Consider the following 576,716-nt stretch of genomic DNA (forward strand, 5'->3'; position numbering starts at 1 on the left):
CGAGCAATTGCGGCGCTTTAAAAATATTTGTAACTTCGTTTTGTAAATCATGGATTCAGATTTATTTGTGGAGCCTGATAGGCTCCTCCTTCCCTTTTGCTACTGATCGTGTGTTTTTTTACTTTCAGGAGTAAGAGCCTAAACAATCCTTTCATATGGAGGCCTATTTGAGTGGTGGTATAAGGGAAAGTAGTGTTAGGAGTGACGCGGCCTGCTCCCCTTCTTTGGTTCCAGATATGTTCACATCTCTATTCATTTCTCCATTTGTTCAACTTCTCGTGTCAGCAGTTAGCCATTGGCTACATTTGTCTATGTCTATATCAGTGTTTATCCTGTATTGCACAAGCATGGTATCTTGCTCTTGTTTTCCAGATGCAGGGCCGAGCGATACTGCTTGTGTACTTTGGCCTTAATGCTCGTCCAGTTGGCAGAAAGTTGTTGGAAACACAGATTCTCCACTGAAGTTTTGTTGTTGTTGCACTTTCAATTTCCTTCCAATTCTGTGTAGAATTTTCTCTCTCATTGAACTGCTGGGGTCTCATTTATGAAAAGTGACGCATCGCTGCGTTAAAACAGCGATGCGTCACTTTTCATTGCGCCCTCCTTGCGACACCAATGATGCGTCATATTTACAGTATAACTCATCATTGCGCAAGGAGTTACAGATACGTCAGTATTTCTGACGTATCTGTAAGCGCAAAAGGGACGCATTGCTGGAGTGTGTCACAAAAGTGACGCAACTCCAGCAATGTGTCCTTTCACATGGGGCAAGCCCCATGTGTAAGGGCCTGCGTCAGTCTTACGCCTGCTGTGAGGCAGGCACAAGATTTTGACGCGATGGTGTCCTAGAAGTGACGCAGTGAAATCTCATAGATTTCACTGCGTCACTTCTACGACCCTTTCTTGCGTCAATACGCCCCCCTTGCATACATTATACTTGGCGCAGGTATAATGTGGCGCAGGGGTTTGCAAAGTGATGCATCTATCTAGATGTGTCACTTTATAAATATGGTGCAACAAGGCAATTTTTTTACGCTGCTGGTGCGTCACAAATAGTGACGCACCGGCGGCGTAAAAGTGACGCACGGCCTCATAAATGAGGCCCCTGGTGTTCATGGTTTCCTCTCTGATGTGGCAAGACAATTATGTATTCACTCTTTGTGTGGTTATTGTTTTGACTTTTCAGTGGAATTCCTAGTTCTATGATTGTGGCTGAGAAAACACAGAGGTTGCCTTTCATGTTCACCAAGGATGAGAGACCAGTTTCACAAAGTGTTGGGTGTTTTGGGAGCAGTCCTGATACGTGCTGTTGTTGAAAGAGGTGACACTGCTTTGTGGATAATTACAACATAAGAAGAATTTGAATTGAGTGGTATTGTTCTACTAGGTCACCAGTATTATTTCTAAATTGAATCCTATTCTTCCATGTCTGAATACCAACTTCTCATACTTTTCTGGGGGTTCAACTTTGGACTTTTGAGACAGTCTAGGACCGAAACAGGATTTCCATTTGAGGGTTCAAATATCTATGTCCTCGCCTCATGGCAATTAAAGATACGTTTAATTCTTCAAAGTAATGGGATAGCATAGTTGCCTGTTTCCAGACATGACACCCTCATATTGCAAATAATGTGAAGAGCAGGCATCAGATAAAAGAGGATGACAGCAAAATAATCAGAGCACTTATAACTGTGGAAGCAGAGACTGCTTCATAATCATCACTGGTGTATTCCCTAACATTTAATATACTTCCCCATCGTTCCACAAACCTACCTTTAAGTCATATGTTTTATGAAAATAAAAACATTTTTTTCTTAATATTCCCTTGACCAAGGTGACATGCACTGCTATATAAACCTCCTAAATAAACACATGAATAATTAAATAGCGAATTAATAAAACATATGTATTTCCCAGTGAGAAATAACCTCCCGCAATAGATGGAGCATGTGTTACAATTTTGTTTTCTCTCTCACTTCCCCAACAGTAAGTACGAATCTTCCGGTCCAAGGACCGCCAGACTCACGGACGCGGCTGTGATAATCCCCTTACCTCCTTTTACCTCTACCTCTAACTCTACCTGCTCCTGTACCTTAAACACCCTTGCCTCCCTCTACCTCTACCTGTTGCTGACACCTAAGATCCCCTTAACACCCTTTATCACTAACATCACTAAACTATAAAACCACTTTAAACACATTACTACTGCTATTATTATCCACTCTGAACCCTTAAACTGTGTTAATGTATTGAGGGGGTACCTAAAACCGGGGTAAATAATGCATATCATAGTTAAAGAGGTAGGAAAAGTGTATGGGTGTTAGTGAAAGTGGCCCCCATATGCGAGATACCTACCAATATGTTGTATAATCTCCTTTAGGTGAATTCTTCAAGACATGGTTGTGTGGGCCTCAAAGAAGAGGTTGCACAGTAAGGAGGGATTTGTGCATGGATGAATGGTACTTGAATACAGAAATGCATTCTAGGACTACATGGTTCGTAAGGGGTGAAGGAAGGGGAATGCAGTTAGTAAACATATGTCTGGGTCTGAATTGTTGAGTCCGAGGATCATGACAACACGTGGGTGTATACTGCCCTGATGGGTGTAGTAGGATAGATATTATGGATGAAGAAGAGTAGCAGGTTTAAGAAACAGGCAGGAATGAGTATTCCACTGAGTATGGTTATGTATTATGTGAACTCCGCAGTTGAAATGTCATGACCAAAGTATAACCCTTGGTGAAGGCAAAACTACTGTTTTTCTTTTGAAATCTTAAACCCCTTCTTAGCCAATTCAGTGGGGGTATAGAAAGAATCAACCTTTCAATGAGCTAAAGCAATAAAGGGCAACAATAAATCATCAATGTATTATGCTAAAGTATAGCCCCTTCGAATCACAATCGGTATCAAAACTCCCTGTTTTTGAGGACTGTAATGGCAGGACAAATACCAACCTCTGCCTTAGGTTTAAGAGGGTAATGAGAAATCCGAGGCAGCTGCTTTTGTGGGTTGATATTAAATCCCACAGGCTCTATTGAAGAAAAACAACATACGTTATTGGCCTCTGTGGACAACAATGTGGAAGGTACCTGGGAAAATAAATTGGTCTGGCACCAATTCAATATTATTGCAGTAGGCTGGCAATTCATATTTTCTGAAAGCAGTAACAACACCTAAAGTTATGTTGCAGTACAATCCATCTGGTGTACAGAACAAAGTGCAGTTAAGTTTTCCCAAAATATTGCAGCTAAACACACTGGCTGGTGAGGTCGGATTTGGTAAGAACACTTGCTTATCAGTAATGAGCCCAAGTGTGATGGAAGCAGGGTCTGAAATGTAATGATGATCATGCTGGTTTGAAATGCCAACTGTGTATATGGACAAGCCAGAGAGAGGTAATGATGAGAATTCAGAGGTTTTCAAAGCAGAGCAGCAGGCACTACTATTGATATAAATTTCTTCAGCAACCCAAAGAGGGCACAACATGAATATTTGATCAATATACGTAGTGGTGGTGTCAATAGCGATGTTCCCTATCTGTTGTTTCTTTGGTGACATCGTGGAGGGGTATCATGACTGAAGTCATAGCTTGTTTGTCAATATCTTATCTCCAAGGGAATATTTGGACAGCTGCTCTAATACATATTTTGTTATGCGAAGCACAACAAACTAAGACCAGAGCGATACTTCTTGACTGCGTTTTGTTAGTTCATCAATTGCCCCCAAGGTATATCATTGTTCAATCCTGAGTTATTTGTGTCTAATTTAAACACCATATATTATTCTTTGGTCAGTAACGTGTGTGTTAGAGCATTAACGGTGTCCATCTTCTCTATTATTGTCTATTTCAAATCTGTGTTGGAGTGACCTTTGTCCAAAAAATTTGCTGGCAGTTTTGTGAAAACGTTTTAGCACTGTATGGAGCTCCTGTGTTCATTGATTCTGATTTTGACTTTTCTTGTGGTCATCCCAATATACTATAGATTTCATGGGCAGTAATCATGTATATTACAATATTGCTGTTGCAGTTGCTATGTTATGATCAACACAAGAGAACACAGGGGGTCTGGAAGTCAGCTAATCTAACTAGGCTGGCTTTCAAGACTATCAAAGCCGAGGGTACCTAGGTCACCACAGAACAGCCTCTAAACAGGAAACACCAACCAATTTGGCAACCCATGAACTACTCAACAAACACAGAAAATGTTCAAAACTGGTCGACAAGATCCATACCATCAGATAGTGGATTACCATCAAACAAGACTTAGTGATCAGTCATATCATCTGGCTATCCACTCTGTGAATAGGCTAGTCCCTTGATCATCGAGACTGATTGCCACACAGCCAGTTAATATTATTGGATCCGGTCAACGCACATCTATGAACCGCCTTCTGATAGCTGATATTTGATGGTTGTGAAAATAGTGTAAATTCAGTGCAACAAAAACAAATGTGGTGGATTAAAATAGGATGATGTGTCCTCAAAAAATCAAACTTTATTATATAGCAGGGCACATCCCCTAATTAAAAACCAGAACAGTGCAAACGACAGTATCAACAAATATCTGTCGAAAAAAGGGCCAACATGTTTCTGCCTAACCGGAAATCAATCCCTCGGCTTTCGTCAGGGCCTCTGCTCTCTAAATGTTGCCACTGCTATCGAATAATTGAATAATAATGTGACCAAAACAAAATCACAAACAATAATAAAGGTTGGAAACGATACAACCTGTACCAACCTTAATACACTAATCCTCCGTGTCAATGGAAATTTTATTAATCTATATGAAAAAATATAGAAAATATATTCATTGATATTCATGTGATGTTACAGTGTTCACTAGTTCCCAAAAATAATAAATGCTCCAAAAACATATTATAGATAAATTACTCATTATTGCTCACCCGATTTGACAGGGGAAAGGACCTCACCTCACCTGGACCATGCTCAGGTCTACGAGGCCCCGCTCTATGGATTGAAAAGACACAAACAGAAAGCAGAGACATCATGCGGCTGCTACTTCAACAGATCTTGCTGATGTCAACAAATCCCTTCTGTTGTCTAAGTCATCTTCCTCCACTTAAAGATACAGTCACGGAACACCCACTCAGTCTCAAGGTGTCCCTCATCCGAATAACACACATTTCCTTCATAGTTTTTCTAAATTGTGTCATTTTACCTTCAATTTGTCCCTTAACCGCCCTTTATATTATTCTCAAACTTCAATAGGCTTTCATCTACGTAGGCTTATCATTTACGTTGACCTGAAGATCTCAAGATCAGGCACACTCCACAAATAGGTATGCTCTCTATTATCTCTTCACTCAGATTTAGTCAAGGGCAAGCAACACTTTCATTTCTAAGTCACTATGCCCAGATCACTCCTAAATCACTTTTACTCAGCTCATTTTATAAGTAATTGCTTATGCCCAGTAGCTCCGAGCTTACCTCTCCGTCGGTACCTCAAGCTCTCTCCTGAGACTTGGGGGAGGCACCGAACGGAGAGGACTCGACGTTTTTATCAGTCTGTGTAAAAGGAACTACTTTGCCAAATGCGCGCATGCCGTGTCTCACAGCATGTCCTTCACGTTCAAATACCCCGATCCTACTTCACTCCGGTACATTCTCTGATCAGGGCAAAGATTATTAATGTTCAGCCTACCTGTCAGAAACAATCAATCTTCTTTTGGGGACGGCGCCGCAATACTTCCAGCTCTAGGAAATCGTGGGGCTGGCGATCACGCGCCGGACTACAAAGTGATGTCAGAACGTCATCATTTGTAGTTCAGCGCTTAGCCGTTTCTTAGATATCGAGGTTCGGGAAGACGGCTAAAATTCTTACCCTCCTAAGACCCATGATTGTACCAAAGTGCGGAAATAGACCAAAGATAATGTCCTCAGCCTTCTTTGCTTATACAAATCTAGCCTCAGTTTCTGAATATCCGGAACTACAAGATGACATCACGACGTCTTCAATTGTAGTTCCGACGTGTCTTTTCGTGTATTTCATACCGTATAGAGTAATGCCTAAGCCTCTCAGGCCGATTTTATGCTGTTACTGAAAAAACCTTTGCAGACTGTTTGACAAAAATACATTAAGAAAAACATATTAGGAACAACATGGCCCACAGCTGAACTACTCAAAGGCTTAATAAAGACTTTGCCTGGGCTAAGCTCGATGGTGCTGTTTATACATGCCATGTCCTGACCATTCCTACGCATGCTAAGCTATGTGTAATGTGTTAATGTAAATGTCAAGGTATTTGTAGAGCGCACTGTCACCAAGCGGTTTCCTGGCGCTATTACTCATACCGCTGTGGAACCCTTCCTGGCTTTCCTTGTGAAGTGTCCACTCCTGGGCACCCCCAGGGTGAAGCCAGGCATCCTAGCGCTGTTGGGGCCGGTGTGGAGGTTAAGCAAGCTATTGCCCAGAGTTGCAGCGTGGGGCCCATGATTAGAATAGGCACCGAGGCGAGAATTGTCAGGTTCGAGGAAATTTAGCCCAAGACCCGCCAAGGTGGGAATTGAACCCTGGTCCCAGGCCAGAACTCTGCATCAGGGTCACACTCGTCCTTAATAAAGAACACTGGTCAGTGTTTTACTTAAGCTTAGTTACTGTTTGTGAGATGAATATTAAATTCCAGTATTTACACAAGGTCAATTACAGTAGGCAGAAAACACGCCCCTGGGGAACATTTCCAGCGTCCTGATAATAATCAGGACATTATATCATCTATTCATCAAGGGTCTTAGATCTCAGACTAAATTGGGCCCCTGTTGCTACGTGGTATCCTAATTGGAGGCCCACTTACAATGTGTCATAAAATGCATGTAGCCTAAAAAAATGTGGTACATGTATCTGTGAAATGTTGAATGTTGGCTTACATATACCAGGAGGACAAGCTCTTCTATACAGGGCTTTATTTGATTCATTCGGCCATAATATATATCCTCCTCTCATTCTGATACCCAAACTTCTCAGTCCTGGACAAGGAAGTCCAGGGTATATCATCGTTCAGTCACTCAGTATCTGTATGAACCTTATAAATCCATTTTTGTTATTTCAAAAATAGATATCTAGAGACATTGCTCGTGTGTGAAGGTATAAACGGCTTCTCTAGAACAGTCCATTGAATGTCTGTTTCTCCATGTCGCTTCTCTAGAAAGTGTCTGGTCAGCCTTGTCATAGATTTTTTACAACGAAATGAACTTTTGTGTTCTAACATGTGTATTCGTACCTTGCGGGTAGTCATACCAACGTATCTGATGGAACACGCACATGTTAGCAAATAGATCAAGTTTTCGCTATTACAGTTACTGAAATGTATCTGTGACCAGGGTCTGTCAGTACCTATGTCGATCTGGGTGGAGTTTTTTGTCTGAGCACAAACTGAACAACTACCACAGGGGTGGTGTCCCACAGCCGGTGGGAGGTCCCATAGGGTGCCCAACACTCCCTTAGGGCTATCTTTCAGACGAGTATGTACTAGATGGTCACGAATACTGCTTGCTCTTTTAAAAGCAAAGAGCGGCAAAGCGATCTTATCATTGCTGTGATTGAGAATCCGCCAATGGTTCCTCACTATTTTCTGGATGGTATTGCTCCTGATGTTAAAGGTGCTCACAATAGTGAGTCTACTGGTGGAATCCTTCAGAACCGGGGGTTCCAACAAGGCCTCACGATTATTGTTGTTTGCTCTCTTCCGAGACTTTTTAATGAGTGACCTCGGATAATGTCTCTCTCCCAATTGTTTTGTCAAATTGTCTGCATGGGTTCTGAAATCCTCAGTATTAGAACAGTTCCTCCGGAGCCGGAGGAACTGTCCATACGTTAAATTATTCCGTAAGGACTTGGGGTGGTGGCTGTCATATAAGAGTAAGGAGTTTCTAGCCATGGGTTTCCTATACAGTTCACTCTGCAAGCCTGTAGGTGTAACGTATATGGAAAGATCCAGAAATGCCAGTCTGTCTTTATGTGCCTCCACAGTGAATTTCAGGTATTGGTTCCTGCTGTTTAACCAAAGGTGGAATTCTTTGATGGAGTCTAGACTACCTCTCCACACCACCAACACATCATCAATGTTAGGTTTCCACAATCTTATTGATGTGTGGAAAGGGTTGGTGGGTGTGAGCACATGCTGTTGTTCAAAATAATGCACGTAAAGGTTAGCTAGACTCGGCGCAAAAACGCTCCCCATGCTCGTTCCAGAGTTCTGAAGGTAGACAGTATCTTTAAAACGGAAGAAGTTGTCCTTCATGGCCAACCTAGCTAGGGCCATGATAAAAGATTCTGGTGTTATGGTATCACCGATATAATGCATCCCTTTGACCCCCCTCCCCCCTGTTTGTTGCAGTTGCTATGTTGTCTTTGTTCCCACGGGGTTGGGAGTCCCAGGTCAATTCGCTTAGACCGTTTTGTCAATGCACAAGTCGTGCATGAACTGCCAGTACGAGCCGTACCCCATGTATGATGGGTACACCCATCGTACATGGGGTACGGCTCGTACACCCATCGTTCATGGGGTACGGCTCGTACACCCATCGTACATGGGGTACGGCTCGTATACCCCATGATCGAAGGGGTACGGTTCATACCCCTGTGATCATGGGGAGTACGGACCGTACGGTGTGTATGTGTTTGTGTGCTTTTCCGTACGACTCGCCCTTACCTGACGTGGACCGTACGAATCACGTCCTCATACCCCGGTCCGAATCGTACTCGTCCGGTCGTACGGCATGTGTACGAGTCGTACAGCATGTGTACGAGTCATACGGTTCCCGGTTTCAGCCTTGCAATACGTACGGATCGCGACGATTCGGATGGATTAACGGAATACGGATCGTACTACGCGACTCGGACGGACAGGTACGATTCGTATGGAGAGGGCTCCGGATACAAATCGTATGGACGTTTTTTTTCCCGAATTGGAATCGACCCCATGGTGTATAAAGTAGACACACATAAATCAGGATTGAATGATGATATACCATGGGGGCAACTGATGAACTAACAAAACAACACATCCAAGAAGTATCGCTCTAGTCTGAGTTTTTTGTGCTTCGCATAACAAAACAACATTATATATTAGAGCAGCTGTCCAAATATTCTCCTGGAGATAAGATACTGGCAATCAAGCTTTGACTTCAGTAATGATACCCCAGCAGGTAGGGAACATCGCTATTAACATCACCACTACCTATATTGATCAAACATTCATGTTGTGCACTCTTTGAGTTACTGAAGAAGTTTATTAGAGTAATACAGTCTCTACCCACATCTACAAACGTACTTGATATGTCGGACACAGCAGACCTAGATGGGGGATCAGCCATCATTGATAATAAAACCAGCAGCACCTGACATTTGATATTATGGTCAAGATGACAAAACTAACAATACTTAACACACTGTACACAGTAGTCCTATATGGGCTACATCTTCCATCTAGAACAATACCGTCAGCACTTGACAGTTGACACAATGACCGGTACCAGGGATATACGCAAGAATGACAACATAAATAAACATAATCTCTGACCGGGCATAATCATTGATGCCAGTATTTAATACCTTAATGAACTACATTACACCTACTTCCCTGTGTCTTTGAGTAGTCCAATAATGACATCACTACTGAGGCAACGCAGGGCACGTCACACGCAGCTCACATGGCACGTACTAGCGCGACTAGGGAAGACCTATGATGACAGATTTAAACAAGCGGCTCCCGGCACTTTTCCATCAGAAGCCGGGAGACACTGAACATACTAGGCTCATAGCCTGGGCAGAACCCTTGATGAAGTGAGTCGCTCCACTTCAGGAGCATAATCTGATTACAAGGTATACAATGCATACGAAAGTAGGATGACCGATGGCCTAGTTAACTTCATTCACCCCCTCGATTCCCTGTATGGTACTTATCACAGAATGTGACTACAGGGCACCCCATTACAGCCCGAGGAATAAAACATCAGACGATTGCGGATGAGTGATTTCAGGAATTTTTTCATTATTTCATTTCTTCACTAGAAATATAAAAATGTGAAATTCTAAAGATAGATGTCAGAAAAGATTGATGCTAATTGATTGATTGGGGATGTAAGAACTTTTCTGAAATACACACAATATATACAATTTTGTCTCACGGATAATTAATGCGTGATTTTGAGGTAAATGCGTGCAAACTATTCACAGGAACAACAATATGGATCATTGGTGAACATGAAGAAATGCACCACGCAACAAAATTCCCTGTTTTGATAATTGAAGGGGACGTTCACAGAGGCACTGAGTGAAATAGATGATTTATGTTTCACACGGTATAATAATACTCTGATAATACAGAAGTGACAGTGAGCACTATTAGTCTCACCTAACACAACACGAAATGCATGCAGTGGGAGATGCATGCGAATGTTGATAATTTTGTACAATTCTATGATGAATTTGTGCAATTTTCAGACGAAGTAAGCATACAAAATATATGTATACTAAAAATGTATAGCTGTATGCTTTTGATTTAGGTGAAATTTCACAAAGACCACTTGCGGGCAAGTATTATCACTGCCCCGGTGCACCTAATTTGGCACAAAATAGCCAAGTATTAAGGTTACCACTATCAGAGGGAGGTATCATTGCATTACCCTGACAAAAGGACCGGAGCTATTTGGGCCTTAGAGTAGGGCTGAAACTTGTTGGTATAATACAGGGTCATAGGACCATAAAAGTCCACTTTACCCACAAGATATTGTTGTTAGCTTTCCCCATCTTCTCAGCTAATAAAGGGATACCTTGGAGAAGTTGAGGGAGTTTTAATCTCTTGTTAAGCCCCCTGGACATCCTTCCTGTAAATGCTCCCTGGAAAACAGTCAAGCTCACTCTGTTTTTTGGAGTTAGGGTGAATCCAATGATGAAGCATAACACTACTAGAGTGTTTGAAGGTTATATATAAAAATAATTCATTCCTTCCCTCACTAATTGCACAGAGCTACAGTGGCCAATCCAGGTGACCCCCCCACGTCCCCCTCTTTTCACTCTTCCCTCTTTACTTCTCAGGACCGCAGCCGTGGTCTTAGGTGGGATACTCGTATGTTTAATGTCCTAAATAGCTGTGCCTGTCACAGGCCCTTTCAAGCCATTTGATGCATTTGGCTAAAAATCTAGCAACATTTATTGTTATCCTTGAAGTAAACAACTGGTAAAATGTAACAGAACACATCAAAACAAAACAGTCCAAATAGATCTCTACACGAACTGCAGTAACGCCCTACAACATCACATTGTAATAATGCAGGAAAAACACAGCTTCCAAAAAACAAGAGAACATATCACCACCACAGCAAGACATGACGCAATAAATATGTAGAAACATTCTTACCACCGTCAACGTTTTGTTTTCCTAATACAATGGTAAAAGGTGTTTTGAGCAAGCACTCTCATCACTTACCACAAAGGACATGAACTAGCTCTTAACAAAAATGTTTTGTGATTTTGACCCATATACCTTTCAGTCCCTCTTTGTGCTTTTTCCCACACACAATTATAGCTCTTAGTGTGATCTGACAAATGAAAAGTGCAAACAATTTCTGTGACGGGTACACCGATTTCCTCTGTCTTCAATATTGGAAATGCCACATCTATTGAAACAGCATTTCTGTCTGGCAGGGCACAACCTCTTCACAGTCAGGAAGTTACAGGAATAAGATAAAACTCAACTTTTTTTCTCATATTGTGCTTATGTTTTCATATGAGATGGTTAAAGTCATTTGTGGGGATTAATACTCTGATTAGAGGTGTCGATCCATGCTACTTTTTATTGTATCCTTGCGCAGAAGGAATCAGGGCTGGATTGGGAAGACTAACCAGCCCTTTCAGTTCACTTGGACTGGCCCCAGGGAGGGGGGGCGTGCTAGTGAGCCCCACTGCTGCTGCTTTTATTACAGGTGTGCCCCACCACTCAAAAACCGTCCCCACCCTTCCGGCCCACAAGGAAAACACCCAGTGCCCAACCATGGGCAGTCGGGCCCTGGAAGGAATCGTGCAGCTTCAGTCAATGTTTGATTTGCTTTAAAATACACAGAACATTACGCTGAAGAGGGTGAGTTCCAGAGAGTAGAAACATCACTGGTGATAGCTGCAGTAATAAGGATATTTTCTGACTACAAAGAGCACAGAGTAGAACTAAATCAAGTGATCAGTAAAAAAAAAAAATGATAATTTGATGTAATATTCCCTCAAATGACCAGCACTGTTGTGTGGTTTAAAGTTGAACTCTAGAACTTCACTTTGAAACATGTCAATGTCAGGGAGTCTGAGACAACATTGAGATCCAGGGGCATATTATCTACAAACTGCAATAAATATCGCAAAACACGCTTAGCGCGTTTTTCATTATCGCCCTCTATGGCTGAATTACATTGCCGTGTTAGAGCGTATTAGCAACGCTTTGCTAACAGGCGAAGTGCAATCCAGCGATAGACTGTGATAATCATCATTAGCGTGTGAAATCCTGCGATGTTTTTACAGCTCTAATGAAATGCTTCTTAATAGGGGACTGTGTAACTAACCACACAAACCACCTCCCATAGGCAATACTGCTAAGTCAGGTTTTTTTCAGGTGTTGGAATCATGTGATAACTGGGGCTTAGCGCACGTTTTGTTATCGCTTCGCTGTTCAGGTGCAGCGTTGTTGATACAGCGATGTTGGTTTGGCGAGGATTTCACATGTTGTCTTAGGAGGGAATGCCTACTTTGCATCTCATTAGCGATATCTATCGCTGTCATGAGATGCGCTACGAAATCGGCTGCTAACATGCCGCCTTGTTAATAGGGCAATAAGAATATTGCCGCTTTATCGGCAAAAGGTGCAGCTAAAGTGGCGATACTGCCCTTGATAATATGCCCCCATAGAGTTTAAATAGGTTTACATTGATTCGCTTGTACAGAATGTCATTAAGACGCATTTTTATGCACTTTGTACAGCACAGATAAAACAAAACCTTCATTTCAAGCCCTCCACACATGACTGCTTAAGAGTTAATTAATTTCTTTAAAAATTGATATGGTTCAATATTCTGTTCCTAACCATTTAAAAGTTTATTTATTTGCAGAACTAATTTGAATATTTGCTCAATCCCAGGTGGTAGGCTGAAGTGCTTTGAATAAACAAAATACATCTTTTCTGCTTTCAACTTAGAACTGACTTCATGCACAGTGACATATCTTATCTATTTGCTTTAAATTAATGTAAAACGGAGGAACATTTTCAAAAGTGTCTTGATTTTTTAATGTATCTAACACACCAGTTAATTGTATATTGCATTATGTGTATGACATTTCAAAGTGAAACCTAAACGCAATCTGCAAAACAAATGGGACAGCATAGAGCTTGCATACCCCAATAGAGTTGGTAGAGTAACATAAAAACAACGGTAGGAATCAAATGCAGAGGAAAATAAAAATGTGAAGTATATTTAGGGCTATGATTAAAAAAGCTAGAAAACCAAGCTAGATATTTTGAATTAACAAGTAAATTAATTAGTCGAAGATATATAGATAATTTTGCATGACCTTACCAGCCCAGAGGCTTCAATAACTTCCCGCAAATCAATTCAACAACACAGGGATTTCACGCATTCATAAAAGAAAAAGGTAAAGCTATGTAAAACCAGCGGGAGCAAAAACCTAAAACAATACACTAAGATATCCTTCAACCCAACTATTCACCCTTTCAATGCACCCCATCCCTTATAAGAAGCTGTGGTTGCAAGACATATCCACAAAACATAAACCAAGTCATCATTTAATTAATGGCCCAAAGCATCTATTGATCAGCTCTTCCCTACCCTTCCCAAAGGCATCACAAAGTGAATGAAGGTATTTATAGTCATGAGCAAAGTACCGGACCCATTGAACAGTGCTATAATTGCCCCCCTTTAAAGAACCCTAATGTGCCACGCTGCCAGTAGGTGTAGGAAAATTATGATCCACAGGAGGTCTGTGGGATTTTGGGTTTTCCTGGTATTTCTTGTGGGATTGTTCCACAGAGGTGGCTCCCGATGGGATGCTGGGAGCTGCCTCAGAGTAATAAACTTACATGTGGCTCGAACCCCATCAATTCCTCTTTATCTGACCTCTAGCTCCCATGTCTCTATTCCCCTCATCAAATGTGCACCTCATCTGTGTCTTTTGCAACACCTTTGATCTTGAAGCACCTCGAAATATACTCCATGTTGCTGATGGGTTGCTAGTTACTATCCTGCATGTCATGAATATTAATAGTTTTTTTCTGTGCAAGACAACCTAGGCTTACATCACAGTTTTGGTGGTGACTTAACTTCTGACTGATGGTGGAGCCCTTGAATCTTCCTCCATGGCATCTGTGAAGTTGCACTTCTTGCTAGATGTGAAGAACAGAATCAACAGGATGGCAGACAGCACCTCCTCCTCACAAAGGTCTTTGATGGCTCACTCAAAGGTGAAGAGATCCCTCAAGATCTCAAAGGTGAAGAGATCACTCAAGATCTCAAACCAGCAGCTGTTCAACATTTAGGAACACTACTTTCCTGACATTCATGATGGTAGAGGTAGGTAGTCAAGACATTGAGTCCATTTGCACTTACGAGTTCATTCTTCACTTTTTTAAATACTTTACTTTCAGTTTTTATTTGCCATTTCTCTTTGCTACATTTTACTTAATGTGATCCTTTAAGTAAATATTTTGTGCCACAATTTAAAAATCCTCTCCCATTCCCCAGCCAGACCTGCTTGCTCTTCCATCAGTTTGCTGCCTTGTCCCATCTGGATCCTTTGGTCAATCCACCATTGGTAACATCCATATTTCTAGTGCTTTCCTGCTTCCATTTTACAGATCCCTCATCCTAAACTTACTCAATTTAAAAATATTATTGAAAAAGTAAAGTTATGCCAAAACCCTTTCCAGGGACCAACCGTGGGAGTTGAGACCTTTTACTCCTGATGCCGCGGGCCCGACAAACTAGGTATCCTGAGCTAGTGGGTCAAGTGCCCCCTCAGCACTTGCCACACAGTGATAGCATGGGTCATGCAGCCCAAGGCTTCTCGTGCGAAGGTAGATACAGGGTGTGAATACAGTCTCACTACTCAAAAAGCATTCAATAGGAGCATCACATAAAAGCCAAGTCAAATATTTTCTTTCATGATGAAAGCAATCAATCAATCAGGGGATTATAGGCACACTTGTGAAGGTCTCAAGGCGCTGGGGGGGTCAGCAGATCCGTATCAGTCGAAGAGCCTGGTCTTCAGAGCCTTCCGAAGGTGTTCAGGGAGGGGGCACGTCTGATGTTGGTGGAAAATTCATTTCAGGTCTTGGTCACGATGTAGGAGAAGGATCTTCCCCCTGCTCTGGCCCTGTGGATGCGCTGGGTTTCTGAAAGGAGGAGGATGGCTGATCGAAGGTTTTGTTTGGGTACCTGGAGGGTGTTCTGTTGTTGAGGTATTGGGGTCCGGTGTTGTGTAAGCATTTGTAGGCATAGGTGAGTATCTTGAACGTGACTCTTTACTTTACGGGGAGCCAATGGAGCTTGCGTAGGTGTTGGCTGATTTTGTTAGTGTTGCGGGACCCCGAGGATGAGTCTGGCGGCGGTGTTCTGAATTGTCGGGAGCCTGCATAGTAGAGACTTGTTGATGCCGACGTGGAGGGTGTTTCCATAGTCCAGCCTGCTGGTGATGAGTGAGTGGGTGACTGTCTTCCTTGCCTCCGGGAGATCCATTTTTTGGAGGTATTACGGAGGATGCAGAGTGTGTTGAAGCAGCTGGAGGTGACACGTTAACCTGTCAATTCATGGAGAGGGAGGAGTTGAGTATGATGCCGAGGTTCTTGGCGTGGTCCACGGGGGTAGGAATGCTGTTGAGGTTGGTGGGCCAAAAGATATTGTTCCATGTCAAAGGGGTGCTTCCGAGGACGAGGACTTCTGTCTGCTCCTAGATGAGTTTTAATGCATCCAGGCTGTGACATCCTGCAATCCTCCCTGGAAGTTGAGTCTGGTTCTGGTGGGCTCCTTGGTGAAGGAGAGGATGAGTTGGGTGTCATCAGCGTAGGAGATTAAGCTGAGGCCGTGATGTCCGACAAAGGCAGAGAGGGGAGCCGTGTAGACGTTCAAGAGGGTTGGGCTGAATGATGATATTTGTGGGACTCGGCAGTTGATTTCCGTGGTTTCGGAGAGGAAGGGAGGCAGTCTGATCCTTTGGCTGCTGCTGGTGAGGATCAATCTGATCCAGTCGGGGCGGTGTATTTTATGCCGGGATCATGTAGTCTTGTTGCTAGTGTGTGGCGGGAGACGGTGTCGAAAAATCACGACAGGTCAAGTAGAACAGTCTCGGTGCTGTGGTTGCTTCGGAATCCGAATTGGGAAGGGTCAAGAATGGCGCTGTATTCGATGAACACTGTCAGTTCTGCGTTGATGGTCTTCTCAACGACTTTCACTTCTAAAGGGAGGAGTGAGATAGCCCGGTGGTTCTTGAGGTCCGTCGGGTCTGCAGAGGGATTCTTGAGCAGGGTCTTGACTTGTGCGCATTTCCAGTCATCGGGGAATAAGCTGGTCTCGAAGGCTGGTGTTGATGGTGCGTTGTAATGTGGGTGCAATGGTGGTGGCGGCTCTGTGGTATATGTTGGGTAGGCAAGGGTCTGTGGGGGCCCCAGAGGTGATGCCTTTCAATGTTGTGGATTATTTATATATGAAAACAGGGTGAAATATGCATGCACAAACAATACACACAGCTCCATGAGGTCAGGGATCTAGGGGCATATTTATGAGAGCATTGTGTCACGTTTGCACCACTCGAAGTGGTACATTCATGTTGTAACTCTCGGAGTCAGATTTATGAAGCTACGCAAAGCCACCTTGCATGGCTTTGAGTGGCCTTGTAAATCTTGAGTACTGCAACGCAGCTCAAATGACTGCATCGCATTACTATATGCATAGGAGGCATTCCATGGGCCTTGGGGTGGGTGTACCGAACGCAACTCTCATGGTTTCTGACGTATTTCCAGATTGACAAGGACGTGTATACTTGGAAATGTGTCAAAATATTATACCTCCCAAAGTGAGACTGCATTCTGCAGCACATATAGAAAGAGAAAAATGCCTCTCGGGTTTGTTTCTGTGCAGGAATGTGCCCCTTCCTGCACATAACAAGCCTACTGATAACACAGGCACCTTGCACCATGGTGCAAGGGTGCATGCATTGGCGCTAGGCAGGCGCAAGTGGCTCCAGCGCAGAGGGAAAGGACAGGAGTGCACCCTATTGAATAAATACTGGGCATTCCTGCCCTTTCACTTTGGCAGCAGTGTTGCAAGGTGATTGTCTGCACTGCCCTATTCCAAATCATCATAAATGAGGGCCCTAGTGTTCAAAAGTCATTCCCCTGAGTACCCCACTTCCCTCTCACTAGTGGTAGTGGTTATTCCCCATTCACTACACGTGACATTCAGGTTAGACCTCACCAGAAGACCGTTCTTTCTTCTCCAATTTCCAAATATGCCAGACAGCCAAGACCAGATGCCACTCAGATTGAAATTAAAACAGTTTAGACTTTCATGCAAATTCTTCACACACTTCCTTAAGGTGAGTTATCTGCTTGTGTATGCTAATGGGTGTGCTGCGGAGATGAGTGCAACGTTTAAATTCTATTGTTGCAAAAATCCCCCTGGCCGAAGGGTATGGTGTTGTGAGCATTTAACTGGCCTGATATCAGACCCAAGGAAGTGGTGGTGATATTGGCTTGTTCCTCCATTATTTGCAAATTGTGACTTGTCTCAGCAGCAATGGCCATCTCTATACCATAGTTAGGGAACAAAATGGAGAAAAGGGTGTTTGTTTTGGGACCCTCATGGTACCCTTACTGCTTTTGTAGAGGATCATGACAGAGCCTCTCACACCCTGGCTGATGTAGCCAAGATAACAGTCCGTAGGTCATTATCGAGGCAGTCACGGGTAGGCTTTCTTTCCACAGATGAAATGTGCATAGTTCCTTTGAGAGGAACACCTGTGAAGCGCACCATGCCAGTAGAAGACCTATTCGTGAGGGGTCTCTTTATGGTATTGATGGAGCAAGGACTAGTATAAAAGAGACTTGCTTGGATGCAATCCTCTCATATAATTCCGTAACATTTTATTAATAATGTATTGTGTAACTAATATGCACCACATTACATATATTTTTAGTTAGACGAAGCTTGCATGTGTATTTTACTAACTGGTAGCCAGAGTGTAATTTAAAATGGCTGCTAACACGGGAAACTATTACGCATGCGTCACATGCATCTACGCAGAATTACGTCTTTAAGCTTGGAGGGAAAATTCTGCTTCTGCACAAATGCATCTAAATTGTCACTTGGAAGCTCACATGCTAAGCATCTGCTTTGCTGAAATTAAAATAAGCTATTTATTAGATGCTAATGCAGGGAGAGTATTTATAAGTAAATGGGATTAGAGCAGAGATAGGTGGTATACAGTGAAATCATTTTATTTCGAAATTAATACTTTTTCTTTTGACCTCTCTATTAGTTTGTATTTGGGCCTCTGAATGAGGCTAAAGTCTACACTACATGTGACTCCTCACGCAGGCGCAGTGATGCCAAGCCAGAAGCCATGATGTCAAATCTGGAAACCCGTCCAAGGCCATCCTGGGTACATGTCCTGGAAGCCTGCTGGACATCCTGCAAAATGTAATTGACAACTGTAATATATATACATTGTTGTTGATAAAAATGTGAACACGGGTGGGAAATAAAGCTTGGGGAAACAAATTAATGGGCGGGAACATAAAACAATGAACAAAAGAAACTTATTAAAACTTAGTATGGTGTGATGATTATCCTCTTAGCTTGTCCAATCAGAAGTAGGAGTTTCATTAAGTTGAAACATTTAGGCGTGGTACATGCTTTTGTAAAGGTATAATTGAGGTAGTTTAGTTAGAACAGTGCTCAGTCTCAGCAAGACTAGAACGCTGAGAGACCGGGATGCTGTCCGAGTGCTGATCGAATATTGGAGAAGAAGATCGCAGAAAAATCGAAGAGGTAATCTATTAGAAGAAGATCGCGGCAGAATTGAGGAGGACGTTAGTGTCAGAGAAGGGTGCGACGCAGGCGTCGAATCCCGAAGAGGTCATCTATCTTGTCCCAAATCCTGTCCTGAAGCCTTTGTCACCTGATCCATCCCAGGAGACCCTTCAATTTCTTAGCCAAGGGTTGATTTCCCCATTATCCTAGGTAAATATATTTCTGTGTAGCGTGTCAATGTGCTGTTCTCTCTATCCTTCTTTTCCTGAGGTACTGTTTTTGTGATGAATCTCATTTATTAGACAACTAAATATTGGATAAACTGATCTTACTTTCTCAGAGAGATGGATTTCGTACTGTAATTGTTTGGCTCATAGAACAGTGCGCAGACGCAGCAAGACTACAACGCTGAGAGACCGGGATGCTGTCCGAGTGCTGATCGAATATTGGAGAAGCAGACATAGAATTTTAAGCCACATAATTACAAGATCACAGGAAAATTGAAGAGGTAATCTATTAGAAGAAGATCGCTGAAGAATTGAGGAGGACGTTAGTGTCAGAGAAGGGTGCAACGCAGGCGTCGAATCCAGAAGAGGTCATCTATCCTGTCCTAAATCCTGTCTTGAAGCCTTTGTCACCTGATCTATCCTAGGGGGCCCATCAATTTCTTGGCCAAGGGTTGATTTCCACACCATCCTAGGTAAATATATTTCTGTGTAGTGCGTCAATGTGCTGCTCTCCCTATCCTTCTTTTCCTGATGTACTGTTATTGTGATGAATCTCATTTAATAGATAACTAAATATTGGATAAACTGATCTTACTTCCTCGAAGAGATGGAGTTCGTACTGTAATTTGTTTGGCTCATATGATTTTAACTAGATAAAACATATAGAGCCAGATGTAGGTGGCTCATTACCGGTCGGTAACGGCCGAAATTAACAAATTTCGGCCGTTACCGACCGGTAATGGGCTTTTCTTATGTAGGGGGCCGAAATTAAGGATTCGGTAATTTGCCGAATCGGTAATTTAAGGAATCGGTAAATTACCGATTTCTTAAATACCGATTCGGTAAATTACCGAATTCCTAATGTAGGGAGCACTTAAATGAGTGCTTATCCCATGTTAGGATTCGTTATTTACCACCAACTACAAGTTGGTGGTAAATAACAGAAAAAAACCAAAAAGCAATTTAATGCAAATTGCTTCAGTGCCATGTTGCAGACATACATGCCCTTAGGGCATGTATGTCTGCAACATGTGCACCCATAAACAATTGAGGGGTGCAACAGGGTGTCAAAGTGACACCCTGCCACCCTTCAATGTTTTCCCCCTTTTACCGAATCGGTATTTACCGATTCGGTAATTGACATTCATTCCAATGGGCCTACAGGCCCATAGGAATGAATGGCAATTACCGAATCGGTAAATACAGATTCGATAAATACCAAATCTTAATGATTAGGTAATTTTTACCGATTTTATAGCTACATAGCATTTACCGATTCGTGAATACCGAATCGTTAATATTCGGTATTTACGAATCGGTAAATACTATTTACCTACATGAGGCCCTTACACTTTTCTCGAGTCTGTGGTTACTTAATACATTAGAAGATAAAATAAACCTATGTCATTTCACCATCAACTAGTTCCAACTAATAGGTCCATTGATCAGAGGAAAGAACTTTTTGATCAGTGAAAAGATTAGTTAATGAAATAGGTAACTGATCTTATTAAAGTATTTATAATAATTGACCCCCAGCGGTGACCACCAACCTATGTGGGTGAGTGTGTGTTTATGGGCCCAGATGAATACATGGTGATAGAGCTTCAGAGGTTGGTAACCCATTGGATCAGTATATAGAGACTACAACAATGTCATATTCACTTTGGCAAACAAAGATACCCCAGTTCATTGTTTCTCAATGTTTGGAAAACTTCCACCTTTTAGAGAAGGCCAAATAAGTAATGTTGGGTTATGGTACCCATAGGATTGCTATACTCTTCAAGGCCATGTCAAAACTATGATGAGGTGGTGGTACACTGTGTCAGTCATAGCTTGTAGTAGAACAGATCAAGGCAAGTTTTGGTTTTGTTGAGGGGCACTTTGATCAAAGTATCACCCCTCAGCGGACAAGTGTATGCAGATCCAGAGGAGGAATGTTTAACCATTTGATAAAATTTCACAAAAGCACTAAGGAGGAGTCATTTTTATTCACAGAGCAGCAGCTCCACTCAAGGATAGGAGCATTATAATGCAGCCTCTTGACAACTCATCATTCCACAGTACTGATGTATCCCGCCAAGAGCTAGGGACTGAGGGTGCTGTGGCAAAGAGAGCAGGGCACATATACAGAGAGCATCATCATTCAATCGTAAGTCTAATTTGGCAGCTGAGATGAGAAGGTGTGGGGACAGCATTATATTACATCCCATAACTATTTCATACAGGTCACAGCTTGGTTTTCTGTGTTGATGTGGCCCTAATTGACCACAGAGCTAAAAACAATACATTAGGCAATTCACTTGTGTTTTAGAACATATTTTTGCTATCTTGCTTTTCAGTGTTTTGCTCCACTTTGTCAGCTGACTCAGGTGATAGGCACAGAGATGCTGCTGATCAATCCCAAATGCTCTGCAAATCTCCTGTATCACAGGTAAAATGTAGTAAGTTCCGGTCACTTGGTAGGCAACTCAGGATTCCAAAATGAGGACTGAAGTCCCTAAGTATGAGCTTTGCAACTGTAATGGCATCTGCTCATGCACAAGGATACACTTCTACCTTCCTGAGAATATACAAACAATCACTGACACAAAAGAATGTGAGGCACACCTAGGCATTTGGATAATGTCCAGCCAAAGGTGGACAAAGGGGCCCAAGGAGGTGGGTGAGCAGTGGAGTGGCTTTAATCCCTTTGCAAGCACTATGGGACTGGCATGTGACACAGGAATGACACTGATTTGGGGCCATAAAAGGCAAAAAAAGAAAATAATAATAATAGTTACATTTGTAAAGCGCCTGGTTACACTGAGGTCAGTGTGTCCCGGCGCTACAGTAGCAGTAAAAAACAACAACAATCAGCTAAACAGATCAAAATAGGAGGCAGGAAACAAGTGAGTTTTTAGACCCTTCCGGAAGGTGGATTCAGGACACTCCAGGTGAAGTGCCTGAGGGAGCGAGTTCCACAGCTGGGCTGCCAAATAGCAAAACGAACGTCCACCCATTCTGGCTCTCTTGATTTTTGGAACATGCACCTTCCCTTTTCCGCTTGACCTTAATAGTCTAGTCGGAAGATAGGGTGTTAGGAAATTTTATGGCACGACACGGAGGCCATATTATGCAAATCTCCTTTATTACCACAGCTCAGTAGCAACAATAGAATGTAGAACATCAATGAACATTCTTAGTAGGAATAAAGTCCCTTAGAAACCATCTCCCATCCTTCTTTGTTGCTGCTGCTCAGAAAGATAAGTACTCTCCCATATATCTCTAGACTTATTCTTTATTGATGCCTATATGTGGGTAATGATTTGATTCCTGGGTGGCAACTGTGCTTTACTGTGGAAATTTCTTCCCCCTCTTTATACTCTCGTTAGTTTTAACAACTGCAACGTTATTTTTCTCAACTATTGCCCCCCTTTCTCCCAAGAATGCCTGTGTGTTCACTCTACATGGATGTATCGCGTATGCCTGTGTGTTCACTCTACACGTACGAGCGCGACTCTTAAAGCGCTAATTAAAAGACTGTCTCCGGACCTATTTCGGGCCGGACCACAAGCACTGTTTACTTTCAAATAGTCGGCGCGAGATCCGACTCCTGCTCGCTCTTTGCCCCTAACTTGGCGCCCCTCACCACTGCGCTCACCTGCCATATCGAGTACGCCTCGTACTCGAGCAGCGCCTTTACCGCGTATGCTCTCCCGTCCCTTTTCCGACTTAATATTTCCTCTCCGACATCGCGACGCGGTGGAACAGGGATTAGAGGAACGGGACTAAGGAACGGCCGGCGCACGCCCCCTTCGTGCGTGGCGGCCATCTTAAACACTTGGGATGCTCCCATTAGTTTATATTAGACGGCCACCATTTACAAATGGGTTCCCTCGCTATACTGCCACTCCCTCAACTCGAGTGTCAGTTACATCGATTCCCTCGTCGGACATCGCGTTTCAAGCAGCGTTTCAACCGTTTCTCTCCAGAAATCTCTAGTAATAGATAAAAAATCCCTATATTTTACCAATATCAACCCTAATAATAACAGCACCTTTATGATGTCAGAACCTATCACTAACATGGAGGGCCACTTGGAAAAGATGGTTAATAAGGCCTTTGAGAAGGTCCTTGTCTCCATCGACGAAAACATAAATAAAAGGTTTGAGGCCTTAACATCCCCTCGCCCATCCACTAGCGGAAATCAATCAAGAGCTAATAAGGCTCCCAAAAAAGGGCAACAGGAGGATCAGAGTACAAGGGTTCAAAGAAACCTAAGATTACCTCCGCCCCTTCACGCCCTCGGGGTGGTGACAACAATGGTGCCTCGGGCACCCCTTCCGGGCAAATTGAAGGCCCAGAGCCCCCTACCAATATTGATTCCGAAAACAATTCAGATCAGGAAATAGATCTATCCTACTCATCTGAATTTGACACCGATGAGGATGAGGCACGAAACAGGGGAACAGGGAGCTCTGATGGGACACCTAAGGTCCTAGATAAAAACTCAACCCTACTAGACCCCTTCGGAGACCCTATGTTTGACCCACTCCTAATTAAACACCCTCTATCCCCCGAATGGGCTCCTTCCCAACACGTAGGAGAATACCTCTCATTCTGGCTACGAAAGGAGATCCCTCAAGAGGTCAGAACAAGACTTAGGTCCGAATGTCCCAGACCTTCCCTACCTAACAAAATTACATCTACACCAGAACTTGACCCTAAAGTGGTAGCGTTCATCTCAAAGACGGCTCGCGACCCTAGAAAGGGATTAGATAAAGGCCTTAGGTCCTGCCAAGACCGCCTACTTGACTCCATTGGGCCAATAACAAAAAATGTTGAGATGGCAGAAACAGCGTACCTAGAGGACCGGCAGGTCGACCCTAAAGAACTAAGAGAGTGGGTCCAGAGGGCTATATGTCTAATTGGGAATGCCAACACTGCCCTATCTATCGAAAGAAAGAAAGGGATCTTATTCAAGATCGACCCTAAACTAATAGAATTGGCAAAAAACGACGGGGGCCAAAATACTCAGGGTTTCCTCTTCGGAGAGGAATTCATTAAGGACATGGCAAGGTATGTCGGAGCGTTTAGCTCAATACAAAAATCCCAAAAAGATATAAAAAGAGTCTTCCAAGATCGTGTTTTTACTCGGGCCGGGAGAATGCGGGGTCGCTTTCCCGGCCGAGGAAACTCCAATTCAAGACCCTTCATGTCTCGCGGAGGAGGCAGGTTTAACACCAACAACTCCGGCAACTTCGGACAATTCTACCCCCAAAGACAAAGATCTCGTGGCAGAAACTTCAGAGGGGAGAGAAGACAACGTTCCTTCTCTACAGGTAAGAACCTTGTCAGACCCTTCAGATATCCCTCCAAAGGTGGGAGGGAGACTTCTCCAGTTTGCTGGGAACTGGAACCTAGTGACCAAAGACCCCTGGGTACTCAATACCGTAAAAGGCTACAAAATAGATTTTGTAGACTTTCCCTTTCAGATAAGGACACCAAGACAGATCACCTTCTCTACCAAAGACAAGATGTTAGTTTCTCAAGAAGTCCAAGAACTCTTGAACAAAGGCGCAATAGTAGAGGCCTTTTCTCCGGGTTTCCTAAGCAATATTTTTCTGGTGGAAAAGAAAAACAAAGAACAAAGACCTGTGATAAACTTGAAAGAACTAAACCAATGGGTGGTTTACCACCACTTCAAAATGGAGGGAATCCACCTCCTAAGAGATGTTCTAAGGAAAGGAGACTGGCTAACGAGACTCGACCTAAAAGATGCATATCTGACAATCCCTATCTGGAAACCCCATCAGAGGTTCCTCCAATTTACATGGGAAGGCCATCTGTACCAGTTTTGCAGCCTCCCTTTCGGTCTCTCCTCCTCCCCCTGGTGCTTCACCAAGGTACTTCGACCCGTCGCAGCTTGGCTGAGACAGAGGGGAGTGAGGATCATCATTTACCTAGACGATATCCTTTTAATGGCCCAATCAAAGAAGACTGTCTCGTTCCATACGGATCTTACAATACGCCTCCTACAACACCTGGGTTTTGTTATAAACTTAAAAAAGTCATGTATAATTCCTTCTCAACAAACCCAATTCCTAGGCTTTCTAGTAGACACTGTGAAAACAGAACTCCGTCTTCCGAGCGACAAAATAAGGAAAGTGAGGAAAGAATTGAGGAAAACACTTCGTATGGAAGTCTTCCCCCTAAGGTACCTAGCCAAGATCCTGGGCCTTCTTTCCTCCACGATACAAGCAATATTCCCAGGACCCCTTCACTATCGGGCATTGCAAAGACTCAAGTCCAGACACTTGAGATCCAACGGATCTTATTCCCAACTAATCTCCCTAGACCAGGAGTCCAAAACAGAACTACTTTGGTGGCTCAAAAATCTAGAGGCTTGGAATGGAAGAGCCATCTTCGGAGAGTTACCGGATTTAATAATAGAATCAGATGCGAGTTTAGAAGGCTGGGGTGCCAGATGTGGAAACTCGTCAACAGGGGGCCGTTGGACCCAACAAGAAAAAGAGTTACATATCAACAGCTTAGAATTACTAGCAGGTTCATTTGCAGTTCGTTGTTTCACCCAAGACTCAATGAAATGTTGTGTAACTCTACGAATGGACAACGTGTCAGCAGTTCGCTATGTCAGCAAACTGGGCGGCCCCCATTCCAAAGATCTGTCAGACTTAGCGAAGGGCCTATGGTACTACTGCTTGAACAAAGGTATTTCAGTTGTTGCGGAACATATTCCCGGACTGAAGAACGAAGTTGCAGATTGGTACTCCAGGAATTTCAGGGACTCCAGCAATTGGAGACTGAACAGAGATGTATTCCTATCCATCCAATCAATCTGGGGCCCGTTCACAACGGATCTGTTTGCAGACCGTATAAACACCCACCTGAAAGACTTCTTCAGTTGGAGACCAGACCCTCAGGCCACGAAAGTAGATGCCTTTTTACAAGACTGGACAAACCTAGCACCTTATGCCTTTCCTCCCTTTTCAATGCTCCCTCGGCTTCTCCTCCATGCCCGACGTTACAATCAGAGCATGGTCGTGATAGCCCCTCTTTGGAGATCCCAAGCGTGGTTTCCAATTATTCTGGAAATGAGCATAGATTTCCCGATTTTAATTCCCTCTTTCAAGGAAATCCTTCTAGATCCAGAGGGTCATACTCACCCCCTTGTAGAGCAGGGCCTTCTAACTCTGACGGCATGGAAGATTTCAGGAGACAATGGAGAGTCCCTGGACTTTCGTCAAATGCTTTCAGACTCATTTCTGAATCGTGGGCACCTGGAACAAGAAAGGCATATAGACTGGCATGGAACAAATGGGTTCGCTGGTGCATTCAACGGCGTTACGATCCCGTTTCAACTGATCTAGTAAATGCTATCAATTATCTTTCAGATCTCTTCACTTCAGGGCTCTCTTACAGAACTGTTAATGTTTACAGATCGGCAATCTCAGCCGGTCACTCCTTAATTAATGGTCTTTCTGTTGGACAAAACCTTCTTACTAAAAAGATAATGAGAAGTATGAGGGTTCTAAACCCTCCTGTCCCACAATACACCACTCTGTGGGACGTCACTCTTGTTCTCAGGACTTTAGAGTCATGGGGAGATAACCCTTCTCTATCTCTTAAACGCATTTCCTTCAAGATTACTGTCTTACTGTGTCTGGTGTCTTTTCGTAGAACTTCTGACGTTAAGGCTCTGGGCATTTCAAGTAGGGCTTTCCAACCCGAAGGAGTTTGCTTCTTCCTTAAGAAAAGGACAAAGACCTTGTCTTCCTCAATTTTCTATCCCTTTTTCCCTACGAACGATAGACTCTGTGTGGTCAAATGCTTAAAAGAATATGAAAAAAGAACTAAATATCTTAGAATGAATGAATCACAACTACTGATTTCTTATAGACCTCCTCATAAAGGAGTCTCTTCCCCAACCTTAGCCAGGTGGGTTAAGAACGTTATGCATGAAAGTGGCGTTGACATTTCTGTTTTTGGTGCTCATTCTTTGAGAGGAGCTTCAGCCTCTAAAGCCTTCTGCCTAGGAGGAGGGTTACAAGACATCCTTAGGGCCGCAGACTGGTCCAATGATAGTATGTTTAGAGCATGTTATTTCAAACCAATACCTAATGTGATTGATAAAGTTCTTAATGCACTTTAAACTTGCATATTATGGCCTCCGTGTCGTGCCATAAAATTTAGATTTTTCACAGCCTGCTGGGCAGAAAATCTGGATTTTATTAAGGACACGGAGGCTAATATTATCCCACCTCCTTGTTATACCCTCCCATTTATGATGTTTACTTTTTTCTTTCAGAATAATGGGATTCTGGATTTTAACTATGGAAGTTGGATCTTCAAGTTTTTGGATCCTCCAGTTTGTCTCAAATTGTTCTTTCTTCGCAGTCCTAACAAAGAAGGATGGGAGATGGTTTCTAAGGGACTTTATTCCTACTAAGAATGTTCATTGATGTTCTACATTCTATTGTTGCTACTGAGCTGTGGTAATAAAGGAGATTTGCATAATATTAGCCTCCGTGTCCTTAATAAAATCCAGATTTTCTGCCCAGCAGGCTGTGAAAAATCTAAATTATGCAGGTAACTGGGCCCCTTTCTCTGTAGGATTCTGTGACTCACGCACAAGGCCTTGAACTTTACTCTCTCCCTAATGGGGAGTCAGTGTAGAGAGGCCAGCGCATCAGTGGCAGAGGCCCTCTTTGGAAGCATAAGAACTAGCCTTGCTACTGCATTTTGGATGCACTGCAAGCGTTGCAGACATCTGACAGTTGCAACCAGATACAGCAGGTTGCCATAATCTAGGCGTGATGTTAACAGAGCATGAACAAGGATTTTTTCTGGATGACGTGGGTAGGGTGTCGAGGATTTTCCGTAGTCCCCTCAAAATACCAAAGCAGGTGTTGTCCACCCAAACCCCAAGACTCCTAGCTTGCTTGCACGGAGTAGGAGTAGGGCCCAGTGACTGCGGCCACCATGCCCGGGACCATACTGATGGAGCCTTCCCTATTACCAATACCTCGGTCTTGCTGCCATTCAAATTTAGGCAATTGTTTGCCATCCATACAGCCAGTTCTTGGAGGCAGGATACAAAGCTGGAGGCAGCTCCCGACCGGGCTTGTGTCAGAGAGACCACCAGCTGGGTGTCATCAGCATAGGACAGGGCATTAATCCCAAATTTATCTGAGATCTTAGCCAAGGGGGCGACGTAAATATTGAACAATTTTGGGCTCAAAATAGAGCCCTGTGGCACCCCCTGGGTCAGCTTGATGCTCCTAGAAACTGCGCCCAGATAAAAAGGATTCCATCCACTTTAATGCTCTGTCACCTACACCACCTCTCTCTAAATCATGCAGCAAGGTATGGTGGGCGACAGTGTCGAAAGCGGCACTTAAATCTAAAAGAATTAAGGCCGCTGTCTGCCCCTCGTCCACAAACGTCTGGATGGTCTTGGTGGAGTATAGCAGGGCCGATTCCGTGGACTGAAAAGCCCGGAAGCCAGACTGGGAAGGATGAAGAAGGTTATTGTTCAAAATATGTGCGGTGAGTTGGATATTCACAATCTTTTCCGCCACCATGGCAAAGTACGGGAGCAGAGAGATGAGGCGCGAGTTGTTAAGCTGATCAATGTTAATATGAGGCTTCTTCTGTAAAGGGTGTACCACCGCCTCCTTTCACATTTCCGGGACCACTCCTAAGATAAAAGACAACTCCACAAGATGTCTCATAAAAGGCTCAAGTAAATCAATACTCCCTCTGAGCAGCCTAGGGGTAGCTGGGTCCCTGGGCGAGCCTGATTTGATGCTAATGGCAATCTTTTTAAGAGTGTCCTGGGGGGGCACAGTAAGATCAAACAGACCCTGTATTTTGGGAGCACCCATGGATTCCTTTTCCACTCTTATCTCAACGCGCGCAGAGTCAGGAAAAGAAGAATAAATCTTCTCGACCTTCTCTGCAGAGTACACAGCCACTCGATTGCATGCCTCATCAGAGCCGACGATAGGGTCTGCGACGGATGCCAAGGAGGAGATTTCTTTAAAGACCGTAAACAGCTCTTTTGTAGAATTCTCCGCAGTTTTAATCCTACCATTAAAATAAGCTGCCTTCGCCTTCCTAATAAGCAAATGGTAGCTCTTGAGGCTAATTTTATATTCTGCTTCCAGATGGGCTGAGAAATCTTTCCTCCAGCACCTTTCTAGGTGTTTGCAGGTTGATTTAGCGGTTCAAAGCTTTTCACTAAACCAAGGTGTGGATTTGTGTCTGTTAATAGATGTTTTAGTTGCCCAAGGTGCGGTGCTGTCCAGAGCATCAAATATAAGCCTCTCGAGATCTTTACACACCCCATTTACATCTCGGCCAAAAGAAAGGCCAGATCGAAAGCCCCCTGTGAAAAACCCACCCACTTCCTTCTTTTCATACCGGGCTTAGCTTTCTCCTGTGTTTTGGACCGGGCAGTTTTATTCTAAACATGATCAGAAAATGATCTGACCACAACACCGAAAGTGGAGGCTCTAATTCCAGCGCATCCAAGTTGGGAAAGATAGGGTCAAGTAAATGACCCAGCCTGTGGGTGGGTAGTACGGATTTTAAGAAAAATTGAAGCACTTCCAATTCCTGGCGCAACTTTTGTGCCCCCGGGCTAAGTGCATCATCAAAATGCAAGTTTATATCGCCCAGCACCAGTAGTTTCCCATACCGTAGGGCAGGTTGGACCAGATAGTCAATGAGGCTAGGTATAAACCTCGAAAGGGGTCTTGGGGGTCTATAAACAAATAGTCCCTTCACGACATAGTTAGTGGCAGTACGGATAGTGAAAAAACTTGCCTCAACATCAGCTATGTCAGCAGGTGTGAGAGAGCATTGAATATCATGCTTGTAAATCATTGCGATGACCCCTCCCCTCCCTGACTGCCTATCGACTCTCATGATCCCATAACCATTCAGGAGTGCCTCCAAGATTTCAGGCGCAGAATCAATGTCCAGCCATGTCTCCGTGAGGAATATGACATCTGTTTTACCTTCAGATAGTAGGTCGCATATCTCAAATCTATGCTTCCTCAAGGATCTACTTTAATTAGAGATAACCTGAGTGAGGGATCTCCCTCCCTCATTTCTATTCGTTCATCCGCCCCAAATGAGCAGTGGCTACATTGCCAGCTCTCACCATCCACCTTTATGCTGTGTTTACATTTATCCGCCAGGCTGGGACACAGAGCCTGAAGCCCCTGAGGGCTGTAGTGGCGCCTTAATTTAGATCCAACAGGGGTTCTGGCCCCTAGCCCCGGTCGGCCGCGGACTGGCGCAGACGGGTTTGCCTTTGGCGCGTCTTCGGCGCGCATCCGCTGCGTGGCCGCAGAGGCATGTTGAATTTAAAGGGGAGCCCTCCCAGCAACTAGACTGCTGCCATCCCCAACCGGAAGTACCTGTCTCTGTCTCCCCCGCCCTCCGCGCAATGGTAAACACCGCATCAGACCGAGGCAGGGAGACCAGGTTATTGAGCACAGGTAAGCCTCGCACACCCCTTAAGACTCCACCCCCTTAAGACTCCTCACACAGAGTTAAGTTAACCCCTTGGGCGCGGCTGCAATTCTGCACCTGTGGAGCACTTTTATTGAGTGGGCGGGTTCATGACGGCCCCCAGCCATCATCAGCACACACCCACCGTGGTGCATGATGGCCGGGGGCCGTCATCAGCATGAAAGGGGTTAAAAAAAAACAGTGGCCAAGGCTAAAAATTAGTTTAAAATGATTACTGGATTACTGTGTTTCAAGCTGCCCAGCCAGCGGACTTAGAACACTGCCACTGTGCTGTATCCGCAACGCGGCCGCCGAGTCAAGCCGATTTTAAAGGGGAGCCCTCCCAGCAACTAGACCGCTGCCCTCCCAATCGGAAGTACCTGTCTCTGTCTCCCCCGCACTCCGCGCAACGGTAAACACCGCATCGGACTGAGGCAGGGAGACCAGGTTATTGAGCATAGGTAAGCCTCGCACACCCCCTTAAGACTCCTCACACAGAGTTAAGTTAAAAAAAAAACAGTGGCCAAGGCTAAAAATTAGGTTAAAATGATTACTGGATTACTGTGTTTCAAGCTGCCCCGCCAGCGGACTTAGAACCCTGCCACTGTCCTGCATCCGCAAACCAGTATTCATATCAGTGGGTTGCAGTGACATGAATCATGCCACACATACCAACATGGGCAGCTCCATGTTGCAACTGTGCAAGAATGGAGAGTTGAAATTGTGGTGCAACCAAACACCCTGAGCTGCCTTGCCATACTCCTGTAGGATCCATTTTAAATTCCTGCTTGATTCAATATTTTTTCTTACGCTCAGAGACACACTCCTGCAACAGAAAAAAATCCTTTATGGAGGGTAGGCAAAATAAATCAGTCTGTAGAGCTTACAGATCAGCATCATTTATCAGTGACAAAGCTGCTTATCTAGCAACTGAATCAGCAAAGGAATTTCTTTGAGAAATTTCAGCATGCAGATATTGATGGGCAGTACATTTTTCTACTGTGATAGTTTGTGGTATTATCAAGGCATTCCAAAAAGTCTGCACATACAAGCCGACCAAATACTGTTGCCGACTATAAGAGTCTCTCTTTACTATCTCAACATCTGCTGTCCACTCCCTTTCTGGACTTCTCATTTACCGCCCGCCTGGTGGACTTGGGCAGTTCCTCAGATCCCTGCCTGATGTAGCAGCTACATTTGTAGGTACCTCCCCATATATTACTCTTTTGGGGGACTTCAACCTGCACTTCAATAACCCCAACAAGGCGGATGCCTTAGATCTGACTCAGGACCTACTAGCAATTCAACTCCTCCAAAAAGCCATAGGCCCCACTCATAAAGTGGGTCACACACTTGATCCAGTTTTATCAATAACAATGAACTGTCGTTGGGTGATCCAACCCCCTGGTCTGATCCTTTCCTGATTCCCATCTACATTAACTCCCTACCCCAACACCTAGTTACAAAAAGCACCATCAGGATAGTCCGGCCCTTGGCCAAACTATCAGTAGAAGCTTGGACCACAGCCCTCGAAAACCTTAAACCTGAAGCCAACCTAAAACTTACGTCAGCCTCAGATAACTTCACCACCTGGATCGAGGCATCACTGGACATGGTTGCTCCAGCCAAACCTTGCTAGAAAGTGAGAGAAAAACGATCACCCTGGTACTCCCCCAGACTATGGTCACTTAAACAGGAGTGTAAAAGGTTGGAGAGGAAATAGAGGAAAGACTATAACTACCTGAGCAAACAGAAATATAGAGAATCCATAAAACACTATCAAAATGAAATAAAAATTGCCCAGGCATCGTACTATGAAGAGATAATTCACTTAGCGGCTAACACCCCCTGAGAAATTTTACGCATCGCAAAGGACCTCCCAGAACTTCCGAGATCAGAATCTCGTCTCAAGGCCTCCCCGGAGCAGTGTCATGAACTAGCAGACTTCTTTCTAGGAAAAATCAAAAACGTATACACTGCTTTCCCTGAGTCTCCCTGTCCTAGCGATCTCCTCTTAACGGATAATCCCCTCTTCGCCTAGATTACGTTTTTAAAGAATTTCCCCTCCTGAATCTGGCTAGGCTTTCGGAAATCCTTTCTCAAATAAAATCAGGCTCCCCCCTAGATTCAGCTCTTCCCCATGCTCTATGTAAGGCAGGAAAAGAGATACTTCCCTACACGCTAGAAATGATAAATCTGTCTATTGCTACCGGTTTAGTCCCTGGACCATGGAAACATGCCATGGTGAGGGCTCTACTAAAGAAACCTAGCTTGGACCCGATGACCTGGGTAATTATTGCTCCATATCACTGCTCCCAGTGATCAGGAAGACCCTGGAAAGGCATGTCAACTCGACACTCTCAGACTTTTTGGAAACCCACAACATGTTGCATTCCACCCAAAACGGCTTCCCGCCTCAACATGGAACTGAAACTGCCCTGCTCGCAGTGGTGTAGGAATCCAAGCTGATCCTTGACCAAGGAGTGACAGTGGCCATCATCCTTTTAGACCTGAGTTCAGCCTTCGAAACAGTTCATTTCAACATTCTATTGGAGAGACTCAGGGGGAGAAGTGTGGCAGGTGAGGCAGTCACCTGGATCCAATCCTGCATAGAAAGTAGAACTTTTCAGGTATTCTCAGGGGGAGTCGAATTCGAGAACCCTAGCAATCAGCTACAGAGTCCCACGGGTTCTTCCCTGAGCCCCACATTATTTCATGTGTATATGCAGCCACTGGCGGATATCATCTTGCCATATGGGATAAAAATTGTCACCTACACAGAAGACAAGACGCTGGTAATCACCCTCAATGGCCCAAGAAACTCCCCCTCTGACTTTGAAGTCTGCCTGGGGGTAGTGGCCTTGTGGATGAAGCACTCTTGCCTCAAGCTAAATAGTGGGAAAACAGAGCTAATGCTCTTGGGCAACACCTCTAGCTTAGATCTCAAACGGTTTTGGCCCACCTGCTTGGGCCCTGCTCCAACTCTGAAGACCAAGATAAAAAGCCTGGGCGGCTGGCCTGACAGCTCCCTTAGGTTCGAAGACCAAGCAGTTCGAGTAACAGGGGCCTGTTTTGGCGCTATCAGACTACTCCACAAGGTACTCTCCCTCCTTCTGATGAGCGCATGGAGGACGCTGATACAGGCATTGGTCCTACTGCTTTTGGACTATGGAAACTACCTTTACTTAGGAGCACCCAAAGCAACCTTAAGGAAGCTTCAAGTCGCACAGAATTGTGCTGCTAGATCATTGCTTGGGGTGCCAAAAAATAAGTCGGTCAATCCGGCCTTGAAGGCACTTCTGTGGCTACCTGTCTCCAAAAGAGTTAAATTAAAGGCTCTGTGCATAACCCATAAGGCCCTATGGGGAAACTGCCCTGCTATCAATAGGTCTTTCATTACCACCTACCGCCCCGGAAAATACCTCTGCTCGACCAATCTCCATCTTGGAGTCATACCTAAAATTCGAAGGGTAAGAGCAGGAGGCAGACAATTTTCCTACAATGTTGCTAGGCTCTGGAACACAATGCCCCTACATCTCTTTGCTGAATCCCATCATTTTCCCTTCCGGAAACTTCTCAAGACCTGGCAATTCCAGCAATCCGCTTTATAAAATACATCAGTGCTGGGATGCCGTAGGGTAGCTATGGGCTTTACAAATGTTACATAATAAAAATAATAATTTATAAAGTGGGTATTAACAGATGTCAAATATCCCCTTGCATCCAGAAGAACCCAAAACCATACTTAATTTCAAGAACATACTTTGAGTCCATGTACACGGTCACAATGCCTTCCTTGGACAGGACACAGGAACAAGGGAGTACAATGACATTATATAATTCATGTGAGAGGTATAGAATGACATTTCATATCAAGACAATATGACCGTGAGAAATTGTTGTTTTTAAGTTAAAATAAGAGAAACAACAGTATGTGGAACAGCAACAATTAGGTTAGAGTTTAGTGTAATGTATTTAGAGGGTTCAAAAAATGGGCAAGAGCAGCTTCAGAGCATAGACATGGAGAGCGCCCAGCCTCGATTTGGACCAAAGTGGAAGAATAATAGGCTACAGGCGTTTCTGATTCCCATGATCTTTTACCAGTACCCCAAGGGTAAATCAACTGTGTTTATGAAAATATGGTGTAAAGGATTTTGCATAATCGACTAGCCCTAAAGCTGCAACAAAGGTCAGAGATAGCTTTTGTTTTTTATAAATGTATGTCTTTTTAGACCACTGAAAGGGCTCAGGGGTGTCCTTTCTGACATAATCTTGCAAGAGCTTTTCCACAGTGGTCTAACTAAGGATTCATTGACTAAAGTACTCAACCATACTCAATCAAGAAAGTTTGTACCTGGGAAATGGTCACTGAACGAGGCAACTAATGAATTACTTACATTTGCTTGGATGACAAGTGACACTTGTCAGCTGATAATGTCATCACCAAGACATAGTGCTTGGGGAAGGCAAAACTGCTGTTTCTCCTTTGATGCCTTATGCCCCTTCTAGGTCAATTTGGTGATGATATCCAACAACTCCACTTTTCTGTGATCTAAAGTAACAAATGCTAAATAGAAATCATCAGTGTATGGCACTAATGTATAGTTCAAGGGAAAGGTCACTGTGGCTAAATATTTCGTTAGAGCTTGAGATAGATTGTTGAGGTTTCCCTAAATCCTAGAGAGTTTTTGCCACACGTATTGAGATCCAATTAATGTTCATGCAAAAAGGAACTGACTCTCTTCAAGTATGTGAATGGAGAAGACGGTAGAACAAAGATACACCACAGCAAATCAGTAGATGATTTTGAGGATGTCAGAAAGAATAGTTGTAGGGTTGGAGAGCACAGGGAAACTGGGAATATTCAGAATATTGATAGGATACACGCCCACATCTCTAGGAAGGAGGTGAGCAGCACAAGTCCAATGGGTCTGGCTCTTCCCACTGGGATATTCCCTTCTCCCACCTCACCGGCTCTGTCGATTAATGCTCTTCTCCTCTGGCTGCAGGCAAGAGTGACCGTAATGAGCCCTCACCACTGGGGGGGCGTGGCTGACTTACAAACATGGCGGCTGCCTTCTAGTTGAGCTCCGGACACGGGCTCAAACATCCTGAATTTATGCTACCACACACTGCACCCAGAGGTCCTTTGCATCGTGTCCTGGTAGCACGGAGCAGTACCGATGACCGATCCCGTCCTCTGCCCATATGCCATCCATGATTTGTGACTGCCGTGGCCCGGAGTCTGTCTGCTGACGGGGAGAGCAAAGTGGGCCCAGCGAAGAGAGAGAGAGAGCTGCGCTGATCGGAGGCAAGCCCTGAATGCGGTTACTCTGCGGAAGAGATTCTGCGGGGGGTATCCGTTGACTGCGAGGAGAGGTCCCGGCAGCTGTGCATCCGGTGGAGTGGACCGGGTGAAGACGCCGGACGCAGTCGTGCCTTGGGAATAGCCACGGGGCTGTACCTACGTGAGTTCCGAGGATGAGCTGCGGCCTGCGGCCGATGCCTCAGAACAGAACTAACCCTGGGCAAAGCACTATGCTACGCTCACGTAGTTCACAAAGTTTGTGCAACTTCACACTACGCAAACTGCACGTAGCACAGTGCAAACATGCTTGGCGTAGTGCAGCGGTCATTTTTTGCTTCCTCGCGGTCCTCAATGTCAAGTTGGCGACTGCGAGCAAGCAAAATGACATACTCGCGAGACTTTTTCCTTGTTCGCCATCAGCAATATCAAGTTGCCGATCGCGAGCATGGAAAATAAACCTCCCGGCGAGATTCTCAACGTGGGGAGATCAGGTTTCTCATTGCGAATAGTCGCACCTGCTCGCAACCGCTCACGATGAGAAACTACCAGTCCGCATTGGGAAAGCTGCAGCTCGAGTAAAATCTACTCGAGCGGCAGAAAAGTACAGCTCGCACTGTGCAAGATGCCGTTTTCAATGATTGCACAGTGCCAGATGCTTGTCCACACTGTGCAATCATTGAAAACGACATCTTGCACAGTGCGAACATGCTACTACGCAATTCGCTTAGTGCTATGCGTAGCTTGAGTAGTGCGAAGTGCACTTTGCGTAGCTACGCGTAGCGCTACTTCTCGAACTACGCCCACCCCTAACCAGAACCACTTTGAAAATAACGGCGGATTGAACAGCTGAGTTTCCCACTGACGGGAGTTCACACAGAGAGCCATTGGTGTGGAGGTGAGAATATCTACAGCTGATTCAGAAGGTGCAGATACTGCATCACCGGCCCAGCGTCGGGCCTACACAATAGTCGGAGGGCGGCTCACTGGTGCAGTGACCTGGGAGTCCCTACCAGGACCAAGGAGGAAGAGAACAGCACGCAAGACTCGCAGCAGGTACATGACCCTGGTATCGAGGGCCCAATATATGCCTGGTTAGCCCCCCCTCACGTGATAATTGAGACTTAAAGGACACTAGGAGATAAACAGCCCTGGTAGTGATCCCTGTGGGACTGCTCCAACCAGGCTGTTTACGCTACCGGATGGGGTGTGTTAGAACTGGGGATCTCGGGTTGGCACAGGTATGCACTTGTGACAAACAGGGACCCTCTCCTCTAGTCAGGGCAAGGGAAATACCCTTCCAGAATAACCCCTGCTCACCCTTTAGGTTGCGTGGCGCGAGCAGACAAGGATAATCCTCAGGGTGCTAAGTCAGTTAAGCATTTATGATCATACACAGCAAAACTAATGACCCCCCACAAATGGACACCAGGCTGTAGTTTGTATAAAAAATATGTGTACTTTATGTAAAAATAAGTAGATATGCAGATTTATCACAAGAGCATAAATAACGTTGGGCTTTGGATGCACACAATAGTTTCTTTAGATTGGAACAGGTGCTTTCTTTCAAAAGTGTCTTTGGATCATGAATCACGTTTGTTTAAAATGCCCACAATACTTTCTTTAGATTGGAACAGGTGCTTTCTTTCAAAAGTGTCTTTGGATCATGAATCACATTTGTTTAAAATGCCCACAATACTTTCTTTTAAAAAGGAGTGCTCATGTAAATAGGGTTTTGCGCAATTCTGACTCATGGGGGGCCCTCTACTTGTAAACTGGCAGGAGGCTTGTTAGTAACAAAAACGGACCCTCTGGTCCACTACGGGCCCCCGTGGTTGTGATGCACAAATGTACCTGACTTCTTGTAGAAACTGTGGGGAAAAAAGGAGACGATCCTCGGCAGTGCGTGGATCCGGCTGTGGAGAGGCGCCGCAGGGCGGGGCGTCCAGGCGGGACCTCGAGGGGTCTCTGCGGTGGGTCCGGGTCGTCGGCGATCCTTCGTGGCGGGCCAGGTAACCCCGAGGCGGCAATGCGGCACAGAGCGGCCAGTAAGTCCTCAAGGGTACAGGGCGGCTCTCTCAGTGCAGCGCGGCCTCAAGGGGGTACGGTACGGTGCAGTACGCTTTCAATGTACGCACCGTACCTGGTTTAGGCAGATTAAAGGCTGGTGGTCACGATGGCGGCGTACGAGCCGTATCTTCTCGGGTGTGCTTGGTTCTACGGGGCGATCAGGCACACTGCACTTTGGTACGCTTCAGGCAAACGACGCGCACTCCTATTCACTCTGGCAAGGTGTGCGAGACGTTTTGCAGGAGATGCCCGTCTGAACGGGGAAATGCTTTTCACTTGCGGGGCGCGACATCAAGGAGATGGTGCGCTTCGGCGTACCAGGAGTCTCCGGTGATGCGCTTCTTGGCAAGGGTTCTCCCCCCAGTGGAGATGGTGGGAGAACTATCCCTCACCTGAAGCGGTACCCCTTTCCAGAAATGTCAGGGCACCTGGGGCAGGTGACCTGCACAATTCACCCACCAGTTCAGGGGTGCTATCCTGCAACTGGGGTACCAGGTCAAGGGGGACACCCTGCACCTGGCCCTCTAACCTAGGATCTAAACCCTCAAGCTGCACCGGGGCCAGAGGCGAGGACTCCCTCCCTCTGCACCCTCTGTCAGAGCACTGCACCCCCCCAACTGGAGCGGTACACCAATAAGCTACTTTGGTCAGGACACTGATTACAGTCGCCCCGTCCTCCAGGTCAGACAACACCTGAACCTGGCTCTCCAACCTAGGGTCTAAACCCTCAGGCTGCACCGGGGTCAGAGGCGAGGACTCCCTCCCCCTGCACCCCCTTCCAGACGGCTGTACCTTCCCACGTGGAGTGGTATGCCAGGAAGACAGACTGGTAGGGATACTGATTACAGATGTCCCTCTTGCCAGGTCAGGTAACCCCTGTACCTGGCTTCTCAACTCAGGGTCCCAACCCTGCAGTTGAACACTTGCCTGGAACACCAGGACTTCCTTGGGAGCACGCATGCCCCCCCTGAGGGCAACACATAACTCCTGTGTTGTGTGACAGTCTGCCTGGCGCCGATCTCCCGTACCCTGACCATCTGACAGTGCGCGAAAATCCCCCAGGACAGAAGTGGTGTCACCATGGTCATTCCCTGGGGATGCAGTCCTTCTGGCTGGCCTCTGACCCACTGGTTCTTCCACTGGGGACTCTTTCCCCCTCTCACCCCTCCATCTGGACTTCTGCACCCTCCCAACTGGGCTGGAGTGGCACTGCCAGATACCAGAACTACTGGAGCTCTGCTTACGGAGTCTCCACGTTCTCTAGATACTTGTAGATCCTCCTCTAATGGCCTACAAGTACAGTCTAGGCCCCCGACCTGATGTTCCCTTAAGAAATCATCCAGGCCCCCATACTCACTCCTCCTCCTCTGAGACTGGACGCGAGCCCCTACACCCTTCCCACTATACTGAGACCTAGCTGGGCTACACTGAACCTCTTCCATCACACAGGACTGGAAGTTACCTGAGCCGCTCTCATTGGAATCACTCCCCAATGCTGCTTCAGACCCTCTGGAATCCACCAAAGGGCCAGCCTCCAATGTGAGCTCCCTGGGGTCAGAGAACTCACTCTCAAGCAGGTGTTGGCATAGCTCTGGAAAACAGGGACTTAAAATATGCTCTCCCAGAATTGGATCACACAGTCCCCTACAAGGGTCAACCAAACTATCCTTCACCTCACCATCCAGTGCCTCACACACAGACTCTACACCACTCTCCTGAGACTGGCAAGACAGTATCTGACTGTCTCTGTCACACAACCCACACTCTTCTGGGCGGTCTCCATACTCACATTCCAGGACCTCAACATTGGGGGAACCCTCTCCCTGTACCTCTCATCTAGAGTCAGTAGAGTGTCCCTCCCACTACTAGGAGCATGAACCCCTATGCCAGTTACCCTATTCCCTTCAGGGACACTGCGCATTACTGGAGCTATCTCATGTCCTTGAACCTCCTGGTGTATGTTAACCCCCTCCAAGTCAGGTGCCACATCTCTGGGTGTGTGTACTACTCTCCCAGCACTAGATACCTGAAGATTGCTGCCACCATCTGAGCTGGACTCCTCCTTCAACTCAGCAAAGCTCAATCTCTGAGCTACACACATTTCTTGTTGCTGGGCTGAAAAACTCATGGCCTCAAGCCCCTCGAGCTCCAAATCAAGTTTCCTCATTCTCAAGTCGTGCGCAAGCTGCATTTTCTTTTCTTCCAGGGCTAACTTCCTAGCTTCTAGCTCCAGTTGCCCATTTATTTTTGCCATCTCCATTTCATGAATCCTGGTCTCCTTCCTGTCTGCCAACTCCTCTCGCGACAGACATCTGGCAGAAACATTGCTACCCAATGGGGAGGTTGCACCCCTCCCTTCTGGACCCAGTGGTCCCTCCAGCTGCTGCTCTGCATCCTCAAATTCACTCTCATTTCCAGGGGCATTCCTTGCCTTGACCCAGGCCCTCAGCGCCTTTTGGAACTGCTCCCTTCTGGAGAGTCCGGTCATGGAAATTTTAAAATGTTTGCAGAAGTTCCTGAGCTGTTTGTTGGTGTAGCTTTCTAGTTTCTCCAAATCACAGTCAATACATGAATTGGATGCTGCCTTTTCCATTCTTACTGACACAGGCATGACTTTTCAAATCAAATGGAGCTCATCTTAGCAAAAAAAATCAATAGTATGTGGCTGTGTTATTGGTCTGCTCTAACTATGTGGTGATCAATAATTTACTGTACATAAATCATAAATGCAAATTCGAAAATCCTTACCGCTGCCTCCAATGTTAGAATTGGGGGTCTCAGGTTGGCACAGGTATGCACTTGTGAAAAACAGGGACCCTCTCCTCTAGTCAGGGCAAGGGAACTACCCTTCCAGAATAACCCCTGCTCACCCTTTAGGTAGCGTGGCGCAAGCAGACAAGGCTAATGTAGATTTTCCACAGCCTTGGTGGGCTGAAAATCGGGATTTTATTAAGGACACGGAGGCAAATATTATGCAATAAATTCTTTAGTGCCACCACTCAGCAGCAAGAAAAAACACAACATGTTCTTAGAATAAAGAATATAGAACTTCTGAGAACATTCCAAACACAATAAAACTCCTTTCTAGCATGTACTCTTCCTTCTTATGTTGCCTGCTAAAAGAGAATATATCAACAAAAAAACAAATCCAAAAAGCAAAGTCTTATAAACTTGAAACGGAACACGAAGTCTTCTTTCTTCTCTCCAACGCCGATATGAAAATCAAAATCTCATAATGTCCATTCAATTTGAATTCTGACCTGCACAAAATACAATATCAGAAAAAAACAATCAATAAAAGGGACTGGGGCTAAGGGTGGGATAATATTTGCCTCCGTGTCCTTAATAAAATCCAGATTTTCAGCCCACCAAGGCTGTGGAAAATCTACATTTTATGGCACGACACGGAGGCCAACATTATGCAAGTTCAAAGCATATCAACAATACATTGAGCAGCACTCTCAATTGGTTTAAAATAAAATTTCCTGAAAACTGAATCTGTTGACCAATCTGCACTTTTCAGAATATCTTGTAAACTTCCTCCTAAAATTCTTGCTTTAGAAGCAGCTGCACCTCTAACAGAAAGCGCTTTAAACTTACTTGTATCAACACCTGCTTTTTCCATAAGCATTTTTACCCACCTTGCCAAAGTTGGCGCTGAAACTGCCTTAAAAGGATACCTGAAAGAAATCAGTAATTGTTCTACCCCAACAGGTCTAAAGGGTTTAGTTCTGCTTTCATACTCTTTAACACAACGAACCACACAAAGCTTTTCTTTCTCAACCAGATGAGGATAGAACACTGAATTTGAATTTGTCTTCGTTCTTTGCTTTATATAAAACATATTCCCTCCGGAGTATAACACCTGCTTGAAACTTCCAAAGCACGGACATCTGAACCCTTCTAAAAGAAAGAAGACACAACAACATGGTAAACTTAAGAGTCAAATCCCTCAGACTCAAAAACTTATTGTCCTCCCATGACTCGAATAAAATCAAAACAACAGATACATCCCACAAAGAAGAGTATCTAGGTCCAGGAGGAACCACCAATCTAATACTTCTTAACAATCTCTTAACCATAACATCCTGACCAATAGAAATACCATTAACCAACTCATGTCCAGCCGAAATAGCAGACCTATGTAAATTGACTCACCTATAAGCCAAACCACCTTGAAATAAACCTGTTAAATAATTAAAGATATTAACTACATCTGTTGAAACGGGATCCAAACCCCTTTCCACACACCAACCATTCCATCTATTCCATGCTGACTTATAGACCTTCCTCTTACCTGGAGCCCATGATTCCTCAATAAGTCTCTCAGCCTCCGATGAAAGTCCTGGCTTACTCCAAACTCTCCTGAAAGTCTCCAAGCCAGAAGAAGAAGATGACCTGAGGTCACTAAATCGTGAAACTACCCAAAAGGACCGCGTAAAATCCCTTTGAACGCAGAAAGAAGAATTGGTATATCCACACTTATTTCTAATAACATAGGGTACCACGCCTGTGAGGTCCAAAATGGGGTATTCAGAACCACTGTTTCCTTCCATTTCCTTATCATTCCTGTCTCTCTGCTTATCATTGAAAAAGGAGGAAACGCATAAGGGCTTTGACCTCTCCAATCCTGTAGAAAAGCATCTACTCCCATCGCATCCGGATCTGGATGCCAACTGAAAAATCTCACTACCTGTCTGTTCAACCTCTTCGCAAAGAAGTCTACCTGAAAAGGTCCCCAAAACTTGTTCAATTTCATAAAAACTATTCTGTCCAACATCCAATCGCTTGAATCGTAAAAGTTCCTAGAATACCAATCTGCCACAGAATTCGAGTTCCCTGGAATATGTTCTGCTTGTACAAAAATATTCCTTTCCAAACAATACTCCCCAAAAATCTTTGCTATGTCCGCCAAACCTTTCGAACGAGGACTTCCCATCCTGTTCACATAACGCACTGCAGAAACATTGTCCATCCTCAAGATCACTGAACAACTCGTAGTTTGTTCCCCAAAGCATTTTAAAGCGAAAGATCCTGCTTACAACTCCAAACAATTTATATGTAAATTTCTTTCCTGACTCGTCCAACGACCTCCAGAACTTAGCCAACCGCACCTAGCACCCCATCCTTCCAAACTTGCATCCGATTCTACAATTAGATCCGCATTCTCTCCAAAAATTGCACGCCCATTCCATGCATCCATATTCCTTAACCACCAAATCAACTCCTGTCTCGCTTCTTGCGAAAGACACACATTTTCTGAATATTTCAAACCACTCCTTAAATGATAAGCTTTCAATCTCTGTAGAGTCCTGTAATGCAATGGACCCAGAAAGATTGCCTGAATTGTTGAAGACAAAAGACCCACAATGCGAGCCAACATCCTTAAAGATATACTGCCCATTTTCAAGATATTCCTTAACTCTTTCCGAATCCTCTTTAATTTTTCATTTGGTAGCTTCAACAAAGCCTGTTCTGTATCTACCACAAAACCCAAATATTGAGTCTGTTGACTTGGAACACACTGAGATTTCTTTCTGTTTATTACAAAACCTAATGACTCTATCAACTTGATCGCCAAGTCCGTATGGGAAAGAAGAGAATCTCTGTCTTGATCCATCAATAAAATATCGTCTAGATATATTATCAACCTGACCCCTCTCTCTCTCAAAAAAGCTGCCACTGGACGTAGTACTTTCGTGAAGCACCACGGGGCTGAAGACAGACCAAACGGAAGACACACAAATTTCCATAGATGGTCTCTCCATGCAAATCTCAAAAATCTCTGATGCTCCTTGCAAATCGGAATCGTTAAATAAGCATCTTTCAGATCTAGTCTTGTTAACCAATCCTTTTTTACCAAAACATCCTTTAAAAGATGTATCCCCTCCATTTTGAAATCACCCAATCGTTCAAATTATGCAAATTTATTACAGGACGCATACCCCCTTTGTCCTTCTTTTCCACCAGGAAAATATTGCTTATAAAACCTTCCAAATTTTCTCTCTCCTCCACAATCGCACCTTTCTTTAACAACTCTCTCACCTCTATATCTATTAAGTCTAATTGTTCTTTCCCAAACGTTATTGGGTTTGGGAACCTTTCTTGTACCGTCATCTCTATGAACTCTATCCTGAAACCCTGTACTGTTTCTAACACCCAAGGATCCTTTGTTATAGTCCTCCATACATCTATAAATTGGGCAAGTCTGCTGCCCAACTTTAATTGGATAGCAGAAAAGTCTTGACTTACCTCTGCCTCGTCTCTCTCCTCTGTTAAATCTTCCTCTACCACGTTGTCTTTGTGGAAAAAATCCTCCTCTATAATATTGCTGACCATGGTAGCCTCTTCCAAATCCTCTTGAAAATGAGCCTCTTGTAATACCTTGACCTCGGCCAGGGAACCGGCCCCTCGTTCTCCCGGCCATGCCAAAAACACGCTCATTGAAAACTTTCTTAATCTCTCTCAGAGATTTCTGTAGGCTGCTAAAAGCACCCACATATCTTGATAACTCTTTTATAAATTCATCACCGAAGAGAAGCCCTTTTGCCAATGGGCCTTCTTCCTTAATAGCAAGGTCTACCAATTTTGGGTTAATTTTTAGCAATAAACTTTTCCACCTTTCTATTGATAGGGCTGTATTTGCGTTGCCTAACAAACAAACAACCCTTTGAATCCATTCTCTTAATTCCTGTACATCAATTTCACTTTTATTTACATTGGCTTCCTCCGCCATATCAAACATTTTTGATACTGGTCCTACAACATCTAATAATCTATCTTGACAGGATTTCAATCCTCTATCTATACCTTTCCTCGGATCACGACCCCCTTTTGCAATAAAAGCAATCATCTTAGAATCAAGTTCTGGTGTCACCAACACCTTATTATCTACTAAGGGTCGTGGACATTCGGACCTTAGTCTTACCCTAACCTTTAGAGGGATTTCTCTTCTCATCCAATATTCAAGATATTTCACAACATGTTCCGAAGGAGTCCACTCAGGTGAAAAGGGATGCTTAATTAAAAGTGGATCAAACATGTTATCGCCCATAGGATCTTTCATAGACTCACTTTCTGTTGATGAAACTTCTTTCCTACACCTTTTAACCTGATACTCCTCCTCTGAATCAAAGTCCAAACTTCAACTGATTTCCACCTCTGCACTCTCAGAGGAATCTTCACACATAACATATTTGTGCTTACGCACACTCTTTCCTTTATCTTCTCTTGGGCCTCTTCCATGCCCTTCCTTATTGCCCGTGGCAATCTCTTTTTGCCTGTCAGTACAGCAAACATGTTCCACATTTGTAATTTTTAACTTTTTCCCATGTTCCTCTCTACTAGAAACATGTTTTCTCTTCCTTGAAGCTTTCTTTGCTAACCTCTGCGCGGAATCATTCTCCTGCGCAGAATATAAACCTCTTCCTCGAGTCCTCTTGACTTATCAACAGCCATCATTTCTAATTTCTTTTCCATTCTTAAAGATACTTCTGTTGTTATCTTCTCTATAGCCTTATTAATCCTTTCATCCATAGAGCCTTCACCTTGCTCCATTTTACACCTTAAAATTGAATTCTGCATCTAAAAAATAAATTAAACTCCAATATATTATTAACTTCCTGCTAAAACAAAAACTCAAACCGATCTTCAAACGACACTTTAAACCATATTAAAGATCCCTTCTGACTAAGAAGAAAAAATCCTTCGTTAATGCTGAAATAACCGAAGTCTCTACTCACAAGAAAAAGAAACGCTTCTCAAATGCACAAATCCGCTTCAAGCCTCGTTACCTAGCAACGCTAAAGTAACAAAGCCCCATTTGCTCAAAATTCCTTTGTGCGGTAAGATAAAGCTTCGATTCGCACGTCGGCTCGAGGCGTCCCTACGCTCGAGCTACTGTTAGATTCGCACGTCGGCTCGAGGCGTCCCTACGCTCGAGTTCCTGTTAGACTCGCGCTTCCTCGAGCTCCTGAATGACTCATTCGATTCTGAATAACGGTAAGCGCTCGTACGCTCAAACTAAATGCGCATCTTCTTTAAAATTATATTTCTCGATCTCAATAAAATCATTCTACCACATCCATAACTCCTCTCATTTAATAAATATTGTCATAACATCAAATACATTTATTTTCTGGTTCTTTAAAAACGGTCTCCACACGAACTAAACCGACCGTTTTCTTCATTTAAATCCTGTATAAATACATTTTCTAAAACATTTAAATAACTCTAATTTATTCTTTACATTACCAGCAACTAGATCTTTAAAAAAGAGATTCTCTTTTCCTTATACAAATCTTCCTAAATATAAACCCTTCTAGAAATACATTTTACCATAACTTATATATAATATAAAAATATTAACATTCATCCTTTATCCAAGCCTACTACCTCAGTTAATTCCTTAAATATTTTACATTACAGTGTTGAAAATAAACTGTACTTATCTCTTTGAGCAGCAGCAATAAAAGAAGAAGGAGTACATGCTAGAAAGGAGTTTTATTGTGTTTGGAATGTTCTCAGAAGTTCTATATTCTTTATTCTAAGAACATGTTGTGTTTTTTCTTGCTGCTGAGTGGTGGCAATAAAGGATTTATTGCATAATGTTGGCCTCCGTGTCGTGCCATAAAATCCTCAGGGCTCTAAGTCAGTTAAGAATTTATGATCATACACAGCAAAAATAATGACCCCCCACAAATGGACACCAGGCTGTAGTTTGTATAAAAAATAAGTGTACTTTATGTAAAAATAAGTAGATATGCAGATTTATCACAAGACCATAAATAACGTTGGGCTTTTGTGGAAAAGTAAAATTTTGCTATGTTCTGTGTCCCTACGCGTCCTCCATCATATGTTATATGTGCATGATTAATATGCATATGTTATTCCCCATGTTCGATTAAAGACGCAATTATAGTTGTGTCCACCTCTAGTATGCCAGTTTCCAGTTCTTGTGAATACTACGAATATCAGGCCTATGTAAAGCTACGTTGCCACGTTTCTCAGTGTGCACGTTATTCCATTGTAAAGTCCCCGTTTCTAGGCCTCAGAAGGGCCTGGACACCAGATTCAGCTCCTGTCCCCTGAAGCCTCGCTGAGGAGCGATACAGCCCCCACCTGTATCCTCGACCCTTCACTTATTTCCTGCATCGCAGTGCCCGGCCCAGCTTGGCTCTGCCTCTGAGTCTGCCAAGAGTATGTTATGGTTCGAGTTATCAGTACAGCCCTCCTTCTCTGCATTCCTAAGCTACTGAATCGCATCAATAGTTACCGTCATTGTCTAGCCTCTACGTCTCCATGTAAGAGAAATACTGCATTTAGTGGTCATTTAATATTCTTCATCACGCACTACATGTAGAATAATGCATGCTCCAGTCTTAGAGTCTGTTAGCCTTTCCCCTCCTGACTTCTAGTTTATATCAACATGTTCCCTAACATCAGATACTAGATAGGGTTTAGGTACATGTCGCCCTGACTCTCCAGACTTCAGTCTCTGCTCCTAGCACAGAGTTCATAGCCCCCAGCTTCTCCTGGTAACACGTCATCGCCAGTTTGCGCGCACCATCAGGTTAGAGGTCCCGGCTCCTTAGGTAGCCCCCTCCATGGGTTCCGCCCCATTCATGACATATTCTGTTACGTTTGCATCACATGTCTATGTATACGCCCTGTTACACCTCTTTTCACCCTTATCTTTCGCGACTGCTACGCGTCATGCCTTCTGCTCCACCCACTGCTACGCCTATTGCAATGTAATGCTATGTGTTTGCGTTATGTATATATGCTCATGGACTGTTATTAAAAGTGAGCCTTCATTCCCGATCCTGACCCCGGCAGCTGCCATCCTATTCCCGTGCAGGTCGTCCTGTTCCTGTCCTTATGCTGTATTAAACCTGCAAAACTCCTACTACCTTGAATCTTGACTCTTATTTATTGAGCTATCTGTTATTCATTTATGCATTCAAAAATAGGGTATTATTTATTTATTTACCACATAATGGCGCCCGAATAGGGACTTGCCCTTTCCCCACGCGTCGGTGAAGCCACGCCGACCCCCTGACCCTCTGCAGTCGTGACGGAACTCTTCTGCGCACCGGCAGATATTTCTGCTTCAAGTATCCCTCAGGCCCACGGAGGAGACGGAGGAGGCGGTCCAGCATCCAGACGAGACGGTGGAGGAACGCGGCGAGTCCCGACCAGAGCCCAAGCCGAGAGTCCAAGGTCCGAGGTATCCGGAGGTCCACCCGTAACTGAAGTCCGAAGTTCGTCGTCCGTCGTCGTAGCAGTCCAGTCCAGTCCGAGGCCTTCCGTTCTTGCTGCCCGGTGAGTACCATTACTGGGGTGGTATCTAGACAGGGTCAATCTAATTGACTCTGGTCCGTGGGTTGGTGGTACACAAGCCCACAAACGAAGTGTCCACTCCGGTGGATACGGGTCCTGACGTGTCTCTGTATGAGACCGGTAAGTTTCGTACTGTTTCAGCAGTGCATCTAGTTTCTGTTCTAGTCAGTTCTGTTCTCGAGAAAATTCATGTATACTGTGTTCCGTATTCCAGGTGGTATTTCTGTTCGAACTGTTATTTTAAATGTTCTTCATGTATTTTAATGTCGTGGTATGAATGGGGAATAAGTATCGTGTTCATTGTGTATTGTATTGTGTCTAGATTACAGTTCAGTCATGCCCTTGTTTTCCAAGTTACGTCAGTTAAAAACTAGAAAGGGTCTGCTGGAAGCAGCAGTTCCAGTCCCGCCTAGGGACAGTCCAGGTCATTTTATGTATCAGAAGCATGGCATAAGCGCCATATTGTATCTAGATTTATGGGTCGAGTATACCAAACAGTTAGAGGAAAAGTATAGATGGCCTGTGTCAGGCACATGGGATGCCGAGTGCATCATGAGAGTAGAAGAAGCATTATGGAAAAAGAAAGCCAGACAGTCACAGAAAGATGCCATCGAGTTATGGCGCAAAGAATCTCATAAAAGAACCGAAAAAGAAATCAGAAAGTCAGAATTAAGTAGAGAATCCTTAGAACGACCCCAAGAAAGGGAATTAATCGAGATTGGTGAACAAGTTAAAACCGAACAGTCAGACAGACAGAGGTATGTATCCTCTTCTTGCCGAGGGCCTGCCAAAAGCGACCTCAGAGGCATCCAGTAACTTTCCGCCACCATTAGTTCCCACCAAGCTACGTCACAAACAGACCGCAGCTGATATTTTCATTTCGTCCTATTTGGACGACACAGTCCCAGAATATGCAAATCCTGTTCGCGCTCCGCCAGTCCCTGTAAATCAGGCACTTCCCGTTCCTCCAGACACCGGGGTACCCCTTGCAGTACCTGTTACGGTCCCCCTGGTCCAGCCCGCCATACCAGTTCAGCCCGCATTTCAATTTCCTGCCACACTAGTACGAAGAGGATCAGTCGACGATTCTAGTTTAGGGGCCGCAGGAGGAGGTCCTCCTCAGACCCCGCCGCCACATAAGCGTTTAACGTCAGCCGAATTACATGCACAAGCGTCACAGCGTACGCCCAGACATCAGACTGTAGCAGAAATAAGAAAAGCCCTTAATGAATGCGGCTATGATCCAGTCCCAGGCGAGGATAATATGGTTTTATATTCATTCCGCGTAAGAAAGGTGGCCGAGTATCTAGTCACCCTACCGAATATGAAAGAAGACCTAGACAGAATATATCGTTTCATCCGTACAGGGGATGATCCAGAAAGCATTAGCGAGGCCATGTCTCAAAGGAAAGCCGAGATCCAGCTCATGATATTAAAGTTTCTGATTAACTGTCTAATAAGAGAACAAGATTACCCGTCTAAAGATCCAGCCGAAATGAGAACCCTGACAAGGTGGAGTGATAATATAGCCGAGGGTAAGCACAAGACCGTCGGTGCTATGGAGAGTATGTACAAGAAAATCCGTAAAGAAATAATAAAGTTACACGAACAGCGTAAAGCAGCACAAGTAAGCGAGAAAGAAAGTAACTCTGATACTGAAGAGGTAGACGACGAGAATTCCGCCAGAATAGCGTATGTAGGAAAATCTAGATTTCCAGATCGCCATTTACGCCTAGAACACAAGTCTACTTTCCATCATCCAGCACCAGAACAAGGTTCTCTAGAACAAGTGTTTCAAGCTACCGATCACATTCTGAAATCACGAATCGGTTACAGTGAGTTAAGTACTATGCATGAACAAGAACTAGCCCGATCAGCAGTCCGATGGACTACTGATTCTACCACTTTTCCAGACGAAATAGTGGCACAAATGTTTCTGAAAATGCCCCCAGCCGAGCAACGACTGGCGGGTATGTATATGATTCAGTACCTCATTACATTGTATGAGGGTCAGCACTCTGATCCAGGCCCGTTACATGATATCCTGAACGAGTTACTCCAGTATAGATGGAAAGGTTTAGGTACCGATTTAATTAGTGTCATTCTAGAACAGCGTCACAAATATAGAACGTTTCTGAACCCGCATTTTGTTCATGTCTCACCCCCAGAAAATAAACCATTTTACATAGAGGGACAGAATCCGTTACGAGAAGTCCACCCGGTTAGAGGAACGGGTGGCGAACTAGAACGAGTGTTTGTTTACACCCCGATCACAAAGATGGAACTCTTAGAGATGAAAAAATTAATTCCCTGTCATGATAAAGATCCAGCAGGGTTCCATCGAGAATTAAAAGACATGCTCCGTATGGGAGAATACACGTATCCAGATATAATTAAAATGTTAAAGGTTCTGTTACCCGCAGGGGTGTATGAAAAGCTCAAGGAAAAAGAATGGGAGGTGGGAGAGAAAAAGATCGATTGGGCAGTTCTAGAAGCTGAAGATAAGGCACGAGTACCAGGTACCGGTCTTGGAGCGAAATGTAAAGAATTACCTGAATTATTGATTCAAGTTTTACCCAGATTGTTAACAACGAAAAAGGAAGACTGGGATGCAATCTCAGCCTGTAAACAGAAACAAGACGAAGACATTAGTGATTTTTATTCTAGATTTGAGAAATGTTTTAGCATCAACAGTGGCCTCAAGACAAGTAGTGAGTCATACCCTCACCTTTTTGTTACTAAATTAGTCGAGAATTCAAGTCCACAAATTAAGAATCGAGTTTTGAAAGTCGAAAGTACCTGGCAAGCTAATACCCCGTCCCAGATGTTACAGATGCTCCAATACCACCAGAATAGAATCAGGGAAGAGCAAGAACACGAGAGAAAACGTATGAAAGACACGAAAATGAAAGTACTAGTTGCACAATCTGTTCCTCAAGACAGTCAGAAGAGGGGTCCGAATCAAGCCAGTCATCCTGCAGCTCCCGTTAAAGGGAACTGCAATTATTGTAAACAGCCAGGTCATTTTATAAACGAGTGTGCAGTTCTGAAACACAACATAGCTACCGGTAAGACTAAAGAAAGACCACGTCCGCCTAGACAAGAACAAGTTTCACAGACTCCTCAGCCACAGAATGCACAACAGACAGTTACAGCACCGCAGCCCATCGCTGCAACACAGCATGTTACACAGCAAATGTATCAGTATGCACAGTCCGAGTATCCAGAGTACCAGCAGTATTCATGAAACAGCCTAGAGAGGGAGGTAGGCTTGCCTCTCATCGAGATACCTGTAGATCAAGAAGGTCCCTATGTTCACAGTCAAGTATTAGGGAAAGACAGAAAGTTTTTGATTGATACAGGGGCAAGTAGGACCACAATTAGTCACGCCGAAGTTCCAGGGGCTCCGCTCTCAGGCTCTAGAAATGTTTCCCTTGGATTTTCAGGAAAACCCATCGTAAATGAAATATCAAAGCCAGTTACTCTAGAAGTAGGTCCATTGTCCCGTACTACTGACCTGTTACTTACTAAGTCATGTCCAGAGAATCTATTAGGCATTAAAACACTGAAAGAGTTAGGTGCAGTTATATGCTGTTCCCCAGAGGGAATACGATTGTTCCTACGTGACTTTAAGGGTCACTATGTATTACGAGATTTTGATCCCAGATTGTCCAATGTTCCGCAGCATCTATGGGCGCAAGGTCCAACTGATGTTGGTTATATGCAAATCACACCCCATCGTGTGACTCTCAAGCCAGGTGTAGTCCTACCACGAATCAGACAGTATAGATTACCACCTGAGGCTGTAGCAGCCTTATCCAAAATTATTGACGAGCTCATCGCTCAAGGAGTGGTTGTAGAAACTGACTCCAATGTATGCAATTCTCCGATCATTCCAGTCATGAAACGTACTGATCCAAATGCACCCCCAGTATATCGATTAGTGATTGACCTACGAGAGCTTAATAAATGTATTATTCCTCAGTACCCAGTTGTCCCAGATATCTCTTCCTTATTGACAGCCATTGATTCCGAAGCCACGTTCTTTACTGTAATCGACCTCAAGAACGCATTTTTCAGTGTTCCCATTCATCCAGACAGCCAGTTTCTTTTCGGATTTTGTTTAAATGGAAGGAGCTATATGTTCACACGAGCTCCTCAAGGTTTCACAGAAAGTCCTAGTATTTACAGTCAAGCACTTAAGAGACAACTAGACAACATTCACATGCCAACTGACACTGCCCTGCTCCAGTATGTCGATGATCTACTGGTCACAGCCCGTTCTGAACGTGCTTGCGAGCGAGCATCCCTCACAGTTCTGTATTTCCTAGCCGAGATGGGGCACAAGGTGTCCCCTTCGAAGCTTCAATTCTGTGTCCAGCAAGTGGTATATTTAGGACACTTACTGTCCAAGAGGGGTAGGCAGTTGACACCTGACCGTATCCAGTTAATAGCGAGTCTTCCTCAGCCCAAGACCCAGAAGGAGGTACGTGCTTTTATCGGCCTCACTTCTTACTGCCGACAATGGATTCCTCAGTATGCATTTCTAGCCAAGCCACTGATACAGTTAACGACACAGGAGACAGCCGTATCGTCTGTCCTCCCTTGGACATCTGAACATACACTCAGTTTCAAGGAGTTAAAGAAAGCCCTATGCCAAGCTCCAGTTCTAGCCACACCGAACTACAGTAAGCCTTTTACACTTTTCGTCACTGAACGTGAAGGTACAGCATTATCTGTTCTCACACAAGATCAAGCAGGACAATACAAGCCTTGTGCTTATTTTTCGAGCACATTAGATCCTGTAGCCCAGGCTCTGCCTGCGTGCCTCAAGTCAGTTGCAGCCACAGCACTAGCTATCAGACAAAGTGATTCCATAGTATTAGGACACTCCCTGACAGTACAAGTTCCACACTCCGTGGAAGTTCTTTTAAACCGAACACAGACTCAGCACTTGACAATCGCACGTTTAACAGGTTATGAATTGACACTGTTCCAGCCACACATAGAAATCAGACGCTGCAACATCCTGAACCCTGCTACACTGTTACCATCAGTTACTTTAAGTCCGGACACACACGACTGTGTGGAAGTAGTTAATATTACGACAAAGCCAAGACAAGATCTGACAGATATTCCGTTACCAGATCCCGACCTGACACTTTATGTGGATGGTTCATGTATGAGAACAAGTACAGGAGAACTAGTCGCCGCGTATGCAGTGACTACCGACACCGAAGTTATTGAGACACACCGTATTGACACCCTGTCCGCTCAAGCAGCAGAGCTAGTTGCTCTGACTCAAGCCTGCATACACGCCAAGAACCTGAAAGTTAATGTTTACACAGATTCACGCTATGCATTTGGAGTCGTACACGACTTTGGAGTGCTCTGGCAGGAGAGAGGTTTCATGACTTCTCATGGAACCAAGATTCCGCATGGTCTCCTTATTCAAGCTCTGTTAGATGCCATACACTTACCGACATCCATTGCTATCATGAAATGCAAAGCACATACGAAAGTTACTGACACTATTTCCCAGGGTAACGATCTAGCAGATCGCACAGCCAATCTTACAGCACAGACTCCAGACATTCCAGTTAACATGACACACACTCCAGATCCGATTACATGTATGACAGTTAAGGACCCTACTCAAGATGTCATAGATATCCAGTTACATGCTTCTCCCGAAGAAATCAAGAAATGGTCCGAACAAGGAGGGGTCCAGACAGATCAAGGATGGGTGACGAAGGGTAAAACCACATGGTTTCTCCCCGACTCTATGGTTCAAGTCATTATCAATACCGCACACAGTCCAGCACATTTAGGAGAAAAAGCTATGTTAGACAGTATCCAGAACATTTGGTTCAACAAGCATTTACGAGCTGCAGCCAAGCAGAAAGTCCGTACCTGTATGATATGTTGTCAGTTTAATCCAGGTAAAAGTGTCCCGGTGGAACAAGGGGGATTCCAGCCTCCTGACCACCCTTTTGAAGTCCTCCAGATGGATTATATTCAGATGGAGCGATGTCGAGGTTTCAAGTATGTCCTTGTAGTTGTATGCGCTTTGTCCAGGTGGACAGAAGCATATCCAGTCCCAGATTACACAGCCGCGACCACTGCCAAGCAGTTGGTTCGTGAGTTCTTCCCCCGTTATGGACTCCCTAGGGTCGTATATTCTGATAACGGCCAGCCATTCTCCTCAGAGTTAATGAAGCATGTTTCCCTTTTGTTAGGATACCAGTGGAAGTTCCATTGTGTACGCCACCCTGAAGCAGCAGGTCTCGTAGAAAGACATAACCAGACCCTGAAAATTCGCATCGCAAAAATTTGTAAAGAGAAAGGTGTGGACTGGCTAGTAGCTTTGCCAGTCGCTTTATTCTATATGCGCATGGTCGCACATTCCAGATCAGGTCTGTCCCCGTATGAGGTCGTTTTCGGCCGCCCCCCTAACATGTGGGGTACACCCAGACCCCGAAGTATTACCGATGTTTCAAGTAATATGCTGACAGATTACCTAGCTTCCTTGATGTCTGCCCTCAACTCTTGTCGTTCACAGGTTGCCGCCGCATTTCCAGACAATACCGAGGTGGCACCGCATGAAATCGTTCCAGGATCCATGGTCTTGATTCGCAATTTTGATCGCTCAAGTCCGCTGGAGCCACGCTGGAAGGAGCCCCGACAGGTCCTCCTCGCCACCCGCACAGCCGTGAAGTTGGAGGGTCGCAAAGGCTGGGTGCACCTTTCGCACGTAAAGAAGTTTTATGGACTGAAACCCATCTCAAAGAACATTTTCCAGGATTTGAAGGATTGCCAAAGTACTATTCTTAAGGACTGTCCCGCAAAGAACAATGATATTGCACCCTCCCTGTTAGAGAAAACTCCGCAACAGGAGTATAAGTTGAAACTCCGGTCTAGTAAAATAAGTCAGCCAGTTTGATTGTCTAAGTCCTCCCCTAGGTGAAACGGTTAGACTGTTTCTGACATGTATAAAATAGACCCCCATAGTGAGAGAGTTAGTCAAAACTCAATCCGATGTATCGTTTTTCTATGTTTCATATTATTTCTCAGTATTATGATTTCCTGCACCAGTTATGCGTTTTACCTGTATTTTCCAGTTTCTCATGTAAATACGTCTTCTAATGTTACAGTAGAGCACACGTTTAGTGATCTGCCTCCTCATGAACTCTCTTACCGCCTCGCTATGCGAAATAATTCTTTCATCCGCATGTTACATTACTCACACCAGACCAGCAATGCTACAAATTGTTGGGTGTGTGGTCGACTCCCCCCTTTCCAGACGCCGAAGGGAGTTCTGCCACTCTTTCCTTATCCTTTTTCACATAATGGTTCGTGTGGAGCATGGTCCACGTTAACGTCATCCTCAACAGATATGTCTTTTCTTAACAGTACATGTTTTCCAGACAAGCAAGGTCTCCCCCACAGAACCGGGTTAGATCTAGAAAATGAAGTGTATAATTTAGGTAATTATTCTTCGAATTTCATGGTCCTGAATGTTCAGTCTGATACTACTCCAGACTTACCTGCAATTTCAGTACTACCAGTCAAAGGCGAATTATGTGTCCGAAATAATGGTTCTACACACGTAGGACATAGTGATTGTACTACTATTGTCAAGTATAGTGACAGTAGGAAATCTATTTTCAAAGCTTCACGTCATTCTTATTTTATTTGTGGTCAAACCGCATATGTTCGTCTGCCCCTCGATTGGGAGGGAACCTGTTACATTGCCTTCCTACTGCCACCTGTTTTTCTAGCCCCACCCGATTACCATAGGAATTCCCACCTAGTACATACTAGACACAAGAGAAATCTCCCGATTGTCGATTATACTGAAACTACTCTAGAACAATATATAGATATCAATAAAGTTGTCTTTCCCTATTTAGGTACAGTTGTGAATAGTAAACTGATACGTAGGTTAACCAGAACCCTTGAAGCAGTAGTAATTGAGACTACTTCTGCTCTAAGTAATTTAACCGAAGAACAATCCTTTATGAGAATTGTCGTGCTCCAGAATCGTCTCGTCCTTGACGTCATATTGGCCGATAGGGGCGGGGCCTGTAGAGTCATCGGATCTAGTTGCTGCATTTTCATTCCAAATAACGCGCCGTCTGTTTATTCAGCTATAACCAGACTTCATAAAATTGCCCATCTGTTACACCAAAATCCAGGCACCTGGACATGGTCCGGTTGGTTCTGGAATATAATTTCCGCCTGGGGATGGAAAGTCTTGTCCTTTCTAGGTATTGCAGTAGCGATCATATTCAGTTGCTGCCTCTGTATACAATGTGGCCCTGCGATTTGCGGCATTTGTGCTACCTCTTGTATTCCTAGTCCCAAGCCCCGTTCTAAATCCCGTTCCAAGAAAATTCGAGACGAGCAAATGATACTGTATGAAATGATAGATGGTATCATGAATATTGATGTTCCCTGAAGGAAACGTAGTGACAAGGAGGGAATGTGGAAAAGTAAAATTTTGCTATGTTCTGTGTCCCTACGCGTCCTCCATCATATGTTATATGTGCATGATTAATATGCATATGTTATTCCCCATGTTCGATTAAAGACGCAATTATAGTTGTGTCCACCTCTAGTATCCCAGTTTCCAGTTCTCGTGAATACTACGAATATCAGGCCTATGTAAAGCTACGTTGCCACGTTTCTCAGTGTGCACGTTATTCCATTGTAAAGTCCCCGTTTCTAGGCCTCAGAAGGGCCTGGACACCAGATTCAGCTCCTGTCCCCTGAAGCCTCGCTGAGGAGCGATACAGCCCCCACCTGTATCCTCGACCCTTCACTTATTTCCTGCATCGCAGTGCCCGGCCCAGCTTGGCTCTGCCTCTGAGTCTGCCAAGAGTATGTTATGATTCGAGTTATCAGTACAGCCCTCCTTCTCTGCATTCCTAAGCTACTGAATCGCATCAATAGTTACCGTCATTGTCTAGCCTCTACGTCTCCATGTAAGAGAAATACTGCATTTAGTGGTCATTTAATATTCTTCATCACGCACTACATGTAGAATAATGCATGCTCCAGTCTTGGAGTCTGTTAGCCTTTCCCCTCCTGACTTCTAGTTTATATCAACATGTTCCCTAACATCAGATACTAGATAGGGTTTAGGTACATGTCGCCCTGACTCTCCAGACTTCAGTCTCTGCTCCTAGCACAGAGTTCATAGCCCCCAGCTTCTCCTGGTAACACGTCATCGCCAGTTTGCGCGCACCATCAGGTTAGAGGTCCCGGCTCCTTAGGTAGCCCCCTCCATGGGTTCCGCCCCATTCATGACATATTCTGTTACGTTTGCATCACATGTCTATGTATACGCCCTGTTACACCTCTTTTCACCCTTATCTTTCGCGACTGCTACGCGTCATGCCTTCTGCTCCACCCACTGCTACGCCTATTGCAATGTAATGCTATGTGTTTGCGTTATGTATATATGCTCATGGACTGTTATTAAAAGTGAGCCTTCATTCCCGATCCTGACCCCGGCAGCTGCCATCCTATTCCCGTGCAGGTCGTCCTGTTCCTGTCCTTATGCTGTATTAAACCTGCAAAACTCCTACTACCTCGAATCTTGACTCTTATTTATTGAGCTATCTGTTATTCATTTATGCATTCAAAAATAGGGTATTATTTATTTATTTACCACACTTTGGATGCCCACAATACTTTCTTTAGATTGGGACAGGTGCTTTCTTTCAAAAGTGTCTTTGGATCATGAATCACGTTTGTTTAAAATGCCCACAATACTTTCTTTTAAAAAGGAGTGCTCTTGTAAATAGCGTTTTGCGCAGTTCTGACTCACGGGGGGGCCCTCTACTGATAAACAGGCAGGAAGCTTGCTAGTAACAAGAATGGACCCTCTAGTCCACTGCGGGCCCCCTTGGTTGTGATGCACAAATGTACCTGACTGCGGGGCAAAAAGGAGACGTTCCTCGGCAGTGCGGGGATCCGGCTGTGGAGAGGCGCCGCAGGGCGTGGCGTCCAGGCGGGACCTCGAGGGGGCTTTCCGAAGGGTCAGGGTCATAGGCGATCGTTCGTGGCGGGCCAGGTAACCCCGAGGCGGCAATGCGGCACAGAGCGGCCTGTACGTCCTCAAGGGTACAGGGCAGCTCTGTCAGTGCGGCGCGGCCTCACGGGGGAACTGTACGGTGCAGTACGCCTTCAATGTACCTGGTTTAGGCAGATTAAAGGCTGGCGGTCACGATGGCGGCGTACGAGCCGTATCTTCTCGGGTGCGCTTGGTTCTACGAGGCAGTCAGGCACAGTGCGCTGGGGTACGCTTCAGGCATACGACGCGCAATCCTATTCACTCTGGCAAGGTGTGCGAGGCGTATTGCAGGAGATGCCCGTCTGAACAGGGAAATGCTTTTCACTTGCGGGGCGTGACATTAGGGAGATGGTGCGCTTCGGCGTACCAGGAGTCTCCGGTGATGCGCTTCTCGGCAAGGGAACAGGGCGTTCTTCTGAGGAGGGCGAAGCGGATGTGGGCAGCGTCATGGTTTGAGGACGGCTCGTCGTCATAGTGGGTCACATGGGGCGGGCAGGCACAGGACGGCTTCGCAGCAGTCCAGAGATACGGGACGCACTTGTGGCGGCTCCAGCAGCAGAGGAAGAGTTCAGCAGTTTCTTCATGGCTCAGATGCAGGCAGGCAGAGTCCAATGTTTCTGGGACTCAGGTCAGGGGGCCAGCTCACTTCCAGGCCCTTGGAGATGAGCTTGGAATCACAAGTTTTGTAGCAGAAAATAAAAGCAGAGTCTTTTAAAAGGATTTCTTCCTCTCCTTTGGCAGCAAGGTTCCCACTGCAGGCCTGTCCCCCTGGATAGGGACAGTCTTCCTCCTTCAGCTTCCTTGGTTCCTTCTCCTCAGGCAGAGGGGTTGCCTTGGTTCACAAGCAGGATCTGATTTGTTATGAGCAGAGCTCCTCTTCTTATACCCAGTTTCTTTTGTCATTTCAGGCCAGGGGGCCTTTGCATTGTCCAATTCAGCTCTGGATCACTTTGTTGTGCAGACTCTGGCTTCTTCTTTCAGTGTGTGGGGCAGGGACATCAGATGCTCCGCAGGAGGTGGAGCCAGCATGGTGAGGACAAGTACAGTCAGGAGCACTCTGTTGCCAGTCTTCCCTCTTCCTGGACCAGGTGCAGGGCAGAGTTATCAGTCACTTCCCTGGGGGGGGAGCCAGCATTGTGGTGGCAGAGCACAGTCCTATTCAGAATCAAGGGGCACTCCCACCACCCACCCTGGTGTAATCTCTCTATTCACCACCTGCCAACCCCAGCCTGTCCCCTGGAATCCCCCAGCCCTGTCACTCACACAAACCAGACAGCAGATACACATCAGAGCAGAGGTGGGCTGAAATGGTTAGGCAAGCAAATACTAACTTTCTAAAAGTAGCATTTGCAAACACAGGATATTAAAATAAACTTTACTAAAAGAAGTATTTTATTATTCTGAGTTGAGGCATACAAAACTTGACTTTCTACCATGTTCCCTGAGCCTTCTGGCATTATAGAGTGTAATAATTCCAGCAGCCCATTCTGGCCTATGAGAACAAGTAGCCTTACAATAGTGAAAAACAAAAATGGCTGTAATTCACTATTAGGACATGCCGCACACATCAAGGCTTGTCCTACCTTATGCTTACAATGCACCCTGCCCTTGGGCTTACCTTAGGGGTGACTAATATGAAATTAAGGGAAGGTTTAGAGGCTGGCAAGTGGGTGCACTTGCGCAGTCAGTATGACAGTACCAGACTGCACGCAGGTTCTGCAATGGCAGACCTTAGACACATTTTACTAGGCCGCTTCTGTGGGTGCACAACCAGTGCTGCAGGCCCACTAGCAGCATTTGTATTTACAAGCCCTGGCACTCCTGGTGCACTTTACTGGGGTCTGACAGTAAACCAAATGTGCCAATCATGGAATCCAAACAATGTACACATTTTACAGTAGGGAGAGCATATGTACTTTAGCACTGGTCAGCAGTGGTAAAGTGCCCAGAGTCATTAAACCAACAAAAACAGGTCAGAGAGAATATTGGAGGAAGGCAAAAAGTTCAGGGATGACCCTGCAGAGAGGGCCAAGTCCAACAGGGTGCCAGAACAGTGAAGGGCTCCACGAAGACCATAAGTGTGGCGCGCCACAGCTTGTGCTGATTATACTTCCACATGCTAGATTACTGAGGACTATACCTCTGCGACTGGGAGGCCGCCTTCCCGGCATTGATATACACTGGGCTTGCCATCCCACTCCTGCACCACGGTGGGACAGCACACAGTTTGGCCCACACGGGCCGGATGGCGGGGTTGGGCTGCAATAGGGGAAAGCAGCAAGACACTGGGCCGAGCGCAGACCCCGCGATGGCACAGGCGGACTTTAGCAGAATGTCACAGCTGCCCAGCTGCATACCGCCTACTGCTGAAGCGGTACCTGTGGATAAACTTGACCTCATTCTGCAGGAGGTATGGGACTCTAGAAAGGCCATCAAACAGCAAATTGGCACCCTCATGACTGGTTTCACACTGCTCAAGGATAATGCCATGGCGCTGGCGGACCTGTCCCCACAACAGGCCCACAACACGACACACATACAGCAACTCCAGCAGCAAGTTAATAACCTGTTGGACCATGTGGAAGACATGGAAGGACGAACATGATGGAACAACGTCATTGGGCTGCCAGAACGATGTGAAGGGATGGATCCGGCAACTTATATGTAGCAGTGGTTCCATGAACATGTTACCTCGGAGGGCTTCTCTGTTCAATACTGTGTTGAACGAGCACATAGGATACCCCCACCAGTCAGCCCAAGCCGGGTGCTCCACTGTGCCCCCTCATTGTTCGACTGTTAAAATATAGGGACAGAGACACGTTACTACAGAAAGCACGGGAACTGGATTGGATAAACTTTGAGAATAGCAGAATATCACTGTACCCGGAATACACGCTTATGGTGCAGAGACAGTGCTCCTCCTTCATGGCCGTTAAAAGGAAATTGAGAGACCTGAATCTAAAATATGCACTACTCTTCCCGGCCAGACTGAAAATTATCTATGAGCGCCAGACACATTTGTTCGAGAGCCCGGAGGATGCAAAGAATGTTTGGAGGTAATGGACCCCACAGTGACCAGGGACAACGCTTCCCAAAGCACACAACATAGCTCCAGCCGAACGGAACAGAGTGACATCTGCCAAAGTAGACGAATACGCAGGAACCCTCGAGGGCTTAACCCGACATTACAGCAGCAGCAACAAAGCAAGGAACAGGCGCTCATTGCAGGCGCTACATTCCAGCAGCCTACGCTTATAGAGGACTCAGCCTCCTCTGAGGTTGATTTGAACAGGTCGGACTCTGAAGGCAGGGTGGCTTTGTTTCCCACCGTGACCCCTCAAACGGAGGATGGATTGTTTGACTGACTGTGGTAAGGCGCTGCTGCTTAAGGACCTACCTCTGACGCTGATGTAATATCTTTTTTTGCTAAACCTATGTTGCAGTGATGTGCGCATATATTTTTCTGGAGCCCGGGGTTCCGTGAGGACAGGCCTCGATACCATAGTGGAGTGCGGTCCGCACACAGTGGACAGCGTCCGCGATGTCCCCCAATCTGTGAATGTTGTTGTAGTTCAGGGCATAGTTCTGTTGCCATGTTTTGTTGTATGGTCTGCAAGAGTTGCTTGACTGGACCGAGTATTGGGGGTTCTGGGGTGGAATGCAGTCCTACTAATTTGCTAGTTATGAGGCTGCTTGTCACTAATACATATACAATACGGGCTAACTATAGGACTAATTTAGTATCTCAATGCATACACTCAGTCGGTATAACATTGTAACATGGAATGTCAAGGGATTGGGTTTGATACAGAAACGTCATAGAATACACACTCAACTGCTAAGGCGCAAGGCACAAATAGTGTATTTACAAGAATCCCACATGTTGGACCAGGAGGCTGTGAAGCTTCGTAGGAAATGGAGGGGGCAGGTTTTCACTACTAGTTACTCTGGATACGTGCGAGGGGTCACCATATGGATAAGACATGGGGTGCCCGTTACATCCCTGGAACAGTGAATCGACAAACAGGGGCGCTACATTTTTATACAAGGTAGCATATATGCACCAAACACTGAGCAGGAACAATTCTTCATTATCCTGAATTCCCCACTAGCAGGAAGGGAGGTACACCCCTGGATCATAGGAGGGGACTGTAACACGATCATGGATATTACACTGGACAGGTCCCATCCCCCCCTGAATGGTGCAGGTGTGATTAAGCAAGCAAGTCACTCGGTTAGTTGGGCTGATGGTTGGGCTCTATGTGATGTGAGGAGGATGTGGCACCCCACGCACAGGGAATACTCATTTTACTCCCTGGTCCACATGTAACATACAAGATTAGATAGGATTTATTGCTCAAACACAATTGTGATGCAGGTCACACACAGTACATGCCTCGCAAAGACCTTCTCGAATCATAACCCACTAGAGATAACAGTTGCATGGGGCAGGATACCTACACCGGATGTATGTCATCATAACGCATGCTTTTACTACGCATGCCTTTACAACGCAGGTTTTACAACGCAAGTCGTTACAACTGTAGTGTAGCTCCTATTTTCCCAATAGGCTCTGCGCATTGGAATAGTACCTACAGCAGTAAAGGCCTAGACCAGACGTTAACTAGGTCTACTACTGTCGATACTAGACTTAATTTTTGGGTTTGCCAGCTAAGCTCAGAGTTCGCTAGAAACTTTCTCGAATGTTCAAGAGAGAATTACCTCCCCTGATTAGACAAGAAGGGATTTAGTTTCTGACAACCATAGAACATGACAACTTTGCTCTCCCCTAATCAAGAGTCAATCTCAAGAGTCGTGTGAGCACAAGGCAATTATTTTACTCAGTCAGTACGTGCATTCTTAGTCTCATCAGAATGTAGAGAAAAGGAAGAGACGGGCGTGTTCAATAAAAAGGTGTTATTTATTGATCAGTCTCTTTTCTCGTACAAGAGAAATGGATCGATATTATTGCAATACTTATAGTTAAGTAAAGTGCATACATTAAAAGCAATAGTATAAAATAATACTGTAAAAACATTGATATGGTTTCTGAGCCATATGATGTTTTAATATGATTAAAATATATTTACATACACATATACATTTGACTAAACGTACTCAACTGGTGTTTCTAAATACGCCTACCCCGTGTACCTGACCTAAGTCTAATGCGTGGGCGGGAATAGAAAGTTACAGTTTAAGTTAAGTTTGTTTTTGCCAAGTGAATAACTAAAGAATTCTCTAGGAGGGGTTATTCAGTTCTGTACCTGGAATTTAGGATGGATGAGGAATGGTATCTCTTTCTCTGCTCTCGATATTCCAGGCTGCCTGCGAGGGCTACCCGGAAGCGCCGGTGCTGGGTCTCTCGGCTTGAGATAGCAGCGCGTCTCTCAGCGCGTCAGGAAGGCGGGGCTGTTGCCTGCGGGGTCTGCTTCTGCTCTCGGCTTCGGCAAGTATGGCTGCTCCGTCTTGTCACCACGCGTGTGTTTGCATAGGGCAAGGTCGGCAATATTTATACCTTAAAAGTGCCGGGATTGACGTAAGGATGGACATAGGTACGTCAATAAAGATGTCATACGACTTGCTCGTTAGCACATTCTTTTGCAAAAGTTCTCTGTGAAATCAAAACAATGGCCGCACGGATTGTCCAGGTTGTCATAGGTTTGATTTGTTATGAGAACGTCGTATGCCTTATCAGGGGCTGGAGGAATGTCGCTTGTCTAATTAGATCTCAAGCGTTATGACCTAATCAGATAACACGTTCCTGTGCCGTAGTGTGACTGCGTCAGATAACGGTATCTGCATCATGGGGGCTTTCTTGCCTCATGGGCTGACTGTTAGTTAACTAGCTAGTTAGTTTAACCAGAATAGGGTCAGGAATAGGGGGATCGATTCAGAACCTATAGAAATACACGACACCCACTCCACGCTAACTATGGTCATATCTACTAATCTATGCATAGTATAACATAGTACAACATACTATAGAGTATAGTGTATACCTTACCACCCCAAAATACATAAATGCATTTCGAAATTTTCAAATATACTGAAAAATTGCAGTCATATATATTGTATGCACTTAAGCTATGAATTAAATGCAAAAGTAAGCACGTATTTTATGCATTATTGCTTGTTGGTATATGAGAAATACACATGAAATGGCTCTTAATATGGCTATACAGAAAGAAAAGTCGAAACCATTTCATCACATAATATATTTTGTGAACATACCAGCGGGCAGCTAAAGTCTATAAAGTATCTAAAAATAGAAATCTTAGTTCTCTAGGAATAGTTTTTTACTTTAAGCAGAAGATCAGTGTCCAGGGGAAAAAATATATAGAAAAATATTTTAAGGGCTTGCTGAAAAAAGTTGCTGTCCGTGAACTGGATTGTAATTGTTCATGTGACTTTATTTTTAAAGTTGAAGGCCGAATTCAGGGAACGCCGTGTGCGAGTTTACTCAAAAGTCTCTATTTCTGTTCTGGAGAGAACATCATATCATTCAGGCTTTCGAAAAAACTGTCAACAGCTTCATGGGAAAGTTCCTCTAAGTCGGAAATAGGGGTAACCATGCATTCGTGCGCATGATTGTCTCCATTGACATTCTGATTTGCATTGCTGACAGAAGGTCGTACCTGTTCGATGTTGCTTTCATCTTGAACTTCACTACCCTTCAATCGTAGTGGTGAAGATTCCAGGAATGCCGTCATCAGAATTGGCAGCCTTTGAGGGCAGCACAGTGCGTGAACCTTGGTAGGAACCAACAGTGTATCTGCATCCACTGGCGCATCCGATTGTAGCGTCAGACAGGTGTCTAACACGCATTCTTCTCCGCATAGCAGACACCTTAGTACAGGTAAAACACACCTTTGCCACATTGGTCGAAATGATAGAAACCAAGTCATGTTTAGGTCTCTAAGCCGGGAGAGTCCCAGGATTTTTGATATCCGGTCCCGGTATCCAATGGCTAGGATCGTATCTTCCATTGTCGCGAGAGTTTGATCTGTGACATGGGTTGCCATAACGAAAAATAAGGACTAGGAATAGGATTCCTGCAATTAGTCCCAGGATCAGGGGAAGTCCGCCAAAAATCGAATGGACGAAATCTGGAAAAATACCCAGTATTGCTTTGAATGGTGTTAATGCCATAGAAAATACTGTCTTAAATACCTTTGAGACCCCAGTGGTATCAGAAATATTTAAGATTTCGCTCAGGATTTCCGCGAAATGTACGGGGGAATTAGTTGATAATAATGTATGTATCTCTGCAGTCGTCCTTGCGACTTGTAGATCATACGTTTCTTTTGATGACGTGAGCCTTGTAGGCGTCTGAAGAAGCACTGTTTTCATTCTGCTTAAAGTATCTATTCGAATAGAAGTAATTTTCAAACTGGGCCATGCCCTCGCCTCCCTGTCTGGAAAGGAGCTGGGGAACAAAGAACGTCCACAGCACTTGACCTTCGCCGTCGTAGTGACGAGATAAGGAGTCCCGGGCATAAGACTGCAACATCTGCGGTCTACAATAAGAATGTAACTCCCATTATAGAGTCTTTGAAAGAATGGTTCTATTTCAGTTGCAGGTGCGCCTTGCTGGTGACATGAAAGGTTGTATGAATTCCCTTCACAGGCTCCGTGCAAACTAATACCGTTACACAGAAGCGTGCCGCTTAGTGACATCGCACAATTGTTGCCACTAAGAAACACTTTCTGTCCTTTGTTACTGACACATGCATGTGAATAGGGCAGGTTCCAAGTTGTTTTAAGGTACCCCTTTCCCAATTTCTCGTACATGCCAGCCTGTATATATTTTTGGCAGTATTGAAACCTGAAGGTTGAGATTGGAATATTTATGATTCCGTGGATTATCCATTCACTGACAGGTCGTTCTGACATTGTCATTGGTAATCTTTCAAGTTTTTCAATGCTCAAGATTGTATAATCAGCACCCTTCTGCGCCATACCGATTTGTCTATCAGTAAGGTTAAAGATTTGGAATAGTGACGTTGTGTTGATTAAACGCCAAGGCACATAGCCTGAACGCAGATTTTGTAACGTCCAGCCAAGCTGTACAATGGAACGCAATTGTGACTGACCATGTTGTAATAACAGTAAGTCTTGCGATAATATATCGATTGCTGAAGACACAATGCTGTCCAATGAAAAAATTCTGGAGGACAGAGTCATTAACCCATTGTCCACTACAGAAAGTGATTTTTCCAAATTAATACGATCAATTTCACGTATTCTCTCTGCTGTTTCAATTTGAGTAACCTCCCAGGCCTCATTGTATGCTGCATATACAGAGGCTGCTATGAAACGCTTTTGACGCTGTTTGCGTGGTCCCAGTATGAAATCACGCAAGTCAGCACCATCAGTAAGTAAAGTTAGGTGTTGCTTAATTTCAGGCAGTGTGGAAGTTTGTAGCCATTGAAGGCATAATTTGCCCACACTGTAGGTTGTTATTATCCCTGGGTGATGTCTTTGAGGATATCTAGGGTCTGGCCTGGTCAATTTGAAACCCTGTGTTTTATTCAGGAATCTATCTTGACAGTGATTTGTATCTGTGGGCCAGATTAACCATTGTTTCCAATCAGGATGTGTTCTGTTTTGGTTAACCACTTGGAAGCTCATCATATTCTGCTGCTGCGCTGGGATTTACAAAAACCCATTATTCATGACGAGCTGGGCTCGTCATGAGCGTGCTGGGAGGCTACTGCATGACGAGCCCAGCTCGTCATGAGCGTCGAAGGGGTTAAGTATATGGTTTATGTCTATTTCTTCATCTGTATCAGAGTTATTGCTAAACATTGTTGGCTTTGGAATAGACGGGTTATTTAAATCTTTGATTTTGGCTAAGCCAAGACAGGTGGTTTGTTGAACAGTGTCATTTAAAAATATCATTTGTTCTGGGATCATGCAGGCTCTAAACAAAGCTTCTAAACCCTGTACTTGCCATTCTTTTGTACCCCAAACACTTTTCAAATCAACATTTTTGTCCCAATAATCAAATCCAAAAGTATTCATTTTTTCAAAGAATGAATCTGAATATATCAATTTTGTGTTGGTTATCATGGTTTTCATCCCTGTCTTGTTTGACAATTTGTAATAAAATGTTTCAGCATTAGTTATGTTAAAACCTGAAAAATATGAATATTTGTCATAAACGGTTCTAGAGCTCCCTTTTGGAGGTGTAGCACAATGTTCCCATTGATTATAATTTAAAACATTTCTAGGTTGTGCAGATTTATGCAAGAAATGGTTACCATAATGGTTATAGCAATACATACTATCATAATTTGTAGAACCTTGCAAATAATCATGTTTTGTAAATTTAGCAGACATTACTAAGTCAGACATCATATTGTTTATACTTTCAAAGTCCCAATCATCAGCAAATGAGTTTGGTTTTGCAAAGTCACTCAAGGAGATCTTGATTTGGTGTGGATATTTCAGGATCTCGACCGGACCATAAATTTCATAGTCAGTGTTGTCCCAGGCTACCCCACCAGGTATCGGAATTGCTGTGAAGTTGGCTGAAGAAAGTTCTGAAGAAAGTTCTCTTTTCTCGATGTGTGAAGATGTGTGTGGTTTGAGGACCAAGTTGATGTTCTGACTTGCTGTGTCCATTTTAGCATATTTTCCCTCAATGAAGCGTCCCAAAGTAAATACCATGATGAGCCAAAGTATGAGGATAAATGCACCAAAACCCACCCAAAATTCAATCCATGGAGAAACCAGATATGTTTCTTTCAGTTGTTTCAAAAGTTCCTTCGCTTTGTCTTTAAAGGATTTTGATGATGGCTGTGTCTTTGATTCACTGAAGCCGTCAGAGGAATCATCGAAGTTGATGAAGTAACCGGATGCAGTTCTGTCAATTGTTCCAATTGGTTCAGGATTTTTGTTTTTTGCATTTTCACTGGGTACTTCAGTATAGATTGGTGTGTCTCTGCTAAATGTTTTTATTTGGGTTTTCAGAGGTCTTAGTTCTATTGCATTGTTGCATAGTCCTTGTTGTTCTTCTGTAGGCGTTTCGAATGTGATGAGCCTCTTTGATAGGACCTCTGTACTGGTAGCAAACCTTGGTGTTCTGCTACTTATTGGGAGTCCACTTGGCCTACTGTTTGTTATCGGCCACATGTTGTGGTTTTACCAGGTCGATGGATACAACTCGGTTCTCCTTTTTTCCAGCAAGTGGCGGTAGTACAACTGATCTTGTCCCGTTGACAGACAAGACAGGAACTGCTTTTCTGTAAGAAGGCCCAAATTCCTTCTTTACCGCGATCTTTTCCCTGACTAGATCCCCGACTTTTGGAATCCAGACAGGTCTTGCTGGGACAGGTGGTGATTCTTCACTGGTTGTTGGCTGTTGTTTCAACTGTATGTTGCTCAGGTCTTTTCTTGTTTTGTTTAAGTCCTGCAAAATAGCCAAACGGTCTTTGACATCAAAGGTTTTTTCTATTACCACTGAAGTCTGACTATCAAGGTCAGAGATCAACATCCTAGTTCCGAATAATAATTCGTACGGACTGAATCCCTTCAGAGAATTTCTTGGCAAGTTATTTAGACTACGTTGGACACTTATTAGATGTTTGACCCACCCAGCTCCCGAACCTAATATCCTTTCCATTATAGATTGCTTTCTGCCTTGGTTTTTTCTTTACACCATCCCATACCCTCAGGAAGGAAGTGAGAAGATTCCCGCTGGGCTGTGCTCATTTGGCCATGTTTCCCCCCCAGGCTGGATTGCCTGAGTGAAAGAAATGGTCGAACGTAGCATGCTCTTAGCGTATATGCCATTTAGACTCGCAAATCTTGTATAACAGTCCGGACGTCAGCCGAGTGCTGTGGATCTACATTATAAGTGGAACTAGCCTGTGTATGTTAATCGCAAGCCATTCTTTTTGTTGGTAATATTATCTGCCTTGATTCGACGAGGTATTAAACTGCTTCTCTCCCCTCTGCGATCTCTGTTGCAGTTTGGGCAGTTTTTTACAAACATGGTGTAGTGCAGGCTCATGCCTGGCCACCAGTACCGTGATTGTAATTCTTCCAGAGAATCTTTTAATTTAAGGTGTCTGAGACCCTCGCCCATATGTGCGTCTGCGATTAACAAGTGTCTCCTGTCCATGTTTGGAATCACTCTATCCCCCACTCCAGGGATTCGAGCAAAAGGAACGGAGTTTGCATCTATGATGTATGTGTAATTGAGTGGATAGTTGATCGGTAACGCTGAGCAGTCGCCTTTTGATGACGTTTTCACTGCCAGCAATGTTTCGCCGTCAATGTACTTTAATGCACGCTTTTTTCGATCTACGGGAGCCTGTTTAGTGGCTGCCGCTGCGGCTGCTTCAGCCAATGAATTCCCTACAACGTGAACGCCATCACGCTGATGACTCAGTGAGTGAGTCACGTGAGTCTTTGGTAGTTCTTTTTTCAAAAGAGCTACTTGTTCCCAGAGCAGTCTCTGCTTTATTGGTGCATCTGTGTCATCTTTATAACCGTTCTGAATCCATGTCTGCAAATCGCTGTTATATGATTTGACGCAGTAATATGAATCTGACACTATAAGTGTCGGGAATTCGCGATCCGCATTATCTAGCGCCATTTTCAAAGCTATTATTTCAGTTTGTAGTTCTGAATTAGTTTCTACTGAGTGTGATTTTGTTAATAGAGGTCTTAGTTTACCTCCGCGCCACACTTCTTTTGTAATCTCACATGTGGGATTGTATGCATGTTCTCCCCAAACGGAGGGTTGAGCATGTCCGTCTGTATAGATTACACAGGCGTAATGTCGTAGAGGCAGAATGTCGATTGGCAGAGGATACGTCTTTTCATATTTTAGATTTTTTAATTCTTCTAGTTCTGGATCAAAGTAGTAGTATACTTTGTCCGTTGTGATTGAATTCACCCATTGTATCCATTCCGGATTCAATGTTGTTGTTGGTAAATTACACGGTGTTGTTAGTGCCTCAAAGGCTGATTCTGCTGTTTTGACTGTGATATGTCTACCGTCAGCTATGTCTTTTTCTCTAGCTATTGCGGTTTGAACTGCACGAATGATTTTTCCTGTATTACTGAATTTCTGTTCAGCTTCTGTGTACAAGTGTGATTTGAATGCAATTGGTACCTTTTCTCCCTCATTAGAGGTCAGGTATGTGAATCCGCATCTCCCTGGGATGACTCGAATCACAAGATTGCGTGTGTTATCACGTGTTTCTAATTTTGTTTTAATTAGCATGTCTGTTTGTAAGGATCTCAAAATTTCTGTGTGTGTTTGAGTCCAACTGGATCTTTTAAAGTCTGGTTTAATTAGATCGTAAAGGGGTTTCACCCTCTCTGCGTAATTTGCAATGTATGTTCTTCCGAAATTTAGGAAGCCTAAAATTGATTGTAGGTTTTTTAGTGTTTTAGGAGCTTGGATAACGGCACATTTCTCTAGGAAATTGTCTGCCAGGCTTTTACCTTCACTTGATAGCTCATATCCTAAGAATAGGACTGTCAGATGGGCAATTCTGGACTTTTTGAAGTTGAATTTGTAACCCTCTGCAGCGAACCCAAGTATTATGGTGTTCACCCTTTTCAAGTGAGTCTCCAAGTCATCATCTGTTAAGTAAATGTCATCAACATAAGATAATGCTTCATCATCATATAGTTGTAGTAATTCTGTTACTCTCGCTGAGAATACCCCCGGGCTGTTCTTGTACCCCTGGGCTAACCGACAGAATTGTTTTTGAGTGCCATTTACTGAGAAAGCTGTTAAATATCTGCTCTCTGGTGCTATGTTTTGACAAAAGAATCCATTGGAGATGTCCAAGGTTGTTTAGTATTTTTTGCGCACTATGTTATTCATTAGTGCAGCACTGTGTGAGTTTTGCACTGCAAAGGTTTTGCAACATGTGTTAAGGTGTCGGTAATCCAAAACTAGACGGTACGAATTGTCTGGTTTGGAGACCGGAAACAAAGGATTGTTCATTTGTGAGGTGCAAGTTTCAATCACCCCCTGGTATTCTAGCTGATCTAGTATTTCATTTACTTGTTTTTTAGCTTCTTGCTTAATTGGGTACTGCCTTTGTGCAGTAGGTTGTGATTTTAACTGGATTTTGTGAGGAGGAGAATCCTCATCCCATCCTACATGATTTTTATATAAAGCAGGTGCTAAGGCCACTGCCCACTTTCTAGCAAGTGTATATTTTTTATGAATCGGGATTTGATTCGAGAAGGCAGGCATAATTACTTCTTCGCCATGAGGGCACTCCCTGACAAACTCTGGTGGCCAGTCTTTTTCAGCTAGAAGGATGTCATAACCCTTGGAGAGGTTATCCCAAAATAGTCCCCTTATTTTCCTAGTCTTATCTCCCTCTATACGTAATGTTATCTCGTATATCTTGTGGGGCTTGCTAACTCTGGTATCTGCAGTTTCCACTTGAAGATATTCATTCGTGTCCACTGTCTCCAGATGATTCATAAGGACTTTGCGAGCTATGCTCACCTCTGCTGCGCTGTCTAGCATTGTCTGAGCCCACTCTCCGTTTTTCAGTTGTGTCCTCAGTATTCTCGGCATTTTTAACTACCTTGATACTGGCTACCTTCTTTTTTGGAAATTGTGATTTCTTTTTCAGTTGAGCAGGTTCCTTGTCTTTGGACTTGGCGTGCTCTTCTGATCGTCCTCTTCTTTCCGATTTCTGCGAGGAATTCTGAAAAGATTGAGAGGGACGTGTATCAATGTCTTGATATTTATCAGGTTTTTTAATATTATCCCTATTTCTAAGGTTATATCTATTCCCAGAGGGTTCACTCTGGGGTGATCTTTGTCTCGGGTTTGGAGATTTCTCTCTTCGCCTAGGAGACCTTCCTCTGGACTGGAATTTCTTTTCTTTAGGATTGGATTGTTTGTTTCCATCCCAGTTCTTTTTTGGTGAATTATTATTATTAAAAAATATTTTTTCTGGACTTGTAGTCAGTTGCGGTTTTACTGGTATTCCACCTAGACTATCTCTGCCTAGTTCTTCATAGGATTTTTCTATGATTCTGGCAATTTCAGCTGGTTGGTCTGCTATATCTGTCTCTTTTAACCTCTGGCGGATCGCCACGTTTGCTGCTTCACCTTTTATGTTGGCTAGTAATATAGCCGAGACCTGCTTGAAGTCTTTCAGTAATTTCATACCAAGAGTTAAAGCAGGCTCTGGACCGTATTCATCTTGAATTTGTTTTAGCACATCTGGTATTACCGAAATGGATGGAACACCGTGCGTTTTTGTGTAGATGGAAGCAAAGACTGTACCCCAAGTGTCACAGTCCTCAATGTGTGGTGCGATTCCCATTGGGAGACATATAGCCAGAATCCTGTGTTTTTCTAATGGGGTGGTGTCAGGAAACACCGCCTCTATTTGGGTGATTTTCTGTGCCAACCAGAATGGTATTTGTTCCCGTTTAGCTGGAACTTTACCTAGGCAGGATTGGATGTTCTGTGGTGTAATTTTATTTGTGTTCCCCTGGTGAGGGGTCAGCTGTGGTAGTTTAATCGCTGGCTGAATTGTTGAAGTCCGCATTACATGCTGAACTAATTGTCTGTGAATTTTTAGTAGTTGTTTTAGCTGTATTAACAGCTCTGCTGCAGGCATTCTTTCGATGTCTGGATGTGGTGTGTATCCGGCTAGGACCGGCCACGTTGCTCCTGGTCTTCCTAAAGGACCGAGCCTTGTAATGTGATTGTTATGTTTTAGGGCGCCATCAAATAAGAGCAAATGCTCTTGGATTTTGAGTGGTACTTCCACCTCCTCGAAAGGAGTGTACATTTCAGGAGGTTCCTCTACTTTGTAATAGTGGAAGTACTTTGTTACAGCATTCGCTGCTGGAAAATTTATCCATGTATAGTATACCTCTGTCTGCCGATATTCGTGTGCCTCAATTACGAATATGACTGTGCCACCTCTAGGTGTCAGTCCATTTTCTATAAGTTTTAAGGTTATAGATCTCCTTTTGGCGACCTGGATGAGTATTATATCCGGGTCTGCTGTTTGCATGGTAGCATCAGCATCTGCTATTTCAGTGGCTAATCTAATTGCCTCTCTTTCATCATCACTCTCTGCCATTTTACAGACAGGATGGTATTATGTTTGTTTGCAGATCAGGTTTCTTTATGGAAACAGAGATTAGATGCACAATATTCTGGAACTGTTTTATCCTTCAACGTTGACTAGACCAAGAACCATACATAGGAGTTCCCCCCTGCGAGGTTTTGGAGGATATAATAACCTTTCACCCACTCCAGACGTCTTTGGAGTATTTGGGAAAAGGGGTCTGAGTGAGAAAGCACGACTGAGTTACTCTAAATGTCTTACGTTAGTTTTATCGCCCTTTCCAAACGCGTTGGGCGCCATGTAGTGTAGCTCCTATTTTCCCAATAGGCTCTGCGCATTGGAATAGTACCTACAGCAGTAAAGGCCTAGACCAGACGTTAACTAGGTCTACTACTGTCGATACTACACTTAATTTTTGGGTTTGCCAGCTAAGCTCAGAGTTCGCTAGAAACTTTCTCGAATGTTCAAGAGAGAATTACCTCCCCTGATTAGACAAGAAGGGATTTAGTTTCTGACAACCATAGAACATGACAACTTTGCTCTCCCCTAATCAAGAGTCAATCTCAAGAGTCGTGTGAGCACAAGGCAATTATTTTACTCAGTCAGTACGTGCATTCTTAGTCTCATCAGAATGTAGAGAAAAGGAAGAGACGGGCGTGTTCAATAAAAAGGTGTTATTTATTGATCAGTCTCTTTTCTCGTACAAGAGAAATGGATCGATATTATTGCAATACTTATAGTTAAGTAAAGTGCATACATTAGAAGCAATAGTATAAAATAATACTGTAAAAACATTGATATGGTTTCTGAGCCATATGATATTTTAAAATGATTAAAATATATTTACATACACATATACATTTGACTAAACGTACTCAAATGGTGTTTCTAAATACGCCTACCCCGTGTACCTGACCTAAGTCTAATGCGTGGGCGGGAATAGAAAGTTACAGTTTAAGTTAAGTTTGTTTTTGCCAAGTGAATAACTAAAGAATTCTCTAGGAGGGGTTATTCAGTTCTGTACCTGGAATTTAGGATGGATGAGGAATGGTATCTCTTTCTCTGCTCTCGATATTCCAGGCTGCCTGCGAGGGCTACCCGGAAGCGCCGGTGCTGGGTCTCTCGGCTTGAGATAGCAGCGCGTCTCTCAGCGCGTCAGGAAGGCGGGGCTGTTGCCTGCGGGGTCTGCTTCTGCTCTCGGCTTCGGCAAGTATGGCTGCTCCGTCTTGTCACCACGCGTGTGTTTGCATAGGGCAAGGTCGGCAATATTTATACCTTAAAGGTGCCGGGATTGACGTAAGGATGGACATAGGTACGTCAATAAAGATGTCATACGACTTGCTCGTTAGCACATTCTTTTGCAAAAGTTCTCTGTGAAATCAAAACAATGGCCGCACGGATTGTCCAGGTTGTCATAGGTTTGATTTGTTATGAGAACGTCGTATGCCTTATCAGGGGCTGGAGGAATGTCGCTTGTCTAATTAGATCTCAAGCGTTATGACCTAATCAGATTACACGTTCCTGTGCCGTAGTGTGACTGCGTCAGATAACGGTATCTGCATCATGGGGGCTTTCTTGCCTCATGGGCTGACTGTTAGTTAACTAGCTAGTTAGTTTAACCAGAATAGGTCAGGAATAGGGGGATCGATTCAGAACCTATAGAAATACACGACACCCACTCCACGCTAACTATGGTCATATCTACTAATCTATGCATAGTATAACATAGTACAACATACTATAGAGTATAGTGTATACCTTACCACCCCAAAATACATAAATGCATTTCGAAATTTTCAAATATACTGAAAAATTGCAGTCATATATATTGTATGCACTTAAGCTATGAATTAAATGCAAAAGTAAGCACGTATTTTATGCATTATTGCTTGTTGGTATATGAGAAATACACATGAAATGGCTCTTAATATGGCTATACAGAAAGAAAAGTCGAAACCATTTCATCACATAATATATTTTGTGAACATACCAGCGGGCAGCTAAAGTCTATAAAGTATCTAAAAATAGAATTCTTAGTTCTCTAGGAATAGTTTCTTACTTTAAGCAGAAGATCAGTGTCCCGGGGAAAAAATATATAGAAAAATATTTTAAGGGCTTGCTGAAAAAAGTTGCTGTCCGTGAACTGGATTGTAATTGTTCATGTGACTTTATTTTTAAAGTTGAAGGCCGAATTCAGGGAACGCCGTGTGCGAGTTTACTCAAAAGTCTCTATTTCTGTTCTGGAGAGAACATCATATCATTCAGGCTTTCGAAAAAACTGTCAACAGCTTCATGGGAAAGTTCCTCTAAGTCGGAAATAGGGGTAACCATGCATTCGTGCGCATGATTGTCTCCATTGACATTCTGATTTGCATTGCTGACAGAAGGTCGTACCTGTTCGATGTTGCTTTCATCTTGAACTTCACTACCCTTCAATCGTAGTGGTGAAGATTCCAGGAATGCCGTCATCAGAATTGGCAGCCTTTGAGGGCAGCACAGTGCGTGAACCTTGGTAGGAACCAACAGTGTATCTGCATCCACTGGCGCATCCGATTGTAGCGTCAGACAGGTGTCTAACACGCATTCTTCTCCGCATAGCAGACACCTTAGTACAGGTAAAACACACCTTTGCCACATTGGTCGAAATGATAGAAACCAAGTCATGTTTAGGTCTCTAAGCCGGGAGAGTCCCAGGATTTTTGATATCCGGTCCCGGTATCCAATGGCTAGGATCGTATCTTCCATTGTCGCGAGAGTTTGATCTGTGACATGGGTTGCCATAACGAAAAATAAGGACTAGGAATAGGATTCCTGCAATTAGTCCCAGGATCAGGGGAAGTCCGCCAAAAATCGAATGGACGAAATCTGGAAAAATACCCAGTATGGCTTTGAATGGTGTTAATGCCATTAGAGAATTAGTTGATAATAATGTATGTATCTCTGCAGTCGTCCTTGCGACTTGTAGATCATACGTTTCTTTTGATGACGTGAGCCTTGTAGGCGTCTGAAGAAGCACTGTTTTCATTCTGCTTAAAGTATCTATTCGAATAGAAGTAATTTTCAAACTGGGCCATGCCCTCGCCTCCCTGTCTGGAAAGGAGCTGGGGAACAAAGAACGTCCACAGCACTTGACCTTCGCCGTCGTAGTGACGAGATAAGGAGTCCCGGGCATAAGACTGCAACATCTGCGGTCTACAATAAGAATGTAACTCCCATTATAGAGTCTTTGAAAGAATGGTTCTATTTCAGTTGCAGGTGCGCCTTGCTGGTGACATGAAAGGTTGTATGAATTCCCTTCACAGGCTCCGTGCAAACTAATACCGTTACACAGAAGCGTGCCGCTTAGTGACATCGCACAATTGTTGCCACTAAGAAACACTTTCTGTCCTTTGTTACTGACACATGCATGTGAATAGGGCAGGTTCCAAGTTGTTTTAAGGTACCCCTTTCCCAATTTCTCGTACATGCCAGCCTGTATATATTTTTGGCAGTATTGAAACCTGAAGGTTGAGATTGGAATATTTATGATTCCGTGGATTATCCATTCACTGACAGGTCGTTCTGACATTGTCATTGGTAATCTTTCAAGTTTTTCAATGCTCAAGATTGTATAATCAGCACCCTTCTGCGCCATACCGATTTGTCTATCAGTAAGGTTAAAGATTTGGAATAGTGACGTTGTGTTGATTAAACGCCAAGGCACATAGCCTGAACGCAGATTTTGTAACGTCCAGCCAAGCTGTACAATGGAACGCAATTGTGACTGACCATGTTGTAATAACAGTAAGTCTTGCGATAATATATCGATTGCTGAAGACACAATGCTGTCCAATGAAAAAATTCTGGAGGACAGAGTCATTAACCCATTGTCCACTACAGAAAGTGATTTTTCCAAATTAATACGATCAATTTCACGTATTCTCTCTGCTGTTTCAATTTGAGTAACCTTCCAGGCCTCATTGTATGCTGCATATACAGAGGCTGCTATGAAACGCTTTTGACGCTGTTTGCGTGGTCCCAGTATGAAATCACGCAAGTCAGCACCATCAGTAAGTAAAGTTAGGTGTTGCTTAATTTCAGGCAGTGTGGAAGTTTGTAGCCATTGAAGGCATAATTTGCCCACACTGTAGGTTGTTATTATCCCTGGGTGATGTCTTTGAGGATATCTAGGGTCTGGCCTGGTCATTTTGAAACCCTGTGTTTTATTCAGGAATCTATCTTGACAGTGATTTGTATCTGTGGGCCAGATTAACCATTGTTTCCAATCAGGATGTGTTCTGTTTTGGTTAAGTATATGGTTTATGTCTATTTCTTCATCTGTATCAGAGTTATTGCTAAACATTGTTGGCTTTGGAATAGACGGGTTATTTAAATCTTTGATTTTGGCTAAAGCCAAGACAGGTGGTTTGTTGAACAGTGTCATTTAAAAATATCATTTGTTCTGGGATCATGCAGGCTCTAAACAAAGCTTCTAAACCCTGTACTTGCCATTCTTTTGTACCCCAAACACTTTTCAAATCAACATTTTTGTCCCAATAATCAAATCCAAAAGTATTCATTTTTTCAAAGAATGAATCTGAATATATCAATTTTGTGTTGGTTATCATGGTTTTCATCCCTGTCTTGTTTGACAATTTGTAATAAAATGTTTCAGCATTAGTTATGTTAAAACCTGAAAAATATGAATATTTGTCATAAACGGTTCTAGAGCTCCCTTTTGGAGGTGTAGCACAATGTTCCCATTGATTATAATTTAAAACATTTCTAGGTTGTGCAGATTTATGCAAGAAATGGTTACCATAATGGTTATAGCAATACATACTATCATAATTTGTAGAACCTTGCAAATAATCATGTTTTGTAAATTTAGCAGACATTACTAAGTCAGACATCATATTGTTTATACTTTCAAAGTCCCAATCATCAGCAAATGAGTTTGGTTTTGCAAAGTCACTCAAGGAGATCTTGATTTGGTGTGGATATTTCAGGATCTCGACCGGACCATAAATTTCATAGTCAGTGTTGTCCCAGGCTACCCCACCAGGTATCGGAATTGCTGTGAAGTTGGCTGAAGAAAGTTCTGAAGAAAGTTCTCTTTTCTCGATGTGTGAAGATGTGTGTGGTTTGAGGACCAAGTTGATGTTCTGACTTGCTGTGTCCATTTTAGCATATTTTCCCTCAATGAAGCGTCCCAAAGTAAATACCATGATGAGCCAAAGTATGAGGATAAATGCACCAAAACCCACCCAAAATTCAATCCATGGAGAAACCAGATATGTTTCTTTCAGTTGTTTCAAAAGTTCCTTCGCTTTGTCTTTAAAGGATTTTGATGATGGCTGTGTCTTTGATTCACTGAAGCCGTCAGAGGAATCATCGAAGTTGATGAAGTAACCGGATGCAGTTCTGTCAATTGTTCCAATTGGTTCAGGATTTTTGTTTTTTGCATTTTCACTGGGTACTTCAGTATAGATTGGTGTGTCTCTGCTAAATGTTTTTATTTGGGTTTTCAGAGGTCTTAGTTCTATTGCATTGTTGCATAGTCCTTGTTGTTCTTCTGTAGGCGTTTCGAATGTGATGAGCCTCTTTGATAGGACCTCTGTACTGGTAGCAAACCTTGGTGTTCTGCTACTTATTGGGAGTCCACTTGGCCTACTGTTTGTTATCGGCCACATGTTGTGGTTTTACCAGGTCGATGGATACAACTCGGTTCTCCTTTTTTCCAGCAAGTGGCGGTAGTACAACTGATCTTGTCCCGTTGACAGACAAGACAGGAACTGCTTTTCTGTAAGAAGGCCCAAATTCCTTCTTTACCGCGATCTTTTCCCTGACTAGATCCCCGACTTTTGGAATCCAGACAGGTCTTGCTGGGACAGGTGGTGATTCTTCACTGGTTGTTGGCTGTTGTTTCAACTGTATGTTGCTCAGGTCTTTTCTTGTTTTGTTTAAGTCCTGCAAAATAGCCAAACGGTCTTTGACATCAAAGGTTTTTTCTATTACCACTGAAGTCTGACTATCAAGGTCAGAGATCAACATCCTAGTTCCGAATAATAATTCGTACGGACTGAATCCCTTCAGAGAATTTCTTGGCAAGTTATTTAGACTACGTTGGACACTTATTAGATGTTTGACCCACCCAGCTCCCGAACCTAATACCTTTGCCGTTATAGATTGCTTTATGTCACGGTTTTTTCTTTCAACAATTCCGTTCCCCTCAGGGTGAAATGGACAAGAGTACCGCAATTGCACGCCCATGCTGACCATGGCCTCCTTATAAGCCCGAGAGCTAAAAGCAGGACCATTGTCCGAATGCAGAATGCCAATTGCGTATGTGCCGATAAAGACTCGCAAATCTTTTATAACAGTTCTGGCGTCAGCCGTTCGCTGGGGCCACATCCATATGAATCTCGTGCATGAGTCCACTGCGACCAAGATATACTTATAGTTACCATCCCTTTGTAAGGGACCGCAGTGGTCTAGATAAACACAGGCTAATGGTTTATCCGAGATTAGAAGGGGCGTCTGTGCTGGACGTCTCACAGTTGATACTTTCATTTTTTGACATATTTCACATGCTAGAACATAGTTCCTTGTTTGTCTTCTCATTTGTGGCCACCAGTATCTCTGTTTTAATAATGATACAGTGGCTGAGACGCCAGCATGGGTAGAAGCAAGCCCTTCGTGTGCCGCTATTATCAGTCCTAACCTATGTTCCATGTTTGGAATTGCCCTATCCCCCACTCCAGGGATTCGAGCAAAAGGAACATTGTTTGTATCAGTTATGTATGAGTATTTTACTGGAAAGCCTTTAGGGAGTGGTTCTATCGAATCCTTTTCTGAAGCGCTGACAGCTTGTAATATTTCGCTGTCTATTTTTGTTTTTGACCGGGTGACGGCAGCTACGGAAGCCGTTTGCACAGCTGCCTTCGCGGCCTCATCAGCCAATGAATTCCCTGCAACGTGAACGCCATCACGTTGATGACTCAGTGTATGTATCACGTGAGTCTTTGGTAGTTCTTTTTGTAAAAGAGCTACTTGTTCCCAGAGCATTTTATGCTTGATTGTGCCACCTTTCGCATCCTTGAAACCATTCTGAAGCCAGATCTGCAAGTATTCATTATAAGATTGAACGCAATAATACGAATCGCACACTATGAGCGTGGGGAATTCTCGATCGGTATTTTCAAGCGCCATCTTGAATGCTAGTAATTCAGCTCGCTGAGCTGTACAATCTCCTAGGGATTGTGTTTTAGTGAGGGTTGGTTTAAATTTCCCTTCGTGCCAACGACCTTTAACAATCGCGCACGCAGCACTGTAAGCTTGTTTACCCCCTACTGCGGGTTGTGCTGATCCATCTGTATATATTATACAGCCGTAGTCATCAACATAAGATAATGCTTCATCATCATATAGTTGTAGTAATTCTGTTACTCTCGCTGAGAATACCCCCGGGCTGTTCTTGTACCCCTGGGCTAACCGACAGAATTGTTTTTGAGTGCCATTTACTGAGAAAGCTGTTAAATATCTGCTCTCTGGTGCTATGTTTTGACAAAAGAATCCATTGGAGATGTCCAAGGTTGTTTTGTATTTTTTGCGCACTATGTTATTCATTAGTGCAGCACTGTGTGAGTTTTGCACTGTAAAGGTTTTGCAACATGTGTTAAGGTGTCGGTAATCCAAAACTAGACGGTACGAATTGTCTGGTTTGGAGACCGGAAACAAAGGATTGTTCATTTGTGAGGTGCAAGTTTCAATCACCCCTTGGTATTCTAGCTGATCTAGTATTTCATTTACTTGTTTTTTAGCTTCTTGCTTAATTGGGTACTGCCTTTGTGCAGTAGGTTGTGATTTTAACTGGATTTTGTGAGGAGGAGAATCCTCATCCCATCCTACATGATTTTTATATAAAGCAGGTGCTAAGGCCACTGCCCACTTTCTAGCAAGTGTATATTTTTTATGAATCGGGATTTGATTCGAGAAGGCAGGCATACTTACTTCTTCGCCATGAGGGCACTCCCTGACAAACTCTGGTGGCCAGTCTTTTTCAGCTAGAAGGATGTCATAACCCTTGGAGAGGTTATCCCAAAATAGTCCCCTTATTTTCCTAGTCTTATCTCCCTCTATACGTAATGTTATCTCGTATATATTGTGGGGCTTGCTAACTCTGGTATCTGCAGTTTCCACTTGAAGATATTCATTCGTGTCCACTGTCTCCAGATGATCCATAAGGACTTTGCGAGCTATGCTCACCCCTGCTGCGCTGTCTAGCATTGTCTGAGCCCACTCTCCGTTTTTCAGTTGTGTCCTCAGTATTCTCGGCATTTTTAACTACCTTGATACTGGCTACCTTCTTTTTTGGAAATTGTGATTTCTTTTTCAGTTGAGCAGGTTCCTTGTCTTTGGACTTGGCGTGCTCTTCTGATCGTCCTCTTCTTTCCGATTTCTGCGAGGAATTCTGAAAAGATTGAGAGGGACGTGTATCAATGTCTTGATATCTATCAGGTTTTTTAATATTATCCCTATTTCTAAGGTTATATCTATTCCCAGAGGGTTCACGCTGGGGTGATCTTTGTCTCGGGTTTGGAGATTTCTCTCTTCGCCTAGGAGACCTTCCTCTGGACTGGAATTTCTTTTCTTTAGGATTGGATTGTTTGTTTCCATCCCAGTTCTTTTTTGGTGAATTATTATTATTAAAAAATATTTTTTCTGGACTTGTAGTCAGTTGCGGTTTTACTGGTATTCCACCTAGACTATCTCTGCCTAGTTCTTCATAGGATTTTTCTATGATTCTGGCAATTTCAGCTGGTTGGTCTGCTATATCTGTCTCTTTTAACCTCTGGCGGATCGCCACGTTTGCTGCTTCACCTTTTATGTTGGCTAGTAATATAGCCGAGACCTGCTTGAAGTCTTTCAGTAATTTCATACCAAGAGTTAAAGCAGGCTCTGGACCGTATTCATCTTGAATTTGTTTTAGCACATCTGGTATTACCGAAATGGATGGAACACCGTGCGTTTTTGTGTAGATGGAAGCAAAGACTGTACCCCAAGTGTCACAGTCCTCAATGTGTGGTGCGATTCCCATTGGGAGACATATAGTCAGAATCCTGTGTTTTTCTAATGGGGTGGTGTCAGGAAACACCGCCTCTATTTGGGTGATTTTCTGTGCCAACCAGAATGGTATTTGTTCCCGTTTAGCTGGAACTTTACCTAGGCAGGATTGGATGTTCTGTGGTGTAATTTTATTTGTGTTCCCCTGGTGAGGGGTCAGCTGTGGTAGTTTAATCGCTGGCTGAATTGTTGAAGTCCGCATTACATACTGAACTAATTGTCTGTGAATTTTTAGTAGTTGTTTTAGCTGTATTAACAGCTCTGCTGCAGGCATTCTTTCGATGTCTGGATGTGGTGTGTATCCGGCTAGGACCGGCCACGTTGCTCCTGGTCTTCCTAAAGGACCGAGCCTTGTAATGTGATTGTTATGTTTTAGGGCGCCATCAAATAAGAGCAAATGCTCTTGGAATTTGAGTGGTACTTCCACCTCCTCGAAAGGAGTGTACATTTCAGGAGGTTCCTCTACTTTGTAATAGTGGAAGTACTTTGTTACAGCATTCGCTGCTGGAAAATGTATCCATGTATAGTATACCTCTGTCTGCCGATATTCGTGTGCCTCAATTACGAATATGACTGTGCCACCTCTAGGTGTCAGTCCATTTTCTATAAGTTTTAAGGTTATAGATCTCCTTTTGGCGACCTGGATGAGTATTATATCCGGGTCTGCTGTTTGCATGGTAGCATCAGCATCTGCTATTTCAGTGGCTAATCTAATTGCCTCTCTTTCATCATCACTCTCTGCCATTTTACAGACAGGATGGTATTATGTTTGTTTGCAGATCAGGTTTCTTTATGGAAACAGAGATTAGATGCACAATATTCTGGAACTGTTTTATCCTTCAACGTTGACTAGACCAAGAACCATACATAGGAGTTCCCCCCTGCGAGGTTTTGGAGGATATAATAACCTTTCACCCACTCCAGACGTCTTTGGAGTATTTGGGAAAAGGGGTCTGAGTGAGAAAGCACGACTGAGTTACTCTAAATGTCTTACGTTAGTTTTATCGCCCTTTCCAAACGCGTTGGGCGCCATGTAGTGTAGCTCCTATTTTCCCAATAGGCTCTGCGCATTGGAATAGTACCTACAGCAGTAAAGGCCTAGACCAGACGTTAACTAGGTCTACTACTGTCGATACTAGACTTAATTTTTGGGTTTGCCAGCTAAGCTCAGAGTTCGCTAGAAACTTTCTCGAATGTTCAAGAGAGAATTACCTCCCCTGATTAGACAAGAAGGGATTTAGTTTCTGACAACCATAGAACATGACAACTTTGCTCTCCCCTAATCAAGAGTCAATCTCAAGAGTCGTGTGAGCACAAGGCAATTATTTTACTCAGTCAGTACGTGCATTCTTAGTCTCATCAGAATGTAGAGAAAAGGAAGAGACGGGCGTGTTCAATAAAAAGGTGTTATTTATTGATCAGTCTCTTTTCTCGTACAAGAGAAATGGATCGATATTATTGCAATACTTATAGTTAAGTAAAGTGCATACATTAAAAGCAATAGTATAAAATAATACTGTAAAAACATTGATATGGTTTCTGAGCCATATGATGTTTTAAAATGATTAAAATATATTTACATACACATATACATTTGACTAAACGTACTCAACTGGTGTTTCTAAATACGCCTACCCCGTGTACCTGACCTAAGTCCAATGCGTGGGCGGGAATAGAAAGTTACAGTTTAAGTTAAGTTTGTTTTTGCCAAGTGAATAACTAAAGAATTCTCTAGGAGGGGTTATTCAGTTCTGTACCTGGAATTTAGGATGGATGAGGAATGGTATCTCTTTCTCTGCTCTCGATATTCCAGGCTGCCTGCGAGGGCTACCCGGAAGCGCCGGTGCTGGGTCTCTCGGCTTGAGATAGCAGCGCGTCTCTCAGCGCGTCAGGAAGGCGGGGCTGTTGCCTGCGGGGTCTGCTTCTGCTCTCGGCTTCGGCAAGTATGGCTGCTCCGTCTTGTCACCACGCGTGTGTTTGCATAGGGCAAGGTCGGCAATATTTATACCTTAAAGGTGCCGGGATTGACGTAAGGATGGACATAGGTACGTCAATAAAGATGTCATACGACTTGCTCGTTAGCACATTCTTTTGCAAAAGTTCTCTGTGAAATCAAAACAATGGCCGCACGGATTGTCCAGGTTGTCATAGGTTTGATTTGTTATGAGAACGTCGTATGCCTTATCAGGGGCTGGAGGAATGTCGCTTGTCTAATTAGATCTCAAGCGTTATGACCTAATCAGATAACACGTTCCTGTGCCGTAGTGTGACTGCGTCAGATAACGGTATCTGCATCATGGGGGCTTTCTTGCCTCATGGGCTGACTGTTAGTTAACTAGCTAGTTAGTTTAACCAGAATAGGGTCAGGAATAGGGGGATCCATTCAGAACCTATAGAAATACACGACACAACGACTTGCGTTGGGGGGGCGCTGGATAGTAGAATAGTTTAATTTACTATACCAACTCCAGTCCCCGTGGATAGTAGGGAAGGTTTTGGATAGTAAATTAAACTATTCCCTATCCTGCAGCGCCCCCCAGCGCAATTCATTGTAATGATTTTCATTGTAAAACCTGTGTTGTAAAGGTACTGCGTAGTGAAAGTTGCGTCGTAAAGTATGTTTCCCCCTACACCTGTACCAACCACAATTACTAGAAGATACAGTTTTCCGTACCACTCTGGCCGACACCATAACACATTACTTTAACCGAAAATAGTAACACGAATGGCATAATCGAATGGGACGCCTTTAATGCGGTAAAACGTGGGAGGGCTATCAACGCAACAGTTGGAGCTAGACAGGAGGTCCATAAGTACCTTACAGAAATGGAATGCAAGATGGATAGGTTGGAGGAGGAGGCCACACAGGACAGGGAGAAGCAGGCGCCACTCCAGGAAGTCCGCATTCAACACGCAGAGTTGTTAGAATCTCTTCGCATCAGAGATTACCAACGATACACACAGAGAAGTCACACTGAGGCGGACAAATCGGGGGTGCTGCTGGCTAAATTACTGTGTGATGATCCCCCTGCCATTGTGATTAGGGAAGTCACCATCCAGGTGAGCGGTACAGCACGTACCCAAAATGACATTGATAAGGCCTTTCGCCAATATTATGCTACGCTATACAGTTAACCCGCAGACAGCGTGGACACGCAAATAGACAACTTCTTACACGCGTTGCCGTGCCCGCAACCTACCGCGGCACACTTGAAAGACCTCTCAGGCCCGGTGACCAAAGCCAAAATTAAGGCGGCAATTAAAGGGCTCCCTCACAATAAAACCCCTGGACTAGAGGGGTTACCTGCAGAATTTTACGATACTTACATGGACTCCATGCTGCCCCACCTAGAACATTTATACAACACAGCGTTAGAGAAAGGAACACTGCCGCTCACCACGGCACAGGCACTGGTGGTCACACTCCCAAACCTGGAAGGGAACCCACTGACATGGCGAGCTGCCGTCCACTATAGCTCCTAGGAAAAGAATAAAAAATTCTTAGCAATGTCCTGGCAAACAGGCTCCAGCCCCTCCTAAATAAACTGACACACATAGACCAAACATGTTTTTTGCCAACCCGGAGCACGTCCTTGAATACCAGGAGACTGCACTACACTCATGCTGGCTGCATATCACTAGACTTCAGGCAGGCATTTGATACGCTAAATTGGGAGTACATGTTCAAAGCACTGACAAAATTCGGGCGGCCGGAGGATTATGGTAAATGGCTCCACCTGTTATATCATACTACCACTGCTCTTGTCCGTACTGGAGGCCATATCTCAGCTGAGTATCCAATATTTCGAGGGACGAGGCAGGGATCCCCGCTCTCGCCACTCCTGTTTATACTGGCATTGGAACCCCTGGCTATCAAACTGCGAGTAGACGCGCAGGAGATGGGGATTTAGATCGGGCCCATCATACACCTCTGCTCTGCATATGCAGACAACATCATCCTTTACATTAGAGACCTTAGGTCGGATTTAGCACCTCTGGCTGAGGTATTTGCCATATTCGAACGTATATCGGGCCTGGCCATCAACCCAACAAAATCACATGCCTTTTCTTTCAGGAATAAGCATTATCCACGAATATTTCCTTTGGGTCCACGATGTTACAGGTGGCCCCACATACGTTTAAACATCTGGGCATACATGTATACCGGACGTCCACTGATATGTTAGACGGTAACTTACATAGAGCGATTAGAGCCCTATGCTCTAGTATTGCTATCTGGACCACACTGCCACTGTCGGTAATGGGAAGGGTAGCCATAACGAAAATGGTGGTCCTCCCACGACGGATTTACTATTTTACAAATTTGCTGGTATTGCTCCCAGAGCGTACTTTTGAACTCTTAAATACCATGCTTGTTGACCTTATCTGGGGGCCTAGCAGATGGAGGATAAACCTCAAAAAGCTCCAGCTTGGGACAGAAAAGGGGGACCTCGGAATTCCATACCTTAGGCCATACTATTATGCCTGCCAATTTCAATGGCTATCCTTTTGGACGGCAGTTCGCAACCTACAAGAAAAAGGGTACACGGAGCGGGATATCGCTGGAGGAGCCTTGCATACACTGCTACTGCCGCGCTGCAAACTCCCGCAGCATCTTCCTACCCTGTTAAGAACGGCACTGCAATGTTGGAAAGCAGCACTTCATTACACATGCATACATCCGGCCTTCCTCCTGGTGGGTATACCACCTGACGGCTGGACGTATAACGAAGCGTTCCATCGCGTTCTGGACCGAAGCAGGGGTCAGCACGGTGTCGGACTTATTCCATGAAGGACAGTTACTAGACTATGGGAATTTGGTTAGGGAGATGGGAGTGCCCGACCACTTGTATATATTGCCATGCAGCTGTAACACAATATGTTAAAACACATTGGGCCCCACATTGACAGGAACCAGCCACGCACAAATTGGTTAAGATGCTATATTATATGGGAAGGGGTAGGCACTTAGTTAAATGGTTATATCTAGGGATCCGTGCACATGCGAGTATAGCACTCACTATGTTACGGAATACATGGTCGGAAGACATAGGGCGGGTTACAGAAAACAAAGAATGGGAGAAAATCATAGAACACCCTAGCAAACGTACAGGAAACACAAAATCCAAATTCATCCAATCCATGATACTTCACAGGGCCTACCTTAACCCTCTTAGATTGGATGTTTGTTTCCGCAAACGCAGCACCACTGCCCTAGATGCTATGTAGTGGGAGCCGATTTAGCTCGCATGGTGTGGTCATGTCCGCATCTAAGGGCATTTTGGGACTCGGTCAGACGACACACATCAGCAGTTACGCAAAGGGACATAACAAACACTATGGAGGAATGCATCCTGGGTTTTCATAAGTCCTCCTCAAAACACAAAGTACAATATAGGTTTGTGAACCTGCCATTAATCCTAGGAATACGGGCCATCACCATGCGGTGGAAATCCAAGAAACCACCCCCCACACACATGTGGCATAGGGAAATGATTAGGTGGGGCATTGCAGAAAGTGCGGCCCCAAGACGGGAAGAGGCCAAAGGATTACATAAAACCCCGATAGCACTGGAGTGGGATGTAATGTTAGAAACTCTTAAACGCAGGAATTAGCTGATGTGAAATCTCGCAATGGTTCACAATAATGAGTGTGGGATTCTGGACCCACCCTGAGAGTGATGCATATGCTAGCAAGATTACAAATCATCGTTTAGTTATAATTGGAGCTATAATTCACACCAGAATTGATGTTGGTTGGTTAGTGATGATGTCTGCCGGGTCCTGAGCATCAAGATGCCCTAAAACGATACTTCATGAAGACAAAGGACTGGAGGGAGGGGGAGGTGGGAGGGGAAACAAGCTGGGGAGGTTATGTTTCTTGTGCTAGACAATGATGTGTTAGGGTGAAGACACATACCCGACTGGGAAGTCGTGCATATCTGGTAACTGTTACAGGCACGTTTGCCAATGACTGTGCGTATTATTTACGAGATGAGCAGAAAATATGTAAACTCACTACTGGCATTTTATTTCGTTGCACGAAATAATTATTATAACTCCTATTAATGATCTAGTACTGACTCAGACTGTACTATCCCAATTGTCTAAGGTATTGTGTTAGTCATACTATTTAAAATGAAAAAATTGCTAATAAAACTTTGTTTAAAAAAAATGTGCCCTCACCACTTTTGGAGCGGCGCCACCTCCATCTGATGCAGTGAGTTTGCCCCTGTGCCTGCACCCCACCAAGCCTGCCCGCACTGCCAGGATCCTCCAGGACCTTCTGACAAATGAGCAAGAAGAAGCAGTGGAGTGACAGAAGATTGGGGAGGGAGGTGCGCCTTTAAGTGGGCTGCAGCCGCGACAGCATCTTGTTGGAGGTGCCACTGCTGCATTAATCGTACCCCGATACCACAGCCTGATTTTGCCACACAAGTTACCTTCCTTCTGGCTCCGGAACCTTAGTTACAACAATGGGAGTGCAGAAGTCGACAGCATCGGCCGATGAAGTTTGAGTTACCAGTGCTTTGAATCGGCATGGTGTTGTGCCATGCAAGACCCTCGGGTGCGAAAGTGGAAAACACAAAGTGCAAGAGACTGTGTGTCGGCCCAGGAGGAGAAGGCAATATGATCATCCGAAGGGGTTATTTTACACCAAGCATTTTGCCTCTGCTTCTATCCTCCTTTTGTACCGCTTTGTTTGCCATATGTTGCCTTCTCATTCATTTACTGCAAAGTCATGGGCAGCATCAATAGTACCTCCAAGCCAACACGTGTTTTCTCTTTGGAAGGGTTCATCCAACTTGAATTCTTCAGGGTTAAAAATATAGTACATTCTGTTAAATTCATAAAAATAAACATGATTCCATCATGTGGCCAGTGACAGGTAGTCTTTCTTACAGTGTGAGATTTAAAATAGGTAAAGTGTCTCCCTTAAAATAAATACAATTCATAGTCCGTAGCAATCAAGCTAGAAATTACATAAATTGAAAATATTGTCAATTGTGTGGCACACCAATGATTTGGCACCCTCAAACATAAAACATAAATGTAAAGGACTCGACCACTACACCACGTGTGAATGCTGTATTCTTCCCCAGTAACGTTTTGACTGAAAAATATCACATATACCCATATGTCTCAATTAGCCTACTTCGTAATGTGACCACTGGAAATAATAATTTAATCTACTTTAAATCATTTTATCTCAACTACTTTTTTGCACATTAGTCGTTCCTTCATATTAGTATATATCACCACAAACGTTTGCAAACCCTGTTAAAAAAGCCTGCAAACATACTGTTGTGAGCTAAAGAGGTAAGTGTTCAAGTTATATATTTCAACCAAATAGTCACATATAGTAAGTCCAAACACATCACATCATCCAAAGAAACGTTCATGGCCCATAAATTTCATAGTCAGTGTTGTCCCAGGCTACCCCACCAGGTATCGGAATTGCTGTGAAGTTGGCTGAAGAAAGTTCTGAAGAAAGTTCTCTTTTCTCGATGTGTGAAGATGTGTGTGGTTTGAGGACCAAGTTGATGTTCTGACTTGCTGTGTCCATTTTAGCATATTTTCCCTCAATGAAGCGTCCCAAAGTAAATACCATGATGAGCCAAAGTATGAGGATAAATGCACCAAAACCCACCCAAAATTCAATCCATGGAGAAACCAGATATGTTTCTTTCAGTTGTTTCAAAAGTTCCTTCGCTTTGTCTTTAAAGGATTTTGATGATGGCTGTGTCTTTGATTCACTGAAGCCGTCAGAGGAATCATCGAAGTTGATGAAGTAACCGGATGCAGTTCTGTCAATTGTTCCAATTGGTTCAGGATTTTTGTTTTTTGCATTTTCACTGGGTACTTCAGTACAGATTGGTGTGTCTCTGCTAAATGTTTTTATTTGGGTTTTCAGAGGTCTTAGTTCTATTGCATTGTTGCATAGTCCTTGTTGTTCTTCTGTAGGCGTTTCGAATGTGATGAGCCTCTTTGATAGGACCTCTGTACTGGTAGAAAACCTTGGTGTTCTGCTACTTATTGGGAGTCCACTTGGCCTACTGTTTGTTATCGGCCACATGTTGTGGTTTTACCAGGTCGACGGATACAACTCGGTTCTCCTTTTTTCCAGCAAGTGGCGGTAGTACAACTGATCTTGTCCCGTTGACAGACAAGACAGGAACTGCTTTTCTGTAAGAAGGCCCAAATTCCTTCTTTACCGCGATCTTTTCCCTGACTAGATCCCCGACTTTTGGAATCCAGACAGGTCTTGCTGGGACAGGTGGTGATTCTTCAGTGGTTGTTGGCTGTTGTTTCAACTGTATGTTGCTCAGGTCTTTTCTTGTTTTGTTTAAGTCCTGCAAAATAGCCAAACGGTCTTTGACATCAAAGGTTTTTTCTATTACCACTGAAGTCTGACTATCAAGGTCAGAGATCAACATCCTAGTTCCGAATAATAATTCGTACGGACTGAATCCCTTCAGAGAATTTCTTGGCAAGTTATTTAGACTACGTTGGACACTTATTAGATGTTTGACCCACCCAGCTCCCGAACCTAATACCTTTGCCGTTATAGATTGCTTTATGTCACGGTTTTTTCTTTCAAGAATTCCGTTCCCCTCAGGGTGAAATGGACAAGAGTACCGCAATTGCACGCCCATGCTGACCATGGCCTCCTTATAAGCCCGAGAGCTAAAAGCAGGACCATTGTCCGAATGCAGAATGCCAATTGCGTATGTGCCGATAAAGACTCGCAAATCTTTTATAACAGTTCTGGCGTCAGCCGTTCGCTGGGGCCACATCCATATGAATCTCGTGCATGAGTCCACTGCGACCAAGATATACTTATAGTTACCATCCCTTTGTAAGGGACCGCAGTGGTCTAGATAAACACAGGCTAATGGTTTATCCGAGATTAGAAGGGGCGTCTGTGCTGGACGTCTCACAGTTGATACTTTCATTTTTTGACATATTTCACATGCTAGAACATAGTTCCTTGTTTGTCTTCTCATTTGTGGCCACCAGTATCTCTGTTTTAATAATGATACAGTGGCTGAGATGCCAGCATGGGTAGAAGCAAGCCCTTCGTGTGCCGCTATTATCAGTCCTAACCTATGTTCCATGTTTGGAATTGCCCTATCCCCCACTCCAGGGATTCGAGCAAAAGGAACATTGTTTGTATCAGTTATGTATGAGTATTTTACTGGAAAGCCTTTAGGGAGTGGTTCTATCGAATCCTTTTCTGAAGCGCTGACAGCTTGTAATATTTCGCTGTCTATTTTTGTTTTTGACCGGGTGACGGCAGCTACGGAAGCCGTTTGCACAGCTGCCTTCGCGGCCTCATCAGCCAATGAATTCCCTGCAACGTGAACGCCATCACGTTGATGACTCAGTGTATGTATCACGTGAGTCTTTGGTAGTTCTTTTTGTAAAAGAGCTACTTGTTCCCAGAGCATTTTATGCTTGATTGTGCCACCTTTCGCATCCTTGAAACCATTCTGAAGCCAGATCTGCAAGTATTCATTATAAGATTGAACGCAATAATACGAATCGCACACTATGAGCGTGGGGAATTCTCGATCTGTATTTTCAAGCGCCATCTTGAATGCTAGTAATTCAGCTCGCTGAGCTGTACAATCTCCTAGGGATTGTGTTTTAGTGAGGGTTGGTTTAAATTTCCCTTCGTGCCAACGACCTTTAACAATCGCGCACGCAGCACTGTAAGCTTGTTTACCCCCTACTGCGGGTTGTGCTGATCCGTCTGTATATATTATACAGCCGTAGTCATCAACATAAGATAATGCTTCATCATCATATAGTTGTAGTAATTCTGTTACTCTCGCTGAGAATACCCCCGGGCTGTTCTTGTACCCCTGGGCTAACCGACAGAATTGTTTTTGAGTGCCATTTACTGAGAAAGCTGTTAAATATCTGCTCTCTGGTGCTATGTTTTGACAAAAGAATCCATTGGAGATGTCCAAGGTTGTTTTGTATTTTTTGCGCACTATGTTATTCATTAGTGCAGCACTGTGTGAGTTTTGCACTGCAAAGGTTTTGCAACATGTGTTAAGGTGTCGGTAATCCAAAACTAGACGGTACGAATTGTCTGGTTTGGAGACCGGAAACAAAGGATTGTTCATTTGTGAGGTGCAAGTTTCAATCACCCCCTGGTATTCTAGCTGATCTAGTATTTCATTTACTTGTTTTTTAGCTTCTTGCTTAATTGGGTACTGCCTTTGTGCAGTAGGTTGTGATTTTAACTGGATTTTGTGAGGAGGAGAATCCTCATCCCATCCTACATGATTTTTATATAAAGCAGGTGCTAAGGCCACTGCCCACTTTCTAGCAAGTGTATATTTTTTATGAATCGGGATTTGATTCGAGAAGGCAGGCATAATTATTTCTTCGCCATGAGGGCACTCCCTGACAAACTCTGGTGGCCAGTCTTTTTCAGCTAGAAGGATGTCATAACCCTTGGAGAGGTTATCCCAAAATAGTCCCCTTATTTTCCTAGTCTTATCTCCCTCTATACGTAATGTTATCTCGTATATATTGTGGGGCTTGCTAACTCTGGTATCTGCAGTTTCCACTTGAAGATATTCATTCGTGTCCACTGTCTCCAGATGATCCATAAGGACTTTGCGAGCTATGCTCACCTCTGCTGCGCTGTCTAGCATTGTCTGAGCCCACTCTCCGTTTTTCAGTTGTGTCCTCAGTATTCTCGGCATTTTTAACTACCTTGATACTGGCTACCTTCTTTTTTGGAAATTGTGATTTCTTTTTCAGTTGAGCAGGTTCCTTGTCTTTGGACTTGGCGTGCTCTTCTGATCGTCCTCTTCTTTCCGATTTCTGCGAGGAATTCTGAAAAGATTGAGAGGGACGTGTATCAATGTCTTGATATCTATCAGGTTTTTTAATATTATCCCTATTTCTAAGGTTATATCTATTCCCAGAGGGTTCACTCTGGGGTGATCTTTGTCTCGGGTTTGGAGATTTCTCTCTTCGCCTAGGAGACCTTCCTCTGGACTGGAATTTCTTTTCTTTAGGATTGGATTGTTTGTTTCCATCCCAGTTCTTTTTTGGTGAATTATTATTATTAAAAAATATTTTTTCTGGACTTGTAGTCAGTTGCGGTTTTACTGGTATTCCACCTAGACTATCTCTGCCTAGTTCTTCATAGGATTTTTCTATGATTCTGGCAATTTCAGCTGGTTGGTCTGCTATATCTGTCTCTTTTAACCTCTGGCGGATCGCCACGTTTGCTGCTTCACCTTTTATGTTGGCTAGTAATATAGCCGAGACCTGCTTGAAGTCTTTCAGTAATTTCATACCAAGAGTTAAAGCAGGCTCTGGACCGTATTCATCTTGAATTTGTTTTAGCACATCTGGTATTACCGAAATGGATGGAACACCGTGCGTTTTTGTGTAGATGGAAGCAAAGACTGTACCCCAAGTGTCACAGTCCTCAATGTGTGGTGCGATTCCCATTGGGAGACATATAGTCAGAATCCTGTGTTTTTCTAATGGGGTGGTGTCAGGAAACACCGCCTCTATTTGGGTGATTTTCTGTGCCAACCAGAATGGTATTTGTTCCCGTTTAGCTGGAACTTTACCTAGGCAGGATTGGATGTTCTGTGGTGTAATTTTATTTGTGTTCCCCTGGTGAGGGGTCAGCTGTGGTAGTTTAATCGCTGGCTGAATTGTTGAAGTCCGCATTACATACTGAACTAATTGTCTGTGAATTTTTAGTAGTTGTTTTAGCTGTATTAACAGCTCTGCTGCAGGCATTCTTTCGATGTCTGGATGTGGTGTGTATCCGGCTAGGACCGGCCACGTTGCTCCTGGTCTTCCTAAAGGACCGAGCCTTGTAATGTGATTGTTATGTTTTAGGGCGCCATCAAATAAGAGCAAATGCTCTTGGAATTTGAGTGGTACTTCCACCTCCTCGAAAGGAGTGTACATTTCAGGAGGTTCCTCTACTTTGTAATAGTGGAAGTACTTTGTTACAGCATTCGCTGCTGGAAAATGTATCCATGTATAGTATACCTCTGTCTGCCGATATTCGTGTGCCTCAATTACGAATATGACTGTGCCACCTCTAGGTGTCAGTCCATTTTCTATAAGTTTTAAGGTTATAGATCTCCTTTTGGCGACCTGGATGAGTATTATATCCGGGTCTGCTGTTTGCATGGTAGCATCAGCATCTGCTATTTCAGTGGCTTATCTAATTGCCTCTCTTTCATCATCACTCTCTGCCATTTTACAGACAGGATGGTATTATGTTTGTTTGCAGATCAGGTTTCTTTATGGAAACAGAGATTAGATGCACAATATTCTGGAACTGTTTTATCCTTCAACGTTGACTAGACCAAGAACCATACATAGGAGTTCCCCCCTGCGAGGTTTTGGAGGATATAATAACCTTTCACCCACTCCAGACGTCTTTGGAGTATTTGGGAAAAGGGGTCTGAGTGAGAAAGCACGACTGAGTTACTCTAAATGTCTTACGTTAGTTTTATCGCCCTTTCCAAACGCGTTGGGCGCCATGTAGTGTAGCTCCTATTTTCCCAATAGGCTCTGCCCATTGGAATAGTACCTACAGCAGTAAAGGCCTAGACCAGACGTTAACTAGGTCTACTACTGTCGATACTAGACTTAATTTTTGGGTTTGCCAGCTAAGCTCAGAGTTCGCTAGAAACTTTCTCGAATGTTCAAGAGAGAATTACCTCCCCTGATTAGACAAGAAGGGATTTAGTTTCTGACAACCATAGAACATGACAACTTTGCTCTCCCCTAATCAAGAGTCAATCTCAAGAGTCGTGTGAGCACAAGGCAATTATTTTACTCAGTCAGTACGTGCATTCTTAGTCTCATCAGAATGTAGAGAAAAGGAAGAGACGGGCGTGTTCAATAAAAAGGTGTTATTTATTGATCAGTCTCTTTTCTCGTACAAGAGAAATGGATCGATATTATTGCAATACTTATAGTTAAGTAAAGTGCATACATTAAAAGCAATAGTATAAAATAATACTGTAAAAACATTGATATGGTTTCTGAGCCATATGATGTTTTAAAATGATTAAAATATATTTACATACACATATACATTTGACTAAACGTACTCAACTGGTGTTTCTAAATACGCCTACCCCGTGTACCTGACCTAAGTCTAATGCGTGGGCGGGAATAGAAAGTTACAGTTTAAGTTAAGTTTGTTTTTGCCAAGTGAATAACTAAAGAATTCTCTAGGAGGGGTTATTCAGTTCTGTACCTGGAATTTAGGATGGATGAGGAATGGTATCTCTTTCTCTGCTCTCGATATTCCAGGCTGCCTGCGAGGGCTACCCGGAAGCGCCGGTGCTGGGTCTCTCGGCTTGAGATAGCAGCGCGTCTCTCAGCGCGTCAGGAAGGCGGGGCTGTTGCCTGCGGGGTCTGCTTCTGCTCTCGGCTTCGGCAAGTATGGCTGCTCCGTCTTGTCACCACGCGTGTGTTTGCATAGGGCAAGGTCGGCAATATTTATACCTTAAAGGTGCCGGGATTGACGTAAGGATGGACATAGGTACGTCAATAAAGATGTCATACGACTTGCTCGTTAGCACATTCTTTTGCAAAAGTTCTCTGTGAAATCAAAACAATGGCCGCACGGATTGTCCAGGTTGTCATAGGTTTGATTTGTTATGAGAACGTCGTATGCCTTATCAGGGGCTGGAGGAATGTCGCTTGTCTAATTAGATCTCAAGCGTTATGACCTAATCAGATAACACGTTCCTGTGCCGTAGTGTGACTGCGTCAGATAACGGTATCTGCATCATGGGGGCTTTCTTGCCTCATGGGCTGACTGTTAGTTAACTAGCTAGTTAGTTTAACCAGAATAGGGTCAGGAATAGGGGGATCGATTCAGAACCTATAGAAATACACGACACAACGACTTGCGTTGGGGGGGCGCTGGATAGTAGAATAGTTTAATTTACTATTCCAACTCCAGTCCCCGTGGATAGTAGGGAAGGTTTTGGATAGTAAATTAAACTATTCCCTATCCTGCAGCGCCCCCCAGCGCAATTCATTGTAATGATTTTCGTTGTAAAACCTGTGTTGTAAAGGTACTGCGTAGTGAAAGTTGCGTCGTAAAGTATGTTTCCCCCTACACCTGTACCAACCACAATTACTAGAAGATACAGTTTTCCGTACCACTCTGGCCGACACCATAACACATTACTTTAACCGAAAATAGTAACACGAATGGCATAATCGAATGGGACGCCTTTAATGCGGTAAAACGTGGGAGGGCTATCAACGCAACAGTTGGAGCTAGACAGGAGGTCCATAAGTACCTTACAGAAATGGAATGCAAGATGGATAGGTTGGAGGAGGAGGCCACACAGGACAGGGAGAAGCAGGCGCCACTCCAGGAAGTCCGCATTCAACACGCAGAGTTGTTAGAATCTCTTCGCATCAGAGATTACCAACGATACACACAGAGAAGTCACACTGAGGCGGACAAATCGGGGGTGCTGCTGGCTAAATTACTGTGTGATGATCCCCCTGCCATTGTGATTAGGGAAGTCACCATCCAGGTGAGCGGTACAGCACGTACCCAAAATGACATTGATAAGGCCTTTCGCCAATATTATGCTACGCTATACAGTTAACCCGCAGACAGCGTGGACACGCAAATAGACAACTTCTTACACGCGTAGCCGTGCCCGCAACCTACCGCGGCACACTTGAAAGACCTCTCAGGCCCGGTGACCAAAGCCAAAATTAAGGCGGCAATTAAAGGGCTCCCTCACAATAAAACCCCTGGACTAGAGGGGTTACCTGCAGAATTTTACGATACTTACATGGACTCCATGCTGCCCCACCTAGAACATTTATACAACACAGCGTTAGAGAAAGGAACACTGCCGCTCACCACGGCACAGGCACTGGTGGTCACACTCCCAAACCTGGAAGGGAACCCACTGACATGGCGAGCTGCCGTCCACTATAGCTCCTAGGAAAAGAATAAAAAATTCTTAGCAATGTCCTGGCAAACAGGCTCCAGCCCCTCCTAAATAAACTGACACACATAGACCAAACATGTTTTTTGCCAACCCGGAGCACGTCCTTGAATACCAGGAGACTGCACTACACTCATGCTGGCTGCATATCACTAGACTTCAGGCAGGCATTTGATACGCTAAATTGGGAGTACATGTTCAAAGCACTGACAAAATTCGGGCGGCCGGAGGATTATGGTAAATGGCTCCACCTGTTATATCATACTACCACTGCTCTTGTCCGTACTGGAGGCCATATCTCAGCTGAGTATCCAATATTTCGAGGGACGAGGCAGGGATCCCCGCTCTCGCCACTCCTGTTTATACTGGCATTGGAACCCCTGGCTATCAAACTGCGAGTAGACGCGCAGGAGATGGGGATTTAGATCGGGCCCATCATACACCTCTGCTCTGCATATGCAGACAACATCATCCTTTACATTAGAGACCTTAGGTCGGATTTAGCACCTCTGGCTGAGGTATTTGCCATATTCGAACGTATATCGGGCCTGGCCATCAACCCAACAAAATCACATGCCTTTTCTTTCAGGAATAAGCATTATCCACGAATATTTCCTTTGGGTCCACGATGTTACAGGTGGCCCCACATACGTTTAAACATCTGGGCATACATGTATACCGGACGTCCACTGATATGTTAGACGGTAACTTACATAGAGCGATTAGAGCCCTATGCTCTAGTATTGCTATCTGGACCACACTGCCACTGTCGGTAATGGGAAGGGTAGCCATAACGAAAATGGTGGTCCTCCCACGACGGATTTACTATTTTACAAATTTGCTGGTATTGCTCCCAGAGCGTACTTTTGAACTCTTAAATACCATGCTTGTTGACCTTATCTGGGGGCCTAGCAGATGGAGGATAAACCTCAAAAAGCTCCAGCTTGGGACAGAAAAGGGGGACCTCGGAATTCCATACCTTAGGCCATACTATTATGCCTGCCAATTTCAATGGCTATCCTTTTGGACGGCAGTTCGCAACCTACAAGAAAAAGGGTACACGGAGCGGGATATCGCTGGAGGAGCCTTGCATACACTGCTACTGCCGCGCTGCAAACTCCCGCAGCATCTTCCTACCCTGTTAAGAACGGCACTGCAATGTTGGAAAGCAGCACTTCATTACACATGCATACATCCGGCCTCTGCGGGCAACATCCTCCTGGTGGGTATACCACCTGACGGCTGGACGTATAACGAAGCGTTCCATCGCGTTCTGGACCGAAGCAGGGGTCAGCACGGTGTCGGACTTATTCCATGAAGGACAGTTACTAGACTATGGGAATTTGTTTAGGGAGATGGGAGTGCCCGACCACTTGTATATATTGCCATGCAGCTGTAACACAATATGTTAAAACACATTGGGCCCCACATTGGCAGGTACCAGCCACGCACAAATTGGTTAAGATGCTATATTATATGAGATGGGGTAGGCACTTAGTTAAATGGTTATATCTAGGGATCCGTGCCCATGCGAGTATAGCTCTCACTATGTTACGGAATACATGGTCGGAAGACATAGGGCGGGTTACAGAAGACAAAGAATGGGAGAAAATCATAGAACACCCTAGCAAACTTACAGGAAACACAAAATTCAAATTCATCCAATCCATGATACTTCACAGGGCCTACCTTAACCCTCATAGATTGGATGTTTGTTTCCGCAAACGCAGCACCACTGCCCTAGATGCTATGTAGTGGGAGCCGATTTAGCTCGCATGGTGTGGTCATGTCCGCATCTAAGGGCATTTTGGGACTCGGTCAGACGACATACATCAGCAGTTACGCAAAGGGACATAACAAACACTATGGAGGAATGCATCCTGGGTTTTCATAAGTCCTCCTCAAAACACAAAGTACAATATAGGTTTGTGAACCTGCCATTAATCCTAGGAATACGGGCCATCACCATGCGGTGGAAATCCAAGAAACCACCCCCCACACACATGTGGCATAGGGAAATGATTAGGTGGGGCATTGCAGAAAGTGCGGCCCCAAGACGGGAAGAGGCCAAAGGATTACATAAAACCCCGATAGCACTGGAGTGGGATGTAATGTTAGAAACTCTTAAACGCAGGAATTAGCTTATGTGAAATCTCGCAATGGTTCACAATAATGAGTGTGGGATTCTGGACCCATCCTGAGTGTGATGCATATGCTAGCAAGATTACAAATCATCGTTTAGTTATAATTGGAGCTATGATTCACACCAGAATTGATGTTGGTTGGTTAGTGATGATGTCTGCCGGGTCCTGAGCATCAAGATGCCCTAAAACGATACTTCATGAAGACAAAGGACTGGAGGGAGGGGGAGGTGGGAGGGGAAACAAGCTGGGGAGGTTATGTTTCTTGTGCTAGACAATGATGTGTTAGGGTGAAGACACATACCCGACTGGGAAGTCGTGCATATCTGGTAACTATTACAGGCACGTTTGCCAATGACTGTGCGTATTATTTACGAGATGAGCAGAAAATATGTAAACTCACTACTGGCATTTTATTTCGTTGCACGAAAGAATTATTATAACTCCTATTAATGATCTAGTACTGACTCAGACTGTACTATCCCAATTGTCTAAGGTATTGTGTTAGTCATACTATTTCAAATGAAAAAATTGCTAATACAACTTTGTTTAAAAAACAATGTGCCCTCACCACTTTTGGAGCGGCGCCACCTCCATCTGATGCAGTGAGTTTGCCCCTGTGCCTGCACCCCACCAAGCCTGCCCGCACTGCCAGGATCCTCCAGGACCTTCTGACAAATGAGCAAGAAGAAGCAGTGGAGTGACAGAAGATTGGGGAGGGAGGTGCGCCTTTAAGTGGGCTGCAGCCGCGACAGCATCTTGTTGGAGGTGCCACTGCTGCATTAATCGTACCCCGATACCACAGCCTGATTTTGCCACACCAGTTACCTTCCTTCTGGCTCCGGAACCTTAGTTACAACAATGGGAGTGCAGAAGTCGACAGCATCGGCCGATGAAGTTTGAGTTACCAGTGCTTTGAATTGGCATGGTGTTGTGCCATGCAAGACCCTCGGGTGCGAAAGTGGAAAACACAAAGTGCAAGAGACTGTGGGGCATATTATCAAGGGGGTTTATCTCCGCTTTTTTGGCTTTAAAAGCCAAGAAAGCGGAGATAAAATTATCTCCCTATTACCTAGCTGTCGCTAACACCAGTTAGCGACAGCTAGTAGGAGATAGCGACCATCTTGGGCCCCACTTTGCATGTCAGTGATATTTATCACTAATGACATGCAAAGTGGGCGTTCCAAGATGTTAGTGACTGGAAACAGTCGCTAACATCGCTATCTCCTATTACCAACTTTTGGAGATATTCGCGCTAAGCGCGAATATCTCCAAAAACTAACTCCTGCCCTGAGCAGTACTTAGCCATGTTATCCAATGGGAGGTGGATAACATGGCTAAGAGCATTAGCTCGGTAATGTATGAATACCGCTGACTTTTCAGCGATATTCATGCATTGCGGCCGTTTTTTATCGCATTTGCGATAAACCTTGATAATAGCAAGGTTTATCTGCGATAATTTCTGACGATGCTTAGCGTTAAAAAATTCGTTGCTAAGCATCGTTAGCGATAAATATCGCTTAACGTTGGTAATATGCCCCTGTGTGTCGGCCCAGGAGGAGAAGGCAATATGATCATCTGAAGGGGTTATTTTACACCAAGCACTTTGCCTCTGCTTCTATCCTCCTTTTGTACCGCTTTGTTCGCCATATGTTGCCTTCTCATTCATTTACTGCAAAGTCATGGGCAGCATCAATAGTACCTCCAAGCCAACACGTGTTTTCTCTTTGGAAGGGTTCATCCAACTTGAATTCTTCAGGGTTAAAAATATAGTACATTCTGTTAAATTCATAAAAATAAACATGATTCCATCATGTGGCCAGTGACAGGTAGTCTTTCTTACAGTGTGAGATTTAAAATAGGTAAAGTGTCTCCCTTAAAATAAATACAATTCATAGTCCGTAGCAATCAAGCTAGAAATTACATAAATTGAAAATATTGTCAATTGTGTGGCACACCAATGATTTGGCACCCTCAAACATAGAACATAAATGTAAAGGACTCGACCACTACACCACGTGTGAATGCTGTATTCTTCCCCAGTAACGTTTTGACTGAAAAATATCACATATACCCATATGTCTCAATTAGCCTACTTCGTAATGTGACCACTGGAAATAATAATTTAATCTACTTTAAATCATTTTATCTCAACTACTTTTTTGCACATTAGTCGTTCCTTCATATTAGTATATATCACCACAAACGTTTGCAAACCCTGTTAAAAAAGCCTGCAAACATACTGTTGTGAGCTAAAGAGGTAAGTGTTCAAGTTATATATTTCAACCAAATAGTCACATATAGTAAGTCCAAACACATCACATCATCCAAAGAAACGTTCATGGCCAGTAACCAAACCATAAAGCAAGACACCAAATATCTGATCGTTCTTACAAATTCGAAATGACAAGTAAATCTGTAACGTTAAGGTATTGTGCCTAAAAGAAGATAATAAAACATAACATGCCGCCAAGAGTCCACATGCAATAGTGTACAATAACTAGCTTAGAAGCTAACTCAGGCTCGAACATACATTTATTACAAAATATTTAAAGGCTGCAACTGAAAAAGCTTAACGCACGGGAGAGTACTCGACGGGGCATATTACCAACCAATAGAGATAATTTTTGTCTCTAACTTATTTAGAGACAAACATTATCGCCGCAAATAGGCGATTTTTATCGCAGATAAACCTTTCTATTAGCAAGGTTTATCGCAAATGCGATAAAAAACGGCCGCAATGCATGAACATTGCTGAAAAGTCAGCGATATTCATGCATTATCGAGCAAATGCTCTTAGCCATGTTATCCACCTCCCATTGGATAACATGGCTAAGAACTGCTCCTGGGCAAGTGTTAGCTTTTGGAGATATTCGCGCTTAGCGCGAATATCTCCAAAAGTTGGTAATAGGAGATAGCGATGTTAGCGACTGTTTTCAGTCGCTAACATCTTGGCACGCCCACTTTGCATGTCATTAGTGATAAATATCACTGACATGCAAAGCGTGGCCCAAGATGGTCACTATCTCCTATTAGCTGTCGCTAACTGGTGTTAGCGACAGCTTGGTAATAGGGAGATAATTTTATCTCCGCTTTCTTGGCTTTTAAAGCCAAAAAAGCAGGGATAAAGCCCCTTGATAATATGCTCCGACGTTCCTTAGCGGCATTCTGAACCGGTATATTTGTGCTATTTTTATACTCTCCATTAAAGAGAAGACTGTTTAAATTTCCGTGTAACTTTAAACTGCAAATCTGGACAAAATGGATAGAAATTTCATTCTTCAACATCATCTGAATTAGCAACTTCATAATAGATTATAAATGATAACCTCTACATTAATAACTAAGGGGCATATTACCAACAACTAGCGATAATTTTTGTCTCTAACTTGTTTAGAGACAAATATTATCGCCGCACATCGGCTATTTTTATCGCAGATAAACCTTGCTATTAGCAAGGTTTATCGCAAATGCGATAAAAAACGGCCGCAATGCATGAATATCGCTGAAAAGTCAGCGATATTCATGCATTATCGAGCAAATGCTCTTAGCCATGTTATCCACCTCCCATTGGATAACATGGTGAAGAACTGCTCAGGGCAGGTGTTAGCTTTTGGAGATATTCGCGCTTAGCGCGAATATCTCCAAAAGTTGGTAATAGGAGATAGCGATGTTAGCGACTGTTTCCAGTCGCTAACATCTTGGCACGCCCACTTTGCATGTCATTAGTGATAAATATCACTGACATGCAAAGCGGGGCCCAAGATGGTCGCTATCTCCTATTAGCTGTCACTAACTGGTGTTAGCGACAGCTTGGTAATAGGGAGATAATTTTATCTCCGCTTTCTTGGCTTTTAAAGCCAAAAAAGCGGAGATAAACCCCCTTGATAATATGCCCCTAATATTCTATCTTTTATGGTTATGCCAACCTTTGTCTCATTCCTACGGTACCTTAGCAATATACAATTTTACTACAATTTAATGACTATGTACACAATAATCAGAAAATAATAATTACATATTATAACGAGATTTAACCACCAAATTAATTTAGTTCTTGGCGTAACGCCACTCATCAAATCAGAATAAGAAACAGACACTCTAAACAGTGCTCATCTTGTAATTTTCAGGTTGTTACATCTTGAATAAAATTGACTAAATAGCTTTTTGAAAAGAAGTTCCTCTTGTAAACTATTTATCCAAAATTGACCGATTTGTGTTAATAAATAGTATTATAGCATGACAACTAATGTGTAAAAAAGGAGTTGAAATAAAATGATTTCAAATAGGTTCTATGAATATTTTCAATGCTCACATTGGGAAGTACTATTTGAGTCATATGGGTACATGTGACATTTTTCAGGGAATGCAATACAGACTACACACGCAGTGTAGTGGTTGAGGCTTATACATTTATGTTTTGATAGTGGACTTGTATGAGGGTGCCCGATCATTGCTGTGTCACATAATTGACAGTATTTTTACTTTTTAACTTATGTTATCCCTTTCTTGATTGCTATGAACTGTGAATTCTATTTATTTTAAGGGAGACTCTTTCCTTATTTCCTTGTTTGCTATCGACTATGAATTATATTCAATTTAAGGGAGACTATTTCCTTAGTTGTCTTTTTATTTTTAACCTCACACTGTATGAGAGACTACTTATCACTGGAAACATGGTGGAGGCATGTTGTTTATTAATATTATGAATGCAACAAAATGTACTATATTTCTAGCCTGAGGAGGTCAAGTGGATACACCCATTCGAAGATGAAACATGTGTTGGCTAGGAGGACATTGAGTAAATAAATGAGAAGACAACATACAAAGGAGTGGATTGTGATTATTGTCTAAGTGCTCAAGATTATTGCTTGTGTTTATGGACATTGTCCTTTAGAAGAAAACCTGGTGGCTTTTCTTCCTCCTTTGAGCATCTAGTGAAACACTTGATATTATATGTGTAATATGGTTACTATGTGTGCGCCTAAGTCACTCAACTACCATTTATCTTTTTAACATTGTAGATACTCTTATACTTTCCTATCAGTAGGCAGAAAATGTTTCTTAGGCTTGTGAAAACCCTACAGCAGATTTGGGAGGAAATGGTGCTTTCTGCAGCACAGGTTTAGATAGTACTGATCGTTGTTATCACTCTGAAAGAGATAGTCACCACTATTGAACAACGCTCAAGGTATAAAGCTGCAGGCCAGGATGTTTAAATATAACTTAGAGCTCTGGGCACCCCTTTTTGTAAATGAATTTAGGAGTGCCATGATGATGGGGCCACAGCGGTCATGGGTGTACTCATCTATTGTCCCTATTTTTAAGAAGGGAGGTAGAGCAGATCCCAAGTGGTATTGCCCTATCTCCCTGATTGACTGTACAGCTAAGAGGCTTGGCAGAGTCCTGCTGGGTCAATTAGAGGCATAGTCCACTGAAAAGGCTATATTATGTGATATTAAGCATGGGTTTAAAACTTTAAACAGGGTATAGAAACCACAGAACACAACGACAGCAACACCACCACCCTCTTGGACAACCTCGCCAATCTCGGACTCAAACAACTTGTTGACACCCCCACCCACTTTGCCGGGCACACGCTCGACCCAATCTTCACCTCCAGCAAGCACATCTCCTTCAATCACACCACGGCTCTCCATTGGTCGGACCACAGCTGCGTTCACTTCAACTTCAAAAGGACTACGACCCACAACCACCCACAACCAATTCCACAGAGAAACTGGAACAAAATTACCTTTGACTAACTCTTCACATCGCTTCACCAAAACCCTCCTGCAAAATCATCGGACCCAAACCAAGCAGCCACCAACCCCACACAATGGATCACTCACAGCGCAGACGAATTAGCACCCTTGAAAAACCATCAAATCAAGCAAGGCAGCAAAAAAGCCCCCTGGTTTAATGATGACCTTAAGAAATCCAAGAAGATCTGCCGCAGCCTCGAGAAAGCATGGCGAAAAAACCCAACCTCTGACAACCTGGCCACCTTCATGAACGCCACCCGCAAACACCACCAACTGATCCGATCCACCAAGAAATCATCATTCAAGGATCGACTCGACAACAACGCCCACAACATCATCAAAGAGTTCACCAACCCCACCGCCGGCCTCAATGACATCACTCCCTCCCAAGACCTCTGCGACTCTCTAACCTCGTTTTTCCACAACAAAATCGCTGACATACATAACAGCTTTGGAGACCAGTCCACCCCACCCACCTCCGAACTTGAACCCCCCAACAACCTTTGCGCCTGGAACCCAATCACCACCGAAGACACCATCCGCCTGATGAACACCATTCACTCAGGATCACCAACCGACCCATGTCCCCACCACATTTTCAACAAAGCAGACTCCATTATCGCACCCCATCTCCGAGACGTCATCAACTGCTCCCTCAACTCCGCTACCTTCCCGGAAAGCTGGAAACATGCCGAAATCAGCGCCCTCTTGAAGAAACCTACAGCAGACCCCACTGAACTTAAGAACTACCGCCCCATTTCGCTCCTCCCATTCCCTGCCAAAGTCATTGAGAATGCCGTCAACAGTCAACTCGCCGCCTTCCTCGAATCCAACAAATCCCTCGACCCTTCACAGTCCGGCTTCCGAGCCAAACACAGCACCGAGACCGCCCTCATCGCAGCAACAGACGACATTCGAACCCTACTGGACAACGGAGAAACAGCTGCCCTCATCCTACTTGACCTCTCCGCAGCCTTCGACACAGTCTGTCATAGCACCCTCATACAACGCCTCAGCAACGTCGGAATACAAGGAAAAGCATTGGACTGGATAATCTCATTCCTCTCCGGAAGAACCCAGAGAGTCTGCCTCCCCCCTTTCAGATCAGAGGCCACAGAAGTCATCTGCGGCATACCCCAAGGATCTTCACTCAGTCTCACCCTCTTCAACGTCTACATGAGTCCCCTCGCATCAATTGCGCGCCAACACAACCTCAACATTATCTCCTACGCAGACGACACCCAGCTGATCCTCTCCCTCACCAAAGACCCAAACACCGCCAAAACCAATCTACACGAAGGGATGAAAGAAGTAGCCGAGTGGATGAAGAACAGCCGTCTAAAACTGAACTCCGACAAAACGGAAGTCCTCATCTTAGGATCGTCCCCCTCCGCCTGGGACGACTCATGGTGGCCACCGGCCCTGGGAACCGCACCCATACCAAGGGACCACGCACGTAACCTGGGTTTCATCCTCGACTCCTCCCTCTCGATGACCAGACAAGTCAACGCCGTCTCATCATCATGCGTCAACATCCTACGAATGCTCAAAAAAATCTTCTGCTGGATCCCCACCGAAACAAGAAAGACAGTCACCCATGCACTGGTCACAAGTCGACTGAACTACGGAAACACCCTTTACGCCGGAACCACAGCCAAACTACAGAAAAAACTCCAACGCATCCAAAACGCCTCAGCCAGACTCATCCTTGACATTCCCCGCCAAGCTCACATTTCAGGTCACCTGAACGACCTCCACTGGCTCCCTGTCAACAAGAGAATAACGTTCCGCCTTCTCACCCACGCACACAAAGCCCTCTACGACTTAGGACCCGAATACCTCAACACGCGCCTGTCCTTTTACACCCCCACCCGCAAACTTCGATCGTCCAATCAAGCCCTTGCCACAATCCCACGCATCTAAAGATCCACCATGGGAGGAAAATCCTTCTCCTACTTAGCGGCCAAGACATGGAATTCTCTCCCCACCCACCTCTGCCTTACACAGAAACACCTCTCCTTCAGAAAACAACTAAAAACTTGGATATAAAGCTCCCCCTCCCTCAAGCGCCTTGAGACCCTCTGGGTGAGTAGTGCGCTATACAAATTTAAACTTGAACTTGAACTTGAACTTGAATCTCCTTCTTATAATTATCAAGTATACAAGGGTGAAAAAAAGCTGTATACATTTAGCTTGATAATCTGTCTGGGTGTATTAGGTATGGGCCAAACAGAGATTGTACTCCCCCTTTTGAAAATGGACGGGCATTAGGCTAGGGTGTGTGCTTGCTCCATTTTTTTCTGCCTCTATCAATGAGCTTGATTCTTTATTGCTGTGTGTAAAGCCAGACACACCGAAGGTGGGGAGTAGACACCTCCCTGTATTGATGTATGCAGATTACTATGTTCCAAAGGATTGGATGGTGGTTGGTCTAAGGAGGTTATTATAATATTATGCCCAGTTTATGGATGACTCGGACCTGTCTACCAATCTCTCCAAATCACACACCATGGTATGTGGGTGGCAGAGTAGTAAAGTGAAATCACATCATGTTAATAATACCAGACTATTATGTGTTCCTACGTTAATGTGCTTAGGGGTTCCTTTTGATTACAAAGGTTCTTGGGCATGCTTAGTGAATGTTAGGAAATAACAAGTGGAGCAGATCATAGCTGCAATTTTTAGGTTTTCTTCTAAATTGGGCTCTAGTCCTCCAAATGTGATGACTAATATTTATTAAGTAAATACATCTCTATGATCACTTTTGGTGCCAGGATTTGGGGAAATCAAATTGCATCAGACCTCCAGGTGACTGAAAATTAATTTATGAAAAGATTGCTATCTGTCCCTTCTGGTCCGCCTACATACATATGTCACTTAGAACTAGGATTATTATACTTTGAGGATTATGTGAAACGTTCCCCTTTGATACTGTGGTTTTCTGAATGGTCCAAGCCAAAACTAAACTTAATCGACTTGTGGTACTAGATTGCCTGAGGCATGAAAAAGCTTGTAATATTCTATGGTTGATGTATATTAAAGAGCAATTCACCCTGATGGGGCTAGCCAAACCTTTCGCGAACCCAGACTGTATTAACCCTGCTATTAAAGCATCCGTCATATGAGAAAATATTGCCATGTTAACGAGATTAAGGGAGATGGCAGAATGCAGCAAGCAGAGGGTGGCTGCCTATCAATTTTTATCGACCACAATTTGCCTTGAACCTTACCTTAATTTTGTACCTAATCACTGTCATAGATTTTATTTGGATAGATTTAATTTCATTATAGCTTAGGAGCCGATTTCGATGGCGGAGGGCCCAACAGCTGAGCAGTGGCGGACCCTCAGCCATCAGACAGCAATTTCTGCCCGCCATGTTCCGATGGGCGGGAAATCGTTCCGGTACCGTGGCAGTCTTAAAGACCGCCTGTCCCGGTTCCACCACAGACAATCGTTCTGATTGCCTGGCGGAGCAGTCAGCATGTGTAAAATGGTGGCGGTGCCTAGCAGGCACCGTCTGCCAAATTACAATAAAGGCTGAAGCCAGCCTTTACATAGCCCGATTCCCAATCAATAGTTCAAGTGTTCTGGTGCAGTGCATTGTGAGTCAAGCAAGCGATCTTATACTTGGTCCTTGTGTCAATGGAAAGTCAGTTCAGTCGGCATAGATTAGTTGTGATGTGGTAACGCTTTGTTGAGCCGATGATTAGTCTAGCAGCAGAGTTCAGAGTGGCTCTTAAAGGGGCCAGGTTAGTTTTGGGGAGTACAGCCAAGGTCGCAATTCCGTAGTCTAAACGGGAAAGCACAAGGGACTGGACAGCTTGTTGCAGGTTAGAGGGCGGAAGGAACTTTTGGATTTTTCTAAATATGCAGAATTGGTAAATGGCCACTCTTGTTGTAGCACTGAAGTGATCCTGCATGTTTATGTATTTGTCTATGATTAGGCCTAGTGATCTAGTGGCACTACATGTGGGGTGCAGTTGAGGGCATTTAGCTTCTTTGAGCCAGTCCTGAATGAGCGCAGTATGAGTGTGTGGGGTGAGCAAGAGGCATTTGAGTGAATTTAGCAAAAGGTGGTTGTGCGATAACCATTGTTGGGTTTTTAAGAGTGCAAGGTTGAGAGATGCAATGTCTTCCAGAGAAGACATTTTAATATAAAGTTGGGTATCATCAGCTTTCATATGGTACTAAATGTTCGATCTCTTCAGAATTTCAGTGAGGGGCTCTAGATACTTTGAATCTTTGAGTTCTACCTTGAAGGAACGAAATAAAGCAATTTAAAATTGTACCTGATAACCCCATCCTTATTTCAAGTAGATTAATTAAATTGTTGTTTTTGACAGTATCAAATGCTGAGGAAAGATCCAACATTATAAGTAGGCATGGTCTTTTTTGGTCTAGTAGTCTTAGGGCATCATCTACAATGTGTGTTTAGGCGGTTTCTGTGCTTTGACTTGATCTGAAGCCAGACTGGTATTGGTCAAGGTGTTGAAAATTATCAATGTGAATACAGAGTTGAGTATGTACATATTTCTCAAGTGGTTTGGATAGAGTCATGATAGTAGAAATAGGTCTGTAATTGTTAGGCTCAGATAAATCTGCCTTGGGTTTCTTTCTTATGGGGATGACATGACCAATCTTGGGGCAATCTGGAATGAGGCCTTACATGAGGGATTCATGTGCAATCTTCAACCAGAGCAGGAGAATGGATGAGGTAAGCTCTTTAAAAAGTTTTTGTGGGCATAGGATCGGTGAGGTGATTTGATGGTTTTAATGTAGTTAATATGTTAAGTAGCTAAAGATCATCTGGAAGTCTGAAAGTATTCCATGACGCATCATTTTTTGGAGTAAAGGCAGTGGGAGCGATCATAGGAGAGCTCATCGATGGTGAACCAGAGGCTGGGGAGTAGAGAGCTTTATTCTGTAAGTCTAGTAAGGAGAGTTGTATATCTAATTTGATCTTTTCTGTTTTGTCAGGGAATTGGGCTGAAAAGTCCTCACTTCTTGGAAATGAGTCTTTAAGTGTCATGAGTTGATTGGAGGGTCGGTTCGATTTTTCTTTGATGATTTTGAAATGTTAATTCGGGTTATTTTTGTCCTTGTCAAGTTGAGATCTAAAGTGATCAGATTAGAGCTGTGTATATGTTTGTTATATACATTTCAAGTCTTCCTTAGTAGTTTGACGTTAGCTAAGGAAGGAGAAGTCCTCCATGATCTTGCAGCAAGCCTAAGATTATGTTGTTCCTCTTTAAGGGAGCTATTGAACCAAGGTTTAGAATGCTTGTCATGGATTCTTTTGGGATGTAGAGGAGCAAGTGCATTGAAGATATCTGTCATGGAATGAGTGCAGTGGTCAGTGAGATTATCCAAGATTGTCATGTTGTGGGACAGCTGAAGAAGAATATTGCTCATAGTGATAAAATCATTTATGTTAATGTTTCTCGGATCTCTAGAACATAGTTTTTTTTTTTAGGTTGACATTGTCTGATCAGTATTTTTTCCATGATGTGAAATGAGATTAAGAGGTGATCTGACCAGTCCCAAGGTGCTATCTTGTCAAGTTGAATGATGTTATCTTGGGCCTTGATAAGATCTAGGGTGGAACCTTTAATATGCATGGGCTTGTTGCAGAATTGAGTAAGATTCATGTCGAATAGGAATGTCTCAAAGGTGTTTACTAATGGATCATTTTCATTGTTCCAATGCAAGTTGAAATCTCCAAGGAAGATGTGGTTGTGAGATTGGTAAGCATTCACTGAAATGATCTCTATCACTTTTTTCCAGTCAAGTATGACCAGATGTCCCAATGTGGCGCTTTGAGCTTTTAGGCTCCAGAAAGTATTTATTCTTTAAAAAATAATTTCTCCAGGACCCTACATTGGATTTTTGTTGTTTTAGTGTCAAATTGATCATATAAAATATTTCTTATTTTTATAAATTGGTGTTGGATTTTTAATCTGTTTTTGTCTTACTTATTTCATGTATTGGTGTTTTCAAAAGCTTTACACATCTGTCTCCTAAGTTAAGCCTGCCTGGTCGTAGCAAGCTACCAAGAGTTGCGCAAGGGAATAATTTAGTGACACCTTTAGTGGACCTTATATCATGATTGTGGCCTTATTACTAGAGGTAGGTCCTTACCCACACCTACTAATAAACCACATTGCAACATTTACTTTTTGCACTTTAGTCCTATGCCTGATAATGATAGCTAGGTAGTGAAGATCTGAGACTGACCTAGCTAACTATATATTCTTAGTTATGTTGTATGTTTGTATCTTATTATGCACTTTGGCACCTTAAGATCCGACCTAGATGAAATTAAGCTTTTCATTGTCTTTTAATTCTTTTAATAAATAAATATTTAATTCCAAAATTCAAAAACTGCCGTTGTTTAATGATTTACTTGCACATGGATGCATTTGTTATATGTATATTGGCTTAAGGTTTTGTGTTCATGTTTGATGTAGTTGTGACTACTAGGTTTTAATTTTTTATATATTAATGCTCTTTTTGCTTTTGTATGCTTTTATGGTTTATTACAAACCGAATAAATATTTTCTTACTGACTGATAGCATAGAGATCTTGGACAAATCTGTACACATTGATCTTTCCCGTCTTTTTTAGATGAAGAAACAGGATATTAAACTTGCTATCAATCAATATCAAAGCTCCCTGTTTATGAGTTCTGCAATAACAGGATGAATTCCTGCCCTTGCTTCAGCCTTGGATTCAAGGGGATACTGAGGGATCAGAGGAATTGGCATTTGTGGGTTTATCTTCATTTTCACAGGCTCCATTGAAGAAAGCATCCAAAGACATTGGCCACTGTGGACCACAATGTGGAAGGCACCTAGGAAAGTACATTGGTCTGGCATCATAATTACAATAGATTGGCAATGCATAAATTCATAAAGCGGTGCCAACACCTCATGTCATGTTGCAGTAGACTCCATCTGGTGTACAGGACACAGCACATATGAGGTTGCATAAAATATCTCAAACAAACACATTGGCTGATGATGGAGGACTCAGTAAGAAATCATGCTTTTCAGTAATGGGGTCAAGGGTGGTGGAAGGAAGGTCTGAAATGTGATGTGGAAAATGTTGGTTTGAAATACTGAGTGTGTCTTTGGACAAGCCCGACAGAGGTCATGAAGGGAATTCAGGGGCTTTCAAAGAAAAGTGTCAGGCAGCAGTAATATTAATGCAAATGATGAGTTTACCATGTATTGTGCAATTGGCTGAGATACTTTTCTGATCTATAGGAATCAGGGTAATCTGGGCAGAGTGAAACCTCTTAGGCTGCCCTATAATTTAGGATAACAGTTCTGCATTAATTGGTCTAATGCAGGGTGGTCAGCAAGGCGGGTACATTTAAAATAGCATTATAGTAGCCTATTTTCCAAACCTCCAACACACAGAACACTTCCTCTTCCCCTCTCTTCCCCTTTTCTCTAAGTTCCCCCCTTTGCTCGTACGGTTGAGGTGACACCCTGCCCACTCCCCTTCACACGTTGCTGGATTCTTTGCAATTTCAAATGCATTAGTTTGGAACAAAAAATCTCATTTTTTCTTTCCTATTTGGAATCCATTACTAACTCCACAAGATTCTTAGTTTGACATCCAATATGTATTATAATCAGTTGACTTGTCACAATCAGAAACAACCTCTGCACATTGGCAGCAGCTGGATCTTCTGGAGACTTCTCCATAGAACAAGCAATATCCTAGTATCTTTTAAACCCATCTTTGAGCCTGTCCAAATAAACTGCGGATGACTCATCCTTATTCTGTTTGCAGTTTGAAATCTTTGTCCAAACCAATCTCACATGGCACACAACCACAATAGCGTTTAACAACATATCATTTGCCATGCTCAGGGTCCCAGCATTAATGAGGTCCTGCCTTAGCCATGCCAACTTTTCTACCAATCAATCTCTCACTTCACTGTGCACCACAATCCACAGCAGATGATTTACATCATCCCAGGTCGGTCTGTACACTTCAATCATGCTTTGCAATTCCTCATAGAATTGGGACCCATTTCTACATCACATGAAATACAAAATACATGGATGTTTACTCTACCTTCGAGAGTAGGATAGTCAATCAATCAGTATTTTTAAAGTGCCGCTAATCAACTACGAGGGTATCCAGGAACTGAGAGCCTTGCTGCATCATGGGGGTTCAGTTGAACATCCAGGTCTTGAGTCCTTACTGAATTCAAGAAGAGAGAATGAGGTCTGGAGGTGAGGCCATTCAAGGACTTAACTGCGAGGTAGGAGAAGAAGCGTCCTCCATTGTTGCTTCGTCAGATGGGGGATTGTTAACAAGCGAGAGGAAGGAAGATCACATGTGTCTGAAAGGTTGTTGGAAGGTCATGTGGGGGTTGATGTATGCTGGTCCTTGATTGTGAAGGGCTGTGTAGATGTGGATCAGCATCTTGAATTGGATTCTCTTCTGAATGGGGAGCCAGTAGAGCTTCTTGAGGTGGGGGGTGATGTGGATCCATTTGGGGAGGTTGAGTATAAGTCTGGCCACTGAGTTCTGTATGGTCTGCAGTCTCTTCAAGAATTGAATAGTGATTCTTACTAAGAGTGTTTTGCAATTGTGCATCCAGCTGGTGACTAAAGCTTGAGTGACAGGGATCCATTAGAAGATTTTTAGAAGCATGCGAAGAGTGAGAAAGCAGGCAGATGACACTGCATTGATCTAGCTTTCCATGGTGAGTTTGAAGTCCAGGATAATGTCAAGGTTGCAAGCATGGTCTGTCAGAGTGGGTGAGGGTCCTAGTTCGGAGGGCCACCAGGAGTCATTCCACAGGGAGATGTTGTTCCCAAAGATCAGTACTTCAATTTTGTCTGTGTTGAGTTTTAGGCAGTTGTTTTTCATCCAGTCAGTGATGCACGTCATACATCTTTGGATGTTGGCCGTTGTGGTGGAGGGTGTTCTGATAGTGAGAGAATAAGTTAGGTGTTGTCTGCGTAGGATATGATGCTTAGCCCATGGGTTCTGATGATGTTGGCCAAGAGGGCCATGTAGGTGTTGAACAGTGTGTGGCTGAGGGATGATCCTTAAGGGACGCCACAGATGATGTTCTTGAGTTCCGAGGTGAACAATGTTAGGCTGATTCTCTGGGTCTTCTGCACTTCTACACTCTTTGCTCTGCGGAGCTCGTCGAGTGCAGAAAACGCTGCTCCATGTAGTGCAGCAGAGGTTTTTACCCACTCACCAACATTAAGTTCGGGAGCGCGAGCTGCTGCTCAGGTAGAATTTCTATCCGAGCAGCAGGAAGACCAGCACGAATGGCAGTTCGCACTGCACTCTGCCACTTGCGGAACTTTGCAGAGTGTTTTTGTCACTTTGCAAAACTCCGCAAACTACGCCCAGGCCTGGACACAGGTCTGTGGGTGCTCCTGAGTGGACAAAGTTTATGATGGCCGTGATGATCTGTGTGGTGAGCTGATGACAGCCAGTCAGTAGGTGGTCAGACTTTGCAAACGTAGGAGCCAGGAGGCTGGAGAGATTGGAGAGGGTGGGTTGATGGTTCTAAGTTTTTGTAGATGATAGAGATCTTGTTGTGAAAGAAATCTAACAGGGTGCTGCAAAGTTCCTGGGAAGGGGTGATGATGTTTTTTGATGACTGAGGGGCAGGAGAACTCAGACAATGTTAAAGAGTTTATTGCTGTGCATAGAACCTGCTACAATATGGTCAGCCAGTCTCATTTTCATGTCTTTCAAGAGTTGGTGGTATTGATTGGGGGTTTTCTTGAAGATTTATTTATTTAGGAAGTTTTCTATAGTGCTGTCAAGACCCGGAGGTAGCAGAGCGCTTTACAGTAATAGAATGACAAAAATCTGTATAAACATATACATAACATAAACATGAACATGAACATAACATATGTAAGGTATAAGCCTTCAATGAGTGACATTGTAATCGGAACATGAATGAGTTGCCGAGCTGGGGAGATGTGATCCGATTTTTTGATGCCGGTAATCATTCTAGCTGCAGCATGTAGTGTTGTTTGGATTGGTGCCAAGTTCGATTTCGGGATGCCTGTTAGGATTGCGTGCCCATAGTCTAGTCTTGACAGTACCAGAGATTGAGTGGCCAGTTTGAGATCCTTGTTAGGAATGCAGGGTTTGGTCTTGTTCAACAGTCTGAGGTTAAAGAAAGCACCTTTGGCTGCATTCTTGATGTGTTTTACCATGTTTAGTTTGGGGTCTATGATGATGCATAGCAGAGTCGGCTAGAGTAAGATTTCCTTTAAGCGCATCGATTGCTTTTAGCCATTCGATGATTTGAGGGTTGTCTTCCTTGTTCGAGATGAGGAGTGTCTCAGTTTTGTCTGGATTCAGTTTCAAGTGATTGTTTGTCAGCCATTGTTGAACATCTTTCAGGACATCATTTAGTCTATGTATGTCAGTGAGAGAGGAAGTTTCCAGATAGATTTGTGTATCGTCCGCGTAGAGGTGAAAGCGGATGTTGGCTTTTCTGAGTAGCTTGGAGAGTGGTTCCATATAGGTGTTAAAAAGCTGAGGCGAGAGCACCGAACCTTGGGGGACGCCCTTATTGACCTGTTGGATTTCGGAAGGTGAAATTTTAGATTTTTATTATTTGTGTTCAGTTGTGTATGAATGAGGAGAACCATTTGAGAACTACTTCACCGAGGCCAGCTCTTTCTTGAAGAGCCTCGGTGAGGAGTTTGTGATCCACCGTATCGAATGCTGCAGAAAGGTCAAGGAGAATGAGGAGGCAGCATTTGTCTGAATCCAGAGATCCGTGGATATTGTCTACGATGTGCAGCATCGCTGTTTCTGTGCTGCATCCTTGTCTGAAGCCAGACTGGAGGGGGTCTAGGAGATTGATGTTGTCCAGATGATGAGTCAGTTGCAGGAGTACACAGCGTTCCAATGTTTTGGCTAGTAGAGGGAGGTTAGATATTGGTCTAAAGTTGTTCAGGTCTGATGAGTCAAGACCTGTTTTTTTCAGCAGGGGGGTAACTTGCCGAATTTTTAGGCAGTCAGGGCCACTCCGTTTTTTAGGGATCTGTTTATGATGTTGCCCCATATAGGTGCAAGAGAGTGTTTCATTTTCATGATTAGTGAGGGAGGGATGGGGTCAGAGATATGAGCTGATGGTTTGGAGGACAAGATCAGCGAGATTATCTCTGCGTCTGGGACGGGGCGGAAGCTAAGCCAGGGGGTGCTCAAAGAGCCGGGAGAGAGAGCCTGAGGAGCAGCCGAATTGGTCTTCTTGGGGTGTGAATTGTTGGGGTCAAGTGAAAGTTCAATTTTTGTGATCTTTTCGTTGAAGAAGTGGGTGAAATTGTCGCAAAGATCTTTGGACGCTAGCACAGAAGAAGACAGTGGTTTGGATGTTTGTTGCCTGATGATGCTGTAAAGTTCCTTCGGTCTATTTTTGGCTTTGTCCAGTGCCTCGCGGAAGAAGCTGGATTTTTTGTTTTTGATGTGGTTGTTGTATTTCCTTCGGGCTGCTTTCAGTTGATCACGAAGAATGGCCGTTGGGTTGTTTCTCCACTTTCTTTCCTTGGCTCTTAGAGTTCTCCTTTCTGCGTTGAGGTCAGAGTTGAACCACGTTCTGGTAGGGATAACTCTGCTTCTTTTGAGCTTTAGTGGCGCAAGTTTGTCGAGTATGGACACTAGCTCGGAGTTGTAGCAGTCGATGAGCTCATTGGTGGAAAGGTGCGCTTTGTTGGCCGGAAGAAGAGAGCTTAACTGATCATCCAGGATATCCAGGGGTATTTGAGAGAGGTTTCTTGTCCATTTGGTGGGTTTTGGGGGGGTTTATGTGAGGTAATGGGGTGATTGATATGAAGGAGGATCATGTGGTGGGCTGACCAGTCGACGGGAAGAATGTGGTTGATCGTGATTGATTTCTTTTGTGAGATGATAGCATCCAGTGTGGCTCCTTTGTAATGAGTCTCCTTGGTGCCATGTTGTTGCAGGTTGTTATCATGAAGGAGGCTGGATAGCGATTGGATTAGGGGATTGTGTGTCTCATTCCAACGAAGATTCAGATCCCCAAGAATTAGGTTATTGGAGTCACCGAGTGCGCCTTGTGCAATCAGGTCGGAAAGTTGTTCTCCAAAAGGGTTATTTTTACCTGGGGGTGGTAGAGCAGGTGACATCGTAGAGAGTCTTTGTCATTGGTCTTGATGATGGTGGATAGGCATTCAAATGAATCGTAGTCAAAAGAGGTGGTTTCCGAGATGTCCAGGCTGTCCTTGTGGATGATAGCCACCCCTCCTCCCCTATGCTCTATCCTGTCTTTGGTAATGAGGGAGAAGCCAGGTGGTACCAGCAAGTCAAGTCAGGGAGGGGATATCTTATTAAGCCAGGTCTCTGTGAGGAACGCGATTTCAATATCGTGAGTGAGAATGGCTTCAGCTAGTTCTGTTGCGTGCATTGAAGCCGATCTACAGTTGATTTGCAAGCAATTGGAGAATTGCTCTTGATTTCTGGCCGATTTATCTTTGATCTCCCTTGGTATGGCGGTGAGGACCGGGTATCTCTGAGGATTAGTAACCAGGCGAGGTCGCCCCCACACACCCCTGCTACTGCCTCCGTCTGCTGTGCCCTTTTGCTGCCCTCGTTTTTGGCTTTGCCCTTGCTGACCTCGTTCTGCTGTGCCCTTGTTACCTTCTTTTGCTTTTTGCTTTTGCTTCCTCGTTTTTCCTCGTATTTTTCCCCTGCTGTGCCCCTTTGCTGCCCCCGTTTTTTGTGCTCTGCCCTCACTACCTTCTTTTTGCTCCCTCGTTTTTCCCCTCCTCGCGCTTCTCCACAGGGCGACCCAGCCGCTGCTGAGCCGCCCGCTGCCCTCCTTCCCGCCACTGCCACCCGGCGGCCGCGCCCCCCTCCTTCCCATTTGCCGCCCCACTCCCGCCACCCAGCTGCTCCTCCCTCCCGGCTCCTTCTTAAGGAGACAGCACAGAGGTGCAGGGAGCGACCGCTGAGCCTGTATTAGGCGAGGTCGCCCCCACACACCCCTGCTACTGCCTCCGTCTGCTGTGCCCTTTTGCTGCCCTCGTTTTTGGCTTTGCCCTGGCTGACCTCGTTCTGCTGTGCCCTTGTTACCTTCTTTTGCTTTTTGCTTTTGCTCCCTCGTTTTTCCTCATTTTTTCCCCTGCTGTGCCCCTTTGCTGCCCCCGTTTTTTGTGCTCTGCCCTTGCTACCTTCTTTTTGCTCCCTCGTTTTTCCCCTCCTCGCGCTTCTCCACAGGGCGACCCAGCGGCCGCTGAGCCGCCCGCTGCCCTCCTTCCCGCCACTGCCACCCATCGGCCACGTCCCCCTCCTTCCCATTTGCCGCCCCACTCCCGCCACCCAGCTGCTCCTCCCTCCCGGCTCCTTCTTATGTCGCCCCCTCGCACCCGCAGCGGGTGCGCCGATTGTGCGCCGAAGGCGCGCCAAAGGCAAGCCCGTCTGCGCCCGTCCGCGCCCGTCCGCGCCTGGATCGCGCCCAGCGCCAGGACCCCTGGCCCCCACCGATGCAAGACGACCCGACGGACCTACGATGCTGCCACCCTCAACGCACTCAATACTGGCCGGAACCCCGCCTGCTGCCGAGCCACCCCGAGACGCATCCATGGACCCTTCACCTGCAAAGCCTTTAAATTCACCTGCCTCCGAACCTGCACCGCACCCGCCAAGCCAAGCACCAGCAGCAACTACCTCAAGTGCATCCTGCTCAACACTCGCTCCGTCCACAGACACGCCGTGGAACTCTGGAACCTCCTCGACGCAACATCACCAGACGTCGCCTTCCTCACGGAAACCTGGATGAATGCCTCCTCAGCCCCCGACATCGCCATCGTCATCCCGGACGGGTACAAGATCATCAGGAGGGACCGCGTCAACCAGACCGGAGGAGGCATCGCCATCGTCCACAGGAACACCATCCGCATCACGACCGACTCCAACGACACCTTCGCTGCAGCCGAGCATCTCCACTTCCAGATTCACACCGACCCAAAGACGACCCTCAGAGGCACCCTCGTCTACAGACCCCCGGAACCACGCACACAATTCAGCGGAGACATCACGGACTTCATCAGCCCGCACGCCCTCCCCTCCACTGACTACATCCTCCTTGGAGACCTCAACTTCCACCTAGAGAACAACAAGGACCGCAACACCGCCGCCCTACTGGACAACCTCGCCAACCTCGGACTCAAGCAACTGGTCAACACCTCCACCCACTACGCCGGCCACACGCTCGACCCCGTCTTCTCATCCAGCAAGCACATCACCTTCAGCCACTCCACCGGACTCCACTTGACCGACCACAGCTGCGTCCACTTCAGCTTCAGAAGAACCACAACCCACCACCACTCGCTCCAGGTTCCCCACAGAAGCTGGAGCAAGATCACCGCCGACCAGCTCACCACCTCCCTCAGCCAGAACCCACCTGCCAGCACACCGGACCCCAACAAAGCAGCCCACAACCTCACGCAGTGGCTGACTGCCTGCGCCGACGACTTCGCACAACTGAAGAACCCTCCCAGCAGACCCAGAAGCAAGAAGGCATCCTGGTTCACCGACGAACTCAAGGACTCCAAGAAGACTTGCCGCACCCTCGAGAAAGCCTGGCTCCTCGACCAGACCACCGACAACATGACCGCCCTCAAACACGCCACCCGCAAGCACCACCAGCTTATCCGCACCACCAAAAAGAAATCCCTGAAGGAACGATTGGACATCAATGCCCACGACAGCAAGGAACTCTTCAGCATCGTCAAGGAGTTCTCCAACCCCAGCACCGGCAACAACAACATCACTCCGTCACAAGACCTCTGCGACTCCCTCGCCTCGTTCTTCCACCGCAAGATCGCCGACATCCACAGCAGCTTCAGCACACCATCCACGCACCCCACCGTCGAACCAAGGCCCCCCACCACCACCACCACCCTCCGCACCTGGACCACGGTGACCACCGAGGACACAGCCCGCACGATGAACACCATCCACTCCGGATCACCGACCGACCCCTGCCCACACCACGTCTTCAACAAGGCAGACTCCACAACTCCGGAACATCATCAACACCTCCTTCAACACCGCCACCTTCCCGGAGAGCTGGAAGCACGCTGAGCTCAGCGCCCTACTGAAGAAACCAACAGCGGACCCCACCGACCTCAAGAACTTCTGCCCCATCTCGCTCCTCCCTTTTCCTGCAAAAGTCATCGAGAAGATCGTCAACAGACAGCTGGCCGCCTTCCTCGAGACGAACGGATCCCTCGACCCCTTGCAGTCCGGTTTCAGAGCCAACCACAGCACCGAGACCGCCCTCATCACAGCCACCGACGACATCCGAGCCCTGCTCGACAACGGGGAAACTGCTGCCCTCATCCTCCTGGACCTCTCTACAGTGATCGACACTGTCTGCCACCGCACCCTAGTTCAACGCCTCAGCAACATCGGCATCCAAGAGAAGGCACTGGAGTGGATCACCTCGTTCCTCGCCAGAAGAACACAGAGAGTCCGCCTCCCCCCCTTTCGATCCGAGGCCACCGAAGTCATCTGCGGCATTCCGCAAGGATCTTCACTCAGCCCCACCCTCTTCAACGTCTACATGAGACCTCTTGCAGCCATCGCACGCCAACACAATCTCAACATCATCTCCTACGCCGACGACACCCAGCTGATCCTCTCCCTCACCAGAGACCCCGACACCGTCAGAACCTGCCTACACGAAGGGATGAAAGACGTCGCCGAGTGGATGAAGAACAGCCGCCTGAAACTGAACTCAGACAAGACAGAAGTCCTCATCCTGGGACCATCGCCCTCCGCCTGGGACGACTCCTCGTGGCACCCCGCCCTGGGCACCGCACCCAAGCCAACCGACCATGAACGCAACCTGGGCTTCATCCTGGACTCTTCCCTCTCGATGACCAGACAAGTCAACGCCGTCTCCTCATCGTGCTTCAACACCCTGCGTATGCTCCGAAAGATCTTCCGATGGATCCCGACCGAAACCAGGAAGACGGTCACCCAGGCCCTCATCACCAGCCGACTGGACTACGGAAACACCCTCTACGCCGGAACCACAGCCAAGCTACAGAAAAAACTCCAACGCATCCAGAACGCCTCCGCCTGACTCATCCTGGACATCCCCCGACGCAGCCACATCTCCGGCCACCTGAAAGACCTGCACTGGCTCCCCGTCAACAAGAGGATCACGTTCTGGCTCCTCACCCACGCACACAAGTCTCTCCACTACCTGGGCCCCAAGTACCGCAAAGACCGCCTGACCTTCTACACGCCCACCCGCCAACTACGTCCACCAGCCTCGCCCTCGCCGCCGTACCACGCATCCGAAGAGCCACCGCCGGAGGAAGATCCTTCTCCTACCTGGCTGCCAAGACATGGAACTCCCTCCCCATCCACCTTCGGCTGACCCAGGACCACCTCGCCTTTAGGAGACAACTCAAGACCTGGCTGTTCGAGCAGTAGCAACCCCCTTCCCCAAGCGCCTTGAGACCCTCCCGGGTCAGTAGTGCGCTATACAAGTGTTATGATTGATTGATTGATTAGTGCTGGGAGGGACTTTCCGGTGACCTGTGATTACTTGGATTTTGGATTTGGGAGAATCTAAGGCGGGGGTGTTGTATGTGGCGGCTAGTAGGGCTGCTTCACTGTCTGACATAGGTGCTGCTGATCTTAAAGGCCTTGAAGTCAAGTGTTTTGTGTCTGATCGGGGGTTTGGGGGACTGTGGGAAGGAGTATGAGTCTTGGACCTAGGGAAGGGGTCTCCGGTTTTTGCAGACTGCAGTAGGCAGGATTCCGAGATCTTGAGGGGGGGATAGTTAAGCTGGGTACTAGAGGTTTCTGTGGGCCTAGGAGAGTTGTTAGCGTTGCCGGAGTGAGCCGTCAGCGGAGGGCATTTGGAGGGTCTGTGGGATATACCTAGGTTAGAAAGGATCTCCAGTAGGCCCTGGGTGATTGTGACAATCTGGTTTTCGAGAGCCGCGAGGCGTTGTGACACAGAGTTGAGGGAGGGGATGGGGGTATCTGGGGTAGCGCCAGGTGTGTTGTGGTTCGGGTTGGGGGCTTGAGGGGTCCGGGGAGAGGATGGGGGAAGGGGAGGGGAAGGTGCAGGGGAGGACTTTGAGTGACTGTGAGCTGGGATGGGACTCGAGGGGAGGGGGGTTCCTGAAGGCGGTGGAAGGGGAGGGGAAGGGACAGGAGGAGGCTTTGAATGACTGTGAGCTGGGATGAGGCTCATGGGATCAGGTTGAGGGATCAGGGTGCGGTTGATGGGATCAGGTTGAGGGATCAGGGGAGAAGGCGGGGGAAGGGGAGGGGAAGGGACAGGGGAGGGCTTTGAGTGACTGTGAGCAGGGATGAGACTCGAGGGGAGGGGCGTTACTGAAGACGGAGGACGGGGAGGGGAAGGGACAGGGGGAGGCTTTGAGTGACTGTGAGTTGGGATGAAGTTCGTGGGGCGTGAGGTTCCTGGAGGCGAGGAAGTATTGTCAGTAGGGGGATGAGGGAGGCGGTAACTGGGGGAGGTGTGGCTGTTGGAAGAGGGGATTGAAGGAGGGGTTGGAGTTTCCTGTTGTGGCTGATTGGTAGTAAATGCCCGTTGTGAGACAACGGGGCAAGGGGGGGCGTAGCAGGCAGGAAAGATATTACGGACAAGAGGATCATAGTCTTCTCTGTTAGTAGAGAGGGAGGGCGGAGTGGGAGTTGCGGCGTGGTGAGGTAGGGTTGGGGAGGTTGATCTTAATGTGGGGAAAAGGACGTTGAAGGCTTCAAGGTTCTCGTTATTGGCCTGGATATGGACCGTGCCGTTGGAGTAGATGGTCACCGTAGTGTAGCCTCTACCGACCGATCTAAAAGGGAGTATAGTGGTAAGTTTGCAACTATGGGGAGTGGATGTGGTTTTGGCGATAAATAGTTGCGTTCTGATCACGGAGATCCAGTAATCAGGTCTCTCAGTATGGAATATAAGGTCCATCTTAGTCGGACCATTTGCACACGAGTGGTAGATGTCTGTGATTAGGGTTTTCCTATGTTGACGGATAAGTTTCTGTTTGAAAGAGCGTCTCGATTTAGTAGAGAGGAGGGGGGAAGATGATGGTGAAGGAGTTACGGCTGTGGGGTTTCAGGTCGGTAGATAATACTTGAGGGGAAGGGGAAGGTCGGTCTCGAGCCGTCCTGAAGGTAGTGAAGGGCGTGAGAGTACCTAGTTTAGTTACGGTGTTGCGCTAGGTGACGCGACTCACCAAGGTTGTATCTGGTGTCCGCGAGCCGGAGAGTCCTTGAAGACAGCCAAATTGTAGACGATCCAGCATCAACTAGAGGATTGCGGGGAGGGCGATGTTGACGGCTGAGGGTGGCTCCGGTACCTGTAAGTTTCGCTTACAGGTAGATGGCTTGGTCTGTGGGATTCTTGATGGTGCTCCATTTCCTTTCCAGTCGCTTACTGTTGCGTTTTGAGGTTCTCAGCTCTGTGGTGTACCAACTGGCCTGTTTGGTTGATCTCTTGAATTTGGTGGGCTCGATGTGGGAGACTCTACTGGTGCAGATGGTAATCCAGGTTGAGAAGTTCTTGACAGCCTGTTCTAGGTTGGTTCTGGTGCCAGTGTTGAAGGTGCTGAGGACATCAGTCCATTGGCTCTCTGACACTTTGTTCCAGCTGTGGGGTGAGGTGCTGGGTCACTTGGTGACTATCCCGGGGGATGCTGTGATGGTGAAGTGGACAATGACGTACTCTGTCCAGGTGTGCTAGGTGACATGACTGTACTTGAGTGTATTGATGGCCGTGAAGATGGGTTCCAGCTTGTGGTCTGAGTTGTGTGTAGGGTTGGTGACTATTTGGGTGAGGCCAACGTCATTCATGCTTTCAAGGAAGTTGGTGGTGTTGGCGTTGTTGAGGTGGAAATTGAGGTCTCTGAGGAAGATGTAATATTTGGCGAAGAAGTCAGGAATGGCATTGTAGAAACTGGGGCCTGGTCCTGGAGTACTGGAGGAAAGCGTACCTCTGATGGTAGTTCTGCCAACAGTTTGGAGTTGGAAATTGAGGTGTTCCATGACCGGGGTTGTGTCATCTGTGGTGATGGTGCAGTGGATGTTTTCTTTGTGGATGATAGTGATTCTGCCTACTTGTTTGTTGGTGTGGTCCCGATGTGCTATATTGTAGCTGTCTGGAGTGGCTTGGATGATGTCGGGTGCAGAAGCGGAGTTGAAACAGGTCTTGTGAGGAAGATGATATTGGGTTGAGGGAGGTGATGGTGTCCCAGATCTTGGTGACGTGCTTGCAGAGTGATCATGCTTTGAGCAGGTGGCAGTGGATTAGTTCCGAGGGAGTCATGGTTGGCATGGTCGGCATGGTTGGTGTGGTGGTGGTTGTTGTGCATGCAGGTGCTCCAGTATTTTAGGAAAAGAGACAGTGCTAGCAGGTAAAAGGTCCTACCATTGAACATGGGGAAGTGTGGTAGCAGGTTTTGTTGAGTATTCTGGGGTCCAGGGCTCAGAGCTCAGAGGAAGTTTATCTGTGTGTAGCAGAACGGCCAGGGTTCCTGACTCTGGGCATGGTCCAGGTTTGGATGGGTACAGATAGGCTTGCCTTTGGCGCACCTGTGGTGTGCCAGCAGCGCAGCCGAGCTGTGGCTTCCATTAATTATTACCTGAGTGGCATGAGGGAGGGGCGTTGGGTGGCGGGAAGCGGGCCTAACAAAAAGGCAGGAAAAGAGTGAGTAGTGAGGCAAGCCGGCTCAAAAAGCAAAACAGTACATCAGAAACAAAATAAAGATAAAAGCAGGAGAAAAGAAAAATTATTTGCAACAGGAAATACGGCATACAATTACACAATTATTTCAGTTAAACAATAAAACACAATGGGCAAAACAGGCAGAGACAGCAGAGGGACACGAGTGGCAGAGTCAGGAGAAGTGCTGATCGGGCAGAGAAGGGGGAAGTGGATCAAGGAGCTCAAGGGAAGAAGGATAAAAGGATAAAAGGAATGGGCTGGGGAGGTTCTTAGTTGTCCTCATCATCAGAGTGTGACGTGACTTCTGCCTTCTTTCTGAGGAAGCATTGCCTGGTGACTGAGTCTGTCATAATTTTTAGGATTTTTCGAGTATGGTGGGGCTGCACTGATGGAAATCTCTACACACAGCTAGGACTGAATGCAATGTTGGTCTGGAACTCTCTGCAATATTGGAGTCTGCATATTGTTTAACTATTCACTTGTTTCTTCCTGAAATAAGTTTGTTGAATTATATTTTTCCAAGCACACTTTCAACTTTACTTTATGTGTTCACATTTACGTGCAGAGGACTTCCTTGTAGCCTGTACTGTAATCAGCTTTATTGTTCTTCTTCCATTGATCTGCTGGGTAGATAGGTATAACAGTAAGCGAATAGACTCATTTGTATGTATGTTTGAGGGCCTTGGCAAAGCCATGATCATTCCAGCAAAATTGGTTTAGTTTTAATACTAAGCTTTGTTGAAAATTATTTTTTCTTTCTCTGTTCTATCTTAAAATAACACCCAAGCCCTCACTTGATGTGCTAATGGGCACACTTTGTGCCACAGTTTGTGGCTGAAAGGTGTCTTAAAAGGTTGAAGAACTATAGCATTATTATTTTACCACCTTTGAAAGTAATAAATGGATACTTGTCTCAGGCACTTTCCAGGAATTTGACCAGAAATGTATATTAACTTATTGTCATCTCCGAACAGATTTAACATAATAACATGCACAAAGCTGAGTAACAACACCAAAAAATATCAAAATTTATCACAGCAAAACAATCAAAGAAGAATTCAACAGAACAAATGCAGGAACAACACAGCTGTACAAACGAAGAGAACTTACGATCACCACAGCAAGATGCCACAAAATAAAAACGTAGAAACCTTCTGGACACACAATATTAACTTCAGAATTCTATTTTTGCAATACTGTGTAAAAATGATTGCCTTTGTCTTCAATATAGTTAATAGCCCACCTATTTAAACAGCATTTCAGTCTGGCAGGTCACACCTGTGCAGTCTAGTAGATTACACAATTGATATAACACTCAACTTCTTTTCTCATCTTGTGCTTATCTTTTCATATGAGATGGTTAAAATCATATTTGTGGAATTATACTCTCATTAGAGGAGTGGATCTATGTTACTTTGTATTGTATCATGCACAGCAGGAATAGTGCTGTTTCAGTATATTTTATCCCTCCTTACAAACCGACTGACTATTTAGCAGAGGGAGAGCATCACTGGTCAGAGCTGTAGTATCAACAGATATATTCTGTTAGCAAAGAATACAGCAGAGATCAAAATCAAGAGACCAAACAACTAAGGGTGGGTGGTAAACTCTGCTCTGCTAGTGAAGTTAGCAAAGTTGTGACACTCAGTGCTCTGCTTGGAGGACGGTGTTTGGCAAATTCTCTGCTACCACCAAAAGTTTAACGGTATGACGAGCTGTCACCAGCACGACCCACTCAATGCTTACAGCAAATCACGTAGTAGAAAACATTCCTAAAAAGCAAAAGTGACAACATTTGTCTGCTGTCTTGGCTATCTCTGCCAGTGAGCCAGCAACCTGAAAAAGTGTGTTGCTTGCGACCAGTGTAAGCTTGCTTGCCTCGAAGTCAGTGGGCAGAATTAGTGCCAAAGAGACTCTTGTCTCATCAACGATATTTCATCTCACATAAGGTTTTTTTTTGTTGCGCCGTTCTGCACTGAGAGCCTGCTGATTCATGCGTGGCTCATGGTGTGTCACATCCTACTCCTTTCCCCTCTTCCAGCATCAAAGGGAGACCCGCGTGAGCGGGTGAGTGATAATACCACCTCCTATTTAGAACGCTGAACAAATCCTGATTCATACAAAGTTCAAACATTATCCACTAACTCTTGTCACTTGAAATTTTTGGAAAATATTGAACTCACCATTTTTCTGTTTTACATGTCACAGGCCATATTTCATGGTGATGTATAAACACAATTGCAAAACATTGGAAGAGTCAAGGGGTGCTGCTCCAGGAGCGGATTAGCCATGGTGAAAATCTGCAGCTGAGCCAGCAGTTTTACCCATTGTCATGCATATCCACTGGGAATGTTGTAATGCATGGGAGTCTATGCTCATTTATCTCTGGCACTGTTATGCAAACTGTTTTGACCCTGGATTATAGAACACTCAATACAGTGTTTGGAAATTCCATTAAATAGGCAAAGCTTTGAATGTTTGGGCTTGATTGTCAATAGCCTGGTGAAAAGCTGTGGTAATACCACACCAACTTTTATGTGTACTGGGTGATATTGCAGTACTTGTACAGGACAATTTCAAACACCTGGTATGGTGAATAAAACTATAAAAGTTACATTATTGTAAAGTTTCTGAACCAGGCATATGGAATAGTTAAACGTATGTACATACATTTTCCAGGCGTAATTCCACCAAATTTCAACTTACTAAATATCTTGGTCCTCTCATAGATGGCACCTTGGTGATTTACTAATCTAACAAAGTTGTAAAAGTCCAAAGCTATGCAGCCCTGGTGACTTGGATACCTAAGGACCCTCCTTCTAGGGATGAATAAACTGTCCCCAGTGCTGGGTGCATACCACATAATGCACCACAATACATAATGGTTTTTAAAAGTAAACAGGGTTGTAAGAAAATGCCACTGTACAGAATGCATGACACAGGAATTTTGTCACAGTTGGTCATAGGGACTCAAATCAACTTTGCTGAGCTCCGCTGTATCTCATCAAACCAGTTTGCCTAACCCGGATGCTGAACATGCATTCTAGTATGTCAGAGCACCAAGGCCACGCCCACCTGAAATCAAAGGATGTGGGCAAGCAAGGCTTAGCATAGACGGCAGACGCAAGTCACCCAAAACCAATTCCAGATCGATTGCCATCTGCAAGGGGGAGGAGTCCATTAAACGAAGGGATACTGTGTTGGTTTGTTTTTTTTACTTTTCCAAAATAAGAAACAGTACTTGACCATCAATATTCGTCAGCAGAACGTAATGAGACCTGGTCGGGCGGAACTTCGCAGAGCCTGAAGGAGTTTTTATGCAACTCTGTTGAATTCCACTGAGTAAATCAGTTAGACATGGGGTTATCTATTTGCCAAGGGTTTGCACCTTTGTCCAAGTAAGGACCTTTCTAGTCAGGGTAAGGGAGGTACACTCCTAAAAAAAACCTCCTCACCCCCTTGGTAGCTTGGTACGAGCTGTTAAGCTTATCTTAGAAGCAGTGTCAAAATCATTTGCACATAACCAACAGTAATACAGTGAAGACACTACAAAAGGACACACATCAGCCTATAAAAATATCCAATAATTTTATATATCCAAAACAAGACCAAAAACTATTAAAATCCACCATACACTTCACTGAAATCTTCATTAATCAAAATCTGGGGCTACCACAGCATCGTGAACAACAAATCCAAACAGTTCTGGCTGACCGCGGCGTCGCAGGCCAGCTAGAGTGTTGGGAATTCCCCCAAAGAGTACCTTTAGAAATGCAGGGTGTCGGCAAACTCCTGATGATCCCCATAGAGCCGGCGTCTGCAGGTGTAGGTTCCGGAGATCGGGGCAGGAGTCATCGGGCCCTTGAAGTCACACACGTTGCAGATCAAACTCGCAGTTGAAGTCGGGAGCACCTGCATCGGCAGGCGTCGGGGCTGCGGTGCGGAGTGCAGCAGTGTGGCTTGCAGTGTCCTCAGGTCACTGTGCAGGCAGCGGCTCGGTGACAGTCATCCAGCGGTGTCAGTGAGACCAGGGCTGCGGTGCGAAGTGATGCTTTGCTCCTCGCGGTACTGGCAGGTCATGGTGCAAGCAGCGGTGTCATCATTGCTGGAGTGCTGTTGTGAGCTGATGAACTGGAGTCCATAGCGCCGGCGTCGGTTGACCAAGGCTGCGGTGCCGGATAAGGATGGTGCATCTTGTAACTTACAAGGGGTGCACCGGAACTACGGTGTAAGCAGCAGTGTCGATGTCGCTGTGAAGTGTCGTTGTCGGGGATTCCAAGGCGGCATCGTGAAGCGAGGCGGTGAGAAGTGCGGTGCCCACAGGTTGTGATGCAAGCAGTGGCTCGGTGGCGGCCGTGGGCAGTGTCATTAGTGAGACCAGTACTGTGGTACGGCGGGCGGTGGCACCCTCTGTGGTGCCTTCAGGATGAGGAGTCGGCAGCGGGATCGTGGATGGCGTCGGGTTGCTTTTTCTTCTGTTGCAGCACAAAACACACAGTCCCCAGTGCTGTTCCTGAGACTTCTTGAACAGGGGGAAGCTCTACATCAAGCCCTTGGAGAAACTCACAAAAAGAAATTGCAGAAAGTTCAGTCCAGTCCTTTCACTGGTCAAGACAGAAGCAGCCACTGCAGGACAACACAGCAAAGTGGTAGTCCCTCCTCACAGCTTCTCCAGCTTCCTCTTTGCAGACTTCTTGGTTCCAAAAGAGTTCTAAAGTCCTGGGGTCTGAGCCCCAGTACCTATACACAAAATTAATTCATTCCCTCAGGCAGAGAAATCCTGTGCCAAGCCAGAACCAGTTCTGTCCTCTCAGCGTAGCTGCCCAGCAGGAGGCAGAGACAGCATCGTCTCTGGCAGACCAGGCCCATTCAGGTGTGAAAGGAATCTCCTCCCCCTACTCTAAATGCAGACCGGGCCTATTCAATTGCTAGTGAAAATTCCTCCCACTACTCTGAATGGAGCCCAGGTCTATTCAGCCCAGCCCTGACTCACCCAGACTCTCTGGAGCCACTCCACATCCCCAGCCCCTGTCTCTCCATAGCCAGACAGTCAATACACATTCTAGCAGAGACCCACTGGATGGCTAAGCAAGAAAATACCTACTTTCTAAAAGTGGTATTTTCAAACACAGAATGTAAAAATCACCCTCGCTAAAAGATGCATTTTAACATTCTGATTTCAGGCATACTAAACTTTATTTCCTATCTTGTCACAATGGAAAGTTATATATATAAGATGTTATAAATAAACTCCCATTCTTTCCTATAGGCCAGATAGCCTTTCAATAGTGAAAAACGAAATTGGCAGTATATCACTATCAGGACATGACACACCCATCAGGGCATGTCCATACACTGCACCCTGCCCACAGGGGTACCTTGGGCCTACCTTAGGGGTGCCTCACATGTGAGAAAAGGGAAGGTTATGGCCTGGCAAGTGGGTGCACTTGCCAAGTCGACATGGCAGTTACAAACTGCATGCAGACCCTGCAGTGGCAGGTCTGAGTTACGTTTTCAGGGCTATTCATGGGGGGGGGCACAGTCAGTGCTGCAGGCCCACTAGTAGCATTTGATTTACAGGCCCTGGCACACTCAGCGCACTTTACTAGGGGTTTACCAGTAAATCAAATATGCCAATCATGGAAACACAAATCCATAATACAAATTACATAGAGAGCATATGCACTTTAGCACTGAATAGCAGTGGTTAAGTGCCCAGAGTCCTATCACCAACAACAGCATGTCAGGAAAAAGTAGCAGGAAGAGGCAAAAAGTTTGGGGATAACCCTGCAAAAAAGGGCCATTTTCAACAAAATCTCGGTAAGTTCCGCCCACTCCTACAAACAAGAGATGACATTTCAATGGAAATACCCTGAAGTGACCACCACCGTATGATTTGAAGTTAAACACTAGAACAGGGGGGTGCTAGATGGCCACAATTGTGTGAGGATCCTGCCATACAGGATATCAATCCTTCATAATCCTGCCACAAAGGGTTTCTAATTTCCCCCTCGCAACTAAGCAGAGACCAGCAAACGCTTCTGTGTTCCTGTGGCAGGAAAAACTAAACAGCAAAATGAATGTGAACGGAGAAGGGCGGAAGCGAGGTTCAGACCTAACCGTTCGTTCTGGATAACAGTGGCGGATTTAGTGGTGCAGTTTTTGCTCACTCACCCAAGGCAGACACCCATGGACTGATTTGGCAGGCAGAGAACCCCCGGAAACAGATCTCTGAATCCTACCTGGTTGCTGAGCATATTTCCCGGGCCGGACTGGCTGAATATACCTGAGGTCCAGGAGTCGGGCAGGATAGCGGAGACAGCACCAGATCTCTCAGGCCTGCTGTGTAGCAGCTCCCCTGGGCCTACTGGGGCACTGGACCAGATCGGAGGTGTGCTTGGCCTTGATGCGGTCTGCAGAATCAGGCCTGGTGCTGGTGTTGCAGTCTGGAGGCCTGCTCAGCCTGCTGGGGGACAGGTGACTGGCCTGGAGGAGCAGAAGAGGAGAGATGACTTTGAGGGCACTTCTTATTAGCTCTGGATGGGATCTCCTTCCACAATTGCAGTGAGCACCAATTTCATTGCTGGTTGGGGTCAGAGAGCTTCCCTGCGCACCCCAGATGCCTCCCATTGACCGCAGAGCCTCATTAGGCCTGCCTACTCTTTTTTTCCACTAAGATGGACGTGCAAATCTGTGACATTTGGGAGGAGCAGTGAGAAAGCAGCCGAGCTGACAAGTAGAGGTCAATGGGTGCGCCATGATCTGCCTTACAGACTGCCTGCGAGTCAACAGACTGATCTGCCACTGAGAGGTGCACTGCCAGGTGCTGATGACCCGGCCGAACCCAAGAAATGGTATAAACAGAGGGAAGGAACTCCAAATTGCCCTCCAAAGCACGGAAATCAACACACATGGAGAGCAACGAACCTGATCCCACTATGCCCGATAACCCACCAGTGGAGCAGGGGACACCAAATTAAAATCTCTCCTGCTCATGATGAAACCAATCTCACATCCATAGAAGCCAAGATGGTCTCTATGAGTACGCGCATGGATTACATTACCCAAAAGCTGGAGAAGCAGGACAGGCACTTGGGGGAAGCAGAACAAAGAATCTCCGACTTAGACAATACCTCCTTACAAAGAAGCAAACAACTCCTCAATATGTAGCGCATCCTGAAGGTAATATCTGCCAAAAATGAGGATTTGGAAGCGCGATCATGCAGAAATAATATACGGTTATTGGGAATACCTGAATCTACGAATACATGGAGAATGGAGAAATATGTGGAACGCATGTTCACCACACTATTCAACGCTGCCGCCTTTCAAAACAACTGGTAATTAAGTAAGCTCATCAATCCATGGCAGCCCAGTCTCCACCCGGGTGCCACGCTGAGACCCATCTTACCCTCCACCTGGCTAGAGAACAACACTCCTTAAGCTATGAGGGAAATACAATCACCATCTTCCCGGACTTTACAATAGCAGTCCAAGAAGCCAGAAAACAATTCATGCCAGTAAAGAAGAAGCTCCAGCATGCTGGTATAACTTAAGCAATGCTGTATCCGGCCCCTCTCCATCTCAGCCACCAGGGGAAACAACATATTTTCACAAACCCACAGCAAGTGCAGGACTTTCTACGATATGCCAGTCCGAGGTTCCCTCAGGAAGTAGGAGGTTCACAATCGGAGCAAATCAATCTCACCCATGTTAGAGCCAGGATGAATCACTGACAGTCTTCACTGTATATGCAACTGGATATCCTGGGCACTGCTCTGCCGGGATGGTGGTCAAGGTCAAGCTCCAAGACAATTTCCCCTGTTACCACTTGATATAGTGCTTCATTAATATTATGCCACGTGGACATTTGAACACTGTGCTACCGATATAGCTGTAACACCTCAGCAGCAACCCAAGAAACTGCCTGGGGCCCCCAATGCCATACCCTGGACACCCTTGTTGATTTGTGGGGTGACTGCTGTGTTCCTGGCAATACCCTGGAAAAATCCCACTTTTGTGGTTAATTGTATCATGTCTTTTCTTCTTTTTTCACCCTTGATTATTACAAAGTTATCTTCTTTGCTCTATCTGTTTCAGCATTGACTCTACTCTCTGCAAGACACTTCTACCTGCCTTCCTCCTTTGTCCATCTGTCTATATCGTGAACCTCTCCATACTCCATTTCGTTGGTGGTATCATTGTAAATGTGTGTTCTCCCTCACATATAGGTTACAGGAGATTAGATGATACTATCTTGGGTTTTCCAAGGGAAGGGAAATCAGATCCCGGTAGGATTGGACTGCCGGAGTGTGGGGGGGGGGGGTTTAAGGGATTCGAGTCAGATATTCTCCTTGTGCATTTCTGGGTATTGTATATGCATTATGCTACGTCATGTATATGCGACAGAGGGAGGCATATGGTCAATGTCCTGTCCACAGGAGACATCAAAACACTTTATCTGCTCAAATTGACAAGCACAACTTGCCTACACAATGCAGCTATAATCTCTTGGCATGGAACTTGAGATGGTTGGGGGACCACCAAAAATGCAGGCACATACTGGCCTATCTTGACAGGCATCACAGCTAGATAGCAATGTTGCAGGAAACCCACATGTGCCCCACCTCAAACGCTACTTTTCCCTCCATATTTGCGGTGCTCAGATGCTTCACACCATACTCCAGATATGCTAGAGGCACTGCCAGACAAATTTAGAAGAATACACCGTATGAACCGGCGGGGGAGTTAACAGACCCACAAGGATGATATTTTTTATTTTATTTATTTACAAAAAAATGTTTTTATTTAAGTTGAACATAAATTATTAATCACCTATCAAATAAATGTACATGAGGAACCACACTTATAACATCCACATGGTCTATAAAAGCAATAAGGAACTCAGATCTATGTTCTGCTCTCCACTCTGTCCCCTTGGCTCATTTCCATGGTTCAGTGACATAATATCGAGAGACATAATATAGAATGCCCATGATATCGACTCCAAAATATCTAAGGACAAAATATAGAATCCCTATCTACAAACAGGTAAGTACTAAAATATTGAATCCAAAATATAGATTGTTAAAAATATAGTTAACTAAAAGTTAACTAAAATATCAATTTTTAAAAAATATATTAAAAATAATATAAAACTAATTAAATATTAAACACAATTAAACAAAACATACTTAAAATAATGTACAAAATCTTAAAATATGAAAATAATTGATGTAATGTAAAAAAAAGTAGAGTATTTGTTGGATAGCGAGAGAGTAAAAATTACAATTGCCACTTGCCACAGTGAGTGCAACAGTAGGGGAAAGCGTTGGATAGAGTAGAGGTAAACATTACTATTCCCACTCCAAACAGTGCAACAGTAGGGAAAGCGTTGGATAGCGTAGGGGTAAAAATTACTATTCCCACTCCAATGAGTGAAACAGTAGGGAAAGCGTTGGATAGCGTAGGGGTAAAAATTACTATTCCCACTCCAAAGAGTGCAAAAGTAGGTAAAACGTTGGACAGCGTAGGGGTAAAAATGACTATTCCCACTCCAAAGAGTGCAACAGTAGGGAAAGCGTGGGATAGTGGGGGGGTAAAAATTACTATTCCCACTCCAGAGAGTGTAACAGTAGGGAAAACGTTGGATAGTGTAGGGGTAAACATTACTATTCCGTCTCCAAAGAGTGCAACAGTAGGGAAAACGTGGGATAGAGGGGAGGTAAAAATTTCTATTCCCACTCCAGGGAGTGCAACAGTAGGGAAAGCTTTGGTTAGCGGGAGGGTAAAAATTACCATTCCCACTCCAGTGAGTGCAAGAGTAGGGAAAGCGTTGGATAGCAAATGGATAAAAATGACTATTCCCACTCCAGAGAGTGCAACAGTAGGGAAAGTAATGATTTAATATTAAAATTAAATTAAAATAACTATCAATACCAATAATTACTAATTTAATTTTTTTATTACTAATTAATAAATAATTGATTACCAATTAATAATTAATTATCAATACATATAAATAAAAATTATTTTTAACTTTATTACAATTAAATCACTTCCCACCCTATTGCCCTATAAAACAACAACCCACTCCAAATAAATATAATTGAGATAATTATCAATTAATCAATTAATAAATTGTGTTTACCAATTAATAAAAATGAATAATCAATTAAAAAAATAATTACCAATTAAAAATTATTTATCAATCAATTAATTAGCAATAGATATATATAACATTTAATATTTAATCTACCGGTACTATAATTAAATTACTTCCCACCCTATTCCCCTATAAACCCACAACCGGCTACGGAATTAAATTATGCAAAAATTTAATTAGATAACATTCATTACTTTAAAAAAATTAAACATACATTACAAAATTAATACATAATTTTAATACATATACTACCATACATAACACTAAAAAAAACTCGATATTATGGAAATCGATATTTTAAATTTGATATTATGGAATTTGATATTTCATACCCTAAATTCGATATTCTGGGCTGTCTATATTTTAGTAATTCGATATTCTGGGCTGTCTATATTTCTGATTCGATATTTTGGGCAGTCTATATTTTGGAATCGATATTTAGGGTGTTCACCCATTTCCATATCAGCCGTTGGCAAAGTACACAGCACACCTTGATACAAGCTGCGGCCGGTGGTGGGAGTACCTGCGGGCAGTGACGTGGGGAGGAGCAGGGTGGGGGGTAGTAATGTATGGATTACGGAGTTTAACAGGTAAGTAAATATATATATATATATATATATTCACTGAAAAAACCATAGGTTATAGACCATATATAGTTAGGAATTAGCATTTACAAAACCTTGAAAATTCACTGAAAAAACCATAGGTTATAGACCATATATAGTTAGGAATTAGCATTTAAAAAACCTTATTTTACTCACACAAAACCATTGAAATTCCATATATAGTTAGTTGCACTAACTATATATCGCGCACCCGCAATCCACTGCTGATCATGTCACATATTACATCATTCATGACATGGTCAGTGACATCACTGATGACATCACTGATGACATCTCAAATGACATCACTGATGACATCTCACATGACATCACTGATGACATCATCTAGTGTCTGTGTGTTTTTGTAAAGTTTAAATATGTTTTACATATTGAAGAATGAGTGGATGTATAAGTGTCTGGATGAAGGATTTAGTAGGTGCGTGACTGACTGTATGAGTGAGTGATTAAATGTGTCTCACTGAATGCATGGGTTAGTGACTAAACTGTCTTAATTTGTGCATCATTATGTCTGTTGTTCTGTAAACTGCTGCATGTGTTGATCATTAGCTATACGAGAGGCTATATGTGTTATTAATTGGTTGCCCAAGTATTTCTATGGGAGATTGAGTTTGTGTAGGGGTGGCTGGAAGGTGTGTGACTCTATGCATAGATGTGTGAGCAGTTTATTCACTAGGTGTATGAGTTCAAGAGTGCATGTGGAAACAGCTACATGGGCAGTTGACTGTGTGCATGAGTGTATTGATGAGTGAATGGATATCTCAATGCTACATGTCATAGTAAGTACATATGTAAAACACAGTACATGTGAGAGTTGGCATATATAAATAACTGTGCATGAGAGCCACTGAATGAGTGAGTAGTTGTATCGATCATTGTGAACTTGTATCAGGGATTGTATAAGAGAGTAAATATGTGTTAGTATATGTTTCAATAAGTAAGGTGTGTTTAACTGTATAGTTGAAGAAATGGAGGTGAGATTGTTTCTTTGCATGACTGACTGGGTGTGTGAGTAACTCCATGGATGAGTGGCAGTGTGTGAGTGTCTGTATACACTGAGTGTATCTAAGGTTATATTAGAGTCTGAAGAGGTTTATCGTATTAGCACAAGAATGATGTCAAATGAGATGTCATCAGTGATGTCATCAGTGATGTCATTTGAGATGTCATCAGTGATGTCATCAGTGATGTCACTGACCATGTCATGAATGATGTAATATGTGACATGATCAGCAGTGGATTGCGGGTGCGCGATATATAGTTAGTGCAACTAACTATATATGGAATTTCAATGGTTTTGTGTGAGTAAAATAAGGTTTTTTAAATGCTAATTCCTAACTATATATGGTCTATAACCTATGGTTTTTTCAGTGAATTTTCAAGGTTTTGTAAATGCTAATTCCTAACTATATATGGTCTATAACCTATGGTTTTTTCAGTGAATTTCAATGGTTTTTTAATAGCAAATATCATAAGCTGTCGAATGTCAAGTACGTGGTAAGTGAAAACATTTTCGTGTTTATGCACACTGATCTGCTTTGAATGGTGCCCCCCCCCTCATTTCTATTAGGAGTACTCTCTCTTTGCAGATAGTGAAAGGTAGTTAACACAGGCCTTTGCCCCCATTGTAATCCGTCGTGCCTGCTTCTCTCTCCATTTGATTGATTATTATCCAAGTATTTACTGTTTTAGAATTAGTTCTCTTTGGTTCATTCTCTATTTACAAACAAACACAGAGTCGCAATACTCTGTTTAGTCTTTGCAGATAACGAAAAATCGTGTAAAAAAAAAGAAAAGGAATCGAGCAAAATCAGTAGGCCACTAATGGGATCTCTTTTTGACCTCGCTAAAATAGAAACATTAGGAACAACCCCTCATGACAAATACAAAACTAGTGAGATGAACTGAACTCCACACAATGATGGCTGCAAAACAGCTCGGCTCCGCCACCCACCCCGCCCAAAATAACGATAAAGAACGGCTGCCATGATTGGTTGGGGAATGACCACGACGGAGCTACGAAATTGTGCTGCTCTCATGCTAACCCCAGCTTCAGTCTGAAACATCCAGAAACACTGTAGACTACCAATTCGATCAGTTCCGGTAGCGCCCCAATGTAACCCGGTAGAGAAGAACTAGCCCTCCCCTCTTTGACTGATGGTTCTTGTTGCCTGTCCCTTCTGTTGTCATTTAACAGAACTATTTAGCCTGCTGAAAGGGGTTGTGTTCCGACCGCTGGTTGGTGGAGACATTTTGACTATATTCTGTACCTGCGTTGTCGCGTAATGCGTCATATGACGCGCCGCGTTAGCGCATCCGGAAGTCATCCGGGGCGCGCAGCGCGTAACGTAAGCATAACAAGTCATGTGACTTGTTAATAAAACTTTTCATTGGTTCATTTTACTTTTCTTATTGTAATGATGAAAGGCTTGGTCATATGACCTAAAAATTACGCTTAAATATATGTTATAATGTTCCAGGCTAATGTACTTTCCCGGAAATTTTACAACTGTCCTGCAAGTAAAATATATTCTTTTTTCGAGAAAAAGAGCGTTTCTTCGTCCCATGACGGAGCCGTTGAGCAAAAGAGGGTCGACCTGCTGTCTTAGTCGCCGATACGCCTGAATATGAGATTCTTATCGATCACTTTATGTTGCAGGAATAGAAAACACAACAGCCCTTGACCATTTATCTTTACTGCGTTATTATTATTATTATTATTATTATTATTATATCTGATTTTGTAAAGCGCTCAGCTACCCGTAGGTTTCCCGGCGTTCCTTCGTATTATACCTTTTACCCTTCATGTAATTGGTCTGCTTTATTTCACTTGCCTTTTAATGATTCTAAAACAGTCACTATTATTAAAAACTTTACCAATGTATATACTACTACCATGTTTTCTTTTAAAAACCTTTATTGTGAAAATTTCATTATACAAATACGAGCCTATAACCACGTGGGCCTGCCACAGAGCAAACTGTAATCGTATATGATGAATAGACATTTACACTGTAGAGGAACGTAACGGGCGGGCCATTAGGTTGCAAGAACTAAGGTGTCTAACAGTTACGGAATCGGTGGACGTACATTTTATAATTAAAATACGACAGGGCCAGTTACAATAAAATTATCTAGATATACATTTGTGGGCAAGTACCATGGGTGACGTTAATTCGAACTTTCAACAGTACAGTAATCAATAACACATCAGAACTTAATATCAATAGGGATGTCGAAATATTCAATCAATTCTCGTCCCCGCCCGCCATGTGCTTCAAAACTGCATACGTATCTCGTGATTTCAAGGTTCTGCAACCAGTACACAACAAGGAGTTACGAGTCCCATTTATTCCGGCGCCATTTTGGGCGAGGACGGGCAGGTCCAGGATATAGTCAAAATGTCTCTACCAACCATCGACTATGATGATGTTCATATGCTGTATTTATTAGAGTAACACTCATCTGTCCACATGAAATTAATTTGCCACAATCTAAACATGTCATTTTAATCTTTCCAAAGTTCTTCTAAATATTTGGGACCGTTTCCCTTGCCTCTGAAGCTCTCAGTGCCACTTCTTTGATGAATGTACTAGCAGGTCAGGGGTTCTCCTCCAAATCTCTCTTTTATGCAGCACTATAATTAATTGGTGCCACCTCTCCATATGACGATGCATGGTATAGTTACCACAACTATATTTTTTTTCGGTTCCTCTGGAGAGTTCATCGTGGCAGATGAAGCGTGTAACGTACCGGGCATTTACCTTTTTTTGCATGTACAGGAAAGGAAAAAAAAATCGAGCGTCCGAGTTCTAAGGTGTCCCAGGGCCATTTTAGTGGACCAGGCCCAAATCCAAAGAACAGGCCGCCATTTTGAGAGTCCTCTTGCAGCCGCCTGTCGCTGTAGCATCAAGAGCAGCCGAAACTCAGCTGAATGGCAACTGAAACGGTAAAGGGGCGCCCCACTACAGCAGACGAGCCTCCACCTAGGAAGGCCCATTCACGCCGGCTCCCCCCCCCTTCGGGCACCCCACGCCGTTATTCGGAGCAGTATTGTAGGATGGCCACACCAGTGCGGCAACTTGCTAGACATCACCTCGGTGGTAACCGAATCTCAACGCCTTGTGGTGTCTCCTATTCAGAAAACATTGTTATGCTGCCTTCGACCTATTCGCCGCAAGTGCGCACACAACTCAACTGCATAGCTTGCTAGACACCACCTCTGTGCCATCCGGATCTTGGAATGTCAGCACCTTTTGGTGTCTTCTCTTCAGAAAATATTGTTGCGCTGCCTTTGGCCCCATTCGCACATCGGTCCGCTACTGACGCCATCTCACAGGCTAATGGAGCGCCCCACGCCGAGTTTCAGCATTGTAGAATAACCACACCAGTACAGCAACTTGCTAGACATCACCTCGGTGCCATCCGGATCTCGGCGCCCCACTGCAGATGAAGTGCCTCTCAACTATGAAACCACCACGGTGACATCCGGATCTTGGCGCGTTGTGTTGCCTTCGGCCTATTCGCACATCGGTCCGCTACTGACGCCATCTCACAGGCTAATGGGGCGACCCACGCCGAGTTTCAGCATTGTAGGATGACCACACCAGTACAGCAACTTGCTAGACATCACCTCGGTGCCATCCGGATCTCGGCGCCCCACTGCAGATGAAGTGCCTCTCAACTATGAAACCACCACGGTGACATCCGGATCTTGGCGCGTTGTGCTGCCTTCGGCCTATTCGCACATCGGTCCGCTACTGACGCCATCTCACAGGCTAATGGGGCGATCCACGCCGAGTTTCAGCATTGTAGGATGACCACACCAACTTGCTAGACATCACCTCAGTGCCATCCGAATCTTGGCATCTCAACGCCTAGTGGTATCTTCCATACAAAAAATATTGTTACGCTGCCTTTGGCCCCATTCGCACATCAGTCCGCAACTTAGACATCACCTCGGTGCCATCTGGATCTTGGCATCTCAGCGCCTTGTGGTGTCAGTCAGAAAATATTGTTGCGCTGCCTTTGGCCCCATTCGCACATCGGTCCGCTACTGACGCCATCTCACAGGCCAACGGGGCGCCCCACGCCGACTTTCAACATTGTAGGATGGCCACAGAAGTGCGACAACTTACTAGACACCACCTCGGTGCCATCCGGATCTTGGCGCGTTGTGCTGCCTTCGGCCTATTCGCACATCGGTCCGCTACTGACGCAAACTCACAGGCCAACGGGGCGCCCCACGCCGACTTTCAGCATTGTAGGATGGCCACACCAGTGCTGCAACTTGCTGGACACCACCTCGGTGCCATCCGGATCTTGGCGCGTTGTATTGCCTTCGGCCTATTCGCACATCGGTCCGCTACTGACGCCGCCTCACGTGCCAACGTATTTTCTCCGCATTTTATACCCTATGCCGCATAACAGGTCATGTGACTTGTTTATAAAACTTTTCATTGGTTCATTTTACTTTTGGTTTCCTAATGATGGAAGGCTTGATCATATGACCTAAAAACAACACTTTTCATTGGATGAAAACTTTTTTTTCCCCCCAAACGATGAAAGCCCCACCTTGTTTCTGGATGTTTCAGACTAAACTGGCGTCAGCATGAGAGCACCACCATCTCGTAGCTCCGTCGTGGTCATTCCGCGAGCAATCATGGCAGCCGCTCCCCACCAGAAGCCTGCAGGAGTCGGGGCCCCCAAAACTTTTGATGAATTCTCAAGGCGGAGGGGACGCTTTCGAGAATGGGGTCCAAGACCTAGCAGACAAGCGTCCGATTTCCAAGGTGTCCCAGGGCCATTTCAGTGGACCACGCCCAAAAAGGAAAGAGCCTGCCGCCATTTTGAGAGTCCTGTGGTAGCCGCCTATCGCTGCACCGCAAGAGTGGGCGCAACTCAGCTGAATGGCGGATTTTGACACAGTGGACCAAAAGCGGACGGAATGGCAACTGAAACGGTAAAGGGGCGCCCCACTAAAACAGATGAGACTCCACCTGGAGAGGCCCGTTCACGCCGCCTCCCCCGGGGCGCCCCACGCCGTTATTCGGAGCAGCATTGTGGGATACCAAAACCAGTGCGGCAACTTACTGGACATCACCTTGGTGCCATCGTTCTGCTGCCTTGGAACTATTCGCACAACAGTTTGCTACTGATGACCCACCCCCCGCGACGCCCCACGCCGTTATTTGCTGGGTGGCAACTTACTAGACATCACTTTCGTGTCATCTAGATTTCGGCGCGTTCTGCTGCCTTGGAACTATTCGCACAACAGTTTGCTACTGATGACCCACCCCCCGCGACGCCCCACGCCGGAAATCTGGACGTTGTGCTGCGTTGGGACTATTCGCACAGCCGACCGCTACTTCGTTGTTTTTCCCTAAAAATGTTTATATGTTATTACTATTTTTGTTTTCTTGTATATATTTATAAATTATTAAAGTTTTATAATCTTACTACTTTGTCGGAGTGCTATATATTTTTAATGTGACACATAATTGTAAAAACTTTGATGTACAAAGAGTCATCCCTGGAATCTTCCGCTTCACGCTCGGTCCCCTCCCCAATCACAATACAGGATGGTTTTCAGATAATAGCAACGCTTCTGCTGTGACGGATCTCATCGAGTGTGGGCCTTGATCTACTATAACTCCTTTGAAGAGGGGTGATTCTTTACAGCTGTGGCCATAAACTACATCTGCAGGGCTAGCTGATAGCCTAGGACCGGCCTGGACAATCGGACACAGAGGAAAAGGAGTGTCAGAGGGTGCGGTAGTGAATAGGGCGAAAGGGAGGTGTCAGGCGGGCACAGGGTGTGATTCTCAGGGAAGAGCAGCGCAGATGGGGGGAGGTTTATTACCCATGCATAAGACAGAGAGCGGGGGTGACCACTGCCTGGGTGAGATGCTTGCGAGGGTGGGGAGCCATGCTAAGGATCGACAGCGTGCACAGAGTGGGTCTGGTCAAGGCATCTAAAATGGCTGCCGTGCACGACAAAAGTGTGGCATTTGAAAAAAGACAAGATGGCGCACACAATGTTTTTCAACAATTCCTGATTTCCTTCGAATCGAACGTTAACAGACGTTGGGGCATATTACCAAAGTTAAGCGATATTTATCCCTAACGATGCATTGCAAAGATTTTTTTACCGTCAGAAATTATCGCAGATAAACCTTGCTATTATCAAGGTTTATCGCAAATACGATAAAAAACGACCGCAATGCATTAATATCGCTGAAAACTCAGCGATATTTATGCATTACCGAGCTAATGCTCTTAGCCATGTTATCCACCTCCCATTGGATAACATGGCTAAGAACTGCTCAGGGCAGCTGTTACTTTTTGGAGATATTCGCGCTTATCTCGAATATTTCCAAAAGTTGATAATAGGAGATAGCGATGTTAGCGACTGTTTCCAGTCGCTAACATCTTGGCATGCCCACTTTGCATGTCATTAGTGATAAATATCACTCACATGCAAAGTGGGACCCAAGATGGTCGCTATCTCCTACTAGCCGTCGCTAACTGGTGTTAGCAACAGCTAGGTAATACAGATATAATTTTATCTCCGCGAAGCGGAGCGCTGTTACAGATATATATCTTGTTTTTGAACGTTAATTTCTCAAAATGCACTGAAGCACATATATTGAGACATAGCAAAGGCACATCGGGCTACCAGTCCCTAGGAGATAGCGATGTTAGCGACTGTTTCCAGTCGCTAACATCTTGGCATGCCCACTTTGCATGTCATTAGTGATAAATATCACTCACATGCAAAGTGGGACCCAAGATGGTCGCTATCTCCTACTAGCCGTCGCTAACTGGTGTTAGCAACAGCTAGGTAATACAGATATAATTTTATCTCCACGAAGCGGAGCGCTGTTACAGATATATATCTTGTTTTTGAACGTTAATTTCTCAAAATGCACTGAAGCACATATATTGAGACTTAGCAAAGGCACATCGGGCTACCAGTCCCTAATATTTTACCAAGTTTCGTGCAAATCCATTCAGCCGTTCGATTATTATTATTATTTTTTTTTTTTGCCCCGCGGGGCCCTTTTAAAACCTCCACATCAAACCTAGGGGGTCAGCGAGGATCTACTATGCCCCCTTATGGTCATTTGCCCCTTCGCTTTGGCCTCCTCTTGTCTCTCGATCCTACCGAGAGACAAGATGGCGGCCGCTACGTACTGTTTGGAATGTTTACAGACACCGGAGAGCCAATCAGCTTCGCTTCGCAAAGCTCCGTAACGCGAAAAGTACGCGAAGCGGTGCGCTGTTACAGATATATATCTTTTTTTGAACGTTAATTTCTCAAAATCCACTGAAGCACATATATTGAGACCTAGCAAAGGCACATCGGGCTACCAGTCCCTACAATTTTGCCAAGTTTCGTGCAAATCCATTCAGCCGTTCGATTATTATTATTATTTTTTTTTTTTGCCCCGCGGGGCCCTTTTAAAACCTCCACATCAAACCTAGGGGGTCAGCGAGGATCTACTATGCCCCCTTATAGTTATTTCCCCCTTTGTTTTGACCTCCTCTTGTCTCTCGATCCTACCGAGAGACAAGATGGCGGCCGCTACGGACTGTTTGGAATGTTGACAGACGCCGGAGAACCAATCAGCTTCGCTTCACAAAGCTCCGTTGCGCGAAAAGTACGCGTCCTGGGCTGCTGCCCAGTCCGCTGTTACAGATATATATCTTTTTTTAAATGTTAATTTCTCAAAATCCACTGGAGCACATATATTGAGACCTACAAAAGGCACATCGGGCTACCAGTCCCTACAATTTTGCCAAGTTTCGTGCAAATCCATTCAGCCGTTCGGGCTAAAAGTGAGGCCAACCGCCCTATGGAAATTAACATGGGAAAAACGCGTTTTGGGACCCCCCTTTTTTCTCGGCCCCCACTGGACGAACCCCCCCCAAATTTTCAAGGGCTGCTCAGAAACAAAATGTGCCATTTTCCTGAAAATTTCAGCCAATTCCGTCCACAAACGCCAAAGTTATTAGACATAGAATTTTCAAAAAACCCATAGAGAAAAAATCCTAACTATATATACCTACTGGCGACCGCCAGTAGGTAATATATATATATATGTATATATATATATATATATATTACCTACTGGCGATAGCCAGTAGGTATATATAGTTAGGATTTTTTTCCTATGGGATTTTTGAAAATTCTATGTCGAATAACTTTGGCGTTTGAGGACAGAATTGGCTGAAATTTTCAGGAAAATGGAACATTTTGTTTCTGAGCAGCCCCTGAAAATTTGGGGGGGTTTCATGAAGGGGGGGCCGAGAAAAAAGGGGGGTCCCAAAACGTGTTTTTCCCATGCAATTTTCCATAGGGCGGTTGGCCTCACTTTTAGCCTGAACGGCTGAATGGATTTACACCAAACTTGGCAAAATTGTAGGGACTGGTAGCCCGATGTGCCTTTGCTATGTCTCAAGATATAGGCTCCAGTGGTTTTTACGAAAATTAACTTTGAAAAATATATATTGGGCTACATTGGGCTATATATATGTTGGAGCCCAAATGTAGCCCAATGTAGCCCAATGTAGCCCAAAGATGGCCACCAGAGACAAAAAAAAACAAATGTAGCCCAAATATCAGCCAGATGTAGCCCAACTATAGCCCAATGACAGAATGTCCCAGAGTGTTCTAAAGAACAACTAGAGTGCTAACAGTCCTACTTATTACAAAGGTATGGCACACCTGAAGCCATCTTGATTGGAATAAAGTGGTAACTCTTAAAACATTTAATTTAAAAAGGAACAACATGAGGGGGTTCATTTTGCCATAGAAAGTATGATTAGCGAATATATGACAAAATCCCGCATACCATCAGTCCGCAAAAAAAATCCCGCATGTACTATTAGGCCGCAAATTAAAATAACGAACACTTTTAGAACGAATATGCCTTTAGCATACACTAAACAACTAAACTACCCTAAACCCTAAAACACTACCCCCAGCATGACCCTACACTACACAAACAGTACAACACTACCCTAAACCCTAAAACACTACCCCCAGCATGACCCTACACTACACAAACACTACAACACTACCCTAAACCCTAAAACACTACCCCCAGCATGACCCTACACTATGCAAACACTACAACACTACCCAAAACCCTAAAACACTACACCCCAGCATGACCCTACACTACGCAAACACTACAACACTACCCTAAACCCTAAAACACTACCCCCAGCATGACCCTACACTACACAAACACTACAACACAACCCTAAACCCTAAAACACTACCCCCAGCATGACCCTACACTACGCAAACACTACAACACAACCCTAAACCCTAAAACACTACCCTCAGCATGACCCTACACTACGCAAACACTACAACACTACCCTAAACCCTAAAACCCTACCCCCAGCATGACCCTACACTACGCAAACACTATAACACTACCCAAAACCCTAAAACACTACACCCCAGCATGACCCTACACTACGCAAACACTACAACACTACCCTAAACCCTAAAACACTACCCCCAGCATGACCCTACACTACGCAAACACTACAACACTACCCAAAACCCTAAAACACTACACCCCAGCATGACCCTACACTACGCAAACACTACAACACTACCCTAAACCCTAAAACACTACCCCCAGCATGACCCTACACTACGCAAACACTACAACACTACCCTAAACCCTAAAACACTACCCCCAGCATGACCCTACACTACGCAAACACTACAACACTACCCTAAACCCTAAAACACTACCCCCAGCATGACCCTACACTACGCAAACACTACAACACTACCCTAAACCCTAAAACACTACCCCCAGCATGACTCTACACTACGCAAACACTACAACACTACCCTAAACCCTAAAATACTACACCCCAGCATGACCCTACACTACGCAAACACTACAACACTACCCAAAACCCTAAAACACTACCCCCAGAATGACCCTACACTACGCAAACACTACAACACTATCCTAAACCCTAAAACACTACGTCCAGCATGACCCTACACTACGCAAACACTACAACACTACCCTAAACCCTAAAACACTAGCCCCAGCATGACCCTACACTACGCAAACACTACAACACAACCCTAAACCCTAAAACACTACCCCCAGCATGACCCTACACTACGCAAACACTACAACACTGCCCTAAACCCTAAAACACTACCCCCAGCATGACCCTACACTACGCAAACACTACAACACAACCCTAAACCCTAAAACACTACCCCCAGCATGACCCTACACTAAACAACCACCACAACTCTACACTACACTAACACAACACTACACTACACAACACTACACTACACTACACAATCACTAACCCACGAAAAAATTAACACAAACCCACTTACCTCTCTCGTCATCGTGGTTTTCACAACGCAAATGCATTTACCATACATGCCTTTAAAACGTAATTCTTTGTAAAGGCATGCGCGATAAATGCACATGCGTTTTGAAAAAATGCGGGATAATGGTATGCGAGGTCAATGACCTTGCGGGATAATGGTATGCGGACTGAAAGTCTGCGGGATAAAAAATGCGGGAAAATGGCTGCAAACCATGATTAGCAGCAGACTTCCCTGGTGAGCACTAGCTTTACTACAGTGATCTAATGAGCAACTAGAGTGCTAACATTCAGAATTTATGGCAAATGTGTGACACATCTGAATGCCTTCTTGATAGAACCAAAGTAAACAAGCATTGAAAATGCAATAGGTCTCGCCCTCGTTTAAGTTAAAGCCATTCTGTTTGTAATGAGGTGGCTTTTTAGCTTTGCTTTTATTAGTGTTTTTAAAACTTTCATGTAAATAACATGCATATGTATGCATATATGTATATGTATGCATGCATTTATATTTATATAGATATGCAGATTATATATGTTTATATATGTATATTACCTACTGGCGATAGCCAGTGGGTATATATAGTTAGGATTTTTTCTCTATGGGATTTCTGAAAATTCTATGTCTAATAACTTTGGCGTTTGTGGATGGAATTGGCTGTAATTGTCAGGAAAATGGCACATTTTGTTTCTGAGCAGCCCCTGAAAATTTGGGGGGGTTTCATGAAGGGGGGGCCGAGAAAAAAGGGGGGTCCCAAAACGCGTTTTTCCCATTCATTTTTCCATAGGGCGGTTGGACTCACTTTTAGCTCGAACGGCGGAATAGATTTACATGAAACTTGGCAAAATTGTAGATATGGTTTGCCCGACGTGCCTTTGCTATGTCTCAATATATGTGCTCCAGTGGATTTTGAGAAATTAACGTTTAAAAAAATATATATATCTGTGACAGCGCTCCGGTTAGCGCCCCGGTTCGCGTACCTGACGCGTAACGGAACTTCGCGAAGCGAAGCTGATTGGCTCTCCGGTGTCTGTCAACATTGTAAACAGTCCAGAGCGGCCGCCATCTTGTCTCTCGGTAGGTTCGAGAGACAAGATGTGGTGAAAAAAGAAGGGGGAAATGAAGGAAAGGGGGCAAGGTAAACCCCTCCTGACCCCCTAGGATTGATGAGGGGGATATTAAAGTCCCCCGCGATTTTTCGCGGTAGAGGCGCTTCCCGGTACGCGAACCGGGCAGCTAACCGGCAGCGTAACGGGAGTCCGCCATCTTGTGTTTTTGGAGCGTCCGGTTCGCGTACCGGGTAGCGTCCCGGTAAGCGTAACAAGGGGAAAACCAAGAGAAACAGTAAAAAAAAAATTAAGGGAATAGATTTCCAGCAAACTTGGCAAAATTGTAGGGACTGTTTGTTTGATGTGCCTTTGCAAGGCCTCAAGATATGTGCACGTGTGGATTTTGTCTAATTAAGGTTAAAAAAAATATATATATCTGTAAGCGTGCTCCGGCACGCTTACGTTACGGGTTTTTTTTGCGCTGCAGAGCCGATACGTCACGGTTATGCGACGCGTCATGAGGCGTCTCACGTGGCTACGTGATACGTCACGTAATAAAGAATATATTTTACAGCTATAGATATTAGCTTTTAAAAAACCAATGAAATTCACTGAAAAAACCATAGGTTATAGACCATATATAGTTAGGAATTTGCATTTACAAAACCTTGAAAATTCACTGAAAAAACCATGGGTTAGAGACCATATATAGTTAGCTGGACATTTTATTGACATAAAACCAATGAAATTCCATATATAGTTAGTTGCACTAACTATATATCGCGCACCCGCAATCCACTGCTGATGATGTCACATATTACATCATTCATGACATGGTCAGTGACATCACTGATGACATCACTGATGACATCTCAAATGACATCACTGATGACATCACTGATGACATCTCAAATGACATCACTGATGACATCATGACACACCAATACCAGTACTACATACGCACTCACTGATTCCTACGTCTACACACACATTCACTCATTCACCCATACAATCACTCATACATACAGTCACTCATTATTACAACACTATTATATGCACTCATACACCTATGCAGACACTCACACACTGCCACTCATCCATGGAGTTACTCACACACCTAGTCAGTCCTGTAAAGAATCAATCACACTTCCATTTCCTCATCTATACAGTTAAACACAGAACACCATACTTCAGTGACATCACTGATGACATCACTGATGACATCTCAAATGACATCACTGATGACATCTCAAATGACATCACTGATGACATCATGACACACCAATACCAGTTACTACATACGCACTCACTGATTCCTACGTCTACACACACATTCACTCATTCACCCATACAATCACTCATACATACAGTCACTCATTATTACAACACTATCATATGCACTCATACACCTAGTCAGTCCTGTGAAGAATCAATCACACTTCGATTTCCCCATCTATACAGTTAAACACAGAACACCATACTTTTCACACATATACTAACACATACTTACTCTCTTATACAATCACTGATACAAGTACACATTGATATGCACAGAGTCACACACCTCCCAGCCAGCCACACACACACTCAGTCTTCCATACATCCACTCATTCTTCAATATGTAAAACATATTTAAACTTTACAAAAACACACAGACACTAGATGATGTCATCAGTGATGTCATTTGAGATGTCATCAGTGATGTCATCAGTGATGTCATTTGAGATGTCATCAGTGATGTCATCAGTGATGTCACTGACCATGTCATGAATGATGTAATATGTGACATCATCAGCAGTAGATTGCGGGTGCGCGATATATAGTTAGTGCAACTAACTATATATGGAATTTCATTGGTTTTATGTCAATAAAATGTCCAGCTAACTATATATGGTCTCTAACCCATGGTTTTTTCAGTGAATTTTCAAGGTTTTGTAAATGCAAATTCCTAACTATATATGGTCTATAACCTATGGTTTTTTCAGTGAATATATATATAAATAAAATGAAATCTGTTGCGCGCACTGCATCACCAAATGCGATGCAGTGCAAGCAACTAATTTTGTTTTATTTATTTATATGTTTACTTACCTGTTAAACTCCGTAATCCATACATTACTACCCCCCACCCTGCCCCTCCCCCTCCCCATGTCACTGCTCGCAGGTACTCCCACCACTGGCCGCGGCTGCTTGATACACATTCCATTTACCCCATTTTCTATCACATTTTTTAGGGCAACCCCAAGATTTAAACACATCTATCTCAGCTATCATACATTTATCAAGTTCCTGCACAAGGATGATATTGTTTGATGTGCGGCAGGCTCGCTGGGCATTATATTACCCTAATATACTGCTATAGCCCCAATGTTGGCAACGCTGAATTCTTTATCAAACTCTGGGGACTAGTGGTAAATATTGGTTCCACGAATGTCCTTTGAGGCAGGGATTTCAATACAGTGCTTGATCCCGGCATGGATAGATCCCAACCCCAATCTCATCACTACACTAACATGCAGCGACAAATTCTTAATATCATGAAAATACATAAATTCCTAGATGCATTGAGGTTTCTGCACGCACAGAAAAGGGAGGGCACACTCTTTTTGACAGTGCACTACACTTGGTTGAGGCTGGACTCCTGGCTCATCTCCAGGGGGCTCAGCACCTGGCTGGCATGAACCGCTCATCTGGTATACACATATTCGGACCACACCCCGGTATAACTGCAGCTTGGTCCCCTAACAGGCCTGGGGCCTACTGTCCTGGAAGTTCCCCCCCGCGACCTTCTTAAACACCCACTTCAGGGAGGAACTGTGGCAAGAGATTCACATTTTTTTTTATCACAATATAAGTTCAGTCCCCCTGATTTCCATGGTGCGGGAATGTTTCAAAGTCACTGTTCATGGACTCTGTAAAGCTAAAAGTGGAGGTTTCCTAAGGGATATCCGGAGAACTATTCATAAATTAGAATCTGAGATTACAATTCCAGAGGCAGAACAGGATGGACCGTGCACAGGAGAGTTAGAGATTTTTCAGTTACTCACATAGGACTACAAGGGGAAGACGTCAGAGATAATGGACACTATAGCAACGTTAAAATTAAAACGAATTATGGACAAAGATAAAAAACCCTGGTTCAGTGGTGTACTAAATGAAGAGAGACACAAGCTGAGACTAGCAGAATGGAATAGAGACAGCAACCATAATCCCCACAGCTAATACTGCTAAGAAAAACCAGGACTGCCTACAACAAAAATATTCTGAAATCAAAAAAAGAATTCTTCAGAAGGGAATTGGAGAATGCGAAAAATGGACCTTGGAAACCCTTTGAATTGGTTAAACATCAATCGAGAAAAACAGCCAAATCCGCAATATGAATGAATGAATGAAGTGGAATTTATACGTGCGCAACTTAGCCCAATGGGCGTCAAGGCGCCTAACTCAAAATCTAGCTGAAGACACCAGGTGACAGGAGCTTACTGATAGGCCTTAATGAAACACCAGGTTTTAAGAGCTTTCCTAAAGAGATCCAATGAGGGTTGTGATTTGATCTCGAGGGGAAGTGTGTTCCATAATTGGGGTGCCAAGATGGAAAAAGCCTTACTCCCCCATCTAACCTTCCTAGAGCGCGGGACTACCAGTTGGTTAAGCTCTAAAGAGCGTAGACATCTACTCGGAACATACCGAGTGAGCAGGGATCCAAGAGCATCGGAATGGCCAGCCATGAGGGCACGGTAAGTGAGGCAAAGGAGCTTAAAAGATACTCTTGAGGTGATAGGGAGCCAATGGAGACTCTTCCTTGCCATGGTCGCAGAGGACAGCCAAGGCAGAGCCAAAACAAATCGCGCCGCCGCATTCTGCACAACCTGTAGGCGCTGCAGAAGGCCCTTGTTGGCCCCGGCATAGAGTGAGTTACAATAGTCGAGCCTTGAACCAACAAGAGCAATCATAACCTGCTTGCGTGCCTGTGGGAAAAAGATAGTGAAGGATTCTTTTCAGAGTCCTGATGACACCCCAACAGGTGGCACAGTCCTGTTAACCTGAAGTTCCATGGCGAGCAGAGTGTCGAAGATGACGCCAAGATTCCTGGCAGATTGTGTAGGGGTGGGGCAGATGCCTAAGGATGAAGGCCACCACTCACCTGACCAAATGCCCTGGTCTTTGCCAAAGACTAGGACCTCCGTTTTGTCACCATTCAACTTTAGGGAGTTGAAAATCATCCACTCTGCAACAAGTTGCATGCAGGACCTAAAGTTGGACGCGGTGATACCCACAGAGTGGGTCAGGGACACCATAATCTGCGTGTCGTCGGCGTACGACACTACCTCCATCCCCTGAGATCTTACTAGTCTTGCAAGGGGGGCAACGTAGATATTAAACAGGGTCGGACTCAGTGCCGACCCCTGTGGCACCCCACATTGCAGAGACTTAGCAGGGGAGAGGAAATCTCCAAGCATCACACGCTGCTCTCTCTGCTGTAGAAAAGAATTCAGGAGACTGAGGGCCGGTCCTGTTACCCCTGCCTCCCTTAATCTAGATGTTAAAGTAAAGGGAGACAGGGTGTCGAATGCTGCTGTGAGGTCCAGCAGTACTAGCACGGTGGTTTGGCCCAGATCTACTTTCCGGCGAATGTTATCTGCGACCTTAGTCAGAGCAGACTCGGTGCTGTGGAGCTTTCTGAAGCCATGTTGGGACCCATCCAAGAACCCCGAGGCGTCCAGGAAGTTGGAAAGATGCCAGTTCAGGTGGGCTTCCAACATCTTAGCAGGGGCCGGCAGAAGAGAAATTGGTCTAAAATTCTTCAGGAGCCCAGGGTCCAGGGTAGGCTTTTTAAGTAAAGAATTCACGATGGCCTTCTTCCAAGCCATAGGGAAGGTACCCTGTTCCATAGCTCCATTCATTATTTCCAACATAGGAGGAAGAATGATGTCCCTACAGTCCTTTAGTACTTTCAGAGAAACAGGGTCCAAAGGAGAGGCTGATTTCGTTCTATCTAACAGAAGGTTAAGTCCATCCATGGAAAGTGCAGGGAAGTAGTTAAGGACTTGGGAGAAATCACCATCCCAAGATTCCAGGTGCTTAACTCGAGAGGAGTCCTCTTCACTCAGGGAATTCCTCTGAGATTGTAGAGCCAGATAGATGTCATCTATTTTTTTATAGAAGAAATCTGAGATGTTATTACATAGCTCCTGTGAGACTACCACGGGGTCAGGTGCCTGAAGAGAGCAGAGGGAGCCCACGATCTTAAAGAGCTCTTTAGATGATGTAAGAGAGCTGGTCAGGTTGGTGAAGTGGTCCTGTTTCTCCTTGATAACTCTGCTTTTATATTCTCGTAGCAGGCACCGGTAAGCTTCCCGGTCCATCGGATCCCAAGATTTACGCCAACCTCTTTCCTTCCTTCTGCATTTTTGTCTGAGAAGCCTCAGTGTTTCTGTGAACCAGGGGGCTGTCGGTTTTTGTCGCGCCACATATTTAAGTGAGGTGGGGGCTAACTCATCCACTGCTTTAGTAATAGAGTCGGCAAGTTCTTGTGCCGCCTCATCCACCACCCACTGAGGTGAGATATTAATGTTTTGAATAAAAGGGGCCAGAGCCTCATTGGTGATATTTCTGAATTAACAAAATTGAAAATTAGCTGTGAAGAATTTGCAAATTTGCAGTCATTCCCATCATAAAAAAACAACAGAGAATCCCGCTGACCCGAGCAATTTTTGGCCAGTATCCAACATTCCCCTATTAGCAAAAGTGATAGAAAAATGTGTTCATCAACAACTAAGCAGGCATATCTCTAAATTTAAACTACTAGACGATTGCCAATCAGGATTTAGACCAAATCATAATACGGAAACGGCAATACTGCACAAAGTAGACAATGCATTACTTGCTCTGGATCAAAACAAAGCATGTGTTTTACTCCTTCTTGATTTATAATTGGCGTTCGACACAGTTAACCAGGACATGTTGCTATAACATCTGGAGAACAGGATTGTTTTTTTGGGAACGTTCTTGAATGGTTCAAGTTCTACTTGAGGAACAGATCACAAAGATTTCTTGTGAATACAAACCTGTCAGCATCCTCCCCCATTCAGATAGGGGTTCCACAAGGCTCAACTCTCTCCCCTTCTCCATTTAACTTATATGTGGAACCACTAACGGAGATACTCCGCAGTGCCAACATCACTTTCTACATGTACGCTGAGGACACTTAGATTTACATTAAGATTACCGCTTTGGAGGAGATCATAACCACGAAAAAGGCATTACGTGCTATGATGATATTGTTAACCAGCAATCAGCTTAAACTAAACACAAAACACAGAATTTCTCCTTATATCCCCATCCAATAGCCCGCCCATTATAAAAGAATGGACCAACTTGATCACCACACTCAACTGCACCCCGAAAAATGTAGAATCAACCAAATCTCTAGGATTCACTCTAGACCAGAGCGTAAACATGCACTCACACATCAACACATTGGCTACAAATGCACGATTTCACCTGAGCTACATTAAGAAATTGAAACCATTCATTGAAGCAGCAAACCTCAAAATGGCACTTCAGGCATTAGTAATCTCAAGGATTGAAAATGGATGCACAACACTTTCTGGGCTACCCAAAATTGCAACAACTCCTCTTAAAGCCTGCCTCAAAGCAGCAACAAGGCTCATAACAGGCTCAAAAAAATTTGCCCACATCTCTCCTCACCTGAAAGTGCTGAATTGGCTACCTTCTTAAGCCAGAATTCAGCTCAAATTGGTCTGTATAACACATAAAGCGCTACATTTCAACTCACCAAGATATCTAGCTCAGAAATTGGAGATTTCAGGGAGGAGCAAACAATCCAGGAGCGCCAGAGACCTAGTACTGAAGCCACCAATTTTCCGGGAAAAAAAAGTTATGACAGAGCGGTCTCAGGTGCGGCACCGAGAATATGGACTTTGCTACCACCCAGCATCAGAAGGTTACCCAACCCAGCAAGATTCAAGAAAGAAACCAAGATCTTTCTAATGAGCAAATTCCTACCGTAACCAATACAGAACAACCACATAAGATTCGCCTAAATCCTCTCGCTTAGAGACACAAGAGATTTTTGCTATGATCCAATTTCACCTGTTTAATATAGGTTCTTGCTTCCCTTGATGATATGGTTCCTTGAGACTTACATTCTGTGAATGTGCTAAAGTATTGTTTATTGAGGGAAGTGGTTGCTACATCTTTGAATTGGACTTTAATATGTAAAATGCTATCCTGAGTAGTGTACTAAGATTAAGTAATCATGTCATGTACTGTAGAGTGTTCTGATACCCCATGGGGTCAGGTTCGCACCATACAAAACACTGAATGAATGAATCTTAGAGGCGCACTCACTGACTACTAGACCACAATGGAATGCGAATGCCTTTTCCCCAGTAAATATTTCCAAGCACCCACACACAAGGAGGGTGAACAGCCAGGGAGAGTGCTAACCAAACTGATCCATCTGCCTCAGATTTCCAACTACATCCTGGAAATCCCGGGTGTGGATGGCACACGTCATAAAGACGTTGGTGACATTTTTCACACCTTTCTGTCTTATTACTCCAAACTATATGCTACATGCAGTGTTTTGCCTCTAGACCTACCCTCATGTTTAGATGATGTGACTTTGGGATGGCTGAGCCAGGCGCATCAGGACTTTCCCGCTGCCGATTTCAAGGAAGACAATATTAGAATCACCATAATGCAACTGAACTCAGGCTGGACCCCCGGGCCTGATGGCCTACCAGCTGATTTCTATCAAACCAATGTCAGTGCACTGATCCCAGTACTCAATCCCTTATACTATGAGGTGTCTAAACAAGGGGCCTCATTTATGAGGTTTTGGCTTAGGGCAGTGCTGCATGCAATATTGCTGCACTGTCCTAGGTCAAAATAAAATGGTAGGAATACGCTGTATCTATGTGATACAGTGTATTCCTGTTCTTTTCCCCAGTATGGATGGACAATGTCCTGCCATGCATCAATGCAGGCACCCTTGCACCATGGTACAAGGGTGCCTGCATGTGGGGCTGATTGATTTTGTGCAGGAAGTGACACCCAGGGGTGGGTTTAAAGCTCCGGACATGGAGCTATATTTCCTATGTGCCCAGGCCGACTACGCAACACATTGGTTTCGGCCTCCTCCCTTCATACCACTCCTGGCCATTGAGCAGGGGTATATGGCTCCACTTCCCACTACTGCTTTTTTGGGAGCGCAATCGACCCATAGAAATCAGTTAACCTCCACAGTGGCATGCATGTCTACTGCTTGTTGGAAGCTAGCCTGGAGCCTGAACAAACAGTTCTTCTACTCTCCGCTTCTTTCAATACTCTATCACCAATCAACTTCCTGTGACGCATGAATCAGCATTGTGGAGTATTCTACTTGGAGAGATATGCATGAGGCAGAAACCTTTATTACCAAGACACTTTCTCCCACAAGGAGGAACCCACACCACTGAAGGTTTTCTTGTACATCAGACTACGCTGCGGGATTAAAGAGGTCACTCTGGACTTCTCCCAGGAGCCCCCGACACTGATTACCCTACATGCACTTATACAATCCACAAGCCCAGTCACTTGGCCTCTAAGCTCTACCGCACTGTGCACATGGAGCAAACTGAGGCCCAGGGGACCTGGGATGGCTGCAGTGGGGAGCTGGGGGAACTACTGATGGATGAATAGTGGCTTTACTGCTGCCAGCAGATGGTGCAGATTACAGCTAGCAGTCGGCTCCGGATCATATACTTTAAATTCCTTCACAGATTTTATTATACCCCTTACCAACTTTACAAATACCAACTATGCCCTACAGTAACGCAGACCAATGCAGATCGGATGGAGCAGACTTTCTCCATCTGGCTTGGGTATGCAAGAAGATTAATTATTATTGGAAACAAATATCTGATCCCATGATACAGATGACAGGGATACACATAAATCTTACCCCTTTGAGTGCTCTATTGGGATACACCGCAAAGCTTGAGCCACCCTTGCAGAAATTGTATTCTGTTTGCTGTTAGTACAACGCAGGGTGACATGCAGGTGGGGATGTTATGCTTCTACATAATGAAACTGTTCAATAAATAAAAGTTAGAGCAAGTTAAAAACTAGAACTTCATTTTAAAACCTTCCATTGTCAAGGAGTTTAAAGAAGGCCTTGAGATTTATAAATTAGATAGACTTATACATTTCTGTTATTAAGACACTTTTTCTTTCACATTGTAAAGCACTGAAAATAAAGCCTTTATTTCAGGCCCTCGACGTATGAATGTTTAAGATTTAATACATTTCTTTAAAAAAATTGACATTGGTTCAATATGCGGTTACTCACCATTTAAATGCTTATTTATTTGTATAACTAAATTGAATATTTCATAAATCCCAGGTGACAGGCTGCAGCATTTTAAATAAACAAACTACATATTTGCTGCTTTCATCTTAGAACTGACATTATTCATAGTGACATATCTTATCTGTTTACTTTAAATGAATGTAAAACGGTGGAACATTTTGAAAAGTTCCATGATTTTTTAATGTCTCTGTACAGACAAGTTATTTCTACATTGCATTGTGTGTATGACATTTCAAAGTGAAATCTAAACGTAAACTGCAAAACAAATGCATCTAGCGCACCCCAATAGAGCTGTCTGTGAATCAGAAACTCAATGTTGGAATCAAATTCCAAGGAAAAGAAGAAAGGATTCACTAGTGTAGTTTGTGCTACCATTTAAAGAGATACATGTATTGAATCAACAAAGAAATTAGTTAGTTAAGAATATATGGATTCCACATAAAGGCTTCAATAATTGATGGTGAAGTAATTCAACCGCACAGGTTCTGCTGCACTCATTTACAAATAAAAATCAAAGCTAAGTGTTACAAGCTGAAGCAAACCTTAAGCAACACCTTAATCAGATATCCTTCCACCAATCTATTCAGCCTTTTACAGAAAATCAACTAATTCCACCATTTGAACATTGTCTCAAAGCGAGTATTGATGGGCTCTTCTCTACATTTACCCCTGGTATCACAGAATAAATTAATGTTTCTCTGTTCAAGGACACAAGAATTGGATCCATTGAAGTACAAGTCAAGTCAAGTCAAGTCATAGAATTTATATAGCGCACTACATACCCGGAGGGTTTCAAGGCGCTTGGGAAGGGGAGGAGGATTACTTGTCAAATATCCACGTTTTAAGTAGCTTTCTGAATGCTAGGTGGTTCTGGGTAAGGCGAAGGTAAGCGGGGATTGAGTTCCATGTTTTAGCGGCCAGGTATGAAAAGGATCTGCCTCCCATGGTGGTCTTGTTGATGCGGGGTACAGAGGCGAGGGCTTGGCTGGAAGAACGTAGTTGGCGGGAGGGGGTGTAGAAGGACAACCGAGAGTTGAGGCATTCTGGACCGATGTCGTAGAGTGATTTGTGTGCGTGTGTAAGCAGTCGGAAAGTGATCCTCTTATTGACGGGTAGCCAGTGGAGGTCTTTAAGGTGACCAGAGATGTGTGCGTTGCGTGGGATGTCTAATATGAGTCTGGCTGAGGCGTTTTGGATTCGTTGGAGTTTCTTCTGGAGTTTTGCGGTAGTACCTGCGTAGAGGGTGTTTCCGTAGTCCAGTCGGCTCGTGACCAGAGCGTGGGTGACTGTTTTCCTTGTTTCGGAGGGGATCCAGCGAAATGTTTTTCTGAGCATGCGAAGAATGTTGAAGCAGGAAGAGGATATGGCGCTGACTTGTCTGTTCATTGAGAGTGAAGAATCCAGGATGACGCCTAGGTTCCGTGCGTGGTCTGTCGGGATGGGTGCTTTTCCGAGGGCTTCCGGCCACCAGGAGTCGTCCCATGCAGAGGGGGATGTACCTAAGATGAGGACTCTGTTTTGTCTGAGTTCAATTTCAGACGGCTTTGTTTCATCCATTCGGCCACTTCTTTCATTCCTTCGTGTAGGTTGGTTTTGGTGGTGCTGGGGTCATTGGTGAGGGAAAGGATCAGTTGAGTGTCATCCGCGTACGAGATGATGTTGAGGTTGTGTTGGCGTGCGATGGCCGCGAGGGGGCTCATGTATACGTTGAAGAGGGTGGGACTGAGTGAGGATCCTTGTGGTACGCCGCAGATGACTTCAGAGGCCTCGGACTTGAATGGTGGAAGGCGGACTCTCTGGGTTCTTCCGGTGAGGAACGAGGTGATCCATTCAAGTGCTTTTCCTTGTATTCCGATGTTATTGAGGCGTTGTAAAAGGGTGCTGTGGCAGACTGTGTCGAATGCTGCAGAGAGGTCGAGGAGGATGAGGGCGACTGTGTCTCCATTGTCCAGTAGAGTTCGAATGTCGTCTGTTGCTGCGATGAGGGCGGTCTCAGTGCTGTGTTTAGCTCGGAAGCCAGATTGTGAGGGGTCGAGGGATTTGTTGGCTTCGAGGAAGGCGGCGAGCTGGTTATTGACAGCTTTCTCGATGACTTTGGCCGGGAATGGAAGAAGCGAGATGGGGCGGTAATTTTTGAGTTCGGTGGGGTCCGCTGTGGGTTTTTTCAGAAGGGCGGAGAGTTCAGCGTGTTTCCAGTCTTCCGGGAAGGTGGCGGAGTTGAAGGAACAGTTGATGACGTCTCGGAGGTGCGGTGCTATGACGGAGTCTGCTTTGTTGATGATGTGGTGAGGACATGGGTCTGTGGGGGATCCTGAGTGGATGGAATTCATCAGGCGGATGGTGTCCTCAGTGGAGATTGGGTTCCAGTCGTTAAGGGTGTTCACGGGGGGAAGATGATCAGCAAATGGTAGGGTGGGTTGGTTTCCGGGTTGGTTGTCAAAGCTGTTGTGGATGTCTGCAATCTTGTTGTGGAAAAATGAGGCTAGGGAGTCGCAGAGGGTTTGAGAGGGGGTGATGTCGTTGGAGTTGGCCGAGGGATTGGAAAATTCCTTGACGATGTTGAAAAGTTCCTTGCTGTTGTGAGCGTTGTTGTCAAGTCGATCCTTGAATGCTTTTTTCTTGGCTTTTCGGATTAGTTGGTGGTGAGTGCGAGTGGCGTTTTTGAAGGCGTCCTTGGTGCTGGTGGTTGGGTCTTTTTTCCAGGCCTTTTCAAGGGAGCGGCAGACTTTCTTGGACTTCTTGAGATCATCGTTGAACCATGAGGCCTTCTTGCTGCCAGGTTTGTTTTTGACATTTTTTCAGTGGTGCTAAGGTATCAGCGGTGTTGGATAACCATAGGGTGAGGTTGGCGGCGGCTTCGTTAGCGTTAGAAGAGAGGGCTGGGGTGTTTTGAAGGAGCGATGCGGAGATTTGGTCCGTGGTGATTTTGTTCCAGTTCCTTTGTAGGGTAGGTTGGAGGTGGATGCTGGGTTTTGGTTTGTTGTAGGTGAAGTGAACGCAGCTGTGGTCAGTCCAGAGGAGGTCCGTAGACATGGTTGCTGGATGTGAAGATGGGGTCGAGTGTGTGACCTGCGATGTGGGTGGGGGAAGTGACTAGTTGTTTAAGTCCGAGGTTGGCGAGGTTGTCCAAGAGGGTGGTGGTGTTGCGGTCGTTGTTATTTTCAAGGTGAAAGTTGAGGTCTCCCAGAAGGATGTAATCTTTGGAGGGGAGCGCGTGTGGAGTGATGAAGTCCGTGATGTCTTCACTGAACTTTGCGCGGGGTCCTGGTGGTCTGTAGAGGAGGGTGCCTCTGAGTGTGGTTTTGGGGTCGATGTGGATCTGGAAGTGAAGGTGTTCGGAGTTGGCGAGGTTGGTGTCAGAGCTGGTTGAGATGCGGATTGATTTCTTATGGACGATAGCGATTCCTCCTCCTGTGTGGCTGGTGCGGTCTTTGCGAGTGATCTTATAGTCTTCAGGGATGGCAATGGTGATGTCTGGTGCGGAGGAAGCATTCATCCATGTTTCCGTAAGGAAGGCGATGTCCGGAGAAATGGTGTCTAGTAGATTCCATAGGTCAATGGCGTGCCTGTGGACTGATCGGGTGTTGAGAAGGATGCATTGTAGGTGGTTGGGGTTGGGAATCTGTGGTGTGGTCGTAGCGGGGATGTTGTCGGTGCCGCTAAATTTGCAGGAGAAGCAGGAGAAAGGTCCATGGGTTTGTCCAGGGGCGGCTTGGACGCAGTTGGGAGCGCGACCGGGGTTAAGGGCTAGGAGGGTTGCGGCATCGTAGGTAATGCGGGGGGGCTGGGCAAAGCGTGGGCCAGGGGGTATGGCGCTGGGCGTGGTCCAGGCGCGGACGGGCGTAGACGGGCTTACCTTTGGCGCACCTTCGGCGAGGCCGTAGCGCGTGGACGCTGCGCGTTGGGACATCTGACATAAATGGAGAGTGGAGGGGGGCGGAGCGTGGGCGGGTCAGCTGGGAGGCGGTAGCGGGGAGGCGGGGCAGGGGAAAGCACAACAACAAAATGGTGGGAGGGGTAGGAATCGAAACCAACACAGTGCAATGCCAGCTATGAAGGAATGCACTGAAAGCAGGTAAAGCGCTAAGGACTTAATACTGTTAGGAATATGTAACAAGCATTGGAAATGCAATAGGTCTCGCAGCATTAGAGTTAGTGCATTTAGAATTGTTTATGGGTTTTTTGTTGTAAATCTTTTGCATTTTTATTTTTTTTTGCCAATGCTAAAGAATTACAAATCAAAAAAGCAATAAACAATTGTAAAAGCTGTAACTAAAAATCCTACGAGACCTATTGCACTGTGTGAGGGTGAGGTGTTGAGGGTGAGTGAGGGTGGGGATGAGTGAGGAGTTGAGTGTGAGTGAGGTGTTGAGGGTGAGTGAGGTGTTGAGGGTGAGTGAGAGTGAGAGTGAGTGAGGGTGAGGGTGAGGGAGGGTTATTGCGAGTTAGGATGAGGGGTTGAGGGTGGGTGAGTGGCGTTGCATGGGTGAGTGGCGTTGCGTGGCTGAGTGGCGTTGCGTGGCTGAGTGGCGTTGCGTGGCTGAGTGGCGTTGCGTGGGTGAGTGGCGTTGCGTGGGTGAGTGGCGTTGCGTGGGTGAGTGGCATTGCGTGGGTGAGTGGCGTTGCGTGGGTGAGTGGCGTTGCGTGGCTGAGTGGCGTTGCGTGGGTGAGTGGCGTTGCGTGGCTGAGTGGCGTTGCGTGGCTGAGTGGCGTTGCGTGGCTGAGTGGCGTTGCGTGGCAGAGTGGCAGTGAGTGGCTGAGTGGCGTTGCATGTGTGCGTGGCGTTGCGTGTGTGAGTGGCGTGCATGAGTGGCGTTGCGTGGGTGAGTGGCGTTGCGTGGGTGAGTGGCGTTGCGTGGCTGAGTGGCGTTGCGTGGGTGAGTGGCGTTGCGTGGCTGAGTGGCGTTGCGTGGCTGAGTGGCGTTGCGTGCGTGAGTGGCGTTGCGTGCCTGAGTGGCGTTGCGTGGTTGTTTTAGCGTTACTGAGCGTGTGTGAAAGAGTGTGATAGTTTTGTTGTGTGAGGGTGATGTTAAGAGTGTGTGTATATGTTAATAATAATTAAGTAATGTGTTGTTTGTAACTAAAGGTGTCCCCTTTGTATTACTTCAGTCTTATGTGTATATTAGTATGTAATTTTAAATGTGTATGTATTGTACTAACTATGTGTATGTTTTGTAACATGTTTGTGTAGTCTCGTTTTTATTTTTTTTTTAAAATGGCCGACGTATAGCGTCACGTCGACGTCTGCTATGTTTAGCGGTCTAGTTTATTTTTGAGTTGTGTGTGTTTTTTGTTTACGTATTTTTCTAGCCAATCGGAGCGCGACGTTTTTGACGTAGCGTTCCGATTTGCATACGTCAACCGTTGAATTCCCCATTGATCGAGAATGTTGGTGCGCGGAAGGCGTGTTCTTGTCCCGGTGGTGTTGCTGCGTCGTTTGACAGGTAAGAATGTATTCCTAAGTTTATTTTAATGTAATGTAATGTAGTATATATACTATGTAAAATTTAAATACTTGCTAAATTTATTTAATTCACTCGTAATATTTGTAAATGTTTGTAATGTAACATAAAGTAGTGTTTTTTATTGCCGATGTGTAATGCATATGTTTTGTTAAACTGTAATGTAATGTATTAATGTCCTTTTTTTGGTAATTTGACATACAAAAGGGGTTTGTTTCATTTCGAAGTGGTAAATGTGTTGTAATATATTGATGTAAGTTGTTTTTTTATTATTTTTTTGTGTGATGCTGAAGTAGTCGGATAATTTGTTATTGACGTACTTGAAGTATGAAATGAAACTTTGTGTCTTTGCTGACTGTAGTATTTTTAGCAATGTATGAACGACATGTACAGTGAACTAATGTATTTTTCGTTAGATTTTTGTGACTGACTCTTTCTATGTTCGTAATATGTTTTATTGTATTTGAACTAATTCCGTCTGGATAAATGCTATTGTGTTAAGCGTTTCTTTTTTTGTGTAAATCTCGACTATTGTATTCAATGCGTCCCATTTTCCGGATGAATCGTTCTTGTTTATTTCCCTCTGAAAAATTTGATTGTTTCTGAATTTTTGTTTATTTCGTCATATTTGCTTTATATTAGACGGAATTCCGTGAGAAGAAGTGCTATTGTTGTATGCGTCCGGTTTTTTGTGTAACTGTTGACTACTGTCTTTAAACCGTCCCATTCTCCGGATGAATAGTGCTTGTTTATTGCCCGGCGAAAAAGTTGCCTGTTTCACTTGTGTCTTTGTATCTCCTCGTCCTCGCTTCCTGCCACATATTTGTATTTGTTTCCTTTGTGTAATATTGTTGTAATATCGTACGAATTAAATTTACTTTTTGGCCCGAAGACTGATTAACATCCTTGCATCCTTTTAGGTCAATGATGTTAAGTTTTTTTTGTGTCTAACGTATCTGATGCTATACTCCGTCGACCCCCTTGTTTTCTGTCCTGAAATTTCTTTATGTGTAAGAAAATGGCCTAACATTCCTCAAATTGCAGAGTGGGTGAATGCTGCAGAGTGGGTGAATGCTGCAGAGTGGGTGTATGCTGCAGAGTGGGTGAATGCTGCAGAGTGGGTGAATGCTGCAGAGTGGGTGAATGCTGCAGAGTGGGTGAATGCTGCAGAGTGGGTGAATGCTGCAGAGTGGGTGAATGCTGCAGAGTGGGTGAATGCTGCAGAGTGGGTGAATGCTGCAGAGTGGGTGAATGCTGCAGAGTGGGTGAATGCTGCAGAGTGGGTGAATGCTGCAGAGTGGGTGAATGCTGCAGATTGGGTGAATGCTGCAGATTGGGTGAATGCTGCAGATTGGGTGAATGCTGCAGATTGGGTGAATGCTGCAGATTGGGTGAATGCTGCAGATTGGGTGAATGCTGCAGATTGGGTGAATGCTGCAGATTGGGTGAATGCTGTCTATTGGGTGAATGCTGTCTATTGGGTGAATGCTGTAGATTGGGTGAATGCTGTAGATTGGGTGAATGATGGAGATTGGGTGAATGATGGAGATTGGGTGAATGATGGTGAGTGGGTGAATGATGCAGAGTTTCTGAAAGATGGATAGTGTGTGAATGATGGATAGAGTGTGAATGATGGAGAGGCAGAGTGCTGTTGCGTTTTTGAGTGTTAGTGTGTGTAACTGAGGGTGAGTCGTTGAGGGTGAGTGAGGGTGATGTTGAGTGAAGGTGAGGGTGAGGTGTTGAATGGTATTGAGGGTGAGGGTGAGGTGTTAAGGGTGAGTGAGTGTGACTTGTTGAGGATGAGTGAGGGTGAGTGAGGTGTTAAGAGTGAGGTGTTAAGGATGAGATGTTGAGGGTGAGTGATGGTGATGTTGAGTGTAGATGAGGGTGATGTGTTGAGTGTGAGTGAGGGTGAGTGATGGTGAGGGTGAGTGAGGGTGTGGAATTGTGGGTGAGGTGATAAGGGTGAAGTTAGTGAGGGTGAGGTGTTGAGGGTGAGGGTCTGAGGGTATGCTGTGCTGTACCTGCTCCGTGTGTGAGGGAAGCTTGCACTGTTGCCGCCTGTGCTGTACCTGATGTATGTGTGATGAAAGCTTGCACTGCTGCTGTCGGTGCTGTACCTGTTCCATGTGTAAGGGAAGCTTGCACTGCTGTTGGCTGTGCTGTACCTGCTCCGTGTTTGAGTGAAGCTTGCATTGCCGTTGCCTGTGCAGTACCTGCTCCGTGTGTGATGGAAGCTTGCACTGCAGCTGCCTGTGCTGTACCTGATGTATGTGTGAGGGAAGCTTGCACTGCTGCTGTCGGTGCTGTACCTGTTCCATGTGTAAGGGAAGCTTGCACTGCTGTTGCCTGTGCTGTACCTGCTCCGTGTTTGAGTGAAGCTTGCATTGCCGTTGCCTGTGCTATACCTGCTCCGTGCGTGGGTGAGTGGCGTTGCGTGGGTGAGTGGCGTTGCGTGGGTGAGTGGCGTTGCGCGGGTGAGTGGCGTTGCGCGTGTGAGTGGCGTTGCGCGTGTGAGTGGCGTTGCGCGTGTGAGTGGCGTTGCGCGGGTGAGTGGTGTTGCGCGTGTGAGTGGCGTTGCGCGTGTGAGTGGCGTTGCGCGTGGCTGAGTGGCGTTGCGCGTGGCTGAGTGGCGTTGCGTGGCTGAGTGGCGTTGCGTGGGTGAGTGGCGTTGCGTGCCTGAGTGGCGTTGCGTGGGTGAGTGGCGTTGCGTGCCTGAGTGGCGTTGCGTGCCTGAGTGGCGTTGCGTGCCAGAGTGGCGTTGCGTGGGTGAGTGGCGTTGCGTGGGTGAGTGGCGTTGCGTGGGTGAGTGGCGTTGCGTGGGTGAGTGGCGTTGCGTGGGTGAGTGGCGTTGCGTGGCTGAGTGACGTTGCGTGGCTGAGTGGCGTTGCGTGGCTGAGTGGCATTGCGTGGCTGAGTGGCGATGCGTGGGTGAGTGGCGTTACGAATGAATCTAAGCTGCGAGATGTGGCATAACAGAAGGATTGGTACTGCGTGCACCGCTGCTTGGGGTATCTGCGAGATTTGTGTAAGTAAATGGAGAGGGGGGTGAGAGTTGGAAGAGAGAGTGAAACAGGCAGAAACGTGGAGAGTTAAAAGAAAGAGGGAATGAATCTAAGCTGCGAGATGTGGCATAACAGAAGGATTTGTAGTGCGTGCACCGCTGCTTGGGGTACGACAAACAGGAGATGGTGACTAAAGTTTCAAACATGAGGTTGGAAGGCAGTGAAGTGAAATGTGAGGAGGCACCTCTTCAAATTGTAAAACAGACGGAGGGCATTGCTGTGGGGAGGGGGTGTAGGAGAAATGCACATTGCGGGCTGCTGCGCCAACATGCTTGCTGTTCTGATGTCCCTGTGTTAAGACTGGCTTTAATACACTTTCAAGCACGGTATGAATTGGTTCCATAGGCAGTGCATGACGGTGTGCTATGACGTATTGTTGGAGCGGTGTTATTCTAACGAGGTCTTCGAGATATCTGTGTAACGCATTCAGCCGGTCCTTCCATTATTTGCTAGCGTTTTATTACTAAAAGAAACAAAACTACGAGTCCCAGAATGCAATGTTGTAGCTAAAAGCCCGGGACTGCTCGTGAAGTGTTATGGCTGAGTGGCGTTGCGTGGCTGAGTGGCGAAGCGTGGCTGAGTGGCGTTGCATGGCTGAGTGGCGTTGCGTGTGTGAGTGGCGTTGCGTGTGTGAGTGGCGTTGCATGTGTGAGTGGCGTTGCGTGGCTGAGTGGCGTTACGTGGCTGAGTGGCGTTGCGTGGGTGAGTGGCGTTGCGTGGGTGAGTGGCGTTGCGTGGGTGAGTGGCGTTGCGTGGGTGAGTGGCGTTGCGTGGGTGAGTGGCGTTGCGTGGGTGAGTGGCGTTGCGTGGGTGAGTGGCGTTGCGTGGGTGAGTGGCGTTGCGTGGGTGAGTGGCGTTGCGTGGGTGAGTGGGTGAGTGGCGTTGCGGGTGAGTGGCGTTGCGTGGGTGAGTGGCGTTGAGTGGCGTTGCGTGGCTGAGTGGCGATGCGTGGCTGAGTGGCCTTACCGTAATTCGACTTGAACTGTCTGCTCCAAGTTACCCTTCAAAATAGCATGAGGGGTTGAGGGTGAGTGAGGGTGAGTGAGGGTGAGGCTGCTGCGGATGCGCCCCTTAATGTGTGTGTATAAGAAATATGGTAGTTATCCAAAAGAAGGCAACATCGGAAATGTTCCACTGAAGGCAACATAAGAAATCTTTAGTCTGTACAAGCGTCGACGTAGAATAGGCCGATTTTAAATACCACGCTGTAGAGGGAAGTTGTGAAATACTAGACATGGTTATGTGAAGTAAATAATTTTTGTTAAAAAAACATCACGTTTCTAGTGTTAGTATTTTCGTTCAGTGGGATTGTTTAAGTTTAGCGAAAAAGCATCACGTTTCTAGTGTTAGTATTTTCTTCCAGTGACTTTGTTTTTGGGGGGGTTTGTTGTTGTTCTCGAGGTAACACCCGGCTCGCATCCTGCTGTTCTAAATTAGCACATCCCCAAAGGAACTTCACAAGTGATTACAATCTTGAACACGGCGCTTAAAGTAGTCTAGCATCCTGGAGTTTTGGTAACGAAAGCCTTGGAGTCTGTGGCCTGGCTTTGTGTTCATGTAAATGGTATTAAAGAATGGTCCCAGCAGGTCCGTCGTATTGTTGGGGGTTATGGCGGGTTGCGAGGACTGTTTAGTCACGTGGATGTGCTAGAGGCTCTGTGATGTCACTCTGTGTCGGAGGAGGGAAATAGTAGGCCCGTTGAATTGAACTGACTCTGTGTGTTTCATTCCGTTTATAAACATGTCAAAATATTACATGTTTTTTAGGTGCAATGCTATAGATACAAGCGCTATTTTTGGCGTAGCAGGCTGTAGAGGGAGGGGTGGGAATAGTAGGTCTGCTGATTAGGGAATGTACAAGGCCATGTAGCTTGTAATGCGTCTGTCATTATTTCATTTTGTAGACGATTTCAATTTCAAGTCTTTTTGTGTTCTGAGAGCCTGGCTGTGTGCAGGGACAGAGAGGGGAGGTGCTGGCGTCTGGGGAGGGGGAGTTGAATTGCGAGCCTGGATGTGTACGAGAACAGAGGGGAGAGGTGCTGGCGTTTGTGGGTTGTAATATTAACTGTTTTTTAGGTGCAATGCTATACATACTAACGGCGTTGCGTGGCTGAGTGGCGTTCCTTGGGTGAGTGGCGTTGCGTGGGTGAGTGGCGTTGCGTGGGTGAGTGGCGTTGCGTGGGTGAGTGGCGTTGCGTGGGTGAGTGGCGTTGCGTGGGTGAGTGGCGTTGCGTGTGAGTGGCGTTGCGTGTGTGAGTGGCGTTGCGTGGCTGAGTGGTGTTGCGTGGCTGAGTGGCGTTGCGTGGCAGAGTGGCAGTGCGTGGCTGAGTGGCGTTGCATGTGTGCGTGGCGTTGCGTGTGTGAGTGGCGTGTGTGAGTGGCGTTGCGTGGCTGAGTGGCGTTGCGTGGGTGAGTGGCGTTGCGTGGCTGAGTGGCGTTGCGTGGCTGAGTGGCGTTGCGTGGCTGAGTGGCGTTGCGTGGCTGAGTGGCGTTGCGTGGGTGAGTGGCGTTGCGTGGGTGAGTGGCGTTGCGTGGGTGAGTGGCGTTGCGTGGGTGAGTGGCGTTGCGTGGGTGAGTGGCGTTGCGTGGCTGAGTGGCGTTGCGTGGCTGAGTGGCGTTGCGTGGCTGAGTGGCGTTGCGTGGCTGAGTGGCGTTGCGTGGGTGAGTGGCGTTGCGTGTGAGTGGCGTTGCGTGTGTGAGTGGCGTTGCGTGGGTGAGTGGCGTTGCGTGTGTGAGTGGCGTTGCGTGTGTGAGTGGCGTTGCGTGGGTGAGTGGCGTTGCGTGGCTGAGTGGCGTTGCGTGGCTGAGTGGCGTTGCGTGGCTGAGTGGCGTTGCGTGGGTGAGTGGCGTTGCGTGGGTGAGTGGCGTTGTGTGGGTGAGTGGCGTTGCGTGGGTGAGTGGCGTTGCGTGGGTGAGTGGCGTTGCGTGCCAGAGTGGCGTTGCGTGCCAGAGTGGCATTGCGTGGGTGAGTGGCGTTGCGTGGGTGAGTGGCGTTGCGTGTGTGAGTGGCGTTGCGTGGCTGAGTGGCGTTGCGTGGCTGAGTGGCGTTGCGTGGCTGAGTGGCGTTGCGTGGGTGAGTGGCGTTGCGTGTGAGTGGCGTTGCGTGTGTGAGTGGCGTTGCGTGGGTGAGTGGCGTTGCGTGGCTGAGTGGCGTTGCGTGCCAGAGTGGCGTTGCGTGGGTGAGTGGCGTTGCGTGGGTGAGTGGCGTTGCGTGGGTGAGTGGCGTTGCGTGGGTGAGTGGCGTTGCGTGGGTGAGTGGCGTTGCGTGGGTGAGTGGCGTTGCATGGGTGAGTGGCGTTGCGTGGCTGAGTGGCGTTGCGTGGCTGAGTGGCGTTGCGTGGCTGAGTGGCGTTGCGTGGCTGAGTGGCGTTGCGTGGCTGAGTGGCGTTGCGTGGGGGAGTGGCGTTGCGTGGGGGAGTGGCGTTGCGTGGGTGAGTGGCGTTGCGTGGGTGAGTGGCGTTGCGTGCCAGAGTGGCGTTGCGTGCCAGAGTGGCGTTGTGTGCCAGAGTGGCGTTGCGTGCCAGAGTGGCGTTGCGTGCCAGAGTGGCGTTGCGTGGGTGAGTGGCGTTGCGTGGGTGAGTGGCGTTGCGTGGGTGAGTGGCGTTGCGTGGGTGAGTGGCGTTGCGTGGCTGAGTGGCGTTGCGTGGCTGAGTGGCGTTGCGTGGCTGAGTGGCGTTGCGTGGGTGAGTGGCGTTGCGTGCCAGAGTGGCGTTGCGTGCCAGAGTGGCGTTGCGTGCCAGAGTGGCGTTGCGTGCCAGAGTGGCGTTGCGTGCCAGAGTGGCGTTGCGTGGGTGAGTGGCGTTGCGTGGGTGAGTGGCGTTGCGTGGGTGAGTGGCGTTGCGTGGGTGAGTGGCGTTGCGTGGGTGAGTGGCGTTGCATGGGTGAGTGGCGTTGCGTGGCTGAGTGGCGTTGCGTGGCTGAGTGGCGTTGCGTGGGTGAGTGGCGTTGCGTGGGTGAGTGGCGTTGCGTGGGTGAGTGGCGTTGCGTGGGTGAGTGGCATTGCGTGGGTGAGTGGCGTTGCGTGGGTGAGTGGCGTTGCGTGGGTGAGTGGCGTTGCGTGGCTGAGTGGCGTTGCGTGGGTGAGTGGCGTTGCGTGGCTGAGTGGCGTTGCGTGGCTGAGTGGCGTTGCGTGGCAGAGTGGCAGTGAGTGGCTGAGTGGCGTTGCATGTGTGCGTGGCGTTGCGTGTGTGAGTGGCGTGCATGAGTGGCGTTGCGTGGGTGAGTGGCGTTGCGTGGGTGAGTGGCGTTGCGTGGCTGAGTGGCGTTGCGTGGGTGAGTGGCGTTGCGTGGCTGAGTGGCGTTGCGTGGCTGAGTGGCGTTGCGTGCGTGAGTGGCGTTGCGTGCCTGAGTGGCGTTGCGTGGCTGAGTGAAACAGGCAGAAACGTAAATGGAGAGGGGGGTGAGAGTTAAAAGAGAGAGTGAAACAGGCAGAAACGTGGAGAGTTAAAAAAAAAAGCAAATGAATCTAAGCTGCGAGATGTGGCATAACAGAAGGATTGGTACTGCGTGCACCGCTGCTTGGGGTATCTGCGAGATTTGTGTAAGTAAATGGAGAGGGGGGTGAGAGTTGGAAGAGAGAGTGAAACAGGCAGAAACGTGGGGAGTTAAAAGAAAGAGGGAATGAATCTAAGCTGCGAGATGTGGCATAACAGAAGGATTGGTACTGCGTGCACCGCTGCTTGGGGTATCTGCGAGATATGTGTAAGTAAATGGAGAGGGGGGTGAGAGTTAAAAGAGAGAGTGAAACAGGAAGAAACGTGGAGAGTTAAAAGAAAGAGCGAATGAATCTAAGCTGCGAGATGTGGCATAACAGAAGGATTGGTACTGCGTGCACCGCTGCTTGGGGTATCTGCGAGATTTGTGTAAGTAAATGGAGAGGGGGGTGAGAGTTAAAAGAGAGAGTGAAACAGGCAGAAACGTGGAGAGTTAAAAGAAAGAGCGAAAGAATCTAAGCTGCGAGATGTGGCATAACAGAAGGATTGGTACTGCGTGCACCGCTGCTTGGGGTATCTGCGAGATTTGTGTAAGTAAATGGAGAGGGGGGTGAGAGTTGGAAGAGAGAGTGAAACAGGCAGAAACGTGAATCTAAGCTGCGAGACGGAGAGGGAGGGAGAGAGGAGGAAAAAGAGAGGGGGAGTGAGACAGAGGGAGGAACACAGTTAGAGTGAGACAGAGGAAGACAGGAGAGAGGGAGGGGGAGCTATAGATGTAGGGAGAGCGCGAGAGAAAGAGAGCGATAAAATTATGTGTATGCCGGGAGGGCTCAGTGCACGAAGCCTTCGGCTGCAGGGTCCTGTGATTAACTTCATGGTCAGTTTTATGTTGTTGCTGTCCCTCCAAGCGCAATGCCGCTGCCAGCAATACCAGCATCAAAGAAAACAAGACGGAGGGAAGAGAGGGGAGAGGGGAGAGGGGAGGGGGGAGGAGAAATGCGACACGGCGGGAAGGGGCAGGCAGGATGACTCAGGGGAGGGGGCGGAGCGGGGCAGAGCGGCATGTGGGTGTGAACAAGCCGGGCCTTTGAAGTGAAGCTAAGTTTCACTTCAAAGGTGTCGGAGGAATGCGGGCGGCTGTGCACGCGCTTTTAAGCTCAATGCACATGCGCATTGAGCTTAAAAGTCACGGGCACTGCAAGGAATCGCCACGATTCCTTGAAAGTTAGATAAAGTCTGGATGAGCCCCTATAGTCTCGCTTGCTCGATGCGCATGCGCATCGACAGGCGAGACCTAAAAAGCGCTACCAAATGCAGTTATGTTCAAGCGCTGCACAAATGAGCCAGGCACTAGCGCTATGAAAATACACACGAAGGCTGATTGCTACTTAAGCGAGACAGTTAGCAAGGCACAGAGCACAAGCGCTATGAAAATGCACACGAAGGCTGATTGCTATTATAAGCGCCACTACAATTATCAATTCACAGAGCACAAGCGCTATGACAATTAACACGAAGGCTGATTGCTAGTATAAGCGCCACTACAATTATCAAGGCACAGGGCCAAGAGCTACGATACCACACACGAGGGCTGCTTGGAAACGCTTCAGCTGTGGGCACTGGAAAAAGGATTGCAAGCAGGAGCCAGGCAGCGTGGGGGAGCAACCGTTCGGGACGAGGTCCAGGCGGTCACAGTCTTCTCTTGGAGGTGGAGGACTCTCTGTTCGTGGGTGGGCGGGTCAGCTGGGAGGCGGTAGCGGGGAGGCGGGGCAGGGGAAAGCACAACAACAAAATGGTGGGAGGGGTAGGAATCGAAACCAACACAGTGCAATGCCAGCTATGAAGGAATGCACTGAAAGCAGGTAAAGCGCTAAGGACTTAATACTGTTAGGAATATGTAAAAAGCGCTACCAAATGCAGTTATGTTCAAGCGCTGCACAAATGAGCCAGGCACTAGCGCTATGAAAATACACACGAAGGCTGATTGCTACTTAAGCGAGACAGTTAGCAAGGCACAGAGCACAAGCGCTATGAAAATGCACACGAAGGCTGATTGCTATTATAAGCGCCACTACAATTATCAATTCACAGAGCACAAGCGCTATGACAATTAACACGAAGGCTGATTGCTAGTATAAGCGCCACTACAATTATCAAGGCACAGGGCCAAGAGCTACGATACCACACACGAGGGCTGCTTGGAAACGCTTCAGCTGTGGGCACTGGAAAAAGGATTGCAAGCAGGAGCCAGGCAGCGTGGGGGAGCAACCGTTCGGGACGAGGTCCAGGCGGTCACAGTCTTCTCTTGGAGGTGGAGGACTCTCTGTTCGTGGGTGGGCGGGTCAGCTGGGAGGCGGTAGCGGGGAGGCGGGGCAGGGGAAAGCACAACAACAAAATGGTGGGAGGGGTAGGAATCGAAACCAACACAGTGCAATGCCAGCTATGAAGGAATGCACTGAAAGCAGGTAAAGCGCTAAGGACTTAATACTGTTAGGAATATGTAAAAAGCGCTACCAAATGCAGTTATGTTCAAGCGCTGCACAAATGAGCCAGGCACTAGCGCTATGAAAATACACACGAAGGCTGATTGCTACTTAAGCGAGACAGTTAGCAAGGCACAGAGCACAAGCGCTATGAAAATGCACACGAAGGCTGATTTCTATTATAAGCGCCACTACAATTATCAATTCACAGAGCACAAGCGCTATGACAATTAACACGAAGGCTGATTGCTAGTATAAGCGCCACTACAATTATCAAGGCACAGGGCCAAGAGCTACGATACCACACACGAGGGCTGCTTGGAAACGCTTCAGCTGTGGGCACTGGAAAAAGGATTGCAAGCAGGAGCCAGGCAGCGTGGGGGAGCAACCGTTCGGGACGAGGTCCAGGCGGTCACCTGTACAATGGTGAGTCATGAAGACAGGCAAATAATGAATTCTTTCTAACTTTCCACCCACAGTGAGATAACATAACAAAGACATGGTTGGCGATCAAGTACAGGAGTATTGACTGCAACACTGATCATTTTTGATCCCTTGACAATATAAAATATTGTCACCCATGACATTCGATTAAAAGGCTGTAGGAGTGAGCTTATGAACGACCCTTCAGTGGAACCATTACTTCCACCATACTTCAGTTAATAGAGTAAAGAATGAGTTCCCAGCCAAAACAATTGTTCACTTTCTCTCCTTCACCCTCCCAAACCCCCTTACTCCACCCTTGCCCCACAGGGAATCCTAAGGTCCCAGAGCAGGTGGTAAATGGAAGTGATATGCCCTCGGAATAATGAATACTGTGCAGAATTTTGAAGAATAATTGAGTGTCCTTATAGTTATTCCCCATTTCGAGATGTCTAACTAATAATAGGTGGTATTCCATGTGGAGATACTAGCACATAAAGGTAACTAACACCAATGGGCATATCCTGATGGAATACCTCCAAACTCATAATCAGGTACTGGGGACTTAGGGGCATATTATCAAGAACAGCGATAAAATTATCACTGCTTTAGCTGCAGGAAACTGTTGCTAAAGCGGCGATAATGGGCTTGATAATATGCTCTTGTGAATTCCCATAGCAGCCAAGGTTCTGGTGTTAACCTGGGCTACTTTTGGAATTCAAAAGGGCATATTATCAAGCCCATTATCGCCACTTTAGTGGAAGTTTGCTGCTGCTAAAGCGGCAATCATTTTATCGCCTTTCTTGATAATATGCCCCCTAGTTCACAAAGGTAACTAACACTTTTGAGTAAGTCTACAACCTTTAGGTATTCGCAGTGTAAGATACTACAAAAAAAAATAACAGTAGTCAGTTCAGAACTACACATAACCAACCACTGATACTGTAACACTCTCACATAGAAAACAGATAGAAACTTAAAATAAAACCTCTCAGGAAAATAATTTTAAACTAAATTATTTAATATAGTTACAAAATAAATACACATAAATTAATGTTCAAATATATAACAAAAATAGTACATGTTTATGTGTATTATTTAATTGTAAACTATTTCAATAACCAATTTGAATAAAAATATATGTGGCAACTATATTTTATTAAAAATCATTAAGTCCATTTTAATTAAGTCGGTATATCATTTTTAGTAATTAAGGCCTAAGTGTTCAAAAGGTAGACTGAAAAAACACTAGCCATCTCTAATTCAACATAATTTATTATCATCTCCTCTGTGCTGCATTAACTTCTGAAGTAGAAGAACAGTGGAAAAATTGGTATAAAAAGAGTGACAAATCGAAATTAAGGTAGAATCAAGAATTGCAAACTGTTTCCGGTGTCAGTGACCTGTACTAACTTCTGTAGAGATCAAAAACGCTTTCTACTGTACAGCAGGTACGGGAGTCCCTTGGGATGTGATCCGCAGTGGCTATGGAAGAATGCAGTGAACCATAGGGGGGTGGCCCAGACCAGCCTTATCTGGGCTTTGACTGGCCCGCCCTTGACCTGAGCAAAGGAGCAAAAACAAAGGGCGTCCCGTGCTGCTGGAGCCCTCCAGGATTTTTAAACGTGCCTCCCGGCTCTGTGGGTGATGTTGGCTGGCAGCAAAGGAGACTGTCTACTGCAGTCCTGGAGTCCTGGCCCCCAGCTCCCAGCACAGAGTGAAGAAGCAAAAACAATGGGCGTACCACGCTGCGGGAGCCTTCGAGGATGCAGATGGCATTCCACGTTGTTCCACTTAGATGATGAGAACGTCAAGGAAATAGGTTAGTTGCTTATCACCTTTCACCTGGGGTGGGGTCATGTAGGAGTGTGCCCCATTATTGTATGGTCACCCACATATTTTGCTCCAAAGCTGATGGCTATGACTCTAATAGTGCACTGGAGTCTGCTGCTAAGACCTCAATGCCTGTGCTCCCTCCCAAAACATGTATGTTTGACTTGGTTATTCCAAATTGGTAAAAACTTTACCCCCTTATAAGTCCATACTACTTGGTGCAATGGTTACCCAGGGGATAGGTGGCAAAGGGGAGCCCAGGGCTGCAGCATGGTTTTGTGCTACCCTGGGTGACCCGCGCTAACTACTGACAACAAGCCTGGCATTGTACACTGTAGAAGCAGTGCAACTGCTCAAACTCAACCGTGCCCTCAGTATGTGTGCCACAGTCAATAGCACCCCTAGGAAATGCCTCCTCATCCCAGGGGGCAGAGTAAATTATGTTAAAGTTGTGGACATATAAGTGCAAGCCTATATGTCCCTACAGTGGCATTTCCCATAGGAAAGTGTTAGCGATCCATAGGATAACATGGTCTGCCAACTGGGCACTCTTGAGATTGGCAGTTCCATTATGCTACCACTATAATATGTTGTGTTGGTATCGTACATGCGACTTCTCTCTTTTTTTTTTTTTTTTTATAATTTTTTATTTGACAAGCAAGTCAAGGAGATTAACATTTTCCAAATACAGGATCAACAAAAAACAACTCAAATTCAATTTAGTGCAAGTTCATAAAAAAAAAAGACAAAAGCAAAAGTAAAAGAAATAATTCCTGGTCAGTACAAATCATTAATGATTAATAGCATCATAAGCAGGAAGAGCATCCATGATCCATATCATTACGGACATTGCAAGAAATTACCCCATATCTTAGCAAACTTTGTTTTTGCTTTAATTCCTCTATTCCTGGCAATAGCATCTTCCATAGTGTAAATTTCTTGAACCAATGTCCACCATTCGGTCATATGAGGAGGATTCTGAGAGATCCAAGCCCTAGCAATCACCAATCTAGCACAAGCCAAGGCAATATTCAGTAAATCTTTATAGATAGAACTAACCGGGTATATGGACAATAGTACCACCGCTGCATTTAATGGAAAATTAATCAGTTGGTTTTGTGTTAAAATATTTTCTATGTCCAACCAATACTTAGCTAATGATGGGCACAAATAGATCATATGTATGAGGTCTGCTGCCACCAGACCGCATTTAGAACATTTAGTATGTTCGTTATTGAGATTGTTTTGTGACCATTTTGAAATTTTTAATGGAGTATAGTAAAGTTGGCTAATCGTCCTGTACGATTGGAGTTTCAAACTAGAAGACTGGACAACTTTGCTGATATTAACTAAGGCAGCAGAGATATTCTGGGTTGTCACATTAAATCCTAAACTAGCAGTCTATTTTAGCGCCAATCTCGGGGCTTCATCAAAACTATTTTGACTGAGACACTTGTATCCCATACTAATTAATGATCTTCTATTCGCAGAATAGAAACAAGTCCATATATCTGAGCTAGTAATCTCTATCAGATTCATTTTACGTATTAAGTAGTCCCTAATTTGAATATATTTCTATCTCATTTTTTCAGGCAATCTATACAGAAGTTGCAATGTTGCAAATTGTAAAAAACCATCGGTACCATACAGATCTCCTAATTTCTCAATACCATAATTAGCCCATTCTCGATCAATTTTATCTCTAAAAATGTCTGGAAGTCCAGGATTGTCCCATATTGGCAGCTCATTATGGAAAAAGGAAGTATTGCACTTAGTCAACATCTGTTTCCATATAAATGTAAATGTAAATGTGGGATACTTGTAAAGCGCACTGTTACTCTACCCGAGTGTCCTGGCGCTGTAGATCGCTGGGGAACCCGTCCTGGTTTTCCCTGTGAGATGGTCCCTTTCTGGGTATCTCCAGGGTGAAACCAGGCATCCCCGGCGTCTGTGGGGGGCCGTTGTAGAGATGAGGCAAGCTTAATGCCCAGAGTTACCGAGTGTGTTCCCTGGTTAGAGTAGGCACTGAGGCGAGAATTATCGAGTCTGTTGACACTGGTCCAAGACCCTGCCGCGTCGGGAATTGAACCCTGGTCCCGGGCCGTTCTCTGCTTACAGGTCTGCCGCCTCTAACCAGTGAGCCACACCTCTCCACATAAATGCATAAATACTGCATCTCTCGCAGTCTTAAATTTTACACGTTTGAAGTAATTTGGGTCTTGTACTTTTGCCAGGAATTGTTTTGAATGACCACCAAGCATTAATTAGTGAAAAAAATATTGATTATTAGCGGCAAATAGGCTACGAAGCCGGCCTAGAAAGGAAGCAAAAAAATAAGCTCTGGAATCAGGGAAGTTCAAACCTCCCTTTTCAGATGGAAATTTTAATATTGTCATGCACCTTCGAGCCTTCATATAGCCCAAAATGAAACTACTTAAAATGCCATCTAATTTAAAAAAAAATAGGTTATTAACGCAACAAGGTATGGAACGGAAAAGATATAAAAACTTCGGCAGGATGTTCATCTTGATCAAATTCATACGACCTAGGAGGTTTAATGGGATCTTGTGCCATTTTTTCAAGAGATTGGTCACTTCTTTTAATAAAGGATTGTAATTTAATGAATTTATATCTGAGATTTTAGATGATATCTTTACCCCTAAATATACTGCAGATTGACAGAGTCCTTGCACTGGTAAGTTAGCCTGATAATTCATAATGACTTGTGTTTTATTTATATTTAATTTATAGCCTGAGATGGTCCCAAAATGATTAGCTTCTGCTGTTATCCCTATTAATGCATCCACGACATTGGTAGTATAAATAGCTAGATCATCCGCATATTCGGTAATTTTTAAGGTTTTACCTTCATGCACGATAGGGGCAATCTTGGCTTGAGCTTCCAAAGCATTGATAAATGACTCCATGGAAAGAGCAAAAAGCAGGGGTGATAGCGGGCATCCCTGCCGCGCCCCTCGAAAAATTGAAAAATTTGCTAATTTTGGCATTAGGGTCCTTATATAATGCCTGTATACTTCTCAAGAAACGCCCTCTAAAACCAAATTGCCTTAGGACTCCCCACAAATAATCCCACCCCACTCGGTCAAACGCCTTCTCTGCGTCTAAAAGTATCATACCGAGTGGGGTGAGATTAGTCGTGGCCACATCGAAAGCAGTAATAGCCATGTTGACATGTGTGGTGTCTCTCCCAGCAACAAAGCCATGCTGTTGATCATTCACCAATTGGGGCATAAGAGGAGCTATTCGCATTGCTAAAAGTTTAGAATAAGCTTTAGCGTCTGTATTTATCAGAGATATAGGTCTATAAGACCCACACTCCACAGGAAGTTTATTTTTTTTTTAAGAAAAACATAATTTTAGCTATCTTCCATGAATCCAGGGCCTTCCCAGTAGCACCAATTAAATTAATTACCGAGCAGAGAAGTGGTAGAATTTCATCCGCACAAGTTTTATATAACTCTATGGGAAGTGTATCCTCACCAGCGGCTTTATTAGATGGAAGAGAGGTAACGGCAAGACGAAGCTCTGATAATGTAACCTCCTCTTCCAATTGATCGATGTATGTTTGTTCCAAGTATATTCCTGCAGGCAAATTCTTATTAATATAGGATTGTATCTGAACCTCAGTACACCTACTCTCAGGGGTATATACATTTTCATAATATGAGACAAATTGTCCCAGAATTTGTGCTGATTGAGTATATAAAATATTATGGGGACCCTTAATACCTTTAACTAGGGTTGTTGCACGATAATCTGCGACTTTATAAGCCAAAAGATTCCCAACTCTATCCCCACATTCATATTGAGATAGTTTATATTTAATAATTTTCTGACTGTTTTTCTCCCTAAGAGAGCTTTTAAAAGTTGAACGCTGAATAATAAGTTTAGTTTCTAATTGAGCTATATTTTGCGCGTTCAGCTCATCAGCTTTAAGTATGTCATCTAATTGTTTCTCAAGTAATAAAATATTAGCTAGGATAGCCTCAGTCTCTTTCTTACTTATAGAATTTTGTTTAAATACGTATTGCTGCGCAACTCCCCTGATAGAAGCTTTACAGGCGTCCCAAACTGATAGGAGATTGGCAGTATTAATATTAATTTCAATAAATTCTTTAATATGTTCCTTAAGCTTAGCTACAAATACTAAGTCTATTAACAAATATCTAGGGAACGTAAAGGGTCTGAGTTTGGGTACCTTTTGAACAATATTACATATGAAAAGTATAGGACTATGATCGGATGAAACCCTTGGGAAGATCTCCATGTGTCCTGAATCAATAATTTCATCCGATGCCCAAGCCAGATCTATTTGTGAGCACCGTTTATGAGGTGGAGAATAATAAGTATATCCAGGTATGTCAGGAAACAAATTCCTCCATACGTCTTTAACATGTGTATCCTTGCTAGTTCTAAAATTGCCGCCCTGATTTTACGCATACGTCGAAATATACCTCTCTTTGTAACATCCAAATCATAGTCTAGCACACAATTGAAATCCCCCATCAAGATAAGTTCCCCCTCCCATGCAAGTAGTTCCAAGTTTAACCAATCAAAAATATATGGGTCATCGATATTGGGCCCATAAATAGCACAAAAAACATATTAAAGATTTTCCAGCTGCAATTGGGTAATTGCCCAACGACCCCCGTTGTCCGCAGCAGATTTAATCACTTCTACACGTAATTGTAGCTGTTTCAAAAAAATAAATAGCCACACCTCGAATAGGAGCATTTAAACTAGTACATATCACCATCTCGTATCCCAATTGGCCCAATAGCTTCTTATCTTTAAAGCATATATGCGTTTCCGTTAACAAAACCATATGTGGATCATATATTTTCAATTCTTCATATACCAAATTTCTTTTATTTTTGTTATTTAAGCCTGAAACGTTCCAGGCTAAACATCTAAAATGCAACATACTGACTAATTACAAAATCAAAGTAAACTGCACCTTTCCTTAAATTCAAGCTCATTATTAGTGTATAAACTACAAAGTCAATCATCCTTAAACTTGTCTTGTCCTTTTCAATGTTTTCCCCCTCCTACCCCCAACCCTTAAAGCACCGCCTCCCCGTATCTACCCGGTAGCCTACCCCTATCTTCTGCTGCCGCTCAAAGGGCAGCCAGTCAGAGAGGTCTCCCCGAGAACCACATCTCTCCGTATTAACCTCATATGTAAAAAATCAAGAATCACTAGCAAAAAGAAAGTGCCCCAGTAAATTTACAGTAAGCATTGATAATTGATCTAGAATTTCTTTCCCTTCCATTTTGTTGCGACTCCCCCTCTCTCTCTTTTCTTCCTTTCCTTCATCGGTCTATTTTTAAGCATTTAAATTCATTTTTGTAAGTAATTGCTCAGCCTTCTTTACATCATTGAAAAAGTAAGTATGACCAGATTTCATAACTTTGAGACGAGCAGGTTCTTGAAGGAAAACTGTAGCACCCTTAAATTTGAAAGGATCAATCAATTTACGCAGCCCCCATCTTTTATCCATAGTTATCTTACTGAGGTCAGATTTAACAAAAAAAGTTATATTATCCAATGTCACCGGAGTATTTGGTCAGGCTTTAATTGAGACTGCTTGTCTTAGCAGATAGTTACCGAAGTAGATCATAATTGGACGTGGATATTTGCTTTCCTTCTTTCTTGGAATTATAGGTAATCTATGCACCCGCTGCAGTTGGGAGTCCCAATCCCAATCAGACAGGTCCGGAAAAGCCCTTTCGAATAATTTGACCAGATAGGCCCTGGCATATGAGCCCTCTGATCCCTCTGGTATTCCAAAAAGTCTCAGATTTTGACGCCTCTGCCTGTTTTCCAATTCTTCTCTTTATTCTGTAGGGCCCCGAATGCTTCATTATGTTGACCTGTTTGGGCCATAGTAGTAGCTAGCGTTGCCTCCACTTCGACAACCCTCTGTTGTAATCCATCCATCTCTTTCGTTACCCCGTTCAGTTTATTGATAACTTCCTGCAAGCTAGATTGCATCTTACTATTGTCTTCCCTTAATTGAAGAAAATGTTGTTGAGTCTCTTGCCGATGTATCATTAAAGTTTTTAAAATTAAATTCCATGGAAGAAATATCAGAAGATGCCTTAGGAGAGTGAGAGGATGTTGCATATTGCAAAGGAAGGATCTCGCAGCCAAGAGAAGAACTAACCGGTGATTTTTCATTAAAGTTCGGTTGAAGATGGCAAGTAGATGGTATAATATCATCGGTGGTTGCCTTTGAAATTACCTCCAATGACTCTAGATTTAAATCTTGATCTAGTAAATCCCCATTTTTTACGGGAGAATTTTGCTGGTTCTTTAAGATGCCACATTCTGTGGGAATAGTTCCTGGAAAGCACAGAGCAATATTCTTAATACCCCCTCGAGGTTGCATCCACAGAAGTAGAGGTGTTTGGTCTTTAATAGATTTCCCTGCTATGATTGTTGGTACTGATGTGGAGGCTAACATTGCAGGTTTTCTCCCCCACTTTGTTTGCATTGTATTTTTTCCTTCCCCACTTCTTGAAGCCCGATGGGTTATTATCTTTAAATTCAGATATGGCATGTTTTTCAAACACTCCCTCTTCCTCGAGGAGTTCCTCATACTCATACTCATCATTAGAGTCATTGTCCAGCTTTTCTTCTGAAACCATAGCACACTCTCCATCTACTCTCAGCTCGCCTAGGCTCTGATCTAACGCTGGGGGCTGTTCTGGTGCTGGCGCTGGCAGGGAAATGCTAGTATTTTTGGTTATTATTTCCATTGGTGCAGCAGCTGCCGCCATTGCCATTGCCACTGCCCCTATCCCTGCCCCCTCCAGAGTAAGTTCCTTAATTAACCTTGCATTGGTGTCACTATATAATTGCATAGAGTGGATGGGTTCAGAAGATTGTGGAGATGGAGATGGAGGGGCAGCGTTTACAAGGGATGTTTCAGGCTCTTCCACTTGCTTTTCCTCTTGCATTTCCTCTTGTTCCGCCAATATTCCATTTGCCCCCCTAGTTCCCCTGTTCCCCCCGATGTTTTCCTATGTTCCAAGACTACCTCGGCCTCCACATCCGGGCTCTTGCTAGCGATAGCGGCTCCCGCCAGTTTACTAAGTTCTGTCTCAGCAACAGATACAAGACAGCCTTCGCCGTCTAAGCCCATAGTATTCATTGAAGCTTTCCCAGCTGCTAAGCTTTTGTTTTTGTTTTTGTCTTTATCTTTTAGAGTTGATGAGGAGATGCTATCTTTGGAAGGCGTAAAAGGAGAAAGAAGGTGCGGGGGAGTAGGTTGAGGCTTCCCAGCTTTACTCTCTGTGTCACCGAGGTTTTCCGGAGCATTGACAACACACCGCGGCATCCTTGCAACTACTGCAGGTGAAATTGGCTTAATCATTTTAAATACCGGAGCGGACCCCTCTTCTGTACTTTCACCCGAGGGAGCACCTTTCCCCACTCGGTTCTGCTGTACTGGGTTTTTACGCGTCATCGACGCTGCTTTTTCGCTTTTCCGTGAATCGGCAAACAGCCAGAAATAGCCGCAAGCAGCAAGCCTTAAGTCTCTCTCCCCTCTCCCCCTGCAACAATTCCTCGTATTAATTAAGCACTGCAACTCACCGCAGCTTCTCGTTTTCGTTCATTTTCGCCATCAACAGCTATTTCAAGGACTCCTCAAGGGGTACTTCCACGAAAACAGGGCGCCCAATGAGCAGCGGCGAAGAAACGGGCAAACAGCCCCGCTGGAGCCGTGACCGCACTCTACTCCTCTATCGAATCCGCACACTGGGAGCAGTCTCCACGCCAAAAGTGCGTCAAATGTGGAACACCTGCACAGCCTTACACAGCCTCACACAGCCTCAGCTTCGGGCGATGGAACGGAGGAGCGAAGCATTTATTTTATTTATTTAAGAGGTTTTATATAGCGCTGGCTGGACCCAGGAGTATCAGAGTGCTTTACAAGGTGTTTCCATACAGGTACAGTGTGTATAAGCACAGACAACGGAATAATAAAAGAACAAGTCCACATAGGATACATGACATCTAGATAAAAAAGTAAAAACAATTGCTAGACACTATGAGTCATACAAAATAGCGGTCACAGTTTGGCGGGAAGCCTCACTTAGGTATACAAAAACATGCAAGAGAACTGACTGTCATGAGGAGGGGAGGTAAGGTGATCAGATAGAAGGAAAGGGAGTTGGCCAGGCGGGTGGTCACAAGTCATATGCAGAGCAGATAGGTGGGGTGATGCAGAGGGGCGAGGCTACCAGGGAGGGATTAGAAACCCCAGTATTTATTAAGGAGAAGAAGTTTGAGTTCTTTTTTGAAGCTGGGGTAGGACTGGTTACAGCGGAGGTCTTTAGGGAGGGCATTCCAAATAAGTGGGGCATTGCCTGAAAATGAGCGTGACTGAGTGGAATTCTTTTTCTGAATGGGGGGAATAAGTAGGAGGGTGTTGGAGCTTCTCAGTGATCGCGTGCAGCCTGCTTTGGTCAGTTTATTGGAGAGGTATGCCGGTGTGTTTTGGTGGAGGATTTTGTGCGTAATGCAGGCGGTTTTATATGTGGATCTACCTTCAATGGGGAGCCATTTAAGGGATTTAAGGGCGGGAGAGATGTGGTCAAATCGTTTGCAGTCCGTGATAAGCCTAGCCGCGAGGTTGAGCACAGATTTAAGAGGTGCCAGGTGGGTTTTGGGAATTCCGGTGAGGATGGCATTGCCGTAATCAATGCGCGATAGAGCAAGCGATTGGACTGCCAGTTTAAAGTCATCAATTGGGATGAAGGGCTTAATTTTCTTAAGGTTACGGAGGGTAAGGAGGGCTCCTTTGGCAGAGTTGTTGATGTGAACGTTGAGAGTTAGTCGGTTGTCAAGGGAGATGCCCAAGGATTTGACTGAGGTGGCTAGGGACAGGGAGCAGTTGAGGGCGTTAAGGTCTGTGATCCACTTTTGAATGGGGAGCTGGTTGTTTTTTGGGGAGAAAAGAATAATTTCAGTTTTTTTGGGGTTAAGTTTGAGATGGTTCGAGTGGAACCAGGCTTGAATTTTGATGAGGGTGTTGTTGAGGTGGAGGATGTCAGCATGGGTTTTTATCTTATGGTAGAGTTGTGTATCGTCAGCGTAGAGGTGATAGTTAATCCCTGCTTGTTTGAGAATGAGGGTGAGAGGTTCCATGAAGAGGTTAAAGAGAGAGGGAGATAGTATGGATCCTTGTGGAACTCCTAGAGAGATGGGGGAGGGGTTCGAAAGGCAATTGTGGATTTTAATTTGCTGAGCGCGGTGCTGCAGGTATGAGACAAACCAATTATGAGTCATGCCATTAAGGCCGAATCGTTCTTTAAGGACTTTGAGAAGAACAGAGTGGTTAACGGTATCGAACGCTGCGGAGAGATCAAGGAGGATCAGTAGGCTAGATTCGCCATTGTCAAGGGAGTGGTGAATGTCATCTATAATGTTAAGCATGGCGGTTTCGGTGCTGCAGCCTTTCCTGAAGCCAGATTGAAGAGGGTCAAGTAAGTTAAAAAGTTCAATGTGTCTGTCAAGCTGAAGAAGGACACATTTTTCAAGGGCTTTCGAGAGGAGGGGCAAGTTGGAGATAGGACGGAGGTTGTTGAGGTCATTAGGGTCAGCCGTAGGGTTTTTAAGAATGGGGGTGATTTGTCCCAGTTGAAGGGAGGTGGGGACACAGCCGGTGGCTAGGGAGGTGTTAATGATCGAGGTCCAGGCAGGTGTGATGATATGTTTGAGGTTTTGGACAAGTTTAGAAGGGAGGGGGTCTTTAGTGTGGGAGGAGGGTTTAAGTTTTGCAATGATGTCAAAGACATCTCTTTCAGTGACTGGCTGGAAATTATGCCAAGCGGCGTTATTTTTAGGGTGAGTGTTGGGGGGATTAGAATCTTGGAGGGTGGAGGGAAAGGGGGGGAGTGAGATCAGTATTATGGAGGGTCGTGGAGGGGGCGGGGGGGAGTGGGCAGGAAGCAGGTGCGGTAGGGGGGATGTGTAGTATGGAGGTAGGGGTCAGTAAGGATTGCTCTATTTTTGTAATTTTTTCAGAGAAAAAGAGGGCTATTTCTTCGCATCTGGACGTCGAGGCCATAAGTACAGGCGGAGCGGCTGAGGTTTGATTGCGAACAATGTTGAACAGTTCTCTGGGTCTGTTTTTGGCTTGGTCAAGTTGTGTTCTGAAAAAGGATGCTTTTCGTTTAAGGATGTGTTTTTTGTAAGAGGATCTTGCAAGTCTGAGGCGAGCTAGGTGCAAGGGGGAAGGGTGCAGTCTCCATGTTCTTTCCGTCTGTCTCAGTGAGCGTCTTTCATTGTTAAGCTCCGTATTAAACCATGATTTGGAAGGGACGGTTCTTTGGTTTTTGAGCTTAAGCGGGGCCAGGAGGTCTAGGGTTTCAATAACTGCTTTGTTGTAGTGCTCAGTAAGTTCATTTGCGTTAAGTGAGGGCGGAATGGCGAGAAGTTGGGCATGGAGTTTGGATTCCAGTACATCCGGGGGGATATTATTCAAATTTCTGGTCATTTTCGAGGGTTTAGTGGTTTTCGTGGGCGGGGGAGTGGCAGAGACCGCTATAGAGAACAGTATGAGATGGTGGTCGGACCAGTCGATGGGAACAATGTTGGATAGGAGGGCTAGATCTTTGCTAGTAATTATTGCATCTAGGATTGCTCTTTGGAATGGGTCGGGGAGTGACAGAGTTGCTCTAGGTCATTGATCTCGAGAAGGGTGGAAAGGAGGGTGATAGAGGGATCGCTGCGCTCATTCCAGTGGAGGTTAAAGTCTCCCAGGAAAATGTTGAGGGAATTCGAAAGTGAGGATTGTGTAAGAATGTTGGATAGTTCATCAACGAAGGGATGAGTATTGCCGGGAGGGTTATATATGTTGTGAAGGCGAATGGGTTGGGAGCCGTGAATTTTGAGTTCAGCTTCAAGGTATTCAAGGGTGGAGTAATTAGTATTATTGACAAGGGAAATTTGTAGTTCCTCTTTGAAGATGATGGCAACACCACCGCCAATTCGGATGGGCCGGTCTTTCCTGAGAATAGAATAGCCCGGAGGAGCTAGGAGGTCCAGGATGCTTGTCGAGTTGTCTTTGAGCCAGGTTTCCGTTAGGAACGCAATGTCGATGGATTCACTAAGGATAGTTTCTGATATTTCAGTGGCATGTCGCACAGCGGACCGACAATTAACAAGCATGCAGTGAAGAGGTTTTGGGGGAGTTTTAGGGAATGGAAGGGAGTGGATGGCTGTGAGTTGGGGAGGAGGCCTAGGTGAGCAAGGTGAGCGGGGAGTTCGGCTAGTCCCCAGTATGACAGGGATGCTGGAGGCCGGGGGAGGCTGGAAATTAGTGGGTGAGCAGTGAGGGTAGGATTTGCAGAGGTCGAGCATCTCCATTGGGGAGAGGGGGCAGGAGGTGCGGAGAGGTCTGTGTGTGCGGCAGTGTAGAGGAGTCGTGCAAAACTGTTTGGGGGTAGCGGGATTCATATGTCTAGTACGAGCGCAGTTTAACCGAAGTGGGAGGGCTCTGTTTTTGAGGGAATAGAAATCAGATCTAAGATGAGCGAGATCTCTGGTGAGAGTGGCAAGAGCGTGTTCAATGTTGCAAAGAGAGTTAGATATAAGACTAAGGTGGGATATTGGAGAAGGGGGAGGGAGCGGAACGGGATGAGCGATGTTCTTCATTGGGGTGGTTTGTTGTTGGGAGGGAGGGTGGGGTTCCTAGAAAGGGAGATGGGAGGACTGTGGTAGTAGGGCAAGTGGAGGGGCATGGAGGGGGAAGATGGGTATGTGGTCATCGAGAGTGAAGAAGGAGGAAATGGAGGGGCAGGAGTGTTCGGAGGAACCGTGAGGGACTGGTCGGGAGGGGGGGAGCCATGATAATCAAAGGGAGAGAGGATGGGACTAGGGGGGGGGTGAAGGGGCGGTTCTGGATTAGAGTGAGAGACGGTTTGGGTTGATGGGTGCATTGAGTTTCGGGGGGACAGAGTATGGGTTTAGGTGAGGAGGAATAGGGTGGAGTAAGAGTGGGAGGGGAAGGGGAAGGGCAGGGAGAGTCAGAAAGGGGGTGGGGGATAGCACTTGTGGTGTGGGAAATGAGGGGAGAGTGAGGGCAGGTCGTATGAGTGGGCGATTGGGAGCTTTGGGGAATAGGGAGGATCAGGGGAAGAGGAGGGTCCATCGAAGAAGGCCGGGCCAGGGGGGTATGCGGGGGGGTCAACAATTGTGTGGCATTGTTGGACGTGTACATGGTCAGCAGTTGTAGGGCATTGTTGATCGTGGACATATCTGCAGAGGGGAGTAAAGGATAAGGGAGAGGGGTTAAAGTGGAGGGCAAGGGGAGAGAGGGGGAATGTTGTTGGGGGAATTATGAAGTTGGATGGTCAGCAATTGTAAGGCATTGTTGACTGTGGGCACGTCAGCAGAGGGGAGTATAGGATGAGAGAGAGGGGTAATCGAGGAGGGCAAAGGATGTGTGGGGGAAGGTCATTAGCGGCATTGTGAAGCTGGATGGTCGGCAATTGTAAGGTATTGCTGGACATGGGCGTATCAGCGGAGGGGAGTATAGGATGAGGGAGAGGGGTTAAGGGGGAGGGCAAAGGATGAGAGGGGGGTAGGTTATTAGCAGAGTTTTGAAGTTGGATGGTCTGTGATCTGAAGTGTAATTCAAAGGAGTTAAGGTGGGGAACGGCCGCTTGGATGAGGATGTTACCGGTTTTAAAAATGGAGATATTGATTTCCCCAGGAAAGGTAGAAGAGGGAGAAGTGGATAGTTTATGGCCATGGGGGATTTTGAGGGACTTCGTGACTGGGAGATATTGTAGGAAAACGCTTTTCCATTTAGAGGGGCGTTTGGAATAGAAGATGTAGTTGGTAGTAATAGGGGCGGTCAGGCTGTAATAGTTGTCCACAATGAGAGTTTCAGGGTTAAGGACGAGAAGGTTGTGTTTGAATTTTTTTCTTGCGTATTTTGAGAGGTTGTGGGGGTAGAGAATGGACCAGGAGTTTGGGCCATGTTGGGATAGCTGAAGAGGAGGCATAGTAGGGGATAGTGGTAGGTTATGAACATAGGTGCATGTAATAGGACATCGGGTGAAAGAGGCCTATCGGGGTCATGAAAAGGAAATAACAAAGCTGGTCATATAAATAAACAAATTGAGGGGCGAAATTCAGGATAAGGCCACTAGGTGGCGATCAAGGCAAGCAGGTCTGAAAGGAATAAGACTAAGACTATAGCTGGTCATATAAAATAAGCATTGAAGGGCGAGGTTCAGGATAGGACCTAGTATGACTTAATAAAATAAGCAATTCAGGGGCGAAGTTCAGGAAAGGACCACTAGGTGGCGCTCACGGCTAGCAGGTCTGAAAGGAATAGGACTATAGCTGGTCATGTAAGATAAGCATTAAGGGGCGAAGTTCAGGATAGGACCACTAGGTGGTGCTCAAGGCTAGCAGGTCTAGATAGGTCAGTATAGGGTCATTGTGGTTCAGGAGAAAAAAGATAAGTGGTCTGGACGTTTGTTGTTGTTTGCTAAGCGTCCATCTTAAGGGGTCAGGAAGTAAAGATCATGGATTCCACGCCATTTTGTCTCTCATGAGGGATGTGGTATAGAAATGTCCCAATCAGTTAATATCGTTACTCAGCGCTATCAGATCATGTCGGTCCAACTGGGATCCCAAAGTTAGATTCCCACATCGGTAAAGACAGGGCAAATAGACCAGTGAGGGGGTCGAGCGCTGTCCCCCAGCCAACGGTAGTTCCGCAATAATCCACTCAGTGCCCTAGCCAGGAAGACCCGTGGGCAGCGCGGCTGGTACCGGGCCGAATGTCTGGGCAGGGGCGTCGCTCCTCACCAGGATGCAAGGCAGCCAAAGCATGAAGACCGGAGCGCGTCGCTCCTCTGCAGCCGGCGCGGAGGCATCAGGGGCACCACTCAAAGTGCACAGCATACAGGGCAACCATCTGCCACAGACCCCCAAGAAGAAGTCCAGACCCTCATCCAAACGGGGCCGTGGCACATGCAGCCGTCCACACAGGCAGGGTCCCCAGCCGGGCTCCCCACGCTCAAGTCCGGAGGGAAGCACCCGGGACCAGTCAGCCGGCAAGAGCAGGGCGGAGGGGACTTGAGAAGTCCGGAGTTCACTCCTCGCCTCGAGGAGACCCACAGCCGGTCAGTGCAGCGGCCGGATCTCTGCAGGGGCACCGCGAGGAATCATATCAGGCAGCCAAAAGGCCGAAGGCGGGCTCAACACAGGGCCGATCTCCGCCAGAGGGCCTGGGCTCCACCAGGATCGTGGGCTGCGCAGCAAATCAGCACAAACAGGCCCCAACTCCTAAAGCCGGGGTCAGCACAAGAAAGAGGATTTCAGCAAACAGGGACCCGGGCAATAACTTACTGGGCGCTGTGCAGTCCTGAAGCAGTGCGCGAGCTGAACGGTCCGCTCCAGCATGCAGTCCAGAAACCCCGATACACTGATTGGCTCAAGTTGGGATATTTGAAGACTGAGCCATAGAATCCAGCCAGGCCGCCGGGGCTCCGAGACGGTCGCAGGAACCTGGGAGAACAAAGTCCCAGAAGTCAATGTCTCATCTGGCCAAAGGCTCAAGCAGCGGGCGCAAACAGCACCACGGCCCTGCCTACATCAAGGGTCTGAGCATTCGAGGAGCTGCCACCGATCCCACGAGGGAAAGTCGACGCTGTCCCCGAGCCAGGACCCAGGGCGTGGAGTGGATCGGGCACAACGACCACGGGGCCCCGGAGAACCAGTTCCATCAATCAGCCCCAGCAGATTCAGGCAGCAAGAGCCAACAGCACGGCAGACAGTTCAGTCTCGAGATCACAGGAGGCGATGTCGGTCCGGTCCGAGAGCCAGGACAAAGGCCAGGATGCGAGGAAGTCCGAGCCAGTCATCGACGAGTCCTGTGGTAAGTTGATGCAATAATTTTTCTTTTGTTCCAGTTACACTCAGGTAATTGTAGTTAAGCAAAATTTCAGTTGGTTATGCTCGGCGGGTCAGATGGGTAGGCAAAACAGGGGATAAACACTGATTCAGTATTCCCCAACCCAGGAGCTCGACGAAGGAGCTCCTACTCGGCGGCCATCTTGTCATCTTGAAGCATTCAGGCAGAAGCGGCCACAGCAGCTCAGCTCAGCTCGGCGCTCAGCGCTGACACAGCCCAACTCGTCTCCACGTTTATCAAAAAACCGCAGCGAGCCGAATCATCAATCTGGCAATCCGGCAGTCCAGGTATGTTTATGCACTTTCTTTATGCCATATGGCATTCAATTCGTATTTTCAGCTCGGCGAAACGCCAGTGCCTCACGGAGTTCAGGGCTCAATCAGGAGCGGACTCTCAGTGGCGTCTACGATGTGCCATCTTGCTTCCCCAGACATGCGACTTCTCATCCCTGACATGATTCTTGTGCCCTGGGTAACGTGCCATGAACCCACTTAGCACCTTGGAGGTTGCTCGCCTGGTTGCCTGGCTTCACTGTGCTCTGGCTGACCAGCCCACAGTTTCCCACAACTGCTGCCACCAATACAGAATTCTGACATCCTGCTAGGCAGTGTGATCACTCCCGGGAGTAAGGAAGAAACAAGACTTTGGCAGGAAGGGGGTCACGCCTCCTCCTTTTATGCAGACTGATGAATTGGTCCATCAAGGCGGTGAGCTTCAAAGGCCACACCACCTCTGATATGCATTTGATCTGTCCTCTTCAGTAGGATATTGCCCTCCCTTTGCCCCAGGTATGCCCTGTACACCTCCTGGAAGGCTGGCCACACCTCTAGGGTGGGCAGCCTGATCTATACACTTTAAATAGAATTCTGCCATCTTTAAGATGGCAGAAATAGTAGGTTCTGGGTAGAAAAGGTGACCTAAACACTTGGATGTGGTCACCTCAGGGGTGGATTAGCAGCATGGACTAGCTGCCCGTTGGCTACTAACTTCCACACCCCTAACTTTCCTAAATCTAGGATTTAAGGGACTAACGTGACACCAGAACCTCAGATCCTAACAACTTACTTCAAGGAGGGATCAAGAAGAGACCTATGTTGCCGACAACAGGACTTTGCTCACAGGACAAAGCAAAAGAGGGATACTTTGTCACTGAGGCACCAAGCTTGGAATTGAGCGAATGACTCTCGTCCATGACTAAAACTCTACACTCTCAAAGAGAGGAGCAGTTGTGGAAACCAGAAGCACTATCAGTCTCCACTGTACTATTGGCATTAGTCCCCTGTAAACTGCAGGTAAAAACACTCACCGCATCCAAAGACGTGCTGGCCATCATGCCCTCTGAGTGATTGCCCAAATCCTGGTGGTCCAGTGCATTGTGGGAGTTGCAGTCTTGTCTGCATTGAAGTTTCCTGCTTTAATATCACTCTCTCGGAACCCAGTGAAGTTCTAGAAGCTTTGTGCTGGTTACCGCTACCAAGACTTGTTGGTCACCAACCCGGTAACCAACTCCACACTTGACACTGCATCCACAGGGAACACCATGCAACCCTCATCTGACATCAACAGCTGTATATCTGTTGCTTTGACGTTCTGTTTCTTGCAGCACTGTGTAAGCGGTAAGACTAGTATCACCTTGTTTCCTGTTTATCAGCAAGGACAGTGAGAACAACTCTGCACCCAGACTCCACAGGCTAGGTAAAATTGATTGTGGTGCGGTCCTAGGGCTTCATGACCATAATCCTGTCAGGGTTCCAAGTAACTTGACCCTCAAGTGACCCATTGTCACCAGTGGATTTTGTCATTGACTACAAGGTTATTTTGTCTATGTATTTTACTGCACCAAGCTAATATTGCTTCAAAAATCAATAACTCCAATTATAAAATAATTGGCCAACAAAGTCTTTCCTCTCGTGGGTTAATTATTTCATTTTCGCACATGTTCATGTCACAGTTAAAAGTACCGCCCTGGCGATCAGGATCATTTTTACCTCTCCCCCATGACCTGAAACAATTCTGAGACATTCTAGAGGATTATCGACTGGGCTCTTGTCAGGGAGGCCCACGCTGCTCGCTAGACCCAGATTGACACGCTGGTTTATCAACACCATACTGGGTCCAGACTTGAATGGGCCGCATTACCTACTTTGAACTGGATGTACTATTTACCTCGACTCACAGAGTTGAATGCCCTGAAGTTCAAATCTTTTAAACGAAACGCGTTGGCTGAGACTCTGCTCAATCTTATGGAATTTTGAAATAAACATTTAGTTTTTCATGAAGGCACTGATGAACCTTCATTATTGAAAAATACACATCAGGGAGTGCTCCCCTTCATTGTTCCAAACATTTCCTTGCAGTGACAAGACCCCAAAAGCTATTTTCACTGTGTCTGTTGAGTCAGTGCCATAATCGTACAAACCATCATAAAGACAGTGAGGTTATTGTCCAATGACCTGCATTAAAGGTCAACTAAGAGTCCAGAGAGCATAATTGTACTCAATGACCTTCACCAAGTTCCATTCTAGTCCAGACAGTAAGATTGTGGCTAGGGTGCTGTTTCCAATGTTTGATGAATGCAAATAATTAAGGAAACATGTTCTTATGGGAGGTCAACGTCCCGCGAGAAGAGACGCCATCTTGGGCTTGGCCATATTAAAATGTGCCCATGAAAGTTCGGGGGCAAGTTATTTAGGAATTCTTACCTACAACATCCGACCCTCCTGCTGCAGCACTTCGAACTGTCTGACTCTGGAAACCTGAAAAGAAGAATAAGGGAAACATTATGGAAGACCACAGAGTGGTACGCGTAGTGTATTTACCAAGCAGAATGAAATTTGAAGAAAATAGATACAGATTTGATGTTTGATAACAGTATGTTAGAATTTGACTCCTGGAATCTTAGATTATTTTGGTAAACTTTATGAGAACTGAGTGAAAGCAACGTTTAAGAACTACAGTGTAGTGTTCTGTGCTGTGCCTCACTGGCACATGTAGATAGAACTCTGTGCCATGTGCATTCTAGGGCTTTGTGTAGAATGTTAGCTGTTGGCAGTTGAAGCCTGGGGCTCTCTTGTGTCGCTGTGTCCATTCAACGCTGAATAAAACTACAGTTCCTACCACAACGTTTCCTGTGTTCCTGCCTATATCACTACAAAATTGATGGCGAGGATGTTTGTGACTGAACAAGGAACCCCGTGATTCACCTCGTACCTTTCATGCCAAACGCATCCCAAGAAACGGAAATCGACTGGTGTTCCTCGTCAAGGCTGCGGAGATCTGCTTCGCTTCAAGCGGAATCGAGCGCATTCATGAGATAAGTGCACCGCGCTCTCCGCGCCGTTTTGTTTCTCTGTGCCATTCGCCGTCTGCTCCTGAGTAGCGGAAGAGAGGGGAACCGGCTGCGTGATTGGCATGCTGAGGTCGCGCATGGTTGGAAACGTTGTCACGCGTCATTGACGTAAAGGTCGGCCATTTTGTGCTCCCTACGCGCCCTGCTTGAATCAAGTGCACGCATTGGTTGGCAGCGTGCGTCACAGTTTTTCTTCCTACGCGTTAAGACTTCAATTTTTTTTTAACAACGTTACCATGGCAACACTGAACGCTTTCTTCGCATAACGCATCTTCAGACAACGTTGTGCACAATCAAATGGACCAATTTATTCGTTTTGAGTTAAAAAAAAGTGAAGGGACTCAATGATTTCTTGGTTCTGTCAAGCATTTAATTTTAAAAAGACCAGCGTTTTGTTCTCTGTGTAGGCAACTGTAGAGTCCATAATACACAGGTTATTTTGTGTTCATCCCAAATCTTTCCTTTCAACACAGCGACACAGACTAATTATTGATTTGGGATAAGCCTTCTCCTCAAACTTCTCTAGTGCACCATGCAATCGGTCTCTCCTCCCCCTCCTTTTCTTGAGACACCGGGCAATCCACCAATTGTTTGGAGGAAGTGGTTTGACGCATTCGAAACCTATTTAGGAGCAATTGGCGCGTCAAGATATCGCGCAGAAAGAAAGAAATGTCTATTATTGCATTCGTTAGGTTTCGAAGGTAGAGAGATTTATAAACATTTACCCCCTCTTATAAGGAACAACGCAGAGGAAGATGTGGATGAATATGTTGAGGCAAGGATGAGACTAGAGTTAAGATTCGATGTCAAACCCAGCCTTGTCGTAATTAGACATAAGTTCTTTAAAAGAGAGCAATTGCCTGGGGAAGACGTTGAAACCTACGTATCTAGCCTAAGACAGTTGAGTGCAGAATGCGAATTTGAGGGCTTCAGAGAGCAACTAATCGGAGACCAATATATATGTAAATGCACTGACAAGTCGATCCAACAAAAACTGCTTGCTTTAGGAAATCCTACACTTGAAGAGACTATCCGAACTGCTAAAAGTATTGAGTTATCTAAGAAAGAGGTTAAGGAACTCGAAAAGAAGAGTGATGAAGCAGTTTCTGTAGTTAGAACTAAAGAGAATAAAGACATCAGATCAGTCCCCGGTCAACAACGCTTTGAGAAGAACAACTTTCCTAATTCTCAACGTTTCGAAAGAAATTCGTTTTCTAGGAGTGACATTTGCTACAGATGTGGAAATCTTTCACACAACAAGAATAACAAATTTTGTCCTGCCAGGAGTTCTGTTTGTCGTAATTGTGGAAAATATGGTCATTTTGCTAAAATTTGTCAGAATCCTAGACAGGGAAATTCTACTTTTGTCAGTAAGTCGCAGGGCCTAAGCAATGTCACTGGGGTAGGAAATGTTTCTGAGCTCCTTGATAATACAGGTATGCGTTCTAGTCCGATTAACAGCATCCAAGACGATCTCAGGGATATGGTTGTGGTGGTACATGAAAATTCACACTTTAGTGATAACGTCAAAGGTGGTGCTAAGGAGATGATTGTAGTTGTGCGTGAAGATGGAGTCATCATTGGTGACCCTTCCGAATGTGTTGATCCTTATGAAAATTTCGGCGTGGGTGATAGAGTAATTTCCCTGTTAGTAGACTCGGGTGCAAGAGTAACCATGATCACCCAAGAATTATTTGAAGAAACTTGGCCAGAGAGAAAACTTGAACCTCCTGATAGAGCTCCTGTTTCTTATGAAGGACGCAGAATAGCTCTACTTGGTTATTTTGAGGATGTTCTACAATTCAGGGGCAGGAATATTTTTGGAAAAATATATGTCTCAATTAAGGGGTTGAATATCTTGGGGTGGTTTCATGGGGGTTTGTTCGGATTGATCCTAAGACCAGGCGCAAAAGAACAGGTTGGCTTAGCTGAACCTTTCAACTGTATTGATAGTCTTGCTGTAGTTGATTCTGATGACTACGTTGAGAGTTTAGCTCGCAAGTTTCCCACTGTTTTTGGGAAGGGACTTGGGATGATTAAGGACTTTAGTCATGAGATCAGAGTAAAAGATGGAGCCATCCCTATCAAACATAAGGTCAGAGGTGTCCCTTTTAGTGTAAGGGATAGTCTAGAAGCCGAACTGATCGAGCTATGCAAGAAAGGGATCATTGAACCGATTGAGTCATCCTTGTGGTTGTCTCCTCTTGTTGTCGCCAGAAAAAGGAATGGTGATTTGCGCGTCTGTGTGGATTTGCGCAGTCTAAATAAGAACATCTGGATTGACTCACACCCTTTGCCAAAAATTACAGATTTGTTGTCCCTTACCAGAGGCGCAAAATGGTTCACCAAGTTGGACTTAGCTTCTGCGTACCATCATGTGGTGTTGAGTGAATCCTCTAAACATTTGACTGCATTTGTCTCTCCTTTTGGCAGTTTCCAGTACTGCAGAATGCTGTTCGGCCTCGCGTCGGCGGCAGCTGTTTTTCAAAGATTAATGAGTCAAATGTTTAAAGATACTCCTGGAGTAATTGTCTTCCAGGACGATGTTTTAATTTTTGGCGAAAACAAAGAGGATCATAGCAAATCTTTGAATCGAGTTTTGGAAATTATGCAAGATAAGGGCATTGTTCTTAAACAAGAAAAGTGTGTTTTCCTAAAGGAAAAGATGGAATTCCTTGGTCATGTGGTCTCACACAATGGGGTAGAGCCACGTCCCGGGTTGGTAAAAGCAATTGTGGATGCATCTCCTCCAGTCAATAAGGCAGGTTTAAAATCTTTCGTAGGGCTCAGTGAGTTCTATTCCAGGTTTATCAAGGATTATGCATCAAAGGTTCAGCCACTTACCAATATGTTAAAGAAAAATGTGCCTTTTGTTTGGGATAAGAACTGTCAAGAAATCTTCCAGTGGATTAAGTCACAATTAGTGAGTGACAGTATTCTCAAAGCGTTTGATCCTAATAAAGAGTGTGTGGTGACTGTGGATGCCAGTGGATTTGGTCTTGGAGCCGGTCTCACTCAGAAGAGTGGTCAGGTTGACAACACCATTGCGTATGCTTCAAGGGTGTTGCGTGGTGCTGAAGTGAATTTTTCTGTCATAGAGAAAGAGCTTTTAGCCTGCTGGTGGGCTGTGAGGAAATTCAACTCTTTCCTCTGGGGTAGTCACTTTGTCATACTTACTGATCATAGTCCCTTACTCTCTATTTTGTCTGGTAAAAAGACTAAGGAGCATACTCCCAGGATTGCTAGGCTGTCAACAAAGTTACTCCGGTACAATTTTGATGTTGTCTATTTGCCTGGTTCGAAGAATGTCAGAGCGGATTATTTTTCACGTTTCCCTATTTCTGGTTATGATTCTGATTTTGAAAAGGACAATGATCAAGAAGATTGTTTTGTTGCTGCTTTAGATCTTGAGGGGATGTGTGTTGTCAATGAAGCAGAATGGAGAAGAGAGTTGTTGAAAGATGAAGTACTTGTCCAGGTCATAAGTTTTTTAAAATCCGGTTGGCCTAAAGAGAAAAATGCCTCAGGGCAATTCCAGACTTTTGTTAAGGTTGCCGATGAGCTCACGGTTGGGGATGGCATCCTTATGCGGTGTGGTAGGCTTATTCCTCCTGAGAGTTTAAGAAAACGTCTAGTAGATGGTGCGCATGAAGGTCATTTGGAGAAAACATTCACCAAACGTAGACTGCGGGATGTGTTTTGGTGGCCGCAAATAGATGTGTGTGTTGATGCTCTAGTTGATAGTTGTGTTATTTGTAAATCTTCTGACAAGAGCCACAAACTTAGAACACCACCTTTGGAGCCTATTCATCTTCCTGAGAGAGCGTGGCAAAGAATTGGGGATGATTTAGTTGGTCCTTTTAATCTCTTACCTCTTTCTTCACGTTTTGCCATTGTTGCTATTGATTACTACTCCAAATGGCCAGAGATTCGGTTTATCAGTGAGCCTTCCTCAGCCAATGTCATTTCTTTTCTTAAGGATGTTTTTCTTAGGGAAGGGTTTCCTTCAGTTGTCATGACGGATAATGGTGTGCAGTACGTAAGTTCTGAATTTGTGTTTTCTTAAACAAGGTGGTGTTTCTCACAAGAAGAGTTCCTTTTATCACCCTCAGGCCAATGGCCTTGTTGAGAGAATGAACCGTGTGTTGAACGATTGTGTGCAATGGGCTATTGCCTGCAAGTGTGTTCTTAAAAAAGGCTGTTCGCTCCATGTTATGGTTTTATCGCACCACTGCACATTCGTCTACTGGTGTGTCCCCGTTCGAACTTCTAAGAGGGAGAAAACCCTCCACAAAAATTTGTCCAGGGAGGATGTTGAAATGGGTCAAGATGAATGTAATGGACGGCATAGATGGATTTGTAAGGGACAATGTTACAAAAGTTCAGGAAAAGCAGAAAGCTTATTTTGATGAAAGAAAAAGGGCTGTACCGCACAATATTCGTGCTGGAGATGTTGTTCGTATTAAGAGCCCTGTTCACGTCACCAAGGGAAGAAGTAAATTCTCTGAGTCTTTAGTTGTTGATAAGGTTTGCGGCAATGCTGTACGTGTTAACAACAATCACTGGTGGAATGTCAGTAAAGTTGTTAAAGTCCAATGTCAGGGAACTTGACTCTGTTAACCACGACCTTTTATCTGATTCTCGTCCTGATGCCAAGTGCTCTAATAATATTAACAATGATGGTGGTGTTTTCCCTGGACTTCGCAGGAGTTTGAGAGTGTCTAGAATTCCTGCCAGGTTTAGGTAACCACTCAGTTCTAGCTTTCTGTTTTTGGGTGCTTTCTTTGCTCTTTTCCACTGTTATTCTCTTTTTACTTTTCCTTCCTTCCGCTCTTCTCTTCCCCTGATTTTCTCCTTTCTTTTCTTCTCTGAGTTCTTCTTCTTTTGTTTATAGGAAAGAGGATAATGTAGTGTTCTGTGCTGTGCCTCACTGGCACCTGTAGATAGAACTCTGTGCCATGTGCATTCTAGGGCTTTGTATAAAATGTTACCTGTTGGCAGTTGAAGCCTGGGGCTCTCTTGTGTCGCTGTGTCCATTCAACGCTGAATAAAACTACAGTTCCTACCACAACGTTTCCTGTGTTCCTGCCTATATCACTACATACAGGCTCTAGGTTCTAAATATACTTGAAATTGGGAAAAAGAGAACTGTGTGGAACCTGTAAAGAAAGAATGCACACGTTAATGCATAATTGAGAATACCTTTTTTGTGTTATTATACAATGCTGATTGCTAAGTGACCTAGTAATGCTATGAACTCCTAATTATATAAGTGGCTCTCAATACCCCGCCCCAAACCTCCACAAGGGTAGTTTGGTATGGTCTGTAAATCAGTCACAATTTGAGGAAGCCTCGTAAGCTATATATATATATATATTCACTGAAAAAACCATAGGTTTTACACACGTTATAGTTAGGAAGTAGCATTTAAAAAACCTATGAAATTCACTGAAAAAACCATAGGTTTTACACCAGTTATAGTTAGCTCGAAGTTTTACTCGCATAAAACCATTGAAATTCCCACGTTATAGTTAGTTGGACTCACTATAACTTGCGCGTGCAATGCACTGCTGATGACGTCACATATTACATCACTCATGACCTGGTCAGTGACATCACTCATGACATCACTGATGACATCTCAAATGACATCACTTATGACAACATCCTTGTGACAAAGTGGCAGAATACTTTCAAGAGGTAATCCTTCCAAAAAGTATTCCTTTTCGATTCATACCATGAAGAGACATGTGAGCCAAGTCCATCCTGTGCAATATGCACAGGCAGCTTCAAGAGCTCTGGCAACAGAACTACCACCAGCTGTGGCCAGTACTTCATCGAGAAGACGACCTGCATCTCCATCTACTGCACAGTTGGAGTTGAAACCATTTTTGTCGAAAGTGCATATGAAATGCAACAAGTGTGAAGGAATGATTGTGTACGTGGAGCAGAGCCTCACTCTTGTCGAAAGAAGAATTAATGACCATGAAAGGTTCGAATTCAGTTAATTTTTTAACAACTTCTTATGTTTCTGTATTACAGTTAAAAAATTCGGCTCCAGTTTAACAAATCATAAACAATAAAAAACTTGTCAAAAAATAAAAAAAAGTAAAAAACTACAAAACCCTACAAAAAAAAGTTCTTTTCAGAACTACCTCATTGTACCAAAAAGAGCTCTATTCATAAGCTGAAGTATCGCCGCATTTTCAGAATAATTATTAAACAATGCGGCAATACTTGGGGCATAATATGAAGAAGACGTGATAATTTATCGTCGCTTATTTCGGCAGAACACTGCTAAAAAAGCGACGATAATCGCCTTCATAATATGGGCCATATTATCAAGGACGGGTGATACATTATCGCCGCTTTTATCGGCAGGAAACTGCCAATAAAGCGGCGATAATGGACTTGATAATATGCTCTATGGAATTCCTATCGAAGCCCATGTTAGATGTCTTCACATCTCACATGGGCTTCAATAGGATTTCCATAGGGCATATTATCAAGCCCATTATCGTTGCTTTATCGACAATTTCCTGTCGATAAAAGCGGCGAAAATATATCTCCCGTCCTTGATAATATGCCCCTATGTACTACAAATTCCAATCGAAATGTATGTTATATGTCTTTATATCTAACATTACGTTCCATTGCAATTCATAGAGCATATTATGAACGCCGTTTTCGCCCCTATATCGGCAACTTCCTGCCGTTAAGGGCGGTGATAATGTCTTCCGTATCCTTGTAAATATTCCTCAACACCTTTGTGACAACGTCATAACAGCGCCTGCCGTAAGAGCACTTTGCATGTGTGCCGCACACACAGTTAATGACATGCATAGTAGGCGTACGTTAAACCACAAGCAAAATGTGTTTGGAGGCGAAAATACTATCACGAACATGGCTATTGTTAGAAAAAAAGGTTAAATAAACTTGTTTATCGTACGACTGCCACGGCCTGCTTAGATGAAGCATTTGGCAGCGTTAACATGGAGATGTGGAAAATAAAACTAAATCAACCCCCTCTCGTAATTACAAGGCACACATTAGTGTAATGTTAACTGCCGTTGGCTGTTACAGGGGTACTATCACATATATATTCAAATTAATAATTACGTAGTTACACTGCGGAAAACTCTAGCGATAGCTGGCGAAAGTCAAATATACGATGTTCAGGGCATATTAACAACAAGTATAGATTCACCAGGCGTCCCCGTTTTGCCTGGACGGTTTCCCTTCTTTTAACCAGCTATCCCAGCAAATTTCATTAAATATTGCTCATCTCCCCGTTTTTTAGGACATTCGACTGAAAATGGAAAGAAATATTTTTTACAAAGCAGTTAAAGTTACCTGTTGTTTCCACAATGCAATGTAATTGACAGGCAACGTACACAGATTTAAAATTACATTTTATTTATGTTCTTACTGCCTCTTCTGTAATTCTCTGCTAACGAGCACTCTCATCACTAGAAGTAAAATCATAGTCCTTCTTCTATTTTTCTGAAATGTCCCGGTTTTTGCCTTTAGAAATCTGGTTACCCTAAACAACTAGCAATAATTATCACTATGTTGGCTTAGTTCCAATATTTTTTTCGTCGACCTGCGGCGATTTTTATCGCTTAGGAGTCTTGCAATTATCAAGGTTTACTTCTAAAACCTGTGATTCCCAAACTGTGCACCGCGGCTCCCCAGTGCGCCATAATGAGGTGCCAAGGGCACGGCGCAAACTAGGGTGACCAACCGTCCGTAAATTCCACGGACGTCACTACCCTGTTATGTGTAACTGTATCCATCTCAGAGAGCTGCGCGATCCTCCCCTGTGAGAAGGCTGACAGCCGCTGCTGGAACGGCCTTGGATTTCACTGCTCCAGGAGCACCCCTCCCGCTCACTGAAATTCTCTATGGAATTCATTGGCACTTACTGAATGAGAATATGGCAGTCAAGGTTTTTAAAGCAGATGGCGCTCTTCCTGCCTCAACGAACAGAAGGCATTCTCTTAGATAAAAAAAGTGAAACCACCACCATGCAATATTAGAAAACACTTCCTTTAAAGAAGGCTATGAAAGAAAATTAAAAAATCAGATTAACGTTCTTTCATTCTCTCATCATTTTTGAACAGCAGTATTTTCATTAATATATTCAACAATGCCATGGTTACTGCTTTTGTACTTAAAGGAACTAGCACCCATTGTCAAAGCCAATAGTCTTTGCTTGTTGTTGGTGTAAAGATAGTTGCTGTTCTACATATCTGCATGCAATGACACATACAACATAACACCAGTCGAGCACAACACTATGCTAAACGCATATTTGTAGCTTAGGTGTTTTAAACTGCCCTCGGAATTACATCTAACACCTCCTTTGAAAAGACCCCTCCATTTTTTTTTAACAGTGCTTAAAGCCATGGAAACAACACCATTTTACAGTAACCTCACATCCTGTTACTGGACATCATGTATGACTGATAACTTCTACGTTTTCAGTCTGCCTATGTACGGAGGCATTGTGAACTCTCCCCCACCGCACCCTACCCCTTGCTGTAGTTTGTTCTTCACAGGCCTCTTCTCCCTACAACTCTGCAGACAAAGACTCAGGACATAAAGTACAAAGCTGGGTGAGTAAATAAATATGGAATGTCTAAATGGCTGGATCGATTACTGAAAGGATGAATGGATGAATGAAAAGAGAATAGTTAGATAATCAAAGAAAAGATGGATGAATAAATGAATGAGTGGAAGTATAGATGAGAGAAAAGATAAATAGATGGATGTATGGCTGGAAGGGTGCATAAATGTCTAGAAGGATGGATAGATATGTTAAAGGATGGATGCATGAGTAAAAGAGCACCTGATGGATCAGTGATTTAGTGCATGGATGTGTGAAAGCATAGATAGATGAATAAATGAAAGGGTAGATGATGGGCAAGTGAATGCGTGGATAGATAAATTGATAAGTGAAATGGTAAAAGAATGGATAACTGAAAGGGTGATTATAAAGATTGATTTGTAAGTGAAAGGGGATAGATGGACAAATACATGGATACATCAGTGAAGTAAAAGGGTGGATGAATAAGAGAGCGGATGGCTGGATCAGTGAACAGATGATTGGATGAGTGAAAGAATGTGTCCCAATTACTTTAAGGAAGATAACAGGACGTACATACCACCTACCCACCGTTAAAAAAAATGGTGGGGAGCCACTGTAAACTGCTGAGTAGGTCAAGGAAACCACAGGGCAACAAAGTTTGCGAACCACTGTCCTAAGTGATAAAAATCGGTCCAAATACATAAATATTGCTGTGAAGTCAGCAATATTCATGCATTACCGAGCTATTGGTCTTAGTCATGTTATCTACCTACCATTACATGACATAGCTAAGAACTGCTCAGGGGCAGCTATTAGGTTTTGGACATTTTCGACCGTAGCACAAATATGTTCAAAAGTGGGTAAAAGGAAATAGCAATGTTAGGAACTGTTTCCAGTCACTAACATCTTGCAATGCTAACTTTGCATGTCAATAGTGATAAATTTCACAGACAAACAAAGCGGGTCACAAGATGGTCATTATCTGTTATTAGATGTCGCTAACTGGTGTTAGCATCAGCTACGTACTAGAGAGATAATTTTATCTCTGCTTTCTTGGCTTTTAAAGCCAAAAAAGCAGAGTAGAACCCCCTTGATAATATGCCCCAAAGTTCTTTAACACATATCATTTACCTGCAATGTTTTGACACATCCGCATTAGTGAACTGATTCACTGAAATGTTGCTGATTTCTTAAATTAATTTTTAAGAGGCTCCTTGTGACCGTGCAGCCAATCCTCCGTGGAAGTGCTCACATAAAACACGACACTGGTATGACCAGGATACTCAAAGAAATGACACAGTGATGAAAAAGTATTTTTATTTTTTATACTTACCTAAGAAATAGTAATAAAGAAAAACTTAAAATCTTTAAAAAACATGGTATCTGTGGAAGAAAAGTAAAAATAAGGTTATAGTGTCATTTCATAAAACAAAACAAAGTAGAAGTGATTGAAACAGAAAGTGAAAGAAAAGAAGACTGAGGGACAGAAAGAGACCCAGACAGAATATGTACTATATAAATCAATAAATAAAAGAATTAATTGAAAGAAATAATAGCACTCAAAGAATGACTGTCTAAAGGAAAGTAAAGTGAGAGACAAAATGAGAGTATGATCAGTGATAATACACGAAACAAACAGTCTGTAAAATAAACAAACTAAGAGTACCGAAATGTCTTAAAGAGATAGATAAAATAAAGGAACAACACTAAAAGAAACAGAGTGAAAAAGGATGAGTAACAGAAGATGAATGGAATAGAAACAGACATGGAGTGTAAGAGAGAGAGATAAAGAGAAATGAAGTAGGGTGAGAGAACTAAACTATACATTTAAGTTTGGAAATTGAGCATAATTAATGAAAGCAGAGTAAGGGAACAAATTGTAAGGTACAGTAAGACAAAGAAATTAAGATTCAGGAAACAAAGGTGATACAGGGTCAATAAAGGTGACTCAGTATAAAACAACGTAAGTAGCAAACTGAAGAGTTAGATAGACTGAATAGAATACTAACAGAAAAGATGTAAGAGAAACAGGATAGAAAATTTAAAAATGCAAAATGTGCATGAGTTAAAGGGAATAACCATGTCTAAACACCACTAACAAAGGAAGAGGCAGAAAGAAATCTGAATAAGAGAGAAGTACACAAAACTCTCAGATATGATTAGTTGTACTTACCTTATAAATGTAATATCTGTGTAAGACAATAAAGAAATCTATTATAATACATATTTCTAAATCCAATGTAACAAAATAACTTAGACAAAATATTAAATGGTTTATTTTTGCTGTCCTCAGATAAATTGGTTTTCACTATAAACAGTGATTTCAATAGTAATCATCATGTAACAGCGGGGAAAAAACCACAATCAAAATGATTGTGTTTAAAAAACCCATACAAGATCTCTATACATAATATAAATACCTAGAAAAAAACATGTCTTAAATGTTTTTCTCTAATTCGCAATTTCTTGAGTAAGCACAGCACATACTCCACAATTACAAACTAATTAAAGTATACCAGTTACTTTTAAATACCTCTCAACAAATAACTGTGCAACTATGTTCTTAAAACATTTATCTCAAGTCAACATTTTGATATCTCATTCTTTTCCGCGTGGCCAAATAGTATGAGACAATTCGTTATTTTTTGAGTACCTCTCAACAAACTTACGAGTAAGTATGTTCTAGAAACATTTATCTCAAGTCCACATTTTGATATCTCATTCTTTTCTGCATGGCCAAATAGTATGAGTTAATTAGTTTTTTTTTAGTACCTCTCAACAAACTTCCGAGTAAGTATGTTCTAAAAACATTTATCTCAAGTCCACATTTTGATATCTCATTCTTTTCCGCGTGGCCAAATAGTATGAGTTAATTCCAACATATCCTGTATCATAAACATTAAGGAAATCTTACCTGATACTATCACTTTGCCACATAAAAGTTTCATTTCAAGATCTGAACACCCTCAATCACATGATATTTCTAAACAACACAGTTTCATATCTTTACAGTATCATTCTGACTAGTCCAAGTAATTTTACTGAAATTTTGGTTGCAAAAATATCAGATAAGAATTTGTTAACTCACAAGGCAAACGTTTCTTAAAACTTAATTGACTATCATTGCAGAGCGTCCAACCAGTTGGACACTTCAAATAAGCTATGTAATGTCCTGATGATATTGATGGCCCTTCATGAAAAATAATTGCTACAGTTACAAATGTTCTTCTAGAAATAGATATTTGAGAAGCCACAAAATGTTTAATTGAAGTTGACAATTTACTTCCATCAGCTCTGCATCGTTGAAGCATTAAAACTACATACTGTCCATATCTGTGGATAAATAAGGTTGATAACATTTCTGAATTACATTGAGAGCAGACCATGTTCTGATACGCATCTTTAACTAGTTTATTAAAGGACACTGTTTTACAATCTGGTAATGTTAAATATATAAATCTTTCTGTGTGTATGTCAGTACTACTTGAAAATGAACAATTATCGCAAATATGTTCCCATTTATAAGAAAGGCCAAAAAGACTATCAATACCTACACCTTCTTCTTCCAAAACTGTAAGCATATACATAATAAATTCCTGACAATCTTGCTGAATATTCTGAGAAAATTGATTTAGTCCTGCGCATATGTCTAAAACATTCCTTACTTCTGAAACACTTGCTACTTCACTATTACCACTGCTACATTTTCAAACACAGAATTTAAGGAACAACAAAATGTTTGCTCCTGATTTTCTCTAATCTGTTGCTGTAAACTTTTTAGAAAAAAAACCACATTAACCACTACATTTGCGTAGCAGTTGACACCAGACCTATTTTCAAATTTAAATCCAACAATCTCTGTAGTACTAACCTTTTTCTTACTCCTACCAATGACAGCCTCATCTTTTTTTCCCGTTTCTCTACTACTTCACTACATTGTTCCTCATTTCTCCTTTTCTGACCAACCATACTCTTTTTAATTAAAGGATATTGAGGTAAACTTGGAGCATATTCTCTTCTTAACCTATTATACTCCTTCACACATTTTAAATCTGCACTAATCTTTGTCTCATCAAAATCAATTAGATAAAGTCCAGATAAAGTTCTAACTCGAGATAAAGCAACATATGCCATACCCTCTTTGAATACACTGTTTCCAATATTTACCAAAGCACAATCTACACTTAAACCTTGAGATTTGTGAATAGTCACTGCATATGCCAAACAAATTGGAAATTGTTTCCGACGGACATACAAATCTTTCACAAGTAAAAAACGACTTGAACAGCGACTGAATTGTTGAACTTCCTCAATTCCATCAAATTTTATTCGTAAAAATTCAATCTCATCTCTATTTGGGTAATTTACAAAACCAACAATATTACCCATTGCTCCATTCACCAAACCTCTTTCTACAAGTACATTTCTCAGTAAAATAATCCGACAATTTAAACATACATACAGATTCTTCTCTAAGCCAGCAGTTTTAGATATAGATTTCTGAAGAGTATCCAATTTTAACTTTAATTTTTCAGACAAAACAATAGTACTTCCTTCATGCTCTATTTTATCTTTAGCTTCCAGTTTCTTAATTTCTTGATTTTCCAACTTCAACATTTTGTCATTGAAAACTGAGCATTCTTTTAGAGTTGGCATCAAGCATATGACTGACTTATCTTCTACCTCTTTACTATATGTTTTCTCAGGTACATTATCTTCATTGGGAAATAACTTACAAAGTAATCGGGTTCGTAGAGTTTCTTTCGCATCTTCAGTTAGTTTTCCAATCCTTATATCTTGAAGAATATTTCCATATTTAGTATCCTTTGCCTGTCGCATATTTTGAATCAGTTCAGTATATTTGAAATGTGACCATATATTAACATTTACAATACTGCCGAGGCACTTTCTGGTGTCTTCATGTGTAACAGTTTCAAATACAGATTGTCCTTTCACAGGAGTTAGTTGCAGTAGATCTCCAAAAACTATGACATGTTTCCCTCCAAATAACAAATCATAGTCAGTTTTAAGAATCTGTTGCATTCTTAAATGTACAAAAGCAAGCTTTAAATTGGATACCATGCTTACCTCATCAATAATGAGAAGTTTCATTTCTTTAAGGACTCTAGAAACTTCATAACAAGCGTCTCCAGATAGCTTGTGATATTGTAATTTATTTTCATGTTCAACTGGCAGCATCAGTAAACGATGTAAAGTAATACCTTTATTATTATGTGCTGCCAATCCAGTTGGAGCAGTAACAACACAAGACAGTGGTGACTGAGTTCTTTGCTGTAGATATGTAGTAATTCCTTTTATAAGAAAACTTTTCCCTGTTCCAGCTTCTCCACTTACATATAGTCGAATAGGTTCAAATGACATACATGAGCATTCTTTTTTGTCATGACGAAAACCATGCTCAATGTGCTCTGTCACTTCATCATATATCTGTCTTTGCTCAAGATTAAATTCCTTCTCCAATTCTTCTAAGTTTATTATATCCTCTTGAGCTTGCTGCATTGCTCTTTCCACCTCATCTATGGCAGTGGCTGCTTCATTTCGGATAATTGGTTCTCCCAGTGGATCCTGACTCAACGATGCAGAACTTTGAGTGTCTTGTGAACTTTCTCTAGCAATCTCCGCTGCAATTGTTGCTTCTTGCTCTATTTCGTTGTTCAACATTTTGAGATAATTACTAAAGACAGGACATTCTATACTACTTTTAGATGCGTTAAAGGAATCTTCATAACTTACAAAGTCTCCAAGTAGTTCCTCTTCAGTACGCCATGGTTTAAAGAGTTGCAAAAGAGCTAAATAGTAAAATTCTCTTTTGTCTGGATTTTCGCAACTCAGTTTTCGGTGATTAATCAAGTGTCCTTTTCTTTGTTTCACCAGACATCCTTCCTGTCCAATTACAGCGTATATACCTTTTTCAACGTTCTCTCTAATATTCCTTTTAAAAGTGTATTTTTCAAGTACTTCATACAGACAAATGTTTTCAAGCAGAGTACTTCTATTTGGATAGTATGTATCCAACATATTTGTTTTCAGAATGTCTGTACTGTTTGGTTCTTTCAGTGCTAAATATTCAATTTCTTGCACAGTTTTCAAAACACGGTTTCGTGTTCCTGCACCATCTAAACTCACCCACAGGATACTTCGAGATTTCGCATAAAGACTTGATGATGATAATCGATCACAACATTCATATGTTCCAATTTCTCGATGAGATAACATCTTCAAACTGTATGTATACAATTTCTTGCTTAGGCTCTTTTCATGAGAAATATCTTCCCACATCTCCTTCAGTTCCGTCTTTTCAGATTTCGTGATGTAAGACGTTACATATCGAGCCACAGCAATAGAGTTGTCCGCAACATATTGTATATCCATGTTAGCATTCCACATGGTCAAAATGACAGGGTTGTAGTCATTTATATATTTGGACTCTTCACCTCTTCTTAAATTGTATGTATTTTTGGGTGATCTTCTTGTGATATTATGTCGCAAAGATGACATCAAATTGTTGACTCTTCCTTTTGAAAGCACCGGTCGTGCAAATCCAAAACGACATTTAGTATAGAATTTATCCTTTGATTTGAATTTTCGTAGACAATATTTTCCACAACGATGTCTTTGAAACCGTAACACTTTTCCTCTTAAATCCTTATCAGTTGTACTGTTAGGTATGTCACAAGTGGCATATATGTTCAATAAAAGACAGTACAGTGTCATTGGAGTCTTTTCCAAATTTGGGAGCATCCTTGATCCATAGTAGCATATGAATATGAGGAGCACCTCTTGCTTGATACTCTTTTCTCCAGAAGAAATCTAGAACTTCACCAAGCGGTGGATTTTTCTTGTTTGTAATAAAAGACATCATAGCTTCAAATCTATGATTAAAATATCTGCAAACATTAACCGGATCCAACGAACACAATTCTCCTGGTGTCTTGTAGTTTATATTTTCAATATTTGCATTCGCATTTTGAAGAAATTCAAGTAAATCTTCCCAGGCATACTCTGCACAGCTTAGAGTTAAAAACCATGTTGGTGCTCCTAAGTTTCTTAGCATGCATTTTAAATCTCCATGACGATGGGACCAATACTCATTAGTACCACGCCGACATGCCATTAAATTAATTAGGTGAGAATCCAAAACACTATCTTTCTGTTGCACTTCATCCATAAATTCCTTTGCGGAAACATTTTGCAGATGCACTCCACTTTTTAAGATATGGTTTACTGCATAAGAAAGACCAGATAAGTCACTCTCAAACAGAAGATGAAACAAATATGGAATACATTGACGAAATCTGGGATCTTCTGCATATAATCTTGTTGTCCGGTACTCAGATGCAGGAATCTGCATAGGTCGATCATCATATCGCGCACCTTCACCTGTTGGGAATAACTGTGGGAAACAACGACCTTCCAAACTTTCTTCCCATACACTAATAGGACTTCCTTCTGCTTTTTTCATCTGAAATAACTCAATAGCATTCCCCATTGCTTCTTTCGAATGCAGTGGATGAACACTATAATGTTCATAAATTTCTTCAGTTCTGGACAAGTCGACTTTTTCAATTTGTCTAATAGACAAATCATTATCCTCTTCTTCACTTACATCCTCTTCTTCTACATACACATTTTTATAGTATTTATTATTTTTGACTAAATACAACGTTGCCTTTTTGACTTTCCTAACATCCACTAAATCTTGCCAGATTTTCTTATTCTTTGTAGGTACATCATTAACTAGAATAACTAGAGGTTCCTCTTCTACATTTTCAATACCAATTGTCTCCATATTTTTTTTTAAATCAAGTGGCAAATATACAACTCTACCCTTTAATCCTCTTTGTAAATCTGAAGGATTTAATTTCTCAGTCTTAGGCTCCATACGAACAATAGCCTGAAAAGGATGTACACATTGAATCAGAATAGTCTCATAAGTATTTAAATCCTTCAGTTCCAATGGAATATTTATCAACTCAAGATTATTATATACAGCTCTAGAAGGCATTCTATTTTCATTTAATTTATTATAACAATATTTACAAATACGTTGCTCAAAACCCAAATCAAAATAGTTTTCTACCAGCAAATAAGTCGCAAACTGTCTCCACTGAGTATTATCTTCATCTTCACTTTTTAAATATAAATCAACTAACCTAGTTTGACTTTTGTAATGAATGCGTCGACAACACACACAAGTTAAATTTGGTTTTTGACCTGCAATGACCTTAAACTTTGTTATTTCCTGTTCAAAATCTTCAGTATTAAAATGTCCAACATTTTCTAACACATTTCCTTCTATAACTATATCAGTTTCTGCATTGTCTTCATCTCGACCAAAATAACTTACCTCAATTTCTGCACAAATATTCTTCACATCTAATGCACATCCATGCAAAAGAGCATTATTTAACTCTTTAAGTTTAAGTGCTGGACTTTTTGCATAATACAACTTTCTCACTAATTTCCTCATTTTGGTATGATGCACTGCTAACATCCTGAAGTGATGAAAAACACTCTGGCATATTTTTTTAGAAAGACAAGCCAGAGAATGGCCTTGCAAACCTGTTTTTTCTCTCACTCTGCAACGATCTAATTCTTGCAACATTACAATTTTTTTTTTAGACTTTCCTTAGTGTACTTACGTAAGAAATTGCGAACGAAATCAATTGAATCCTGTCGTACACTGCAAATACTGCTACAATTCCAACTTTAAACAGGAGCATGAACACGTCCCTGTAAAACTTCTCCACCTATTTCCCCTTCTGGATTTCTGACCTCAATTTTCTCTTTCTCAATAGGACAGCCATCCTTCACTTCATACGCTCGACCACTGGTGTCAACTGCATGCAACAAATCGTTACTTTGAAAGTAACTCTCTTCATTAAAAAATGGCTCAGAATTTGAAGTATGCATCCATTTACCAGAAAAGACTTTACAAAAATTAGTTCTATTTATGTGTCTCTTCCATTTACTCTTAGCCTTTAAAACTCTGATTGCCTTATTTAGTGTATTTATTCTATTAAGTACTAAAATAAACAATTTTTTTTTGTCTCAAACGCATCATCCACAACTTCGTCTATATATTTTTTCTTCTTATAAAAAGCAGATTTCCTTTTAGAAACTTTTTCCTTTTTTAATAAATTCAAAACTACTCTCTTATGAAACATACGTTTCCTTATTTCCGCAAACTGATTAGTACGTCTTTTACTGTACATAGTTTCCTCACCACTGATTTCAGACACATTTTTCTTTTTTCTTCCATTTCTCCTTGTAGATACTGAAAACTGTTTTTCCTTTTGAACATTATCCAATTGACTTTTCCTTTGACACAACTTTTTAAAAAAATCCTTGCTGCTCTTACCAGGAGCACTCTTGTTTTTCTCCGTCCTTTGTTGATTATGTAAATCTTGTCCTTCTTTCCTCTTCAAATGGTATGTCTTTTTATACAGCTTTCTTTTTTCATTTCTGGTCGGTGATTGATGTTTGTGATATAAATGACAATCTGTTTGGAAAAAAGTTTAAAAATATTATAGACCCCTACTACCATATAACATACAAATTATAACCACTGCTTCATTTTATAACTAGAATAAAGACAAAGAAACAGTCTCTGGACAGAGTAGGAAATCCTATACTAAATATTGTTTCTAAATTTATGACACTCCATACCTGTGTCATCATTATACACGTATTTTATGAATCTAATTTTTCAGGCATATAAATACTATACTAATTTTCAAGCATTGTAGGTGTTCCTAATGCTTTTAATTTTTTTAACTTTAATCTGTTATACACCTCATGAAAACTTTTATTCTCATTCTCAAAAAGGAGAATACCGACGAATAGTACAACAATAGTGTTTTCAAGATTATTTTTTTAAACAAAAATAATTTTACTCATTTAATAATTCGTATTCTAAAAGCACTTGTAGCATCATTACATCAGATACTTCATTAATATTATGTTCCTCTTCCAAATTCTCTTCTTCTTCCCCTTCCACCATTTCTAAGTATGCACTATCAAAACTGCGGTCCAAAAAGTCCACATTTTCTGTTCCATTTTCCTCTTCAAATATTCCTTCTAATAAATCTTCTATAAGTTCATTTGCAATTTCAAAATGGACATTTATATTTTCTGAATAATGTTCCATTTTAGTACTTCTTTTCTGTCTTCTGTGTCCTTTTAAGAAAATATAAAGACTAAATGATATCTTTTTCATGATTAGATAACCAAAAATTACCTTGACTAATCTTTAAACTACATACATTTTCATACTTTTTAAGACATTAACTACATAGATTAAGATAGCACCTTCCTCTTTATTTTAGAAAGAAACTGACACTATGATCCTAGACATTAACACTATGCCTTTTAATTTTTTAAATTAAAATTGTGATGTAAAAACACATTTTAGTGTGAAATTTGTTTTCAGGATCTGTGTGCTGTAGAACTATTTAGACACTTTCTAATTTATTTGTAGGGATCTATTTTCTGAGTTCACCACTACAAACTGTGATTCAAACTGTATGCAAACTGAAGGGGTGACTCACAATATACCAATTAAAACATTTACTAAACAGATTGCTACTTCCCACAGAGGCAGTTGCTTTTACCTTTAAACAGCATACTCAACATGTAAATTTCATCTAATGTACAACATTTCATCATAACCATATGAAACCACATTCAGCCACGACTCGTGGAGGGAGTTACGGTGGGGCAGGGAGACGGGGAGGGGGAGGTGTAGGGTGGAGGGACCTAAAAACCAGGATATAGATAATTTCAGGTAAATACATAATTTAATTATTGAAATGAATTTTGTAGTGCGCACTGCATCGCAAAATGCGATGCTGTGTACACTACAAAATTCATTTTATTAATTGAATTGTATACTTACCTGCAATTATCCATATGCCAGATTTTAGATCTCTCCACCCTACACCTCCCCCTCCCTGCCTCCCTGCCCCACCGTAAGTCCCTCCACGGCCTCCGACTGACCACATCATAATACACCTGTGCAAATGCATATAATAGGGTGCAAATAGATAGTACAGTCACAGAAATGCATCAGAAATGCCCATCACGCCAACAGCCATATCATAATACACCTCTATAAATCAAGAAAAATGACTGTACACAAATGATACAGCATAAGTTAGAGAGATAATGATGACTTAGCAAGAATTAATCCACGTAAACAGCAAACTTTTACAGTCAAAGAATAGATGAACCCGAACTGCATAGAAAATAACACATGGACCCGGCCCATAAAAAGATAGTACCAACAAACAGTGGAACCGTATCTCAAAATTCATATGTAGTGCAAGCAGGTACAGACATGTTTAAAATAGAAAATAAAATCTTCCTGCAAAAGAAAAGCAGTGCAAATATTCAAAAAAATTATTGCTTATTATGGTATTCTGCACAAAAATATATTGTCATTGAAAAAATTTCAACTTACCTGTAAAAAAGAATTTGATCGTTGTATACTCTGTCACGTTGACTTCAGGTTGTTGCTTTTCAGCACCAAACACTCTTAAAAAAAAATAAACAACTGAATTTTAGTTAACATATTACAGACATATTTATTAGACAACATACACCCATTATGCCAAATATCATGCCTAACAGATACATTCCCTAATTTTCTATCCATTATATATCCTAAAGCCTAACTAAGTTTAATATTTCTTTATTAAACACATTCAATTACCAAATTTTTCACCCACATTTTTTAAAAATCAATCATCATTTACAGTATAATCTACCACACATTGCCAGGATACTACATGCAATATTTATGATATACACTGCTACACAACCTTACTTAGTATATTTGTTACCCAAATACATGTAGATTATGTGCCGGGTCTTTTCTAACAAAATGGCAGTCAACACTTCCTGATTTCCTCCAAATCGAATCTTTACAGACGTTAAACAGCAAATCACAATGCCGCTCGCGCACAGCCGCATAAGTGACTAAAAAGGGTAAAGTGTCTATGCATTGAATGTGGAAAACTGACAAACAATCGTGTGTGATGTAAAGGAAACGTGGTTTGTAAATTAAATTTTAATGGTGGAAAGGGAGAGGAGACATGAAGATAGTTTCAGGGCTTTAAGTTTTGTAATTTTGCCTATTTTTCATAATTGCAAAAATTTACAGTTTGCAGAATTGTGATTTGCTGTTTAACGTCTGTCAACATTCGAATCGGAGGAAATCAGGAAGTGTTGACCGCCATTTTGTTAGTGCGAGTGAATATATTGTACAAAACAAAGGGTTAGAACATGGAAAAGGGAGAAGGTACAGATTGTCTAACCGGGTAGGTTTTCTCAGGGGGTGCAGTATAGACTCTGAATGCGAAAAGAAAAAAAAAATTCTTTGAAAAAAGTTGCGGGGTGCGCGCACTCGGTCGCGCACCCCTATTTACAAGACTATGGACTATTGCCTTTCAAACAGATTGATAGCTGCACAAGTTAAATAAACCTTAATGTACTCCTCTCAATAATGTTTCCAAAACTTTAACTTACAGTCCGGCTGACACCACAACAATATTCTCATACCTAAGTTTCATAAAAAATAAAAAGTATTCCACACTAAATGTAACTCTCTTTAAAGGTTTTCCGTTCCGTTACTACACTACACTCATCTAGCATCATCTCATTCCGTCACTTCTCCACTACTCATAAGTACACAGTGTCAAAAATATCAATACCGCACATAATCTACATGTACTTTCTGAACGTCTCTGTACTGCACTCTATGTTTTTACTCTGCCAGTTTTTCTTGAAGTTCTGCAACACCATGCTGTCATGATAGGCCGACAAAAAAAACAATCTACCTATGCCAGAGCACAAAAGTGAATACAATTTTAATGGTGGAAAGGGAGAGGAGACATGAAGATAGTTTCAGTGCTTTAAGTTATGTAATTTTGCCTATTCTTCAAAATTACAAAAATGTACAGTTTGTGGAATTGTGATTTGCTGTGTAACGTCTGTCAGATTGCCTGCAGAACAAACTTCCTCTGCCCAGACTGAACGCAGACACAGACAGACACACACACACTAAGATAACACAGAGCAACGAATACTGAAAGCAGGAGGGAGATAAAAATAGAGTCACACGGCGAAACACAGAAACCTCTATGTATATTCGGTCTTCTACATCAATTTATGAAGGCATATACTCCACGAACCTGTGTACAACCACATGGTCACAACTTTTCATTTGATTGTACTGGGACACCTCTCCTTCTCACCCCACCCCCACCAGTGCATCCCTCGGCCACAAACCACACTGTAATTTTTTCCTCAAACTTAAAGTTTATAATACCTAAAGCATTTGCACTTTTTGTCGACGATATGACATATAATCTACCATTTCTCTCTCTACCTGCATTATCTCTGTTTCTGCTAATTCCTTTTTTTTGATCTGTAACCAACTTTACAGATTATGTGAAAACGCTCCCAAATCTCAATTAATTTCTGTCTATTTTATCATATTTTATATTCCATTTATTCAGTATACCACAAATACATCCAAAACTATAATTCACACTTGAAACAAAGTGAAGAAACTGCGCACAACCCCTATTAACTTCACACAACTTCAGCCCCCTCCCCCCCCCTCCCGTCTGCTGTGGAAGCCCAAGATAATATACATCCCAGATACACACAGAGCCGCACCTGAACGTTTCACATCTCTATAAAGAACCATTTGAATGTTAATTAGGCCTTGCACTTGTTTTACCCATTCTAACAGCCCCTCCAGTTTCACTCTTCCTACTTATTAAACGTTCATGTCCCCCTAGCAAAAAACATTATTTTTCCTCCCCCCCACCCAAATTTCGTTGCAGATCCGTCTCTAACTGACATTTAATTAAAAGACCTAACAGTAGTGGATAGCATAAAAACATGACTGAAGTCCACTGACCTTAATCAAATTTATTAATCGTAATTTAAAACTAATAATTACAAAGAAACAATGTTTAAAAAGACTGATGTAATGAAATGGAACAGTAGTTGAAAACATATAAAACCGTGACAAAGTCAAAAGTTTGGTTGCTTAGAGACTGTAAGTCAAATAATCAAATATAGTGATCAAACCACATTTAACGGTACATCATAAAAGAAACAGTTAGACACTCACCTTTACCAATGCTTTATAAGATGTAGAACAATGATAGTAGCAAAACGATAGCCGTTTGACGGAGCTCTCAATAATACTTCTATCACTGCAACCAAAGAATAATGGCACAGATTTTCTGTCAATACACACTCATATATGTCTCTTCAACCAATCATATTTGTTCCCGCACAATTTCAGAATCAAATTAACATTTCAGTTGGTTATCCCTTTCAATTTTTTCAAAGTCACATAAAGGTCACCCTTCACCCTCTGCCTTCTCTGGCTGTTACCATAGTAACAGCTCATTCTGCACCTGGCTGAAGGCACAGGTCAAAAGTTCATATCTCAACGTTCTAAATCAAAGCAAAAAGGCTAATTTCCCTCCAAACACACCTGCCTATCCACTGTTTTTTTACATTTCTTTTTTTTCCACGACCAATAGAAGATTTGGTTTTAATAAAACAGTAACATACAACGTAGTCTTGAATCTTGACGTATAACAATCAACCAATCACGTTCAGTTTTTCATCAATACCAAACCTCACACACTTTTTTATCGTGACTTTCACCATCTACTTGCCATTCCACTTCCAGAACCCATCGGAGTACTACTGCATCTGCCTTGAAAATGAAGGTTTGGCTTGTAGGACACAGTTATATTCACTGGAGTGAAAAATATGCTGCAAACAGACGAATTTCTAACCTTGACTTACCAAATGTGCAAATTACTCTGGATTGGCCAAAGAGGATTAAGATGTCACCAATTGATACCATTGGTGAAAACTTTTATGCATCTCCCTGAACCTAACCTGATAATTGTGCACTGTGGTGGGAATGATCTAGGCACATTAACAGAGGTAGGTCTGGAAATGCTTCTAAAAGACACCTTTCGTCAATTGATGTCACTTTTTCCTCGAACTGTCTTGGTGTATTCAAATATATGCCAAAGACAAAAATGGAATTGGTCCAATCAACGTTGTCCACAGATTGAGAAAGCAAGGAAACATGTAAATAAATCTGTTTCTGCTTTCCTCAGAGAATATAACATGGGTTCTATATACAACAACAACTTGCGTTTCAACATGGAAGGCATCTATCGGAGAGATGGTGTTCATTTCACGGATGAGGGAAATAGAATTTTCCTCTGTAACATGAGACTCTGCATCAGAACTTACTTATAAGTGCAGAAAAAACTCAATTAACACAAGGGCTCTTTTAAGAGCCACCTTAGATCTAAACACTCAAAATTGTAATTTATCTCCATCTTTCTTTATCTTTTATGTTCGCCGTGCGCGACCGGGTGCGCGCACCACGTAACTTTTTTGCAAAAAAAAAGCTACTTTTAGACTTTCGCCATCCTTAATAAACCCCTCAAGAAACCTATGAAATCAAACAGTCTCCACCCTGCTCCCTTTCCATTCTCTCCACTATAGTTTTTCACAGTCTTGTAAATAGGGGTACGTGACCGAGTGCGCGCACCACGCAACTTTTTTCACAAAAAAATATGTTCTTTTCGCGTTCAGGGTCCATACTGCACCCCCTGAGAAAACCTACCCGGCCACACAATCTCTACCTTCTCCCCTTTCCATGTTCTAACCCTTTGTTCTGTAATATATATTCACTCGCACTAACAAAATGTCGGATAACACTTCCTGATTTCCTCCGAATCGAATGTTGACAGACGTTAAACAGCAAAGCACAATGCCGCTCGCGCACACCCGCATAGGTGCGCGCTTACAGCTATATTTCAACTTTAATTTTCTCAGCAACTACTGAACAGATTTACACCATTTAAACAAAAGCGTGATCTGCGACCCACACTCTACCTTTCTACCAAATTTCTTATAAATCCATTCAGCCGTTCGAGCTGTAGCCGTGTCTAAACGTCTTATGGAAAATAACATGGGAAAAACACGTTTTGGGACCCCCCTTTTATCTCAGCCCCCACTTGACGAATCCCCCCAAAACTTTCACAGAATGAGCGCAGCGGACCGAGCCATCTTCTTTGAAAAGTTCGCAAACATTCGTCCACCAGGGCCAAAGTTATTCCCAATAGAATGTTGCGGATTTCCTATGGAAACTAGGTCCTAACTATAACTACGTAATATGTATATGTATATATATATATATATATATATATAGATTACAATGATTTATTTTGCTAAGTGAAAAACATGTAATATATTGTTTCTTTAGAAATTCATACATGCAGAGCCCTCAAGTGGATTTGTGTGGTTGAGGTGTACATTTAAAGATAAAAATACAAACTATTTTTATAAAGTGGTGTTGGATTTGTATTGTGTTGCGTTTTTTTCGTATTAAAATTTTTGGTACTTTTAAATGCTTTAACCATGTTCCCTTGATATGCCTGACTGCTCAGAGCCACAGCTACCCAGGATTGAACTAAGGTTTTTCAACTGCACCTGACTGGACCCGTTAGAGGTTTAATAATTTAATACACAGTGAGGTCGCACAATCACACCATATAATGAACCATTTTCCTCACATGTCGGATATATATGAAAACATAAAAATACTTCGTTTGGGCCTTTGTAACATGCTGATATGACAAAATCTAATTTAATAGCAGGATTCAATAGATGGCAAACGTGTGAGTTACATGCTGTAATTACAATTCCTTATTTTGATTTTGTATCCTCAAATTGTGAGAGCAAGCAAAAAAGGTTTCCTTTATTTAGATCTTCCGTAGCAAAATTCAAGAATTTTTCTTCACACGACAAACCGTTATTTTTTCATGTGCCTTATATTCGAGGGTAATCTTTATTTTCTTATCTGCTACACACTGAGGTTCTTCAGTATATAAATCAAAAATACACTAATTCCATATTTAACAGAAGTTTTACACCAATCTAGAGGTTTTAAGCATGCATAACACATTAAGAGCATTTACACATTTATGTTATTAACGATCACTGCGCTGGGACATCATCAGAATTGCTGAGTTTATAAGGAGGTATATCGTATTCACTCGCACATAGAAATAATGACAACTCATGATGTGCCTAAAAAATTGACATTCTCCACAGAATTTGAGGTAAAATCATTAAATATTGTGGAAAGATTGCTTTATTCTCTATGCCACCGTGCATCATTAGACTGCACTCAAACTACTAGTAGTTTCAACGAGTGGCAAGTGAACACAGCCTTCTTTGTTCTCCTTCATTAGTCACACAGCCTAAGGGAATATGCCAAATCATAGTGCTTTTAGCGACCATAATGCATCAAAAACTTTATTAATAACTTTGCCGGATCCCGCCTGGCATTCAACATACTACAAATGGAATAAATAATGCACCTAAAATATTAATCAAATATATTGGCAACATGTTGGACCCCCAAGACCCCAACATTATGTCATCAAGTGCATGACCGTACAATATAAATGCACACAAAAAATGGACACCCCCAGGCGTCCTACAAGGGAAAGCATATACAATGGTGTCCACAAATTACCCAAACACTTCAATGCTCCAACAGTGCTCAGGCTATGTGGAGGCAGGGGCTTCCACATTCACAATGGCCCCTCTCCACAAAGGTCTCCATTATGTCTCAGTAGGTACTTGCAGTGCAATTATATCACATCAGGTAGAACCATAGGTTCATATTAAATGAGGAAGAACATTGAAAAATCAAGATTACTGCACTATTGCCCACATGATAATATGTTAATGTGGGTCTTTCTCCTGGACAGATTCCTCCAGGATTGACATATGGATTTGTCCCCAAAACAATGTGATAACACTACATGTATTACAAAATGGCTCAAACTGCTGGTCTGGGGAGAACTGCTTCTTCAAATCATTAAAAAGAGGCAACTCAGAGGGCTAACACATTTTAAAACACATATAGAGAATAAAGACATTTTATTGTGCTGCCTAAATAAACTATATTCAGTATTTCATAATCCTTGATTAGCTAAAAAATACTATGAATTTAGACGAAAAAATACATTTATAATACGACATTTCCCAGTGACCTTAAATGAGGTAAATAAAATAGCCATATTAAATACCCACACCATGTTGTCTTTTAGAACTGACATTTAAATTCATTGTTAATCGCAGCATAAAGCGTGTAGTATTAAATATCACATGCCTCTGGACATACTAGTTCATGATACTAAAAAATTAATTTATGTTATCTGGAGCAATGGTTAATTCAATCTTAAAATACCCCTAATATACCAATCATCAATTAAATGAAAACATTTGCCAATAGTGCATTCAGTTTCATAATAACTTCTGTGTTAGACACACTACAGAACATGACTGCTAATGATAATATATTTTAGTCTTTATTTTTGTTGCATAGAAAGAACACATAATAAACAACTAAAATAACAACCTTATTAGACAAAACTGCGGCGGTATGTTAAAAAATATAATAGGGAAATGTGTATCCTGAAAGTGATATCTTTTTCACAGTGAGCAAACTCTTTATTACCTTCATGTAAACTGCATAAGGTTTCCCGTATTGATAGTGCTCTATTTTAAGTTTTAATACACTTTAATAAAGGTCTAGGGCAAAAGAACAGTCTTTGAGAATGATGACGAAGGTAAATGAAGAGAATATATGGTAAAGTCTCTTGAGATGCACAGCAAATTCAGAAATTCAGTTTGCATTGTACTCTGTAATCTCAGCATACTGTGAATTCTTGCAGCATCAGTTTTAACTAATATACCCTGTCTCACATCTGTTTATAAGTTGTCTAGAAATATTAATATGTGGAAAGGTCTAACAATAAATTAATTTTGAAGCTAGCCACTTGAAGAAGGTCGTAGGTGAAGGAGAAGAGTTAACTCATGCCTTTTGCAACCACTTTGATACCAAAAGAGTCAAACCTATCAGGGACCAAGTAATCCAAAAACAACATAGATGTGAGGAATCAAGGCCAGCATGACCCAATGTAATCAGAAGTTACTGGGCCCCAACTGCCTCAATGTACGTAATTCCAAAACGAATAATTCCCATGTAGTCAACATTCGAAAAGCTTGACATACAGTCTATCTCTCAAGTCATCTCCTGAACAAATCATTCCTCTTAAGGCAAATACCATATACCTGCTTTCTTGCTAAAGCAATGCAACAAGATATCATACCTCTTGTGGTCCAACTTGTTAATAGATCTTTAGAAGAAGGCAGTTTCCTTCAGCCCAAAAAAACACAAATAGCACTGCACTCCTCGAGAAACAGAAGGACTCAACCGACCTTTAGAATCCCGTGGCAGTCTTCAATCTACTGTTTATGAGAAAAATATTTGAAAGAGTTGTTACATCCCAACGATGAAAACATATCCGAAACAATAGGTTTTTCAATCTGGGGTTTGGTACAAATTATATACAGATGGTCAAGCATAAACAAATTTAAAAAAGCACTACAAATCTTAAATGATGGGCTGTATGCCTGGTAATTCATTTAGATCTCTCTGGAGCACTAACTATGCCAGAAAACCAATCACTCCTTCAGATCTTTAGCTCTAAAATGAGAATAGTGGGAATAGTACTAAGGTGTTTTACACCATTCCTCTCTTCAACACTCAACTTGTGAAAAGTGGCTCTTTACCGCTTCTTGTGAAATATTGAGTATCACAACTTTTTAATATTAGCACCTCAATTTTTCAAACTACATATGGAACCGCTAGCAGGAATTTGCTGACTACCCCCAACTATACATTCAACCATCAAAGCTCTTAGACTCGATAACTCTAAGGGGCACATTTAAAAGCCCCTATCTCCATAAGAACATCACTTTTAGTGACGTTCCTGTAGCGATATGTGCTTCACCTTATTAACAAGGCAGAGTTAAGCCACTAGACGTGGCTTAACGCTGCCTTGTAAATAAGGCACCCTTTCATGCTGTACTTACGGTGAAAGGGGAGGTCAATGGGTGTGGCTGTAGGCGTTCCACCACAACACCCATTGATTTTGATGCTGCCCCCTATATACAAGGGCAGCATAAACAGGAGGCAGTGCTAAAATTAAGACCAGGGCAACCCTGGTCTTAAACAGGCAAAACGAGGAAAAAACATTTTTTTATCCTTGTTTTTGCTGTTTCCATGTGTGCTGCGTTGTGATAGCAACATCCCATTGATTGTTTATGTGCAGGAAGGTGACCCTTCTTACACATAAACAATCTTTGAAAAAAAATTACATTTTGTAACTTCTATGTGTGCTGCATTAAACATCACAAATTGAAGTGACAAAGTGCCATTTAAAGATTGTTTATGTAAAAAAAAGGGGGAGGTAGGTAGTAGTGGCTCCTAGGATGGAAGAACCGCACAATCAATTTGTAATATGTATTTGCAACTGACCAAATAGGTGTGAACAAATCAATCAATATTATCTGGCCGAGGTGCTATAGTAGCTTAAGACATCTAAGACCCAAAGGTGCTATTAGCATGTTAGAAACAAACATGCATGCGAATGTACCAAAGAACAAAGCTATAAGCGGCACACCACTTATAAAGTATAACAATCCAAAAACAGTACTGGATAGGTAATACACAAGGTCCAAGCTCTAATGTGATTCTGTCCACAAATTTGTAAAAACATTCTAATGGGACATCAGGTGTACATAAAATACAAGTAGTCCAAAAAAATCATCTGTTGAGTTTCATTCTCTTTTTATAATTTTTTCAAAAATTCTCAGCACATGATCTTGCTAACACATGTTTTGTCTAATCCTAGACTTTTTCAAGGTGATATAAGAAAATTATCTTAATGTAGTCTGATGTAGATACTTCAAGAGGCAACGTCCGATTGCGAGATCGAGAGCACAGGCTATTGACCAAAAAAACTTGGCACGTACTTCAATTTATGTAAGTGCTTATCAAAAGGTCAGGTCAATGGTAAATAAGTCACTATAATTTTCAGAAGACGAATCACATGGATCCAGGTACTCTTGTATCTTGTCAGCCGATAGATGGAAACACTGTGCACAGTCAAGCACAGTTGTGATTCCCAAAGTGTAGCGTGGGGCAATAACCGAAAAGGAAAATAACCGACAGGGTAGTTAATTTATCCTGTCCCATTGCAATTACGATAAGTTATGTCTTGTTCCAATTCCAGGACCGTACTCACTTGCCCACCTTATTCGACAATATTTAAAGAAAAATGGTCACAATGTAGATGCAAACCCTGAGAAGTTTGCAACCAGTGATAACGTAAATCTCCAGAAACAAAGACGAGGAGAAAGAACACGTGTTATTTTAAAAATGTTGCCAAATAAGGTGGGCAAGTGAGTACGGTATTTTTTAATAAATAATATGTGGCTCATATAGTTTCAAGTATTTGTGCTGCATGTTTCTATATACACAAAAACTATTGTTGACACATGATTGTTTTTTGTCATTTAATGGGATAATGATGAGTTCATACATTGACTTGCAGTGTCTAAAATGTGAACTTGACTTTTTAACCTACTTGTTTTTCCCGATCAATGGTGATTCTGCAAAATTGTTATAATTTAGTAGCAAACATAACATTGGTGTCTATGGACCACTGTATTCGTGTGAGAAGATGGGGAGTGATCCTGTTCCCAGGAGAGCATCAGATGATGATTGGTTTACAGGAGAAAAGAAGAGCAGCATGTTGCAAAGCTTTGGGAAATATGTAGTCTATAATAATGTGTGTTCCTAGAATAGGTCACCACACTTTTCCCATTCCTTTTTACCACTTGCCACATGTCCTTTATGACTCTCCATTTTAACCAAATCCTGACCAAATGCCATTTGCTTTGAGACTCAAGAGAGTTTCCCAATGCTCTCTTTATGGGAAGTTCTGCTTTGATGGGGCATGGTTGAGCAAGATGGCCATGTAGTAGCAGCACAGGGAGCTTCGGCTGGTTGTTTCTCTAATCCAACATTATCCTGTGTCTACTGCAGACACAACTGACTTCTTTTAGCCTGGCATCTGCCCCTGACACCTACCCAGGAGGTGTGGAAACTGCAGAGCGGTCTGGAGTGCCTGAACCCAGTTGGCCGGGCGGGTACAGCCTGGGCTGCAGAGCTGCCCTAGGGAGAGCCGGTGTCGATAACAACTTTCTGCACTCAAGATTGAAGAAGTACCCCAGCTTGATGTAGACCTGGGGACCCTGAGGTGATTACAGAGGTCAATGCTGGGAGCTGGACCGCACCCCTTCGACTAGCGGCCCTGCTCTGAGATCATGCTGGGCCTCGAATCAAATGAGTGCTGCTGAGCGGTAGAGCCCTGGTGCCTCAGGGGCTAAGCAAGGAGGAGACGCGCCTGGGGCCTTACTTTGAAAGATGGAACAGGTCAGTGAGACCGGTTCCAGCCACACAGCATACTCCACAGCTTCTGCTTCATCTGTGGCAGCCCCTCTGGCCACCGGGGGCAAGCACCTCATTGGCCTGGGCGGTGCTGCATGGGGAGATTCTAACAGGGCCTATTTATCGTGGGGCTGGAGCCCAAGCTGAACTGCTGCCCTGCTCAATCCCAAGGAACAAATTGGGTTTTATGTATAGCTTCATGCTGCTGGCAGACACCTGGGAGCTTGGAGGGAGCACTACATTTGGGTCAGCCATGAATGGGGTTGCACAGTACTTGGTGAACTGCACTTGCTACTGAGGGGTTTAAGATCCCCTCACTTTACATTGAGAACTGGGCCCCCCTGGTGTGCTGTAATAACTCAGGTGCCGGCACTCTGACATTGGGTGTTCGCCTGATCAGACAACTAAGGACACCCAACTGATTCATTTGCCTATGCTTGGATGCTCTGCTCCTTTGGCCAACTAGTGGACACCAGTAGCCTCATAGCACACGATGAGGCTTGGGTGGACCCCCCTGTCTGGGATGCGTGGTCAGATCTGGGTGGGGAACTCTTGAAGTACGGCTGTTGCAAGCTCACAATGGCAAAAGATAAACCAGCCAAGACAGTTCAGGCCAATAAACTGTATAACTATGCCCTCCTGTTGCCTTTGCAAGGCAGTGTGAGAGAACAGGCCAAAGAGGTCCCTTCCGTGGATTGACATTCTTGAAGAAATTAAGGGCTCACACAAAGTCATGCTTGTTCAAATAGACACAGTAGCTGTGGCGGTAGGCCTGCACCAAGCACATTTTTGCAATATTTCTGAACGGGTATTCAGAGGCAAAGGTAATTTTGCTGAACTTCAGTATGAGGTAGCAGTTCTGAAAATTCTAAAAACCACATTCAGCTCACTCTCCACATCTATGGAATGCAAACTTGAGCATGTGGAAGGGCATTTCAGGAGGGACAAAATTCATGTTGTGAGCTTGCCCGAGTGAGCAGAGGGACAGTTGGTGGAACGTTTCCTGGAGGAATGGATCATGACTGTGCTGAAACCACAGAGACGTTCAAAATTCTTCACTATTGAGTGGGCCCACAGTGCGTTGGAGCCTATGCCCAGACCTGGAGCACGGCCACATACCATCATAGCCCAGATGTTCAACTTTTAAGACAGAGGTGAATTCCTATTGCCCTCTTTCACTGCTGAATGTGGACATCAAAGTCCTTAGTAAAATCTTGGGGGCAGATTTATGAAGGCCTTGCGCCGCCGGTGCGTCACTTTTTCCCATGTTAAAAATGACGCACCGGCGGCACAAGGCCTTCATAAATCTGCCCCTTGGTGTCTGGATTGCTGGGCCACCTGCCACAGTTCATGCACAAAGACCTGGCTTCATTTCTGCAGGTATACCATCTGCAACTTGTGGATGCAGTCCCTGATTATTCATTCTCCTCTATTGGAACACAAACACTAGGCTCTGGCACTTGAGCAAGCTTTTGACTCACTGTTGTGGGAAATACCTGTTGCAGTGATTCAGCTGGGCTGCAGAACTGTGCCATGGGAGAGCAGGACGGCAGAATGTAGGAGCTGATGGGCTTATTTATAAGTTCCTTGAGCCCCCGGTGAGCAACTTTTTATGATGCTCTGGTGGTACAGAGTACAGACTCATATCTACGAGGCTGTGCAAACCCTTCTGTGCATGCTCATTCATGGCCTTGTAGAAATGGTGTACGCCAAGTCACTGTGTTGCCTTACAGTGTGTCAGGGGTGTTCCATGGGCATTGCAGTGGGTTTTCCCATGCAACACCTTTGGGTTCTGACATATTCCCAGATTTGCAAAGATCTGTAAACCTGGGCATGCTTCAAAACTGTACGGGGAGGTGTATCAAGGAGATATATCTTTATTTCTCCTCATGTTTCCTCTTTCTATGTGTGCTGCATTCTCAGCACACATAGCAAGATGAAAAAGCCTCCATGGGTTGTTTTTGTAAAAGAAGGTGTCTTTTATTGCACAAAAACAATCCTGCCAACAACTCAGACATCCTTGCACCATGGTGCAAGTGTGCCTGTGTTGGCACTAAGAACCAAGTTGTGCTTCGGCAGAAAGGACAGGCCTGCACTGTAACTTGAAAATACCTTGAATTCCTGGACTTTAGAATTGGCATAGGGCAGTGCAGCAAAAAGGCTTTTGTCGCTACCCTACGACAATTCATTGTAAGTTAGGCCCTGAGTCTCTCTACCATGCCAGTACCTTTAGGCCCAAATCTGACTAGCTCCAAGTGCCTCACCTGAACTACTAACCTCTCAAGAGTAGGAGGAGATTTTGGAAAACATGAACATGAAAATCTAGTCCCCAAGGCAACCTTGGAAACAGATCATCACCTTTCGTTTCTCACTCATGCATGTCCCTATTAAACAAAAGAAAGTACACATCCAGTGCTCATTTGAAGGGCACCATAGTCAACAAAACACAAGTTGTACGCAGGTGAACCAGGTGGGTCAGAATGACAATTGTCAGTTAGTGTTCAGTTCCTGGAGCAAAGGAACTCCGAAGAGTACTATCATGCACTTACGGCAAAACTGGACCAGTGGTATTTCCATTAACAATGAGTTTCGAAATGGGAACTTGATTGTGGAGTTGCAAAAATAGAAGGAAAATGCTGCAAATGAGGAGTAAGTAACAGCAAGAGTATGGCCCTAAACACACTAGAAAACAGGAAATGTATAAAGAGAGAGAAAGAGAGAAAGAGAGCGAGCAGACTTTTATTCTCTCGTGTAAGACGTACTTAAAAATTGATATATTTAAACAAGATGAAAATAAATATTTTTAACAACCTTTGTAAAAGTAATTACCATTGCCTGTCAACGCAACTGAGCACACACAGCCATTGAAACACGTAATCTTCAGAGTAAGCCTCTCAGACCTTAACCACTAAGACATAGTGACTCTTTCAAAACGTATATATGATATTTGAATCGAAAATCCAAGCCTATGAGGTGCAGTATGTTAGTGTACACCTACTGTATCACAGTCTGCAGTAAAAAACTGAAAGGAAAGACAGAAAGAGAGACTGCGAATGAGAGAGAGAGAGTGAAAGGGAGAGAAAGAGAGAGATAGAGAGAGCGAGAGAAAGAATGAATGAATGAATGAATTTGGGATTTGTATTGCGCAACTTTGCCCGGAGGCATCAAGGCGCATCAGATGGAAAACAGCTGAGTGAAGGGTGAACACAGATGAGGGTTTAAGGGTAGGCTTCTGCGAAGAGCCAAGTTTTTAGGCCCTTACGAAAAAGGGCAAGGGACGCGTGACCCTTGAGTTCAGCAGGAAGCGTGTTCCAAAGTTTCGGGGCAAGGGAAAAGAAGGCCTTCCCTACCCATCTGGCCTTGACGGTTCGAGGGATAGACAAAAGATTTTTGTTGGCAGAGCGCAAGGCCCTGCCCGGGGTGTAAAAGGATACAAGACACCTAATGTCTTCAGCACCAGATCCGTGAAGAGCACGGTAGGTAAGGACTAATACCTTGAAATTTATCCTGGCCTACACAGGAAGCCAGTGAAGGTTTTTTCTAATCAGGGATCCTGAGGACCGTCTGGGGGCATCAACAACAAACCTTGCTGCTGCATTCTGGACAACTTGCAAACGGTGGACCAGCCTTTTGCTCATACCTAAGTAGAGGGCGTTACAATAGTCCAGACAAGGAGAGATGAGAGCCACCGAGACTTGTTTCCGGGCTTCCGGGGCAAGATAGTGTATGAATTTACGCAGGATCCTTAGGACACCACAACATGTGGATAGAGTCCTGTTTACTTGCTTGTCAAAGGCAAGTGAGGTGTCGAGAATTACACCCAGATTACGGGCGACATGAGAGGGCTTGGGACATGTTCCAAGGGCAGGCGGCCACCAGTCAGCCGACCAAATATCTTGTACACCCCCAAAGATAAGGCCCTCAGTCTTTTCCCCATTTAATTTGAGGAAATTTGAGGTCATTCAGCCTGCCACTGCTTCCATGCAATTCCTGAAATTCAAGGCCGTATTCTCCACAGATTGAGAGAGGGAGACCATAATCTGGGTGTCGTCAGCGTACGACAATACTTCCAGTCCAAAAGATCTTACAAGCCTAGCAAGTGGGGCCACATATACGTTAAAAAGTGTAGGGCTCAGGGAGGAGCCCTGAGGGACCCCACACTGCAAAGGCTTGGCAGAGGAGAGGAAGTTTCCCAGTTTGACCCTTTGTTCACGCTGGTTGAGGAAGGATGTCAGGAGGCTCAGAGCCGGCCCATCTACTCCCATTTCACCAAGGCGTGAGGCGAGGATGGTGGGAGACAGGGTGTCAAAGGCAGCTGTAAGGTCGAGCAGGATCCGAAGGGTAGCCTGACCACTGTCGACCTTAGCGCGGATGTTATTGACCACCACTGTAAGAGCTGACTCTGTGCTATGCGCCTTCCGAAAGCCATGCTGAGAAGGATCTAGCAGGCAATCTTTGTCCAGGAAGGTGCTGAGATGGTGATTAAGGTGAGCCTCGAGCATCTTGGAGGGGGCAGGGAGTAGGGATATGGGGCGGAAGTATTTTAGAATCCCGGGATCCATGGTGGCCTTTTTCAAAAGGGGCTTGACAATGGCCATCTTCCAAAGAAAAGGGAAGACACCATTGGCGATTGACAGGTTCATTACTTCTAAAAGAGGGGGAAGTAGGACCTCTCTACAGTTTTTCAAAATTTTTAGAGGGCAGGGGTCCAGTGGGGATCCAGATTTAAGTTTGTCAAGGAGCTCATTAAGAATTTCGAGGTTAAGAAGAGGAAAATTGGACAGATTTCCGCGAGGAACCCGAGACGGCTCCTGCCAGGGCGAGAGTACAGATGACGGGGTGGGCTCCTGAGTCAGATTGAGGGCTTCTAAGGCTGTGTAGTTATCCACGATTTTGGTTTGAAAAAACGCGGATATCTGATCGCAGAAATCTTGAGATGCAACAATGGGATCGGGGTGTTGAACAACAGATAAGGAATCTATAATCTTAAATAGTTCACTGGGAGAACTGAGGGAGGTTGTCAGATTAGTGAAATATTACTGTTTTTCTGCCAGGACAGCGGCCTTGTATCCTTTAATAAGGATTTTGTGTTTAATCCTCTCATCGGGATCAGGATGGGCTCTCCAGAACCTTTCTTGCCTCCTACACTCCTGCCTAAGCAGTCTAAGAGAGTCTGAAAACCAAGGGGCCGACGGGCGTTTCCTAGCGCAATAGTGAGGCTTAGCCGGGGCTAGAATGTTAACAGCCTCGGAGATGGTGCTAATCAGCTCCAAAGCAGCAACATCAGTATCAGTATTGGGAGAGAACTTAAGGTTGGCGATAGTAGGGCCAAGGGACTCGTTATTCAGGCCCCTGTAGTTCCTTTTCAGCGCCCAGTTGTTATTATCCTTAGAGAGAAAAGAGAGAGAGAGAGTGATGATTTTTATTTTCTTTGTTAAGACGTACTTCAAAAGAGATGTATTCAAACAAGGTGAAAAGAAAACATATTTCCCAAATAAATTTTAGAGAAATTACCTTTGACTATAGTTGCAACTAAGCACACGCAACAATGGAAACATTAGGAACATTTACCGTTCAGAATAAGAGACCTTAACCACAAGGCCACAGTGGCACTTTCCTGCGTGCCCTCAAAACTTATATATGCCATTGAAATCAAAAACCCAGGCCTATGTAGTGCAGTACCTTAGGGGCTCATTACTATGTCCGCCTGCCATCACTGCGGAGCTGGGACTGGCTGCCGGTAAGGCGGTGGTACCTCTCAGTGTATTAGGATGTGCCCGCCACTATGGCGGGCACATTGAGGGCCCCTGATCATTGTGGATGGTGCTGCTGGCAGCAGCACCTTCTACAATGCACAAATGGCACATAGTGTATTTCTATGCACAAGAACCAGGGACTAGACTTGTGCATGGAAATGTAGGGGGGTACTGCCCAAGTGCACATTGACCCTCCCCGCACACAGAGGGGGCCCGCAACAGGCCCCAGAACGCAGCCTCCCCCAGCCTTTAAATGGCGGTGAAACTGCCATGGAAAGACTGGCTGGCGCCAGCATTGCAATCTGGTGAGCGGTGCCTGCTAATCACTGCTGCCATTTCACACATGCTGACAGCTTTACGAGGCAATCGTGATGAATGCCGTGGTGGAAGCATGGAAGACGGTCTTTGTGACCGCCGCGGTCAGTAAGCGATTCCCCCCGCCATCCTACTGAGGCAGGGGAGAAATGGGAGCCAGATAGCGGAGGGACCTCCACCGCCGGCCAGGCGGTGGTGGTTCCTCTGCCATCGTAATTAACCCCTTAGTGTACACCTTCAGCAATATTCTATACAGAGTGGAATGGAAGGGCAGAGAGAGAGAGAGAGAAAAAGAGATAACATTTTTATTCTCTGGGGAAGAAGTACTTAAAAAGAGATATATTCAAACAAAGGGGATAGAAAGGAAATGTTACAATCTTTATATAAGAAATTACCATTGCATATCCTTGTAACTGAGCGCAAAGCTACTGAAACACCAGAAATTAAACCTATAATATTTAGATTGAGAATCTAAGAGATTGCGACTAGTCCACACTTACCCTTTACTGACCTGCATCAAAACTCGCATATGGGCTACTAAATGGGAAAACTATAGACCCATTTCTCTGCTGCTCCTTTTTGCCAAAATGTTTGAAAAACAAGTAAATGCATGCTTCATTACCTATGCAGAAGCCCATCGCCTTTTTCACTCTTCCCAATCCGGCTTCAGAAGGTGTTGTAGTACAGAGACTGCCCTATTAGGGGCCACTAAGCATCTAAAACGTCTACTTGATGAGTACAACACTGCAGCCTTGATTTTGTTAGATCTGTGCGTGGCCTTTGACACAGTGTCCCACTCTATCCTGATGGACAGACTGAGAATAATTGGCCTAGAGGGTACTGCCCTTGCATGTCTGGTTTCATTTCTGAAAGATAAATAATTCCAAGTACTCTCTTCTGATTCTAGGTCTGAGTCCTGTACCATGTCCTTTGGAGTACGTCAGGGTTCTGCACTTAGTCCCTTGTTGTTTAATCCCTACTACTGCCCATTAGCAGATGAGGTGGAGAGCTGCGGTTCTGACACTCATTTTGTATGAGGACGACACCCAAATTATTTTCTCACTGTCATCCCCTCAGGAGCACCACTCTGAGTTGATTAACCTTCATCTTAGACAGATCTTCTCCTGGATGGAAGGCAACCTACCTAAATTGAATGGTGACAAAACGGAGGTTCTGATTATGGGTTGGAAGCCGCTATCTTGGGCCACGGAGTATTGGCCTGCATCTTTATGGACTGTTACAACCCCTTCTCCCAAAGTGAAAAGCTTGGGCTTTTGGTTAGATGATGCTTTATCTATGCATCCTCAAGCTGCAATAGCTGCATCTACCTTCTTTGCAGTCATGAAATGGGTGAGGAAAATTATCTGGATTATTCCCCACTCTGCACAGAGAATGCTGATTCAGGCCCTTACCCTTTCAAGATTGGATTATGGGAATGTTCTCTATCTGGGTGCTCTCAAGGGAGCTATCTGTCACCTTCAGGTTGTGCAGAATTCTGCTGCTAAGCTTCTTACTCGACTTCTGTGCTATACCGCAGCCTCACCCATTCTCTGAGAGCTGCATTGGTTACTGATTTGAAAAAGAGTATAATTTAAAGCTCCCCGCTTAACGTTTAAAGCTAAAGCAGGACTTGGCCCAAAACATGTACAAGAGCTGGTTTCCCCTTATCTACCCCAGGAATTGAGATATGTCAATCAGGAACTATACTGTGTGCCCAGACTCCACTGGGATGGATCGGGTGGACGTTCTTTTGCTTATCTAGGGCCAAAACTGTGGAAAACTCTGCCTCAGTAAATAAGAAACTGTACTTCTTTAATGCAATTCTGCAAACTTTTAAAAACATGACTCTTATAAGTACTGTGTTTTCATGATCTACTTGTGGATGCTTAGCGCCAGGAAACCTGATGGGTAGACGTGTGCTCTACAAATGGCAATTAATTAATTAATATGGCATTCAAATCGAAAATCCAAGGCTATGTAGTGCAGTAGGTTGGTGTGCACCAACAGTGACTTTGTTTACAGTGTGGAATTGAAGGACAGAGGAGGAGAGAAAGAAAGATAGGGAGAGAGAGAGAGAGTGAGTGAGAGAGAGAGAGAGAGAGAGAGAGAGAGAGAGAGAGAGAGAGAGAGAGAGAGAGAGAGTTTTACACTCTTTGGTAAGATGTACTAAAAATGGATATAGTCAAAAAATGTCGAAAGAAAAAATATTTCCCAATGTTTATGAGAGAGATTAGCACTGCCTATCCGTGTAACTGAGCTCACATAAGCATTGAAACAGCAGGACATAAAAACTTCAGAGCAAGAGTCTATGAAGTAAGCCACGAGGACACAGTGGCTCTTTACTGTTGTGAATCAAAACTTATATATGACATTTGAATCGAAAACCCAACCATATGTAGTGCAGTAGGTTAGGGAATACCCCCATTAACATTGATTGTAGTATGGAATGGAAGGAAGGAGAGAGAGAGAAAGAGATAGCAAGCATATTTTTATTCTCTGGCGATGCATGGATGGAAGGCAACCTGCTTAAATTGAATGGTGACAAAACTGAGGTTCTGATTGTGGGTAGGAACCCACAATCTTGGGGCCCGGAGTATTGACCTGCATCTTTAGGGACTGTTCCAACGCCTTCTCCCAAAGTGAAAAGCTTGGGCTTTTGGTTGGATGATGCTGTGTCTATGCATACTCAAGTTGCTATAGTTGCATCTACCTGCTTTGCAGTCATGAAATGGGTGAGGAAAATTATCTTTATTACTCCACACTCAGCACAGAGAATGCTAATTCAGGCCCTTATCCTTTCAAGATTGGATTATGGGAATATTCTCAATCTGGGTGCTCACAAGGCAGCTATCTGTCATCTTCAGGTTGTGCAGAATTCTGATGCTAGGCTTCTTACTCAAATTCTGTGCTATACCGCAACCTCTCCCATTCTGCGAGAGCTGCATTGGTTACCAATTGGAAGAAGAGCACAATTTAAAGCTCTCTGCTTAATGTTTAAAGAAAAAGCAGGACTCGGTACGAAACATGTACAAGAGCTGGTTTCCCCTTATCTACCCCGGGAATTGAGATATGCCAGTCAGGACCTATACTGTGGGCCAAGACTGCACTGGGATGGATCCGGTGGACATTCTTTTGCTTATCTCTGGCTGAAACTTTGGAACACTCTGCCTCGGTATATAAGAAACTGCACTTCTTTAATGCAATTCTGCAAACTTTTAAAGACATGACTCTTATAAGTATGGTGTTTTCAGGATCTACTTGCCCATGCCTGGAGCCAGGAAACCCATTGGGTAGCTGTGCGCTCTACAAATGGCAATTAAATAATTAATATGGCATTCAAATCCAAAATCTACGGCTATGTAGTGCAGTAGGTTGTTGTGCACCAACAGTGACTATGTTTACAGTGTGGAATCAAATGACAGATGAAGAGAGAAAGAAAGATAGGGAGAGAGTTAGAGAGAGAGCGAGAGAGAGAGTTTTACACTCTTTGGTAAGACTTACTAAAAATAGATATAGTCAGAAAAGGTGGAAATAAAAAATATTTCCCAATGTTCATGAGAAAGATTAGCACTGCCTATCCTAGCAACTGAGCTCACATAAGCATCGAAACAGCAGGACATAAAAACTTCAGAGCAAGAGTCTAAGAAGTTAGCCACTAGGACACAGTGGCTCTTCACTGTTGTGAATCAAAACTTATATATGACATTTGAATTGAAAACCCAACCATATGTAGTGCAGAAGGTTAGGGAAGACCCCCATTAACGTTGATTGTATTGTGGAATGGAAGGAAGGCGAGAGAGAGAGAGATAGCAAGCATATTTTTATTATCTGGCAAGAGATGTTTTTAAAAACTGATACATTTAAACAAGTTGAAAAAAAATAAAAAATCTCAACCTTTAAGAAAGAAATTGCCCTTGCCTTTTCTTCTAACTGAGCATAAACAACAATTGAAACACCAGAAATAGAACACCTAAACTTCAGGTGAAGAGTCCAAGACTTTAACCACTATGACCCAAAGAATCTTTGTTGATCTGAATCAAAACTTATGTATGACATCAAATAGAACAACAAAGCCTATTTAGTGCAGTAGCTTAGTGCACACCTACGGTAACATTGTTTAAAGTGTGGAATTGAAGGAGGGATAGAAAAAGAGAGAGAGAGAGAGAGAGAGAGAGGTAGAGAAAAAGATACAGAGAAGGTGTTTCTTCTCTTGGGTACTTAAAAAGAGAAATATTCATAGAAGTTGAAAAGAATAAATATTTTCCAACCTTGATGAAAGAAACTAGGCTTACCTATTCATATAACTGAGCACACACAGCAATTGAGACATCGGAAGCTGAACACTTAACCTTCAGCGTAGGAGTCTAAGACCTTGGAAACTTGGTAAGAGTAATTCTCTATTGCTCTGCATCAAAACTTATATATGACATTCAGTTTGAAAACCCAAGCCTATGTAGTGCAATAGGTTACTGTACACCTACAGTAACATTGTTTACAGTGTGGAATGGGAGGACAGAGAGAGAGAGGGAGAGGGAAAGTAAGAGACATTTTTTATTCACTAGTGTAAGATATACTTATAAAGAGATATATTAAACAAGGTGAAAAGAAAAAAATCTTTCCGACCTTAATTAAAGAATGTATCATGGTCTATACTTTTTAACTGAGCACACATAGCCATTGATACACCAGAAATTGAACACTTAACCTTCAGGGTAAGACTCTTCGGGCAGATTTATGATGACTGGCGCATCCCCAGGGATGCGCCAGTCATATTGCTCCGCTGCTCCGCCACCCATGGTGCGCCGCATTTACAATGCAGCGCACCATGGGACAAAAATGGCACAGATGCGTGACGCATCTGTGCCGTAAAGGCGGCGCATTGCTGGAGTTGCGTCGCAAGCGCGACGCAGCTCCAGCAAGGCTCGGGGGTGCCCTATCTGACCAATGCTGCGTCAAGACCTACGCCTGCTTCAAGCAGGAGCAGGGTTTTGACGCAGCATTGGCCTGAAAGTGACTGAGTGAAATCTCATAGATTTCACTCAGCCACTTTTGCGAGGCGCACCTGCCCCGGAACGCCCACCCTGCGCCGGAACGCCCACAAGTGGCGCAGGGCTTTACAACGTGACGCATCTGCCGAGATGCGTCACATTGTAAATGGGTCGTAGGGATGCGCCACGTTTACGCCGCAGTTGCGTGACATAAACGTGGCGCATTACCATCATAAATCTGCCCCTAAGATCTTAATCACTAGGCTACAGTTACTCTTCCCTGAGCTTAACAGTAACTATTGAAATGACAGCCTTTAGTATTAGTACGGAAATGTTAATGCACGCATGAAACAAGAGGGTTAAAAATACGATGGGAGGTGTGGGCATTTTGTAATTTGATGCATAATATATTTTGAAAGGGTTTAGAAATAGTCAAAAAGAAATACGTCTGCATAAATACAGTGTCCCCTTACCACATCTGTTTACTCAGTCCACCTATCTTCTCAATTGCATAACAGTTGACTAATTTTAAAATCTGACAATAAAAAATTCTTTCCAACCTTTAGCAAAGAATTTATCATTGGACGTATTTTTGGTGCACAAATATATCTATGAATCTATTTCACTGAAAACAACAAAAGTTGGAATTATTCTATAGATAAGTGACAAGTCACACACAGTATAAGGTTTAAAAAAATGACAAACCGCCGTAATTTGCTCGTTACTGACATGTTAACTGCTTGTAAGGAAACAGGCTTTTTGCAGGTCTCCCCCAACTTTTTGCCCCATTTGGACTACTAGCTGCTGGTTTTCCAACTCTGAGAATACACTGAGACCTGCAAATTACACCATGTTGTGTAGTTTTTACCCTAAAGTAGGAACTTTGCATTACTATTGGGATAATGCCAGACTGATTCCCTGCACCCCTCAGCAAATATCATCCTATAGGCCAGCTAGCTCAGAGTGCCACCATAAGTACCTCTAAACAGGCAGCAAATGGTTCTGGCAACTACTGAACATGAAAACCCTAAACCTCTAGGAAATGTGGTAACAGATCTAGCACCCTTTTGCTGACTCACATGCTCTTTTTCTCTCAGAAAAATATACAAGGAATACACAGTGGGGTGTTTTCAATTTTTATTGAACAAACGTGATTGTTTAAAATATTTGTTCTGCAATGATCAATAGACAGAAGTAAATGAAAGTTATTTGAAGTATTCAGATGTAGGATTACACTAAAACAATGTATATATGCAAGCATATAAAACAATATGGAAACCTGCCGTACTCCTACTATGTGTCCCCCTAATTTAAGTGTCTAGAGCATGCTTCTATGTTCTGCCAAGAATCCTCGTACTGGAGGATCCAACCCCCATTACCTGAAGGGAATAATGTAGGGCCCGTCACAGTCATGATCTGTACATCCCTCATGAAGATATCACCAGGATGCTGGGCAAAGCATCAACATGTAGAGCCCTCACCAATGACAGCAAAGTACTCCTCTGTCAACACCTGGAAACGGATGTTCATTCATAATAAAAGCTATCCTTGCCTTGGGCTGAGGTCCTGACCAGGGGGCCATTGCTTGTGTGTTATAGATTCCTGTGTCTCCAATGTACGAAAACAACAAGAACATTTGCACGATGCATGTATAAATCATGTACTTGGTGTCAAGGTAGCATGATGACGCTCTTGCGAAGTTCATTCTGTAAGCAAGTATAGTTTCCAAGAAACTAATCCAGACTGTCATGGATGCAAATGTGGGCCAGAAGTAAACGTGTAAAAGAGAAGGCAACTTTATTTAGTAAAGACCTGTGTATATGCAAAATAGCAGTGTTTCCTTCCAGGTCTAACTGAGACACATGACACTCACTCCTAGGCCATAGGTTGACTAAGAAGCTGTCCAAATGGAATAAACCCTATTGCTAAAAATGCAGCAGCATATGCAGAGGAAATCTTAAAAGACATACTATAAAATCAAAGTTATACTGTTTAAAAGGCAAACATAGAATTAGAAGCCCAAAGCACAAAGAAATCCCATTAAAAAAATATAAAAGCGTAAAAACGTCAATTTAAAAATCAATTAAGGATGTTAAATACAGGCTGAATAAAAGTTCCCACCAAACAGAATAGCTAGATGTCTATGTGTTTCGAGTGGTAGAGCCACATTTTGAGTGGTAGATCTACATAGCTGTGCCAAGCCTACACAGGCGACGATCCCAGAGGTACATCTTGGAGCATGTTTATAGAGCAAATATGTTCCGATCCAACCCCCGGATCCACCACTGAGGGAGCAAAAATAGCCAGTCGGGGTTCTGCTGAACGAGAGCCATGGCAGAAGCATCCCAGGGAGGCTCATAGAATGCGGTCAGGAGCAATGCAATACACAGTGAACAACTATACATATGGGCTTTTAAGAGTCCACCAGTACATTTATGTCCAAAACCTCAACCAGTTGCGATCCCAGGCATAAATCCAAGGGACTCTCAAAAGTTCACAGCAGTCAGTAGAACATGGGCTGCAAGCAGTGAAGTCACTCAAGCCAAAATTATAAGAACCAATGCTCATTCAGTTCTCGAAGCAACGGTGCGTCAAAGCAATGCACCATGCCCACACAGGAATGTAGCGCATGAGATAGTGCCAGCTCCATTTGATCTCAAAATGGGACAACCATTGCGAAAAAAATATTAAAACAACTTTCACTGCAATCAGGAACAGGGCCAGCAGAATACCTCCCAAGATGCCCCTAAGGACAAAGTGAATAAAAGATGGAATTACTCCAAAAACTGTCTTGAATTTATTAACCAACCCAGAGCCTATACTTTTGAAAAAATGCACTATTCCCTTTGTACTAGACATGTTAAAAATATGATTCACCAGATCTCCAGAATGTTGGGGTAAGTTAGTGCGGTGTAGCGCCTGCATCTCTGAAGAGGACCTTGCCACTTGAAGTTCAAACGTCTCCTTAGCAAAAGCTTAGGTTACGTCTTTTTGAAACAGTAAGGCTTTCAGTGTACTCAGTGCATCAAAATACACGGTGATAAGATTAATTGAAGGCCAAATCTTTGTGTCCCTAACTGCACGGGTAGGTGGCAACAGTACTTGTGTACAAAAAGTAATACCTGAAGAAACCGTTACCAGATAGTCAACCCCCAGCTTCATGCCGCAGCAGCCTTTATTGTTCAACATCAAGCAACTTCCATTAGATATTAATCTGAAAATTGGCGTATCACAGCAACTGGGGAACATTTATAAATAGCAGGACAGGTTTGCCACAGAAGCATTGAAAGCCCAGTGCAATTTACAGTACTCTCGCAGTCTGAACCGCGGAGAAATACTTCAGTTCTCTTAATTTGAAACTGAAACTTAAAAGAGAGTTCCCAAGACTCATGTACAAACCCTTCTCTTAACGCTTCAAATCTGGCCACTTAGTGATGTTGTAGATAGTATTGAAAATAAAATGTCAAGATTGGCATTGAAATATGCCCATGGATTATCCAATCCACAGATGTAATTTCAGCAAAAATGAAAGGTAACTTCTCCAGCTGTTCTGTGTGTAACATAATGTATTTAGCACACTTGCATGCCATAAGTATCTGTTGTTCTGTAAGATGGTGTGTGGAAAACAGATTTGTGATGCTGATATGTTGCCACAGAACATGGCCAGAACTTAGTATTTGTAATGTCAAGCATAACTGCATAATTGACCTAGCTTTAGACTGCCCATGTTGTAATGTAGAGATGTCATGTTGAACAATGTCTATTGCTGAGGATACTATGTTTCCCAAAGAGTATATCCTAGAAGATAAGTAGTCATAACATTGTCAACCACTGCAAGACCCACTTCTTCATTAGCCCTATCAAATTCGCACAATCTTTCAGCAGCCTCCTGCTAAGAAACCTTTCATATTTCTTTGTATATGCATACAAGAAGTGCTTTTGACGTGGTCTTCAGGACATAAAAATAAGTTCTTGAGTTCCAAGTCAGCAGAGAAAAGGGACAAGTGTTGGTTCAGCTGAGTCAGTGTTGAGGTTTTTAGCCAGTCAATGCACTACTTCCCAACACTGTAAGCTTTCACCACCCTGGTGTTCAGAAGTCACATACAACATATCAGGTCTACCAGTCTTAAAACCATCAGTGTTGTTGAGGAAGAATACCTGACATCCATTCATGCCTAGTGGCCAAACTAACCATCCCTTCTAATTGGGGTCAGATGAATTGTATGTTTCAATTACGCAGCTTTATATTTAATGTATACTCATTGTAGTGTGTAAATCTTTGCCAGTTTCCAAACTTGTATTTGTGGGAATTTGTGGTGTGTTTAAATCTTCCATCTAGACCTGTCCAAGATATGGTGTATGTTGCATAGCTTTGTTCAGGAAAATCATTTGTTCTGGTATCAGGCATGCTCTAAGCAAAGCCTCATTTCCCTCAACCTCTGTGTCCGCCAAATAGATTTTACATCTATAGTGTCCCTCCAAAAGTCAATTTTCTGTACAGACAGCTGGGAAGGAAAAGAAGCAGAATATACCAGCTTGGTGTTAGTTATCATATTTTTCTTTTCAGGTGACAGGTGCAAGTCCATAAATATATGAGGTAGGGTAAGATATAATCTAACCAGAAAATTAAGCAAACTTCTGTGAAAATGTTTTGGAACTACCCTGTGCTGGTGTAGGGCAATGTTCCTATTGAGTAGAATTGTAACCAGCACATGAAATACCTGCTCTATGTGATGTTTACCACAGTAATTCAAGGCTCCCCATTTATCCTTGGCTTTGTCCAAACACGCAACACCGTCTTCTGGATATAGGATTTTAACCCTGACTACATCAAATATCATTGACTGCCAGTACCCGCCCCTCCATAGGTGCCCGGCCGGGCCCTATGTGAGTATCCTTGACTACCCCTCACTCCCACAGGTGTTCACCACACTAACTGTCAGTCATCCACAGATTTCCCTACATTGATAGGTCCCGATGAGACCCCACATTGTTAGCTGGGTCGAAACGTCATCAACAACTTGAAGTGAACTAATTCCCAGACCCTACTATTATACTAGGAGGCTGCTAACATTTATTGTGTATCCATTGAATGGTCGTTTCTGTAACAACATTGAAACCTTGTTTTTATGTCACAAAAGTCACAATCGATACTCATAGATTTCACCTTTTTTCACTTGGGACGCTCAGCACTGAAAATGTATAACAAATGTGAATTTTCATATATAAAACAGCTTGTTTCTCTACACACTCTATGTTACATGTCCTTCTTTCTCTGACATTTCTATACCCCCATTTAACTACAATTATGCTGATATATACGTAGTACTTACCCTAATTTGATGGCTTCTGGGAACTGTAGTTAATTTTGCTCTGCAGTGTGTACACGGACATGTGATTTGGGGCAAGGTGCACTCCGACCAATAGGAGTGAAGCAGGCCATTCAAGGAGCGGGTGGAGCAGCATCCTGGTGTTTAGTGGCATCCGAAGAAGGCTCAATGCCGAAATGCAGGAGGGGGGAGGGGGGGCGACCAAGGTAGGATAAATATCAGAACAGGGTGGGCAGCAATCAAGGGAGAAATTGCTCAAAAGGGATATAAAAGAAAAAAGATGCTAAAAAAGAAAAGTAGGTGCCAAGAATATGTATAAAGGAAACATACTGGAAGAATGAATCTACGGGATGGCTAGGGTAAGAATTATTACATTGAATATATGTGGCCTGAACGATATAAAGAAGAGGCAGAAGGTAGCTATGGAGCTGCAAGCAATGGACGCTAACATAGTGTGCCTGCAGGAGACGCATATAGAGGGTGGGCAACAGTATTTATTAAAAACATTTGGGTATAAACTTTTAACTGCCTCTACTCAGGGTACTAGAACTAAAGGGGTAGCTATCTTAGCGAAAGGGGGGGACCTCCAATTTACAAGAGCAGTAGCTGATAAATTTGGAAGATGGGCCATCACGGAATGCCAATATAATAATGGGGAAAGCAAGATGACGATATGTACAGTATATGGCAATGTGGGAGATGATCCAGAAGGCCTGAGTAGTATTACTAATGAACTGGTACAGTGGCCTTTACCCCTAATTATTTGTGGGGACTTTAATTTACATCTACCAGGGGAATGGTCAATGGACCCTACATACAAATACAAAGGGAGGAAACCTAGGGTCTTCAGGGCATTCAAGGATCTATGTGAATTACATGGGTTGATTTATAACTGGCAATTGAACTACCCAGGAGACCATGGGTACACATTCATTTCCTGTCCACATTCACGTCATGTGCAACTTGATTACATGCTCACCTCCAATTCTATGAAAAACACATGTACTATAAATAAACTGCCAAGGGTACTATCAGACCACAACCCACTAGAATTAAACGTAACATGCAATAGAAGTAGCCCCATAATGAGGACCTGGACGTTTGAAAGGGCTTTTTTAAGAAATTAAAATTATTGTAAACATATGAGGGAGTGGATTACATCATTTATGGCAATAAATATGTGAATTGCCCCGATTGAGATAGTTTGGGATGCTATGGAGGCAGGCATTAGAGGTAAAACACTTCAGTTTTCAGTCCGGACCAACCGAGAAGGAAAGGCACAACTAGCTATGCTACAAATGAACCTGAGTAATGCAGAGACAGACCTAGCACGGGTGGTTGTCGCTAGAAATTTGGTGTCAGAGATCTTTATAGAGAAAGCTATTACTAAAGCCACAATATACAAAAAAAAAATCATATGAGCTTAGCGAACATGTTGGGCATCAGCTAGCGGTTCGTACAAGAGAAGAGATAACAGCTAATATTATAAAGAGTATTAAAGATCTAGATGGAGGGCTGAGAACTGAACCATCCAAAATTAGAACAGCATTTCAGTGGTTCTATCAAGAACTATATAAAGAACCAGACAGCGAACAGGTGAACCCGGAGGATTATTTAGAGCAATGCGAGGGCAGCTGTCTGGATGAAGAGGATCAGGCAAACCTAGATAATCCCCTTGGGTGGGATGAAATTCTGCTATCCTTGAGTTCATTGGCAGATGGCAAAGCAGCGGGGATAGATGGGATTCCTACGGAATTCTTCATGAAATTCTCGGATCAGCTTAGATTAATTATGGTGGAATTATTCAGCTCCATTTTTCAGGGCGGGAATCCACCTCCTTCTTGGTCAGCTGTGAAAATTATGTTTTTTCTGAAAAACAAATACTCCATTGAAATGGACTCTTACCTACCCATTACACTGATAAATGGGGACTCCAAAATCTACTTGAAACTCCTATCCTCCTGATTAGCGCCAATTATTTATAAAATAGTCTCAGCTCGACAACATGGGTTCATCCCAGGGAGAGCAACAATGGATCATGTACAAAGAGTGATCTTGTTATTTAATTTCACGGAAACATCAGGAGACCCTATGGTGCTAATTCTACTTGATGCGGAAAAGGCGTTCGATAGGGTCTCCTGGAAGTTCCTATGGGCAGCTATGATAAGATGCGGGATTACTAGAGGTTTTATTAAAGCCACCCAAGGATTATATGTGGACCCAGGAGCCAGTGTTATGATAAATGGGACCCTGTCGGAGAAATTTAAGATTACTAGGGGAACAAGACAGGGGTGCCCCTGTTCACCTCTCCTATTTGCGGTTTACATTGATGCATTCATCCGTAAACTTGAACATCATCCCTTAGTGGCTCCTATTAGCGTATTCAATCAGGACACAAAAGTCTTAGGTTACCTGCGATCCCAATAAAGCTATGGGAATAATTGAGGAGGAAGCTCGGAGATTTGGAAGGGTTTCTGGTTACAAGCTGAACTCAGGGAAAACCCAGATTGTCATCAATGATAAACTCAGGATGAGTGATAACAGGGTAACAGACCATGCAGTCTATCTTGGAGTTAATATTAGTGCAAAGGTAACAATATTGTGAATTTAAACCTTGACCCACTGATTAACCGCACCAGAAAATAACTAACCCGACTGTATGATTTGCATCTCACAATTGGTGGAAGGTGCAATGTCATTAAAATGCTCTTCTTGCCCAGATTTCTGTATTTCTTTCGTACCATATATCTGGAGTTTACCCCTCATTGAGACTATGTTTTCCAGATTTATTTGGGGTTTTGAAGAGACCGTGCCGTGCATTCAAATGGATTATGCTGCTTAAGGAAAGAGGAGGACTAGGTATGCCTAACTTCAAACTATACTACTGGGCAACGGTAATTAGATATAGTAAGATCCAGATATCTAAAGAAAATAGCAACCACCATATTCCAACTCCGCAATAATTGATTTTGGGGGCAGGATGCGAGGGATGCCTTTGGCGACATGTCAATGATAACTATTTCAAGAAAGTGAAACTTAAGAGCATCACTAGCATTTATAAAGTCTGGAGCAATATAAGAAAACTGCTAGGGCTGAGCCGCTATTCATGCTACACACCAGTTAACTGTAATAATGACTTACCACCGATCTTTCAGGATAGCTGTATGACTAGATGGATAGAGGCAGGGATTAACCAATTAGGCAGTTTTTTTACACCAAGTGGCCTAAAAAGCTTCTCAGAGCTGCATTCGGAATATGACATCACTCATAGGGATTTTTTTTTAAATTTGCAGATTAGGGATTTTTTGTTAAAGAAAGTAGGGGGACGGTAAAAATTCCAAATCAGTACCACAATAGAAACCATATGCAAGCTAAACACCCCTAAAATAGGGGAAATTTACACAATATTAAGTGAAACCTTCCCAGATGGCATGGCCAAACCACTAGCTGATTGGCAGACCAAATTAGCAATCCAGCCTTCAATCGCCGAGCGTGCCTATGAATTATCACAAACATGTCCTATGTCCATAAAATTGCAGGCACAATTTTATAAAACTTTTTTTCCCCTCTACTATACACCTCATAAGATTGCAAAATGGACATCAGGAAAGGGAACAATATGCCCGCGCTGTTCCCTATACGCAGCCGATATTACTCACATGTTTGCTTCCTGTAACACATTATCTAATTTGATAAATGAAATATCAGACTTTTTATCAGGGATTTTTCATGTGAGAATGTCTATTGCAACCAAAGAAATAATGTTAGGAGTAGCCAATAACCAACGGCCTATTGAATTGAATTTGAATTTAAAAGTATTTATTAAGCGCACGACTTCCAGGTGGTTTCTTGGCGCTAAAGGACGCAGACCCTAGGAAACAGAGGAGCAGATGCTAGGAGGAGAAGGCTTGCAGGAAAAGAAAAGTTTTGAGTGCCCAGCGGAACTTAAGATAGCAGCAAGCAGATCTTATGTGGGGGGGGGAGGGTGTTCCAAAAGGTAGGAGCGAGAACAGCAAATTTCATCCCACCCGATTTGTTCTTCTTAAACCGTGGTACAGAGAGAAGGGACTGAGAGGATGAACGTAGCTCTCTGCAGGGAGTATAGGCCTTAATTTCAGAATTAATAAAAGCGGGTGCAGTCCCAGCACGGGCCTGAAAAGTTGTACAACCCATCTTGAAAAGGGCACGTTCTTTAATGGGGAGCCAGTGCAGGGCCTTAAGCAGGGGGGTCACATGATAAGACTTGGAGAGACCATAGACAAGGCGGGCGGCCTGATTCTGGACTAGTTGGAGGTGTCGGAGGGCATAGGCAGGAATGCCGTTGTACAGAACGTTGCCATAGTCCAGGCGCGATAGAACCAACGCCATGAGAATGAGTTTCAGGGCCGGGAAGGAAAAGAACCGGGAAATCTTCCGAATAGTGCGGAGAGTGAAAAAGCAGGAAGAGACTACGGTGCTAATCTGGGAGTGCAGTTTGAGGTGTTGGTTCAGCGTAATCCCTAATGTTTTAGCTGAAGTGGAGGGTGACGGAGGGGGACCACGGGAAGGGGGCCAAAAAGTGGGGGTCCAGGGACTGCGATAACCTCCGGTGAGAACTAGCTCGGTTTTATCCGGGTTCAATTTGAGATGGTTGTAGTTCATCCAGTCCCTGATTAAGGTCATGACTGATTGGAAATTGTGAATAGAGCCAGGGGAATGTGAGAGATTGAAAATAAGTTGGAGGTCATCGGCATAGTTGAAGACCGTGACCTCCATATGCTGTAAAGCAAAAATAAGAGGGAAGATGTAGAGATTGAACAGAAGAGGGGAGAGGGAAGAATCTTGAGGAAAACCGCACTGCACCTTACGTGGGGGAGCAGAGAAGTCACCGAGATGGACAGCCTGAGTACGATCGCTAAGAAAGGAGTTAAGCCAAGCCAAGGCCGACCCCCCGATGCCCGCCGCCTTGACACGGGTAAGAAGGATGGAATGATCAACCGTGTCAAAGGCGGCAGACAAGTCAAGGAGGACAAGGGCCTGGGGCAAGTTGGTGTCCATCGCCTCTCTAAGCTGGTCCATAAAGGAGATGACAACCTTCTCTGTGGAATGTAATGGGCGAAAGCCCACCTAGCATGAGGCTAAGCAACCACTCTCTTCCACAAATGTGCTAAGGACTTTGGTGACGTGAGACTCAAGGACTTTACCAAGGAAGGGGAGAAGGGAAATAGGACAATAGTTGGGCGGGGAAGATGGATCAATGCCGGGCTTTTTTAGGATGGGAATTATTGTTGCCAACTTATGGAGGTTGGGGACAAGGCCCAGTTTAAGGGAGTCATTCAGGAAGGTGAGGGGGGCTGGGGACAAGCAGAGAAGATCTCTCTGAGAACATAAGCAGGGCAGATGTCGGAAGGGGATCCTGACTTGACTCAGGCCAGCAAAGGGGAAAAAGTTTGACTAGTCAGGGGCGGTATGTGATCCAGGTAGGAAGTGTTAGGCGGTGGTTGAGGGTCGGAGAACGTGGCGGCAGGTGATGGTATATTGGCCTTAATGATTATGATTTTCTCGATGAAAAAGTCATTGAGAGAATCGCAGAGAGATTAGGAGGGGGGGTTTGAGGGTGACTCTGTCGGAAGAGGCCAGCTCATGGACCGTAGCAAAGATTACCCTAGGTTGGTTATCGGCTGAGAGGATTCTACCAGAGAAATAATCCATTTTGGCAAGAAGAATAGCTTTTTTGTATTCGTTGAGGGTAGAGGTGTACTGTAATTTGAGAGCGGGACTATATGCACGTCTCCAAGTGCGCTCTGCCCGTCGCGCTTCCAGTTTTTTTCTCCTTGAGGTCTGCAGTGAACCATCTGTTTGCTTCGTGGGCGCGCTTCAGGGGGGCCACTTGGTCACACGCTCTAGCGAGCCAACTACCGAGAGAGGTTGCTTGGGATGATAGAGTAAGTCCCTCTAGAACGGGGCAAGAGACCGAAAGAGAAGAGCAGAGAGTGGGGATATCTGCTTTATTCCAGTTTCGTGCCCAAGTATTTTTTGGGAAAGAGGGTCTTTTGGCGAGACTTAAGTCTAGAAAAAAGGAAATAAGAAAATGGTCTGACCAAATACAGGGCGTGACAATGGGAGCGGTGACAGGAATATTAAGTGACCAAATTTGGTCCAGGGTATGACCTCGGATATGAGTAGGTGTGTGAAAATGAGACACGAAGTTTAAGCTGAGGAGAAGTTCGGTGAATTCTTTAGACATAGTATCCTCCGCGGGTCGGCGGGCCAGAAATTGAAATCCCCCAGTACCAGAACAGAAGAGTTGTTTACTACCAGCGTGGATAGCAGCTCCTGGATATCAGAGATAAAGTGTGGCCTTGGTTGGGGAGGGCGGTAAATTAAGACACACGTAATTGGAACTTGGAAAGAGGCAGAACGTACCACAAGACAATCGACCGCCGTAATAGATGGGGGTGATAACAATTGAAAGTGGAGTCCTGCACGAGCAATCAGGGCGACACCACCTCCCACCCTCCCCTCGGGCCGGTCGGCACGAAGGGCATAGTAGGAGGAGGGGAGTGCAGCAAGCACGTTTGGCAATGAGTCAGGGCAAAACCAAGTTTCCGTTAAAAACATAAGGTCAGGTTTGTGAGAATCTAAAAAGTCAAACAATTCTAAATAGTGTTTAACTACCGACCTGGTGTTGAGAAGGAAGGCTGAGATGGTGGGTACGAGATTGGGCTGAGAGGGAGGATGTGGTGTGACAAGGGTTGGGGGGGTGATAGTGAAAGAGTGGCTGGGAGGGAGGGAATGGAATTTGCTCGGGTAAGGCCGAGTTTGTCGATCTGGACAAGGGTTGCTGGACAGGGTAGCCAGGGTCCCTGTTATGAACATAGCTGTTCGAAAGAGTATGTCAGAAATCGGGCATAGTGAGGTGCCCCTTGCCCCGGTCAGCCGCGGATGGGCGCAGACGGGCTTGCTGACGGGCGCAGACGGGCACCCGCTGCGCGCGTCTGCTGCACGCGTCCGCTGTGCATGCGCATGGGGCGTCCCTTTTATAAGACTAGGAGCGCGATGACTGCTGCGCTGACCTGTGAGCCACCACTGCCCCTCCTAAGATGGCGCCAGCAACCCCGTCAGACCTCCGGAACAAGCGGCACTCAGCCGAGCTGGACCGGGGCTTGGGGAGCGGGAGATGGACAAAGAAGGCAGGCAACGGTGGAAAGTAAGGGAAAAACACAAATAGTGATTAAAAATTCCAATAGTTAAAAATAAAGGCGAGCCCACACACGACCACAGCATCCGCGAACCCACTGCCACTGGGTTTTTAGCGTCCGCTGCGCTTGCGCATGGGGCGTCCCTTTAATAAGACTAGGAGCGCGATGACTGCTGCGCTGATCTGTGAGCCACCACTGCCCCTCCTAAGATGGCGCCAGCAACCCCTTCAGCCCTCTGGAACAATCGGCACTCAGCTGTCCCGTACCGGGGCTAGGGGAGCGGGAGATGGACAAAGAAGGCAGGCAATGGTGGAAAGCAAGGGAAAAACACAAATAGTGATTAAAAATTCCAATAGTTAAATATAAAGGCGAGCCCACACACGACCACAGCATTCGCGAACCCACTGCCACTGGGTTTTTAGCGTCCGCTGCGCGTGCGCATGGGGCGTCCTTTTTATAAGACTAGGAGCGCGATGACTGCTGCGCTGACCTGTGAGCCACCACTGCCCCTCCTAAGATGGTGCCAGCAACCCCATCAGCCCTCTGGAACAAGCGGCACTCAGCCGTGCCCGACCGGTGCTAGGGGAGCGGGAGATGGACAAAGAAGGCAGGCAACGGTGGAAAGCAAGGGAAAAACACAAATAGAGATAAAAAATTCCAATAGTTAAAAATAAAGGCGACCCCACACACGACCACAGCATCCGCGAACCCACTGCCACTGGATTTTTAGCGTCCGCTGCGCGTGCGCATGGGGCGTCCCTTTTATAAGACTAGGAGCACGATGACTGCTGCGCTGACCTGTGAGCCACCACTGCCCCTCCTAAGATGGCACCAGCAACACCGTCAGCCCTCCGGAACAAGCGGCACTCAGCCGTGCCGGACCGGGGCTAGGAGAGCGGGAGATGGACAAAGAAGGCAGGCAACGGTGGAAAGTAAGGGAAAAACACAAATAGTGATTAAAAATTCCAATCGTTAAAAATAAAGGCGAGCCCACACACGACCACAGCATCCGCGAACCCACTGCCACTGGGTTTTTAGCATCCGGATACATATGCAAGGGTTGATTTTCGTAGCTATGGCTGTTCTCCAACTTTGCATAGCCTCTTCTTGGCTTGACCAAAACCCTCCGGCTTTTGTACAGTGGAGGACAAGATTACTAGCGATATGTAATTTGGAGGTGGCCATATATAAAACCATATATAAAACCAAGGGCATTAACAAAAAGAAAAGAGGTGTGCAGATTTGGGGACCACTACTTCAGTGGATAAAAAACTACACCTAGAGGTTATATTAGGGTGAGAGGAGGTCTGCCACTCTTTCACAAGGATGATGTCATCAGTGATGTCATCAGTGATGTCATTTGAAATGTCATCAGTGATGTCATGAGTGATGTCACTGACCATGTCATGAGTGATGTAATATGTGACGTCATCAGCAGTGCATTGCGGGCGCGCGAGTTATAGTAAACTGAACTAACTATAACAGGGGAATTTCAATGGTTTTCTATGAGTGAAATGTCCAGCTAATTATAACATGTGATTGATTTGATTGAATAGGGATTTGTAATGTGCAACTTTGCCCGGAGGCATCAAGGCGCAATTGATGGAAAATAGCCAGGTACATGTATAGAGATATAGGGTATAGGGGCCTAGGAGTAGGCTTCAGTAAAAAGCAGAGTTTTAAGGCCCTTTCGGAAGAGGGGAAGAGATTCTTGGACCCTGAGTTCCAAGGGGAGCTCATTCCAGAGTCTGGGAGCGAGAGAGGAGACCTTGCCTCCCCATCTCGCCTTGACTACTCGGGGGACAGTCAGCAAATTCTGTCTGGCAGAGCGCAGGGCCCTACCGGGGACGTAGGTCGACACGTGGGACCTGATGCCCTCAGCACCAGCACCATGGAGAGCCAGGTGAGTAATGGTCAGGATTTTAAATTTTATCCTAGCATATACTGGGAGCCAGTGAAGATTCTTCCTGATCAAGGTACCTGAAGAGCGTCTGGGGGCATTGACGACAAACCTCGCTACAGCGTTCTGGACGACTTGCAAGCGATGAAGTAGTTTGTTGCAAATGCCAAGATATAGGGCATTGCAGTAGTCCAGTCGCGAGGATAGGAGGGCAACCGCAACCAGTTTCCGGGCGTCAGGGGAGAGGTAATGGGTAAGTTTTCTTAACACCCTTAGAACCCCGCAACAGGTTGAAACCGTTCTATTTACTTGCTTATCGAAAGCAAGTGAGGTGTCAAATATGACTCCCAGGTTGCGGGCAACAAGAGAAGGCTGGGGACAAGTTCCCAGTGTCTGTGGCCACCAGTCGGCAATTATTTCCACCAAAAACCAAAATCTCCGTCTTTTCCCCATTTAATTTGAGGAAATTTGAGGCCATCCAGCCTGCCACTGCTTCCATACAATTTCTAAAATTTAGGGCCGTGGTCTCAACAGATTGCGACAGAGAGACCATGATCTGGGTGTCATCGGCGTACGAGAGCACTTCCAGTCCAAAAGTTCTAACGAGCTTAGCAAGTGGGGCCTCATAAACGTTGAAGAGCGTAGGACTCAAAGAAGAGCCCTGCGGGACCCCACACTGCACAGGCCTGGCATTGGAAAGGAAGTCACCCAATTTGACCCTTTGCTCCCGATGGTTAAGGAAGGAAGTGAGGAGGCTCAGAGCCAGACCCTGCACTCCCGTCTCCCTGAGGGAAGGGTGTCAAATGCGGCTGTAAGGTCGAGCAGGATCAGAAGAGTAGTCTGACCACTGTCGACCTTAGCGCGGATGTTATTGACCACCACTGTGAGGGCTGACTCAGTACTGTGCGCCTTTCGGAAGCCATGCTGAGAGGGGTCAAGCAGGCAGGTCTTATCAAGAAAGGCGCTAAGATGGAAATTCAAATGAGCCTCCAGCATCTTGGCAGGAGCAGGAAGGAGGAAAATGGGGCGAAAGTTCTTCAAAGTCCCAGGATCCAAGGAGGCCTTTTTCAAGAGGGGCATAACAATGGCAGTCTTCCAGGATGCTGGGAATAATCCACTGGAGATGGCCCTATTCATAACTTCCAACAAGGGGGGAAAGTAAGGTGTCCCTGCAATTTTTTAGGATTTTGAGGGGACAGGGATCAAAGGGAGATCCTGACTTGATCGAGTCCAGAAGTTTGTCGATTGTCTCAGTCGTGAGAAGGGGAAAACTGGGGTAGGTATCATTGGAGACTGAGGTATACTCTAGGCTGGGAGGAGGAACATGAGTGGGATTATGAGTCTGGAGTGCTGTGTAAATATCCAGAATTTTAGTGTGAAAGAAGGTAGAGATCTGATCACAGAGTTCTTGCGAGGGAACTATGGGATCAGGATGTTGGACAAGAGATAAGGTATCTACCACCTTGAAAAGATCTCCCGGGGAAGTGAGGGATAAGGTTAGATTGGAAAAATATGTTTGCTTTTCGGCTAACACCGCCACTTTGTAGCTCTTGAGGAGATTTTTATGCTTGGTCCGTTGGTGGGCATCTGGCTGAGCTCTTCAGAGCCTTTCTTGCCTCCTACACTCCTGTCTCTGCAATCTAAGAGATTCTGAGTACCAGGGCGCTGATGGGCGTTTCCTGGCACAATAATGGGATTTGAGCGGGGCGAGAGTGTCCACAGCCCTGGAGATGGTACTTGCAAACTCACAGGCAGTGGTATCAATGTCCTGAGAAGGGGGAGGCTTAAAGTTGGCAATGAGAGGGCCAAGGGATTCAATGGACAGGCCCCTGTAGTTCCTCTTCAGGACCCAGCAGTTCATGTCCGTGGGAGGGGCAGGAAGAAAGCCTGATGCGAATTCCAGGGGGACTGCTTTATGATCCGACCAGGAGAGGGGCAAAGGGGAGCCAATCTCTAGCCTGGGGTCGTTCGTAAATGTGTGAACCCTATCGTTTTTTCAGTGAATTTCTAAGGTTTTTGAAATGCAAATTTTTAACTTTAACGTGTGTGAAACCTATATACAATTGTGGCCCAAATCGGGGCTCCCGGGCACTCTCAGGCGGTGCGTTGAAAGCGCAGCAGAGCCTCGCTGCATTTCATAGTTTCCGTTTTGCCAAAGCATATTCTCGTGCACTCCTGGCTTTTTTTAAATGACAACCAGCAGTTCAGCAGTTCAATGCAGTCTGTGTTATTTTGATTTCATAACAGCTTATACCAGGAGCACTTGTGCTGGTATAAGCTGTTATGAAAATAAATTAACACACACTGCATTGAACTGCTGAACTGCTGGTCGTCATTTTAAAAAAGCTGGGAGTGCACGAGAAAATGCTTTGGCAAATCGGAAACTCTATATATATATATATTGTAATATTAATCATTAAGTGCCCACAGGAACCACTGTTTTTGTCTAAATCATAAGTACCCTGGTTCCATGTGAGTAGGGTGTCCCTTGTGTTTTCTTGCACGACCCATTCAGAGGACACACCTGACCTTGAGCATCTTTCTCATATAAGTCAAACCTCAGGTAAAACCTGTGAATCCATGATGTCTCTTTCACCTAAAAGGCTTGATGATATAGTAGCTCCTATTGCTCCAAATACAAATAATATAGAGCGTGGGAGGGGGGAACAAAGCAGAATCTAATGGTGTGGCAAACAGCAAGCCCATGGCAGGGGTTTACATGTCATGAGTAGTGGTAGACACAGATCCCAACTCTAGTTTGTCTATTATTTCCAGGAATTTGGTAGGGATAAATTCTAAACTCGCTGACCCAGGTTGGTCTACTTTCATTAGTCAAAATGATATTTGTATTTTCCAGGAGACTTGGGCTACTGACAGGGTATTTATAAATTGTTATACCACCTATAGTATTGAAGCACAGGCTCCAAGGAATTCAGGGAAACGCAAGTGAAGGCTTAGATATTTACGTAAAAAACACTCTATTGCCTTTGCTCATAAAGAGCTGCTGATTGAATCCCTTGATTTAGTGGGGATACAGATTACTTTCCCTTTGCGGCTAGCCCTGACTATTTCAATGTTTATGCTAAGTCTGTCTCCTCCTGGACAGATTCAACAATTTTGGCCGTGTTAGATGATTTGATTGGACACCACCAGCTCCAGACCAAGGTGATGGTAGCTGTGGATTTGAATTCCACATTTGAACCATCCCCTTTGCTCAGTATTCTGAATGAGGATGAAGACAAATTCTGGGGAATCTCACATTTATCACATAAAGTACAATGCCATTGTAACACAAATGTAGCTCTCCAGCTTACCTCACTGTTTGTAGGGAGGAGTTTAAGGGGCTGCAATGGTAGGACTTTTTCAGATATCAATAGGCAGGTTACCTTTAAGAGAGACCCTAGCTCCAGTGTTATTGATTACATGTTGGTGGATGTTAGGTCATGGCAACTGGTGAGTGATATGAGGATCCCTGCCAAGTCAGATAGCAACCATAATCCTTTGTTTTCAACTATGGGAGGTACTCCCCTCAAATGGGGTGCCTCTGGAAGCCATTCAACACACCAAGACCATTAGTATCAAATAATCTTAAAAGAGTCTCCAGGCCGAAGATCTTGGAGGACGTTAAACGGCATGTTAGGATTTATGAACTATTTCTACATTATTTTACTAACATTCATAATGATATTCTGTCTTCTGAGCTAATTCTAACAGCCCATGGAAGTTTCTTTAAGGCTCTGAAAGACATATTTCCAATTAAATCTACCGGGAAGAAATGTGTAAAAGTTAAGAAGCATGTCTAGTTTAACCATGAGTGCAAACAGGTAAAACATGAGCGGAGGCTGGCTACTAAAGAGGGCGATCGCTCTATCTTTGAAATATCTATAAATCAGCAAAAGCCAAGCATGACTGGGCTGATAAGAATTGGCAGGACTTGCTGGCTGCATCTAGATGCAATGATAATCGCTAATTTTGGCATATTATAGACCATGGGAACTTGGATGGTGTCACTACACCAAAATACTTTACCCAACCTGAGAAGTGGGTAGACCACTTTACTATGCTTTATGACAAAGGAGAAGCTATCCATTTTGAGAATAGGACCTGGAATTCAATTGCTTGTCAACCTACTGAGATAGCAAGTGGTGGAAACCTGAAAGGCCAATCTTTTGTCTAGATGATACCCTTAAGGTAATAGACAGGTTAAAAACAGTAAAAGCCCCCAGACTGACTCGTATACCTGGGGACCTATACAAGTATGAGCATCTTGTATGGGGCCTGTATATAAATCTTTTGACCAATGCAACAGCTGATGGGGGAGAAATACCAGCAACCTGGAAAGGGGCAATGATAATAACCATACATAAGACAGGAAATGCCTCGGTCCCATCAAATTATAGACCAATTATTTTAATGGACAATTTGCTAACATTTTTTGCCAGGCATGTATTGGATAAACTTCTGTTATGGATCGAAGAAAAATAGATTTTATCACCCTTCCAAGCTGGTTTCTGTATTAAAACTAGTTCATGCGACCAGGTATTTAGGTTTACACTACTCAACTGGAAATATGTACTACTAAATAAACATAAATAGTATGTAGCCTTTGTTGATCTTAGAGGTGCTTTCGACCTTGTGCCCCGGGATTCACTTTGGAAAGAATCAGACCCCCTGAAAATGTAGTAAACCTGCTTGCATGAGAGTAGCTATGTACAGGTTAGGTGGGGGAAGCAGGCTGAACTAACTATTAAGGTTCCCATTCGGTATGGGGTTCACCAAAGATACATACTCGTACCCACATTATTCTTCCTGTATATAAACCAAATAGTAAAAGACCCGAGGGATCGTGCACAGGATTTTCCAGTGCTGAATGGCAAGAAAACATCAATGCTGCTCTTTGCAGATGATTCCCTATTAATTTCCGCGACCCCTATGTGTCTTCAGAACTTGCTAGAATTTTTTTTGATCTTCTGTGTAGCTAGGGGCCTGGAACTAAATATGGAGAAAAACAAGTTCATGGTTTTTGGAAAGAGAAAGGATGGAACAAGATTTGTGAGAATGGACGGAAAACCATTGGAGAGGGTAAACACTTTTGACTATCTCGTGGTCAGGTTGACTAACACATTAGGCTGGGATCCACAATTAGATAAAAGCTATCTGACCCTTTGCCATGAATCTAAACCTATAATTTGTTTCCACAAACAGACCCTGACTCAGTCAATAACAATCTGCCCGGAAGTCTATCGTATGAAAGCTCAAAACGCAGCACTATATGAAGCAGAGATATAAGGTTATGTAGATACACATAAGTTGAAGGTGTGCGAGAATGTATATGTTATATGCCTTGTATCTGTTCTAACTAGTACTCCATTGATCTCACTGTATTTTGTTCTTGGGATGAGGACAATTGAGGACATGGCCGCAATACGACTATTGATGTATTGGCGGCATTTGTGGACCACACCAGATAATATCATGAATGCCTAAGAGAATTTCTAAATATGAGCGGCGCTAAACGGATCCCTTGGCTACTCCATGTTGCAACTTGGTGCAGATGCCTGGGATTGTCTATGTTTTGGGACTGCCCCGATCGGATTAACAAAACGGACATAGCCACTATAAAAATCAAGTATTGGGCTCACGTAGCTGAACTTTATGCTTCTAGTATGACTGCAGGGAGATTAACCACTCAGGGCTAGATGTAGGTAAATAGGTTTTACAGATTCCAAAATACCGAATTTTACCAATTCGGTATTTTAGAATCGGTAAATCTTATGTAGGTAATTATTTATTTATTTTATTATTTTTTTTTTTAATCCTCATTCGCCGTCTTGCCACCCATTCTTCTATCTAATCCACCACTGGGCTGTTATTGTCTCTTAGGCTGGATTTAGAGTAATCGGACGTAGACAACACTTCTTGACCCCCTGACCCAACATGTGTGTCCTCCACCAACTCTTTTTATCGTCCTGGGATAGTTCATATACCAGCGAGACAGGCACGGGCTTAATCATTGGACTTTAACATAAACTTAACTTTAACCAAAATTTAGCAGGAAGGGTATCCAAAATCCTCTATTTCTCTTAGATCGGTCTAACATATCAAGCTTAGCCATGTACCTCATAGCTAAAACCCAATCTAATAGAGTGGGGCTAAGTGGTGAGACCCAAAGTTTACATATCTCTCGACGTGCCAACAACATAGCATAAAAAATAAGTCTGACATTATTATTCAAAAATCTATTTTGTAAATCAATTCTCCCAGTAATAATTAATTCAGGGCTTACCTCAATAGGTTGGTTCAAAGATTTGGAGAGAGAATTACTCACGTCAAACCAGAATTTCTTGATATTTGGGCAAGACACAAACATGTGTAGGTCATCAACATTTGGAGCTTGACACTTTGGACATCCGACAACCCCTCCATCTTTAAATTTAGAAAGCCTATACGGAGACCAGTACGCCCTGTGGATAGTGAACAAAAGATTTCGCCTTAGGTTTGCCGGTTTAACAATTCTGTATAGCATGCACATAGTTACTTGCCATTGGTCTTCTGTCGCGATCCTTGGCAAGCTTTCCTTCCACAGGGTCTCTGGTAGATCGAATGTTCCATCCTCCATATCTAGTATTTGCCAATACCAGAAAGCTACTTCCTTCTCGAATGCCCCCATCTCCAACTTTAACTCAAACTCATTTTCCACTCCAATCTCTACTTCCGAATGGCTTGCCCAACTTTGGATCTGTAAGTATTTATATTTTGAAAAAACTGAGCCCCACTTTTGCTGGCAAATACCCCAAGGAATTAAATTGCCATCTTGAAACAAGTCCTTCCACCTTTGCAAATCAGGTTCCTTTTTCAAATTTAAAGCAAGCACATCTCTTGTCCAAGAAGGGGCTCCAGGAGAACCCCATATTGGGGCACTATAGCTGAAATACGACAACTTAGATAATTTCCTGATCTTATACCATATCTCAGCCAAGTCTCTCAAGATCTTGAGTTTCACCTTTTTAAAAAACTTAGGGTCTCCAAACTTATACAAAAAACCAAACTCATGATGACCTGATCTCTTCAGCATTATCTCAAAAAGTCCTCCGATCTGAGAACTAGCAGGGGTACCCAACAACATCCTGCAGTTTTTTAAACAAAAAGCCCATGCATATATTCGTATGTCCGAGGCCGCCAGCCCTCCTTTTTCAACTTTCCTCCTTATTTTCTTCCATGGGATTCGAGAGGTCTTTGATGCCCAAATAAATGATGTTATCATGCTTTGTAACTTCGCCAGCCATTCCTTTTTAAAGCCCAGCGGAATAGTCTCAAACAGAAAGGTAATCTTAGGAACAATCACCATCTTTACAAGGTTAGATCTTCCATATATTGACAGGGGTAGATTCATCCAGCCTTTTAACGTGTCACCAACCTCTTTCTTCACCCTATCAAAATTAGTTTTTGCCAAATCCTCAATTTTCTGAGTAATCCTGACTCCCAGGTACCTCATTTCTTTTGATGTTTTTACACCTTCAGTGTTAAGATTCCAAGTCATTATTTCCGTTTTATCTTGATTTAACTGATATCCAGAAATCTTACCAAACTCCTTTGTCGTATTCACTAAATTTTCCAAAGTTCCCACTAAATTAGTAGAATAAACAATAATATCGTCCGCATATAACCCAAGTTTCTTGGACCAATCCATCACAGCAAAGGGGGGTATCTCTCTTGAAGCTCTAATTTTGCATGCAAGAGGCTCTATATATATATTAAAAAGTAGCGGTGATAAGGGGCATCCTTGTCGGGTGCCCCGCATTACTCTAATCGGAAGCGTAAGGGTTCCATTTACAAGTACTCTTGAAGTTGGTGCGCAGTACAAAGAAAAGATAGACTGTGTAAACTTATCCCCTAAATTAAGATGGTGCAAAAGAGTTTTTAAATATACAAAGTTGACTCGATCAAAAGCCTTGGCAGCATCTAACGCGATCACTGCCAAGGGGTATTCATATTTGGAGGCTAAATCTATCATACCTATCAATGAAAAAGTAAGATCTTTTAAGTATCTCTTCTTAATAAAACCTCTTTGATCTTCATGAATCAATTTATGAATGATTTTACCAAGTCTATCAGCTAGAATTTTGGAAAAGAACTTGTAATCACAATTTAAAAGTGAAATCGGCCTATACGCATCCATACTTTTTGGAGATTTCCCTGGTTTAAGTATTAAAACAATAGTTGCTTCATTCCATGAGCTTGGGATTGCCACTTCCCCCCTAAAGATTTTGTTATACATATTACACAAAGTGGGGACCACCATGTTTCCTAGAGCTTTATATACTTCTACAGGTAGACCGTCTGGCCCAGGGGCTTTCCCTCTTTTCCCTTCCTTAATAACTTTCATCAGCTCTTCTTGAGTTATTTCCTTATTTAATTCCAACATATCCTCATCTGCGAGCGGTTGTATTAGACGCAACCAGGACTCAATCTCAACCTTATCGGGACAAAGGTCCTCTGTATAGACATCTGCAAAGTATTGCTGGAAAACTTCTACAATCTGTTTATTTTCTGTAATAACTTGATCTGACCCTGGTTTCTTGATCTCCTTAATTAGATTCCGTGTAGCATCTTTTTTGGCTTTCCACGCTAGTAGCTTACCACATCCCTCTCCGTATGAAAAATGTGCCAACTGACTAGCTTCCCATCTCTCTTTAACTCTTTGGGTAAGTGTTGCAGTGAGTTGAACCTTTAAGTCTAAGAGTTTTCTCTCACATGGGCCATCTGAGATATTAGATCCCTGAGAGATTCGAATGAGTTCAGACTCTCGGATCTCTTTTTCTAGATTAGATACTTGACTATAATATAATCTGCGTTTTTTTGCAGCAAGAGCTCCCATTCTACCTCTCATGAATGCTTTGCATGTTTCCCACACTATGTCTTCTCTAGCTGATCCCAAATTTATCTCCAGAAAAATTTGTATCTCTTCTTTAAGATTTTCTAAAACTTCTGCATCAGCTAAAATTGTGCGATCTAATCTCCAAACCGGGCACGTCTCTTCTGGTTCCAAACTTAAGTTTAAACACACAGCAGAATGATCTGATAGATGTGCCCCTATGTGGTCTACATTGATCACTCGCTCTTTCAACCTAGTGTCTATCAGAAAAAAATCTATCCTTGAGTTATGCTTGTATTTTTTATTATAGAACGTATATCCTAGCTGCTGTGCTGCTTTAAGTCGCCAAATATCACACAACCCCAGCTGAACCATCACTGACTTAACCTTAGCAGTCATTTTACTGTTCACTATTGCCCTAGAATTACCAGTTCTATCCAGCTTGCCATCTAATACTGTGTTGAAATCACCTGCCATAACAATTTTACCTGAGAATTCCAATAACTCCAATTCAATTTTCTCTAAAATTGTAGGATCGTCTGTATTTGGACCATAATATCCAACTACTACTAGCGTTTCACCCGGCAATCGTAGCTTGCAAATCACCCATCTCCCTCTGCTGTCTACTAGAGTATTTTCAACTACCATATCAGATCCTCCTCTAATCAGAATAGCCACTCCCTTTGTAACCAAATCTTGGGATGTATAAATAGCATTTCCAATCCATTTTTGAGTATTGAATATGTCCTTACATTCCTTTTGTGTTAAGTGTGTTTCTTGCAAAATAATAACCTGTGCTGGCGAGTCCTCTAAATATTTTAAAATTAGTAATCTTCTTGATTTGACTCGGAGCCCATTAACATTCCAAGTGAGGAACCTGAGCTCCTTTTTATTAAGCCTGCTCATCATGCTTAACCTGTAATACCTAGACTTCCCTTCTGATTAGAATACAGCAAGATAGCTCATGAGGACTATTTTTTTTTTTTTTCCCCGAACCCTCTCCCTCCCCTCCCCTCACTCTCAATTCCCTCCCCGGAAAACCCAACCATTACTCCCATGGCCCAGGCCAGTGGACGTTTCAGTGGCGATGTCACTTATTTATTTTTTTACATATACATTGGTCAGTTTTCTATTTCTATGCTACTTTCTATGCTACTTAGCAACATCCAGAAAGGCATCTACTTCATCGACTGTGCGAAATGTGTACATCTTGTTATGCCACATGACTTTTAGGAAGGCGGGAAATTTTAACTGGGCCGTAGCTCCTAACTCCCTTAAGGGTGTCAAACGTTTTCCCATCTCCCATTGCCTATTTGCTGTAGCTGGAGATAAATCCGACCTAATGTCCACTGATACTCCATCTATCAAAATGGACTTTTTCTTTAGAGCAAGTTGCAAAATTTTCTCCTTCAGTGAATATGTTGCAAAGTTGATCAGAATTTTTCTTGGCTTTACCCGGTCTGAATTCAACCTAAAGGGGTCGCGATGTACTCGTTGAATGTCTCGAGCCAACATCTCCTCAGTTTCATCTAGTAATAGCTCTTTTTTTAGCATTTGCACAACAAAAGTCTTTATATCTGTCCCCTCTTTCCCTTCTGGAAGTTTAAGAATTTTGAGGTTGTTGCGCCTTTGCATATTTTCCAATCTTTCTACCCTTTCATCTAATTCTCTATCCTAAGAATATAATGTCTCTATCTCTTTGCGGTTATCCAAGACTCTCCCCTGCACCATTTTCATCTCAGATTCCATCCGACCTGCGCGTATGGTTAGTTTATCGATCTTGTCCTCTGTATGTAGGTAATTATTCAGTAAAAATTACTGAATCGTTAAGATTCGGTCATTACTAAATCGGTATTTACCGATTCGGTAATTGCTATTCATTCCTATGGGGCTGGAGGCCCATAGGAATGAATGTCAATTACCGAATCGGTAAATACCGATTCGGTAAAATAGGGAAATAGTCAAGGGTGGCAGGGTGTCACTTCGACACCGTGTTGCACCCCTGAATAGTGCTGGTGTGCACATGTGGCGTACATACATGTCTTTCAGATGGCACAGGTGTAAATGCACACATTTGCATTTACACAGGAATTCCTTATTTACCACCAACCAATAGTTGGTGGTAAATAATAAATCCTTACAGCACAAAATCACTCTTTAAAGTGCTTCCTACATCTCATTTACCGATTCGGCAAATACCGAATCGGTAAATGATGATTCGGTAAATACCGAATCGGTAAATGATGTTTCGGTAAATACCGAATCGGTAAATATACCACCTACATAGAAAAAGGCAATTACTGGTCAGTAACAGCCGATTTTGGCCATTACAGACCGGTAAAAGCCTACCTACATCTGGCCCTGAGTTCTTAAGTTTCAAGTATTATCCTAAGTTTGAGCCCTTTCTTGATTCGATTATATCTTCATTGGCAAAAAACCTTCATGTGATATTTTGCCTGAGCTGTTTACCCCTAAGGTCTTTTAACAACTGGACCACTGAATCAGACTCAAGTATCTGCCCAACTTGCGGCCAGACCCCAGAACCCTTTGAGCACATTCTGTTTTTTTGTACTGAATATTGTTTTCATCTAAGAAAGTGGATTTAACCTGTTTGCCATAATATTGAAGTTAGACACTATGTAGTCGCTCTGAGGATCTTAAAGACCGACACATCAAATCCCATTGTCTTTGACGGCAGCAGATTTTTACTGAATGCTTGGTTCAGGCGACAAAAGTTTGTGATTTAGACTGCTCAGGAGGCTTCTCATATTAATTAAGAAGTAACTCTGCATTGGGTAGCTTAGACGCTGTTATCAGAAATATTTTATTATGATTACCTGATTCCATTAGGCACTAAGCACTCTAATTACACACGAGAGAATGTTAATAATTGATTGCAATTTTAAATTGTTTTTACGGAAGATTTTTTATGTCATTTTATATTTCAGAAATTTTGTAAGAACCTCCTGGTCACAGGAACTACACAGGAACTGCGCTTGAGAAAGTCTTAGATGCAAAGACCCACATCAAGCATCACAGCTAATTTACGACGGTTGATATGAGGAGAAAGCACACCTGCCCAGCCTCGACCGAGCTCACAAGGTTTTTGGGCTGATTAATGTGTTACAGAATTTGAGCTTCTACTTGGGCTCCTGCTTTATTTATATCTGTAAGTGCTTCCTGGTGAGGTTTAATTAATACCTCATGCCCCCGAATTCCGTTCCGCCGCAGATCGCGGAAGTTTCGACATTTTCGCTTTCTGCACAGACCGCGAAAATGCCAAAATTTCGCAAGTTCCGCAAGCGGAACGGAATTTGCCGCCCACCCTTTATATGAGTCCTTCTTTGATTTCACATGCTCCTCCGATCTGCGCTCTGAATGTCCACCTCCGTCCAAATGTTTGTCGAATGACGGAATCATATGAACGTACATCAGTATCCTGATACTTGGTAGGTGGTCTAATATAATCACGGTTTCAAAGATTATATTGTTTTTTAGTGGCTTACAGTTGAGGAGACCACCTCATGATTTTGTCTTGTCTTTATTTTTTTGTTTATTTTCCCACTTCTTCTTTGTTGAAGAGTTGGGTGCTTGCTTTGAGTTATCTTTTTCAGAATTACTCTTCAATTGTGGTTTTCCAGGTCTGGCACCCAAATTATCTCTACCTAGCATAACATAGGTTTCTTCAATAATTTTAGGTAATTCGTGCTCCTGCTGTGCAAGAGTCAAATCCTTTATGTGCTGGCATATAGCCAATGCTTCCCACTTTATGTTGCTTGCCATAATGTCAGATACTGCAGCAAAATTGCTCATCAGTTTCATCCTCAACTCCAGGGCAGGTGCGGCCCCTTAGTCATTCTAGAGCTGTTTCAGCACGTCAGGCCAAACAGCCAAGGAAGGGGTACCATGTGTTCTGATATTTGCTGCAGCAAAGACTGTAGCCAAGTTGTGAAGTCTTCCACAGGGGGAGCCATCTCAATCAGCAAGCAAATAGTTAATAGTCTGTGTTTTTCCTGCAGGCCCATATAAGGAAACATCGCTATAAGATAGCTTGATTTTTGTGCAATCCAGAATGGAATCTCCTCCGTCTGACAGGAACTTTTCCCTCCACTGCATTTAGCTTTTGTGAGCTGATGCCTTGTGTAGCCAAGCGTGGTTGTGCAGATTGAGCAGTCCATGCAGTATTAAGTGGTATTGTTTGCATACGAACTGTGCAAGACATCTATATATTCCAATACTAAATCTTTGTACGTTTTCGCACCTCTGCTGTTGGTAAATTATCAAAATTAAGATGCTGAAAGGCTGAGTCTAACATTTGCTGTTGTGTGTCAGAGGGTGCCTTTAGTCTAATTTAGGTGTTCTTGTTAGGTTAGAGGTATTTCCATATATATGGAGTATAATTTTCTGGTATTTCATCCTCAGTGTAATGGTTGTGTAACATTGTTTGTAGCCAGGAATGTAACCCAAGAATAGAACACCTCTGTCCTAAATACTTTGTGTGCCTCAACTAGGAAAGTAACATCTCCACCCCTGGATGTAAGGCCATGGTGTAATAGTTCCAGAGTAACCTTATGTCTGCAATTCTCTGCAATGTTTAATGACCGATACTCTTCGTCTCCAGACATAATAAAAAATGAATTAGAGAGTAGGTAAACACAGTGGGATTTAGATCCTGTAAAAGTTCAAGCTTGAACAGCCTACAGTCAATAGATAGGAGTTACCTCCTCAGCTTGGGAGGACTTTTTCCTACTACCACAAACTTCTATCAATCAATCAATCAATACATTTATAGTGCGCGCTACTCAACCGTGAGGGTCTCAAGGCGCTGAGGGGAGGGGGTTGCTGCTACTGCTCGAAAAGCCAGGCCTTGAGGTGTTTCCTGAAGGTGAGATGGTCCCGGGTCAGCCATAGGTGGGTGGTTAGGGAGTTCCACGTCTTGGCGGCCAGGTAAGAGAATGATCTTCCTCCGGCGGTGGTTCTGCTAATCCGTGGTACGCTGGTGAGGCTGGTGGAGCAGGGTGTTAAAGCATGAGGATGAGATGGCGTTGAATTGCTTGGTCATCGTGAGGGAGGAGTCTAGATGAATCCCAGGTTGCGTGCGTTGTTCGTGGGTGTCGGTGCGGTGCACAGTGCTGTGGGCCACCAGGAGTCATCCCAGGCGGATGGGGATGGTCCAAGGATGAGGACCTCCGTCTTGTCTGAGTTCAGTTTGAGATGGCTGAGTTTCATCCATTCCGCGACATTTTTCATTCCTTCCTGGAGGTTGGATTTGGCGGTGGCTGGATCTTTGGTGAGGGAGAGTAATAGCTGGGTGTCGTCGGCGTATGAGATGATGTTGAGGTTGTGTTTGCGTGCGATGGCGGCGAGGGGGCTCATGTAGAAATTGAAGAGGGTTGGGCTGAGCGAAGAGCCTTGGGGTACGCCACAGATGATCTCGGTGGACACTGAGGGGAAGCTAGGAAGGTGGACTCTCTGGGTTCTGTTGGAGAGGAACGAAGTGATCCAGTCAAGGGCATTACCTTTGATCCCGGCGTTGTGGAGGCGGGTTATTAGGGTGAGATGGCAGACTGTATCAAAGGCGGCTGAGAGGTCTAGGAGGAGGAGAGCGGTTGTTTGCCCGTTGTCAAGCAGGGTCCGGATGTCGTCGGTGGCTGCGATGAGGGCGGTCTTGGTGCTGTGGCTCGAAATCCAGACTGGGATGGGTCGAGGGAGCCATTTGCCTCGAGGAACGCTGTCAGCTGTATATTGACGGTCTTCTCGATGACTTTAGCAGGGAAGGGAAGAAGAGAGATGGGGCAGAAGTTCTAGAGGTCTTTAGGGTCCGCCGTGGGTTTCTTCAGTATGGCGTTGATCTCAGCATTCTTCCAGCTCTCTGGGAAGGTGGCGGACGTGAGGGAGTTGTTTATGAGTTAGGAGGTAAGTAGAGATCTCTGAGAATGCTCAACTGAGGTGCTCAGGTGATCTGCTAAAAGAAGAACGCAACCAACATTGGTCACCATGTCATGTAGTTTCCACCCTATGCTGTCCACATTTGTGGACAGCAGAACCGTTGGGTTGGTGCCAGACTGATTCCCAGCACCCCATCTGGATATGTCAACCTATAGGCCAGCTATCTCACAGTGCCACAATAATTACCTCTCAACCTAGACAGATAGCAAATGGTTTTGACGACTATTGAACATGACAATCCTGACCCTCCAGGAATCATGGTAACAGATCTAGAACCCTTTTGCTCAGTCACTCGTAAACTCTTTCTTTCATAGAAATTTACAAGGAAAACACAATGGGACATTTGCAATATTTATTGAACAAACTTGATTCTTGAATAAAATATATGTGCTGCAATGATCAATAGACAGAAGCAAGTGAAAGTTATTAGAACTATTAGGACAGTGAACAGAATGAAACGTTCCACCATTGTGCTAAAACAATGTATATATGCAAGCATATAAAACAATATAGAAATCTGGCATACGCCTTCTATGCGTCCCCCTAACCTAAGTGTATGTATTCTGCCAAGAATGGCCATATTGGATGATCCAACCTCTATTACCTGAAGGGAAAGAATATTGGTCCCCGTTGTGGTCACGAGCTGGACACCCCTTGTAGAGATATCAGCAGGCTGCTGGCCCGAATCATTAGTTTTTAGAGACCTCGTCAATGACAGCAACGCACTGCACTGCCAATGCCCACACATGGATGTTTATTTAGAACAAAAGGCAGCCTTGCCTTGGGCTGAGATCTTGATCAGGCTGACATTATTTGCATGTTATGGATAGCTATGTCGCCATATGGAAAACACAACAAGCACATTTGCACAACGTATGTATAAATATTGTACATGGTGCCAAGGTAGCATGATAGTGTTCTTGAGAAATTGATTCTGTAAGCAAGTATAGTTTCCAAGAAACTAATCCAGACTGTCACATGTGTGTCAGGAGGCACCATATAAAAGTGAAGACAACTTTAGGAAAGACCTGTATATATGTAAAATGGCAGTGTTTTCCTCCAGGCCTAACTGAGACACATGATAACCTCAGTGCCAGTGTTATAACCCATTTAAAAGTGCTTGTCAAATTGGGTATCCACAATTAGCAAGGACTTACTTACTTATAAGTCCCTAGTATCTGGTACCCAGGATATCCAAGGCATGTAAGACAGAGTTTACACCTAGGGTGGAAGCACTGCTTGTGTCACCTTGTGTGTGACAATGTACAAAATTACTCCCAGCCTGCCACTGCAGATTGGAAGGGCAGTGGTAAGACTGCTAGCTTGACTTAGCTATTTAAACTACAAGCAAATCCTCCACTTCCCTTAGCAATATATGTAAGTTTGCCCTAAGGAAGGCCTACAGAGACATGAGGCAGGGAGCTATACATTATTAAGTAGGGCATGTATATTTATGTATGTCTTAACAGCAACACATCAATCAATCAATCAATCATATCATTTGTAAAGCGCACTACTCACCCATGAGGGTCTCAAGGCGCTGGGGTGGGGAATGCTGCTATTGCTCGAAAAGCCAGGTCTTGAGAAGATTTCTAAAGGTCAGCAGGTCTTGGGTCTGCCGTAGGTGGATGGGGAGGGTGTTCCAGGTCTTGGCGGCGAGGTGGGAGATGATCTGCCGCCTGAGGTCGCTCTTCAGAAGCGGGGGACTGTAGCGAGGGCGAGGACGGCGGAGCGGAGCTAGCGGGTGGGGCTGTAGAAGCTGAGTCGTCTGTTGAGGTACGTTGGTCTGGTGTTGTGGAGTGCCTTGTGTGCCTGGGTGAGGAGCTTGAAGGTTATCCTCTTGTTGACCGGGAGCCAATGCAGGTCTCTCAGGTGGGGTGTGATGTGGTTGCGGCGAGGGATGTCAAGGATCAGGCGTGCAGAGGCGTTCTGGATGCGTTGGAGCCATCTCAGGAGTTTGGACAAGGCTCCTGCGTAGAGAGCGTTTCCATAGTCCAACCTGCTGCTGACAAGGGCCTGGGTGACTGTTCTTCTCGTTTCACTCGGGATCCACTTGTAGATCCTACGGAGCATGCGGAGGGTGTTGAAACAGGAGGAGGAGTCGGCGTTGACCTGTTTAGTCATTGAGAGGGTGGAGTCGAGGATGACCCCTAGGTTGCGTGCGTAGTCTGTGGGTGTTGGAGCGGTTCCCAGTGCGGTCGGCCACCAGGAGTCGTCCCAGGACGAAGGGTTGGATCCGAGGATGAGGACCCCCGTCTTGTCCAAGTTTAGCTTCAGTCGGCTGTTCCTCATCCATTCAGCAACGGCCTTAATTCCTTCGTGAAGCTTGGTTTTGGTGGTGTGGGGGTCCTTGGTGCGGGAGAGAATCAGCTTGGTGTCATCGGCTCAGGTGAGGATGTTAAGGTTGTGCCGACGGGCGACGTGGGCGAGCGGTGCCATGTAGATGTTAAAAAGGGTTGGGCTGAGAGATGAGCCCTGTGGTACGCCGCAGATGATCTCGGTGGCTTTGGAGTGGAAGGGGGGAAGGCAGACGGTCTGTGTTCTGCTGGAGAGGAAGGAGGTATTCCAGTCCAGGTCCTTCTCTTGGATCCCAGCGTTGTGGAGGCGTGTTCGTAGTGTTTAGTGACAGACCGTGTTGAAGGCGGCTGACAAGAGGATGAGGGCCGCCGTTTCTCCGTTGTCCAGCAGGGACTTGATGTCTTCAGTGGCGGCGATGAGGGCAGTCTCGGTGCTGTGGTTGCTGCGGAACCCGGACTGGGAAGGGTCCAGGATGTTGTTCTCCTCGAGGTAGCAGGTCAGTTGTTTGTTGACGGTCTTCTCGATGACCTTTGCCAGGAACGGGAGCAGGGAGATGGGCCGAAGTTCTTGAGGTCCTTGGGGTCCGCCTTGTGTTTCTTGAGTAAGGCTTTGATCTCGGCGTGCTTCCAGCTCTCAGGGAAGGTTGCTGTCTTGAAGGAGGTGTTGATGAATTTCTGGAGATGGGGTGCAATCGATGTGCTGGCTTTGTGAAGATGTGGTGTGGGCATGGATCTGATGGAGATCTAGAGTGGGTGGTGTTCATGATCTTGATGGTGTCATCGTCGTTGATGTTGGTCCAGAAGAGCAGGCCGTTGGTGCAAATGGTGGACGTGGAGGCGGAGGTCTCAGTGTTTGTCGGGGTGGACGTGGCGTTGGAACTGTCGTGGATGTCTGTGATCTTGCGGTGAAAGAAGGTGGCCAGCGAGTCGCACAGGTCTTGTGAGGGTGGGACGTCGTTGATGTTGGAGCTGGGGTTGAAGAGTTCCTTCACGATGTTGAAGAGCTCTTTACTGTTGTGCGCGTTGTTGTCTAGGCAGTCTTTGAAGGAGGCCCTTTTGGCGGATCTGAGGGGGTGATGGTGTCTGCGGGTGGCATTCTTGTGGGTGGCGTGGCTGTCCGGTGTTCGTTCACGGAGCCAGATCTTCTCCAGCTTTCGGTAGGTTTGCTTGGAGGCCCGGAGGTCTTTAGTGAACCAGCTGGCTTTCTTGTTGGTATGATTGTTGGAGGGTTTCTTGATCGGGGCGAGGGTGTTGGTGCAGTCGTTGATCCACTGTCTGAGGTTGCGGGCGGCGATGTCAGGGTCGGTATGGTCGGTATGGTCGGCGAGTGTGCTCTGGGCGAGGGTGGTGGTTAGCTGGTCTTCGGTGACTTTGCTCCAGCAGCGGTGAGGCATCAGTTGGGTGCGGTGGTGCGTGGTGGGTTTCTTGAAGGTGAAGTGGATGCAACGGTGGTCGGTCCAGTGGAGTTCAGTGGTATGGTTGAAGGAGATGTGGGGGCTTGCGGAGAAGATGGGGTCAAGCGTTTGACCGGCCGAGTGGGTGGGTGTTGTGATGAGTTGTCTGAGTCCGAGGTTGGCTAAGTTGTCGATCAGGGTGGTGGAGTTGGTGTCGTCATTGTTCTCAAGGTGGAAGTTCAGGTACCGGAGGAGGATGTAGTCCATGGAGGCGAGGGCGTGTGTGCTGACAAAGTCGGCGATGGAGTCGCTGAACTGTGGTCGGGGTCAGGGCGGTCTGTAGATGAGGGTTCCTCTGAGGGTAGTGTTGGGGTTGGTGTGGATCTGGAAGTGCAGGTGTTCTGCGGTGCTGAGGGTGTCGTCGGTGTTGGTCGAGACTCTGAGAGTGTTCCTGTGGACGATGGCGATTTCTCATCCTGATCTGTTGGTGCGATCCTTGCGGGTGGGCTTGTAGCCTTCCGGGACAGCTATGGCTATGTCGGGTGCCGAGGCGGGGTTCAGTCAGGTCTCCATCAGGAAGGCGACGTCTGGGGAGGTTGAGTCAAGTAGGTCCCATAGTTCAACTGCATGTTTTCGGGTTGAGCGGGTGTTGAGAAGGATGCATCTGAGGTGGTTGGGTTCTTTCCTGGTAGGCAGCATGGTGGGGCGGATGCTTGTGAAGCTGCAGTTCCGGCAGGTGAAAGCTCCGTGGGTGCGCTTCGGGGCGGCCAGGAAGCAGGTGTGTAATTGTCCGGTGTTGAGTGCGTGGAGGGTTCTGGCATCTTAGCGGTATCGAGCGTCGTGGCGTTCGTGGTGTCCAGGGGTCCTGGCGCTGGGCGAGGTCCAGGCACGGACGGGCACAGACGGGCTTGCCTTAGGTGCGCCGCGTAGCAGCTTCCATATGAGGGGATGTGGGAGGGAGGAGCAGCTGGGAGGCGGGTGCGGGGCGGGGAATGGGATTGCAGGTGGGAGGGGCAGGGGATTAAAAACAAGTCTGGGCAAGAAAGCAAGTACAGGCACAGGGGAATAAAAACAAGTCTGGGCAAGAAAGCAAGTTAGGCACAGGGGAAAAATATAAGATTAGGCAAAAACAATGCAGGCAGAGCCATGCAGCAGCGTGGGGAGTGACCTGCCTGCGACTAGGGTCATAGGTCGCTCCAAAGTGTTGTTTTTCTATAGAAGAAGGGCTAGTAGTTCATTGGCTAACAGAAGGTTGCCACTAACACCTCATCACCAAAGCCAGGCCAGAGTAGCGGAACTAAATTTTCAAACTTCTCAAACGTTTTCAAACTTTACAGTTGCCAATGCTTGTTTGTGGTTGGATTACAACTTAAGATTTCTTTAAAAAGCTGTAGCCTCTGAACCCTCTGGGGGATTTTACTCATCTTGGACTCTAAAAAATAATAAAATATCGATTTTTAAAACATTGGTGTTGTATTTCATTCAGGCTGCATGGCTTTCTTATTTCGTTGTTTGGTTCAGGTAAAAGCTTTACACTATTTTCTTTTTTCAAGTCCTGCTGCTTGAAGCTATAGCTACTCAGGGTTGAGGTTAAGGTTGTACAAATGAGTCTGACTGGATCCAAGACAGTTGATGTGAGTGTATTCCACTGGAAGGCCGAACAGTCATAACATATAACACACCAAAATCCTCACACCCCCTAGGTTCAGCCGTCGGCCAATGATTGCGTTGACTTCACAGATTGCCCACTGGAGCAGCTTCCAGTAACAGGTGACTCTTTTCCCCTGGTCTGGTTGGGAGAAAATGCCTAAACGACCTCCCCAGGAGTGTCTCCCGTTTCCAACAAGGCCTTCCTGAAACAATTTCCTGGCTGTGGATCGAGGTTATGCCATGATCCGCACCCAGGAAACTCATTAGACCACCAGAGATGGGTGTTTGGGGGATCAGCCCTCATGGTGAACGTGCTGATCTCCCATGGGGGGGCAATATATTAGAAAACATAATGTGGTTTTACCCTTGGGGGTGCAATAGTTCACCTAGGGGAAATGAAACTTAATAAAAATGAAAGGTAAAATTGCCAGAGGGTCCGTCATTCTGACATATGGGCAAAACCCCTCTTGGGCCTTCATTTGTTTTGGGAATATGTGGTTTCTCGAGGGGGTGATTTCACCCCCTCCCTGGGGAAAACACACATTTCCAAACATTATCTACAGAGAGGGTTTGTGGGGTTTGGCCTTGAGGACATGGGTTAACCCCCTTTAACCGCATGCGTGCGGGCGGAATTCCGCTCGTACGCTGACTTTTTCAAAAGCGCATGTTACGTGACGAGCTGGGCTCGTCATGAGCGTGCGAGGAGGCTACCTCAGCGTCGAAGGGGTTAAGGATCATTTGTAAAATTTTCAGGGGTCTGCCCTCCTCATATAAGGGCAGACACCCTAGTGGACCAACTGTTTTTTTGCAAATTGTGTTTTAAGCCCCCCAGGGAAAAACACACATTTCCCCATAATATTGTACGCGCAGGCTGCCCTGAAAACATTGGACGACTACCTTGGGGGCACATTTTTTTAAATAATTGTTTGTTTCTCTTGGTGGGCAATTGTGCTCCCCTGCCCCGGGGAAAACATACATGTATATAAACAAAAGCCAATGAGAGTACGAGTTTTGATTTGAAAAATAATCTCAAATGGACCAAAAGAAACTAAAAGTATTTGCATACAGTAGAAGGGCCTGCAAAAGCTTGCTTTTTTTCTGTATTTGGTTGCTATACCGTTGATACTGATGTGAAATCTTTGTCCAGGCAGTATAATCATGTTTTGAAATCATAAAATAATGATGTAATACTATCAACAAATCTGCTGCATTATGCAAACTAATGTGCCTTTTCTTGACGCATAATTTAATCAACACTGTCCTATAGTTGGCTGCTGTTTAGCCGCATGATTTGAAGGATAGTGGTGTTAGCACTATGGGCCAGATGTAGCTCGCCAATTACCGGTCGGTAATGGCCGATTTCGGCCGTTACCGACTGGTAATTGGGAATTGACATGTAGGGGGCCATTGATTTACAGAATCGGTAATTTTACTGATGCGGTAAATATACAGAGTAAAATTACCGATTCTGCAAATCAATATGTAGGTGGCACTGTATTCAGTGCCACAGGCCCCTACCGAATCATTATTTACCCTGGAATACTATTCCATGGTAAATAACAAATTCCTGTGTACATGCGCATCTGTGCATGTACACCTGTGCCATGTGGCACACAGACATGCCCTAAGTGCATGTATGTGTGTCATATGGCACACAACCCAGAAACAGGGGTGCAACAGGGTGTCAAAGTGACACCCTGTCCCCCTTGTAAAATCGGTATTTTTACCGATTCGGTATTTTTACCGAATTTTTTATCTACATAGCAATTACCGAATAGTGAATACCGAATCGGTAAAATTCGGTATTTACCATTCGGTAAATTGCTATTAACCTACATCTGGGCCTTTGTGTTTTCACCAGGATCATGCCTGCGCACAAAGTTGCAGGGACTACTTTGTGAATGTGTACTTATTGAGATAAAAGGTCAATTTGTGGCTTCTGGAAATGAGTTTTATACTGAAAAAGGCCTGCCAGATCCCTGAATAATAATGGTTTGCATAAGTCATGACAATATTATGCTGTTGTATTCGGTATGTCGCAAGGTTAAGCAATACGGTGTATTTGTGGGTTTTTTGTGTATTTGAAGAACGTGCAGATTCAGCATAATATAGGGGTCTATTAGGAAGGTGGGTGGATTGCCACCACCCTACTGGTGGTGGCGATCCGCCCGCCAAAACACCTCGCCGGACGGCCTTTTACCCCCACTCCATTAGCATGGCAGGGGGTACCGCGGCGGACGGAAAGGCCGTCTGATGCTTTTCTGCTGGTAGGCAATTGTCTACCGGGCAGAAAAGATCTGCAATATGGAGGCGGGGCCTTATAGGCACCGCCACCCATAATATGATGGTGGCGGTGTAATGCCTTTCCATGGCGGAGACTCGGCCATGGAAAGGCATGCGGTGTTTCCTTTGGGGGCCTGGGGCTGCACTTGGGGTAAACCCTGGTACCCCCACCATTAGCATACTTAAGGTGGCAGGCATAACATGAATATATTACATTGTGGCGGGTGTTGCTTACAGCACCTCCCGCCACAATGCAATATATGTGGGATGCCGCCAGAGTGGCAGTCGCATTCTAATTGGAAGTGCGGGACCACCGCACATAGGCGGCCAGTCCCAGCACCGCTATAGTTTTACATGCAATGTGAGAGTTCTATTGGCTATTTCTACAGCATGAAAGTGTGTACAGGAAAGGATTCCACTCTAAACACTTTAGGTTGCCCTCTTGTGCTGGGATTATGCATGATTGTATGGAAGCTTGTCCAGACATTCCTTCACAAAGGTTATAACCTTTATGCGGACAAGTTCTTTACAGGAGCAGAAATGTTCAGTGAGATGTACAAAGCTGGCACTGTGGCATGCAGGATGATTAGTTGTTGCCACAAAGGATTTCCACAGGAGATTGTTTACAAAAAGCTCTAAAAATCTCAGAGCACTGTGTTGTGTTCCAACAAACTGCTTGTAGGCAAGTTCTATGATAGACATTAGGTGTACATGTTCACTAAAAATGTTTATAAGAACACTTCCCCATCAGGGCTTGAGGTCAGATCAGATGGCAGAAGTTCATAAGCTCACCTGTATCCTTGACTACAACAAGTACATGGGTGGATTAGATAAAAATGACCAGGTTCTTTAGCTGCACAATAAGAGTTGTAATACCCACACTTGGTAACAAAAGCTGTTTATCCACCTGATTCAGTTGGCACTAAACAATGCATATGTTGGGCCAGATTCACAGAACTAACTTAAGACAAAATCCTAAACTTACTACCAGTTTGGTGTTCACAGAAGGCATTTACTCATTTTGGTATTCACAGAAGGCTCTTACTCATTTCGGTATTCACAGAAGTTAGGAGTCCTAACTTTAGGACTCTAAATGCCTTCTGTGAATACCGAAAGTAAAGTTAGGATTTTTCTCAGTTTAGGAGTACTAAATGTATGCCTACCCACACAAGTGAGTCTTCATTATTATCAGACGACATGTAGGACCATAGAATAGTAGAACATTTGTTATTACCAATTGAAGTTTGTGGCATTTGTGCCATCCTAATGTAGGACAGTGTGTAAGAATTAGGACATTTTAAAAATGGCCCTCTAAATCTTTGGGTAATATAGGTACCCACAAATTCAGAAATGTACAAATAGCCACTGCTCCTAAGCTCTATATCTTGTGTTCATTTCAGAAATATATTGGTTTCCTTGATATCTATTTTTTTACTCTACATATATCACCATATGAATTGGTCTATACTTGGTACCCAATGAAAAAACATTGTACAGTGCAGTTCATTTGTTGGCTTTGGGTTTGTTGGGTTCTTGAAGAACCTACAAACCCAATATATCCCTGTATCCTGAAGGGTCTAGCAATGTGATGGTACATTTCTTTTACAATGTGGCCATTGTGACATGAAGCTACAGATGAAAATGTTGTCACAAATGTGTACTTTTCAGAAATCTATAACATTCATGGATCATCCAGGGTTTTCACCCTGGTTTCCACCACGAACTGGAAGTAGGCTGAGTGCACAAAAAGTAGGAAAAATGGCCAACCTCTTTAAAAAATGCTAAAACTGTGGTAAAAAAGGGTGTTTTTCTTACCCAGCTTTGTATGACGAGATGGTGATTTTATCACAGCAAATAGTTTGTTGATGCCATTTTTTGCAAAAAAACAGACACTTTCATTCAGAGCATTTTTTTCTACTTTTTATCCCATAAAACTCAAAATGTAGCTATATTTTGCCTCTTTCCCTGGTCCCCACTAGGGGCATTATCAAACCCTGAGTGTCTTTAGAATCCCCAGGATGTTGGATAAAAAGGTAAAAAAAAATTGGCTTAAATACCTTATCTAGAAAATATGTTATGCAGCCCTAAGAACAAACTACACCACATAGCCAAAGAAAGGATAGGCACTGGGAGGGAAAAGGCCCAGTAAATAATGGTTTCAATTATATCATTATTGACATCACTGATGTAATCTCAAATGGCATTGTTGATGATATAACTGATTATACCATTCCGTGAATCTGACAATTTGCTATACGCTTTTCAATCTGGACGGTATATTAATCTAGTATAGCTTCACATTAAACTTTTTATTTTTCAGTGAATTTATGAGGGTATGCTATGCAAATGTTTTTTTCCATACCTAAGTGTGCATAATTTTAACTTTAATTTTTTTTAATTTAATTTCTGGAGTTTTTCTAATGCAAGTTAAATAGTTTTTCCACACTTAGCTATAATGTCACTTTACCTTTTGTGAAATTCTGGGAAGATTTCTGCACATTAAGAAGTGTTTCCCATACCTTACTAGATTGTTATTTTCAACATTGTTTTTTTCAGAGAATTTCTGGAGTATATTTAATGTAGGTTAGGATCACTTTAAGCTTTGATCTTTTTAATGAATGTATGTGTTTTTTGAATTAATGTAAGGTAGGAATGTATTCTATACCCAAATATAAAGTCATATTAACCTTTGATTTTTCAGAATGTGTATGTTTAAACAATATAAGTTAAGGTTTTTTTTCCAAAGCCAAACTATAACCTCACTTAAACCTTTGGTATTTGTCAACGAATTTCTGTATTTTTTTTTAATGTACTGTAAGATCTTATTTACATACTTAACTATAATGTCACATTAACCATTTTTTCAGTAAGTTTATATACATTTATTTTACACAAGTTAAAGCTGTTTTACCATACATAACTGTAACCTTCCATTAACATTCTTTTTTTTTCCAGTAATTTTCAGGAGTTTTATCATGATATTCAGCCTATTGCTTCACTTCTACAGTGTTCGGTCATGCACAGCAGGGAGTTTGCCATAGGGTCTCCTGCGTTGTCAGGGCCTGTGTCCAACCACCCTGCTGGTAGCCATCCTACCATTTTGCATAGCCTTCTGAAGTACACAAAACTTGTGGGTTGCCATCATTTTTTAATTTCTTTCTTTTACAGATTAGAACTACTTTTTTAATTTCTATATACTTTAAACTTTTTTAAACATTTTTTTTATGTATTTGTTTTTGCACTACTCTGTGAGTTCTGTGTGATAATGGTCTTCTAGGGCCCTTGAATATATTCTTTTATTGACTTCACCACAGGCCACTACTTTCTAACAGTGCCTGCAGTATATTCAGAAATACTGTGCCTTCTCACCATTTTCTTTCAGTTCTTCAAGATGCACTTCAACCAAAGCAGTTGCTTCCTCTACAGCTTGCCACTTCGGTATCTCTGAAAGAGCTATTCTCTTAAGGTGCATTGCATCGCTTCAAAGTCCCACTGGTTCCCAGGAATATAGTGTGCAGGTTGTCCTCTATGCAGGACCTACTTGCAGAAAGTGCACGTAACCTGCTGCACACTTGTTTGGGCCAAGTGGGAGTGTGAAAAACTGCCACGCCAGTGACTGTTTTTCATCTCTTTCTTGTGATACTGCAGAAGTTGACAGTACAACAGTAATGTTATCATTTATAGCATGTGCCTTCTGATCAGTCTGATGGATGATGTGCTTGGTTGTTGCCGGTGTCAACATTGTCTAAGGCCATGATGACTTCGAATTACACATACAGCAAAACTGTGGGGTATACTTACAAAAACTGCTGCTAACTTGTGTTAGAGTTAGTTAGCGGCAGTTTTCTTAACACGGGACATAGGTGAAAACTATCGCACTGTTAGATATGTTTTTACAATACGTCGCTACATGTCAAACGTTTCAGGTAGCCACGGTGAAAACTGTTAACGTGAAGGCCATACAAATTCTGACGTTCGCGGGTGAAAACTGACCAAAGGTAAAAAAAACTCATGTTAGTCAGTAGGACTTCACCTTTTTTGCCTCTAGAGGCAAAAATAGCCAATATGTCCACCTCCAAATAAATAAATTAAAGAAAAACAATGGAATGCAGAATGGAAAAGCCAGGGACAAGTGCAGCACAGATCATTAATGTCCCCAAAGCCCCCAACAGCCAGGATGACCAGCCAGAGTCCCAGAGGACCAGGAAATGCAGAATCAGGGCTACATATATGAAAAGAGGCACATTGCTGGGGAAAACCTGTGATGCATCACTTTTCATAGCGCCCTCCTTGCAAAACCATGGCAGTCAAAATCTTGAAAGAGCCAACAGTCCCCGGGGCCCGGAGGCCTCACTGTGCCTTTGTCTTTGACCTGGAGTGGGATGTGAAGGTACTGAGGATTTGCTGGGCCTTGGCGGTAGACCCTGATACATCAGCGATCACCCTCACCTGGTGGTGAAGTCTGCCAGGTTGCATGGAGATATGTTGCCGACCTGTGTGTGAAGACCGCCTGATGCCCCTTGTTGCTGTGAATGGTTCATGCATACCATCGTAGAGATGTCTGCATCGCATACCACGTGCCACCACTACACCGGGTTGCACAGAGGGCATTACCAATGGTGGACCGCACCTCTCTGCATCACAGGCCATAGGATGTTGCACTGGCCGGACGCTATGGAGGGTGATGCAACTGATCTGGGCCAAACCAGTGTGGCGGGAGTGCAGCAGCTTCACTTATAAGGGGGCCCTGTTGCATCACCTGCATCGTGAGGTTCCCCAGCGGACTTGGAGGTGACTGCTGTACCCAGGCTTGTGAAATCCTGCTTTTCTGAGGCTCCTGCTGGCTGAGTCACAGATTTGGAGAGAGATTGTGCTACGCTGTCGATGTCCAGGTGAGGAGAAGGTGGGACGCATAGCAGAGGAGGCCTGGGGGTAGAATCGGGTCCGGGCCTAGCTCCTGTGAGTGACGCACCCCTAGTGACAGCTTTTCGGCTATGGCAGAAGAGCATCACCCCACTGCTTTCAAGAAATGCAAGCAGAGGAAACATAACATGATGATAACTTTCTGATATTCTCATGCTATGTTTCCTCTACCCATGGAGCAGGTCAGGGGTGAATGGTATGCCCACTCAAGTGCACAATGACTAGTCGGCCCTTTTAGGCCACCCAAAGCAGTTATGCACACTTCCCTGTTCACAATGCAGTCTTCATTACCGCCTGCATGGAGGACATGCCCACCCCTCCAGCCCCTGGCTGAACGCCTTATCACAGCACTCAAGAACAATCACAACGCTGCATTGCAGCGTGGTGATTGGCTATGGGGAGGGAGCCTGGCTGCCTGCTTCTTGTTCCAGGATGCAGACTCAGGAGAGCAGGAGCACAGAAGACGCGGGACCAAGCCTTAAGGTAAGATTTATTTATAAATATACTTACAACCCCCCTCTCCCCTGTGTCCTTTCCCTCCAGTGTCCTTTCCCACATTTCCCACCTCCCAGCTGTCCATTCCACCCGCAGCACTACTTAATCGCAGCCACTGTGCAGCCATGCGCAGCAGGCGTACCACTGGTGTGCCAAAGGCAAGCCAAAGCCAAGCCTGTCTGTGTCCATCCACCCCTGGACCGCTCCCAGCATCAAGGACCCTCCTCTCGAACACTACACTGCTACAACACCAGAATCCTCCTCGCCATCAGCCCTGGACTCCACACTGCCTGCCATCTAGCATCCCTGTAGAATACCCTTGCACCCTGCACCTGCAGAAACTGCAAACACACCTTCTGCCACATCAGCACACCAGTGCCTCCTGCCGCCCAGCCGACCAACAGCTCAGTCAACCGGCTCAACTGCATCTTCCTCAACGTGCGGCCCCTCCACAAACACGCAATAGTAATCTGGGAGCTCCTCGATGCCACCTCTTTAGACATCACCTTGTTTATGGAAACCTGGACAAACATCTGCTCTGGACCGGACATCATCACCATCCACGGCGGCTACAAATTCACCCGCATGGACCACCCCGAGAAACCAGGAAGAGGCATTAACATTGTCTAAAAAAGCACACTCCGATTGACCACACACTCTAATGACCTGACGGTTAACATGGAACACCTCCACTTCCAGATCCGGACCAACTCCAACCCTAACCTCCTCGGCAGTCTCGTCTACAGGCCGACCGGCCCATGAACCTATGCCATTGTAGACCTCATCGCACCCCAGGCTCTCCCATCCATTGACTACATCCTACTCGGAGACCTCAACTTCCGCCTGGACAACCCCAGTGACCAGAACACCACCACCCTCCTGGTGAACCTCGCCAACATCAGACTCAAGTAGCTAGTCATTGCACCAATCCACAAAGCCCAACACAGGTTAGACCCGTCTTCTCTGCCAGCGGGAACTTGCACAGACAGATACATCAGGAATACTGACATATCTGTAAATCCTTGCAACATGGAGTGCCATAGAGTAAATAGGGCGCATCCATGGTGTCGCAAGGAGTGTGCAGTGAAAAGTGTCCCAACAATGTTTAGTTGTAGCGATGCAAAGCTTTTCATGGATGAGGCCCAGGACTGCACCCTATTTTATTGTGGGGCACATTTCTGAGCTTTTCTATTGGCGCAGGGCAGCAATAGTCTTTGCTGCGCTGTCCAGCACCAAAAGCTCTGAAATGAGGCTCCAGGTGTTTGCACCAATTTTAAGACCTTAGGTCTCAAAAAACTGCCTCTAACTGAATGCACCATGCAAGAAATTCCTTGTAAATATCGCAAAGTGGGGTTAGCAGCAGTTTTTTCACAGGAATGCCCACCGTGCATCTCATTTTTGTTAACTCTTGCTAAAAGAGGTGGCTATCTTTAAAATTCACATTTTTGCCGGAAAAGTGCGCTAACGGCAGGTAGTGGCAACTTGTAAATAAGGCAATAAAAAAAGCCACCGTACCAATCAAAAAATGCATGCTAGGGCAGTGTTGAGTCCCTGTAAATATGCCCCTGTGTCTCTTAAACACCAATCCAGTAATGGTAGTCAGGCAAAATTGAGGGTCTTCCTTATAGTTGTGGGCTTATTATTTTAGTTGCATCTCCAGAGTGGCCAATCAAACAGCAGCTTTAATTTGTATTATTTCTTGACCTCCCAGAAGGTATTGCTGTACTCTCATGGGACCCAGAGAGATAATGAGAGGGGCTGATTTACAGAACTAACTTAAGACAAAATCCTAAACTTATTACTTTTGGTATTCACAGAAGGCATTTAGTAGTAGTAAAGTTTAGATTTTGTCTTAAGTTTGACAAACTTAAGACAAACTTAAGACTGACTTAAGACACACTTGAGACAAACTTAAGACAGACTTAAGACAGACTTAAGACAGACTTAAGACAAAATCCTAACTTAAGTCTGTCTTAAGTTTGTCTTAAGTCGGTCTTAAGTCTGTCTTAAGTCTATCTTAAGTCAGTCTTAAGTTTGTCTTAAGTTTGTCTTAAGTCAACCTAAATCCTAACTTTACTACTGCTAAATGCCTTCTGTGAATACCAAAAGTAGTACGTTTAGGATTTTGGATTTTGTCTTAAGTTAGTTCTGTGAATCGGGCCCTGAGTACCGCTGGAGTACCATGCAACCTTTAACCTCTGAAAATTAAAAAAATTGTGTTTATTATGACTGGTTGACTTTTTGTACTTTGACTCTATCGGCACAAACGAGCAAGATGTCTAATGTTTTCTTTCGGAAATGTGTGCGATATTAGGTACTGCGGTACCACAGTATCAGAAATTGGCTGATGACATTGTATTCATGAATTTTGAAGGAAGTTCCACCATATTATTGTTTTTTTTATTTACTTTTCTAATGTGTCATACAATGCATAAAGTCGATAATAGATACAAAATGACATTGTGGAAAAACAAAATGAAAAACAGTGAAATCAAACAACTCGTGGTTTTAAAATAAATACTTAATCGGTGGATTCCAGCTGTGACAACACATCAGTAAGTCCAGTACATCCTATTACATTTGACATAGCACCGTGATTACACAGTCTCAAGTTCAGGAGTATCATGCGAAACAATCGCCCGTAAGTAGTTCACCAGTGGTTCCCAAATATCAGTCGGACGGGAGGTCACCGGCAGCTCTTCTGCATATAAGACTAGGTTTTCTCTGCAGTACATCAAATCTTTGAGCCATAGTGCAACTGTGGGACTCTGCTGTCCCACACCATCACCACTCTACGCTTGGCAACCAGCAGTACCACTCTGGCCAGTTTACCTATGCTCCCTTTTAGGAAAGGGAGTAGACCCAGCAAACACACCTAAGGTGAACAGACCAGCGCAACCCTAATAATCTTGGACAGGCCGACGACCACTTCAGACCAGTAATTCCTCAGCTTGTTGCAGGTTCAGGCTAAGTGCCAATAATCTGCACCAGGAGCCCCACATTGTGTGCATGTGTCAGATTCCCTTAGACCATACTTAAAAAGCCGGTGGGGCGTGTGATAGGACTGGTGAAGGTATTTAAAATGTATGATGCGTAAATTACCGTTAGAGGTCAGTACGCCAGTCAAAACGCAGCAGTGCTCCCAGTCTTTCCGAATGAGCTGTGGATTCAGCCACTCATTCCATTTATTCAGGCTCTTATCTTCAGGAAGGTCCCGATCTGCCCAGGCAGTGTGGTATAATTTAGTGACAAGCTTGCGCCGGGTAGGACTGGTGAGTAATGTGTGTAGTGCCAAGGACGTCGGGGTTCCACAGGGAATGTCAGGAAATGCGCTTGGATGCTCTCTGCAGTCTGTGAAGTGAGAATGTAAACAGTAGGGTTTTATGTGGGATATAGTCAACATCAGCAGATGTCAGAAACATGCCATTAGGAAATAAATCCTGCATTTTATCAATACCTTTTTTGAAAAAGGACAAGATAGAAGGTTCTTCAAATTGCGCACAAATGTCTAATATTTAAGTTAAATCAATTCTCAATATTGCTACAAGGGACAATAGTGACGTCTATCCAGCGTCAAAAACAATGTAGTAAACTACATATGAGACATTTATAAGCAATATATCCCGAGCAGTTGCAATCCGCGTTAGGAAAAGCAATAAAGAAGAAAAAGTCTTTCAGTATCAATCTTCTTCTTTTAATGTTCTTAAAATGATATTTCTTCAGATCTTTAGCCTTTAGCCAACACGTGTTTCGTCTACAGCAGTCTATGCTGATAGACTTCGTCAGGGCTAGAACATACAATAAAATGTAATTACTAATCCATGTATAATTCATATCACACACTTAAAACCAAGTAATTAACATTTACAAATCACCTCAACTTATCTCTCACGTTGAGTGTTTACAAAAAATGGCAAGAGTCAATTTCAAGTATAATACCACTATCTACATTTGTGTATACCACCAAAACCGTGCAACCAAAAGTGAAAACAAAAGTTCACCTGAAGTGTAAAGAAAGAATAAAAAACCATAAAGAGAAGTGCAAAGTAAGATCCAAAAGACCCTCTTTCTACTTATAACGTGAAAGTATACTGTTGTAGAGTACTCATTATAAAAGAACACCCGTGAAACAACGTTCAAAGCAGATCGCAGTAGAACCAGACTAGTTAAAGGAATTTTAATGTCAATATTCTAGGCCTCAATAGGCGTAGTTTGCGGTGAAACATGGGATGATTAATCTGACTGCTCACCTGTCTGATTGTTAGAACTAGATCTGTATTTCTGATTGGATTTATCCCATAGACAAATTCAATATCACTCGCTGTAGCAGAAAAATAAAAATTACCAATAGCACTATGTTGTAATGTAGAGTATCTAATAGTCTAAACGAAAAAAAGCCAAAGTATAAAATACTCACTAAAATCTTAAAAGGACTATCCAGTCCAATGAAGTAGCAGAATGAAATTAATGTTCTTGAATCGCAAACCCACGTCTGGGTTGGTCAAATCCCACAACTAAATAGAGGGAAACATAATAATGCAAGCCTTAATTTAGTCTATTCAGGGAATCTCATATTTTATTTATATCGAGATTTATACTGAGTTCAAATCATGTGAGTCCGTCGTAGACTAACCACATGATTGGTAAAATCGTAATTCATAGCAGTTAATTAGAATTTAAAATATAAAAACCTCATGTTTGTAGGGTAACTAGAAATTAGGTAGCACGTGTAGTACTAAACTCTCGCATATTTACTTGTATAACGCCAAACATTCATCATAGCGCTAGGGATATTGCACAAACTAATGGTGCAAAAACTGAACGTAAGTACAGCACACTCCTCGTGGTCTTACCTGTGTGCAGTTGAATCTGTATCTCACGAGTATTCCGGGCGCGGCGTTTAGCACCAGCGCCATCTTTGAATATCCATTTATGCATGGTCTCAAAGATAGAAAAATAGAAAAAATAGAAAAAGGACCAAACGTTAATCAGTTGTATTCCTGATCCAAGATGGCGTTTATTTACCGCGCTATCTTGTATTTACGAATGTAACGGGAAACTTTTAATTTTTATATCACTAAATAGTGTTTGTAAAACAATTCACTTTATTTGTTAAAATTGTGGGTATACTAAAAGAATTTTTTTCTTTCATTATTGTAACGGAGTTTCGTGAAGTGAACTGGACAATTACTGAAATTCGAAAAGGTAAAAAGAGAGAAAACAGAATAAGAATGTAATTACTAAAGGTTACCAATTTCCCAGATATTAGCTTCGTGTGTCACAAAATGATTAGTCAAGTTCATCGATACCTTTCCATGGGACCCGATAAAGATCCTAACCTAGTCTCATTAAAACATGCATAGGAAGCAAAAACACACTCAAATTGCCAGGCCTATATCGGCATTTGCAATTATAATACTATAACAATGCACATTCATTGTAACAAACATTTGTGTTATACATACAGTTGTCAACAATAGCGATGTATCATATATATGGGGCAATGTTTATAAAAACATATATATGGGTATATAGTTACAAGATATGATTAGCCTGGGTGAGTCATGCCTTTCACTAGTTTTACAAAGAACAAATTTAAAACAGCAGCATCTTACACAAAACCTATTTAGCCCAGGAAATATTGAAGCTCACTATCAAAATTCAAACCTCTATCCACGGCACGAAGATTTAAAATCCAGTGTGCTTCCTTCTGTCGTAGCCTGAGTTCTCTGTTACCTCCTCTCACATCCAACTGGACATTCTCCAAGCCATGGAAAGTAAATGTGGGGTGTGTTCCTTGTGCCTCACATTCAGCGGCATGTGCCGCAATAGGGTATCTAATGTCAAGAGTTTTCAGAGCCCTGAAATGCTCAGTTACCCTATCTCTGAGCCTCCTGATCATGCTTCCCACATAGATTAATTTGCACTTGCATATAAGTGCATATACTACATAAGTAGTGTTGCAGTCAATGTGTGTGGTGATATTATAATTGGGTGAACCATTATAACTAAAACAGCGTAGGCCATGTGCCATTCTACAACACATACTACAATTCCCACATCTGAAAGAGCCAATGCTTTTTATGCTCAGCCAATTCGGGGCTCGCTGCTGTTGTTTAGGGTAGCTTGGACTAATGATATTTCTTATTGATCTTCCTTTGCGATATGTCACTGAAGGGTGCTTCATAATATGTGGACGAAGTCCAGGGTCAGATGTCAGGAGGAACCAATATTTATTGAGTATCTTGTTTATTTTAGGTGACAGGGTATTGTAATTGGTAATTAAGCGTACAGTGGACACATCCTTATTCTTATTGCTAGTTTTAGATTTTAGAGTCATATCCCGTGGCAATTTAGTAACCTTTTGTTTGGCCCGTGTGACAATCTTACTGTCATACCCTCGGGATAAAAAACGTTGTTCCATCTCTTCCAAACATTGATGAAAGTCTATATTTCTAGAGCAATTTCTACGTGCTCGATAAAGTTCCCCAAAAGGTATTGAATTCACCTGGGATCTAGGGTGGGCACTATTACTATGAAGTATTGAGTTGCAAGCTGTGGACTTTCTATGTAGTCTGCTGCACACCTTATTCTCCACAATAAAAAATTCCACATCAAGGAATATCATCCTCTCCTTATTGTAATTCATGGTGAATTTCATATTTGCTTCATTGTTGTTCATGTAATCAAAAAAACGTAGTAATTCTGTCTCTCCACCTGTCCAAATTAGAAAACAATCGTCTATGTATCGTCCATAGTAGCAGATAAAATCATGCCAAGGGCAGCCCCCAGGGCCCCAGATATGTACCGCCTCCAACCATCCCATAAAGAGACAGGCAAAGGACGGCGCATATCTGGAACCCATGGCAGTACCACACATTTGTTTATACCACACTCCATTAAAAAGGAACACATTTTGTTCCAAAATCAGCTTAGACATAGTTAAAAGCATCTCTGTATGTTCCAACAACTCCACTGGTCTCCTATATAGAAAATGTCGTAAGGCATGTAACCCTTTCTGATGATCAATATTCGTATAAAGTGATACTACATCTAGTGTCACAAAGAGCATGTTAGGTTCCCAGATGTATTCATTCATAATATTTAGGATATGTTTTGTGTCCTTAATATTAGACGGAAGGTTTAACACATAGGGCTGCAGGAAAGTATCTACAAATTCCGATAGTCTTTCGGTAGGACCCCCAATACCACTCACTATTGGTCTACCAGGAGGAGAAATAGGATCTTTGTGAACCTTGGGTAAGGTGTACAAGCAAGGATAGCGTGGTCGATCAACCAGTAGATATTTATACTCACTATCCTTGAGAATACCCAATGTGTGCCATTCCTTAAGATGTCTATTGATGACATTCGTAACTTCAAAAATGGGATTGTATGAGAGTTTCTTATACCATAAATCATTACTAAGTTGGCTTAATACTTCATCATCATATTTAGATTTATCCATGATGACGATGTTGCAGCCTTTATCTGCCTGCCTGATGGTTAAAGCACTATCATTTCTCAAACTATTGAGTGCAAGTTTATCTTTAGTATTTAGATTGTACAATAAACATGGAGGTATTTTTCTTTTTCTCATACTGTCTTCCAACATATCCAATTCACGATTCACACTCTTAGAAAATGCATCAATGCTATTTCCACTTGGTAACTGTGGGGTCCATTTTGATCTATCTTTTAAACCGCTATCTACATTCAAGGTAGTAAAACAATCAAGATCTTGTAGAACTTTGTGAATGGTTACTGGGTCATTCTCATTTTCTGTGATAGACAACAATAATCTAGTGTTGTGTATATCATGGATTGTCATGTCTCCACACACAATTTCTTCTTCTGGTGTGCTTTTATTAAATTCATTCACAGAAAAGAATTTCTTCAGTTTTAACTGTCTTACAAACTTGTAAACATCAATTCTTATGTCATTAACATTACCTACAGTAGTAGGACAAAAATTCATTCCTTTACTCAGTAGGGAAGTGACATCACTAGATAGACTTCTACCAGACAAATTCATCACCTGAATATCATCTCTGATTTCTAACTCTTTTGGTTCGCCCTCCCCCATGAGCGGGTATTGTAATGTCCCCTTCCGCTTACATTTCCTGCCGCCCCTCTTGCCTCTTGTGGTCCTGTTTTTACATCCTCTCTTGATCCCCATTGTCGTTGATTGACATCCTTGTTGCCAATTCTTATTCTTTGCACTTCTTTTAAAAACGATTGGTTTCCCAAACTCTTGTTAGATGTCTCACTGTTATTCTCATCCTCACTACTGGAGAGAACACTAGAAGAAGCTACACTAACATTATCTGAAACTAATGGTTTGTTGCCAGCTTGACCCCTATCTTGCTTAACCAAACCATCATATCGTTTGGCAAAGGTATATACTCTACCATCGGCATAGTCCTGTTCATCACGCTTTAATTTACGTGCCTTCCTTTGCTTAATGTCTTCTTCAAATTTCTCTAAGAAAGATTTTAAAATCTCATAATTCTTCTTAGTGCCATCCACTATATTGAGGTCAGCAATCTCCTTTTCAAGTATGTCTATCTCTGTAATGGCCTTAGTTACTTTTCTTTCGCAATTCTCAATCAGTAAATTCATGAGTCGCATAGAATTACCATACAGTTCTTTATCCCAGATCAACAATAGATCTTCTTCTAGGTCATCATAAGTTGGAAACAATTGCGAACGGAGACCACGTGGTATACGTTCCAACCGCTGATATTCTTTGAGTGTGGCTCCGTCCCACCATTTGCTAATCTCAAGCTTCTTCAGCTTCTCTAATCTAATGAATTTTGCTTTAAGTCCCTCATTAGTTTTAGCTATTCCAATATTAATTGCCTTATTGATAGACACTCCTGCCTTCAAACTGCTGAAAAGATTTTCAGCTACTTTGTCTCGCTCCATTCTAGAACACATATTTTGTAAAGTATATTTGACCAATAAGTCACGACAAAAGGCAGCAATGAACCTGCGTACAAAATTTTTTGAAAAAGGACAAGATAGAAGGTTCTTCAAATTGCGCACAAATGTCTAATATTTAAGTTAAATCAATTCTCAATATTGCTACAAGGGACAATAGTGACGTCTATCCAGCGTCAAAAACAATGTAGTAAACTACATATGAGACATTTATAAGCAATATATCCCGAGCAGTTGCAATCCGCGTTAGGAAAAGCAATAAAGAAGAAAAAGTCTTTCAGTATCAATCTTCTTCTTTTAATGTTCTTAAAATGATATTTCTTCAGATCTTTAGCCTTTAGCCAACACGTGTTTCGTCTACAGCAGTCTATGCTGATAGACTTCGTCAGGGCTAGAACATACAATAAAATGTAATTACTAATCCATGTATAATTCATATCACACACTTAAAACCAAGTAATTAACATTTACAAATCACCTCAACTTATCTCTCACGTTGAGTGTTTACAAAAAATGGCAAGAGTCAATTTCAAGTATAATACCACTATCTACATTTGTGTATACCACCAAAACCGTGCAACCAAAAGTGAAAACAAAAGTTCACCTGAAGTGTAAAGAAAGAATAAAAAACCATAAAGAGAAGTGCAAAGTAAGATCCAAAAGACCCTCTTTCTACTTATAACGTGAAAGTATACTGTTGTAGAGTACTCATTATAAAAGAACACCCGTGAAACAACGTTCAAAGCAGATCGCAGTAGAACCAGACTAGTTAAAGGAATTTTAATGTCAAAATTCTAGGCCTCAATAGGCGTAGTTTGCGGTGAAACATGGGATGATTAATCTGACTGCTCACCTGTCTGATTGTTAGAACTAGATCTGTATTTCTGATTGGATTTATCCCATAGACAAATTCAATATCACTCGCTGTAGCAGAAAAATAAAAATTACCAATAGCACTATGTTGTAATGTAGAGTATCTAATAGTCTAAACGAAAAAAAGCCAAAGTATAAAATACTCACTAAAATCTTAAAAGGACTATCCAGTCCAATGAAGTAGCAGAATGAAATTAATGTTCTTGAATCGCAAACCCACGTCTGGGTTGGTCAAATCCCACAACTAAATAGAGGGAAACATAATAATGCAAGCCTTAATTTAGTCTATTCAGGGAATCTCATATTTTATTTATATCGAGATTTATACTGAGTTCAAATCATGTGAGTCCGTCGTAGACTAACCACATGATTGGTAAAATCGTAATTCATAGCAGTTAATTAGAATTTAAAATATAAAAACCTCATGTTTGTAGGGTAACTAGAAATTAGGTAGCACGTGTAGTACTAAACTCTCGCATATTTACTTGTATAACGCCAAACATTCATCATAGCGCTAGGGATATTGCACAAACTAATGGTGCAAAAACTGAACGTAAGTACAGCACACTCCTCGTGGTCTTACCTGTGTGCAGTTGAATCTGTATCTCACGAGTATTCCGGGCGCGGCGTTTAGCACCAGCGCCATCTTTGAATATCCATTTATGCATGGTCTCAAAGATAGAAAAATAGAAAAAATAGAAAAAGGACCAAACGTTAATCAGTTGTATTCCTGATCCAAGATGGCGTTTATTTACCGCGCTATCTTGTATTTACGAATTTAACGGGAAACTTTTAATTTTTATATCACTAAATAGTGTTTGTAAAACAATTCACTTTATTTGTTAAAATTGTGGGTATACTAAAAGAATTTTTTTCTTTCATTATTGTAACGGAGTTTCGTGAAGTGAACTGGACAATTACTGAAATTCGAAAAGGTAAAAAGAGAGAAAACAGAATAAGAATGTAATTACTAAAGGTTACCAATTTCCCAGATATTAGCTTCGTGTGTCACAAAATGATAGAGATAGACATACTTGAAAAGGAGATTGCTGACCTCAATATAGTGGATGGCACTAAGAAGAATTATGAGATTTTAAAATCTTTCTTAGAGAAATTTGAAGAAGACATTAAGCAAAGGAAGGCACGTAAATTAAAGCGTGATGAACAGGACTATGCCGATGGTAGAGTATATACCTTTGCCAAACGATATGATGGTTTGGTTAAGCAAGATAGGGGTCAAGCTGGCAACAAACCATTAGTTTCAGATAATGTTAGTGTAGCTTCTTCTAGTGTTCTCTCCAGTAGTGAGGATGAGAATAACAGTGAGACATCTAACAAGAGTTTGGGAAACCAATCGTTTTTAAAAGAAGTGCAAAGAATAAGAATTGGCAACAAGGATGTCAATCAACGACAATGGGGATCAAGAGAGGATGTAAAAACAGGACCACAAGAGGCAAGAGGGGCGGCAGGAAATGTAAGCGGAAGGGGACATTACAATACCCGCTCATGGGGGAGGGCGAACCAAAAGAGTTAGAAATCAGAGATGATATTCAGGTGATGAATTTGTCTGGTAGAAGTCTATCTAGTGATGTCACTTCCCTACTGAGTAAAGGAATGAATTTTTGTCCTACTACTGTAGGTAATGTTAATGACATAAGAATTGATGTTTACAAGTTTGTAAGACAGTTAAAACTGAAGAAATTCTTTTCTGTGAATGAATTTAATAAAAGCACACCAGAAGAAGAAATTGTGTGTGGAGACATGACAATCCATGATATACACAACACTAGATTATTGTTGTCTATCACAGAAAATGAGAATGACCCAGTAACCATTCACAAAGTTCTACAAGATCTTGATTGTTTTACTACCTTGAATGTAGATAGCGGTTTAAAAGATAGATCAAAATGGACCCCACAGTTACCAAGTGGAAATAGCATTGATGCATTTTCTAAGAGTGTGAATCGTGAATTGGATATGTTGGAAGACAGTATGAGAAAAAGAAAAAGACCTCCATGTTTATTGTACAATCTAAATACTAAAGATAAACTTGCACTCAATAGTTTGAGAAATGATAGTGCTTTAACCATCAGGCAGGCAGATAAAGGCGGCAACATCGTCATCATGGATAAATCTAAATATGATGATGAAGTATTAAGCCAACTTAGTAATGATTTATGGTATAAGAAACTCTCATACAATCCCATTTTTGAAGTTACGAATGTCATCAATAGACATCTTAAGGAATGGCACACATTGGGTATTCTCAAGGATAGTGAGTATAAATATCTACTGGTTGATCGACCACGCTATCCTTGCTTGTACACCTTACCCAAGGTTCACAAAGATCCTATTTCTCCTCCTGGTAGACCAATAGTGAGTGGTATTGGGGGTCCTACCGAAAGACTATCGGAATTTGTAGATACTTTCCTGCAGCCCTATGTGTTAAACCTTCCGTCTAATATTAAGGACACAAAACATATCCTAAATATTATGAATGAATACATCTGGGAACCTAACATGCTCTTTGTGACACTAGATGTAGTATCACTTTATACGAATATTGATCATCAGAAAGGGTTACATGCCTTACGACATTTTCTATATAGGAGACCAGTGGAGTTGTTGGAACATACAGAGATGCTTTTAACTATGTCTAAGCTGATTTTGGAACAAAATGTGTTCCTTTTTAATGGAGTGTGGTATAAACAAATGTGTGGTACTGCCATGGGTTCCAGATATGCGCCGTCCTTTGCCTGTCTCTTTATGGGATGGTTGGAGGCGGTACATATCTGGGGCCCTGGGGGCTGCCCTTGGCATGATTTTATCTGCTACTATGGACGATACATAGACGATTGTTTTCTAATTTGGACAGGTGGAGAGACAGAATTACTACGTTTTTTTGATTACATGAACAACAATGAAGCAAATATGAAATTCACCATGAATTACAATAAGGAGAGGATGATATTCCTTGATGTGGAATTTTTTATTGTGGAGAATAAGGTGTGCAGCAGACTACATAGAAAGTCCACAGCTTGCAACTCAATACTTCATAGTAATAGTGCCCACCCTAGATCCCAGGTGAATTCAATACCTTTTGGGGAACTTTATCGAGCACGTAGAAATTGCTCTAGAAATATAGACTTTCATCAATGTTTGGAAGAGATGGAACAACGTTTTTTATCCCGAGGGTATGACAGTAAGATTGTCACACGGGCCAAACAAAAGGTTACTAAATTGCCACGGGATATGACTCTAAAATCTAAAACTAGCAATAAGAATAAGGATGTGTCCACTGTACGCTTAATTACCAATTACAATACCCTGTCACCTAAAATAAACAAGATACTCAATAAATATTGGTTCCTCCTGACATCTGACCCTGGACTTCGTCCACATATTATGAAGCACCCTTCAGTGACATATCGCAAAGGAAGATCAATAAGAAATATCATTAGTCCAAGCTACCCTAAACAACAGCAGCGAGCCCCGAATTGGCTGAGCATAAAAAGCATTGGCTCTTTCAGATGTGGGAATTGTAGTATGTGTTGTAGAATGGCACATGGCCTACGCTGTTTTAGTTATAATGGTTCACCCAATTATAATATCACCACACACATTGACTGCAACACTACTTATGTAGTATATGCACTTATATGCAAGTGCAAATTAATCTATGTGGGAAGCACGATCAGGAGGCTCAGAGATAGGGTAACTGAGCATTTCAGGGCTCTGAAAACTCTTGACATTAGATACCCTATTGCGGCACATGCCGCTGAATGTGAGGCACAAGGAACACACCCCACATTTACTTTCCATGGCTTGGAGAATGTCCAGTTGGATGTGAGAGGAGGTAACAGAGAACTCAGGCTACGACAGAAGGAAGCACACTGGATTTTAAATCTTCGTGCCGTGGATAGAGGTTTGAATTTTGATAGTGAGCTTCAATATTTCCTGGGCTAAATAGGTTTTGTGTAAGATGCTGCTGTTTTAAATTTGTTCTTTGTAAAACTAGTGAAAGGCATGACTCACCCAGGCTAATCATATCTTGTAACTATATACCCATATATATGTTTTTATAAACATTGCCCCATATATATGATACATCGCTATTGTTGACAACTGTATGTATAACACAAATGTTTGTTACAATGAATGTGCATTGTTATAGTATTATAATTGCAAATGCCGATATAGGCCTGGCAATTTGAGTGTGTTTTTGCTTCCTATGCATGTTTTAATGAGACTAGGTTAGGATCTTTATCGGGTCCCATGGAAAGGTATCGATGAACTTGACTAATCATTTTGTGACACACGAAGCTAATATCTGGGAAATTGGTAACCTTTAGTAATTACATTCTTATTCTGTTTTCTCTCTTTTTACCTTTTCGAATTTCAGTAATTGTCCAGTTCACTTCACGAAACTCCGTTACAATAATGAAAGAAAAAAATTCTTTTAGTATACCCACAATTTTAACAAATAAAGTGAATTGTTTTACAAACACTATTTAGTGATATAAAAATTAAAAGTTTCCCGTTAAATTCGTAAATACAAGATAGCGCGGTAAATAAACGCCATCTTGGATCAGGAATACAACTGATTAACGTTTGGTCCTTTTTCTATTTTTTCTATTTTTCTATCTTTGAGACCATGCATAAATGGATATTCAAAGATGGCGCTGGTGCTAAACGCCGCGCCCGGAATACTCGTGAGATACAGATTCAACTGCACACAGGTAAGACCACGAGGAGTGTGCTGTACTTACGTTCAGTTTTTGCACCATTAGTTTGTGCAATATCCCTAGCGCTATGATGAATGTTTGGCGTTATACAAGTAAATATGCGAGAGTTTAGTACTACACGTGCTACCTAATTTCTAGTTACCCTACAAACATGAGGTTTTTATATTTTAAATTCTAATTAACTGCTATGAATTACGATTTTACCAATCATGTGGTTAGTCTACGACGGACTCACATGATTTGAACTCAGTATAAATCTCGATATAAATAAAATATGAGATTCCCTGAATAGACTAAATTAAGGCTTGCATTATTATGTTTCCCTCTATTTAGTTGTGGGATTTGACCAACCCAGACGTGGGTTTGCGATTCAAGAACATTAATTTCATTCTGCTACTTCATTGGACTGGATAGTCCTTTTAAGATTTTAGTGAGTATTTTATACTTTGGCTTTTTTTCGTTTAGACTATTAGATACTCTACATTACAACATAGTGCTATTGGTAATTTTTATTTTTCTGCTACAGCGAGTGATATTGAATTTGTCTATGGGATAAATCCAATCAGAAATACAGATCTAGTTCTAACAATCAGACAGGTGAGCAGTCAGATTAATCATCCCATGTTTCACCGCAAACTACGCCTATTGAGGCCTAGAATTTTGACATTAAAATTCCTTTAACTAGTCTGGTTCTACTGCGATCTGCTTTGAACGTTGTTTCACGGGTGTTCTTTTATAATGAGTACTCTACAACAGTATACTTTCACGTTATAAGTAGAAAGAGGGTCTTTTGGATCTTACTTTGCACTTCTCTTTATGGTTTTTTATTCTTTCTTTACACTTCAGGTGAACTTTTGTTTTCACTTTTGGTTGCACGGTTTTGGTGGTATACACAAATGTAGATAGTGGTATTATACTTGAAATTGACTCTTGCCATTTTTTGTAAACACTCAACGTGAGAGATAAGTTGAGGTGATTTGTAAATGTTAATTACTTGGTTTTAAGTGTGTGATATGAATTATACATGGATTAGTAATTACATTTTATTGTATGTTCTAGCCCTGACGAAGTCTATCAGCATAGACTGCTGTAGACGAAACACGTGTTGGCTAAAGGCTAAAGATCTGAAGAAATATCATTTTATCAATACCTGCCTGAGCCAAGGTGTGCATGATGCCTTTCTTGTGGGTCACTGAAATATCCACATGATAGGCAATAGGCAGCAGCGGGGGTTATAAAGGCAGTTTCCCAGCTACCCGGCCCAGTGCCCACCAGGCAGCGATCATCAAATTGATAGTGTTGATCTCATCGCGGAGGAAATTCTCCCGACATCATCAGCTCAATTCCCCCCCAGCATATTAGTATGGCGGGAGGGACCGCAGCGGTGACAAACACCGCCCGCATGTTTTCCGCCCCGGTCGCCTTGCGGCCGAGGTGGAAAACCAGTAACATGGTGGCGGTGTCTGTTAGACACCGCCCGCCATATTACAATGGGCTTTGGACAATGCCTTTCCGTGGCGGCAATGCCGCCACGGAAAGGCATGCGGAGACTCCCTGCAGGCCCCCTGTGAGTCCGTGGCTTGGGGGGTGCACATGGGGGGTACCTGTGGTACCCCCCCGCATTTCAAAGTGCAACATGGCAGGCACCGTGCGGTGCCTGTCATGTTGCGCTTTGAAAAGCACAACGTGCACTTTTACCATTTCGGCGGGCGGAGATTTCTGCTCCGCCCGCTGCAATGGTAAACATACAGGATGCGGTCCACTTCTCCTTGCCCGCCCGCCATCCTAATGGACCCCTATGTGTTAGGATTGACCTTAGCGGTATGGGGTGCGCGTCCCAATGCTCTACCGCTACATGCGGAATTAAATCTTGAGCTGCGAACCAAAAATGAGCGTATTGTGCCAGGGCACACAGGTAATATAAATAAAGATCAGGTGCATTGAATCCCTCCTTATTTGTAATCAAGGAGGAGATTCTGCCATCCCACCCGAACATGCTTCCCCCCCATATGAGATGAAGGAGCAGCGAACGCAGCGACTTAAAAAAATGTTGAGATATAGGGATTGGTCGGTTATTAAAAAGATATAAAAATTTCGGTAACACCACCATCTTTACAAGTGCAATGCGGTCCACAAGGCATAGTGGAAGCCTAATCCACCTGTCTAATTGTCTCGGTGGACCCAGACTCCCAAGTACTTAACCAACTCTGTCCCCCACTTAAGGGGAAATTCCAGCTAATGTGGAAGTGTGCATGTGGTCAATGGCATTACGACAGATTTAGTCCACTTTATAGATTTATAGATAAACCGGAGAACTGAGCGAACCGGATATATTCCTGCAAAACCAGCGCCAAATGAGTGCGGGGTTCCCGAATAAAGAGCAGCATGTCATGCACATATAGCGAAATAAAGAGCGGGCGATGATGCAAATTGATAGCCGCGTATTCGTGACATTGCTGTATGAGACAGGACAATGGCTCGTGTGTGAGGGCGAACAACAGCGGTGGGAGGGGGCACCCTTAACAAGTGCCTCTAATTATAGCAAATGATTCTATGGTATGACCTCCCACTCGGACCCGTGACGCAGGGCGTGCATACAGCAGCCTGACCCAGTTTACAAAAAAGGGAGAGAAGCCCATCCGCTGGAGTACAAAGAACAAATACCCCCATTTGATTGAATCGAACACCTGGGCAGCTTCAAGCATGCCGGCTGCCGCCAGCAACTCAGGAGAGAGGGTGTGCAACAGAGCAAACAGGGTGCGGAGGTTGTGAGATGTGGATTGCGAGGGTATAAATCCAGATTGATATGGAAGTACTAGATTTTGCAACAGCGGTTGCAGGCGAGTGGCAAATATTTTCGCTAGCATCTTAACATAAGTGTTAATAAGTGAAAGTGGCCTGTATGAGTCGCAATGCGCCGGCGGTTTGTCTTTTTTCAACAGGGTAATGATTAATGCCTCACGGAAAGATGGAGGGAGGATTCCCGATTCATAAGCCTCCACATACATTTCTAATATATAGGGGGCGAGCTCCTCAGCATGTCCTATAGAATTCAGGGGGAAAGCCATCCGGGCCAGGGGCCTTTTTATTAGGTAGTGAGGCTATGGCTCTAATAATGTCCTTCACCATGACAGGTTGACCTAAAATTTCCCTCTGCCCCTCCGACAGCCATGCAAGGGATACGCGCGACAGGTAGGCGTCAAGTCCCTCAGTGTCTGTTGTGCCGTTAGATGTGTACAATGACGCAAATGTCTGTTTGAACTGTTCCGTAATGTTTATGGTGCTGTAGTGGTCGTGCCCCGCGGTGTCTGTGATCTTAGTCTAGATGTCTTGGCTCAGACGGCATTTAATTTTTGTGGCTAAATGATGTCCTGGCCTCCCACCCTCTCCATATGAATGAGCTACGTGCCGTTTAGAGATGTTGCTTAGCTCTTCTTCTGCCAGCTTCGCATGCTCAAGTATGTTTTCCTCGAGGGACGCCTGGGTCGACTCTAGGGGTTCACGTTCGTAATTTCGCTGGAGGCGAGTCAATTTAGCTTCTACTATGGCTAGTTGGCCATGCAGGTCTTTTAATATGCCAGCCAACGTACCAATGCAAGCGCCTCGTATAGTGACTTTGAAACCCTCCCAGAGCACTCCAGCACTGTCCACAGAACCCACATTGTTGGCAAAGTATTGTGTGATGGACTCGCGACTAGTTTCCATATATAGCGGGTCTAACAGCTCCTCTGGGCGAGAGCGCCAGGTGAAGGCTCAAGGAGTTTCCTGTGCAATACTAAGGGTGAGTTGAACAAGACAATGATCAGAGAGAGTGTGTGGCAGACTCTCAACCTCACTCACCCAACCCCCCACCCCCTCCCTCACCAGCCAGTAATCAAGGCGCGACCAACTGTCATGTGCTATTGAAATATCCGTACCCTCGAGTGCATCTGCATGTCGGTGTCTCCATATGTCTAATAGACCAAGTTCCACCAATCCGGAGTAGATTACACAAGCTGCCCCCTGCGAGTGCCCCACCCTACCACTGGACCTATCTCTGCTGGGATCTAGATGTGTGTTGAGATCTCCCCCCAGAGGACAGCTGCGTCTGGCCAATTTCGTAGCACCGCTAGCAGATTCTCAAACAGGACCTGATTGTCTTTGTTTGCACCATAACAATTAACAATGGTGACCAGTTTACCTGCCAATGTACCATGCACCATAGCAGAACAGCCCACAGAGTCAGTGTGAGTTCGGTGGACTGGAAAAGGAAGGCCTTTCTTTGGGGGGGGTACCCCTCGACTGTAGTCTGAATAGGAGGAGGCTAGGCAGAAGTCAGCACAGCGAGTCCCAACCAGTTGGTCAGTGTGGCATGTGAGGTGTGTTTCCTGCAGGAGGGCAATGTGAATGAGATGGCGCTCTAGGTGGCCCAACACCTGTCGGATCTTTTTCGGTGAATTGAGTCCCTGCACATTCCATCTTAAACAAGAGACTGTCAGACCAGTACTAGGCATACCAAAAACAAAGCATGTAAAGTAAGGAATTCACCACATTTCCATAGTGCGAATAGAAAGCGTGAGCAATGCCCAGAGCATTAGAAAAATCATCTAGCCACATATACAACCCCCAAACCACCCCCCTCCCCCACGACTCCCACCCTCTTCAGCAACCCCAAAGCGCTTAAGCCATCCCGAACACCCAGAAACAAATCCCCGGTGCAGTACTGAGGAAATAACCATTGAAGGGGAACACCCATGTAGGAGGGCGCCGAGCACAAACTCCCTCCCGGTGTAGGTAGGTGGTGGCCGAGCTATCAAGGCACAACAGCCCTGGCTCCCGTACCCAGGACGTAAAAGAGCATGAAGGAGAGCCCTCCCAGTTGTGCGATAAAAACAGTATACTGAAAAGGACAAAAGCCGGTTAATGTGAACAGAAAGACATTATCATGCTCCACATTCATGTCCTATCCCAGTGCACCCCACTGCCCATCAGAGGCCTCAACATGCACAATACAATTTAATAGTAAAGATAAAGTCATGAGCTCAGCATCACCCTAGCCAGTAGGAGTAAGGCCACTGGGCCCACCATCCGTATCGGCCAGTCCCATTGTCACGTCCACCTCTGCATGCCTGGGGGACTGATTGCGGCGGTAGACAGTCTTAGCAAATTCCAGAGCTAATTTCAGGCAGGTGAAAAACTTTTCCATTTTCCTCCACTCGTAATCTCGCAGGATAAAACATGGCATATGGTATATTTGCAGCAAGGAGGAGTTTTTTAGCGGGCTGGTACTCTCTACGGGCCTCCTGTAGCGCCTGCATGAAGTCCGGTTAGAAGGCGAGGGTGTTTCTGTCGTGCATAATAGTGCCCCTCTCTCGGGCCAAACGGAGAACCATGTCCCAGTCTCTGTAGTTAAGAAGATGGGCCATGATAGGGTGGGAAGGAGCACCCGGGGGGGGACGTGCAGTCAGGGAAAGGTGGGCGCGCTCCACAATGAGGACCTGCGACAACTGGTCTGCCCCAAAAATGTCCCTCAGGAGCTTCTCCACATAAGTCTCGAGGCAGCCTGTGTTTGTTGATTCTGGCAGGCCCCTAATGCGCATGTTGTTGCGGCGCGATCTAGCTTCTAAGTCCTCATTATGATCCTGAATGACAGCAAGGACTTTCTCCATGGAGGCCGCCTTACGTGTAACCTGCAGCAAGCCATCTCCAGCATCCAATATACGTGTCTCGGCCTCCCTCAGAAGGTGTGCGTGTTCATCCAACTTGGAGGACATGTGGTCCATGCGGAGGTTAAGATGGTCTATCTTGCCAATGATGGATTGTAAGCTAGCCTGCACCGCAAGGAGCATTTTGTCTATAATAGGAGGTTTTTTATCAGGAGTGTCTGCCTCTGAATCTGAGGCCGCATGCAGGACAGATCTGCTAGTTTTTCAGGGCTCAAAAGTGAGGTGCGGTTGGCTTTTCCCCATGACAGGTTCAAGGTGCAGCAAGCCCAGTACAGCAGTGGGGCAGTGTATCCCAGGCCTAAACAATACCACCAGCAGGTCTCAGTCCCAAAAAGCTGAAGGAGGTGTAATGCTTTCAGCGTGATATCTGGCAGCAAGGACAGCTGAAATCAGTCTCGCTGCAATGAGAGCAAGCAGTCTCATCACCACACCAAACAGCCACCACACGAGGCAAACCAGAGCTGAGCAGCTGGAGCACTAGGTCGGCGCCAGGCTCTAAGGAAGGGACACCAAACAGTAAAGGCCCAGGAGGCCCGCACCCCCGCCGGGCTGCCACACCAATGATGTACGGGCGAGGAGTGCAGAACAGGCCCAGTTCCTTTTTTTAATTTATTTTTTTATTTGAATCAGGAACAGCAAGAGACATTGTAAGAGAAAAAACAAAGACATACCAGAATAGCAACACCATGGAGCACCATGGAGCAATAATTATAAATACAACATAAACACTTTAAGAGCTACTTAACTAGATAAAAATGAATAAAACAAAAAGAAAAAACAAAAACATCAGGGCGATAAAAGGAATATAAGAAGGTATTAGCTGGGGCAAGATGTGATCAATTTTCATCCAGCAGAACGATTAACAATATTTGTTGGGATCAGCCAAATCAAATACTCCCAGAGGCAGGGGTTAGGCCTGCTTTCCAGTTGGTGACCAGTCGCCAAATTGCATCCCCCCGCTTCCTTGATTTATATCCCCTGGTATCATAAATGGCCACTTCATAGCTATAAACCGCTAAAAAGCGGGCTAACCACATCTGAAAGCTGGGGGAGTCGGGCTCTTTCCAGCGAGCAGACAGAATTAACCTTAATACTGCTGTGCCAATAAAAAGCAATCTTTCTTCGGTTTTTGATAGTTTTAAAGAGTGATCATGTCCCAATAAAAAGAGGGTTTCCGACTCGGGCAATTTATGGCCAAATAGCTCTTCCCAAAATGCTGAGATCATACCTTTAATTGGGACCAACTCGGAGCAGTTACTAAACATGTGGATAAGAGTCGTGGGTTCTTGTGAACATCTGGGACATAAGTCATTCTCTCGTTTACCCCAAGCAAACAGCTTGTCCACGGTATAATAGAGATCAAATAGGGTTTTAAAAAGCTGTGCTTTCAAATTTCTAGCCATAAAAAGATTGTGGCTCAGCTCCAAAACTCTATCTACATCAACATTAGGATTATTTAATTTAGTCGCCCATTTTGGTTAGTTTTTTTCTAGATCATCATGGGTTTTAGTCAAAAGAATATTGTGGAATGTTCCTATTCTAGTATTTACTCTAAGCATAACATCAATAGTTTCAATTCTTGACAAACAAATCATAGACTCTTTAGCTTTAAGTTTAGCAAATACTTGCCCAAACTTGAGAAAATCTCCGTTGGACAAATCATATTTGATTTTCAGATCAGAAAAGGTTGTATCAAAGTCATTTACCAAAAAATCATTGACAGTTTTAATACCCAGCGTTTCCCACTTCCTCGCGATTAGATCAAACTCAAGAAAATGTGTTAGATTTTAGTGCCATAGAGGTGTATGCAGATTTATTTTCCCAAATTGCATATGCTTAGTAACCTTATCCCAAATTTTCCAGGCACTGATTATGATTTCTCCCTTAAGTTTCTTGTAATACTTTGCCTTGGTTTGTTTTAAAAATAAGCCTTTAGCTTCTTGACCAAGTAGGAGCCCATAAATTGAAGGTATTAGATCAATGTCCATCATACTTTCTTCAGTTGGGAAGTTAATTAAGGGGGTGAGTTGTTTAAGAAATGCTGCCCAATGATAAAAAATAATATTAGGTATTGTGAGCCCATCTCTATGGAGTGGAAGCGACATGAGACTATGGGATCTCCGGATCTTGCCATGCTGCCAGACAAATTTGGACATAAGAGAATTAATCAGTATTAACATTTTATGCTCCACAACTAGAGGAATCGCTCGAAATAAATATAAACATCCAGGTAACACATTCATTTTTAAGAAATTGGCTCTACCTATAATTGAAAGGTGAAGACTGTTTTTCCTGTCCAGATCCGTCTTTATCTTAACAATGAGAGGATCAAAATTAAGCTTCACTAATTGTTTAGTGTTAGAGCAGATGGTTACGCCAAGATAGGTAGCCTTCTCGGCTCTCCTTTGATCCAAACATACAATGTTGTTGGTGCACAAGATAACTGTTTTTTCTCTATTAAGGGAGTATCCCAAGCAATTACCGTATTCTATTGTCAGCTTCTCAATTTCACGGATAGCCTCAATCGGGTCCGGTGTGATGACCGCAATATAATCGCCGTAAGCCAATACTTTTGTCTCAAAATGACCACTGAGCACTGGTTTAATAATATTACTCTACAAAAGTTTCAAAATTTGCGGATTAATATACAGAGCAAAGAGCAGGGGTGAACATGGACACCCCTGCCTAGTGCCTCTTGCAATGTTGATACATCCAGATTCTAATCCTAACATTTGGAGTTTAGCTTTGGGGCGTAGATACATAGACTTGATTGATTTCACCAATTTGGGGCCGAAATTTTTACGATACAAGGCTGTCCACAGAAAGTTCCATGAGACGTGATCGAAGGCTTTCTCGGCGTCCAGTAGGATCATTGACATTGGACTCCCCGCGGCAGACATGGCATCGAACAGGGCTATAGCACGGCGTGTATGGTCAGTAGTCCCCTTACCCGGGACGAAACCATGCTGCCACGGAGAGACAAGGTGTTCAATGACCCCACTGAGCCTGATAGCCATCACCTTGGCATATAATTTGGAGTCCGAATTGATTAAGGATATGGGGCGGTACGAGGTTAGTTGCTCGGGAGGTTTCCCTTTCTTCAGAAAAACAATTATATTAGCCTCATCCCAGGACTCTGGGGGAACCCCATTCCACTGTACCCCTAGAAATAAATCATGAAGAAGGGGACATAATTGATGACCTAGAATTTTATAGAGGTCGTTTGGCAATTTGTCTGGGCCAGCTGCTTTACCGGGCGCTAGTGAAGATAGTGCAGCTATCACCTCCGCAAGTGTGATTTCAGTTTCTAGCTCTTCCCTGGTAATGTCATCTAGCAGTCTCACAGCTTCGGGATTCTTAAGAAGATTATCGAGATATCCTTCTATGTCATTCTCGGTTATAGTCATTCCTCCAAATACAATTTTTGGTAAAATTGTTGAAACCGATAGATAATGTCGGCCGCTTGGGTATAAGTCTGCCCGCTATCTGTTGTTGAGGGGATGTTATTTATTACATTCTTCTGACGGGTTCGGAGTGCCAGCTGCCTGCCAACCTTTTCACCACTCTCATAAACTTTTTTCCTGTGGGTTCTATACGTTTGGGCGGCTTTTTGGCTGAGACTGGAGTTTAATTCAGACTTCAGTACTGCTACTTGATACATCAAGCGGCTAGCATCTTGTCCCTGCGAGATCATTAGGGTGTGTTCTTCTTCGGCTTTAGCCAGGGCTGAAACCATTACCTCATATTCATTTCTTAATTTCTTTCTGGCTTTTTTTTTAAAGCTTATGGTTTCCCCCCTAAGTGCGGATTTAAAGCAATCCCACACAATATTTCTTGAGGCACTAAACCAGTTGATATTAAAAAATTCTTCCGTCCATTTTTTAATAAAGGTAATGTATTCGTTGTTAGACAGAAGCTTTCTATCAAATGACCAGGGCCGGTGATGTGTAATTGAAGCGCCATATGTAGTCAAGAGAACAAGTAAGTTGTGGTCTGAGATAATTTTCAGAGGTTTATTTATTAATGATTGAGGTGCAAGTCCACTAGATACAAACATATAATCAATCCAGACATGTTTTTGATGTGGATGTGAAAAGTATGTATGACCTGGGTCCTGAGGATTATTTTGCACCCATACGTCAACTAAACCGAAGCTTTCTACCAGTTTTTTATCAGCCTGATATACCTTTGGTTTGCGACCAACATATTTCTGTTTCAAACCAGAGTGACAGAGCAGTGGATAAAGTGATATGTTAAAGTCGCCACATAAAATTAATGGGCCCTGCCATGTGGCAAGTTCAGATTCTAGCACCGCAAACACTACAGGTTCGTCGAGGTTGCAAGCATAAATGGTGTAAATAGTGATACCAATTGCAAGTTTGACAATAGCCCATCTACCGTGGGGATGTGAAAGATGACGTACTCCCAAACCAAGACGTGTTTTCGCTAGGATTGCTACACCCCTTATATTTGATGATTGGGTAGATGTTATCAACAAATTATACCCATTGAAGTTCAATGAGGATCTCTTTGCCCAAGGCAAATGTGTCTCTTGGAGACAGATTATGTCTACAGGATATAAGTTTATTAGTTCGCCCAATCGACGTCGTTTATCGCCGGACAAGAGACGCCCTACATTCCATGTTTGGACACTTAACCTACCCATTGCTTATAGGAACAGTTAGCTGTAAAACTTTCAACAAGTATTGCTTAGCGCATTGCTCTGGCTCCTTACTAATTACTTTTGATTTATTTAAATAAATGCAGCAGTATCGACAACATTGACAACATTGACAATAATTCTTACACAAAAAGTCTCTTGCTAGTAAACCTGATTCTTTTTTTATTTTTTCTGTAACCCCCTTTCCGACCCCCCTCCCAACCCACCCCCCGACACCCCCCCGTAACCACCCTCCTTCAACAGTAGGCATTCAGACTTAACAAGAGTCTGGGTGATGAAACTGTAACACACCATCTTGAACTACCGCCTTCTAATATGTAAGGTATGTAAGAAAGGAAAATATAACCAGAGAAAGAAAGAAAAGAGGAAACAAGGTGAATAAGTTCTAACAGAGTGCTACTGAATATTAACCCAAGCCCAAACCCAATAAGGCATATCCAGTGTACCCACAAAAGGTTCTGCAACTAGTCGACGATTCTCTGTACTGTAGACTTTTCAAACCCAGAAGTAACTGTACAATATTATGGAATCATCTATCTAATCAACCCTTTTTATGTCAATTCATCAAGATAGGCCTTTGCTTTGATCTCAGACTGGAAGAATTTTGTCTGACCACCTCGCACAATTTTCAGCCTAGCCGGGTTGTTCAAGTAAGCTTGAGCTCCTTTGTCTTGAAAAGGCTTAATCATCGATCGCAACCGTTGCGTGGCAAAAGTCAGGTCTTGTAAAATATGAAAGGTCATTTAATATCAGCTTATGATCAGGTCTCGCTTTCTCTGCAACTGTCTGCCTTAGCAAAAAGTTTCCAAAGTAAACTAGGATTGCTCGAGGGTATGGGGACCACACCGGGTGTGGGGACCTGCGCAGAATCATGTGTAGCATTATTCACAATAGCGGAGTCAATGACCATTGGGGGCATATCGGTAGAAATAGTGTGGTTTGTGTCCGGGCTATACTCTGCCGTCATAGTGATTGTTCCAATGATTGTTCCAGTTTCTACCCCCAATACATTTCCACCTTCTCTGGAAAACGACATGCAATGCCCTTCCAAACGCTGCTCCTCATTAATTGGCAAATCAACAGTACCATCAGGGTGAATGCACTGCTCAGGGTCAACTATAGCAGAAGTACTTACAATTTTTTCGGCTGTAGCGAGCTGAGAGCTGGTCGAATCAACTGCAGCGAATATAATTCCAGTTGCGGAATTCGTAGGAGTGTTCAATTGTTGCTCCAAGGGCTCAGACATCCCCACACTGCACCCGGGGTTAACTGCATTCGGTGTGCTATCAATGTTAGAAAAGCTATTCAATACTTCATGGGGTGTCAATTTTCCTAAATCAGTCTCTGATTTACTCTGCGCCCCATCACTGAGGCCCCCGTGGTATTCAGCTTTCTTCTAGAGGAAAGTGCATCCTGCCGCGGAGAGTGCCTTGGGGAAAGCTGTTTGGGCGTTCGCTGACTCCGGGTTTTGGATTTCCCCTTGTTGAGAGATGTACTGGCTGGCCCTCCCTCATCCAGCGTTGCCTCTAGATTCTGCCGTTCTGCTTCCTTGCGAAGAACTCTGGCGGCCTTCGCCACTCTCACTCGGGATGCAGCAGCTGATGCTGCAGACGCGGTCTTCGGGGGCATAGTTAGCTGCTTGAGCGACTCCACCAAAAGAATCAGGACGGAAAACCCGGGAACACCCCGTCGGAGCGACCACAATCCTACAGGCGATGGCGCTGTGAGAAGAAGTCGGAGGTCGCGCAGCAAGCAGGGGTAAGTGTGAGCTTGGAAGTCTTCGTATCGGCTCCGGAACCATTACGCCTCAATATGCGTGGGAAAGCAGCCGCTCGGTTGCAGAAAGGCAGATATGTTTTCACTCGTCCAAAAAGATGTAGAAACAAGCATTCCCCTCTCCAGATTCGGTCTATGCGCAGGAAACAGGGTTCAGGATGAAGCCGTGGTCTTTCCTCTGATCCTGGCGGAGCTCAGGCGGAGTTCAAGCGTAGTGCTGCATTACGGTCTACGGCCAGACTGCCATCTTGCCTACCGCCCAGAACAGGCCCAGTTCCTGTGTTGGGGTAGACAGTCAGCGGAAGCGCAGTGAAGAGTAGGACCAAGGAAGCTGGGGTAGACCGTGCAGGAAACATGTGGCCCGCACTGCCGCGGACCACATTAAAGTACACCCCACAGCAGCTAGTCGGCAGGCAACGACGAGGCCGGTCTCCAAACACCACCATGCCAGGAACAGCAGCACCAGCAGATATCTTTCAAGGCCTCCACACACAGTGCAGATTGCAGCGGGAGGGTCCCCTGGCAACAATAAGGCCTGGTTCTGGAATATGCAGAAGCAGGAGATTAGCCAGGCATACAGCGCTCAGGGGGCAGGCACATAGGGACACAGCCCGGCACAAATCGGCAGCATAAAGCGGGCTTGCGGCAGTCCCATGGCTGGCAGCGAGGCCAGGACATGCAGCACAGCACTCCGAAAAGCCCGACATGGAGAGGTCGCACAGGCTTAGGCCCGGTGGCGGCACGGCTCTCTACTCTCCACCGTAGCAGTCGGATTATTGCCAGCCAGCCCACCAAAACCCGCTGTACAAACCACCGCACGTCATGCACAGAGAGCCGCACAGACCCCTAGCACACCCAGCCCACCTGCAATGCCAGCCGCAGCCTATCTCAAGCACCTGTTCCAAGCGTGATCCAAGCTGCCACACCGTCCGCGCAGGCCCACAGCTTTGCAGTCAGTGATCTCCGCTACGGCGATGTCTCCTCTCACTTCGCTCGGCCAAGATGTTCCGCAGTCTGAAGGGCACTGTAGCAGGCAGCTGAGGCAGAAGGCAGCGCTGGACGTCAAGGATATTGTCAGATTCTGAGCTCGACCGGCGGAGCAGCTCTAAAGAGCGGCCATATTGCTTTGAGCCCTCTAGCGCCCCCCATATTATTGTTATTATGCAATTGAGCATGTTGACATTCTTTGCACTGTTTGCTCTGTTTTTTCGGCAGTTTTCAACTTTTAATGGGTTAATTTTGTTTTAAAAAATGGCATCTACACAAGAGCACGGAGGAGAAGTGTAGCACCAGAAAAATCAGGAATAGGCTTGAAGTTCCTAGTCTATTGTTTGAAACTTCAGTCTTTATTGACATTCGGCTAATTGAATCCATCAACAAATATAAACATTAAAAAAAGTACAACAGCTTAAAAACATAGAGTACCACCATTTTTAAAACCAAAGGTTTGAAAGTCATCATGTACAGAAACTACTAATGTTGGTTAATGATCTTATTGTCTGTAATCAAACGTTTTAGTCTTATTAATCAAGCCACATGTAAGAACTTTGACTCAGCAAATACTACAAAAGTAGTGGTGTCAGATTTACTGATTCTTAGTGCATTTACATGATTTAATATTCCCATAGTGTGACATGGGGCATTTTCCATCTGGCTTTGGGTTTTGGGTATGCGGTACAAAAACCAGCAAATGTTCCATGGATTCTTTACTACGACAGGGCACAGTTTAGACCTAAAATATGGAGTGCCCAGGAGAATGTAAAAGTGGCTATGGGAAGAGCGCCTTAGGTAAATTTCAAGTAAAGTGAACTTCAAAACAAAGCATTGATGAAATCAAGGAATTCTTCTTGCTTGAATGCACATTTGTGGAGCAGGAAAGACTGAGATCCGCTATGAAGAGTGACAGATGATTAACTACGACCCATAAGAAGAAGCAATGTCACCCTTTGCTCGAGGATGATGGACTATATCATGCTTCACTCAAGCGTAGGTCAGTAAGGACCTCTTGACGTGATTAAACTAAAGAATCCAATGGTGAAGCCAATATAGGATGGGCCTTAATTTTGCGAGTTCTGCAATCGGTTTCAGGGCAAGATCTAGTGTTAATGGCAATAATGAGTTGAGCTGACCTAAATTCAGTGGGATCCTAATAAAGTAACTCTCCTCTATCCCTAGCTTAGCCACATTAAAGTAACCCCAGAGTTCCACACCATAAAGTGCAGTACTTGTAGCTTGAGCTTTATACAGTTCTATTGTGTGAGAAATCAAGTAAATGTGTCCCCTCTTGGCAAAACTAAGTAAAGTTGAAGCCTATTGCCTAATCAAAGGGGAACTCTATGTAATTCAAGATGCCCATGAACTGAAATCAGTTAGTCTAATCAAAGGTAATCAGATTATTTTACCATCTCAAGGATGTTCTAGCCCAAACTACTGTTCCCCCTAAAGTTCTTCTGTTGATTGAAGGCATGAACTTGGTTTTCTGTATAATAATTCATAGGCACATGCTGTCACAAAATTAAGAACATCTTTGCATAAGGGATTGTAGGCCCATGGGAGATTTTGAGACAAGGAGTGTATCATCAGCAACAAGTATCCTTTGATTCTTCTGGCCGGCTAAAGTTGGGGAATTATTTTCATAATTCTCAAAAAAGCGATGCAACCATAAAAGAAGGGCAGTAATAAAGTTGGAGCCGAACCACAGGCCCAGCACATAGCTTCATTAACATTGATTTTATTGGTTAGTTAATCGTTGTTAACCTATGCATTGTTGGTAAACAGACAGAATATCGAGTTTTTTTTCGAAGTACCATAATATCGAGTTTTGAATATCGAGACACAAGAATATCGACTGCAAGAATATCGTGGTACAGAATATCGACAGTCAGGTAAGAAATGTCGTTATTTTTAATATCGAAGACAGTAATATCATTTGTAAAACTATTGTTAATAATATCTATATTTCTATTAGTGTTCTGTATTTTAGTATGTGTCTTAAAAGTATGTAATGTCAGTTTTTGTGTAAGTACAGCTTTTTTATGTATGTGTTACATTTTTAGCAGTAATTAATTTTATGTTCATTTATTTTTGAGTATTTTAGGTCTGGAGTGGGTTGTGGGCTTGTAGGGGAATAGGGTGGGAAGCAATTTAATTATAATAAAGCAATTATTATTTTTTATTTATTAGTATTTATAATAAATGTATTATTAATTAATTATTAATTGGTTGTTAATGTTTATCAATTAATTGATAACTATATTCATTTTGGTATTTTTCTTTGGAGGAGGTTGCAGGTTTATGGGGGAATAGGGTGGGAAGTAATGTAATTATAATATAGTAATTATTAAACATGATTTATTAGTATTTATAATTAATCTATTATTAATTAATTATGCATTGGTTATGAATTAGTATTAATTAATTAATTGATCATTATAATTGTGCTATTTATTTTAGGGGCGAGTTGTGGGTTTATAGGGTAATAGGGTGGGAATTAAAGTAATTATAATAAAGTAATTATTGTTAATTATGTATTAGTATTTATAATTATTGTATTATTAATTGATTATTAATTGGTTATTAATTTTTATTAATTAAGTCATTGACAATTCTATTAATTGTGTTAACTGTTTTTTGGAGCTTGATGTGGGTTTATAGGGGAATAGGGTTGGAAGTAATTCAATTAAAATAAAGTAATTAATTTTTTTTTATATTTCGGTTTTAAAGTGTTGTTTGTGGTAATTAATTTATTAATAATTGATTACTAATTGTTGGTAATTTATAAATAATTAATGTGTAAACATGTTAATTGTGTCAAATCTGTAGGAGTTGTTTTATGCGTTTATATGGGAATATGCCGTGAAGTAATTAAAAAAAATCATAAATAAATAAAGTTTTGATTTTAATTAATTTATTTTAAAGATAGGTATTTGGTAAATGTTGTTTTTAAACTTTTATAAATGTATGTTTGTACTTAATTTTTTGTGTTTTTTAACATTCAAATATTTTTCTATCTTTGGGGATTCATTTATATTTGCATATGGTTTTTATTTTTGTGTTATTGGGAATTTTTGTATTGTATTGTACTTATTATTCTGTTTTTTTTATTTTATTTTTTATTTTTTGTAAATATTAATTTTAACCCTCTACCAACACGTTCCCTCCTGTTGCACTCTCTGGAGTGGGAATAGTAATTTTTACCCCTTCGCTATTCAAAACATTTCCTACTGTTGCACTCACTGGACTTGGAATATTAATTTTTATCCCTCCGCTATCCAACATTTTCCTTACTGTTGCACTCACTGGAGTGGGAATAGTAATTTTTACCCCTCCACTATCTAAAATGTTCCCTACTGTTGCACTCACTGGAGTGAGAATAATGTTTTTTATTCCTACTCTATCCAACACTTTCCCTACTGTTGCACTCACTAGAGTGGTAATAGTAATTTTGACCCCTCCGCTATCCAACACGTTTTCTACTGTTGCACTCACTGGAGTGAGAAAAGTAATTTTAACCCCTCCACTATCAAAAACTTTCCCTACTGTTGCACTCAATGGAGTGGGAATAGTCTTTTTTACCCCTCTGCTATTCAACACTTTCCATACTGTTGCACTCACTGGAGTGGGGATAGTAATTTTTTACCCTTCACTATCCAACATTTTCTCTACTGTTGCATTTATTGGAGAGGGAATAGTAACGTTATACCCTCCACTATCCAACACTTTCCCTACTGTTGCACTCTCTGGAGTGGAAATAGTAATTGTATCCCCTCAGCTATCCAATATTTTCTCTACTGTTTCAGTTAATGCAGTGTAACATGTATTTTAAAAAGATTACAAATATTTTAATATTTTAATTTATTATATATCTATTTTATTTTTATTTTGATGTTATTAGTGTGTGTGTATATATGTATTTATAATTTTCAACATGTTTTTACCAATTTATTAAAATATTTATTTATCAATATTATTAAGTAAATATATATTATATTTTATATATATATGTATGTTTAATTTATTTTTTACATTTTATGTATTTCTTATAATTTTAAACATTTACTAATAATTCTAACTTCGCTTTATTTAATTATATGTATTATTTCCTTTATTTTACATTATTTTTGAATCATTAAAAAACCCGATATTTTTAACAACAATATTTTATTTTTAATATTTTTGTACTTACCATTATCTAGATAGGACTTCTGGACAACGATATTTTTGCTTCGATATTTTTGTAGCTCTGTATTTTTTATGTTGATAGTTTGTCAGTGATCCGCATTGTTATCGTGAAGAAGACAAGGTATTATCTTTGAAAGGTCTGGTGGTACTCCCATGGTGGCTAACACCTCCCACAACCTTACTCTAGGGACCAGTTTGGGATGTCTCAGAGATAATCAGGGGCCATTGGTCATAAAACATTGAAAAGTCTAATCCACTTTTCCAATTTTTACTCTGCTTAAAGAACTTGATGCATTAAAACCTCTAATTCACGAGGTCAAATTGTCGAGAATTCGTTTACAAAAGATCCTTTGGACATTGTCCAGAAGATTAATAGGATGATAGTTGACCGGGGCATAATGACAACTCTTTTTAAAGACAGTTATGCTGTGTGCAGATTTCCACCAAGAGGGAGATTTGTACACCAGCTGCAATAACGTTAGAAATATTGTTAATGTAAGGTACCCATATTTTGTCTTTCAATGAGATAAGTCAGCAGAGACCTTATCCAAGCCAATTGCCTTCCCATATCTCTGCAAAATACCAGCTTTTCCAGTATATCTCAGGGAAAAAGTGATAGGAATGCTACTAACAATAGAGATCTGGGAGTTCCTACTGTCTGAAAAATATTCAGAGAGGAGGCTTGGCATCAACATAGAATAATGTGATTTAAAGTGATCATCCTACACATTTGATTGGATATGCACCTCAGACCTCATAACAATACGCCGACCACCGTGGCTAACTATGCCAAAAGTTTCTTGCATCTTTGTGTTGGGCTACTTCGAGAAAATAATACCAAACTCCCTGTTTCATGCTCAATTTCTTTGACTGCATAGTTTTTCTGCATTGATTCAAACATGTGTGCCCTTTCACAAGCTTAATAGCCACCAGACGTAGCTGTCCCTCATGCTGGAGTGCCCCACTCCTGGGGATTGTTTTACCAAACTGTCATCTGTTTAAAAAAAACTTTTTGGCTAGTCCATATTCTTGCTTATTGAAATCTATTGGATGCATACTATGTCGCAAATGTTTACAGTAACCTCAACGGAGCTACAGATAGCATTCCGTTTCACGTCCCTATGATTGTTGCTTGCTATCATAGCATCTGCACTTGGATGAGGTTCACCTCCAAGTTGTCAAACAACAGATCCTGACTAGTAATAGACAGTGGATCATGATCACACTCTTCTCTTTGGATGACTTTCATAGTACACATTGCTGTCCAAGCCATAATATACAATAGGATGTAGTTTATTTACATTGCTAATGTAATCCCCCCTCCGAAATGTTAGAGCAGCAATGCTATCAGAAGGGGATCGACTATTACAAGTGGGTGACCCATAAGTAATGACTATAGCATCTATTTGCAGTGCAGGGGTCTCGAGTGCGTCCTGAGAGAGAAGCTGTTAAACTGGAAACCCCAAAAATCGATCCTCCTAATTGGTCTAGTTTTGACTAATACTTGAGGGTTCGAATGTTAGTTCAAAACCACCAGCGATAACAAGGTAGTTATCTAATAATACGGGAGAACAGTGTGCTATCAAGAAAATGCAAGGTATATACATATATATATATATATACATATATATATATATATTACCTACTGGCGGTCGCCAGTAGGTAGTTATAGTTAGGACCTAGTTTCCATAGGAAATCGTCAACATTCTATTTGGATTAACTTTGGCCCTGGTCGATGAATCTTTGCGAATTTCTCGAAGAAGATGGCTCGGTCCACTGCGCTCCTTCCCTGAAAATTTGGGGGGGATTGGTGAAGTGGGGGCTGAGATAAAAGGGGGGTCCCAAAACGTGTTTTCTCCATGTTATTTTCCATAGGACGTTTAGACACGGCTACAGGTCGAACGGCTGAATGGATTTATAAGAAATTTGGCAAAACTGTAGAGTCCGGCTCGCAGATTACGCTTTTTGTGGAATGGTGTAAATCCGTTCAGTAGTTGCTGAGAAAATTAAAGTTAAAGTCAATTATATATCTATAAGCGCGGACGGGTGCGCGCACTCAAGCGGCTGCGCGCGAGCGGAATTTTTTTTTTGCTGCGTGACGTCTGTTAACGTTCGATTCGAAGGAAATCAGGAAGTGTTGACCGCCATTTTGTCACTGCGAGTAAATATATTGTCATTTCAAAGCGTTGGAACATGGAAAGGGGAGAAGGTAGAGATTGTTTTGCTGCGTAGGTTTTCTCAGGGTGTGCAGTAAGGCCCTTAAACGCGAAAATATATATATTTTTTTTGTTTCGAAAAAAGTTGCGGGGTGCGCGCGAGTAAATATATTCTCATTTCAAAGCGTTAGAACATGGAAAGGGGAGAAGGTAGAGATTGTTTTGCTGCGTAGGTTTTCTCAGGGTGTGCAGTAAGGCCCTTAAACGCGAAAATATATATATATATATATATTTTTTTAATTTGCGGGGTGCGCACGAGTAAATATATTCTCGTTTCAAAGCGTTGGAACATGGAAAGGGGAGAAGGTAGAGATTGTTTTGCTGCGTAGGTTTTCTCAGGGTGTGCAGTAAGGCCCTTAAACGCGAAAATATATATATATTTTTTTTAAAAGTTGCGGGGTGCGCGCGAGTAAATATATTCTCATTTCAAAGCGTTAGAACATGGAAAGGGGAGAAGGTAGAGATTGTTTTGCTGCGTAGGTTTTCTCAGGGTGTGCAGTAAGGCCCTTAAACGCGAAAATATATATATATATTTTTTTTAAAAATTTGCGGGGTGCGCGCGAGTAAATATATTCTCGTTTCAAAGTGTTAGAACATGGAAAGGGGAGAAGGTAGAGATTGTTTTGCTGCGTAGGTTTTCTCAGGGTGTGCAGTAAGGCCCTTAAACGCGAAAATATATATATATATATTTTTTTTTTAAATTTGCGGGGTGCGCGCGAGTAAATATATTCTCGTTTCAAAGTGTTAGAACATGGAAAGGGGAGAAGGTAGAGATTGTTTTGCTGCGTAGGTTCTCTCAGGGTGTGCAGTAAGGCCCTTAAACGCGAAAATATATATTTATTTTTTTTCGAAAAAAGTTGCGGGGTGCGCGCGAGTAAATATATTCTCATTTCAAAGCGTTAGAACATGGAAAGGGGAGAAGGTAGAGATTGTTTTGCTGCGTAGGTTTTCTCAGGGTGTGCAGTAAGGTCCTTAAACGCGAAAAGATATATATATATATATTTTTTTTTAATTTGCGGGGTGCGCGCGAGTAAATATATTCTCGTTTCAAAGCGTTGGAACATGGAAAGGGGAGAAGGTAGAGATTGTTTTGCTGCGTAGGTTTTCTCAGGGTGTGCAGTAAGGCCCTTAAACGCGAAAATATATATATATTTTTTTTTAAAGTTGCGGGGTGCGCGCGAGTAAATATATTCTCATTTCAAAGCGTTAGAACATGGAAAGGGGAGAAGGTAGAGATTGTTTTGCTGCGTAGGTTTTCTCAGGGTGTGCAGTAAGGCCCTTAAACGCGAAAATATATATATATATATTTTTTTTAATTTGCGGGGTGCGCGCGAGTAAATATATTCTCGTTTCAAAGCGTTAGAACATGGAAAGGGGAGAAGGTAGAGATTGTTTTGCTGCGTAGGTTCTCTCAGGGTGTGCAGTAAGGCCCTTAAACGCAAAAATATATATATATATTTTTTTTTAAAGTTGCGGGGTGCGCGCGAGTAAATATATTCTCGTTTCAAAGCGTTGGAACATGGAAAGGGGAGAAGGTAGAGATTGTTTTGCTGCGTAGGTTCTCTCAGGGTGTGCAGTAAGGCCCTTAAACGCGAAAATATATATATATATATATATTTTTTTTTTTATAAAGTTGCGGGGTGCGCGCACTCGGACGCGCACACCTATTTACAAGAGTGTGAAAATGGAGATAAAACAGAAGTTTGAGTGGTTTGATATAAGGTGGCTCTGAAAAGAGCCCTTGTGTTAATTGAGTTTTTTCTGCATTTATTAGTAAGTACTGTCTGAGATGTGTAATATTGTAAGATTTTAAATAATCATCACAATAAACGATTTACTTACTTACTTAAGTAAGTACCGATGCAGAGTCTGATGTTGCAGAGGAAGATTCTGTTTGACATGACATGTAACAGAGCTGTGGATAGGCAGGTGTTTCTGGAGGGAAAACAGTGTTGTTAGTTTGCGGTAGAACGTTGAGATATGAACTTTTGACCTTTGCCTTCAGCCAGGTGCAGAATGAGGTGTTACCATGGAAACAGCCAGAGATGGCAGTGGGTCATTGGTGACTTTTATGTGACATTGAAAATATTGTGAGGGACAACCAACTGAAATGTAAATTTGAAAACAAAATTTTGCGGGAGGAAATATGATCGGCTGAAGAGACATATAAGAGTCTGTATTGACTGTATATCTGTGCCATTGAATTTTGGTTGCAGTGATAGCAGCATAATTGAGACTTCCGTCAAACGAATATCTATTTTGTGACTGTCACTGTTGTACATCGTACAAAGCATTGGTAAAGGTAAGTCTGTAACTGTTTGTTTTGTCATGTACCGTAAAATATAGTTTACTCACAAACAATGATTGATTTTCCTCATAGTTTGAAACTAAACTCATTTTTGGCTGTCATAATGTGTTGTATTTCTAAAACTATTTTTAATTTAAATGTGAAATATGAAGTATAAAATATGTGTAATATAAAGAGTAATTATTTGTGTGATTTTGAAGCTTTTATATATAATGAGAGAAGTTGTTTATGAAGTGAAAAAATGATATTAGCAGAGAGACAAATAATGCAGATAGAGAGAGAAATGGTAAATTACATGTGATACCGTCGTGAACATTTTTTAAACTTTCTGTCACACGAGAAAATTAGAGTGCGGTTTCAGGACGCGGCCTGCATTGGTGGGTGTAGGTTGAGAGGGGCAGGTGGTTGAGTGAAATAAAATCAAAAGTTGGTATATTACATGTGATACCGTCTTGAAAAAGTGGTAATGCTTAATGAATTCTTAAACTTTCTGACAGACGACAAAATTACATTGTAGTTTGTGGCCGCGGCTTGTACTGGTGGGGTGAGAGGGGGAGGTGGTCGAGTAAAATAAAATGAAAAGTTCTGACCATGAGGTTGTACACAGATTTGTGCAGTAAATGTGTTTGTAATTTGAGGTATCAAACTGAATATAAAAATATCTCTGTCACTCCTGCTGTTTGACTGCATTTTCATCTGCCTTCTGTTTTCCGTCTCCGTTGCCCTGTGTTATCTTATTGTGTGTGTGTCTGTCTGTGTCTGCCTTCAGTCCGGGTTGAGAACTTTGCTGTGGAGGCACACACAGATAGTCGCATCAAAGTAGTTGGAACGTTTTCAAAAAACTATTTATATAATTGAAATGCTTTTTTGAAGCGCTAGTGAATGTTTTCTTTCAGAATTACCGCTCGGTTGCTTCCATAGAGCAGAGGGTATGTTGTATTTCACTACTTAGTGCCTCTGCATCTGCACTGTGTTGTCTGGTGGCTGGCGGAGAAGTGTTTGTTATTGTGGAGATTAAAGCGTGATAAAGAGTGAAATACGACATAGCGTCTGGTCTGTAGAAGCGTGGGAGCAGTGATTAACACTGAGTGAAGCGGAACTGCGACGGTGCTAGTGGTTAGACAATATGGGGCAGATTTATGAAGGCCTTGCGCCGCCGGTGCGTCATTTTTAACATGGGAAAAAGTGACGCACCGGCGGCGCAAGGCCTTCATAAATCTGCCCCTATGTCTTTATCAATGAGCTCTCTGCATGCGAAGCACTATCACGTTTCTGTTATGCTATTGTGTAAGGGAAAAAAAGCGCGCCAAAACCGACAAAATGGCGTGAGGTGCATGTATGTAATGTGTTGATCATTCGCAAATCAGTGTTGGGTTCAGAGAGTGAGTCGTTTCTAAGTAAGGGAGTGTTATATCTATGCTTGTTCGTCGTAAACAAAGAGGCACCATGTTCAGACCCCCTCTTTCCTCATTCCATCGGTCGTTCGATCATAACTCAAGTCGTACAAAAACATCTCTCTTATCGAGTCAACGTGTGGAACGTATAGCCTGTCGAGTTGTACACATTTGGGGGCATATTACCAAGCAATAGCGATAATTATCGCTATTGCTTGGTTAGAGAGATAAATTTACCGCAGAGCTGCAGCGATTTTTATCGCAGATAAGCCTTGCTATTACCAAGGTTTATCGCAAATGCGATAAAAAACGGCCGCAATGCATGAATATCGCTGAAAAGTCAGCGATATTCATGCATTACCGAGCTAATGCTCTTAGCCATGTTATCCACCTCCCATTGGATAACATGGCTAAGAACTGCTCAGGGCAGGTGTTAGTTTTTGGAGATATTCGCGCCTAGCACGAATATCTCCATAAGTTGATAATAGGAGATAGAGATGTTAGCGACTGTTTCCAACTAAATTAAATTAAATTAAATGTTTCCAACTGTTCGCCCACTTTGCATGTCATTAGTGATAAATATCACTGACATGCAAAGTGGGGTCCAAGATGGTCGGTATCTCCTACTAGCTGTCGTTAACTGGTGTTAGTGACAGCTACGTAATAGGTAGATAATTTTATCTCCGCTTTCTTGGCTTTTAAAGCCAAACAAGTGGAGATAAACCCCCTTGATAATATGCCCCTCGTTTCTTTATCTACTGTGCAGTTTTTCTGCATGTTGCCTATTCTTTGATTTTTACTGTTGCTGTGTCTTATACATTTTCCAGGGGCGGGTATAGGCTCATGGCAGCCCTGGGCAGGGAGCGTAGGTAGGGGGCTCTGTAACAGGGGATTTGGGCGGGGTGGAGCGTGCAGCCCACTGAAGAGGGGGGGGGTGGATCAAGGTGTTTGGAAGTGGAACAGAGGCAGAGCACGCCAAATTCCTGCCATGGTCCGCTACGCAAATATGTATGCATCCTTAGAGGATTATTATATTAAGAATATATATTAATATGGTGGCTCCTGGGGTTTGGTGGTCTTGTGCAGGTGTACTGCTTGCATATGCCCATGGTTGGCCCTGTATTTTCTGTCTATGCACTTGTTCTCCGTCACATGGGCTTTTAGTTATGAAGGCCTTGTGTTGCCGGTGCATGAGTTTTAACATGGGAAAAAGTGATATATCTGTGGCACAATGGTTTCATAAATGAGACATTTTGTATCTTATTGTAATGATAGAGAATCTTGGGGAATGTATCTGTTATGCTTGTTCTTTGCTATAATGGCTCTATGTTGTGTAAGAAATAAGTCTGTAATAAGTTAATTAAATTTTATTATTTTCTTTTTTACAGTGTTTGGTGCTGAAAAGCAACAACCTGCCTTCTGAATTATACAATTTGAGGAATTATATTCTTTTTTTCAGGTGAGTTGGTATTTTTGCATAGGCAATTTTTTTGGGTGCATATGAAAATAATGAAGAAGATTTTTTTAAATGTTTGTAAAATTTCATTTTGGAATATGATTTTATCTTGAATTATTCACATGGGTTGTATCTGTTTATACTAGATATGTATTTTGAGATATTGTCCACTGACAGTTGAAATTATCTTTATCATGTTTCCATTACTTAAATCTTGTGAAGTGCTCATGATTTTTGAAATCTTGTTGCATTATGTTTGGCAGTTTTTCTCCTTTATTTACAGAGAGGTATTATGATATGGTTCTAGGTGTGATGGGTATCTTTCCTGCATATCTGTGATTATACTATGTATAGGCATTGTTTTACATATTCATGCAGAGGTTTATTATGAGGTTGTTCTTCATGCTTAGTATGACATTTTGTATATGCTATGACTTTTACATGTTGAGTATGCTATTGAAACATAAAAGTAACTGTCTCTGTGGGAAGTAGTAATCTGTTAAGTGAATGCTATGGTTTGTATAGTGTGAGCCTTCTCTTCAGAGTGCATATAGTTTACATAGCTCTTTGTACTGGTGAACTGAAAAAATGGATCTGTAAAAATTAATTCTACAGATTATAAATATTTGTGATATTTAGAAAATCTAAAAAGAAATTTTACAGTAAAATGTCTTTTAACAACAGTAATTATTTAATGGAAAAAAAAGATTAGTGTTAATGTTTAGGGTTATATTGCCAATTTCTTTTTAAAACAAGAGGAATGTGGTATCTTAAAATATATAGAGTTAATAAGTTAGAAATTATAAAAATATATGTAGTTTAAAAATTAGTAAAGGTACTTTTAAGTTACACATTTATGAAAAAAGATATAATTTAGTCTCTATATTTTTTTAAAAGGATACAGAAGAATAAACTGAGTCTAGTTATGGAGAATTCCTCAGAAGAGAAACAAATTCATTTTGAAATCATTAACGAAGTGATGGAGGAAATTTTAGATGCAGTCTTTGAAGAGGAAATAGATACAAATAATGATTTTATGGACATGTCTTTAGACTCTGCTTACTTAGAGATGGTAGAAGGAGATGAGGACTTTGGACTTGAAGAAGTCCCTGATGATATAATGGTGGAAGTTCTAGAAAATTATGAAGATTTCAATAAATAAAAAAGTTTTTTGATAGTAAAGCATTCTTGAAGAGAGTTTTCTTGTCCTATTCGTCGTTGATGTGCTTCAGGAGAGTGATAAGACATGTTCTCATAAAGTGTAAAAGAGTTTGTAGTAAAAAAGATTAAAACATCTACGATGACCCATAGTTCTTGAAAAAATTGTACTGTTTGTATGCTTTAAAAATTAGAATTAAAAACTGTCTATAATGTTAAAACAGATATGGAGTGTGATAAAATTAAGAACCAACATTCACTACAGGATTTCCTACTCTGTTCAGAGACTTTCTGTTATTTTCTTTATTCTACTTAGAAAATGAATCTGTGGTTTAAATTTGTACGTTATATGCTAGTAGTCAACTATAATATTTGTTATGTTTGTGTTTTACAGATTGAGAATTTCATCAAAATCTTAAATTAAGATGCCGACCAGAACTGAAAAAAGAAAGCTCTATTAACGGACTTACAATTTGAAGAAGAAAGGAATTGAAGAAGTATAAAAAGAACATAGGACGGATAAAAAGAAGAGTGCTCCTGGTAAGCAAACCAAAAAGTTTTTGAGAGCAATATGTGGAAGGAAAAATCTTAGTATTGAAGTGCACAAGGAAAAAAGTATACCAGTATCGAGAAGGAGACATGGAACCAAAGATAAAAATGTTTCTGGAATCAGGAGCCAGGAAAATCTGTACAGTAAAACTCGGATGAATCAATTTAGCCAAATCAGGAAGCGTATGTTTTACAACAGAGTAGTTTCGAATTTATTACAAAAGGAGAAAGTTTCTAAAAGAAGATCTGCTTTTCTTAAGAAGAAACAATATATAGAGGGTATTGTTGAGCGTGCATTTGAGACAAAAAGAAAATTATTTATTTTAGTACTTAATAGAATAAATACGCTAAATAAGGCAATACGAGTTTTAAAAGCTAAAAGTAAATGGAAGAGACACATAAATAGGAGTAATTTTTGTAAAGTGTTTTCTGGGAAGTGGATGCATACTTCAACGTCTGGACCATTTTTTAATGAAGAGAGTTACTTTCAAAGTAACGATTTGTTGCATGCAGTTGACACCAGTGGTCGAGGATACGAGGTGAAGGAGGGATGTGTAATTGAGAAAGAGAAAATTGTGGTTAGAAATGCAGAAGAGGTGATGGCTGGAGAAGCTTCAGGGGGACGTACTAATGTTCCTGTTTACAGTTGGAATTGTAGTAGCATTTGTAGTGTACGACAGGATTCAATTGATTTCTTTCGCAATTTCTTACGTAAGTACACTAAAGAAAGTCTAAAAAAAAAAATGTTATGTTGCAAGAATTAGATCATTGCAGAGTGCGAGAAAAAATAGGTCTGCAAGGTCATTCTCTGGCTTGTCTTTCTAAAAAAATATGCCAGAGTGTGTTTCATCACTTCAGGATGTTAGCAGTGCATCATACTAAGATGAGAAAATTGGTGAGAAAGTTGTATTATGCAAAAAGTCCAGCACTTAAACTTAAACAGTTAAATAGTGCTCTTTTGCATGGATGTGAATTAGATGTTAAGAAGATTTGTGCAGAAATTGAGGTAAGTTATTTTGGTCCAGAGGAAGATAATGCAGAGACTGATATAATTATAGAAGGAAATGTGTTAGAAAATGTTGGACATGTTAATATTGAAAATTTTCAACAGGAAATAATAAAGTTTAAGGTAATTGCAGGTGAGAAACCAAATTTTTCTTGTGTCTGTTGTCGACGCATTCCTTACAAAAGTCAAACTAGGTTAGTTGATTTATATTTAAAAAGTGAAGATGAAAGTAATGTTCAATGGAAAGATTTTGCAACTTATTTGTTGGTGGAAAACTATTTTGATTTGGGTTTTGAGCAACGTATTTGTAAATATTGTTATAATAAATTAAATGAAAATAAAATGCCTGCTAGAGCTGTTCATAATAATCTAGAGTTGATAAATATTCCATCAGAATTGATGAATTTAAATACTTATGAGACTATTCTGATCCAATGTGTACATCCTTTTCAGGCTATTGTTCGTATGGAGCCTAAGACTGGTAAATTAAATCCTTCAGATTTACAAAGAGGATTAAAGGGTAGAGTTGTATATTTGCCACTTGATTTAAAAAAAAATATGGAAACAATTGGTGTTGAAAATGTAGAAGAGGAACCTGTAGTTATTTTAGTTAATGGTGTACCTACAAAGAGTAAGAAAATCTGGCAAGATTTAGTGGATGTTAGAAAAGTCAAAAAGGCAACGTTGTATTTAGTTCAAAACAATAAGTACTATAAAGATGTATACGTAGAAGAAGAAGATGTAAGTGAAGAAGAGGAGAGTGATTTCTCTATTGGACAAATTGAAAAAGTTGATCTATCCAGAAGTGAAGAAATTTATGAACATTACAGTGTTCATCCACTGCATTCCAAAGAAGCAATAGGGAATGCTATTGAATTATTTCAGATGAAAAAGGCGAAAGGAAATCCTATTAGTGTGTGGGAAGAAAGTTTGGAAGGTCGTTGTTTCCCACAGTTATTCCCTACAGGTGAAGGTACACGATATGATGATCGACCTATGCAGATTCCTGCATCTGAATACCGGACAACAAGATTATATGCAGAAGATCCGAGGTTTCGCCAATGCATTCCATATTTGTTTCATCTTCTGTTTGAGAGTGACTTATCTGGTCTCTCTTATGCAGTAAATCATATCTTAAAAAGTGGAGTTCATCTGCATAATATTTCAGCAAAGGAATTTATGGATAAAGTGCAACAGAAAGATAGTGTTTTGGATTCACACCTAATTAATTTAATGGCTTGTCAGCGTGGTACTAATGAGTATTGGTACCATCGTCATGGAGATTTGAAGTGCATGCTTAGAAACTTAGGAGCACCAACATGGTTTTTAACTCTAAGCTGTGCAGAGTATGCTTGGGAAGATTTACTTGAATTTCTTCAGGAGGCGAATGCAAACATAGAAAATATAAACTACAAGACACCCGGAGAACTGTGTTCGTTAGATCCGGTTAATGTTTGCAGATATTTTAATCATAGATTTGAAGCTATGATGTCTTTTCTTACAAACAAGAAAAATCCGCCTCTTGGTGAAGTACTGGATTTCTTTTGGAGAAAAGAATACCAAGCAAGAGGTGCTCCTCATATTCATATGCTGTTATGGATCAAGGATGCTCCTAAATTTGGAAGAGACTCGGATGAGACTGTACTGTCTTTTATTGAACAGTATGTCACTTGTGACATACCTAATAGTACAACTGATAAGGATTTAAGAGGAAAAGTGTTACGCTTTCAAACTCATCGTTGTGGAAGATATTGTCGGCGAAAGTTCAAATCAAAGAGTAAATTCTACACCAAATGTCGTTTTGGATTTGCACGACCGGTACTTTCAAAAGGAAGAGTCAACAATTTGATGTCATCTTTGCGACATAACATCAGAAGAAGGTCACCTAAAAATACGTACAATTTAAGAAGAGGTGAAGAATCCAAATATATAAATGACTATAACCCAGTCATTTTGTCCATGTGGAATGCTAACATGGACATACAATATGTTGCAGACAACTCTATTGCTGTGGCTCGATATGTAACGTCTTACATCACAAAATCTGAAAAGACGGAACTGAAGGAGATGTGGGAAGACATTTCTCATGAAAAGAGCCTAAGCAAGAAATTGTATACGTACAGTTTGAAGATGTTGTCTCATCGAGAAATTGGAGCATATGAATGCTGTGACCGATTGTCATCAGCAAGTCTTTATGCTAAATCAAGGACTATTCTCTGGGTGAGTTTGGGTCTTGCAGAAACACGAAACCGTGTTCTAAAACCCTTGCAAGAAATTGAATATTTAGCCCAGAAAGAACCAAACAGTACAGACATTTTGAAAACAAATATGTTGGATACATACTATCCAAATAGAAGTACTCTTCTAGAAAACATTTGTCTGTATGAAATACATCAAAACTACACTTTTAAAAGGAATGTTACAGAGAACATTGATAAAGGTGTATATGCTGTAATGGGACAAGAAGGATGTCTGGTGAAGCAAAGAAAAGGACACTTGATTAATCATCGGAAACTGAGTTGCGAAACACCTGACAAAAGAGAATTTTACTATTTTGCTCTTTTGCAACTCTTTAAACCATGGCGTAGAGAAGAGGAACTACTTGGGAACTTTGATAGTTATGAAGATTCATTCAACGCATCTAAAAGTAGTATTGAATGTCCTGTTTTTAGTAATTATCTGCAAATGTTGAATGATGAAATAGAGCAAGAAGCGACAATTGCAGCGGAGATTGCTAGAGATAGTTCACAAGATAGTCAAAGTTCGGCTTCATTAAGTCAAGATCCACTGGGACAACCAATTATCCAAAATGAAGCAGCCACCGCCATGGATGAGGTGGAAAGAGCAATGCAGCAAGGTCAAAAGGAAGTAATCAACTTAGAAGAATTAAAGAAACAATTTAATATTGAGCAAAGACAGATATATGATGAAGTGACAGAGCACATTGAGCATGGCTTTCGTCATGAGAGAAAAGATTGCTCATGTATGTCATTTGAACCTATTCGATTATATGTAAGTGGAGAAGCTGGAACTGGTAAAAGTTTCCTAATTAAAGGAATTACTACATATTTACAGCAGAGAACTCAGTCAACACTGTTGTGTGTTGTTACTGCTCCAACTGGATTGGCAGCACATAATATTAAAGGTATTACTTTACATCGTTTACTGATGCTGCCAGTTGAACATGAAAATAAATTACAATATCACAAGCTATCTGGAGAAGCTTGTTTTGAAGTTTCTAGAGTGCTTAAAAAAATGAAACTTCTTATTATTGATGAAGTAAGCATGGTATCTAATTTAATGCTTGCTTTTGTGCATTTAAGAATGCAACAGATACTTAAGACAGAGTATGATGTGTTATTTGGAGGTAAACATGTCATAGTTTTTGGAGATCTACTCCAACTAACTCCAGTGAAAGGACAACCTGTATTTGAAACTGTTACGCATGAAGAGACTAGAAAGTGCCTGGGCAGTATTGGAAATGTTAATATATGGTCACATTTCAAATATACTGAACTGATTCAAAATATGCGACAGGCAAAGGATACTAAATATGGAAATATTCTTCAAGATATCAGGATTGGAAAACTAACTGAAGATGCGAAACACACTCTACGAACACGATTACTTTCCAAGCTGTTTCCTAATGAAGATAATGTACCTGAGAAAATATATAGTATAGAGGTAGCAGATAAATCAGTGATATGCTTGATGCCAACTGTGAAAGAATGTTCAGTTTTTAATGAGAAAATGTTGAATTTAGAAAATCAAGAAATTAGGAAACTGGAAGCTAAAGATAGAATAGAGCATGAAGGTAGTACTATTGTTTTGTCTGAAAAGTTGAAGTTAAAATTGGATTCTCTTCAAAAAAGTATATCTAAAACTGCTGGTTTAGAGAAAAATCTGTATGTATGTTTAAATTGTCGGATAATTTTAAGGAGAAATTTACATGTAGAAAGAGGATTGGCAAATGGAGCAATGGGTAATGTTGTTGGTTTTGTTAATTATACAAATAGAGATGAGATTGAATTTTTAAGAATAAAATTTGATGGAATTGAGGAAGTTCAGCAAATTAGTCGCTGTTCAAATCGTTTTTTGCTTGTGAAAGACTTATATGTCCGTCGGAAGGAATTTCCAATTTGTTTGGCATATGCAGTGACTATTCATAAATCTCAAGGTTTAAGTGTAGATTGTGCTTTGGTAAATATTGGAAGCACTGTATTCAAAGAGGGTATGGCATATGTTGCTTTATCGCGAGTTAGAACTTTATGTGGACTTTATTTAATTGATTATGATGAGACAAAGATTAGTGCAGATTTAAATTGTGTGAAGGAGTATAATAGGTTAAGAAGAGAATATGCTCCAAGTTTACCTCAATATCCTTTAATTGAAAGGCGTATGGTTGGTCAGAAAAGGAAAAATGAGGAGAAATGTGCTGAAGTAGTTGAGAAACGACGAAAAAACAGATGTAGCTGTTGTTGGTAGGCATAAGAAAACGGTTAGTATTGAAGAGATTGTTGGATTTAAGTTTGAAAACAGGTCTGGTGTCAACTGTTATGCAAATGTAGTAGTTAATGTTGTTTTTTTTCTAAAAAATATAAGGGAACAGATTGTAGAAAATCAGGAGCAAACATTTTGCTATTCCTTAAATTCTATATTTGAAAAATGCAGTAGTGGTGAAAGTGAAGTAGGAAGTGTTTCAGAACTAAGGAATGTTTTAGACATATGTGCAGGAGTAAATCAATTTTCACAGAATATTCAGCAAGATTTATTATGTATATGTTTACAGTTTTGGAAGATGAAAGTGTAGATATTGATAATCTTTTTGGCCTTTCTTATAAATGGGAACATAAGTGTGATAATTGCTCATTTTCAGGTAGTACTGATATACACAGTGAAAGATTTATATATTTAACATTACCTGACTGTAAAGAAGTGTCTTTTAATAAACTAGTTAAAGATGCGCATCAGAACATGGTCTGTTCTCAATGTAAGTCTGAAATGTTATCAACTTTATTTATCCATAGATATGGACAATATGTAATATTAATGTTTCAACGATGCAGAGCTGATGGGAGTAAATTGTCAACTTTAATTAAAAATGTTGTGGCTACTCAAGTATCTATTTCTAGAAGAACATTTGTAACTGTAGCCATTATTTTTCATGAAGGGCCTTCCACATCATCAGGACATTATACAGCTTATTTGAAGTGTGGAAGTGGCTGGACGCTTTGCAATGATACCCAATTGACTTTTAAGAAACGTTTGCCTTTTGCCTTAACTAACTCCTATCTGCTATTTTTGGAACCCAAATTTCAGTAGAATCACTTGCTGTAGGAAGATTAATACTGTAAAGATATGAAACTTTCTTGTTTACAAATATCATGTGACTGAGGGTCTACAAATCTATAAATGAAATTTGTGTTTGGTATAGTGATAACATCAGGTAGAAATTTAGTTAATGTTTGATGGTATAAAACATGTTACACATTTTTACTGTAAAGGTTCACAAAAGAAAAGATAAGATTAAGATTAAGAAATTTCAGAAAAAAACTACTTAACTCATAGTATTTGGCCATGTGGAAAAATATGAGAGAAGAAAATGAGTACTTTAGATAATTATTTTAGAACATATATGGACGCAAGTTTTTGGGAGAGGTATTTAAAAGGTAATGAGTTAACTTATACAATTTGGCCATGCGGAAAGGTATGAGAGAAGAAAATGTATACTTAAGATAGATTTTTATAGGTGTTTTTTTGAGATATATTTAAAAATAGGTCGTATAGTTTAATTAGTTTGTAACTGTGGAAGATGTAGTGTGCTTACTCAAGAAATTGCGAATTTGAGAAAAACATTTAAGATATGTTTTTTCAGGTATTTATAATATGTATGGAGATTTTGGATGGGTTTTTTAAACACAATCATTTTGATTGTGTTTTTTTTTCCCCGCTGTTATATGATGATTAATATTGAAATCGCTGTTTATAGTGAAAATCAATGTATTCTGAGGACAGCAAAAATAAACCATTTAATATGTTGTTTGAGTTATTTTGTTACATTGAATTTAGAAATATGTATTAAAACATATTTTTTTACTGTCTTCCACAGATATTATATTTATAAGGTAAGTACAACTAATAACATCCGAGAGTTTTCTCTGCCTCTCTCTTATTGACTCCTACTTTTTTATGAAATGTACATTATAATCTTATTTTTACTTATCTTCCACAGGTACTACGTTTTTAAAAGAAATTTATTTTACTTTTTTATTATTTTTTAGGAAAGTATAAAAAATAAAGAAACTTTTACATCACTGTGTCATTTCTTTGTCTATCCTGTTTAAAGCAATGTCATGTTTAATATAAGCACTTCCACATAGGATTGGGTGCATTGTTATAAGGCATGCTTTAAAAGTGATTTAATGAAATGAGCGACATTTCACTGAGTGAGTTCAACAACACTGATATATGAAAACATTGGTGGGAAATGATATTAAATGTTACATGTTGTTTTTTCCAGGAGTTTAAGTTATTTGCTGCAGTGGCAATTCTGCCACAGCATTAGGGGGCCGGGGGGCTGAGTGGTACTTCTATGCTCATGATAGAGCTACTCCTTCATGAGCCACGGTTGAGATTTGTTCATGATACAGTGGTTCTGTCATGGCTCTGCTTAGTCAATAGAACGTGTCATGGAGGCGCAATATTAGTGTTGTGCAAGCACAGCGGCAAGCTCATGACAAAACTGGTCCATCCTGAGGACAGCTCGTGATGGAGCGGCTCTGTCATGAGCATGGAAGGACTTAACAGGTGTTAAAAAAACCTGAGGGGTCTCTTCAAAGAGAGTGTTGGTTGTAATTTAAAGGGCACTTTAAAACACATTGTGGCAGCTTTATGTTGACGTTGCGTCTCTTTGCGCCACAATTTCGTCAGTTTATTTAATACAATGACAGTGGAAATAATGTACCATATTTACAACAATATGGATCTAGGAGATATGTCACATTCTAAAGCCCTGCACCATAAGGAAGTGTTCCTCTAAAGGAATGCGTCTTGAAAGTGGCTGACTGTAATGCTTGATATTTCACTCAGTGACTTTCAGACCAATGCTGTTTCAAAACTGGACATGTGCTTGAAGCAGGCGTAGGTATTGACGCAGTATTGTGAATATAGTGCATTGGTGAGCCTTGCTGGAGCTGCATCACACTTGCGATGCAACTCTAGTAATGTATTACTTTTTCAGCACAGATGTGTTACGCATGTATGGTGTTTTGTTACCATGGTGCGCCACATTTCAAATGTGGCACACCATGGGGAACGGAGCACTAGCATACTGTGGTGCACATTAACTGGTGAATATCTGGGTATGAAGTAGTTAACATAAATCTGCCCCATAGGTTACAAATCCGCGTTTAGTAGACTGTTTGGCCTTTTTAGTTTTATGTTTTTTCTGTTATTCTATGTAGGTATGTAATATTGCAAGATTTTTGTCACGAAGAATAAGCCATGAGTATTGGGTTTGTGAAAGATTGCAAGATTTTTAAAATTAAAAAGGAAAAACCATGGCATTGTTTAATATAGCATTGTAAATACTTATCTTTAACAATGATGAGAGAATAAAAAAAGGTTAACCTGATGTTCGAAAGTTATTCATAGGTTTCTTTAGAGGAAGTATTCTATATGATTGAAGCGTGGGTGTTTCACTTTTTTATAGGTAATAGAATGCATTCTGCAAGCATGTAGTAGTCCTCCTGCTACAGCATAAATATTCTTCAGTGCTTATTTTCATTTCGTAAGTGGTATTGAGACCGACATAGAACTTCAATGGATCGGAGGGGCTGTTCTTGTGCATCTGGAGGACTGCTAAGCCGTTGCAGCAGTGGGAGTGAGGCCTCTTACAGGGGCGTAGCGCAGCTCCTTTTGATGTTCACAATTGCAGATAACACGGTAGAGATGTGAGAGAAGTGGGTGGAGTGCTTCGTGTAAATTGCAGAATAGAAACTACTCAGAACCAATTGGAAGTGTTGTTTTGAAGTCACATGACTTCACATGCGCGTCTTAGGACGTGTACGCGGTGATAGTATCTGGTCATGTACGCCATTTGGAAGTAGCGGTCTAATTCAGCGAAGTTTCAAAACGTGAAAAGGAGTAAATCGAAACATATCCGGATTTAATATATCTTCTGAGTAGTATAAGTTCTATGATGGGTCTATGAAGAAATTTAATAAGTTGCAATCGCGAAGTTTTCCCAAAATATATAGGCGGGTTCGCGCACACGGTCGCGCACGATCGAAAGCCAAAAAAGGGGAGATAAACGCCCTTTATAATATGCTCCTGGAGCTGTTTTTGGTACAATGAGTTAGTTCTGAAAAGAACTTTTTTTTTTTTTTTTAAACAACTGTTATGTTGTTTTTTATTTTTTAAACTTGCAACAACATTTTCAAGTGTGTCACAGGATCAAAATGAAATGAAGAAATGTATCTTTTCTCTGGGCATTTATGACTCTCAATTTTTAGTTTAGTAAGAATGAGGCTCTGCTCTCCGTACAGAAGAATTTCTCCACACTCGTTACATTTCATGTGCACCTTTGCAAGATATGGTCTCAAGTCCATCACAGCACTCGATGGAGATACAGGTCGTCCACCAGAAGATGTGATAGTATCTGGTGCGGTGATAGTATCTGGTCACGTACGGCATTTGGAAGTAGCGGTCTAATTCAGCGAAGTTTCAAAACGTGAGAAGGAGTAAATCGAAACATATCCGGATTTAATATATCTTCTGAGCTCGAATCAAGCATACAATTGTTAAAGTATAAAACCTTTTATATATTTTTTTAAAATACCAAGGTGTGTACATTCGGTCACACACGAAAGTTTAAAAAGACATTCTGCTCCATTTAATGAAAATTTTCATAATATTAAAAAAGAAGCCTAGGTTTAGTCTGTTTGACGTATTATAAGTTCTTTGATGGGTCTATGAAGAAATTCAATAAGTTCAGATTGCAAAGTTTTCACGAAATATATAGGTGGGTGCGCGCACACGGTCGCGCACGAAAGCCTGGAAATGCGCTATCCATTTTATTGAGAACTGTTGCCGAGAGTGCGCACACCGGGTCGTGCACGAAAGTTTAGAAAGGCTATTTTTATTTACAGACAAATTTTAATGCGTTGAAAAAAAGGCAAGGTACAGACTTTCTAATTCTGTATCGCTTTACAAGGAGTCTCTATGCAACTTGAACAGTGAAGAAAACGGCTTGTTTCCGAAAAAAATATTGCCAGAACTTTATTGACAAAAGTATAGGTTGTATACACGAGATATTTCTGAATTAGCATTTTAAAAACCAATGAAATTCACTGAAAAAACCATAGGTTTTACACACGTTATAGTTAGGAAGTAGCATTTACAAAACCTATGAAATTCACTGAAAAAACCATAGGTTTGACACCAGTTATAGTTAGCTGGAAATTTTACTGATATAAAACCAATGAAATTCCATGTTATAGTTAGTTGGACTCACTATAACTTGCGCGTGTAATGCACTGCTGATGACGTCACATATTACATCACTCATGACAACCTCAACTAATCAAGACAACCTTTCAGTAGCGTCCTTCAGTGGCTCTGAAGACAGTCTACCACGCTCAGTGGCAAGTTCAATTGACTTAACTAAATTCTCCATGGTTGATGAATTAAATTTTGTCAGCGAGGACCAGAGGTACTCTCTGCGCTCAAGGAACATTCCTCCCCAAGCAGACAAAGTGGCAGCCAAAAGCGACGCTGCAGGAAACGCAGCGCCAAAAAGAGGTGGCAGACGAGGCAAAACTCGCAAGAATTGGAACAACTAACGAGTGAGCATGACAACACTGTAATTAACTTGACTGATTTGACTTTGTCTAAGGCAGAGGAACAACTCCTCTCTCTAGGATTGTCGTATTGTCCATCTAATGACTTTTCCTATGTCCAAGCACGGATTGATGTTTTTAAATTTATTAGGAAAATCAAATTGCAAAAGTATTTTTTGTTAAATCCTGATAATGCAACACCACGTGCTGTTTCTGATGTGACGACATCCAATGTCGAGTCTTTGCAAGTGAAACATCTACAGGGCTTACAGTCATTGTTGTCTCTTGATCAGGAGAATAACACACAAACTGATTTGACAGTTAGCCAAGTTATCAATGTAAATTGTTCTCCGCCCACTACTTTCCGTGGGAAATCCACCTTCTTACCCTTGATGCCTAAGGATGCTGTAGACGTCTTTAGTGATAGGATCATAACAGAATTCAAGTCTCTAAACAAAAAGGTGCTGAAAAAGAAATTACAGGTTGATTTCAACAACACGCAATACACTAGACTTGTAAAGAGAATTCAGGGCAATGAACAAGTTATTTTTATTATTATTGTAAAAAGTTCCGACAAGGGAGGAAATACAGTGTTATGGGCTATATCAGATTATATCGTTGAAGCAAACAGGCAACTTGGTGATGTTTTGTGCTACACTAGGTGTACTAAATTTATGATGTTAAAAAGTCATGAAAATAGGAGAAAAAACATCAATCTCTGGTTTAGAAATGGTTTAATTACTAAAGCGGAAACTAAGTTCCTAAGTGTTTCACATCCCATCACTCCTTTGTTTTATCTTTTGCCCAAAATTCATAAATGCACCGTTCCTGTCCCAGGTCGTCCTATCATTTCAGCTCTAGGCAGTATGAATGAGAACATCTCTAAATATGTTGATTTTTTTCTGCAATCCCACATGTTTTCTCTCCCCTCATTTTTGAAAGACACTACAGATTTTTTGGTCAAAGTTAGTCACATCACTTGGTGTCCTGATTTCTGATTTCTGGTGATGGATATAGAGGCACTTTATACCAGTATCAACCACAAGCAGGGCCTTGAGGCAGTCGAATATTTTTTGAACAGCAGAGAGGCAGGTTTCAGGAATCACAACCTTATGCTCGTGGAAATGATACGGTTATGCCTGTTCAATAACTATTTCCAATTCGGGAAGGAATTATTTCATCAGGAACGCGGGGTGGCCATGGGTTCATGCCTCTCCCCCAGCTACTCCTGCCTCCACGTTGGCTGGTGGGAGAGGCATGTTCTCGGGGTCACTCACGCACATTGGCTCCCTCATTTGGTGCATTACTGGCGCTTTATTGATGACATTTTCATCATATGGCGAGGTACCAAAGACCAGGCTGCGGCATTTGTTAGAGATATCAATGTCAATGACAGGAATCTGAAGTTTACGGCCAGTATTACATCTGATACGGCTGAATTCTTGGATGTCCAGCTTTACATTGACCAGAACACCATACAGACTAAACTCCATAGAAAAAGCACTGCGGGCAATTCCATCTTGCATGCCCGCAGTGCTCACCCACTCCATACTATCAACAGCATACCTCTGGGTGAATTCATCAGAATTAAAAGAATTTGCAGTAGCCCTGACAGCTTAGAACATTGTTTAACGGAATCTAGGATTAGATTTCTTAGCCGGGGTTACAGTAGAGCCATTCTCGATCAGGCATTGGCCAAAGTGCGTACTCGTTCACGAGAGGACCTCCTTACTCCTAAAAATAAGGAGATGAGGGATCCTACTGAGCAGGGCCCTGTTCGGTTTATTACCACTTTTTGTTCTCAGATATCTAAGATCAGTAACATCATTCGATCTGAGTGGCCTATTGTACTAACCAACGTCATTCTAGCACCATTCCTTCCTAAATTACCAGCCATTACGTTTAGGAGGGCCCCGTCTATGAAAGACGCATTAGATAGAACCCAACCAGAATTGCCATCCAAAACTAACTGGTTAAAGAAATCTGTTTTTTTCAGATGTACGTCGTGTCGTGCTTGTACATTTGCGGAGAATGGAACCCATTATACTTCGGCTTTTAATGACAGGTTGATCCCCATAAAAGAACATCTGACATGTCGCAGTGAATATGTAGTATACCAACTTACCTGCACATGTTCTCTATCATATATTGGGAGCACTAAACTCCCTGCACATCAGCGTATTCTGCAACATATCCGAGCTATTGTTAACTCGGATATGAATTACCCGGTGGCTCGCCACTTCAAAGCAGTACACGACAAAAAATTAAAAGATTTAAAGTATACTTTGTTGTGTTCCATGGCCAACCCAAGCAGAGGTGGGGATCGTGAAAAATTACTGCGTCAAAAAGAGGCATTTTTCATTTTGTTACTCGACACCTGGGCCCCCAATGGGCTTAATGCTTTTGATGAATTACACCATTTTCTATGAATTTTATATATCCTTCATTTGACCTTACATTGTACAGTTAAAATTCTGTTTTCTTGGGCATTGTTTCATGAGTTCTAATGAATTTGTTTGCTGTATTTTGCAAATTATTATGGGTGGTTTTCATAATAGCTCTTCCGTAGTCAGTACCAAGTTTTTCATTGTGTCACGCAATGAATTTTAAAGCATTTGCACTTTAGCACGAAGGCACTTCTTTTCTTCACTCTATTGATGTGGCATGTATGACAAGGGAAGATTATGAATTGGTTCTAGCAAGAGTATAATCAACACCTTTGGACTGAAGTCAAATAGACCATTATGAATGCACTGGCAATGAACTGTTCCCACAGATTGATTTTTTATCATCTTTGATTTTTTATCATCTTTGATGTTTCAGGTGTGATATTCATGTTCTGTTTGGTACTTTACTGTTATAGTCCTTAGGTAAATGTGTTGAGATCACAATTGGTTTTGATGCTTCATTGTTATTCGCTACACTGATTTATACCAATTCTAGTTACAATTTTTTGCGCTCTATGCAGTGATTTTGTATCCCCCTGTCTCCATTTATGTAAATACACATTTTGAGTGAAATGACCACTTTAATGGTGAATTGTATATCTATTTGCTTTCTTGCTACCCTTGCGTCCTGTTTCTTTAGGCGCTTGGGCTTTTAATTTCAATTTAATGCAGGTCCTACTCCTGACGCGTCATGTGATCAAGCTCCGTTCGCGGAGCGAAACGCGTCAGGGAGGGCACTGGCTCTTACACCTTATCTGCAATTAAAAATGGATTGCTGGAATTGACTTTCACATTGTGGCTTTTGTTCGTGTTATAACACTTCTTTATTGCTAAAGAGGTCCGCGCCTGTTGTTTCCGCCACGTTTGACGGTCAGGATTCAGCATTGAATATATTACCTACTGGCGGTCGCCAGTAGGTATATATAGTTAGGATTTTTTCCCTATGGGATTTTTGAAAATTCTATGTCTAATAACTTTGGCGTTTGTGGACGGAATTGGCTGAAATTTTCTGGAAAATGGAACATTTTGTTTCTGAGCAGCCCCTGGAAATTTGGGGGGGTTCGTCAAGGGGGGGCCGAGAAAAAAGGGGGGTCCCAAAACATGTTTTTAACATTGAGTTTTCCATAGGGCGTTTGGCCTCACTTTTAGCCCGAACGGCTGAATGGATTTTTACGAAACTTGGCAAAATTGTAGGGACTGGTAGCCCGATGTGCCTTTGCTAGGTCTCAATATATGTGCTTCAGTGGATTTTGAGAAATTAATGTTCAAAAAAAGATATATATCTGTAACAGCGGACCGGGCAGCGCTCCGGTTCGCGGACTTTACGCGTACCGGAACTTCGCGTAGCGAAGCTGATTGGCTCTCCGGTGTCTGTCAACATTCTAAACAGTCCGGAGCGGCCGCCATCTTGTCTCTCGGTAGGATTGAGAGACAAGAGGAGGCCAAAACAAAGGGGCAAATGACCATAAGGGGGCATAGTATATCCTCCCTGACCCCCTAGGTTTAATGTGGAGGCTTTAAAAGGGCCTTTTTTTGCGTGGGTAGCGCCCGGTCCGCGAACCGGGAAGCGTTCTGGGCAGCGTACTATAATGAAAAATGAATGATAGACTTTTCAAATACTGTATGTTAATTGATTGTTGGTTTTGTTGATTATTTTTTAATTTTTTTATTTTTTAAGCAATTATTTATTATTGTGATTGTGTTTCAAAATTTAATAACATTTCTAACATTTACCTAGTTTATGAATTACATATAAAAATGATTAAAGACTCAAACAATTTTTTTATTTTACATACAATTTTATTTTTCAGATTGTTTTTCAAAATTTAATAGAACGTCTAGCATTTGACTGTCCGATATGTCCTCTTGTTGAGTGAACATAAGTTCCCACATTTGACCGTCATCATAATGGAGTAAATGATCGACAGATTCTACACATTGAAGTAATTCATAGTCCCGTGACTCATCCATGAATTCTAAGTCATCAATGGGTTCCATAACTTGTTCATTGTTGCTGTCCAGAACAATTTCGAAGGAAACATTCTGCTCACCTTCCATTTTATTGCTGTAATTTGCATAAAAAATAAATATATCAGTAGTGATAGGACACTGTTGGGTTTAAGTTCAGACAGGTATTAGTGAGTTTATAACAGAGAAGTAATCTATGGGCACTGTATGGTTTCAGGCGTGAAGTAGTACTATTAAAAAGTGCCTGTGAAGAAGCCTAAGTAAATTCATAATTATACCACAGAAACCTAAATCAATCCATAATTATAATAAAGAAGCCTTTCTCAATGTCTAACTCTTACAGAGGGATAGTATATAACTATCTGAAAATGTTTTCAAATTTATAAAATAATATCTCACCTTCTAAAAACAAGTTTAAGTTGTGAGTGAAAATGATCTTGCAATGTAATTCAGGAAGTAGTAGTCAAAATGGCTGTGTTTCTCTCTCTTTCTTTATATATATTCAGGTACATAACCAACCAAATGTCAGGTAAAAAAGTAGAAAATGAAAGTAACATTTTCATTGGTTGTCAATTCCAACACTTCAGATGTGTTTTGAGAAGTAATTTACCTCAGGGTATTTAGAGAGGTCTACAGGCTAAATGGTTAAATGGAATTCCAATCAAATTTGTGAAAATGGTAGGGATTGGTATGTAGTATGAGCTAATCTATATTTGGTGAAAATGTCTCCAGTGGCTTTTCTGTAAATTTTTTCCCACCTTTTTTGATGGTGCGCTTCCCAGGGAGCGACCCGGTACGCGAACTGTTGAGCGCCCCGGTTCGCGAACCTTAAGCGTTACGGGAGTCCACCATTTTGTGTTTCGGTCGAATTAAGATACAAGATGGAGGGCAAATAATGTTCAGAATGGGTAGAAGGGGGCACGGTAGACTTATCTTGACCCTCTAGGTTTTCTGAGGGTGGCTGAGGAGGCACATATGTGCGAAAAAAAAACATTTTTTTAAAAATTTATCGAGGTTAGCTCCCGGTTCGCGTACCGGGTAGCGCCCCAGGGAGCGTACTTTTTTGAAAATTAGTGAAAAATGTTAGAGTAAAATAATAATTGTGAGTGATCAGATGTAGGGTAGCTCTGAGAAGAGCTTTTGGGTTTATGGTACATTTAGGTACTTATAAGTAGGTACCAATGCACAGTCTTAAATTCAGAATGAAAATTCTGTTGCCCTCATCTGAGAAGTGAACTCCATCTCCTCTGTAGATATCTTGCATGTAGTAACGCAAGTTAATGTTGTACATGGAGCCCATTCCATGGTCTCTCATGTAAGCTGAAACAGATTTGTTTACATGCTTCCTCGACTTCTCAATTTGTGGACAAAATTGGTTTGACCACCTCCATTTCTGTCTTTGGCATATATTTGAATATACCAAGGCAGTTTGAGGAAAAAGTGCCATCAATTGCTCAAAGGTGTCCTTTAAAAGCATTTCCAGACCTACCCCAGTCAAAGTGCCCAAATCATTACCTCCACAGTGCACAATTAACAGGTCAGGTTTTGGCAAATGCATAAAGGTTTTCACCAATGGTATCAATTGGTGACATTTTAATCCTCTGTGGCCAAACCACTTAATTTCCACATCTTGTAAATTGAGGTTAGGTAAATTTCTGTTCTTAGCATACCTGTGAGCCCAGTGGATATAACTATGTCCAACAATCCAGACAGAAAACATGGTGAGAGAAGGTTCTGCTGCAGTCAGATGAAGTGTGGCAATGAAATGGCAGTTGAAAAAATGAGAGTTTAAAATGAAAAAAAAACTGTGGAGTTTCTGTGTTAATGAAGCAGTAACAGTGATTGGTGGATTTTGATTGCTGAAAACAGAAAGTTAGGGTGCATGGATGAGTTCTTTGAAAGATGTATTTTGAATGGTCAATAAAAAATCATTAAATGAAAGATTGCAGTGGATACGCAGGTGCACTGAGAGTTCAGAGTTCAATTGCAACATTGTTGTGTGAACTTGCAAACACCAGAGGTCTTCCAAGAGGTGGTTGCCATGCAGAAAAGGCATGAAATGGCAGAGGGGGGAAGGGTTTTCATTTGAAAAAAAGTGAGGGAAGAGTTTTGATTGGGTGACATGAGAGATATGTGTGAAGAATTACAGCATTTCTGTGCTTTTGATAGCTGCAGACTCTGGAGTGCATACCTTTTGCTCTGCTGAAGACAAATTGGTGTGTTTCTGAGACTGTTTTCAAACTCAAAGTATTTGCTAAGGTGAGAAAATATTTCTTTAATTTAGATAGAGAATAGTGTGCTTTAAGGAGAAAATTATGAAGAAAGTTGTGTTTTTCAAATGTTGCTTTGTCTCAAGTGTTTTACAAATAGATTTTGTTTCTTTGAGAAAATGTAATTGGAGAAAATGTGAAGTATTAGTACTGACAGGGTGTTTTTCTGCATAGGAGCTGTGGAGTCTTTTCAAATTATGACTAGAAAATCGTTTTTGAGGAAAATTAATGGTTATAATATTTCTGACAAGGACATAATGGTGTATGCTTCTTTATAATGCAATTGACTGTCTCTGATGTTATTTTTCCCATTTTAATGTAAGACCTTTCTCTGTGGCGCAAATTGCTTGTAAATATGCTCCCACCTGTGCATGGCAAATTTAGATTTTGAATGTTTGTGTTACATAGCCATGTTAAAAGTGATACAAACATGCTGCAAAGGCAATCAAAAAACGCTTTTATGTGTCTTAAGGACCTTTTAAGTAATTTTCCCATGTGCAGTGTTTTGAAATTATGATTTGAAAATCGTTTTTGGGGAAAAGGAATTGTTTTTAAATTTATGACAAGGACATAATGGTGTATGCTTCTTTATAAGGCAATTGACTGTCTCTGATGTTATTTTTCCCATTTCAATGTAAGACCTTTCTCTGTGGCGCAAATTGCTTGTAAATATGCTCCCACCTGTGCATGGCAAATTTAGATTTTGAATGTTTGTGTTACATAGCCATGTTAAAAGTGATACAAACATGCTGCAAATGCAATCAAAAAACGCTTTTATGTGTCTTAAGGACATTTGATGTCATTTTTCCCATATTACATTAAAAGACCTTTCTCCGTGGGGCACATTCCTTGTAAATATGGTTACACTTGTGCATGGTAAATTTAGATTTTGACTGTTTGAGTTACATAACCATGTTAAAAGTGACCCAAAAAAATTGCAAAGGCTTTCAAAAAACACTTTCATGTGTCTTAAGGACATTTTAAGTCATTTCCCTGTGGGCAGTGTTTTCAAATTATGACTTGAAAATCGTTTTTGAGGTAAAGGAATGTTGTTAATTTTTATGTGCGCCATATGCCCCCAAATTTCTTTTTCAGGGGTGCAGCAGGGTGTTCTTGAGACACCCCTGCACCTTTGGAAAAATTCCTAATTTGCGATGAGCTAATTGCTAATCGCAAATTGCACCTTCATTCCTATGGGCATCCTGGCCCATGGAAATCAATGGGTAATTTGCAATTAGCAATTTGCTCATCGCAAATTAGGAATGGTAAAGAATCGCTATTTATTCTTTAAAATTCGCTATTTTGGAAATGCAAAATAGTTTGATGATACATATGGCGGTTGATCTCTAACAAGATAAGAAGCTTAGGGATACATTTATGATGACTGGCGCAATGAAGTGGACATCACTTACTTCATTGGTAGAGCTTTACATGTATTATCTCCTCTGTATTCTTCATCAAGCGTAACTTTAATCTGCAATCCTGAGTAGGCCTCACCTTAAACAAACCTCTGGATAGGCCACACCTTATCGTCATCATGAATTAATCATTTAAAATGCTAGGAACAGATTTATGATAGGTGTATGCCTCTTTTGCGCCACTTACAAAACACTGCCCATGGGGAAATGACTTAAAATGTCCTTAAGACACATGAAAGTGTTTTTTTAAAGCCTTTGCAATTTTTTGGGGTCACTTTTAACATGGCTATGTGACTCAAACAGTCAAAATCTAAATTCACCATTCACAGGTGAGAGCATATTTACAAGGAATGTGCTCCATGGGGAAAGGTCTTATAATGTAATATGGGAAAAATGACATCAGAGACAGTGAAATGCCTTATAAAGAAGCATACACCATTATGTCCTTGTCATAAATTTACAAACCATTCTTTTTCCCTAAAAACGATTTTCAAATCAAAATTTGAAAACACTGCACATGTGGAAATGACTTAAAATGTCCTTAATTCAAAATTTGCTATTCCTTATTTTGCGATTGCACTGAAGGATTTGCAAATTTTGCGATTCCTTAAATGCAATGTATCAAACAAAAAATATGTAAAAAATGACATTAAGGATTTGGAAACTACCACCAACTTCTAGTTTGTGGTAATTTGCGAATTCTTTTCAAAAAGCTTTTTTTCCAAAAAACAAAAGGTGCCATATGACGCCAATACATGCCCTTAGGGCATGTATGTGCGCCATATGCCCCCAAATGTCTTTTTCAGGGGTGCAGCAGGGTGTTCTTGAGACACCCCTGCACCCTTGAAAAAATTCCTAATTTGCGATGAGCTAATTGCTAATCGCAAATTGCACCTTCATTCCTATGAGCCTCCTAGCCCATGGAAATGAATGGGTAATTTGCAATTAGCAATTTGCTCATTGCAAATTAGGAATGATAAAGAATTGCTATTTATTCCTTAAAATTCGCTATTTAGGAAATGCAAAATAGTTTGATGATACATATGGCGGTTCATCTGTAACAAGATAAGAAGCTTAGGGATACATTTATGATGACTGGCGCAATAAAGTGCACATTACTTACTTCATTGGTAGGCATTTACATGTATTATCTCCTCTGTATTCTTCATCAAGTGTAACTTTAATCTGCAATCCTGAGTAGGCCTCACCTTAAACAAACCTCTGGATAGGCCACACCTTATCATCATCCTGGATTAATCATTTAAAATGCTAGGGACAGATTTATGATAGGTGTATGCCTCTTTTGCGCCACTGTGCGTCACTTTTATGATGCAGCGGCGGTGCAAAAGATTTGCTATGAGGCGACAAAATTACAAATTGATGCATTTAGGCAGATGTGTCATGGTGTAAAAAAAACGTGCCACATGAAACCGATGCAGCAGTGATGCAAAAGATGCACCATGTTGCAAGAAAGGCCTCACTTGGGGCCATATGTATCAAGCTAATTAGCATTCGCAAAGATCAAAATTCTGAAAATTTCGGCCTTTGCGAATGCTAATTAGACAAATGGTATGTATCAAACAAGTTTGATGCAAAATAAGGAATAGCAATATTTGCTATTCCTTATTTTGCGATTGCACTGAAGGATTTGCAAATTTTGCGATTCCTTAAATGCAATGTATCAAACAAAAAATATGTAAAAAATGACATTAAGGATTTGGAAACTACCACCAACTTCTAGTTTGTGGTAATTTGCGAATTCTTTTCAAAAAGCTTTTTTTCCAAAAAACAAAAGGTGCCATATGACGCCAATACATGCCCTTAGGGCATGTATGTGCGCCATATGCCCCCAAATTTCTTTTTCAGGGGTGCAGCAGGGTGTTCTTGAGACACCCCTGCACCCTTGAAAAAATTCCTAATTTGCGATGAGCTAATTGCTAATCACAAATTGCACCTTCATTCCTATGAGCCTCCTAGCCCATGGAAATGAATGGGTAATTTGCAATTACCAATTTGCTCATTGCAAATTAGGAATGGTAAAGAATTGCTATTTATTCCTTAAAATTCGCTATTTAGGAAATGCAAAATAGTTTGATGATACATATGGCGGTTCATCTGTAACAAGATAAGAAGCTTAGGGATAGATTTATGATGACTGGCGCATCACCAGGGATGTGCCAGTCATCCTGCGCCGCTGTTCCGCCACCCATGGTGTGCTGCATTTACAATGCGGCGCAGCATGGGGCAAAAATGGCACAGATGCGTGACGTATCTGTGCTGTAAAGGTGGCGCATTGCTGGAGTTGTATTGCAAGTGTGATGCAGCTCCAGCAAGGCTCAGAGGTGCCCCATCTCTACAATGTTGCGTCAAGACCTATGCCTGCTTAAAGCAGGCGCATGGTTTTGACGCAGCTTTCTCCTATCTGATTGTAAATGCGGCACACCATGGGTGGCAGAGCAGCGGTGCACGTTAACTGGTGCATGCCTGGGGATGTGCCATTTAACATAAATCTGCCCCTTTACATTTAAGTATGTGCAGGGGACACAGAGTCGGTGAGGCTTATCCAAGGTTAAGAAGAGATGAGTCCTGTTCACTGAAAAATTAGACATAGGCTTCACCTGCTCAGCATCGCTGGACATGGCTAAATAATAGCTGCAAAATGTTACTCTTGTTAAACAATTTTACTATTATAATCTCTAAGATTTGTCTCTTACTCTGCAACATCTCATTGTTGTTATCTTTCTTTAAAGATAAAGACAACATCAACATGAGCGATAATCTGTAATCAGTTGATTTTGACCTCATCATTGAACTTGTAATTGAAACATCAGTGGATGTTGATCCCTTGGATGATTTAAATCCTGAGGATGAAGAAGAACGTGATGAGGATGCAGATTTGTCCGAATTATATGACATAGGGTGGGAAGCTGACCTGCTTGAGCCTATGGAACTATAAACATTTATTTTAAAAATGTATAATAAAAAAAAAGTAAAAATGTAAACCGTTTAATTTAAAAATAAAGACACCTTCAAAAACAGGTTATGTGTAGTGTCTTCAATAAAATATTAAAATATGCTCATAAAATTAGATCAGATTCACATATAAGATAGCACAGGTAACATGATTATAAATTCCATTTCTTTTCTGCTATTTCTGTATTCTAAAATTGCCATGCACTAAAAAATCTTAGTAGTGTTTTAAGTTTTTGATTACTGTTATTGATGTACTGTTGGGTAATAGTGGTTAATACCATTTTTTAATATATTTTACCAGAGATTCAACTGCAGATCATTTCAACATTTCACCATGCCAACGAAAGAAAGACTGAGAAAGGCTGCAAAACGTCAAAGACAGCAGGTGATTGAAAAAAAGCAGCAGTCCTCTAACAAAAAGATTTGTCAAGTCAACAAGAAAGCACCGGGTAAGAGTACAAAAACATTCATAAGAAATATTTGCAGTAAAAAAAATATTACTACAGAAAATGTTTCAGTCCAGAAAAAGAAAAGCAATTCAAATGGAAAGGAAAGGCCAATCCAAAATGTTACTGCTAGAGCAAGAGATAACTCTGTGCATGATAGTAGAAGGAAACAACAGTTTAGGGACATTCGTAAACGAATGTTTCGCAACAGGATAATTGGCAATTTGTTAAAAAATATTAAGAAAGGTCAACAGAAAGTGGTTTTTTATAAGAGAAAAAAAAAAGTTGAGAAAGTTATTGATCAGGCATTTGAAATTAAACGTAAGTTATTTATTTTGATAATCAATAGAATTAGGAAGCTAAACAAGGCAATTTATGATTTCAAAAGAAATAGTAGATGGAAGAGAATAGTTAATCGTAGTAATTTTTGTGAAGTTTTTTCTGGAGAATGGATGCATAGTTCAAGCTGTGAGGCATTTTTTAATGAGGAGAGTTATTTCCAGGATAATGATTTGGTGCATGCAGTTGACACCAGTGGTCGTGCTTATGAAGTGAAAGATGGTTGTCCAGTTGAAAAAGAAAAACTTGTGACAACAGAGGCAGAAGAGGTGTTAGGTAATGAGGTTTTAGGAAGACGTGCTAAGGATCCTGTGTACACCTGGAAGTGTAGTAGTATTTGCAGTGTGCGACAGGATTCCATCAATTTGCTTTGTGATTTTGTACGGTCATTTAATAAGAAAAGTTTGAAGCAGAAAATAAGGTTGTTGCAAGAATTAGATCCTTGCAGAGTGAGAGAAGTGACAGGTTTGCATGGTCATTCACTGGCTTGTCTTTCCAGGAGAGTATGCCAGAGTGTTTTTCATCATTTCAGGATGCTAGCAGTGCATCATAATAAAGTGAGGAAATTAGTTAGAATGTTGTATTATGCTAAGAGTCCAGCAATTATGCTTAAAAAATTATGCGCTGCTCTTTTGCATGGTTCTGAAATAGATGTGAAGAATATATGTGAAGAAATTGAGTTTTGTTACTTTGGAAGTAAAGAGGAGAATGTTGAAATTGACCAAGAAGAAGCGGGTAATGTGGAAGATAGTGTACAGGTTTCCAGTACAGATAATTTCCAGAGGGAAATTGCCACGTTTGAGGTGAAATCAAGTGAGAGGCCAAATTTCACTTGTGTGTGTTGTCGACGCACTTATTATAAGAATCAGACTAAGTTAGTGGATTTATATGCAAAAAGTGAAAGGGAAAATAATAGTGAATGGAAGGATTTCGCAACATACTTGATGGTAGAAAATTGTTTTGATTTGGGATTGGATCAACGTGTGTGTACTTATTGTTGTTGCAAATTAAATCAAAACCAGATGCCTGCTAGAGCAGTTCATAATAATCTGGAATTGGTTGAGATTCCTTCTGAATTGAAGGATTTAAATACTTATGAATCTATTTTGATTCAAAGTATCCATCCCTTTCAGGCTATTGTAAGAATGGAGCCAAAGACAGGGAAATTGCCTCCATCAGATTTACAGAGAGGATTAAAGGGAAGAGTTGTTTATTTGCCTCTAGATTTGAAGAAAAACATTAACACAATTGGAGTAGAAAAAGTGGACGAGGAACCTCTGGTTATCTTAGTTAATGGGGTTCCGACAAAGAATAAGAAAATATGGCAAGATTTAGTAGATGTTAGGAAAGTTAAAAAGGCAACATTGTATTTGAAAAAAATAATAAATACTATAAGAATGTATATGTTGCAGAAGAGGAAGTAGGTGAGGAAGAGGATAGCGATTTGTGTGCTGGTCAAATTGAGAAAGTAGAAACTTCTACTAGTGAAGAAATATATGAACATTATAGTGTTCATCCTTTGCATTCCAAGGAAGTCATGGGGAATGCTATTGAGTTGTTTCAAATGAAACAAGCCAAAGGGAGTCCCATTAGTGTTTGGGAGGAAAGTTTGGAAGCTCTGTGTTTCCCACAGCTTTTTCCAACAGGTCAGGGAGGAAGATATGATGAGCGACCTCATCAAATTCCTGCTTCTGAATACCGGACTTTGCGATTGTATGCAGGAGATGCTAGGTTTCGACAATGCATTCCTTATTTGTTTCATCTCCTGTTTGAAAGCGATCTGTCTGGACTGTCATATGCAGTGAACCACATCTTGAAAAATGGTATACACATGCAAAACATCTCGGCAAGTGACTTTATGGATAAAGTCAATGTCCAAGACAGTATTTTGGATTCTCACCTGATTAATCTCATGGCGTGTCGGCGTGGTACTAATGAGTACTGGTACCGTCGTCATGGTGATTTAAAATGTATGCTGAGGAACTTAGGTACTCCCACATGGTTCCTCACTCTGAGCTGTGCCGAGTATGGCTGGGAAGACTTACTTGAATTTCTACGAGAGGCAAATGCTAACGTAGAAAACATTGAATTCAAGACACCCGGAGAACTGTGCTCTTTGGATCCAGTCAATGTATGTAGGTACTTCAATCATAGATTTGAAGCTATGATGTCTTTCATCATGAATAAGAAGATTCCACCTCTTGGAGAGGTGTTGGATTTCTTCTGGAGAAAGGAGTACCAAGCAAGAGGTGCTCCTCATATACATATGTTGCTGTGGATCAAGGATGCACCTAAATTTGGAACGGATCCAGAAGACTCAGTGATGAGTTTTATACAACAGTATTCTACGTGTGCTGTTCCAAACGCAAAGGAGAAGAAAAGCCTAAGAGAAAAAGTTCTGCGTTTCCAAAGCCATCGATGTGGAAAGTACTGTCGTCGTAAATTCCGAAACAAGGACAAGTTCTACACCAAATGTCGTTTCGGTTTTCCACGACCGGTGATTTCTAAAGGAAGAGTAAACAGTTTGATGTCTTCGCTGCGACATAATGTGATGAAGAAATCACCTAAAAACACATACAATTTGAAGAGGAACGAAGAGTCCAAGTACATCAACGACTACAACCCGGTGATTTTGTCCATGTGGAATGCTAACATGGATATACAGTTTGTGGCTGATAACTGTATGGCTGTGGCTCGGTATGTGATGTCTTACATCACCAAAAAAGAGAAGACAGAATTGAAGGATATGTGGGAGGACATTTCCCTTGAAAAGAGCCTCAGCAAGAAGTTGTACAGTTTCAGTCTGAAGATGTTGTCGCATCGAGAAATCGGAGCGTACGAATGTTCTGACCGGTTGTCTTCAGCAAGTCTCTATGCCAAGTCCAGGAGTATCATTTGGGCGAGTCTTGGTCTTGCTGCAACGCGTAATCGAGTTCTCAAACCTGTGCGGGAAATTGAGTATTTGGCGGAAAAGGAGCCAAACAGTACCGACATTTTGAAGACCAACATGTTGGATACATATTATCCAAATCGAAGCAGTCACCTCGAGAATGTTTGTCTGTATGAGGTTCTGCAAAATTACATATTCAAGAGGAACATCAAAGAAGATACTGAGAAAGGAGTGTATGCTGTAATAGGAAGTGAGGGATGTCTGGTCAAGCAAAGAAAATGCCACTTGGTAAACCATCGAAAATTGAGTGGCGAATCTCCTGAAAAAAAGGAGTTTTTCTATTTAGCACTTTTGCAACTTTTCAAGCCTTGGCGTGCAGAAGAGGAACTGCTTGGAGATTTTCTCTGTTACAAAGACTCTTTCAATGCCGCCAAGGAGACCATAGAATGTCCTGCTTTTCCCAAATATGTAGAAATGTTGAATGCGGAAATTGAGCAGGAAGCAATGATTGCAGCCGAGATTGCCAGAGACAGTTCTCAGGACAGTCAGAGTTCTGCTTCATTGAGTCAGGATCCACTAGGAGGACCTGTTATCGAAAATGAAGCTGCCACTGCTATGAATGAAGTGGAAAGAGCCATGGCACATGCTCAGGAGGATGCGGTTAACTTAGAAGAGTTGGAAAGACAACTCAACGTTGAGCAGAGGAAAATATATGACGAAGTTACCATGCAAATTGATCATGGATTAAGTCATGACAAGAAAGAGTGCTCATGTACGTCGTTGAAGCCTGTCCGACTGTACGTGAGTGGAGAAGCGGGAACTGGAAAAAGTTTCCTCATTAAAGCAATTTCATGCTATTTGCAGGAAAGGACAGAGTCATCGCTGTCTTGTGTTGTCACCGCTCCAACTGGACTGGCAGCACATAACATTAAAGGGATTACTTTACATCATTTACTGATGCTGCCAGTGGAGCATGACAACAAATTACAATATCACAAGCTATCTGGAGATGCTTGTTTTGAAGTTTCAAGAATCTTGAGGAAAATGAAACTTCTTATCATTGACGAAGTAAGCATGGTTTCCAATGTCATGCTTGACTTTGTGCATTTGAGAATGCAAGAAGTTCTCAAAACAGAGTATGATGTGTTATTTGGTGGCAAACACATCATTGTTTTCGGAGATCTTCTGCAGCTGACACCAGTGAAAGGGCAACCTGTGTTCAAAATGCTCACGCATGAAGATACCAGGAAGTGCCTAGGCAGCATTGGCAACGTCAATATATGGTTAAACTTCAATTATGCTGAACTGCATGAAAATATGCGTCAGGCGAATGATGAAGTTTACAAGACTATTCTACAAGATGTTAGAATTGGAAAAGTGACCGAGCATGGGAAAGAAGCTTTACATGCACGATTACTGTCAAATTTATATCCAGAACAAGATGTTGTGCCTGAGAATATTTTTCAGAAAATTACTGAGAAGAAATCTGGAATATGTTTGATGCCAACTCTTGCAGAATGTGCCAAATTCAACAACAAAATGTTGCATTTAGAAAAGCAAGAGATTGTGAAACTGGAAGCTATTGACAGAGTAGAGCATATGGGATCAACAATTATTTTGTCTGAGAATCTGAAAACAAAATTGGATTCATTAGAGAAGAGTATATCTAAAACTGCAGGTTTTGAAAAGACTCTGAATGTGTGCTTGAACTGCCGTATAATTTTAAGAAGGAATTTACATGTTGAAAGAGGTCTGGTAAATGGATCAATGGGTAATGTTGTTGATTTTGTAAAATACAGAAATAGAGATGGAATTGAATTTTTAAAAATTTAATTTGATGGCATTGAGGAAGTACAGCTAATTGGTCGTTGCTCTGCTAGATTTTTGCTTGTAAAAGACTTATATGTTCGCCGTAAGCAGTTTCCTGTTTGCTTGGCATATGCGGTGACAATCCATAAATCGCAAGGTTTAAGTGTAGACAGTGCATTGGTGAATATTGGCAGTTCTGTGTTCAAGGAGGGTATGGCATATGTGGCATTGTCACGAGTTAGAACTTTATCGGGATTGTACTTGATTGAGTGTGATGTCACAAGCATTTGTGCGGATCTAGATTGTGTTAAGGAATACAATAGGTTAAGAAGAGAGTATGCGCCACATTTGCCTCAATATCCTTTGTTTGAGAAACGTGTGGTAGGCCGGAAACGAAGAAATGTAACCAATACTGGGGAGGTTGTAGCAAAAAGACGAAAAGTCGATGAACCTGAAATTATAAGCAGAAACAAAAAGAATTCTGTTGAAGATGTTGTTGGTTTTCAATTTGAAAACAGTTCTGGTGTCAACTGCTATGCTAATGTAGTGATTAATGTTTTGTTTTCTCTAGAAAATGTAAAAGAAGAGATTGTGGTCAATTCTGATCAAAGATTTTGCAGTTTGTTAAATTCTGTCTTAGAAAAATGTAGCACTGATAGAACAAACATAGAAAGTGTGTCTGAAATTCGAAATCTGTTAGACAGATGTTCAGGCCAAACACAATTCTCTCAAAATATTCAGCAAGATTGTCAGGAGTTTTTAATGTATATGCTTGATGTATTGCATGCTGAAGGTGTAGATGTAGATCAGCTGTTTGGGCTTTCTTATCAATGGCAGCATGACTGCGAGAACTGTATGGTATCAAGTACTACTAGTGTAGACTCAGAAAGATTTATACATTTAACTTTGCCAGACAGTAAATCAGTCTCCTTTAATAAGCTAGTAAAAGCAGCTGATCACAACATGGAGTGTAGCCAATGTAAATCTGAAATGATGTCCACATTATTTATACGAACATATGGCCAGTATGTCATTTTAATGTTCCAACGATGTAGGCCTGATGGAACAAAATTGACAACTTTAATTAAAAATGTTGTGGCTTCGCAGTTGTCAATATCAGGAAGGACTTTTGTAACTGCAGCAATTATATATCATGACGGTCCTTCAATAACATCAGGACATTACACAGCTTATTTAAAGTCTAGAAATGGCTGGTCATTCTGCAATGATTCTGTTTTAATTTAAAAAAAAAAATTGCCGTATGACCGTAAAAACTCTTACCTGGTGTTTTTAAAACCAAAATTTTAGGGAAAGAATCTCGGGATGTGCTCTGTGGAATTTCAAGAAGTTCTAATGGCTCCTACACGATTTGGCCTTGAGGATAAGTGTAGTTCAGAGACATAACTTCTAACCATAAGACTGGACGTCATGGAGAAATAAGTGCACTTTGAATGAGTTCAGAAAAACTATTTCTTTTTATAAGCTAATTGAAGCAGCCAATCAAAACATAGAGTAGAGGGAATGTAAGTCTGCAATGCTGTCTACTGTTTTACATTGCTTTGTGATTAAAAGTGATGTAGAGAATTAAATAATTGTAGTAGTCATAGAGGTAGTGTAAGTCTGCTTCATAGTAAGCAGTATCAGTGTCATAGGAAATGTAGAACATGACTGAGCAAGAAGGGGAAGATATTACTATTCCAGGATTGTGAAAATGATCAACATTTTAATTCTGAAAGTTGCAGAAATGCCAAATGACGGGATTGGCTTACAAGAAATCCAAGAGTTATAAATGGCTCTGACAAGATTTGGCTTTGTGGAAACTTGTGGTAGAGAGCAAGAAGTCATTTATTGCATGTAACATGTTTTTAAAAACGATGGAGGTTTTCTTTCAGAAAGTGGCGGGCTGAAAGTAATAACAGCACAACAGAGTGTAAGCTGTTCATAGGACATCCTTTGACGTCATGGAAAGTAAGTTAACTTTAAGGAGTTCTGAATTCTGATTTGTTATGTTGTATGGGTTTTTTAAACACAATCATTTTGATTGTGTTTTTTTTTCCCCGCTGTTATATGATGAATACCTTCAAGTCACTGTTTTTAGTGAATTTTGATACATTCTGAGAACAGCAAAAATAAACCATTTAACATGTATAATTAATTCTGTACTGTTTGCATTTATGATGTATATGTAGAACTGTGTAGGAGGCATGGAGAAGGTGAGGCTTCTGTAAGTGTCAAAGTTGTTGCATGCAGTGCTGCACTTCTGCGTACTCTTTCATATGCTGGACTACATCTGCACAATGAGATACCTAAGCAAAGGAAACACAAGTGATGTGATTGTGAAATGAGCAAAAGAAATTGCACGTATTTCAATTACATCACCTGTGTTTCCTATCATTACTAATCACATTGTGCAGATCAAGTTTAGGTCTGTCCAGGGAAACATAGGAGGTTTGGACTTTGTTCAAGAGTGCAGTGGACATGACTCACTTCATTGGTAGACCTTCACATGTATTATGTCCTCTATTTTCTTCAACAACTCGAAATTTCATCTGCAACCCTGAGTAGGCCTCACCTCAAATAAACCTTTGGATAGGACACATCTTATTGGCATCCTGAAGCAATCATTTAAAATTTTAGTGTCTTGCGACACTTTTCTGAGACAACAGCAATGCAAAAGATGCACCATGTTTTAAGATAGGCCTCACTTCATCTGCATCAAGATACTGTTAGTTTAAAATGTATATCTTTAGGACTGTGTAGGGGGGCTGGAGAAGCAGAAGCTTCTGTAAGTGTCAAAGTTGTTGAAAAACTGTTTGTCCTTCAATCTTTTCCCTTGTCTTTTGTAATTTTTGAATACATGTTTTAATATTTTTCAAATGTTTGTTCTCTCTTTCACAGATTGAAAGTATAAAAACAAAAAGTGAGTAATTTAACGACAATTATAAGGTAAATGTTTTGTACTCTTTTCGTTACATTTCTATCACATTTAACTTCTATTAGTTCCACTGCTTCATTTCTTTAACCCTCAGTTTCCTGCCTTTGCTACTTCCCTCATTCCTTTCTCTATTACCTACTTACTTAACTCCTTCCACTCTTTTTCTCAGTCCCTCTCTTCTCATAGTTCCTCACTCTTGTTCACTCACTCCGTCTCTATTACTCTTAGTATCTTTGACTGATCACTCTATCACTATTTGTTCATAATGCTTTCTCTGTATAGTTGAAGCACACTAAGGGGCATATTATGAACACAGCCAATAAAATTATTGCTGTTTTTATTGGCAGAAAACTGGTGCAAAAGTGGTTTTAGCGGCAGTTTTCTGCCGCAAAAGCGGCTTTAGCGACACATTTCTGCCAATAAAAGCTGCAAAACTTTTATTGCCTATGTTGATGATATGGCTCTATGTTACTTACATTTCTTTGCTGTTTCAATTAATCTTTTTCTGTTATTTTTTGTTTTCTGTTTTCTATTTTTTCTCTCTGTTATTCCCCATGTTTTAATCTTATTTTGAACATTCACTCACATTCTCCAAGAAACACTTCTTTGTTAATGTTATACTCTCTTTTTTTTCTTTCACTTCCTTATCTATTTTGTTTTTCACAATTATACCCTCTTCCGTCTTTTCTTCGGTAAATAGATCTATTAAACAGTATCTCCTCTTTACTCCCTATAGCTGTCTTTCTTTTAACATCACTCTCTGTTTACTTTCCTTATACTTACTCTTTTTTTTTTTTTTTTTTTTGGTTAGCTCCCGGTCCGCGTACCGGGAAGCTAACCGGGAAGCGAACCAAAAGAAATAGAGCTTGCCAGAGTGCTAAACATTCTAGCAATTTTTTTTGAAAGGGGAGGTAGTTCTGAAAAGAACTTTTTTTAAAAATATTTTTGTTGTTTTATATTTTTTTTTATTTTTTTTTATTTTTTGTTTTTTTTGTATTTTTTGAATGATTTTATATTTTTTTTGGTTTTTTTGGGGGGGAAACAACAAAAAACAGGCATTGAAAAGGGCTCAACAGGAGCAAAAAAAAAATTACTGGGGGCGGTTAGGGCAATTATGATGTTCATAAGCCAGGTTGATAGCATTTATGCTCATATTGCCACATGCTATCAACGCACCACAGTGCATACAAGTATGTTTTATGTGGCCAAAATTCTCTTGTATGTTTGGCACAGTTTCCCGTGCCTCTGCTGGTGTCAATGAAATTGACGATCTTGATCTGGCCACAGGAGTTGATGTAGGATTTTCCTCCAAATCCCGTATTTCCGCCCGGCTGTAATTAAGTGGATGCTTCCTGGTCATGTGCCTGTGCATAGTATAGTTCCCATAACTATACTTCTTATCCGTCCCCCTTGATAATTTATCTTTGCAGATGAGGCAGGTGACATACCTCGCATTCACTTTTTTTTGGCCAGGAGGGATTGAATAAAACTGCCAGATGAAACTGGGTTTCTTATGGGAAACCCGGGGCAACTCTTCTAAGAACTGTGGTTCTTCTCCCTCCTCTTCCTCCATTTCTTCCTCTTCCTCCTCTGTGTTGGTCATGACCTGGGGAGGTGGTCCTCTCTTCCCATGAGGAGGTGGAGGTGGTGGTGGGGGTGCACCAGCTGAAGCAACTACTGAAGCCATTTCTGAAGTATTGAAGTACTAATAAAGGTCTTCCTCTCACAATGATGAAAGTCAGAGTGAGGAAAGAAGGAGGGGTTTTCATCATTTGAGAAAAACAATAGTTCTCAACCAATGAAAAGTGTTATTTTTAGGTCACCTGACCTAGCCTTACATGATTATGAAACCAAAAGTGAAATGAACCAATGAAAAGTTTTATTAACAAGTCACATGACCTCTCACGCTCATGTTACGCGCTGCGGAACGCGCCCCGGTTAGCTTCCGGGTCGCTGCGCTTCGCGCCTCGGTCCGCGCGCCGGAGCACTTCCGGGTGCGCTAACGCGGTATGTCACAAGACGCATTACGCGGCAACGCGATACGTCGCGCTTTTGCGACGCGCCGCGGATCGCTTCCGGGGAGCTGCGTTTCGCGCCTCGGTCCGCGCCCCGGGGCACTTCCGGGTGCGCTAACGCGGTACGTCATAAGACGCATTACGCGGCAACGCGATACGTCGCGCTTTCGCGACGCGTCACGATGTTGATTTCTTAACGGTTCGCGGACCGGGTAGCGGCATCAATTTGAGCTAACGGAAAGCTTTCCGGTTCGCGGACCGGGAGCGAAACAAAAAAAAATTTTAAAAAAATTATTAATAAACATATAAAATATATTTTTGGATTTAAAGAAGAATACATTTTACAGCTATAGATATTAGCTTTTAAAAAACCAATGAAATTCACTGAAAAAAACATAGGTTATAGACCATATATAGTTAGGAATTAGCATTTACAAAACCTTGAAAATTCACTGAAAAAAACATAGGTTATACACCATATATAGTTAGGAATTAGCATTTAAAAAACCTTATTTTACTCACACAAAACCATTGAAATTCCATATATAGTTAGTTGTACTAACTATATATCGCGCACCCGCAATCCACTGCTGATCATGTCACATATTACATCATTCATGACATGGTCAGTGACATCACTGATGACATCACTGATGACATCTCAAATGACATCACTGATGACATCACTGATGACATCTCAAATGACATCACTGATGATATCACTGATGACAACATCCAGTAACTGTATTTTTCTGTAAAGTTAAAATATGTCTTACATATTTAAGAATGAGTGGATGTATAAATGTCTGGATGAAGGATTTAGTAGGTGCATGACTGACTGTATGAGTGAGTGATTAAATGTGTCTCACTGAGTGCATGGGTTAGTGACTAAACTGTCTCAATTTGTGCATCATTATGTCTGTTGTTCTATAAACTGCTGCATGTGTTGATCATTAGCTATATGATTAACTATATGGGTTATTGATTGGTTGCCCAAGTATTTGTATGGGAGACTGAGAGTGTGTATGGGTGGCTGGGAGGTGTATGACTCTGTGCATAGATGTGTGAGCAGTTGATTCACTAGATGTATGGGTTCAAAAGTGCATGTGGAAACAGCTGTATGGGCGGTTGACTGTGTGCATGAGTGTATTGGTGAGTGAATGGATATCTCAGTGCTACATGTCAAAGTAAGTACATATGTAAAACACAGTACATGTGAGAGTTGACATATATAAATAACTTTGCAAAAGAGCCAGTGAATGTGTGAGTGGCTGTATGGATCATTGTGAACTTGTATCAGGGATTGTATAAGAGAGTAAATATGTGTTAGTATATGTTTGAATAAGTAAGGTGTGTATAACTGTATATTTGAGGAAATGGAGGTGTGATTGATTCTTTGCATGACTGACTAGGTGTGTGAGTAACTCCATGGATGAGTGACAGTCTGTGAGTGTCTGTTTACACTGAGTGTATCTAAGGTTATATTAGAGTCTGAAGAGCTTCATCGTATTATCACATGAATGATGTCATCAGTGATGTCATCAGTGATGTCATTTGAGATGTCATCAGTGATGTCATCAGTGATGTCACTGACCATGTCATGAATGATGTAATATGTGACATGATCAGCAGTGGATTGCGGGTGCGCGATATATAGTTAGTACAACTAACTATATATGGAATTTCAATGGTTTTGTGTGAGTAAAATAAGGTTTTTTAAATGCTAATTCCTAACTATATATGGTGTATAACCTATGGTTTTTTCAGTGAATTTTCAAGGTTTTGTAAATGCTAATTCCTAACTATATATGGTCTATAACCTATGGTTTTTTCAGTGAATATATATATATATATATATATATATCCAGCTCGAGTTCCTGCTGGCTAAAATGGAGGAGGATAAAGAAATGATTGATAACATGAGGACACAGATGAAGATAAGACTTGGCAAATATGAGCAAAAGATCAAAACACGCAAACAAGAGAAATTTGATCGAGACCAAAGAGATTACTCGCAGGGCCGTATTCTCACGTTTGCTCGAAAATTTGATGCTCCCAGAAAGGAATTAAATAAGAAAAGTGGACAGGCACCGACACGCAGAGTAGAAACCTCCGAATCTAGTGCAACGGAGAATGACTCAGCTGATGATACAACTATGAGGGAGAAAAGCCAAGCGACGACATCTAAGACGACACCTTTTCAAGACGAATTCCGAGTAATTCAACAGGCATGGCTACGGGGGGGCAAAAACAAACCCCCGGAGCGAGAAGAAGAAAAACGAGAAGAGGAGGCGGGGGCAGGAAGTGGAAGAGGTCGTGGAAGACCAAAGAGATCCAATTGGGTGAACAGGAAGAAATAAGCATACCCAAGGATCTAACAGAGGACATCACTGTAATAAATTTAACACCAAGAGTCCTCACTGCCACCGAAAACAGAGTGCTGAGCCTTGGGCTCAGCTTTTGCCCAACAAGTCACCTCGAATATACGCAAACGCGTATTGACCTATTCAATTTCGTCAGGAAAATTAAATTGCACAAATATTTTAAAACAAGACCTTCGGTGAAGAACTATACTGGAACACATATGAGGGCCACTGCTACTGATGCTTTGAAAGGGAATGATCTATCATCTGTTGAGACACTGCAAGGTCTTGCACTTGAAGAATACACAAGCCAGCTCCCGTCGTCTACCGAGGATGAAGCGGCCAGAGCAGCAATCTTGGGGATCGACCAGGAAAGAGAGGAGAGCGGCTATAAATTAAGATCGCATTTCAACCCACAATTGACGTTAGATGCTATAGATGTATTCTCGGAGGCAATGACAAATGACCTACAGAAATATAGGGCACAGACCACAAAGACTAACAAAAAGAGAGGAAGTGACAATATAAATCAGGAAGAAAGGAAAGCCATCTTGGATTTGATGCATGATACGAGTGTGATAATAAAGCCTTCAGACAAAGGCGGTAATGTTGTCCTGCAAACCAGGGAAAATTATTGCAAAGAGGCAAAGAAACAACTGCAAAATATAACAAATTATGAATTATCATCGAAAGAATATTATGCTAAAAGCATACAAAAATATGACGAACTGATTTATACCTGGTATCGTAGAGACATGCTAGGTAAAGAAGAATATTTATTTCTACGAAGCAATAATCCAACGATTCCAACATTCTATCACATTCCCAAAATTCATAAAAACAGCATCAATCCCCCGGGCAGACCCATCATTTCATCCCAAAACAGTCTAACCGAACATTTATCCAATTTTATTGATCACTTCCTCAATCCGTTGGTACAACAGCTGAATTCCCACATAAAGGATACAAAAGATTTTTTGTCCAAAATCGAACAAACAAAATGGGACCCGAGCTACACAATGCTAGTACTGGATATAACAAGCTTGTACACTTGCATCAGTCATGACAAAGGCATCAAGGCAGTGGAGTATTACCTCAAAAAACGACAACTGCGGTTTCTGGAACACAATCAGATGTTAGCAAACTTTGTGGAATTCTGTCTGGAAAATAATATTTTCTTATTTGAGGACGTCTATTACAGACAAACATCTGGCACGGCGATGGGTACCTGCTTTGCCCCCAGCTACGCGAATTTATTCGTAGGCTGGTGGGAGGAGCAGGTGCCCAGGTCGCTGGAAGTGGATGGTGAAAAAGGCAGTGTAATCAAGTGGTGTCGTTACATAGACGACTTGTTTATAATCTGGCAAGGATCGGAATATACTGCCAAGGCCTACATTGACGTGCTCAATATGAATGATGTGAATCTGCATTTCAGTGGAACAATAAGCAATATCAGTGTGGAATATTTGGACTTGAAGGTATTCATAGTCAACAATAAGATAGAAACATCTCTTTTCCGCAAAAGTACAGCAGGAAATTCGGTACTATATGCCACAAGTAACCATCCAGCAGCGCTGATCCAAAGTATCCCTTACGGATAGCTACTAAGGCTCAAACGGAATAGTTCCAGGGACTCAGATTTCCAACTTGCGGCATCAGCTTGTATCAGCAGATTCCAGAAAAGAGGCTATGCGATGGCCACACTACAAAATGCATTGCATAAGGTGAATGCATTACAGAGATCAAATTTGCTAACTGATAAGTGCTGTAGCACAACTAAGGCTGACAACGAAGAGGGAAAATTCCGGCTGGTGACTCCCTATTCGGCGGAAGCGAACTATTTGAAAAGAATGCTAAGAAAGAATTGGCACATATTGAAAACCGACAGTAGCATTAAAGATGATATTCCAGATTACCCGTTAGTAACCTTCAAGAAGTCAAGGTCTCTCAGGGACATGTTGGTTCAAAGTCATCTGAAAAAAATTGAAAAGAAGCCTAACACACTTGCAGATCTAAAGGGTTTCCATCCATGTCATCACTGCAAAGCCTGTGCACACAGCAAGAGAGTGAAAACCTATGAGATTCCAAACACAGGAATAGTGAAAACAATAAATAAGTACCTTACCTGTGGCACTCCCTATGCGGTGTATTGTCTCAAGTGTCCATGTGGACTGATGTATATCGGAAGCACCATCAAACCCCTGAAGTTACGGATTCTTGAACATATGAGAGCGATTGACAAAAACGATCAATCCTATCCTGTTGCGAGACACTTTCAGGAAAAACATTCTAGCAGCAGACATTATCTACAATATTTTGGTATAGATTTTATACCAGAGAATCCGAGAGGAGGAGACAGGCTACATGGACTTAGAAGGCTTGAGTCCCGATATATCATTGACTTAATGACTAAACATCCGAATGGGTTGAATGCTGGGGAGGAACTGGCATCTCACATAGGCTTCTAAATCTGATTTAAGAAACACTCCAAGTGTATAAAATCTATTGTATGATAATAACTGGATCCGTGTACGGAATTTAACACAGGATATTGCTATGATGACTATGTAGGGTAATGTAATTACAACTGTTTTATGAATTTATGATTTCTTACCAACTTATCCTCATGAAAATGTCATCTATTAGGAGATTCTGAGACATGATTTCTGTTAGAAGGGTATATTAGGTGCAATAATGTTAAAAATTCGTGTCAAATTACTCATGTATTCCTTCCATAATGTTGAAATTTGAATTTTGAGTTCAGAATAATGATTTAAATTAGAATCTAGTGTTTGGGCATAGCAATTGAAACTCAAGGGAGAATTGCCGATCCACAGCAGTATCAGTCTTACTCATCGCGAGTTGTGAGCAACACTTTCGTTTAGGGAAAGAATGTTGTGACTTGAAAAAGCCGATACACGGCGAAATCGTAGTTCATGTCTTAGGTTATTTGCATGTGGAAATGGAAAAGATTGTATTTTCTGCGTGCAATGAAATTGAATTATTTTCTTTCCATTTATGCTTGAAAATATTGCAAAGCATTGATATGGGTTAAAGATGGGATATATACCCTCGCGTCATGTGTTGTTTAAAACTGCGATGAAACCTATGAACAACATCCAATATGGAGTTTTGAATTTTAGTCCCTTGTTTGTTTTGCCCATGATCACGTGCACGCTGTTAAAAATATGGCGCCGACCATCAATGTTTGTAACATTGACAAAGGCGGAGCGCCGAAACGCGTCTGTTGCAAGATTAAAATATTAAGAGCTACCCTGGAGTGCGTGGTTTCCTTGACTCAAGCTGTCTCTTTTGAAACCGTGAGCTGAATATATATATATATATATATATATTAGTGCTTGTGCTATATATAGACTATAAAACGCGGTTCCTTGTAATCATGGGTGATTATTAAACCCTGAATATCGGGAGTGCCTGCTGCTAACTCTTTTGCAGAACACAACAATGGCATGTTCAGCCACACAGTGCAACTACCAGAAGCTTTCCCAGCATGAGTATTTACCAACAGAATACAGAAACCCTTTTAGCGAAGATTGCAAGAAGTTTCGAGAGCCCAGGACTCTTGGGAAATACCCCTCTTCAACCTGGCTAGCTTGAATCCAGTGGCAAAGTAAGCAAGGGACCCACATCTGGACATACCCTGGCAACAAAGGGTAAACAAAGCAAACACAAGGAGATGATGGGCGTTGCGCAGAAATCTTTCAGACACTCACCTCCAGTCACAGATCTGTGTTGAATCCACCATCGTTCTTTAGCTCACTTCTCCAACCCAGTACAGACCCAGATATATGCAAATCAGTCTTGACCCTGTGCCTCCTGGGAACCGCCATGCCCAAATTGCCAAGCCAGGTCTTACCTGGACCAGAAACAAGCATCTTGTGACCAGTTTTGGGATAACACCCCTCATCAGCCAGGCTAGGTTGAATCCAGTGGCAAAGTGAGTAGGAGACCCACGTCTGGGCATACCCTGCCAACTAAGGGTGAACAAAGCAAACACAAGTAAATGATGGATAGAGCATTGCATGCACCCTACTATTATAAGCCATCCAAAGCTAGTGAATAGTATTGCTAGTACTAAGCATAGGCACTGTGGGGTCGGGGATGTTGTAGAACCCAACGGTGCCTCGCAGGAATGTTGGTCTTTTTTAAAAGGACCCTCTGCCCACCTCTGTGGGAACCATATATTTTATGAGTTGGAACATAGTGGGTTCAAGATCTAAATTGAATGACAGTGTCCGGGGCCTTTTTGTGGAGAGCTTGAACTTTACATTTCTACTCTATCCAAGAGGGCATTTCTCTTCAATATATTAGTATGGCAATTAAATCTATTCAAATAGGCAAGGCTGGTGGGTCAGATGGTTTGCCCATTGAATGTCATACTCACTTTTCTAAACAACTAATTCTTCATATATTTTAGCTGTTCTTATTCTTTATTGCTAACAAATCAACATCAGGATCTCTTCTGGATTCTTTAATTTGCCTCATTTCCAAGCAGAATAAAGATCTTAAATTATGTAAAAATGATGTACCAATTTCTCTTGTTAAAACTGATTAGAAGGTTTTTGCTTAAATCCTTACGTTGCCTTTAGATCCTTTCCTTCCTAGTTTACCTGGTAATGAACAATGTGTTTTTGTTAAAGGCTAATATTTTGCAGATAACACAAGAATCTTTTTCAATATTTTAAGTAAATCCAAATCCTCTTCACACTCATTAGCAGCCATATCTCTTGATGCTGAGAAGGCTTTTGATTGAGTTCACTGGAATGTTATTTTCTCCACTCTGGTTTGGATTTGGACATAAATTAATCTCTCTTTTGCATTCCCCCCTAAAGTATCCATCTTCATCAATGGTTTAATATTTTCTTCTTTTTCCTTACATAGAGGGCTTATGCAAGGTTGTCCTCTTTCCCCACTCCATTTTATTCTTGTCCTTGAACCTTTTTTATCTCATATCCACCACAATGCCAACTATCACAGTTTTAAATATGGTGATAAACATTTCAGCACGCATTTGCATATGCAAAGCGGCAGGCACCACGCGGTGCCTGCTGCTTTGCATATGCAAATGTGGGGGGTACCATAGGTACCCCCATTTGCTCCCCCAACACTGGCATCACCTGGGGGCCCCGCAGGGTTCCCCCACAACAGTCGCCGCCTGCCTTTGCCGCCGCGGAAAGGCCCCTAAATTTAGCCATCGTAATATGGCTGGCGGTGTCCATTGCTAGATTATGATGGGTATCGAACTCATCCAGTTGCGCACTGTGCACTTGGTGTTAATCCCACACCTTAAGTGTTTTAACTCTTTCTCAATTTTAACAGTTGTTCAACAGTTATTTATTTTCATAATCTGTTATCTTGATTTTTTCAACATAAAATTCATCATATAATCACTTTACATTTTCAGACTTCATGTAATCACAATACATCATACAATAGCTTTGATATTTTCACAATTACAAATCAAATATTTTCACTCCTTGCCCAATGCATTTCGGTACCCATTGGTACCTTCATCAGGGGCTGATCTGGAAAGTAAATAGACATAAAATGTGTAAGTGTCATTTGTTTAATGTATGCCAGGGGAGTAACGTTATAACTGATGATGTTGCATACCTGTAGAAGTTATATCTATGGTGTGTCAGCTGAAAAAAGACCACGAGACATCGTGTTATTTCAAAAACTTGAGATAAAAATATTGGTCAAAGTGCTGTTCGGTTGCTCTGGGCTTACCTATTGTTTGGTATTGCCTGAAACTCATGTGCCTGTCGAGAGAATTGCATGAAAAAATGCCTTGTGTTAATTTGCGACTTAATATAATGGGATATCGCTGTAGCGAAAATGAGAATGTTAAAGAATCCTACCTGATCTTCTCAGTATAAAGAGACCTGCGGAAGTATAAGGAACGCTTTTAATTTCGGATCACATGATACATGTGTCCTTGTCTTGATGTTTATAATGAAAGCATACCTGTTCTTTTATAATCTGTGGACCTACGGAAAAACGCATAACAAAATGAATGTTATGTCGTACCTACATCTTGACCCTCGTAACGGTAGCTCTATTTTTTAGAACGTACCTGTATTTTACTGTATTGCCGCTCGTAAAAAGACGCCCTCGGTCAATCCTCTGTGTTTGTCCAGTAATAAACCGGCGACATTCTCGCGTTTGTGTTTTACTCACTATCGCGTCTGGTAAACATAAACGATGTACTACTAGTCTGAGAGGATGCCTGTGATGTTAGCTCACTGGCGCCGCCATTTTGTAATGTCTAGTGATCACCTGTATTGAGACCGTAATCCCATCATATAGTATGTTATGATTATGCTAAATGTCTTAAGATGTAAAATATTTTTGTAACCTAATTTTCTGTCCACGATATGGTTTATTAACTTAATTATCACGTTGTGTATATGTCGGACTAGTTGTGTAGTGTGTTTTTTCTGGTGTTCGAACACATTGATATTGGGAAAGAAATGACATGTATATACTATTAGCATAAAAAATAGCATATGAATACTATACACATCTTCTATTCTATATTATCATTATACCGTCTAATCTTTTGGACTGTCCATTAGTTGACATATGTTGTAAATATAAACATTACATCGACATTATCTCTGAATCCATATTATTTTTGTATCGGTTAAGTGGTAGTTCGTTAGCATATATTGCTACTTGTTGCTTTATGTAATATGATAATGTCTAAACTTCCCTTGATTGGTATTCAGTTGTACTTGGCGACTGGATTTCAAGGGCACTGGTTGGTGTTATCTAGAGGTAACAAGAGAGATCATATCTGTCATTTAACCCCGTCGGATGCATGGTCTGTAGAGATTTTATCCAGTATAACTCTCGTTGCAATAGTCTCTGTCTATTGTCTAGTCCTGCTTTAATCTCCACTTTCTCAATGATCAAGAACCGTAATTGGGAAATTGTGTGGTTTGCTTCCTTCCAATGCGAGGCCAAAGGAGATGATAAATACTGGTTTCTTATTCTGCTTTTGTGTTCTGTTAATCTGGTTTTTATTTTCCTCTCTGTTTTGCCCACATACATCTTTCCACATGGGCATTTAATTCCGTATATCGCGTTTTGGCCGTTACAATCACTGGTATGGCGGAGTTTAATAATTTTGCCCGTAGTTGGGTGTGTAAATATATTTCCTGTAGTTGCATTGTACCAATGTATGCAGTTCTGGCACCAGACGGTGCCCTTGTGTACAATTATTCGATTGTCCGTTGTGTTCCGCTTAAGTATTTGTCTTATATTTGGACCTCTAGTGTACGCATGCATTGGTGGTTGTGCAAATATTCCATTGAAATCCTTTTCTGTTGATAGGAGTTCCCATCTTTGATTGATGATTCGTTTGATCGTGGTGGATTGAGTAGTGAATTTAGAGACAAATACCATTCTGTCCTGTTTTACTTTTTCTTTTGGTTGGAACAAGGCACGCCTGTCCATCTGTTTGACTCTCTCTATACTCTGCTCTACTTCTTCCATAGGGTATCCACGCTCTTTGTATCTTTCAGCAAACCGATCTATGTTTGCGTTACATGTGTTGGTCTGTGAACAAATTCTCTTAATGCGGATGAACTGAGAGACCGGTACATTTTTCACTAATGATCTTGGGTGGAAACTCGTGTAGTGCAATGCACTATTGCGATCTGTAGTTTTAGTGTATAGTTCCGTGTTAAATCCTGTAGTGTGTTTGGTTATTCTCACGTCAAGGAAATCCATGGTACTGTTATCCATCTTGTATGTAAATTGGATTCTTGGGTTCACTTCATTTAGATGGTGGATTGTGTCCAGAAGTGATTCCTTTGTGTCTTGCCATATTAAAAAAAATGTCATCAATAAAACGATAATACATTTTGATTTTGGTCCAAAATGTTGATTGCATCAGGTGTTCTGCCTCAAATTGCGCCATAAGGTACTCACGCTTTGCATCGCGCTATGCGCCTAAATACCGCGCTATCATTTTTAAAGCTACCCTTATAACTATTTGTGTTCTTCTTAGTTGTACTCTGCCCTGATTTTAATAGGATTTATTATAACCCCCTCACTTGCACTCTAATCGGCTCCTTCACCGCTGTTTTGGCGGGTCCGGTTTCTGGGGTGGGATTGGCTTTGGGCGCCATCTTGGAGTGGTGTTCACTTTGGGCGCCATCTTGGAGTGGTGTTCACTTTGGGCGCCATCTTGGAGTGGTGTTCACTTTAGGCGCCATTTTGGAGTGGTGTTCACTTTAGGCGCCATTTTGGAGTGGTGTTCACTCTGGGTGGGTGTTGCTGACGAGCGGTCTAGCGCTCCGGCTGAGTGGAGGGACGCCTATTTAAAGCTCCCTCCAACGCGCAGCGGTTACGCGCAGTGGGCGTGCCTGAGTCGTGCCAGAGTCCTGCCCGTCTGCGCCCGTCCGCGCTAAGGAGGCGCGGCCCGCGGCAGGACTCTGGACCTGGCCATCATGACTTTACCTTTGAGAACTTATAGTAGGGCCGATCTACTGGCCCTTCGGGACCGATGTACACATTGCGAGTTTTCGCCTGTAGTCCCGCTTTGTGGCCCATATCATTGTAGGTGTGGTGCTTGGTCATTGGAACCCCCCTCTCTTATACGCTCCTTGGGGCCTGTTATAAAGAGGGTAGGACAACGGGACCTGAGTATCTGGAGCTTAAACGTCAGATCTGTGGTAAAGCACCATCAGGAGGTTTACGACCTTCTCATTGATAGCTCGCCGGATGTGCTTTTTCTAACGGAAACGTGGCTCCAGGACTCTGACTCCTCGATAATTAACCTAGCCTTTCCCCCAGAGTATGCTATTTTTACTTTAAATCGGACGACTAGAGGTGGAGGCATTGCGATGGCCACCAAACGGTGTTATCCCTGCGAGTGGAAAGCCGCTGAACTTTTGGGGTGTGAGGGTGCCCTATTTAAAATAGCGTTTAGTCACCAGTTTACCTTCTCTGGTTTATTAATTTACCGGCCTCCGGGCTGTGACTCTGTTTTTAGGGCTGCTCTTCCTGAGTACATTAGTACAGAGGCACTAGGATGCGCAAATTTTAATGTTGTGGGAGATCTTAATCTCCATTTGGACTGCCCTTCTTTACCCTCTATTAGGAGCTTTCTGGCGGATCTTGAGGCTCTACAGCTCTCGCAGATGATTACTTTCCCCACACATAGAGGTGGTCATACTCTTGACCCATTCTTCACAAATCTAGAAGGATTCAGAGTTCTTGGTTCCTCCCAGTTGATCTGGACAAACCACATGCTGGTGAAAACGGCATGCTCTTTGTCTGACTCTCCTTTTCTATCTCAGGACAGACTTGTTCTTAAACGACACTGGAACAAATTAAGACTGGAGGATTTTTATCATCTGCTCGAGGAGGTTCCTTTAGGTCCCCTCACCGAGGTTGATTGTGGATACGACTCCTTCTGTGAGTGGATATCTGGTGCCCTCGATTCTCTGATTCCTATGTGTTGGTCCAAGTGTCATTGGAAGCAGCCGAGTCCTTGGTATGACACTTCCTTGGCATCTCTTAAGAGGGCCTGTAGACAGGCCGAAAGATTATGGAGGAAGTCGTACGACCCAGATCTGAAGATATGTTATCTGGCCAAGGTCAAGATCTACCACAGGGCAGTGTGTCAAACTCGCGCTTCCTTTTATGCTCAACAGTTTCAGAATTCTGCCAATCCATCGAAACTTATTTTCAAAGTATTAAAGGACCTGATGGCGAAGAGAGCAACTGCAGTAGAAATATGCTCGGACTCACATTGTGAGGGTTTGGCCTCTTTCTTCCATGAAAAAGTGCAAGCCATCTATCGCACTTTTCCAACAGGTTCCCTGATGCTAGAGCAGGTTGGTCGCACCTTAGGTGAGGGGGAATGTCTTTCTATCTTACCCCCCTTATCTCTGGAGGTGTTTGACTCTCTCAGCGCCAAAATCAAGTCTGGATCTCCGGCAGACCCACTGAAACCGGCCCAACTCAAGACCCTGGCGCCGGTTTGCCGTACCCCGGTGCTGTCCTTGATCAACCTGTCCCTCTCTTCTGGAGTGGTTCCCGTCAGATGGAAGCAGGCAGTGGTCACGCCAATTCTGAAGAAGGCGACCCTTGACCCCCTTAAACCTGAAAGCTACCGCCCTATCTCCCTTCTCCCTTGGGCCATGAAAATAGCGGAGGCCCATGTGAATGCCACTCTTACAGACCATCTTGGTAGGCTTAACATTCTCGACCCTACCCAGAACGGGTTCCGTGCGGGTCATAGCACGGAGACGGCCCTTCTCTCGATGGTCGAGCATCTGCATTCCGTGCTGGATTCCGGTCTGCGGCGGCACTATTGTTATTAGATCTCAGTGCCGCCTTCGACACGGTCTCGCACGGGATTCTGATTCGGCGTCTTGAGGAGGTGGGCGTTTCTGGCTCCGCCTTGCACTGGTTTCGATCCTTCCTTACGGATAGGTCATTCCAGGTGGCGATCCCGCCCGGTAAGTCGTCATCCTACCCGTTAGACCAGGGAGTCCCACAGGGGTCATCACTGAGTCCCACCCTTTTCAATCTGTATGTGAGACCGTTGGCTGCGGTCGTCAAGCGGTGGGGCCTGACCATGGTCTCCTACGCAGATGACACGCAGCTGGCGGTCACACTGAGTGGGGACTCAGACCTGGAGGCTCCCATGTTCTGTGATGGTCTGCGGGAAGTGGCTAACTGGATGAATTCCAACTGTCTCCAGTTAAACACCAAGAAGACGGAGATTATGGTGGTTGGTAAACAGGTGGCTTTGTGGGGTGACAAATGGTGGCCTTCGGAGTTAGGTGTGACTCCCCTCCCAGCAGCAGAGATAAAAAACCTGGGGGTGTGGCTTGATCCTTCTCTGAGTTTCATCTGTCATACCAAGAAGGTGGCGGCTTCTTGCTATGGCATCATCAGAGGACTTCGACCCATCCTCAAATTCTTCGATGCACCCACAAGACAGCTGGTGGTCCAAGCATCAGTGCTGTCCAGGCTGGACTATGCCAGCTCCCTACTGGCGGGGGTTAACCAGTCAGAATTTCTGCAGCTCCAGCGGGTTCAAAACGCTGCTGCCCGACTGGTGACAGGTCTGCCTAGGCGGTGCTCGGTGTCCAATGCCCTGCGCTCTCTCCACTGGCTCCCTGTGCAGCAGAGGATTAGATTCAAGGTTCTCTGCCTTGCATTTAAAATCCTCAAGGGTACTTCCCCACAAATCTTGGAGAAACTGCTGATCCCCTATGTCCCCTCTCGCACTCTTAGATCGCTAGGCCAGAACTTAGCAGTGGTCCCGCGTTTTAAGTTGAGCATAATTGGTGGCCGCTCCTTTCAAATCCTGGCAGCGAGCTGGTGGAATTCTCTTCCTCCACAAATCCGGGCCATCGATGAGCTCCTTCAGTTTAGACGGGCTATCAAGACCTTTTTATTTGTTTAGCTCATCTGTTGTGTCTCTTCTCCTTTCTGCCCGCTTTTAATGCTGTGTTGTGTTTACCTTCTCAAAGCGCCAGGACGCCCCTTTGCTGGGGCAGCTGTGCGCGGTACAAATAAAAATAACATAACATAACATAAAGATGTTCGCATATGCAGGGGCCTCTGCAAAGCCCATCGACGTACCTTTCATTTGAGCATAGTGTCGTTCATTCCATTCGAAATAACTGTTGTATAGACAGAACTTCAGTAGTTTTAAGAGAAACAATTTGTCTGTGGGTAGGTCTTCCATTTGCAGAAGGGCCCATTCAACTGATTCCAACCCAGCGGAGTGGGGTATCGAGGTATACAATGATACCACATCAATTGTACATAGAATCCAGCTGTCATCGAACTCTCTTTCAATCGCTGTGATCTTTGTTAAAAAATCCGTAGTGTCCTTTATTTAGGAATGCCATCCCTGTACGAATTTTTGGAGAAAGTAGTCTAGATATCGCCCGAGGGGGTCAAAGATTGACCCACACCCCGAGACAATAGGTCTAAAGGGAGGATTGGTCAGGTGTTTATGAACTTTAGGGATCATATACAATTTAGGACATCTTGGGTTGGTAGTGGTTAGGTAATCTCTTGTTTTTTCGTCAATCCATTCTTGTTCTAATGCACTTTGCAGCAATGCTTTGAGCATTTGTTGAAGTAATCCGATGGGATCCCTATCCAGTAATTGATAAGTATCTGTATCCGCTACATGATCTTCAACTTTGTTGTTGTAAAAGATTGCGTCCATTACAACCATTGCTCCTCCCTTATCAGCAGGTTGGATTTGTATCATTTGATTGTTGGCTAGATTTTGTAGTGTTTGCTTCTCAAATTTTGTCAAATTGCTTCGTTTATTGTGCTTGAAGTCCAATCCCGAAATGTCTTTTTTAACCATCATTTCGAATGTGTCAAGCATTTTATGCGAAACTGGTGGTTGGTATACACTTTTGGGTTTGAAGCGTGTACTATATTCTATATTATCCTTTTCTGTGGGTTCCAAGATGTTACTGAAGAAATGTCGTAATCTCAGAGTTCTCATAAACCTGTAAAATGCTCCTTCTACTTCCATTTCGTTAGCCGTAATGGTAGGCACAAATGAAAGGCCCTTGTTTAACACTTTTTCTTGTTGTTGTGTGAGTGTGACAGATGAAATGTTTATTATCAAACCACTGTTCTCCCGCTCCTTAGAGATTTTCCGGCCGTTTCCTCTCCTTGTTTTTCGCTTGGTACTGCCCCTGTGGTTTGAACCGTAGGTTGTAATCCTTGGTTCTGTACCTGTGACAAAAAAGCCACATTACCACTCGTTGTTGCTTGTTGTATACTTTGTGCTGTCATTGTTGACAGTTGGACTGGTCCACGAGTTATTGATGTTTCCTTGTCTGTTACCAGACTCTCTTCCGAAGAGTGAGCAGGTATTTGTGCTTTTTTAGGATGATATTGTCTTCGGGCATAGATCTCCGCCCAGGTGTACACCTCGTTTAATTTATAATCGATGGTGTCGCGTTTGTACTTACGTAGTTTGCCTTCCTGAAGTTCTTTACTTTACTTTTCCAACTTTTGGGTTAATCCATCTATGCTTATTTGCCAAGAGTCTATTTCCATTCTGGATTCAAGTTCAGATTTCAATGTTGAGATTTCCTCTTCCAGTTCGCGTATTGTTTTTGAAAGTTCTTCAATAATCAGAAGGATTAAATCAAGAGAACATTTATTTAAGATATTGAACCATTTCTCCATGAATTTGGCGTTTAAATTAAAACGAAACAACATAGGTTTAATCAACAGTCTCAGACCTCTCGGGATCCGCTGAGCTTTATGATATTGCACCAGTGTAGATGCATGCATTTTTTGATTTAATTGGTGTCGGGTCAAATATTAAAGTTGTTTAAGTTGCTGACTGATTGACCCCCCATGGGCATCCATGGTCCGTACTTCCTGTATCAAAGAGTATATTTTATCCGCCTGTTCTGATGTGTATGCCATTGTGCTGGCCCTGTTAGCCGTCATTGCTGTGATATTTTCAAATTGCATTTTGAGTTTGGGTGCTCCCTCACTGTGTGACTTGAAATTAAAAAGACGGTAAATGAGGGTGTGAGTAGCACTCCTGATATAGTCATTCTCAGTGTATTCTAATGGTGCTGCAACTGCTTAGGTTTGTCACGCCTGTAGAGAATGCTAGATTATGATGGATATCGAACTCATCCAGTTGCGCACTGTGCACTTGGTGTTAATCCCACACCTTAAGTGTTTTAACTCTTTCTCAATTTTAACAGTTGTTCAACAGTTATTTATTTTCATAATCTGTTATATTTTTTCAACATAAAATTCATCATATAATCACTTTACATTTTCAGACTTCATGTAATCACAATACATCATACAATAGCTTTGATATTTTCACAATTACAAATCAAATATTTTCACTCCTTGCCCAATGCATTTCGGTACCCATTGGTACCTTCATCAGGGGCTGATCTGGAAAGTAAATAGACATAAAATGTGTAAGTGTCATTTGTTTAATGTATGCCAGGGGAGTAACGTTATAACTGATGATGTTGCATACCTGTAGAAGTTATATCTATGGTGTGTCAGCTGAAAAAAGACCACGAGACATCGTGTTATTTCAAAAACTTGAGATAAAAATATTGGTCAAAGTGCTGTTCGGTTGCTCTGGGCTTACCTATTGTTTGGTATTGCCTGAAACTCATGTGCCTGTCGAGAGAATTGCATGAAAAAATGCCTCGTGTTAATTTGCGACTTAATATAATGGGATATCGCTGTAGCGAAAATGAGAATGTTAAAGAATCCTACCTGATCTTCTCAGTATAAAGAGACCTGCAGAAGTATAAGGAACGCTTTTAATTTCGGATCACATGATACATGTGTCCTTGTCTTGATGTTTATAATGAAAGCATACCTGTTCTTTTATAATCTGTGGACCTACGGAAAAACGCATAACAAAATTAATGTTATGTCGTACCTACATCTCGACCCTCGTAACGGTAGCTCTATTTTTTAGAACGTACCTGTATTTTACTGTATTGCCGCTCGTAAAAAGACACCGCCACCATATTATTCCATTACCGTCGGTAAAGCGGCGGACGGTCTTTCCATCCGCCGCTGTCCCCCCCGGCATCCTAATATGGCGTGGGGGATCCAGGCATTGGTGTCGGGTGGATTGCCTACGGCAGGCCGGCGGTGGCCACCTCCAGCCTGGCGGAGGCAATCCGCCCGACATCATAATGGGCCCCTAGTTTGGTCATGGAATAATCAAAGGCCTTGCATGTCTCTCATCAAACTTAACGTAATAAGCAACAGAGAGGGGTTAATTTCCCAAATTTTCAATCTTATCCTGCTGCTTTCTTTTTTGAGTCACTAAACTCAATACTATAATGACTTTTCTTCACAGAGACATCCATTATGGAGCAGAACTGGAATTAACCTTTATTCAGCCCTTTCCTTTTCAGAATTTTTATCTTACACTCATCGTTCCCTCCCCTATTTCTCCATATTCTCCAAAACGCTTGTCGATCACTACATCCCAACTCTAATTATTATCTATTTAACCAAGATCAATTTCTCTAATCCTCTAATTGGTACAATAAACTCATTAAAATAAATAATGTTTGGAAATCTTGGTGAGATAAAGGTTTACTATGGATTAATCAATGAATACAAAATGAGTCCCTTTAAAACATATGTTATTTGAGTTTCTTCATACATATCAATATTGGTTTCAAGTCTGGACTCAAATTAATCGCATACTTCATGCACATGTCACATTTTCCTACACAACCGTCTTTCTGGATATCCTTCTCAACTTTTATGATGAGTGTGACTCCAATGTACAAATTGTAGGCCAATAAGTTGGAAACATGCTCCTAACATTTCCTTTCAAGCATGGTGGTACAGTATTTGTTATAACCATTGATTGGATAGAAGCTTTGTCACCCCCATATCCCTAGCTATTAAGAGATACATTTTTTGTACACCTGTCACAACTTTTTTAGATTCATCTGCTTCAAAGGCTAATGCTCATCACTTAGTTACTGAAGCAGCTTCTAAACCTCCTTGACTTTGTAACAATTTAGTGATCTCATATGAGCTGTAATATGTTGTAACATTTTGTTTAGTGTTCCATATAGTCCACAATATTGTAATATTCAAATTTAACTATGATGTTTGTATCATAAGAATTTATTTTCTCTCTCCCTCTCTCTATCTCTCTCCCCTCTCATCTCTCTTGTTCCATAATATGCATCTCTTTTTATATATTGTTATTCAAAATTCAGCTTCAAACACTAGAACGTTACTTCCGTTTAATCTATTTTCCATATGTTTCAATAAAATCTATTTTAAAATTAACAAGTAAGTGCAGTAGTATGTGGTATGCCTGGGTAGCCTCAACATGTAATAATATTACAATACCCTAAAGATGGTCCATGGATTCACACTAATAAATTCTTTGTTCAGTCCTGGTAGAGTGGCAAAGAGCAGTCAGCCTTTACTAGAAGAACATGAGTTACCCATTTCAGAGTACCAATAGGAACAATAAGTAATTGACACGACATAAGAGAAATCCAAAACCAATTTATAAAAGGAGAGTGTAGTTACATCCTAATTTAGGGGCACATTACGATCGCGGTTTTCCCGCACCCTCCGGGCTGGAGGATGCGGGAAAAACGCTGGGGAGGCACAAAAGACCCACTGCCAAATTAGGATGGCGGTGGGTCTCAAAAATTGGTCTGCAGCTTTTCCGCCGCAGTCGCCTTCCGACCACGGCGGAAAAGCTCTAACATGGCTGGCGATGTCTATCAGACACCGCCAGCCATTTTAGGATGGCAGAAAACAGATGCCTTTCCGCGGCGGATTCTCCGCCGTGGAAAGGCATACGGTGATTTCTCTGGGGGCCCGTTGCGGGCCCCCAGGGTGATTGGGGTGTGGAGGGTGCACATGGGGGGTACCGATGGTACCCCCCTGCATTTGTGCATGCAAATGCTAAGCATGCATATTTAACCTTGTGGTGGGTGCTGCTTCAAGCAGTACCCGCCGCTATGTTAAATATTGAGGATGTGACCGCCAGGCTGGCGGTCACATCCTAATTGCACTGGAGGGACCGCCGCTGCCCCTGCGGACGGTCCCTCCTCCTCTAGGGTGACGGACGGACGCAGATCCGTCTGCCATCCTAATGAGCCCCTTAGACACCAAAATGAACAGAAAAGCATACATATAAACCGAGTTATTTATTTGTGAAGCAATATTAAATCAGAGTAGTAAAATACATAGACAAAATAACATTGCGGAAAATGGCAAAAACGATAAGTGACAATTGGTCACATGTAGGTTGAGTTACGTGGAACCCTTGCAAGTTTAAGGTCATAGAGGCCCCAGGACTGGGCCACAACAGTCAGATCAATTTTACCCAGCCTGTGAAGTCCAGGGGCACAGTTGTTCTGGATGTCCTTGTTGCTGAATGGGCGCTGTGTTGGTGCTGATTTTACTGCTTACACTGTGCTGAAAGAAACAGAATTCAAAAACACAACAGATACACAGCTGCTGCCAATGGATGATGGTTGTACAGTGTTACTTGTAGATGCTCATTTAGTGTGGGTGTCAGTTACCAGATTGGTGACCAACACACCTTGACAACGGCAAGCACAGCGAAAAGCTTCTTGACCTTCACTGGATCAGAGGGAGCAAGATAGCAGCCTGATACTTTGTGACTTACGAGACTACCATCCCACAATGCACTGGAGCACTTGGATGTGGGCAATCCCACATAGGGCTCGATGGCTAGTACTTCTTTGGATCCAGTGAGTGTTTTTACGTGCAGTTTGCAGGGGACTAGTGCCACTAATCCAGGGGAAACTAAGGGTGCTTCTGGCTTCCACTGTGGTCCCTCTCTTTGGGAGTGTCAAGTTTTAGTCAAGGATGAGGGTCATTCCTGCAGTTCTGTCTACTAAGGACTTATAAGGGGGTAAAGTCTTTGCCAATTTGGGTTTACCAAGTTCAACATAACAGTTTTGGGAGTGAGTCACAAATTCAGGCTGACCGTGATGAAGCATGGGCCTGCTACAGTGACGCCGTTAGGTCTCTGAACAAGAACACCTTTCGTACAGGTTGCAAAGAGTTGCAGAGTGCTGTCTCGAGGATGACTGGGCAGCCGAGGTGATGCAAGGTCCCAGTCGCATATGCGCAATGCAGCGTTGGTTTCAAGAAACTTCAAGTTTGTAATGTGAGGTCCTGCATCATCATCGAGTTGGCCATCAAGGAGGGGGCTTGCCGTGTGAAGTCCGACACCGAGGGTGCGTCATGCAGGTTCTGATACAAAGTTCTGCATCGTCGTCAAGGTTGCCATCAATTAGGTCTTGAGCTGCAAGAGTCAGAATTTTTCACACAGCAGTGATTCCAATGAGGCTGCAAGGGTGAGGCAAAGTCCTTGTGCGGGGAAAGTCCATGCAGCAGAAGTGATGTTTCTTCTGCTTAGCCCACAGATTGTATTGCAGAGCACTTCCAGTCCCATTTCCAAGGGTACAGGACTGGGTGGCGCCCCTTGGCAGGGTAGGACTCACAGGTGGCAGAGTCTGGGTGCTGGGCTCAAGGTTGATGGAAGCCTGTTATGTCCCTGAGGCTTCTAATCTGGAAGCCAGCAAACTAGCCCTTGGAGTCACTCTGGGGTCTTGAATTTCAAATTTCAGGTCCAGTCCTTCTCACCTAGACAAGATATTCTGATCCCTTCATAAATCCAATAGGCCTACTTCCTATATTTTGTGTTCTGACCCTCTGAAAAGTCAGTGTGTCTGCCTTACTTTATTGTAAAATCACATCACATGATTGTGATATGTGTTTATAATATGGTTTAATGCTGCTGTGCTAGTGTATTGTATCAGCAACATTTCTGCTTCACAAATATTCCTCTCCTACATTCTCACCAACACAACTTGGCTTTCATGGTATAGTAATAAAAGGTGCTTGTAACAAGCATGGCCTTTCTTATAATAAATTACATCTAATAGTGTCAGGTGGAAATGTTGTGTGTTCCACCCCATTGAGAGTAAGTTGATGAATACCTCCAGAATAAAAATATATTTAGTGAATAAATTCATCATCAATTTTTTTATATACCTTTTACTTCGGGCCACAATAGAAAAGGTAGAACAAACACAACTTTTCAGAGAAGATAAATAGGTAGGCATGATTACATTATCAGTACATTGTATGCTGAAATGGGTTTGCCTGTGGCAATACATCACAGTGTCCAATGCTCAAAAAGTATTCTTACACTATTTTTAACAAATCAGTGGAATTAAAAAGGCCAATTAAAAAAAACATAATAATGAACAATTCCCCGTTATTTCATTGGTTGAATAGCAGTAAATGTCAGAAAGGTTGTATGTCGTAACATACACATATTAATAGCCCTATATCATCTAAACATGATTGTTCAAAACTCTATTTTTGTATAATACATTAAGAAGCAATACATGTTTTTGTGTAATGAATGTCTAAACTTGGGCAAGTAATTCAAGGCGAGTACTATTGAGAAGAAAGCCCTGAGGTTGAAGAGGAAGCCTTGAATTCTCCTATTAGTGGGATTACAACCATTAGGTTTATGATCTCTGCTGAAGGGGGAAAATGTGATTACTTTGGAACCAGTTTTGCTATTCGATGGTTCAGAGGTGGCAGGAGACCCCATGGCACTAATTCTTCTAGACGCTGAGAAGGCGTTCGATAGAGTCTTCTGGACATTTTTATGAGCTACCATGGCTAAGGTCAGGTTTGAGGAGTGCTTTATTAAAGCTGTACAGAAACTTTATATAATTCCTAAAGCAGTTGTATCTGTGAATGGAACCCTCACCAAAAAATTAGCAATATCCCGCGGGACTTGACAGGGGTGTCCTTGCTCGCCACTACTATTCGCTATATATATTGACCCCTTTATTCGGAGACTTGAGAGAAATGAGAATATACCTCCAATTTTGCTTCAAAATTATCCAACTAAAACTCTGGCATACGCTGATGACATAACCATTGCCACCGCTGACCCTAGCACTGCTATGCCCTATATTGAGGAGGAAGCTACTAAATTTGGGCTCGTTTCTGGGTATGCTCTTAACCATGCGAAGACGTAAAATATTCTAAACAAATCAAGCACGATGGTGGAATCAGCTACTTACCTGGGGGTGGTCATCTGCTCCAATTTGGAAAATTTGGTGGACATAAACATAAAACCAATGCTAGGCACAATCCAGAAAGTGAGCTCATACAAAACCTGGGGGATGTGGACCTGGTGGGGGGTAATTCACCAACAATATTCCAACTACTGCTTGGTAGCAGAAGTAGAGGTTATCTCTGGAGACATACCCATGATAGCTACCATAAAAAAGTTCAATTTAAGACTTTAAAATGCGGGTTTAAAGGATCATGGACATAATATAACACAAATATCGATGTAGCAAAATATTGAGTAAAAAAAATTAAATAAAAAAATATCGAACTCCTATCTCAGGTAAGTGCAAAAATATCAAATCGAAAATATCGTTGTAAAAAATATAGAAAGTCAAAATATCGATTTATTTAAATGTCTTAAAAGTAAATAATAAATTATTAAATATAATTAACTTAAACATACTTAAAATACTTAAATAACCTTAAAATTAATAAATAACTAAAACAAGTTAAACATAAATAAACATACAATTTCATTTTTAAATACATACATATATATACACATAATATTAATAACAAATATACAATATTTTTTACCGTAGGTTAGCGGGACAGTAACATTTACTATTACCACTCCACTAAGTGCAACAGTAGAGAAAGCGTTCGATAGCGTAGGGGTAAAAATTACTATTTCCACTCCAGTGAGTGCAACAGTAGGTAAATCGTTGGATAGCGGGATGGTAAAAATTAATATTCCCACTCCAAAGAGTGCAACAATAGGGAAAGCATTGGATAGCGTAGGGGTAAAAATTACAATTCCCACTCCAGGGAGGGCAAAAGTAGGGAAAGCGTTGGATAGGGAGAAGGTAAAAATTACTATTCCCACTCCAGAGAGTGCAACAGTAGGGAAAGCATTGGATAGCGTAGGGGTAAAAATTACTATTCCCACTCCAGAGAGTGCAACAGTAGGAAAAGCGTTGGATAGCGTAGGGGTAAAAATTACTATTCCCACTCCAGGGAGTGCAACAGTAGGGAATGCGTTGGATAGCGTAGGGGTAAAAATTACTATTCCCACTCCAGGGAGTGCAAGAGTAGGGAAAGCGTTGGGTAGCGTAGGGGTAACAATTATTCTTCCCACTCCAGGGAGGGCAACAGTAGGGAAAGCATTGGATAGTGGGAGGGTAAAAATTACTATTCCCACTCCAGTGAGTGCAACAGTAGGGAAAGCGTTGGATAGTGTAGGGTTAAAAATTACTATTCCCAGAGAGGGCAACAGTAGGGAAAGCATTGCATAGCGGGGGGTAAAAATTACTATTCCCACTACAAGGGGAGCAACAGTAGGGAAAGTAAATACTTCATATATATTTAAAAATAAATTAAATATTAATACCAATTACAAATTAATTAAAATTAGTTACCAATTTAATATATTATAATATTTAATCAATTAAAAATAATTTTAAAAAATTACTAAAAAATAGTGACCTATTAATACAAATTAATTACCAATAACAATTAATTAATTGACAATTGAAAAACTAATTAACAATTCATTAAATAAAAACAATTAATAAATAAAAAAATTGAATGAATTACAATCAAATTACTTCCCGCCCATTTCCCCTATAAACCCACAACCCGCTACAGAAAATAAATGAATAAAATGAACATAATTAAAAATTAATCAATTAAAAAAAATAATTACCAATTATATTTCAAATAATTACCAATTAAAAATTAATTAACAATTAAGTCAAAATAAATACCATAAATAAATAAAAATATTTAATTAATTATAATTAGATTACTTCCCACCCTATTCCCCTATATACCCACAGCCCTCTACTGAAAATAAATAAATACAATTAACATAATTATCAATTAATCAATTAATAAAAATTAATTACCGATTATATTTTAAATAATTACCAATTAAAAATTAATTAACAATTAATTCAAAATAAATACCAATAAATAAATTAAAATATTTAATTAATTATATTTAAATTACTTCCCACCCTATTCCCCGATAGACCCACAATCCACTCTTATATTACGCAAAAATTAATTCATTAAAATAAATTATAAAATAAAAATACACTTTTAACACATATACTAACATAAACAACACTTACATATTATTAAAAATATAAATATTAATTTACCTAAAATTCGATATTTTTATTGTCTATATTCTGTCCATCGATATTTTTGTTGTCTATATTCTGTCCATTCGATATTTTGTCCATTCTATATTTTGGATTCGATATTACTGCTATTCTATTCGATTGGTTTGTAGTCTATATTCTGTCCATTCGATATTTTGCCCATTCTATATTTTTAACTAGATATTTTGCCCATTCTATATTTTTTACTCAATAATATGACTGTATACCGGGTTTACAGTATGGGAGACGGTGAGGAAAATGCTGAACCTAGGTCAGTTTTCATACTACACACCCTTAGTAGAAAATCCCCTACTTCCTGGAGTCATCTTCAAAGACCCCTGCTAGCTTACATGGAGTAGGATCGGATAATCACAATTAGGTTGCTTTTTTACCCCAGCTGGGATTTAGGGGTCGATTAGGATGGCGGACGGAAATGGGTACTGTCCGCCATGGTCGGGGAAATTTTACTCCCGGCTGCGCCGCGGAGAATCCGCGGTTGCGATTAGGATATTCATGTCACGAAACTCCGACCGCGGCGGACGGATCATAACAAACACCGTCCGCGGTGGACGGAACACATCTAACTCCGTCCGCGGCGGACGGAGCCTAATGAACAGCCACCGCCGCGGACGGGAATGACCCCGGAAAAAGACACATTTACCGCCATACCTGTGAATACTCCGTGTCCGCAATTAGGATAAATCCGCCTGTACCACGGTACGCACAGCCATCCACGTCCGCGGCGGAAAGAATGCAACGATAAACAGTGCATCACTGCGGAAGGCCAACACGCACAACATCCCTAACGTCAAACAAATGTCAGAAAGTGTACCGCAAGTACAAAGCAAACATACGAACATTGACAATGCCCCCCCCGATACACCAACACCAAGCACAAGCCACCATGACACGCCCCAAGTACCCAATAATGCACACTAGTCAACACGCCCACCTACCACCTGACTGGCAAAAACCATTGCTGCTAGCAAGAGGCCCTAATCGATATACAGCTTACTCAAATAGAAGACACACAACCACCACCCTACCACACCCACCACACAAACACCCACCACACCATTCCTACACATCACACACCACACACCTGCACCCCCCAACTCACTCAACCCACACACTGAGCACCACACACCATGGCACCCAAAAAAAAACCTAAATTCACGGAGACCGAGTTGAAGGTAATGGTAGATGAAATCATCCGTGTTGAGCCCCACATCTTCGGGGCCCAAGTCCAGCAGACGTCTGTGGCGCAAAAGAACCACATGTGGGACAGGATCGTCAGTCGGGTGAATGCGTCAGGGACCGTGCCGAGGACGAAGCATGAAATTCAGAGGCGGTGGCATGACCTGAAGACCCGGGTGAAAGGCATCCGCGCCAAAAACTATGCAAGAGCCAATCATACTGGCGGGGGAACACCCCCGGAGCCCATACCCTACACCGATTGGGAGGAGAAGGTGCTGGTGATACTTCACCCAGAGAGCCTAGACGGACTTGATGAAGGAGAAGAGGCTGGTAAGTACAAACCAAGCACCACGATCAGTACGACATGGTCAGGCTCACACAACTGAGAAGACACATCTCCTACGCCCCAACCCATGCACGTCGGACATCTACTCACCAACATGTACATGGCTACCAACAAGCCCCCATGTTCACGGGGAGGGTGGTGGTGGTGGAGGTTGGGGTGTGTGAAAGGTCCTAACTACAACTCCCAACAGGCTCCCATGTTCACGGGGAGGGTGGTGGTGGTGGGTGGAGGGTGGTGGAGGGTAGGGTGTGTGGGGTGTGTGAGAGCTCACAACTACAACTCCCAACAGGCCCCCATGTTCACGGGGAGGGTGGTGGTGGTGGAGGGTGGGGTGTGTGAGAGGTCCAAACTACAACTCCCAACAGGCTCCAATGTTCACGGGGAGGGTGGTGGTGGTGGGTGGAGGGTGGTGGAGGGTAGGGTGTGTGGGGTGTGTGAGAGCTCACAACTACAACTCCCAACAGGCCCCCATGGTCACGGGGAGGGTGGTGGTGGTGGAGGGTGGGGTGTGTGAGAGGTCCAAACTACAACTCCCAACAGGCCCCCATGTTCACGGGGAGGGTGGTGGTGGTGGAGGGTGGGGTGTGTGAGAGGTCCAAACTACAACTCCCAACAGGCCCCCATGTTCACGGGGAGGGTGGTGGTGGTGGAGGGTGGGGTGTGTGAGAGGTCCAAACTACAACACCCAACAGGCCCCCATGTTCACGGGGAGGGTGGTGGTGGTGGAGGGTGGGGTGTGTGAGAGGTCCAAACTACAACTCCCAACAGGCCCCCATGTTCACGGGGAGGGTGGTGGTGGTGGAGGGTGGGGTGTGTGAGAGGTCCAAACTACAACTCCCAACAGGCTCCCATGTTCACGGGGAGGGTGGTGGTGGTGGAGGGTGGGGTGTGTGGGGTGTGTGCGACAGGACACAGAAATGTGCACAAATCTATATGAACATGTAATGTCTACATTACTGACCAGCTCTATCTTGTCCCTCAGGTGATCGTGAACTGACTGGGGAAACCAGCACCCGGCCCCAAGCCTCGCCTCCCACACATACCGGACTCTCTGGTGACGATGACACAGGCAGCTCCGGTGCGGAGGATGGAGTGGGCCCATCAGACAGCCAGGGCCATCTGGCTCACAGGGACTCCCGGGCCCGACAACCGTCGCATGTGTGACTCCAGCGACTCCTGCCTCAGTGATCTGCAGAGTCCCCACCACCACCACCACCACCACCACCACCAGTACCACCAGTACCACCAGTACCACCAGTACCACGACTCCTGCCTGTGCCACCCTGCCTAACCCAGCGCACGACGCAGGTCCATCGGCCTCACACCCAAGCAGGGTGAGTGGGCCACAAAGGAGAGAGGCGACGGCACATCAGGCAATCAGGCGACCCACACTCCGTCGCACTGAGGAAGGACACCTACCCCATCCTGTGGCACAGTCCCTTGAAGCCCTAGCCAGGTGCCAGGCTTCATACGACCGTTCCCAGGAACATGCAGATCGTGCACACCAGGACTCGGTGGACAACACGAACATGTTGCAGGAAATTTCGGGGTACCATGGCCAGATAGTGCACATCATGGGCCAGCAGACAACAATGTGGAGGGAATGGATTGGCCGGAACAACCCCCCCCTCCACCAATTGTCGTAGCGCCACCGCCACCGTCACCTCCACCTCCACCGCCACCGTCACCTCCGCCTCCACCGCCGCCACCACCACAACCTGTGCCCCTGGCGACGGATGTGGCCCATGAACAACCTGCACCCCCAGCTGACTCTGTTCCACCTCAGAGACGGAGGGGCCGCCCGAGGCTGGAAGTGGGTGAGAGCAGTGTTGGAGCGCCATCCACACGCTCCAAGAGGGGCCGCCAATGACTTTGTCACTGCCTGTGCCAGACATTCACCCTGCAAAGTATCCTGTCCCACATAGACAATCATTGCCACTGGTCTGCTGGACTAGCCTGACACCCCCCAATGTGGTGTCAGCATGGACATTTCATCTGCCATTACCTTCAACTCCAACTCCCTCCCTCCGCTCCGGCCGGTGTACGGTGGATGATGCAATGTGACTGTAAGAGGGGACATGAACTGGCATGTCCATTGAGTACATCTAAAGGGTGTATAGGCCTGCACCTCCCCCGCTGAGTACGTGCACCGCCATGGTGGCGCCAGTGATAGAACATTGATGCAACTGAAGCATCCGTGCCTGAAGCTTGCACGTGCGGTTGCCGATGTGTTCCCGTGACGGTCCGTGCACATGCAGCCAATGGGAAGAGGGATGCTGGCCGCATATGCCCAATCGAAAGTAGTGGAAGCAGTGCACCGCAACACCAGGGCCAGTCATTGGCCCATTTCACGAACACGCATCCAGGGCTGACCAATTGCTGGCGACGTATGCCACTGACACGTGCTGAGGGCCCTATATATGTGTGTTGTCCAAAAGCACACATCCTACCCTGGGGACCAGTGCTGCCTGTTCACCTCGACCTGCTGCTGCTGCTGAGCTGACCACCGACTGCTGTCTGTGACCATCACCTCGACCTTCTGCTGCTGCTGAGCTGACCACCGACTGCTGCCTGTGACCATCACCTCGACCTGCTGCTGCTGCTGAGCTGACCACCGACTGCTGCCTGTGACCATCACCTCGACCTGCTGCTGCTGCTGAGCTGACCACCGACTGCTGCCTGTGACCATCACCTCGACCTGCTGCTTCTGCTGAGCTGACCACCGACTGCTGCCTGTGACCATCACCTCGACCTGCTGCTGCTGCTGAGCTGACCACCGACTGCTGCTCTAGTGCCATACTCCGTGATCTTGCCATGTCGAGAGGCAAAGAGATCCGGTCTCGTCCCTTCACCGCCGCGGAGCTTGATGTCCTCGTGGACGGTGTGCTCCGCAACTATGGACGCCTCTACGGCGCACCCGGACAGGTGGTAAGTGCAGTGTGGGACATGTTGGTGTGCATGAGGGGGCCAAATAATCCTGCCTACTGCAATCTTAGCTGTGTAGTGTGGGCTCGACATATGTTCCGGATTGTGCATGGCTGCTGACAGATACGTGTTGCCCCTATGTGTGTGACAGGCCAACTGTCCACTGACTTACACCCTTTTGTCTCCCATCATGGTAGGTCAAGCTGCACCTTCGCAAGGACGTGTGGAGGAGCATTGCACGTGAAGTACGGGCATTGGGGGTGTGCAACAGACGACATACACACTGCCACAAACGCTGGGACGACATTTCCAGGCTGAGCAAGAATGTAGCGGAAGTGACACTGGGGATGATTCCAAGGACGCCACGTCTGGCCCGACGCACCATGACCCCTCTCATGCACCGTATCATTGCAGTGACGCATCCTGAACTGTCCGAACGTCTGAGTGTCGATCAACAGCAAACTAGCGGTGAGCATACTGTCTGTGTAGGAAACTTGTGAGTGCAATGCATGTATTGGTGCACAGACACAGTATTGAGTTCCGTGGTGCGTATGTATCTCTGTGATGCCATGTTGGTCCCATTGGGTGGGTGCCATTTGACATCCAGGTCCGCCATGTTGACACGCCACTTGCTTAGTAGTTGAGTGTTGAAGCACATCCCCTAGTGGTCTGTGGCCCCATGGCAGGAAATGTGTGCAGATATACGTGCTCCTGCCCTGTCCGCATGCTGTACATGTGTCACGGCCACCAACGCTTATGTAATGTGAGGATGACTGGTAGAGGTGGGCCGTGTGCAGGATGGGTGCTACAAGAACTTTGTCAGCTATGGAATTTGGGAATCCTTGTCCTTCTGTACGTGAGTGTGCCCATGACTTACACCTCTTTTATGTGCATTTCAGCTATGACAGAGGACACTCAGCCACAGACGGAGGAGATTAGTCAAGGAAATGAGTCCGGGTCAGACTTCGCACACACGCAGACTGACACAGAGGAGGGCAGCGCCGGAGAGGGGGACAGGACCGTCCCTGAGGACTCGCATGTGGCGACACCATTGTCCTCATCTTCGGAAAATCTTGGTGAGCCTGCACTGTTGTCACAGACTGGGAGTGGGCAATCATCACCTTCTGTCGGAACACAGCACACAGGGCCCACACTTCCGCCAACTGCACCATGTACTGTTCGAGCCCGCAGGAGTAGGGGGAGCAGAGTGGCGTTCGGTGCAGGCACCGCTGCCCCTGCCACGGTGAGCCAAAATGCACTGTGTGCTGAGGCCGTTGATCTGCTGCGACAGCTGTGTGTGGGGCAGACCAATATGACAAATGCTTTCCAAGACCATGATAGGAAGTTGGGGCAGGTGGTGGCATTCATTGAAGGGATGCATGGCGATCTTGCTGGTCTACACAGGACAGTGCAGTCATTGGCAAGCAGTGTGTCGTCTGCAATAGTACAGTCGCATGGACAGGCTGCTACTTCTGTTTCCCCATCTACACCACTGGATGTCTCAGGGGGTAGTGATTATTCTGAGCAGGACTCAAATACAGGTTATTGCACTAGAAGCAGCGTCAGACAGCACGTCAGGGCACGCAGGGCACAGACCCCATCCCCTAGGTCAGCAAAATCTGTTCATGAAGACAACGTCAGATACACTGGAGTACACACACAGGATCCACAAGTGTTGTTGGGGGACATGCCTTCAGGAGCTAAACAGGCATTCAACACAAAAGGTACTCCCAAGGCAAGGGATACTCACAAGTCCATGGACAGTCCCTTGGACAAGGCCACTCAAAAGACAAAGGCACCTCAAAAGAGCAGGGAAAGTCCCAAGGGCAGGCCCACAACAGAGGAAAGGGCCACTCCCAAGGACACGGACAAGGACAGTCAAAAGACAAAGGCACCTCCTAAGAGCAGGGAGACACCCAAGGGCAGGCCCACAACAGAGGAAAGGGACCCTCCCAAGGACAAGGACAGTCAAAAGACAAAGGCACCTCCTAAGAGCAGAGAGACTCCCAAGGGCAGGCCCACAACAGAGGAAAAGGACCCTCCCAAGGACACGGACAAGGACAGTCAAAAGACAAAGGCACCTCCTAAGAGCAGGGAGACTCCCAAGGGCAGTCCCACAACAGAGGAAAGGGACCCTCCCAAGGACAGGGACAGTCAAAAGACAAAGGCACCTCCTAAGAGCAGGGAGACTCCCAAGGACAGGCACACAACAGAGCAAGGTCCATCTCCCAAGGCCAGGGACACACACAGAGACAGGTGTCTACTGGAGACAGGTACACCACAGATGACAAGTCTGCTGGCAGGAACAGGGCGCCGACCAGGGCACAGGCAAAATCCAGAGACAACACTCCACCTAAGGATAAGGGACATCCTACGGACAAGGCTTCTACCATGGACAATGGCGCAATCAAGGACAGGCATACTTCACCCCTGGCTGCACTGAGGCTGATGTTTTCGACTGAACGCCAAACAGATGTCTCCGCGGCGGAGTCCCCCCATACCTCCACTCCCATCCAGCCCAGTCAGAAGCAGAGGAGGGAGTCCCCTGTTGTTGCATCCCCCATTACACATGATTCTGAGTCCAGACGGCAGGCACACAGCAAACGACAAGCAGGCTCCAGCTCGTCCCAAGAAACCCGATCCCCGGCTGCAGATGCTCCACCTATGGTGGGTGATATTTGTTTAGAGTCACCACCACTTGCCAGTCCTGCCCTGTCCAGGGTGCACTCACACATCCCTAAGAAACGCAGACACACACCATTGACACCTGCCCACCCCGATGTCGCTCAAGGTCAGGTATCCTCAGCTCCCAGGGCCACCCTGCCTCCTGGCCCATACAGCTTTGTGGCTCATCATTTCAGTGGTCCCAGTGGTGCAGGTACAGTTGACTTTCATGTATCAGATAGTGGCACTGTGTCTGTTGTTTGCTGTCATGCATCATGTAGTGGCACAGTCTCAGTTGTGCCCTCTCCTGTTGCAGGTCCTGGCAGTGTATCTGGGTCTATGGCTCACGTGTCAGTGAGTAGATCTGTGGCTGTGTTGCACACTCCTGTTGCTGGTGCTGGCAGTGTGTCTGGGTCTGTGGCCCATGTGTCTGTCACTCGGGCTGTGGCTGTGTCTCACACTACTGTTGCTGGTGCTGGCAGTGTGTCTGGGTCCGTGGCCCATGTGTCTGTCACTCGGGCTGTGGCTGTGTCTCACATTCCTGTTGCTGGTGCTGGCAGTGTGCCTGGGTCTGTGGCCCATGTGTGTGTCACTCGGGCTGTGGCTGTGTCTCACACTCCTGTTGCTGGTGCTGGCAGTGTGTCCGAGGCAGGTAGTTCACGCAGTCCACCTGATTCTGTGATGTGAGGTGCTGATCACTTCACTCACATGTTATTTCACATGGTGTGTCCATTGTCCATTGAGAACTGCGTTGCACTCTTGTGGTCCCTGGGACGGGTTGGTTGGGACACGTACTTGTGCTGCCTCTGATGTACCTGCTCTGTACTCCACAATGCCCTGTTGATGTTCTGATACTGCATTCTGCCCTCTGATGTGCTGCCTCTGATGTACCTGCTCTGTACTCCACAATGCCCTGTTGATGTTCTGATACTGCATTCTGCCCTCTCACGTGCTGCCTCTGATGGACATGTTCAGTGCTATGGACTGTTGATGCACTTGGCCCCTCTCACGTGCTGCCTCTGATGGACATGTTCAAAGCTATGGACTGTTGATGCACTTGGCCCCTCTCACGTGCTGCCTCTGATGGACATGTTCAGTGCTATGGACTGTTGATGCACTTGGCCCCTCTCACGTGCTGCCTCTGATGGACATGTTCAGTGCTATGGACTGTTGATGCACTTGGCCCCTCTCACATGCTGCCTCTGATGGACATGTTCAGTGCTATGGACTGTTGATGCACTTGGCCCCTCTCACGTGCTGCCTCTGATGTACCTGCTCTGTACTCCACAATGCCCTGTTGATGTTCTGATACTGCATTCTGCCCTCTGATGTGCTGCCTCTGATGTACCTGCTCTGTACTCCACAATGCCCTGTTGATGTTCTGATACTGCATTCTGCCCTCTCACATGCTGCCTCTGATGGACATGTTCAGTGCTATGGACTGTTGATGCACTTGGCCCCTCTCACGTGCTGCCTCTGATGGACATGTTCAGTGCTATGGACTGTTGATGCACTTGGCCCCTCTCACGTGCTGCCTCTGATGTACCTGCTCTGTACTCCACAATGCCCTGTTGATGTTCTGATACTGCATTCTGCCCTCTGATGTGCTGCCTCTGATGTACCTGCTCTGTACTCCACAATGCCCTGTTGATGTTCTGATACTGCATTCTGCACTCTCACGTGCTGCCTCTGATGTACCTGCTCTGTACTCCACAATGCCCTGTTGATGTTCTGATACTGCATTCTGCCCTCTGATGTGCTTCCTCTGATGTACCTGCTCTGTACTCCACAATGCCCTGTTGATGTTCTGATACTGCATTCTGCCCTCTGATGTGCTGCCTCTGATGTACCTGCTCTGTACTCCACAATGCCCTGTTGATGTTCTGATACTGCATTCTGCCCTCTGATGTGCTGCCTCTGATGTTCATGCTCTGGTGCCCACTTTGCCCATGCTCACGCATACACTGTGATTGTACCCCTATTATGTGGAATAAAGGTAGTCTATCATGTCTCGTGGTTTGTCGTTGTCATTCATGTTAGCGTACTACAAATGTGTATTTCTATTTGCTTCTCATCAGTGGTTTCGGTAACATGACACTCCCCCTCCCTACGTCATGACCCTTGCAGGTATTCCCCTCCATGCAGCCAATGGTTTGTGCCTTACCTGCGCCGGCGTCGATGGTGGGCCAAGACTAGGACGTGGTGGATTGCGAAGAGCATCGGGAAAGCGTGTTGCGCTGGGTCCATGGTGGCGAGCAGCTTGTGGTGGGTCTCTCTGCTATGTATCTTTTCTTCGCTGTGGGGAATCCGCCGTGTTCAGACAGGTTGTTTTTCCGCAGCGGTTTTATGTGTATTTTCCGCCATCTTGATTTGGGGGACGGTCTTAGACGTCAGTACGTACGGCGGAGCCTCCGGATGTGTTCCGTCCACCTCGTGGTCCTGTGTAGTTCGGCTGCGGTGCGTGCTTTTCCGTCGCGGACGGAAATTTGACACGTTTTCCTATCCTGATATGGCGGACGGAGTGTCCGCGGCAGGCGGACCCGGAAAAGGCATTTTCCGCGTACTCCAGGGCCGCGGTGGCTCTTCCGTCCGCCATCCTAATGAGCCCCTAAATCTTTTGAAATGCTAAATGCAGAGTTTCACCTAGATTGGCAAGACTTTTTTAAATACTTTCAAAAAAGGGATTTTGTTACACAAAAATTAGGTGGAAAAGATTGTAGTATAATAACGGATTTTATTGAGCCAATCATTCATTCAAGGGTCCACACTATTGGAGGAGTTTACTCCTCCCTGGTAGCAATGCTTCCTGATGACCTATAGAAAACTTCCCAGAAATGGCAGGATACAAAAGATATATCCTTTGAGGGATTTAAACATGCTTTTTCTCTCTCTCAATCTATCCTCATGTCTACCAAATTAAAGACCCAGTTTTATAAAACCTGCTTCTATCTTTATTACACGCCAGACAAAGCTGCCAAATGGGGTAATGGTAAGGGAACATGCTGTCCTAGATGCAATGCCTTTAAAGCTGACTCGTTCATATCTTTGCCTTATGTAATGGGTTAACAAAACTTATACGAGACATATTGTTATTTCTGACCACGGTTTTACAAAGAAATATTATTCTGTCTAGTGAAGTAATCCTACCAGGGGCCGCCGATGTGGATCATTTGGGCAATGGCTATGAGTTAATATTTATTGCAATGGCAGTTTTACGTTCATGCATTCCCTCTGCGTGGCTGGACCCAATGGCACCATCCTTCCAACAATGGTTAGCTAGGCTCTTAGCTATCTCTAATTTGGAGGTGGCAATTTATAAACGAAAGGCTAATCAACGGCGGTCAAAGGGTCTAAGCATTTGGTCACCTTTGATACAATGGAGGTTGGCTCAGGGCCCTGCCCAGAGTATAGCTCAATCTTGACGTCTCTAGCGATTGCTTGTTTAATTAATTATATTTAGTGATTCTGCTTTTTTTTTCTTTCTCTTTCTGTTAAAATTCTTTAAAGATGCTCTGGTCTCACATGCTGCCGGTAAATGTATGATGCCTTAAATTACAAGTGCGGTGTTGCTTTGAGAAAAAGACAAAATGTTATGTTTACATGTGTACCTGTCTGACCGGGGTTGGTGGGGGGATGGGTGCTAATTATTGCTGTAAAAATCAATAAAAATAATTTTTATGCATTATTGAAAAACCCTTTAGAGAACTCAAATACAAGTGGTAACTAAGACATTGAAGAGAGTGTAGGTCATGGGGCCTAAGGTACATATGTACATATTACAAAATGCAGTCACAATTTGCACACTGACATTTTGTGACCAGTGAATTTTATTGTGAACTAATCTATGTACTAATAGGTCGGTTTGCAAAATAACGATTTAGAGGCGGTTTTGAATCTAATTCCTTGGTAGGATTACAAATCATTGGCTACTTTCACAGGAATGGAAGCCTGAAAGAGACAGCAGATCACCATCTCTCTATATGTATTTCAAAATGGATTTTTTTAAACAGCAAAAAATTGTTAAAAGTGACTCAGCACTTAAAAAAGGTTTTTCCATTTTGAAAACCTTCAGTGAGAGCAATGGTCACATCCTTCCCCTTAGCAGATCAGTTACCACCCCAACTGGAAAGTTGGTAACTTTTCAATGGGTTGACGCCAGAATACAGTTGCAAACCATTGATTGATAGGATAATGATTTGGAATTTGGAAAGGATGCCCTCAACACACCCTTTCTACATTGCAAACTGGTATCCATTTTTAAAACCATTTAACTATTTTGAAAAATATTTCAGAATTTATAATATGTTTATTGCATTTAAATAATGTTATAGAGAAACCTTCTAATTTAGTAACCAGGGGATTTTACAATTGTTAAAAACGTAAGTACATCTGGTGCACAATACTTTCAATATGTTTGGTATCTGAAGCAAGCAAGTATAAAACATAGGGGTCGATTCCGATCCGGTAAAAAGCGCTCCGAATCGTCGTACGGAGCGTTTTTTCCCCGTACGAATCGTACCTGTAAACGTCCCGTACGTACGACGAAGTACGATTCGTACCAGGAGCCGTACTCCGTACGGGTCGTACAAGACAACGTATGACTCTAATCTCCGTACGATTCTCCCTCGGAACCCCCTGTACGCGACATCTGTACGGTTCGCGGCTGGTTTTTAATGACCCAGCGATACAAAAGGGAATGCCAGAAACCGGTCCTCGAAGCTTGTTCCGGTCCAGGGAAGAAATGGCTTGGCAGTTCGGGCTGGACTGTTCCCATGAGGCACAGGGTCAGACTGATTTGCATATAGTCATGTCTGAACTGGGGTGGCAGAGTGGGCTAAAGAACGGTGATGGATTAAACCCAGATCTTTTGACTGGGTGTGAGTGTTTGATTGATTCAGATGCTCCGTCCATCACCACCCCCTTTTGTACTGGTTTTTATGACCCAGCAAGTACGATACGTGTCGGGTACGCACCGCAAGACCCTTTTTCTACGGGAGCTGAAAACAGCCGTAAAATCAGAGTTTGTGCCGAAACAGGTACGGAACGGCCCCCAGGGTACGGTTTGCACCCCCCATGATCGCAGGGGTACAAACCGTACCCCTGCGATCATGGGGTGTACGAGCCGTACCCCCATTGTACGATCGGTGTACGAGCCTTACCCCCATTGTACGAATGGTGTACGAGCCGTACCCCCATTGTACGATCGGGGTACGAGCCCTACCCCCATTGTACGATCGGTGTACGAGCCGTACCCCCATTGTACGATGGGTGTACGGCTCGTACACCGATCGTACAATGGGGGTATGGCTCGTACACCGATCGTACAATGGGGGTACAGCTCGTACACCGATCGTGCATGGGGTACGGCTCGTACACCGATTGTACAATGGGGGTACGGCTCGTACACCGATCGTACAATGGGGCTACGGCTCGTACACCGATCGTACATGGAGTACGGCTCGTACACCGATCGTACAATGGGGATACGGCTCGAACACCGATCTTACAATGGGGGTACGGCTCGTACACCCAATAATCGCAGGGGTACGGTGCGTACCCCTGCGATTATGGGGGGTATGGACCGTACGGTGTGTATGTGTTTGTGTGCTTTTCCGTACGACTCGCCCTTACCTAACGTGCACCATACGAATCGCGTCCTCATACCCCGGTCCGGATCGTACTCGTCGGGTCGTACGGCATGTGTACGAGTCGTACGGTATGTGTACGAGTCGTACGGTTCACGGTTTCAGCCTTGCAATACGTACGGATCGCGACGATTCGGACGGATTCACGGAATACAGATCGTACTTAGTGACTCGGACGGACAGGTACGATTCGTATGGAGAGGGGTCCGGATACAAATCGTGCGGACGGTTTTGTTCCCGAATCGGAATCGACCCCATAGTGTTGACTAACCCGTTTATTAAATAATAAAATATGCAATGAAGAATGACTTCCTGGTCATGTGTCAATAGCTAGGAAGTAACCAATGCCACTGGGCCCAACTAAAAATAAATCAGATGTAGACATTTTGATTCAGAAAATGCGCTTTTCTATACTGTCATAAGTGTTAAATGAGAGTTAAGAGGTTTATTAACTACTACTCTTCTTAGGTCTTTTATTGATATTGATGATGTGACTACAAAAGACAGAAAATATGACAGTGAAAAGGGGAAATGCATTGATGCATGTAAAAGCATACAAGTGCCAATCACATGCAAGCATCTCTGCCGATGCTCAATAAATATCAAGTGCAAACCCACCTCAAAATAATTTGATTCGTAATACACCAAGCTGATTGATTCTGTGTTTCTGGAGCCTGAAATATATTGATACAGTTTGCAGTTGATGTCTTCACAATGGAGAAGGTCGTCATGATTGGTTTCAACCAGCCTTAAAGTGTTGGCGGTAGTCTGATTTTTCCCGGTTTGTGGGTCAATTAATTAAGAACTGTATCAATCTAATACTGACGTTCAGGAGGCTACATTTCATAGTTACCAACAAAGGTGGCATTACACTGCAATTTCAAATCCTAACCTGCAGATTCCCGCCTTCACTTCACAAACATTAGGTGTAAAAACCTTTCTTCTTGTGATTAGGGCACAAAGCTGTGAAAAATTATTCTTTCCGTCCACACATTAAAATACATTGCACTCTAAATCGGCTCAGCTCAAACCTGGTGCCACCTTTCTGGTTGGACTGGATGGCACTGTGCTAATTCTCTACTTACAAACTGTGCCAGGAAAACAGTCATTTGGTGTGGGCAGATTTAGAATGTCAGTAGTGCTGTAGAGCTGCTCTTAACGTAGAAAACTACCTAGAGTTCTCTACTTCTGCTTGCATAATTTATGCAGCACTCTAAGCCTGAAATGGAATTTTGGAGCTTACACTTTCTACTCCTTTGTGTCTGGACAAAGCAGTGCTTATCTGATAAGCTCTAATAAGTGTGAAACCCTTGTGTTATGGTCTGTTTTTGTTCATTCTAGGTCTGCTTGGATGGTATTTTGCCAATCCAAAGTTGTAATACTATGTCTGAAATGGTAAAAGTCATTTTTTCAGATTGTCATGGATAGAACTAGCTAATGCAATGCTTATAGATTTTGCTGCAATAATGGCAAGAGGCATTCTTTCTTTTCTATCTAGTCATGGATGACAATGTGCTAATTCTATACTTAAAACCTCTGCTAAGAAACAGACATTTGAGGTTAGCTGATTTAGAATGCTGGGGATCTATAGTGTACTACATATAAAGGAGCTGCTCTCCAACTAAAACTTGGCAACTACTAAAGGTTACCTACTCCGTGTATTAACAATTCATTGGGAACTGTGGGCTCATTTCTCTATTACCTTCAAGGGGTTTAGTGGCCGAGCTGTTTATAAGTTTCACCTCAACTATGTTACAATTATGTATTTTTTTTATTAAATGATTAATTCATTGATGTTAGTACTCCTTCAAAATGTTTGGAACATTTAAGCATAAGTTTCAGTTACATTTTTAGTATTCATTGTTTGCCTGAGACTGCAAATATGTCTGCAAATGTTTTGAGAAATGAGGGGTTTTGTTGGGGAAAAGATAGTTGTTTGATACTTAAAATATCTGTGCATGCAAAAGCAAGCTCAGGCCTATTGTACTGATTCTTACCTTTCCCCAAGCCAACCATCAAACAGACTATAATTAAATTACAAATTTGTACAAAATTACCTTGGACAAAAGAAGATAAATTTCTGTCAGAGACCTGTCTCTATTGCCCCAACCCTCTTACACTGAGCTGCACCCACATGCCATGAGGCACATGTTCACAGGGGAAACACCCCTTACAATGACGGTGTTTTCACGCGGTGCCATCGCAACGCGACTTTCACATCGCAGGCAGCTTTACAACGCATGCTTTCATGACGCATGCTACAACTGCGCATTGACATTTGCATCGCTAGCAATTACATGGCTAGTGATGACAACGCAATGCACAACGCAATGCAAGAGCAAATTACATGATAGATGCGGTACGATTGGCGATGTATCATCATACATCCTTGTAGTGGGTGTTTCCCAAGACAGCTAACTTATAATGGCATTCAAAGCAGTTCCCAGCAATAAACTTTCCAGAGAGGAGCACAGACTCCCCTTCTGTCCTGACACCTTCATTGCGGGTGCACGCCAAACCGGCGTGCACCCGCAATGGCTAAAAGGCGAATAGCCCCCTTTTGTTGCCTCTGAGTAAATCATTCACGGAGCCGTCTCGCTATTAATGCCTTCCCTTCCACGGGGGTCACCTGTGCAGAGCAGAGACAGCCGCTGACCGGTGAACCAGCACTCTCTGATCTTCACCCTCTCTGTGCCACGAGCTCCTGTATAGGAATTCCACATCAGAGATGTGCAGAGCTGTGAAAACAGAGATCTCTTCAGAGACGGCTTCTGCTTCACCTCTCACTCCTCCTCTGCTCTCTCTGTTCCGCTTTCTCGGGTGTCTCTCTCAGGGGCGCAGGGATTTTCTAAGGCATGGACTGGTAAATTAGTAACATTGCCAGAAGGTGAGCTGGGGCGCAGGTAATTTACAACCTGGCTAGTCCTGAGCCTGCAGGACACCTGCAGAGCCGCCTCCACCCCCTGCAAACTCGTGTTTCCATTCCTACTGTGTGTAGCGCAGATGTCTCCCCTAAAATTGTTGACAACAGTCAATCCCGTTACCATTTCATTTTTCTCAGTAATGTTTCTTCTTCATTTTCTATGTGCCTTCTTGTGACGTTTTTATCCCGCCACCCGTGAGCGCCAGTTTTTTGGCTGCCATTGAACAGCCTACTCAGGCCCCCGAGGCGCCATTGTCAGTAAATACATAATTGTAAGGGGTAGCCTAGAGGTTGGATCGGCGTAGCGGGAACCTTACCTCTTCCAGTATTTATTTATATTTTTCGTGGTCTTACTTAGTGTAGACTTAGGTATCTGCTGTCTCAGAGGGGGAAGAGGAGATGTAAAAAATAAAGCACTTTAGAGAGAATAAAGCCAATCAGAAACCACCTTCTCTGCTTTCGATTCCATCTTCACAGCAATGCACCTGTTCTCCTGGTTCCCTGATGTAAGCAGAGGGCAAAGGTCAGCCGGTGATTGTTGGGGAGGGCTCTGGTGATTAGGAATCCCTTATGCATGCTTGTCATTGGAACCCCCAGAGAAGGCCTTCTTGACAGAAGGGGGTGCCTGCCGCTGACGGGAATCACGCATTACAACGACGGTGTTTTCACGCGGGGCCCTCACTATAAAAACTTAAAAGTCCATGTTTATAATACAACACGCCCCAGAGACTTAATAAACTCAGTGGAAAAAACGATGTAATCGCATGCGATTTCGTGAACTGCGTTGTATTTGCACAAAGCAGCAGAGACACTATAACCGCGTGGCAACAGCATGCGCAGTGAATGCGTGCGATGTAATGGCTTTTACGATTTAAAAACTGCGTGGTAATTGCTGGCGGTGTTACGGTTGACAATGTATCATCATATATCCGTTCACAGTATTTGGTTCATGTAAAATACATGTGCAACCATTACTCACCTAGTATTTCCCTACCTATGTACCATCTGGAAATTCCAATACGTCTTTATTTTGTTTATATGTTTTACTGTTTCCTTTTGCCAAAGATGCCCATGATTCAAGAACTGAGCCCTCTGGCTAAGATGTCTGTAGACACAGATGTCAGTAAGAGCCTTGTGCTTTGAGCCACATGAATCATCACTCAAGCAATGCACCAAGGGCCAGATATATGACTGTTTTTGTAGTCGCAAACGGTAAATCTGGCTGTTTGTGACCGCAAAACTGGTCTGCACCATGTACAAACCATATTTTGCGAGTCGGTAACCTAGTACAGACTCGCAAAATAGGGTTTGCAACTCGCTATTAGGAAGGGGCGTGCCATGGATGTCCCTTCCTAATAGCGACTCACACTTCAAGTAGGTGGTAAGCCACTCACAAACAGGAAGGGGTTCCAAAGGCACCCCTTCCTCTTTGTGAATGGATGCAAAAATATTTTTTTAGACCAGGCTGTGGTCCCACAGACCACTGCCTAATCTTAAAAAAAGGAACAGAAACGTTTCATTTTTCTTTCTTAAATTCATCCCATTTTCCTTTGAGGAAAACAGGCTATATTTAATAAAAAACTGCTTTGGTCAGCTGACCTCAGCAGACCAACATCCCTGGGAGTTCTAGCCATTCCCAATGGGGTAGTAAATTGCACCTGCCTCATGAATATTAATGAGACATGCAATTTGCAACCCCATTAGGAATCGCAAAGTGTCTGAGACTCTGTTGTAAATTACATTGTGCGAGTCGCAAAACAACTGAAATTGTTAGGGATGTACATCTGGCCCTTAGATCTCTCCTGCTGTCAGCCGTATAAGTCATCACTCAAGCCTTGTGCTAAGTGCACATGGAAGAGCACTGAGTCCTGATGAAACCTTGGGCATGGCAGCAACCTGCCTATATAAACTGCATCGAAGGCAAAACAACATGCTTTGCCTAAAGATTTGTCAGCCTGCCGGTTTCCTGCCTATCATGAATGAAGTCAGACCAGCACTCCAGAGTTGTTAATTACAGCCTTCACATGAATACCTCGTCTTTCAGAGCCTTCTCACATTCAGCCCTCAAACAAACCTTTAAGAGCAGGCGCTACATCAAGGAGCAGACCCTTACCTGATACCATCATCTGCTTCGCTGATTTTCATGTTCTCACCCATCACAGGTACTTGTAAAAGAAAAGAAACCTTTAAGACAAAGGGAAATAGCGCATGGTTCCTTTCTATACTTTCAATTGTTTTGCTTGTTTGATAAATAGATATTGGCACTATGAGTGAAAGCACCTTTTTGTCAATTGACTGGTGCAGAAGTGAGAGAGCATTACTCCTGTGAATAAACAGGACATCACACTATTTCCTTCACAAGAGAACTAAACTCTACGCGATCTATACTGGCTAAAGATTGAGAATCGTATTAAGTTCAAAACTCTCTGCTACATGCATAGGATCAATGCAGGAGTTGCAACGCACTATCTTCAGGCGTTAGTGCATCAATATCGTCTCTCGAGATCCCTTCGATCGCTAATCAACACAACTTTCAAATTCCGAGGATCAAAAGAACTAGAATAGGGGGACGTTCCTTCTCTTATTTGGCCGCAGTACTTTGGAACTCAATGCCTTTCCCGCTGCGAATTGAATCGCAGTACCAGAAGTTTCGCAAGCACTTAAAAACCTGGCTTTTCAACCAATAGACCACATCCACTAGTTATCTCTTCCTCTTTTCTTTCTCTCTTACTTTAGCGTTCTTAGCGCCATGAAACCTTCGGGTAGCTGCTGCGCTGTATAAAATTAACTAATAATAATAATAATAATAATAATAATAAACTACAAGATACAATCACCCTTTCTTCCCTGAACAGTCATTAGTAGGAGCTTCCAATTTCCATCCATGTTCACTTCATTGAGGGAAAGGGTAGGGGCGGGAGACACCATAATATAAGGGCCAAACTAGAAGGAAGCCCAATTATTTAGTCGCATTCCGTCTTGTGTTTCACTCAGGTGGACAACTTGGCCAGGGGTCAACACATCTATATACAAGGGCCCTCTCCCCTTTTATTATCAGACCACTAGCCTACGTAATTAAACCATACTAGTAGGTACGATAAGGAAGTGGGATTGGTTCCATATCGTCTCTGCAAGGCCACGCATCTCTCCAGGTAAGAGACGGCAAGCAGTATTGACAATTCCCTACTATTTTCATAATGCACATCCTTTATCCCCAATGTTTGTTGGAGAGGGTCAGCAATACCAAAACTCCTGTAATATTGAGATTTCATATACAAAAATACCCGCCTACAAAATTTTTACAGTGTAATAATCCACCCTTTGAAGCATATTGACTTAAACACATGCTTTTTAGAATAGGTAAGGCAGACATACTGGTTTTTAATAATTTTTCACAACACACAAATCAAATCTATGGAATCTGACATACGTTTTCACAAGACCTATGGCCTTTACCATTAGCTTTACACCATTACCAGCGGAAGCCTACTGAGGATTACATGAACTGGTAAACATAATGCACACAAGTATAAAGTTACAAATATGTACCAAATTACAGTTGACAAAACAGTGCACAATGTCTCTCAAATGGGCTCTAACAAGGATTATCCCAGTGAAGAAAATGCCCCTCCTCCCCCATTCCCTCAACCCCCTAGGACCAAAGTCAAAAATCTTCAATACTATAGTAAGATTTAATGTTGCGAAATTCCTGACTATAACTGTAACACAGTATGATAACAATATACTAATAAAGGTATTTTGGCATTCAGAAAAGCTTTTCATAACAAATAAGCCAGACACAATGAGTCACTAGTTGTTCTCATTGGCTTGTGACCATAACAAAGTTAAACCTATTGTATTGAGCTTAAACTTTTACACACACAAAAACAATCAGGCACATAGTAATCAAATTATATATGTACCGCAAAATACAGTTGTCAAAGCAAAATACCTCTCCTAAAATGGCCCAACAAGGATTATAACAGTGCAGATTTTCTATTAACATGGTTTGTCAGCCGGGGCAACGAATACCAAAGCATTTGTAGAGGTTTTGTAATCTGTTACATTCAATGCAACAAAAAAAAACTCTCTATGATAAAGAGTGATAACTATCCACTCTTAAATGCATATTGACTTTATGTTTTACTCTTTCCCACAATAATTTTGTCAGGAATCATTTCATAATAAACAGATCAAGCCTACATTCTTGATCATTGGCTTGCCACCAATACCAACTAAATCCTGTTGTACTAAGGATAAGCTTTCGCACAAGGCACAACGTGCAACAAAGCATTTCTTTTTCAGTGGAAGCACATGGCTTTTTCCAATCAAATGCTGTACTCAAAAGTAATAACATCTGGACCGAACCTAGGGGCACATGCATCATTCTTACATTTTGCATTTCTTAATTTGCGAAATTACCGAATCGCAAATTAAGAATTGCAAAATGCTATGCATCAATTTTTTCGGTATTTATTTGTGAATCGGTAAAAATCGCAATTTTTACCGAATTGCAAATAAATACCGAATTCCTAACTGCTTTTTCGCAAATCCCATTGATTCCTATGGGCCGAAAGGCCCATAGGAATCAATGGGAAGGCATTTACGAATTCGCAATTTGTTGATGCATTCCAAGGGTGCAGGGGGGGTGCCCCTGCACCCCGGAAATGTATCTGAAAGTGCACGCTTCAAACACACATGTCCTAAGGACATGTGTGTCTGTAACATGACAGTGTAAAAAATGCATTTGTTTGCATTTTGAAAGATTTTCGCAAATTAACACGAGGGTCAACCTCGTGTTAATTTGCACTTCCAATTTCAAAATTCGCATTTTTTTTTAAATTGATGCATTGCATTTAAGGAATCGCACAAATGCGATTCCTTAAATGCATTTGCATTTTTAAGAAATGCAAAAAAATGCGAATATTGAAATAGAGTTTGATGCATTCCAAAAACGTATTTAGGAAGTGCAAACGGCCGAACTTACCGATTCGCACCGTTTGCCCTTCCTAAATAGGTTGATGCATGTGCCCCTTAATCCCCGTTCAAGAGTACTTCTGAATACTCACATAAGGGACACAAGTGCCTCACACCAGATCAAAAAATAGAACTCACTCAACAGTACACCAGGAAACCTGTGGCAGGTCTAACTTTCTAAAGATACTGTAAACAAGTTTTGTGAATACCACAAAGTGTGATAGTATTTTCAGGAAAGAAAACCTCCCAAAACACTTTTACACATTTTTTATTTGGGAAGTACCCCCCACCCCGTATTTATAGTGTTTTATTTTGTGGAAAATTACAAACAACTCTACTTTTCTCTGAATAAGAGAGCTTTTTTCGTGTGACTGATGGGTTAGCCCAGAACTAGGCCCGGCTGCTAAATTCTGGGGTTGAAGAACATAATAATTCATCACTTATTTATTTCTCCATCATTACAGTGACTCTTTAAAAAGAGAGCTGTTTAAACAAAGTTTAACAATATTTGTTTGAGAATACACTATCCAAAAGGGTAATAACTTGATGTCTCCTCTGGTGAACAATGCTGGAATCCCTGGATTTATTGCAGAAAATCTCTATTTTATTAAGGTGTCAGGTTTTGCTTGGAGGCACACTACAATGTGAAGTAGAAAATTTGATTTAAAGGTCAGAGGAGATGTGTGACACCAGCAATCTGTCTCTGGATTGTTCTTGTAACACTAAATAGAGTTTACAAGGAGTGAACATTTAAACTGGTCAGCATAAGTCAAAACCAAGCATCCCACTATATACCCCATACTGTTATGTGCGGAAAACTACACAGAAAACGGGTACTTTAACTGAATACCCTGTGATTTCTACATCATTCTTTTAAATTAATTGGGCCAACAATGCCAGAGAGAGCAATTCGCATACACATGAAAAGAAGGAAATTGTGGCAAACTGCATTATTTTTCCATTCTTTGATTTGAATGAAAAAATGGTAGAAAAGAAAAAAAGCGCTATCTTCTGAGGCACAAGACCTAATTATTCTTTCAATTTCTCTGAATTCACAACCTAATTAGCCATAGAAGAAGACTTCTAAGTTTTTAACAACTTGAGGAAGCAAATAATGTATGGGAAGGGACCGCAGAGTAGTTTTATTATTAAGAACTCAAATGTAGCCGTTTATGTTAAAATTATAAACCTCTTCCAGCAGTCCGTATTTTTTTGTGATAATTATATTTTTCCGCTATTTAGGCACAGAGAAATTTGTTTTGAGTGTTAGGTAAGAAGCTGTCACTAACTATACTTTTCTCTACATTAGGTTACATTAGAAGTTGTTTTCGCTCCGTTGATTAAAATTCATGAATGATTGGCTGTACAATCTGCCTATGTTCTTTCAAAGTTAGAGCTCATACGAAATGTCATTTGAGGTTCAGTGGTAAAGACAACGCTTTTAAAGAGACAGTCACAGTCTAAAAAAAGGGAACTATATAATTAGACGATATTAGCATTTTAAGTAAGCAAAACAGATATCGGCACCAAACACACGACTGATGACGAAAATAAACATGCGGAAGACAAAACATTTCGAAAATCTAAATTTATAAGATTATGTGTTGGCCATTTCCCATAATAACTGTAGTAGTACTTAGATACATGTGATTGCTGGATAATTCATTTTTACAGGGTGTTCCTCGGCTGACTTTGGGCTACTTTTAAATTGCGATGGGGCAGGTAAGATCATGCTTCAGAGAATCTGGGGTTATGCAGAGTTGTGCAGCATCATGCAATATCGCATAACTTCCAGAAAACTACCTAGGCTATGATGCAGGTTAAAAACTGAGGAATAATTAAAGGCGAAAGGGGGGGCTGTCACACCGCTGCAGCCTTCTATCCAATGCCCTGATCCAATCTGTCCTGACAGCGTAGCAAAAATAAGTAAAGCTACCAGCCACCACTACCACCAAATTAGTTTCCAGTCTTTTCCCAAAGCCTTTCTTCTCCACCCCACACTCTAGCAGTCCCACTCTTCATCATGAAGGGAGAACGGACACACTGTCTAACTTCATAGCATAGTGGGCCCCTTAGCATTATATTAAACACAGTAAAATGTCTGCCCTCACTTGAATATTAGTTGTAGCTTTTCACCAGCGTTGGTGCAGATAGTGCTGTAAAACTCCATATTAGCTGTAGTTTTTCATCAGAGTTGGTGCAGATAGTGCTGTAAATCTCTAAGCATGGGTTTCTGGACTTTATCCTTCATCAGTAGAGATAAAAAAAAACAAATTATATGAGGAGTTTCTGAGAATGCTGCATCAGTCTTTTTAGGTCTCTCCGTACCTCTCACTGGCACACAGGCGCATCTACAAAAGCTCATCGCTTTTGCTGGCTCAAGGAAGTCTTTTTAAATGGAAGGGGGATGAGTGCACACTGCCTTACATCACAGCACAGTTTGCCCCTTAGTATTATGTAAATGCAGTACAATGTTTGCATTTATTTAAATAGTAGCTGTAGTTGTTCACCAGAGTTGGTGCAGATAGTGCTGTAAATCTCTATATTAGCTGTATATTTTCATTAGAGTTGGTGTAGATAGTGCTGCAAATCTCTAGACACATGTTTCTGGAAAATGTGCATAGAGAACCATACATAGAATTCAGTCCTTTGGTCACAAACTGTTATGACTGTTGCATCATTAATTCAACATCTTGCCTTACTATTAGTTGTGAATATAATTAATGCAGAAATGTATTGTATTTTTGATAAATGTTAATATTATAAGAGATGGAGCGCGTGCGGCTGCCAAACAAGATGGCCGCCTAGCTCAGGAGCTCCTCACGTTGGCGGATGCACGTAGCAGAATGGAGCGATTATTTATTGAGTTTGCCACATAGGCAGTCATTATGAGCACCTGAAGGCAGGTTAGCCATTATTTATGCTGAACTACCCTATTGGTGCTTTTTTTTGTGTTCTACATAAATGTCTTTAATTATCAAACATATCTAGAATACAAGACATATAGATTTAAAGTTGTCTTCCTTATATATCATTCCGCAGGGCACTCTGCATACTAGATAGGTTGTACATTTCTGTGATTCAATCTTCTACCATCACTGATTTAACTGACTTCCAATATTTTAGAATCAATCATTTCTCTGTTGATATGGTCTTTTGTTTAAAATTCAAATAAGTTTTTATTGGATGTTTCAGTATCAAGTAAAATAAAATACAAGTAGTACAGACTTAAAGACATACATTGTTACAGAAGAACAGTACAGTACAATAGAGTGAGAGGGGTAAAACGTAATGTACAGTAGGTTACACAATAATAATACATACATCATCATATATACATCATTGGTCATACAGACCACATTAGTCGGCCTAACCGGTAGATTATAGGTAGAGTGCAATTAACTAGCAGGGTAATTCCACACTGTCAGGTTGAGGTGGTGTCAGAACAGGACAAGAGCTTCGGGGGGGGAGAGAATACCTAAGGTGGTTTATGGGTGGTGAAATAACTGTCAAGGGTAGACCACATCCTTCTCATAGGGGGGCGCCAAGGTGATTGTTGGAGGGCTATGTTATCTGCACCCTTGAGGCTAATTATCCAGTTGAGCCAGCAAGCAAAGGTAACTTTGCTAGAGTCCTTCCAATTACTAAGGACAATTTTAACAGCTACAGTGAGCATGAGATCAAGTAGTGCCCTGTCGTCGGTGTGGAGGGAAGGCTCTAAAGTGAATCAGAAGGCTAGGTACGGCAGTGCTCTGGACAGGGAGATGGGGAAAAGTTTACTGATGAAGTCAAATATCTTGTCCCAGAAGGGGGTTACACAGTCGCAATGCAAAATAATGTGTGCTAAGTCACCCTCCGCCCGCTTACAGTTCCAGCAGTAGGCGTCTTGGCTGATGTTATGAGCATAGAGACGCGCAGGAGTCCAGAAAGTTTTATGGAGGAACCAATATTTGGTCTGGGATAAAGTCGGGCTAATTTTGTGTCGCATGCAAGACTCCCAGGTATTGGTCCAGTCCGCTTCCGAAATTGGTCTAGATGACAATTCTGTCCAGAACTGTGTGAGTGGTGCGGTGAGGTTGGTCTGTTGGGGGTGAATAAGTTTGTAGCGGTGGGACACTTGATGTCCTTGTCTGTTTAACCTACTGAGGAAAGATGGGAGGGAGGGTGGTGTTAGAGAGAGTTTTGCTTTAGAGAGAGCGGTTTTTATATTTAAGAAGGTGTAGAACTCAAGAGGCGCAAGACTATACGTAGTTTGTATGTCTCTGAACGGGATAGGGTAGGACCCCTTGAATAGTTGGTGAGGGGAAAAGATGCCTTTCTTAACCCACTGCGAGTTCTGCAGGGGTTTGCCCTTGTATAGTATGGATCGATTATATCATAAAGACTCCCAACCTGAGCGGCTAATACTATGATCTAGAAATGTGTCGATTTTAAGAAGAGCTGCTTTGGTGTTACGAAAGATTGACTTCGAGTGGGGTAACATGTTTAGATTGAGTGAGAGGGCCGCAGCGGGGGTGATTCCGTTTAAGATCGCTTGTTCGACTTCCAGCCAAACCGGGGTGTAGTTCTCCTCGGGGGCTAGCCAGTGGGCACCTTGTCTCGCAAGGAAAGCAGACTCATAGCGCCTGAAGTCCGGTAGGTTGACCCCTCCTAATGACTTGTCTAATCGTAATTTTTTAATGCTGATCCTCGCTTTTTTCTCTTTCCATAAGAAGTTGGCGAGAGTTTGGTCAAGTTTGTGGATGAAGTCTTGGGTGAGGGTTAGGGGAAGCATTGAAATAAGATAGTTTACCAGGGGGGAGATCATCATTTTGATGGTCTCTACTCTGCCCCACCACGTGATGAAGCGGGGGGACCATCCTTCCAGCTGGTTTTTAATTTTAGTTAAGGTAGTCTTCTCATTTTGTTGAAGGGTTTCCAAAAGGGAGTCCCCAAATTCAATCCCCAGGTACTTGACAAATCCTGATTGCCAACAGAGTCCAGAATTCCCCAGCCTGTCTTTAGTGGTTAGGATGTTTGGAGGTTTGACCTCCGATTTCTCCCGGTTGAGTTTATACCCTGAATGGGTGGAATATGATTCAATGGTGGACATCAAGGCAGCGATGGAGGGCTCCGGGGATTCAGATACTATCAGGATGTTATCCGCCTACTCTGCTAGTTTAACGCGGGTATCTCCAAAACTTACTCCTTCAATGTTGTTGTTCTTTTTAATGTCAGCGAGAAGGGGTTCCATTGCAAGGAAGAAGAGTGACGGGGAGAGGGGGCAGCCCTGTCTGGTCCCCTGTTCCAGGTCGAATGGATCTGACAGTGAACCATTTATGGCAATGCGAGCGGATGGGGAGAGATATAAGGCCATAACCAAGTCTATGAAGGTATTACCCAGGTTGAAGGTGGACATACAATGTTTAAGAAAGAGCCAAGATACTCTATTGAATGCTTTCTCCGCGTCCGGAGTAATAGCTACGGAGGGAGCATCAAGCGCTTTGGCTTTTTCTATAACAGGGCAGAGGAGTCTCGTGTTGTCGTTAGACATGCGATGTTTTAGGAACCCAACCTGTCATGTACTGATTAATTTAGGGAGGAGCGAGTTCAGTCTGGCCGCGAGGATTTTGGCGTAGATCTTGCAGTCTAAATTTATCAATGATATAGGTCTATAGTTTTTTGTCTGTAACGGGTCCTTCCCCTCTTTGGGTATAATAATAATGGTGGCCTCACTCATTGATTTTGTTACCCCTTTTTTTGAGGCAAAAGATTGGAACAATTTTAGTAGTGTTGGGCTTAATGAAGACCCGAGTTCTTTGTAAAAACCGGCTGAGAAGCCGTCGGGGCCTGGCGTTTGAGGGTTTTAATGGAAGCCGAGACTTCTTGTAGGGTGAGCGGAGAGTTCAACGACAAGTTATCAGCGACATTGAGTTTTGGAAGGCCTAAGGAGTTCAAGTAGTTGGAGCATGCTTGAGAGTCGGAGTCTAATTTATTTTTGTAAAGATCCTCGTAAAAGGACTTGAAGGTGTGGAGAATGAGGTTTTGTTTAGTTTGGACAGTGTTATTTTGATCTTTGATTGAGGCAATGTTGAATTGCCTATTCTTATGTTTTAAGTGGGATGCCAGTAATGTCCCTGCTTGGTTACATTCACATATCCTCAAGGACTTGAATTTATTAACCCAGACCCCCGCCCTCCTCCTAAGTATCGCGTTATACTCGTATTTCTTTTTAGTGAGGTCATTTAGAAACGAAGTATTGTGGAGGTCCGCAGCGTGAGCCAGTTCCAGATTCTTAATATCTCTTTCTAAAGCAACTAGCTCTAAGTTTAGTGTCTTGTTAGTTTGTGCCCGAATACCAATAATCACCCCTCTTATAGTGGCTTTAAGTGCGTCCCAAACATTCGCAATGTCCGAGCCCGGAATATCGTTCAAGGCAAGGTAGTCTTGTATGGCAGCTTCAATTTTTTTCTTGTTTTCTGGTTCCGTGAAAATATCATCATTAAAGCGCCATCTCTTCGGGGGAAGGATAGATCTGGAGCCTACTAATTTAGTTTGGATGCTGGAGTGGTCTGAGACCAGTTTGGGGGCAATATTGGTTTCCTCAATAAGGTGGGTGAAGGGGCTATTGATAAGGATATAATCGATCCTTGAGTAGGAGTTATGGGGAGTCGAGTAGAACGTGTAGTCACGACCGTCAGGGTGTTGCAGGCGCCATGAGTCTTGTAGGTCAAATTTGGAGCAGAGGCGTTTTAAGCTGTCGTGTGATCGGGTGGGGTGGTAGGTGCAATTTGATTGGCGATCAATTACTGGGTCTAGGGGCAAGTTGAAGTCGCCCCCAACTATAAGTAGTTCCTCTTGAGGTATTTTTTCGAGTATGGGGGAGAGTGAGTCCCAAAAGATCGGATCATTTCCATTCGGGCCATAAATATTCAGAACGTGGATGTGATCATCGTTCTTTAGTAGGTGAGCCATGACTAATCTGCCATCGGTATCCTGAGTGTGTGATACTAAGGAAATATTGGATTTTTTTGCAATAAGGGTATGGACCCCTCTTTTTTTGTGTACAGCTGAGGAGCATAACGTGTGTGAAATCCAGTGTTGTTTGATAAATTCAGCGTCCTCGTTAGACAATTTGGTCTCCTGGATAAGGAAAATGTCGCCCTTGGATTTGGCTAAATATTCTAGGACTTTCCTCCGTTTAACCGGGTGGTTGAGCCCTTTGACGTTTAGGGAGACAATGTTAAGGCCTTCTGATATAGACATGGTGTGGGTCATGAGGCTGCAGTGAGTCGCTTGTGGATTGGTAAACCTACTGAGTGAAAAGTTACCACATATTTGGCTACGCTAGCTGGCTTGGCACGGGTATAATGTTTGTGTAGGACAGAAAAGGGCTGGATGAGCATGTGGCAGACAATCAACCATAAGCATTTCTGTTTGTTAGAGATCTGTACTGTTGCAAATAAAAGGACACTGCAAAAAGCAAAACAAGAACACAAAAGGCATACTGAAACAATCCCAAAATTGTCTCCCCCCTTCTCCCCCTCCCCCTCCCTCTACCCACCCCATCATCCTCCTAACCCTCCTCCCTCCCCTTCCCCCCTCCCCCCATAACTAGAGTGAAGGAGCAGCGACGGCAGTACCGTCCAAGCTCGACGTAGGATGAGACTAAGATGTCATCATAGTAGGAGAAATCGTAATATCTAGCTAGTAAGATGTAACAGAGCATAGCTAGGGTATTCCAAGCTATTGGTAAAGAGCCTATAGAGGCAAGAGCTGGTCGGATTTACAAGTGTAACATTATAAAGGACTATAAAACCATCGGAAGAACAGCAGTGCATAATGACTATGCCAGAGCCACAGGTGTTAATATGGTACTTCAGAGTCGAGCTAATAATAGTGACTATAGGCAAGTCTTACAGCATGGACTTTCCGGTTCCCCAAAGTAACAGGGGTCATCTTAACAGGAGAGAACATTAAATCAATAAATCTAGCTATTATTTTGTATTTTGAAAAAGAATAAATCTTAAGCTAATCTAAGCCATTGGTAGAGCGCCTGTACAGGCAAGAGCTAGTCACAACTACAAATGTAACACTTTACAGGACTATAACATTATGGAAGAACAGCAGAGGCCGGTGACCATGCAAGGGTCACAGGTGTGAAAGTTCCCATTTCAGAGCGCATATAACAGTAAAGTCACTAGGTACGTCTTTGAACATGGATCTTTCGGTACCCCAAGTAACAAGAAGGAGCAGTCTGAATACGTAGCATGGGGTCCAAAAGTAGGTAAGATTCGGTCCTACCTGACGGCGAGGGTCACTTTGGATGCTGGGAGCCAGCTAATGTAACATATAGCAGTAAAGACATTAGGTAACTTTGGATGATGGGAACCAGCTAATGTAACATATAACATCAGTAGACACAACTACAAGTTAAACGCTTTACAGGACTATAACATTATGGGAAGAACAGCAGAGCCCGGTGACCATGCAAGGGTCACAGGTGTGAATGATTCCATTTCAGAGCGCATATAACAGTAAAGTCATTAGGTAAGTCTTTGGACATGGATCCTCCGGTTCCCCAAGTAGCAAGAAGGAGCAGGCTGAAGACGTAGCATGGGGTCCAAAAGTAGGTAAGATTCGGTCCTACCTGACGGCGAGGGTCACTTTGGATGCTGGGAGCCAGCTAATGTAACATATAGCAGTAAAGACATTAGGTAAGTCTTGAACATGGATCTTCCGGTTCCCCACGTAGCAAGAAGGAGCAGTCTGAAAACGCAGCATGGGGCCCAAAGGTAGGTAAAAATCGGTCCTACCTGACGGCGAGGGTCACTTCGGATGCTGGGAACCAGCTAATGTAACAGAAACCTGAACTTACATTTTGAAGGCAGGAAAGCAGACACATGTGGGCCTATGTAGGCGACATGGGAAAACAGCCGAACACGGAGTGATTGTAGATCACAGGGAATCAATGGACAGCTCAACCTTGCCCCGTGGTCAAGTTTTCAGCTTCATGAATTTCTGTCTTTCTTTCATTAGATGCGATGTTAGATGAGTCCATTGCTTGCGTAGGTGGGCCTTCCATAAACTGTGCTAGCTCATTAGGGTTGGAGAAGAAGCGAGGTCTGCCGTTGGTGATCATTTTAAATTTAGCTGGGCCTGCAAAGGAGAACTGTATACCTTTTGATCTTAGGTTTTCTCTTTGGGCTAGAAAACCTTTCCTGACCTCCATCGTGTCTTTCGAGTAGTCTTGAGTGAAGGTGATTTTGTGGCCTCCCCAGGTGACGGAGTGGTTGCGTCTAGCAAATTGCAAGATGGCTTCAGTGTGCTGGAAATGCAGGTGTTTGCAGATCAGTGGTCGAGGGCCTTTGTATCCATGAGGGATAAAGGTTGGAACTCTGTGAGCTCGGTCAAGCTCAAACTCATGGTTGAATGAAATACCTGTCACCGAAGGGATCCAGGCCTCCAAGAAAGCAACGCAGGAATCAGCATCCTTCTCCGCATTCTCCGCAACTCCAAAGATGCGAACATTACCCCTCCTATTTCTGTCTTCCAATTCTGCATTCTGGCGTCTGAGGGAGTCGGTCGATCTTTGAAGCTGGAAAATAGTTTTGGCCGAGAGGTTGGTTTTGTCTTCAACGACACTTATTCTTTGCTCTGCCTCGTCTAAGCTCTTGTGGACTGAGTTCATGTCCGCCCTTATCGCCGTAAGCTCAAGCTGCATTGTATCTGTATTGCTTTTCGTCGATTTTGCAAGATCGTGCACCTCCGCCAGTTTTTTGAGGATCATATCTAGGGTGCTGTTGAGGTCCGTTCTTGCCTTGATTGGTGAGTCAGATGGGGATGTTTCCGGCTTCACTTTCTTGGTGTTCTTCTTGTCCTCTCTTTCTGCCATTTTGTTGGATTTCTTTAACGGGTTAGTGGTGAGGCGGAGAGCTTCCAGCTTGACAGCAGGCCCAGTTCCAGTGGAGGCAGGAGGCTGAAGCAGAGGCCGAGTGCAGGCTCTGACTCGGGCGACGTTAGCTGGCTGTAGAGGGGGCACCACATGGGTTTTGTCGCCTATGATTATATCACTACTGCGTGCCACAAGAATTAGCGTGAGTCTCACACTTTCTCCACTGCTATTTGCACAATTGGCGTAGTGCGATTGTGCTGAACTTTGCACCACCTCTCAGAGCAAGTTTGCGAGTCTCGCGAATACTCAGGATTCCCCCGAGTGCTGCTGGGCGAAATGTGGTTTGTCGGGCGAAAGGGCACTCCGCAATTTTTGAGCAAGCCGGTGCGTGGGCACTTGGCGTCTTGGAGCCTTGGCGTTTTGGCGACTTGGTGTCTTGGTCTTGATGATTTGGTGACACTCAGTATTCCACGAGTGCCCTGGACAGTAGGTGCTGGGCGAAATATGGTTTGGCGGCAGAATGGACACTCAGCAAAACTTGGAGAGTGTAGGAGCGTCTGGAATACTCTCTGAGACAGTGCTGCAGGGACCTGGCTCGAGGTGGCAGTGCATGTGTTAGCTTAGCAGCATTGACGGTTTGGCGTGCATCCTGTGGCCCCTGGTGCATACAATGTCATTATAGGAATCATTGGTGACACAAGAAATGTTTCCCCATAGAACTTAGGCATGTTAGGTGGCTCTTATCGTATCTTCAGGGATCTTCGCACCGAAATTATGCCCCAGCCGCTGCCATTTTGAGGTCAGGCAAGGCTCCTCTGGAGGACTGACCAGTGCAGGTAAGGGCGCCAGAAAACACACAATTGGCGAGGGTCGCTCCAGTCCAAAACTTCTTCATGGGCTGTATAGCAGGGGGTGAGGCCGGGGATGGCAGAGTCACTCAATGGGGGCCTTAAAAGTGTCTAGGAGTCGAGCTGGGTGAAGCGGGCCACCATTTTAGGGTCAGACACGGCCGGAACACAAAGGTCGCTTGGTGTGTACAGGATCGGTGAAATTAAGCACCGGGACACTGGCGACAGATATGTGGCTGGTTATGGTGTTTAGCGGCACACCTCCGTGTTTGTCCGTGGCTTCTGCGGCTCATTCTGAGGCGGCGGGCAGGTCCCGGGAAGCGGCTCGGGAGCTCCTTCTGATGTACTTGGGCCGATGAGCGCTGAGAAGCGGGAGTCAGTAGAGGCACTTCCCGCCCATAAGTCAGGTCGCAATCACCCACCGAGTGTGCCTCTAGGGTTCAGAAGACCGAGTCCAGCGATTTTTGCCCTGTGACTACGGTGGATCTCTCCTATAGTGGCATAAGGCGCTTCTCCTACGCGGCAGGGATTAGGTTAGGCGGCCATTACCACCGCCATCCAAGCCACGCCCCCCCATTGGTGCTTTTTGAGACCTGTATTAGTTCATTTTCTTTTCTCCTCATTGTGCTGGCCATTTTAGATGCATTCGGCTTGAACCTCTGAAGAGGTTATTTTTGTTGCTCCTATATGCTATATTTGTCCAGGAAGATCATTGACTTTCTCTGCTAGCTTCCTGGATTTCTTCTGATGCTGAGCAGGCCTTTGGCTTTCCAGTTGTACTCTGCATTGCTTATTTGAGGCTCATCACACTGAGGTAATTTTTATCCCTCTTAACTCTTCTGCGACTCTCTAGCATTATAAGCAGGGTTCTGTTGTTTCTGACCTCTCTATTTTTTGGGTAAGCTCCCTTGCACGCTTTATGGGCAGATTAAAAAAACTCAAGGTGCCTCCTCTACGACAGCCTCCTCTTTGCAGAAACTGTTGTAATTTTTAAAGTCTGCCCATTATCTATTGAGGTGCACTTCATCTGAAACCAACATGTCATGCTCATCCTCTTCTTCTACTAAAATTGGTCTCGTTGTATCCTTGTCTACTCACAAGAGAGTTAAACAGGACCCTCCCTCTCTTGAGAAATCCTCTTTTCCTATTTCTCTTGACCTGGTACTTGAGGAAATGTGTGCGCTCTATCCTTTCGTGGAGGAAACCAATATGCGCATTCAGAACTTGGATGACAAATGGTTTCAAAAGGAAAACAGAATCACGGTATTGACAGTGCTTAATTTGTAAAAAATGAAGTGCCGGGGCTGAAAATGCTGCAGAGGAGGCTATACAGCTCACTTCTACCTCCAGTGTGCCCAACTTTCAAGACCCGCACTGGGTCAGTCTCTATACTGTAACCATGCTGTGCTGTCTGTCCCATAAGACATGTGTTTCACTTCTTTACCTACACCAACAGATGAGAGCGAAAACAAAATGTACACCAAATGAAAATGCATTTTTTGAACCTATTAATCAGTGCGGTCTGACTGGGTTTGTTGCAGGTCAGGAGGCTGCTTGAGCACAGCAGGTCATGTCTCTGCTAGTGCTGCCTGTAATTAGTTGGCCCAATTATGACGAAGGCATAGGCATCCACTGTTCAGCTTGCTGTGACCCTGCCGGCGACAGCAAAAGCACTGTCTCCAACCGTAATGCTGCAATGCCTGTGAGACGTGAGTATGGCTGTTGCACTTACTTGTCTCAAGTACACTTAGCAATTAGCATGCTTGGAGGCAGCACACGGAAACGGCAGGTGACTCCATAGCGCACAAAAGTTGCGGTGGGCCACAGCCACATCAAGCATGTTCAGGATAGTAGCAATGCAGGGCTGCAGGCCCCCACTACAATTACTCAATGGGAGGCTTAGGCCCAGGCAGTGGCAGGGTGCAGCAGACTCGTGCAATAGAATGCAAGCCATTCGTTAGTGATGACTACTTGGATTCATGACAGGCGTGACGACATCATCACTAAAGTGATGATACACAATCATGCCTGGCTGAACAGATGTATGCCTCCCTATAAAAACATACCAGCCCGTACCCATGCAAGGTATGTGGTTCTTTTATATTTTAAATTGGGCAATTAATATTGAAACCATCACCTGCAGGACCAGAAATCGTAGCCCCGGCCCTGTGAAAGAAGTGCCTGTGCTGAGCACCTGAAAGCACCTGCTCAAATTAAGCAGTGGGTATTGGACAACGTGTCAGTGATGTGCATGATGAGTCTTTGAAGGGTGCAGTTTTAGTGAAAGAGGTGGCAGTATTGAAGGCTCAAAACTCAGTCTTCAGGAAGGATTGGAGGGAATAGACCATATTTCCTTTAATGCTACTTTTTTACATCAGCTGGTGGACTTACCTTCCTTCTCACGCTTGAATATTCAGAGAGCTCATCGTCTAGGTCCTCGCCCTCTTTTATCCTTGTCATCTAAGCCCAGAGGTGTCATCATCGTTTTTCTGAAATGTACTAATTTGCTGAATGTCCTCAATGATTCAAAAACTAAAAGGCAACTTTTATGGTAGGGGTGTAATTTTTTTATTTCACAGGATGTCTCAAGAGCTACAGCTACCAGGCATAGGAGTTCCTGGATTTTCATCTTCAACTATGCTATTTGAGCTCCCGATTTGGTTTGTTGCACCCTTGTCTCTTCAAAGTGCCATTTCAGAATAAAACGTCCTCCTTCTCTGCTCCTGTAGACCTGCTAGAATTTCTTCATCTACATTCTACCAGCTCCAGGAAAACCTCTGCTACTTCATCAAGATGAATGCTCTGTGTTGTAGAGGGCCCCCCTCCAGCATAAAATCCTACATTTTGATGTTATTTTTCTTATGCAGTCTTATGCTCACTCTTGTATGCCTCTTTTATGACTATTGTGCTGTTTGCGGTTACTGACTAACCTTCTTTTTCTTTTCAGGTTCCTTGGTGGTTTTATCAAGTCATTTACCTTGTCATGTTCTGTTTGTCTATCTCCTTTTCTAGGCCATCTTACCCAGTGCTGTTGTCGACTCTTCCCCCGATGTTCATCCTCATCAGGTATGTTTTTGAACTCATGATTTTTCGACATGTGCTGTCTCTCTATTTTGATCTTCTCTTCTTTTCTTCCCACTGATACCTTATTTGTTTCTATTCTTTCTGTTACCTTTTCAATGTCTTCCTGTTTGATGTATTTTCTGTCGTAAAAGACCAACATTGTGTATATATTTACATGTGTTACCTCATTCTGCGTTATTTATTGGAACGTTAAAGGAGTAAATAACCCTATAAAGAGGCAGATAATTCTATCTCGTTTACCTAAATATTTTCCTGAGCTTGTTCTCCTTCAAGAAACTCACTTTTCTGAACTCAAGGCTTTGGAAATTCAAATGAAGGTGGTTGGGTTCTGTTTTTGTTTCTCCTTCCTTAAACAAGAACAATTGTGTTACTCTTCTTTGCCAAAAGAACTTAAAATTGGTAACTGTTACTCCAAACTTTGAATCTGAAGGCAGATGGCTTTTTGTTAAGTTACTTTTTAATGATATTCCCTTAACTATTTGTAATATGTATGGTCCTACCCAAGTTGATAATTCCTTTTAGCCTAACTTTTCCAAAAAATGTATGCAACATGCTGATGAATTTTTTATTTTGGGTGGTGATTGTAATAAAGTAATGGGCCCACTTTATTGATTGTCAATCCCCATTTAAATTTCTTTCTCAAAAAAATCATAAACAATGCCTTTCCTTTAAATCACAATTTATTTTGATGGACTCATGGAGAATTTGCAATCCTTCTAGTAAAAGAGTTTCTTTCTTCTCCCCGCCTCATGGTTCCCTATCCAGATTAGATCATATCTTTGTTTTGAAATTGCTCTCCCAAAATCTTATTGGTTCTTCTATTGCACCAATTATGATTTCTGATCATGCCCCTGTCATTAGAGATCCTGATCTGCTCCAGGTGTACTCCAAATCTAAAAGATGGAGATTCAATAATTCTCTTTAAATCAACCCTGATTTTTCTTCTTATTTTTGGGCGTTCTCTGAGGAATTTTTTATGTTCATGCAGACCCTACTATTTCTCCACAATTACTTTGGGACACTTTTAAAGCTTCTGCCATAGGTCATATAATTGATTTCGTATCTCGGAAAAATACATCTCTTCTTAAACAGCATGAATCCCTTTAACTTGATATCAAATGGTTGGAGCTCAATATTATTCTTCACCTACTCCATCTAATTTGCAAGAGCTTATTTGTGCAAAATTACAGTTTAATAAGATATCTACAGATAAATCTTCCTCAATTTTACTTTGTAGAGGTGCTCATTATTATGGTGGCGGTAATAAATGGGTACCCTTTGGCTGATTATTTGAGAATCCATATGCAGGGTCACATGTTAGATTCAGTAAAAAATGATAAAGGGCTTTTTGTTTTGAAAAACTCAGAGATTCTTGCATAATTTTCTAAATATTACCCATCCCATTACCCCCCTTAATCTCCACCCTTGTCTTCTCAAATAGGGGCTTATTTACAAAATTTACAAAATTTCCTTAGCGATCATCCAGACCTCTAATTCTTAGAAGCTGATATTTCCCTATCAGAGATCTTTCATGCACTTCAAACTCTTAAGAAGTACAAATCTCCAGGTCCAGACGGCTTCATGGTTGAATTTCTTCCTTATTTTTCTAGCCTTCTCTTTTCTAGGCTGTCACAACTCTTTCAATTTTTCTCTGCATCTGGTTCCACTGGGGGCTCCTTCCAAGAGGTTACTATTTGTCGTATCTATTAAGATGGTAAGGACCCAGACCTCTGCGAAAATGACAGGCCTATTTCATTAGTCAACATGAATTATAAAATCTTCACCAAGTTACTAGCTTTATGCCCTAAACCCTTCCTTCCTTCAATGATTGGGAAGGAGCAGTCAGGTTTTAATAAATTTAGATAATTCTGGATTCTTTTTTAATGTTTTAAACAAGGCATCTTCTCTTTCTGATCCTCTAGCAGCTATCTCAATTGTTGCTGAGAAAGAATTTGATTGAATTGACTGGCCCTTCTTGCTCAAATCCATAGCGTGGCATGTTTAGGTCCCCATTTTATTTTGTTTGTTTCCTTACTCTATCAATCCCCCCATGGCTCAGTTTTACTCAATGGGAAGATCTGCAGCTACTTTCCTTTAGGTCATGGTTTTCGTCAGGGTTGTCCATTATTCCCTTTATTATTTATACTTGCGTGGAGCCTTTTCTGTCCTGTATTAGAAATAACACCAAAATTAGTGAATTTTAATATGGAGCCGATCATCATTTAAAAATTTCAACTTTTGCTGATGAGATACTTCTTTTAATTTCCACTCCTGGGTAGTCAGTCTCGGCTCTTCTTCAGAAAATGTATACCTTCTACTCAGTTCGTGGATATTGGAATAATTCTGACAACACTAAAATCACACCTCTTACTAAGTATACTTTTAGTCATCCCTCTGATGCCACGGGATTTCATTGGAATGCCTCCAAAATTAAGCATTTGGGCATCTGGTTTGCCCTTTGTATTAATGATTTGGTTTTGGCAAATGTCAATGATTGTTTAAATAAACCACGTTCTCACCCCTCTTAGCTTTGTTCTAAAGAGAGCGGCTACAGCAGGAGTGGTGCCTGTGCTTGATGGAAGGCAATACTTATTCTTTGGATTAATAATCTGAAGATAGCCGAAGAAGGAAAGCTTACACCAGTCTCGACATCTAGCTTGTACCTCCTGCCAATTAATGCATCACCCTCCAATTATAAAGTGACCCAACTCTTTAAAACTGTTAACTTCCCAAAATCTTAAATGGCTATTCTGGATTTGAAGGCCTAAGCTTTTACATTCGGGAAGCTGCAGGTACTCATACCCTGCAGAGTGAGCCTTCAAGTAGTAAAATGCCTGAAGTCTACTATAAACTCCTGCAGTGTCTTGTATCTATTGTTTGGGGATGTGTTGCTTTTCTGAAACCCGGGTTCCTGTATCATCTTGTCCAAAAAAAAGTTATCCAAGAGTCCCTCCCTGTCCACTAGATGTGCTATTACATCTAAATAGGATGCTTCATAGTACGCACAGATTTTGGGGAGTGTGAGCCCCCCTAATTAATATCAAGTTTAAGTCCAGAGAATGTTACCCTTGGCGCCTTCTTATTCCAGATAAATTGTTGAAAGCTTGTTTCCAACTCTTTGAAATACAACGCATTGATTTTAATTGGAACGTTTGTAAAAAAAAAAATTGTAATTGTAAAATCAACATTTTTATGAGGGCAATACGACCGATCAATGTGAGGGGTAGAAGTATCCACTTATCAAGTAGGTCTTTCATTTTTTCAGCATGGCCTCATAATTTAATTTGTAAATTTCCACATATTGATTTGTGACTTATATCTCCAGATATAGAATCGTATCAGGGGAAAGAGCCTGCTGCTTTAGATTATCACTAGCAGTATTAAACAACATAATCTCAGTGTTTTTTTTTATTTTATACCCGCCATTTAATTCAAACTGTGCAAATTCTCTTAATGTTATTTCAATATTCTGTTTTTCAGGTCTAACATACAAATAAATGTAATCTGCAAACAGTTTTAATTTTGACATTCCTGCTGTTGGTCTTTTGATCTCTACGTTATTGCGGATCCTAGTGGTGAAACGTTCAATAACAAATGTAAATAATATGGGAGATAGGGCACATCCCTGTTGGGTCCCCGGTTTATATTGACCGTACCAGCTAGGTTAGAATTTGTAAAGAGCTGCGCAAGGGCCCTTTGATATATATTCTGTAACATGATATTAATCTGGGGGGGAATCCCGACCCTTTCACGACCAAAGAAGAGAGCATCCCAATTCACCAGATCGAACGCTTTCTCTGCGTCGACCATCATTATGAGAGCTGGAGTTTGAATAATATTAAAAAATTCCAGTGCTTGAACTAAGAATCCTGTTTTAGATGACATTGACCTGCCTGCCACGAACCCTGTTTGATCCTTACGCATCCCCTACTGTGCATTGCAACTGGAATTAATCAGTTTGCCCTGATTTTCATTAAAATTTTGTAATCAGAATTTAGCAGGCTGATTGGCCTGTATGAATTAACATCCCTGGGATTTTTGCCCTTCTTAACAAAACTAACAATGGACGATTCTTTAAAAGCTATTGGAACCTCTCTTCCTGCCTTAACATAGTTAAAAAGCTCAAGCAAAAATGGTACAAATTCATCTGAAAATGCCTTGCAGAATTCTGTATTCTGTTGGAAGGCCATCGTTACCGCAGGCCTTCCCTCCTGGCATTGAGGCCAAGGCCTGCTGAATTACGGCTGCAGAAATATCTGCAGTCATCTCATATTTCTGCGCACATGTTATCTGTGGCAGGTGTATATTGTAGAAATATTGCTGGATTTTTTCATTCAACACCCTATATTTAGTTGCATATAGTTCATTATGATGACCTAAAAATATTTCTGCATTTCTATCCTTTTCAGACACTAGGGTCCTCGTCCCTTGCTCCTTGAAGTCCAATAATTGCTACGGCTTCCTACTTTACCTTGGTTGACCAAGCTAAAACTTCTCCTATCATTTGACTTTCCTCGTAAACTCTCTGCTGGAATGGCCGTGAGTTATTTATTTAATCTCTAATAAAGAATTCCCTTAACTCCTGTTTTGATTTATTTAGCTGACCCTCCACTAGATTTCCATCCCCCGGGAGCTTTTTTCCTAAACAAAGCAGTATCAACTGCCTGTTGAAGTTCAGCTATAAGTGACCTACAGGTTTTTGTTTGTGCAGCCATAAATGCCATCATTTGTCCATGAACTGAGACTTTAAGTGCCCCAGACAGAAATGAGCATTGCTGTACCCTTGTTACCTGAAATAACTTTTTTAACCATTTTCTCATGCTATTAATCCCTTGCTGTTTTATTAAAGGGAGTCGATCCATCTGCCACCTGGATCTTTCCCTCTTTCTTACATCTAATTACATTTCATTTTTTACCAGCGAATGATCTGAAAATAAATTGGCCCAAATTTCCGAGTAAGACAGTTCAGGGAATGAGAGATAAGAAAAAAATCAATGCAAGAGGCAGACTGGTATTGACAGAAATAGTAAGTATACGGCAAAATCTCCCAATGACTCTTTCGCCAAGGATTGATTAATTGCTAATCTTGTTTTAATACGTCTATAAAATTTTTAGCCCTCGGCTTCAGTTGTTTCTTTGTTTTATTCAATGTATTCCTTCCCAAGTCTTGAACAAATTTAAAGTCCCCCCCCCCTAAAATTATGGGGCCCATCAACCCTCTAGCTAGAATGTTTATCTTCAAAATAGCTTTGGGGTCTCTACAATTGATGAATAGTAATTCACAAAATAAAATGTATTCCCTTTTACCCTGGCTGCAACCCATATCCATCTACCATAAGGGTCTCTTTGGACTTGAGCAATCTCCCATTCTATCCCTTGCCTGAAGTAGATGGTTACCCCCCAAATTGCTGCCCCAGCAGAAGCAAAATATGAAAAGGATTTAGGGATAAAGAGCGTAGGAGTATTTGTCATAAGATGGGTTTCCTGGAGAAAGATAACTTGTGGTGAAAATTAAGTTAACCACCTAATTAGCCCACAATATTTTTGATTGTTGAATATACCATTTACATTGACTATAATTAAACAGACTTAAAGACCCATCCCTAGAGGTATTGCTTGAATTTAAGGTGTTGTCATCGATATATTTCTTGCCAATATCTTTCCCTCCATGGTTCTGCAAATTTTTTTCTAGCCCAATCACACTCCACCTGTGCCCACCTCCCCACCCCCAGATGAAGTGGAATTCCCCACAGTGCCCTTCTCCTCTTCCCTCAGGTTGATGCCCCTACTGAGTGCCATGGTGTTGCACCCTATGTGATCAATTTCACAGTCCCCACATGATCCTGGTGCTGTACTCCATTTACGATTTTTTATCTATATCCTAGTGGAAATGTATTGCAACAATTCCTGAGCCTCCTCTATGTTTGTGAACATGTGACATTTTCCTCTAACTAAGACCCTTAACTTGGACTGCTGTGCTATAGCGGCCTGTGTGCCCTGGGCCTTCAATAAATACAGGAGCTTAACAAATTCCTTTCAATGACGAGCCGCAGCCGCTGACATGTCGGAGAAAATACGGCAGCTGGATCCTTCACTGATCCAAAATTGCTTCTTCTAGATGACTTTAGTGAGTATCTATTCTTTAATCCAGTAATCTGCAAAATTCACTAAGATTGTCCTTGGCAATTTTGAGCTGGGAAATGGCTGAGATGGTACCCTGTGGGCTCCTGTAATAGTGAGAGTACCTGAAAAATCTGGGAATATATATTTTTAATAAATGTCTTGCCCCATTGGATAGTTTGGCGCCCTTCACATCCTTCTGGAACCTCCACCAGATGCAGATTAGACCGCTGGGAATGATTTTTCAATTTCTCAAACTTGTTCTCTAATGAGGCTTTCTCAGATGACTTGATGCTGCATAGAGTTCATCTGGTCCTCAAGTTGAGACATCCTGCATTTAGCCTCTTGCATTCTCGCTTGAAAGGTACCAACTGCTTCCTCAATTTTTGTCAGCTGGTGATGGGGGAATGCCATGTCTTCAGGCTTGTGTCATCTAAAGTTCTCTTATCTCGTCCAGGATAAGTTTTAGCATAGTCTTTATATCACATTGTTTAGAAGTATCTTCTCATTGCAACTGCACTGGTAGCTTAGAAAGAAGCTTGCCTGCCTCTGCCTCTGCCTCTACTTGCGCCCCTAGGGCATGACCTCCTTCTACATTTTGAGGATTGGGCTCTTACTGGGACCGTGGCTGGGAATCCATTAAAACACTGATATCCTTCTCAGGGGGTCTATTTTTGCCCTTGTTTTGCAAAGGATTTAAATGTAAGGCAGTGGATAGACCTCCTTGCAATATGCTGGATTTTGTAGCAACAGAAGGGTAATGCAAGAGAAAGGGTTCAGTTAGCGTTGTTTTAACTTTAGTGAATAACGATACTCCCGTGACCTCCCACCAGCCTGACTGATGGTGTTGTCTTTGGGATTCACAGCCACTTGTGAAGGGCCATTTTTTCTCCTCCTGGGTTGCCCCTGTGATCAGTTCCTTTTCCTTTTCATTGACTTGCATGGGCCTCGTTGCCTTCATTTAAAATTTCGGGTGCACCGTTTTACATAGGGAGCTTTCCTCAAACCTCGTTCCCTCATCCGACCGCCCTTTTAGTTTACTCTCCGTGGGTGTGTCTCCTGTTACAGACTCCCTTCTGCACTCCAATGCATCTTCTTCAGAGCTCAGAAGGCTTGAGATTGCTGCAAAGCCGCTTCTTGATTTTAAGCTACACTCGGCTCTTGCTGCTGCTGATCTTGCTGATCTTGCTGCTGCCTTCAACTGAGCTGTGCATGGTTTCATTTTGTGGCTAGCTGTGGTTTCCACATTGGCCAAAATATTTGGGATTTTAAGATGTTTTCCCATTATGTCCAGCTCCAGGCTGCTTCTACTAGATCAAGGAAAGAGAGAAGGGACCCAAACTAGTAACCCACTGCCAGAACTCTCCTCAAAAGTGTGAGCTACTTTTGTTTTTTTAATTTTTTGCTGCTGCCGTGGAACCTGGAGGTGCCCCTACCCTTCCAATCCAGTATGCTCTTTGCGGAACGCTATTGGTACGCTACCATTCAAACATGAATTTTTCGCAACAGCCGAAGGTTCCAGCACATTTAAAGTCAAGTTTTACTGGCAGCTTGTCAATTGATGATATTTAAAAATACGGCCTATGAAGACATGAAATCTCCCTTTATTATTCAGTTAATTTTATAAGGCTCAAACACATACCACCTTTGTGGTGCTCAGAGAGGGTGCGGCCCTGCGCTTACACTTGGCTTGCTGAGAAGATTGGAACTAAAGGCTGAAATAGCACTTTTTGGTTTATCAAAGCAGAGACAAATTTAGCCAATGACTAGAGGGGGGGACATTTTCATAGTAATTACTTCCCTGGTGGTACGCTCCCTGATTCCCCAGAACTGGAGGACAAAAAAAGTACCAGCATACCTGAGATGGAATAATTTTTTTTTATTAGAATAAGATAATTTGAAGAAGTTTATGCGAAAAGGGTAGGAGCTACTAATAGATACATTTCCGATATGGAAACCTATGGATGAGATAGAAAATCGGCAAGGGTAGACGTGTCAAAGTAGTTTTAGGTTTATTTATTTAAGCACAATCGCACTTTGCTCTAGGAATGGCTCTGATGCTAAGGGCAGAATATGAGTTGATGCCCTTTATCAAGATTTAGAACAAACTGGGAAAGAAAATAGGAAAATGCATTGTATCGGAGATAAATACACAGTATCTCATTGATAGCACTTTATATTATTTAAATGTTTTAATTAGGCATATTATAGAATATGAAAGATTGAATCTCAGTAGTACATTGCACTTTAGACAACGAATGAATGGACAGCCTTGAAACCATAACAGTTTTTGTTAAAAGAAGGTTCTAATACTTAAATTAATGGTGTCTATTGTATAATTATGACATGTATTTAGTGTATAAGCGTATTGGTCAATCTATGTTTCTGCTCAATGAAAAATATTTATTAAAAAACATGTTGATTGCTTCTGATACTTACTGTAAATTTATGTTTATTTGGTTAGTATCAATCCAGAATAAACAATCATACAGGAACGAGAATGAAATAAAGGAAAAACTACAAGCTGTGTTATTCAGATAAAATTGGAATTCGTTTAAGCAGGCATGTAATGTGAGAAGAGCTGCAATGAAGACATACCACCAGATTTAACACTCTGCTGTGAATGAACTATGCCTTATAGGCAACAGCTCTAGGTATCAACAAAATGTAATATGATTAACACTCTTGAAACACTTTCTTCTATAAATAGGACACGCTATATAACTAGTCCGCATAGTTAGTACTTATTCTTTTCCTGCTTCTTCACATCTCTAACTGAGATCAAGCCCTCTTTCCTTTCTTACAATTGATGGGAATATCCCCCGCCCACCCATTTGCAGCTTGTGTGGGAGGTCATGGCACTGGTTGGAATATTTGTGATACTAGCTGAGCCTTAGGAAGGCACAGGACTCTCCATCAATTTCTTAATGTACAAGAGCATATTGGGCCTTAATAGGTAAAGGCTGCTAAAAAAACAAATTATAGTTAAAGGACATTTGATGTTTCTCAGGTTTATTAATTGATAATAGAAACCTCCCAAAATTTTAACAAAATCACATCCTTCAATATAGTGTTAGTAAATCATAACACAACCACAAAGTCCATTACTTAATTAATACAATACAAGCTAACAGTACATAAAATGCAGTATTAAAATTATTATGAACTCGGGAATTGTTAAAAAGCCTTGTAAACGCTATAATATCAGCTATCTGATAGTATTGAGCATATAAATTGTATTGTTTTCTGAGCACCAGTCAGGAAACATTTTTTATTTTAAAAACATTGGGATTATACGTGTCAACATTTAGGACAGAAATATTAAGACGTGCTTTATATCTTGAATAACATTTTTAATGGTATACCTACTGGTCTTGTAGTGTTGGGTTTAATTGCAAACCATTTGAGGGAGGATCTAAAAATAACATTAAACAAATATGGATGATTATTATTAGTTTGGCTGGCTCAGCAATTAATTTGCTACGTTTAACTCATTAACAGTTATCTTGTAGCAGTATTCGTCCATTTGTAGCTTTAGGAAATTATTCACCTGAGTTAGCCTTCCATTTAGAAACATGATTCAACTTAAAACAATTCAGTGCAAACACTAAATGTTGAAATAGAACATAATTATTTAGCATGGTGTACCAACTGAGACTTGACCAGTTTCCGAGGGTATTTGGTATAACTTGTTTCATACGAAAATGTCATTGTATTATACAGCAAGTGTTTTTGCATAGGTTCTAATAATTCCCACCTACAATTGAAGGATTTGTATGGAAATGTTCCCAATGAAAAAATAATGGTTTGGATTACCTGCCCTCTGCTTTAATTAAGACATTTGCCAACTGGAATGCATTCAATTTCATGCAAAGAGTAAGCAATATTTCACAATATATACTCTCTTTACCACCTCTATTTGTTACTTTCCATTACAGTCTAACCTGAAATACCTGTATTTTTCTTCCCTTCAACTTCTTTTATATGTAGCTGATATCACTGATTCTCACTGAAAATGGAATTGAGTACAATGTATTATTCTTTTATTGGGCACATGGCCTAGTGACTAGATATATTTTTCCTTTTTTTGTTGTGCACACAAATACATGATTTTACTTTTAGCAGTATTGATCTTGAGAAAGTAATTTTGGGAGTGTTATTTACTTCTTCATTTTTCATTTGGGGCTTACTTAAGGGATCTTGGAGTAGGGCAGTGCAGCAAGTTATCTTGTTGTGCTGCCCTACGCCAAAGTGATAGGGCAGGAATTCACCGTATTAAAGCAATACGGTGCAATCCTGTCCTTTCTCCCTGCGCTGGCATTGTTTCTGCAGCCTGAAAAGAAACGCTTGCACCATGATTCAAAGGTGCCTCTGTTGCATGCAGAATTGTTTTGTGCAGGAAGGGACACATTCTTGCATAAAGACAATACTAAGCGGTGTTTTCCTCTTTCTGTGTGCTGTAGAATGCAGCACCCGTAGAAAGAGGAATAAACAAGGGAAAATAAACATATTTCTCCTTGTTACGCCTCACCTCAGGAGGTGTATGCATTTAACTCTTCCCCAAGTTTACACCACTTTGTAAATCTGGGGCTGTATCAAATTCCATGGGTGCTGCATGGGAAAACCCACGCAACATCCATGGAATGCCTCCATGGTGCAGAGTGAGGTGACACAGCAATTTGCACTGCGTCACCTAACTCATGATTTATGAGGCCTCTCAAATCCATGCAGGCTGGCTTTGTGTGGCTTCATAAATATTTATGAGAGCCCTGTGTCAAGCACGTACCAATTTACATGGTGCAAAAGTGACGCTTGGTGTCCAATAGGTGTTTGATCGAAGATCGCTGTATTTTCTCCTTTCAGAAGGGTGTTTAATGAATAACTGAGGAGAAGAGGTAATTCCTAAAAACTGAGGCCCATATTGATCATAGTGTTGTAACACTTGTTTGCCGCGCAAAAAGTGAAGCACACTAAAGCCAGATTTATACAGCCTCGCAAGGCCACCTTGCATGGCTTGATAAATCTGGAGTAACGCAAGGCAGCATCAATTGCTGCCTTGCATTACTCTGCCCCAGGGAGGCATTCCATGGGGAGAGCATGGGTGTTCCCATGCACCCACCCATGGAATTTTGTGCATTCACTAACTAACCATTAGTGGTAGATGTGGGGATTTATCAAAATGTTACACCTCTTTGAGACCCTTAGTAAAGAAGTCTACACCCTGAAGGGGACGATAACAGAGCACTTAGTTGCTCTATCGGGCTCCACGAACAGCAAATATCTGTGTTCCTACCCTCTCTCTGGGCCCCGTGAATTGTTGCAGTAGCGCTTTATATCTAGGTCCTGAGGAAGGCCATGATCAGAACTTGATCATGAAGGCTGAAACATGTAGACCTGTTTGTCAGACTAGTGCAGCCATTAATTCCTAGACTGCACATGCACTGTTTTTTAACATTGACACCAAGAGTTAACCCATAAAATATTTTGTTTCTCTCTGTAGTCAATTTTAGACCACTCTTCACTTCACCATTTTTTTGCACTGCAACCATAACCCAAAATGTTTCAAGCGCTTCACATCTAGCGGATAATAAGAGATCCAATCAGGCACCCCATAAAACATCCCTGAGCTCTTCCCTCACAGTGAGGGGTTGTAGCCCTTGGCTGCACTAGGAATTGCAACCAAGTGGAGATCCCAGATGATGAAGCATGGCACCTTGGTGGGTGATGGGATTCCGTCCTCTTTAAATGACTCCCCCGCATTTGAGTAGGAGCCATATGTCTGTACTGTTTACATCCTAGAGCTGTCCTTAGCTCGTTAGGCTCGCAGATTACTTACATTTTTGTCACCTTTTAAGAGACTCATGAGTTTTTCCAGTCCTGGTGTATCATCACCTATGTCAAGGGGCATAACTGTTTTAACTTAGACTGTGGGTGAGTTATTTTATCTCTCCCAATCCCATTCTCAAACCATTAAGCAACCATACTACTTATGTTTTGAAATCGAATAGATACCTTTGGTGATGGTAAATTAATTTAGCTCATGCCACTAAACTCTGCTCATACTGATAAACTCCTGGGAGTACAAAGGCATTTCTGGGCAGTGAGCATTAAAGTGGACAAACTTTTAAGGAATGATCTCTCTCTGCCCAGAAGCTGTTAATCACATTATAGACTAACTACCATTCACTGGTGACAACATTTTAAGACATTGCTGTAGAAACCTACAAGGGTAGGTCTATTGTGTATGCATCGCTCTTCTCCCTTTGTTACTCATTGAACCAGTTAAATATAAAAACAAGCCTATAAGTATAAAAACAACAAACAAAAAAGCACAAACAAATACACACATAAATAATAAATAAGGAATGTATTGGTTGTATCTGGAAAGAAACTTGAGTCAGTAAGCCTTGTTATGCGTTGGTTTACTGATACTGGTGGGCCAAAATCTTTGATTGCAGCTGGAATCCCTACACCAAAAACTAGGCATTACCATGGCCTTACCAAATTTTGTATTTAGAATCGGGAATAACTTTACCGTCCTGGAAGTTCCATTTCCTCTACCACATGTTTTCTTTGATTTCAGGGATAAATCCGTTGATGTTTACCACCAGGTTTGAAAAGGTGGTTAAATTAGCTAGGCAAGGGTTTGTGGGTGACTGGGACATCTTGCAAGATGGAAGGCTTTGGCCTCACTGGGGAGAAAGTTGTCTGTCCTTTGTTGTGCTGGAAGGTGTGGAAGGGGTCTATTTGCCCCCTGTGCCTGCACCCAAGTCCCTTCAGCGTTCAAGGAGGCGACACTAGTGCCCCTCCTGAAAAAAACAGGGGCTTACCCCACCTGCATGTCGAATTATCGCCCCATCTCCTTACTCCCTTTTCTAGCAAAGGTAATGGAGTCTCATGTAGCCAGATGTCTTTCTGACTTTCTGGAGGAGTCCAGCTACCTTGAGTTCCATCTGGCAGGTTTCCGACCTGCTCACTCGACGGAAACCGTGCTACTTGCTGTACTGGACGCCCTCCGTGACTCCGCAGACATCGGCTCTCCACAGGCCTTAGTGCTCCTTGATCTTTCGGCCGTATTCGACACGGTCGATCATACCATCTTGATCGACCGTGTCGACCAGGCCGGCATCCGGGGCACTGCGGCCAGCTGGTTGAGCTCCTTCCTGGAGAACAGATCTCAGGCCGTTCGTCTGAACAATCTGGTTGCCCCTAAACAAAGCATCACCTGCGGCGTCCCACAGGGCCCCTCCCTGTCCCCCCACTTGTTCAACCTCTACATCTTTCCCCTAATTCAGCCTCTTAGAGACAGGAAGGTGGCGGTCTTCAACTACGCAGACGAACTACAACTGCTCTTCACGATAAACAACACTGAGGAATCCATCGCCAACTTCCAGTCTACCATGAGGTTCATACAACTTTGGATGAACCAAAACCATCTCAAATTGAACCCAGGTAAGACTGAGCTGGTACTTACAGGGGACAGCCACAAGTACTGCGGTCCACACTACTGGCCTCATGAGTTGGGTTCCTCCCCCTCTCCCTCGTCGTCGGCAAAGACACTTGGCGCCCGATGTAGGTCGCCAATTACTGGTCGGTAACGGCCGATTTCGGCCGTTACCAACCGGTATTTGGGATTTGACATGTAGGTAGGCTTAATTTACAGAATTGGTATATTTACCGATTCGGTAAATTTACCGAATCTGTAAAATACCGAATCGGTAAATATACCGATTCTGTAGTTCAATATGTAGGTGGCACAGTTTACAGTGCCACATGCCCTTAGAAATTCGTTATTTACCACCCAATACTATTGAGTGGTAAATTACGAATTTCTGTGTACATGCACATCTGTGCACACAAGCCAGAAACTGGGGTGCAACAGGTTGTCAAAGTGACACCCTGTCCCCCTTGTAAAATCGGTAATTTTACCGAATCAGTAATTACCGAATCGGTGTTTGCTATTGAATCCTATGGGCTTCAAGGCCCATAGGAATCAATGGCAAATACTGATTCGGTAATTACCGAATCGGTAATTACCGAATCTTACCGGTTCGGTATTTTTACCGATTTTTTTGCCTACATAGCAATTACCGATTAGTAAATACAGAATCGGTAAAATTCGGTATTTACCATTTGGTAATTTGCTATTACCTACATCTAGCCCTTGGAGTCACACTAAACACCGACCTATCATTGAAAACACAAGTGGGCCTTTTAGTCTACAAGTGCTTTTTACAACTCAGGAAAATTAGAAAGGTCCGTCGCCTCTTCACGACAGAGGCCCTCATACAGGTGGGGATAGCCACAGTCCTGTCCCACCTCGACTACGCCAACTCCCTTTACCTTGGGATGCCGCTTTACTTGCTACGACAACTGCAGATGGTTCAGAACCACCCAGCCAGACCTATCCTAAGCCAACCCAGAAGACAATCAGCCACGCCGTTACTCAGACAGGTTCACTAGCTCCCCGTGTCTCAACGCTGCTCCTTTAAAACGGGATGTCTGATCTTCAAATCATTACACTGCAAAAGTCCTAAATTCATAAACAACCTGTTAGTCAGACACACCCCCACCCGCAACCTACGTTCAGCCCACCTCTCACTTCTCGACACTCCCTCCTTCAGACAGAAACGCTCAGGAGGCTGCAGATTTGCCACACTCGCCCCTAGACTCTGGAATTCCTTTCCCTAGAAAATCCGAGCCTGCCCGGACCTCATGAAATTCAAAAGAGCACTTAAAACCTGGCTCTATAATCAAGCCTATAACTAAGTGCCTTGTCGAGTAGCGAATTCTGCCTTCTCCTATAGCGCCATGAAACCAATTGGTGTAAGTGGGCTCTACAAATTATTATTAACATTAACATTAACATTAACATTAACCCATGGCCTTTTTTTACTTATGTTTTTACTGATGCGTACCAACACCTAGTGAAACCACGTTCTGTGTTAATGATAGATCAGGCCAATTGGAAATGACCGAAGAGCTATCCTCCTGGGTGAATACCACTCTAGCCACCTCATAGTGATGGTCATTGGGAAGGTATCTCCATCCTTCTGGAATTTACCATTCAACTCAATTCTTCCAGATGAATCAATGAGGCTTGGAGTGTGTTGTAAAATATTCCATAGAGTCCTGTGAAGATTTTAATGAAAAAACAATCATGTGATGCTCTTTTAAGCCAGGCATCAATCCAGATCAATGCCAGAATTCAAAGTAAACATAACCAATGACCTAGTGAATATTCAACAACACAAATACGCAATACATTTAAATACATCAGAGTTATTGTTACATTCAGTATTATATTTATGTGTTGCTCTTTTAATGTATGTTGCCCTTTTAATTGATGTGTGTACTTTCAATCAGTGGCACATGCATAGCTGTTGTGGTGACATCACATGGAATGTACATGGTAGATTCTCTACCTGGACCTGAACAGTGAAGGATGTACTGTGCTTCATGGAATAAACTGGATCTTCTACTTTTCTACTTTTCTTGTATTTATTTTGGAATTTTACATTGGCGACGAGGACGAAACGACGTTAGCGGCCATTTTGGTTTAGTACCTTTAGTCGGGTGCTTCAATTTTGTCAGTTTACCTGTCTTCCATCGATGCGCACGACTGCGCATTGAAATACAGTACTAATATTTTTAATAACGACATTTCGCCGATGCGCACGGAAATAGGATTTTACAACAGATCTTAGGTATTGGTTTTTTTTTTAAAGTTTGTACTACGTTACATGCCAATGTGCACGGTTGCACTATCATTTATTTTGGCTTTCTATCTCAAGGAAGAATTGATTTCTATGGTCAATCTATGTCAAGCAGCTTAACAGTATATGTTACTAGAGCTACTGTTTATTGTTAATTGCGATTAAGCATATTATTTTTTTTGTTGACTTTCTGAGGTGTTTTCTTGGTGTATATTGTTTTCATTTATATAACAAGTGTTTACATTAGGCTATTGTCATGCAGTTCAATCCTCCCAGTAAATTTCTTCAGCCAAAGGGTGACCCTCCTATTCCTTGGTCCAGATGGAAAGAGGAATGTATAACTTATTTAAAAGCTATGGATGGAGAGAGAATGGGGAATGAGAGAAAAAAAAATATCTTTCTACACTGTTTAGGATCAGAAGGCCAAGCTCTATTTAGAACTTTGCCTTCTGCCAGTGGCGATCTGAGCACGTTTGAGGAAGCTCTAATGCGTATGGAAGCTAGATTTAAACTAACCACTAGTTTAGCTCTCAATAGGTATAAGTTTTATACTAGGGCGCAAAGGGAGTCAGAGTCTTTTGATGATTTTTTAACAGCTCTAAGAAGTTTGGTGATCCCTTGTAATTTTGGCAATCTAGCTGACGAGATGATAAGGGATCAAATAATTGTTAATTCTGAAGAGTAAGAAAACACAGGAACAGTTGTGTGTTTTAGGCAATCTCAATTTACATGATACTATTGCGACAGCTAAAGCTTATGAGCAATCAGACTAGTGGAGGAAGACCATTGATGATGTTAACTTGAAAGGTGATAGTAGCAAGTGTGTGGATGAAGTTTGTGTAGTTAAAAAATATGTTCTTACTAAACCAAAACAATTGTTTAATAAAAATGTTGTTTGTTTTAGGTGTGGCAGTACCAACCATTTGGCATCCTTTAAATTTTGTCCTGCCATAGGAAAAGAGTGCAATAAATGTGGGCGTGTTGGGCATTTTGCCAAAGCGTGTAAAGATGACTGGAGAAAAGTTTTTGATGCACGTAAGAATGTTTCTAGTAGTAGGAATAATGATGTTTCATGTGTAAGAGAACTAGTACACCCTGAAGGGGTTGAAAGACGTATGGTTGTATCTTTGATTGATGTGTGTGCGATTGAAGAGGATTTGTGTTCTCCTAAGTGTACAGTTACATTCTTGAATAAGACTCTTGAGCTTATGGCAGACTCTGGTTCTCTTTGGACTATTATAACTGAGATGTACTTTGGTGAGAAGTATGTAGATACTTTGTCATTGAATGATTTGAGGCCACCGGACATTGTAGCGCAAGGTTTTAATGGTTCTACAATAGATTTTACTGGTTTTGTAGCTTCTGAGGTTACATTTAAAGGAAGGTCAGCCTTTATAAAGTTATATATTGCCAAGAAAGGCGTCAATGTACTAGAATGGCGTGATCAGTGGAAGTTAGGGATAATGCTCAATCCACGTAACAGTGTACCGGTCATGGTGATTGAAGAAAGAATTTCTGTGGAGAGTGAGTTATTGCACATAGAAAATAATTTTCCAGAAGTATTTGTGGACTCACTAGGAAAGCTCAAGGGGTTTCGACATGAGATTAAGTTAAAAGAAAAGGCAGTACCTGTGAAACAGAAACTTAGGAATGTCCCATTAAATGTGAGAGAGGAACTAGGGAAACTTTTGAAAGGCATGCTGCAAGAAGGGGTAATTGAAGAGATAGAATCGTCAGAGTGGGTTTCTCCGATAGTTTTGGTACGTAAATCGGATAACTCTTTGAGGTTATGTGTTAACCTTAGTGCTTTGAATGCCAATATATTGATTGATTGTCACCCGTTACCTAATATAAATGAAGTTGTTAGCATGTTGGGTGGTGCAACAATCTTCTCTACGCTAGACCTTAGGTCAGCTTATCATCAAGTTGAATTGGCTGCTGAATCTCGTCACCTGACGGCTTTCATCACACCTTTTGGGTTGTTTCAATTTAAGAGGATGCCTTTTGGATTGGCGTCCGCGGCGTCTGTTTTTCAAAAGTCAACGTGTCATCTGTTTAAAGATATAGAGTCGTTTGTAAAATGTTTTCAAGACAACATATTAATATTTACTCCAGACGAGGTGACACATTTGAAACATCTTAAAAAAGTATGTGAGATTCTCAAAGGTTATGGACTTACTCTCAAGATGAATAAATGCTAATTGTTTCAAGAGTCGGTTGAATATCTGGGACACACTGTGTCTAAGGAGGGTGTTGTTCCCAAGAGGTCCCTAGTAGATGCAATTCTTAAGGCTCCTTCTCCTGATTCAAGGGAAAAACTCCCTTCATTTTCAGGGTTATGTGAATTTTACAGTAAGTTTATAAAGAATTTTGCCGAAAAAATTGAGCCTTTGAGAGAATTGACGAGGAAAAATGTTGAATTTGTATGGGGTACTCATCAGCAGGTTGCATTTGAGGACATCAAAAAAGAGATGGTTGCTGCTCCATCCCTCAAACTGTTTTCTATTGGGAAAATGTGTGTGCTTACTGTTGATGCCAGCCTTTACGGACTGGAATGTGTACTTTCCCAAGTTGCTGGTAAGGACGAATGGAATGTGGCATTTGCCTCACGTACTTTGAATGCTACAGAGAGACGTTATGCAGTAATTGAGAAGGAGTTGTTGGCATGTGTGTGGGGTGTGGAGCACTTTAGAAATTACATCTGGGGTGCGAGGTTTGTGATTAAAACTGACCATAAGCCCTTGATTGGCATGTTGTCTCCAGGTGGGGGGTCAAATGCTACAGCCAGGATTGCAAGGTTAATGTCGAGGTTACAAGAATATTCATTCAACATAGTTTGTCCCAGGAAAGTCTAATGTTACGGCTGATTGTTTATCGCGTTTGCCCTGTGAAGAAGAAGCTTGTATTTCTGAAGAAGTTATATCCAGCATCACAGAAATAGTTTCAGAGAAGATCAGTTCTATATCAGAAGAGGTATGGAAAGAAAGCATGAATGGTGATGAATTGTTACAACATGTTATTAGGTGTTCACTAACAGCGTGGCCTCAGAGGAAGGATGTTCCTGATGAATTATTTCCGTTTTGGAAAATTTCTGATGAAATTGTAGTGGAAGGTGAATTTGTGTACAGAAATGGGAAATGTATTCCTCCTAATTTTTTGCGGGAGAGGATTTTGGTTTTGAGTCATGAAACCCATTTAGGAATTTACTCTATGAAAAGAATGATCAGATCCACATTTTGGTGGCCCGGTATGGACAGATATGTAGATCGTATTGTGAAAGAATGTCCAAATTTGTGTTAATAGTGAAAAAGCTCTCAGGTGTAATCCTGCTCCCCTTATTCCTGTTAAATGGCCATGTTTTCCCTGGCAGAAGATTGGATTAGATATTGCTGGTCCTTTTAATTTTCTGCCACAGGATTGCAGATTTGGTTTTGTAATGGTAGATTACCACTCAAAATGGCCAGAAGTCAAGTTAGTTCCACGTATTGATACAAAAAATGTTATTTTGTTTTTAAAAGAAGTTTTTGCCAGAGAAGGAACTCCTGAAATTATAATTTCAGACAATGGAGTTCAGCTCAAGTCTTATGAGATGGAGGAGTTTTTAAAGTGATACAATATTAATCACGTCACAACTCCTCTTTATGAACCACAAGGGAATGGGCAGGTGGAGAGATTTAATAGAGGTCTTAAAGAAGGTATTATGTGGGCTCGGGGATTTGGAGAAGACTGGAAGGATAAATTGAGGGAGAAATTGTGGTTGTATCGAATAACCCCTCATTCGATTACAGGGGTCTCACCTTTCCGGATGTTAAAGGGGAGAGATCCTATTTCTAAATTGTGTCCATGGTGGTTTAGGAAAAATGTCAAAGTACAATCTCTTGATATAGACAAAGAAAGGTTAGCCCGTAATATTGAGGAGAAACAACAAAAGAGTAAGAACTCATACGACTTTCGCATGAAAGTCAAGTTGCCTGATTTTAAAGTTGGAGATGTTGTCAGGATACAGAAACCTGGTATTCTACTTAAAGGTGTCTCTAAATTTGGTAACCCCATAAGAATTGTATAAGTCAACCAAAATAGTGTTGTGACACAAGACGGACAAGTTTGGAACGTTAGGCGTATTTCGAAGTGTAAAAATTTGCCTTTGCAAAATCCTTAGGAAGGGAAATGTGTTACATTCTGTATTATATTTATGTGTTGGTCTTTTAATGTATGTTGCCCTTTTAATTGATGTGTTTATTTTCAATCAGTGGCACATGCATAGCTGTTGTGGTGACATCACATGGAATGTACATGGTAGATTCTCTACCTGGACCTGAACAGAGAAGGATGTACTGTGCTTCATGGAATAAACTGGATCTTCTACTTTTCTTGTATTTATTTTGGAATTTTACATTTATTTGAAGTAAATTCTACGTGCATTTACTTACATCATTGTGCTACAAAGATGAGTAATATGGTATAGAAAATATTTTGATCAAGAAATCCTGATTAGATGTTAACACTGAATGTCTCGATAAAAGCCTAGCACAACCAATTTCTGATATTTCTTAACATGAAGGTAAAGACAGAGAAGGACCCACTGTACAAATATGGAGTAAGTACTGAGTATTGCTTATGGCGTTGTACTTGAATTCGTTTACTTAAAGTCACTTAACCCAGTAAACAGTCAGTTACCTGAACTGGCCCCAGGGTTCTTGGGAAATGTCAACTGTGGCAGTGCATGGGCAAGCAACTATTTAGATATGGTGATATATTTTCTTTGAATAAAATCCCAGTTATGTGCTGTGCGGAAACTCCGAAACAGACTCACATGAGTTGTGAGAATATTCTGGCTATATTTAGACATGGGTCCTTTTTTGTGATATCCTGCAACTCTTTTTTTTATATTAGCCAAGTGAACAGGACACTGCCCCAATGTGTCTAGAAAAAAACAATAAAAGAAAACTGGAGGGGGCTTGATTTTCAAATTGGTTAGACTGCTGATAATTGCAACTGTTAAAAGTGAATACGTTTAATGGAAAAGGTGTTTTATTAGATTGTTATGAAACACTTCCTGTCCTTCATTTTTCTTTCTAGTATTTCTCAATGTTTTTTCCCCTTCAATTATGAAGGATCATCTTTTTACATTAAATATGAATTGGTGTTATTTTTGTTTTAGGTCTAATGTTCAAATCTTTATTCTGCTTTTCTTCTATTTTGTCATCTTGTTCTTCAGATTTACTTATTTATTCAAACTTTTTATGATTGTTGAAAGATTTGAAGTTCTTACAATATTTTTTGTATCAGCTGTTTTGCTACTACCTACATGCACTTTTGCCAATGTGTGCATGCCTAACTAGCTAAGGATATCAAATGATGTCCTCTTTGAAATGTGTATATCTCAGTGAACTGGACTGTCACAAAGTTCCCATCTGGACAGTTTCTTGCTTTGCTGTTCAAAGGTTCAATACAATTCCATAGAGACACCAATGATTTACATCATAGTTATGACAGGATACAAATAGTTATATGTTTGAAGTTTCGGTCACAAATTTAGAGAACATTTATTATTTGGAGTGAAAATCATTGTTTTTCATTTTTTGTATTTTAGAATAATTAGTATTATATATTTTTTCCATATTTCAATTTGTAAATGTACGAGAAATACCAAATAAAATCATACTATGCCTCAGATAGCGAAAGAATGTTCTGAATTGATACCAACAGGGATTTATCCATTAGATGGTTCTGAGACTGTTTCTGTTGAGCCATTGAACCACACCAATTATTTGTCTATGAGAAACATATGTTCCAAAGTTTAACCGCTTCAGCGCGGCGCGAATTTTCGCGCTGTGCTGAACGTTCCATTGGGCTTATGGAACCATGACGGAACGGTTCCGTCATGAGCACAGCTCAACCGACGCTCATGACGGAACCGTTCCGTCATGAGCATGGAAGGGGTTAAAGATGTTTTTCAGAAGTCACACCCGACTTTGGGACAGTACATGGACACAGTAACAAAGGATTAAGGGGCTGGGAGAAATGTGACACTGTTAAGCCATCTAAGTGCTTATATTATTCCAATGTACCAGATCATGCAATTGTAAGTCTATTTAGTCACTGTCCCTGTACACAAATGCTCAGATCCTTTTGTTCAAACTGCTTTGTGTTTATTTCTGGCTTAGGTTATTTCAAAATGTTTTCAAAGTCTCCCATTTGAGAGTGATAAAAGATGACCATTAGAGAAATTACATTATTTTGAACAGGTATCCTGTCCATTTTTTGCCATAGCATATATTCTATCATTGTTGTACTACACTTACGTTGTTGCCTCGAAAAAAATGTCCTGCAAGGTAGTTGCTAAGGCCCTCATAATAAGCACAAGTAGAAATCCTACTGTAAAAGAAATAAGCTTTGGAGCTTGAGGGTGAAATTCGAAATATGGAAGGTCATGCCTTTGATAAAAAAAATAAATGGGGACTTTTTACATTTTTGCCCGCCACTTTATGCTCTCATTTTACATTCTGTTGTTATTGGAATGAATTAATGGGAAATGACAGTATGGATTTGTTGTGATTACTACATAGTGCTTTTAAGAGTGAAAAAGTCCTAATCTGATCATTCGCAGATTATCCGAAAAAGGAGTTGGAGTGTTGGTGTTCATGGCCAAAATAGGTTTCTTTTCCAAGTGAGATTGTTAAAAAATATGAGTGAGGAGATAACCCTGTAGGGTGATTGAGAGAAACATATATTGAGTTCTTTTTTTATATAACTTTCTTCTAATCCCATCAGTATCCCTTTTCTTCTTTAGAATGGATTTGCATGTGTTAGTAACTTGAATAATATAAACCTAGCGAACATTGTCTAGTTAGACCATTTCTTTCCATATTCTTTCATCGGCAGATGGGAATTGCGATTCTCCTATTACCATGACTAGAGAATCATTACAGACACGGAGGCTGACATTATGCGTAATCTTTTAATGCAGTCTCCAAGCAGCCGCATACATCACAATATTAAAAGGTTCCAGAATAGAACAATAGGAATACATAAAGGGCATGATGAGAAATCAACAATCTGCCTCTTTTAAATGTGGCTCTGAGCAGGAACGTTGATCTCATTTTCCTGTACTATATAACTGTTTTGCTATTACCTTCCATGGTATTTCATCTGTGGGTTAATCTCACCCACCACCTCCTTTTCCTGCCTCCATACCGATTTCCAATTTATGAAAATCCCCCATTTTCTTGCCCTTCCCTAGGAAAAGCTTTTATCACTTCGTGGGCACTCCACGCCCTCTGTTCACCTTCCCTTATCCCTTAAACCATTGGTAAGTATCTGACTAATTAACAACCTTGCAGCACAAAATATCAGAGTGCTCATGATTTTACGGGAGACAACAAATTCAATGATGACAATTCATCAGACATCCCTGATGAATATATCCTTGACTTAGATGAGGACGATGACCAAGAATTTTACAATCCTGAGGAACTCCCTTCATCCGCTAAGGATAATATTCTCAACCCTCTGGGAGAAGAAATGCTTTCTCCCCTAAACCTTAAGCACCCTAGAAGGTCAGAGTGGTGGCCTCAAGACCACGTGGCAAAATGTATTAAAAAGTGGTTGAGGACCCTTTTAGAGCATGATACTGCAATATCCTTAGAGCTGAGTGCTCTAGACCTACTATCGAAGACAAAACCTGCCACACCCCAAACTTGAACTCGGAACTAATAAAGTTTCTTTTCAAACTTGGACGGGATCCAAGAAAAGGCATGGAAAGATTCTAAGGGGTGCCAAGACCGTCTCCTCGACGTCCTGGGCCCCCTAGCCAGGATTATTGACACAGTGGAGGATAGCCACATAAATGACATTCCTCTTAATACAAACTTAATGAGGGGCTGAGTCAGAGAGCATTAATACTACTTGGCAGTGCTTACGCTAGCTTAAATGCTGAGAGACAAAGAGTTGTTTTGACAAAGATCAGCCCTAAACTCTCTGACATGGCCGACAAGGAAACTACACAAAACCCCAAAGGTTTACTCTTCAGAGAAGACCTTATTAAATCTCTGAGGAAATACGTTTCTACATTTATGGCCTTGGACAAGGCCCAACAAAATATGCGCAAGTTCTTTAACCCTAACCTTTTTGGCCGGGCCAGAAGAAGGGGCCTCTCTTCCGGCCGATATAACCAAATGCCCTTCCCAAGATCACGCGGTTTCGGAAGAGGTTATCAGCAGTTCAACAACTCCCAATTCTACCCCCAGAGAGGAAGAGGAACACCAGAGGTTTCAGATCCTGCTGAACCTCCATCAACGGCAACCTCCCAAGTGAGTGCTACTCTCCTCCCTACCTCTTCTTCTTTCCCCCAAAAGGTGGGACACAGACTCAGATTCTTTTTTCAGAATTGGAGACTAATCACACAAGATCCTTGGGTATTAAATACTGTCAAGGGATTCATGATAGACTTTACAGGAACACCTACACAAACCTCTCTCCTGAGAGACATTCCAATCACTCTAGACCAAAAAAAATAATGGAAGAGATCTCCTCCATGCTCCAGAAAGGAGCAATCATAGAAGTTCCCCTCGAAAAAGTCAGGTTCAGAAGCACTCTCTACCTCATTAAAAACGGGACAACGGTTGGAGACCCATGATAATTCTAAGAGAACTAAACACATATTTAGTTTACAGGTATTTCAAGATGGAGGGGATCCATCTTCTGAGAGATCTTCTATTGGAGGGAGACTGGTTAGTCAAACAGGACCTAAAGGATGCTTATTTCACCATTCCTATGGCCCAAATTCACCAACCCTTTCTTTAATTCCTGTGGAAAAACCATTTATATAAATTCCAGGCTCTTCTGTTCGGCCTTTCCTCTGCCCCCTGGTGTTTCACCAAGGTTATGAGAACAATTGCCTCATACCTAAGAGAAAGAGGCATCCTTCTGATCATTTATTTAGATGACATTCTCATAATGTTGCAAGACCTTTCTCAAATAATCCAAAATCTCAAGTTGGTAATGGATCTCTTAGAAAGCCTAGGCCTCATCATCAACAAAGAAAAATCAATCTTGACTCCTTCCAGATCTCTGGGGTTTCTAGGCTTCACCTTAGATACCTCCAGATATTTTCTCTTACTCCCTTCCATGAAAATTGCCAAAATCAGGAAGGAAATACGTCATGTCTTGAAGCAACACAAACTTTCTCTGAGAGAGCCAGCCAGACTTCTCGGTCTCCTCTCTTCCTCTATTCAAGCTATCTTTCCCAGTCCCCTAAACTACCGGGACCTCCAAAGGGTAAAAGCGAGAACCCTAAGATCTGGTCTCTGGTACGAAGATCGATTACCCTGGATCTGCAAGCCCAATCTGAACTAGCTTGGGGGCTTGAGAACCTAGACATGTGGAACAGCAAAGTGATCTTTGGTTCAAAACCAGAATTTGTTTTAGAGTCAGATGCGAGCCTCCATGGCTGGGGAGCTTGCCTTCTCGATCAGAACACGGGTGGCATCTGGTCACAAGGGGAATCCTCTCACCATATAAACTACTTGGAACTAACAGCTGGTCTTTACGCCTTGATAAGCTTCAAACACTGTCTACAGGGCAGGCCAGTCATCCTAAAGATGGACAACATGTCCGGAGTAGCCTACATAAATCGCCTGGAAGGTACCAAATCTGTGGACTTCTCGAACTTAGCCAAGAAACTTTGGATGGTCTGTCTGGAACACAAAATCGCTCTCAAAGTGGAATACCTCCTGGGGAAAACGAACATCTCTGCAGGTTGGAACTCCAGATTCCTGTTAGATCACAGAGATTGGAAACTCAATGTTTCAGTGTTCAGGACCCTGAACAGGATTTGGGGTCCCCTGGAAATAGATCTATTCGCGAGCCGACTAACGTTTCAATTAGAAAATTATTTCAGCTGGATGCCCGACCCGGGTGCTTTAGCAGTGAACACCTTTTTCCAGTCCTGGAAAGGAGTCAAACCTATGCCTTTCTTCCTTTTGCCATGATCCAAATTCTTTTACAGAAAGTGATATTTTCCACAACTATGACCTAGACCAAGTGGGCACCTACAAAGTAATTATTTCTATGGTGTATCTTACGTTGCAAAACAATTACAACTAACTCCCCTATTTTAATTGATGGGGTAGGAGGTACATCCACGTTGTGCCACATTTAAAAATTGCCCAATCCCTTTTGTAAAACAACCGTTGTGAGACAGACAACACACACCCATGTGTCAGACTTAGACAAAGAAAAAAGTGTGTGTGAGCGAGATGGCACCTCACGGGCGAACCACCGACGGGAACTTGGCAGGTACTCACCAGGATTGCCCTGATCTCATCATTGGCACCATCAAGCTCAGAAGAAAAGATGTGTCCAAAAACAAACAAACAATGTGTTTGTGAAAATGTGCAGTATAGAAAAACCACGGACAACACATATTGTGTCAAAACAACATATAAACCACAAACAACACGGATCTTTCACTTTATTCTGTCTCTTTCGTGTTGGTTGTGGACTCTAAAAAAGTAAGTATGGCTACTACTTATCCAACCATACTCTACTTGCAGCAGACATGTTTCATTGCCATTCGAAGTTTAGGCAATTTCCTCCCGGGCGTCACAATTTAAGCCACTGCATTGGACAAATGTAGTCTTCACAACTGTAGTAAAACATATAAAAACACATGATTGTCAACCTGCGTTATAAAAACACCTATTTAGGTGTAGGTAGATCCAAATGCACATAACTACACAATATTTACCCTCAATCGGCCAACTCGACTCATACCGGCCGAGAGGACGGAACCCTCGTGGTTTTTTTTATTGACTCCGAATGTGAGTCACTTCTCCTCCCCTTCGGTTACTTTTACTGCAAGGGATAGAGCATATCCAATTTACATGCATATTTTCTCTCTCTTCTGTCATACATTCTAGGTTCTCACCTGCTTTTACTGCCAATTGTTTGATACACGATATCTCCCATTTCTTACTACAACATTTGCGTTTATGTAAAAAAGGCCTTTCTCTGTTTCGCTCATGGCCGAACCCACATAGTACACGAATGTTCGATTAGCAAAGCAAATGACCTCCATGTTAAACAAGGATTCCTACATGTCTGGATGTTGTTCTTCCAATCCCAAATCTCGGCCCCCATACTCCTTACCGATAGGGTGACGGACATTTAGCGTTTCATCAGCCTGTATGCCTCCCCGGCAAAATCTCCTTTCTTTATATACACCCGGCTTACGCGCGTTCAAACGTTCTGTGATTGGCGTTTGACGCGCGTCATCACGCGAGATGATGTGGCCGCCATCTTGGAGCAGGACCAAACTTAGGGGCCGATTATGATGGCGGACGGACCTGAGTCCGTCCGCCACCATAGAGCAGAAGGGAACCTCCGCATTGCCTGCGGAGTTCCCTCCTGTGCAATTAGGATGTGACCGCCACCCTGGCGGTCACATCCTCTATTTTCACCATTGCGGGGGGTGCGGCTTCAAGCTGCATCCGCCGCAATGGTAAAAATGCATACATTGCATTTGTATGCAGAAAGCGGCAGGCACCATGCGGTGCCTGCCGATTTCTGCATACAAATGCAGGGGGGTATCATAGGTACCCCCCATGTGCACCCCCCACCCCTCCTTCACCTAGGGGGACCGCAACGGGCCCCCGCAGTGAAGTTACACATGCTTTTCCACGGCGGAAAACCCGCAGCGTAAAAGCATTTTCTAAAGCCCTTCCTAATATGGCGGACGGTGTCTGAGAGACACCGCCACCATTTTAGAGCTTTTCCGCCGCGGTTGTAAGCCAACCGCGTCGGAAAAGCTGCGGACGGAAACCAGGACCCACCAGCCATCCTAATGTGGTGGTGGGTCTTTGGTGGGTCCGCTGCGGTTTTTCCGCATCCTCCGGGCAGGCGGTGGCTTCCGCCGGCCCGGAGGATGCGGAAAAACCGCAATCATAATAGGCCCCTAAGTCTGTTAAATGGAAATACCTCTGTCTTTGCAGTCTCGCGAGATCTCGCGATCTCTTCAAGATTTCCCATAAAACCTTTATTCACACTTTGAAAACGATCTTTATTAGTGGAAAAAAGGCTGCACCACAAAGAAAATTCACTCAGGCCCGCAAGTATGCATAATTATAATTTATACTTAGCCACAGATTCACATTATGAATGCCGAATGTTTAAAAAAAAAAAAATTAACATTTTTTTAAAGACTGCACACAACCACAGCCTCCCTTATTTAGTATATTGTTCACTTGCTAGATAATAAGGTGAAAGGTCATTGGGGACAATTAGTGTCCACTCACATATAACCCCAACTCATATAGACCATCTATTTTGCACCCACCGCAAACCTGTATTTTCTTTGTATTGGGTTCAATTTCTATACCCGCTGGAACAGGGCATCTGATGGTTATCTATTGCACAAAGTATAGAATGTGTTTTCTCAGTGGAAATTTTTCGCTTGAACACCTTCACCAATGCACAAGAAATCCTAACCCTCTATCAAAGCACAATAAAGGTGAAAATTACATTAGTGTACTTTATTCCACTCCAGAAGTTCGTTCAGCCCCATTCTTTCACTTTTCTCCTGGAAAACCCATCTCGCCTCCTTGGTGGTAAGCAGCCGTTCTACTGATCTGGAATCTCCTGTCACTTTTTCTAACACCACCCACTTAAATGTGTGCTTATTGCTGTAACAATGTTGAACAAGCTTCGTGGTCAGATTCCTGCCCGTATTGTGCTCAAATGTTCTTGAATCCGCGTTTTTATTTTGTGTGTGGTTAGTCCAATGTATTGTAAACCACACTCGCAGTCTAGCCTATATACCACATTAGTGGTGTTGCAGTTACTAAACTGCCTCAAAAACCATTCCTTGCCAGATTGAAGCCTTACACTTGTCACCTTAGATGTTAAAGGGCAAACGGAGCATGTACCACAAGGGTAATGTCCCGGAGGGACCGTGCTGTTCCTTGCTGCATTACAAAATTGTGCACGTGTATGCACCAATTAATCTTTAAGATTGCATGAACGCTTGCAAGTGAGACAGAACCAGTGCTTCCTTGTCCTACTAACCCCCTTCTGGTCATGTCAAGCCTGGTTCCCCACCACTCCGGAACTAGCATGCAACCCCCCCTTCCTAATCACTACCCAAGAGTATCTCCAAACAGACGTAGATGGAGGAAGTCACCCCCTAATTCAGACAGGGAGTTTGAACCTTCTTGCTTGGAAAGTGTCAGGAGATCCAACAAAATCTCAGGGCTTTCATCAACAGCTGCAACTCTCCTCAGAGAGTCTTGGGCCCCAGGCACTCACTTCAGATACAACATTTGAAGAAGCTAGGTTCGTTGGTGACTGGTAAGGAACCTGGATTCATTGGTAGCACCTATTGTTGACATAGTAAATGGTATTGTCAAACAAATTTATAGAGGTCTTAGCTACAGAACTATCAATTGCTATAGATCAGCTATCTCTGCTGGCCACGTCCTGGTCAACGGGAAAACTATAGGTAAAAACGTCATTGTTTGCATAGTAATTAAAAGCATTAGTCTAAGAAGGTCTCCCTAAGCCCAAATACGAGTCTCTGTGGGATATTAAGTTAATTTTAGACCTTTTCACTAACAGGCCGAATAATACTCTTCTGAATAGAAAAAAGCTTTCAATCAAGCTTGCAACTCTGCTTTACCTAATTTCCTGTAGAAGAGTCTCCTATGTCAAAGCTCTAGAGGTTTCAAACACATCCTATAACATGTTTGGTGTCAAATTTGAGATTTCTAGAAGAACAAAAACTATGTCAACTCAATATTCTAACCACGTTTTGATTTTTGTCCTAAACTTTGTGTAGTTGATTGCATGAGATAGAGTGATCTGAGAATGCCTGGTCTTCATGCCACAGGTTTGAACCAATTACTCATATCCTTTGTTAAACCACACAAAGATATAACCTCTACCTCAATTGCTAGATGGGTTAAAGCCATCATGAACATAGCAGGTATTGACCTAAGAACATTTCAAGCTCACTCTCTTGGAGGTGCTATGGCCAGTAAATCTCTCTGCTTTGGAGGTAAGTTGGATGACATTTTCAAAGCGGCCGACTGGTCGAATGCTAACACTTTTGCGCGACACTACTGCAAGCCTATCGAGCATATGTCTGATGTAGTCTTACGAAGCTACCAACATGAATAATGTAGCCTCCGTTCCTGTAATGAAATTGCGATTCTCCTATTACCATGACTAGAGAATCTCGATTTCATTAAAGACATGGAGGCTGACATTATCCCACCCATCCCACCCTTGGGATGACTACTCCTACAGTGTTTATACGCCTATTTATTAACAGTTCTCGTATAATTTGTGATGTTATTTATGAACAGTGCTAGTATAACTTGTGATGTTTTCATACTTTGTATTTTTGTCCAGGAGTTATTTACTTCTCTCTCTTTTCAGGCAACCCTTCTTAACTACGAGGCGTCTTGGATCCATCTTCACATTTCCTTCTCTCTTTCGTGATGAGCACCTTAGGATCCTTTAGAAGTTTTAAAGTCTTGAAGTTTGGACATTTAGAAGTTTATTTTAAATTCATGGACTCATGGAGAATTCTCTTCTCCACATTTAAAAGAGGCATTTCTTTATATATTCTTTAATGTGCAGATGGGAATCCATAAAAAATGACAAGAGATGACAATGCAAAAATGTAATGTGGAAGAATACAATAAGGGTAGAGAAGTGCATTTTGAACATAATGATATGGGATAGATTACATTTATTTCGGATTAATATCGATGTTATATTTAGAGGGATCTGGATCAAGATAGACAACAACTGCATTTGTACAGGAAAATAAAATTACACGTCAGAGATTCCATCACCAATAGATAATTTATAGATCACCCTCTCTTCCTCCTGAGGCCAAGAAAAAATAGAGAGGTGATAAACAATATATTTTAAACCTTTCTTAATAGTGCTCATAGAAATAAATCTAATTGGCACAGATATTGTGGATAGTTTGGTACACTAGATAATGCTTTTGTACCCACAGGGCCATGGGAGGATGGGAAGGGTCTCAAAGAGAGATCCTATTCCAACAAGCCAATCAAAAAAGATTTTGGGCAGACAACGAAGTGTTGGTGGAAGAAGATAGGGGTATAAAACTCAATACAGAGGACATGAATTGAGGCAGGGACAACCTTTGGACAACAGGGTAGAGGGAGGGTCAGAAGCAGCACAGTGGACAGCGGAGGGCAGGGGCAGCACATGAACAATAAAGGACAGGCAAGAGGTGGCACTGTCTGCAAACATACCATGGAGGGAAGGCAGGATGGGCTGGGTCAGTCCACGTACATTTGGTGTAAGGGATGGGGGTCTACCTTTCTGGGTGAGTAAGAAATTTGTTCTAGGTCATGGCGCCCAGGGAACATGGAAATGGGATTGTTGTATTGAAGATGATTGAGTGTCACTGGAGAATTCTCTTTCACTTTCATGGTAGAAAAGGATATTTTGGGACTTTGTTTTCAATATCCAACTTAAATGAGGAATACAGTTTAACTCTGCACCTGTATGTCTGCATGTATTTGTATATATATGTGTGTACTTCTCTGTGTTTGTATACAGTGTGGTTATTGAGAGGGATGTGTGAGGCGCTGTGTAGTTACAGCACTAGTCCACAGTAACAGGAACATAGGTAGCGCAGGTGTTCTCAGTCATGTGCAGACATATACCTTGCAGGAGCCCACGGTCTCTCCAAGATGGCTCAATCCTAAAATACACCCTCTTACAAACCTCACTGTAGAGAATCCTTGTGGCTCCTGGAGAGGTCAACTGACCTTTACCACTATAAGTGAATTAGAGCTATCCTAAATAAATTAAAAGCATCAATGCCAATTAGAATTTTTATGACCAGTCAAAGATGAGAGGTTTTTAGAAGTTTCACTAGAAGTCAGTATTAGAGAAATTCACAATGTTCTATAAAGAAACCCCTTAAGCTAACTACTAGGACCTGCTCTAAATAGAACTCACAAACTGTTCTACTAGAGAAGAGTGAATAAAGGAAATTAACTTCTTAAAAAGAGTAGTCTTGTCTTTTGCATAGGAGATATTTACAGCTCAGATATAATATATACAAGAATATTAAGAATAGCCCTATTATTAGTATAGGGAATACTATAGCTTTTATTATTCCCTTTCCAGTTGTTGAGAGCCAGTTGCCAATTGTATTCAATCCTTTCCAAAAATATTTATACAGACTCTGTGTTTCCAATTCCTGCAATTCAGGTCTCCAATTTTATATGTTCCCTACAAACTCTTCAATGTTTCTACTCTCGTCTGGTATATACGAACAGCAGTGAGTTAGCTTTAGCATGTGACAGACCCTTCCATTCTCACCAAGTAGAATGTCTAAGGTCAAACGATCTTGTGAAACAGTAGACCATATAGCAATTGAACTTGAGCTGCAACCTGCCACTCCTCATTTGTTGCCTTTGAACTCTCTTACATCATCAAATAAACCTAGGGAACCTTCGGTAGCGAGTGCAGCAACCTACCACACAATGTGTGTTCCCTAAAACAACACATCGTGGAATTATTTTCTTCTTCCAGATGACACAGAGCCGGTCCAATTTATGGCGTCCTTAAAACCTCCAGTCACTTCAGCGATCCACTACATGCCAAGGTTTTTAAAGATCTCAATTCAGCCATTTTCCTACTTTGGTCCTGGATCATTCAATAATCTCTCTTAAATGGGAGGATTCCAGATTGCCTCAGGATGGGTCAAGTCACTCTCATCGAAAAGAAGCCTAATGCCGACTTATCTGATCCTAACAACTTCTGTCCGATCACCAGCATGATGATTTTACCTAAATTGCTCAAGAAATGCATACACACACAGCGCTGCAACAACATAGAGAAAATTTCAGCTCCTTGACCTATACCAGTCAGGATGAAAAGTGGGGCCCAGTACTAAAACATCACTAACTCACATTGTTGATGATGCCTTGAGATCTCTTGATCAAAATGTTCCCTGTCTTCTGATCCTTCTTGACTTATCCTCAGCTTTTGACAACATCAAAAATGAAAATCTGATTGCTCTTCTTCAATATAAGACGGGGTTATCGGGCCCTGTCTTAAGTTGGTTTGCCTCTTTCTTACATAACCGCACCCAGATAATCAAAGTTAACCAATCCCTTGCAACCAGTACCCCGGTCAATTTTGGAGTACCTCAAGGCTCTGCACTTTTGCCCACACTTTTCAACCTTCTCATGGAACCGCTCTCTGATACTCTGAACCACTCTAGCATTCACTACCACATGAATGCTGATGACACTCAACTGTATTTGAAGATTTCCTCTCCAGATGACATAAAAACTCTAAATGATGCGCTGTTAGAAATGCAACAATGGCTAACTCATAATCATATATTGTTAAATACTCTAAAAACAGAATTCCTTCTGATTGCCCCCGCAACTACTCTGCACCTACCAATGATTGGCTCAAACAACATACTGCTCTTAACTGCACCCCTCATTTTGTGGACTCTGCTAGATCCTTAGGCATAACCCTGCTAAAATGCCTGCATGTGCAAGATCACATCAGTGCAACTATTAGGGGAGTCAATTTTCAGCTCAATACTCTAAGGAAAATCAAGCCATTCCTTCCACCCAAGGACATCCAGTCAGCAGTCCAATCCCTAGTTATATAACGCTTAGAATATGAGTGGTGACCCTTGCTAGGCTTCCTAAAGCTAGTTTGGCTCCGCTTAGAGCCACTCTGAACTCTTCGACCAGACTCATCATAGACTCCAGAAAACATGAACACACCATGCCAGACCTAATTCATCTAAACTGGCTGTCCATTGAAGCTGGGATATTGTTCAAAATAGCTTGCCTTATGCACAAATCTATTCATTACAACAGCACCATTTACCTGGCAAAAAAACTTGAGCTATCTGGCTTGAGTCGGAACTTAGGAAGTTCTAAAACCTTACTATTGAAACTTCCCAATTTCAATAGGAAAAGAACTTACAATTCTGCTTTCTTTGGTCTTGCTCTAAGAACATGGAACACTCTTCCTCCTGAGAGCAGATCCAACCATCTACTGCCTCTTTCAAAAACATGTCAAATGGCTACTCCTGAATTACCAACAACAGCATTAGCCCATATACCATTGTTATCTACTTCTGTACGCCCTACTGTTTGATACTCTTGTATACTTTTTGTTCAAAGTGTATTATGCTTCTACTCATGTGTCCTTTTGATTTATTGCTGTGCTGAAACTTTACAGGTCCCCCTTATGACCTTGTTGTTGTTAAGGTACCTCATTTGTTCCATTTTGTTGATATACTTATGCTATATTTCTTCTTCTTTGTACAGTGCTCTGATACCCATATGGTTCATGTTTGCGCTGTATAAAACTTTTCCCAAAAAAATATATATATATTTTCCACCTTTGCGCTCCACACAATGAATGCAGTAAGTATTTGTCCCCTTACCTTCCCTGACAGAAAGGGAAGGATAAGTGTATATGTGCTGTGGATCAGCAGGGCATTATTGTTGCATGAGTGTATATTCAAACCAAGTTCAGTGTGCAGCAGTCATGAAGGTGTTTCATCAGATTTGTCATGCACTACCAGGAGTAGTGCATCTCAGTTCGTAATGACAGATCCCTTCGTTGTCTGCTGATATGCATGCACCATCACTTGTATTTCTGCTGTGTTCCACATAATTAAGTCTCATAGCCATTGTGTGATTGATGGGGCACTAGTGCCTACAAAGGCATAGTGATCACTAACATACGAAGCAGTAATGTTTAGCCGTCTTTGGACTCTGGAGGTGCTCCAATAAGCACACCAAGGCTGAATTGGGCAGCGGCCACCCCGTAAACTCAGTCAACAACTTAACGATAGTGGTCCAACAGAGAACAATGTGTAGGCAACCCCATACAATTTGGATAAATCTGCCATCTCAGTCTAGCATCTGGGGCATTCGGATGGTAGCCCCTGATATATGTTAGTGGGGCATGCATGGGACAAATAGGTGCAGTGTAAGTAATTGAGTTGAGTATACTTGAAGCATGGGTTCTTAGTCATCACTTTAGTGTATTCCAGTATTTCCACCATTCATTATCAGATAGGGCCAGCCTAATCACTTGCTGCCATTTGAGCTTCAAAGGTTCCAGATACATAAAGAAAGTGGGGGCCAGGGCACAGTGCATATGTCACCGACAAACAGTGTGCCCCATGAAGTTATTAATACTGTCATCACATCCAAGTGCGGTGGTTCCACTGTATCACCACTCCATAATTTTCAGAGCATTCTGTGCAGTGCTTCAAAGGTCGGAATCTGCCCTCCTTGTAAGCCAAATTTGTTGAACGATGCTTCAAATTGGAGTAGGTTACTGTTAGTTTAAATGTCATACACTATGTCAATGCCCACCTGTATATCCAGCTGCACTGCGTGGTGTCCCGCTTCTGCCTACAATCTCTGCAGCTCCCACAGAGGCAGGTAGGGGGAATAAGGGTAGGTCCCTCCTAATCTCTTGGTGTATTTGTCCCATCAGCACTGAATGACCCTTACCACTCTGGGATAGGTGTGCAACAAAGTCACCAGATCCCGAGGCTCTTGGTCAGTGTCTATCGCTATCCACCTCGCCATCCATACTGGTTGAACGGCTACATCAGGACTTCTGAGTTTGTGACTCCCATTGCACCACCATATGATGGGTGTATGGCCTTGTCTGATGCCAAATGTCTACGCTGTGCCCACCATATTAATTCTGAAAAAAAAGATCAAGGTTCCTGGAAGAATACCTGCGGTAAAGTCAGGGATAGGACCATAAAAAAGTAAAGAAGACGCAGGAGTACTATCATTTTTATGAGGGCCACCAACTCATCAGAGAAAGTGGCAGCCGGCGCTGGTGCAGGAGGGCACTACATATCCCAGTAACACATTTGTCAAGGTTACCGCCCTTCAACTCTAAATCCGTATGATATATCCAGATCCCCAATTATTTCAAAGTGACAAGTTATCAGCGCATTGCGTCCCTAACTATGGAGGCCTATATGCTGATGGTGGCTGTTTCAGCGGGTAACAACAGGACTACTCCCAATTAACCTTAGGTTCTAATACGTGTCTGAATTCAGTCAGTATCAAGGCGAGCATGAGTCTCTCAGAAATATTAATGCTTAATGTGCATAAGATGCTGATATTTGTCCCTTAGGCTAATGGCTCCAATGCAACAACAAAAAGGATCAATGGCTCCACTGCAACGACAAAAAGGATCAGGGAGAGGGGGGAACATTGATGGATGCCCTGTTGCAGTTGTCATATATCTGAATAAACTCTGCCAGTGCAGACCCTGGCTAGGGGTTTGGCATAGAGTATTTGTATCCAATTTGTATCCCCATCCTTGATAGCACTTTGAAGAGCTATGACTATAGTATAGTATCAAAAACCTTCTAGTAGTAGTGGTAATGTAAGTTTATTGTATTAATCAAAAGATTACACAACAAGGTATAAAACATCACAATCAGTACAAGTATCAGGAGATCGAAATAACATTCTAACATAATAGTATTTTAAAATCAAGGCATAAAATACATATTACTTGCATCTGGTCACAAATGGATACAATTCAGAATATTGGCACTAAATTTATATCACAGAGTTGATGATTGGTGCGCCAGATCTAAAAATGTCATTGGCATATTATTGATCATTGTCCTTAAGACTATCACAGTTTCAAGTTGTTAAAACGGTAGATCTTGCTTTGACCTATCCAAGTATAATCAAAGTAGAGTATAGACATGTACGTGTTTACTGAGGAAATGCTTTATAGGTCTAGTCCAATAACATCACTAGCATTAATTTTCCACTGGTGTCCCGGACATTTTCACAGTCTCGAGCAGTCTCTACAGTTAATCTTTTTTGATCTACTAGAAATCTCTGGGAGCTGATTATTCTTGAATACGCAAATGTGGTGCAAAGGCAGAACATGTGCAGAACATGTGCAATAAACATATAATTTAAGATAAACTGTGTATGCACAGCTTGCTTAAATCTATATATATATATATATATATATATATCTATATATTAACCCCTTCGCTGCTAGGCCTTTTCCCCTCCTGTGCTAAGGCTTTTTTGGAGTAGTGCGCGCTTAGGCCCTTGTACCTTTTTGACCACATAAGGTATCCACGCCAAATTTGCGTCCTTTTCTTCCAACATCATGTGAATTCTAAAGGCGCCCAGGGTTTGTGGATTCCCTTGGAGGGGTCCCAGAAATTAACCAAAATATAGTGATTTTATTTGTTTTTTTCAGAAAAATGGGAAAAACCGGCTGCAAATGAAGGCCTCTGGGTTTTTCCCTGAAAACGGTATCAACAAAGGGTTTGTGGGGCTGAAATCTCCATTTTCTCAGCTTTTAGGGAATGACAGTCTTTTGTCAGAGAACCGAAATTTTTCACTCAGTTTTGGCATTTTTCTGGGACATAGCCTATTTTTGCTATTTTTAGAGCTTTCCACCTCCTTCCAGTTAATGAAATGAATGAATTTGAAAGCAATAATGGATCCTGGAAAGCTTTCCATTTTCGAAACGTAGACAAAATCCTAAATTCAGAAAGGGGTCATTTGTCTGAATCCATGAAGGTTTCGTTATAGAAACTAACAGTTAGATATTGGAATAATTGAAAATTTGTTGAAAAAAACAGCCTTTTGTCTCAACGTTTTCACCTATAACTTTTTCTAATTTTGACAGCTCTTGGAAAGCAATATACCGTTACATCCGTTAGACCTTCCTGGTTGTGGGGATATATAGGACTTGTAGTTTCACCAAGAACCCGACGAACCCAGATCCAAAAACTGAGCAGCAACTTGCAATGGTATTTTTTCATTTACTGGGTATAGAGCACTTTGTCTTGGTAAATGTATACATGAAATAATCTGTATGAAAGACACCTATGTATTTCTGAATTGGGTACAAATTATAGAGTTCAGAAACAGTATATAATTGCACATTTTCAAAATTGGGAATACTCATACTAGCATGAGAATTATTGGTCATTTTTCAAAAAGATTTTTTTTTAACACAATGTCTTTCATTGAAAGGGAGAAATGCATGAAAGATCAATTGGTAATAACAGTTGATTTACAAATCTGAATTACCTTAAGTGTCCCGATAAAAACGGTACCTCACTTGTGTGGGTCGGCCTTGTGCCTGCGACAGGAAACGGCGCAAAATGCAACGTGGTCACACCTAAATTTTGCAGTTACAAATTGACCCTTTTTTGCCAAAGTGCCTACCTGTAGTTTTTGCACCCTAGCTCTGCCGGCACCTAGGGAAACCTGGCAAACCAATCCTTTTTTAAAAAGTAGACACCCAGGGGAATTCAGGATGGGGTGACTCGACTGCCTACCACCAGGTTTTGTTACCCAGAATACCTTGCAAAGCTAAGATTTTGGTGGAAAGTTCTGGAATCTGCGTGGATCAACAAATTTCCACCCACCCAGTGTTCCCCCAGGTCTCCCGATAAAAACGGTACCTCAATTGTGTGGGTGGGCCTTGTGCCTACGACAGGAAACGGCACGAAATGCAACGTGGTCGCACCTCAATTTCCCAGTGAAATCTTGCGCTCTTTGGACAAAGCGACTACCTTTTGTTTTTGAGCCCTAGCTCAGCCGGCACCTAGGGAAACCTAGCAAACCTATATATTTTTGAAAAGTAGACACCCAGGGGAATTCAGGATGGGGTGACTCGACTGCCTATCACCAGGTTTTGTTACCCAGAATCCCTTGCAAAGCTAAGAATTTGACAAAAAAAACACATTTTCCTCACATTTCTGTGGTGGAAAGTTCTGGAATCTGCGTGGATCAACAAATTTCCACCCACCCAGCGTGCCCCCGGTCTCCCGAAAAAAATGGTACCTCACTTGCGTGGGTAGGCATAGTGGCTGCGACATGAAACAGCGCAATACGCAACATGGTCGCACCTCAATTTCCCAGTGAAATTTAGCACGTTTTGGACGAAAAGACTACCTTTTGTTTTTGCGCCGTAGCTCTGCCAGCACCCAGGGAAACCTAGCAAACCTATACATTTTTGAAAACTAGACACCCAGGAGAATTTAGTATGGGGTGACTCTTCTTTCTACCCCCATGTTTTGTTACCCAGAATCCCTTGCAAACATAAAAATTTGACAAAAAAAACACATTTTCCTCACATTTCGGTGGTGGAAAGTTCTGGAATCTGTGTGGATCAACAAATTTCCACCCACCCAGCGTGCCCCCAGGTCTCCCCAAAAAAAAGGTATCTCACTTGCGTGGGTAGGCATAGTGGCTGCGACATGAAACAGTGCAAAACGCAGCATGGTCGCACCTCAATTTCCCAGTGAAATTTAGCACGTTTTGGACAAAAAGACTACCTTTTGTTTTTGCGCCGTAGCTCTGCCAGCACCTAGGGAAACCTAGCAAACCTATACATTTCTGACAACTAGACACCCAGGGGAATTCAGGATGGGGTGACTCGACTGCCTACCACCAGGTTTTGTTACCCAGAATCCCTTGCAAAGCTAAGATTTTGGTGGAAAGTTCTGGAATCTGCGTGGATCAACAAATTTCCACCCACCCAGTGGTCCCCCAGGTCTCCCGATAAAAACGGTACCTCAATTGTGTGGGTCGGCCTTGTGCCTACGACAGGAAACGGCACAAAATGCAACGTGGTCGCACCTCAATTTCCCAGTGAAATCTTGCGCTCTTTGGACAAAGAGACTACCTTTTGTTTTTGAGCCCTAGCTCAGCCGGCACCAAGGGAAACCTAGCAAACCTATATATTTTTGAAAAGTAGACACCCAGGGGAATTCAGGATGGGGTGACTCGACTGCCTATCACCAGGTTTTGTCACCCAGAATCCCTTGCAAAGCTAAGAATTTGACAAAAAAGACACATTTTCCTCACATTTCTGTGGTGGAAAGTTCTGGAATCTGCGTGGATCAACAAATTTCCACCCACCCATCGTTCCCCCATGTCTTCCGATAAAAACGGTACCTCACTTGCGTGGGTAGGCATAGTGGCTGTGACACGAAACAGCGCAAAACGCAACATGGTTGCACCTCAATTTCCCAGTGAAATTTAGCACGTTTTGGACAAAAAGACTACCTTTTGTTTTTGCGCCGTAGCTCTGCCAGCACCTAGGGAAACCTAGCAAACCTATACATTTTTGAAAACTAGACACCCAGGGGAATTCAGGATGGGGTGACTCGTCTGCCTACCCCCAGGTTTTGTTACCCAGAATCCCTTGCAAACCTAAAAATTTGACAAAAAAAACACATTTTCCTCACATTTCTGTGGTGGAAAGTTCTGGAATCTGCGTGGATCAACAAATTTCCACCCACCCAGTGTGCCCCCAGGTCTCACGAAAAAAATGGCACCTCACTTGCGTGGGCAGGCATAGTGGCTGCGACATGAAACAGCGCAAAACGCAGCATGGTCGCACCTCAATTTCCCAGTGAAATTTAGCACGTTTTGGACAAAAAGACTACCTTTTGTTTTTGCGCCGTAGCTCTGCCAGCACCTAGGGAAACCTAGCAAACCTATACATTTTTGAAAACTAGACACCCAGGGAAATTCAGGATGGGGTAACTCGTCTGCCTACCCCCAGGTTCTGTTACCCAGAATCCCTTGCAAACATAAAAATTTGACCAAAAAAACACATTTTGCTCACATTTCTGTGGTGGAAAGTTCTGGAATCTGCGTGGATCAACAAATTTCCACCCACCCAGCGTGCCCCCAGGTCTCCCGAAAAAAATGGTACCTCACTTGCGTGGGTAGGCATAGTGGCTGCGACATGAAACAGCGCAATACGCAACATGGTCGCACCTCAATTTCCCAGTGAAATTTAGCACGTTTTGGACAAAAAGACTACCTTTTGTTTTTGCGCCGTAGCTCTGCCAGCACCTAGGGAAACCTAGCAAACCTATACATTTTTGAAAACTAGACACCCAGGGGAATTTAGGATGGGGTGACTCGTCTGCCTACCCCCAGGTTTTGTTACCCAGAATCCCTTGCAAACATAAAAATTTGACAAACAAAACACATTTTCCTCACATTTCTGTGGTGGAAAGTTCTGGAATCTGCGTGGATCAACAAATTTCCACCCACCCAGCGTGCCCCCGGTCTCCCGAAAAAAATGGTACCTCACTTGCGTGGGTAGGCATAGTGGCTGCGACATGAAACAGCGCAATACGCAACATGGTCGCACCTCAATTTCCCAGTGAAATTTAGCACGTTTTGGACGAAAAGACTACCTTTTGTTTTTGCGCCGTAGCTCTGCCAGCACCCAGGGAAACCTAGCAAACCTATACATTTTTGAAAACTAGACACCCAGGGGAATTTAGTATGGGGTGACTCGTCTTTCTACCCCCATGTTTTGTCACCCAGAATCCCTTGCAAACATAAACATTTGACAAAAAAAACACATTTTCCTCACATTTCGGTGGTGGAAAGTTCTGGAATCTGTGTGGATCAACAAATTTCTACCCACGCAGCGTGCCCCCAGGTCTCCCCAAAAAAATGGTACCTCACTTGCGTGGGTAGGCATAGTGGCTGCGACATGAAACAGTGCAAAACGCAGCATGGTCGCACCTCAATTTCCCAGTGAAATTTAGCACGTTTTGGACAAAAAGACTACCTTTTGTTTTTGCGCCGTAGCTCTGCCAGCACCTAGGGAAACCTAGCAAACCTATACATTTTTGACAACTAGACACCCAGGGGAATTCAGGATGGGGTGACTGGTCTGCCTACCTCCAGGTTTTGTTACCCAGAATCCCTTGCAAACCTAAAAATTTTACAAAAAAACACATTTTCTTCACATTTCTGTGGTGGAAAGTTCTGGAATCTGCGTGGATCAACAAATTTTCACCCACCCAGCGTTCCCCCAGGTCTCCCGAAAAAATAGTACCTCAATTGCATTGGTAGGCATAGTGGCTGCGACATGAAACAGCGCAATACTCAACATGGCTGCACCTCGATTTCCCAGTGAAATCTAGCACGTTTTGGCCAAAAAGACTACCTTTTGTTTTTGCGCCGTAGCTCTGCCAGCACCTAGGGAAACCTAGCAAACCTATAAATTTTTGAAAACTAGACACCCAGGGGAATTCAGGATGGGGTGACTCGACTGCCTCCCACTAGGTTCTGTTACCCAGAATCCCTTGTAAACCAAAAAATTTGAACAAAAAAACACATTTTTGTCACATTTCTGTGGTGGAAAGTTCTGGAATCTGCGTGGATCCACAAAATTCCACCCACCCAGCGTTCCCCTATGTCTTCTGAAAAAAATGGTACCTCACTTGCGTGGATAGACATAGTGGCTGCAACAGGAAACGGTTCAAATCGTACGGTGGTGAATTTACATTACCCTATTGCAAAACTACCTTGATTTTGGGGGGGGGGCATCTGAGTTTGTGGCCCGGGGCTCGGTGGTATTCTTTGCAAAGTAGCAAACCCAAACAGTTCTGAAAACTAGACACCCGGGGAAGTCCAGGGAGGTATGGGATGCGTGGGTCCTCCAATCTTTTCCTACCCAGAACTCCTTGCAAACCTTAAAATTAGGTAAAAATAGCACTTTTCCAAACTTTTTGGCGTGGGATCGCCGTGCCGGCAAAAATGTCCTACCACCCAGCATTCCCCTTGTTCTTCCGAGTAAAAGGATACCTCACTTGTGTGGGTGCCCCAAAGCAGAACATGCCAAAAATGAATTTTGAAAAAAGTAGTATTTAGTAGTATTTAAGTTTTACAAATTAAGCCCCCCAGCCTGAGTCACATGCCTTGGGCCCACCCACACAAGTGAGGTATCATTTTACTCGGGAGAACAAGGGAAATGCTTGGTGGTAGGACATTTGTGCCGGCAGCGAAATCCCACCCAAAAAAGTACGGAAAAGTGGTTTTTTTGACCAAAATGTAAGGTTTGCAGGGGTTTCTGGGTAGGAAAACATTGGGGGACCCACGCATGCCATACCTCCCTGGACTCCCCCGGGTGTCTAGTTCTCAGAACTGTTTGGGTTTGGTAGTTTGCAAAGATGCCCGCCAAGCCCCGGGCCAAAAGCTCAGGTGACCCCCTCAAAAAATAAGATTGTTTGGCTAAAGGAAATTTTTTGGTCTCCACAGTAAGAATTGGGCCCTTTCCTAAAGCAGCCACTATGCCTACCCACGCAAGTGAGGTACCATTTTTATCGGGAGACCTTGGGGAACGCTGGGTGGGAGGAAATTTGTGTGAGCCCAGTGATGCCACGCTTTCCCACACTAAAACGTGTGAAAATATTGATTTTTTTCCAGCTAAAAATGAGGTTTGCAAGGGATTCTGGGTAAAGGAACGTTGGAGGATCCACGCAAGCCATACCTTCTTGGAAGCCCCCGGGTGTCTACTTTTCAGAAATGTGTGGGTTTAGTAGGTTTCCCTAGATGGCTGTCTCGCACGGGGCCAAAAACCCAGGTAACCCCTCTTGCAAAAGCTAGTGGACTTGACATTGTCACCATTGTCAAATTCACCAGCTTTTGCAAGAGGGGTTATCTGGGTTTCTGGCCCTCTGCGAGACAGCCATCTATGGAAACCTACCAAACCCACACATTTCTGAAAAGTAGACACCCGGGGGCTTCCAAGGAGGTATGGCTTGCGTGGATCCTCCAACGTTCCTTTACCCAGAATCCCTTGCAAACCTCATTTTTAGCTGGTAAAAAATCTATTTTTTCACACGTTTTAGTGTGGGAAAGGTCGGCATCACTGGGCTCACACTAATTACCTCCCACCCAGCGTGCCCCCAGGTCTCCCGATAAAAACGGTACCTCACTTGCGTGGGTAGCCATAGTGGCTGCAACAGGAAATCGTACGGTGGTGAATTCAAAATACCCTGAAGCAATATAACTTTGATTTTTGGGGGGGGGGGCACCTGAGTTTTTGGCCCCGGGCTGGCTGGTATTCTTTGGAAAGTAGCAAACCCAAACAGTTCTGAAAACTAGACACCCGGGAGAGTCCAGGGAGGTATGGCATTAATTAATTAATTAATTAATTGTGGGTTTATATAGCGCTAGAATCAACTCCCAGAGGAGTATCTCCGCACTTCGACCGCTGGGGAACCCGTCCTGGCTCACCCTGAGAGATGGTCCCTAATGGGTATCTCTAAGGTGAGACCAAGCATCCCCAGCAGTCTGGGGGGCCGTTGTGATGATGAGGCAAGCTAATGCCCAGAGTTGCAGAGTGTGGTCCCTGACTGGAGTAGGCACCGAGGCGAGAATTATCGAGCCCGCTGACCCTGGTCCACGACCCTGCCGCGTCGGGAATCGAACCCTGGTCCCGGGCTGTCCTCTGCTTACGGGTCTGCCGCCTCTAACCAGTGAGCCACACCACTCCACGCATGCGTGGGTCCCCCAATGTTTTCCTACCCAGAACTCCTTGCAAACCTTAAAATTAGGTAAAAATTGCACTTTTCAAAACTTTTGGGTGTGGGATCGCCGTGCCGGCAAAAATGTCCTACCACCCAGCGTTCCCCTTGTTTTCCCGAGTAAAAGGATACCTCACTTGTGTGGGTGCCCCAAAGCTGAACATGCCAAAAATGAATTTTGAAAAAAGTAGTATTTAGTAGTATTTAAGTTTTACAAATTAAGCTCCCAGCCTAAGTCACATGCCTTGGGCCCACCCACACAAGTGAGGTATCATTTTACTCGGGAGAACAAGGGAAACGCTGGGTGGTAGGACATTTGTGCCGGCAGCGAGATCCCACCCAAAAAAGTACGGAAAAGTGTTTTTTTTTACCAAAATTTAAGGTTTGCAGGGGTTTCTGGGTAGGAAAACATTGGGGGACCCACGCATGCCATACCTCCCTGGACTCCCCCGGGTGTCTAGTTCTCAGAACTGTTTGGGTTTGGTAGTTTGCAAAGATGCCCGCCAAGCCCCGGGCCAAAAGCTCAGGTGACCCCCTCAAAAAATAAGATTGTTTGGCTAAAGGAAATGTTTTGGTCTCCACAGTAAGAATTGGGCCCTTTCCTAAAGCAGCCACTATGCCTACCCACGCAAGTGAGGTACCATTTTTATCGGGAGACCTTGGGGAACGCTGGGTGGGAGGAAATTTGTGTGAGCCCAGTGATGCCACGCTTTCCCACACTAAAACGTGTGAAAATATTGATTTTTTTCCAGCTAAAAATGAGGTTTGCAAGGGATTCTGGGTAAAGGAACGTTGGAGGATCCACGCAAGCCATACCTTCTTGGAAGCCCCCGGGTGTCTACTTTTCAGAAATGTGTGGGTTTAGTAGGTTTCCCTAGATGGCTGTCTCGCACGGGGCCAAAAACCCAGGTAACCCCTCTTGCAAAAGCTAGTGGACTTGACATTGTCACCATTGTCAAATTCACCAGCTTTTGCAAGAGGGGTTATCTGGGTTTCTGGCCCGTGCGAGACAGCCATCTATGGAAACCTACCAAACCCACACATTTCTGAAAAGTAGACACCCGGGGGCTTCCAAGGAGGTATGGCTTGCGTGGATCCTCCAACGTTCCTTTACCCAGAATCCCTTGCAAACCTCATTTTTAGCTGGTAAAAAATCAATTTTTTCACACGTTTTAGTGTACGAAAGCATGGCATCACTGGGCTCATACAAATTACCTCCCACCCAGCGTGCCCCCAGGTCTCCCGATAAAAATGGTACCTCACTTGCGTGGGTAGCCATAGTGGCTGCAACAGGAAAAGGTCCAAATCGTACGGTAGTGAATTCAAAATACCCTGAAGCAATATAACTTTGATTTTTTTGGGGGGGGGGACCTGAGTTTTTGGCCCGGGGCTGGGTGGTATTCTTTGGAAAGTAGCAAACCCAAACAGTTCTGAAAACTAGACACCCGGGAGAGTCCAGGGAGGTATGGCATGCATGGGTCCCCCAATGTTTTCCTACCCAGAACTCCTTGCAAACCTTAAAATTAGGTAAAAATTGCACTTTTCAAAACTATTTGGCGTGGGATCGCCGTGCCGGCAAAAATGTCCTAGCACCCAGCGTTCCCCTTGTTCTCCCGAGTAAAAGGATACCTCACTTGTGTGGGTGCCCCAAAGCTGAACATGCCAAAAATGAATTTTGAAAAAAGTAGTATTTAGTAGTATTTAAGTTTTACAAATTAAGCCCCCCAGCCTAAGTCACATGCCTTGGGCCCACCCACACAAGTGAGGTATCATTTTACTCGGGAGAACAAGGGAAACGCTGGGTGGTAGGACATTTGTGCCGGCAGCGAGATCCCACCCAAAAAAGTACGGAAAAGTGTTTTTTTTTACCAAAATGTAAGGTTTGCAGGGGTTTCTGGGTAGGAAAACATTGGGGGACCCACGCATGCCATACCTCCCTGGACTCCCCCGGGTGTCTAGTTCTCAGAACTGTTTGGGTTTGGTAGTTTGCAAAGATGCCCGCCAAGCCCCGGGCCAAAAGCTCAGGTGACCCCCTCAAAAAATAAGATTGTTTTACTAAAGGAAATTTTTTGGTCTCCACAGTAAGAATTGGGCCTTTTCCTAAAGCAGCCACTATGCCTACCCACGCAAGTGAGGTACCATTTTTATCGGGAGACCTTGGGGAACGCTGGGTGGGAGGTAATTTGTGTGAGCCCAGTGATGCCACGCTTTCCCACACTAAAACGTGTGAAAACATTGATTTTTTTCCAGCTAAAAATGAGGTTTGCAAGGGATTCTGGGTAAAGGAACGTTGAAGGATCCACTCAAGCCATACCTCCTTGGAAGCCCTCGGGTGTCTACTTTTCAGAAATGTGTGGGTTTGGTAGGTTTCCCTAGATGGCTGTCTCGCACGGAGCCAAAAACCCAGGTAACCCCTCTTGCAAAAGCTAGTGGACTTGACATTGTCACCATTGTCAAATTCACCAGCTTTTGCAAGAGGGGTTATCTGGGTTTCTGGCCCTCTGCGAGACAGCCATCTATGGAAACCTACCAAACCCACACATTTCTGAAAAGTAGACACCCGGGGGCTTCCAAGGAGGTATGGCTTGCGTGGATCCTCCAACGTTCCTTTACCCAGAATCCCTTGCAAACCTCATTTTTAGCTGGTAAAAAATCTATTTTTTCACACGTTTTAGTGTGGGAAAGGTCGGCATCACTGGGCTCACACTAATTACCTCCCACCCAGCGTGCCCCCAGGTCTCCCGATAAAAACGGTACCTCACTTGCGTGGGTAGCCATAGTGGCTGCAACAGGAAATCGTACGGTGGTGAATTCAAAATACCCTGAAGCAATATAACTTTGATTTTTGGGGGGGGGGGCACCTGAGTTTTTGGCCCCGGGCTGGCTGGTATTCTTTGGAAAGTAGCAAACCCAAACAGTTCTGAAAACTAGACACCCGGGAGAGTCCAGGGAGGTATGGCATTAATTAATTAATTAATTAATTGTGGGTTTATATAGCGCTAGAATCAACTCCCAGAGGAGTATCTCCGCACTTCGACCGCTGGGGAACCCGTCCTGGCTCACCCTGAGAGATGGTCCCTAATGGGTATCTCTAAGGTGAGACCAAGCATCCCCAGCAGTCTGGGGGGCCGTTGTGATGATGAGGCAAGCTAATGCCCAGAGTTGCAGAGTGTGGTCCCTGACTGGAGTAGGCACCGAGGCGAGAATTATCGAGCCCGCTGACCCTGGTCCACGACCCTGCCGCGTCGGGAATCGAACCCTGGTCCCGGGCTGTCCTCTGCTTACGGGTCTGCCGCCTCTAACCAGTGAGCCACACCACTCCACGCATGCGTGGGTCCCCCAATGTTTTCCTACCCAGAACTCCTTGCAAACCTTAAAATTAGGTAAAAATTGCACTTTTCAAAACTTTTGGGTGTGGGATCGCCGTGCCGGCAAAAATGTCCTACCACCCAGCGTTCCCCTTGTTTTCCCGAGTAAAAGGATACCTCACTTGTGTGGGTGCCCCAAAGCTGAACATGCCAAAAATGAATTTTGAAAAAAGTAGTATTTAGTAGTATTTAAGTTTTACAAATTAAGCTCCCAGCCTAAGTCACATGCCTTGGGCCCACCCACACAAGTGAGGTATCATTTTACTCGGGAGAACAAGGGAAACGCTGGGTGGTAGGACATTTGTGCCGGCAGCGAGATCCCACCCAAAAAAGTACGGAAAAGTGTTTTTTTTTACCAAAATTTAAGGTTTGCAGGGGTTTCTGGGTAGGAAAACATTGGGGGACCCACGCATGCCATACCTCCCTGGACTCCCCCGGGTGTCTAGTTCTCAGAACTGTTTGGGTTTGGTAGTTTGCAAAGATGCCCGCCAAGCCCCGGGCCAAAAGCTCAGGTGACCCCCTCAAAAAATAAGATTGTTTGGCTAAAGGAAATTTTTTGGTCTCCACAGTAAGAATTGGGCCTTTTCCTAAAGCAGCCACTATGCCTACCCACGCAAGTGAGGTACCATTTTTATCGGGAGACCTTGGGGAACGCTGGGTGGGAGGTAATTTGTGTGAGCCCAGTGATGCCACGCTTTCCCACACTAAAATGTGTGAAAACATTGATTTTTTTCCAGCTAAAAATGAGGTTTGCAAGGGATTCTGGGTAAAGGAACGTTGGAGGATCCACTCAAGCCATACCTCCTTGGAAGCCCCCGGGTGTCTACTTTTCAGAAATGTGTGGGTTTGGTAGGTTTCCCTAGATGGCTGTCTCGCACGGAGCCAAAAACCCAGGTAACCCCTCATGCAAAAGCTAGTGGACTTGACATTGTCACCATTGTCAAATTCACCAGCTTTTGCAAGAGGGGTTATCTCGGTTTCTGGCCCTCTGCGAGACAGCCATCTATGGAAACCTACCAAACCCACACATTTCTGAAAAGTAGACACCCGGGGGCTTCCAAGGAGGTATGGCTTGCGTGGATCCTCCAACGTTCCTTTACCCAGAATCCCTTGCAAACCTCATTTTTAGCTGGTAAAAAATCTATTTTTTCACACGTTTTAGTGTGCGAAAGCGTGGCATCACTGGGCTCACACTAATTACCTCCCACCCAGCGTGCCCCCAGGTCTCCCGATAAAAACGGTACCTCACTTGCGTGGGTAGCCATAGTGGCTGCAACAGGAAATCGTACGGTGGTGAATTCAAAATACCCTGAAGCAATATAACTTTGATTTTTGGGGGGGGGGCACCTGAGTTTTTGGCCCCGGGCTGGCTGGTATTCTTTGGAAAGTAGCAAACCCAAACAGTTCTGAAAACTAGACACCCGGGAGAGTCCAGGGAGGTATGGCATAATTGTGGGTTTATATAGCGCTAGAATCAACTCCCAGAGGAGTATCTCCGCGCTTCGACCGCTGGGGAACCCGTCCTGGCTCACCCTGAGAGATGGTCCCTAATGGGTATCTCTAAGGTGAGACCAAGCATCCCCAGCAGTCTGGGGGGCCGTTGTGATGATGAGGCAAGCTAATGCCCAGAGTTGCCGAGTGTGGTCCATGACTGGAGTAGGCACCGAGGTGAGAATTATCGAGCCCGCTGACCCTGGTCCACGACCCTGCCGCGTCGGGAATCGAACCCTGGTCCCGGGCTGTCCTCTGCTTACGGGTCTGCCGCCTCTAACCAGTGAGCCACACCACTCCACGCATGCGTGGGTCCCCCAATGTTTTCCTACCCAGAACTCCTTGCAAACCTTAAAATTAGGTAAAAATTGCACTTTTCAAAACTTTTGGGTGTGGGATCGCCGTGCCGGCAAAAATGTCCTACCACCCAGCGTTCCCCTTGTTTTCCCGAGTAAAAGGATACCTCACTTGTGTGGGTGCCCCAAAGCTGAACATGCCAAAAATGAATTTTGAAAAAAGTAGTATTTAGTAGTATTTAAGTTTTACAAATTAAGCCCCCCAGCCTAAGTCACATGCCTTGGGCCCACCCACACAAGTGAGGTATCATTTTACTCGGGAGAACAAGGGAAACGCTGGGTGGTAGGACATTTGTGCCGGCAGCGAGATCCCACCCAAAAAAGTACGGAAAAGTGTTTTTTTTTACCAAAATTTAAGGTTTGCAGGGGTTTCTGGGTAGGAAAACATTGGGGGACCCACGCATGCCATACCTCCCTGGACTCCCCCGGGTGTCTAGTTCTCAGAACTGTTTGGGTTTGGTAGTTTGCAAAGATGCCCGCCAAGCCCCGGGCCAAAAGCTCAGGTGACCCCCTCAAAAAATAAGATTGTTTGGCTAAAGGAAATTTTTTGGTCTCCACAGTAAGAATTGGGCCTTTTCCTAAAGCAGCCACTATGCCTACCCACGCAAGTGAGGTACCATTTTTATCGGGAGACCTTGGGGAACGCTGGGTGGGAGGTAATTTGTGTGAGCCCAGTGATGCCACGCTTTCCCACACTAAAACGTGTGAAAACATTGATTTTTTTCCAGCTAAAAATGAGGTTTGCAAGGGATTCTGGGTAAAGGAACGTTGGAGGATCCACTCAAGCCATACCTCCTTGGAAGCCCCCGGGTGTCTACTTTTCAGAAATGTGTGGGTTTGGTAGGTTTCCCTAGATGGCTGTCTCACACGGAGCCAAAAACCCAGGTAACCCCTCTTGCAAAAGCTAGTGGACTTGACATTGTCACCATTGTCAAATTCACCAGCTTTTGCAAGAGGGGTTATCTGGGTTTCTGGCCCTCTGCGAGACAGCCATCTATGGAAACCTACCAAACCCACACATTTCTGAAAAGTAGACACCCAGGGGCTTCCAAGGAGGTATGGCTTGCGTGGATCCTCCAACGTTCCTTTACCCAGAATCCCTTGCAAACCTCATTTTTAGCTGGTAAAAAATCTATTTTTTCACACGTTTTAGTGTGGGAAAGCGTGGCATCACTGGGCTCACACTAATTACCTCCCACCCAGTGTGCCCCCAGGTCTCCCGATAAAAACGGTACCTCACTTGCGTGGGTAGCCATAGTGGCTGCAACAGGAAATCGTACGGTGGTGAATTCAAAATACCCTGGAGCAATATAACTTTGATTTTTGGGGGGGGGGGCACCTGAGTTTTTGGCCCCGGGCTGGCTGGTATTCTTTGGAAAGTAGCAAACCCAAACAGTTCTGAAAACTAGACACCCGGGAGAGTCCAGGGAGGTATGGCATAATTGTGGGTTTATATAGCGCTAGAATCAACTCCCAGAGGAGTATCTCCGCGCTTCGACCGCTGGGGAACCCGTCCTGGCTCACCCTGAGAGATGGTCCCTAATGGGTATCTCTAAGGTGAGACCAAGCATCCCCAGCAGTCTGGGGGGCCGTTGTGATGATGAGGCAAGCTAATGCCCAGAGTTGCCGAGTGTGGTCCCTGACTGGAGTAGGCACCGAGGCGAGAATTATCGAGCCCGCTGACCCTGGTCCACGACCCTGCCGCGTCGGGAATCGAACCCTGGTCCCGGGCTGTCCTCTGCTTACGGGTCTGCCGCCTCTAACCAGTGAGCCACACCACTCCACGCATGCGTGGGTCCCCCAATGTTTTCCTACCCAGAACTCCTTGCAAACCTTAAAATTAGGTAAAAATTGCACTTTTCAAAACTTTTGGGCGTGGGATCGCCGTGCCGGCAAAAATGTCCTACCACCCAGCGTTCCCCTTGTTTTCCCGAGTAAAATGATACCACACCTTAACAGAGTTACTCAAAAGTAAAACATTCAAGCACGGCTATCTATTCCTCAAAGACACACACATACAGGTTGGATTTGGCACGAGGGCGAGTGATGGTTCAGTACATAAAATTTTATTAACAAGATATTTCAAAAAAATGAAATGCTCTGTCAATAAATAAATGCATAAAAACTGAACCAGTGACTCGCAACTCGTGAGCTGTAAAGCCATGACAAGGCACCAACCGTTTTACAGGCCATTCACGCACCTTTCATACCTGATACAAACCAGACCATTGACACCATCCGAATGGAAAAGCAACACATAACAACAATCACAATAAGGGACAAGGTACACCCTACTGCAGAAAGAGAAAAAAACCAATTATTACTGCACACCCATCTAATCCGCAAGCACACACACATACTGGTTGGATTTGGCACGAGGGTGAGTGATGATTCAGTACATACAATTGTATACGCAAGTAATTTCACAAAAATGAAATACACTGTGTATAATTGAAAGTATGATAAACTGAACCACTGACTCACATCTCGTGAGCTGTAAAGCCACGTCAAGGCACCAACCTCTTTACAGGCCATTCATACACCTTTCGTACGCGTGACACATACAAAACATTCACACCGCCAGCCGCGGACCCATCACATTTCAACACTCACACCAGCAAACAGCGCCATTCAAGGGCCCATCACTTTCACACGCCCACATTTCTGACACTGCAACTACACAAAATGATGGACTGTGTGGAGTGTCACTCAACTAGCAGTGTGTGTAGTTATTAACAGAAAGTAACTACTCACACACTGCCTGCCGAGCGCCAGTCCACCCACACCACCATCCAAGCACCAGACCATGCACACCGCCAGCCAAACACCACTCAGCGCACACCGACAGCCAAGTACCACTCCACACACACCACCAGCCAAGCATCACTCCATGCACACCACCAGCCAAGCGCCACTCCACAAACACAACACCAGCCAAGCACCACTCCGTGCACAGACAGCCAAGTACCACTCCACGCACACCGTCCAGCCAAGCGCCACTCCACACACACCGCCAGCCAAGCACCACTCCACACACACCGCCAGCCAAGCACCACTCCGTGCACAGACAGCCAAGTACCACTCCATGCACACCACCAGCCAAGCGCCCCTCCACACACACCACCAGCCAAGCGCCACTCCACAAACACAACACCAGCCAAGCACCACTCCGTGCACAGACAGCCAAGTACCACTCCACGCACACCACCAGCCAAGTGCCACTCCACACACACGACCAGCCAAGCTCCACTCAACACACACCACCAGCCAAGCACAACTCCACACACACCGCCAGCCAAGCACCACTCCACGAACACCACCAGCCAAAGACAAATCCAAACACAACACCAGGCAAGCGCAAGAGCACGCACACCGCCAGTCAAGTACCAGTCCGCAGACACCGCCAGACAAGCACCAGTCCACAGACACCGGCAGCCAAGCGCCAAACCATGCACACAGTCAGAAAATGGACACTACACGCAAACCAACATCATACTTTAGTTTTTTTTAAAAATAAAAGAGAAACAAAAACAAATTGCAAATTGATACAAATCTACTAACTCGACAACTAAATCTAAAAAGACTACACAAATACAAACTTTGAAACTGAACAATAAGTTTTACAGAATAAAGACCAACCAGTTCACTTTACCACTCATTGATACTCCCAAAAATTATTTTGCGTGTGGTACAATCTAAAACAAGCAGGTACACACAGCCCGGGGTTTGAAGGGCAGTCGGGGCAGTACATGCGAACCTCCTTCCGCAAACCTCTTCGCCAACAGACTCTACATCTCCGACTGGGAAAGTCTTTTGAGGTTGTAGGAGGAATTGTATCATTAAAGTGGTGATCTTTCAATCTGGCAACATCCTCCACCACTCCAACTCTAGGAACACTTGCCTGTTCCACTAAAACAAGGCTGCCTATTACAGACTCCTGAAACTTTACAAAAGACAACTTTGACTGGGGACAAGATTTCTGGAACACAATAAAAGCATTAAAGGTTGCCAAGTGGAAAAGATGGATAGCCAACTTCTTGTACCAAATGTAAGCCTTACGAAGAGCAGCATACGGTTCCAACCTCTGATCAACTCTGTCAACACCACCCATGTACTTATTGTAGTCCAGTATGCACACAGGTTTGCGCACTTCTGCAACCTGACCCCAAACAGTCCGCGGTTCAGTGCTTTCATCATGTATTGTAGTCAACATGTAGACATCTCTCCTGTCTGTAAACTTCACAGCTAGAAGCTCCTCACAAAGCAATGCACTGCACTGTCCCCGAGCAAGCTTTCGACAAACAAGTTCTTTTGGGAAACCTTTACGGTTTGAGCGGTTTGTGCCACAAGCAACAGTGTCCAGTTTGGCCAATTCCCTGAACAACCGCACACCAGTGTAGAAGTTATCAACATATAAATGATGGCCTTTGTTAAACAATCCACAACCAAGTTCCCACACAATTTTCTCAGTCACTCCAAAAGTCGACGGACAACCAGGGGGGTTAATCCTGGATTCCTTACCAGTGTACACCCTGAAATTAGAGACATATCCAGTCTCACTGTCACACAGCATATACAGTTTGATTCCATAGCGTGCCCTCTTACTAGGAATGTATTGCCGAAATACCAAGCGGCCCTTGAACAACAGCAAAGACGCATCCACTGCAATTTCTTTCCCAGGATAAAAGATCTCAGAAAATCGATCAACCAAATGATCCATGACAGGCCGAATCTTGAAAAGACGGTCACAATCAGGGTGATCTCCTGGCAAAGCAAGACTATTGTCAACAAAATGCATCATCCGCAGCAGAAGCAAATACCTATCACGACTCATGACTGCTGGAAATATAGCTGTTGCCATCAAGGGACTAGTAGACCAATATGAAGCCATTGATGGTTTCCTAAGCAAGCCCATCAAAAAAGTTGAACCCAAAAACTTTTTCATCTCCTCCAAATTTGTGGGAGTCCACCGGGTAGCTCTAGCGTGGGGCTTAAGGCTGGCACTGTTCACCCTCAAAAAATTTTCAGCATTCAAATTAGTCTGCTCTACAATCTCTGCCAAAAACACATCATCCATAAACAACTTGAAAAAATCAATAGGCAAAAAGTTTTCAGTGTTCACCCTACACCCTGGAACACCAGTAAATTCAGGCAATGCCGGCTGCACCATGCCTGGTGCAACCCAGAGGTCAGAACTTTCATCGTCAAGTCTTGCAGCCGCAGGCCGCCGCCCAGCTGCCTCTTGTCTCACTACACCAACTGGAAGTCTAGCAGCCCCAGGCTGCAGCCCAGATGTCTCTTGCCGCACTATTGGCACATCAATGTCCTCCGCAACCACAGGCACAACAATGTCCTCCCAAACCGTAACCACAGCAATGTCCTCCCCAACCACAGGCACATCATCCACACCAAAAGTAGCTTCATCAGCACTCAAAGTGTCTTCATCATCAGATGAAGCCATGTGTAGAGAAAACTCACTACCTGAATCTTCACCTCCCACCTCTGGCTCAGAATCAGAGTCAGACTCTGGACCATGGTCAGAGGAAGAATCAAAAAGCATTCCAACAACTTGCTGAGCAGTAATCCGGCAGCTAGCCATTATCCTTACAAATAAAGGAGTCTGCACAAACAACTCAACAACCCCAACACTGCGCAAAGTAAGATAAAAAATGTAAGACTTTTTCACAAAAAACTATATTTAGAAAAAATATACAATTTACTTACAAGACACAACTACACTCACCAGCACCTACTCTGCAAAGACACAGCAAATAGGCAACGATATCCCACTAGAAAGAAGAAAAAAAAACTTACATCTACAGAAGGACACATCAAAAACAAATGCAAAACATGTTTTACAATCACAACAAACAGAAACAAAACATACTCGTATTACTACACACTTTGCAAAATAAACAATTACATTACAATTGAACAAAAAAAAGGTCTCTTACCAAACACATGCAACTACGGAAACAGCAGAACGACAGGCCAAATAAAGACACGGCAGAACATACAGAAAACAAATGGGCCCAAGGAAGCAACCCTTGGCCAAGGGGTCGCTCCCTATAAAAAACAAAAACCTGGAGTATAGTGGGCTTTTCTATCCCCCCCCCCTGGGACCAGAAACTGTAAAAAAAACCAGCCACTCCGCCCCCAGGGGGGGGGGCAGAATAGTCTTCAATATTTACAATGCCCCCTGGAAGCGACCCTTGCCCAAGGGGTCGCTTCCTTTATAAATATACTAAAATCCCTGGTGTCTAGTGGGCTTTTCTACCCCCCCTGGGTCCAGATGTGGCCCAAAAAACGGCTGATCTGCCCCCAGGGGGGGCAGACAAGTCTAAAAAAAATTATGGGCCAATAGGAAGCGACCCTTCCCCAAGGAGTCGCTTCCTTTACAATTATAAATAAATCCCTGGTGTCTAGTGGGCTTTTCTGCCCCCCCCCTGGGTCCAGATCACGCGCTAACATGGGCGATCTGCCCCCAGGGGGGGCATAAAAGTCTGGATTGCAAAATTATGGCCCTAGGAAGTGACCCTTGCCCAAGGGGTCGCTTCCTTTTATGAAAAAAAACATCCCTGGTGTCTAGTGGGCTTTTCTGCCCCCCCCTGGGTCGAGATCGCTCGCTAAAACGAGCGATGTCGACCCAGGGGGGGCAGAAAAGTCTAACATTCAAAAATGTTGCCCCTGGAAGCGACCCTTGCCCAAGGGGTCGCTTCCTTTTCAAACAAAAACATCCCTGGTGTCTAGTGGGGGCATTACTGGTGCAGGATCGCGACGCTGTGCGCGATCCTGAACCAGGAATGCCCTGCATTGGGACATCAGGGGAGAGGAAACAGTGTTTCCTCCCCCCCGATGCCTCAAGGCACTGAGAAATGGCCCCCCCGGAGACCAAAAACCTACCTTGTAGCTGGACGCGCTGGAAAGAAATGGCTTCCAGCGCGTCCAGCACTTCCTGATGACGTCGGCGTGCGCAACAGCGTGCTGACGTCACCAGGAAGTGCGGGGGGCGGGGGGAGCAGCGTGAAGTCTTCTGCTGCCACCCCCCAAAAAACAGACACGATCGGAGCCCCAGGGGGGGAGCGACAGCGCTCCCCCCGAGGGCTGTACTGATGACGGAGCGGTTCCGTCATCAGCACAGCCCAACCGATGCTGATGATGGAACCGCTCCATCATCAGCATCGAAGGGGTTAAATAATCAAATCAGGATATATAAATAAGTAGTAAATTTATGCAGATAGGGCTTTGTAAGCTTGATCTAAGAATTAGTTAGCATTATTATTACACTGCTTTCCCTAATGCTAGAGCAATATCTAACAGCCTTCACAATTGATCTTAAGGTTGCCTTGTTGAACATAGGTCTCAAATGCTTTTTTCTTCAATGCAAAGGTTTAGGGCAGATACATAAAATGTGAAGGTGGGATTCATTTGTGTGCCCACAAAGTCGCCAAGCAGTTTTGTCTTTAAAATCTGCGTTTCGTTTCCCCTCGAATTCATAAATTGGGATATAAAACAATCAGAACCTTAAAAATGTCATCTTAATGTGCCCAGGCAAATTTGGCCCAAGATATTCTTGACTCTGCAAGAAATAGGTATCACACACTAAGTCCACATGGTTGTATTGTTTAGCCTGTGCCAAGTCAGAGTCAGAGTCCTTCTGTTTGAGAGTAAAAGTTCCACGGAGTAGGATTTTCTGGGCTGGCCGACTTATCTGTGCCAGTGTCTGTAGATCAGGTACATTGTAAAATTCTACATTTGCAGGGACGGTGTGCAACTCTAAGTCATTCTATGTAGTTTTGCTTACTTCTTAATAAATTAATTATTTTACTGATGTTGTTTCTGCTTTTGCACAGTCACAGAAGTAATTCATGGTGCTTCTGAAGTAGAGTGATGTTAGACATTTTAGACTTAATTCTAGCCTGATGACATAGTAAGGGATATTTGTACAGAGATTAATCAAATTTCATACATGTTTCATACAAATTTTATCAAGACTGGAAATTGTCTTGTGGTTCACTTTGGGAGATGTATATAGCAAATGGGATTAGTTTCATGTGTAATGCTTTGAGTGATGACCTGATTGCTTTCCCGTCAAACAGATTTGCAATCTTAGCACTGATTTCATGATCATGGTTGACCCCAGATAATCATATTGTGTGACTATTTCGATTGCAGCTTTTCTTAGTACCAATCCTACATAACAGATTTTCTTCCCAAAGGTCATAATCTTCATTTTGGACAAATGAGCAACTTATCCTTTCTCCAAAGTTACATTTATGCAAGTGGTTTAATTGATGTTGTAGGCTATTTGGCGTTTGTGACAGAATCACCAAGTAATTGACGTAGGCCCAATATAATATTTTTGTACCACGCAGCTTAGGTGGAATGCCATGATCCGATTTCTATGACTCAGTTGTCAGTCAGTCAGTCACACAGCTTTATTAAATCTTTTTAAAACGGATCATAAACGCACAAGTTATCTAAAAATTCCAACACAATATATACACATATATACCCATTTAAAATAAGAATTAAACAGTTGCAGTGATCCAGGTAAATTCATATAAAAACGTTTATGAAAAAAGCAGTTTAGAATTTAAAATTAATTAATTTGTTGTTGCTACTAAAATGTCGTCCCACCTTTTTCCTTTTCCTAAGACAAGCCCAAAAAAATGAGGCAACAGAACAGCATACAAATGGATCCGGTAGAGATTTTAAAAAGTACATGGCCACCCGGCACTGCCTAAAATTGTGGTACCTCAGGATTGGGAGTATGAATGTTTTCCTTTCCTCTGTATAGGTCTTGCAAAATAATACAATGTGTAGATCTGATTGTACTGCGTAGTTGTTATAGGGACAGGGTAAGAGGTCTGCTAATTTATGTTTATTTTTGGGGTATCCCAGGAGTAATGGGATCATGTTCATGTGGAAACGCAAAAGGATAAATCTGTGTTGCGCATTATTTATGTGTGATAAATACTATGACTCAGTTAAATGAGCGTTGTACATGGAAAAATAGGGGGCTAAAATACAACCTTGTTTGAGGTCGGTCTCAGTGCGGAATTAAGTATTGATGAAATTGTTGGCAGATAGGTTTACCTGTAACCATGTACCAGAATGCAGTTTGATGATGGAATACAGCAGATAAGAATCAATGTTCCACTTTATAAGCTTGGCCCATAGCTTTTGCCAATTCACTTTTTTGAAAGGGTTGAAGTAATACACGAAACAGGCTTATAACGTTGATTTCCTTATAAATTATATTTTTGAAGTAGAGTCAATGTTTTTGTCAACAGTTGAACAACAGGTGCAGAATCCTTTTTGTGTTAATGGTATTATCAATTTTTCCTCTGCCCAATTTTTTAGTTTGTTTAGTAGGTGCTTGCCAAATAGTTTTCCTTCAAAATCTCAGTGTGCTATTAATCTAAAGCTGGTTGGATTTTGATTAGGGAACCTTTTGTAGATTGTATGCACAATTGCACCTTTCCAAGAGGATGGAACTTTCGCTGACAAAATTACTTTAGAGAATAACAGTTCTAAAAGGGTACTTCAGAAGGTGACATCTAACTTGACCAGATCTATCGGTATGCTATTTGGACTGGCTGCCTTAGACAAGTGTGAGCTTCTTATTAGTTTTGATAGTTCCTCCTTAGTAATAGCATAGGTTGCGAAGTCTCTTTGAAGTTCAAATGAACAGGTGATAACTGACTTTTACAGGAACTTTATATGAGTTTCTCACTTATTGTTTGAGATAAACAGATCATTGGACATTGATACAAGCCTGAGCCATGACTGACCAGCGTCCATAAGGCTCTTTTATTTTGAGATGAGATGGCCTGCAACAATTTCACAATGGCATTTTCTAGGGTGTCTCGTGTTATCTATTTATTTTTCATCTTGAAAGCAATCTTCAGATTTTTGATGTGTTTCATAGCGATTGTTGGGCACAGGTAGTTTAAACTGTGTCACAATGTCCTACGATAGACTCTTGTAGGCTCGCTTAGTGCCTGGATGAAGAAGAAATGTTTTGCAGGACATTTTGTAACTTTGTCATCAAAACAGACGGTATGTAATCTAATGTCATCTGCCAGGTGTTCATCCAGTTATCACTTGTCTTGAGTTTGGAATGGTCATTTTTAAGAAATGAGTGAAGTAGTTGCAGGACTCCACCCAGATTCGATGCTTTGTTTTTCAAAGTGCTGTTCCATTTGATCATCTTGTCACTGACAGCAATCATAAGGTTGCAGTTCGCCATTTTCCGAGTTTCCAGCTGATCTAGTTTGATGCAGCTATCTTTTGAGGGCTGTGGTCACTTTTAGGCCTCTAAATAATGGCATAAACTTTGCAAAGGTTATAGTGGTTATAGTGCAACAAAGGTGTAATCAATGATAGTGGAAGTCATTGGACCCCGGAATGTATGTGCGGTGGGCTGGTCTTCGGCAAATCTCCCATTAAGTGCTCTATATCCGGAGTCTACCAGAAGGTTGTAAGTGAATCTGGTTTGGGCATTGGAACCCTTGTGTTTTCTCTGTTGTATTATTTTTGTCTGAGGGATACTATAGCTTAGGTTTGGGTCCTCCGTGGCTGGAGAGTGGTTTGGTGGTGGGAATAAAGTTTGATTAAAGACCCCAGTAATGATTACAAATAGCTGCTCATACGTTTCCATTAATAACTCCAGTTCTTCTAATATTTTGTAATATTTATGTTTATTTATGAGACGGGGAAAATAGATATTTATGATTAGTAACGTTACGGCGGAATGGCTTTTGAATATGACAGACAATATATAAATTCCGGGGGAATTTAAATGTATAATCTTCATACATAGTTTGTTACTGATTAGTATTGCCAACCCTTCACTTGGTCTCCCAAGGACATTCTTTTTTGCTTTGATTTCATGTGTAGTGTACTTTGAGACTGCTACGGTATAGGAGTGCCATGGTTGTTGAACATCTTGAATGACATTTGACAACTTTAACCCTTGAGTGATTCGATTACCGGTAGTAACCTGCGATATTACAAATATATAATGGAAAATGCATTGTACCAAGATTCCATTGTTCTCTGCCCATTAGGTATACTGATTACTTGTTAGAAGCGGAGATTGATCGTTTGCCCGTGAGTTTGCTGGCCATAAAATTGATTGCACGTTGGGTGCTGTTTTTGTTGCCGTGATTTCTAGGTATTTAAGTCTTGTAGTAGTCTCTGGGCTTTTATAATGCAGTATAATTATCAATAAGAGATTATGGGATACAGCATGCCTCTGTGAATTCCTAAGCACATATGGATATTTTGTCTTTCAGTTTGTGAGATCACAATCCCACAGTCCGCTAAGGCCTCTCTTAGGGACACTATCTTTGGGACGTAACTTGGTTGGACCAGGTAGTTCTAGTGGTTTTAAAGTCAGAGTTTATTTTGTGACAAAGGATAAACTGTACAGTTAACAGTGATTGTGAGTCACGATCTTTTAGGTCATCAAAAGAACTTAATAGCATCAACATGTTCCAACAATTTAATAGGTCATGAGGGCCTTCAGATTTATATGATGAGTCCATTTTCTAGTTCTCTTGGCAAATCGTTGTGGATAGTTGTTTTAGTACACTGGCTTGGGCCATTTGTGGCCATCGTCCGTACCTGCTCTCTATTTATTTGTTGTAGGTGAAAGAAATTTTCTTTAGATTCAGATTTCGATCTTGAGGATTTTTTTTTCTTGCTTCCAATATTGCATGCAAGGGTCTTGAATTGGCTGAAGCAGGTATATTAGAGGGCTTGTCATCTAGTGATTTTGCCAACTTGGCTACACTATCCATGACATTTTGAGAGCTCAGTGTCATTGATTTGGGATTGAGATAGATTAGCATTGGATTTAATATGTTTTCAATTATTAATAGGACATGCAATATGTATCCTTGACTGCAGTGCTTTGCTGTACAATGGTTGTGGTATTACCGTTGAAGTACCAGAGGTAGATGGTGCAGCTAGAATGACCGGGACAGGAGTTATGCTTGGCATGTTCTCATCAGTACTGGGTGTCTTTATTGCCATATATGGAGTAAGAGTTAGCGGTCTTCCTTCAACTGCAGTATTTTTGGCTTGCTCATCATTAGGTAGTTGATCTGCTTGAGAATGATTTGTTAGATCGGTTTTCCCTGAATTTCCAGAAGTTATGGAGCATTGGGGGGTCACTAGTATCACAGGTGATTGATTTTCATTGATGGTTTCTTAAAAATGGGGACATTTTCTCTTGGCTCCAGGATGCTTGTACCTGGATTTGCTTGATTTACACCTATATTCCTCTTACGTTTTTTATAGTTTTTTTTGGATGTATCTTTCTTAAATAAGGGGCAAAGCCATCTTGGCGGTCTTGCGAATCTTCCGGAGTCGGCAAATCGGTGGGGCTTACCACTTGAGGGGATTGTGGAATTAATGCCGCTCCTGACAAATGGGTCAAACACAGATCCCCAGTTGTAGGGATGTTGGGGCTCAAATGATTTATTTCAATAGGGGCATCAGTCCCATCAGTTGTGGGAGACATAAATGGTTCTTTGTGTGGTCTGAAATACTTTTTTTTACCTCTACTGATAGAATTTGTAGGGAGTCAACAGTATCATCCAGCTGTTGGAGGTTTTTTGAGGTAGTTGTTAAGTTGCTCAGGTACTGATTGATCGACGATAATACTTTGGAATACTCTTTCATCAGAACCAATTCACTAGTGATCTGTTTGAGGAATGCCACCTGTTCAGTTAGTAATATCAGACATTGGTGACAATGTACTACTGATTGCTCCCATTGCAGTCAATGCCTGAAAAGTCAGAGATGTGTCTTCCTCTCCTGAGGTTTTAAATTTGAGCTTACCCCCGATCAAAGATTGGATGTTTTGACCTGCTATCAGCCCTAATCTTGGGTTTGAGTTATTGGTTTTTAAGCCTTGACCGTGTGAGATAATATTGTCCGGATTACCCAAGTGTTCCAGTTCCTGCAATTAGTCAGATGATATCTAATTGTTGAAAGAGTCAGCTGATGTTTCTGCTTGATCAAGTTCGAGGTCAGTTTCTGTGTCTCGTCTCCTGCTGTACTGAACTCTTCGTGTCCATATATCAAATCTGTTTCTGAGTTGAGTTCTGTGTCAGCATTATCGATAACATTTGTAGTTTCTTGACGACCTTTTTTTGCTTGATTCACTGCAGGGGGAGACCCCAATGGTGGAGCAATGATGATGCCAGAGGTCAAAGTAGTAACCTACTAGAACTTGTGGGACTGTGATAGATTCCGGCACTAGGCCAGATGGGCTAGGAATCGCCTCTTCCAGCAACAATGTATTTATTGCTGAGTTATCACTAAGAGACATTCCAGAAGGTAAGATCGTTTCACCTAAAACAGTCTTGGATTGAGTGCTGCTTTTTGTTTAGTAGCTCAGCTGAGACAAGTGGTATTTCTTTTAGCATTGGGAGAAGGTCTCCCTAGACAACCTCTCCGGCTGTGATGTCTTGGACCGAGTTCCTTGTGTTTTGGCAATCAGTTGTGTCTGCAATGTATTTTTTGAAAGCTCATATATTGGTTTCCTTGTTTTTTTTTAAAACAGTAGTGCTCAGGTTATGAGGATGCTGGCTTGCAGAGCGAGTTTTCAGTCTCTAGTCACCCTAATCACAGAGGTATAGTACTACTTTGGTGACGGAGGACTATATAGTGAGAAAGCCGCACGAGTGCCTGGGTTGGCCACTTCTGCACACCTCATCCCTGTACCCTACTGTGTCGCACCTAATCCCAGCTACCTTGCTGCGTAGCCCAGGTCTGTTTTTCTGCACCTCTTCTCCTCACTGCACTTAGTGAAACCTTAGGAAATATTTCTGTAGCTTTTTATTTGATGTGGCTGGTGTGGCTGGAAGCAGGGGAATTCCAGGCATGAAAGAAGTACAGATCGCTGTTTGAGGCCATCTTATGATCATCTTGCAGGTCTCTTTCTGTCTCTTTTTTTTTCTTCTGCTGAGGCAAGGGGCTACTGTGGACTGCTGTAGGACTGCTGAGGACTATAGAATGTAAAATGTGGTTTGTAGGCTGTAGAACACTGGCTGTAGAAAACTGTAAAAACTGTGAAAAACTGCCTTTAAAGGCAGCAAGCAACCCCTTAACACACTAGGCCCTGCCTCACTGACTTTTAGCTTACCCCTGGGTGCCTCGGAATCCTCTAGGTCCCCCTTGCGCCCTGCCTCACTGACTCTTAGCTTACCTCTGGGTGCCTCGGAATCCTCTAGGTCCCCCTTGCTTAGCTCTGCCCTGACTCAGCAGAGGGCCGGGGGGGGGGGAGGGGGCAAAGGGGTCGTGAAGCGTACAGAATTCTGCCTGGTTGTAAGGTCTGATACTAGAGAAGGCACAGGTGGGGACCCCGTGTCTTCAGCCACTCGCTCCATTATGTGCAGCAGGCGGTGAGTATTGACATGTGTATTGCACCCTGGAATATATCCACATTGCACAGGGTGCAGTAACGGCGATAAAGAAGGCAAAACTCTGTTCGCAATGACCTTGCCCAAGATTTTTTACTCCATAGTCAGTAGTCAGAGCGGCCTGTAGGAGCGGGCATCTACAGGGTCTCATCCTGGCTTTGTCGCCTCTCTTGTAGACTCCGGAAGTAAACCTATGTGCAATGCTGCTACATAAATACATCTGGTGTAATTTGGGTGCCAATTCCGACTGTTAAGTAGAACAGACTGGCGCGGGCAACTCATTCACCCCAGCGTTTTTCCCATTGCTAATTGATCTTTGGCTGCCGTCACTTCCTGAAGTGACAGGTCTGCCTCAAAGGCCCCCACCTGAGTGCGTGTGAAGCCATGCAGCTGGACCCTAGAGAGAAAGTGGAAGATGTGAGTGCACTGCACGGCCTCTCTACAGGTGTATAAAGTTTTGTAGTAGTCAACAAATGCACTATTGATGTCCGTCTGTGTTGTAACGATTTGACCTGTGCAGAGGCGTATTGCCTCTTTGGAATGTTAATGCTTTCGCCTTCCTCAGCAGATGTGCGAATTGGCAGCCCATTCTGTCTCTTTCCTGTGCTGCTGTGCGAGGTATTCTTTGTAATGCAAGCCGCGCAAGTGCTCTATCAGGGCCTGTTATGTTTTTGTCACTTGTAACAATTGTGGTCTGTACTGTAGGTTCTCTACTGTTGCCATTTTGCGGTGTCTATGTCATTGTTTTAAGTCTAGAATTTCCCTCAGAAGTGTTAACTTGACCCCATGAAGATGTCTGATGCACATCCCTCTTACGACGGCTTTGAATAGTCTCATTCCACTGTACGGCAGTAGGCAGTTCCCTCATTCCTTGCAAAATAATTGTTGATCACCTCGCCTATCGTTACTCGGAAAGGGGGTCTTACAGTGCATCTGTTTTGGATTCGCCACAAGGGAATGACCATCAATAGTCGTCCAAACAAAAGAGCTGCAACAAGGAACTTGTAGTCTGAGTCAGTGTGGAAGAGGTATTCAGTATTATTTGCGTGGTGCAGGGCTCCTGAGTACTAAGGTGGTAGGATGACTCAATCCCTATACACCAAGGTCCTATAATCCTGTGCATAGTTCTATTCTTGGGCAGAATCCCTGCAACAGGTCCTGAGTTCCCTCTGAGTCGACAAGAAACCCTGACAGTGTTTCTGCACTGTGGTCATGTAATCTAGGAAAATGTGCACTTTCTGGCCAGACAGGTCCCATGGGCCCTGGTGCGTGCCCTCTGCATGGTACCATACCGAATTCTGTAATTTAGCTGCTGGATCACCATTAGCCTCACTGTTGTGCCTAGAGAGGGAAGGTCTGGCCTGCGCTCTATGTGCCCTTTCCACAGTAAAAAACATAGACTGAGTGTTTGTGCGCACCATGCAGAGCAGTCAGTCCTCCATGAACAGTTAAGAGGAATGGCCCTCCGCCCATTCAACTAGCCCTATCACTCTGATATTGTTGTGACAGTATCCACATCATCCACCCTTTCCTGAAGAATTTGTATGTTGTTATGCATTTTCTTGACCTGGAGATGCAGTGTGTCTTCTGACTGTCTCAAAGTGGCTTGAGTGGATTCCATTTCCTCCACCCTGTCTCTATGTTTCTTATGGCTGATGCACAGCAAGCTTCCACCAATGGCTATTGTGTCTGTTTTCTGCTCCAGAGCCATTGTAGAGTCTTGTATAGCCTGCAAAATTGCGTCTCCAATCGCTGGACAGGGGTTAAGTTTCCCACTTATCCATGGTCACCTGTGTGTCTGATGTCACCTGTGTGTCTGATCTTTGCCCCCCCCCCGCCCAGTGTGGCCTGTCCATTTTGCCCATGTCCTGCTCAGTGAGCTGTGTCCACCCATGCGTGGTTGGCTGTCACTGTAGCATTGCTCAGTGGTCCCAAGCAGACATCAACATGTCTAACAGGGCCCCTACATTCATCCCGCACCTGCCACCCGCTTCATCGAACCTCATATCACAAACGTAGTGGGGTCCCGAGCTTCACCATCTCATCGGTCCAAGATGTTACCAGGAGTCTCATGATTGCTAGATCCAGTTTATTGAGGCCCTGTAAATTTGTAGGAGGAGAAGGGACCCCCAAAACGCTGTCCTCTGGGTCAGTAACCCCTTCAGGTTTGGCACTGGAGCCCCTGGTGTCAAAGCAATCGAAGCAGAGGGCAGGTGAGTTGAAACCAGTGGACTTCACTCGGCGGAGAGTCAAAAGGACCTCAGCACCACCCACCTCCACAGTCTAGAAGCCATCCTGCCACTCTGATAAACCAAGTGGGCATCGACCCAAATTCACCCAATGCAGGACACCACACTCTTCGGCCTAGCCACCCGCCACCGTACCAATAGATACTGTGTGTGGTAGTCCTGTATCTGTACAACTCAAGACGCTAAGCTCCCTTGATTAGTCTTCCAGTTGTTCCAGGTCTTGTTACAGCCAAATTGTTATGCATTTAGCTGCTTGTAGTGAAGAAACGGTGCAGCTGCTAAACTATAATACCTTAGTACAGTTGAGTTCTACTGTCACAATGCCTGCTGCCAAAGCCAGCCAGCAAAGTGAAAGGCAGGACATGAATCATAATTAAAACTGCAGTTTAAAAAAACGAAAAATAAACATAGCTTTTCTTTCTTCTGCGCTGCTTTTCTAGATGAACGGTGATAAGCAGAAACAAGGTAATTGTGACATGTTTTCTTTGCACGGCTTAGGTTATTAAGAAGGAGACCCTGGACCTGGTTCTCAGTTTGGCAGATGGGTTACTCTGTCAAAAACATGACGGATATCCCATCCCCCGTAGTATAAGTTCCATAGGATATAATGAATTTGTGACAACGTACCCCTTTAGTCTGCCTTGCATAGCTTCCAATCAAACGATCTCTCTTGGTTCCCCCACCTCTTTTGACAATTCGAGGAAATTACATGGCCTGTACTGCAACATTAGATCTATGGCTAAGCAAGCCATAGATCTTTGGCTAAGCAAGCCATAGAACTATGGGACCTCATCTCAACATCCAAACCCGGAATTTGCTACTTCACTGAAACCAGGCTGTGTGCTTCTGCTGTCCCATGCATCTTACTAGCCATTCCTGAAGACCACTCTCTGGTCAGACCTGACAGGACAGAGCGCCCGGGGCGTGGGGGGGGGGGGGCGTTCTTTCATAACTCCCTAAAGGTGGAGCTTATCGACACACTATGTACCCAGCGGCTTGAGATTTAAATTTTTAAGCAGTTACTATTGGCTAGAGAAGTCTGAAAATTGGGCACTATTGTATCTACCTACAGGTGCTGGGAAGGCCTCTCATTAGTTCTTAGTAACGGGTGACTTTAATTACCGCAGCGAAAGCACTGATTATCCCGGCATCACTCAAGTTTTAGCAGATCTGGTAGCACTTGGACTCAAACAGATGGTGTCCGGCCCTACACACAGGGAGGTCATTGTTGGATCATATTTTTACTAACGTTGAGAGAGTAACTTGTGACTCTCTGCAGCCTGTTACCTGGTCAGATCAGTATCGGATCAATTTTTCCATTTTGCGTGACAATGCTGGTGACAAACTTATGAAAGTAGGTATCAGGTCATGGCGTAACTGGACCTCAGTCACTTACTCCGCCTTCACAGAGGTTTATAACCCCCTTCACCTTCCTCCTTTGCAGATGCGGACAATGTCTATTTATCATGACTCTTTAATGGTCTATACCGACTATATTGCACCTCTCAGGAAATTATCCCTTGTCTCCTTTAGATGTTACGCCACATGGTATTCAAACACCCTGCACCAAGAGAAACCAATTTGCAAACGTCTTGAATACAGATGGCACTCCACTAAATTCCTTAAGAACAAAATGGAATATCAGATCAGGCTTGGAGTTTATCATCATTTTATCAGATTAGCTCAGAACGTTCTCCTGGACATCTCAAATAAGAAAGTAGGGAACTCCACAAAAAAACTAGCTAAAGCATTAAATAACATTGTGAAACCTCGTGCCTGTGTCACCACCATTGCGGCCCCCCCAGGATGTATGTAATAATTTAGCTGACGTTTTCAAAAGCAAAATCGAGTCAGTTTACATGAATCTGTCATCTATACCTGTTCTCTTTCAGTATAATTCAATTTAAATCACCCTCATCCTATGGCCACAGGTGGCCTGAGCGAATTCATACTCTCCTCTGAGGTTCAGGTGTTGGATATGCTATCCCACGCCAAGTCAAGCTCACCTCTGCGCCACTGCCTTCCCAGAATAGCCACTAGTTTAGCAACCTCTCTAGCACCTGCAGTTAAAGATCTATGCAATCTTTCTGGCATTTATAGATCTCTCTTCAGCATTCGCTTGCAGTAATAGTTCTAGGTTGTGGCAGACCTTGCTCTCCCTGGGGGTGGATAGGGACATAGTCCTCTTTCTTCAAGATCTCCATTGAGATACTAAGGCAGCAGTACAATATGCGGGTGATCAGGTCTCACGTCAGTTCAGTATTAAGAGCGTGGGCCACCAGGGATGCATTTTGGCCCCTTTCTTATATAATGTATACCCCCTCTTTCACTGTACATGACAGAGGAGCTTTGTTTAACATGGATAGCATATTGCCCAGTGTCTCTTTGCTTGAAAAATTGGCCTGCCAAGGTGATACATTTAAATAAGACGATCTTAAAGTATTGATTGGCCCACAATTATGCCTCCAGGATGCCTTGGCTCAAATATATCGAGAGATGTTTAACAAGTTTGGGGAGAGGAGATCTTTTCACCAACCCTGATCAGATGAATGAGAGGGATTTGAACCTCGTAAAGTTTTTTGCGCAACAGACAACAGCAAGGGAAGAGAAGGAACTCTTGAAACCCAGTGTACGGTGCTTTATTATGCTAAAAACCACTTTGGCGGTTGAGCAGTACTTACTCAGGTTCATACAAACATATGATAGATTTTTACTGACCGGGGTTTGGTTTGACTTTTCCCATCTTCTCCTTGCACATCCTACTGGCCTGAGTAAGGGTTAAAGTCTGCCGTCCTGTATCTGCGATGGGCAATCTCCTCAAGTTATGGTCCATTTTATGGTGTTTTGTAGTTTTTTACTCCCAGAAAGCCCTTTTTAATCCCGATTTTGAAAAAGGCGAATTTTAAGCAAGTCCTCCCTGCTTTTGTTTTCTTACAAACGCTTATGGGTAGCACTATTTTCTATGTGCTTAACTTTCTAAAATCTGCAATAAAGCTTAGGTCTAGCTGTGATTAACCAGCATGTTTTCTATTTCCCTTCTCATTGAACTTTGCACTATAAATAATGTTATGCCCAATTTGTTTTTGACTATTTTATATAACATGAGTTGTGATTTATGATGCTAATTTTGTGTGAACGTCTTATTTTGCATTTTCTGTGTGTTATTGGGGCCCTTGTATTTATGGATCTTTGCCTAAAGTAATCACCTATTTGGAAGACTGTTTTTATTACATGTTATCATTCTATTATATGTTATTGAATGGTTTAATGGTTTTAGTGCTTAAAACCTAATAAAGATTACTTTGACTTTGACTAGCAATTATCTCCAAATAAACAGCAACAAGAGAGAGAATATGCTTTTTGGAAAAGCGACGGAGCTCTGGTCTGAAGACTTGTGTTCTTCTGAGCTTGGCCCTTCCCTTTCATCTAAGCAGGGAGCGAAAAATCTTGGAGTGATTTTAGATCAATCACTTTCCATGAAAGACCAAGTTAATGCCACCTGCTGCAGCTGATTTGCCACTATGAAGCTCCTAAAAAGTCCCTCCCATGGCTTCCTGACAGCTCTAGGAAAACTCATGTACAGGATCTTATCACCAGCTGCTCTGCTCTCCTCTCTGCTGACATCAGTTAATGATACCCTGCTGTCCAAGTTGCAAGTGGTCCAGAACACTACAGCTCGGCTAATCTGCATTCTCCCTTCTCGCTCTGCCTTCTTCCCCTAGACTTTGGCAACTTTATTAGCTGCCAATTAGAAAATGCGGAGGATGGGACATCTGACACCTTTGTGATGCAGTAACCCATTCTGCCAAACTCTAATTCAAGCCCATAATCTCTCGGTATTCTTAATTTCTACACAGTCTGAGCCACAGTGCATTTTACAATAAATAAATAAATTGATCTTAATATCTTTCTGCAACTTGGTGTGTTTAATTTTTCACTGAAGGTTCTACTTTAATTTCTCATGTTTGCAAACATGCTATCTCTTTCATATATAAGAGCAACACGCCAAGGTTTTACTTGATTTATGGGAAAGGTGATAGTGTGGACATGTTTTACAAGGAATAAAGTACCCCTGCCATATATGATGCGTGTTGCACGTTACTTGGAGTTCCATGACCTTATAAAGGAATTCAGCCTTTGGCCTTGTTCAGGTATGTGTTCACAGAACTCCTCGTGCCCTGTAATATCATTATAATGTACAGCAGGGGGTACTTTATCCCATATACCTTCTTTTCAGCCTCATTTTATGTTACTAAGTGACTTGTTCCCTTGTTTGACCTTATGTTCCACCAACATTGCATCTGCAGTCCCACCTTGGACGTATGGAGGAAATATGAAAGAGATCAATCGCCAAAAACAGTACAGTAACTTTTTCCTTTCTGTAAACATCTCCCTAAAATACTATCATAAAAGGCACATTCTGCCCGAAAATATATAAAGATACCTATAAAAATGATTAATGTTCTTAGATCTACTGTTAATATCGCATTTTAACCTTTTCCCAATGTCTATACCAGTTATTAAAGGCCCTGAATCTGAGTTATAGACCAGACCCACCAGTAAGGTCCTATAGTAAACGTGGCTAGAGCCTAAGGTGTGGTTCTGAAACAAATCAGAGGGCCTTCAACAACTGGTATAGCCCAAGGCAGATGGACTATAATGCTATTAGAATATTCTACAACTTAGGTAGGGAGGAATGTTCTAAAGCAAAAAGTAAGAAACAGAAGACACACATTGGAATATTGAAGCATAAGATGAATAAAACTACCATTGGCCCTGAGCCACTCAACTTTCTTCCATGGAGCTCTCAACATTTCAATTGTTCAATTACAGTAGTGTATTGAACAGCTCTGTTCGATAAATACATTATGCCCCTTAGAGGGTTTCTGCTGTACCCTTTTCCTTTCTTATGTGCTTAAACAAGTAAGTGAGAAAGCGATAAGAGAAATGTGAGAAACATGGAGCAGAGAGAGGCTTCAAAGAGAACATAGAATATATGTTTGAGTCTGTCCTTTAAGTTGACTTCTGATCTCAGTAAGTGCTCTTTGCTATTTGCTCTTCAATGGTACTCCTTCAGGTCATGATCTGCCATCATCTTTAGCAGCAGATGAAGTGTGCAGATGGGGTCAGTCTGTGAGGGGGAAAAGGACAAAGGCACTGCAAAGTGAGTAGGAGTACAATTGTGTGATGCATGCCCGACTTCCTTCATGCAACCCTGGGTCAATATCATGATGGGCTGCGCTGGCTCAGCGCAGAGGGGAGCATTTTTTTTAGGCATCTGCAGAATGCCAAATGAATTCATTTAACCCCATGTGGCCGTAGTGTAATGCAATATGATAGGACTTCCCCTGCAGAATGTGATGAGATTGCCCCGAGTATCCCTTATCTCACAGATATTCATTGGCCTGGCCTGGATGGGGCCATTTGAGGGGTTAATTGAAACCCCTGGTGGATTTGGGGCCCCGCTGTGCCATAGGGGCTGCAGAAGCCTGTGTTATGCCCCTGCTATTTGGCTTCAAGTTAGTGCATCATTTTCTACAGCAAGGCTAAAAAGAACAAAGAGGCAAACCCTGACCACCGTTTCTGGACGGTACTGTCTGAAAACCAAACCTTAACTTTGAGAAATGTTGGGTTAAATTAATTCTCTGTACACGCTGCAGGTCTATATAAAGAGACACTTGTCTCAGCCCTGATCCCCAGCAGCGCATCAAGACGCAGCCACTGCTTTGAAGCTGCTTGATAAATACATCAAAATTACTTTGCATTGTCGAATGCCTCATACTACAGGATCAGAAAAAGTTTAAATGTAATGATGATAGGAATGCATTCCATGTGTCCAGATCTGCACGTCGTTCCCATGACAACCAAGTGCAGACCAAGTCATCCAACTGCTCAATTGTGTCATTTGTATAGATATAAGTGTGACCCCGACAATCCTGTTACATAGATAGTTTGTTTCAGAGGATATTGCTTATGTATTTTAAGCAGGAGCCGTGGCCAGGAAGGACACCTATGAGTCATGTTAGAAATGACATTGCCACCAGTTTCAAAATGGCAGGATAGACAGCTAGGAATAGTATAAGAACATTTCCTGCAGGGAAAAACTCTCAGTCATCAAGGAACAGCCACACACCAATTTCGAGATAACAAGAGCTTTGTAAAGAACTGATAAGGCAAGATGATTTTCTTGAAGAAGAAGTCAAATGCAAAATTCTGCAAATAACAAGAGGCAATTCAAAATGGAGAAGAGCAACATTTAGCACCAGAGGGCCAAGAATTACTTGTCAGTAGCATGTTTTCAAAATGAACCTATGCATCAGATATTTTTTACCTGATTTTATTTAAGTCATTTTCGATGACCAAATAAGTAAAACGCACTTAAAAGGATGCTGAAACCAAAAAAATATTCACATCGGAGTTGTGGTGGGTGTGTCCCCCAATTGAGGACACGCGCTCCTGCACTCACTCCCACCTCCATTTGGCTGTCAAGAAGCAGACAGAGGACCTTTCTATCTGATATGGACGTTTGGTACATATCAGAAAACACAGACCACTCAAATAAAATAGGAGTTTTCTTTGAACAGGTCTCAGAGTCTTGCAGAAAAAAGAATATATCTCGAATTGTTCACGTCAAGCAATCTACAATGAAAGACTGAATTCTGCGATTACTTTCATCCATGCGTTCGAGTGCTTTGCTGAGTTAGAAGATTAACAAGTGGGAAGAGTTTCATTATTACAGAGGGCAGAAGTGCTTCCTTGGAGTAGAGGGATAGATTATAAATAAAACTTCATATAATAATGATATAACATGAAATACTTCAACAAAGATGTATATGTCTGATCTTTTGTGATACACCTCTGCAGCTGGTTTTTCTATAAGAGACAATTTGGCTTTGTTAGGATATGAACATGTTTTACTACTGATACTGGGCAAATATTGTGACTTTTTAATAAGAAGAAAGCAGGGGATTTGTTTTCGATAATAATAATCTGGAGTTTGATATGGTGACCATTGGTGTAGCCTATCATTATCAAGCACTCATATTATATTACAGACTTTTTAATAGAACCCACGAAATCATAAATATTTGCCCCTGCTTGCTCATTACTATTAGCACTCCTTGTTTTTAGGTATTAATAGAATGTCATCCATGGTCAACACACAAGGATCGATTCACAAAGCTCAATATATGTGTAACTCTCCACTTGTTTGTGGTTTACCTTTGGCAAGTGGAGATTTAAACATAAGTGTATACTTACTTGTCTCTACTTCCTCAAATCAGTGTGTGGGGTCTCTTATGACAGAATTTACAACTGTAAAGTTACTCCTAATAACTCGCCATGTTTTAGTGGAGGTATCTGCTAACCAGAGTGGAGCTCTCAAAACTCTAAAAACGTTTATTTATTTAGTATTTTAAATAGGTTTACAGTACAACATTCATATAAATTATTTTAAACATATATTAGTAAACTGTAAATAGCATAATACATTTTTACCACACATGAACTCTTCAAATGAAATGTTTATCAAATAAGAATATCTTTCAAATATATGTATTTAATTTATAAATAATACTTTAAAATTATATATTAAAACATACACTAGCATTTGTAATTAATATTTTGTAAAGTTGTTAAAAAATTATCTGTTTAAATAATGTAATTTTCAAACTGTATAAATGAATAAAATATGTTTATTATTAAAAACGAATTCATATATATATATATATATATATATTCACAGAAAAAACCATAGGTTATAGACCATATATAGTTAGGAATTAGCATTTACAAAACCTTGAAAATTCACTGAAAAAACCATAGGTTATAGACCATATATAGTTAGGAAATAGCATTTAGAAAACCTTATTTTACTCACACAAAACCATTGAAATTCCATATATAGTTAGTTGCACTAACTATATATCGCGCACCTGCAATCCACTGCTGATGATGTCACATATTACATCATTCATGACATGGTCAGTGACATCACTGATGACATCACTGATGACATCTCAAATGACATCACTGATGACATCACTGATGACATCTCATTTGACATTACTGATCACATCACTGATGACATCATTCATGTGATGATACAATGAACCTCTTCAGACTCTAATATAACCTTAGATACACTCAGTGTAAACAGACACTCACAGACTGTCACTCATCCATGGAGTTACTCACCCACCTAGTCAGTCTTGCAAAGAATCAATCACACCTCGATTTCCTCAACTATATAGTTATACACACCTTACTTATTGGAACATATAATAACACATATTTACTCTGTTATACAATCCCTGATACAAGTTCACAATAATCCATACAGCCACTCACACATTCACTGGCTCTTATGCACAGTTATTTATATATGTCAACTATCACATGTACTGTGTTTTACATATGTACTTACTTTGACATGTAGCACTGAGATATCCATTCACTCACCAATACACTCATGCACACAGTCAACCGCCCATACAGATGTTTCCACATGCACTTTTGAACCCATACATCTAGTGAATCAACTGCTCACACATCTATGCACAGAGTCATACACCTCCCAGACACCCACACACACACTCAGTCTCCCATACAAATACTTGGGCAACTAATCAATAACCCATATAGTTAGTCATATAGCTAATGATCAACACATGCATCAGATTACAAAACAACAGACACAATGATGCACAATTTAAAACAGTTTAGTCACTAACCCATGCACTCAGTGAGACACATTTAATCACTCACTTATACAGTCAGTCATGCACCTACTAAATCCTTCATCCAGACACTTATACATCCACTCATTCTTCAATATGTAAGACATATTTTAACTTTACAGAAGCATACAGTCACTGGATGTTGTCATCAGTGATGTCATCAGTGATGTCATTTGAGATGTCATCAGTGATGTCATCAGTGATGTCACTGACCATGTCATGAATGATGTAATATGTGACATCATCAGCAGTGGATTGCAGGTGCGCGATATATAGTTAGTGCAACTAACTATATATGGAATTTCAATGGTTTTGTGTGAGTAAAATAAGGTTTTCTAAATGCTATTTCCTAACTATATATGGTCTATAACCTATGGTTTTTTCAGTGAATTTTCAAGGTTTTGTAAATGCTAATTCCTAACTATATATGGTCTATAGCCTATGGTTTTTTCTGTGAATTTCATTGGTTTTTTAACAGCTAATATCTGTAGCTGTAAAATGTATTCTTCTTTAAATCCAAAAATATATTTTATATGTTTATGAATAATTTTTTTTTAAAATATTTTTTTTTCTTCGTTCCCGCTTCGCGAATCGGGAAGCTTCCCGTTAGCTGACCTTGATGCCGCGAAATAGACCGCGAGCCGGTAAACGTTTCTTTACCGCAAGTGCCGCATTAGAAAACAACATCGTGACGCCTCCCGTCCGCATGACGTTCCACGTTGTCGCTTGATACGTCATATGACGTGCTACGTTAGCGAACTGGTACGCGAAGCGAGTGCCAAAGCGCAGGTTTCTGGAAGCAAACCGGGAGGCCCTGCAAAGCGCTTAACGTAAACACAGCAAGTCATGTGACTTGGTAATAACACTTTTCATTGGTTCATTTCACTTTTGGTTTCCTAATGATGTAAGACTAGGTCATATAATCTAAAATGAACACTTTTGATTGGTTGAGAACTCTTGTTTTTCCCAAATGATGAAAATCCCTCCTTCTTTCCTCACTCTGACTTTCATCATTGTGAGAGAAAGACCCTTTGTGATCACTGAGCAATGGCTTCTTTAGTAGCTTCAGCTGGTGCTTCCCCACCACCTCCACCACATCCAAGGAAGAGTGGACCACCTGCTCAAGTTGTAATTCAACAAGAAGAAGAAGAAGAGGAACAGGAGGACGAGCACGAAGAGAGGCAGTTTTTGCCTGAGCAGCCCAAGACGTCTCACCGGAAAGAAAACTTCATTTGGCAATTTTTTTAAATTCCCAAAGGTCAGAAAAAAGTAAATGCAAGATACGTAACTTGCCTTATATGTCAAGATAGACTGTCCAGAGGGACCGACAAAAAATACAGTTTCGGAAACTACACAATGCATCGCCATATGACTAGGTGGCATCCTAACAACTACAGTGCTGCACAGTTTCGGAACGACCTAGATAATCTCCCTATTATGGCCAGAAGATCTGTTGTACCGGAAGTAACGGGACCAGAGGGCAGGGAGATGGTGCCAAATATACAAATGAGATTTGGTGAAGTAAAACACACCTGCGTATTTTGCGATGGATTCATTTCCTACGGAGAAAGAAGCATCACTCTGATCAACAGAGCTATTGACTATCATATGCAAGTTTGTCCGAAACGCCCAAAATAATAAATACTTCTTTTTTTTGTTTTGTTGCTCCTGTTGAGCCCTTTACAATGAATCGTTTTCATTGCCCCCTCCAAGAAAAACCCAAAAAAATATAAAACTGTTCCGAAAAATTCAAAAACAGTAAAAAAATGTTCAGAAAAATAAAAAAAAAAGTTCTTTTCAGAACTACCTCCCCGTTATTAAAAAATTGGTACAATATTTGGAACTGTGCCAACCTCTATTTCTCTTAGTTCGCTTCCTAGTTCGCTCGCTGGTACGCGAACTGGAAGCGAACCAAAAACAGTAAGTATAAGGGAAGGAAACACACACTTATGTTAAAAGAAAGACAGCTATAGGGGAGTAAACTAGAGATACTATTACCCATAATCCACTACTGATGATGTCACATATTACATCATTCATGACATGCTCAGTGACATCATCAGCAGAGGATTGCGGGTTTTTTGGCAACATGCCTTATCCACGGTTTAATAACGCTGCCTTTTGCTTTATATAAGTTTTCAAATTGTATAAAATATATACCAATAGGTCTTTATGAACCTTTAGGTAGTGCTTTTGTTCATGAGGTCTGGTCGCTTCCATACACATACAGATGTTTCAAAGATGATCAAGAAGTTTATCTGAATGGAGAGGAATGCACTGAGACGCCAGATCATTCACTAATGTGTAGGCACATACAGTTACACGATTCATGCAACAAACACCGACCAAATATGGCTTGCGTGTTGCAAGGCACGCCAGTTCCTGCTATCATCCCCACGTTCAAGTTGTTGGAAAATGGTAGTTATTTGATGCTCAATAATGAAGATTGTTCTGAGTTAATTAAAAGTATTCCTTTTATCGTAACAGTAAGTGAACGGGTTATTTGCTGCAGAAATGTTCTATTTCCTCCCACACATGAACATAGGGAGTTTTCAATCTGGCCACAAATACCAACCTTGGGACACGTTTCAACGGCATGACAAGAATAAGAGCTCTTTTGTCTCAGAGAGAGGTGGCCTTGAGTTCGGCCCGTGAAACTTTCGTACTTCACATAGCGAACACCCGTACACAGGTTTGCCTTTCAATTTCAGCAACATGTTTCCGACTATCTTTAACGCATCCTCCACAAAATCCCTGGCACACTTTTTTAAAGTTGTTACCAGTGGTCTCGTGACTTCATTTGAGAAAATCTTTGGAGTCATCCCTGCTCCCTTTCATTCCATTTTCTCCACTCTGGTTCGTGGATTGCATTTTTACTTGCATTACCAGCGGACGCTCTTGTGCTTTTTTACATTTTTAAATATGGATGTCCCTCCTATGCAACCTCCGACCCTGCAGCTGCTGACACTGTTCCGCAATCGCATGCTAGAATATTATGGCACAATGCCGTTGGCGATATTAAGCACGGCATATGGGTTATCTTTTCGGTTCTCCTACTTCACCTGTGTCCAGCCTGTATTTCACTGCCTGACCTGTGATTTCGATTGGGCCATTGATTTGTGTCTCTGCGGACCGGTTTCTCCTGACGTCGACTTTAATCAGCTGATGACTCCTATCATTACTCACGAGTTGATTTGTCCTGGAGAAAGGATTATGGCTGTGGCATTGATGCATGGACTACTTGGTCCCTGGAATTTACTGGCGGCAGCACAGTCTTTCTTGGAACACAGCTTTCTTGAAAACCCACCGAGCTGTCCTCTGATGGTGATAGAGGATCCGGTGCTGGGAGAGCAAGTATGTTCTTTTCCGCTTTTAAATTGGATGGCTGAACTGTTTTCGGATGAAGACGGTGACTTCCTATTGGAGGCTGTTGCAGCTTATTTTGCATACACAGTTATGTCATAGACCTTTTTCATGTTTGATATGCTGAGTACTAGCATTTCATTGACAATTCATTGACTTATTTGTCAAGTTTTTATTATTTACCTTGCCTATTGGCTTAAGACTCGATAAAGTACTTGGCTGTTTTATTTTTCTTTAGCATTGAATTTTCCTAGTTTTTAATGCTTTACCTTGCGGACCGTCCACATATAAACTTGCAATCTGCTCTCATGAGATGGCACTTCTATTATCTTATTCAGTTCGTTTCCGGATCATGAGGAGGTGTCATCTAGGTCCTGGATATCTTTACACCGTGTTAAGTTAGCATGGGCTCATTACCGGTTTAAACGCCATTTTTCCTTTTTTGCAACTTCTGCACACGACACTTAGTTGTTGCTTTAGCTTTCCACCTAGTAGTTCATCGTGGTTTACATGAGAATAATATGTTATTGGTCTACTATCTGCTTTACTTGTTAAACTATATCTGTACAGCGAGTGCTAAAGTTTCAAGAACAACACGATACAGAATTGTTATGAGGTCTGATCTCCACGACTTCATACTCATAACATAAGTGCAACTTCTGCCAATTCTGGGCATGAGGCGGGTTTTATATTGCTTTGCCGAACACACATACACAACAGTTGATGCGGTTCACATGAAGAGAGAGCTGGTGTATGCTGATGTGATTCCTTCAAATCTAAGACACTAAAGTATGGACACGCCCTAAACCAACACAAAGAGACCTTCTTAGCAAATATTATAATATGTGTATTAGGGAGGGTGAGATATAAGCAGCCGCGGGCCGTGGAGGGAGTTACGATGGGGCAGGGAGGCGGAGAGGGGGAGAAGCAGGGTGGAGCCCTCTCTACCTTGCCCCTCCCCCTCCCCGCCTCCCTGCCCCACCGTAACTCCCTCCACGGCCCGCGGCTGCTTATAAGTGTTGCTAACTCTTATTCATTTACAGCATGTTAACATACTGTCACCATTCGCTTTTTATGTACTAGTAACTATGCTGGTAATTTTGCTACTGATAATATGTGTACTTGTATTCTCCACCCTGCTTCTCCCCCTCCCCGCCTCCCTGCCTCACCGTAACTCCCTCCACGGCCCGCGGCTGCTTATAAGTGTTGCTAACTCTTATTCATTTACAGCATGTTAACATACTATCACCATTCACTTTTTATGTACTAGTAACTATGCTGGTAATTTTGCTACTGATAATATGTGTACTTTTATTATCTAAGGTACTACGCCTGAGAAGACGGCATTAGTAAATAAACATTTCAAATACACATGTGTTCTTCTTAACTCCATGTTCTGGTTTCTAAGAAATATATAACGACCGACTGTTCATGAGTTCCACGTATCCTGAGGTACTATAAGTTCATATTCTGGATTGTCTAAACATTGAGAGTTTGTTATATCCAATGTGACACTGTACCTAGCTTGCTAAATAGTTTTTGATTACTAACGTGAGTTTTGGGACACCCTAATTCGCCGAGGTTCCAATCCTCTGTCCACAGTTCTGTGTGAGAACAGAAACCCTGCGACAGGGGAACCCCCGACCCTTGCTGGAGCTTCATCACACTTGCGATACAACTCCAGCAATGCGCCACCTTTACGGCACAGATACATCACGCATCTGTGCTGTTTTTGCCCCATGATGCGCCGCATTGTAAATGCAGCACACCATAGGTGACGGAACAGCGGCACAGAATGACTAACACATCCCTGGTGATGCGCCAGTCATCATAAATCTATCCCTATGCTTCTTATCTTGTTAGAGATGAACCGCCATATGTATCATCAAAGTTATTTGCATTTCCTAAATAGCGAACTTTAAGGAATAAATAGCGATTCTTTACCATTCCTAGTTTGCGATGAGCTATTTGCTAATTAGCCGAATGTAGCCCAATGAAGCCCAATGTAGCCCAATGTAGCCCAAAGATGGCCGCCAGACACACAAAAAAACAAATGTAGCCCAAATATCAGCCAGATGTAGCCCAACTATAGCCCAGTGACAGAATGACCAATCAGCTTCGCAAACCTCCGTTACGCGAAGCGGAGCGCTGTTACAGATATATATCTTTTTTTGAACGTTAATTTCTCAAAATCCACTGGAGCACATATATTGAGACCTAGCAAAGGCACATCGGGCTACCAGTCCCTAATATTTTGCCAAGTTTCGTGCAAATCCATTCAGCCGTTCAATTATTATTTTTATTATTTTTTTTTGCCCCGCGGGGCCCTTTTAAAACCTCCACATCAAACCTAGGGGGTCAGCGAGGATCTACTATGCCCCCTTATAGTTATTTCCCCCTTTGTTTTGACCTCCTCTTGTCTCTCGATCCTACCGAGAGACAAGATGGCGGCCGCTACGGACTGTTTGGAATGTTGACAGACGCCGGAGAACCAATCAGCTTCGCTTCACAAAGCTCCGTTGCGCGAAAAGTCCGCGAACCAGAGCGCTAACCGGTCCGCTGTTACAGATATATATCTTTTTTTAAACGTTAATTTCTCAAAATCCACTGGAGCACATATATTGAGACCTACAAAAGGCACATCGGGCTACCAGTCCCTACAAGTTTGCCAAGTTTCGTGCAAATCCATTCAGCCGTTCGGGCTAAAAGTGAGGCCAACCGCCCTATGGAAAACTCAATGTTAAAAACACGTTTTGGGACCCCCCTTTTTTCTCGGCCCCCACTGGACGAACCCCCCCCAAATTTTCAAGGGCTGCTCAGAAACAAAATGTGCCATTTTCCTGAAAATTTCAGCCAATTCCGTCCACAAACGCCAAAGTTATTAGACATAGAATTTTCAAAAAACCCATAGAGAAAAAATCCTAACTATATATACCTACTGGCGACCGCCAGTAGGTAATATATATATATATATATATATATATATATATATATATGTATATATATCACTGAAAAAACCATAGGTTTCAGGAGTTATATAGTTAGGAATTAGCTTTTACAAAACCTTTGAAATTCACTCAAAAAACTATAAGTTTAGTGGTGTTATAGTTAGCTGGACATTTTACTCATACAAAACCATTGGAATTGCTCCTATATAGTTAGTTGTACTAAGTATATATCGCGCACCCGCAATCCACTGCTGATGATGTCACATATTACATCATTCATGACATGGTCAGTGACATCACTGATGACATCTCAAATGACATCACTGATGACATCACTGATGATATCATCCACGTGACAATCACATACACCTTTTCATACACTATTACAATTTTTCATCACTCTTTGTAAAATACAGAGTATCATATTTTAATCCATTGTCACAGCAATATAAGTATCTAAAAATCCACTCAGTGATTCATACATGTATACACACATATTGGGGCTCATTAGGATGGCGGTTTTTCCGCATCCTCTGGGCCGGCGGAATACACCGCCGGCCCGGAGGATGCGGAAAAACCGCAGCGGACCCACCAAAGACCCACCGCCACATTAGGATGGCTGGTGGGTCCTGGTTTCCGTCCGCAGCTTTTCCGCCGCGGTTGGCTTACAACCGCGGCGGAAAAGCTGTAATATGGTGACGGTGTCTCTCAGACACCGTCCACCATATTAGGATGCACAGAAAGAAATGCTTTTACACGGCGGATATTCCGCCGTGTAAAAGCATACGGAGCTTCACTGCGGGGGCCCGTTGCGGGCCCCCTTGGTGAAGGGGGGGTGGGGGGTGCACATGGGGGGTACCTATGGTACCCGCCTGCATATGTATGCAGCAAGCGGCAGGCACTGCGCGGTGCCTGCTGCTTGCTGCATACATATGCAATGTATGCTTTTTTAACATTGCGGCGGGTGCAGCTTGAAGCTGCACCCGCCGCAATGTTAAATATCCAGGATGTGACCGCCAGGGTGGCGGTCACATCCTAATTTGCACGGAGGGACCGCCGCAGCCCATGCGGACGGTCCCTCCTACTCTAGGGTGGCGGACGGACGCAAGTCCGTCCGCCATCCTAATGAGCCCCCTAATCCCTTACCTATGGATTCACTCATACATGCTGGTTTTTTCAGTGAATTTGCAAGGTTTTTTTAAATGCTAATTCCTAACTATATAAGGCCTGAAACCTATGTTTTTTTCAGTGAATTTCAAAGGTTTTTTAAATGATAATTCCTAACTATATAAGTCCTGAAACCTATGTTTTTTTCAGTGAATTTCAAAGGTTTTTTAAATGCTAATTCCTAACTATATAAGGCCTGAAACCTATGTTTTTTTCAGTGAATTTCAAAGTTTTTTTAATGCTAATTCCTAACTATATAAGACCTGAAAGCCCACCAGGAATCTCCAGTATGCACCATGGACTGCATTGCAGAGAGGTGTAATTAAGCCATGGCCCTTTTTACACCTCTCTGCAACACAGCCCCTGTGCATGTTTGAAGAGGGGGAACTCATTCCCCCTGCATACTGGGGGCCCCTGGGGGCCAACTAGCCCACCTGGAACCTACAGTATGCGCCAGGGGGCTGAATTGCAGAGGTGTAATGAGGCTATGCCCCTTGTTACACCTCTCTGCAACACAGCCGCCTGGCGCGTTTGCAGAGGGGGAACTAATTCCCCTTGCATAATGGGGGTCCCTGGGGGCCAACTAGCCCACCAGGAGCCTCCAGTATGCGCCAGATGGCGGCATTGCATAGAGATGTAATGAGGCCACACCTTTTTTTACACCTCTCTGCAACGCAGCCCCCGTGCATGTTTGAAGGGGGGAACTAATTCCCCTTGCATACTGGGTGTCCCTGGCAGCCATCTTGTGCCTTGTTCGAACCAAGGCACAAGAAAGCAGTGAAACAAAGGTGTGAAACTCGCAAAGGGGCCATAGTAGAAACACCCTGACCCCCTCGGCCTGCTCAGGGGGTCCCACAAGGACCCCCGAGGCAAAATAAATAATAATAATTTTTTTTTTTTTAAAGTTGCGGGGTACAAAAAAACAATAAAAAATATATAAAACAACAATAAGAATAAAAAACAGTTCTTTTCAGAACTACCTCCAATTTATATAAAAATGCTACATTTTTAAAAAAACTCTGTCTTTCTTTTTTTCTTCAGGGTACGCGTACCGATACGTGTACCAAGGCGCGCACCCCCTAAAAAAAAAATAATAATAATAAGGAGTGTGTGTTTGAGTGGGGGGGTGTTTTGGGGGGGTGGGTGTGGGGTGTGTATGTGGGGGGGTATGTGTGTGGGGTGTGTGTGTGTAGGATGTGTAGGTGTGTGTGTGGGGTGTGTGTGTGTGTGTGCGTGTGTGGGGGTGTGTGTGGGTGTGTGTGGGGGTGAGGAATGTGTGTGTGGGTGTGTGTGTGTGTGTGAGGTGTGTGTGTGGGGTGTGTGTGTGTGGGGGGGTGTCAGAGGTGTGTGTTTGGGGGGGTGAGGTGTGTGTGGGGGATGTGTGGGGTGTGTCTGTCAGGTGTGTGTGTGTGTGGGGGGGAGTGAGGTGTGTGTGGGTGGGGGTGGGTGGGGTGTGTGGGTGTAGGTGGGGGTGTGGGGGTGTATAGTGTGTGTGTGGGTGTGGGTGTGTGGGGTGTTTGGGTGTGGGTGGAGGTGTGGGTGCATGAGGTATGGTGGGGGGTGTGTGTGGGGGGGTGGGTGTGGGGTGTGTGTGTGTTGGGGTATGTGTGTGGGGCACCCCCTCAAACAAATAAAAAATGAATGAGTGTGTGTGTGGTGTGTGTGTGTGGGGGTGGGTGGGTGTGGGGTGTGTGTGTGGGGGGTATGTGGGTGGGGTGTGTGTGTGTGTAGGATGTGTGGGTGTGTGTGTGGGGTGTGTGTGTGGGGGGTGTGTGGGTGTGTGTGTGAGAGGAGTGTGTGGGTGTGTGTGTGTGTGTGTGAGGTGTGTGTGGTGTGTGTGTGTGTGTGTGTGTGAGGTGTGTGTCAGAGGTGTGTGTGTGGGGGGAAGGGGTGAGGTGTGTATGGGGGATGTGTGGGGTGTGTCTGTGAGGTGTGTGTGTGTGTGTGTGTCTGAGGGGGGATGAGGTGTATAGGTGTGTGTAGGTGTGTGGGGTATGTGGGTGTGGGTGGGGATGTGGATGTGTAAGGTGTGTGTGTGGGTGTGTGGGGTGTTTGGGTGTAGGTGGGGGTGTGGGTGTGTGAGGTGTGTGTGGGGTGTGTGTGGGTGTGGGGGGTATGTGTGTGTATGTGTGTGTATGTGTGGGATGTGTGGGTGTGTCTGTGAGGTGTGCGTGTGTGTGTGGGGGGGAGGTGTGTGTGTGGGATGTGAATGGTGTGTCTGTGAGGTATCTGTGTGTGCGTGTGTGTGTGTTGGGGGGTGAGGTGTGTGTGTGAGTGAGTGTGTGTGGGATGTGTGGGTGTGGGTGTGGTTGTGTAAGGTGTCGGTGTGGGGGTGTGGGGTGTTTGGGTATGGGTGGAGGTGTGCGTGTGTGAGGTGTGTGTCGGGAGTGTGTGGGTGTGGAGGTGTGGGGTTGTGTGCGTGTGGGTGTGTGTGGGACGTACTTGTAGGTACCTAAAACAGCCACAAAACCAAAAGCTCTTTTCAGAGCTACCCTACCTGTAATCACTCAAAATGATTATTTTATTATTTATTATTATGATTATATAATTTTTTTCACTATTTTTCCCCATGGTACGCTCCCCGGTACGCTCCCCGGTGCGTGTACCGGGCGCTCCCCCCGCGAAAAACGAAAACAACCCTTTAATGGCCCCCACATCAAACCTAGGGGGTCAGGGGGGGTCTACCCTGCCCCCTTTTAGTCATTTCCCCCTTTGATTTTTGCCACCTCTTGTGTTTCAATCCTACCGAGACACAAGATGGCGGCCGCTGCGGACTGTTTCGAATGTTTAAAGACACCCGAGAACCAATCAGCTTCCCGTGCGCAAGTCGCGTGGCGCGCCCGGAGCGCTCCCCGGTGCGCGTACCGGGCCGCGGCCATAGATATATAACTTTTTTTTAACCTAATTTACTCAAAATCCCCTGAAGCACATATCTTGAGACATAGCAAAGGCACATCGGGCTACCAGTCCCTACAATTTTGCCAAGTTTGGTGAAAATCCATTCAGCCGTTCGAGCTAAAAGTGCGACAGACCGCCCTATGGAAATGAACATGGGGAAAACACGTTTTTATCTTGGCCCCCGCTTGACGAATCCTCTCCAAACTTTCAGGGAAGGACCGGAGCGTCGCGAGGCAAAGTTGCTGAAAAATTCAGGCAGATTCCTCAACCGGCGCCAAAGTTATTCCCAATAGAATGTTGCGATTTCCCTATGGAAATCAATCCTAACTATATATACCTACTGGCGACCGCCAGTAGGTAATATATATATATATATATATATATATATATATATATATTCACTGAAAAAACCATAGGTTATAGACCATATATAGTTAGGAATTAGCATTTACAAAACCTTGAAAATTCACTGAAAAAACCATAGGTTATAGACTATATATAGTTAGGAATTAGCATTTACAAAACCTTGAAAATTCACTGAAAAAACCATAGGTTATAGACCATATATAGTTCGGAATTAGCATTTAAAAAACCTTATTTTACTCACACAAAACCATTGAAATTCCATATATAGTTAGTTGCACTAACTATATATCGCGCACCCGCAATCCACTGCTGATGATGTCACATATTACATCATTCATGACATGGTCAGTGACATCACTGATGACATCACTGATGACATCTCAAATGACATCACTGATGACATCATCCAGTGACTGTGTGTTTCTGTAAAGTTTAAATATGTTTTACATATTGAAGAATGAGTAGATGTATAAGTGTCTGGACGAAGGATTTAGTAGGTGCATGACTGAATGTATGAGTGAGTGATTAATTGTGTCTCACTGAGTGCATGGGTTAGTGACTAAACTGTCTTAATTTGTGCATCATTATGTCTGTTGTTCTGTAAACTGCTGCATGTGTTGATCAGTAGCTATATGAGTAACTATATGGGTTATTGATTGATTGCCCAAGTATTTGCATGGGAGACTGAGTGTGTGTGTGGCTGGCTGGGAGGTGTGTGACTCTGTGCAGATCAATGTGTACTTGTATCAATGATTGTATAAGAGAGTAAGTATGTGTTAGTATATGGTTGAAAACGTAAGGTGCTCTATGTTTAACTGTATAGATTAGAAAATGGAAGTGTGATTGATTCTTTACAGGACTGACTAGGTGTTTGAGTAACTCCATGGATGAGTGGCAGAGTGTGAGTGTCTGTATAGGTGTATGAGTGAATATGATAGTGTTGTAAAGATGAGTGATTGTATGTATGAATGATCGTATGGGTGAATGAGTGAATGTGTGTGTAGACGTAGGAATCAGTGAGTGCGTATGTAGTAACTAGTATTGGTGTGTCAATGGTTTCAAAAATTATACTCTATATTTAACACTGGGTGTAACAGGTTATATTAAAATGTGAGGAGATGCATTGTATTGTCACATGAATGATATCATCAGTGATGTGGTCATTGATGTCAAATGAGATGTCATCAGTGATGTCATCAGTGATGTCATTTGAGATGTCATCAGTGATGTCATCAGTGATGTCACTGACCATGTCATGAATGATGTAATATGTGACATCATCAGCAGTGGATTGCGGTTGCGCGATATATAGTTAGGGCAACTAACTATATATGGAATTTCAATGGTTTTGTGTGAGTAAAATAAGGTTTTTTAAATGCTAATTCCGAACTATATATGGTCTATAACCTATGGTTTTTTCAGTGAATTTTCAAGGTTTTGTAAATGCTAATTCCTAACTATATATAGTCTATAACCTATGGTTTTTTCAGTGAATTTTCAAGGTTTTGTAAATGCTAATTCCTAACTATATATGGTCTATAACCTATGGTTTTTTCAGTGAATTTCAATGGTTTTTTAATAGCAAATATCATGAGCTGTCGAATGTCAAGTACGTGGTAAGAAAAAACATTTTCGTGTTTATGCACACTGATCTGCTTTGAATGCTGCCCCCCCCCCTCATTTCTATTAGGAGTACTCTCTCTTTGCAGATAGTGAAGGGTAGTTAACGCAGGCCTTTGCCCCCGTTGTAATCCGTCGTGCCTGCTTCTCTCTCCATTTGATTGATTGTTATCCAAGCATTTACTGTTTTAGAATTGGTTCTCTTTGGTTCATTCTCTATTTACAAACAAGCACAGAGTCGCAATACTCTGTTTAGTCTTTGCAGATAGCGAAAAATCGTGTTAAAAAACAAAAGGAATCGAGCAAAATCAGTAGGCCACTAATGGGATCTCTTTTTGACCTCGCTAAAATAGAAACATTAGGAACAACCCCTCATGACAAATACGAAACTAGTGAGATGAACTGAGCTCCACACCATGATGGCTGCAAGACAGCTCGGCTCCGCCACCCACCCCGCCCAAAATAACGATAAACTCTATGCAAATATTACAAATATATACAACACACCAGCAAAGTAACAGGGTAAAACATTTTATTAAGTAACTATTTACATAACTATTTTATACTTTTTGTTGCCCGATCCGGCTAGCTCAATCGATCGAGCATGAAACTCATGCACTCTGATGGTTCAAAGTTTTGAGGAGTGCTTGTAACACTGTCTGAAGCCTATTTGCACTTGCTTCATCTTCACTATTCTTAATGTAAGTGGGGGCTGTTTGAGGACGTGACTGCATTTGAAAACAATGTGATGCGGTGCCACCCTGAACCGCTTGACGGAGGCCCCCGAGGGACGGTGTGATGGCGCGGACTCGGAGGGGGCGCTTGGCTCCGGCCCCCTCCCCAAGTCGTGTTCTCCTGGTGTGGCCTGAGATCGCCCCCGACATAAGTGGCCGGCTCCCGGGATCAAGCGGAACTTTTTGCCTTTTGGTAACTCTTCCATTCTTGACCTTGTCCCACAATCCGTTTCACCTAAAGACACGCTGTAGTGGGGCGCCCCTTTACCGTTTCAGTTGCCATTCCGCCCGCTTTTGCTACACTGTGCCTCTTCCGCTATTCAGCTGTTTACCGCCCGCTCTTTCGACTACAGCGTCTCGCTCACCTTGTAGTTGAGTTACTCCCGCTCTTGCGGTGCAGCGATAGGCGGCTGCCACAGGACTCTCAAAATGGCGGCCGGCTCTTCAGATTTGGGCGTGGTCCACTAAAATTGCCCTGCGACACCTTGGAACTCGGACGCTTGTCTGCTAGAGATTGGGCTCCATTCTCGAAAGCGTCCCCTCAGCCTTGAAGATTCTACAAAACTCTTGGGGGCCCCCGACTCCCGCAGGCTTCTGGTGGGGAGCGGCTAGCATTATTGCTCGTGGAATGGCCACGACGGAGCTAGGAAATGGTGGTGCTCTCATGCTAACGCCAGCTTCAGTCTGAAACATCCAGAAACACTGTAGACTACCAATTCGATCAGTTCCGGTAGCGCCCCAACGTGACCCGGTAGAGAAGAACTAGCCCTCCCCTCTTTGACTGATGGTTCTTGTTGCCTGTCCCTTCTGTTGTCATTTAACAGAACTATTTAGCCTGCTGAAAGGGGTTGTGTTCCGACCGCTGGTTGGTGGAGACATTTTGACTATATTCTGGACCTGCGTTGTCGCGTAATGCGTCATATGACGCGCCGCGTTAGCGCATCCGGAAGTGATCCGGGGCGCGACGCGCAGCGCGTAACGTAAGCATAACAGGTCATGTGACTTGTTAATAAAACTTTTCATTGGTTCATTTTACTTTTCTTATTCTAATGATGAAAGGCTTAGTCATATGACCTAAAAATTACGCTTTTTATTACTTCCGAACATTATTTTTTCTTAAATATATGTTATAATGTTCCAGGCTAATGTACTTTCCCGGAAAATTTACAACTGTCCTGCAAGTAAAATATATTCTTTTTTCGAGAAAAAGGGCGTTTCTTCGTCCCATGACGGAGCCGTTGAGCAAAAGAGGGTCGACCTGCTGTCTTAGTCGCCGATACGCCTGAATATGAAATTCTTATCGATCACTTTATGTTGCAGGAGTAGAAAACACAACAGCCCTTGACCATTTATCTTTACTGCGTTCCTGCGTATTATACCTTTTACCCTTCATGTAATTGGTCTGCTTTATTTCACTTGCCTTTTACTGATTCTAAAACAGTGACTATTATTAAAAACTTTACCAATGTATATACTACTACCATGTTTTCTTTTTAAAACCTTTATTGTGAAAATGTCATTATACAAATACGAGCCTATAGCCACGTGGGCCGGCCACGGAGCAAACTGTAATCGTATATGATGAGTAGACATTTACACTGTAGAGGAACGTAACGGGCGGGCCATTAGGTTGCAAGAACTAAGGTGTCTAACAGTTGCGGAATCGGTGGACGTACATTTTATAATTAAAATACGACAGAGCCAGTTACAATAAAATTATCTAGATATACATTTGCGGGCAAGTACCATGGGTGACGTTAATTCGAACTTTCAATAGTACAGTAATCAATAACACATCATAACTTAATATCAATAGGGATGTCGAAATATTCAATCTATTCTCGTCCCCGCCCGCCATGTGCTTCAAAACTGCATACGTATCTCGTGATATCAAGGTTGTGCAACCAGTACACAACAAGGAGTTACGAGTCCCATTTATTCCGGCGCCATTTTGGGCGAGGACGGGCAGGTCCACGATATAGTCAAAATGTCTCTACCAACCATCGACTATGATGATGTTCATATGCTGTATTTATTAGAGTAACACTCATCTGTCCACATGAAATTAATTTGCCACAATCTAAACATGTCATTTTAATCTTTCCAAAGTTCTTCTAAATATTTGGGACCGTTTCCCTTGCCTCTGATGCTGTCAGTGCCACTTCTTTGATGAATGTACTGGCAGGTCGGGGGTTCTCCTCCAAATCTCTCTTTTATGCAGCACTATAATTAATCGGTGCCACCTCTCCATATGACGATGCATGGTATAGTTACCATAACTATATTTTTTTTCGGTTCCTCTGGAGAGTACATCGTGGCAGATGAAGCGTGTAACGTACCGGGCATTTACCTTTTTTTGCGTGTAGAGGAAAGGAAAAAAAATTTGAGTGTCCGAGTTCTAAGGTGTCCCAGGGCCATTTTAGTGGACCAGGCCCAAATCCAAAGAACAGGCTGCCATTTTGAGAGTCCTGTTGCAGCCGCCTGTCGCTGTAGCATCAAGAGCGGCCGAAACTCAGCTAAATGGCAACTGAAACGGTAAAGGGGCGCCCCACTACAGCAGACGAGCCTCCACCTAGGAAGGCCCGTTCACGCCGCCTCCCCCCCCCCTTCGGGCACCCCACGCCGTTATTCGGAGCAGTATTGTAGGATGGCCACACCAGTGCGGCAACTTGCTAGACACCACCTCGGTGGTAACCGAATCTCAGCGCCTTGTGGTGTCTTCTATTCAGAAAATATTGTTGCGCTGCCTTTGGCCCCATTCGCACATCGGTCCGCTACTGACGCCACCTCACAGGCCAACGGGGCGCCCCACGCCTACTTTCAGCATTGTAGGATGGCCACACCAGTACGGCAACTTGCTAGACACCACCTCGGTGCCATCCGGATCTTGGCATCTCAGCGCCTTGTGGTGTCTTCTATTCAGAAAATATTGTTGCGCTGCCTTTGGCCCCATTCGCACATCGGTCCGCTACTGACGCCATCTCACAGGCTAATGGGGCGCCCCACGCCGACTTTCAGCATTGTAGGATGGCCACACCAGTGCGGCAACTTGCTAGACACCACCTCGGTGCCATCCGGATCTTGGCATCTCAGCGCCTAGTGGTGTCTTCTATTCAGAAAATATTATTGCGCTGCCTTTGGCCCCATTCGCACATCGGTCCGCTACTGACGCCATCTCACAGGCCAACGGGGCGCCCCACGCCGACTTTCAGCATTGTAGGATGGCCACACCAGTGCGGCAACTTGCTAGACACCACCTCGGTGCCATCCGGATCTTGGCATCTCAGCGCCTTGTGGTGTCTTCTATTCAGAAAATATTGTTGCGCTGCCTTTGGCCCCATTCGCACATCGGTCCGCTACTGACGCCATCTCACAGGCCAACGGGGCGCCCCACGCCGACTTTCAGCATTGTAGGATAGCCACACCAGTGCGGCAACTTGCTAGACACCACCTCGGTGCCATCCGGATTTTGGCATCTCAGCGCCTTGTGGTGTCTTCTATTCAGAAAATATTGTTGCGCTGCCTTTGGCCCCATTCGCACATCGGTCCGCTACTGACGCCATCTCACAGGCCAACGGGGCGCCCCACGCTGACTTTCAGCATTGTAGGATGGCCACACCAGTGCGGCAACTTGTTAGACACCACCTCGGTGCCATCCGGATCTTGGCATCTCAGCGCCTTGTGGTGTCTTCTAATCAGAAAATATTGTTGCGCTGCCTTTGGCCCCATTCGCACATCGGTCCGCTACTGCCGCCATCTCACAGGCCAACGGGGCGCCCCACGCCGACTTTTACCATTGTAAGATGGCCACACCAGTGCGGCAACTTGCTGGACACCACCTCCTTGCCATCCGGATCTTGGCGCGTTGTGCTGCCTTCGGCCTATTCGCACATCGGTCCGCTACTGCCGCCATCTCACAGGCCAACAGGGCGCCCCACGCCGACTTTTACCATTGTAGGATGGCCACACCAGTGCGGCAACTTGCTGGACACCACCTCCTTGTCATCCGGATCTTGGCGCGTTGTGCTGCCTTCGGCCTATTCGCACATCGGTCCGCTACTGCCGCCATCTCACAGGCCAACGGGGCGCCCCACGCCGACTTTTACCATTGTAGGATGGCCACACCAGTGCGGCAACTTGCTGGACACCACCTCCTTGCCATCCGGATCTTGGCGCGTTGTGCTGCCTTCGGCCTATTCGCACATCGGTCCGCTACTGACGCCGCCTCACGTGCCAACGTATTTTCTCCGCATTTTATACCCTATGCCGTATAACAGGTCATGTGACTTGTTTATAAAACTTTTCATTGGTTCATTTTACTTTTGGTTTCCTAATGATGGAAGGCTTGATCATATGACCTAAAAATAACACTTTTCATTGGATGAAAAAAAAATTTTTCCCAAACGATGAAAGCCCCACCTTGTTTCTGGATGTTTCAGACTGAAGCTGGCGTCCGCATGAAAGCACCACCATCTCGTGGCTCCGTCGTGGTCATTCCGCGAGCAATCATGGCAGCCGCTCCCCACCAGAAGCCTGCAGGAGTCGGGGGCCCCCAAAACTTTTGTAGAATCCTCAAGGCGGAGGGGACGCTTTCGAGAATGGGGTCCAAGACCTAGCAGACAAGCGTCCGATTTCCAAGGTGTCCCAGGGCCATTTCAGTGGACCAGGCCCAAAAAGGAAAGAGCCTGCCGCCCTTTTGAGAGTCCTGTCACAGCCGCCTATCGCTGCACCGCAAGAGTGGGCGCAACTCAGCTGAATTGCGGCTTTTGACACAGTGGACCAAAAGCGGACGGAATGGCAACTGAAACGGTAAAGGGGCGCCCCACTACAGCAGACGAGACTCCACCTGGAGAAGCCCGTTCACGCCGCCTCCCCCCCCCCCCCCCGGGGCGCCCCACGCCGTTATTCGGAGGGCGGCAACTTACTGGACATCACCTTGGTGCCATCGTTCTGCTGCCTTGGAACTATTCGCACAACAGACCGCTACTGATGACTCACCCCCCGCGACGCCTCACGCCGGATACCGAAATCAGTGCGGCACCCAGGCAACATCACCTGGGTGCCGTCCAGAAATCTGGACGTTGTGCTGCGTTGGGACTATTCGCACAACCGACCGCTACTTCCTTCTTTTTCCCTAAAAATGTTTAAATGTTTTTACTGTTTTTGTTTTGTTGTATATATTTATAAGTTAATAAAGTTTTATAATCCTACTACTTTGTTGGAGTGCTATATATTTTTAATGTGACACATAATTGTAAAAACTTTGATGTACAAAGAGTCATCCCTGGAATCTTCCGCTTCAGGCTCGGTCCCCTCCCCAATCACAATACAGGATGGTTTTCAGATAATAGGAACGCGTGTGCTGTGACGGATCTCATCGGGTGTGGGCCTTGATCTACTATAACTCCTTTGAAGAGGGGTGATTCTTTACAGCTGGGGCCATAAACTACATCTGCAGGGCTAGTTGATAGCCTAGGACCGGCCTGGACAATCGGACACAGAGGAAAAGGAGTGTCAGAGGGTGCGGTAGTGAATAGGGCGAAAGGGAGGTGTCGGGCGGGCACAGGGTGTGATTCTCAGGGAAGAGCAGCGCAGATGGGGGGAGGTTTATTGCCCATGCATAAGACAGAGAGCGGGGGTGACCAGTGCCTGGGGGAGATGCTTGCGAGGGTGGGGAGCCATGCTAAGGATCGACAGCGTGCAGAGAGTGGGTCTGGTCAAGGCATCTAAAATGGCTGCCGTGCACGACAAAAGTGTGGCATTTGAAAAAAGGCAAGATGGTGCAGACAATGTTTTTCAACACTTCCTGATTTCCTTCGAATCGAACGTTAACAGACGTTGGGGCATATTACCAAAGTTAAGCGATATTTATCCCTAACGATGCTTAGCAACGAATTTTTTACCGCTAAGCATCGTCAGAAATTATCGCAGATAAACCTTGCTATTATCAAGGTTTATCGCAAATGCGATAAAACACGGCCGCCATGCATTAATATCGCTGAAAAGTCAGCGATATTCATGCATTACCGAGCTAATGCTCTTAGCCATGTTATCCACCTCCCATTGGATAACATGGCTAAGAACTGCTCAGGGCAGGTGTTACTTTTTGGAGATATTCGCGCTTAGTGCGAATATCTCCAAAAGTTGGTAATAGGAGATAGCGATGTTAGCGACTGTTTCCAGTCGCTAACATCTTGGCATGCCCACTTTGCATGTCATTAGTGATAAATATCACTGACATGCAAAGTGGAGCCCAAGATGATCGCTATCTCCTACTAGCGGTCGCTAACTGGTGTTAGCAACAGCTAGGTAATACAGAGATAATTTTATCTCCGCTTTCTTGGCTTTTAAAGCCAAAAAAGCGGAGATAAACCCCCTTGATAATATGCCCCGTTATCTCTCCCACACTACCGGTCCCCCTGGGCTTAAACGCCGAGATGGTAGGGACTGCATCCCGTGGAGATAGGCCGAGACGTCACTCAGCAGAAAAACAAGTCTATAAACATACAATAAGTTAAAAGTCAATCATTCTTCTTTCCTTGTAGTACGCTCCCCAGTCCGCTTCCCGTTACACTAACCGGGCGCACCCCACCAAAAAAACGATTTATTTTTTGCCCCTCCAAAAAGAACCAATTTTTGCACTCTATACTATAACTCTTTTTTTATACTACAATCACTTCGCTACAACCTCATAAATTAAAAATAAAAATGAATAATGTCTCAAAGAGGTCAGGGAGGATCTACTATGCCCCCTTATGGTCATTTTCCCCTTCGCTTTGGCCTCCTCTTGTCTCTCGATCCTACCGAGAGACAAGATGGCAGCCGCTACGGACTGTTTGGAATGTTTACAGACGCCGGAGAACCAATCAGCTTCGCAAAGCTCCGTAACGCGAAAAGTACGCGAAGCGGAGCGCTGTTACAGATATATATCTTTTTTTGAACGTTAATTTCTCAAAATCCACTGGAGCACATATATTGAGACCTAGCAAAGGCACATCGGGCTACCAGTCCCTACAATTTTGCCAAGTTTCGTGCAAATCCATTCAGCCGTTCCATTATTATTATTTTTTTTTTTTTTGCCCCGCGGGGCCCTTTTAAAACCTCCACATCAAACCTAGGGGGTCAGGGAGGATCTACTATGCCCCCTTATGGTCATTTGCCCCTTCGCTTTGGCCTCCTCTTGTCTCTCGATCCTACCGAGAGACAAGATGGCGGCGGCTACGGACTGTTTGGAATGTTTACAGATGCCGGAGAACCAATCAGCTTCGCTTCACAAAGCTCCGTAACGCGAAAAGTACGCGAACTGGAGCGCTGCCTGGTCCGCTGTTACAGATATATATCTTTTTTTGAACGTTCATTTCTCAAAATCCACTGGAGCACATATATTGAGACCTAGCAAAGGCACATCGGGCTACCAGTCCCTACAATTTTGCCAAGTTTCGTGCAAATCCATTCAGCCGTTCGGGCTAAAAGTGAGGCCAACCGCCCTATGGAAAACTCAATGTTAAAAACACGTTTGACGAATCCCCCCCAAACTTTCAGGGAAGGACCGGAGCGCCGCGAGGCAAAGTTGCTGAAATGTTCAGGCAGATTCCTCAACCGGCGCTAAAGTTATTCCCAATAGAATGTTGCGATTTCCCTATGGAAATCAATCCTAACTATATATACCTACTGGCGACCGCCAGTAGGTAATATATATATATATGTATATATATATATATATATATATATATATATATATATATATGTATATATATGTATATATGTATATATTCCTGAATTCCGCCACTCATCCACATTGGAAAAACGGAACAGACCACGGTAATGTGCCTTCTTAGTTCTTTTATTTTCAGGGTGCAAGTCTCGCCACAACGTGTTTCAGCCCACTACAGGCCTTGATCACATTATGACCATATATATATATATATGTATATATGGAAATAACCAGGTACGTCATAACGTCACAAAGGAACGCACACGCAAAGAAATTCAAAGCAAAGTGCTTTATTTGTGCAGACCCCCCTGCACTGACAGACGCATTTCGCCTACTGGCTTTATCAATGTATGTTTTTTGGTGCTAACATGGAAGCATTTAAAGTTTGCATGCATCACATGATTAATAGTAAAAATTAAAGACGGACTTAAGCTTCATTGTTGATAAATTCATGGCGTACCTTCTTTTAATGTCCTATTTACAAATAGTGCTGTCCCTGTGTTATAATAAAGTGCATTAGTGCAGATTTAAAAACAATATTATGCAACTCATTCATTAAATACATGAACAAACGAGTAGGGAGGCCTAATGTTTGGAAATTTCATATATGAAAATATATACAATATATACACCATATATATATATATATATATATATATATATATATATATATATATATATATACACGTATGAAGGCACACATTTTGAGCTGATATGAATTATATAAAGGCTTTTAATAGACTCATATCCTTTTAACGTTAAATTGTATTGCTAGTGTGTGGCCCCCCTTTTTTCAGTTTATTTAGCCCTGAATGGGTTTTAGAACATCTTCTGAGAGGGATTGTGACGCTAAATGACACACTGATTATATAATATTTTCTTTATAAACATAATATGTCACTCTCAGTTGTTTAAGCGTATCATTATAAGTGAACCCAAAGCTCCTCGTCATTATTTAACCCTACTGGGGCGTTGGTTTGGAGATCAATTATGTATGTTGATTCCAACATCCGTAACCTCCGCACCCTGTCTCCCCCTCTTTCTGCTTTGTCCACATATACAATGGAATTTTAACAATTCACGGTTGCTCTGATGGAATTGTTCAAAATGACGAGCAACCGGATAAGTGGGGACCTTGTTTGCAATAGCACGCATGTGCTTGAGGATGCGTTTTTAGGAAGGGTGTATAGTGCTCCCAATATAACGTTTGGGGCATGGACAAGTTAAGCAATAGACTGTATAGTCCGAGTTACAGTTAAGTAACTGTTTGATCCTACGGATAGGTCTGGGATCATCTGGTCTGCCTTGGAAAGTTATGACCTTATCACTAAACTTACAGGCCTTACAGCGTTTGCATGGGAAGACTCCTGAGATGCCTATTCGTTTTTTTACTCTAGGGACATAGTCGTAATGACTGTGAATTAAATAGTCCCCACTGATAAACTGCAATTGTATGTAACTTGTGTGCAAGAAGGTAGATTGTGTCTGAGGATGTTGTCAGTTTTTAAGATGTGCCAGTTCTTTTTAAAGATCTGCACAATCTGACTAGATTTCTCACAATAACTGGTAATCATCCTCACAGGGCCATTACTTGCTGATCTTGTCAATTCCTTTTTACAAGAAGATCTTTTCTATTGATTTTTTTAATTTAGATTTAGCTAGAATAAGCTCAGACTTGGTATACCCTCTGTCCATAAATCTCTTAAAGGCCTGTGCCATGACCTGTTCAAAGTCTTGATTGTTGGAACAATTTCGTTTCAGGCGCAGAAGTTCACCAAAAGGTATATTTCTGATGACACTTCTTGGGTGATGACTTCCGGCATGCAGAACAGCATTGCCGGCCGTTGGCTTTCTAAACCACCTGGTTGATAGTGTGTTATAATCAATGTAGACCTTTAGGTCTAAATAGGTGACTGAGGATTTACTAATTTCACATGTAAACCTTAGATTTAGTTTATTGTTGTTTAGAGAAGCCACAAACTCCAAAGCCGAGGAGCGACTACCGCGCCTGACCACAAAGAGGTCATCTATGTATCTTATCCACAAAATTGTTTTGTTCATCCAATAATCATTGGCTTCCCCCCAGGCCACGTGTTTCTCCCACCAGCCCACGAAAAGATTCGGGAGTTGGGGGCGAAGCACGTGCCCATGGCGGTCCCACGCAGTTGGCGGTACAATTGAAGAAGTTATTAGTAAGGCACAAAGTGATCATGTGCAAAAACATTTCATTGTGTTTACAACATTTCAACAATCTTTTGTTTAGAAACCATTTACCAGCTGTAATTCCACCTTGGTGATTTATACAGGTGTACAGACTGGTAATGCCCAGGGTAAAGAGGAGCATATCCTGTTCCCAGGCGACACCCTCAATTAATCTCAAAAAGTCCTGGGTATCCCTGATATATGAGGCCAGATCCCTGACCAAAGGTGCCAAAAAGGAATCAATGTACATAGACGTATTTTCAAGGAGGCTATTGATTGATGCCACAATTGGTCTGCCCATGGGATTAGTCAAGTCTTTGTGTACATTCAGAAGGTGATAAAATGTCGGTATTGTAGGTGTTTCGCAATACAAAAGTAAGTATTCGTCTTGATTCGATAAACCATCGTTTTTCTAAAGCTGTAATAACTCATGGTACACATTGATGCACTCCAGGTAGTCCTTCCTTTGTATTGGCATATAGCACTCCTTTTCATTCAGTTGTCGCATTGCTTCTTTACAGTATTGCTATTCATTAAAGATGACCATATTACCCCCTTTGTCCGAGGGTTTGATTTCGATGGTCTATCTTTCTCCAAGGATTTCATCATCTCCCAATGTTACCTAGGGATGTTATATCGGCGTTTATTGAAGTCCTTGCAGTTGGCCAATTTTTTAAGATCGAGAATAACTGCATCACTGAAAACATCTATTGCATCAAAGGGTGTTTTAGGGACTACTCGTGAATTTCTCTTAAAATTACTTAGCAGTAGCACCCTTGTTTCATTGATTCCTGCTGCTTCCAAACATTCATCCAAATTACTTTCTCCACTCTGAGTGGAGGTGAAACTGAGCATGTGCATGATCATGAGGGCTTCAAGATCGTGTCCTATCAATGTCTCAGAATCACTTTCAGTGACACCAGATTCATCTGGTGGTCTTTCAATTTGCGGGTGGAGTAGAAAGATTTTCTGTAGTTTAATTTTCTGATGTACCTAAATAGGTCGATCCAAGTGTGTGCATGGTCGAATCCTGAGGTGGTGCATAAGGTGGGGCCCAATTGTAATACTTTAATTTGATCTGGTGTGAGTCTCTTGTCTGATAAATTAATGACAATCATCTTCTTTACCATTTGCCCCTCTTTCTCCTGCTGCGTGTCACTCTCTGTGTTGGGGCTTCTTCTCCTGTCTTTGTTACCCTTCCTGGTTTTTTGTTTCTTTTGTTTCGTGATTGTGTCTGTTAAGGGGGTGGGTTCTTGGTGTTGGTCTTTGGCAGGTTTCTCTTATTAACTGATACTCCTGAAAATAAGGAGATTCAGCATTCACAGCTTCTTCCTCCGGATTAGTGACTTGCTCGCCTTCCGAAGTGTCCACCTTGGATTCTGACGTTTCTTTATTGCCACTTCCACTTGCACCTTGCTGGTTCATCTTTTTCCATGGCCCATCAAAGTTCCAGGCAAAGGTCAGGATGCGGCCTGTGATGTAGTCCTGCGCATCTCTCATAAATGTCATTTGTTTATGTTTCCATATGATGGCTTCATAATCCCTCAGGCATTTCATCATTCCATTTCTCAATTCCTCACTCTGTTTGGCATCTTTCTCTTTTCCAATATGGGTTTCCAGTCTTCTAATTTCAGCCAATAGTTTCTCACGGTCACTCCAGGTGTATTTTATAAGGATCCTTACCATTCCTTTGGCTGACTCTGTAGTATGCTCATCCCAGTCTTTGAGGAGTTCGGGTTCAGGGTCTTCGTTGGATGGCACTGTAAAGTTTTGCAGGCCCCTGGGGATTCTGCCGCAAATCATATATCTTTGCAACGAGGGGGCTTCCCACCACTTGCGTAGCTCTCTCTCATGAGCTTTCTCTAATGTTTGAAATAGGATTGCAAGGTTGCTTGCCGAAGAACCCCTGGCTGCATCGCTTCTGGGTTGTGAGATGCGAGCACTCGATCCTGTTTTAAAGATGTCAACCGCCGCTTCCTCTCTCTCACTTAGGCCTGACATGTTGAAATACATTTGCACAGTTCTGTTCGTTATCGCAGGAGGTCTGCACCCGATGGTGTCTTCTTGGGACTGATGCTTGAAACGTTATTAATGGTATGCTGAAAAATCAACGAGGTTCATTCACCGGTGCATCGACAACACCGTTTCCCGAAAGCAGAACTCCGGTCCACGTCGCGTCTTCAGCACTGAACTGAAACCTCCCGTCCTCTCCGCTCAATCCAGTTACTTTTTGATCGAATGCCACAAAGTTCTACGGCAACGTCTTCATTCCAAAGCCTCGGGGCTGGCAGCCATATGAATTTTCACAACAGCACGTCACCCCCGCCTCTCCATATCCATCCCGGAGGCTCACTCCGGCAGTGGTGAACCACCCACGATCGAACAACCAGGTATGCCATAACGTCTCAAAGGAAAGCACAAGTGAAGAAATTCAAAGCAAAGTGCTGTATTTTTGCAGACCCACCTGCACTGACAGACGCGTTTCGCCTACTGGCTTTATCAATGTCAGTTTTTTGGTACTAACATGGAAGCATTTAAAGTTTGCATGCATCACATGATTCATAGTAAAAATTAAAGATGGACTTAAGCTTCATTGTTGAAAAATTCATGGCGGCCATCTTTTAGTGTCCTCTTTACAATTAGTGCTGTCCCTGTGTTGTAATAAAGTGCATTAGTGCTGATTTAAAAACAATATTATGCAACTCATTCATTAAATACATGAACAAACGAGTAGGGAGGCCTAATGTTTGGAAATTTCATATATGAAAATATATACAATATATACACCATATATATACACACGTATCAAGGCACACATTTTGAGCTGATATGAATTATATAAAGGCTTTTAATAGACTCATATCCTTTTAACGTTAAATTGTATCCCTAGTGTGTGGCCCCCCCCTTTTCAGTTTATTTAGCCCTGAATGGGTTTTAGAACAGCTTCTGAGAGGGATTGTGACGCTAGATGACACACTGATTATATAATACTTTCTTTATATACATAATATATCACTCTCAGTTGTTTAAGCGTATCATTATAAGTGAACCCACAGCTCCTCATCATTATTTAACCCTACTGGGGTCTTGGTTTGGAGATAGATTATGTATGTTGATTCCAACATCCGTAGCCTCCGCACCCTGTCTCCCCCTCTTTCTGCTTTGTCCACATATACAATGGAATTTTAACAATTCACGGTTGCTCTGATGGAATTGTTCAAAATGACGAGCAACCGGATAAGTAGAGACCTTGTTTGCAATAGCACGCATGTGCTTGAGGATGCGTTTTTTGGTAGGGTGTATAGTGCTCCCAATATAACGTTTGGGGCATGGACACGTTAAGCAATAGACTATATAGTTCGAGTTACAGTTAAGTAACTGTTTGATCTTGCCTTGGAAAGTTATGACCTTATCACTAAACTTGCAGACCTTACAGCGTTTGCAGGGGAAGATACATGAGATGCCTAGTCGGTTTTTTACTCTAGGGACAGAGTCGTAATGACTATGAATTAAATAATGATAAACTGCAATTGTATGTAACTTGTGGGCAAGAAGGTAGATTGTTTCTGAGGATGTCGTCAGTTTTTAAGATGTGCCAGTTCTTTTTAAAGATCTGCACAATCTGACTAGATTTCTCACAATGACTGGTAATCATCCTCACAGGGCCATTACTTTCTGATCTTGTCAATTCTTTTTTACAAGAAGATCTTTTCTATTGATTTTTTTTATTTTAGATTCAGCTAGAATAAGCTCAGACTTCGTATACCCTCTGTCCATAAATCTCTTAAAGGCCTGTGCCATGACCTGTTCAAAGTCTAGATTGTTGGAACAATTTCGTTTCAGGCGCAGAAGTTCACCAAAAGGTATATTTCTGATGACACTTCTTGGGTGATGACCTCCGGCATGCAGAACAGTATTGCCCGCCGTATGGCTTTCTAAACAACCTGGTTGATAGTGTGTTATAATCAATGTAGACCTTGAGGTCTAAATAGGTGACTGAGGTATTACTAATTTCACATGTAAACCTTAGATTTAGTTTATTGTTGTTTAGAGAAGCCACAAACTCAACAGCCGAGGAGCGACTAACGCGCCAGACCACAAAGAGGTCATCTATGTATCTTGTCCACAAAATTGTTTTGTTAATCCAATAATCATTGAGTTCCCCCCAGGCCACGTGCTTCTCCCACCAGCCCACGAAAAGATTCGGGAGCTGGGGGCGAAGCACGTGCCCATGACGTTCCCACACAGTTAGCAGTACAATTGAAGATGTTATTAGTAAGGCACAAAGTGATCATGTGCAAAAACATTTCATTGTGTTTCAAAAATTTCAACAATCTTTTGTTTAGAAACCATTTAGCAGCTGTAATTCCCCCTTGGTGGTTTATACAGGTGTACAGACTGGTAATGTCCAGGGTAAAGAGGAGCATATCCTGTTCCCAGGCGACACCCTCAATTAATCTCAAAAAGACCTGGTTATCCCTGATATATGATGCCAGATCCCTGACCAAAGGTGCCAAAAAGGAATCAATGTACGTAGACGCATTTTCAAGGAGGCTATTGATTGATGCCACAATTGGTCTGCCCATGGGATTAGTCAAGTCTTTGTGTACCTTTGGAAGGTGATAAAATGTCGGTATTGTAGGTGTTTCTCAATACGAAAGTAAGTATTCGTCTTGATTCGATAAACCATCGTTTTTCTAAAGCTGTAATAACTCATGGCACTGACAGATGCGTTTCGCCTACTGGCTTTATCAATGTCAGTTTTTTGGTGCTAACATGGAAGCATTTAAAGTTTGCATGCATCACATGATTCATAATAAAAATTAAAAATGGACTTAAGCTTCATTGTTGGCAAATTCATGGCAGCCATCTTTTAGTGTCCAATTTTCAATTAGTGCTGTCCCTGTTTTATAATAAAGTGCAATAGTGCAGATTTAAAAACAACATTATGCAACTCATTCATTAAATACATGAACAAACGCGTAGGGGGGCATAATGTTCGTAAATTTTATGTGTGAAAATATATACAAGATATACACCATATATATATATATACACGTGTCAATTAACACATTTTCAGCTGATATGAATTATATAAAGGCTTTTAATAGACTCATATCCTTTTAACGTTAATTTGTATCGCTAGTGTAAAATAAATGTATATATATATATATATATTGCACAACACTTCAACTTGTCCAAGTCGAAAAAGGCGAGCACACTGGAATTCGACTAAAGAATGTTTATTGCAAAACCCCCCTTCACCCCTGACAGACGCGTTTCGCTACTCTAGCTCCGTCAAAAAAAAAAAATATATATATATATATATATATATATATCACTTAAAATATATTTCTAATTGCAAATGTGAAACTGATTTAATTTATTTAACATGGGCTCCTCTGGGGTGTTCCCTAAATAGCTTCCACCATTTTGTTCTACAGGAGTGTGTTGCAGGACCAGTCGTTGGCCATGTGTGGTGCCTGACTTACTCCAAGGCTGAGCTGAAATACATTTGAGAATGTATTGACATATTTAAGGCTGTTGTAATTTTAGAAGTGTATTCTGTGAATTGCAATTGTCCTATTCTTTCGTGGGTGTGTGCTTTGTATTAGCATGCCCAATTCCAAACTCCTTCTTGAATTTCCCTAAACGCCTTCCAGTTAGTAGCAATTATTCCCAATGTTTTCACCATTCACCTTGGTACCTTCCACATTTAGTTCTAGTTTGTTGACCTATGTGTCTGGAGATCTCTTCACAGAAAAGATAGAAGAGGGATCCAACCATAGGTTTGTGAATTATATTTTGTAGTACACGAGAACTGCTACAATAGTACCAATTTGTGTACTGCAAAAAGGCAGTTTGTGAATCTGACACCATTTTATTTAATACATTTCTAAGTGGCTTTGGTTCAGCCTCCTTTAAGAACTACCTTCTTTGGCACAGGAGCCTTCCGCTATTGGTTTGTGACATTATAAATCACAATGTGGATCATCCCAAAGAAAAATGTTGGGCTAACCTTATGTTTATTGTGCTGCTTGCATGCATCCTTCTGCCTCCACTAGAATGCCTAATAGATTATTTTATTTCTAAAAAGTACACTCTATCATCACACATTTCATTCTTTATCTCATCAACGGATTGTATGTAATGACCTTTAGTACTGTACAGTGCTCTGGAAGGCAGCCTAAGGAGGGAAGAACAGATAAATCTACTATTACTGAATATGGCATTTTTGTTGATACCTTTGCAAATGAAAGTGATAGTATTACTGAGTTCTGGCTCACACATGCATATATACTAACGTATGGCAAGATGTATGAATGACTAATGTGTAATACTTCTAATCTGATTTAACACCAGGATTAATGAGTAATAGCTGAAATGTGCTACGTCATCTAATGTATGGTGCAAATCAAGCCTGACACTCAAAAATTCAGAGTGCAAATTTGAAAAGTGGAGCAAATTTAAAAATGCACTAATGATTACTGAGTAAAGGTTAAATATGTGTTTAAGATTATTAAATGATACAAACCTGAACATGCGTTAAGAATTACTGAGTAATTGGAAAAATCCAAAAGTGATGGTAGAACGAATAAGATATTGTAACCCTTCTTCAGAAAATAATATCCACTCCTTCATACTGTTTTCACTGGAAGACTTGTGGTCCCTCTTAACATATCGTAGGTTTTCAGTATATCAATAGTCCTTGGCCTCGCTGTAACACTTGCAGGGGCATACTACTGATACTTCTAAATACATATTAACTGTGGACATTTGTGGCAATACAGAGGCAAGCTCTGGTGTAATGCTTGCATTGGCATAATATTAGTAAATCATGGGGGCTTATTTATGAGTGTCCTGCGTCACTTTTCCACCACGTAAACTGGTACATGTTTGACGCAGGGCTCCTATGAAAATGTATGAAGCCATGCAAAGCCACATTGCATGACTTCGAGTGGCCTCATAAATCATGAGTAAGGTGATCCAGCGTCTTACTCTGCACCCAGGAGGTGCTGAAGTGGGTTTTACCTTGCAACACCCTGGGAATTTGACGCTGCCCAGATTTAAAAATTAATGTAAACCTGAGAATCTTCAAATCCATACACCTCCTGAGGTGAGGTGCAACTAGAAGAAATATGTTCATTGTACAGCACACTAGAAAGAGGAAAATGCCTCGTATAATTGTTACTGTGCAGGAAAGTGCCTCTTCCTTCACAAAAACAATCTTACCTGCTAATGGATGCACCCTTGCACCATGGTGCAATGGTGCCTACATTGGAGCTAGGTTGCAAAAACGTCACCAGAGCAGGGACAAGGACAGGAATGCACCTTATTGAATAAAAACAGTGCATTTCTGCCCTTTCACTTTGGGGTAGGCCAGCATGGCAAGGAACTTTGCTGCACTGCTTGAGCCAAAATGCCATAGATGAGGCCAATAGCATTAAAATATTATTCTCCTGCTATCTGAGATCTTAGCTTATAAGATTGGAGTACTTATTGCATCCATCTATACACTTACTAATCTGTTCATGAACTCACAAATTCATCAAACCATCCATCATTGCACTCACTTATTCAACCATCCCACATCTGTGTACTCACTGATGATGTTGTCATTAAGCATGAGCGTAAAATCCGTTACGCTCGCGGATTTTGCGAATTTTCGGTAAATTCGCGATCCGCGAACTCCCGCGAATTTACCGCGAATTCGCAAATCCGCGAGCGGCGGATTCCGGGGGCAAAAGTTCAAGCCTTGCTGGCCTGTTGTAACTATTTTACGATGGCGCCGGCAAGCTGCCAGCGCCATCCTAGAATCGTTACTAAGTTAGCTTCAACAGGAAGCTCTAATAGATAAAATAAAGCAGGTGCTTGAGCACCTGCTTTATTTTATCTATTAGAGCTTCCTGTTGAAGCTAATTTAGTAACTATTTTAGGATGGCGCTGGCAGCTTGCCGGCGCCATCGTAAAATAGTTACAACAGGCCAGGCAGGTGTGCCTTCTTCCCAAATATACCATCGAAAATCAGCTGTGATGCTGGACAGAGGCCTTTGCATCCTTGACTTTCACGAGCGCAATCCTCGTGCTGTTCCTGTGGCCAGGAGCTTCTGTATCTTCATCTGCTGCTCTGATCGGTCTCTGACCTTTTATACACACAAGAGGCATGTGCACTCGCATGGAAGCCCCGTCCGTTTGGCCCCGCCCACACACTCGCGGTGTGCACCGTCTTCCCGCCATTTACCCACTATGATAGCTCACTCAAGGGACCCCTGCGCCCTTCGGCGCGATTGCATAGTAACACACACCTGGTCGCTGTAGACAACTCTCTGGCACTTTAGGCAGCTGTAGTGTAGTAAAAGCACTATACATTTACCCAACGAGGTAGCACTTACTGATTATCCAGTATAAAGCACTCCAGTTGAGTAGAGGTATGGCACAAAACGGTGGCGTCTTCTTGAATAAATATGAAGGGCAGGGTTCATTCTGGCACGATGGTCCTGGCACAAAAATTAAACCTCAACCGGAAGCACTTACAGATATCAATTAAGCATGTGCCCTAGTTAAAGCTTAAATTCAGTGACTCATTCATCGGCCCAAAAAACAATCGTGAGCGTTGTCAAGGCTGGGCAGATGTGCCTTCTTCCCAAATATACCATCGAAAATCAGCTGTGATGCTGGACAGAGGCCTTTGCATCCTTGACTTTCACGAGCGCAATCCTCGTGCTGTTCCTGTGGCCAGGAGCTTCTGTATCTTCATCTGCTGCTCTGATCAGTCTCTGACCTTTTATACACACAAGAGGCATTGCACTCGCATGGAAGCCCCGCCCCAAATCCGTGGATCCGCAAATCCGCAAAATCAGCGGATTTTGCGGATCCACGATCCGTGAATACGCAAATCCGCGAATCGTGGATCTGCAAAATCCGCCCATGCTTAGTTGTCATCCATGCACTCAATCACTTACACTTTATATCTGCACTCACTCATGCACCATACTATTGACCAAGTTTCACGTTCGTACACTCCCCAATCAACACTGCCACACAATTAAACTTTCCATTCAGTGAGCGATCACTTCCACTTAAAAACGATGAGAACTTTCTCTTGTTTAGTGTGGTCAGAAACTGGGGCTTGTTGGTCAGGGCTCGGTACTCAGACGTGCCGTAGCAGAGAAATGTTTTGTGGAAACATAATGAAACAGCACAGCTGGCTTACACAGTTCTATTTTGCAGTGGAAACAACCTCAAATTAGGCACTTCACTTTCAGGGCACTGACTCAATGTGCACAATTGTCTGTTTTCTTTCCTTTTAGCTCAGCTCCCAATTCATACTCTGTCTCATGGAAAATTAAATTAAAAGAAACATCCAGACATAACTCTTACTTTCAGGGGCATATTTACAAGCCCCTAGGCCACAGGAAGATTACTTTTAATGACGTTCCTGTGGCAATAGGGGCTTCGCCTAATTTACAAGGTGGTGTTAAGCCACTTAATGTGGCTTAAAGTCACCTTGCAAATAATGCACCTTTTCACGCTACACTTAGTGTGAAAAGGGTGGGCAATGGGTGTTGTGGTGGGCTTTCTGCCACAAAACCCATTGATTTTGACACTGCTCCCTACTGACAAGGGTGGCACAAATAGAAGGCAGTGCCAAAATTAAGACTGGTTAAAAAACCTGGTCTAAACATGGCAAAACGAGGAGAAATGCTTTATTTCTCCCCGTTTTTGCTGTTTCTGTGTGTGTGGCGTCGTGCAGCACACATAGAAACAGCAAAACACCATGAATGATTGTTTTTGTGCAGGAAAGTGTCCCTCCTGCTCATAAACAATCATTTAAAAAATGACGATTTGCAATTCTATGTGTGCTGAACAATGCAGCACACACAGGAGCTGCAAATTGCTGTCTGGATTGTTTATGTGCTGTAAGAGACACCTTTGTGCACATAAACAATCATTCCCTCAATGTAGGCACCCTTGCACTATGGTGGTGCTAGGCAGCTGATTTTAGTGCCAGCGCAGGGAGAAATGCAGAGGCGAGCCATATTATTCCAAATACGATGCATCCCTGCATTTCTAAAGTGACAGAGTGTGGCGTGAGCAATTTTGGAGCAAATCTGAGCCCCGCCACTTGTTATAAATTTGCCCCTCAGTTTTTTAGAAAGAAAGCTGAACACAGCTGTGAACCAGCCCATTACCGGGGGATATTTTCACGCCAACAGTCACATGTAATAAATTGTTACAGGCAAAACGTGGCATTTATCTTAATACAAGGACGTTTTTGTGACTATAACATGAAAATAACAAAATAAAAAAAATCATTTGAATATTACTCTAAACTGTGCTTTATTCAATGATGATTAAAAAAAGTGTAGTAAAATAAGTGCCAAGGCCCTTGTCAGGAGGCACTGCAGTTTGCACCATCCATTGCCCCTGCCAGTGCTGCTGACAATGCCGACACAACTACTAACCATCACACTCCTACAAGTGTGACAGTTCAAAATATTCCAGGCCCCCAAAGCTATAATAAAGTCTTGGGTGTCAGGTATTTTGAATTAATAAATAACTGTAGTTGTGCTTATCTTTAAATTTGTCAAATACCTCCACCGTGTGGCATGCTGTCATAAGTGCCGGTGCTGACAGTTAAATACCAGTCCTGAACACCGAAAACCATCGATTCAAATTAAGCACCAGCTATATGTCAGTAAAGGACCCAAAAACCTTCACACTGAATCCCTGATTCTGTCATTCACCAAGACTCACACCCTTGCCCTATAGTGCAAGAGTGCATGTTGTTCTGGATGTGATCATTGTAGTACAAAATCTATGCTTTAATATTTTCCCTCTGTATGTGCGCTGTACGGAGTAACACACTTGCAAATTTCGAAACATGTGGAGACTTTTAATTGAATTTTAATTAGTTGTTTCAATGTTACACCTGCCTAGACGAGGTGTCATTTTTTGGCGCAAATCCCTAACTGCAAATATTAATAGAAAAGCATTTGCCTAAAAGTACAATGGTGGTTCATGGATTTACCGATGTACCAACCAGGGTACGCCTCTATGACAGAAAAGCAGTGGAGTAGAGGCTTCTCTCCAGACTGGATAAAAACTACAGGAGGAGGCCTCTACAGAGGAGTGTCACCAGGCAGGCCAATGGATGATGCTGCTGAAGACAGGTGGTTGTGGGGAACAAGGCAGGTATAGGGGGTTCCTCGAAAATGAATGCCATCCTGAGACCCTTCAAAGGGCAAAACTAAAGATGCCAAAAATGATGTCACTGACTGCGGTGGGGGGGGGGGGCGATTTGCACTGGGGGGCAAAGACATGAATTGCTTCTTTTCCCTGGTATCATGCTGCCTCTTCCAACAATGGACCAAGTACCTGCCTGGGCCGCCCAAAAAAACGAAAGTTTGCCCCACTGTAAACAGTTGGGTCTACCCATCTGACCACCAGTGGTGCCTCGCATAGGGCCAGTTGCGAGGTGGGGTGGGGGAGGGGCAGGGTGGGGGTAGTAAACTCGGACATACGACGGAACAGAGGAAAGTAAATATTACGTTTCTCCGTTACATTGTATGTCTGAGTTTACAACCCCCCCACCCTGCCCCTCGCCGCCCTGCTTCACCGCCTCGCATCACGCCCTATGCGAGCCACCACTGATTGCGCTGCTCTTCATCAGGCTGGGAAGCGCTCTTTTATTATTGCCATCAGAGACAGTCCAATTGATTGAACTGAATTGAGCCAAGTTTATAACTCACAGGATCCATTAGGTTGCAAAAAGAAAGCCTAGGACTGTAAAATTATCTCCTTACTGACTTGATCATATGGTTACCTTGAAGGTAAAGTGCTACTGAATGCTTACATTATTGTAGTTTGCATGCAACTTATTTGTCGAAATCAGTGCATCACCAGATTCTTCTCTTCCAATAGTCCCTTACCCACTTTAGATTTCCGGGGTTTTGGGCCCAATTTCTTGAATTTTGTTTTAATCAAATCGAATAATTGTGCATGTCTGAAGATCTAATTTTAATTTATGCAATAAAAATAATTAATGAAAGAGATTCCCAATCGCTATATCATGTAGAATTAGAAGTGCAGAAATTATTTGTAGCAGTTCAACAAATTAAAGATGTGGTTCAATTGTAATTATAACCTTAATTATAAATTCTGAACTGAATACTTCATTTCTTTATATAACAGATTATATATGTCATTGCCCATTAGTTCTCAGTTTGCCTCATATTTATTACAGTGAATGATTTAATATCAAAGATGTGTCTACAACATCCTATTGAAAACATACCTTTGACTCAGTGTACATACATATTCCCTCTTATCTAAATGTGATTTAGAATATGACCGATTCTTCATTTTGCTCATACTTGCACCGTAACAAATGCCATGTCGTTATTCCACTTTAACAAGTAAGGAGTGCATATTTGAAATATATTGTTAACTTGTGCCTTCATGTTGGTTATATGTAATGTTAAGTTAATGATATTATGTTATTTCTAATTTATTTAGCGTGCATCACCAATATTATTGTAATACAGCTGTTAGACCTGGCATCTTTGGCGTGGATTCCAGTGACTTTTTGCCTCTACCTCCTGTATTTTTGACGCTGTGCTGGATTTCGTTTTTGCTGGTTTAGATGCTTTGGGCACTTTGCCACTGCTGATCAGTGTCAAAGTACAAGTGCTCCCTGAGTAAAATGTTATTGTAATTGGTTATCCATGATTGGCATATTTGTATTACCAAGAAGTCCCTAGTAAAGTGCACCTAGTGTGCCAGGGCTAGTGATTAAAATGCTACTAGTGGGCCTGCAGCACTGATTGTGTCACCCACAGGAGTAGCCCTAAAATGGTGTCTCAGGCCTGCCACCGCAGTGTCTGCGTGCAGTCTGTGAACTGCCATGTCAACCTGGCCAGTGTCCCCACAGACCAGGCCTAACCCTTCCCTTTCTGTACACATTGGACACCCCTATGGAAGGCCCAAGGTACCCCCTTGGGCAGGGTGCAGTGTATGTGAAAGGTAGAGCATGTACTAGTGCAGGTGACATGCTCTGGTAGTGAATTATAGCCATTTTAGTTTGTCACTATTGTAAGGCTATCTTGCCCATAGGCTATCATGGGGAATGCTGGCTACAGTGGCTACCTGCATATTTTCCCATAGGAGCACGATAGGACATAAAAGTCTGGCATTCCTGAATTCAGAATTTTACAACACATCTTTTAAGAAAGGTGGTTTTTAAAATCCTGTGTTTGAGAACAGTACTTTTAGAAAGTGGCTGTTCTCTTGTCTAACCTTTCTGTGTGCCTAGGCCTGTTTGTAAATTGACTGTCTGGTTTGAGAGTGACAGGGGCAGGGGAACCCCCAGGAGTCTGGATGAGTCAGCCCTAGGCTGAATGACTGCATCTGCATCTTGAGTGGTGGGAGGGGATAGCACCTGTGCCTGAATAGGGCTCTGTCTGCCTTCCACAATGCTGGATCCACCTCCTGCTGGGCGGCTGATGACCCCGCCCCACTCTCTGAAAGGAAAGGAGAAGCCAGGAAAACAAAGTGCTCAAGGAACACCCAGAACTGGTTCAGACCGGGTTCAGAGCCCTCCTGCACAAAGGGAACAAATACTTTAGGGGGTATAAGTATAGGACCCCAGACTACAGACAATTAGATCATCCTGGAATCAAGAAAGAACCTCTGCCAAGGAGAAAGCTGGAAGACGGAAGAGGAAGAGGCAGGACTGTCCTGCTGTGTGTTTGTGGGCTGACCTGCAGTTGCTTTGCTGCCAAGGAGAGAGGAAGGACTTTGCTTTGTGCTGTGTCCCCTTGCTAGAAGAGATCTCCAAGGGCCGGAGTTGAGCAGGCTCCCTGTTAAGAAGTCCCAGGGACAAAAGGACTTCACCCCTAGCTTCCCCCCTGAACTCCACTGAGAGAGTTCTGTCCTTCCTAGAGTGTTTGACCCAGTCACAGGGCCTCTGGAAGTTGTACCTGTTGTTTGGGAAGCTGGACAAGAAGAAATTGAGTCTTTCTACCAAGTTTCAAGTATCGCTCACTTGCAGAGCGCATACCTGACAGTGCGAGGAAATTCTCGCCGCCGCAAAGAAAGTACCATCGCTGCGAGTATCGTCACAGAGCCTGTCATCGCTGTGTGAGCTCATCGCACCGCTTGCTTGCGGACCGCATCACGTCGCTGTGAGAGTCGTCGCACAGCCATCGCATCGAGGAACCCCGAGAGGAGAAGATCGATGCTGCGCTGCGCAGCCCTGCCACATCAGAGATCGTCACCGTCCCGAAGATCGTCGCATCGTACCTTTGCAAGACGCTTCCTACGAAACCTGTGCACCGGAAACCGCACAAGGTATCGCATCCCTCCCCATACAGACTGGAGTCATTGCAACACGCCCACTAGGTCCAGCTGGGTTGTCGCTTTGCCTCCCCAGGGTCTCAGGAGTGACGCAACGCTTAGTTTTCAATGCTGCAGCTTTTACTTGGAACTTTTGTTGCATCTAAAGGTACTTTTGGCTAAAACGTGGCAAAACTGTGGATTATTTTAACTCAACCTTAAGAACTCTTTTGAAACCATATTCTTGAACTGTGTATGTTGGATTTTTGTAGTTTTGGTCTTGTTTAGTTTAGATTAAATACGTTTATTTTTCTAAACTGTTGTGGAGTCCATTTGTGGTGTTTTCACTGTGTTACTGTGAGTGTTGGTACAAATACTTTACACATTGCCTTTGATAAGCCAGTCTGCTCATGTCAAGCTACCAAGGGAGTGAGCAGGGGTTATCTAAAGAGTGTATCCCCCTTACTCTGACTAGAAGTAAGGGTCCCTATTTGTCAAAAGTGCCACCCTGTGCCAACTAGAGACCCCCAGATCTAACATTAGTGGTCAGCGGTGAGGATTTGAACTTGTATTTGTACTTGACCGACAGTGACTGGTGTACATCACTAGTTTAGTGCAGACCACCACGCAGCCACATACTGTGTTTGAGGTTTTTTGTTGGTTCTATTTTTGAGTAACTCTTCAAAGCATCACGTCCCAGAATCGAAAGGCAACAAGTGTGGAGGCAGAATTGGAGTTTGTCATTGAGGATTTGTATTCATACAAAGTTGAGGAACTTAAGCAATTCTGCAAACAGTTTGAGTGCCCCATAAAGAGCAGCTTCAGAAAGGATGACCTGCAGAGAATCTTGAAGGCCTGGTGGGAGGTCAAAAAAGGAATTGATGCAAGTGGAAGGGAGGGGTTTCAACCCCAGGATTTGCCAGTAGGCAACCCAGGCTCAAGGGCTGGCAGCAACCACTCCAGCCGGGGTCATACCCCAGAATAGTTAGAGGAGAACCAAAGAGTGAGAAATCATGAGAAGGAGCTAATGAAAATGAAAATGAAGCAATTGGAAGTAGAGAAAGAGGCAGAGGAGAGCAAGAATGCACGTGCCCTGGAAGAAAAGAGATTTTTTTGGCTCATGAGTTGAGCATGAGAGAACTGGATATCAAGGCCATGCAGATGGATTCCAGTTCAAATGTTGGCAGCGCACAGCCAGTGCCAGGGGGTAAAGTATATATTCCCAAGGATTTGGTACAGAATTATAATAGGAGTGAGGAGATCTATGCCTGATTTACTTCTAGTGAAATTGTATTGAGGATGAAGGGTGTGCCTGAACAGCATTGGGGGCGGGCCTGTGGAAACATTTTGAGGCTTCTGGGAGGAGTGCTTTAGAGCCCTTAGAGTTAGCAGGTACCATGCCCTACCCCAATATGAAGGAGGCCCTATGTCTCAGGTATGGACTTACTCTAGAGCAGTACAGACTGAAGTTTAGGAACTCTAAGAAGAAAGAGTCTGAGACTTGGATGGAGTGTGTGAATTTGTACTCGCGTGCACTGGAAGGTTGGATGAAGGGCAGCAAAGTAACTGATTATAAGGGGTTGTTGCATTTAATTAGTTGAGAGCACTTGAGTAGTCTTTGTGTTCCAGAGCTGCGCCACCATCTTTTAGACAGCAAGCTAACAGACCTCATTGAGCTTGTTAAGGAGGCGGACCGCTGGACCAGTACCAGGGTCCACAGAGGAGTTGTGGGTACCACTGCCAAAGGGGAGCAGGGTCCCCAGCAAAAGAGTGGGGGGACACGGGTAACCAAAAGTAGTTCTCTCAAGGGCCCCAAAATAGTTCTCATGGAAAGGAGTCCCAACCCCCTCAAACCTAAACAACCATGGCTCCCCAGGGGCAGAAGGGATAACAGAGGTCCCCGTACCTGCTATCACTGCAATGAGGTGGGACATGTTATCAATAGGTGCCATAGGAAACCTCCAGCACCCACTGGTGCTCCAGCCCCAGGGTTAGCAAGTGTAGCTTTGGGAGGGGAGTTATTTTCCAGTTGGGAGGAGGGACTAGCAGTCATGACCCTTGTCTCTCTAGGAGACCAATAGAGGGTCCTGGATACCTATCTGCCCCTAACACTAAGAAATACGGGCAGAAGGTGACCATCAATGGGAGGGAGATAGAGGCTCTGAGAGAAACAGGAGCCAGTGTGACATCCATGAGGTGTCAGTGGGTGTCTGAAGAGCAGGTCATTCCCAATGTACTCTGCCCAGTAGTTGGAGCTGACAGTTCAGTGCGTCTCTGCAAAGTGGTGCGGGTTCCCTTTGAGTGGAGGGGGGTCTCAGGTCTCTTGGAGGTTGTTGTAAGTCAAGCCCTGCCTGTAGACTGTCTGCTAGGTAATGACCTGGAGAGTTCTCCATGGAAGGAGGTGAAACACCAGGCTCATCTGGAGATTTTGGGCTTGTCTGCATGGATCTGTGTGACCACGCGGGCTATGGCAGCCAGTAGGGGTGATTCAGCAGAACTGGAGCCTGAAACAGTTTCCCAGGAACCTGCCAGGAGAGGAAGAACCAGGGGGCGTGGAAATCCCGCCCCAGCTGTTTCCTCAGCCCAGGAGGGAGCAGAATCTGAGGGCGATGCCGTGCAGCCTACCGGGGAACAGGTGGCCGAACTGGGGGACCTACCTGAGCTGACCCATTGGCAGCAAGAAGGTGGCCCCTCCAGGGAGGAATTCTGGAAGGCGCAGAAGGAGTGCCCTTCCCTCATTGGTGTGCGGCAGCAGGCTGCAGACCAGGCAGCAGGTGGAGCATCCAAGGATCATCTCATTTACTGGAAAGATGAGTTGTTATATAGTAAGCCTAAGTTCGCTGAGCCCGGTGCAGCCTGTGTGCTGGTGGTATCCGAGCACTTCAGGAACTTCCTAATGGGTCTGGCTCATGACGTGCCTCTCACAGGACATCTGGGGCAAGACAAAACCTTCCAAAGGCTTGTCCCCCACTTCCTCTGGCCCCAGAAGAAGAAGCACAATGAGACATTCTGTAGATCTTACCAGACATGTCAGGACAGTGGCAAGAGCAGTGGGAAGTGCAAGGCACCCCTCCAACCCTTTCCTGTGGTGAGCACCCCTTTCGAGTGGGTGGGCATCGACATTGTGGGGCCACTGGACCCCAAGACAGCCTTAGGCAACAGGTTTGTCCTGGTATTGGTGAACCATGGCACCCGGTACCCGGAAGCTGTCCCTATCAGGACAATCACAGCCCCCGTGGTGGGCCGTGCATTGATGGGGATCTTTTCCCGTGTGGGGTTCCCCAGAGAGGTGGTCTCCGACCGGGTACCAACTTCATCTCTAGGTACATGAAGTCTCTGTGGGAGGAGTGTGGGGTAACTTATCAGTTCACCACTCCTTACCACCCTCCAGGAAACGGGTTGGTTGAACGATTCAACCGCACCCTGGAAGGTATGATTATGGGCCTAGCAGAGCCCATGAGACAGAAGTGGGACGTCTTTCTACCATGCCTGTTGTTTGCCTACAGGGAAGTGCCTCAGAAGTCTTTAGGGTTCAGTCCCTTTGAACTTCCGTATGGCCACCCTGTTAGAGGACCTCTCACACTGGTAAAGGAGGAGTGGGAGAAATCCCACAGGAAAAAAACCCCGGTATGTGTTCAGCTATGTGCTGGCATACCGCAACCAGACTCAACGCTTCAGGAAACTCACTCAGGAGAACCTAGAAGCTAGCCAGGAAGAAATGAAAAGATGGTACTACCAGAATACCACTCTGGTCGAATTTCAACCTGGGCAGAAAGTGTAGGTGATGGCGCCTTGTGCGCTCCAAGACAAGTGGACTGGGCCATATGAGGTGGTAGAGCGCAAGAGTGCAGTGACTACCAGGTTAACTTGAAGACTCCCAAGCAGCCCCTGAGGGTCTTGCATGTGAACCACCTCAAACCCCACTTTGAGAGGTCTGAAGTGACAATGCTCCTGGCTACAGATGTGGGAATGGAAGAGGAAAGTGACCCTCTTCCTGACCTCCTGGCAGCTAAGGAGCAAGACGGGTCAGTGGATGGCGTGGTCTTCTCGCCCACCCTGACCCCAGAGCAGCAGAGGGACTGTTGCCAAGTGTTGGGTTAGTTTGCCTCCCTGTTCTCCCTGACTCCAGGTGTCACCAATTGGTGCGACCATGATGTAGACACTGGAGATAGTTTACCTGTGAAACAGAAATTTTACAGGGTAGCTGACAAGGTCAGGGCCAGCATCAAGGAAGAGGTTTCCAAAATGTTGGCGCTAGGGGTAATTGAGCCCTCAAGCAGCCCCCGGGCTAGCCCAGTGGTCTTGGTGCCAAAAGCTGCTGGCCCGGTGCCAAGCCAGAACTCCGGTTTTGTGTGGACTACCGTGGGCTCAATGTGGTCACCAAGACTGACGCACACATCATCCACAGAGCTGATGAGCTCATGGATCGGTTGGGAGCTGCCCAGTACCTCAGTACATTCGATTTAATTTCTGGGTACTGGCAGATTGCCTTAACTGAGGGGGCCAAAGAGAGGTCTGCGTTCTCAATGCCAGAGGGGCACTTCCAGTTCCGTGTCATGACCTTTGAGTTGAAGAACGCCCCTGCCACATTACAGAGACTGGTTAACCAGGTACTGACCGGTCTGGAGGAATTCGGCACTGCATACCTGGATGACATTGCTGTGTTCAGCTCCTCGTGGGAAGAACACTTGCAACACCTCTGTGAAGTGTTGAAGGCTCTGCAGAGGGCAGGTCTCACTATCAAGGCCAGTAAGTGCCAGATAGGGCAGGGATCTGTGGTGTATTTGGGACACCAGGTGGGGAGCGGCCAGGTGGCGCCCTACAGGGAAAGATTGATACCATTCTGGCTTGGGAGCTCCCCAAGACCTAGACAGAGGTGAGAGCCTTTTTAGGTCTCACCCGGTATTACCGACGGTTTGTTAAGGGATATGGCACCATTGTTGCCCCCTTGACAGAGCTGACTTCGAGGAAGCAGCCCAGGAGAGTGAATTGGACCGATGCCTGTCAAACTGCTTTTGATGCCCTGAAGACTCAAGGCACCTGATTTCTCCAGTGAGTTTTTAATGCAGACAGATGCTTCAGAGCATGGTGTGGGAGCAGTACTCTCACAGATCAACGACGAGGGCTGGGACCAACCTGTAGCTTTCATTAGTAGAAGGCTACTCCCCAGGAAACAGAGGTGGAGTGCAATTGAAGGGGAAGCTTTTGCTGTGGTCTGGGCTCTGAAGAAGCTGAGGCCATACTTGTTTGGGACTCACTTCCAGGTTCAGACAGACCACAGTCCCCTCAGATGGTTAATGCAGATGAGGGGTGAGAACCCAAACTGTTGAGGTTGTCCATCTCCCTACAGGGAATGGACTTTATAGTGGAAAACCGCCCTGGTACAGAACACGCCAAAGCTGATGGTCTGTCCAGATTCTTCCTCCTTAGTTAAGAGAACTCACAAGAGGGTGGGCAGTTCTCCCCACTTTCAGCTGGAGGGGACACGTGTTACACCTGGCATCTTTGTCGTGGTTTCCCGTGACTTTTTGCCTCTACCTCCTGCATTTTTGACGCTGTGTTGGATTTCGTTTTTGCTGGTTTAGATGCTTTGGGCACTTTGCCTCTGCTGATCAGTGTCAAAGTGCAAGTGCTCCCTGAGTAAATTGTTATTGTAATTGGTTATCCATGATTGGCATATTTGTATTACCAAGAAGACCCTAGTAAAGTGCACTGAGTGTGCCGGGGCTGGTGATTCAAATGCTACTAGTGGGCCTGCAGCACTGATTGTGCCACCCACATGAGTAGCCCTAAAATGGTGTCTCAGGCCTGCCACTGCAGTGCCTGTGTGTAGTCTGTGAACTGCCATGTCAACCTGGCCAGTGTCCCCACTGACCAGGCCTAACCCTTCCCTTTCTGTACACATTGGACACCCCTATGGAAAGGCCCAAGGTACCACCTTGGGCAGGGTGCAGTGTATGTGAAAGGTAGAGCATGTACTACTGCCGGTGACATGCTCTGGTAGTGAATTACAGCCATTTTTGTTTTCACTATTGTAAGGCTATCTTGCCCATAGGCTATCATGGGGAATGCTGGCTACAATGGCTAACTGCATATCTTCCCATAGGAGCAAGATAGGACATAAAAATCTGGTATCCTGAACTCAGAATGTAATAACACATGTTTTAGGAAAGATGTTTTTTAAATCCTGTGTTTGAGAACAGCACTTTTAGAAATGGCTGTTCTCTTGTCTAACCTTTCTGTGTGCCTTGGCCTGTTTGTGAATTGACTGTCTGGTTTGAGAGTGACGGGGGCTGGGGAGCCCCCAGGAGGCTGGAGGAGTCAGCCCTAGGCTGTATGACTGAATCTGCATCTTGAGTGGTGGGAGGGGATAGCACCTGGGCCTGAATAGGGCTCTGTCTGCCTTCCACAATGCTGGATCCACCTCCTGCTGGGCGGCTGATGACCCCGCCCCGCTCTCTGAAAGGAAAGGAGAAGCCAGGAAAACAAAGTGCTCAAGGAACACCCAGAACTGGTTCAGACCGGGCTCAGAGCCCTCCTGCACAAAGGGAACAAATACTTTAAGGGGTATAAGTATAGGACCCCAGACTACAGAATATTAGATCATCCTGGAATCAAGAAGGAACCTCTGCCAAGGAGAAAGCTGGAAGACTGAAGAGAAAGGACTGTCCTGCTGTGTGTTTGTTGGCTGACCTGCAGTTGCTTTGCTGCCAAGGACAGGGGAAGGACTTTGCTTTGTGCTGTTTCCCCTTGCTTGAAGAGATCTCCAATGGCCTTAGTTGAGCTGGCTCCCTGTTAAGAAGTCCCAGGAACAAAAGGATTTCACCCCCAGCTTACCCCCTGAACTCTACTGAGAGAGTTCTGTCCTTCCTAGAGTGCTTGACCCAGTCACAGGGCCTCTGGAAGTTGTACCTGTTGTTTGGGAAGCTGGACAAGAAGAAAATGAGTCTTTCTACCAAGTTTCACGCATCGCTCGCTTGCGGAGCGCATCCCCACCAGTGCGAGGAAATTCCCGCCGCGGCGAAGATCGAGATCGCCGCAGCGCCTCTTGCCGCTGCAAGAACTGACGCATCCTTCGCTTGCGGGACGCATCGCTTCAGTGCGGGAAGAGTACCATCACAAAGCCTGTCGTCGATGGGTGAGATCGTCACACCGCTTGCTTGCGGACCGCATCGCATTGCTGCGAGAGTCGTCGCACAGCCATCGCATCGATGGGCCGCGAGTGGAGAAGATCGACGCTGCACTGCGCATCGTCACCGCATCAGAGATCATCGCCGTCCTGAAGATCGTTGTATCGTACCTTTGCGACACGCTTCCTACGAAACCTGCACACCGGAATCCTCTCAAGGTATCGCATCCTTCCCCAAACAGACCGCATTCATCGCAACACACCCCCTATGTCCAGTGGGGTTGTCGCATTGCCTCCCCAGGGTCTCAGGTGTGACGCATCGCTTGTTTTTCAACGCTGCAGCTTTTACTTGGAACTTTTGTCACATCTAAAGGTACTTTTGGCTAAAACGTGGCGCAACTGTGGATTATTTTAATGCAACCTTAAGAACTCTTTTGAAACCATATTCTTTAACTGTGTATGTTGGATTTTTGTCGTTTTGGTCTTGTTTAGTTTAGATTAAATACCTTTATTTTTCTAAACTATTGTGGAGTCCATTTGTGGTGTTTTCACTGTGTTACTGTGAGTGTTGGTACAAATACTTTACACATTGCCTTTGATAAGCCTGTCTGCTTGTGCCAAGTTACCAAGGGGGGGAGCAGGGGTTATCTAAAGGGTGTATCCCCCTTACCCTGACAACAAGCAAGGGTCCCTATTTGTCACAAGTGCCAACCAGTGCCAATTACAGACCCCCAGATATAACAACAGCACAGTCTAAATATGGGTGTCCATTCATGAGGACCTGGGATTCGCAACAAATGATTGTGTAATTTCATCGTTGATTTAGAATGGAATGCAGCCATATTGACTTTTTCTTTTTGTGTTTGCAGTTATATATAGGTGTACTCGACCCGCAGGTATTGGAGTGCTTTACATGAGGTCCATTTACATTACACAAGGACACATTCATTTTTGGTAGGCACGGTGAGTTTAAGTGATTTGCCCACTATCACAGGATGTTGAGCCGATGCCGAGGCTCGAGACTGGTTCCCTAGTTACCAATACGCAGCGCTGGCCATTACGCCACAACTTTCGTGTTTCATGTACATGTTTCTCCTGAGTTACTGCATGTGTCCCTCGAAAATATGCTTGGCTCAAAACCACTGAAAACATGCCTTTCCTGACTTGGAATCAAACCAGAAAGGGCCTATTCAATGTTATTGCCTAAAAAATTTAATTTGAAAGAATATATTTTCCTGGAGGATAAAAACAATAAAAGAAAGAGGAAAAAAGAAAAAAGGCATGAAGGGAGAAGGGAAGCAAGAAAAAAGCAGGGAAGGGACAAATTAATGAATCAACTTATTTATGAAGTCATTCTGGAACAGCATTACGATTTTCCTGGTTACTTGCTCTGTAAATCGTCATGCTGAAAGCTTTGCTTCCACACTGTAACTTTGCAACATAAGCTGAGGGGCCTACAAGCAGAGGCAACCACCATAAACAAATGGTGGGGCGGGTAGGGTCGCGCAGGAGGGGTCTCACGCAGGGGGTGTTAGAAATACATTATTTTTCAAAACAAAACTCACCTGAAGCCACCAGTTGCCTCCGGAGTCGCGTTCACCACCACTCCTCTTCCGGGGTCCCAGCAGGCCCTGGGACCCAGACTCAAATCAGGGATTGGTCTGAGCAAGTAGGAAAGACACCCTGCTCACAACAGGGAGTATCTTGGGTTTCTCCAGCCCAGATGCTCAATGTGACAGGGCTGGAGAAAAGCTAAGTGTGCCTGGGTGTTTTGGTCGACCTGAGATGGCCGGTCATAACACAAAGGGAGTGAAGTGTGCGTAGCACTCCTCCTCCCCCTCCAATGCCTAGGCCACCCTCCCAACGCCGCTGGATAAGAGCTCGCAAATGCAAAATGAAACGATGCAAGATCATTGTTCTATTTTTAATTTGCTGGCTCTGAGCCAGGCAGTGGGACAACCCTCCGCCGCCATTCCGGATGAGCCTCTACTGCCAACAAGGTGCTGCATCTTTTTGTTGCAGCTTTAAATCAATAGTGAAAGAGCATCTGGCAAAAAACAGAGGGACGTTATTTGCATGTCGGTTCGGATCTTGATTTTATATGAGCAGCTTTTTCCTGTGCCCAACCTTATGAAGGGGGTCATGGGGTGTACCACACTTGTGTCAGAAAAGCAAGGAACCTAGCATCTATGCTAGCCTATTTTCTAAACAGAGTATCACCTACTATGCATGCAATGTACATCTGTGAATGTATGAGATACATTGATCGTACAGCAGGTCTTTGGGTCCTTGGTTGTTTTCATTGCCATTGCTTTGAAATGAATGGCTGTTGTCCATTGTAAAGGCCCATGCAGGTAAGATTAGTGGGGCAGAGGGGAGGGGTGGAGTGGACCTCTACCAACAATGAGAAGCCAAAATGAAATAAATAATTAATTTTCCCTCATCGTTGTCTGTCAAGTCCCCCCAATTCACCCCACTGCTCTTACCTGTTACCTGCACGGGCCATTCCTGGTTTTGGGTCTGATCCATAAATACATGTAAAATGACATAGGAGAGAATCCCCGTAGTACTACTTCCTGTACTCATACATTCTTTAGCGAATTGGTCTCCATGTCTATGTCACCAGTTCTTCAGGCATCTTAGTTAGCAATATCATTTTCATGGCCTAGTCATAGTTTTATTTCTCAATGAAAAACGATTCTATTATAAATGAATCCTTGATTCCCCGTCTTTGCGCTTTAGCATCAAGCAACCCAACATTGCCCCAAACCTAGTCACATGCCACAATGCAGTATCTCAACCTGTTCAGTCAGCACAATCATATTGCACCCCTTGAACAGCTGATGAGGCAATGCTAGACTCAGATCTATACAAAGAAACTGTTCACATTTTTACTAAACACCTTTTACTGAAGGTCTAGAGAGACCCCGTGATCACCTCAAGGCCCCTAAGAGGGAATCAGAATTGAATCATAACGAAATGCAGTTTGTGAACTTAATAGGGCACGTGTAAGAACAGGGGAGATTGTGTTTCCAAAACCTGATTCTACAGCCCCACCTTGTTCATCATTTATGAGCCCATACCCTTGAATCCACCAGAGCTGTAATGCTTAACACTCCGCCAACTCTTCGGGAATTTTACATTATGTTTGTTACGCCAAGTTCCTACATTACTACATAGCATAATTACACCACGGTTTGTGTCCAAATTATAGCGCAGGAGCATGAGGAGATGGCGAACAATCAGAACACAAGTGGCTATTGTTCGTGGCAATTGCGTTATATATGCTATATTTGCATATTTGTACATTTGTATTATTCATAAATTGTCCTGGTAAGTACAATGCTTTCACCGTTTCCATATAAAAAACTGTCTTCCCCTAAAATCCGAGATCAGCACGTTTCATGTTTCTGCACAGGCTAGTGGACATGTTGCTTTTTATTTCTATGCATGCCTCCCTTTTTGATACAAACTGAGCCAGGAAAATTGATGAATATTTTAAAGTAGGTTGGTATGCTTCTCCCTCATAGAACGAGCTCATCACCCTTTAAGAAAGTGCAACAGCACCTGTTCTGTCGCCTCTGGCAGATTATTTTAGGCTGTCTTGGCGGTTTCTATGAGCTGCCTTGCATGAAAGGTGTGGGCTTTGCAGTTGATGGCAACAGGTGAGATGCAACCTCCAAAACTCTTGGTGGTGCCCACAAATTTGTGCAGATTTTAAGTAGAGCACATTCTACGCGTTTTCCCTAGTGCACTGCAGAGAACTTTACAGAGGCATGGACCTCTCTGCGGGTGCATAGGTCCTGCCCAGAATCTCACTCATCCACCCATTGCAACTGAAATAAAGTTTGGTCAAATATCTCAATTAGGAACGAGAAGGAAATGGGGCAATCGAGAAACACTGGGCCTACTGGTTGGTTACGAACAAGCACTGGACATTACCTCAGGACCTTCACAAAATCATTGTTCAATGCTCTTTTTTAAAAGAATTAAGAACTCACAAATCAGTATTCTATAGACACAGATATCTTGCAAATGTGTGTTCTATTCAGTGATAAACCTATTGCCATCGGGTTGAGGGTCAGCCCTATTTAGCTCCATGTCCAATGAGGAACCAGTGACAAAGCTTTCAAAACTAAAAGAGGGTAGTCAAGCTAAAACTGTATTCACAGACAGATAACATTCAGGATTATTCATAAGCAAAGGGAAAGGAAGAGGTAAAAGAAAAGATGTAACAAAAAATGAAGGAGCCGAGTCAAAGATGAATTAAACAGGAGAAAGAGAACAAACACAATGATGAATGCTGAAAGGCACCTACGTTAGTGGAGAAGGAGGTTTTATTTTTCCTCTTACCTCCTTGTCCTGGAGCATGCACCCTAGAGCCAGGAAGTAATTCCCTGTAGGCTACATTCTCTCTAGTGTACTGTCCTTCTAGTGTTTTTCTTCCATAGTCTCCTTTCACAAACTCTTCTAACTTTAAAGGATGTGTGAAAACTCTTTATAGAATGAATATATATCCATTGTTTTACATCCCGCCATCATGCATTTCTGTAGAACGTGACAAATGTCTGACATGTGTCTTAATTTTGTGTGGAATTGATGCAGCGGAAAGCCTATAAACTGTTATCTTTGTCACAATCAACTTTTACTCACATTAGGCCATTTTAAGTTTACTTCTATAGAAACACTTTCTTCCCAGATCATCATTATGCTTACCATGAGTCAGGGTCCTCCAGTGTATCTTTTTGTTGAGCTAACAGGGACTAGAATACTTGGAGAACATGAAGCAATTACTTTATGAGGAACTGGAATAAAGAATTGCCAAACACAAACCTATTTCAATACTTTTATCTTGCGTTGAAACACAAACCTTGAGACAAAAAGAATGACCAAAAGAATGCGACAAAAGTGGTAAAGATAACTCATGAAAAACATTTATCTGAAGCCTCTTTTGAATGGACAGATAATGAAATTGCATTTCATATCAGTTTTTAAGTTTAAATAAGACTCTTATTGAAAAGAAATCCAGGTATCCATACAAAGTACATGCTATAGAATTTACAATATCATATTCCAATCACATCACTTAGAAATGAAGGAATTGAACAAAGAATGCAAAGATGAGATACAAAAGAAAAACTATACATATTACATGAACTATAAATGCACTGTAAAAAATATGATAGAGACTTATGGAGGTACAGGGAAATCAGGGTGGTTTGTGAACCTCTTGTTGAGATGGTTTTGGCTGAGAATATTTTTGGGCACTAGTGTCGATAAATATTGTAACGGGTGACCACAGGCCAACACGTCTTGTAGCCATTTGAGGTGGGTATACAAAGGAAGTGTCCAACCTATGATTATGACAAACAGTGTACCACCAAGCTCTGTATGAAATCTTTGAAAAGTCTTTCCAATTAATAGTAATTTGTTGGAAGACAAGTGCTAATAATAAATCGATAATTTTCACATTGAGGGAATCCTCATCCCAAATTGAAGAGAGACTACCCAAAAAAATATGGACAACAGAAAAAGGAAATGAAGTACCATATATCAAGGTAACCTGTAACCATACTTGTTGCCAAAAAGTTTGTACCTGTGGACAAATGAATAGCATATGAAGTAGGTCAGCATTAGGGGAAGAGCAGGTCCAACATGCGTCCGGAGTGGTTGAAAACGCTTACATAAAGTGGCAGGTGTAAATAAAAGCCTGTTATAAACAAAGAATAATGTTTGTGTGGTGATTGCTGCTCTAGAAGTCCTACGTAATTTGGACCATATGCCCTTCTAAAGTAGGAGTGGCCAGCATACCCCAAAGTTTATCTCCCAAGCAGCTTCAGATTTTGTTTTTTGTCTATCAATATCAATGCCTTGTAGGTGTTCATAAATAGTAGAGGCTTTGGGAGTGGATAGCAACAAGGGGCGTAATTGTGAAGAAGTTCTTGACTTAATGGGAGTGGGTGACGTGTCAGGAAGATGGGAATAAACTTCCAATACAGCTCGTTTAAGTGTGTGGTATTTATGAATAAAAGAGGCTGGTAAGTTGAATGTATGCATGAGAGTATCAAAGGACAGAAATTCTGAGTTCAAGAATAATTGGTGAATCCATATCAAACCCCTATCTCTCCAGGATCTCCAATAAATGGATCTATTGCGGATCAATAAATGTTTGTTGTGCCAAATTGTGGAATTCAAAAAGGAATCCTTAGACTCAAGAATAGAGCGGGTAGGTAAATAGAGTAGTTTGGAAGTATGCTTCAAAATAGGAGTGGAGATGAATTGCGGTTCACACGAGAAAGAAAGATATTTATTAAATGAATAAGGAAATATAAACAGGCGTTCAATTGAAGTCCAGAGATGGGAATCGTCTACAGAATTAAGTAACCATATAGCGGCCTGACACAATAAGAAAGCTTTGTGGTAAACCTGAAAATCTGGAAAGTTAACTCCGTCTTCTGTTTTAGGACGAATTAGTTTCAGTAAAGACATTCTAGATTTCTTATTATTTCATAGGAAAGAGGATAAAATGGAGTTAATTTTTTTAAATAATTTGAAAGTGATGGGAATTGGGATATTCGAAATAGTGTATAAGACTATAGGTGACAACATCATCTTTATAGTGTCCAAGCGTCCCCACCAAGACAAATAAAGGGGGTGCCACTTCGAGGTCAATTCTGTGATCTTATGAAGGCACTTAGTCATGCACAGTGATACTGTTTTCGAAATTGAGGGTGTAAAGTATAAACCTAAATATGTCATTTGCTTTGGACTTCATTTAAATTGAGAAGCTTGGAATTGTGAACTGAAAGTATGTTTTGTTAACGGTAATATTTCACATTTATCATTATTTAACTTATATCCAGATATGCACGAAAAAGATTTCATCTCCGCTAAGAATGCTGGAATTGACTCTTCTGGTTTAGACAGGAAAATGAGAATATCATCGGCATAGGAAGCAAGTTTGATATGAACGTTTGTTGTTTGAAATCCGTAGAGGTTTGGATTTTGGCACAGTTTGGATAAAAATGGCTCTGAAGCCAAGTTAAAAAGAAAGGGAGAAAGAGGACATCCCTGGGGAACCCCTCTGCCTAGATTGAAAAAATAAGAAATCAAGCCATTAGCGCAAATTGCTGCACGAGGGTTGGAATTAAGAAGACACACTAAATTAATAAAATTAAGACCGAAACTGAACCATTTAAGTGTGTGAAATAAATATTTCCACTCAACTCTGTCAAAAGCCTTTTCGGCATCTAATGCGATTGCCTCCAAAAAGTGATCGAGATGTGAGGATTTGGATAAAATATCAAAAAAGTGTTGTGTGTTGTCTGTAACGAATCGTCCTTTGACAAAGCCAGTGTCAGACGACGTCTTCCTCAGGGTCTGTTGTGAAGCTATAAGGACCCACCTCTCGATACCTCCAATTCTGATTGTAATTATTACACAGAATTTTGAAGTGATCAAGCGGGGGGGAAAAGGGGATTAGGAAGGGAACAGCTGGGAAGGAGACCTGAAAAGGAAAAGTTATTGCAGCAAGTATTCCTACACCGAATTCTTGCTTAACAAATTAAATAATACAATCAGAGGTTTTCTCTATCTCAAAATTCTAAATTAAAAGTCACCAACTTTTGATTACAAACATGCTTTTCTAATTTACTTTTAGATGAAACAATTTCTAAGTTCTTTGTTTCTTTTTATTCAGTTGTAAATAGCGCCAGAATTCAGTAGATGAACATCTTTACAAAATACTTGCCTACTTATAATTCAGTTGTGAATAGCGCCAGAATTCAGTAAATAAACATCTTTACCAAATATTTGCCTAATCGGAATTCAGTTGTAAATTGCGTCAGAATTCAGTAAATACACATCTTTACCAAATATTTGCCTAGTCGGAATTCAGTTGTAAATTGCGTCAGAATTCAGTAAATACACATCTTTACCAAATATTTGCCTAATCGGAATTCAGTTGTAAATTGCGTCAGAATTCAGTAAATAAACATCTTTACCAAATATTAACCTGCTTATAATACTGTTGTGAAATTTTGTTGTGAATAGCGACAAAATTAGCTCAACACTGAATTGCGTCAAATGGAACTAAGAACTAACATTGATTTTAGTCCTCCAACGGAAGTGACTGACGCAGGAAAAGATTACTGACAAATAGCCTCAAAAATACCACTCATAATAAAATGTACTATAGTTCTGAATCATAATTTTCCCTTATGATTAAATTAAAACTAAACAGTATTCTCAAATTTAACGCAAAATTCCTCCCCTACCTGCAGAGTACGACCTACTCTACAAATTAGGAAGAACAAGATGTCTTGCAGGAAGACCTTCAGGAATCACGAAGACCCTCTCCTCCGAACGATGGAATCAGGAACTCTGACGTTGATCCAAACTCGAAGTCGCCACGCCCACTCTACTGTCCACCGAAGGCCTCTGGTCCAAACCAAGGAACGAGCCCAGAACCTGCAACTGAGGCGGGAAATAAAGAGAACACCTGCCTCCTCTCCAAAGCACTAAGAATAGTGAGCAGGGAAGGTTGGGCGCGGTCGCGTATATAAGCGCGACAACGCCCAAGCCACATCTCACGCATGCGACCAGTAACCTAAAGCTCACGCATCTGGCGGACGCTTTTCGGGTGCCAAACCTCACGCATTAGGCGGAGGGTGCCAAACCTCACGCATTAGGCGGAGGATCGCAGAACACAGTTTAAACACATTACAAGTGTTGGGAATATAATGGCATTAAGTTAGCACACATCATCAGGTTAGCAAACAAGACCTCTTGGCACATTTTAACCACCAGCCCCCTCCTAACAGAAAACGATGCATTTTCCCACACAAGGCGGCGGGTTGTCCGTAGAGTGGGGCGGGCCCTAGACCGCAAGCCACCCTAGTCCTGACAGTATTCCCCCCTCCCTGGAGCGGTCTAGGGCCCGGCTTCGAAGGATGAAGGAGGTGGAAACGCCGTAACAAACGAGAGGCATGAATGTTCTCAGCTGGCTCCCAGGAATCATTTTCTGAGCCATAACCCTTCCATGAAACAAGATACCACAATTTTGAGCCTCTACGTTTTGAATCCAATATGTCCCGCACTTCATATTCCCAATTGCCATGAACCAGAACCGGAGCTGGCCGGGGAGTCAAGGTTTGACTAGTAGGTTTTAAAAGAGAAGCATGAAACACAGGATGTATGCGTAGTGTTTTGGGCAACAACAATTTTAATGTTACGGGGTTGATTTGACGAAGTATCGGGTACGGACCTATGAACTTGGGTTGAAACATGCTTTTGTATTTAAAGTTCAAGTTCTTGGTGGATAACCATACTTTATCTCCAGGGACATATGTAGGACCTGAACGATGTCTTTTATCATACTGTTCCTTATATCTTTCCTTGCTTTGTAGTAATCGCTTGTGAATTTGCCGATGAACAGTTTGCATGCGTTGCACAGTGTCTTGTACTGCTGGTGCATCACTCATGCCTTTGGGCAAAGTTAAAGGAATAGTATTTGGTACATATCCATAAAAAGCCTCAAAAGGGGAGGATCCTGTGGAAGAATGAGACAAAGTATTGTATGCTAAGTCAGCAATCCAAAGCAGATCTAACCAAGACCTTTGAGAATCTGCAACATAACATCTTAGGTACTGTTTTAAAGTTTGATTCAATCGTTCAGTTTGACCATCAGTTTGTGGATGATAACTGGTGGACATATTAGAAGTCATTTGCAAACTTCGGCACCATTGTTGCCAAAATTTGGAGGAGAATTGAGTTCCGCGGTCCGAAAGCAACACTGAAGGCAATCCATGTAAACGTACCACATTTTGTAGGAATAGTTGTGCTAATTGTCCAGCAGTCGGCAATTGTTTACAAGCAATAAAATGTGCGTACTTCGTTAAGCTGTCCACAACTACTAGAATGACTGAATGTTGATTGACTGATGGCAAGTCAGTAATGAAATCTAAGGAAATATGTTTCCATGGTTCAGTTGGTGTTGGCAATACCTGTAATAAACCTTTTGGTTTACTGTGATCAGTTTTAAATCTTGCACAAATTTCACAATTTTGAGCCATAGTAAATACATCTTTCTGCAGGGTTGGCCACCAAAACATCTTTTGTAATTTTTCCACAGTTTTTCTGGGACCTGGATGTCCTGCCATAGGATGAGAATGTAACCAATTGAACACTGTTTCTTGTAAGTCTATGCTGGGTAAATATATTTGTTTTCCATGAAAAGGTATTCCTTCTTTGATAGTTTGCTTTTTTTTGTGTTCAACCATTGCTTCCACTGGGACGGAGGAAAGTTTTCATGAATGTTTTCCAGGAATTGCTCCGCAGTCAATAAACAGATAACTTTATCTGGATCGATTATGGCTTGAGGCGCTCCTTCAAATCTCTGTAAAGAAGAGTCCTTTCTGGAAAGTGCATCCGCCTTTTTGTTGTCTTGTCCTGGGCGGTAAGTTAACACAAAATCATATTCCGCGAAGAACATCATCCATCTTAATTGTCGAGGTGTTAACATTCTGGCCGAACTCATGAACTGCAAATTTCTATGATCTGTATAAACAGTCACTGTAAACTTTGCTCCCATTATATAATGTCTCCATTCTTTGAAGGCTTCTAATATAGCCAATAACTCTTTTTCAGCAATAATGTAGTTTTGTTCCGCTGGATTCAATTTTCGGGTCATATAAGCAACCGTGTGCATTTGTCCAGTGTTGTGGTGCCTTTGGGATAAAATGGCTGCAATTGCTACATCAGATGCATCAGCTTCAATTATGAAATGTTTTTCCACATCTGGATGCATCAAAATCGGTGCTTCAGTAAAAGCTTTCTTCAACCGCTGAAAGGCATTGTCGGCTTCAGTCGTCCATTCGAATTTTACTTTCTTCCTCAGTAATCGTGTAATTGGAGTTACCACTGCTGAGAAGTGATCAATGAAGCGGCGATAAAAATTCGCAAATCCCAAAAAACATTGTATGTCTCGGACTGAAGTTGGCGTAGGCCACTCAGTAACTGCCTTGATTTTTCTTTCTGTCATCTTCATGCCAGTTGGTGTAAGCAAAACTCCGAGAAATTCTACTTCAAAAACATGAAAGTCACATTTGGATAATTTGCAGTACAAATTGTGTGATTGTAGCGTACTCAGTACCTTTTTGACATGACCTTCATGTTCTGCTACAGAATTGGAGTAAATCAAAATGTCGTCTATATAGACGATAACAAAAAGATCCAAAAATTCTCTTAAAGCATCATTTAAAAAAAACTGAAAAGCCGCTGGCGCATTGCACAGACCAAAGGGCATTACCAAATATTCAAACAGGCCATATTGAGTTTTGAACGCTGTTTTCCATTCATCTCCATGTCTAATGCGCACCAAATGGTAAGCTACCCTAAGATCCAGCTTTGTGTAAATTATGGCCTTTTTGACTTGATCCAAAAGAACTGGAATCAGCGGCAAAGGATATTTGTTCTTGATTGTTATTTTATTCAGCGCCCTATAGTCGATACATGTTCTTAATTCTCCATTTGCTTTTGGGATGAAAAACAAAGGGGAAGCGGCAGGCGACTTGGAGGGGCGGATAAAACCGTTTTCTAAATACTGATCCAAATATTGTCTCAAATGTTGATTTTCTTTCTCGGATAATGCATAAATTCTGCAGTTCGGCACACTGGACCCAGGTATAAGATCAATTTGACAATCGTAACTTCGATGAGGAGGAAGAAGGGCTGCTTTGACTTCACTGAATACTTCTTTGAATTTTTCGTAAGTTTTTGGTAAAACAGTCTCTTTCTCTTCTGCAGTGGCTATTTGACTAACTGTTGATTTTTGGGTTCTCAAGCAAGTTGAATGGCAAAAGTCAGATAGAAAAAACAATTCCCTCTTCTGCCAATCTATAGAAGGATTATGCAAGCAAAGCCAAGGCATTCCAAGAATGAAACCATACTGAGGTGCCTGGATTACATCAAACTGAACTTCTTCCCTGTGCAATTGTTGTTTAGAATCTTCGCAGAACATAATGACTTTCGAAGTTTGCATGGTTACTGGACCTCCAGCTAAAATTTTTCCGTCAACTGCTTGAACTATTTCTGGAGTTTCCTTCTTTTCACAAATTATACTTAATCGTTGAGCAGTCTCTAAATCTACAAAATTTCCTGTAGCTCTTGAATCAATTAAAACTTCCATCTGGCAAGTTTCGTGAGTTAACCGAATTTGGACTGCAAATCCAAAATGTGCTTTGTAATTGGATACGCAAGAATTCACAGAAGGGAAGGCTATGGTTCCCAAGAGATCCCCCTTAAAACATCTTGGGCATATTAGTTTTCCGACTTTTGATCAGTTTTTTCTATTATTGCTGCCTTGCTCACATTTGGAAACTTTCCTTTCGGTTTCATTAAACAATCTTTCACAAAATGTCCTTTGCGACCACAATAGAGACATTGACCGTTCTTTCGCCTAGTGTCCTTTTCCTCCTTGGACAACGGTTGTCTAAGTGTACCAATTTCCATAGGTTCGGAACTTGATTCAGAGTTGGTAAAATGAGTTCTGGATTTATTTTCAATTTTCCAATTAGGCTTGTCAACTCTTTTCTTATCTGTTCGTCGTTCCGAAAGTCTGTGATCTAAACGTAACGTCAGATTAATCAAATCTGAACACTGAGTTGGTTGCGGATCGATTTGCGCCAAGACACCTTTCAGATCATCTTTAAGTCCCTGATAAAAGAGAGCCGCTCTCTTTTCTTCTGGCCAAGACGTTTCTGCGATTAATCTGTTAAAATGTGACAAATAAGTAACTAGATCTCTGTTACCTTGCCTTAGCTGTAGTAGTTCTCGATCTGCAGACAGGGTTACTGCACGCCTATCAAATACCTTTTCAAATTCCTCAACAAAGCGTCGCCAATTATATAATAAGGTGTCGTCTTGTCTGACCAAAGCAACAGCCCAATTTGCTGCATCACCAGTTAGATAAGAAATCAAAAATGCTATTTTGGACTGAGGGGTAGGAAAAGCTGCTGGTCTGCAAGAAAAATGTAATTCAATTTGAGTCAAGAAAATTTGGACCTTAGAAGAATCCCCAGAAAAACGCTCTGGTGCCGCTAAAGGGATCTGAGGAGGAACAGTGACTGCAATGTTTGTAGCTGCTCTAGCTCCAATGTCTTGGACATCTTCGGGAAGGGGAGTATTCTGGAGTTGCATGTTATCAACCTTTGCAGCTAATAAAGCTGTTGCATTCATAGTTTCCTTTAAATCAGCCTGCATCCGAACTATAGCTGACATCAAATCATTCAAGGTGGCCATTATGACTTCGCAAACAGACCGGGAGGAAAATAATTCGTGGGCTCACTATTCTGTCAGACAACGTCTTCCTCAGGGTCTGTTGTGAAGCTATAAGGACCCACCTCTCGATACCTCCAATTCTGATTGTAATTATTACACAGAATTTTGAAGTGATCAAGCGGGGGGGGAAAAGGGGATTAGGAAGGTAACAGCTGGGAAGGAGACCTGAAAAGGAAAAGTTATTGCAGCAAGTATTCCTACACCGAATTCTTGCTTAACAAATTAAATAATACAATCAGAGGTTTTCTCTATCTCAATATTCTAAATTAAAAGTCACCAACTTTTGATTACAAACATGCTTTTCTAATTTACTTTTAGATGAAACAATTTCTAAGTTCTTTGTTTCTTTTTATTCAGTTGTAAATAGCGCCAGAATTCAGTAGATGAACATCTTTACAAAATACTTGCCTACTTATAATTCAGTTGTGAATAGCGCCAGAATTCAGTAAATAAACATCTTTACCAAATATTTGCCTAATCGGAATTCAGTTGTAAATTGCGTCAGAATTCAGTAAATACACATCTTTACCAAATATTTGCCTAATCGGAATTCAGTTGTAAATTGCGTCAGAATTCAGTAAATACACATCTTTACCAAATATTTGCCTAATCGGAATTCAGTTGTAAATTGCGTCAGAATTCAGTAAATAAACATCTTTACCAAATATTAACCTGCTTATAATACTGTTGTGAAATTTTGTTGTGAATAGCGACAAAATTAGCTCAACACTGAATTGCGTCAAATGGAACTAAGAACTAACATTGATTTTAGTCCTCCAACGGTAGTGACTGACGCAGGAAAAGATTACTGACAAATAGCCTCAAAAATACCACTCATAATAAAATGGACTATAGTTCTGAATCATAATTTTCCCTTATGATTAAATTAAAACTAAACAGTATTCTCAAATTTAACGCAAAATTCCTCCCCTACCTGCAGAGTACGACCTACTCTACAAATTAGGAAGAACAAGATGTCTTGCAGGAAGACCTTCAGGAATCACGAAGACCCTCTCCTCCGAACGATGGAATCAGGAACTCTGACGTTGATCCAAACTCGAAGTCGCCACGCCCACTCTACTGTCCACCGAAGGCCTCTGGTCCAAACCAAGGAACGAGCCCAGAACCTGCAACTGAGGCGGGAAATAAAGAGAACACCTGCCTCCTCTCCAAAGCGCTAAGAATAGTGAGCAGGGAAGGTTGGGTGCGGTCGCGTATATAAGCGCGACAACGCCCAAGCCAAATCTCACGCATGCGACCAGTAACCTAAAGCTCACGCATCTGGCGGACGCTTTTCGGGTGCCAAACCTCACGCATTAGGCGGAGGGTGCCAAACCTCACGCATTAGGCGGAGGATCGCAGAACACAGTTTAAACACATTACAAGTGTTGGGAATATAATGGCATTATGATAGCACACATCATCAGGTTAGCAAACAAGACCTCTTGGCACATTTTAACCACCAGCGCCCTCCCAACAGAAAACGATGCATTTTCCCACACAAGGCGGCGGGTTGTCCGTAGAGTGGGGTGGGCCCTAGACCGCAAGCCACCCTAGTCCTGACAGCCAGATTGTTCCTTGCCTAGTAATTTAGGGAGGTAGGAGTCAAGACGTATAGCTAAGGCTTTAGAGAAAGTTTTATAATCGATATTAACCAACGAAATAGGTCAGTAATTTTTGCATTATTTAGAGTCTTTACCTTGTTTGGGAATAAGACATATATGAGCTTCAGAAAATGATCCAGAAGAAGGTTTTGAGGTGGAAAAGAAATTTATTAGCGAATGTAATTTGGGCAATAAAAGTGTAGAAAAGTAGGAATAAAATTTGACAGTAAAGCCATCCGGGCCCGGAGCTTTATCTTTTTTGAGAATCTAAAGGGCTATTAAAAGCTCATTTTGGGAAAGATTCGATTTTAAGGGGGGAATATCCAAAGGGACATGTTGGGGCTTTTTGATGTTGGAGAAGAATTGCGATAGTGATGATGTGTAGTTTCTGAAGAGTATAAAGATTTACAAAAAAGGGAGAATTCATGTAAAATTTCTGAATCTTTAAATTTTAAGACTGAATGTTCATCAAAGATAGATTCAATGTTTAATTTGTTTTGGCGGATTTTTAAGTAATTGGCGAGAATTTTTCCTGCTTTGTTTCTATTAAGCATGGGCGGATTTTGCGGATTCGCAATCCGCGAATTTGCGGATTTGCGAATTTGCGGATTGCGGAAATTCGCAAAATCGGCGAATTCTCGCGAATTTTGCGGATTTTTTGGGGGGTTTGTGTTCTCACGGGTTTCTGCAAGTTCGCGAGGGTTTTGTACAATTTCGCAAATTGCGAACTTACTTGTCGGGTCGCCAGTTTTGCGAACTTGTTGTTTCTACGTGCCCAGCCTGTTTGCAAGGCTTTCTTCGTCACTGCCACCCTCTGTCACCACTAGCACTCTCTTTGTTCACCCATGCCACCCACTGGCTCACCCATGTCACCCTCTGTGTCATCATCACAGCACCCTCTGGTTCACCAGTGTACATTATTGGGGCAAAGCAAAGCACTGCCATCCTCTGTCAACACTGGCACTCTGGTACACCCATGCCACCCTCTGGCTGGCACACCCATGCCACCCTCGGTGTCATCACAGCACCCTCTGATTGACCAGTGAGTGTACATTATTGTGGCAAAGCAAAGCACACCTGCTAAGTGCTTTAAGTTTTGCAAACAACAACACCTGCCCTGCCCCAACTGACATTAATGAAGGCTGGCACCTGCTTGTCTGCTCCCTTTCCTTTTTGTTGCAATGTAATTTTTTTAACAGGATGCAATGGCATACTTTTAACTATTCTGTGACTGTCAGAGCAGGGTCACACAATAGTTGCAAGTAGGCAACCGGATTCTGGAGGGCCCCTTCAGGAAGCACTACAGGGAAATGGTTACAAATGATGAGCTCGAACTTTTGCACCTGCTCGTTGGTTTAGCTTTTGCAAAACTCGTTTTTCGATAATTTTGCCCTATTCGCGAGGCGCGGCGTCGTGCGAAATCGACAGTGGAAGCCGCGAACTCGTGCGAGTTACCCCAAGGTTGAGTACGGGCGCCGCCATTTTGCTTGCGTGACGTATTTCCGTTTCCGCCCGCTATGTGTAATCTCGCGGAATGAGCGCCTAGCGAATGCAAGTTCGCACGAGTTCGCGAGAGAAATCGCGTGCGAACTTACTTACGCGCACGTGATCGGGCCGCCATCTTGTTTTTGATTCATTCCTATGTGTCTGGGCATGGTGTTTCCATCCTCTTTATATCTCTGCCATCCTTTGCTTGTTTTAATATTTTTTTGATCTATTTAACTTATTTTCTATCCCTCTAGTTTTCTAGGTCTATATTTTTGTGTTTTAGGCTACTTTTGTTTACTTTTCAACTACTTTTTTAAACTTTTATTTTCTTCTTCCCTAATCTTATTCTTTTTCATTTTGTCTCCTTGCTGCTAACACCTGCCCAGACCATGGTGAAGACAGCTGTGAAGCTGCCCAAGACGGCCCCCGCAGCCCGTGCCCGGCTCCCGTGTGGCCGTTTGAGGGCGGAAATGGTGGTGCCCAGGGAGATTTTCAGCCCTGAGGAGGTGGGCGCACTCGTTTTCTATGTACAGCGCCACCTCCCCAGGACCATCGCGGCAGGCGGCAGGATCGCTGGTGGCTACACCAACCGCCAGGAGCGACGGAAGCGGTGGGAGCAGGTGTGCCGGGCCCTGTTTTACATCTCGGGGGTCCAGCGCACCTACAACCAGGTGACCCACCGCTGGACCGATATCCTGGACCGGGAGCGCGACCTGCTCGACCTGCTGGGAGTGGAGGTCCCCGGGCTTGTTGAGTAGTATTAGCAATTTTTTCATCACTCACTACTCTGTTTTTTCTCCTGCTCTGTGTGTTATATTGCAAATGTTTGCTTTAACTTTTTTACAAAGAGCAATAATGCTGCCGATTACATTGATAGGAGAGGTAAATTAATATTTCAAAATCTTCTGTGCATTTCAGGTGAACTGCTCTCCTTCTCTGTGGCGGTGCCACTGCTTATTTGTTTTCTATTTTGTGTTCATTTAATTGGGCTGAGTAATGTATGAGTGTACTTTACAGAACTGCGTAATGCTAGACACAAAGGGGCAGATTTACAAGCCCCTTGCGCCACGTTTACGCTGCCTTATGTGGCGCATCCCTGCGAGTCATTTACAACGTGATGCATCTAAGGAGATGCGCCACGTTAAGGCCTGTGCCTGCGCCACAATGGGTGCGTTCCCACGCAGGGGGGTGGGGGGGGGGGGTGGGTGGCGGTCAGGCAGCTGTGCGCCTCGCAAAAGTGCCTGCGTGAAATCTACAAGATTTAACGCAGGCACTTCCGCGACGCTGCTACGTCAATTCTTTATGCCTGCTTGCTTGAAGCAGGCGTAAGGACTGATGCGGTATGTTGAGTATTGGGCAGCCCTGAGCATTGCTAGAGTTGCATCGCGCCTGCGACGCGACTCTAGAGATGCGCCCCTCTTTTGTCACGAGATGCGTCACGCATCTGCCTACCCTTGCGCCAGGGTTTGCCGCATTGTAATTGCGGTGCATCTGCCGTGACGCAAGGTTAGTTTTGCGTTACGCATTTGTTCTGGTGCGCCTCTGAGTAGAGGCTCAGGTGCAGTTCTTCCTTTGTAGCCCTCTTTTTGGCTGAAATAGTTGGTTCTTGTTCTTTCTAAATGTTTGATTTGGTTGACAAGGACATCGACAAGCAGCAATCATCAATGTTTTCTGTTCTTTTTTTCATGTTGTACGTCAGGTCCGCCCAGGGGCAAGCGGACGGAAAAAGAGGATGCTGTGGCTCCAAAGGAGGAGGATGCAGGCCAGGGCGGCGAGTGCTCCTTTGCTGGCCCCAGTAAGTTTTCATTTAAATATAGAGGACCTATTGTTGTCCAAGCGTTCCTAATTTAATTTTTTTGAAATAGTGTTTAGATAGGAGCAAAATCCATAATACTACTGTTGCAGGGACAATTCTCCACAAACCGAACTATGGACACCAAAAACCAGAGTAATAATATTTCAGAGTGGCGTGTTTGGCACACTGTATAAACCTGGTAGTGTCAGCGGCACGGACTCCTCCTTGCAAAAATTGCAAAACCTTTCGCTCAGTCACTCGAGTCTGGAGGACCAAAAACCACAGAGTCTATTCAAGTTTAAAAGCTTTATTAAAAGTAAAAGTAAACACATATATTAAAATAAAGTTAGCTGGAAATGGAAAAGTGCTTGGTGCTGAGTTGATGAGTAATGGAACACATTTCTTGTGGTCGAGCCGAGCTTTCACCTGGTTTGAAGTTGATGTTGCTCTTGTCCTTAGACGTCCAGCTTCTGCCTGTTCAGAGAAAAATGGTGTGTGTTAAAATTAAGCAAGCATTCATCAATTGTGACAAAACAGTGCAGCAAGACAACAGCCTTCCCTGGAAGGAGGGACATTTTTACTTTAGACTAGAGTAGACAGTCAATTACTTTTTATGTTGTTTTCACATTCTTCATTCCTAGACCAAATACTAGTGAGTGGTGTAATCTAACATTCTTAAATCTACTTTGTAGGTGGAACATCTGGTGGCGGGGCCAGCTCGGATGTGGTAATAGTGATCGACTCCGAGTCCGAGGACCACTCTGGGGAGGAGGCGGCGCAAGAGGACCAAGAACAGACTGTGAGGAAGCAGACAGTGGTGGTGGTGGGTACAGGTAAGCTGGATCATGGTACTATCTGACTCTTAGATAGCATATGATGTGTATCTACAGAGAGTAGACGGTCACTGGATGAACTACGAACATACTATGAAATGTTTCCAGGGGGGGGTGCAACATCATCACCATCTCCTGAGTCCTACTCCTGACATGATTGATAGTGTGGTTTGTGGCCAAGGGCCGCACCGAAGGGGGCAGGGTCAGTGGGGGAGGGGGGTGGATCTAGAACAACAAAAAAAAATATGACCATGAAATTGAACTCATGCCCCTGCAGCGGATGCCTTCGTCCACTGAGCCACCAGACCTGGCATACACATTACACACATCTTTCTTTCTCTCTCTGTCTCCCTCCCTCATCCTCCCTCTGTCACCCTCTGGCTCCCTCCCTCTCTCTCTCTCTCCTTCTGTCTTCCTCTCTCTCAGTCTCTGCCTCTATCTGTCTGTCGGTCCCAGCCTGCTGTAATTACCATATTGTAATTTGTCACTGGGCCAGCACTGGATGGACCTGCGATCCAGGGGGGGGCAATCGCGCCCTCTCTTGCCCATCCCTGCGGACGCCCATGATATTGGCCTGAATAGTTTCTTTTGTACTGCGCTGGCTAGTTGCTAGTTGTACTGTGACACAACTTCCTGCTGAATCATTTTGTGTTAATCATATTCTTAAAGAGCATTGGTTACAGATTATGTCTTTCTTTCTTCATATAGTTGGTCATACTAAAACAAAACCAACAAGGAGTATGCAGGCTGTACTGGCCTGGCAACAGAGGCTGGATGCAACTGTTGCCCAATATCGGCGGCTGGTGGAACTGGAGGGGGACGACACGCAGTCCAGTACTTCGAATGTGACATCTGCATCCTCCTCCGTGACCCCACGTTCTGCCGGTCAGCGCAGTGCTCCAGCCAAACGGAGCCGTGCTGGCAGACGCCACCGCCGAGCAGCAAAGGCTGCACCTCACAGTACTGTAAAGGCTCGCTTGCGCCGTGCAATCCGCAGAGTGTCGGACCTGGAGGCGGAGGTCCGGAAATGGAAAGAATATCAGAATTTGTTGGAGGGCCTCCGTTTAGATCACGCCACCCTCCGGGAGCAGTATGATGCCCTGGCCCTAAGGCATGATGCCCTGGAGGCCAAAGTCAACAACACCATGCATCCCTAGAGTGTCCCTTGCCCCTTTTTTAGAGACTTTTGGGGGTGGGAATTGGGAGTTGGGTTTTTTGGGGACTTTTGAGGGACTATTTATTTGTTGGGGTTAGGGAGGGTCTTGCGGGAGATTATTTTGTTAGGGATATAAAAATATACTTTTTCAAACTTTATCTGAGCATATCTTTTTTTTTACTACTTTTGAGCCTGGTGGGTGGTGGTTTTGCAGTAAGTTCGTTTTACTGAACACTGTCATCGTGTTGGTTCACGTGTAATTGGCCAAATGTTTTCCAAAGTAAATGCCTGTCACAGAGTTTTTTAATTGAAGCGTCCTAGGACTTTACTACTAGTACCACTGTCACTCTCTCGCCTCTCCTAATACTCCATTATACTACCCCCCATCCAAACGCTTATCTTACCTGTAATTTGTGTTTGAGGGCTGGCTCCACCTGGAATTCACAGTGTCCTAAAGCGTTCTGCAGCAGGGCCCCAACTGGAGTTTCCCGGCGTGGATTTTCTGCAAAACAAAAGCAATCAACATTAGAAATATGGCAGCGGTGCTCACAGACACCAAAATCCTAGAAGCCCCACAGACAGCACCCCTAAGACAGGCAAGCGAGCAATAATAACGCCTAAACGTTCACGTGCAATAGGCCAAATGTTTTCCAAAGTAAATGCCTAACCAATTTCATCCCTTAATAGACCTTGCCAGCAATGGCCCAGCCAAGACCCGTAAACCCAAACGCAAAAAAGTCACACTTAGCAAAATGTATTTAAATGAGGACTCACTACTTCCAGACAGTCCCTCTTTAGGGGACTCGTCAACGTAAGTTTCTTCATTGTGCAGAATCCAGGCATCAGCATTACGGGAAATTGATAGGGTGAGTCTGGAGGAGGAGGATAGACGACCAGGACTGAGTTCTTGTCAACTAACTGTTGTGAACCTGAGGAATGCTGTGGCATCAAAATCAAGACAGTTCTGTTGATGGGCTTGTTGTTTGATTGGGTGATTACAGTTTTGTTGTGAATGTGATGAAGCACTTGCTAAAAAAAGAAAGACAGACACACAGGAATAAAAGTGAATAAGGACTAATATTAAAGGTAATGAATCATTGACTCATTTTCAGAACTCGCTGTCAGGGAAGCAGAGCTCGTCCTCAAACTCTGCAAATTGAGTCGGTAGTACTTCTGGTAACTGAGGAGAACTTTCCTCAGGTAGGTCGGTGTCCTCTTCTTCCTGCGTGCATTCTCGTACTTTGTAATCTGGTGGTATGAAGTGCTGGTTCATCTTTATCATGGTGAGCCGCTCCACATTTGCGGGCAAGAGGCGGGACCTTTTGCAAGTCACAATGCCACCAGCAGAACTAAAAACACATTCTGAAGACACGCTTGCGAGTGCGCAAGACAAGTAATTGATAGCCAGGTTGGTGAGCTCTCGCCATATGTTTCTTTTCCCATGCCAATACGCCAATGGGTCCTCAGTAATATTGTCCGCTGTTGAGTCATCCAGATAGGCCTGCACCATTGAAAGAATGTCCTCCCGGATTCCTGTACTTTGCACTTCTGTGTCCTTTCTGGGACAAGGAAACCCTAGCTCACTTAGCCAATCCGCTTCAGACATATCGGCTCAGAGGAAAAGTCACTCACTTCTGCCACAGGCACAGATGCAGAAGTGTTTTTTTGGGACGCCTGATGGCCTGCTGATTCACTAGTAGTACTGTCTTTTACAGTTTCCTTCCGCTCTCTTTCAAAACGAATGGCTGACTGAGCTAGCCAACCTTTGTTCTCTGTAACATCTGATGTTTCAAAATGAATTATTACTTTGCCAAACAATGGCATTTTGTAACGTGGATCCAGAATAGTAGCACAAATGTAGTGCTGTTGTTTCTTGATGAAACCGTCTGCGCCCGTCCGCGACAGACCGGGGCTAGGGGCCCAAACCCCTGCATCTCCTGCGCGTCACAGACAGTGCTATACAAGTAAGAGACTGATAGACCTTTGCCCCACTTTACCTACCCTCTGTCATCACACAATGGAACCACTGGACCTTGGTCCATGTCCACATTGTTCATTTAGAGGAAGCTGCTTAGCGCACATTGTCCATAACCCTGAAGCGACTCTTGTAAAAGGGGGTCTCCTAAACTGCAGATCCATCAGCAAACACACTCTTCAGCTGTGGGATCTCTTATTGGATGAGAACCTGCAAATACTGTTCTTAACTGAGACCTGGTTGGGAGAACACTCTGATCCAGACATAGTGGACACTATCCCACCAGGCTACACCCTCCACAGACTCGACAGGATAAAAGGTAGGGGAGGCGGTATCGCCATTATAGTCAAACACCCTTTCGAATGTGTTCTAAAGCTAATAAAAATTGAGGACAGCGAGGCAGGCGAATTTAGCATTAAATTGACACAACAGGAGACTATCTCAGGCATCCTAATCTACAGACCTCCTGGGTCCCTGGGCAACTTCCGCAGTAGCCTACTAGAAGGGGTTGCTCAGACCGCAATTAAACACAATAAAGTTCTAGTGCTAGGTGACTTAAACCTACACCTAGAGGATCCCGCACAGAAGGAGGCAGAGGATGTTCGTCTGGTCTTACAAGAATTACAGCTCAAACTGCTAAGTGTCGCAGCTACACATCAGAGGGGTCACTGTTTGGACCCTATCTTTGCGAGCTGGGATATGATAAAAGTACTCACCCCTTGTCAGCTCCCTTGGACTGACCATTTCCTGGTCCCTTTTCAATGCTGTCACCAGACTGCTAAGATTATGGATAATGGGAAAGGAAATACTATGAAACGCAAATGGAGACAATACTCCAAAGAAAATTTTATAAACGCTATCCAGAAAGCACAACCTTTTCGTTCCACGGATTGTGATCAGGCGAACAAGGATTTTAATCTACTTGTTACTGCCACCTTGGATGAGCTAGCTCCCATGTGCAAGGGTAAAGCTAGAGAGGGCAGACAGCGTACTGCACCCTGGTTCACTACAGAACTCCAGCAAATAAAATCTAACTGCAAAAAGCTTGAAAGGAGCTGGAGAAGGAACCCGAGTGAACAAGAAAAAAACAGTTATAGCTCAGCACACCGGAGCTATCAGTATGCGGTGCGTAGAGCAAAAGCCAAATACTTTCAGACTCGTATTGAGGATGCCGAGTGCTCCGCGCGAGAATTGTTTAAAATTTACAAAGAAATATCAATAGTCTCTAGCTCTAATACCCCTACTAAGACTTCCTTGGAAGGATGCAATAAAGTCGCTGACTTTTTCTCCACTAAAGTCAAAAAGATTTACGCCTCCTTCTCTCAACAACCAGATAAGGGTATAGATTTTATAGCAGATAGCTCACTGACAACTCCTGATGCCTCATTAATAACTTTCGATGTCCCCGCAGCTGATAAGCTAATAAAGATCTGTCGAAGTGTGAAATCTGGATCTCCTAATGATCCGGCTCCTGCCTGGGTTATCTCAGAGGGCCTGACAGCCCTGGAACCTCACATCAGACACGTCCTACAAACCTCCTTTTCCTCTCAACAGGTCCCGATGGAGTGGAAGAAGGCCATAGTACTGCCAATAAGGAAAAAACCGAATGTAAGCTTGGAGGTGCTAGAAAATCTAAGACCTATTTCCTTATTGCCGTATGTGGCGAAGGTGGCTGAGAAGGTGGTTAATGCTCAGCTCACAGAGCACCTGGAAAAATGGAATTTACTCCATCCCTCACAATCAGGATTTAGGGCGGGCTACTCCACGGAGACGGCCCTCCTACGAGCCACTGAGACATTAAGAGCAGGGGCAGATGCAGGGCATACTATGGCCTTGATTATGCTCGACCTAAGTGCGGCTTTTGACACCGTAGCACATTCCATCTTGCTACGGTGTCTGAACGAAGCCGGGGTCGTTGGTCCGGCGCTATGCTGGTTGCAATCGTTTCTGACGGAAAGATGTTTCCAGGTACAGCAAGGGACATGCCGCTCAGTGGAGATGTCATTAGACCAGGGAGTGCCTCAGGGCTCAGCTCTGTGCCCCACTCTTTTTAACTTATACATGGCCTCCCTGGCGAAAGTTGTACATTCCTTTGGGGTGGAATTGGTGTCGTACGCGGACGACACCCAGCTGCTAATCTCTCTATCGCAGAACACCTCCAACACCCCTAACAACTTTAAATCCTGTATGCAAGCACTAGCAGAATGGATGGATGCCCATTGTCTAAAACTCAATGGCTCTAAAACAGAGGTACTGGTGGTAGGGGGTAAAAGCGAAAACTGGTCGGCTGAGTGGTGGCCTTCATGTCTGGGCCCCACCCCCATACCCTGTCAGGAGGCTAAGAACTTAGGAATCTGGATGAATCCCACTCTCTCATATGATGACCACATAAGGCGTCTTGTGGGCAAATGTTTTGGAGTACTAAAGACCCTAAACAAAACTTTAGACCTCCTCCCTTTATCGGCCAGAAGGACACTAACGCAGGCACTGGTGACCTCGCGGTTAGATTATGGCAACATACTGTTCCTTGGGGCAACCGAGGGCAGCATAGGTCGCCTACAAGTCATACAGAACTCCGCCGCCAGACTGGTGTTAAGAAGACCCAGGAGAGCCAGCTCAAAAATGGCGCTGGATGCGCTTCATTGGCTACCTGTGAAGAAACGTGTGCTGTTTAAGTGCCTCCTTTTCTGTCACCGTATCGTCTGGGACAGGTCTCCGACTTACCTAAAGGATCTAGTCAGCCGATATGAACCTACTAGGACCCTCCGTTCGGAGGGTACCTGACTGCTGACAGTCCCCAGGATTAGGAAGGCTAGAATGGGCGGACGCTCCTTTGCGCTCCATGCAGCTCAACAATGGAACAAACTCCCCCCTGCTCTGAGACTGGAGAGCAGTGAAACACGGTTTAGAACCTTACTTAAAACACATCTATACACTGCTTAGATCCTGTTTTTTTTTCTGTCTGCTGCTTTTCCTGGGACAGCTTCAGCACGGGGACACGCCGTGATGGCGTTACTGAGCGCTCTATAAGCTCAATATTATTATTATTATTATTATTATATTTACAAGCCGTTTATTGCTAACTAGGCGTTGTAATAATCTCTGCGCCAACTCATATGCTTCATTCTTTCCAGCATCTTTTAATTCTGAAGACACCACCTTGACTTGGTGCTCGAGCTTCAGCAACAATGGCATAGCTTTGCTCAAAGAACAGTCCTCCCTGCTGACGTCACGCGTGAAGACCTCAAAAGGACAAAGCATGTCTGTCAGGCTTTTAACTAGCTGCCATTGCTCCACAGCTAGCATCATTTCTGTCGTATCACCACCCAGGTTGTAGAAATACTCATTGACTACTGGAAACAGCTCATGCAGACGCTCAAGCATGTAGAAGGTTGAGTTCCAACGTGTTGCCACCTCCTGGATAAGTGCTTTCACTGGCATTCTACGTACATTTTGCTGGCGCCTCAGCTCCTTCCGGGCCTTAAAAGAATGGTTGAAATGTGTGCATATTCTTCTGCAGATGGTCAGTATTTTGTCGACTGCAAGTTCTTTTTTCAAGAACTTTTGCACGACAAGGTTCATACAGTGCGCCAAACACGGCACTCTGAAATAGTAACCGTTCTCCATGGCCTTAACTACATTGCTGCCATTATCAGTAGAAACATAACCAACATTGCAATTTCTTGGGGGCAGCCATTGCGAGACCTTTTTGTTAAAGTCATCCAAAATGTTGGCTGCAGTATGACTTTTCTCCATGCCAAACATGGCTAATGTTGCGTGTTCACGAGCACCCTTAAAAATCTCGACCAAGTCACCACCTGCATTTATCTGTTTTGCAACCCCTGAAAAAGAAACCCAGTGTGCAGTGATGCACATGTAATCAAGGGCTTGGCAACTGGTCCACATGTCTGTTGTCAGGTGTATAGTGTGAACAGCACTCTTCTGCAAAGCTGCCCCAACCAACTCAAGCACCTCTTTATGTAGTGCTGGAACAGCAACCCTGGCAAAATAGAACCGGCTAGGAACCTTCCATTTAGGGGCCAGTGTTGCCACGAGTTCAAGAAAACCCACACCTTCGACAAACGAAAAAGGGAGAAGGTCCACCGCTAGCATTTTAGCCAGCTTAGTGTTATACAGGCGTACAATTGGGTGGTTGCGTTGAAATTGCGCATCTGAGGAGAAAATTGCTGAAATGGTGCGCTGGACAAATTTACTGGATGATGCTGATGCCTTCTTCGACCCACTTCTGCTCAGTGTTGACATTTTCCGCATTGGTGTGTCTCCCAGACTCTCAGTGTGCCTCCTATGTGTTCCGGAGGGTGTGGTGCTGCCAGGGGTACTGGGTGCAACCGGACAAATGTCTGACGCTTCTTCTACCTCCCCGTCATCTTCAGATGAAACACCTAGTATGGGTATATTTTGGCCACTTGCCCTTTGGGATTGCTTTCCCTTGATGTTTGCTAGGTGCGCAAACCATTCGACAGCGTGCCTTCTTTGAAGATGACCTATTCGGCCTCCGGTTCCATAGTTGGTACCAGTCTTACCACGGCTAACTCTAGTCTTACAAATGCAACAAACGGCTATGTTATCATACTTTGCATGGACACTAAAAAAGTTCCAAACTGGGGACTGGAAACTTCTGGTTTTGCCGCACGAGATGATACTGCCAATGCCAGATGAAGCAGTGGTGGGTGAGCCTTGCAGACATCTACTGGGTTGTGCAATTATTGCAGCAACCCTACTTGAGGGAGTCGAGCTGGATGGAGTCCCCCTCTGGGGAGAAAATATGGGAGCTGTAGGTTTTGTTGAACTTGTTGTACTACTTGACTGCGTTGGTGGTGCTACCAGTGCCACGTCGCCAGGGTCATGCTCAGCATGACGTCGGGATAGGGTATAAATGTCTGTCTGCTGCATGGCCGGTGTGGCTGGAATGACGTGTGTGATGACTAGGTCATTGCTGTCATCCTGTTCAACAACATCAGAATGCACCACTTCATCAAGTCCGACGTTCGGATCCATAAGTATGAGCTTTCCGGGGCCCTTCCTTTTAACATTTGATACCTTTCGCAGCTCATGGTGTGCCTCCCTCTCTGACGTCGGAGATGGTTGCCAATCTAGATCCAGATCATCATCTGATGGAGCGGGGCTTGAAGAGGAACTTCTACACACACTCCTTGATCTTTTCCTTGGTGGGGAGCTGGGAGAAAATGAATCATCAGGAGGAATGCCTTCGTCTTCCTGACATGATACCCCGGCTCCAAAGTCAATTTCCTCCTGTGCCCCTACTTCTGGAAGAACAACCATTGTGGGCACTTGCACCGCTCCATGCGCCGCTACATGGGCCTCTTCACTGACCTCTACTTGCAACTCTCCATGGACCTCTCCTTCTCGGCCTTCTCCTTCTCGGCCTTCTCCTTCTCGGCCAGCTCCTTCTCGGCCAGCTCCTTCTCGGCCAGCTCCTTGCGCATGTACTTGTGCTTGTACTAGTAGCCCATGCAGTTGTTGTTGCGGCTTTGGTTGTTGAATAGTACTTGTGAGATGAGTTACAACCTGTGTTGATGGTGTGCTGCTACTTTCTTGCGATGAGCCAACATCACTGGTCGTTGGTGATTGAACCACTAAACAGGCTACCTGTGCAGCACTCATGGTGGGCCTTTGTTTTTTCCACAAAAATGTAGTGGTCGAGCCACCAGTCTCCTTGGTAAGTGGTGCCACTTGCTTCTTCTTCTCCTTAGTAGAGACATCTTTCTTGCAAGAAGAGCTACGGGCACCTCTTTTTGGAGCCATCTTCTTCAGATGTCGGAACAACAGGCCGCAGCAGGACTTCTTCCTGGCACTGATGCTCAACGATGATGCGGAGTTATTGACTTTGTGCACCTAAAAGCAAACAAAGACAGAGGAACATCAGTAAATATATGTTGCATATGTAGCGCTTCAATAAATAGTTTGCAAGTAGGCATTTATGAATACACACGTGCACACCACACAATATGGAAATTTCAAAATTAGGAATTGCTACATTTTTGGGAAACAGGAATTTAACATTGATCCAAGAGAGCACACACAGAGAGGGTTATAGTTACATGTACCACTGACTCCCCCTGGGCACAATGGGTGAAAGCAAGGCAAAATGGGTGCAGGCCTATGGCACAAAGCTCACTGCCTGCCTTCAAAATGGCCGCTTGACCCCCATCCACATGGCCAGGACCATGCCTCAAAATGGCCCCCACCAACATAGCCAGCCCCCAACCCCTACTCCAAAAAGTCAAAAAACACAACACCAATCAAATCACCACAATCCAATGCCATCCATCAAGTTTCAGAAGGTTTAGGCTGCCTGCTGGTGGTTTTCTGGTGCAGAATTGCAATTTTTGCAATTTCGCGAGTGCGAGATTGTTGCTTCACGACGCGAACGTGGCGAAAAACCAGCAAAATCCGCAAACAGACAGATTCTGGGCCCCCTGGGCATGATAAAATCACAGCACACTGGGTGCAGGCCTATGGCACAAAGCACACAAACTGGCTTAAAAATGGCCCCTAGACCCCCACCCACACGGGACCAGGCAATAAACTGGCCCCCACCCACACAGCAAGCCCCCAACACCACCCCAAAAAGTCGTAAAACACACAAAAATCACAACAATCCAATGCCATCCATGCCCTGGCCAGAATAATGTTAAAATTAAAGAAAACAGTTGTATCATGCATGCACCCATAACTAAGCCTGGTAGTTTTCAATTCATGTGCAGAATTGTAATTTTTACAATTTCGCGAGTGCGAGATTGTTGCTGCGCGGGACGCGAGCAGTGCGAACACAGGCAATTTTTTTTTTAAAAATCCGATTTTCTGGTAATCCGCGGGAGTTCGAGGCCCCCTGGGCATAATGAAAGCAATCAGAGCAGACTGGGTGGGCCTAGGGCACAAAGCACACTGCCTAACTTCAAAATGGCCGATTGACCCCATCCACATGGCCAGGACCTGCAGGACCATGCCTCAAAATGGCCTCCCACCAACATAGCCAGCCCCCAAACCCACCCCAAAAAGTCGAAAAACACACACAAAAATCACCACAAACAAACAACATCAACTTATCAACTTACTTGTAAATCAAATTTCGAATCAAAAAGTAATCCAAAAGGCCTCAAAGCCAAATCTCCAGCAGCATCCACAAAAAGTAATCCTTCCCAGTCAAGATCGAATTCAAAGTGGCCAGGAAATGGACTAAGCAATGGGAGGAGTCTGCTGGACAGGAAGAGGAAGTTGGAGACTGGGTCACTTCCTTCACCCCTCCCCAATTGTAATTTTTTTAATTTTGCGAGTGCAAGATTGTTGCTGCCCGGGCCGCGGCCCGCGAGCAGTGCGAACACAAGCAAAAAATCCGCAGCGCGCGGATTTGCGTATTTTCGCCACATTCGCGAGAGTTCGCGGATTGCGGATTTACCGAAAATCCGAAAAATCCGCGAGCGGAACGGATTTTGCGCCCATGCTTAGTTTCTACCACCATAAAATTTTGCGCTAGATTTTAATAAATAAAGTGAGGCATCTTCCGTGGACTTTTTGTTGAATTCCAATTTGGCATTGATGAGGGATTTTAGACATGCTACTGAGTTTGATGTATAATATGAGTGTTCTAAATCCTTAATGTTTTGAAGAAGGTCTGTAGTTATCTTATGTGCAGCTTTACATTTCTTTGCCACGTAATCTAAGATAAAACCTCTAGCTGATGCTTTGAATGCATCCCAAATGGTTACGGGAGATAGGGAGTCTGTATTATTCCTGTCAAAATAATCTGTGGAGAATGTAGCGAAAAGCTTTGGTGAAAATAGGATCTAAGAGAAGTGTGTTATTAAAACCCCATCTTCTAGGGGTATGGGTCCTGGGTAGTATATCAAAGCCAATGGAAACCGGTGCATGATCTGAAAGGAGAATAGGGCCAATTTCTGAATGCATGAGGGATTGAGAAATGTTATGGGATACAAAGACATAATCTATTCTCGATTGAGTATGGTGGGTGGAGGAATAGAAGGAATATTTTCTGGTGGTCGGGATGCAAAGGCGCCAAGCGTCCTACAATTTGTGTTGGTGTATTGTGTGAGTAAAACATTTTTGTGTTTTGTTAGGTACAAAGGACGCTCTTGAATTCCTATCTAAAAAAGGGTCAAACACCTGGTTACAATCCCCAGCCAAAATAAAATTATCTGCCATGTGTTGAGAAATATGCTGCGCCAAAGAAGACCAAAAGGAAGCATCCCCACCTGTAGGTGCGTAGACATTAAGAAGAGAAACCAAAACGCCTTTTAATAAAAGTTTAACAATAAGTCATCTCCCATTATCACCTGATTCCTGTGAAACAAATGTTAACTGGTAAAGATTTGCGACATAAAATCACCACACTATTTCTCTTGCCATCTCCCGGGGAAAAATAAACCTCACCCACCCAACCTCTTTTCACTTTAAGGGATTCAGTATCAGTTAGGTGGGTTTCCTGTAGAAAAACAATATCAGCATTCAGTTTAGCTAGTTGTGATAAACCTCTATGTCTCTTGATAGGGGAAATGAGACCCCTAAGGTTCCATGAGACTAACTTAAGAGACATGAGTTGTTAAAGTAAAATGTCAGACACAGCAAAAAATAATAATCCAGTTCCATAAGATAATCAAAACCATCATAAGAATGATACAAGTTTACAGTGCATAAGTTTTGAGACTATGTAAAAAAAATGTAGTTCATTAAAAGATATACAGAAAAGAGGAGAAAATGAGACACATTGAAGACAGTGAAAAATGTAGAAAGTAGATAAGCAAATGCAGGAAAGGATATAAAAATTATTTGGATTCGGGAAACAATAGCCTAATCTGTCATAGTAAGATTGCAAAGTTAGTATAAAGAACAGAATGAAGTAACAGAATGATGTAAATTGAGGAGAAAAAAGGGAATATAGAGTAGATGTCCAAAAACCAGGACAAAAATGAACAATAGCAACATGAGAAGAAGTAATTGTAAAAGGAAGATGACAAAAGGAAGAGGGATTAGATAAAATAGAAATTGTAATGACATATATAAATATGTCTACAAGAAGATAGAACAAGACAAAAATGTAATGGACACCATACTCAAAGGACTCGAAAAAATAAAAGAAAGAGTAAGAAACAAAAAAAAGAACAGATAACTTAGCTACAAAAATTTGTGGATGACAAATAAAAAGAAAAAAGAGATGCAGGAAGACATCATACCTGTAAAAGGAAGGATCAGAGAGACAAAGGAGGGGAGAATGGAACCACAGGGAGTAAGCGACACAACCGGGATCAATTGGACGAGGGTCAGGAAGAAACCACGATAGATGGGTAATATATCTGTGGAGATGAAGAAATAATGAAAATTAGAATACATTTTTTGGAGCAGATAAGAGCAAATGAGAACAGACAAAAACAGTAAACAAAGTGAGATCAAATGAACATTTATGAAAACAACAAGCTAAACAAAGGACTGAAGAGATGAATCCCTGGAGTATAAGTACTCTGGGCAGAGAACAACAGAATGTGAACATTCTATTAATCAGAAAAAGAAAATAACATCTGTTCAAACATTAGATGAAGGAGAGGATCCTGAAGAGTCCATAACATCCGTTTTGTGTGAGTTAATGAAACTTAGTAGCCGTGTTGGATCTTCGTACGTTGTCGTTTTATTATTATACGTAACCTTGAAGAGACACGGATGAAAAAGGCCATACCGAGCTCCCATGGAGCGAAGATCAGATGTCATATTAAGAAAGGCCTTGCGTCTATTGGCAGTAGCTTTAGCATAATCCTGTGCAAAAAATAAAGGTGAGCCTGACCATGTAATTCTTGTAGAAGCCTTAACTGCTGATAACACTTTCAACAAGTCAGTGTATTCCAAGAAGTAAAGGATGACTCCTCTTGGTCTTTGTGATGACGAAGCATGAGATGAAGGACGGCCTAACCTGTGAGCACGTTGAATATTGGGCACAGTTCCTTCAGGCATATTAAGCAGTTTAGGGAGAAATGATTTAAAGAAAGTGAGTGAATCAGATCCTTCAAGTCCTTCTCCCAGACCATAAATACGTAAGTTGTTCCGTCGATTGCGGTTTTTCAAATCATCGACCTGTTTCTGAAAGGGTAGAAACTTGTGAGTGTAAAAGAGAGACATTGACACATGTTTCTTTGAAAGAGGAAACAGTATTCTTGACTGCAGAGACCCTTGCGTCAAGTTGAGACCAATTATCTGTTAACACTTGCAACTTGGTGTTCGTCTCTTCCATAAAGGGTCGTAGGGCTCTAATCTCCTCCAGCAACATTTCCATAGATACAGATGAAGTTGACTTGGATGGTGAGGGAGGATCTTTTTTGAGCCGTTTAGTCATTGATTTTCCAGAAATTCCAGAAGAAGGATCCATTGTAGTTAGGTTATGAGATGTAGACGGCAAGGAATCTTCAAGCTTGGAAAACTTTTGAATTTTTAATAAAATTTTGTTTCTTAAATGGCTTAGTATAAGGAGTTATTAGTCTGCCCAAAAGCATTATCAAAGCCTTTCTTTCAAAACCAGATATACAAAGGGGTAAAAATGAGGTTTGATAATCACCAGGAAGATAACGCCATAAAGAAGGACTCTAACTACTATTTTGAACATGATTATAAAGATGAAAACCTGGTAATCCTTTGTAGAAAGTGAAAAATGTATAATTCATGCGCATCTCATATTGACTCAACCTTTGAACAATGCCTATATGTCTTGCCTATGAAACAAACACAAAATGGCTGCCAGGTACATTCCACACAGAACCCATAGTGAATACTCAGCATTGAAATGAAATGCAATGCTGGTTATAAAGTTGTGCTCTTCTGTTTCCAATGTTTGAGGTAGTGCAAAGACTCAAATTCCATGACAACTTGTGTTTTCCAAAATAGTAACATAAAGGGTGAGTCTAAGCACCATATGCAAGAAGACTGCGATTGCGGTAAAATTACAAAAACAAAATGGCGGCTGCGATAAAACGCGGGCGCAAATACATCGTTTTGGCAGAGAAAAATTGCTTGAGTCAGAGAGGGCTGCAGAGGTCCTAAGGTGCTTATTGAATGGTTTGCCTCCTACTGTCACCCCTCAAGAAAGTCTTGACACACTCTGCATGTAAAACCGCGGTCGCGGTGAAAAATACAAAAACAAAAGGGCGGCCGCGATAAAGCTCAGCCTCAAATGCAATGTTTTTTTAAGGAAAAATTAAGTACTTCCATGAATGAGAAAAGGGGCTCCAAAGGTCACATGTTAGCCAGTGAGGGTTCCGGTTTCCGCTCCTATCACCAGCTTGTCTCCATGTAGGCTGGAACGAGTGGAATTCTCCAAACACACCGGGGAGATTCACCCATTTGCCGCCATCTCACTCAGGCGCCAAGCCACTCCCCCTTCATTTCAGTTTTAATAGCGAGTTATTAGTACAAATAGCCTCACAATACAGTACAGGAAATAATAAACATTTGAAGCTTGTCTGTGGAGTAATTGAATCATACAAAACAAAGCAAGACTTCAATATAGATCTGGCCAAGTCTGAACTTTAACACCATGTGCCATAGAAGGAGTAAATTAACCCTTCAGTGGAAAGGGTATTTCCTGCTCAACTTTACTGGTCGGTAAAGTGCAGGCTCCAGAATCGCAGTTCAGAAAAGTCTGTTCAAAGATTTGCCATTCAAGGCATTTTAAGTCAGTACATCAGCATGCCAGGCAACGAACATGAAAATGACACCCAGCCCCCCTCCTCCTGCATGGGGGCAAATATACTTCCAGAGGTTCGTGGTTTACACCCCCAAGGTATCCTTTCCTTTTCATCAGTCCATATGGTTTCCATTGGTGTCTTACAGTGGGCCGCTCATGGGGTGATCAATGCATCACCAAGAATTAAGTAATCCTTTTGCAAGTTCATTAGATTTCATTAAGTTCGCACGGCACCTAGGCGGCCACCATCTTGCCCATCCACGGGTGCCGCACTAACTGCTCCGTGTTCCCCAACCCCGAGCCTTTACCCCCGAAGTTGGAGCTTTCCTCACTTTTTGACCGTGCCAGTTCACATCTGCGGTGGTAGCCACACTACGACTCCTGACTGCTGTGGTCTGGCGGGAACATTTGGAGAATTATTGTTACACCTGGTGGGCCCCGTGGCGTCTCTTTGTTGCTAAAGCTTCCTTGGATGGGAAGCTCCGCAATGCCACTGAAAGGGTCCAAGCAAATGAATTAGGGGGCGGAGCCTGCTGGGATGCTCCGAGCACACCCTGCTCCACTCAGCAAGAATCTAGTGCAGAAAACAGGAGAATGCATGAGCTAGAATAGGCAAGCTCCACACGGTGATGGAAGGTCCGAAAATGGCCCAGCTGAGAGGGAAAACAGCTATAACATGCCCGGATCTGCTTAAGGACAGACAGCCCTCTATTACATAAATCTTCTTGGACAGATTCAGCGGATAACCCCCGAGAGACTAGGGTAAGTTGCCAGCATCTGTCTCAGCACAGGTGCTGGATACACCGACGATCATAGGGGATAATGTATTAAGGAGACTTGAAAAGGGGGGCCAAAGCTCTTTAAATTGCTCCGTGCCAAAAGAGACCGAAAATGACTACGGTAAAATGGCACTATCCACAAGTGAGATTCTGGGGGCTGGAGGGGCCGGGATGCAGGGGTTGGAGGTAACCATCATTTTATCAAATGAGGCAGGACTGCCCGGGCAAGATGAAAGAGATGCAATAGATCCTCTGCAGCTACACCAAGAACATCAAGAGTCGAGGGGTTCAACTCAGATAGGAGGGTCCCCAGAAGGGGCAGAGCAATTATTTTCCTTAACGGATGACTCTGGCCTATCCGGCCTTAGTGAAGTGTTGGCAGATGATGACTCTGCCCCAGGATCATCAGGGGATAGCTTTATATGCAGGGTAAATGAATCCATCAACTCAGAAATGACTATCCCCCACTAATAGAAGCCGTGAGAGGGCACAAAGGAACTTGAGAGAGTCAGGACCAGAACTGGGCATTACCCAGCAACTGAAGTGGGACTATTCATTGACTCACCAGGTCGACTTGCCAGGTTTATAGCGAGAATGAGGGAGAGAGATTGGGCACTCCACAGGGAGCTCCCACGTCAGATACGACTGTTGCACCCTCAATGGATGTAATTTGCTCCACCTTGAAGCAGATGCTGTCTGAGGCAAGAGTGGAACACAAAAGAGCCCGCCTGGCCACAAAAAAAATTCAAGGTGCAGTGTTCAAGGTTTCCAAAGTTTTCTCGGAGATGACAGAGCAGATCACTATGGTCGAGAGGTTTCTGCCACGGAGGTGGAGGTAGCCGAGCAACGGGAAAATGTACAAGAGACTCAGCTTGTGGATATGATGTGGAAGCTGGAGGATTTTGAGAACCGCCAGTGTAGAAATATTCTACAATTTCTTGGTCTCGCAGAGCAGGTGGAGGGAAGTGACATTAGATCTTTTATCCTGAAGCTACTTAAAGAAGCCTTCTCTGAACTTGCTCAACGGGACTGGGAATTGGTGTTTCAAACAGTCCACCACTTTCCTCTGATGCCCAAAAAGAATCATTCTCAGTAGGAAAAGAAACCAAGAGCTGTACTGGCCTATTTTGGTAATTTTCTTCTATGCCAGGTCATCTTTGATAAAGCAAGATCAGAAGAAAAAAGGACATTTGAAGGCCTTACCTTCTTGTCCGTCCGGACTTTTGCCACACAATGGTGGAAAGGAGGTGGCGGCCCCACCAGCTTTCTTCCCCATTCCAGCGACTTGGCTGTGAAGTGTATCTATTAAGAAGTGGTCCTCCAACGCAATTAGCGAATCCTTTTAAGGTCTGTCTTAGGGCACAGGACACGTAGACCTTTGAAGAAATGGCTTGTATTTCTCTTTGCAGGGATTTTGCCTGGCTATGGGCTCTTTTGATGTGTTTGGATAGGGGTCTTGGTGTTTTTGTTTTTGGGCTTCTAAGAGTCTGGTGGGGTTGAACGGGCCGGGTTTGGGGATGGGGGTAAGAATGGTTGGGGGGTAGGCACTATCGTTAGGGTCAGGATTGACCCTTTTGCTTGTGATAGGGGATGCGAGCGGGGGAAGGGAGGTGGGATGTCAGAATGTGGGGTGGGGGTCCAAGTCACTGGCTGGGGGTTGTTTGAGTGGGCAGCTGAGCATTTGCTGACTTTGCATTATAATTAAGCATGACTAACTTAAGAATAGCCTCAATCAACATCTGTGGGCTGAATAATTATTGAAAGAGACAGAGGGTAAATATAGATCTATAGTTTTAAAAATGCAGATATCATTTGCTTGCAGGAAAATCATGTGGAGAGGTCCCAAATACATCTGTTAGAATTCTCAGGTTATCAAGTCATTTCCAGGACATTGCAAGGGACCCTTACAGGTGGGGCAGCAATATTGGCCCGTAAGGGCACGATTCGATATACTAAAACCAGGGCAGATAATTATGGTAAATGGGCACTTGCAGAAATCATGTATTCAGGAGGCTCTTTTACACTTTGCACTATTTATGGTCCTGTCATTGATACCCTACTAGATGGGTCTGTGCTGAACTAGCTGGGTAGGCGTTCCCTTTAGTTATTTGTGGGGATTTTAATATCAATATTAAAGGAGAAGCCCTGAGAACAGATACTGTGATTTATCATGGACGTAAGCCCAAGGTTTTTCGGTGTTTAAAATATATGGTTAAAACCTTGGCGCTGTATGATATGTGGGCGGAAAAGGAACCTACTGACCCCGGCTTTACATATTATTCCGCACTGCACAAAGTTCCTGCCGCCTCGACTATTTTTTTTTTATACCTAGTGGTTTGTTGCAGGCTTTATGTATTTTTAAATACCCTCAAGTAAGGTCTAACCACAATCTGCTAGTAATAGAGATGGATATTCAAGCAACTCCACAAATGAACAGGTCTTGGTCGTTCGAGCGAGCTCTGTTGTTAAATGAGGATTACGTTCTTCATATGAGGAAGTGGATACCGCTATTTATGGCCGAGAACCTGAGGACTGCCCCCTTTGGCATCGTATGGAATACATTGAAGGTGGGGATCAGGGCGGAAACTGCGAGGTTTAGCTAGAGCTGGCAGAAAAGGGAGAAACAAAGGCTGTAGGAGCTCTACCAGGCTCTCACGAGCTGAGGCTGGCCTGCTGGACTCAGTCTCTGCTAGGTTAGATATAAAGGATGCTTAGCTTCGGTTCATACTTGCTCAGTCCGCAATAGGGGATATCTCTACTAAGAAGTGAGGGAAAATAAAACTTATGAACTGAATGATAAAGTGGGGCATACCTAAGTATTTCCTGCCAGGCAAAAGGTGACTTTTGGTGAGATTAAACAGATCAAGGATCCTGAATATGGTCTTATTTCTGATGTAGGAGGGATACGATCTGCCTTTCAGAGAAATTATCAGCAACTCTATGATGAGGAGACGATTGATCCAGATGAAATGGACCATATCTAGACTCTAAGACTATGGAAGGTTTGGATGGGGAAGATAAGGATGCTTTGGATCAGCCAATAACTGCAGAAGAGATCACACTCACAATTTCTGGGCTTGAATCTGGCAAGGCTGCAGGCGTAAATGTGATTCCTGTGGGGTTTTATAAAATGTTTGGTACTACTATTAGCAAATTTATGCTTGAGGTATTTCTGGATATTCAAAGGGGTACATCCCCTCTAGAATGATGGGCTTCTGCAAGGATCGTGGTTTTGCCTAAAAAGGGTAAACCAGTTCAGGACCTAGGATCATACCATCCAATTATCAACAACCAACCAACGCACACCATGACCGAACAACCACCCCCCACCACCATCCTCCACGCCTGGACCCCGATCAGCACCGAAGACACCATCCGCACAATGAACTCCATCCACTCCGGATCACCGACCGACCCCTGCCCTCACCACGTCTTCAACAAGGCCGACGCTGTCATCGCACCCCACCTGCGAGACATCATCAACACATCCTTCGACACCACCATCTTCCCGGAGAGCTGGAAACACGCCGAACTCAGCGCTCTACTCAAGAAACCAACAGCGGACCCCACCGACCTCAAGAATTACCGCCCCATCTCGCTTCTCCCGTTTCCAGCCAAAGTCATCGAGAAGACCGTCAACAAGCAGATGGCCGCCTTCCTCGAGACGAACGGATCCCTCGACCCCTCACAGTCCGGCTTCCGAGCCAACCACAGCACCGAGACCGCCCTCATCGCCGTCACCGATGACATCCGAGCCCTGATGGACAAGGGAGAAACAGCGGCCCTCATCCTCCTGGACCTCTCCGCGGCATTCGACACTGTCTGCCACCGCACCCTAGTGCAGCGCCTCAGCAACGTCGGAATTCAGGAGAAGGCTCTGGAATGGATCATCTCCTTCCTCGACGGAAGAACACAGAGAGTCCGCCTACCACCGTACAAGTCAGAGGCCTCCGAAGTCATCTGCGGCGTCCCCCAAGGATCATCTCTGAGCCCCACCCTCTTCAACGTCTACATGAGCCCCCTCGCGGCCATCGTACGCAAACACAACCTCAGCATAATCTCCTACGCCGACGACACCCAGCTGATCCTCTCCCTGACCAACGACCCCGCCGCCGCCAGAGCCAACCTGCACGAAGGGATGAAAGAGGTAGCCGAGTGGATGACGATCAGCCGCCTGAAACTGAACTCGGACAAGACGGAGGTCCTCATCCTGGGCTCCTCACCCTCCGCCTGGGACGACTCCTGGTGGCCTCCCGCCCTGGGCACCGCACCCAAACCGACAGACCATGCACGCAACCTGGGCTTCATCCTGGACTCCTCCCTCTCCATGACCAGGCAAGTTAACAACGTCTCCTCGGCGTGCTTCAACATCCTACGCATGCTACGGAAGATCTTCTGGTGGATCCCCACCGAGACCAGGAAGACTGTCACCCAGGCCCTCGTCACCAGCCGTCTGGACTACGGCAACGCCCTATACGCCGGTACCACCGCCAAGCTCCAGAAGAGACTCCAGCGGATCCAGAACGCCTCAGCCAGACTCATCCTCGACATCCCACGAACCAGCCACATCTCCGGACATCTGAGAGACCTTCACTGGCTCCCCGTCAACAAAAGAATCACCTTCCGCCTCCTCACCCACGCACACAAAGCCCTACACGACCGAGGCCCGAGTTACCTCAACAGCCGAGTCAACTTCTACGCTCCCAAACGCCACCTCCGATCAGCCAACCACGCCCTCGCCGCCGTCCCCCGCATCCGAAGAGCGACTACAGGAGGAAGGTCCTTCTCCTACCTGGCCGCCAAGACCTGGAACTCCCTCCCGACCACCTGCGCCTGACCCAAGACCACCTCTCCTTCAGGAAGAAGCTGAAGACCTGGCTGTTCGAGCAGTAGCGGCACCCCCCCCCCCCCCAGCGCCTTGATGAGACCCTACGGGTATGTAGCGCGCTCTATAAGTGTCACTGATTGATTGATTGAATTACTTTTATCAACTGTGACACAAAACATTTTGCCAAAATGTTGGCCTCGCCCTTATTAGGGATCATAAGCAAAATTATGTCACCTGCACAACATGGTTTTATCCCGGGGTTAGTAACAACAGATCACATTCTGCGGGTGATTACTTTATTTGATGTAACTAAAACTCGAGGAGAGCCCATGGCTTTGTTGCTATTAGACACAGAGAAAATCTTTGATAGGATTTCTTGGCCCTATCTCTGGGCAATCTTGGAGAAGAAGGGACTGGGGCGCGAGTTCATTGGGTGGATTTAAATGCTGTACATTAATCTTACAGCTAAAATCTCATTAATGGAGGAGAATCAGAGATAGTAAAAATTCCGAGGGGGACATGGCAGGGGTGCCCGTGTTCCCCCTGCTTTTTGCATTTTATGTAGCTCCTCTGATTCATCTAATTAAAGATAACACCCTAATCCTGCCAATATCCACTTGGGGCTGCGAGACTAAAATACTGGCATACTCAGACAACCTTGCAATTATCACTCCAGAGCCCACTTCGGCAGTCAAAGAAATTAAAGCAGAGGCTCGCCGGTTTGGCTAAATCACGGGATACAGACTGAATCAGGATAAAACCAGATTCTCATTAATGATAATATACGGTATGAGGATACACGGGTTATATCAGATGCAGTTTATTTGGGGGTCAAGATTCATGCAGATATGGACAACATAGTTGAGGGCAATCAGGGACTGTTAATTAATAGAACTTAAACCGAATTATACAGACAGAATAACCTTAGATTGACTTTGATCAGTAAGAGCAATCTTATAAAAATGATATTTCTCCCCAGGATTTTGCTTTTTTCCGAGCCATTCCACTAGAAGTAAATAATATGTGGTTTAAGTTGCCAGACAGTATGATCGGGAGGTTCTTATGGGTCTACGCTAGGCCTCGGAGGGCTTTGAAGTTTCTCTACCTCCAAGAGAATGGGGGCTGGGCTGTGCCATATTGTAGGCTGTATTACTGGACCTCAGTCATTCAACCAATAATTCCTCTATTGTTTGATTCAACTCAGAAAGGTTAATACTGTACCATCACGTTTTTGGCTGACCCTTGGGGAGTTGGTCCGTGGATTTCTGTTTCGACATCCCGAATTTGGCCATTTAAAAAAAGTTAGGTTTAAGAACTTACTATATATATATATATATACAGACCTGCAACCTAAGGGATCACGAGGTAGAAACTGCGGGTTTATGATGTTTTTTTGCCCAGAAAATACGCTGTTGTCCTCAACCTGACCTCGCTCCAAGTCAGCCCTCACACTGAAAGCACTACAAGCAGCTGGCCAACAGGATTACATACCGCGACACCGCAACATGAACAAACTGCATTCTGGGAGTTGCAGTCTTCCCACTCTGAAACATCAAAGTGAATCCTGTGGAACGACGTCCAGGTGCGCAACATTATACTTTATAGGAGAGGGCATAAAAGACACTCTGGATTCCAGCGTCAGTGGCAAATGGAAAGGCAGTGCATCTGACGAAGGCAAAAGCTGAAACGCGTTATTCCACATCCTTTCAATAAATGAAATTTTAAATCCCGCCGTGCCCCCTTGTCTGCCTGGAAAGAGGAGGACTGTTTTTGTATATTAGCACGCTGCCATAACGTGCAGGGGTGGCCCTTTCTCAAAGTGTCTTGGGTTTATGGCAACTACCCAGACCGCCTCGCACCATATGGATCAGAGACCCTGCTATTAATGATAGTCTGCAAACTCGTGGAGAGACATCGCTCCTTTAATGATGTCCCTGACCTGCAACCTAAGGGATCGCGAGGTAGAAAGTGCGGGTTTAAGATGTTTTTTCGCCCAGAAAATACGCTGTTGTCCTCAACCTGACCTCTCTCCAAGTCAGCCTTCACACTGAAAGCACTACAAGCAGCTGGCCAAGAGGATTACTTACCGCGACACCGCAACATGAACAAACTGCATTCTGGGAGTTGCAGTCTTCCCACTCTGAAACATCAAAGTGAATCCTGTGGAACGACGTCCAGGTGCGCAACATTATACTTTATATGAGCCAGCATAAAAGACACTCTGGATTCCAGCGTCAGTGGCAAATGGAAAGGCAGTGCATCTGACGAAGGCGAAAGCTGAAACGCGTTATGCCACATCCTTTCAATAAATGAAATTTGAAATCCCGCCCTGCCCCCTTGTCTGCCTGAAAAGAGGAGGACTGTTTTTGCATATTAGCGCGCTGCCATAACGTGCAGGGGTGGCCCTTTGTCAAAGTGTCTTGGGTTTATGGCAACTACCCAAACCGCCTCGCACCCTTTGGATCAGAGACCCTGCTATCAATGATAGTCTGCGAACTCGTGGAGAGACATCGCTACTTTAATGATGTCCCAGACCGGCAACCTAAGGGATCGCGAGGTAGAAAGTGTGGGTTTAAGATGTTTTTTCACCCAGGAAATACGCTGTTGTCCCCAACCTGACCTCGCTCCAAGTCAGCCGACACACTGAAAGCACTACAAGCAGCTGGCCAACTGGATTGCTTACTGCGACACAGCAACATAAACAAAGTGCATTCTGGGAGTTGCAGTCTTCCCACTCTGAAACATCAAAGTGAATCCTGTGGAACGACGTCCAGGTGCGCAACATTATACTTTATTTGAGCCCGCATAAAAGACACTCTGGATTCCAGGGTCAGTGGCAAATGGAAAGGCAGTGCATCTGACGAAGGCGAAAGCTGAAACGCGTTATGCCACATCCTTTCAATAAATGAAATTTTAAATCCCGCCGTGCCCCCTTGTCTGCATGGAAAGAGGAGGACTGTTTTTGCATGTTAGCGCGCTGCCATAAAGTGCAGGGGTGGCCTTTTCTCAAAGTGTCTTGGGTTTATGGCAACTATCCAGACCGCCTCGCACCTTATGGATCAGAGACCCTGCTATCAATGATAGTCTGCGAACTCGTGGAGAGACATCGCTACTTTAATGATGTCCCAGACCTGCAACCTAAGGGATCGCAAGGTAGAAAGTGCGGGTTTAAGATGTTTTTTTAACCAAAAAATACACTGTTGACCTCAACCTGACCTCGCTCCAAGTCAACCCTCACACTGAAAGCACTACAAGCAGCTGGCCAACAGGATTACTTACAGCGACATCGCAACATGAACAAACTGCATGCTGGGAGTTGCAGTCTTCCCACTCTGAAACATCAAAGTGAATCCTGTGGAACGACGTCCAGGTGCGCAACATTATACTTTATATGAGCCAGCATAAAAGACACTCTGGATTCCAGCGTCAGTGGCAAATGGAAAGGCAGTGCATCTGACGAAGGCGAAAGCTGAAACGCGTTATGCCACATCCTTTCAATAAATGAAATTTTAAATCCCGCCTTGCCCCCTTGTCTGCCTGGAAAGAGGAGGACTGTTTTTGATTATATAAATATATATATGTGAAAAGCAAACGCCCAGGAGCTTGGGAAAGAGCACGACCTCGCTCTGCCCTCCGGCCTTTTCATGCAACCTGTTTGCTTTTGTCGTGTTGTGGTTCAAGGTGCCTACGAGTTTCAGGGTCAACAGCCCCTTCTTCTTGGGCAGTGTAAAATTCACAACAGATTCCTGTTTGCATTTTCATTCAAGTGGTTTTATTCCCATCTCCGCCCTACAGGGGCGTGTCTCGATTGCATTGTCCCTTGGTGCATTGTGGGAGATGGGGTCCTGCAAAACAGATAGAATCTCCTTTTAGTAAGTTCTGTCATCAATTTCCAATTGTACAAATGTTCATTACTCTGAGTGAGTCACGATAAAAAGCAGACAAGCTGTCATTCGCATGTTTGAGCGTGGTGCTGTGAATGTCCAGATTTGTATCTGACTACAGCCTCAGATAGCTGGCAGCTATAAATATATATATATATATATATATATATATACTATTTATAGCTCTGGTTTGGACCAGTACCCGGAAAAAGCTTGGGTTTGGTCGGTTTTATTTCCATACTCCCCTACAAGATAATCCCCTCCTACCAGATATATTCCATAACTCACATATTAAGCGGTGCAGGAAAAATAATGGCCGATGTATTCTTAGGGATTTCTTTGATCAAAATGTTTTTTCTACTTTTGACTATGTGAAAGGAATATTTTTACTAGGAAATAATGAATTTTTCACATTTCTGCAAATTCGATTTTGTTGGGAAGAAAAAGGGTGGAGGTGAAAGGGTTTAATAAGGACGATGTGGTGGAAATGATAGTAGTTTCAGGATAGGTTTATTAGGTTACAGCAGAGCAACACACCTCACCAGCTGACCAGACCATCAACTCAAGTGTGGAACCTCCAAGTACAACATACAATGTAGACAGGCATTCTGGGAGGCTAGTAGGTAGGAGCATAGAGGAAAGTGTGATGACAGAAGGTGGCCATGTTGGAAGGAGAACCAGTTTACTACACATCATCCTCCTTTATCTAGAAAATACAAATGACCGCAGATGGTCAATTTGGGAGGAGCATATATTTATTACAACCGCCTTGAAAACATAGGACTAGGAATACCTGAGGGAGCTTGACTGTCGAATTATGTACACAGGTAAGCAGTTGATGAACTGAGAGTGAGGGCACTGCACCCATGGGACTGAAAACTAGGAGGGAGACCATGCGTCAATATCCTGTTTTATTTTGGACCTATGGCCTTGATTAACTGGAATACGTTACTCAATGGTTACCTGTGATATTTGGGGAAGTAGGAGGCGGAGGGACAGCTGTGTTACGTTTGTTGAGGTTCATTAATAAGTTTCGCTCTAGGAAGTTGAGGTATGTTGTTCTATCAGCAGCGAACATACAGATGAAATATATCTGCAGCCCAGATAGCACTGGGTGGATGTTATACAGCGTGCACCCTAGCTGACAGGAACATGAGGGATCATGGTTAGACCGCTTTAAAAGTAATTGTCATAAACGCTGGTTGAATAAGAATGTATTGCTTTGTGGAATGGACAAAGATATCGAAACGGTGATTAATGGACAGTTTAAAACAAGCATTTGCAATGCAATAGGTCTCGCATTTGGGAGAGTTTAAACTATTGGCATTGTAAAATACAATGCCCTTTATCTATTAGTTTTGCTAATTTACACATAATTAAAAGACATTGTCATTTACAATACCAATAGCTCAAACTCTTGTGAGCGAAGATGAAGCCAACCAGCAGTAAGTAATGGGTGGAGATCTAATCCCCCTTTAAGCTAACAAAATGTATTACAAGCCCAGCACATGCACTGTCTCAGGCAAGACCTAAAAAGGGAACAAACACAAGACTTTGTGCCCCTAGTGATACAGATTACATTTCTAAAAGTGAAAAAAAATTAGAAGAGACTACAAAATCGTCATTGGAAGATGGCTGCGCACCAATATCAAACTCCATTTTCTGTGAGACTCAAACATAAATATGCTGTGACACTGCACATGCACACTCACCTCTCTTATGCCTTTATCATTTCAGGGTTAAACTAAGTTACCTCACCATATTAAGTCAATTTGCTGTCTTGTGTTCCTCAGTCTCAAGAATTCTGAAGCCCTCAATGTGTCACTAAATTTGGTTATGAGAACTCCTGCTCTTCATAGCGCTTAGTGGCACACACCTGCATCCGCCTTTCTCTACCTCATGGGCTGTGGTTAGTGCTAGTAATTTGGTTTACTTCCTGTGACATGCTATGACTGGAGCTAGTGGGATAATGAGCAACCACTTATGTATTTTGAACCGTTTTGCTCAGGGGTGGCGCTACTGTCGAGTTGCTTTACAGTATAAAAAATAACAAAAACGTCTGCAGCCATACTTCTAAAATAAAATGCAAGAGGGGCCCTATTTATATTCTGCACGTGACAGAGCAATTTTAAGAAATGCCCCCAAGAGACAAAATCACACGGGTGACGTGAAGGAGACAACGGGGCATCGGACACCTGCTACTCAATGCAGAAAAAACGCTTAAAATGTACATATGATGAAGCCAGCTTAAATTAAGGCAGAGGGGATGGTGAAACCATGCGTTGTCTGTGGTAAGCACGCATAGATTAAAGGCATCACACCATTAACGCAGACACTTCATGGGCTGCTGTGCCTATACTGGGGCACACACCTGCCTGGCCTGTGGCAGCAGAAACCCTGTGTCATCCCACCCTCGCTGTGTGCACAAGGCAGGCGCCACAAGGTACTTTACCTAAAGCAACATGTGTTAGCAAAACATTCTATACATTATAAAACTCGTCCGAATAAATCAAGTACAGAAAGAAAGTGACAAAGCTTAATTATTAACAAAAAAACTACAACCCTCCTGTGAACAACTGAAAAGGAAAGGAGTGTGTTTATAGCGCTGTCATGAATAAAAATAACATGCTCTCAAGCATGCTTTCTAGAAACCATGTAGAAGCTCCAAAACTTCATATTTTAGTGACATATATGTCAGGGGGACAGTGGGGCAGATTTAAGTTTCCTGGCGCATCCCTTCAAATCAGCAGGGATGCTCCTGGAAATTTGCGACCCGTAAAACCACCCGTACGCCACCACTTATGCCGTGGCGCACGGATAGGCAGATGCCAGTTGAATCGCCCGGCGGAAATGCGGCGCATTGCTGGAGTCGCGTCACAAGCACGACGCGGCTCCAGCAAGGCTCGGGGTGCCCTATGCCTACCATCCTGCGTCTATCCTTACGCCTGCTTCAAGCAGGCGCTGGGTTTTGACGCAGCATGGCCGTAAAAGCGATTCAGTGAAATCTTGTAGATTTCACCGCGTCACTTTTACAAGGCATACCTGTGAGGGAACGCCCACCCTGCGCTGGAACACCCACATGAAACCTGATGCAGGTTTCATGTGGCGCAGGAGTTTACAAAGTGACGCATCTCCTTAGATGCGCCACGTTGTAAATACAGTGCAACATGGTGCATGATTTACGCCTCCGCTGTGTCACAGAAGTGACGCAACGGTGGTGTAAATGTGTTGCAAGGGGCTTGTAAATCTGCCCCTCTGTGTGTAATCTTTTCTTACTGTGTAATCCCAATCCATCTTCCGACAGTCCACACAGAAAGGAAAGTTGTGGCAGCTCTGTTTAACTGTAGCAAGCAAGAGGAAGGGGGCTTGTAAAACAAACCAGTGCTTTGGTGTGGGTTGATTATAAAGATGAAACCAAAATCCTCCTAATGGTGTCTGCAGTGAGACCAGCAAATGAAAACAGCTTCCACTGACCAATGAGAAAGAAAACAAGTAAGAGCAATGCTTATCTAGGCTATCGATGTCA

Source organism: Lissotriton helveticus, chromosome 7 (assembly GCF_964261635.1).
Source record: "Lissotriton helveticus chromosome 7, aLisHel1.1, whole genome shotgun sequence".
Taxonomy (NCBI): Eukaryota; Metazoa; Chordata; class Amphibia; order Caudata; family Salamandridae; genus Lissotriton; species Lissotriton helveticus.